Raw genomic sequence first — 450,475 nt, 5'->3', positions numbered from 1 at the left:
TGAATAGGAGGAACAGTGCTAAAGCAGTTATATATGTAAAACTGGGCAAAGGAAATAAAATTTCATGCTGCTTGTAAAGCATGATGATTGGAAAATGGAAGGCTATATGAGAGATTAGTTAAATTCCACATAATATCTTAATATAAGGGTACAGGTGACAAAATCACTAAGGTACCAAATAGTCTTAAAACTGATGCCAGTTGTCAAATAGAATGCTTATTGTCTCAGCACTGATATACAGGAGCAGATGCTGTTCTATTATTATTATTATTATTATTATTATTATTATTATTATTTCATGTAATTGATGTGCTACTATTTAATTCCCATTACCTGTCCAACAAATAGTATGGGAGCAAAATTACACTGTATGATTGCAGAATAAAAATAATAAAGTGACCACTTCCTCCAACAAAAATCCAAGAGATAGGGGAAAGATATATAATCAATAACACAAATAGTGCAAAAGCAGGAACCAACCAAAGGCTAAAAGCAAGTCATGAGGAACTTGTGTAAAAAGTGTACCAATCAGGTAAAGCATAATGACACACCATATGAGTTTAGTGATTCTGTTTGAACTAATAAATTGCCTGCTGGCTTCTGTCTCAGGTTCTTTGGGCATCATTTGTTTGATAAGTTTTCTGATCTTTCACCAGCATGAGTGGCTGCATTGTCAAAGATAACCCTCCATTGCTGGTGGTGGCCTGGAGTCAAGCTCATGACCTAAGATTATATTTACCTGGCATGCCAACATCCAAGGACTTTTCCATAGTCATCAGTGCAGAGGTTCTCCACTTGCTACCTGCACTGGTCACACTGTGCAGGGTGGGAATCAAGGATCCAGTCACCTTGAGTATTTCTTCTTTCTTGTTAAAGCTATTGTCACATTTGTGTATTTCTATAGCTTCCCTGAATAAGTGAGTGTAATAGCTCTTCTCTACAGCAAGAACTTCTGTGTTGGTGAATTTCACTATGTGGTCAGTCTCACACAGCATGTGCTCCACCATGGCTGATTTTTCTACCTGTCCAACCTGCAGTACTGCTTATGTTCAGTGATACTATTGTTGATTGATCACCTGGTCATACCAACATAGACTTTTTCTTAAGTGCATGTATACAGTGTATTCCTGACATAGCAAGTGAGACCCTTTTCTTCCTTGCCAATCTGACACACTCTTTGATCTTCTTTGCCAGTTTATAAGTCGTCTTTACGCCATGTTTGTACAATATACAACTGATTCTGTCCATAACTCTGGGCCATACATGACATTCCTTTTTCCGATATTGCACTTTGCTAAGTGTATGAGTCTGTGACACTTCTTATGTAACTGGTGGAGTACCCATTGCTGCTCAAAACATTTTCCAGGTTATGCAGTTCACATCTGAGGTGCTACAACTCATATATTCATCTTGCTTGTGTTAATGAGCATATTAATCATGCCTCTTGATATCCACTGAAACTGCTGTCCACTGTAATGAGCTACATACACGTCTTTATTTACATTGTCTCTTTGGAATATAGAGAAAACAGTATAACATTGTTCATACTTCTTGTTGTATCACAACTATTTTTTCAAATCAAACTCTTGACATAATTTGGAATAACTCTATCTCTTAAACATTACTTGTTAAACTAGTTGTTACTGGATACTTTTACCATATTTTTCTTTAAATTTAAAAATCTGTAAAACGTCCACTTAGCTGTGCTATGCAATCTTGAGCATGTTATTTTAAACTGTGGGCAACCAAGCACTTAAGCAGATGTACAGCTGCCCCCCCCCCCCCCCACACACACACACTTTCATACTTTCCTTAGCGACACATTTTCCACCTCTGCCGCCACCTGTTAACATCTTTCCCATGCGTAGCAGTCATCAGTATTGCTCCCCCCCCCCCCCCCCCCCCCGACTCACTCACTCACTCACTCACTCACACACACACACACACACACACACACACACACACACACAAATAGGCTTATCTTTTTCTGAAGAGGACACAATGGAATGCAGTGTCTGTGGAGTAACACTCCCAGTGCATCATGATTCAACATCTTTTGTGTGATATGCAGGGCCATATTTGGGCACTGCCCTACAGCAATTTTCGAATTAAAAAACCTTAATGCAGCTTTTGATGCTTATATTTTATAAGATCACACACTGGTCTTACAATGTCTCTGCATAGATGGCTTATCTTGAGCACTTTGGATGCAGTTCTAATGATGGACACCCAGCAGCTGAAGGTCTTTTTGCAGTTCCTCCCATTATTTCCATAGTATTACAAGTGAACAGGTATCATCACTTCTTCCCACAGTCACACCTTTTGCCTGGAAAGAGTGTGACCACCTAGCAATGTGCTCTGCCCGGTTTATTCTCCACAATTTCATTTTCTATGCCACCAGTAATTCTCTTCACAGCTTAGTCTAATGATCATTTTCATGATTTTATTTTCAAAGATCAATAAGTTCTTTTTATTTTTTTCAAGTTCTTAAGCTTCCTATCCCATATAACATCACTGGTACCAGGTTATAATTAAAGTACAGCTACTCAAGGAGGTACACTGTGGGCTGTAATTACCATAGCACAGCGAAAGTTCGTAGATACACTAAGGCATTAGACAGGATCAATTTATGCTGGAAACAAATTAGTTCCAATTTTGGACACCACATGCAAATCTGGCGCTGTACAGCATCTCGTCGAATTTTCTGGTGTTCATACTGAACAAACTGTGAAAGCAGTGGTTAATAATAATAATCACCACGTTTTCTGCACCCATCCCATTCCTAATCCATTACATATGGAAACATTTCTACAGGGTATACATAAAGTCCGGAAACATTTTCAATTATTTTTTGCACAAGGACTAAACATTGTACAGATGTCATACATATTGCGTTTTGAAGAGAAACTCTGAAAGTTTTTTTTTTTTTTATTTTTTTTACAAACGTTCGATATGCATTTGAGGCATTAGATATTGCTGCAACATGTCCAAGTAAGAATATCCAGTAACAGTGCTCTCGGCGAAGAAGAATGGCCTGTACACACACCCAGATTCAATGCATTTGTGTGGATGCTTTGTACCCCAGATCGACAATTATGCCTGTTCACTTTCCCATTAGTGTGAAAAGTGGCTTCGTTGATAAATATAAAGTGATAGACAATGCCATCCCCATCCTCGTTCAATTGTTGCAACTGCGAACAAAACTCAAAACACTTGTCTTTGTCATCGTCATTGAGCTTCTGCACTAGCTCCAATTTGAATGGTTTCATAGACAGCTTCTATCACAGGACTTTCCACACTCTCATTGGACCCATTTCAAGTTCACGGGATGCACAATGCACTGATTTCTTTGGACTCCTTATGAATGTCTCTCGTACATGCTCCACATACACTTCACTTACACTGGGACGTCCGCTTCTCTTTGCCGGGCACAAGCAAACCCTCGTAACGAATTTGTTGTGCCAGTGGTAAATGGTCTTCCTTGTTGGTGGCTTCTTACCATACTTGGTTCTAAACATCTGTTGAACAGCTGTAGCACACTTGGTTTCGTCGAACTCCGACACACAGAAAGCTCACTCCGCACCTGAACTTGCCATGTTTGCGACTAGCGCTGTACCAAACTACACTGTGGCGGTATGCATGAAAAAGAACTTTCAAGGTTTCTCTTCAAAATGACATATGTATGATATTTGTACAATGTTTGGTTCTTGTGCAGTAAATAATAGAAAGTGTTCCCGGACTTTATGTACACCTTATATATGTCTTTCTTACATTCACAATGTCAGATCTGCGCCTGGTAGCACAACTGGAACAATTTTTCTTTTCTTTTTTTTTTTTCAGTTCCACATTAATGCATTAGAATCTCCACCAAGTTTAGCTGCCATACAATAATCACAACCAACACTCGACAACTGTGAGTGACTGAACTTTAATTATAAGCACCCTGTGCTACCACTGTATTATAGTAGCTTAAGTTTAATTTGAAGTGTTACATTTTTTATGACATTACCTGCTTCAGAAATAAGTTTTTGACCCATTGACATTACATTGATTAATTTCTTGTGTAAAGTTATTATACCCTGGCTATGTTCCATATTCCTACTTGTAATGGGACATTATTAGGGGCTCTCTGGACATGTCGATTCATTTTAATCTTCTCCGCATTAATCCACAGTAGAACATTACTGGCAATCGTTGCTAAGTCACGTAAATCTCTGCTGCCTTTTCCACTACCTTTTCCTCTGAATGTGCGATCTGTGATCTGATCAACATGAATAGAACTGAAATTATTAAGATATACAACGCTATGCATCAACATCTTAAATCAGTATTTCAGAATTTAAAATTACAAATTGTCTATAAGCAAGCACGTTTGTTAGGTGAATTCAAGAGAAGAAGAGGAATGTAGCAACCAAACAAATTTTGCTCATATTTAAATAAAATATAATGGTTTCTCAACCAGCCATAAAACCAAACTTCTAAACAATCTTATTGCCTAAGTGTTTTGCAGATAGGCTTCATACTAACGAAGTTATTCTCCATAACTTAGTTGACTTAAAATAACACTTTGTATTCTGAGTGAAGCTGAAACGTTTAAGCCTATCTTCTAACGTGGAGATTTGATGGTTGTTTTTATCATCAGCTTAAGTTTTGAGAAGTCCTTTTTTTCTGCACTGCTGTTCATTACCATAAGTGACATCCTTATAACAACATCAATATTATGAAAACAATATATATATATATATATATATATATATATATATATATATATATATATATATATATATATAAAAGAGGAGTTTATACACCAATCTACCCTTCCCAACTAATAACTTTCTCATTTTTCTCATCATTTTGTAACTCATACTAAAATGCCTTGAACTGAATCATTTCATTCCCTAGTTGCTCGTCTAAGTCAGTTTCAGCTGTCTCAACAAAGTTTCGAGCTGCTGCAACTATTTCTTTACTGATAAGTGTATCCAACTTGTTGAGAAACCCAAATTGGGAATCAATTGCTTTGGTTGCCTTACGCTTCTGCATCATTGTAGATTTAAATTGTCCAATGACAGGAGGGAACGTCTTGGTTCGTAATTCATCTGAAAGAGTCACCTCGACTTTGGTGTTTCGAGACAGCCAAGATGTTATAAAATTACATTTACATTGCGCTTACAGTGTGTTTCAATTTCGTACTAAGTGCAATCATCTCGCCCAACAGTTGTCATCTTATAGTCTTCAAAGCTAAACTCATTAGTATGTCAGTGCTGGCACAAATATGTTCACGTCAAATGGGTTTCTCAGTTCAATACAATCTGCTCGGTTTACAAAGCCCGTGACCTTGAATAAAACACTCGAGCTTTCGATAGTTGTCTCCACCATCGCCATTAGGAGTGAAAATCAGTGACTTCCGGGGGTTGGCACAGTGTTCTGCTTATATCGACGCAATAGCAGCGTCTGGAAACTTCCAGAGATGGCCGAAGTGACGCAAGCGCGGAAGGCAAGTTGGGCAGCCAGGTGCAGCTCCGTCCTGCCGTGGCACAGGTGCCAGGGGCCGGCGCCAACCTACCAACTTTGCTTTGCATATGATGATATTTGAACAACAACTATCGCCGTTTCAGATTGTATTCCGATTGTATTTGATGACCATTTTCTGGGCAATGTTCAGCCACGGCCGACTTCTCAAGTTCCCCATGTTACTTGTAAGTCGTTCGTGAGTGCTCTGCACAAATCACAACGTTCCTGCGGTTTTTTTATGTAAAGTAATCAGTTAGAACTTCACACCAGTGAATTGAAGCTATACAAAAGACATAACACACTTCCAGAAAGTCATAGAAGTCTTACGACACTCAAACAGCACTCGGTTGCTGCCAGCACTACAAGACTGTGTGAATACTCAGTACAAGATATCGATACTGCTAAATTATTTTCATCCATTTTGAAGCTTGGAGCTCATAGTACTCTCTGCTCATTGGAAAAGCGTTATCAAACGACTGTCGATTGCAATTCTTAACATTGTTTCAAGACACATCTCCACACATTAAAAACGTTTGTGAGTCCAGTACTAGAATACGCCACAACAGCACTGAGCTGGATGACAAGCCTTGTCACTGAAGTACTCTGTGCTACAGAAAGACGAAAACTTCGCTTCGTCATGAGAGTACCCTAGGGCCTAGACAGTTCGGGGTTTCACTATTATGACGGATACAGTGGTCATGATGTTATAATAAATATGTTGACAAATTTTAGGAGTTGTTTCCAGTTGGTAGAATTATTGTTTCACTTTGTTTTATAAAAATACTTTCCTTTCTCGTTAAAAGCATTTCCCACTAAAACTCTAACGTTGGTTGCGTAACTCTGCTAAGACGTTGCACGTCAACAAGCTATTTTTCAGACGCTATCGATCTTAAGAAACCTTGTACGTTTACCGAATTATCTCGTCAACCGCTACCTCATTAACGAATGAAGTTATCTAAGAATGGATTACCCAAGCTTCAAGAGCTCATGAATTCACGTCTGAGAGCAGGAAAAAGTGAGTCCAGGTTGAACAGAATGAAGAATGGAAGACATCATCTACCCACGGAATAAAACTTGCTTCAAAATGAAAAAAAAATATGTTAACCATTCTTTTAAAAATCTTAGCTATTTTGCCGACTGAAGAGTCACGCGCTTGACTGGGCGCCTCTGAAAATTTGACACGAGGAATTGCGATGTTTTGAGAGGTGAATGCTGACTAATTCATGCCAGCTATCCACTGAAAAAAATCATCCGAAGAAGCTCATACAAAATAATTACGTGTACGTATTTTACGAATATAAGAGTATTGGTTGCATCATAGATAACCTGCACGTAATTCGGTCCTGTTTATACGCAGGCAAGAGGGAAGCCTTTGGTCTACCATAGAACATCTATTTTAGCTGATACTAAGACGAGAACAAATTTTTTATGGCACCAGAACTCTTCTCATGTTTGACTTGGGCGGCGATTTGAATGTATTTCAGGATGTTGTTGTTGTTGTTGTGGTCTTCAGTCCAGAGACTGGTTTGATGCAGCTCTCCATGCTACTTTATCCTGTGCAAGCTGCTTCATCTCCCAGTACGTACTGCAGCCTACATCCTTCTGAATCTGCTTAGTGTATTCATCTCTTGGTCTCCCTCTACGATTTTTACCCTCCACACTGCCGTCCAATACTAAATTGGTGGTCCCTTGATGCCTCAGAATATGCCCTACCAACCGATCCCTTCTTCTAGTCAAGTTGTGCCACAAACTCCTCTTCTCCCCAATTCTGTTCAATACCTCCTCATTAGTTATGTGATCTACCCATCTAATCTTCAGCATTCTTCTGTAGCACCACATTTCGAAAGCTTCTATTCTCTTCTTGTCTAAGCTATTTGCCGTCCATGTTTCACTTCCATACATGGCTACACTCCATACAAATACTTTCAGAAACGACTTCCTGACACTTAAATCTATACTCGATGTAAACAAATTTCTCTTGTTCAGAAACGCTTTCCTTGCCATTGCCAGTCTACATTTTATATCCTCTCTACTTCGACCATCATCAGTTATTTTGCTCCACAAATAGCAAAAATCATTTACTACTTAAGCCTCTCATTTCTTAATCTAATTCCCGGAGCATCACTCGATTTAATTCGACTACATTATTATCCTCGTTTTGCTTTTGTTGATGTTCATCTCATATCCTCCTTTCAAGACACTGTCCATTCCGTTCAGCTGCGCTGCTCTTCCAGGTCCTTTGCTGTCTCTGACAGAATTACAATGTCATCGGCGAACCTCGAAGTTTTTATTTCTTCTCCTTGGATTTTAATTCCAACTCAGAATTTTTCTTTTGTTTCCTTTACTGCTTGCTCAATATACAGATTGAATAACATCGGGGATAGGCTACAACCCTGACTCACTCCTTTCCCAACCACTGCTTCTCTTTCGTGCCCCTCAACTCTTATAACTGCCATCTGATTTCTGTACAAATAGCCTCTCGCCCCCTGTATTTTACCCCTGCTACCTTCAGGATGGCCGGTTCAAATATAGAATACAAGATTGCTGGCTGGGGGATACTGGACCAGCTTGCATCTCTGTCAGATTTCCCCAGCACTATGACGTCAGATTCCAAGATGGCTGACCAGGGGATACTAACCTAGCCTGCATGGTTGAAAGGTCAGCGATCAACCGGCCATGTTTATGACTGAACTGTTTAATCAGTATTTTAAATGTATGAAATGAGTACAATCAGAGACATTGGTGAATGTGCAGAGGTTGGTAAAAATATGAGAACACTGCGAGAAGTGCATGCTCGAACGTAAATGTAGATGCTAGTCAAGCCTTGCAGGTTTTGCTGTTGTATTTGGCCTCGAACGGCAGCTGTGCAATGTCCTCCATGCGTTGTAAGTGTCAGTCGTTGTCAGGACAGTGTTCTGCGTAGTTGTGAGTGCATTTTGTCGGAGATAAGTGAATTCGAACGTGGATAAACTGTTGATGCTTGTATGGTGGGTGCTTCTGTAACCAAGGGAGCCAGACTGTTCGTGTTTCAAGAGGCACCATATCGAAGACTTACACCGCATACAGGGAAAGTGGAAAAACATCATCCGCTACGTCACAACGGGGACGAAAGTACGCGTTGGGTGATCGTGACAGACGGCCGTTGAAGAGGATTGTGACGAAAAATAATAGGACGACAGGTGCAAAACTGAATGCCGCACTTGCAAACCCTGTCAGCTGCCAAAAAGACACGAAGGGAGCTCGATTAGCAGAGAATTCCAGGGCGAGCTGGAATTCCAAAACCACTCATCAGTGAAGCAAATGCCTGTGACAGGAAAATATGGTGCCAAAGCCATAAAACCTGGACTGTTGGGCAAGAAAAGAAAGTCATTTTGTCGGACGAGTCTTGTTGCACACTGTTTCCAACTTCTGGCCAAGTTTATATCCCTAGAGTGAAATACGGCGGGGTTCGGTGATGATTTGGCAGGCATATCGTGGTATTCCGCGAGCCCCACGATTACTCTGCAAGGTTTCCTCCCCAACGGTGATGCTTTGTTCCAAGACAACAGCCCCCCGTTCACACATCTCACATTAGCCAGGACTGGTTTTCTGAGCATGAGGATGAACTATCGTGTCTCCCCTGGGCACCTGTACCAGTATTACTGAACCTTTGTGGTTGGAGAGAAGGGTGCGTCTCCGCAATCCATCTTCATCATCGTTACCTCAACTTTCCACTATTTTGCAGGGAAAATGGTAGAAGCTTTACAAAATTGTTAAGGCTTTCGTGGTCACTTGTTGAAAAACTGCTGGCCGTGCGGTTCTAGGCGCTACAGTCTGGAACCAAGCGACCGCTACGGTCGCAGGTTCGAATCCTGCCTCGGGCATGGATGTGTGTGATGTCCTTAGGTTAGTTAGGTTTAAGTAGTTCTAAGTTCTAGGCGACCTGATGACCTCAGAATTTAAGTCGCATAGTGCTCAGAGCCATTTGAATCATTTTTTTGTTGTTGACAAACTACCTATTGGCTTCTGTCTCGGGTTCTTCGACCGACGTTCATCTAATGCTTTTACTGACGTTTCGACAGCACGAGTGGCTGACATTGTCAAAGGTTCACCCTCCATTGCCGGTGGTGAACTCAGGCCCGCACAACCGCACGAGTGGTCGACTGTGAAGAGCGGACAAATTGAATAGCCGGCCGGCGGCCATTAGAGTGGTAAACTGACGCGCGGATTTCGAATGTTTATACATCGCTTTTGATTACAAAATGCCTTCCCTAGAGTTAGGTCACAAACATAATGCCTTATTTAAATACGTTACTACAATATAGTTTTTAATTTATGAACAAACAGCAACTAGTCACTGTTTATGAATTTATGTTACGTAGAACATGGAATCTGCCGTAGCTAAAAGTTATGCACTGGACCCCTAGCATTTTTCGTAGTTCATTTACGATAGATGTACGCAAAATGCATCAAAATACTCGAAGATTTGCCCACTATGTTAATAGATATTTTCTGACTCTACCTCGCTTTAGATTTTATGACGAAAAGTGCGTTATGTATGGCGTAGTGCTTTGGCAACTCACGACCAAATTATCAAGTTTCAACCTAACCTAGACCATGAAAACACTACCGATCAGCCAGTTACAACAAAAAAGACTTCAGGCAGGCATCCAGTATCGCATTAGTCACAATATTTACTTTCGAAGATGTACACTTCAGTTTATAAGTGTGGTTTTTTCATATAATAAATAAAACTCAACAACTGTTCCATCGAGAGAAGTTGTGAAATCAGATTACAATTACACACATTCAGTTGCATTTTATAACGATAAAAAGCCGGCTAACTCAAATTTCGTGTTGCTTGCAACTCAACTTTTATAGTTAAAATAAAATGTGGTTCACAAAGAAAAATTTATCTTCTGCTGTATATGGTCTGGAAAACGAAAGATGGATGGAACAGTATCATCTTTCAGCTTTGTGCGATTTACGTAATTTTCAAGGAAACAACTTTCTTCAAAATGATCAGAACATATAAAATGGTATTCTGTCGGTCGGAAATCTTGCCTCCTGACAGCGTGTAACCATTTTTGTAACAGCTGTGGTTTTGAGAAAGGAAACCTGCAAATATATACACAGACATTATGCTAATACCGTGTTATAAAAACATTTACTAAGCAAGTGCACTGACGTACAAAACAACTTAAAATATCCACATACCTGTGAAATGTAATATTCGTTCCTTTCTCGAATTTATTTGTACAATTAATCGCTGCACAACTCTTCACCATTGTACTTCTTTTGATTGGAACATACAGACAGTAGAATTACGAGTAACAAATACTGTATGTACGCCCCAACAAATATACAACGTTGAATCAGGGTCTTCATAAACAACAGTACTACACAACACATCAGACTACAACCACTATAATGGCGTCCAGCCGAAGGTTCAAATTATCCCGCGACTGCAGCGCCATCAGTGAGTCTAGTTATTTTTTACAAGGTCTTTGGGTGAACTGGAGCCGAGCTCGCGGCCGCAGACTTTATGTACCTGGCGCGCCAACGTCCGAGGGCTTCTCCGCGGTCATTTCCGGTGCGGTTCTCCTCTTGCTACCTGCGACGGTCGTTCGCTGCCGTACGGGAAGCCAGGATCCGTTTACCTTAACGCTTTCCATTTTCTTGTTGAAAGTGTTCACATGTTTTTGTATTTCTACAGCTTCTCTGAACAAGCGCTTGTGATACTGCTTCTCTACAGCCAGAACTTCTGTGTTGGCGAATTTTATAAAATTTACCATGGAAGTAGAAAAGGAGAAAAAACTGCCATTTCTAGGTGTGCTGGTCACAAGGAATGGCGAAAACCTGAGACACAGCGTGTATCGAAAACCGACACACACGGACCGATACCTGCACAAACTATCAGACCACCATCCGAGCCAGAAAAGAGGCATGATTAATACGCTCGTAACGCGAACAGGACGAATATGTGAGCTGCAGCATCTCAGACGGGAAATGCAACACCTGGAAAGTGTTCTGAGGAGCAATGGGTACTCCACAAATTATATTAGAAGTGTAACAGAGCCAAACACTCGGGGAAGGAAGAAACCAGAAAAAGAAATGTCGTGTATGGTCTATCTCCCATACATTCCCAGAGTGACGGACAGAATCGGCCGTATATTGTATATTGCGCAGACATGGCGAAAAGACGATTTTCAAACCGACGAAGAAGATCAAAGAGTGTCTTAGATCGGCAAAGGAGAATACGGACCCACTTATAATGTCGGAAATATACCGTATACCATGCACATGTGGAAATGTTTATGTCGGAATGACTGGACAATCAATCAACATCAGGATCAAAGAACATAAGCAACATTGCAGGTTGGGGCAGGTGGAGAAATCGGCTGTGGCACGGCACGCACTGAGTGAGACCGACCACGGAATAAAATTCGCCGACACGGAAGTTCTGGCTGTAGAGAAGCACTATCACACGCGCTTGTTCAGAGAAGCTGTAGAAATACAAAAACAAGCGAACAGTTTCAACAATAAAGAGGAAAGCCTTAAGGTAAACGGATCCTGGCTTCCCGTACTGCAGAGAACGACCTTCTCAGGTAGCAAGACGAGAACGGCACCGGAAATGACCGCGGAGAGGCCCTCGGACGTTGGCGCGCCAGGTACATATAGTCTGCGGCCGCGAGCTCGGCTCCAGTTCAACACAGGCAATGGAGTGTGAACCTTTGACAATGCCAGCCACTCGTGTTGTCGAAACGTCAGTAAAATCATTAGATGAACGTCGGTCGAAGAACCCGAGACAGAAGGTATAAGCTTTCCTTGAAAATCATACTGGACGTATGTTTGTCCATTCCCAGACGAGAGGAAGCTGCTTTGAATGCTAACGGGTTTTCTACACAGTATTAGGCATGAGAAAGTGTTGCATTTTTGGTGTTTCCATGTTTTTGTGACCATCTGTACGCGCAACATTATAATGAATGAGGTTGTAGACATATACTTTTTCACAGTTTCAACAATTTAGCTACTCATACTATTATAGCGAGAAGTGCCGCTGGTGACCTGGCTGTTCGACGCCCAAAGTTAAACACATCCAACCACTAAGAGTTTTGGCATACAGTGCTGTTCTTCATAAACAGCACAGTTCCCCATTATGTTAAATTGGATTGTCTCTTTTTCACATCAGAAGCAGCTATACGTTCATGCAGGTGGCGAAATTCGACAATTGAAGTTTTGTTTCTAGCCAATTACTAATCGACGAATAACTCCTTTTACTCCATTCAGTGATCTACATCTGTAGTCTGCAAACCACTGTAAAGTGCATGGCAGAGGTTACGTCCTATCGTACCAGTTATTAGGGCTTCTTCTCGTTCCACTCACATGTGGAGCGCGGGAAGAATGAATAAATGCCTCCGTGCGCACTGTAATTAATCTGCTCTTTCCCTCGCCATCCCTATGTGAGTGATTACGTAGAGGACCGTTAACAGGGTGTCCCACCGAAACCTCCCTAATTTCAAAGACCCAGGAAAAAAATCACAGTAGATACAACAATGAAAAATGCACCACATTGTAGTGCATCTCAAAGAATTTATTTATTTACTATCAATACACCTCTACATGTGAACCATTTGTAGCATGATGAATATCGATTCTATATTCAATTTTTCGCCAAGTTCTTTGTAACATTTCCTCTGTTATTGTTGCAACCGCATTAGTGATATGATGTCGCAACGTAGGAAAATCGTCCATTTTGGTCGCATACACTCGGTCCTTCACTAATCCTCACATGAAGAAATCAAGTGGCGTAACGTCGGGTGAACGTGATGGCCAGGCAGTGGGTCCTATGCATCACTGTAGTACGTGGACTAAATCTCCCTCAGTTCAGGGCTTCCTCGACAGCGTTGTAATTTCCACTAAGAGTAATGTAAAGTTGTCAGCTGCCTTTTGGACAGAACAAATAGTACTCTGAGACTTTTATCTTACGATGTCGCTCTCTAAAACATCATCTCTACATAATACAGAGTGCCCTGTGAAATTATAATTGTCGCGATAAGCATTTATTATCTAGTTTAGGTAACTTTGGTGCATACTAAAGCTACAAAATTTTGACGACACGACGGGTAACTGGAGATCTATTTTTCTGCGCTGCGCTAGTAAGTGAGGAAGACACTGTTAGGGTCTATTGGTATTTAAATAGAAAGAGAAATAAAATTAAATATTGGACAGAGAAATGTTGTCGATGTGACATGCAATTCGGCGTTGTTTCTCGGTAACTGTCTTAACATGAAACTAAGTTTCGAGAGTTTACCGAATTAAGACAGAAAATTTTAGACTCCATTCCGAAACTCTGTGGCACTGGCACAGCAACCGTGATAACGCTATAGAGAGAATTTAGTCGTGGTTGCGACTGAGATCTTCATTTGCGATGTGTTTCGCCTGTATTGAAAGGCATTTTCAGACAATCTAGGAAAATTATAAAACCCAGTACAAAAATAACGGTCATGTATATGTTATACTTTGTCAGAATCGTGGAAGTATCTACGTTCATTTAGCGTATGAATATTACACCGTAGTTTTAATGGGGGCGACATATGCCGTAATATTAAAGAGAAACCGTGCTTTTTGTAGCTTTTTTCGGCGAGTGCCAACTTTAAGAACGCATAAATATCTGACCGTAACTAGAATAAAAATTCCTTTGCACAGTTTAAAGATACAACCTTGTTCTATTTACAGGTGAATTTTCGTTATTTTCTGATTGCTCGTTTCATCGCTATAACGTCAAACGCCAGACGCTGCGATTGACCTTACCGTTGTAGTTATTGCAACGGAGAAGGCACTGGTGTTAAGCATCAGCTTTAGTTGGTTACATCATATGTCTTTGCTAATGAATACTCCTCGTGTTTGTTAGTTAAGAGTTCGTAAAGCAATCATGTTAGTAGCTGCAATATATGCGTGGCTCTGGTGGAGCGTAGTTATCACACCACTGTTGTAATGGGCCATAAGCGCCTGTTAATCAGCGAAGAACGGTAACTTCGTGGTCACATTCCAGTACAGCATTACCGCGTTCAGTTTTTGTCGCGAGTAGAGGAAATTAATATGGCCAATTGCAAATAAATGCTCCATGTGCAAGCAGCTCACAATAAATAAACATTTGTATAGCACATTTCAGTAGTAAATGGGAAAGTCGATTAGCTCGAATAAATTTTGCGGTAAAGAATGATGACTGAAATAAAACCTGTCTTAATCTCTTTCGCTGCTGGCTGAGGTATCGCTGCTGCTATAACAATCGTCGACTTGGATCTGCAACGGTTCTACTGCTATGTCAATCTCTGTGCATAACATGGCTCCAAACACTTTGGGGAATACTTTCCACAGCGGAGCGATACAACCGTAAAGTATCATTTAGTTAAAAATTCTTGTTCACCTTTGGTACCTTGTTCTTGACATATTCCCAGGTAAGTTGAATGGGGTTCGATTTGTTGTGCGCTACAGGCAACCATGTTGTTGTAGTGGTCTTCATTCCTGAGACTGGTTTGGTGCAGCTCTCCATGATACTCTATACTGTGCAAGCGTCTTCATCTCCCAGTACCTACTGCAGCCTACATCCTTCTGAATCTGCTTAGTGTATTCATCTCTTGGTCTCCCTCTACGATTTTTACCCTCCAGTACTAAACTGAAGATACCTTGATGCCTCAGAACATGTCCTACCAACCGATCCCTTCATCTAGTCAAGTTGTGCCACAAACTCCTTTTCTCCCCAATTCTATTGAATACCTCCTCATTAGTTATGTGATCTACCCATCTAATCTTCAGCATTCTTCTGTAGCACCACATTTCGAAAGCTTCTATTCTCTTCTTGTCTAAACTATTTATCGTCCATGTTTCACTTCCATACATGGCTACACTCCATACAAATACTTTCAGAAACGACTTCCTGACACTTAAATCAATACTCGATGTTAACAAATTTCTCTTTTTCAGAAACGCTTTCCTTGCCATTGCCAGTCTACATTTTATATCCTCTCTACTTCGACCATCATCAGTTATTTTACTCCCCAAATAGCATAACTCATCTATAACTTTAAGTGTCTCATTTCCTAATCTAATTCCCTCAGCATCACTCGACTTAATTCGACTACATTCCATTATCTTCGTTTTGCTTTTGTTGATGTTCATCTCATACCCTCCTTTCAAGACACTTTCCATTCCGTTCAACTGCTCTTCCAAGTCCTTTGCTGTCTCTGAGAGAATTACAATATCATCGGCAAACCTCAAAGTTTTTATTTCTTTTCCATGGAATTTAATACCTACTCCGAATTTTTCTTTTCTTTCCTTTATTGCTTGCTCAGTATACAGATTGAATAGCATCGGGGAGAGGCTACAACCCTGCCTCACTCCCTTCCCAACCACTGCTTCCCTTTCATGTCCCTCGACTCTTATAACTGCCATCTGCTTTCTGTACAAATTGTAAATAGCCTTTCGCTCCCTGTACTTTACCCCTGCCACCTTCAGAATTTGAAAGAGTATTCCAGTCAACATTGTCAAAAGCTTTCTCTAAGTCTACAAATGCTAGAAACTTAGGTTTGCCTTTCCTTAATCTTTCTTCTAAGATAAGCAACCATAGAAGTTTAATCTCCGTGTATATGAATTGCAGTATGCTTTCCAAAAGGCATTACTGCGCCCTGAAGTGCGACGCGCGTGTGCCATTAGACTAGCTGTAGCAACTTCACCATATGATGTGGCATTAAATGGAAGTTCTACATTACTACTTTCCATCCATTCAATAATAGAGTCCTTTATCAATTTCGTAGATGGATTTCGTGATACTGGATTTACCATCTTGTGATATGGAGCCTAATCTCAAATAATCACAGATCTGTTTGGTAATTTTTCGAGCACGCTCCTAAATTCCTAGTGTCTGGCACTCATTTCAGAATGGTAATCTGCATCTCCTTTTTGCCCACTAAAACATAACCCAGCGTTTTGTACTAACCCATCTTCATTCCCAATGTGGCGCATTATAACTCTTTTCCAGAAGCGGACGGTGTTTGAATTCTAGCCATTCCACTCTTGAATACTTACTCTGTGATAATCGTATACATTTTCTGTTGTTAAGCCATTCTCTGTTCTTGGAAACCAACTTTCTGGAACGATTTGCACAACACCAACTCTCATCAGAGTAATAAATGCTCCATCCAGTATTGCGCAAGTGTCTTATTTCCCGCAAGATCTCGTCTCTCTTTCCTGTTACTTGGTTATTTTCCATCAGCACAGCTTTTTTGTTGAACTTTTTGCATCTGAAGTCCAATTTTCGAAAGGCACGCCAAAGGGTTGTTTCATTCGTATCAGGAAACCTTCCACTTCAGTTTTCAACTTTTCCAACACGGCTGCCACTCTTGGAAACTGCTTTTCCACATCGAAGTTGTGAATTTTTCTACTCATGACTCCCTGTGTAAACTCGTCCAATGTAAAAGTCTGTCTCCTGACAGACCCTTTTCTTTTCTTTTTTTTTTTTATACAACATTTGAAGTTTTTCTACGTTCTCTCGAAATTCGTTTAACTGTACCTCCATTAGTACCGAGACTTTCATAACTTCTCTTTACTGGCTGATACCTTTACTGGCTGATACAGAACTGCTCGCGCCCTGTTCTTTTTCGGCATCAAAGTAAGCATGCGCACTGATCAACCATATATTTTTCATAACTCGGTGAATTATGCATGGTTTCACACAACTCACAAGTACAAGGCAACTAATTATGTTACGAGCATCGTCTCACACGACTACACAACAATGAATGGGATCACGATTGTTTCCTTCCTGACCGGAAGCCTCGATGTAAACACTGCAACAAAGAAGTGGAAATACTGTTCAGAGGTCTGGCAACATAGCACATGCCAGCACGCGGCGCATAGAGAGGCAAAGGCAAATAAATTTCAGATGTGATGTAAGCGCTTTACGTAGATTTACGTGCATAAAGGCGTAACAGCTTGAAACGCAACAATAGAACTTGGATTTACATTATTCGTCTTGTTAGTTCAAAATGGTTCAAATGGCTCTGAGCACTATGGGACTCAACTGCTGTGGTCATAAGTCCCCTAGAACTTAGAACTACTTAAACCTAACTAACCTAAGGACAGCACACAACACCCAGCCATCACGAGGCAGAGAGAAAATCCCTGACCCCGCCGGGAATCGAACCCGGGAACCCGGGCGTGGGAAGCGAGAACGCTACCGCACGACCACGAGGTGCGGGCCGTCTTGTTAGTATGCATCACAATTATTAGGTGGATTGCAGCAAAAAAAGGCTTATTGGAAAGTAAACACAATTCGTCTGGAAGTTAACTGGTTGTATTTTTAAGCTGTGCACGGAAAATTTTTATTCTAATTACGGTCTGACTACTATAAGCATGCTTTCTCTTAAATATTATCGCGTATGCGGGCCCCTTTTCAACTAAAATTTAATATTTATACACCTTATAAAAGTAGACATTTCCATGATTCCGGCAAGGTATAACGCATCGATGTTCGTCACGCAATGTGACCAGAATATGAGCTTAAAGTCAAAGGTCAATCATTATGAAATGGATAATAAATTGCTTTTTTTTGGGGGGGGGGGGCGGAGTAGATAGACGGTAACTAAAGAGTGTACTAGCTCCCATAGTATGAAATATGTAATTTAACACTTACCAAACTACGGGCAAACAATCATTACATGAAATCGGGAGTCAACCTCGTAAAATCACACCCAGAAAAGAATGGTCCAAGTGCATGTATAACGCTAAAATACGGAACAACGTCGATGATCGCAATTTGTACCTAAAACAAGAACGACATTAGGTCATATACAGTATTATTAGCAAGTCTTAAAAAGAAGAGGCTGAAAGCCTGCCATGTGGAGGAAAACAGTAATGTGGTAACACTGCACAGGCCAGTAATGATAATAAAAGAGAACTCTTGATTTGGTACGATCAAATGTGACTTTTTAAAACTAAGGGTTCTGCCAACAGCATAAAAAGTCATCTGGAAAAGGAAATCAACAGTGTTAAAATATGTAAACCAGGACTTTATACAACAAAAGGAAGCAAACTTTATGGATGAAATTACAATGAAATCCAGACCTTTAGCTGCTTACAGGCGTTGATAAATATCACTGGGGACAGTCGAAAAAGTGTGCCCCGACCAGGACTCGAAGCAGGGATCTCCTGCTTACATGGCAGATGCTCTATCGGACTGAGCCACCGAGGATACAGAGGGCAGTGCACCTGCAGGGACCTATATCTGCTCGCCGTGAGACCCACACTCCCAACTTACTGTCCACACAATACTACATTTGTAGTGCCCCTGCCCATCATACTGTTTACTCGCGGCAGTCAATCTACCGATTCTCGTAAGAGTTCAGGCAATGTGTGTGCATCCGCACTGAAGAAGATCATTGGCCGGTAAGGCTTACCTATATGAAGATGGTACCATCTTCATATAAACTGTATGGGTGTCGAAAGAGCTGAGACACAGACAATATTTGACTTTCCATATGGATCGCAACCCCTTAAATACTAAATAGGGCCTGTTTACATCTGTTGTATATGCACAACCCTGCGTGCTAACACTGGCCCGACTAGACGAAAACTAAGGCCTACGATGTCGAAGTACTGCGAAGCTCGCCACGTGGCGAGGCTACAGTTTCTAACTAAGGAAGGCACTGTGGAACTAATCTGGAAGAAAGCCCAGTGTCTGAACTAATGAAAATTCATAGACTCATTTGAAGATGCGCATCATACCATCGAAAACCGCCTGATTTTTCGGCAGTAACTGTTCGTTTAAAAGCCTCAGAGATTTGAAGTATGCTTCGAAATCTCGAATTCTTCAAGCAAATTTAAATTTCGCCCTTCATTTTCTACGTGCAGGATTATAAGTTTTTCCAGAGTAGGGGATTGATGGCCTGAAGCTTTTAGATATTCATCAAACTTCAAAAATAAATTATTAGTGGGTTGCTCATTATGGGGGAGAACATGCAGAATCTAGCTACCCCAAGAAGAAACAAATTGGACATTCGTCTGCTTAAATAATTTTTCTAAATTATAAATTAGTTTTTCTTATAATTTAGTAAAGTAATTCAACCAGGCTAAAGTAAAAATTGTTTTTTCTCGAAATAGCTCGATTCAGTATGCTCTTTTATTGCTGTCATTGGCTTGTGGTGTGTTACCACATTACTGAATACTTCCACAAGGTAGACCTTTGCCCTCTTCTTTTTTATACACTCCTGGAAATTGAAATAAGAACACCGTGAATTCATTGTCCCAGGAAGGGGAAACTTTATTGACACATTCTTGGGGTCAGATACATCACATGATCACACTGACAGAACCACAGGCACATAGACACAGGCAACAGAGCATGCACAATGTCGGCACTAGTACAGTGTATATCCACCTTTCGCAGCAATGCAGGCTGCTATTCTCCCATGGAGACGATCGTAGAGATGCTGGATGTAGTCCTGTGGAACGGCTTGCCATGCCATTTCCACCTGGCGCCTCAGTTGGACCAGCGTTCGTGCTGGACGTGCAGACCGCGTGAGACGACGCTTCATCCAGTCCCAAACATGCTCAATGGGGGACAGATCCGGAGATCTTGCTGGCCAGGGTAGTTGACTTACACCTTCTAGAGCACGTTGGGTGGCACGGGATACATGCGGACGTGCATTGTCCTGTTGGAACAGCAAGTTCCCTTGCCGGTCTAGGAATGGTAGAACGATGGGTTCGATGACGGTTTGGATGTACCGTGCACTATTCAGTGTCCCCTCAACGATCACCAGTGGTGTACGGCCAGTGTAGGAGATCGCTCCCCACACCATGATGCCGGGTGTTGGCCCTGTGTGCCTCGGTCGTATGCAGTCCTGATTGTGGCGCTCACCTGCACGGCGCCAAACACGCATACGACCATCATTGGCACCAAGGCAGAAGCGACTCTCATCGCTGAAGACGACATGTCTCCATTCGTCCCTCCATTCACGCCTGTCGCGACACCACTGGAGGCGGGCTGCACGATGTTGGGGCGTGAGCGGAAGACGGCCTAACGGTGTGCGGGACCGTAGCCCAGCTTCACGGAGACGGTTGCGAATGGTCCTCGCCGATACCCCAGGAGCAACAGTGTCCCTAATTTGCTGGGAAGTGGCGGTGCGGTCCCCTACGGCACTGCGTAGGATCCTACGGTCTTGGCGTGCATCCGTGCGTCGCTGCGGTCCGGTCCCAGGTCGACGGGCACGTGCACCTTCCGCCGACCACTGGCGACAACATCGATGTACTGTGGAGACCTCACGCCCCACGTGTTGAACAATTCGGCGGTACGTCCACCCGGCCTCCCGCATGCCCACTATACGCCCTCGCTCAAAGTCCGTCAACTGCACATACGGTTCACGTCCACGCTGTCGCGGCATGCTACCAGTGTTAAAGACTGCGATGGTGCTCCGTATGCCACGGCAAACTGGCTGACACTGACGGCGGCGGTGCACAAATGCTGCGCAGCTAGCGCCATTCGACGGCCAACACCGCGGTTCCTGGTGTGTCCGCTGTGCCGTGCGTGTGATCATTGCTTGTACATCCCTCTCGCAGTGTCCGGAGCAAGTATGGTGGGTCTGACACACCGGTGTCAATGTGTTCTTTTTTCCATTTCCAGGAGTGTAGTTGTTGCTAGTAACCTTGAATACGACCTAATGTCGTTCTTGTTTTAGGTACAAATGGCGACCATCGGCATTGTTCAGTATTTTAGTGTTATACATGCGCTTGGCCTATTCTTTCCTGGCTGTGATTTTATGTGGTTGACTCTTTATTTCATGAGATGACAATTTACCCATGTATGTATGTATGTATCTATTAAACCGGAGACCTAGAAACGACGGAGGGGCTTCGTCCCGCCGTAGCCCTCTGTGGTTCACAAACCCACAACCGGCCACAGCAGTCCACCCACCACACCGATGCCCCACGTCGAACCCAGGGTTATTGTGGGATTCGGTCCCCACTAGGCCCCCCGGGAACGTCTCATACCAGACGAGTGTAACCCCAAATGTTTTCTTGGTAGAGTAATTATGGAGTACACATACGTGGAAATGATGTTTGCACAGCAATTGCCGACACAGTGTAACTGAGGTGGAATAATGGGTGTAAGCCTCCTACTTTCCTTTGTGATCATGACTTTAATAAAAATGGAAATGTAATGTTAATCAGAACACAGGGAGTAGTTGTGAACTAAAGAACAATAGATTTATTCATTCTTAACATCACAAGACAAAAAAATGGCTATAGGAACTTCACAAAAACATTTTTGTTTCACGAATGCTTTCACTAATTTGGGGTCTATGGTGGACAAAGTGATCAGCTGGGGATCGACTCACTACACTAACCAGAACACTAATCGCTTTATCAGACCTCATACACGTGAATCCGGGTTATAGCACAAAAACTACGCCACAATCAAGCATCTATACTCTACTATTCCAAAAAGAAAAATATCGTTCGAAAGAACAGGGTACTGAGAAACATATATTGGAGCCTTACGCTGTAGCAGCAAATACTTTACCCTTCTGCTGGTCAGGATGGCACACCACGATGCGTTCGGCGACTGAAGTCATGGACGGCAGCAATCTGTTATTAATTAACTGGCGCCCGAAACATGAAAGTACGCGGTCTTGCATTCGGGTAATTCAGAACGCAGGTACTTCCCTATGAGCCCCTGAAACCCCGGTGGATTCCAGTGTGCAGGTGGACCTGTTTGCTGGTCTGCCAAATCTAAACTCGCTAAAAGCCTCGTGCCTTCACAAATGTGTTTTGTAACAGAGTCTGGACGTCTGGGTGCCAGTGACCCATCCCATGGAAATCCGCAGAAAGCTCACGGTTGTCTCATCGACTTCCTGCCTAACAAGGCCCCATCTTCAGCTTTTTATTGCCAGTCTTCATTGCGCTGCAACGGCGAATTCTCGGCGCAAGTCAGACTACCTGGGTTCGGCCGCCGACCGACTGGCGCCATCCAACGTGTCTGCACAATGAGACCACAGGACTCGGCAGTCCGCAAATGTTTTCACCCAGTTTCCGCAGAAAAAACGCAGCCTTCAGCCACCGTACGCTTTTGTTGCAATCGTTTGAATTGGAACCCTATTCCTTTGAACGCAGGTAAAGCTTACTGCTATTCCTTCACTAGAGCACACAAGCAAGAGCATTAGCTACTGCCCACCATTTCATCATGATGTACGAACTCAGATCATAATAAAGATCATCTTCCCTAAGAACATTAAGTGGCATGACAGAGAGTCAGAAGTGAGAGTGCCCTACAGTCTCTCACAACCTCCTAGTTCCTCTCAAATTTATTTTTGAGGAGTGTCACATTTTAAAACGTTAGTGTGACATGGAACAGAATGTCATTATCAAAGAAATAAACATGACTCAAGTTTTGTTCACCATAAACCCCAGCACGATGTTATACCCTGTCTTTACCACATTCAACCAGGGGTCATCCATACACTCCCTGCTGCATGCCTACAAAATTAAAGTCAGAAATAAAAATGTGATGGGCATACCATCGGGTCATATTATTGAAGACCCAGACTTAACTGACAATTACTAAACGGTTACCAGGTCATGCAGACATTTATGTACTCATTCATCCTGGATGATGTCATGCGCTGTCCGCAGCTCGTGGTCGCGCGGTAGCGTTCTCGCTTCCCGCGCCCATGTTCCCGGGTTCGATTCCTGGCAGGGTCAGGGATTTTCTCTGCCTCGTGATGACTGGGTGTTGTGTGATGTCCTTAGGTTAGTTAGGTTTAAGTAGTTCTAAGTTCTAGGGGACTGATGACCATAGATGTTAAGTCCCATAGTGCTCAGAGCCATTTTTTTTATGTCATGCACTGTTGCCAATTCTACATGCCATCATCTTGGATGACGTCTTCACCGCCATCTTGGATACATCTGGCAACAATGCAGAGTGGCGTCGTACATACTTTGCCCCAATACTATTGACATCATCACAGAAGTGCCAAGGACCTAGATCCTGGCAGCGATTCTCCAATTGTAAGCTTCCTATTTTCTTTTGTAATCAGGACTTTAATAAAAATGGCAAACGTAATGCTAATCAGAACACAGAGAGGAGTTATGAACTAAATAACAATAGATTTATTGATTCTTAACTTCACAAGACAAAAAATGGCTAAAGAAATGTCACACAAACATTTTTTTGACAAACGCTTTCACTAATATGGGGTATTTGGTGGACAAAGCTATCAGCTGGGGATCGACATACGACACTAACCAGAACACTGATCACTTTACCTCACCTCATACACGTGAATCCGGGTTATTGCACAAAAACTACGCTACAATCAAGTATTTATACTCTACTATTCCAAAAAGAAAAATATGGTTTGAAAGAAAAGGTACTGAGAGACATATATTGGAGCCTTTACCCTTCTGCTGGTCAGGGCGGCACACCATGATGCATTCCGCAATTGAAGTCATGGACGGCAGCAATCCACTATTAATGGCGCACGCCCGAAAAATGCAAGTACGCGGTCTCTCGTTCGGCTAATTCGGAATGCAGGTACTTTCCTATGAGCCTCTGAAAACCCAGGGGATTCCAGTATGGAGGTGCACCCATTTGCTAGTCTTCCAAACCAATTTGACTTCGTCCCACGACCATGCGTGATGGAATATGTCAAATGTTTAGACGGCCAACTTAAGAAAAATAAGTACACCCATACATCACTCGTGTGCATGATGCTCGAAGCAGTACCTCTGATGGTTCAGGAGATGACTGGCACAGGCTCTAGGTGGCACACTAGCAAAGTACGCAAGTCTCACTGTTTAGGTAGAGACCTACAGTTCTTTACTAGCGAAGCACCAGTACAAGAGTGACCACTTCTCTTTTTCTCCGCTTTCCTTGCCAGCTCGGTAGCAAAGCACATTTACATCTTAGCCTATTCCCACTTTAGCAGAAGCCAATCATGAGCTGGAGCACCGCATTCGGGAGACTGCCCCTTGCTCTGCATACACAGATTTGACCAATGAGTTAAAGTTAGTTGGGAGGAAAGAAAAAAATTCAGCTTCACGACCTCTTTCCCACGCGTCTTTTCTTAACAACATGACCTGGATGGAGCTTCAGCCCTCCATAAAAAGATCGTTATCTCCACTGTTGTGTCCATTAAAACGGCCATAAACTCGCTAAAAGCCTCATGCCTTCACAAATATGTTTTGTAATGGAGACTGCCGGCCGGAGTGGCCGAGCGGTTCTAGGCGCTACAGTCTGGAACCGCGCGACCGCTACGGTCGCAGGTTCGAATCCTGTCTCGCGCATGGATGTGTGGTGGATGTGTGGATGTCCTTAGGTTAGTTAGGTTTAAGTAGTTCTAAGTTCTAGGGGACTGATGACCTCAGATGTTAAGTCCCATTGTGCTCAGAGCCATTTGAACCATTTTGTAATGGAGACTGGAAGTCTGGATGCCAGTGACCTGTCTCACAGAAATTTGCAGAATGCACACAGTCGTCTCTTCGGATTTCTGCCTAAACAAGGACCCATCCTCAGATTTTTATTGCCAGTCTTCATTGTGCTGCAGTGGCGACTTCTCGGTGCTAGTCAGACTAGCTCGACGCGGTCGCCGACTGACTGGCGCCATCCAACGTGTCTGCACAATGAGACTGCAGGACTCGGCAGTCTGCAAACGTTTTCACCCAGGTTCTGCATAAAAAACGCTCCCCTAGGTCCTCAGCCACCGTACGCTTTTCCTGCAGTCGTTTGAATCGGAACCCTATTCCTTTGAACGCAGGTAAAGCTTACTGCTATTCCTTCACTAGAGCACACAAGCAGGAGCATTAGCTACTGCCCACCATTTCATCATGATGTACGAAGTCAGTTCATAATAAAGATCATCTTCCCTAAGGACATTAAGCGGCATGATGCCGAGTCAGAAGTGAGAGTGCCCTGCAATCTCTCAGGGGAACCAGCCTGCATTCGCTGAGGTAGATGGAAAACCGCCTGAAAAACCATGCATAGCCTGGGCGGCACACCGGACCTCGACACTAATCCACCGGGCAGATTTGTGCTGGGGACTGGCATGTCTTTCCGCCTGGGAAGCAGCAGGTTAGACCACATGGCTATCTGGGCAGGCTTATTTACCCATAGTTTGGTAAGTATTAAATTTTGTATTTCGTGCAATGGGTGCTAGTGCACCCCCTTCCCCATAAACACAGTTTAGGACCTGTAACTTTTTTTGTAGGTTTAAAGAATTTTTATGTGGTTTTGTTGTTTTATAATTTTTGCATCTGGCCCTTATATGTGTTCCTGGACTGTTTGCGAAACGTATCAGAAATGAAAAACTAATAAATCGATCTTTATTCCAACCACTAGTGATTTCTCTCTTTGAAAATTTTGGAGTATTCGAAGCGGATTGTGACTTCGTCCCTTGAAAGTAAGAATGCAAACGTCAGGCTCTCTGTTTTTCCATCTGGAAAACAATTGATCACAATGGGGCAAGTCTAAGGAATCTTGATTCCACGGAATATTGTACAATCCTGATCGCCGAGAGACCAGCATACCGTGCCTCTTGATACCTGAAGCGAGACATGGGCGAGGCTGTCGCACCAGAGTGCTCCCGTTTTGTATATTCAGAAGATTTTAAATGCAGGCTAACAGTCTATGTCGTAGAAGATAATTACCAACATCGTTTTTATCTTAAGAGAATTGTCATATCGCCACAGTGTGCTGTCCGATTAAGTGTCGCTTAAGTGTTAGGCAATACAAAATGGCTGAGACATATGAATTTGTGACAACAGGTCGTATTAGAAGTGGAAAAATGAAATATATACTGCGTTTCTGAGTATACCGCCACTGTGTGTGTGTGTGTGTGTGTGTGTGTGTGTGTGTGTGAGAGAGAGAGAGAGAGAGTGAGAGAGAGGAGGGAGGAGGGGGCGGGAGGCAAGAGATCAGGAATTTTTCGATAACGGCATCAGAGATAAAATTCTGATCGATAAAATATCTACAGGCAAGGTTCTGAAGCGATATCAAGAAGAAGGAAAACTTGATACTAATGTCCAAGAATGGATAAGTCGTAATGACTCCGTCAGCACTCCTACGACTCCAGCAAAATGAGTACATGAGTACCTAAACCTTCTCACAAAGGAATCACTGCACAGTGGGCACTTTCTTTTCTGGATTTCAGTGAATCCGATCACGTCACTAATTTTAAAAGTAAGGTTGGTGTTTCAAAAAGCTTCGTCATTCACAAGATTATATCTTGTAGCTGAATGGAGATAAGAAACTTGGGGTCAATTCCAGTTTACGCATAGAAATAAAAATATTTTATTTTCAGAAGAACCATCCGATATTATAAGGGCACAGTTTCCACTTACCTTCCACAATGTCCAGCGTGCCTTCTGTCAGACACACGACATTCTTCTAGATTATGTTTTAACTCAATCTATAATGTATCCCATAAAATAAATAAATTGATAGAGCGAAATTTGGAGTGTTAATTGTCTAAGAGATGGAATACTCTGTTTTATAAATTTTATAAAGTAAGGTTTGTTTTATTTCCCTACTTCATAAACCACCATTACTGTGGATCCCGTGGGCAGTTAGAAAATGTAGTATAAGCCGAGATACAAAAAGTGGGCGTTAGGTTAAGAACGTTGACTACCCCTGAGTTAGACGGATTGTACAGTCTCCTCTTAGATTATGTAATATCTTTCAGTGGCACCAAAATTAGCGTTTCAGAGAACTGAAATTGATGGAAGCAAAGCAAAAGCCATCTGTTTTCAAGTGTACTTCAACAAAGGAAAATACAGGAAAACAACCCCCACTTAATTCTCGCTCCACGCCATCTGATAGGAAATTGCGTTTCCTTTATTCAGTTCATTGTGGCAGATGGTTGAGTGCCCGTCAGTTAGGGCTTGTTGCTGGATTCTGTCTGCGTGGAAATGGACGTAAAAACGGAGCGACGAGTTCGTGTGAATTTTTGTTTTAAAACCGGGAAATCAGCTTCTGAGACTTGAGAAACTATTAGAAACATCTTTTGAAGATAATTGTATGAGTCAGTCAAATGCTTTTGTCTGGTTCAACAGATTTAAAAATGGCCGCGAATCATTTGAAGATGAACCACGGTCTGGTCGTCCTTCGTCCTCAAATACGAATTAAAATGTTAAAGTTCGTGACTTAGTGCACTCTGATCGTAGACTTACAGTTAGGAAGATTGGTGATGAAATTAAGTTACTATGCAGTTCAGGCAATTTTAACTGAAGATCTGAACATGCGTCGAGTGTCCGCAAAATTCATTCCAAAAGTGTTGTCAAGTGACCAGAGACAATACCGACTTGAAGTGTGCCAAGAACTGATCAATCAGATTAAAAATGATCCATATTTGTTAAATAGGGTAATTACAGGTGACGAATCGTGGGTATATGGATATGACCCTGTAACCAAAGTTCACTCTTCGCAGTGGAAGACTCCAGTTTCACCACGACCGAAAAAAGCACGGGAAAGTCGGTCGAAGGTGAAGACAATGTTGATGATTTTTTTCGATTCTACCGGTATTTTGAATCATGAATTTAGACCTGGAGGACGGACAATTAACCAGGAATACTACAAATGTGTCCTTGAGCGTTAGCGCAAAAAGGTGCGGAAGAAAAGGCCTGTATTGTGCAAAAACAGGACAATGCTCTGGCTCATCGTGGATTCTCCATCGTTGAATTTTTGACCAAATTAAAAATTCCTGTGTTTCCACAACAGCCATATTCCCCTGATTTGGCCCCTGCAGGCTTCCACCTGTTTCCTAAACTGAAATCTTCACTGAAATGGAAGCGATTTGACTCAATTGAAGACATCAAGGCAAATACGGAGAGCGTCCTTCACACACTCCAGGAAAAAACAATTCCAGGAATGTTTCCAAAAGTGGAAACACCGTTGGAGTCGGTGTGTTCAGTCAGAAGTGGACTATTTTGAACGAGATGCATCATAGTAGCATGTAAGTACCACCATTGTACAATTACAAGCCCATTCTTAAAACAGTCCAATCACACCTCGTAGGTTTTGATTGGTGAGTTTGCGAGTATCAAAATATGTGACATAAATGGCCATATCGTTTGACTGCACTGACTTAGAAGCTAAAATTGTTTACTTTGTCAAGAGTCCATAGACCTTAGTATTTGATATAAAATTCAGCTTGATAACTGAGAAAAAATGGGTCTTCACAGAGGACAGAGAGACAGACGGATAAGAAAGTAATCCTACAAGGGTTCCATTTTTACCGACTGAGGGTGGTGCCCGAGCGGTTCTAGGCGCTACAGTTTGGAATCGCGCGACCGCTACGATCGCAGGCTCGAATCCTGCCTCGGGCATGGATGTATGTGATGTCCTTAGGTTAGTTAGGTTTAAGTAGTTCTAAGTTCTAGGGGGCTGATGACCTCAGATGTTAAGTCCCATAGTGCTCAGAGCCATTTGAACCATTTTTTTTACATGTGCAACTCTAATAGGTGCATAAATAGAACTGTTAACACACCTAGTTTACATTTTGTACTCAACAAATGTTCTATAAGTGTCCATCTGGTCACATGACGCACATCCAAGTGATAGTTAAGTTCATCCCATACCTTATATAGCAACATCGTATCTGCGGTGGTCATCACAGCAGTGTTCCTGAGTTGTCCCACTGATCTTGGCAGTGGAGGTATGTAAACATGTTCCTCAGTGTATCTCCAAAGGAAGAAAGGCACAAGGCATTAGGTGAGATGACAATGGGGCTGAGGGAACAGAGTTGCATCATCTTCACCACCATACCCAATTCAGTAATATGGAAGTTCATCATTTAGGAAGAAACAAACATTGACGCTCTGCTGAGGTGGTGCCCAGTCTTTTTTCTTTTTTTGTAATCCTTTCTGAATACATACTGCACTGTAGTAACAGATCAACATCTTGCATGTGTCAATACACAAAAACTATTTTCTTGCTTTGTTGTCAGTTGCCAAGATACTGCACTTACAATACCAACAGGTGGGCAAAATGCAAACTCATCAAAGTTACAGTTCTACTCATTCATCAATCAAATTTGTACATGTAATACTTTGGTTAATGTAGAAATCTGAAAATGAATGAATCATTTATAGTAGCCATGTATATGAAAAATTATCACAAAAGAAATCAAATGCATTTATATCAATGAGAATTGCAGCGAAATAATCCATGAAGAGAGAGACACATATCATCAACAATATTTTTTGTTAAGTTAAGTCCCATAGTGCTCAGAGCCATTTGAACCATTTTTGAACCGACTGAGGTACGGAACACTAAAAATGAACCAATTTCCAAAGCCCGATGGAATCGCAAACAGATTCTATACAGTATTTTCTGACTGAGTTAGTTCCATCCAAAACTAAACATAACGTGCGTACTTCCTTCGAACAAAATACTTTGTCTAGGGGATTGATGACCTCAGAAGTTAAGTCCCATAGTGCTCAGAGCCATTTGAACAAAATACTTTGACCAGCAGTTGCAAGAGAGCACAGGGCACACGCGTCCACGAGAAGGATATCGGAAGCGGTACACAAAACTACTGCCCAATATCTTCGAAGCGAGCTGTTGTAGAATGTTAGAATATATTATCAGCTCGAACTTACCGAGGTATTTCGAACAGAATGACCTCCTGCACGCCAACCAGCATGGATGAAAGAAACAAGGGTCATGCGAAACACAACTCGCAATTTTTTCGCATTTCATCCTGAAACGCATGGATGAAGCTAATCAGGTGGATGCAGTATTTATGGACTTCCTAAAAGCATTACTCTCAGCACCACACATGCTCTATTAACGAAAGTACGAGCGTACGGGATAGCTAACGATTTTTTTTTTTTTACAGAATTGGGGTTTTATTGGTAGGGGTGACACAACACGTTACGTTGGAGGGAATGTCATCGACGGATGTAGCAGTAACTTCAGACGAACTGAAACGGGTGTCTTGAGACGACCGCCACGAGCAGAGAGAACGGACGAAAACGAACATTATGAGACTAAAAAAAATGGTAGAGTACTTGCCCGCGAAAGGCAAAGGTCCCGAGTTCGAGGCTCGGTCCGGCACACAGTTTTAATCTGCCAGCAAGTTTCAAGGGCATTTTTTGTCTGTATTTTGACTGAATATCGTAGGACCATTTCCCGTCCTTTCTTAAATAAACATTATTTACCATAACTGTCTGTCGTCTACATCAATTTACAAACGTTGAATAGAACCCTTGTTATTAAATTATTCATTTAACTTTTATTTTGTCCGCCCCGGTAGCTGAATGGTCAGTGCGACGGATTGTCAATCCTCTGGGCCCGGGTTCGATTCCCGGCTGGGACAAGGAATTTTCTCCGCCCAAGGACAGGGTGTTGTGCTGTCCTCATCATCATCCTATCATCCTCATCCACTGCAGGTCGCCGAAGTGGCGTCACATTGAAAGACCGGCACCCGGCGAACGGCCTGCCCAAGGGGGGGCCCTAGCCATACGATTAAATAAAATAAACTTTTATTTTGTATACTTGTGTATTTCATTGATTCGCAATTCTAGCCAGTACATAGACTATTTAACTGCAGGATCACATGGTATATTTGCAGCGAATTAGCTGTGGGACACGAAAGGATTCGTGTGCGTCTCGACTGTATGACTGTATCGGGCTGTTCTTTTTAAACAGAGATGTGCATAGCCCAAGTACCTAAAGCACAAGTAAACACTGACGCAACTGATTTGCTCATATGGACAGCAGTTTAAAAGCGCAACTACTCAGCAATGACCATTAGGTACTGTCGCAAACAATTCGGTTGGGAGCAGTTTGATCACCGACCGTACACCCTAGATCTCTCACCTTCTGGCCACCACTTGTTCTTGAACTTGAAGCGCGATTTTTGAGGAACGCGCTTTGATAGCGATGACAAAGCAAATACAATATTCAGCAGTGGCAGTCTTCACTGGCGGCATCTTTATATGATGAGAACATAGAAAAGTTGGTTTCCCGTTATGACAAATATATGAACAATGGTGACAACTATTTAGAAAAATCGTTTAAGAAATGGTCTATCTTGTAAAAATAAATTTTGCTTTGAAAAATGTGTTTTTCTCGGTTTTTTTCCTAAAAACTTTCTTTCCGGAAAGTAGTTCAGAGATCGTCAAGTTGCTTTAAATGTTCAGATATGTAAAACTGAGCACTCCATAAAACACAAAACCACAGTATCCTGTGACTATAACCTCGATGATTCACAATCGTAATCAGTCATCTACTTGGTTGTGACAATGTTCACGATGTGGAATGGAATAGGCACACAAGCTCAATCGTAGTTACAGCAGTGGCAGACTTCGCTTCAATGGCAGGATATTTAGGAAGTGCAATAGGACTAAAAAGGAGAATTACTTATAAAACAACTGAGTGACCCATCGAAAAATGTTGCTCAACTGTGTGGAACTTATATCAGATACGATTAACAGTGGATGTTGAAATTATGCAACGAATGGCCAGACGAACAGTTAAGTTTGTTTGACCCGTAGGAGAGTGACACTGTGATGCCGAGAAAAGTGATCTGGCAGACGTTTGAAAGTATTCGCCAACTATCCCGCAAAATCCAACTTACAAAGTTTTAAGAACCAGTATTATATGAGGAATCTTGTGACGAAACTGCACTTACTGTTTCCAGTAGTGGATAAACGGTTCTGAAGCAAAGTATTACACATAAGTGTACATATGCACATAAACGTGTTTGCTCAAACTGTGCTTCAGAACCATCTTCCACTTCTGGAAACATTAAGTTCTCTTTCGATTTGTCTTAGTTTTCCAAACATACATTCACACAGTGCCACTTTTTAATATACCATTATGATCTTACCAGGTCCAGAATTAACCTAAATCTGAGAAAAGAAGAAAAAATGATGCAGAATGTTAAAGCACCTGAAGATGAACACTCAAGACTCGAAATACATCGAGCATTGATATAAAATCATGGCTGTGACTGAAGGCGATTGTTCTTTACCTTATGAAAGAAATATTTAATTGAGCAATTGGGTATTTCTTATCATATGTTATACTTTTTAAGTAAAGCTTTTCCTTACTTAAATTTATAAACCAAATATTATTTGTATGAAGGTTTCCCGAAAGCAAATTATTCACATAATAAATAAATGCGTTTTCAGAATAGAATTAAAAAACATGATCCTTTTCAAGGTCCTCTTTAACAAATCGGATCCCCCACCCCGCGTTTTGACGAAATTCTGGCAACGTGCTTGAGTGGGCCTAACTTCTGAAATACCCCAAGTGTTTTTCATAAAAGGATAGTTAAAGTTTCACAAAACTACAACTGTCAACAAAAGATTTAAAGTATTCAGCTTAAAGACCGTTTTTACTGATATCACGGTACCTACAGTTTTCTGCAAAAACCGTAATGATTTATAATAGTTACTGGCTAATAGACTGTGAAGGACCAGCATAAGGACGTAATGATTGTAATAGTTACTGGCTAATAGACTGTGAAGGACCAGCATAAGGATTAATTATTGTGAGCGTCTGGAAGTAACAGTGCTCATAATTTCATGTGTGTATAGTTAACATCGTTTCTCATATTGTGTTGTAACTAAAATATTCAGTCTTGATCTGAGTCTACAGACAGGTTAGTTTCTGGCTCCTGATGCTAACTGTCGAGCCAGATTTAAGTTTCATATTACAACTGCAGCGTTAGTGAAGTGCGCTCGCCAGCTCTCTAACATCTGTGTGCTACGATAAGCAACTGGCTGCAACTATTCAGATTATAGTATAAGAGACGTTCAAATGAAACCTGGTCACTAGTGTAAAGTAACGGTAATGATTTTATTGACTCAAAAGTGTAGTTATACACAGTAATCATACTCAAAAATAGTCTACATAACTGTTGCCACATTTATCTCATTGCGATATTAGCCGGTGGATTCCATCCTTGAAGAAGCTATTAGGCTGCTGTCGGATCCAGGCTTTCCGGCTCAAAATGGTGTCACCATGTTTCGTCACCTGTGACAATACATGGCAGAAAGTCGTACTCCTCCTCGTGATAACGTTGCAGATCACTCAAAGATAGCGCCATTTGAGTATTGCGCTGTTCGGCGGTCAGTTGGTTGGGAACTCACTGTGCACAGATTTTTCGATAGTTCAAGTGTTGACGCATTATGGTGTGGGCGGTGCCCAAGCTGATACCCAGTAACCGATGGATCTCGTCCACGGTGATTGTGCGGTTGCCCAAGACTAAAGCATTCACTTCCGCAACCATTTCCGGTGTGATGACACGATCAGCCTGTCCAGGACGAGCATCGTCTTCCAGTAACTCGCGCCCCTCAAGGAATCGTTTGCGCCATTCCACAACCCCTGAACGACTCAGGCTGTGCTCACCGCACATAGGCTTCATCCGTCGACACATTTTATGGCCTCCAACTCTCTCCGCCGCCAAAACTCGAATCGCTCCTCGTTGTTTCTGCTTACTCGCCTGCATGTTCAGTGTAACCTCTCAACAGAAAAACATGTATATCATTCACATTTAGTGTAACCCCCCAACAGATAAATTCAGTAACCTACCAATAATAAAAATGTGACTCACCTCTCAATAAAATTGTAGCTCACATGTTGTTGTGTATAACCTTTCAATAATTAACTGACTGAATTTAAACTGCTAAATTTGGACACCACCTGTGCTGCCTCATGGCCCTGAAAGATCATTCTGAATAAATTGAAAATTCTTACCTCAATGAAGTCGCCGGATAACGCGTATATATCTGCTCCTATAAGATTTTTTTTGCTAGGTACTACTTATTCCTACTGACACTGCTCTTACTGCAGCCAACACTGCTCTTTGGTCTGCGATTCTATTATAGCTTACATATCGCAGGCAACGCGTGAGCAATCCATCGAAATTACATCTGCTCGAGCGCGCTAGCAATAAATTCCTTATTCATGGACCTTTTACATCAGTAGTGGCCGATTACCTGTGTGGCCACCTTCCCTTCGGTGTGAAACTACACTGGCGCTATGCAACATCAAACGGTGCGCACAAATCAGTCTCTCTACCAATAGATGGCGTCACCTTACCAGCAGTTACGTAGTGCCACCTTAAGTGTAAGGCAAAGTTAGACCCACTGACCAGGTTTCATTTGAATGAACCTCATAGATCCAGATCTCACATGTTCCATTTGATCTAACTAGTATAAGGCGTGAGAGTGCAAACAATAACAGGAATAGAGAATGTAATAACCTGACAACCATTTCAAGGACAGAGTTTCCTATAATTAAGCTGATAAATTAACCTCTCGTCCAAGTTAATATTGCTCCACCATTAGTAATTAATTGCCTATAATAATCATTAGCTTTCTGTTTTAATACACATGTAGTAAGTGTTATTTAGCGCCATTTGTTGCAAAAACGGTTAACATTCTTTCTGCATTATCCATGCTAAACTTCTGTTACACTGGTTGATAAATTGCTCTACTGCTTGGTATTTTACGTGCAAAACATAATTTCAGCATCAAGTAAACTCAATCCCATCAGTCACCTTTCTTTATGAACCGTGCTAGTACTTGGTACAGTATAACTTTGTCTAGTGAAGCTGGCGACCATTCCCTTTTGCGTAATTACAGTTTACTTTACTACTGATAGAATCTTGGTTCTGCTACTGTTTCCCTTAAAAAAATCTTTAGAAAAACAAAAAAAGTCCGATATATTTCCATTAAGTACAGTCACGGTCAAATAAGTATCCTTTCACAGGAGTAACATTATCGGTGCATTAGTAGCAGCCAGTAGTGTTACAACTTGCAGTAACACTCAGCAGTGTGAATGACCATAAGTTGAAAAGTTTTACGGTTGTGTTGTATATTACCAAGCTATAGAATTGCCTGTTTGGATATAAGTGTGCAGAGTTCTCGAGTGTGGCAGGTCTTGCATAAATCACTGCTGAACTCCAGTCGACACGCAGCAATACGAACGAAAAACGGCAACATTTCGTACTAAAAGCCTTACGTTTGGTTGCCGTAGGGACTATGTGAAGACAAGACTAATTACAGCGTGAACTGCAGCATTATGAATACAATCATTCTGCCCGTGCTCCATTAGCTGTAATCCGCAAGAACGATGACTTCTCTCCAGAGATATCACTATCTTCTTTGGTTTTGGCTCTTGAGGAAGAATGGGCTACCACTTCCCCACAGACATTAAGAAACCTCATTGAAAGTGCCCCCAGCAGAGTTAAAGCGAAGGTGGAGACACCCCATATTAACGTCCACTAATAGCTGTCCAGATGCTTTTGATCAGATAGTATATGATGTGGTGGGGGGGGGGGGCATTATGGTTTTGTGACTTGATCGCACATTGGAAGTTGCCATGGACGTGAAGCAGGAGCTTCTGTCGACTTCCTCGGTGGCAAGGTGTTATCCTTTCTTTCACATCTTCATTGTGAGTGGACGCTCTCGTGTTCCAAGATCGCAGCCATGTTTTCAAGACTACACGCATACGTTCGTAGTCTGACAAACACTCAGGCATCCTATCACTCCTTGACTGCCCGCTAAATCACCAGATCTTAATCCCATAGACAATCCCTGAGACTGGAACAGCGACTAGCACACCATACCCGCAGTTGTCGCCTCGACGTTATAAAATGACTTTTTTTAATTTATATATGTGTTTGGAGAGAGAGAGAGAGAGAGAGAGAGAGAGAGAGAGAGAGAGAGAAAGAGAGATTGATTTTTGATTGAGATTTTTACTTTAAGTCGTAACTGGTACCTGAATTTTGGTTCCTGCCTCCTTTAATGATCAGCTTCTGCACCAGTTGGTGACGTATTACAATTTGGAGGAAGTTACTGTTCTTTAAGGTTTAAAATACGACTCTGTTAGTTACTTGGCCGTATTGCGGATAGCTTTGAGCCCAAGTTTTCGTAGCTTTTCATACCTAAGTGACCACTGTTGTAAGTAAATAAGATCAAGCAGCAATCTGCTTTTCGCGAGAAAAGGAGATTGCTTAGCACACAAACTTCCTTCAAACTACACGTCCTGCTACATCAAAATTGATCAGTGGAGTTCAGCACCATACTATTGTACAAGAACATAATCCAGTTACTGTAATTAAGAAAGTATGAGAGGTTGTTACTTATTGAATGAAAACTATAGAGAATGCATTTCTTTTCCTGCATTTAGTGAACTTTGTACAGTTACAATTCTGTCAATTGATAGACGGCGACGACAATGAAGTTCACCTCCTTTTCCAAAAACAAGATATTTCTATTCTTCACTTCCAGAAAGTGGTATACATAAATGTTTGGCAACTCTTACGCATACTTTGCTCGGTTTTATCACTAAATTATCAATTTTCATTAAATGTAACAATACGTTCTGAGCGACGGCCTAGCAACACGTCCTCTTTCCACAAGATACAGATTGTTCTCTTTTTTTTAAATAAATCGTCTTTCTTTTTTTTTAAGCCCATGCTCAAAGATTCACAACTACTATCGTTGCGGGGATTGCACGTTAAAGGGTTTGTTGCTGTCCAGCTGCGCTTCTCTTCACTTCAAGTACTGTTTGAATGAAATTTACATTTACGGTATTTACATACATTACTGAGCTGCTCAGAATAAAACCAGACACAAATTAGTTAAAAAAAAGGGGCAGTGAGGCTCACATAACATTACAACATGACAAATTGGTATGTGAGAGACGGTCAGCAGTTGGTAACGAGGGCGGTAGCTACAGCTACAGCAGCGCGCCGCGGTGCACCTCGCGAGCCGGCGCGGAGTGCGAATTGGCGCTCTTGTAGATAAGGGACACACGGGGACCCGGCGGCTCAGTCCGTTCGCCATGGGTGAGGAGAGGAGCTGCTTTCTGCTGCCGCTGGCACTGCTGCTGGCGCTGCTGGTGACCGTCGTGCCCGGAGCCCTCGCCTCAGGTAACTGGGCGCACCACCCGCCACTGCGACTTCTAACAACCCTACCACAACAAAGGTCAAAATTTAATAATGATTGTGGTGTTGCTCACGCTGCTAAATACTGCATTTTCGGGCAACAACAAAGTTATTATGTGGCAGGTGTCATTAGAGCACAATTAATAAAGTCATTTCATGTAATAAAGAATAAACTAGGCACTCATCTTTTCGCGTTTCCCACGCTGGTCTCGTTGTAAAATTATGGCTCAATCGTCGAAAATCTAGGTGGTGATGATTCCAAGCTCGGATACAAAGAGGCCTAGGTTTTATTCTGCGATATTCAAAAGTTTTGTAGATGCGCTTCACAAACCATTCTTCAAGATTACACTTTTGCAGGACAATGGTGATGTAAAAAAGTAATCAGCACTCCGAATCTAAGTTACACTTCTTTTTTATTACTTTTGTTGCAATATCACGTAACGCACAAAACATCACTTCACAATACAAAACATACTTGAAAACATCTTCCTCACTGTTAAATTTCACATTTTATAAGCTGACAACGTTATGCGTCTTTCCAACATGCCGTCCAAGACTTGACTTTCTCAAGGTCAGACTCTCTAACTAGCTAATAATCGCTTACGCGTCCAAAAATCTACAGTTACAACTACGTCAAAGATCATAGTGACAAAAGAAAGAATACACGTAAGAATAATATCATTGCAATACAAACATATTGATGTATCAAAGTACCTCTACATTAATGAAATCAAATCTAAATGTTGTCTCAGAAATATGTTAACTACTTTACAGAAACACAGCAGAATATTGCTGGTATCGAGAGGTTCAGGTGAGATGATGTAATGGTTACGTAATTCAAGTATCATTACAGACTGTACTCTGAAAACCACTGCCACGTGCATGTCAGGGAACGCTGTCCACTGTATCGCGTGTGTGCGGGAAAAGTGACTGCTTAAATGTCTCTACGCACACTGTCTTGTCTTCACAGTCCCACGGCAGCGAGGAGTAAGGTGGTGCACTATAACCTAGATTCCTCAATGTTTCCTGAAACTTTGAAAGTACGCATTCATTCGGTACTTGGCGTCTGCCAGTCCACTTTTTTCAACTTCAGTGATACTCTCTCATGGGTCAAACAAACATGAGACCATTCATTCTTCCCCAGTTTGCATTGTTCAATAACCCCTGTTATTCCTATTTGCTATGCTTTCCACATGCCCGAGTATTTTGGAGGTAATCTCATTTTTAAACTCACTGCATTTTTCGCACTATCCTACCGAAGTCTATCACATGCCTCCGTTTCCGTTTCACATCCCCAAAAGTTTTTAGTTAGAGGATACTATGTTTTGGAGTTTGGTGAAGTGCAAATTTTCACATTTCGGAATACCTAAAGCTATTGCCAATCTCTGCATAACTTTGAAACCGTATCAAGGTCATATTGAATATGTGTGCAGCTTTGCAGGCCAGAGTGGCCGAGCGGTTCTGTGCGCTACAGTCCGGAACCGCGCGACCGCTACGTTCGCAGGTTCGAATTCTGCCTCGGGCATGGATGTGTGTGAAGTCCTTCGGTTAGTTAGGTTTAAGTAGTTCTAAGTTCTAGGGGACTGATGACCACAGCAGTTAAGTCCCATAGTACTCAGAGCCATTTGATTTTGTGCAGCTTTTTTCAGACTATATCCTATTCCAGATAACTGTAAAACATCTGAGATTGCCAATAATAATGTCTGTCAGTTGATTTATATACAATAAAGAATGACAAGTGTCACACCACAGTTCCCAGGGCCACGCCAGAAATTACTTTCACATCTGTTCGTGACTCCCCACTCGAGAAACCATGTCGCGTCATCCGTACCAAAAAATCCTCATTCTAATTAAAAATTTCATTTGATACCCCATGTGAGCATGCTTTCCGTTGATAAGCGTTGGTCGAATAGAACTCTCACTTGGCTCCACAAGGTGCCAACCAGCAACTGCGTCTCGAAGTAGAACTCGTCCCTGCATTATGGGGGCAGCAAAAACGATAGTATGGAGAACATTACAAGTCAGTGGTCTCTATACCAAATGGTTCAAATGGCTCTGAGCACTATGGGACTTAACATCTGAGATCAACAATCCCCTAGACTTAGAACTACTTAAACCAAACTAACCTAAGGACATCACACACATCCATGCGCGAGGCAGGATTTGAACCTGGATCGAGAGCTACCATCTTGGAGCAAAGGACTAGCACATACCTGTTGTCTCCATCGTCCTCCAAGTTGTAGTTATCAAAAAGTTTCAATTAGTCTGTACGTGATTAATGATTATTATTCGAACTATGCCATGACTGTGAAAGTGCCTGAAGCAGGGAACTATGAGATCAGCACGAGACTACAGTACTTCATTAGGTGACACCAACGAAACAGAATAGTTCCTTCCTTCACAGAAGTTCGAATTTTATGACTTCTCTTGCGGTTTTCTTCCAACAAATGGTAACAAACAGTGCTTCAGAAATATTTCGTGTGTTTATACGAGGTGTGATAGGAAAGCTTTACGAATGGGCTTGTAATTGTACAATGGTGGTACTTACATGATACTGTGATGCATCTCCTTCAAAATAGTCCCCTTTTGACTGAACACACCAATTCCAAAAGTGTTTCCGCTTTTGGAAATATACCTGAAAATTTTTTGCTGAGGTGTGTTAAGAATGGTCTCCGTACTTGCCTTGACGTCTTCAATCGAGTTAAATCGCTTCGAAATGATAATTAAATGGACACCCTAGCTGCAAACAGGCGTTGATGTACTTCATTGGGGACATTTACGTGCCCTCTGTAATAAAAAAACTGAGTTAATCGATCATCAACGAACTTAAACGGATGTCTTACGACGTCCGCCCGGATCAGACCCAACGAACAAAAGCGAACAGAATGAGATTAAAAAAAAAAAAAAAAGATGGATAGAGCGTCTGCCATGTAAGCAGGAGATCCCGGGTTCGAGTCCCGGTCGGGGCACACATTTTCAACATGTCCCCAATGAAGTACATCAACGCCTGTTTGCAGCTAGGGTGTCCATTTAATTATCATTTCATTTCTAGCAAAGCTGCATGGTCATCCACGGTAACTGTTCTTCCGGGAACAGATACTACCGTCATGTATAGTTAAATCGCTTCCCTTTCAGTAAAAATTTTTGGAAACAGGTAGAAGTCTACAAGGGCCAAATCAGGGAAATATGGCAGTTGTGGAAGCACAGGAATTTTGAATTTGGTCAAAAATACAACGATGGAGAAGGCACAATAAGCCAGAGCATTGTCACAGTGTAGCACCCAACTCCTGTCTTTCCACAATGCAGGCCTTTTCTTCCGCATCTTTTGGTGCAAATGCTCAAAGACACATTTGTAATTCCTGGTTAATTGTCTGTCCTCCAGGGGTAAATTCATGATGCACAATACCAGTAGAATCGAAGAAAATCACCTTCGACTGACTTTGCCGTGCTTTTTTCGGTCTTGGTGAACCTGGAGTCTCCCACTGCGAAGAATGCACTTTGGTTTCAGGATCATATCCATATATCCACGATTCGTCACCTGTTATTACTTTATTTAACAAATCTGTGTCATTTTTAGTATGATTAATCAGTTTTTGGCACACTTCAAGTCGGTATTGTCTCTGGTGACTTGACAACACTTTTGGTATGAATTTTGCGGACACTGGACGCATCTTCATATCTTCAGTTAAAATTGCCTGAACTGAATAGAAACTTAAATTAAGTTTTTCACCCATCTCCCCAATTGTAAGTCTACGATCAGAGTGCACTATGTCACGAACTTTAGCAACGTTTTCATTCGTTTTTGAGGTCGAAGGACGACTAGACCGTGGTTCATCTTCAAATGATTCGCAGCCATTTTTAAATCTTTTGAATCAGACAAAAACATTTGACTGGCTCATACAATTATCTCCGAAAGCTGTTTTCAATAGTTCGTATTTTCCAGTTTTAAAACAAAAATTCACACGAACTCGTTGCTCCGTTTTTACGTCCATTTTCACGCAGACAGAATGCAGCAACAAGCCCTAAAAGACCCACACTCAACCACTTGCCACTATAAACTCCTGTCAGATGGCATTCACTGACAAGGCAATGACTCATTCCCCACCCTCCATGTACCTGCCCGCCGAACTAGTAAGCAGTAGCGGATCCATTCTTAAAATTTTCCAATCACACCTCGTATCTTTACTCCTTATGTCCTGCAGGTAACTGACAAGCATTTGCAGCACTGTTTCCGAAATCTATTAACTGTCACCTTGTGCACACGTTTGACATCCAAAGAGACCACATATGGTATGCAGAAGTGCATATTATTACCCTGAAAATTCTATATTCAGTATTTTGTTGAGATAAATATACTGTCAGATTTGCAGTACATATCACCATGACAGTGAGTGGAACATAAATGGTGCTAAGCATTGTTTCACTCCAGACAGCAATCACTTCAGATACCAGTCACTCCAGATACGAAGTGTGTAATAACGTGTTTCACTTTAGACTGATAAGCAGATGTCCTTATGCATGTCAATATAAGTTTCTGGTTATGAGTTATTACTCAGTTCACTTGAATTTTTTATTTTCAATAGCGGGAATGTTTAAGCAAATGATGTCGACTTTGCTGAAGAGGTGTCCGCATTGCTTACAGATTTCATTTTACGAATTACACACTCTTAAAGGTTTGACTAACACTGTACCTAATTCCTCTATTTCTGTCGGATCGCATGTTCTGCATGACACCGAAAATTTTGAGTACAGCGTAAGTGAAATAATGCAGAAGCAATTTTCTGATCATCATGACGATTTCCGGATCAAACTCGAGACTTCAAACCATAGAAAATAAATGTCTTGCATCAGTCTGGAAACAGTTCATTCTGTTGTTCTCCAGGAATCTGGAACATACAATATAATAGGTTCATGTGGGCCCAGACTCTGAAAATGTTTCACTTTTGCATTCTAGTGACTCTTTGTGGAAGCGTGTTGCGAAGTTCTTTGGCTATCACTCTCAGACAGCTGCAGTTCGACACTCAGGTGGTATATACTTGGAACAAAATAGCTTTGTGATTGACAGACTGGTTGTGGGGGTCCCTCTGGCCGGAGTGCAAACAACATGCGCCTACAAAACGGGCAACACTGCGAGCATGCGACGCTCGAAGGAGTACCATGATTGTCTGGTGGTCTGCCTCTACAACTCGAATCCTCCAAACGTGAATCACAAAGTCATTTTAGTCAAAGTATAGAGATCAGGATCACATGGGAGTGACCATACATCTTTGGCTCGATGAGTAAGTAATAGTAGCACAGTACTCCGAAACTAATGATACAGTTTCAGCTTATCATATAAGCAATTGAAATATTTTTTTTATTATTTGGTGGTGTACAGGCCGCAGTGTAAATCTGAGACAAGTTTATATTCCTGACGAATAGTCGAAGGTGTTTCTACGATGATGAAACTATTTAAAGAAAGGAAAGAGAAAACCGAAAAAAATCATGAACCTTAATCAAGATGGCTAGATGGGGATCTGAGCCGCCGTCTTCTCGAATAAGAATCCACCGTTTTACCACTGCACTACCTCGCTCACTGCAAACTCTCAGAGATGGTGAAGAATTGAAAATAATCAGTGTTAGATATTTAACCCTTGGGCGGAAATGACTGGGTTAAAGATTCCAGGGCCAAGAGTGTTGAGGGATAACACCGCCAGTGGAACAACGAGAACCAACGAGTCATTGTAATAAATTGATCTATTATATTCATAGTTGCTAACATCGTACACTATGCAAATCTGTCCACTACACAGGTAAGTCAGAACAACAGCTACAACCTTAACATTAATGGAAACATAAATTCTTGCTGACTTCAGACCTAATGTCACATTGTGCTAATGAGCACTGCAGTGCTGTTCACACGATTTTCATTGCCCCATTTATGACAATAAAAGTTTAAACAGAATAAAAAATGCTCCTATCGAAAGCAAGAAAAGGCGAATACATCTAGGGCAGAAAGAGGAACGTAATAGAAGGGAACCAGCTTTTCGACTTTGTAAGGTGGCAGAATAAATGAAGGTCAAATTTGCAACTTACGTGAGAACTTTATACATCGCAACGAGAAGGTGAATATGACACCTAACGTAATTCAGTGGTTATGAACAAATTTTCATATCAGTATGTAATGCAAACAGGATGACAGTCAGTCGACAGTAATTAACACACTGTTCCTATATAATGCATGTCTATGATGAGCGAAAGGTGAAGCAAGCAAGCGAGGGGCGTTTTTTAGTTTAAAAAATGGTTCAAATGGCTCTGAGCACTATGGGACTTAACAGCTGTGGTCATCAGTCCCCTAGAACTTAGAACTACTTAAACCTAACTAACCTAAGGACATCACACACACCCATGCCCGAGGCAGGATTCGAACCTGCGACCGTAGCAGTCGCACGGTTCCGGACTGCGCGGCTAGAACCGCGAGACCACCGCGGCCGGCTTAGTTTAAAAGCCAGAGGGGCAGAAGCGAAGGCGCGCCGCAGGAGGCACCACACAGACCACTTAAAGGGGTGGCACGCAGGAAGACAGCGAACCCGACCAGGTGGCTCAGGCGGGAGAAACGGCCCTGCTGCAGGACAGAGAAAAGAAGCTTTAGAGAACTGTGTTTCGGGATTCCAAAGGGATACGAACAAAACCAGTGACGCATTTCGATGACGTGTCCAGCAAGTGCGACACACTTGAAGGTCAATGTACGCATTTAGGCGTCTGCAACAGGCACAAAACGTCCGATTGACGGAAACGCGCTAGGAAAGAGAAACATACCGAAGTTTCGATGCACTTTAATAAAAGGGACATTTCGATTGGTAGAGAGAGTTTCCACAAAATAAGAGAAACGCTACTATTGGTCGAAAACGGCCATGATGTGAAAAACGAAAGAATCCATGTGAGGAGACAGTTTGGCCATGAGTAGGACAACAGAGAAAATTTTGGGGATTCTTCTCTGATTTGGCACCTAGTGCAGAACGGAGCGCTCAACGCTCTGTATGACGCAGAGAAGAAATTTGTGTGAACGCTGAGTTCACAGTGGCTGAAATGCAGCTAGAAATTAGCTGTAGCAACGTTTAGCTCCAACTGTGGAGAAACGAACCAGCCAATTAGTTAATTCTTCTTGCGAGAAGTGGGAGGGCATTATAATATGCACGCTGCTCCAAATATGCGCGTGTATATCGTCACATACTAAGGCTAGGGATGAGTACATGTTTTCTCTACCGGCCAGAGTGGCCGAGCGGTTCTAGGCGCTACAGTTTGGAACCGCGCGACCGCTACGGTCGCAGGTTTGAATCCTGCCTTGGGCATGGATGTATGTGATGTCCTTAGGTTAGTTAGGTTTAAGTAGTTCTAAGTTCTAGGGGACTGATGACCTCAGAAGTTAAGTCCCATAGTGCTCAGAGCCATTTGAACCATGTTTTTTCGCATAACGAGAAACGTAGGGAAAGTTTGTGCTGGAAAGTTCAGCAAAGGTTAAATTAGTTTTATAGGAATTTCAGCAGGCGAGAGCGGCCTAGCAGACGACAGCTCGATGCAGCTTAAGGTAAATACCACGTGCAGAGGCGTGAACTTGTTGGTTCACCAGCGTGAGTCCACTGTAAACTCGAGCGGCCTTGGGTACAGTAACGAACTTTGAACCGGAATAGGACGATTTTCGTAGTACTGACCAACATCATAGCGTACGTGTAGGAACAATGTTGCAAATAAACTTCTAATTAAATTTTAATATTGTTGTGTTTAGGATTAATGTTTTCTCTGAGAGTTAACATTTAATATTGTTGTGTTTAGCATTATTTCTCTTTTTGATGCTGACGAGATGCGTTATCGTGACAACTGCTTTTATGTTGTCACCTTGAAAACTGTGTAAAAGCGTGTATTTTGTGCTAATTTGCGACATTAAACTTGTCAATTCACTTACAAAATTTGTTCTCAATCCTAGAATAAGACAATCACCTTACAACTTCTCTGGCAGCTTCAAGTATGGGTATACCTTTACTGTTCATTTGGTTTATCTCTATCACTGTAATACGTCACCTAAATCTCATTCCGTTCAAGATTTCCTTAAGAGTGCAATTGTTTTCACTAAGAATGATGTAAAATTGTAAACCACCTTTCAGACAGAAAGGGACCCGCTCAAAGATGTAAGCAGTCATGCATGAGCAGCGCCTATTAGACGGAGGGGGTCCGACAGCCGATCAGTTCCAGTCATTCCACCAGGAAGGAGGTACACTACTCGTGTTCTCGTGTTGTCTGTAGTTCAACCATGCCTACACGGTCAATACCGCGGTTCGATCGCGTCCAGATTGTTGCTTTGTGCCAGGAAGGGCTCTCAACAAGGGAAGTGTCCAGGCGTCTCGGAGTGAACCAAAACGATGTTGTTCGGACATGGAGGAGAAACAGAAAGATAGGAACTGTCGATGACATGCCACGCTTAGGCCGCGCAAGGGTTACTACTCCAGCGGATGACCGCGACCTACGGAGTATGGCTCGGAGGAACCCTGACAGCAACGCCACCATGTTGATTAATGCTTTTCGTGCAGCCACAGTGCATAGTGTTACGACTCAAACTGTGCGCAATAGTCTACATGATGCGCAACTTCATTCCCGACGTCCATGGCGAGGTCCATCTTTGCGACCACGACACCATGCAGCACAGTACAAATGGGCCCAACAACATGCCGAATGGATCGCTCAGGACTCTTCACCAATGAGTGTCCCATGTGCCTTCAACCATACAGTCGTCGGAGGTGTGTTTGGAGGCAACCGGGTTAGGCTGAACACCTTAGACACACTGTCGAGCGAGTGCAGCAACTTGGAGGTTACCTGCTGTTTTGGGGTGGCATTATGTGTGGCCGACGTACGCCGCTGGTGGCCATGGAAGGCGCCGTAATGGCTGTACGATATGTGAATCCCATCCTCCAACCGATAGGGCAACCATATCTGCAGCATATTGGCGAGGCATTCGTCTTCATGAGGACAATTCCCGCCCCTATCGTATGATAATGATTTCACAGACAAACAGTACTCTCACTTGGCTTCACGAAATGCCACAGTGTTAGGTGGCGCAGTCGTTAGCACACTGGACTCATTTTCGAAAAAACGATGGTTCAAATCCGCATCCGGCCATCCTGATGTAGGTTTTCCGTGATTTCCTAAATCGTGCTAGGAAAATGCCGGGTTGGTTCCCTGTCCTTGAAACAACCCGAGCTTGTGCTCTGACTTTAATGACCTGGATGTCGACGGGACGTTAAATCCTAATCTTTCTTCCTTCCTTCCTTCCCTCCACATTGTGCCAGTCAGCAACTGCATCTCCTAGTAGAACACGATCCTACGCCATGACGACAAGAATAATGGTAGTATACGCATTGTTACCAGCCAGTAATCTCTTTACTATCTGAATGGTGAACTCTAACCTTGGAGCAAAGGACTTTCAGAATTCTGTTGTCTCCATCGTCCTCCATGTTGCAGTTATACAAAATGTTTCCATTAGTCGGTACATGATTGTTGTTGTTGTTGTGGTCTTCAGTCCAGAGACTGGTTTGATGCAGCTCTCCATGCTATCCTATCCTGTGCAAGCTTCTTCATCTCCCAGTACCTACTGAATCCTACATCCTTCTGAATCTGCTTAGTGTATTCATCTCTTGGTCTCCCCCTACGATTTTTACCCTCCACGCTGCCCTCCAATACTAAATTGGTGATCCCTTGATGCCTCAGAACATGTCCTACCAACCGATCCCTTCTTCTGGTCAAGTTGTGCCACAAACTTCTCTTCTCCCCAATCCTATTCAATACTTCCTCATTAGTTACGTGATCTACCCATCTAATCTTCAGCATTCTTCTGTAGCACCACATTTCGAAAGCTTATATTCTCTTCTTGTCCAAACTATTTATCGTCCATGTTTCGCTTCCATACATAGCTACACTCCATACAAATACTTTCAGAAATGACTTCCTGACACTTAAATCTATACTCGATGTTAACAAATTTCTCTTCTTCAGAAACGCTTTCCTTGCCATTGCCAGTCTACATTTTATATCCTCTCCACTTCGACCATCATCAGTTATTTTGCTCCCCAAATAGCAAAACTCATTTACTACTTTAAGTGTCTCATTTCCTAATCTAATACCCTCAACATCACCCGACTTAATTCGACTACATTCCATTATCCTCGTTTTGCTTTTGTTGATGTTCATCTTATATCCTCCTTTCAAGACACTGTCCATTCCGTTCAACTGCTCTTCCAAGTCCTTTGCTGTCTCTGACAGAATTACAATCTCATCGGCGAACCTCAAAATTTTTATTTCTTCTCCATGGATTTTAATACCTACTCCGAATTTTTCTTTTGTTTCCTTTACTGCTTGCTCAATATACAGATTGAATAACATCGGGGAGAGGCTACAACCCTGTCTTACTCCCTTCCCAACCACTGCTTCCCTTTCATGTCCCTCGACTATTATAACTGCCATCTGGTTTCTGTACAAATTGTAAATAGCCTTTCGCTCCCTGTATTTTACCCCTGCCACCTTTAGAATTTGAAAGAGAGTATTCCAGTCAACATTGTCAAAAGCTTTCTCTAAGTCTACAAATGCTAGAAACGTAGGTTTGCCTTTCCTTAATCTTTCTTCTAAGATAAGTCGTAAGGTCAGTATTGCCTCACGTGTTCCAGTATTTCTACGGAATCCAAACTGATCTTCCCCGATGTCGGCTTCTACTACTTTTTCCATTCGTCTGTAAAGAATTCGTGTTAGTATTTTGCAGCTGTGGCTTATTAAACTGATTGTTCGGTAATTTTCACATCTGTCAACACCGGCTTTCTTTGGGATTGGAATTATTATATTATTCTTGAAGTCTGGGGGTATTTCGCCTGTTTCATACATCTTGCTCACCAGATGATAGAGTTTTGTCAGGACTGGCTCTCCCAAGGCCGTCAGTAGTTCCAATGGAATGTTGTCTACTCCAGGGGCCTTGTTTCGACTCAGGTCTTTCAGTGCTCTGTCAAACTCTTCACGCAGTATCGTATCTCCCATTTCGTCTTCATCTACATCCTCTTCCATTTCCATAATATTGTCCTCAAGTACATCGCCCTTGTATAGACCCTCTATATACTCCTTCCACCTTTCTGCCTTCCCTTCTTTGCTTAGAACTGGGTTTCCATCTGAGCTCTTGATGTTCATACAAGTGGTTCTCTTATCTCCAAAGATCTCTTTAATTTTCCTGTAGGCAGTATCTATCTTACCCCTATTGAGATAAGCCTCTACATCCTTGCATTTGTCCTCTAGCCATCCCTGCTTAGCCATTTTGCACTTCCTGTCGATCTCATTTTTGAGACGTTTGTAATCCTTTTTGCCTGCTTCATTTACTGCATTTTTATATTTTCTCCTTTCATCAATTAAATTCAATATTTCTTCTGTTACCCAAGGATTTCTACTAGCGCTCGTCTTTTTACCTACTTGATCCTCTGCTGCCTTCACTACTTCATCCCTCAAAGCTACCCATTCTTCTTCTACTGTATTTCTTTCCCCCATTCCTGTCAATTGTTCCCTTATGCTCTTCCTGAAACTCTGTACAACCTCTGGTTCTTTCAGTTTATCCAGGTACCATATCCTTAAATTCCCACCTTTTTGCAGTTTCTTCAGTTTTAATCTACAGGTCATAACCAATAGATTGTGGTCAGAGTCCACATCTGCCCCTGGAAATGTCTTACAATTTAAAACCTGGTTCCTAAATCTCTGTCTTACCATTATATAATCTATCTGATACCTTTTAGTATCTCCAGGGTTCTTCCATGTATACAACCTTCTATCATGATTCTTAAACCAAGTGTTAGCTATGATTAAGTTGTGCTCTGTGCAGAATTCTACCAGGCGGCTTCCTCTTTCATTTCTTAGCCCCAATCCATATTCACCTACTGCGTTTCCTTCTCTCCCTTTTCCTACACTCGAATTCCAGTCACCCATGACTATTAAATTTTCGTGTCCCTTTACTATCTGAATAATTCCTTTTATTTCATCATACATTTCTTCAATTTCTTCGTCATCTGCAGAGCTAGTTGGCATATAAACTTGTACTACTGTAGTAGGTGTGGGCTGCGTATCTATCTTGGCCATAATAATGCGTTCACTATGCTGTTTGTAGTAGCTTACCCGCATTCCTATTTTCCTATTCATTATTAAACCTACTCCTGCATTACCCCTATTTGACTTTGTGTTTATAACCCTGTAGTCACCTGACCAGAAGTCTTGTTCCTCCTGCCACCGAACTTCACTAATTCCCACTATATCTAACTTTAACCTATCCATTTCCCTTTTTAAATTTTCTAACCTGATTGCCCGATTAAGTGTTCTGACATTCTACGCTCCGATCCGTAGAACGCCAGTTCTCTTTCTCCTGATAACGATAGCAAGTGATGATTAAGGATTAATATTCCAACTGATGAACCTTATGTCATTTGCTGTAGAAGTGTCTGTTCAACACAAGACTGCAATACTTCATTACAAGACACAAACGGAACAGAATAATTCTTCCCTCACAGGAGCTAAGAATTGAATGACTTCTCTTGTGGTTTTCTTTAGTCGAAAAGTAATAGCGTTCATGAAATATTTCGTGTGCTTTAACCTTGCTGTTACGTCCTACAGGTAGCCGACAAGCATTTGTAACACTTTTCTCGAAATCATTGTGTGTCCCTTTTGCACGACTTTCTGTCATCCAAATAGACCACATTTGGTCTCATAAATCCAGATAATCTTCCTTGAAATTCGATGTTTAATATATTTGACATATTGTTGACGTAAATACATTTCCATATTTGCAGCACGTGTCCCCATGACAGTGAGTGCAACATAAATGCTGATAGACAATGCATCACTCCAGACACCAATCACTGCAGATACCAATCACTCCAGATACCAAGCGTGTAATAACGTATTTCGCTTTAGACTGATAGATAGATCCACTGGCACATGTCAATATTAGTTTTTGCGTACGAGCTCTTGAAATTGTATCTCCAGTACTGGGCATGTTTAAGCAAGCTATGTACACTTTTTTTGGAGAGGTGTCTGCTTTGTTTACGGCACTTGCTATTACGAATTGCATGTCCTTAAAGCTTTGACTAATATAATACCTAATTCATCTACTTCTACCGAATCTCAAGATGTTATTTTACATGACAACGGAAATTTACAGAGAGGCGTAAGTAAAATAAAGCAGAATCAATTTTCTAATCGACGTGTCAAATTCCGGATCCAAATCGAGTTTTGAAACCATACAGCGTAACTGTCACCAATTCTTGCACAAGTTTTGAAACATTTTATTGTGTTGTTCTCCAGGAATCTGGAGCATGCGTTGCAATAGGTTCACGTGGGTGCAGACTCGCAAATTGTTTTCTTTTTTCAAGATAACAACAGTTATAAAGGGGACAGCACAGGAACTATTACGGAATACAATAATAGCAATATCAGGCGCAAATCATGGTTCAATGAAACGTGTACAAAAGCAGTTCGGATCAGGAAGACAGTCAGACAGGCAATGATGAACAATAACGAATATGAAAACCAAATAAAATATAGGACAGTCACGAGAGAAATGAAGAGAACAATCAGGCGAGAGAAAAGATCATTCATAAATAAACAGATACAGAAGGCAGAGCAGGACTGTAGCCAGAACAATAGCAAACAGTCTTACAGGACAATGAGAAGCTGTAGAAACGAGTACAGAGCTAAGCCCGTGATAATGAAGGATGAGAATGGAAAACTGGTCACTACAAATGAAGGGAATCTAGAGAACTGGTGGAGATACTTCAAAGAACTGCTGAACAACCCGGTAGGGCAGAAAACAACTAGAACGTACAACCATTAGTCGAAGAGCCAACTCTGATAGAGGTGAAGGAGGCAATAAAAAGACTGAAAAAATGGGAAGGCCCCAGGTATAGACATGAAACGATGGTCGTTCAATAAGTAATGACCCATATTTAAAAAAAAAACATTAATATACATATTCACATGTCCTTGTTGGTGCTTCGCATTTCATGTTTGTTCTGTGCGCTGGTGAAGTTTCGAACCGTTCTGGCAGATGTCAGAGCCGTAATACAGCGACAAAATAGCAACTACGTTATCACACCAACATCAAACAAATAGTGTGCTACGAAAGCGAGACAAGGATAATGGCAAAAGAGAGAGAGTGAGAGAGAAACTCAACTTTTGAAAATGAAGTGCTGAAAAAAGATATGGACCAGTGAAAGAAAATGATGAACAGTAGAATATCAGGAAAAATAGAGAACTTAGACATTATACGCACTACCTGACATCATAACGAGTGTGAAATCTGAAAGAGTCAGTTGACATGGACATGTGAGGAGGAGAATGGAGAACATGGCAATAAAGGTAGTGATGGATGAAGAGACCACTAGGACGACCGAGAAGAGATAGATGGCTATCATTGGAGACATGCAGATACTAGGGCTGGAAGAGGAAGATGCAGCTGACAGGAAGGTGTGGAAGGATGGAATGAGTGAAGCCAAGGACCGGTTGCGGTTAGTGTGGCCAGTATAGGTAAGTATTAGAGGGGCACTTTGTGGAAGCCGTGTTGTGTGTATGAATCGGGGAACGGAAGTCTTTGGCCAGCACTCTCAGACAACTGCAGTTCGACACCCAGGCGGTATATACATCGAATAAAATAACTTTGTGACTGACATACTGCAGTGGCAGACGCCTGTATCTCCCGCATGCAGCCAGCCATAGAAGGCGTTGCATGGACCTAAAAAACGGCAACACTGCGGGCATGTGACGCTCGAGGAAGAACCATGGTTGGTTGGTGGCTAGCACTTACCATTCGACTCGCCCAAACGTGAACTCAAAGTTATTTTACTTGAAGTATAGTGATCATAGTATAGGTATTAAAATCCATGGAGAAGAAATAAAAACGTTGAGGTTCGCCGATGACATTGTAATTCTGTCAGAGACAGCAAAGGACTTGGAAGAGCAGTTGAACGGAATGGATGGTGTCTTGAAGAGAGGATATAAGATAAACATCAACAAAAGCAAAACGAGGATAATGGAATGTAGTCGAATTAAGTCGGGTGATGTTGAGGGTGTTAGATTAGGAAATGAGACACTTAAAGTAGTAAAGGAGTTTTGCTATTTGGGGAGCAAAATAACTGATGATGGTCGAAGTAGAGAGGATATAAAATGTAGACTGGCAATGGCAAGGAAAGCGTTTCTGAAGAAGAGAAATTTGTTAACATCGAGTATAGATTTAAGTGTCAGGAAGTCATTTCTGAAAGTATTTGTATGGAGTGTAGCCATGTATGGAAGTGAAACATGGACGATAAATAGTTTGGACAAGAAGAGAATAGAAGCTTTCGAAATGTGGTGCTACAGAAGATAGCTGAAGATTAGATGGGTAGATCGCATAACTAATGAGGAGGTACTGAATAGGATTGGGGAGAAGAGGAGTTTGTGGCACAACTTGACCAGAAGAAGGGATCGTTTGGTAGGACATGTTCTGAGGCATCAAGGGATCACCAATTTAGTATAGGAGGGCAGCGTGGAGGGTAAAAATCGTAGAGGGAGACCAAGAGATGAATACACTAAGCAGATTCAGAAGGATGTAGGTTGCAGTAGGTACTGGGAGATGAAGAAGCTTGCACAGGATAGAGTAGCATGGAGAGCTGCATCAAACCAGTCTCAGGACTGAAGACCACAACAACAACAACAACATAGTGATCATTGTTATGAGGGGATGACTATACATCTTTAGCTCGACGAGTAGGAAATCATAACACCGTAGTCATGCGAAAGTAATGATCCAGTTTCTAGCTTAACATGTAAGCTATTGAAATATTTTTTTCAATTATATGGAGGTATAAAGGCCGCAATGTAAATATGTGACAATTTTATGTTCCACACGAATACCGGAGAGTGTTTCTGTGATGATGAGACTATTTTAAAAAATGAAAGAGAGGAAGACTGAGAAAAATCACAGTGAACCATAATTAAGATGGCTAGACGGGGGTTTGAACCCCCATCTTCTCGAATACGAGTCCAGCGTTTTATCATTGCACCACCTCACTCACTGTAAACTCTCAGTGGTGGATAATGGCAAATGTGTGGAGACGACTGAGTTAAAAGCTCCAAAGTTAAGCGTGTTGAGGGATAACACTGCCAGTGGAATATGACAACCAACGATTCGTTGTTGTATATTGATCTATTATGTTCATACTTGGTAACATTGTATGAGATGTAAATCTGTTAACTATGCAGGCACGTCAGAACAACACCTACACCCCTAACATTAACAGAAAGTGGAAGCATTAACTCCTGCTGACATGAGACCTCATGCTGTGTGGGCGATCATCACTTCTCCTGGGTATGTACTTTCTCTGGAAGAGACTTGTTCCTCCAGAGACAGAATGTGCAATACTCGCAACAGTTATGTGTGAGCCTTTGATCATTCCCACGCTACGTTTGCGAAGAGCCATCAACGCAGAGTCCCAGTGAAATTGTGCCCGAGCATAGATAGTGGCTGGTTGACAGACCCAAGTCTAGTGGCTCTGAGCACTATTGGACTTAACTTCTGAGGTCATCAGTCCCCTAGAACTTAGAACTACTTAAATCTAAATAACCTAAGGACATCACACACATCCACCCCCGAGGCTGGATTCGAACCTGCGACCGTAACGGTCGCGCAGTTCCAGACTGTAGCGCCTAGAACCGCTCGGCCACTCCGGCCGGCAAACCCAAGTCTGCTTCGTCTCAGCTTAACTGCATCAGCGTGCACTGTGTTCCTAGCAGACATACTCCCTACTTTCTTGTAAGATATCCCACTTGATCTCCCTTTATGTGTCCAAATCTGGCGTCACTTGATCTCTCTTTAAGCATGTTATTCTGGTGTGATGAAACCCCAGCTCACTTTCAACTTCTTTTCCTGAAAGGTGAATACGAAGAGAGGCTCCTGTGTTGTGGTTACCATGTTCACCTGATGTAACTCCACTCCAGCTGTTCTTGTGCGATAATGCGGAGAGACACCTTTCGAGACAGTTGAAGAGCTCCTGGTAAACGTCTCTCATCACGTGAAACTATTCCAGCAACATTATGGTTGTTCGAACAGACACAATAGTTTACCATTTAGTTGTGCAGATTTATAGAGTTGTTACAATAACGTGTTTACTTAATGAATGAATCTCTCATTCTGCATGGCAGTGTGAACTGTTTTTAAACTTCCTCTCACACTACAGTTATATACTGGAGCATGATTCGAACCTGGAACCTTGCCATTCGAGGGCAGTGCACCTGCCGACTGAGCTACCAAGGCGCAGCTTTGTTTCTGCCTGTTCCTCTCTCTGCTTTCCAACCTTCGCATAGTGAGGCTCTCCATATGAGACTCTCCCGCATACCCTGCGAACTGAGAACAAATTTCGTCCAGCCATTTAGTTAATAGTGTCGCACTTGTTTCCAGCTGTCCAGACGACACGTATGTTTATATTCTGTGAAGAATTCTTTGGCCGTGGGGGATGCGTCAGTTACAGGCTGCAATGGGACGACGTCCCGTCATCATTGGTCCTAGCAGCAAATGGCTCAAAGGGCTCTGAGCACTATGGGACTTAACTTCTGAGGCCATCAGTCCCCTAGAACTTAGAACTACTTAAACCTAACTAACCTAAGTACATCACACACACCCATGCCGGAGGCAGCATTCGAACCTGCTACCGTAGCAGTCACGCGGTTCCAGACTGTAGCGTCTAGAACCGCTCGGCTACTCCGACCGGCGTCCTAGCAGCGATAAATACTTTCGACATACAAGAACTTCTATCTTTCCTAGTGCGATCATTATTTCTACAGATGGATCCAAGGATGAGGCAGTGAATATTGGGACAATACAAGGCAACATGCCAGAAAATTTAAACTATCAAAGGACAACACAATCATGGCAGCAAAAGTAATAGCAGTTCTGGCAGCTCTTCCTTCTCTTCACAGAAAGCAATAGCATTATCTGTCACATTCCAAATCGGTAATTGCCTTGTCAAAGAACGATGATGCCGGCAAAAAGGAGACACCTGTAGTACATAGACTGCTAGATGTATTGAGTGAAATACAAAACCATATATGGCAAGTCAAAATGTATTGGTTCAAAGGCACTGTGGGATGAAAGGAAACTAAATTCAAGGTCGTCAGACCAAACAGGCAATATATGAAGGTGTAGGAAAACATCTTAAACTACCTGTAAACGACTTTCTACAAAAATATAGATGTCTAATATGTCATTCATGGAATAAAGGATGGGCATAATTCTCGAAATCAAGAGACCGATATTATACCATTTAATCACCGATTTTACCAAGCAATCGGTGATTCACGAAGAGCTGTTATGGTAGAATGTTCGTATGCACTTTAACACGACTGAGCTTCAATCACGCATGCTTCAGACGGGATCTATGTTGCATTCACGCTATTGAGCTGCCAGTTCGCGAATATGTCATTTTGATATATGCAATCTGATCAATCACTGTTAAATTGAGATAGAAGAAACATGTAAATCTGAATTCGCCTGTTAAATTACACATGTTACTACAGTTAACTATGATTGACTCATCTATGACCTACGCAGCCTGTAAATTGGCAGTGCTTCAATTAGTGATACCAGTCTATTAATTATCTAGTTATGTTGTATATATCCTACATTACGGTTTTAGCTCTCTGGATTTTACTCTCTAATTTTTTTAACTGACCTAATGTAATACCACTTGCTGTCTAGTAGTAGTAGCTAGTAGTAGCTTTATTCATCTGCAGATCCCTTTTTACAGGGATATATGACATGTCAAAGTATTTATAAGTTTAGGTCAATTTAAAATAAGCTAATTCGTAAACACATATATTTACAGACTTCTAGTTAGAGACAATCATTAGATTTACTCCAGGTATACAATACTTTTTTTACAAATAACTTATTAAATAATGTAATGCCACACTGTTCGCTCATTACTCACTATCAGTCACTGCACACACTATTCACACATTGTTTCCTAACACTTCACTCACTACACACACACACACACACACACATACACACACACACACACACACACACACACACACACACACACACACACACACTGGTGATCTCTGGGCCATTTTCTGTACCGCTTTTGGCTACAGTACGCTCGACCATTGGTAGTCAAAATTTATACTGCGAATTTCACATGTTTTGTAGTCAATCTTCAAGATTTCAACAGCAAAGACCAAATATTACGCTCTGTAGTGCGGTATTCTTGAACAGCCATTTGGCAGCCTTAGGAGCGCTCGATAGCCGTCAAGATCTACACAGCGTTTCAGGTTTTCACAAGTCTATGATCAAAATTTCTAGCCGGAAAACCAAACATTGCACCCTATCTTTATTCATCATGCTCGTGACTATATACATGGTCACCGATTTATACCCATAGATACAGATTGGGAAACTGCACAGCTCAGACTGGTTAACTGAACTGAATTGTGATCTGCGCAGACGTTAAAGGAAGAACGGCGTTGAAAGTCATCTCAGTTTTTTCGTCCCAACCCGTTTTAACCTGGGTGTAAAATTAAACACCTTTCAGTCGTTTAGTTCCCGACCTTATTTTATTTGGCGACCACTTTCAGAGTTTTACTATGCCATCTTCAGGCCCCTTACCGACGTGTAGGAAGAATCTACTTCGGTTGTGATCAAAACAGGGGCCGGCAACACTGGTCTCAGTAGATTTTTGCTATAGTGATCACCTGCCGACCTGAGTCGGCTAAGACTAGTATTGCCGGCCCCTGTTTTGATCACAGACGAAGTAGATTCTTCCTACACGTCGGTAAGAGGCCTGAAGATGGCGTATTAAAACGCTAAAACTGGTCGCCAAATAAAATTAGGTTGGAAACTAGACGAGTCCCGCAACCATCCCTAAAAAGATGGACATCCAGAGACGTTTTAACCTAGTTTGAAGAAGGTTTATGCAGACTTTCTACTCGGCTACATTGGTTTGGCGTAAACCAGGCTTTGCCCATCGCTACCTGCGACTCGACACGACGATTACCTACCACCTTGCCCGCGCTTTTCTCAATAACGCAACCTCTGGAAACCAGAGACTGTGTATCGCTCATGGGTCCAGCATTCAAAGGTATTTAAAGTGACAATATTCCGAATAAACAGATAATTTTCATTATACAGTATTTGCATTCTTAGATAGTGTGGTAATATACCAAACTGTGATTTCCATAGAGGTAAAAAGAAAGGTCATGCTCGTTTCACAACCATTTCTGCAATGGGACGTCATTTTGACGTCACGCGCAATATCGACGACCGCATGATCGGCTGTCGATTTTTGTTAGCATTCGATACTGGACCCTGACAAGGCATAATGCGCGCGTACCGGAGATTTACATAATAATTTATAGACGGTTAATGACTTCATATAAGAGTGTTCTCTCATGAGTGAGTTATTATCGTCAATAATTTACAAATTAAGCATGAAACGCTCTTGTTTTTTAGTCTGCACTGTGCCATTTCAAGGCAACAGAACATTGAAAATTTATCACAAACACGTCACCATTGTCATTAAATGTCACTCAATAACGCATCAACGATATAAGCCTTCAAGAGAGAATATGATACCGAAAATAGGAGGCAAACATCACATGATTAAGTGCTAGCGTAGGTTCGAATCCCACTGCATGCAAACATTCTTTATCCTGTTAGCGTTGTTAACCCATTCTGGGACTTTCTTATGTATGTAATGCAAGTATGTTCTGCAATATTCAATGTTATTTACATTCTATCTTTTTTTAGAACGAAGAATGAAGTAAATATTTAGCGATTTCCGAGTGTGTGGTTAGGTAGAAACCTAGGAGGGCAGCTTAAACTACTGTCACTGAAACAAGCAACAATAAAATTCATATTCTGCCTTTTCATAAATATTTGGCTCTTTATTTCCGAATATGTGGTGACTTCTGGGTGTGTGCGTAGCCAGGAAACCTAAGAGGGTGGCTTAAATTGCTGGGAGTGAATCGAAGAGCTATAATAGTTTCCTTGTCACAATGTCGATAGTGCGTGGCGTAAAAATGACGTCACGTTTGCGGAAATGGTTGTGAAACGAGGATGACCTATCTTTTTACCTCCATGGAAATCACAGTTTGGTATATTACCACACTATCTATGAATAACCGTAAAAAAAAGAAAGGAGTTTCCATTATGTCACAAATTTGAAGCCGACGATCGCGATATTACATAGCTCAAAACATTAGGTTCACCGATTTTATACCTTCATGGTTCACAGCGATCATGTTTCCCTGTGACGTCACTCTGGCGTGCCTGTACCCAGTTTCGTCCCTATGGGGGTTTTGGTTGTGTGTTTCATCAGGCAGATTCCAGATTTCTAGATTTCCGGAAACCATTTGACTGGTGTCCCATTGTGAGCTGTTAAAGAATGTACGAACATATGGAATAAGTACATAGATATGTGAGTGGCTCAAAGACTTACTAAATAATAGAACCCAGTATGTTGTCCTCGGCGTCAAATGTTCGGTTACAGTATTACTAGTGTCCTGCTTGACAAAGTCAAGTCTTTTAAATATCTGAGCGTAATAGTGCGTAAGGACTACAAAGATAATATTCGGGAAATTAGGGCTCAGATGGAGGCATAGAGATAGTCGTTTTTTACCTCGCTCTGCGAATGGAACAGGAAAGGAAATGACTACTAACGGCACTAGGTACCCTCCGCCAGGCACCGTACGGAGACTTGCGGAGTATATACGTAGATGTAGAGACAGCGCTCATGTGTGTGTGTGTGTGTGTGTGTGGTTGTGCTTTGCTTCCTTTATGAAGAATGCTCTGGCTGAAAACTTTACGTGAACAGCCTCCTGCTGCTAGGCGTGTGAGTAACAGTCTATCTGTTTGACGGTATAATTATTCCCTCATGAATTTTGTTGTAAATAATCCACCGCACTTCAACGGGAACAATGATGTACATAATTACAATACTAGAAGTGAAAAATGACTATCATTAATCAACATTAAGCTTGTCTGTAGCACGGTCAGGGGTTCACAGCGCTGCAACCAGAAGTTTTGATCACTTATCCATTGATATAAAATGTCTGACGGACAACAAAGTAAAATTTGAGACCAAATTGAGCACGTTTTTATTTGACAACTTCTCTCATTTTCCAAACGACGATGAGTTATTGTAATGTGTAAATGGTGGGTAGGCAATACTAATTAACATGTGTGTTTTTAATTAAAAAAACGAAGAAACTAAGAAATGATCATCATGGAGAAATGTTTACAAAAAAAACTGATTTTAATATAAAATGACTCGTCCCACATTACCATTTGTCGTGCAAATGATACTTGCGACGTGAAGCTGACTAACTATTGGTACATACTTTGAATACTTCAAATTGAATTTCAAAAGTAAAATCAAGCAAATGATCAAAGTAGATGTATATTCCAATTGTCCGCAGCTCGTGGTCTTGCGGTAGCGTTCTCGCTTCCCACACACATGGGGTCCCGGGTTCGATTCCCGACGGGGTGAGGGATTTTTTCCTGCCCCCTGATGACTGGGTGTTGTGTCATCATCATTCATCCCCATTACGGTCGGAGGAAGACAATGGCCAACCACATCCGCTAGGACCTTGCCTAGTACAGCGGTGCGGGTCTCCCGCATTGTCCCCTACGCTCCTCGGAGAATGAGACCTCATCATCATATTACAATTGTAATATGCTTGGTTATTCCTGAAAAACTGAGAGTTACTGGCGAGAAATATACCGGGAAAAGAAACAAATAGGTTACTGTTGGAAAGTTAGGCCTACATCTTACAATTGTAATATGCTTGGTTATTCCTGAAAAACTGAGAGTTACTGGCGAGAAATATACAGGGAAAAGAAACAAATAGGCTTCTGTTGGAAAGTTAGGCCTACATCGTACAATTGTAATATGCTTGGTTATTCCTGAAAAACTGAGAGTTACTGGCGAGAAATATATCGGGAAAAGAAACAAATAGGCTACTGTTGGAAAGGTAAGCCTACATCTTACACAGGTTTACTAAAATAACTTACTTACTAGTTAAAGGAAAATATCCATTTTCATTCACTTTGTTGATGTGCATAATATACGGCAGCATGCCTTGCTTCTCTCTTCGTCGCATAAATTGTAACGTACAAGAAGCAGGACCAATAACCAGACACCCTAAGCAAACAAGCATTGGTTTCCGAGTTCCTGATTCATTTGCTATCGAGACAAGTAGCTACAGTAAAAGTGGAATTAAATGTATTACGAAAGCACCCTTTTAGCATCACTTCCTTCTCTTCCTAGTTATTCGAAATATGTCAAAAAATAGTAAGTTTCATTGAATCCAAATGTTTCATATTATTAGAGCAAATACGCATCCAAGAATAGAAAAACTATCGATATTACCTTCCTTGCCCTGTGTTATTCATGTAAGTACTGTTATTTTTAGTATTAAAAACGCAGTTGCGTGCAAGGACAGAAATGACGAACAGGAAGGAATCGTGAACAGTAGCCCGCTAATGTTTTGGACTATTTAAGATGGCGGCAGGCCACACCCACTGTGGCTAGAAAACAACGTACAACGTAAGTCTATAGTGCCACCCGTTTTTTTAACCTCCTTAATGATTTCTACTATTTCTTTTAATGACTAAACCTTTCAGTAGTGAATCTTGGGATATAACTTGTTCTTATGTTCAGTTCATAGGTAATATTAATCCTGGAGCTGCTAGCCAACTTTAGTTAATTACAACTTTTACAGTCGCACATGGTTAATTTAATGTGGTCAGGTACAATATCCGACAGAAAACGTGTGAAGCTTACAATATCAGTACCCACAAAAACTAACATAACATGTTATTATTAGCTGCATTAAGCTCTTCTGGAAAACACGTAATCTAATCGCACTCTCAGTGCCTTGTCTTTGAATCATATGATACGTATTTAATCATTTCAGTTGGTCTCACGATAAATTCTCGCGCTAGATAGCGATTAAATCAAAATTTGCTCATATCTCTGGAAGTAATCGCACTGATGATAAATTAACATCTATCACTGCTTAGCCGGTTCACAGCACCCTCTAATGGATTACTGTGTTATCAGCCTTCTCTTTCCACAAAAAATGTAATACGAATTGCAGCAATGAGGTAAATTTTGTACTGTCAAATCGCTTCTAGTTAGTAGCTTGCTGAAAAAACATTCAAATGGGGGCCTCTAGCCAGACTTACGAGTCGCGGAAGAATATCTTGATAATAGACAGATAGATATCCAGCGATCACAGGCCCTGCAGACCAAGCGCAGCTTCCATAAATTGCCTACATTCCTTCCTGTTTTGTGCCCACTTCCTCCAGATGTCTCCAATCCCCAGGGCTGCTAGGTCCTTCGCCAGGTCGTCCATCCAGCGCTGCCTTGGTCGTCCAATGGGGCTTTTGGTGTTTGGTTTCCCATCTAGTGCCATCTTTGCATGTCTTCCATCTGGCATACCGGCAACATGGCCCACCCATTGTATTCTTTGTATTCTTTTGCTCTGTATCTTCTATAGGGTAGTTGGTTGTCTCATCAGAAGGTAGATTTGCTCGTTCTTCCTCCTCCTCCATCTTCATTACCTAAAACTGGTCCCCATATCTTCCTCATTACTCTTCTTTCAAATATTAATAGTTTTTCCTTTTCTCGCTTAGTCATGCTCCATGTTTCTGAACCGTACGTTACTGCTGGGCATATCACTGTGTTGTAGATTTTCATCTAGGTGTTCACTGAGATGGATTTAGAGCTGAGTGTCTCTCCAAGGGAATGCATGAATTTCATTCCCACTGCTATTCTTTCATTGATCTCCATTTTTATGTTGTTGTCCGTGGTAAAACCAAGATCCCAAGTATTTGAACTGGTGTACTCTCTTGAACCTCTTGCCATCTATCTCAAGAAATTCTTCCTGCTCTTGTCTTCTTCCTAATTGCCTGACTTTGAGCCCTACCTTCTGTGCATGTTGTTGTTGTTGTTGTTGTTGTTGTTGTTGTGGTCTTCAGTCCTGAGACTGGTTTGATGCAGCTCTCCATGCTACTCTATCCTGTGCAAGTTTCTTCATCTCCCAGTACTTACTGCAACCTACATCCTTCTGAATGTGCTTAGTGTATTCATCTCTTGGTCTCCCTCTACGATTTTTACCCTCCACGCTGCCCTCCAATACTAAATTGGTGATCCCTTGATGCCTCTGAACATGTCCTACCAACCGATCCCTTCTTCTGGTCAAGTTGTGCCACAAACGTCTCCTCTCCCCAATCCTATTCAATACTTCCTCATTAGTTATGTGATCTACCCATCTAATCTTCAGCATTTTTCTGTAGCACCACATTTCGAAAGCTTCTATTCTCTTCTTTGGTGGGTTGGTTGGTTTGGGGAAGGAGACCAGACAGCGTGGTCATCGGTCTCTATTCTCTTCTTGTCCAAACTATTTATCGTCCATGTTTCACTTCCAAACATGGCTACTCTCCATACAAATACTTTCAGAAATGACTTCCTGACACTTAAATCTATACTCGCTGTTAACAAATTTCGACTACATTCCATTATCCTCGTTTTGCTTTTGTTGATGTTAATCTTGTATCCTCCTTTCAAGACACTATCCATTCCATTCAACTGCTCTTCCAAGTCCTTCGCTGTCTCTGACGGAATTACGATGTCATCAGCGAACCTCAAAGTTTTTATTTCTTCTCCATGGATTTTAATACCTACTCCGAATTTTTCTTTTGTTTCCTTCACTGCTTGCTCAATATACATATTGAATAACATTGGGGAGAGACTACAACCCTGCCTCACTCCCCTCCCAACCACTGCTTCCCTTCCATGTCCCTCGACTCTTATAACTGCCATCTGGTTTCTGTACAAATTGTAAATAGCCTTTCGCTCCCTGTATTTTACCCCTGCCACCTTCAGAATTTGAAAGAGAGTATTCCAGTCAACATTGTCAAAAGCTTTCTCTAAGTCTACAAATGCTAGAAACGTAGGTTTGCCCTTCCTTAATGTAGCTTCCAAGATAAGTCCTAGGGTCAGTATTGCCTCACGTGTTCCAACATTTCTACGGAATCCAAACTGATCTACCCCGAGGTTGGCTTCTACCAGTTTTTCCATTCGTCTGTAAAGAATTCGCGTTAGTATTTTGCAGCTGTGACTTATTAAACTGATAGTTCGGTAATTTTCACATCTGTCAACACCTGCTTTATTTGGGATTGGAATTATTATATTCCTCTTGAAGTCTGAGGGTATTTCGCCTGTCTCATACATCTTGCTCACCAGATGGTAGAGTTTTGTCAGGGCCGGCTTTCCCAAGGCCTTCAGTAGTTCCAATGGAATGTTGTCTACTCCAGCGGCCTTGTTTCGACTCAGGTCTTTCAGTGCTCTGTCAAACTCTTCACGCAGTATCGTAACCCCCATTTCGTCTTCATCTACATCCTCTTCCATTTCCATAATATTGTCCTCAAGTACATCGCCCTTGTATAGACCCTCTATATACTCCTTCCACCTTTCTGATTTCCCTTCTTTGCTTAGAACTGGGTTTCCATCTGAGCTCTTGATGTTCATACAAGTGGTTTTCTTATCTCCAAAGGCCTCTTTAATTTTCCTGTAGGCAGTATCTATCTTACCCCTAATGAGATAAGCCTCTACATCCTTACATTTGTCCTCTAGCCATCCCTGCTTAGCCATTTTGTAATTCCTGTCGATCTCATTTTTGAGACGTTTGTTTTCATTTTTGCCTGCTTCATTTACTGCATTTTTATATTTTCTCCTTTCATCAATTAAATTCAATATTTCTTCTGTTACCCTGGGATTTCTACTAGCCCTCGTCTTTTTACCTACTTGATCCTCTGCTGCCTTCACTACTTCATCCCTCAAAGCTACCCATTCTTCTTCTACTGTATTTCTTTCCCCCATTCCTGTCAATTGTTCCCTTACGCTCTCCCTGAAACTCTGTACAACCTCTGGTTCTTTCAGTTTATCCAGGTCCCATCTCCTTAAATTCCTACCTTTTTGCAGTTTCTTCAGTTCTGTGCATAACTGTCCATTTTCTGGTACATTCCTTTCAACTCATGCTTTGATTCACTTAGTAGTACTATGTGATCTGCATATGCGAGACAATTGAAGTTACCATCCGTCTGTGCTCCAGCCCACTCCTGTTGCCTATACTCTTTTATCATTTTCTCTAAGATGACACTGAACGGAACACATGAGGGAGAATCCCCTGGTTGAGGCCTGTCACAATCTCGAATATTTCTGATGTGGTTCCTCGAGAACGTACTGCTGCCTTTGACCCTTCGCCAGTCGCCGTGACCGAGCGGTTCTAGGCCCTTCCGTCCGGAACCGCGCTGCTGCTATGGTCGCAGGTTCGAATCCTGCCTCGGGCATGGAAGTGTATGATGTCCTTAGGTTAGTTAGGTGTAAGTAGTGCTAAGTCTATGGGACTGATGACCTCACATGTTAAGTCCCATCGTGCTTAGAGCCATTTGAACCATTTGACCCTTCCATACAGGCTTGCACCATTCTCACTAGCTTCTCAGGGATTCTGAAGTCAAGCATTGCATTGTATAGACTATTCCTGTGGATGCTCTAATAAGCACGTTGAAAATCGGCGAACAGGCTGTAGACATCTTTATCATATTCCCAACAATTGTCTTAGTGTGAAAATGTGATCTATTGTCGATCGGTTTGGTCGAAAGCCAGCTTGGTACTCCTGTATGTTGTTCTCTATGAACGGTTGCAATTTTCTGAGGATAATGATGGACAGTACTTTATATGTTACATTCAACAAGCTGATTTTTCTGTAGTTGCCACATTCCATTTTGCTTCCTTTCTTGTATATTGGGCATACTATAGCCAATTTCCATCCTTCTGGTAGTGTCTCCTTCTCCTACATGAACTGGATCAGTTTATATATCTTCAAGTGTAAGCTCTCGCCTCCCTTCTTGATTAATTCTGAAGTTATTCTGTCGTCCCATGGGGCTTTGTTGCTCCTGAGTCCTTTGATGCAAACTTCACGCCTTCTTCACTAACTTCCCATTCTTCTTCATCTTTCCTTTCCTCCGTAGTGTGTGCAGGTGACATCTCATCTAGGTCTGAGCGATTCAAATTCTGAGAAGTATTTTTTCCATCTTTCTACCATTCTTTCCTTGTCATCTATCAAGTTGCCGTTCTTATCTCTAATGAAAAAAGTTGAGCTCTGAAATCCACTTTTCCGATTTTTTATGTATTGAAAGAATTGCCTTGATTTCTTGTTTTGACTCTCTGCCTCAACTTGCTCTAGCAAACTGGTTAGATATATTCTCTTCTCTGCTCTTAGGATTCGCTTTGTCTCCTTTGTGACGTTGATAAAATGTTCCCTTTTCTGCTCAATCTCCCTGTCACCTAACCACTTCTCCCTCATCTTCCTTCTCTTTTCTGCAGCCTTCTGGCATGTCTCGTTGAACCATTTCCTCTTCTTCATTATATCCTTTCTTCCCAATATATCCTCCGCTGCACTTAGTACCGTGGACTTTATTTCTTTCCACTTTTCCTCCATGTTATCTCTTGCTTCCAGGGTCTCTTGGACCTCAATATGGTTTTTGATTTATATAGCATATTGTTCTTTAATGGCACTTTCTCGTAGTTTCTCAACACTCAAAGCAGGTTCTAGTGTCCACTTGTTCTTATGCATGTAGGTGAACATGAGTTCACCACACACAGCGAGGAAGTGGTCTGATGCACTGTCGGCTCCTCTATACGACCTGACGTCCATGACTCTATGGCTATAGCGCTGGTACACCAAGATGTGATCCATCAAATTGGTGGTTCTTCTATCCGGTGAACTCCATGTTTTCTTATGTATTCTCTTGTGTTCGAAGTAAACTGGACTTACTCTCAGGTTCTTTGAAATAGCTAAGTTGATCATCCTCTGACCATTTTCATTGGTTTCATCATGCAAACTGTGCCTTCCTATAGTTGGTATGTAGAATTCTTCTTTTTCTGCATAAAATCTCCCAGCACTATCCTGATATTTCTAGTTGGTGTGCTCTCAATTGTTTGTTCTTGTTGGTCATAGAATTCTACCTCTTCCTCATCTGTTTTATCCTCAGTCGGGTCATGAACATTGATGAATGTGATGTCCAACACTTAGTTTCCAAGTACTGTGTAGGATATTCTCTTGCGAACAGCTTTTAATTTTTTAACCGAATTAGCTGCTTTGTTGTGTATTACAAAACCAGTGCGAAATCGTATTTATCTACACATCCGCCGTAGAATAGTGTGTATCCATCCTCTTTGTGAGTTCCCTTTCCTAGCCATTTTGTCTCTTGTACCGCCACCAGCTCCAGTTTATATTGGTTAATTTCTGAAAATATGGTCTGGATGGTTCCTGGTCTATACAGGCTCTGAACATTCCAAGACCCAAAATTAAAATTTCTAAATCGTGTAGCGTTATTCCTTTGTAGTTTTCGTATTCCACTGTATCCTTCCATGTACAAGACAAGTTTGTGATCGTAACAAGCGCAGAATTGGATTGTTAGCACACTGCCCAACCCTCCTCCTTTATCCGAGCTTTTGACAGGCAGTGGCTGTTGCAAGGCAACTGGCCCCAGGCGGAGTTATATCTTGATAATACGCAATACAATATCATGTAATGCTACCCCGGTTTAATTCTCGTACCATTGCAGAGATGAAAAAAGGCTGAAATCATTAAAATCCAAGCAAAGTTTTAAGAACAGACTGAACATCTGTCTTATTCTATACGGAATTTCCAAAACCACCAAACGCAAAAATGCAGTATCGTACTACTTCAGCATCAATCACATCTGCATTCAGTCAACTCACACAAAGACATAAGTGTAGCAGGCAGGGGAGAAACATGAGTCCATTGGTAGGATACTGGGAAATCAATCCGTCTACAAAGGAGGTTACTTTCAAAAGATTCGAGCGACACATCCAAAGATACTGCTCTAGTCTGCTCTAGTCTACACTAAATAGATACAACAGGGGATATGGAATGTATGCAGAGAAAGGTTGTGCCCAGGTAATGAGGAGATTGATGTTGAGGGTAGCAAATCAAACACAGGAAAATTGAATTCTGTTTTCAAATGTTCCTTTGCTAAGGAAGTTACAGATGTACTTTCCCAATTTACTCTTAGCACACTGAAAAGATGAATGATATTAGTGTTGGTGGCATCGAAAATAGCTAAAATTGCTAAATTTAAACAAGGGTCCAGGGTCTAAAAGGATCCCTATATAGAATTTGCAGCTAAGTTGACTTTCATGTTAATGGCAATAAACAGTAGATGCACTGAATTACGAATTGAGCCCAGTCATTGAAAAGAAAGCATTGGTCACACCTGTCAACAAGAACGGTAACACTATCTGAAGATGAACGGTAACACTATCTAAACTATCGTCCAGTATCATTGATGTTCATCCGTTGTGAAATCCTAGAACATATTTTGAGCTCAAACAAGGATGTATCTAGAACAGAATGACCTCCTCCATGTCAAACAACAGGGATTCCGAAAGCATCAATCATGCGAAACCCAACTTGAGATTTTCTCATATGACACCCTGAACGATATCGATCAAGAAAGTCAGGTAGATGCAGTGTTCCTTTACTTTCGAAAGACACTCGCCTCGGAACCACACCATCGTTTACTAACAAAAATACTATTAACTGAAGTATCAAACAAAATTTGCGGCTAGGTTGAGGATTTATTGCTAGGGAGGATGCAGCATCTTATTTTGGATGGAGAGTCATTGACAGATGTAGAACAAACTTCAGGCCAGCCACACTGTAGTGTATTGGAACCCTCGTTGTTCTATATATTAATCACGTGGCAGACTATATTAGTAGCCTCAGACTTTTCATTCAAGATGCAGTTATCTATAATGAAATAATGTCTGAAAAAAGCTGCAGAAATATTCGACCTGACATTCATGAACTTTCATAGTTGTGCAAAAACTGGCAACTTCCTTCTTGGCATTCCTTTACATGTACAGAAATGTGAAATGATACACTTCACAAAACGAAAAAAACCTAGTATTAGAATCAGTCAACTGATACAAACATATGACCAAAATTTGGATCACCCTTTTATTTTGAAATTCATACCACAGAAAACAAAAATAAGCCCTGAGGCATGCTTATATATTCATTTGCAATATGATCAGATAGCCGGATCAAAAGAACAGACATACATGTAACAACAAAATCGGTTGTTTCCTATGAGGGCTCTTTGCAGCACTTCCGAGAAACGTCAATACGTAATGGAGTGTCCCCTTGCTCGGATGAAAGCTTGAATCCTTCTCGGCACACCATCGATGACATAGTCAAATCCAAATTGGTCGAGATTATCCCACCCTTCAGTTGCGATTCTGCATAAGTCGCCCAGAGTAAGTGGTGCTTGTCGACGTCCAAAACAGCTCGTTTCAATGGAACCCACACATGTTAGACTGGGTTCATGTTCGAGAACAGGCAGATCACTCAATTCTGGTGATCCTAGCAAGCTGAAAACCACGATGAGCACGCTAGTTCTAATCCATCAATATGAAATTGTCACCAAAACGTTGGCAGTACAGCACCACTATTGCTTGCAGAATCACATTCCTGTACCGTAGCACAGTGAGACTGTCCTCAATAACCATGAGAGTTATACGGTTGTAATGCCATCCCAGAAAATAAATCCACCACCTTGTGGCACGCGTGGGGCACAGTGATGGCGTCATTCGATATTATATTGTCTCCAAATTATTTGTCTGCGATTATCAGGGCACAAACAGTTCTGAGGTTTGTCCATACACAGCACCTGACGCCAATCCTAGGGTGTCCATTCTGCATAATTTATACCCATCTGTAAAAGAGTCCGTGGTGTTGTGGTGTACGACTTGGTGCTCGCCATGGTCGTCGGGGACGCAGATTCGCATCATGCAGGCATTTCCTAACAGTTTGGTGCTATACATCGTATCCTGTGGACTCTTTACATCCCGAATTCAGTTATACTTCTGGAGCACTCAGTCATAGATATCGATCATCCTGTGCACCTATCCAACATGGATGGTCTTTGTGCTATAAGTCTTCACCACATGTCAATTTGAATCGACGTCACTTTCACTCTGGTAGACACACCTTCTGCGAGTAACTTGGTGATGCATATCCGATCATTAGTCAGGTATGCCCTTCGTAACACGATGGATGTTCACCCTACTCTTCAACTGATGTCTCTAATGTGTCTTCCTGGTGCATTACTTCCAATTGAAATGCTGTAGTCCATTCGAGTGCGACGTTCTACACATAGACAGCGCCTATGGTAGCTGAGTGTATGTTTACAAACAACGTCAGGGGCAACCTTCCGAGCGGTACGGGAACAATTACAATAGCAACATGATTTGCATGACATTAGAGGTGATACAAAACTTTTATCGTTGTGTGTACCTGGGTGTAACAGCTTGTAGGAATATGAAGTGGAATGACCACATAGACTCAGTCGCAGATGACATATGTGGCGATGTTCGCTTCATTGGCAGGCAACTGGGAAAGTACAGTCAATCTATGATGAACACTGCTTACAGATCAGTCTCGCGACTGTTCTTGAAATGTCTGTCGAGTGTGTGGGACGCATACCAGATTGGACTAACATGGAATATTGGAAATACCTGATGCGATCAAAAATAAACGAGAATTTTTTAAATTTCGTGGGCATTATACATCCAATTTTCAATTTTTTTATCTTGTTGATAGATATATTCCTGATGTATGTTTGCATTTTCGGCTGTTTTGAAAATTCCGTGTATTGTTGACAGTCAAAAAGGCTAGACATGTTTTCGAATGCTCTGAGAATATTTGCATTCGAAAAAGATTAATTAAAGATTTTGCATTAAATTTTGCTTCGAAAATGGAATAAAGTGTAGCACCGCATCCAAAATGTTGGTAGCGGCTTTTGGCGAATCTACTATGAGTAAGACAAGAGTTTACGAGTGTTATAAACGTTTCAAAGAGGGTCGAGAAGATGTTTTACGGCTACGTTCGTCCTGGACGCCCTAGCACATCGATTACTGACGAAAATGTGAAAGAGGAAATGAAAACGCCCAGAATGGTTGCTTATGAGGTCGGTATATCCTTTGGCTCACGCCAAGCAGTTTTTTTTGGACGATTTGGGCACGAAATGTGTACTAGCAAAATTTGTTGCGAAACGGTTAAATTTAGAGCAAAAATAACGTCGCTTATGTTTCTAAAGAAGGTTGTAACAAGTAACAAAACATAGGTATATAGGTATGACGTCAAAATAAAGGCCCAGTCATCCCAATGGAAACTGTCTGAAGAGCCAAGACCGAAAAAAATTCGACAAGTTCGATCACATGTTAAGTTTCTTCTCTCTGTTTTCTTCGATTAGAACAGGATAGTACATCATGAGTGCCTGCCTTATGGTCGTACGGTCAATAAGGAATACTACCTGGAAGTTATACACCGTTTGCATGAAGCAATACGAAGAAAACGACCAGAAATGTGGCAAAGCTACGTGTGAAAATTGCATCATAACGCTCCTGTTCACACCTCAATGACTGTTCGTGATTTTTCGGCCAAAAAAAAAAAAAAAAAAAAAAACTTTATGTTGCCTCAGCCACCGTATTCGCCAGATATGGCCCTCTGCGACTTCCCTTTTATTCCCGAGGGATGAAGAGAACCATGAAAGGAAGTCATTTTGTCACCATGGATGTGATAAAAATAGAATCGCTGAAGGAGTTGAACATCATAACGAGAAGTGAGTTTCAGAAGCGCTTGCAAGATTGGAAAAGGCGCTGGCATAAGTGTACTACATGTGACGGTGATAACTTTGAAAGGAATAAAGTTGATGTTGATGAATAAATAAAGATTCTTTAAAAAAACAAAAATTCCCGTTTATTTTTTTCCACACCTCATGTACAAAGATCAGCACACGCTGTCACAAGTCTCACTAGACTCGCCGACGGTTGGCACCCGCGTCTGGCCATTCAGCTTTGGGTTTTCCGTGATTTCGCTAAACCACTCCAGGCAAATGCCAAGATAGTTCCTTTGAAAGGGCACGGCCTATTTTCTTTTCCATCCTTGACACAACCCGAGCTTGTGCTTCGTCTCTAATGACCTCGATGTTGACGGGACGTTATACCCAATCTTCCTTCCCTTGTCACAAGCCTGACTCGCGGGAGAGTGCAGCAGAAATATTGAAAAACCTGGATTGGCAGGTTCTTGAAGATAGCTGCAAATCATTAACTGAAGAAAGTCATTAAGTGAGAAATCTTTTTCATCCCTCTACGTAACGCTCCTGTAGGGGCTATGAAGACAAAATTAGACAAATTACAGGGCACCCAGGAGCAATAAAGCAGTAATTCTTCCGTTCTCAATACGCAATTGGAACGGGAAGAAAACTTAGCATGTGATACCATGCTAAGTACCCTCTGTCGTGCACTTCATAGTGGTTTATCTTCTAGAACTATGTACGTAGATGTGGATGGGCAAGGAGAATGGTTGTAGATTTGTTTGAACCACGATAAAAATGCTGAAAAACCTGAACTTGCAGACACTTGAAGTTGCGAAATTTGTACACCTGGTCTATCATAATTAGTAGTGAAAACTGACACAAGTCAAACTATACAATAATAGAAGCAAAAACGTTCCATTACACTGGTCTGCAAACAATCCGTTGGTGAGATATCTATGAATGTGTGCTTACGAACCGTTACTGAATACAATATCAAATGCTGTCCATGCTAGAATAAATGTATCTGAAAAGTAAAACCTAAAACGATTAAGTCGCTTTCTTAGTGGACTCAAATTTCTATCTAATGCCTGTCTAGACAAGAAATACAATAATGCTTCAGCACGTTACACGTTACAGTTTGCTCTGCATTCGAACCTATTAACGTAGTTGTTCCACTTGTTCTCTTCGCATCTGGAGGTAGTATTGCTCTCGTATCGGCAGTAAATTCAAACAACCCCGCAGTATCTCGGAAACCTTCACATGACTGTACAATTCGCCGCTCCAGTTCTTCAACCGCATCATTAGCAGACCTGTGCAAGAAGAATTTTGAGATGGCCAACAAGAGAGAAATTCAGAGGGTTGAGGTCACGAGACCTCGGAGGTCGAGGTACGAGATGTGCTCAATATGTCTATGCAGCTTGGATCTTTCGTTAAATGTAGTTTTTTTTATTTTTGTTTTTAGTTATCTCTCCTCTCTGTGGTTTTATGCGGCGCGCCACGAATTTCTCTCCCGTACCAAACTCTCAACCTCAGACAGCACCTGTAACCTATGTCCCCAATTATTTGTTGTATATATTCCAAGCTCTGTCTTCCTCTACAGTTTTTACACTCTACAGCTCCCTCTAGTACCATGGAAGTTACTTCTTCGTGTCTTAAAACCGGCCCTATTCTCCCCCTTCTTCTAGTCAGTTTTCCATGCGTTTCTTTCTTCGCAAATTCTGAAGATAACCGCCTCAATCCTCACACTGCCTTTCAACACTCTTCTGTAGCACCACATTTCAAACGCTTTGATTCCTTCTGTTCCAGTTATCCTACACTCCATGTTTCACTACTATACAACGCTGTGTTTCACACGCATATAATCTGAAATTTCTTCCTCAAATTAAGGCTAGTAGACTTGCCCTCTTTACCTGTAGTTGTCTGCTTTTTTTGTCCTCCTTGCTCCGTCCGTCTTCGGCCGCTTCGCTTCCAAGGCAGCAAAATTCCGTAACCTCCTCCAGTTTCTGGTCACCATTTTTGACATTAATTTTCTCGCTATTCGCATTTTTGCTACTTCTTATTACTTTCGCCTTTCTTCAGTTTATTCTCAGTCCATATTCTATACCATGAGACTGTTCATTCCATTCAACAGGTCTTGTAATTCTTCTTCACCTTCACTAAAGGTAGGTATGTGATCAGTAAATCTTATCATTGTTCTCCTTTCACCTAGAATTTTTATCTAACTCTTGAACCTTTCTTTCATTTCTTTCATTGCTCCTTCGATGTACAGATTGAACAGTTGGGGTGAAAGACTGCACCCCGGCCTTACACACTTTCTAATCTGAACACTTCGTTCTTGGTCTTCCAATCCTATGTTCTCTATTCGTACTTGTTATATTTTATGTTATTCGTCTTTCCTTATAGCTGATTCCTATTTTTTTTTCAGATTTATGAACGCCTTGCATCATTATCATTTTACATTGTCTGGCGCTTTTTCCAGGTTGACAAATACTATAAAAGTTTCTTGCTTTTTCTTCGGTATCACTTCCATTATCAAGGGCAATGTCAGGACTGCCTCTCTGGAGGTCTTACCTTTCCTAAAGTCAGAGTGATCGTCATCTAATAATTCCTCAATTTTCTTTTCCATTTTCCAGTATAATATTCTTGTCAGCAACTTGGATTCATGAGCTGTTAAGCTGATTGTACAATAGTTCCCACACTTATCGGCTCTTGCTATCGTCACAATCAAATGGATAATATTTTTCTGAAAGTCTGATGGTATGACGCCAGTCTTAGATTCTACATACCAACTTGAATAGTCATAAGTTTGCCACTTCCCCTAATGATTTTAGAAATTCCAATCGAGTATTATCTATCAGTTCTGCCTTATTTAACTAAAAAATCTTCCAAAGTTCTTTTAGAGTTTGTTTCTAATACTGGATCCCCTATATCTTACATATTGACTCCAATTTCTTCTTCTATCACATCATGAGGCATTTTCTCTCCTTGCCTATCCGCTCTCTCCCATGTGTTTGACAGTGAAATTCCAGTTGTACCCTTAATGTTGCCGTCCTTGCTTTTTAATTGCACTGAAGTCTGTTTTGACTTTTCTATATACTGAATCAGTCCTTCTGAGGATTATTTGTCTTCGGTTTCCTCACTTTTTTCCCAGTCATTTTGACTTGGCTTTCCTGCACTTCCCATTTATTTCTTTACTGAGTGTTTCATATTGCTGTATACCTGTCTTTCCTGAAACATTTTTGTACTGCCTTCTTTCTTTGATCATTTGAAGTATTTCATCAGTTATCCAATGTTTCTTTGTAGCTACTTCTCTAGTACCTATACTTGTCTTTCCAACATCTGTAATTGCTCTCTTCAGAGATGTCTACTACTCTTCAACTGAACTGTCTACTGTGGTTTTCCTCATCACAGTACACACATTTTTAGCGAACTTCAAACATGTCTCATCATTCCTCAGCACTTCAGTATTTCACTCTCTTTCACATTAGTTTTTCTGGACAATTGTCTTAGACCTCAGCTTACTCCCCATCTTGTGATCTGAGTCTATATCTGCCTCTGGGTGACCCTTACAATCCAGTATCTAATTTCAGGGTCTTCGTCTAACAATGATGTAATTCAGCTGGGCTCTCCCAATGTCTCCAGGCCTTTTCCAAGTACACCTCTTCCTCTTGTGACTTTTAGCCACAGTGTAAATGAATTAAGTCCTGCGACTCTGCCATGCCTTTAGTAAAACAGCTACACTGCATGCCAAAAAGCCAACTACATGTGTTCACTATAGCCCCAGTGTAGCTGTTTTACTAGCGGCATGGCAGACTCGCAGGACCTAATTCACTTACACTGCTCCTAAAGACTCTTGAACTGGTAGTCACTATTACTAGCTGAAATTTATTCCAAAGCTGAAATAGTCTTTCTTCCTTCTCTTTCTTTCTCCCAAGCTTATATTCTCCCATAACTCTTTCCTCTACTCCATCCCCTACAACTGCATTCCAGTCCACATGGCTATTAGATTTTCATCTGCCTTACATACTGAAAATCATCATATACCTTCTCTACACTGACAAGCCAAAATATTATGGCTACTGCCCACGGTGATGTTGGACGTTGTGTGGTGACGTTACACGACCATGAGACGGTACCAGAAGTATGTAAGTGGAGCAGGCACGGACGAGGGATCACGCTAGCAAAGATAAGGGGTGCAAATGGGTAAATCCATTGAGGTAAGAGCCTTTGACAAAGGGCAGATTATTATTAAGCACAGCCTGTGAACGAGCATCTCGAAAACAGTGAAGCTGGTCGAATGTTCATGTGCTACTGCCGTGAGCATTTACAGAAAGAGGTAGAAGGACAGTGAAATTACCACTAGGTGCTAAATGGTTAGTTGTCCACGTTCTTCACAGAACGTAGAGTTCAGAGGCTTGTCTGCTCTGCAAATCAGGACAGATGGTGATCTGTGGCATCTCTGTCGAAATAGCACAATGCTGGTGGAGGCATGAGTGTTTCAGGGCATACCGTCCAACTTACATTGATGAACATGGAGCTCTGCAGCATACCACCCATACGTGATCACATGTTGACCCAACGATATCAATATCTTATGTAACTGTATAATTTTTCAAAGGTACTCTTTGGGAAAATTGAATATATGCCTTAGATACTTCATTGAATAAGTACATGTTTCTGTGTATGAAGACAGCGAACATTCTGTAGATGCTTTTAGAAGGAACACTGCCAACAGTACTGCAAGTATTCACATTTCTTTGTTATAATGTGGTGTGGCACAAAATTCTGTTTAGAATCAACAAAGTCAGCATGAAGAAAAGAGGCAATTTACCAATGAGCTTAATGATGAACCCTTTGATGAAGGTGAAGCAGAACATTCCTACAAGGCAAATTTTTTTCTACCTTTTCTCTCTTAAGTGAAGCAGACTGTAAGTATGTATGTATGTGTGGGATCTCTTGCCAAGCCCATGGATCGACTTCAATCAAATTGTTACACAAACTGCTAACTTAATGAGTATCAGCACTTTGGGGTTCATAACGTGGTTGTTCCAATACAAACAGAGATATGGTGTTAACATTTTTAGACCCTGTCTGAAAGGCTGTCATGCATGACAGGTGTGTTGTGTGGGAGTAACAGTGGTCTCCTTCATCGACCTGCATTTCGTGATAGGCTACACATCACAAACACGAGATGGTTTTCCAGGTCCTGGTACGTAGGCTGCCTACACGACCAGTGTGTAGTATTATAGTAGTATTGGCCTGCTTTGCATGGCAGCCTATACTTCAGGAACTGAAAACTGATTTCCAAGCCCCTCACATGTCGGTAGCCCTGCACAATAGACTTGTTGTGTTAGTAGTATCAGCTAACTTTATCAACCTATTTTACCTAGCTACACATATGGTTGGGCACTGCTGGGTGAAGGTTGCAATGAATGGAGGGGGGGGGGCTATGGTTTGGGAGAGAAGGGTGCAAGAGTGGACAGATGAGATGGGAAAAGAAGAGGGCAGTGTGGGTGGACAGAGAGAGGGTGGAAGGAGGGTTGGGGTAAAGACAGAGAGGAAGAGGGGAGATGGACACAAAGAGGGGGGGAGGAGGAGGTGATAATTGGGGAGAAGGAGAAGAGGAAGTGAGTAGAAGTGAGGTGGGGTGGAGGAGATTGATAATGAAAGGGCAAGAAGAAGATGGGTAGGGATAGGTGGCGAGACGGAGATGGATAACAATAGGGGCAGGAGGAGATAGATAGTGAAAGATGGGGAGAAGTAGGTTTACAGAGAGATCTGGGTAGAAGGAGATGGACAGAGGGAGAAGGGGAGGAGGATATGAATAAAGAGAAAGTGGGGAGGAGGAGCTAAAGTGAGAGAATGTGGAGGATGGTGAGATGGACATAGAGAAGGGAGCACAGGAGAGGGACCAAAAGTGGGCAGGAAGAGTTGAAGAAACAGAGAGAGTGGGGAGGAGAAGATGACAGATACAGGTTAGAGGATGCCATGGACACATAGACAGGGAGAGGAAGAGGTGGAAAAAGACAATGGGAGAAGAGATGTGCAATATATGTCAAAAACCAATAGAGGCAAAGCTGCAGGGAAAGGGTAGTTTTTACATAAAGCAGATTGTACATATGCATGTAAGTATGTTTGGTATCTCCCATCAAGCTCCAGGATTGTTTTGAACCAAATTTGGTACACAAACAGTAAATTTCATGACTATCAGCACTTACAACCTCCTAGCTCCTACAGGAGCAGAGATATACACTATGTGATCAAAAGTATCCAGACACCCCCAAAAACATACATTTTTCATATTAGGTGCATTGTACTGCCACCTACTGCCAGGTGCTCCATACCAGCAACATCAGTAGGCATTAGACATCGTGGGAGAGCAGAATGGGGTGCTCTGCGGAACTCACGGACTTCGAACATGGTCAGGTGATTGGGTGTCACTTGTGTCATATGTCTGTACACAAGATTTCCACACTCCTAAACATCTCTAGGTCCACTGTTTATGATGTGATATTGAAGTGGAAATGTGAAGGGACATGTACAGCTCAGAAGCATACAGGCTGATTTCGTCTGTTGACTGACAGAGACTGCCGACAGTAGAAGAGTGTCGTAATGTGTAATAGGCAGACATCTGTGCAGAACATCACACAGGAATTCCAAACTGCTTCAGGATCCACTGCAAGTACTATGACAGTTAGGTGTGAGGTAAGAAAACTTGGATTTCATGGTTGAGCGGCTGCTCATAATCCACACATCACACCGGTAAATGCCAAACAATGCCTCGCTTGGTGTAAGGAGCGTAAAAATTGGACGATTGAAAACTGGAAAAACGTTGTGTGGAGTGACAAATCACAGTACACAATGTGGCAATACGATGGCAGGATGTGGGTATTGCGAATGCCCAGTGAACATCGTCTGCCAGTGTGTATAGTGCCAACAGTAAAATTCAGAGGAAGTGGTGTCATGGTGCGGTTGTGTTTTTCATGGAGGGGGCTTGCACTCCTTGTTGTTTTGCATGGCACTATCACAGCATAGGTCTACATTGATGTTTTAAGCACCTTTTTGATTCCCACTGTTGAAGAGCAATTTGGGGATGGCAATTGCATCTTTCAACACGATTGAGCACCTGTTCATAATACACAGTCTGTGGCAGAGTTGTTACACAACAATAACATACCTGTAATGGACTGGCTTGCACAGAGCTCTGACCTCAATCCTAAAGAAAGCCTTTGGTATGTTTTGGAAGGCCGAGTTAGTGCCAGGCCTCACCAACCGACATCGATACCTCTCCTCCGTGCAGCACTCCATGAAGAATGGACTGCTATTCCCCAAGAAATCTTCCAGAACGTATGCCTGTGAGAGTGGAAGCTGTCATCAAGGCTAAGGGTGGGCCAACACCATACTGAATTCCAGTATTACCGATGGAGGGTGCCACGAAACTGTGTCATTTTCAGCCAGATGTCTGGATACTTTGATCACATAGTGTAGGTGAACACATGACATTTCCTTGTGGTTTTTCTGTCCTTGCCTGTAGGCTGCCCAGGATGACAGATATTCTTTGTAAGAAAGGTATCAGGTTGCCTTATTAACCTGTTTTGCAGGGTAGTCTGCACATCAGGGGCAAGAAACAGTTTTCAAGACTCTGCCAAGCAAGCTGCGCTGCATGACAGCCATGTTGTGTTGGAATAGTGTCAGCCTGCCTTATTGTCTTGCATTGCTGGGCAGCCTAAATGTCAGGGGAAAACAATCTGTTTTCCAGTCTCTGATGTGTAGGCTGCTCTGGGTGACAGAAGACGTGTTGCTTATGTTGCTTATGGACTTGTCTTGCTGGGCAGCCTACACATCACGAGCAAAAATGCATTCATGCCTATGATGTGCAGGCTGCTTACACAACAGGTGTCCTCTGGTAGTAGTACTGGCCTGCATCATTGACACATTGACATGCTGTGCAGGGATTACATGTGCAGATGGGCACAGCTGGGGGAAGGCTGAGATGCATAGAGGAGGGATGGACAGAGAGAGGAGACAGAATGAGATGGGTAGGTACAGGGGGCAGGAGGATCAACAAAGTGTGGGGGTGGAAGGGGATGGAAACAAGGGCAGCAGAGGTTGGACAGAAAGAGGCCAGAGGGGTACTGGTAGACAGGAGGAGGAGATAGACAGGGAGAGGGGGAGAGAGAGGGAGGGAGCATGAAACAGACAGGAAAGAGGGAGGAGGAGAGGGATAGAAACATGGGAGAAGGAGAAGATGGATAGGGTGAGGAGGAAAGGGGAGATTGTTATGGGAGAGTGATTAGGAGGAAATATACAAAGAGAGAGGAGTGAGGGGGAAGTGGACAGAGATAGGGAAAGTGTGATTTGGGCAAAGAGAGAAGGTGGATGAGGAGATGGATAGAGACAGTCTGGGGAAAAGGAGTAGATGAGAGAGAGGGGGGAAAGAGAAGTTGGAGAGAGAGGGAGAGGTGGGGAAGAGATGGACAGTGAGAGGTGGGGAAGAGATGGACAGTGAGAGGGGACAGAATATAATGAGATGAGACTATGAGAGGAGTAGATGGGCAGAGTGAGGGGGAGGAAGAGATGAGCAGAGAGATGGGAGAGGATATTGTCAGATAGTGGGGAAGAGAAGAAGCTGGATCAACAGAGGGGGTGGAGGAGGTGCATGCAATTTATGTGTCAAACACAGATGCAGGCAAATCTACAGGAAAAAGGCTAGTTACCAATGAAGCTATGGACAACCATAGCAAGAATGTGAGTTTTCTATGTGATATTGATGATCTGTTGACATGGCTCTTGAGATTGTCTTAAGTGATAGTAATGAATGTGGCATCAATGGTTAGGAACCAAACGATGTACTTCTGGCCTTAGCGCCCATTCTTCCTGTAGTTTTACATGAAGCTCATTATCTTATATCATAAAAAAGCAATATTTCTCTTTTTCATAAATGCTTTTGATGCTAATGCCAATCTGCATTCTTATATCATCTTTATTTCAAGTATTGTCAGTTACTTTGCTGCTGAAATAGAAAAAAATTCTACTCCTACTTTTAGTGTCTCATTTCCTAATCTAATTCTGTCAACATCACCTGATTTAATTTAACCACATCCCATTAACATTGTTTTACTTTCGCTGATGTTTGTATTATAACTCATTCTCAAAACACTACCCATTCTCTACAACTGCTCTTCCAAGAGATTTACACCTGTAACAGAAGGGGCATGTCATTAGCCAGATTAAAAGTTTTAAATGTTTGACTCCCTCTACAAATTTATCATTGGTTTCCTTCAAAACTTACTCAATCTACAGATTGCCCTATGTACTTATTTTAGAAGAAAAAAACAACCCCTTTTCCTAAATCACTAGATACAGATTTATTTTTAAAAGTCTTATCAAGAACTCAGGGCAGGGCAACTATTGTCTGTGGGAGGGGTACTAGTGCCAAGCTGCACTTACTCTTTATAAGGAGAAATGTTCTCAAACAGGTCCATCTCGTAAGACCTGTTTTGTTATTTGAAAAGTGTGAAAAACATACTAAACAATCTGCCTGGCATTCGAAGAAGTATATCTATGAAATATCTCATGAAAATCAATTTACAGAATTTCCAAAAGCTGATTTTGAGGGCAAAACGTAGGTACACTCCTCATATGAACTGTTGTATGTGATCACAGGCAAGTCCAAAACATTTTTCCTACACTCAGCAGAACCGCATGAGTTACACATCTGATTGTTGAATGGAATTGGTATATTTCTCTACATGAATTCCTATTTAAAATATTGTGTGCATGATCTCCTTTAGAAGTCCCAGAATGAGAAATTTTTAACTGTAATTTCCTATCACCCTCTTAAACAAGTTCTGTTTAAGTTATGCTCTGCTGCACTTTTTTACGAACTGTTGCCATGGTATTACTGACAGAAACTATTTACTTTACATTGTAAACAAAGGTCCTTAAAAACCATTTCTTGACACACCCTTGCACCCAATGATGTAGGCTGCACAGCGACACTGATGCACAACCAGAATAGAGTCTAACACTTAATTCAAGCAATAATCTATAATTTTTCTAGCCCACTTCATTCTGTTTTTATGGTCATGTGGGCAGAGTGTGCCTTTACTGTTCATATGCTATGTTTCTAGGCATTCCTGTAAAGTTTTCAAGTGTATCTTAACATTTAACCCATTCAGATATGCCATTGCTTTTATTCCCTCCTGCCCAAAATTGCTATGTTGTTCTCAGCTTCTACAACTACGCACAGCGTATGCAGTAGAATATGTTTTCATAACACGTGTGTCACTACATTTCACTATGTGACTTAGAACTGTAGTGTTTGTTGAAAAAGTGTGTTATATCTAAAGGTCTAAGCCTACTAGCTTTTAACTGTAGCTGCACTGGCATACCAGTAGTTTTGTTGTGATTAGTGATGGTAAGTAAATTAGTAATTTATAATTATGTGGGTATATAGTGGAATAGATATTTATGTGCATATGTATAAATGTATGTAGTGCCAGTATTTAGATACCATATATAATGAAAGTGTTTCTTTTATTTTGTGGTATGTCGAATCTTAGATAAAAATATTACAAACTACAAAAACTTTTCTTTCCTTTTATTATAGCATGATCTTAACACAGTTCTATAACAACGTTTTTCATCTTGCGTTCTTTAAAGCAAGGACATAAGGATTTTACGTGTTGGATACACGTGAGCACACACACACAGCTGTCCTTGAGAAAACACGGTTTTTCCTAAATGCACATCGGCAACTTGAACTTTAATTAGGGTGTGGGAATTGCAATCTTTTAAATTGAAAAGGCAAATTCATTGGTACCATTTGGGTTCATGGAACAAAAGTCTCCTTTAACAGTGCCAATAATTATTACAGCCAAGGCGTGTAATATGTAAGTGTGTACCATTACATAATCTTGTTGCATCAAGATTTAGTGTTAAGAGGACTGGAACACATGCCTTTAACCTCAGTTCATGAGAAGGCACTCTTGCTATTCCAAAGAGAGTGGTTGCCAAACTGCGATCCAGATCAAGTATTAGTATGGCCTGCAGTTCTCAGCCGTATTTTATAATAACATGCTTCTAGCAAATCACAACCAAATCCAAAAACTTCAACTGATGTTAAGAGCTTCTTAAGACAGTAGTTTTCCTACTCAGTAACAAACAAAAGTATTGGTACTAATACAGACAGTAATAGTGTAAGATGAGCCTAATTTTAATTGATATTTATGAATTTGCCACAAGTTAAGTGAAGTTGGCCACTTACATCAGGGGCAGAGGAGTAAATTGCATGGCCACTACAGGGTTAGAGATGTGGGATGGGAAATGCTTTAATGTTTGTCTTTCAGTACTGACAACTGAAGAGCATGTGCGACTTGTACTGAACTACTGCTATAAATTTTGACATGGATTTACAGTAACACAGATACATCAGTGTGTGTTATAGAGACAGAGATGTTCAAATGTAATACATATTTCTAGCAATGAATATGAAATTAAATTAAAGCTGCTGTAATACAACACAATGAGCAGAAGAAAATGATATTCAAAACACTTAGTACACATTTGTGATTGTGTCTCAAATTAAGTACTGTATTTAAATGTAAGTGGAGTTACTGTTGTTAATCAATTAATCATCCACTCACACTGACAACATAAAAACAACTTCATCAGGCAATTGCAATACTGTACTTATAGGCTGCTCAGAGCGTCAGGAATCTGAAACAGAGAACAATACACACAAAGTATTCTGAATGGTGCTGACTTAACAATCAGTACTTGGGGGTCAATGACCAACATATCATGTCCTTACTGTTGTTGGTTCATAACATATGCGTTTATGTAGGTTAACAATTAATAATAAGATCGGTGCATACACAGTGAGGTGACACCCCAAAATGTCTGTACTAGCTCTTGAACAAAACATGTTTGGTGACTGCTGCTCTATAGGGTATGAGGTGACTTGTTCAGTGAGCATAATATTATCAACAAACATTCTATATCTCTTGCTACTTGTGCCCAGTCCACATACTGTGCTGATTCTGTGTCGTTGTGATGTTGTACGCATATACTTGTTTTTAAACTAAATTTTTCAACACAGTGCCGTAAGGATGCTGCCAAAGAAGAATGTTGTTATGCCACCTTAGAGATAAAAACAGAATCATTAAAGGAGCTGAATAGCATAATGAAAAATGAGTTCCAGAAGTCCTTCAAGATGGGAAAAATCACTGGTACAAGTATATTATATCTGATGGGGATTACTTTGAAGGAGACATAGTTGATGTTGAGGAATAAATAAAGATTCATTAAGAAAACCAAAAATTCATGTTACTTTTTGATGCCACTTCTGACATTCATCTCAGACCAACAGCTCACATTTTAGCAAAATCCAACCACAATCACTATTTTTACTGAAGTTACCCAATAGCCGTCTCTTCATGAGAAAGGCCAATGGCAACTGAAGTACTCCATGTGCTCTTTGGTTGTGATCGAGTAGCTTATTAATGATAGCTTGTAAAAAAAAGTCAGTAAAATATACTCATAGTGAAAAGGATCATGAAAAAACACAATAAACTGCTAAACAACTGTTTTGTATTATAAAAAGAAAGTAAATGCAAAATGAAAGTTATAAAATATCTATGATATGCTACAAAGTGAATGTCTGTTTCGAGGAACCAAGTTGGGCCCTAAAATAAAATGTGGGCTTTTTCTAAAATAATGTTGAACTGATGAAGGAAGAAAACAAAAAATAATTTGTAGAATGGTGCAGCACAAATTTTATAACATTTACATGTCCAGTAATGTCAGCTGCTCTCATGTGTCTACCTATTTGGGTATGTGTAGCTTGATGGTATGACAAACATAGCATCACTGCCAAGCACGGTGTGTGCAGAGGGGCATAGGAAGGGGAGCACATGTATGCATCATGCTATATAAGTGCAGTAGAACTCCAATCATCCACATGAGTAGGGGCCAGACGTGATCTTGATAATCAGATATCTGGATAATTGAATAAATTATGAAAATAGGTAATTTCTCTTTAGGAAAAGCTAAATATGTGTATACATACTACTGTAATATTTATTTAATAACTGCAAAACAATATTGTTTAAATTGTGTACAGTATAGTGTCATTTCTTGAATATATTGGTAGGTGTCATTTGTTTCGCTGTCTTCATTCACTTTTGTGCAGCCAAATCTCACATCCACTAGACAGTGGTCACACTCAGGCTGCCACTTCACTCATGTTAGAACAGTGCCTAGACATGCAAACACCTCACCAGCTGGTGGTCCCACACCTGGTTCAGTGGCAATGTCATCCTCCTGGCCATCAGTTTCTTGAATAATTTCATTGATCTGAGAATTTAGAATACAGGCTCCAAAGAATAAACAAGCAAGCCACTTGCCTCTATTCTCAGCACTACAATCAGGATGTCCAGGAATTTTTGAAAGGATCTATCTTATGTCCTCAAGTGACATTTTGTCCTATGTTGCTTCTCTTTCTTCCTTTTCTTCTTTACATTTTTTCTTTCTGTACCTCACCTTTGGTTGAAATACCTTTCAGTTTATACCGAGCTCTTCTTAATGTGGCTGCTTTCACCAAATTGTCTTTCAATATTAATTTTTCGTGATGAGCCACAATGCCTTCTTTGTTTCCATCTTCTGCTAGAAACTTCATCAACAGTTGTCTACTGTAATGTCACTTTATAGTTTTGGTAACCAATTGGCCCATTGGCTGTAGCAGATTCATTACCTTTGGCAGCAAGAATGCTTTCTGTGGGGTGGGCAGATGCATTGCCCAGAATTAACATCACCTCAACTTTCCCAATGGCCTTTTATATTCTTTACTTCAGGTGTAGAAAGGCTTTTGATTGATTCTTGTAAAAGATTGGAAGTTTTTTAAATTTTTTGAAAGCCTGGTGGGTTTTTCATTTTCCTGTCAACAGAAGGGTATTTTGTTTGTGGTTTCCTGCAGAGTTAGCACAGTTCAGTACAGTAACACAGCCTTTACTAATCTTCTGGTCAGGAGCAGTAGTTTCCCTTTTAGAAGCTAAAGTTGTTTTGGGCTAATCCTTCCAATAACAACTGTCTCATTTGTTTTTTGTATGAAAATTCAGGATCATAAAATTCTGCTTCAATTTTGAATTTTTCAGTAGAATTTTCTGCTGATTTTTGGGGCTGCTGATAGGTTTTCACCATTTAAATCCAATTCATGAATACCATGTGTTGCCTTGAAATTCTGTAGCTAGCAACTGCTGACTTTAAATGAATACAAACTGTTGATTTTCTTGGCTAAAACTTTTACTTTTACACAAACAATTGGTCCTGAAAGATGGTTTCACAGTGCTTGTTACTTCAAAAACAATTTGAAAACGGCCTCTTCCAGCTCTTTGTTTACTACTGTTTTCATCGCTTTTCTCAATGAACTCCCATCCTCATTCTCAAGGATAGAAATGAAGTATAAACTGGTGACTTGGGTCTGTATGTCTGAAATTGCTTATGTTCCCACTCTAAACATCTCAGCTTACTGCTTACCACTCATGCATTTGTCTAATTGTTCAGCATTTCCTTTTAGGAGACAAATGTTGCACAGTAAATTAAAACACATTCACAAAACAAATCAAAAGGCACAGAAGACGGAACATATAGTGACAAATCAGTGTATACATTAAGGTCACAATACCAATGTAGGCCACACTGAATGACAGGTACTGCAAGCACGACAGCACACATATTGTGCCTACAACAGTATGCAAGTTCTAGAGATGTATCGCAAGGTCACTTCAGCAAAGCAGAAGAAGAAACCACTGTCAAAAAAGGAACAAGATGCAGTATGGAAGGCTCTTAAAGATAGAGATGCAATTTTGATGAGCTTGGACTCTCTGTAGAGATATAGGCTTAATTTGAGTTATAGAATGATGTTTTGAGTATATAAAAAAAAAAGTTACAGAAGTGCATACTGTATTCATAGTTCACTGGAATATTTTGTCTTTTAATATATTCACTGTGGATTGATGATAAGGTAATAAAGAAATGTACATTGTTCTACATACTGTAAAAACTATTGAACAAAACCAAAAATTTTAGTCATACAGTACAAATTCCTTTTCTCTCAAAGTGATCTAGATAGCTGGAGTTCTACTGTAGCTATATACATTATATAGTCTGTACAGTATACAACAAATTTAGTAACTTTTTAACATGGTCCACCTTCACTGATATAAAAACATTCTCTACTTCATCCTAGGGGCCTATTATTATTATTATTATTATTATTATTTCTAAAGTTGTCTACATCTTCCTCAGGTTTCAGGCTATCCCCATATCATATTTCATCAAAATTGTTGCAGTGGTTTGTCATTAAAACAAAGTAGACAGGGTTACTTTCACATTTACAATATTAATGTGGATAATATCATGCATTTACTCTTTAACATAAGGTACAATATTTTGTAATTGGTTTCAAGGCAGCATCTGCAACAGACGACAACTGCCAGCCCTGTTTGCTTGTAATTAGAGCAATTGTTAATATCTGGAACAGAGATTGCTTTACTCTTCTCACTAAGTGAAACCAAGCTTATGGGTACCTTAGCCACTTTGTCAGTTCCAATGTTATACGTGGTCTTAGCAGGTAGTAGACCAAAAATTTTATTTCAGTTTTATGATGGATACGAGTAGAATTTGGCAAAGTACTGAAAGACCTAAGTGAAAACATGGCCTCCTGCAGTGGACAACATTCACTCAGAATCATTGAGATCTTTGGAAATGTGATACTGCAGTGCCTGTGTTATTCTATATCATGACACAAAGCTCCTACTGACATGCATGTGTATCCAAAGGAACAGACACTGCATCAACTACAGCCATTAAGAAATATGTGAAATGTATTTACAGTTATATATATGGATTCCCATTAGCTATTTAATGGAATGACAACATTGAAAATTTGTGCTGGACTGGAACTCAAATCCAGATTTCCCATTTATCATGAGCAGTCGCCTTACCATCAGGCTATCCCAGCATGACTCACAGCCAGATCCAAACTTCCATTTGTCACCAACAATGTGTCTACAACCTATACTCGTACATCCGTTATGTATATTCCCATACAGTTGAGACAATTTACTTGAAAATCACTTGTCTGGTCTCAGAGGATAAATATGATATTTCCAGTGCCTGTGTTATTCTAAATTGCAATGCAACGTTCCTTCAGATTTGCATGCGTGTCCAAAGGACCAGGCACTGTGGCAACTACAACCATTAAGAAATATATGAAATGTATTCGCATTTGTGAGTATGAACTACCATCAGCTGTATAATGGAATGACAACACTGAAAATTAGTGCCAGACAGGGGCTTGAACACAGATTTCCTGCATATCACGAGCAGTAACAACATTTGGCTATCTGAGCATGGCTCACAGCCAGGCCCAAACTTTCATATTTCATCAAACACGCGTCTGCAACCTATACCCATACATGCATTATGTATATTTCCGTACAGTGGAGACATTTTGGAATAACACAGGCACTGAAATATCGTATTTATCCACCAGCACTGACCAGCAACTGTATGGGAATACACATAATGGATGCATGATTGCAGGTTGTAGGCATATGGTTGATGACGTTTGGGTCTGGCCATGATTCATGATCAGATAGCCAAATGGTAAGGCAACATCTCGCAATAATTGGTAAATTCAGGTTCGAGTCCCAGTGCGGCACAAATTTTCATTGTCATTATTCCATTATACAGCTGATGCTAGTCCACATTTGCAACTTCAAATACATTTCATGTATCTTTAGGAAAAACAGTTATGACAAAAATACTCCACCTTGTGTGGGACAGGTGAAGTGCCCTTGACTGCATGGAGAATATACTAATTCCAAACAAAGCAGGTGCTGACAGTTGTAAATATTACCTACCTACTACCAGTTTACTATAACATGTCTGCAAAATACTGGCAGGAGTTATTATGGAAGACTGTAAAATGCTATGAGCCAACCCTGGGGAAGATCAATTTGTGTGGTGCAACACAAGAGGCAATACTGACCCCATGACTTATCTTAGAAGAAAGGTTAAAGAAAAGCAAATCTTCAGTTATAGCTTTTGTAAATTTAGAGTAAACTTGTGACAATGTTGACTGGAATACACTCTTTGAAAGTATGAAGGTAGCAGGGTTAAAATACGAGAAGCGAAAGGTTATTTCCAACTTGTACAGAAAACAGAGTGTAGTTATATGAGATGAAAGACATGAAAGGGAAGTAATAACTGAAAAGATAGTGAGACAGTGTTCTAGCCTATCCCTAGTGTTATTCAATCTGTACACTGAGCAAGCAGGAAATGAAACAAAGGAGAATTTGGGAACAGGATTACAATTCAGGGAAAAGAAGAAAGAAATTTTGAGGTTTGCCGTCTACATTGTATTTCTGTCAGAGACAACAAAGTGCTTGGGAGAGCAGCTGAGTGGAATGCATGGTGTCAGGAAAAGGTGTTACAAGATGAGTATCAACAAAAGTAAAACAAGAGTAATGGAAATTAGTTGAATTAAATGAGGCTGTGCTGAGAGAATTAGATTATGAAATGAGAATCAACAGGAGATGGTCAATTTGTGTCTTGACTAATGATGATTATGGTTTTCAGACAATGTTTATAAAATTCAAGGTGTGTAGCATGTATTATCAGCTGAAATATTGAAATAATATTTTATTAGATATCACATTCACATAGTATGTGGAAGTAAAAATAATACGTTGAAAAGTGTACATATTGCTGTAAAGTGGTGCCGCACTTCACTAGCACTATAGGCCTCACGCAATGTTAAATATGTCATAGATAAAAGACAACATCACACCAGTAGAAAGACTGATACAATAAATAAATAAAAAAGGACTGCTGTGTAGCTCCTTCATCTTTCTAACGTCAGTAGTGGAATATTATGACAAAAGCTTGTTGATAAAATGAATGACTTAGTGATCACGGTGATCTGTCACTGCACTACTTTTGCCCATGACTCACTCAGACTGGCCAGAGCTGGAACTAAGATTTCCATGTCACAGTCAATGGCATTCAAGATACTCTCAGTACAGTTAAGGTCAAGTGTTCTGGGAGACTACAAAAGCACCGTCATGTCCATGTGATCTTCCTTAAACTATTCTGGCACAACCAAAAGTGATGGTGTGGTACATTGTCTTGATGAAGTTACAAATTACTGTTACATTGGTGCAGGCTAACAGACATGTGCACATAAATGTAGAGTTATTTTGTGCATTGTTTTTAGTGAAAGATGATATAGACATATCAGAGACACCATTTCCTCCAATGTAAATATTCCCCACCCAGGAATACCTGCACCAATTGGCTGAACAATGTCCTCTTAAAAAGTAGACAGCATTGACTATCACTGTATTTGACATAGCCATATGATGCCATTGGAATGTACTAATAGGTACATCAACTAACCACTCCTGTTGACTTTTTTCCTTCAAGGATGAAACTGCAGTGTTTCTGCTTCAGACTAATCTCTATAGCCTATAATGCCTAGTGAGCAGAGATGCATGTGCAGAATGGTGGCTTCTGTATAAAATTGTGAGTGGGTTGTTGTGGCTGGCATGGTCGCTCACTGGGTACTATTGAGCATTGAAATGGTGAGTTATTTGTTATAATATACTCTGTCAGAAATTGAATGTCCCATACATTGCAAACCCACAGCTGTGCTGCAGGCAGCTGCAGCATTACCTCATGTTTTGCTCATCTTGCATTCGTGGCCATGCCTACAGCTGATACAACTTCCACCCCAGTCATGTGACATGCCAAACTATGCTATCTGCATAGTTGGCTACAGTAGATACACACAGATCATAAAAATGATAACAGATGTGTTACCAGTTGTGTCCAGTTGTTTCTGTTTCTGTTTCTGTTAGAAAAAAAGACAGTGACTAACACAATCATTCTCAAACAGCCAAACAACCTCTGGTCTCCTGCAACTGGACATTAAATCATGATCATTTCTCATCAGTACAATTCAACTTGCTGTTTGTCAACCTAAAGAATATTTACATATTTATTTACATTTTCTTTGCATGGACTCAACATAGCAATGTCTTTTGCAATTGTCTGAAATAACAGCATGACACTTTCAAACTATGTTACTTACTACAGTTTTTTCGTACTACATCTGTCTCATACATTTTACTTTATGACTAATATGCTACTGGTTCATATCACAAGTTACATCTTAAGATTCATTGAATGAATATAAACATTTTTCTAAATTAAAAGGGTTTAATATTGAATTAAAATCAATCCAGTTACATATTCATAATTGGTTCTTGTTTGATAGTTTGCTAAGCCAAATCAAACCATAGGTGTATGGGGTTCAGTCTGTCATTTTTAATTTCATTCTTTTCTATAAGTAGCCATATTTTGTTTTGGTGTTGTGATCATGTACATCACTGCACTTGACAGCTTCAGTTGCTGAGTCACAAAGTATGTACAGTAACTAATTTAAATATGCATACAGAATGTTAAGTATTTTTGCTGAATGAAAACTTGACAAGATGATTCTCTGTGTCCTATCCCACATATATGTTGTAATCTACCCCTCCCTCACATGACTTGTTGATTGTCACTAACTTCAAAATAAATTCTTTTAATAAGTTTTGAGAGGAGTAAGACTAACAATAAACTTTTTTACTTATCTTCTTTTCTCACAGTTGCCTCCAGTTCTTCACGTCTAGGGGTTGATTCTTGAAGCTGAATTTTTTTGATATCATAAGTTCTCATGGTTCCAATTGATGAGATAACTACTGAAAAATTGCCTGTTTTTATGTTGATTTTTATTATTTAACATTTTTCTATATCACACTGTCTTTACAATGTCCACTTCAAGACCAAAAATTACGTTGTTATTGCCAAAAATGAAAAACATGTCCGATCACATCAGAGACATGGCCACTACTAACTCATTCTGCAGTAGTATCAATATTCCAAGAGTTTACAAACTTTCTAGACAAATGACTTTCTATTAATCTATTCTGTTATTTTATAAATGAATCCAGAAATAAATTTAATAAATTGCGTAATTAATGATATAAATTTTAAGTGTGCCAAATATTTCATAATATTCAAATATTTCTAAAAGAAAAGCAATTTTAACTGTACATCCAAAGCTAATCTAAGCAATATCCACACAAATGCAGACTGTCACAATTATAACACAAGGAACAAGAATGATCTATCTCCACATAGAACAAGTAAGAAGAAAATTAAGTAATTTCCTTTTTTGGAATATAGCCTGAAATATACCACATCGTGTACAAAATCATATGAATTTTTTTTAGAAAAACAGCTGAGATAATATTATCCTGTTTAAAAGATAGAAAGTATTTCTGGTATTGATAGCTTCTGTTGAGCCAAAGAAATGCTAGAGGAGGATGTCCCTTTAAATATCATATTGTTCTTTTCATTTTAAGTGGACATCAGCTGCACAGCCCCATAATTCATTCCATATTTAAGAAGGGAATAAATAACTCCATAGCATATTATTTTAAATTTACAAACTTGCAGTATGCATGTCTTACATGCTTCTGAGTTCGTGTTCTTCTTACTTGTTCTATGTGGAGATAGAGCAATCTTGTTCCTTGTGTTATAATTGTGACAGTCTATATTTGTGTGGATATTGCTTAGATTAGTTTTGGTTAAGAGTACACACTTAAGTATATAGTTGTTTTGACAGACTTTGTTGTCATCTTTCGTCTTCAGGAATTTTTGTTGTGAAACAGGCTCATTGTGAGTTGAAACCTCATGCTAAGTTTTCATATTAGTGGATAAACTGTAGCACATCATACAAAGCTTTGGCAGAAATAAAATATTTGCAATCAGAGAACACCTTGTGTACATGGCCATGTTCATATAGGTAGCACTCACAGATGACTGTTAAGTCTTAGAAATCATAATATACAGTAAAACATACATTAGATAATGTGGGAGTAGGGAAGATAGCCATAGTCCCCAACTGCAGAATTTGTGGGGAGAGTTCAGTTTGTAGTGAAGCAGCCATTTCACTGAAATTAACTATGCGAAGTTTATATTCAGTATGCCTACGTTCACAGGTGATCTAGTCTCTGACTGGCTAGCATGTATTGGTGTTAGGGCAGTTGGTTTCATGGTTGCATATGACTCATCTTAGACCCAAGTGTTTTTGCAACCATATGATCCATGTGAGTAGAGGTTCAGAGCATGAGTAGCATACACACAAACCCAACCATCCAAAATGCCTCATTGTCACTGGTTGCTGTGGTCCTGCTGAAAGAATTTCTGGCTGGCCTTATTCGTACCTTTGTTTACATGCTACCTACTTTCCTCTGTTGTCATATTTATATTTCAGAGAATAAGTTGTCTTCTCATATCAGATGACATTGACGTTGTGAGTTCTTCATCTCACTCAGAGGTCCCTTTCTCTTTTACCACAAACTGCCGCCCTCGTTCTTCTACCAACTGTTGATGGGTCTGAGACAACAGGGGTTGTTTGTGGTTCCTGAGTGAGGAGTCACTCTATTATGGACAATATAAAAGATACCTCTTGGACATGTCACATCTTCAGAATTTTCAGTTCCATGACCTACATATTTTTAAGAACTTTGCACTTTTGTTGCTCCTAGATGACACATTTCTGGTGATGACAAAGTGGTAACTTACTGATATAATAGAGGAACTTCAGTAACAACATCTGAATGTGTGTTTATTTGAGAACCTCTCAGACAGCAAATGGTCACAAAAGCCCATAATTCTCATCTGAATATACAACTGTTAAGGCTGGTATACACTTTAACTACCTTTCTCTCTCTTAAATCAAGTGCACACATTATGTGATAATGAAACTGCACTTTTGTTTCTTTTTGGAGAGAGGAAGAAGTACATACTTACAGAAAAAAGGTAACTTATATTTTAAAAAAAGCTTTTCTAGTGTCAATTAAGCATTCTGGTAGCTGAAATCAATAATGTTCTCTTGAGATCCTGGAACTTGTGTATTTATGGACAAATACAAATGTTCAGGATGTAATATGAATAATAATGCATATCTTCATTTTTTTTAATCCAGTTTTTTTCAGTGTTACAGACAAATATTCCAATTATAGACTTTGCATAAACTTCCTCAAAATAATTTACAACTATGTCAAGTATACAAAACCAAAACTAGCTAGACAACATTTTAAAGAGTCTGAATTTACTGAAGGTGCCTCATTGAAAGCTAAATGGAGACTTAATTACTGACTGAATTCTACCACAGATTTTTGGTTACTGCCTGTGGCACTGGACATAGCAACTATTCAAGGACTAGTTTATAGCTAGACAACATTTTAAAGAGTCTGAATTTACTGAAGGTGCCTCATTGAAAGCTAAATGGAGACTTAATTACTGACTGAATTCTACCACAGATTTTTGGTTACTGCCTGTGGCACTGGACACAGCAACTATTCAAGGACTAGTATAGGAAGGATTCTACAAAATATTAAAGTACAGAGCAGTTACATATTGAATAACAACGTATCGGACAGGTTAATAAATAATACTTATACATATCTACCAATGGAGTTCTTCTCATAATGATTAATTATACACACATCAAAAGAAAAATTATACATCCCCTTGGTTCCAAGAGATCCGGAACCTGTATAGAAAATTGGAATAGAGATCAACATAAACATCATTTCTGCCCTTTTTATTGCTCATGAAAATCACATATTGCATGTTGTACCACCATCCAGTGAGACCTTCAGAGGTGGTGATCCAGATTGCTGTACACACTGGTACCTCTAATACCCCATAGCATGTCCTCTTGCATTGATGCATGCCTGTATTCATAATAGCATACTATCCACAAGTTCATCAAAGTACTGTTGGTCCAGGTTGTCTCAGTCCTCAATGACGATTTGGCATAGACCCCTCAGTGTGGTTGGTGGATCACGTCATCCATAAACAGCTCTTTCAATCTATCCCAGGCATGTTTGATAGGGTTCATATCTGGAGAATGTGCTGGCCACTCTTGTTGAGTGACATCATTATCCTGAAGGAAGTCATTCACAAGGTGTGCACAATGGGGGTGCGAATTGTCAATGAAGACGAATTCTTCACTAATATTCTGCGGATATGGTTGCACTATCAGTCAGAGGATGGCATTCACATATCGTACAGCTGTTATGGAACCTTCCATGACCACCAGCGGTGTATGCCACCCCTATGTAATGCCACCCCAAAAAAAGCAGGGTACCTCCACCTTGCTGCACTTGCTGGAAAGTGTGTCTAAGGTGTTCAGCCTGACCGGGTTGCCTCCAAACACTTCTACAGTGATTGTCTGGTTGAAGGCATGTGCGACACTCATTGGTGAAGAGAACATGATGCCATTCCTGAGTGGTCCATTCAGCATGTTGTTGGACTCATCTGTACCGCGCTGCATGGTGTCATGGTTGCAAAGATGGACCTTGCCATGGACATCAGGGGTGAAGCTGTGCATCATGTAGCCTATTGTGCACAGTTCGAGTCATAACATGATGTCCTGTGGCTGCACGTAAAGCATTATTCAACATGGTGGCGTTGCTGTCACGGTTCCTCTGAGCCATAATCTGTAGGTAGAAGTCATCGACTGCAGTAGTAGCCCTTGGGCAACCTGAGGGAGGCATGTCATCTACAGTTCCTGTCTCTCTGTATCTCCTCGATGCCCGAACAACATCACTTTGGTTCACTCCGAGACGCCTGGACACGTCCCTTGTTGAGAGTCTTTCCTGGCACAAAGTAACAATGCAGATATGATCGAACCACGGTATTGGCCATCTAGGCATGGTTGAACTACAGATAACACAAGCCGTGTACCTCCTTCCTGGTGGAATGACTGCAACTGATCAGCTTTCGGACCCCCTCTGCCTAATAGGTGCTGCTCATGCTTGGTTTTTTAAATCTTTGGGCGGGTTTAGTGATATCTCTGAACAGTCAAAGGGACTGTGTCTGTGATGAAACATCCACAGTCAACATTTATCTTCAGGACTTCTGGGAACCAGGGTGATGCAAAACTTTTTTTGATGTGTGTACATTCTTATAAAGCCACTGCTAGATTTTTATGTGTGCACTTTTCTAGCCAAGTTCAACAAGGTTTCCCTAAAAGCCAAACCTTTGTATTAATGATATTTCCTTAACAACCTTATTTTTCTAGTAAAAATCTACATTTTGCAATATAAAATTGTTAGCACTGTGAGATAGAAACATTCTGTTCTAAAATTTGAATAATTATGTAACAACATTTTTTGGCAGTGGTATTTCCTGAATTTCAAAATTTAGAAAAAGTGCAGGACATTTTTTAAATAATAGAGAATCAGGGCTTTCAAATGTGATGTGTCAATCCGAAATAGTTATTTCCAAAGTCAATATTTCAAATGAGGGCTGTTTTTCTTAAACTTAAATTTTAATAATTCCATGAATGTAATGTTTTTGGACAAAATACTTATACATTCTCATCAGTTAAGTCACAGTTTCATCCTGAACAGTAACAGTTATAAAAATGAAGCTTATGGCAGTATTTGTTGGTATCACATACATGGTTGTACTTATCAAACACAAAAATATTTGCTTATTTCAGAACAAAAATGAAACACCGTAATTACAGTCCTATATTATACCTTGTATGCAAATTTATATATTGCTATTTGTAAATGTTTTGATAACATTATGGTATCATCAGAAAATATGATTTTATTGTGATCAACATAATCCAAATAATCACATAACAATGAGCATCAGTATTAGTGTGATACTTCACATAAAGAAATTTTTCATATTACAAGAACATCAATATCTGTCACTACATAAAAAAATACTCTATATAAATCCTCCCATTTTGCACTTTATTACCTTTTTAACACTGTCAAACTCTTTTTTGCAGAAGCATGGAAGCACAAGGCTTTAACAGAGATGTTTATGAGTGGACTGGAGACATTTCATTCATCAAGAGTGAAGACACCTCATTTTCAAGAGGCATTGCATCATCTCACCCTGACAAATCATATTGAGTCAGAATATCTTACAGATCTGAGCCCAAAGGTATGTCCTCAAAGGTATACATACAAAACATAAATTGTCTTTTAAATCATGTAGTATATGCAGTATTAATTTGGCTCACCTACATTTTCTGGACAAAAAGGTTTTCTGCAGCAAATACAACATTGTGTTTTTGATATCACCTATAACAAAAGAGACTAGGAATTTTTCTACAGGTAGTAATAATTCAGTGTGGGTGCAAAATTTTCTTTTTGTCTTCTGTTCTTTTATTTTAATGAGTCATCAGCAGTGATACCATTGGATACTGGGCATTTACTTCCTTGAACAATGACAAAAAAGGATTTTGCCCTCTTCATGTTTAAAGGGCCTATACTAAGACATACATGAAATGACTTAGGATCACCACATACATCATAATGTAATAAACATAGCCCTTCCTGGAACTGAGACAACTTCAACCAGTCAGCATTGCATGCAATTATATTTGGATTTTGACTGCCAGCTGGCAAATTACTGGTGTCAGTTAATTTAGAAATTCTACCTTAATATAGATTTAATATAAAACAGGTTTCATCAGGACATATTAACTACCATATTACATGTGACATAAGCCTAGAATGAAAGTCTGTGAATAAAATTTGATGATGATATTTCGCTTTTCTTATTAACAGACAACATTTATTTTGTGCGATGAAAAGGGAATTTCAGTGTTTCCATGGATATTTGCATCCCTACATTTGTGGTACTGCTTTGTCCCTCCAACAAATCCATTTCTCCCAATGGTACTTTCTCCATAGGATAACACTGAGTTGCAGTGTTCAAGGTAACAGAGGGAAGCATCAGTCACACTGAAAGTTTGAGTCACTACTGCAGGCATGTTCAGTTGGCCTAACTCATTAAGCTGACTGCTATCAATAAGGGGGAAACCTTGTTTTGAATCCTTGTCTGGCATCAATTTACATTCATCATCTTAGCTTTAAAATTACTATAGTCCCCAAAAGAAAAATTTGAGCCATTCAGTACTAAAGCTTGTATTGTAACTGATGTTATTTCAGTTTGAATCTCAGGTTAGCTACCCACAATGCTCCTAATTACTAAGCCACTATTTGATACTGTGCATGAAGTCTGACAAAATATGGCAGACTTTGGGTATAGTGGCATTTTATAATATGATTCCCTCAATAAATAAATACACTATAGACAAATCTCAACGTGACTAAAAGTTTGAAACCTTCATGGAGCTAACAAGACATAGGTTAGAAACAAGAACAGGATGCACATAGAGATACTCAAGAAAAGTTATTAATACAGCTTCAACACTGACTTACTTTACATGCCTTGTACATTGCCAAAGTATCTACAGCTTAAGGTAAAATGTACACAGAAATGGCAAGAGTAATGCAAAACTACTCTTTGGATGTGCTCTCAACATCACGCACTGCAAACGTGGAAAACATAAACTGAAACTTCATGACATATACATCCTGGAAATACACATAGTTTTGTCATTATATTACCTCTCAAATGTCATATAAATTAAATAATATGACCAGTGACAAAAATTATAGATTACTAGTTAGGTTTGAATGGGAGGCAGGCTGGTTGTAAGCCCTCAACTGGCCTCCTCCTAACTAACATATGGCTATCACTGGCACCAAGGCAGAAAACACAACACACTGCCAACCTGTCCTCCAACAAGCTCTTATTTGACACCACTGAAGTTACAAATGGCAGTGGTTTGGGGTCAGTGGGATGCATGCTACAGATTGTCTGGCTTGGAGCTGTCCTTTAAATAACCCATGTGTAACAGTTTGTTGTGTCACTGTGGCACCAATTGCTGCCCATATTGCTGCTGCAGATGCATTATGATGAGCCAGAGCCATATGCTGAACACAATGGCCTTCCCTCTTGATAGTGCCACGTGGCCATCTGGAGCCCTTTCTTCATTCTCATGACCACCACTGCCAGCAGTCATGTACATTGGCTAAATTCCTCCCACATCTTTCTGCAGTATTGCAGAAGGAACATCAAGCTTCTCTTAGGCATATTACATGACCTTGTTCAAACACAATGAGGTGCTGATAATGGTGTCTTTGTTACCTTGAAGGCATTCTTGACTCATATCACCTCACCATATCCAATCTCAAAGGTAACTGACACTCAAGACCATTACAGTGTGTATTTAAACCAAACCTGAACTACATCGTCATAGTGGCACTTCTAGTACCACTCTTATGAGACTGGTGTAAAATTTGAATAGATATCATATTCCAGATGCAGGAATGCATATACCAACTTATCTTTATGTCACACAACTCCTTCTCAGTTTTGTGGTCTTTTTTTCTGTCAGTGTATATTGTGTAGGTTAAGTGGGTGGCGGAATACCACTAGGCAGGGGTAGGATACTCCTCATCTCAGTGCACGAAGAGAGGTAGTCACAACACTGGTGGAGAATGTGAAACAGTTGTTCCAGTCCTGGGTGGGAGTGAGTCTTGAGAGGGATGCTCCCTTGTGGATGGACTGAAGGTATGTGGGATGTGGTAGGTTACTGGAGAGACAAGGCATGGGAGAACTGTTTTCAAACAAGACTGGGAGGATAATTTCAGTTTATGAAGGCCTCAGTCAGACCCTTAATATATTTGGAGAGGGACTGTTCATCTCTACAAGTGAGATGACCACAGTTCGCTAAGCTGTATAGAAGGGACTCAAGTGGGTGGAAGCTGTTGAAGTGGAGGTATAATTGGTGGTTGGTAGGTTTGAGGTGGATGGAGCTATGGAGGTATCCACCCTTGATGCGAGCTTCAAATGTGGCTTGTTGGGTTGAGGAGGACAAGTGAACGGAATGGGTGAGATGGTGTTGAGATTCTGGAGGAATGTGGTTAGGATGTCCTCACCCTTGGTCCAGATCACAATGACATCATCAAGCAATCTGAACCAGGTGAGGGGCTTTGGATTCTGGGTGATTAGGAAGGATTCCTCAAAATGGCTCAAAAATGAGTTGACGTATGTTCTTGCCATGTGGTGTCCATTGGTGTACCAAGGACTTGTTTCTAGGAGGAGTAATTTTGAATGAGGATATGACTGGCCATGGTGACCGGGAAGGATTTTGTAGATTTGGAATCAGTCAGTCATTGGGAAAGGTAGTGTTCAACAGCAGCAATCCATGGGTATTGTGGAGGTTGGTGCAGAGAAGGTGGCATCAATGGTGCTGAGCTCTTTGCTGGATGATAAAGGAAGAGGAACTGCAGTGTGTTGGTGCAAGAAACAGTTGGTGTCTTTTATATACATGGGTTAGTTACATGTAACACGCTGGAGGTGTAGGTTCAGAATATCAGAGATGGGAGCACAGTAACTGGCCACAATGGGTCATCCAGGGTGATTGGGTTTATGGACTTCAGGGAGCATGTACAAGGTAGAAGTAAGGGGAATGGTAGGGATTTGGAGAGAGATAGAACTCAAGGGCAAGGTTCTGGGATGGTCCTAAGAACTAAAGGAGACAGGAGATCCTGTTGTATTTCTGGAATGGAGTCAATGTTTCAAGATTTGTAGATGGATTAATCTGCCAGCTGGTGGAGTTCTTCCACCAGGCATTCTCTGTATTTCAAACTGCAGTGGTAGCTCTCTTGTCTGGAGAAGGGATTATAAGATCAGGATCAGTTTTTAAATAGTAGACTGCAGTTCGTTCTGTGGATGTAAGGTTGTTTCTATGTTGAGGGACTTGGAGAATGATTGTGAGACAAGGTTTCATATTAGTAAATTCTGGAAAATTAACACAGGATGATTTTGGAGCAGAAAGGCCAATCACAATTGGATAGAGGAGTGAACTGAGTCAGATACAGTTCAATGTTAGATTTGTGTTGAGTCTGATTCATAGGGTTGGTGGTGAAAAAATATTTCCACTGCAGAGACTGGGAGAAGGAGAAAGGTCATTAAAAAAAGTCCAGTATGGTTGAATTTGGGAGCAGGGCAGAAGATAAGGCCTTTGGATAGGACTGTATTTCTGTGGTACTGAGGCTTTTGGAGGGTAAGTTTATGACTGTGTTTCAAGCCTGTTTGGTTTCTGGATTCTGTATGGTGGAGGGAGGGAGTTTCTGAGGATGAGGTAAATGTAGTAGGTCTGCAAGACAGGGTTTGTAGGGTATGAGGGGATGCAAGAGGGGTTTGGAGGCTCTTGTAGAGTTGGTGTATAGGGATAGTCCGAGGCAGGAGTGGGAGGTGAACAGATTGGAGAGTTTTTTGAGCTGGCATTGTGCATGCAGCTATAGTTCCTGGAGGGAAAAATTTCAGCTTGGGAGTTGAATTGCAGCAGTTTGGGATGGCACAGCAGGGGAATTTTACAAATGGAGAGGAGGTATTTCAAGGAGGTTTGGGCCTGTTTTATATGGTTTTGCAGGGCTCTGGCCTGTCAGAATTTGAACAAATAAAGGTCATTGTAGCAGTAGAGGTTGCAGCTGGAGTTAAATAATTTGATAGTCAGCCTATTTGCGGGAGATACATGAGCTAGGCAGCAAGACAATGACAGTATGTGGGACTGGGTTCTGGGTAAGGATAGGGAAACCTTCCTTTATTGGCACAGATGAACAGAGCATGGATCAACAGTGAAGAATAAAAAATATGAAAAATGGGTGAGAAAAACCTCAAAAAGAATGGAACAGATTGAAGTATCAGGAAAAATGTGAAACTGAGGCAGTGGGATCAATTTCTTTATTCCAGCATCTGCATGCTGACCTCATGTAATCCATTTACATCTGTTACCCTTCTCTTCACACATATCTGCCCACCAATATGCATACCACTACTGCTGTCTTTTTATTTATTTTATTCCTTTGATGTCAGTGTGTTTCCACAACAATATCAGTTTGTTTTTGTCTTTCACTATTGGCCCTACTCTCTCAGGTTTCACCTTTTTTCCCCATACATCATCCATTACATTCTTTTTGTGTTCACCTGTTCACCTCCTACTCCCACTTTGGACTACCACTATCCACCATCTCTACAAGAGCCTCCACACCTCCCTCAGATCCTGTCATAGCCATCAAACCCTGTCTTGAAGACCTACTACATTTACCTCATCCGAAGAAACTTCTTTCCACCACCAACAGAATCCAGAGTGTACTCTATCCAGTATTCTCCTCACCCCTCCCACAGTGGTATTGTGCTACCCACTGAACCTATGCAATATACATATCAATCCCTACCCCACCTCTGCTCCCAACCCTTTGCCTCACGGCTCATTCCCTACAATATACCTAGATGCAAGGCATGTCCCATACATCCTCTTGGGACCAACTATACCATTCTTGTTACGAGCATCTCCTATCCCATCAGAGGGAAAACAGCCATGTGAGCTACAAACTAAGCTCCAACCACTGTGTTGCTTTCTACGTGGGTGATACAACTAACAAGCTGGCTGCCTGCATGAAAGGACACTGCCAAACTATTGCTAAGTGACTGGTGGACCACCAAGTTGCTGAACATTCTGCCCTACACAATGTGCTTCACTTCAGTGACTGCTTCACGGCCTGCATCCTTCCTAACAACACCAGCTTTGCTGAACTGCGCAAGTGGGACTCTCCTTACAACATATCCTTCCTTCCTATAATTCACCTGTTCTCAACCTTTGCTAGTCCCACTCCTCTACAACCAATCTATTCCCTACCCTGCTCCCGCTCCAGCACTATAAAAGCATCCTATTCTGCCAACACACCCACTAGTCCTCCGTCTTCTCTACTTCTCTCCTCTCACATCTTCCTTTTCTGTTCCTACCCCACCCAGCATGGTGTCACAACTCTGCAACTAGCACAACTAGCAGCCTGTGGTGGCTTGTGAATATACATTTTGGGTGTTCACAAATTTTTAGACTCAGATCAACCTGAATGTGTGAAATAGCATCTGTTGTATAACAGTCGTGATTATGAACAAATTTATGCAACTAGAGCCACTGTAAAGAATAGTAATAATAATAATAATAATATGCATAACTTGTCTGACAAAAGAAAGACTCGCTTTTGTGAAATGTTGTTTTGTAGATAATTAAGTAGGGGTTAGAGCAAGAACAAAATAATGGAAATAATGTATAAACTTTCACTACTCTCTGCCTTGTCAACCAAATATTAATATTTCTAAAGTTTTATCACTCATCAAGTCTCCATTTTTGAAGCAGGAGAACAGCATAATCTCTTCTTATGAAATACACTATCCTTCTGTATAGTCCACACAAAAGTTACTATTGATACACCATATGCTGCACTGTACCTACACATTAAATAGATAAAAATATACAGCAACATGACTGACATTCCTTACTTATAAAGAAAATTCATGCATCAGTTTTTCTATCATGCAAATGTCTTGATCACTCCATGATTGAAGTCTGTAGTATGATTCACAAACTTTTTCTCAATTGTGAGCATTGCCAATGCTGAAAACTTGTTCTCTGTTATTGCATTTCAAAGAAAGATTTTTATTCTTGTCAGATCGGAGAAACAAGGTTCAGGTTCAACTGTTGTAACAGCAGTTGTTATAATTATTTTCATTAGTTCACATAAGTGCAGAAATGTATCTAGATCCAAGTTGCAGCATTTCAGTGGCACCACCTGTGCATTGAAAGTCTTTTTTGCTGTAGAGTATTTCTAGATCTGTTCTCAGTTGTGCCTTCAATAACCATGTGTATGCTTCAGCAGTAATGTCAAGTTCTCTCTCAGGAAAATCTGTCAAAAATAGAGAAAATGAGCTCACACCCAACAATTTTGATGCCACTAGGTGATTCATAAATGAAGATCTTTCATTCACACAGATTATTATGGTGTCACAGACTTCTTTCCATCTGCTACTATATTTTCTAATTTTCTTTTCTTCTGAATTTGTTCTCCACAAGCTGAGCAAATTTCTTCAATGGCAGGATTTCTTATTCCTGTAATTACACCTTCAAACTCCAATAAAATATTGTTTAACAGTTATTGCTTCAAGATACCAATGTTGTAGCTTCCTGGAGAGTATGTCTGCATGTGGCATGATCCTATGACAAATTTTAGCCAAAATAAGAACTCAGGATCTTTCAAATTGGAGAGGAGGCCGTAACTTTCTCGTCTGGTTTTGTTACCTGCATGACCAGAGAGGGTAACTTCTTTTAAACACTCAATCAGGCTTTCCTTATTCTCTTTAACTGTGGATTTACTGTCCAAAAGTTAAACACCCAACTTGTAGCTGCTAACCATAGTAGTGTAGTCTGTACAACTGTGTCTAACACACCTGTTCTGTGTGACGACCAGGAGAAAAAAAGCTGGAAAGTCGGAGAGATTAGAAATAAAAATTCTAGCAAATTTTCTTATAGATGCAGCTTTTTGCAGGACCAGATTAAATTGGTGTGCATAGCAGTGAACATAATAAGCCCTAGCATATACATGCTTAATCCTTTCCTGAACACCATTATTTCCTCCACTCATAACAGCAGCACCATCATAGTATTGTGGGATCACTTTTTCCTTCTTTCTGTCTGCATGCATTTGCAATTCAGTATTTATCACTGTAAATAACATCTCAGCATTCTGTGTGTCAGGATTAATGAAGCCCCAAAATCTCTCCACAACAGAGTCATGAAGTTCATATACATACACAGTCACCAGTTATTGCATGGTGACACATCTGTTGTTTCATCTCCCATTATAGCCTAATAATACACACTTAAAATTTCTTGCATTATTATTTCTCTGCATACACTTGGCATACAATTCAGAAGTTAATTTTGAAGTGTTCTGGATGTACCACTAAACTCAGATGCAGTTTCTAAGTGTTGCTTCATTGAGCCATCAATAGCACTTACTTAATTTATAAGCCCACAAAACACTCCTGAGTTTTCTGATTCTTCCCATTCAGTATGACTACATAAAGCTAACTCTAACACCCCACAAAATTTTATGTAGTCTGTTAACTTGGAGAGGATATGTCTATTCCTATTCACTTGCTCGTTATGTTTCCTGACAGACTCTCTGTATATGCTGTCAAGCTGAGTGCTGATGTTCACTTTACCAAGCACTGAGAGTTCAATGTCTGCATTTTTGTGTAAGTATGTTTTTGTGCTTTTCTTATTTTTTCAGACAAATGTACAAGATCCCTACAACTGTATTAGTCCACAAATTAATTTCCGGACTGAAAATCAGACATGGGAAAAAATACAGTGCCTATCTTACATTGCACCCACAGGACCATTTATGCTTATTGCACACTTCTTTGTTAAATGTTCATTTGTAGCCACACTTTTTTATTTGGTGAGATATTCAATCAACAAATCTGGTCCATAGGTCCCTAGTTCCTTTGTGGCTAAGTCATACAGGTAATTTAGTTTTCTGTCAGCTCCTAAAATTGATTCGGCTGAGTTCATCTTGACATTGCACACGAAAGCTGATTCACTGTTTCCTGTCAGTGCTGTCATCCACACAGTACCCAACCAGTACCAACACAAACTGCCATTAATGGAAAGATTGAATTCAGATAGTAGTGCCTTAATGTCAGTATAACTATAATGTATTCTGACATCCAATTTTATTTTACTGTATGTTGAGTGAATTGGCATATCTGATGAGTGTGCTACCACCTAACGGGATTTACGCCAATTGCCAAGTGAATGGAGGGAGCTACCATCTAGTGGTAGTGGCATAGACTTGTAGTTGAGTGGAAATGACTAGCTGTGAATGCCACAACCCACGTACATTATTTATCTGCTCCACATGTATTTGACCCATAAGGCAATTACGTCATGCCAGTTGTGCACGTGCAGAAGCTCCTTAAAATGTGCACAACTGAGAGAGTTCTTGTACCCCTGATGAAAAGTTTCACTAAGTCTAGGAAGGTAGGAATGAGGAATAGCACAGTAAATTAAAGTGCCATATAATTCAGATTATTGCGTCTGTATTACATTTGACAGCATTCAAAGAAAAACAAGCAATAAATCCTCAAGGTGTCAAAAGTTTGGATGTTCATGTGTTCATGTGCACTTCCACAGCAGCTGCCACTGCTATTGGCACTATGCAGATCCCACTATGTCCCTGCATGCCCTCACAAGCAGCACACCACCTTCACCTACCCCTTCCCTCCTATCCTTTCCCACCTCCACCTCAGGCCTCTTCCTCAACCCCACCACCAATGTTAGATTGCTGCTCACATAAGACCCAGTTGCACCTTGCAGTCTTGTCACTGTGGCCAGAAAAAATGGCCATCTGTATGTGAGTTGTGCTTGTGTGAATGTGTGTGTGTGTGTGTGTGTGTGTGTGTGTGTGTGTGTGTGTGTTTGTGTGTGTGTGTGTGTGAGTGTATGTGTCTGCTATTTCTGAAAAAGGCCTTTTGGCCAAAAGCTTAAATGCTTTATTGTCTTTTGGATGTACCTGTCTTCAACTCAGAGTCTTCTCTATGTAGTGAGTAGCAAGATATCCTTTTATAATATTGCTGAAAGCACAAAACAGGTTTATCTGATAAAATTAATTCTTGTCTAAAACATTCTACTTCAACACCTATCTTAAATGACTTACCTAAAACATCAACTGGAATATTGTTGAAAATAAGAATATTTAGTGAGTGCCATAGCTATTCTGAAATGAAATGGGAGAGCATTTTAGGAAGTTTGTGGGAAGACATTCTTTAATAACTCTTGGGGGTAGCTGTTATAACTGTAATTAATTTTTTGTTTGATTTCCTATTATGGTACTGACACACTGAAGTCTTGAGAATGCTCAGTCACAAACTGGAATAACGTTGTGTAACATGTAAATACTTTGAATGATAACATGAACACACAACTTTGTATTGAGAGTTCATAAATGTTTTATGTTAACATAACAAATGCGTATTGCGCTAATTGTCATTCTCTCAAAACCTGCTACTGACTATTCTTCACTCATTTGTAAACACACCCCTGGAGAGTGATTTCATTACATTTGTGTAAAGGGTGAATGCCTCATCTGCCATGGAACAGAAAGAAACTTTACATGTACTGACACATTGAAGTCTTGAGAATGCTCAGTCACAAACCGGAATAACATTGTGTAACATGTAAATACCTTGAATGATAACATGAACACACAACTTTGTATTGACAGTTCATAAATGTTTTATACTAACATAACAAATGCACATTGCGCTGATTGTCATTCTCTCAAAACCTGCTACTGACCATTCTTCACTCATTTGTAAACACACCCCTGGAGAGTGATTTCATTACATTTGCTGATTGTCATTCTCTCAAAACCTGCTACTGACTATTCTTCACTCATTTGTAAACACACCTCCGGAGAGTGATTTCATTACATTTGCTGATTGTCATTCTCTCAAAACCTGCTACTGACTATTCTTCACTCATTTGTAAACACACCCCTGGAGAGTGATTTCATTACATTTGTGTAAAGGGTGAATGCCTCATCTGCCATGGAACAGAAAGAAACTTTACATGTACTGACACATTGAAGTCTTGAGAATGCTCAGTCACAAACCGGAATAACATTGTGTAACATGTAAATACCTTGAATGATAACATGAACACACAACTTTGTATTGACAGTTCATAAATGTTTTATACTAACATAACAAATGCACATTGCGCTGATTGTCATTCTCTCAAAACCTGCTACTGACCATTCTTCACTCATTTGTAAACACACCCCTGGAGAGTGATTTCATTACATTTGCTGATTGTCATTCTCTCAAAACCTGCTACTGACTATTCTTCACTCATTTGTAAACACACCTCTGGAGAGTGATTTCATTACATTTGCTGATTGTCATTCTCTCAAAACCTGCTACTGACTATTCTTCACTCATTTGTAAACACACCCCTGGAGAGTGATTTCATTACATTTGTGTAAAGGGTGAATGCCTCATCTGCCATGGAACAGAAAGAAACTTTACATGTACTGACACATTGAAGTCTTGAGAATGCTCAGTCACAAACCGGAATAACATTGTGTAACATGTAAATACCTTGAATGATAACATGAACACACAACTTTGTATTGACAGTTCATAAATGTTTTATACTAACATAACAAATGCACATTGCGCTGATTGTCATTCTCTCAAAACCTGCTACTGACCATTCTTCACTCATTTGTAAACACACCCCTGGAGAGTGATTTCATTACATTTGCTGATTGTCATTCTCTCAAAACCTGCTACTGACTATTCTTCACTCATTTGTAAACACACCTCTGGAGAGTGATTTCATTACATTTGCTGATTGTCATTCTCTCAAAACCTGCTACTGACTATTCTTCACTCATTTGTAAACACACCCCTGGAGAGTGATTTCATTACATTTGTGTAAAGCGTGAATACCTCATCTGTCATGGAACAGAAAGAAACCTTACATGTTACACATTGGAATGGAATTGATTATGGTAAAATAAAGGTGTTCTTGTTGCAAATCTGATCCAAAAGTAATGTCATGCAGTGGTCATCTATCGATGATGAGTCCACATTCACTCATCTCCACAATTACAAATACACTAACTTCATCTGCAAATGATAACAACACATCGCAAAACAATCAGATGAATTTCATGAAGACATTTTGAACATACAGGTGCTATTATTTTGTGTGTGTTTATCACACAACCTGCCAATACTGTTGGGTAATTTCCACAGTATATAAAAACAGTTAGATATTTTATCTTGTTGGACTGCATTGCATTTCTCTAAATGCTGTCCTTCAGTTTATCTAATACAATACATTGTGGAAATGGTGAGTTTACATATTTTCAACTATAATGGAAGCATCTAAAATCTTCTTTGCTGTTGAAAATCTATTGCTTGCAAAATACTGAGTCCATCGCTGTCGAAATCTACCACTATTCTATAGCATGTCTATCTTGTGCATATCTTTGCCACTCCAATGTGTGTCATCCGTGACAAGTGTGCATCATGTCTCCACTGTGCTCTTCCCAGAGATTTGCACCACACCATTTCAGTGCACACTGCACCTTTCATTTTTATGTGGTGTGGTGTGTGTGTGTGTGTGTGTGTGTGTGTGTGTGTGTGTGAGGGCAGAGGGGAAGCGGGGAGAGAGGGGGGGGGGGTGAATACCTCTATTCTATAGATTCTTCACTTTATATTGGTTTTTTAATTGTTGTAGGTAGGTTTTTGAGAGATAATTGGAGTCTGTCTTCAAGTATCTTTCGATTCAGGTTTTTCAACATTATGAGATGCTCTGCCCTGAGTCAAATAAGCCTGTGAACATTTGTGCTGCCATTATTTGCATACATTCAGTATCCCCAGCTGGTCCTATTTGATATGGGTCCCACACACTTGAGCAGTATCCTAAGATGGGACAACAAGGTATTTGTAAGCAGCTCCTATGTACACTGCATTTCCGTAGTATCCTTCTAAAGTCTGCCATAGCTACGACTGTACTCATGTGGTTATTCCACTTCATTTCCTATAAATCATTAAACCCAGGTTGTTTGTACAAATTTACTGATTCCAGTTTTAACTCACTGACGTTGCAGTCATAGGATAATTCATTGTATGTGCTGCATTTTGTGCAGTACATGTGCCCATGTTACCACTTCACTTTTGATTCTTAATTCTACAAAGCAGATTTTTCACTGTTGTCCCATAATTCAGGTAGAACATCCTTAATCTGAACAAAGAAATCAACTGGAAGCCATTTGGCAGAATGCCTGAATTTCCTAAAATTCCCAACGGTCAGGAATGCCTGACCATTTTGCATTCCTGGAACGTACCATCTGCTGTAGCTACGACTGTACATATATGATTATTCCACTTCATTTCCTATAAATCATTAAACCCAAGTTTAATGTTTTAGCTTCATTCTTTACCTGTTGGCTACTTCTACCCAGCTGACAAGTGATTGCATCTGATAGTATCTTTGCTTAGTTTGTTTATTTGATGTGTGGTAACCAAAATTGTATTAAGCATTTCTTTGACCTCATTTTCAATATTGCCAACTTTCATTTGTTATTCACTGACTTTTGTATCTAAATGTTCTACATAAATAGTATAAATGTCAATTTTGTTGATATGGTCCTCTTCTATGCCACAAATGTCAGTTTTGATCTCTTTACATTGTTGTATGCATCTTTCAATTTGCTCTCCTAGCTGGGCACTGATCACATACATTCTCTGTTTACATTCTTTGCCCATTTGTCAGCAAGTTGCAGCCATAAATTCTTTGTTTATGTCAAGTTTTGTGGTAAAGCTTTCTGTTATGTTTTCCTTTCACTGACTGCTGTTTTCAGCCGAGTTCTGGAGTAAGATCTTCATTTAAATGCTTCTTATTTTGCTCCAAGCACATCAGTCTCCCTTTCTTTGCTTGCTACTTTTCTCAAGTTTTACCAGAAGACCTTCCTTCAATTGCTTACCATTTTCCACCAACTGCATGAACAAGATAAACACATATTGGTTTGCCCAGCCTCTCTCTTACCTGGGTGTATCTAGTTTTTGTGGCAATTTTGTACTCAGACTTCTTACATTTAGCAATAGACTACAGTTCCCAATCCCAGAAACTGCTAACATTTCACCACTGACCTCCACCTCCGCCTTTACATCATCTACCTGTATCAACACTGAATCTATTTCATAATGTTTAATAGAAGGAAACATTCCATGAAGGAAAAATATACCTAAAAACAAAGATGATGTGACTTACCAAATGAAAGTGCTGGCAGGTCGACAGACACACAAACGAACACAAACATACACACAAAATTCAATCTTTCGCAACAAACTGTTGCCTCATCAGGAAAGAGGGAAGGAGAGGGAAAGACGAAAGGATGTGGGTTTTAAGGGAGAGGGTAAGGAGTCATTCCAGTCCCGGGAGCGGAAAGACTTACCTTATGGGGAAAAAAGGACGGGTATACACTCGCACACACACACATATCCATCCACACACATACAGACACAAGCAGACATATTTAAAGACCATGTCTGCTTGTGTCTGTATATGTGTGGATGGATATGTGTGTGTGTGCGAGTGTATACCCGTCCTTTTTTCCCCATAAGGTAAGTCTTTCCGCTCCCGGGACTGGAATGACTCCTTACCCTCTCCCTTAAAACCCACATCCTTTTGTCTTTCCCTCTCCTTCCCTCTTTCCTGATGAGGCAACAGTTTGTTGCGAAAGCTTGAATTTTGTGTGTATGTTTGTGTTAGTTTGTGTGTCTGTCGACCTGCCAGCACTTTCATTTGGTAAGTCACATCATCTTTTTTTCATAATGTTTAATGTTTGATTCCACCATATAAGTGTAAGAATCAGTCTTAGAAACACACCAAATGGATAGTCAAACAATAGAACATAAAAGATAGTTTGATTTTACATGTACAAACTTGTTCCATAACAGCAAAGATTTGCACAGCAATTTAAATTCAAAAATGGCACACCACCAAACAAAATTAAACAAAATTATTAAAAAAATGCAGTTAATCAAATTCTGTTTCTTATTACTATTCAAACTATCATTGATCAGAATTGTGTTATGTGAAGGAAAGTAGCTAATAACCACATAGCGGAGATGGTGAGTCGCAGATAGGCACAACAAAAAGATTTTCACACTTAAAGCTTTCAGCCAATGGCCTTTGTCAACAACAACACACACACACACACACACACACACACACACACACACACACACGCACGCACACGCAAACACAAATATCACACTCAACTGCGGTCTCACGCAACTGCGCGCAGCAGAACCGTTTCATGATGGGAGTGGTGACTGGTTGGGGGAAAGGAGACAGCTTGGGGTGGGGAGGGGGACAGATAATGTGGTGGGGATGGCGGGCAGTGAAGTGGAGTGCTGCAGGTTGGGCAGCAGGCAGTGGAGGGGGGGAGGGAGGGGGAGTAGCGGAAAAGGAGAAAAAGAAATAAATAAAAATATAATAAAATAGAAGAGACTGGGTGTGGTGGTGGAATGTCTGTGAAACCAGTCATTTGGTCTACAAGCTGAGCTGCAGCCACTGTGCTGCATTCTATGTAGTCATGACAACTAACAAGCTGTCTGTCCACATGAATGGCCACTGACAAACATTGGCCAGGAAGAAAGTGGATCAGCCTGTTGCAGAACACCCTGCCAAATGTGATACCCTTCATTTCAATGACTGCTTCACAGCCTGTGCCTTCCCACCAACACCAGCTTTTCTGAATTGTGCAGGTGGGAACTTTCCCTGCAATACATCCTACGTTCCTGTAACCCTCCTGGCCTCAACCTACGTTAGTCACTGTCCTTGTCCATCCAGCCCCATCCCTGCTCTCATTCCTGCACTGCACAGATGTCATTCCACCATCACACCCAGTCCCTTTTATTTGCTTTATTTTATTATATTTTTATTTATTTCTTTTCTCTCCTTTTCCGCCCCCCCCCTCCCCCTCTCCGCTACCTGCTGCCCAACCTGCAGCACTGCAGCACTTCACTATCCGCCATCCCCACCACACTATCTGTCTCCCTCCCAACCTTAAACCAACCTTAAGCCGCCTTCTTTCCCTTATCCAGTCACCACTCCCATTATGCACCGGTGGGTGCTGCTGCTCGCAGTGTGTGTGTCTGTGTGTGTGTGTGTGTGTGTGTGTGTGTGTGTGTGTGTGTGTGTGTGTGTGTGTGTGTAAAAGTGTCTGTTGTTGACAAAGGCCATTGGCCGAAAGCTTTAAGTATGAAAATCTTTTTGTTGTGCCTATCTGCAACTCGGCATTTCAGCTATATGGTGAGTAGCTAATTTCCTTCTCATAATATTGTTCCATTTCATCCTGGTTTTCCATTATTTGATTCATCAGAATTGCATTTACCAAATAGGCCTGTGAAATATTTGTTCATATCACCTGGGGTGCTGTTGTTTGGTTATGTAATTAAGCCACAATCACACACGCATGTAAGTTGACAACAGCTCATGGCATATCACAATGGCACTGTGAGTTACCATTCACACAGCATGCCACAAATACTAAATATTGGCACTGTTTTCAATATGGTGTCAGCTGAATCATATGGGTTGGGTGAGAGCACTTGCAGCATTATGAATTATCACAAAGCATAAATACAGTGGACATAATTTTACTCGATATAAAAAAATAAAAATAAATAAATAAATAAAAAAAACAGGAAAGTGTATTTACAGTATGAACAATCACATAATCTTGAAAATATTTGAGATGCAGAAGATGTCCAGTAATAAATTTCAAAAAATTAATGTGTGTTGTGATTTTCCACTGATAAAAGTGTAGTTGTAGAAGCAAACTTAATAATTGCTGCAATAAATAATGCACTGATGTTATTCTTTCTATACTCTGATTTATAGGACCAGTTGACCACTTGTGTCCTCTGCGATGTAATTGTGAATGCATTTATGGAGTATTACAAGAATGGGAAATCAAAAGATGAATTAGAAGCTTTAGTCGTGGATGCCTGTGTCACACTCAACATAGAGACTGAGGAAGTTTGCAGTGGTGTTATTGGGAGCAATGTTGTAAGTATACCCGCATTTTAGAAATATTGGAGATATGTACAGTGAGTACACTCTCACAATCTTATGACATACAAAGGCTTATCTACAAATTTGTCTGGGTAGTATTTTGGCTACACATCTTACTGTCCTTTTCTGAATTTTAAATATACTTTTAAAGTAACAATATTGTGCACTTGATCATATGTGAAATTATTAGGACAGATGTGGTAACTAAATCCATAGTACATTGTCCTGAGTACTTTATCATGCACAGTTTTTGCTCGTCTGTGCATGAGGAAAATCTGAGTCTTTATGTTTTATCACAGCATATCTATGTGCCCCTCCCCCTCCCCCCCCCCCCCCCCCCCAATGTCAGATGCTTATCTATTATAGTTCCCAAAAATTTTGTGCTACCTACTTTACTAACTGCCTCACTATTTAATTTAATATTTATATCATACATTTCACTTTGGTTTGGAGCACGAGATAAAGTGTTTTAGATTGATTTATAAAAAGGGTGCCCTGCACTAAGTATTTTGTAAGTTTATTTTTTGTGTATTCTGGGAAATCATCTACATGGAGAATAAACAGTACTGGCCCAAGCATACAGCCTTGTGGTACACCATGTCTGACAGTTTTTAATTCAGATCTGTAATTAGTTGTGTTTCCACACTAGTATGTCTGATTTCTGTGCACTGTTTCTGATTCATAATGTACAATTTCAGGACAATGGAAGAACTCTATCAGTGTGGAAATCCACTGACATGCTATGATAGTCAATATCATAGCATGTCAGTGGATTTCCACACTGATAGAGTTCTTCCATTGTCCTGAAATGATTTATCGTCACATGCTTCGGATAGGTCCTTGAAGATCCTGCAAGTCTTCTGTTGCCTATCAATTGATTTTACTTCTCTGAAACCATGTTGCAAGAAATTTACTATTTTAAATTTGCTTATAAACATACAATTCTATTCTGAACTATCATTTCAATAGATGCCTTAATCAGGCAGATAGGTTAGAAAATTTAAAAAGGGAAATGGATAGGTTAAAGTTAGATATAGTGGGAATTATTGAAGTTCAGTGACAGGAGGAACAAGACTTCTGGTCAGGTGAATACAGGGTTATAAATACAACATCAAATAGGGGTAACGCAGGAGTTGGTTTAATAATGAATAAAAAAAATAGGAATGCAAGTAAGCTACTACAAAAAGCATGGTGAATGCATTATTGTGGCCAAGATACATATGAAGCCCACACATACCATAGTAGTACAAGTTTATATGCCAACTAGCTCTGCTGACGACGAAGAGATTGATGAAATGTATGATGAGATAGAAATTATTCAAATAGTGAAGGGAGATGAAAATTTATTAGTCATGGGTGACTGGAATTCGACAGTAAGAAAAGGAAGAGAAGGAAACATAGTAGGTGAATATGGAATGGGGGTAAGGAATGAAAGAGGAAGCCACCTAGTAGAATTTTGCATAGATCATAACTTAGGGGGACTGATGACCTTCGCTGTTTCGTCCCCCTTAAACATCCCAACAACCACCACCACCACCACCATAACTTAATCATAGCTAACACTTGGTTCAAGAATCATAAAAGAAGGTTGTATACATGGAAGAAGCCTGGAGATATTGACAGGTTTCAGATAGATTATGTAATGGTAAGACAGTGATTTAGAACCCGGTTTTAAATTGTAAGTCATTTCCAGGGGCAGATGTGGACTCTGACCACAATCTATTGGTTATAAACTGTAGATTAAAACTAAAGAAACTGCAAAAAGTTGGGAATTTAAAGAGATGAGACCTGGATAAACTGACAGATCCAGGGTTGTAGAGAGTTTCAGGGAGAGCATTAGGGAATGACTGAAAAGAATGGGGGAAAGAAATACAGCAGAAGAAGAATGGGTAGCTTTGAGAGATGAAATAGTGAAGGCAGCAGAGGATCAAATAGGTAAAAAGGCAAGGGCTAATAGAAATCCTTGGGTAACAGAAGAGATACTGAATTTAATTGATGAAAGGAGAAAATACGAACGTGAAGTAAATGAAGCAAGCAAAAAGGAATACAAACATCTCAAAAATGAGATTGACAGGAAGTGCAAAATGGCTAAGCAGGGATGGCTAGAGGACAAATGTAAGGATGTAGAGGCTTCTCTCACTAGGGGTAAGATAGATACTGCCTACAGGAAAATTAAAGAGACCTTTGGAGAAAGGAGAACCACTTGCATGAATACCAAGAGCTCAGATGGAAACCCAGTTCTAAGCAAAGAAGGGAAAGCAGAGAGGTAGAAGGAGTATATAGAGGGTCTATACAAAGGCGATATTCTTGAGGACAATATTGTAGAAATGGAAGAGGAGGTAGATAAAGATGAAATGGGAGATATGGTACTGCATGAAGAGTTTGACACAGCACTGAAAGACCTAAGTCGAAACAAGGCCCCGGGAGGAGACAACATTCCATTAGAACTACTAATAGCCTTGGGAGAGCCAGCCCTCACAAAATTCTACCATCTGGTGAGCAAGATGTATGAGACATGTGAAATACCCTCAGACTTCAAGAAGAATATAATAATTCCAATCCCAAAGATAGCAGGGGTTGACAGATGTGAAAATTACTAAACTATCAGTTTAATAAGCAAAATACTAACACGAATTCTTTACAGACGAATGGAAAAACTGTTAGAAGCCAACCTCGGGGAAGATCAGTTTCGATTTCGTAGGAATGTTGGAACACGTGAGGCAATACTGACCCCACGACTTATCTTAGAAAATAGATTAATGAAAGGCAAACCTACGTTTCTAGCATTTGTAGACTTAGAGAAAGCTTTTGACAATATTGACTGGAATACTCTCTTTCAAATTCTTAAGATGGCAGGGGTAAAATACAGGGCGCAAAAGGCTATTTACAAATTTTACAGAAACCAGATGGCAGTTATAAGAGTCAAAGGGCATGAAAGGGAAGCAGGGGTTGGTAAGGGAGTGAGACAGGGTTGTAGCCTATCTGTGATATTATTCAATCTCTATATTGAGCAAACAGTAAAGGAAACAAAAGAAAAATTTGGAGTAGGAATTAAAATCCATGGAGAAGAAATTAAAACTTTGAAGTTTGCCAATGACATTGTAATTCTATCAGAGACAGTAAAGGACCTGTAAGAGCAGCTGAATGGAATGGACAGTGTCTTGAAAGGATATAAGATGAACATCAACAAAAGCAAAACGAGGATAACGGAATGTAGTCGAATTAAGTTGGGTGGTGCTGAGGGAATTAGGTAAGAAATGAGATGCTTAAAGTAGTAAAGGAGTTTTGCTATTTGGGGAGCAAAATAACTGATGATGGTCAAAGTAGAGAGGATATAAAATGTAGACTGGCAATGGCAAGGAAACCGTTTCTGAACAAGAGAAATTTGTTGACATTGAGTATCAATGTAAGTGTGAGGAAGTCCTTTCTGAAAGTATTTGTATGGAGTGTAGCCATGTATGGAAGTGAAATGTGGACAAAAAGAGAATAGAAGCTTTCGAAATGTGGTGCTACAGAAGAATGCTGAAGATTAGATGTGTAGATCACATAACTAATTAGGACATATTGAATAGAATTGGGGAGAAGAGAAATTTGTGGCATACCTTGACTAGAAGAAGGGATCAGTTGGTTGGACAATTCTGAGTCATCAAGGGATCACCAATTTAGTATTAGGAGCAGCATGGAGGGTAAAAATCATAGAGGGAGACCAAGAGATGAATACACTAAACAGATTCAGAAGGATGTAGGTTGCAACAGGTACTGGAAAATGAAGAAGCTTGCACAGGATAGAGTAGCATGGAGAGCTGCATCAAACCAGTCTCTGGACTGAAGACCACAACAGCAACATATTTTAGAAAAATTGAGATGAATGATATTGGCCTGTAGTTCTGTAATTCACCTCTGTTTCCTTTCTTAAATACTGGCTTTATTTTACTTGTTTTTAGTGAATCTGGAAATGTACCTTCCCCTATAGCAGCATTCAGCACATTTTAAGGGTTTCAGTAGACTTTTCCTGTAGTAATCAAGTAATACACAAAACTGATACAAGTAACACAAATATGGCGTTATTCATAAACCTCTGAACAATAACAGAAATAATCCTCTCATGATTCCACACATAACAAGACAAAAGAATCGTACAGAAGGTACAATGTAAGTGATACACAGAACAATTGATGTGAGCAGTACAAACTAAAAGAACATAGTGAGAGTGAGTCAGCAGTGCTCCATGTGTACATAGATGTGAGTTGCCAATAGAAATTGTGACCTCAACCAGTGTCAATGCACACTGTAGAACGTAAGGAAACCAGGAAAATGCATCCACAACCAAGAGCCAATAGGAATTCAAGAAATGAGCCACACAGTCCACATTAATGCATTCCCACAGTGGACCAGGGGGCCAGAGATGCTCTGGGAGCTGTCTGTTGTCAGGCACACTGCTCACAAACTCCAACAAAATGGATGATTTCACCATCAATCCCTGGCCAAAAGGCAAGTCTCCTAGCTATCAGTTTAGTGTGTGAAATTCTGCAATGGCTCTGGTGGAGAGGCTGCTCTGGGAGACAGGTCCTCCACAGACAATGGCAAAACACTGTCAAAAACGGAGAGGCAATACTGTAAGTAAAAATAATTGTGGTGATGGTCCAAAGCTTGATCTAAGGTTTATCTAACCAGCCTTGTTGAACAAACCGATCCACCTGGCGGAGAACCGCGTTGGCGGCAACGATAGCTGCTATGTGCAAGCTCACAAGTGGGAAACCCTTGACTGTGGCCTGCATTTCAGTATCTAGATGGAAGCAAAGCAATTGTTCATTATCAAAGTCAGGATCAGGACCCATGGGAAGGCGGGACAAGGTGCCCACATTGGCATGTTTAGATATACATCAAAAATAGATTTCATAATTGTAGCAAGACAAGAAAAGTGCCCAGCACTGGAGGTGGTATGCTCCCTTTTCAGGCAAGGAAGTGTGAGGGTTAAACAAGGAAACCAAGGGTTCCTGATCAGTAATAAAGTCAAACTTGGAGGCCCCCCCCCCCCCCCCAAAAAAAAAAAGAAGCGTGTAATTTCTGGAGAGTGTAGACCAACAGGTTGTTCAGAGCTTTGGCATATCAGTGCACAAGGACCACCCCAAGACCTTATTGTGTGGTGCCAGTCACCAAAACTACGTAGTTAAAAAAAGAGGGAAAGAGTAGTATGGATTTCAGCACTTGAAAAGCATATTCACAATCTGGGCTCCAGTGAAAAGGTACATTCTTGCATAACATGGCATACAACAGGTGGATCAATGTATCCACCCTCAGCAGGAATTTACAGTAGTAAGCTATCTTCCCTACGAAGACCTGAAGCCCCTTCATGGATGAGGGGAGATGTGGTCTGGTAGAGGCTGAATCCCATTCTGCAAGATTGCAAACTTCAAGTAAACAATAGAAGGTTGAAAAAACTTACATTTTGCAAGGTTACACTGTAAGACTGCAGACTGTAAGATAGAAAACAAAGCGCCCGAACTTGGTAAGCGACTGGCTGTGGAGGAGCCCATGACAACAATATTATCCAGATAATTAATGCAATCCAGGACAGGCATAGTAAGTTGCTCTAAAAATCTTTGGAAAATAGCAGGGGCACTAGCCACACCAAAAGGAAGGTGCAAATATTTTTAGAGACCAAAATGTGTATTCAAACCAGAACTTGCTGAGACTCTTCATCCACAGGAACCTGCAGATATGCTTCAGACATATCAGTTTTAGAGAAATACTGGCCACCTGATATTTCTGCCAACAGTTCCTCCAGGTGTGGGAGACAATACATATCCATGACTGACATTAGTACTGCAGTCACCATAGAGGCAAAGTTTCCCTGACAGCTTCTGAACTACAACTAGCGAAGATGACCATTTACTAGCCATAACAGGTTGCACCACCCCTAGAGATTAAAGTCTAATCAATTCAGTTTTCACTCAATCTATCAGGGTGACAAGAATAGGAAACACAAAACAAAAATAAGGCCATGCTTTGAATTTAAAGGAAATATGAGTATAAACCATAGAGGGAGACCAAGAGATGAATACACTATGCAGATTCAGAAGGATGTAGGTTGCAATAGTTACTTGGAGATGAAGAGGCTTGCACAGGATAGAGTAGCATGGAGAGCTGCATCAAACCATTCTATGGACTGAAGACCACAAAAACAACATGAGCAGAAAAATTCGTAGCACACCCTACAACATCCAAAAACAAGTCCAAAAACTCCTCACACAGTGTCTCCAGTTGAGAATATGGTACCTGAATGGGCATAAGGTGAACTGCATTGGTGACAGTAAATTCAAATGCCTGAAACACATCCATCCCAAGCAAGTTCTCAACATCGGCATCAACAACCATCAAATATGTAATGGATTGAACCACTGACTTGTAAGGAGCAGATGCTGTAAATTGTCCCAACAGTGCAATGTTCTATTTTTTAAACTGACCAACTTGCACATGACCTGTGTCAATGGTGGCAAGCGTAAAATGATGTAGGTTTGAGAATGAAATAATTTCACTGCAGCACCTGTAGCTGGAGCACTTGGTGAAAAACACTGAACTCAATAAAGAACTTGGGAGAAGTCACAATCATTGGAGTTGCACATTTTACATCTATGTCCTTCTGCAAACAATATGTGGATACAATATGGTCATTCTTCTGGCAAGCATTACAAGTAGCCCAGAACTTATGGCATGCTAAATGTTTATGCTGAACAAAACTGAAAGGACAAGATTGAAACAGAGAACACTGACACTGGTGCTGTGGCAATCGTGGTTGATTGGGTTGGTCTTAGTTGGCTCAGTGCTGGGCCCACATGTTTACCACCAACACTGCTGCTTCCTTGTGCAAGTTACCTGTCATCCTAATGGGCACATCTTGTGGTACTACTGCCACATTGCCCCACACTTCAGTCTGGTCATCCTCTGCATGAGAAATTTCAAAAGACTGTTCTATTTGCAAAACTCCTACCAATGGGGGGTTTTCACAGAGTAAAGCTTTCTGGTGCACTTCTTTGTCCAGAGCTAAACATATAATTGTGCTGCACACCATAGAATCTGCATAAGAATCATTATGGACATAAGCAATGAAATGACACTTACAGCAAAGGCCATAAAGTTCGGCTGCCCAGGTCTTGTATGACTGGTTTGGTTTCTTGTGGCATCAGTAGAATTCAACTCATGCTGCTATGACAGACATTCCTTTGTGATGGTAGTTGGACAATAAACTGCACACGCGACCAAAAGTAAGAACTGCTGGTTCTTGTAAAGGATCAAGGTGACACAATAATTGATACTCCTTGGGTGGAATCCATGAGAGGAATAAGGCTTTGCTCAAATACAAGTGTGTCACATTGAAAGCCAGAAAATGCAATCTGAGTCTTTTTTATAAGCTTCCCAATCCTCAGCTGAATCATCATATGGAGGAAAAGTGGGTGGATAGACAGTGGAAGCTGACAATGTGGTCACTGCTGAAGTAAGCTGTTCAGTAAGGGCAGGTAGCACAGCATCCAAAATGACTAAAACAGATGAAACTGCAATTAAAGACAGCACACAAGGAAGCCCTTCCAAACTAATTGCCAGTCATGTAGTAACCAACTAATAGGCCTACATAAAACTGATCCAACAAACACATATGGATTTATTCATAAGCCTCTGGACACTAAAGGAAATAAGCCTCTCATGACTCCACACATAACAAGACTAAAGAATCATATAGACATTGCAACATAAGCAACACACAGAACAACTGACGTGAGCAGTACAATCTAAAATAACATAGTGAGGGTGAGTCTGCCCTGCTCTGTGCTGGTGTGAGTTACCAGTAGATGGTGTGGCAGAGACCATGCATTGTGCAGACTTCCTACAGATGGCCTCTGGTGGCTGGCCTGTGCTGATACAGTTGACAGTTGATTTAAGTACACATGCATGGTGACACTACACTTGGTGTACTCACACTTACAGGTACTAGTAGCACGATATAGCTTCCCTGCATTCCTTTATGAGGTATCATGTAACACCATTTAAGCCAGATGACTTTCTGACTTTTAGTTTCTTTATTAGGTTTGAAATTTCTGTATCAATTGTTGGGATAGAATTGTATGGTTTATATGTGGTAATTTTGGCACTGTACTTTCTCTTTTCATTTTCAAACATAAACTAAGTATCTCAAGGTAGGTCACACTTCCACATACCAAAGCTACAGTGGAACAAAGCAAGTCCCTGAATAAAAAAATAAATAAATAAAAACATGAAAATCCTACCTCCAAATAAGTCATGAAATAAACCTGCAAAAGAAATTGATTAAATATTTCAGTTAGGCTGACGACTTACACAACCTCATCATGATTCTAACATGCAATCTCATGCTTAATTGATGAAGTTCATTCACCAAATCCCACCAGCAGAGTGCCCATACATGCTCACTGACCAACAAATCACCCAGATAAATAGAAGTGACTCAAGGTGTTCCTTCCACCACCAACCAAACAACAGTCAAATGAGTTATGCAGAGACAAAAAACCTCTTCGCCTTGGTGAGGCTACTCAATGTTGGTCATACTGTCACCCAGCAGACAAAACACAATACCTACTAACACCTGGGAAATACTGAGTAGACACACGCATTCACTCACGCTTTCATGCAAGAGAGGAGGGAAAGTATAGAATGCAGAAATGTAAGATAGAAGCAATATAAAACAGAGGTGTAGATTACATGGGAAACAGTGGATAATAGTTTTTTTTGGGTCATCAGTCTTCTTCCATGTGGTTTGATGTGGCCTGCCACAAATTCCTCTCCTGTGTCAGCCTCTTCATCTCAGAGTAGCACTTGTGATCTACATTCTCAGTTATTTGCTGGATGTATTCCAATCTCTGTCTTCCTCTACAATATTTACCCTCTACAGCTGCCTCTAGTACCATGGAAGTTATTCCATGATGTGTTAACAGGAGTCCTGCCATTCTGTCCCTTCTCATTGTTAGTCTTTTACATACATTCCTTTCCTCACTGAATCTGCAGAGAATATCCTCATTGCATACCTTATAATTCAACCTAATTTTCAACGTTCTTCTGTAGCACCACATCTCAAATGCTTCTATTCTCTTCTGTTCCAGTTTTGCCATAGTCCATACAATGCTGAGTTCCAAACGTACACTCTCAGAAATTTATTCCTCAAATTAAGGCCTATGTTTGATACTAGCAGACTTCTCTTGGCAAGGAATGCCCTTTTAGCCTGTGCTAGTCTGCTTTTTATGTCCTACTTGCTCCATCCATTGTGGGTTATTTTGCTGCCTAGGTAGTAGTATTCCTAAACTTCATCTACTAGGTAATCACCAATCCTGATGTTAAGTTTCTCACTGTTCTAATTTCTGCTACTTTTCATTAATTTCATCTGACTTGGATTTTCTCTCAATCTGTATTCTGTACACATTAGACTGTTCATTCCATTCAGCAGATCCCACGGTTGTTCTTCACTTAGACTGAGGGTATCAATGTCATCAGTGAATCTTATCATTTATATGCTTTCAACTTGAATTTTAATTTCACTCTTGAACCTTTGTTTTATTTCCATCAATGCTTCTTTGATATATAGACTAACAGCAGGGATGAAAGACTACATCCCTGGGATGTAAGCTTAAGTGCCACAGCAAAAGAGATTTATAAAATATAAGTATAATAAACCTTAAACCATAAGACAAAATACACAAGCACATTAATAACTAAGAATAAAGCACATTATTAAATGTGGGAAAAGAGAGAAAAAAGGAACCATAAATAAAGCAAATAAAAATTGGCCCCTAATCATGGAGTACAACATATGGCATCACTAAAACAAGAACACAGACAATGTTACAGAAATACCTACCAAAAGTTTGTCTTCAGAGCATTCCTTCTCACAAAAAATTTCTTTAATGAACATTCATAGCACAACTGTGCACAAATTTATAAATGAAGCACTATAACAACATGAATATCCTCTCTGTACTGACCCAAAGTTCAGAACATGAACAAAACGTTGATAGAAACATGATTCACTAAAAAAAACAATATTCAGGATGAACAGTAATAAAACTGACAAACTGCAGTGATAGATTCCTGACTGTAAATGGAGGAAAGGAGGTCCTGCAGGTATTAACATCCATGGAGAAGAAATAAAAACTTTGAGGTTCACCCATGATATTGTAATTCTGTCAGAGACAGCAAAGGACTTGGAAGAGCAGTTGAATGGAATGGACAGTGTCTTGAAAGGAGGGTATAAGATGAACATCAACAAAAGCAAAATGAGGACAACAGAATGTAGTCGAATTAAGTTGGGTGGTGCTGAGGCAATTAGATTAGGAAATGAGACACTTAAAATAGTAAATGAGTTTTGCTATTTGGGGAGCAAAATAACTGATGATGGTCAAAGTTGGAATTATTGAAGTTCAGTGACAGGAGGAACAAGACTTCTGGTCAGGTGAATACAGGGTTATAAATACAACATCAAATAGGGGTAATGCAGGTGTTGGTTTAATAATGAATAAAAAAAATAGGAATGCAAGTAAGCTACTACAAAAAGCATGGTGAATGCATTATTGTGGCCAAGATACATATGAAGCCCACACATACCATAGTAGTACAAGTTTATATGCCAACTAGCTCTGCTGACGACGAAGAGATTGATGAAATGTATGATGAGATAGAAATTATTCAAATAGTGAAGGGAGATGAAAATTTATTAGTCATGGGTGACTGGAATTCGACAGTAAGAAAAGGAAGAGAAGGAAACATAGTAGGTGAATATGGAATGGGGGTAAGGAATGAAAGAGGAAGCCACCTAGTAGAATTTTGCATAGATCTTAACTTAGGGGGACTGATGACCTTCGCTGTTTCGTCCCCCTTAAACATCCCAACAACCACCACCACCACCACCATAACTTAATCATAGCTAACACTTGGTTCAAGAATCATAAAAGAAGGTTGTATACATGGAAGAAGCCTGGAGATATTGACAGGTTTCAGATAGATTATGTAATGGTAAGACAGTGATTTAGAACCCGGTTTTAAATTGTAAGTCATTTCCAGGGGCAGATGTGGACTCTGACCACAATCTATTGGTTATAAACTGTAGATTAAAACTAAAGAAACTGCAAAAAGTTGGGAATTTAAAGAGATGAGACCTGGATAAACTGACAGATCCAGGGTTGTAGAGAGTTTCAGGGAGAGCATTAGGGAATGACTGAAAAGAATGGGGGAAAGAAATACAGCAGAAGAAGAATGGGTAGCTTTGAGAGATGAAATAGTGAAGGCAGCAGAGGATCAAATAGGTAAAAAGGCAAGGGCTAATAGAAATCCTTGGGTAACAGAAGAGATACTGAATTTAATTGATGAAAGGAGAAAATACGAACATGAAGTAAATGAAGCAAGCAAAAAGGAATACAAACATCTCAAAAATGAGATTGACAGGAAGTGCAAAATGGCTAAGCAGGGATGGCTAGAGGACAAATGTAAGGATGTAGAGGCTTCTCTCACTAGGGGTAAGATAGATACTGCCTACAGGAAAATTAAAGAGACCTTTGGAGAAAGGAGAACCACTTGCATGAATACCAAGAGCTCAGATGGAAACCCAGTTCTAAGCAAAGAAGGGAAAGCAGAGAGGTAGAAGGAGTATATAGAGGGTCTATACAAAGGCGATATTCTTGAGGACAATATTGTAGAAATGGAAGAGGAGGTAGATAAAGATGAAATGGGAGATATGGTACTGCATGAAGAGTTTGACACAGCACTGAAAGACCTAAGTCGAAACAAGGCCCCGGGAGGAGACAACATTCCATTAGAACTACTAATAGCCTTGGGAGAGCCAGCCCTCACAAAATTCTACCATCTGGTGAGCAAGATGTATGAGACATGTGAAATACCCTCAGACTTCAAGAAGAATATAATAATTCCAATCCCAAAGATAGCAGGGGTTGACAGATGTGAAAATTACTAAACTATCAGTTTAATAAGCAAAATACTAACACGAATTCTTTACAGACGAATGGAAAAACTGTTAGAAGCCAACCTCGGGGAAGATCAGTTTCGATTTCGTAGGAATGTTGGAACACGTGAGGCAATACTGACCCCACGACTTATCTTAGAAAATAGATTAATGAAAGGCAAACCTACGTTTCTAGCATTTGTAGACTTAGAGAAAGCTTTTGACAATATTGACTGGAATACTCTCTTTCAAATTCTTAAGATGGCAGGGGTAAAATACAGGGCGCAAAAGGCTATTTACAAATTTTACAGAAACCAGATGGCAGTTATAAGAGTCAAAGGGCATGAAAGGGAAGCAGGGGTTGGTAAGGGAGTGAGACAGGGTTGTAGCCTATCTGTGATATTATTCAATCTCTATATTGAGCAAACAGTAAAGGAAACAAAAGAAAAATTTGGAGTAGGAATTAAAATCCATGGAGAAGAAATTAAAACTTTGAAGTTTGCCAATGACATTGTAATTCTATCAGAGACAGTAAAGGACCTGTAAGAGCAGCTGAATGGAATGGACAGTGTCTTGAAAGGATATAAGATGAACATCAACAAAAGCAAAACGAGGATAACGGAATGTAGTCGAATTAAGTTGGGTGGTGCTGAGGGAATTAGGTAAGAAATGAGATGCTTAAAGTAGTAAAGGAGTTTTGCTATTTGGGGAGCAAAATAACTGATGATGGTCAAAGTAGAGAGGATATAAAATGTAGACTGGCAATGGCAAGGAAACCGTTTCTGAACAAGAGAAATTTGTTGACATTGAGTATCAATGTAAGTGTGAGGAAGTCCTTTCTGAAAGTATTTGTATGGAGTGTAGCCATGTATGGAAGTGAAATGTGGACAAAAAGAGAATAGAAGCTTTCGAAATGTGGTGCTACAGAAGAATGCTGAAGATTAGATGTGTAGATCACATAACTAATTAGGACATATTGAATAGAATTGGGGAGAAGAGAAATTTGTGGCATACCTTGACTAGAAGAAGGGATCAGTTGGTTGGACAATTCTGAGTCATCAAGGGATCACCAATTTAGTATTAGGAGCAGCATGGAGGGTAAAAATCATAGAGGGAGACCAAGAGATGAATACACTAAACAGATTCAGAAGGATGTAGGTTGCAACAGGTACTGGAAAATGAAGAAGCTTGCACAGGATAGAGTAGCATGGAGAGCTGCATCAAACCAGTCTCTGGACTGAAGACCACAACAGCAACATATTTTAGAAAAATTGAGATGAATGATATTGGCCTGTAGTTCTGTAATTCACCTCTGTTTCCTTTCTTAAATACTGGCTTTATTTTACTTGTTTTTAGTGAATCTGGAAATGTACCTTCCCCTATAGCAGCATTCAGCACATTTTAAGGGTTTCAGTAGACTTTTCCTGTAGTAATCAAGTAATACACAAAACTGATACAAGTAACACAAATATGGCGTTATTCATAAACCTCTGAACAATAACAGAAATAATCCTCTCATGATTCCACACATAACAAGACAAAAGAATCGTACAGAAGGTACAATGTAAGTGATACACAGAACAATTGATGTGAGCAGTACAAACTAAAAGAACATAGTGAGAGTGAGTCAGCAGTGCTCCATGTGTACATAGATGTGAGTTGCCAATAGAAATTGTGACCTCAACCAGTGTCAATGCACACTGTAGAACATAAGGAAACCAGGAAAATGCATCCACAACCAAGAGCCAATAGGAATTCAAGAAATGAGCCACACAGTCCACATTAATGCATTCCCACAGTGGACCAGGGGGCCAGAGATGCTCTGGGAGCTGTCTGTTGTCAGGCACACTGCTCACAAACTCCAACAAAATGGATGATTTCACCATCAATCCCTGGCCAAAAGGCAAGTCTCCTAGCTATCAGTTTAGTGTGTGAAATTCTGCAATGGCTCTGGTGGAGAGGCTGCTCTGGGAGACAGGTCCTCCACAGACAATGGCAAAACACTGTCAAAAACGGAGAGGCAATACTGTAAGTAAAAATAATTGTGGTGATGGTCCAAAGCTTGATCTAAGGTTTATCTAACCAGCCTTGTTGAACAAACCGATCCACCTGGCGGAGAACCGCGTTGGCGGCAACGATAGCTGCTATGTGCAAGCTCACAAGTGGGAAACCCTTGACTGTGGCCTGCATTTCAGTATCTAGATGGAAGCAAAGCAATTGTTCATTATCAAAGTCAGGATCAGGACCCATGGGAAGGCGGGACAAGGTGCCCACATTGGCATGTTTAGATATACATCAAAAATAGATTTCATAATTGTAGCAAGACAAGAAAAGTGCCCAGCACTGGAGGTGGTATGCTCCCTTTTCAGGCAAGGAAGTGTGAGGGTTAAACAAGGAAACCAAGGGTTCCTGATCAGTAATAAAGTCAAACTTGGAGGCCCCCCCCCCCCCCCCCAAAAAAAAAAAGAAGCGTGTAATTTCTGGAGAGTGTAGACCAACAGGTTGTTCAGAGCTTTGGCATATCAGTGCACAAGGACCACCCCAAGACCTTATTGTGTGGTGCCAGTCACCAAAACTACGTAGTTAAAAAAAGAGGGAAAGAGTAGTATGGATTTCAGCACTTGAAAAGCATATTCACAATCTGGGCTCCAGTGAAAAGGTACATTCTTGCATAACATGGCATACAACAGGTGGATCAATGTATCCACCCTCAGCAGGAATTTACAGTAGTAAGCTATCTTCCCTACGAAGACCTGAAGCCCCTTCATGGATGAGGGGAGATGTGGTCTGGTAGAGGCTGAATCCCATTCTGCAAGATTGCAAACTTCAAGTAAACAATAGAAGGTTGAAAAAACTTACATTTTGCAAGGTTACACTGTAAGACTGCAGACTGTAAGATAGAAAACAAAGCGCCCGAACTTGGTAAGCGACTGGCTGTGGAGGAGCCCATGACAACAATATTATCCAGATAATTAATGCAATCCAGGACAGGCATAGTAAGTTGCTCTAAAAATCTTTGGAAAATAGCAGGGGCACTAGCCACACCAAAAGGAAGGTGCAAATATTTTTAGAGACCAAAATGTGTATTCAAACCAGAACTTGCTGAGACTCTTCATCCACAGGAACCTGCAGATATGCTTCAGACATATCAGTTTTAGAGAAATACTGGCCACCTGATATTTCTGCCAACAGTTCCTCCAGGTGTGGGAGACAATACATATCCATGACTGACATTAGTACTGCAGTCACCATAGAGGCAAAGTTTCCCTGACAGCTTCTGAACTACAACTAGCGAAGATGACCATTTACTAGCCATAACAGGTTGCACCACCCCTAGAGATTAAAGTCTAATCAATTCAGTTTTCACTCAATCTATCAGGGTGACAAGAATAGGAAACACAAAACAAAAATAAGGCCATGCTTTGAATTTAAAGGAAATATGAGTATAAACCATAGAGGGAGACCAAGAGATGAATACACTGTGCAGATTCAGAAGGATGTAGGTTGCAATAGTTACTTGGAGATGAAGAGGCTTGCACAGGATAGAGTAGCATGGAGAGCTGCATCAAACCATTCTATGGACTGAAGACCACAAAAACAACATGAGCAGAAAAATTCGTAGCACACCCTACAACATCCAAAAACAAGTCCAAAAACTCCTCACACAGTGTCTCCAGTTGAGAATATGGTACCTGAATGGGCATAAGGTGAACTGCATTGGTGACAGTAAATTCAAATGCCTGAAACACATCCATCCCAAGCAAGTTCTCAACATCGGCATCAACAACCATCAAATATGTAATGGATTGAACCACTGACTTGTAAGGAGCAGATGCTGTAAATTGTCCCAACAGTGCAATGTTCTATTTTTTAAACTGACCAACTTGCACATGACCTGTGTCAATGGTGGCAAGCGTAAAATGATGTAGGTTTGAGAATGAAATAATTTCACTGCAGCACCTGTAGCTGGAGCACTTGGTGAAAAACACTGAACTCAATAAAGAACTTGGGAGAAGTCACAATCATTGGAGTTGCACATTTTACATCTATGTCCTTCTGCAAACAATATGTGGATACAATATGGTCATTCTTCTGGCAAGCATTACAAGTAGCCCAGAACTTATGGCATGCTAAATGTTTATGCTGAACAAAACTGAAAGGACAAGATTGAAACAGAGAACACTGACACTGGTGCTGTGGCAATCGTGGTTGATTGGGTTGGTCTTAGTTGGCTCAGTGCTGGGCCCACATGTTTACCACCAACACTGCTGCTTCCTTGTGCAAGTTACCTGTCATCCTAATGGGCACATCTTGTGGTACTACTGCCACATTGCCCCACACTTCAGTCTGGTCATCCTCTGCATGAGAAATTTCAAAAGACTGTTCTATTTGCAAAACTCCTACCAATGGGGGGTTTTCACAGAGTAAAGCTTTCTGGTGCACTTCTTTGTCCAGAGCTAAACATATAATTGTGCTGCACACCATAGAATCTGCATAAGAATCATTATGGACATAAGCAATGAAATGACACTTACAGCAAAGGCCATAAAGTTCGGCTGCCCAGGTCTTGTATGACTGGTTTGGTTTCTTGTGGCATCAGTAGAATTCAACTCATGCTGCTATGACAGACATTCCTTTGTGATGGTAGTTGGACAATAAACTGCACACGCGACCAAAAGTAAGAACTGCTGGTTCTTGTAAAGGATCAAGGTGACACAATAATTGATACTCCTTGGGTGGAATCCATGAGAGGAATAAGGCTTTGCTCAAATACAAGTGTGTCACATTGAAAGCCAGAAAATGCAATCTGAGTCTTTTTTATAAGCTTCCCAATCCTCAGCTGAATCATCATATGGAGGAAAAGTGGGTGGATAGACAGTGGAAGCTGACAATGTGGTCACTGCTGAAGTAAGCTGTTCAGTAAGGGCAGGTAGCACAGCATCCAAAATGACTAAAACAGATGAAACTGCAATTAAAGACAGCACACAAGGAAGCCCTTCCAAACTAATTGCCAGTCATGTAGTAACCAACTAATAGGCCTACATAAAACTGATCCAACAAACACATATGGATTTATTCATAAGCCTCTGGACACTAAAGGAAATAAGCCTCTCATGACTCCACACATAACAAGACTAAAGAATCATATAGACATTGCAACATAAGCAACACACAGAACAACTGACGTGAGCAGTACAATCTAAAATAACATAGTGAGGGTGAGTCTGCCCTGCTCTGTGCTGGTGTGAGTTACCAGTAGATGGTGTGGCAGAGACCATGCATTGTGCAGACTTCCTACAGATGGCCTCTGGTGGCTGGCCTGTGCTGATACAGTTGACAGTTGATTTAAGTACACATGCATGGTGACACTACACTTGGTGTACTCACACTTACAGGTACTAGTAGCACGATATAGCTTCCCTGCATTCCTTTATGAGGTATCATGTAACACCATTTAAGCCAGATGACTTTCTGACTTTTAGTTTCTTTATTAGGTTTGAAATTTCTGTATCAATTGTTGGGATAGAATTGTATGGTTTATATGTGGTAATTTTGGCACTGTACTTTCTCTTTTCATTTTCAAACATAAACTAAGTATCTCAAGGTAGGTCACACTTCCACATACCAAAGCTACAGTGGAACAAAGCAAGTCCCTGAATAAAAAAATAAAAAAATAAAAACATGAAAATCCTACCTCCAAATAAGTCATGAAATAAACCTGCAAAAGAAATTGATTAAATATTTCAGTTAGGCTGACGACTTACACAACCTCATCATGATTCTAACATGCAATCTCATGCTTAATTGATGAAGTTCATTCACCAAATCCCACCAGCAGAGTGCCCATACATGCTCACTGACCAACAAATCACCCAGATAAATAGAAGTGACTCAAGGTGTTCCTTCCACCACCAACCAAACAACAGTCAAATGAGTTATGCAGAGACAAAAAACCTCTTCGCCTTGGTGAGGCTACTCAATGTTGGTCATACTGTCACCCAGCAGACAAAACACAATACCTACTAACACCTGGGAAATACTGAGTAGACACACGCATTCACTCACGCTTTCATGCAAGAGAGGAGGGAAAGTATAGAATGCAGAAATGTAAGATAGAAGCAATATAAAACAGAGGTGTAGATTACATGGGAAACAGTGGATAATAGTTTTTTTTGGGTCATCAGTCTTCTTCCATGTGGTTTGATGTGGCCTGCCACAAATTCCTCTCCTGTGTCAGCCTCTTCATCTCAGAGTAGCACTTGTGATCTACATTCTCAGTTATTTGCTGGATGTATTCCAATCTCTGTCTTCCTCTACAATATTTACCCTCTACAGCTGCCTCTAGTACCATGGAAGTTATTCCATGATGTGTTAACAGGAGTCCTGCCATTCTGTCCCTTCTCATTGTTAGTCTTTTACATACATTCCTTTCCTCACTGAATCTGCAGAGAATATCCTCATTGCATACCTTATAATTCAACCTAATTTTCAACGTTCTTCTGTAGCACCACATCTCAAATGCTTCTATTCTCTTCTGTTCCAGTTTTGCCATAGTCCATACAATGCTGAGTTCCAAACGTACACTCTCAGAAATTTATTCCTCAAATTAAGGCCTATGTTTGATACTAGCAGACTTCTCTTGGCAAGGAATGCCCTTTTAGCCTGTGCTAGTCTGCTTTTTATGTCCTACTTGCTCCATCCATTGTGGGTTATTTTGCTGCCTAGGTAGTAGTATTCCTAAACTTCATCTACTAGGTAATCACCAATCCTGATGTTAAGTTTCTCACTGTTCTAATTTCTGCTACTTTTCATTAATTTCATCTGACTTGGATTTTCTCTCAATCTGTATTCTGTACACATTAGACTGTTCATTCCATTCAGCAGATCCCACGGTTGTTCTTCACTTAGACTGAGGGTATCAATGTCATCAGTGAATCTTATCATTTATATGCTTTCAACTTGAATTTTAATTTCACTCTTGAACCTTTGTTTTATTTCCATCAATGCTTCTTTGATATATAGACTAACAGCAGGGATGAAAGACTACATCCCTGGGATGTAAGCTTAAGTGCCACAGCAAAAGAGATTTATAAAATATAAGTATAATAAACCTTAAACCATAAGACAAAATACACAAGCACATTAATAACTAAGAATAAAGCACATTATTAAATGTGGGAAAAGAGAGAAAAAAGGAACCATAAATAAAGCAAATAAAAATTGGCCCCTAATCATGGAGTACAACATATGGCATCACTAAAACAAGAACACAGACAATGTTACAGAAATACCTACCAAAAGTTTGTCTTCAGAGCATTCCTTCTCACAAAAAATTTCTTTAATGAACATTCATAGCACAACTGTGCACAAATTTATAAATGAAGCACTATAACAACATGAATATCCTCTCTGTACTGACCCAAAGTTCAGAACATGAACAAAACGTTGATAGAAACATGATTCACTAAAAAAAACAATATTCAGGATGAACAGTAATAAAACTGACAAACTGCAGTGATAGATTCCTGACTGTAAATGGAGGAAAGGAGGTCCTGCAGGTATTAACATCCATGGAGAAGAAATAAAAACTTTGAGGTTCACCCATGATATTGTAATTCTGTCAGAGACAGCAAAGGACTTGGAAGAGCAGTTGAATGGAATGGACAGTGTCTTGAAAGGAGGGTATAAGATGAACATCAACAAAAGCAAAATGAGGACAACAGAATGTAGTCGAATTAAGTTGGGTGGTGCTGAGGCAATTAGATTAGGAAATGAGACACTTAAAATAGTAAATGAGTTTTGCTATTTGGGGAGCAAAATAACTGATGATGGTCAAAGTAGAGAGGATATAAAATGTAGACTGGCAATGGCAAAGAAAGCGTTTCTGAAGAAGAAAAATTTGTTAACATCAAGTATTGATTTAAATGTCAGGAAGTCGTTTCTGAAAGTATTTGTCTGGAGTGTAGCCATGTATGGAAGTGAAATGTGGGTGTTAAAAAGTTTAGACAAGAAGAGAATAGAAGCTTTTGAAATGTGGTGCTACAGAAGAATGCTGAAGATTATATGGGTGGATCACATAACTAACAAGGAGGTATTGAACAGAATTGGGGAGAAGAGGAGCTTCTGGCACAACTTGACTAGAAGAAGGGATCGGTTGGTAGAACATGTTCTGAGACATTGAGGGATCACCAATTTAGTATTGGAGGGCAGCATGGAGGGTAAAAATCATAGAGGGAGACCAAGAGATGAATACACTAAGCAGATTCAGAAGGATGTAGGCTGCAGTAGGTACTGGGAGATGAAAAAGCTTGCACAGGATAGAGTAGCATGGAGAGCTGCATCAAACCAGTCTCAGGACTGAAAACCACAACAACAACAACAACATGTAATATCTCTGTGGCTCTTGCTTACTCATTTGTCCCATCTGAAATTTCAACAGAGACCACACCTCTTTGATATCAATGACAGTGATTATTGTCATCTTGTCACTTCTTTCGGTGACAGGAAAGCTCCCTACTTTTTCTGCCAGCTCAATGACCTCATCCTTATGTTGCTGAGTCTCATCAAGACTAGTTAGCTTTATACGCTCAATCTCCTATTGAAGTATGTGATGCACCTGGATACTCTCTGCTACATGGCCCTTAATGGGCTTGGGACACTGTGCCCCAACTTTTTGACAATGAACAACTCGACTTGCTTGTGCTGGTACTGCTCTTCTAATGCATGGAAATTCCCAACAAGCCATGCCTCTCATATCTTAATCTCTTCACTAATGTGCATCTGCTCCACTTCTATGATGCAGAGGCTCTGCTCCACTAGCTCAAATTTACCCTCAAGTTCAGCTACAACCTTGGTTCATGTTTTCAGAGCAAGATCATATAGCTCTTCATTAATTTTTTTCCCCTAAATCTTGTGATATTTTTGTGTCCTTGTCTGAATCTTGCAATGTCTGCAGATAATATTTCATTGTATTCTTCATATTTCTTCATCAAAACTTGCATTAGCTCTGCCATAATTAATTAATTAGTGGCAACAAGACTAATTGCAGACTCAGCTGTGACTTCACCCCTACACTGGAATCCTGTCCTGCATTTTGATCCTCAGGCTTGGTGTGGAAAGCCAGTTGCACACTTTCCAAATTTAGAATTGTGGCAGCATTGCTAAAACCTGGCCTGGCAAAATTATCACTTTTTTATGTAACCTAGGACAAACTCAGGATCATGTTCTCTATTATCTTTAGCAGAGAAACTAAAACCCCTCTTTGTTTGATATTGCTTTCTAACTTGTTGCACCATGTGTTACTCATGGGATGGTTATGTGTATCCATATTCAATAAGCAAACCAGCAAAAAGTTACAAAAGGAACTCCCTGAACACACATACTTTTGCCCCCCCCCCCCCCCCCAAAATACAAATCAAATTAAGATGCAAAAGTCATAGGAAACCTAAGCTCAAAAATAGTCACCCACAATCTAATAATACAAGTTGTCTTTACATGCAAGTTATATCCCTGTACAATGTAATGAAATAAGATAATAAAAAGAACCACCAAAACAGAACTTACAGTGGAAAAAACGCCTTGAGCAGTATCACCATTATAATGTGCTACTGTACCACTGAAAGTATCACTGTGGTCCAGCTTTTGTGAACACACTTCAGCTTTATGACAGAGCCTGTGGCAAAAGAAGCATTGTGGGCTTCTTGGTATGGACTCCAACCATGAACTCCTGTGAACTCACTGTACTGACTGTGGGCTAAACATAGACTGACTGACCAAAGACCGACTGCGGAGGCCCAGTGGCACTGGTTATATTATCATGCAGATGAGTACACTCGATCTGGTTGATCAGCTGCCAGCGGCTGTGATGATTGCTTGCCCTTTGGCTCTCTGCATAACCTGATGTCATCCAACAGTGGATTTGTGTCCATGCAAGGTGAGTCAATGTAGTTCCATTGTTTACAGTGCCCTCTTGAGGCAGCAGTCCTATCAGCTTTGTCAAATGGCCCCACCTACTGATTATACAACTGGTGAAATCCCACCATACCAAGGGATGTCATCTGGCATCCACCAGAGGATGTAACAGATTGCAAGGCTTCCAAAGCTTTGTTGAACTCAGACTCTAATACTGGATCTTCCATATCAACTTCTTCAGTCATGCCATCAGACTATTCCTTCCCCTCATACAGACACCTTCCACATGTCTGTTCTCTCTTTTTTGTTTAACTGTGGAATTCCCATTCCTCTCCTGATGTTGACACCCTTACTTTTAATTTCACCAAAGGATGTTTTGACTTTTATGTAAGATGAATCAGGTCTTCCAATGACCATTCATTTTCCAGTGTCATCAAGTCTTTCCTGCAGCCATTTCACCTTGGATTTCCTGCACATCATATTTATTTCATTCCTAAGCAGCTTGTGCTATTGTGTTTCTTGTATTTCTGTCTTTCCCTAAACATTTTTGCACTTCCTTCTTTCATCTAGCAAGTTCAGTATTTCTCCTGTTACCTCAACTTTCCTTACACCTATGTTTATAGTAGGGTAGAGTAGAGTAGATAGATGCTGGTAAACCTTTCGGGATGTGGGGTGATGGTCCAAGAAACTTTTCCATTTCTGACATTTCATCCAGGACTGTGCTGGACATCTTTGGAGGTGCTCCTCTGCTGAGTTAGTCGACAAGACTCAGCAGAGGAGTGTCTCTGAAGATGTCCAGCCCAGTCCTGGACAGAACGTCAGGAACAGAAAAGCTTCTTAGACCACGACCTCACATCCTGAAAGGTTTAGCAGCAGCCATGTCATCTGGTCATGAAAGCCTTTATTCTATGATCAGAGTAGAGTAGAGTTTTTATTGGTCCTGGTAATCATATAGCACACAAATAGTACATTCTGATGTAAGACAAGTCAACATATAAAAAAATATAATATTAAATTTGCATTAATTTCGTTATTTCTACATTAAATGATCACTGAGTTGCAAATATTGTACAAAAATAAAGAGTAGATATTTTAAAGCAGAAAGAGCATGTACTGTACTGGCAGATTAATATTTGTATTACAGCAACATTTACATGGTAAATCATTAAAGTTCTAGTAACATTTATGTGATGCATCACTAAGGCAAATACACAAATCATTAGTGAACTTCCTGAAGGAACTTGTGGAGGCTATAGGAGCAGTGATGAGTTAAATACACCTTACCAGTTGACTTGAAATTTGCCAGGTCATTTATTGATTTAATTTGTGGGGAAAGTTTATCATAAATCACTTTCTCATAATGCAGGGTTCCTTTTTTATTCATGGTGGTGCTGGTGGGTTCTAAATGAAAGTTTCCTTTTTGCGTGGTGTTATAGTAGTGGATATTTTCATTTTTCTGGAAGAGATTCGGATTTTCCATTTGTATTTTTTCAAAAACACGGTTATCTCATACACTTATATACATGGAAGTGGGAGGATTTCTAGCTTTTTAAAGAGTCATCTACAGCTTTTGTTCCATTTTGCACCTTCCATTATTCTGATAATTATTTTTTTGTAGCCTAAGGAACTTTTGGCTAAGAGAAGAGTTACCCCAGAAAATAATTCCAATATTTCAGCTTTGAGTATGTGTAGGCATAATACACAGTTTTCAGAGAATCTTTGTTGCAACTTCCCTCTAATATTCTCATAAAGTAGTGTGTAGTGCTTAATTTCTTACAGACTTTTTCAATGTGCATGCCCCATTTAAGATTATCTTGGAGTCATACTCCCAAGAACTTAATATTGCCTACATTCTGAAGGTCTTTGTCAGATATCTGAATCTGAACAGTTTGCTTACCTTTTTTCTCATTATGGAAACTTAGTTCCACTTTCTTACTTGCATTTATTACCAATTTGTTGTGACTGAACAATTTTCAGTATTGTTCAACATCATTCAGTTGCCAGTCCAGTTTCTGTTATTGCCCTTTTCAGAGATGTCCATTCCCTTTCAACTGAACTATCTACTGTGTTATTCATTACTGCAGTATTTACAGCCTTTTAGAACTTCAAATATATCTCATAGTTCCTCAGTACTCCTGTATCCAACTTTTTCCACATTGGTTCTTCCAGGTGATTCTCTTAAACTTCAGTCCACTCTTTGTCTCTACTAAATTATGATTGGAGTGTATATCTGCTCATGGGTATGCCTTACAATACATTTGATTTTGGAATCTCTGTCTTAGCACAATAGTTATGTGTCATTTAACCCACTTCTAGCAGCATATGATGATAGCTTGCTAAAGGTGGCATTTTGCTGCAGCTTCCTGCCATAGCAGTGGAAGTGACCAACAGCTGTAAATGCCATCAGTTACTGTCTGCATATTTTGTCAAAACTGCTCACAACTGCTGCAACATAACTTTGTTTATTACTTGCCTTTTTATTAACTTTATTTAGAAGCCATTTTCTCACAGAATTTTGCACCTTTGCCTTGAACAGGAGGGTTCTCCATTACTGAAGTGTTTCAAGTACAAGATACATTTCATAAATATTTCTCTGAGCCTATAAACTAATGATTACAACTGAGAAAGGAACCTATACTCTATAACTTTTAAAATAGAGTGATCCTGAACTATTATTACTACTAAAACAGCTATTACTGTAGCCTGAATATTGTGAAACTACACACTACAAGACTAAGAATTGCGTCTTTGATCTTCTACCAACCATCCATTGCAAGCACATTCCTGAAATCCATATGTTTGTGATCATACATAACAGGATAATTGCCCACAAAAACAGTGCAAATTATTCAGCACTGTTAGCATCACAACCTTTTATCGCCATTATAAGATATTATGCTTACCACATTTACTGCAGCCAGCACCCAATGTGACCATCACTGCTACTTCAGGAGTCAAAGTTCAGCAGTTGCAAGAGTGAATTCCAGCAACAATTGGTCCCTTGCTTAGCATAGACAACAGTAGTCACCTGCAAGCCAGAACTGCAGCCACTACATCAGGCAGTTCCATTGAAATAGTAGCTGCAGAAGTCCAAACTGATAAATCATACCATTTAACAAATTGTTGACAGGATTTCTGTCTATTCCTTACCTTCAGGAGGTGAAACGTGTAGTACTACCAGTAGATACATAAAAGTAAGTATACACTTCTTAACTTTCAGAACTAATAGTTCATATCTTGAGGAGGAGAGATGGATATATTTGGAAAGGTTAAAAGGAAGGGCAGGTCTCTTGGATCCCAGGATAAGAGAGATCCACTTTCAGTCTGCACAATGGTACACAAAAATGAAGAAGGATGTAAGATTGGTCAACAATCACACATTGGTAAGCACTGTGCCAGCTGATGAGGACAGAGCGAGATCCAAAATTAGATTAATGGGCAAAGAAATGAATGTGTGACATCGCAAGTTATTTCAGGATAACATTTATTGCAGTAATATACCTAGACATGGAGCCCGGTGAATGTAAGGAGGCTGCAAACTTGTGTCTCAGCGATGACTCATAGCACGTCCGTTGCAACGAGCCAGTGTGAGAACGGGCTACCGTGTCACTTAGAACGACTGTATATTCATACCCCTTATGAATATAAATAAAACATATTAAATATTAACCAATTATTTTCAAACTTGGTATACCACTTTTTGTTATTCAGAAGAAGATTTCATCCAAATTTCAAAGCTGTATCTATTATAGTTTTGTAGATTCAGAAAATTATCTAAAACCCAAGAAACTGACACTCAGGGTGAAAAATTCAGTTAGGAATAATTACAGTTTGTCTTTTTTTATCATTTGAAACCATTAATGGAATTCTCAATATATCAAATCAATTAGTTTGGATTTTTATTTTCAAAACTTTAATTACTTTACATTTCATAATATGAAATTCAGGAAAAATTAATATATGTTTATTATGCTGTTGCGTGAATATATGGGAATGAGTGAGAGTGTGTATGTGGACATACATTAAAATTCAGTATTACTTTATGTAAAACAATATGCAATCAGATCACAATGAAAGGTGTACTGTATCCACATTTTTGATGACGTATGTCAAGGTGTAATTGCTTTTGTAAGAAGGCAGCCAGAATATTGGTTTGCAGGGTAATCAGTTTCTAAATTAATTTCAAGATTATTTTTCGCTTTGATCTTTTCTATTAAACATTATATTAATATTTTCATTTTGGAATGACATAAATGCTTTTCTGAGTAGTTTTGGCTTAGGTGGCTTTTGCCATAAGAATGATCTCGAGGGATCATTCTGATTGGTCTGTCAGACTGATCAGCCAATTAGGATAAAGTGGTTCCTGCACACTGAAACTTAGTTATGCAGAGTGTGGGGAGGCATTGGGATAGTTGCTCGCCAGCTATCAGACACAAGAGGTCATGCTAAATGTCTCAGTGCTCATTATGTGTAAGAATATGGAATATGGAATATTTGGCGAGCACTTCTGTTATAGAAGACCACTGAAAGAGACAAAATGTAGAACTCGCAATTAGTGGTGAATCAAAGACTGTGAGATCATAAACATGAACGGGTCAGACTTGTGTAGATTTCTGGCTGCTTTGCATGTGTAATTTGTTGTCCGACTGAGAACTTCGCGTGGCATAGTTGATTAATTCGCTAAACGTGGACTTGATAGATAGATCTATGCATGGCAAAAGCAATAAAAACATTGTCTTCAGAATTTAAGACATGAATTTCAATCAAAAAGCACCACATTATCACCCAAAATTATGTTAAATAATATTACAGGAACTGAATTGCTACTAGAGTTATGTGGACTTCGCAGGACAGATATTAGGTGAGGTTTTCTTCAACGCTGCTTTTTCACCATCTAGTAAGTATCTACGCTTGCAGAGGGAAGGGACATTGAGCAGAAGCCATACTGAGGTAGGTGGAGATTTAATTTGAACCGTACGATGATGAGAAATTATAATCCGCCCCACTGCAATTGGTGCATTAGCGTCTGGAAACAAATTTCGGGTGTGTAGGAACTTTAAAAAAGCTGGTATGTTTACTTGATAAGTGGAAGACACTCATGCAAAGAACTCGAGTGCAAAGTTGGTAGTGAGATGAAATTAAGCAAGAACAACTGATGGAACAAGGTAGCAGACGATGTTGGTGACAGCTGAATATCGAGAGGCAGCTTGCTACTGCAGCAGGCAGGCAGACTGGAGTGTGAACCCAGCAACTGGACCGACAAGGGCAGAGCCTGGTTTATGGACACGCTGTACTATCTCACCATGCTGAAAACACAAGAAAAAAGATAAGTAGTGTTCTACATCGTTGTTTGTGCATGTTCCAAGAAACTTTGTTTACATGGCAGAAAATAAAAATCAGGAGGGGAGTTAAGGAGAGATTGGGGGTAGAATTGGGGAATGTAAAAGATGAAAATGATACCATGATTGGTAACTTTAGTTTTGATATATCACAAGCTAATGATAGTGGTTTACCTGTGTCAGTGTCTTCTAATTATGGAATAGAAAATGAACAGAACATTGTGGAAGCTGATGCTAAATATATAGCTGTTACTGTTACTAAAATGAAACAGGAACCAGTGTCAGTGGCTTGTGAACCAAAAGATAGTGTTTTGGAAATTTTAGTGAATATTTTGAAAAAAAATGGATGGACTGGGTTCAAAATTAAAAATCATTAAGTTCTGATTATGACATTAAAATTAATAAAATGGGTACTGATATTGACAATAAAATGAGCAAAATGGGATATGATATAAAGAATTCTTTAAGTTCTGAAATAAGTGAATTGCATAATGAAGTTGATGGGTTGATATCTGAAGTTAATCAGGGGTTTACAAGCTTGTCAATAGAAATGGAAGCTAGGATGGAAAATAAAGTTTCAGAATTGAGGGATTCTTGAAAAAATGAATGACCTTGTTCAGTAACAATCTGAAATGAGAAATTAGTCAGATGAAACAAGAATGTAACCAGGCTGTTGTAACAGTAAAAGGTGAATTGACTGTTCGGTTTAAGCAAGTTGCTGGGGATAGCAAAAAGTTAGAAGAACTATTGAATTCACAATTGGATAAAATCCATGAACAGGTTAATAGTGTAGAAAAGCATTGTGAGGATAGTCATATTGTATTGGAAAGTCAAATTCAAGAATGAAAACATGTATGTGCATGGTTTTGCGTGCAAGTTCCAAATAAAATTACTAACATAGAAACTAACATTCAGCAATTCGGTACTAATGTAAATGATCAATTGTGTAAACATGAAGTCAGACTAACCAAAGTAGAGCAAGATGTTAACAACAGTAGTGGTTGTGCTGTAGCCAGTGCTGCAATAGAATCATCTGAAATTGCCTATGTAACTCACCGACAATGTTTGAGATTTGATCCTAGTAAAAATGTCCATCCTAAGGAGTTTTGGAGAGACTTTGAAGAGTTTTTGCTCAAATCCTGGAATGACAAGCAAAAGATAGGATTTATTACTTCTAATTTGATGGGAGAGGCAAGACTTTGGGGAAACTTGGCCTCAGATAAATATGACAGATAAGGGGAGTTGAAACAGGACTTTTTCAAACAATGTTGGGGGAAAAGGAAGCAAATGGTAAATTTGAATAAATTTTGGTCAGGGGAAAAGTACGATCCCAAGAAGGGAGTATGAAAAGATTTGTGCAGAAATGGGTGACAATGCCGTCATATTTAAATTCAAAGATAGAAACAGAGCAGATTATTATGGGAATGGTGAATTGCCCATATACTGAAGGAATAAGAGCATTTCAGCTCCTCAGGATGATATTGACAGGTTTATCCATTATCTTGAGAGGGTGGAAAATATTTTTAAAGAAGAAGAAAATACTAGAAGCGATTAAGGGCCTCCTATAAGACAGATGAACAACAATGCTGACGTCAGTGTAAAGAGAATAGGCGGACAGCGAACAAACAGTTACAGAGGCAGATACCAGGGAGAGGGGGTTCTGTTCGAAACAGGTTCAATGACCAAGATCAATACGTCAACTGCAGGCAATAGCAATCAGCTAACGTAACCGAGTGCCATATGTCGCCAGGCGAAAGGAATTTCAGGGGCAATGACCGTGCATAAGGAGAAGAGGAAAACTGAAGGCAGTCTGTAATGGTGCTAGCATTTACAGACTGAAACTGCGTAAGTTAAACCTGCTAGCGAAACCCTTTGTAAGAAAGGCACGAAATAAATTGCATGGGGGTAACGTTATAGTATACGAGAATACAGAGTTGAGTGAAACTGTAACAGAGTTTGTTTGTTCACGAAATAAAATAGCATTTTGTGAAAGAAAAAGTCAAAATAGAGATTATAGTAAGCATGTTAATAAGAAACAGATAAAAGAAAGTGAAGATTTAGATCAGGAGGTAGGGGTGAATAAGCACTGCGTAACAGAGGAGGAGCTTACCATAGATGGTGGAAGTAGCACAATAATAGGGGAAATAGTATTGGAAATGTGAAAGGAAGAGTATAATAGAGCATAGGAGGTTGTGAATAGACTGAATGAAGTAATTTCAGAAAGTGAGGAAGAGGGGTCAGAAAAGGAGGAAGAAGTAAATCATTTTGAAAATTCTGACAACACCTTGGAGAGGGTTGCAGAACTAGAGTTTATTATAGAGGGTGAGTAGTTAGAGAAGTATTTTAATTTATCCATAGTGGACAGGCTAGTTATGAAGTGAAAAAGGAACCAGTAAATGTGTGTGTAATTTCCACAGGAGGGGTAGGTTTCTACAGACGTGGTGTGGTGCAGGATTTATTAGAAAAGCCTGAGTCTGAATTTAAAGAAAGATATCCAGAACAACCCATAAGTGAAGGAACAGTGTTTAAGGAAAGGGTTCATTGTCTGGTAGATAGTGGTTTGGATGAGTGTGCAGTGTCTCAAAATTTTGTAAATGCTTTCCCTGAAAGTAAAGAAGTAGTTAGAATGTCAGTGAGTGGTTTAAATCTCACTGTGGCCAGTGGAAAAAGCAAAAAAGTAGTTAAACAAGAAATTATGTTACCAGTCACTATAAGTGAGGTGCAGATAGAAAAAAACCTCCTGATAATTAATGGTTTGAGTGTAGAGATGCGGGTGGGAGCTGATTTTCTACAAAATTACCAAGGAACGGAAGATTTTGGAAATAATGAAGCGGTTATAATAGTACAGGGAAGGACAAAATTGAAGGGTATAATGAATACAGAGAAAGTTGGGAAGTGGATCCTTCTGAGACAGAAAATGTCAGAATCAGGATCATTGAAAAATTAGAGGAACTAATAGATTTGACTGAAGTACAAAAGAATGATTTGAGACAAATTTTGAAACAGCATTGTGAAGTGGTTTTGGGACCAACCGGGAGTAGTTAGGACTTATGAATGTTATTTAACTGTGAAAGAGGATGAACATTTTTTCCAAAAGCCATTCACAGTTCCGGAAGTGCATAAGGAAGGTGTTCCAGATATGATTCAGAAAATGCTCAAATGGAGAACTATAGAGAGGTGAATTAGTGTATGTAATAATCCATTGCTTGTAGTACCTAAGAAGGGTGGTTCCATTAGGCTTGTTTTAGATGCCAGAGAGTGGAAGGCCAGAGAATATAGAAGAATTATTACAAAAATTTAAAGGTGCTAAATTTTTCATATCCATGGATGTAACATATGGTTATTGGAACTTACTGTTGGTAAAGTCCCTTGCCACTAACAATATGTACCAGGAATTTAATTTCTTTTTTCACACATTCTGTTTTTTTCCAATTTCAGTTTCATTCCCCCCTTCTTGATTGCATCTAATACTGTGTCTAACAACATACAGTGCTCTTCCCCTGTGGGAATTGAGATCAATACATCATCCAGATAAACTATAATTCTCCCAAGTGGCTAAATAGTTGGTCTCCTAGAACCTGGGACATAGAACCTGCCACATAGAATGACTGTATATTCATACCCCCTACGAATCAAAATAAAACATATTAAATATTAACCAATTATTTTCAAACTTGGTATATCATTTTTTGTTAACAGAAGATCCCATCCAAATTTCAAAGTTGTATCTATTATATTTTTGGAGATTCAGAAAAGTACCTAAAATCCACCAAACTGACACTCAGGGTGAAAAATTAAGTTAGGAACAATTATAGTTTGTCTTTTGTTATCATTTGAAATCATTAACATATTTCTCAGTATATCAAATCAATTAGTTTGGATTTTTATTTTCAAAACTTTAATTACTTTTCATTTTGTAGTATGAAATTCAGGAAAAATTAATATCTGTTTATTATGCTGTTGTGTGACTATATGGGAATGAGTGAGATTGTGTATGTGGGACATACGTTAAAATTCAATATTACTCTATGTAAAACATTACCCAATCAGATCACAATGAAAGCTGTACTGTACCCACATTTTTGATGGATGTCAAGGTGTGATTGCTTTTGTAAGAAGGCAGCCAGAATATCAGTTTGCAGGGTAATCAGTTTCTAAATTAATTTCAAGATTATTTTTCACTTCGATCTTTTCTATTAAACACTATATTAATATTTGCATTTTGGAATGATGCAAATGCTTTTCTGAGTAGTGATTGGCTTAGGTGAGTTTTGCCATAAAAATGAATTCAAAGGATCGTTCTGATTGATCTTTCAGACTGACCAGCCACAGGATTAAGCAGTGCCCGCGCACTGAAGCTTAGTTATGCAGAGTGTGGGGAGGCATTGGGATAGTCACTCGCCAGCTATTGGACACAAGAGGTCATGCTAAATGTCTCAGTTCTCATTATGTATAAGATGAAGAAATATTGAGTTCCACTCGTTTAAAACTAGTTGCAATGAAAGCCGTTGCAATTACAGTTTGTGAAAGTTTGGAGTTTTTGGATTCTTTTGTGGGAAAGTTACAAGTGTGTGAACTTTCGGCTGCAGTGGTAATTCTGTGTGGCATATTCTGTAATCATTTATGGAATATTTGGCGAGCACTTCTGATATAGAAGACCACCGAAAGAGACCAAATGTAGAACTCACAAATAGTGGTGAATCAGAGACTGTGAGATGGTAAATACGAACGGGTCAGACTTGTGTATTTATATTTTTTTTTTTTTTTTTTTTAATTGGTCCTGTTGTCTACATAGCAGCTTATGCATAAGACATCGGACAAGTCAAGTTATAAATATACAGGCTGAAAGTAATTTCAAGGCATACATATTTAAGCTTACAATAATACACTTTACACGTAAGTATTTATATAACACATTTCATAAATTTAAATATTCTTCAATGGAGTAAAAGCAGTGATGCTGTAAATATGACTTTAGAGATTTTCCAGATGTATTGACCTCAGTGATAGCTTTTATGTTTTCAGGAAGTTTGTTATAAAGCTTAACTCCCATGTGAAAAGTACCTTTTTGGCACAGTGCTGTGCTGATTTGAGTCATATGTAAGTTTCTGTTTTGTCTGGTAAAGTGCTCATGTATATCACAGTTTTTTTGTAGTCTCCGGTCCTTGCCTATTATATTTAATTTAAAGAACAAATGGATTTCCATAATGTATACACACGGTAATGGGGGAATACCAGATTTCTTAAACAGGGATTTACAAGAGTCTCTAGGCTTGCACCCAAACAAGATTCTAATGGCCCTTTTTTGTAGTTTAAAAGTGCTATTAGCTGTTTTAGAGTTTCCCCAGAAGGGGATCCCATATCTAAGACAAGAATGAAAGTACGCATGATATGTATTCAATTCTGTTTTCTCACTACTGGATGATTTTAATGAACAAAGAAGATAACATGTTTCGTTCAGTTCTGCATTGAGATATTCAATATGCTTATTCCATCTGTTACCAACTGGTTCATCATTGTTAGAGACTGATGGGATAAACATGTCCTTGTTAGGAACATTGTGGAATTTTAGAGCAATGGTTTTCTTACTGTTTATTACAAACTGATTACTCTGTGCCCAGCTGCTAAGTTGTTTCGTGACCGTGTTTACTGTCTGCTGTAATTGTTCATTGTCGTCTCCTTTTAGTAGAATCGTGGTGTCATCTACAAATATGATTGTTTTGTGTGCATCAATATTTAAGCTTAGATCATTTATGTACAGAAGAAACAGAAGGGGTCCCAATACGGATCCTTGGGGTACACCACATTTTATTTGTTTATAGTCAGATAAGTGATTAGATACTGTTTTTAGTTCAATATTTGTGTGCTTGACGCACACTGCCTGCATACGATTTGTCAGGAAGGAACTGATCCACTTGTTGGACAGACCTCGAATACCATATCTTTCTAGTTTTGATAGCAGAATTTTATGGTCCACCATGTCAAAAGCTTTTGACAAGTCAATAAAGACTCCTATTGTTTCCTGTTTTTTGTCCATCAGGTTTGGGATGGAATTGATGCACTCATAGACAGCGGTTGTCGTTGACCTCTTATTTCTGAATCCATGTTGTTCATTACATAGGACGCTGTTTTTATTTATAAATTTCATAAGTTTCTCATACATAACTTTTTCCAGTACTTTAGAGATGTAGGAGGAAATTGTGATGGGTCTGTAGTTATTTACTTTGTCTTTATCCCCTTTTTTATATACAGGAATAACTTTTGATGTTTTCAACACATCAGGGAAAGTGCCTGCCTGAAGTGAGCAGTCGCATAAATGTGTGAGTACTTCAATTAGGTTTGATGCGCTCTTCTTTAACATTGTTGCAGGTATACCATCAGTACCTGCACTTATTTTATATTCATTTGCCTGGGTGCTCTTAAAGTTTGATTGTAACATATTTTCAGCAACACATGTGAAAAAGTTGTTAAATGTGTTGGCTACTTCTAAGGGGTTTGTTACTTTTTTATTTTTATGTGATAGTGTTATATTTTTCCAAGGTTGTCTGTATTCTCCACATTCTTTTTTTTATAACACTCCACATAGCCTTTGATTTATTAGCTGAATTATAAATGATTTCATCATTATGCATTATTTTTGCTGCTTTAATTACTTTTCTTAATATTTTGGAGTATTTTTTATAGTATGCGCATACTACAGGTGAGGAATTTTTTGAGTTACATATTTCATGAAGTAGTCTTTTCTTCTGGCATGAAACCCTTATTCCCTTTGTGATCTAGCTGTTTGTTCTAGAGTTTCCCCGTATGGTTAATGTTTTCAGTGGGAATGCAAGTTCAAAGAAATGGGTTAATGTATCAATGAAAGTGTTGAATTTTTCATTTATATCGTTCATTTTGTACACTCCTAGCCATTTTTCTTTCTGTAATAAGTTGTTGAAGTAGTTCACATTATGCTGATTATAGCTTTGATATGCTGTTCTGAAAGACATATTGTTACTAATACTGCCTTTTACTCTCTGGCTGCTTTACATGTGTAATTTGTTGTCTGACTGAGAACTTTGTGTGACATTGAGTAATTTGCTAAATGTGGACTTGATAGATAGATCTATGCATGGCAAAAGCAATAAAAAACATTGTCTTCAGAATATAGGACACAAATTTCAATCAAAAAGCACCATATTGTCACCTGAAATTATGTTAAATAATATTACAGGAACTGAATTGCTACTAGAGGTAAGCAGACTTTGCAGGATAGATATTAGGCGACGTTTTCTTTGATGCTGCTTTTTCACCATCTAGTAAGTATCTACACTTGCACAGAGAAGGGATGTTGAGCAGAAGCCGTACTGAGGCAGGTGGAGATTTAATTTGAACAGTACGATGGTGAGAAATCATAACCCGCCCCGCCGCAAATGGTGCAATGAAGAATTATGAGAGAAAAAAAAAAGAATCATGTTATGAATTAAGGACAGGGGGGCATTGGGATACAAGGATGTGGTGGAGGGCAAGTTCTTATCACTGAAGTTCATTCTGGAAAACTAGAATCAGGTGGGAGTACTCAAATAGCTTGTGTGTTGAAGCAAGTACTCAGGTCCTTTGAATCACGCTGAGCAGCTGGGAGCTGAGTGTCCGCAAGGTAGACATTTGTGTGACCTGAGGTTAAAATGTATAATAATAGTTTTTAATTTATAGATGGAAACAGTGTTCCCCTAGACAGTGTGGCTAGAGTGTATAATATGTCAAGCACCTGAAGATGGGTCTTAAGGGTTCAAAATGCATTGTGCTTATTGTTACTACCTCTCAATTCATTGTTAATGACAATTTAGCTGTCATTATGGTGCAACAGCAATCTGAACATTGGCTTTACAACAAGGGCTAAGGTATAGAGGCAGCTATAAGCTAATAGGGTACAACACTGCTATATTTTTACCATGCAATATTTTGTTATGTAAAACATAATGTACAAATAGCTGTAAGTCTTCTGATGACAGTGACTGCATGTTAATGCTGAAAAATGGATAAAATTAAATAAATAAATAAAAGACAGATTGCCTCACTATTGGATTGCCATTGATCAAGTGAAACATGCCAGGACCGAGATTAGTAACACAAGTAATCATAGAACATCTTTTCCAGTGAAGAAAATCATTTCAGTGTTTGAGATGGTGATAAAGTGGCATATTCTGATAGTAGTGGTTCCCATATGAGGACACACAGACAAAAGCTTACTCTTTAAGCCAACACAATATGTTACAAGAGGAACAGTGCTCTACAGTACTTCCTACACTTAGTACATTTCTTGAATGGGAAGGAGCTCTAACAACTGGTACAGTGGAAAGTACCCTTTGCCATACTCTTCATAATGGTTTGAAAAATATAAATTTAGATTGTATGTAATGTGTAGGGTTAAGCATCACCATGAAGGAGGTAAATAAGAAACACAGAAGAGGATTGGATCAGTTCCGTCTGAGAAAATATATTAAGATAATATGAGTGCAAGCGGGAAAACAGCCATTACTGTATCATATATTGAGGATGCTCCAGGAAACTCAATCTTAATGACACATAAAATTAATAACAGTCAGCAATAATGCATACAGACACAATTGTACTGACCACACCAGCTCAGTTGTGGGATAGCAACTGTCACTGAATCTAGGAACATCTGCACCCACCATCATTATGGGAACCAGGAAGGCAGAAAGAGGACCATCAACACTAAGTTCATTAAAAATATCAGGGGGCCTGAAAGGTAGCCAGATGAAAGTTGCAACTGAAAAGGTTAATTTAATTCTGTACAGGGTAAAGACATATGTGTTGATCATTTTGTCCCATGACTTTGGACAGGGTGCGAACAGCATTTATACAACTATCATCTCTCTCCACTATGCACTCTAGAGTGCATTTGAAAATAGGTACAGTTGCAGGAATGAACTGAATTTTTCTCATAATTTGTGGATTTTGTGCTTGTTGCTGATTACAAAAGTTTATATTTTAGAGATCACTGTGGACAACAAAAACCAGTAATTGTATAGAAGGCTGTTTATTAGTAGGTAAACAGCATTCTAGTCTTAAATGTTTTTCTTTCAATTATTACTACAGTGATCTGTTTTTATTACTAGTATTGTGATCTACAATGACATGCTGAGAAGTAATGCCTCTGAACTTTTTGTGTCACAAATCTTAAGCTTCTTAAATCAGATAAGCATTATTACCATTCTACATTTTATTCTTCATGACCTCACACTTCCAGCCATCTGCCACTAGAGGTCTCTGAATTGTAGTGTGTAACATATTGGTTTGTAATGTAACTGTGTCGGCATGTGAGAAACCTTCTGCTGCAATAGTGTTTTGAATTTGAAGAGTTTGAAGAGGAAGTTCAGGCCAGTTTCACCTACCAACACTCCCATTTTACAGTAGTTCATTTATTCACCTTTTTACACAAGCAAGGCTTACACAGAACTGAATGGCGGAACTGCACAAAGATAATGTTTAGCTTAGTTCAAAGATGGTACTTAGATCAATACTGGTGTCGACCTCATCGGCGTCACAAGTTCATCCACACATGGAGCACCCTCTCCTTCAGCGTGACAATGCCAGACCATACACAAGTGCTGCAACATCTGCAGCAATCCGGCACTTAGTCCCAACTTGGCCTCATTCAATTTTCATCTGTTTTCAAAATTTAAAGAACACCTTTGAGGACTTCACATTGATAGTGATGAAGTGATGTAAGCAGAGGTGAGGTTTTGTCTCCATCAACATCAACAAAGTAAACCATTCTTGCCAACAAACTGATCTATCCTTGGGAGAAATGTGTTTGCAACCAGAGTGACTATCTTGACAAATAAGTATGTAGACATGAAGAATAGAGATGCAGAACGTTAATAATATTTTCTTTATTTAAAAATTTTGAAGAGATTTCACATAAAGAAGTTGGAGGCACTGCTTTCAGCATGGCTTGTACACTGATAAACGATCTTCTATAATGTGGCACAACAGCTTATAATATTTACTTTATTTTACAGGATACAGTGGTGTACATAGTTGATAACAAACCAACTCTGACAGCAAAGCAGATATGTAGTGTTCTTCTGCAGGACTTAGACTGTGCAGAGACTGACCCTTCATATGAATGGACAGTTGATATTGATCTGGGTGAGAAACCACAGTATGTCCCACCGTCAGATCCAGTGGTATGTTTCAGTATTCTGTACTGCATTATAAGATATACTATTCTTAACAGATCATTGGGAGAGAATGTATAACGAATATTCCAAAAAGTTACAATCACGTATAGTCATTCATTTCAGTTTTGAGGAATCCCAATTTTGTTCTGAGGTCCTTTATCATGATATAGTACTGTGAACAAAAGTAGCCCACTTATTGAAATCAATGCTCAGATCTTGACTTTTTGATACACTACGTATCTCATAAGAAGCATGATGGTATGGACAGCCTACAAAACATATAACTGATTCTTGGCTTTGATCTTCCATTTCCCCAGCTTTGGGAGGCCATGGTAGTTTTGAAAAGATTTTGTAGCTTTCTTCCTTCAAAAGCATATGCCAGATAACAGACTTCTTGATTAAAGTCAAGCTTATTAATACAGGAAATAGATTCAGATTCAGATTCTTATCTGCCGTTGACCACATGCAGTGAAATAGGCATTACAATTACGTCAAGATACATAAGAAGTTACTACATTCATGAGTGTATACATTACAAGTACAAATTATTTATGTTACATTAATCAATTGTACAGTATTGGAATCATAAACTTAAAACTTAATTTCTATGTTACAAGTATCCAAGAATTCTGTAAGACTGTAGTACGGATTGTCCTTTAACCATTTGTCCAGTTTACTTTTAAAATTATTGAAAGATGTATTGAGTGCAGTATGTGGTAATTTGTTAAATAATTTCAAACAATTCACTTTGTGAGAGTTGCCTGTTTTTGTCAGCCTATGATTAGGATGTCAATATTCTCTTTGTTTCTGATGTCATGTAAGTGTATGTTCTCTCTGGTGTTAAATTTTGTTCTGTTCTCTTTAGTATATACCAGTGAAGCATAAATATAAAGATTTATTACTGTCATTATTTCCACTTTGATGAATAAGGGGCGGCAGCGTTCCCTTGGACCAACCTTGCACATTATTTGTAGCATCTTTTTCTGCATCAGTAGTACATCACTGGAATGACATAAGTGGCCCCATAGTAACTGCCCACAAGATATCTGAAACTGAAAAAGTCCAAAGTTAGCTGTTCTGAGATATTTGTTACTCACTAGATCAGACAGTTTCCAGATGAGATAGGACACCCTTGATAACTTTTTGCAGACCTGGTTGAAATGGGGTTGCCAATTAACTTTGGAATCAATGAGTATTCCAAACAGTTTTACAGATTTTAGTTCTACCTCATTAGCCAGTCCCAACTGCAGATGCTGTGTTTTCTCTGGATTACATAGAATTTTGTTAGCTGAGAACCAGTTTAGGTTAAGGTGAGAGAGTCCTATGATTTCTGGGGTAGCTTTGATAATCTCGATCTGTCACACAGGATTGGTCAATGGTCCCCACCAAAAGTGAAAGTGCGGAACACAGATCCTAGCCTATAAAACGCCATGTTTTTTAGAATGAAGGTGCTCTTGGTGATAGTCACATGGATGCTGAAGTTGTGATGGTCAAAAACTGGTGAAAGATTTTGCATTTTTTGTCTCTTGCCTCTTTGCAATTAGCACTGGTAGCAACTCTACCTATCATAGGACTTGCACCTTTTGTGTGGCTCCTATGTGTTCCATGTATAGTTATTGAAGGATAGGAAATATATACCCATTAAACTTCAGTGAGGTTCCTCCAGCTTTCCTTTCCCTGAAATCCAAGTCCAGTACAGGTGTCCCTACCACAAGACACTTAGCCACATCAATTCTTAGCAGTAACCTTACAGGAGGTAGGTGTGGACCACTTGCAATGCCTACTGGTGATGCATAGTTCCCCCCCAGTCACAAGACCACAGCCAAGTAGCTTTGACTTGGCACATGGATAGCAGTACCCAGTATTCCACACTGTAAGTGGGAGTGGAGTAAAGTGAAGTAAGAGTTAAGTAATAAGTAGTTCTTCACTTTGCTTCTTAATTTATATATAAAAAGGTAGAACAACAAGTCTGCTGCACATATAATTAATTTACCTTTGTGGCTGAAATATTTAGGTGTGTGTATGCATGTGTGTGTATGTGGGGGGGGGGGGGGGGGGGGTTGCTCTACACTGTCTGTAACTCCAAAGTTCTAAACTCATGGTATTGTGTTTATTATTTTGTGGTATTTGTGATACATTAAACTCTTCAAAGACAGTGAAGGGACTTTCGCCACCACAAAAATATCACGCACCACATGTTCAGCATAAGCTACATGTAATTCTAAACATGAACAGCCATCTGATGGTGGTGTACCTGTTGGTTTGAAATCAGTAATGGGATATTTATTTTTAACAAGTAGCATTATCAACACTGGGTGATATTATGGGGACAATATAACATGGCAGTCACCTGCGACTGTAAACAAACAAGAACTTGAACTGTCCGAGGGGAGAGGAGCAGTGTGGGGGAATAAGCTCCACCTCCCTCTCGAATGGCTGCCGCCCTATGTCCACATTCTGTGCTCCCTAGAAAGCAGAACTGACATAACAATCATAGGGATCACTGATTCCTTTTGTCATGGTGAGAGTGTCATTTCAATTCCTTTATGCACCAGGATTAGTGTCTTCACTCACTTAAAAAAAAAAAAAAAAAAAAAAAAAAAGCAATTCACATTGCAAAGCAAATTGTAGTACACAAAGCATTTGGTAGTGACTACAGTGCAATTGCTGGCTGCAGGTGGCAGTCATAGTTCAGGCCACACACCTACCAGTATCCTATCCAACCGTAATTCAAAACACTCCCCAACCAAAGTTGTCATGATACAGTGTCTGTATAATAACTGTTTTTAGTTTATGCAGAATTAACCTCATATCTTTACATAGAGATTATCTCACAATGTCAGTTTTTGACAAAATAGAATACGATATGTACAGTTAAAAAAACATTGCAGTCCTTTAATGAAAGATTCATAAAAAAAAAAAACAGAGTAATCAATCAGATTAGAGTACAGTATTTACATGAGGACATAGCACTACATACAAAATATACAAGGGTCTTAATAGCAGACAAGTCCAGAGAACATTGGTTGTCTTTCAGAGTCCTTTGTTGGGGCCAACAAACACACATTTTGTGTGCTATTCTCTGTCTCTAACTATCTATCTGTTTCTCTGTCTATCCACCTACACTTTGTGTGTGTGTGTGTGTGTGTGTGTGTGTGTAAGATGAAGGCTTTTATTGAAAAGCTATATAATTTTTCATCTTTTTTGTGTGCCCATTCTATGCACATTGTTCCCCAGTTGGTGAGTGGTGATTTATTCTCATACAGATATTTTTTTATGACCTAGATTTAGAGTAGTGTTTTACCTTTAAATGTGCATATTTGTCATTTGCATTCATCTTAATTTCTTAAAATCAAGACATAATGTTTTAAATTTACAAACATTGCTTAATATACTGTGGTGCAACTTTTCAGTCCTATCCAAACAATATGCATTTTGCAGGAGGGTGAAGTCTTCACAGTGCTCCATATATCAGATACTCATCATGATCCAATGTACTTACCTGGTGGCACGGCAGTATGTGATGAGCCAGTATGTTGCCGTAGTGATCAGGGTCAGGCAACAGATGCAGCATCTATTGCTGGTTACTGGGGTGACTACAGGGGCTGTGATATTCCCTGGCACAGCCTGGTGTCTGCACTTAAAAATGCTGTCACACAGAATCCTGTGAGTATATTTTGTCTTTTTTTCATAATTTGAGAATGAAAATGTGAAGGGATAGAAACAAAATTCCCTTACACTGAATAAAAACAGACAACACCAAGCAATAGGTAACATAAATATTAATAACAACAATGGAAATCTTCAGCAGAATAATACATAAAATAAAGGAAATGTCACCATTCGCCTATAGCTTACTGATGTGTGGCACACAGAAACACACAATAAAACAGGATTCACACTATCTTTTGAGCTCTTGCTCTTCCTCTAGTGAAAGTGCACACATTCACACATACAGTCATACAGACACCCAAATGCACACACCTATGGCAGTCCTGCTGTGGCCATGGGTGCGCACGTTTGAGTTTCTCTCTCTCTCTCTCTCTCTCTCTCTCTCTCTCTCTCTCGCGTGCGCACGTGTGTGTAATTTTGCTAGAGAAAGAACAAGAAAAAGAAGATCTTAAAAGCTAGTGTCAATACTGTTTTATGTTGCATATTTCTGTTCACTACACATCACCCTTATTTTACCTATAAAAGTTAATGATTATTAAGTTAACTAAGTATCAAAACACCAGTACTTCACTGAGGTGTATACGTAAGTAGAAAAGGAAACAAACTCTACTGTAGCGTTTTCTATTCAGTAGTTAATGAAAGCCTTCATTATTGGTATATTTTATGTTAGACACATGTTTCTTTTTCTACAGATTATTTGTTCCTGGTTTCTGAATCCACCTGCAATGTATGTGATGTTTCCTGTTAAGTTATGATTACCCATTACAATATAAATCAAAAGAAGTGATAGATACAAGATATTTGAAATGTGACCAGCTATAAGATCACCTCGTGTATTAAGTCCATAGTGATTACAATTGCAAATGAGGTTGAATCAAACTAGGCAGTTTATTCTATTTCATATTGTTGCTATCATGAGATCTCTCACATCAGCCCAGAAATACGTAAGTTCTCAGACAAATTTACATTCCTTTTGAAATGAACACAGACATGCTTCCAATGTTTTATTTGTACAGGAAATGGTGTGAGGATAATATTGCTTACAATGACATTCATATGCCATTGTGAAAGGCAACAAACGAGCTCTAATAAAATTAAAGAATACTGATTGGCTTACAAATTTCAATAATGTACTGTGCAGCTTTTACCATTTATGAATTACCAGAGTGAACAACCACCAGCAAACTACATAAATAATACTCCTAAATACCATGTGGCAGCAGACGTCAATAAGCTTTTGGAACCAGAAATCAATTAAGTCAACTAAATGGAGGTTCCCATTGTAACAAGAAGCTCAGGAATTATATTGGAATGTTAGGTAGGGCATGAAGTGAGGCAAATCTTAAAGAGATTTTATGAGAGTAGAAGCCTCAATGAAATGACAACAAATGACTTCCAAGAACACTAGTCAACATGCTGTTATACCTCTGTTCAGATTGTTTACGTTCGGTAACTCAGTCACAGTAAAGTCCAAGAACACTAATAAAATATATGAAGCAAATTTAAACAATTGAAACCCCAGGTTGTTAAGAAACAAAGTGGTCTACCAGAACAAAAATTAGGCGACTGGGACAGAATCAAGAACAATGAGAAATATAATGGTCAATCAATATTAATACTTTGGAACTAGTGGCTCCATTATGAGGATCTAATATTACAAGATAGAGTGTATGCAGCTAGTTCTTGTGTAAATCTCATTTCACTTTCTTCCACTCCTGTTACACTACGGCATACTGCTGTTGGAAAATTCCTAGAGATCTATGTTTATTTTCAGATGGCAGAAGGCAGCTAGATATATATTAGAATTAGCACCCAGAAATTCATGCAGAAATCAGTTTTAATTTCATAACATAATGACAGCACCTAGTAAAAAACCTCTTTGTAATTTTATGGGAGCAATTTATTTTCAGTGTCATCAGTGGATATTTTTATTAGATAAGTTGTATAGAAAATCCAGAAAGGTCAATTAATGTTTGGTTTCTAATTCACAAGAGCATGATGCAGCAGTTTATCTGTTAATGCCAGAGTGAGGGATTATGTTGTCATCCTTCTCTGAATTCATCCTGCAGTTGACGTAATATTTAAATGCCAGTTTTTCTCCCTTTGTTAAACAGTAAAATTCACTCTTCTATCAAAATAACAAACAGTGACAAAGAATACATACTACAATGGTAAGTTGTTAAAAACTACATGTGCTGATAAAACCGACCACTGTCCCACTGCCTTGAAAATAAAAGAACCCTATGTGATAGTAACAACAAGATATCTCATGAAATTAATTTATATATGACAGTTTTTACAGTGCAAGTTCTAACGGTCTTTATTCCACAGGACATCAATTATGTTTACTTTACTGGTGATGTCATTGACCATGGAGTGTGGCAGACAAGCATAGAAAGGAATAATGAGTCATTCCAGCTTTTTTTCCCAACACTAAAACAGGCATTTGGTGATGCCCCTGTTTTCTCAGCGTTGGGCAACCATGAACCACATCCTGTCAACCAGTAAGTCCACTTTCCACAATATCAGACAGATTGCTAAATTTAGCTTTGTAAAGATATTTTCAAAAGTATAGCCACTTTCTCTAATCCACTGAGGCAAGAAAAAAACTTCCATTGGAACTAAATTTTATAGTATATTCAATAGAAACATAAAAGCTATATTATTCTAAATTAAAAAAAAAATTTCGAGGCAGATTAATACCCTATGAGAGCACTCTGAATGTTTGGGAGACAACATATTCATATTTGTCATTTTATCAGCAGTGAGCACATCACTTATAACAATTAAGTTTATTGCTGTCAAATGCTCTTGTTAATTCTTTAATGGCTGAGGTGGTTTCAACTGATAAGTCATTTTCAGTAGCTTGTAGATACCTCTTGGCTGATGGCAGTGTCAGAACATATGAGCTTCCTGCTTGGAGCTTGCTTCTAATCCCTTGAACAGGTATTTACCACATTGACAGAGAGCAGCAACATGCACATTACCTTTAACAATAAGATTTCAACTACAAGTCTTACAAAAGTGATGACTCCTCTCATGTTTTGATGCAGCCACCAACCAAAATATATCTATGAGCTAATGAAAGTAACTTATCGTGCAAACCCAGTTTATCCATTATATATTTTACATGAGCATTGAACTGCAATAAACTTTATTGCTAACGTGGGGATGTAGTACTATGTGATACATTATCACAGAATGACCATACTGCAGATATTGTATTGCAATGTATATGCATACATTTTACACCTCTTGCAAGCTGACAACACCCTCTCCTGCAAGTTAAGTTACTTTATGTGTATCCTGTGTTCCGAATTCCTATTACCCAAGTGGCTGTTCCCATATTTTTCCATTTCTACAGGTTTGATACTATATATGAACGTCTAACAGTGATTATGTAAACAACAGTCAAAGTGCTATGTTGTTAGCGCTTCTGGTCAATAGCCCATCATCAGCCACTATTTAAAGCAGCAGCAACCAAATAGTATCAGTCACAAACTGAGCAGAGGTGTAACATTTGGTATTACCTTGAAGCATCTGTTGCTGTCACCTTAAATCTGTCTGACAATTGTCTGCCAACCAAAAGTGCTAATACCATTAATGTTATATTTCTTGAGGCTTTTGTGACAGGCTAGTTGTACAAATGGTTCTCAGGCAAGACAGCAGATGTCATTGTAAAATCCTCACAATATTTCATCAGCACAACTGACAGACATCTTCAGGTTTGTGACACCTGAACATGTTGGTCAATTCTGCCAGAGGAGTATTGTGAGTATTTCACAGCAAAATCCAACATTTCAGCTGAGAATGTTTCTACAACATGAACATTAAATAAATGTGATCAAGACTGTCTTTCTTACAATCAAGAAATTGTGTTATGTCTGAACAGACATTATGTCTGAATTATTGATTAATAATGAGTAAATTCCTATACCTGATTATATGTAATTTGCACATATTCTTTTTGTCCATATTCTTTAAAACAGATATGCACCTGATGATGTAACAGACGATACCGTATCCTCCAAATGGCTTTATGAAACAATGGCAAATCTGTGGCAGACATGGCTACCAGCTGATATAGTACCAACTGTTATGAAGGGAGGATATTATACAACCCTTCTGAGACCAGGTCTTCGGATCATATCTCTCAACAACAATGTGTGCTTTAAGTACAACTGGTGAGCCAATTTAATTTTACATTATTACTGTCAACATATTTTTTCTTCAGTAAAACTCCTCATATGGTCCTGGTGCCTACCCATTATCAACTGTACCATGGAAAGTCATGATGGAATGTAACAATATTATGAAAATGATAGCTGCTACTCACCATGTAGCAGAGATGCTGAGTCACAGATAGGCCCAACAGAAATACTATCACAAAATGAGCTTTTGGTCAACAAGGCCTTCATCAGAGTAGAACATACACAGCCACACACTCACGCAGATACAACTCTCACAAACACGACCACAGCCTCTGGCTGCTGAGACCACACTGCAAGCAGCTTTGCATGATAGGAGACACAACTGGGTGGTGGGGGTAAGGAGGAGACTTGGGCAGGGAGGGGGAGAGATGGCAGGGTAGAAGTGGGGGATGGTAAAGTGCTGCTTGTGGGAGCATACAGGGACACAGTGGAGAGAGGGTAGGGCTGCTAGGTGCAGTTGGGTGGCTAGACAGAGGCAGGGGGGGGGGGGGGGGGGTTAGTGGGAAAGGAGAGTGGTAAAAAGATTGTGGGTGCATTGGTGGAATAGAGGGCTGTGTAGTGCTGGAATGGGAACAGGGAAGGGGCTAGAGGGTAAGGACAAAGACTAACAAAGGTTGAGGCCAGGAGGGTTATGGAAACAGGATATATTGCAGGGAGAGTTCCCATGTGCGCAATTCAGAAAAGGTGGTGTTGGTGTGAATTCTGAACTGAGTAGGTGGAAACTCTCCCTGCAATATATCCTACATTCTCTTAATCCTCCTGGCCTCAAATTTCATTGGGCTTTGTCCTTACCCTCTATCCCCTTCCCTGTTCCCATTCAAGTACTACACAGTCCTCTATTCCAACAACACAGCCACACTCTTTTATCTCTCTCCTTTTCCACTGACCCCCCTCCACCTTGACCCCTGTCTAAACTCCCAACTGCACCTAGCTGCCCTACCTCCTCTTCACCTTTTCCTATATGCTCCCTCAATCAGCACTTTACCATCTCCCACCCCATCCTACTATCCCTTGCCCGCTTTGCCCCAGCCTCCACCTTACCCCCACCACCCAGCTGCATCTCCCATCATGTGCAGCTGCTTGCAATACGGCCTCAGAAACTAGAGACTGCAGTCACGTGTGTGTGAATTGCATTTGCACAAGTTTATGTTTGTGTGTGTGTGTGTGTGTGTGTGTGTGTGTGTGTGTGTGTGTGTGTGTGTGTGTGTGTTTGTGTACATTCTACCTATGATGAAGACCTTGTTGGCTTAAAGTTTGTGTTCTGACATTCTTTTTGTTGTGCCCATCTGCTACTCAGCATCTCCAGTATACGGTGAGCAGCAACTAACCTTTTGATAAACTGTTACAATATCAATTGTTTTAATTTGTGAGAAATTGCTTAAGTGAAGGTTAGTAATCTGTTGTAGTTACCTATTACTTTAGAAAATGCCCAACTATTAAATCATCATTTTAGCTTAGCTGTTTAGAAATCTGCTGAGAAAAATTACCAGTAATACAAAAATAAAATACACACGAATATAAAATTGATGTAAAATTTTAAAAGTAAATTAACTTTAAACACACACTGTTAAAAGTTTCGATTTCACAGTTCATTATAACTGCTTCAGTTTTACACATATCTCCACCAAACAGCAACTCTTTCTTATCTGAGTCAATGTTACAGTTCATGACTGTTTCTTTCTTGTAATGAATCAATATGGAAACATCCTTCATATAATATTCTGTCTGTTGATAAATTGGCAAGGATAAATTGTGCTTTCACCACAAGCACTGCCAAAATCATTAGCATCATTTGTACAATTTTAGTTACTTTAGAGGAGTCTACTCTTTTAGAAGCCAAGACAAAAGATGAAGAAAATGCAGGTATAAATGCAAGATCCAATTTTCACTGTGTTACCTTCTGGGTTTGTTAAAATTGCACATTATCTTCAATGCAGAACACTAAAATATTCTTTATGGAGGTGATTCATATAGGTCAATGGGTCAGGCATGCTGTGTGGTGTGTACACAAGGAGACACATAAGTATAAGTGTAAGGTCCAAAAGAGTGCCACCCCTCCCCCCCCCCCCTCCCCCTCCAGGTGAGAGTATTAAATACTAGTAGCAGTGAAGCTCATATAATACAAGGTACAGAAAGTTTGTTGAAACCTGAAACTGAAAGCAGTAGGACTTTTGGGGAAAATTTTAAGCATTTATCGAAAGGATAGCTAATGGGTAATGGAGGTGGTGTATTTGTTGCAGTGGACAAGAAACTCAAATCCATCAAAATAGAAATTGAAGCTTCATATGAGATTGTTGGGGCAAGACTCAGTATTGGGGGTGGTAATAAAATGTTAATTGATCCTTCTATCCCCCATACAACTCACCTTCTGATATAACCAAAAACTTTAGGAAAATCTCAGTTTACTTATATATAAGTTCTCCAACCACACTGTAATCATTTGTGGAGACTTAATTCATCTAACAATCAACTGGGAAAATCACAGTTTTCTTAGTGGTGGGCATGACAAGACATCCTATGTAACACTACTAATTGTCTTCTCTGAAAACTACCTAGAACAGATGGCTTAAGTCGCAACTCATGATGGAAATATATTAGATATAATGGCAACAAACAGACCTGATTTATTTAGGATGTCCACATAGTGACAATAAGGTGGTTGTGGCAACAATGATTATCAAAGCACACAGGACAACTAAAAGAAGAAGAATGATATATATCTTCAGTGAACTAGATAAAAATGCAGTAATGTCATATCTCAATGAGGAACTTGAAATATTTTGCACAGAACAGGACCATGTAGAGAAACTGAGGCTCAAGTTCAAAGAATAGTTGACCATGCAATGGATAAATATGTACCCAGTAGAACTATTCATAATGGGAGGAACCCTCCATGATGTACAGTCACTGTAAAGAAACTTCTAAGGAAACAGAGGCTACAGCATAATAGGTGTAAAACCAAGTATAGGGCTAGACATGGAGAGATTTTGAATGAAATGTGTTTAGCTGTCAAGAGAGCAACACATGATGCCTTCAGTGACTACCATAGCAGAATATTGTCAAATGATCTTCCACAAAACCCAAAGAAATTCTGGTTTTATCTAAAGGCAGATAGTGGTACTGAAGTTAGTGTCCAGTTAGTCGCAAATGAGACATGAACTGAAACTGAGAGTGGCAAAGCAAAAGCTGAAATGCTGCCTTTTTTAACTTTTCCTTTACAAATGAAAACCCAGGAGAACAGTCCCAATTTAATCCTTGTACCACCGGAGACATGAGTGAAATAAGTGTTAGCATCAATGGGGTTGAGAATCAGCTGAAAACCTTAAAACTGAAGAATGCTCCAGGGCCCGAAGGAATCCCTATCAGATTCGATACTGACTTGTGGTTGAGTCAGGCCCTTTTCTAAATATGATCTATTACAGATCCTTTGAGCTGAAAACTGTATGCAGTAGTCGGATGAAAGCACAGGTCACACTCATTTACAAGAAGGCTAGTAAAAGCAATACATAAAGTTGCCATCTAACATCTTTGACATCAAATTAGTGTGGGATCTTAGAACATATTCTAAGCTCCAGCAATGAGGTATCTCAAACAGAATGATCTCCTCCATGCCAACCAGTTTGGATTCCAAAAACATCTACAATGTGAAACCCAACTCATTCTTTTCTCGCAACATACTGAAAGCTTTGGATCAAGGTAGTCAGGTGGATGTAGTATTTCTTGATTTCCAAAAAGCATTTGACTCAATACCACATCTATCCTTACTGTCAAAAGTACAGTCACATGGGACATCACCTGAAATGTGCAACTGGATTGAGGATTTTTTGATAGGAAGAATGCAGCATTATCTTGGATGAAGAGTCGTCATCAGATGTAGAAGTAACTTCAGGTGTTCCCCAGGGAAGTGTGTTTAGACACTTGCTATTCGTGTTGTACAAAGGGTATTCAAGAAGTTTTGCACAGTCATCTCTATTTTTTTTTTTTTTTTTTTTTTTGAGGAGAGTAAAATCTTTTGTGAACATACTTGGAGCTTACTCAATGTAGCCTCCATCAGCTGTGATGCATCTGGCCCAATGTTATTTCCATGATCTAAAAGCACTTTGGTAAAATTCTGGTGATTGATTTTTACACCATCAATTGACACAGGAAATACAGTCTTTCTCATTATCAAATGTTTTACCACACAGGTGGACCTTCAGACGGCCAAAAAGGTAAAAATCAGATGGAGCCAAGTCAGGACTGTAGAGAGGATAAGCAACAATCTTCCAACCCATTTTCCTGATTTTCTCTATGTCATAAGGGCTGTATGGGATTTCGCGTTGTCATGGTACAGTCAGGGGTGATTCTAGAAGTTGGTCAAGGTAATGTGGTGGGCTAATGGTGGGGGAGGGGGGGGGTTGAGGGAATGAAATATTGCTTAACAAAAGGAGAGTTGGGGTCCTCTACCAACAAATTGGTAAAATTTGGTGTTGCGTAAAGTAGTTTTTGGCAATTGTTTTGGAGTTCAGGGTAAAAACGTGTCTACAGAATGTGTGTGCCAGGGAAAATAATATGATTTGACCCAGATGTCCGGTGATTTCAAAGTTTTTGTCTTGCCTCAGCAATTTAAGTGTTGGTAGGCATACCCAGCATATTTAGCTTTCTTGATTATTGTAAGTGTTATAAGTACATTAATATACATCCAGTGTATACTAATAAATAATAAGACACCCATTTTACTTTAAATGATATTTATTGGTTTAGATACTATGCAATTTGCTGCTCTTATTCTTTTGTTAAAATGTGTTTGACATACATTGCAACCTATATTGTTACATAATTATAAAAAAGTGACTGAATCTGTTGAAGTAATATATTCACTGATTTCTGAAGTCATTTTATCCAGTGTAATATGATACTCTATTGGGGGGGGGGGGGGGGTTTATAGCCCCCATAGCCCCCCCCCCCCACCTAATTTTGATCAAGTGTTTCAGACCCATACTAAATAAGACTAACAGAAATATTGATTGGATACGAAGAATGTCAACACAAATGACAACAGGTTTATTTGACAACTCAACAGTAAATCCCAAGCTTTCTGAGAGTCACAGTTCATGATGTCAGGCTGCTAAATACCTAATGCTGCCAGTAGATGTCACTCTCAGTGAGTCATTCTCAGAGAGCCTATATACACTGAAAGAGTGGTCAACACCACTATAACAGCCATGTTTCTGCAAAACTATAGATACAAATGGGACTGTAGCCAAGTGCAGGATTTCATTGTTATACCTTTGGCACTGAGGCAAAAAAATAAGATAAAATTGTGTAAACAAATTTTGAAGTATTGTATTGCAATGATCTTTTTGAATGTTACTACTTAACTTGCATTGGCCTGTGGTTCATCGATGTTGTGGATGCTACAAATAATGAGAACATAACGAAAGTTTCGAGCTTCACAAATTATTTATTGACATCAGTTGATTGACAGAACTGACAACTGAACTGCACTATCTCCTGAAGTAAACAAAACACTGACTGACTGACTGGCTCCCATGCAGCCTCCCTGTGTCACTTTAAATACAATTTTTAACAATCATTAACATTGTTAATGTATTGCAAAATGTAACTTACAATTAAAAATAGATTCATCTAAACTAACTGCTGTTGATTTGTACAGGTTTTAACATATAATGTAAAATAACATATTATTTTTATGATCATCTTTGGTTTTATGTGTGAAAATTAATTCAAAATCTGATTTCCACAATTATTTTGATTTTACTTTAATTTTGTAATAAGTGACTGTATGGATTTTATTGCTAACATTTTTTTTAAGTATACACATCATGCCAGATTTAATAAATTAAATAAACACTTGTTCTCTCAGATACTGGAAATTTTGTAAATTTGGGTGGTGTAACTAACAAGAGGAAAATATCTGCATGATTTACAAGCATCATTAATTACAATGAATTTCATAAAAGTGAATAACAAATGAAATTACATCACTAGATAATGAATGTTATTTTCATTTGAATTGTAATGAGGTTTTTGTGTTAGCAAAGTTACAAATTGCAATTATGGTAATTAGAGGCATTAGTTATTTATGTTAGCATTTCAACAGCCTCTTAATATTTGTTGCTAAACATTTATTATTTCAATTTCACAATCTGACATTTAATTTGGCATATGTACATATTTTTGTTAATGGAAACACTCTATTAACAATCGCAAGTATGTACATCATTCCAGAATATTCTATATGTATTTGTGAAGAATAATATGTTTTTGGGGAAACTGAACTGAATGATACCTATGAAAATACTCATAAAAGGCCCTAGGAAGCACTGAATCGTATGATAAATATATGGATACACATAAAAAAAATGTGGTATCAGACAGTTCATAATGATCTTGGGGGAGGCTGTTGCATTATAGTATGTTTACTGGACCAATACAGCTCTTTAGTTATGTTCACAGTAACAGTATATGGAGTTCAATAAAGTGAATGTAAATGCTATTTATACAGCTTCATATTTCTGCTTTGAAGCCTTGAAAGACCTTAATGGTACTGACCAACCGCCTTGTCATCCTCAGCCTTTACGCATCACTGGATGTGGATGTGGAGGGGCGTGTGGTCAACACACTGCTCTCCCTGCCATTGTCAGTTTTCGTGACTGGAGCTCCTACTTCTCAATCAAGTAGCTCCTCAGTTTGCCTCACAAGGGCTGAATGCACCCCACTTTCCAGCATTACTTGGCACAGTGGACGGTCTCTCATCCAAGTGCTAGCCAAGCCTGACAGTGCTTAACTGCGGTGATCTGACGGGAACTGGTGTTACCACTGTGGTGAGGCCATTGGCAAAATAACATGAACCTACCACAAATTTAGGTGTCAAGTTAGGTGCAATAAGTTAAACATGAAACACGCACTACACTAGATAAGACAAAACTCCACAATAAATATTGATGCCTTAATTTAGACAGTAAATCTGTATATGTGGTGTGTCATGAGCCTACAAATTCTATAGTCTAATGTATTGTCAAGGCAATTTTTTCAGTGACTTATCTTCAATTGGACACTTATTTACAGTAAACAGTGCTACCGGTACTAACTGCAAATAATAATAATTATTATTATAATTATAATAATAAACCGGGAAAAGAATAGGCCTTCGGTGTGTTCTGCCAGTCATAAAAGGCGAGCCGGCTGCGGTGGTCTAGCGGTTCTGGCGCTGCAGTCTGTAACCGCGGGACTGCTACGGTCGCAGGTTCGAATCCTGCCTCGGGCATGGGTGTGTGTGATGTCCTTAGGTTAGTTAGGTTTAAGTAGTTCTAAGTTCTAGGGGACTTATGACCTAAGATGTTGAGTCCCATAGTGCTCAGAGCCATTTGAACCATAAAAGGCGACGAAAAGAACAAACTACTAATAGGGCTAACCTCCCTTTTAGTGTGATTAGTTGGTTCAGGACAGAACTAATGAAGCCTTGGACAAGCGCTGTCATGGTCGGGGACGACGCTTGAACCCTATGCCCATCCACAATGGTAATGACATTGCTAGCCACACGGAAAATGATTTAAATCCAAATAGAGGTGTTTTGAAGGATATGCTTCCTGCAACCACACTAGAAGGAAAACAAAGACAGAGGATGAGATGGTCAGATGAAGTTAACCGACAACTCATGTTCTGTTATTACCAAGCAGCAAACTTAGGAACCAACACAACTGGATACAGATCACAAGTATACACAAAATTTATTACCAGATACCCAGAATTAAAATTTTTAACAGAACAACGACTAGCTGATCACATTCGTGTAATAATCAAAAATAACAGGAGACCCCTGTCAGAATTAGACAAACATCAAACAACAAGTACAACAAATACTGGAACAAAATAATGTGCAATCAGAAGAAGAAGAAGAAAGTACAGTATTGGACTCAAACATCCCAGAGCAAACAAACAAAGAACAACATGCATCAATTAAACAATCAGAGGAACACGAAATCTTAAGACAGCACAAATAGAACATGAAGTGACACACGTGTTAGATATAGAAGAAAAATTTCAGCTGACATATATAGAATACAAAGACACAAATACAGACATTAGACCATTCTTGTATAGACCACCAAATAACCCACAAGTCAAAACAACAATAACAACTATCAACACAATCATACACAACAAAATAAATGAAAATACAACTATGGAAGAGTTACAACTACTGGTTTATATAGGAGCACTCACTACACTAAATATACACACTAGGCAGAGATCAGAAGAAACCAACACACAGAAGAAACCCACAAAACCAGCATGGCAACACAGGCTACAGATCAGAATAGAAAAACTGAGAAAAGGCATCGGACAGCTAACACAATTTATAAGAAATGAAATATCAGACAAAAAACGAAAAAGGTTAGGTAAAATCCCACAACAAGAAGCAATAGAGCAATTAGATGAAAAGAAACAGAAATTACAAGCATTGGCCAAACAACTTAGAAGATACAAAAGAAGTGAAAATATAAGGAAACAAAACCAAACATTCAACACAAACCAAAATAAATTTTATCAGACAATAGATAACACACACATTAAAATAGACAACCCACCAAACATAACAGACATGGAACACTTCTGGAGCAACATATGGTCAAACCCGGTACAACATAACAGGCATGCACGGTGGATACAAGCGGAAACAGACACACACAAGATGATACCACAAATGCCCGAAGTGATAATTTTGCAACATGAAGTCACCCGAGCAATTAATTCTATGCACAATTGGAAAGCCCCTGGAAAAGATAAAATAGCAAATTTCTGGCTAAAGAAGTTCACCTCAACACATTCACATATAACTAAATTATTTAACAGCTACATTGCAGACCCATACACATTCCCTGATACACTTACACATGGAATAACTTATCTGAAACCTAAAGATCAAGCAGACACAGCAAACCCAGCAAAATATCGCCCCATAACATGCCTACCAACAATATACAAAATATTAACTTTACACAGAAATTAATGACACATACAACACAGAACAAAATTATAAATGAAGAACAAAAAGGCTGTTGCAAAGGAGCACGAGGATGTAAAGAGCAACTGATAATAGATGCAGAGGTGACATATCAAGTTAAAACTAAACAAAGGTCGCTACACTATGCATATATTGATTACCGAAAAGATTTTGATAGTGTATCCCACTTATGGTTACTACAAATATTGTAAATATACAAATTAGATCCTAAATTGATACAATTCCTAAACATAGTAATGAAAAATTGGAAAACCACGCTTAATATCCAAACAAATTCAAATAATATCACATCACAACCAATACAGATTAAGAGTGGAATATACCAAGGAGACTCATTAAGTCCTTTCTAGTTCTGCCTTGCTCTGAACCCACTATCCAACATGCTAAATAATACAAATTATGGATACAATATTACTGGAACATACCAACACAAAATCACACATCTGCTATACATGGATGATCTAAAACTACTGGCAGCAACAAATCAGCAACTCAACCAATTACTAAAGATAACAGAAATATTCAGCAATGATATAAATATGGCTTTTCGGAACAGACAAATGTAAGAAAAATAGCATAGTCAAGGGAAAACACACCAAACAAGAAGATTACATATTGGATAACCACAGCGACTGCATAGAAGCGATGGAGAAAACAGATGCCTATAAATATCTAGGATACAGACAAAACATAGGATTAGATAATACAAATATTAAAGAAGAACTAAAAGAAACATACAGACAAAGACTAACAAAAATACTGAAAACAGAATTGACAGCAAGAAACAAGACAAAAGCTATAAATACCTATGCTATACCAATATTGACCTACTCATTTGGAGTAGTGAAATGGAGTAACACAGACCTAGAAGCTCTCAATACACTTACACGATCACAATGCCACAAATATAGAATACATCACATACATTCAGCAATGGAAAGATTCACCTTAAGCAGAAAGGAAGGAGGAAAGGGATTTATCGACATAAAAAACCTACATTATGGACAGGTAGACAATTTAAGAAAATTCTTTATAGAACGAGCAGAAACTAGCAAAATACACAAAGCAATCACTCATATAAATACATCGGCTACACCATTGCAATTTCATAACCACTTCTACAACCCTTTAGATCACATAACATCAACAGATACAAAGAAAGTAAATTGGAAAAAGAAAACACTACATGGCAAGCACCTGTATCATCTAACACAGCCACACATCGATCAAGACACATCCAACACATGGCTAAGAAAAGGCAGTATATACAGTGAGACAGAAGGATTCATGATTGCAATACAGGATCAAACAATAAACACCAGATATTATAGCAAGCATATTATTAAAGATCCCAATACCACAACAGATAAATGCAGACTTTGAAAACAACAAATAGAAACAGTAGATCACATCACAAGCGGATGTACAATACTAGCAAATACAGAATACCCCAGAAGACATGACAATGTTGCAAAAATAATACATCAACAACTTTCCATACAACATAAAATAATAAAACAACACGTTCCCACATAAAAGTATGCACCACAAAATGTACTGGAGAATGATGAATACAAATGATACTGGAACAGAACCATTATAACAGATAAAACAACACCTCATAACAAACCTGTCATCATACTCACCAATAAAAAGAAGAAATAAACACAACTAATCGAAATATCCATACCCAATACAACAAATATACAGAAGAAAACAGGAGAAAAAATTGAAAAATACATCCAACTGGCTGAGGAAGTCAAAGACATGTGGCATCAGGATAAAGTTGACATCATACCAATTATACTATCAACTACAGGAGTCATACCACACAATATCCACCAGTACATCAACGCAATGCAGCTACATCCAAACGTATATATACAACTACAGAAATCTGTAATTATTGATACATGTTCAATTACCCAAAAGTTCCTAAATGCAGTGTAACATATACTGTACAGTTAAAAGGAAGTCACGCTTGATCAAGGTCTGCGTCGCTTTCCATTTTTAACCAGACATAACGTCTGAGACAGGAAAGAGAAAAATAATAATAATAATAATAAATAAATAAAAAATATAAATATAAATTATGTACTCACAATTTATCAGTACCAACAGCCAGCAATAATATAGAAATGATCCTGGTGTTCTGGATCATGATAAAAATGTGATTGACTCTTTACATTACCTGCAAATCGGAGATAAAGCCATTATAAATTCTGGAGGTTGTATGCACAAAACTTTAAAGAAATATAGTCCATCAGAAAATTAGTACTTTTCAATACTTGGTGGAACAAATGATGTTTATGGAAACAAAGAAATATATTCATGTAAAACTTTGAGAATCTTAGTGAGTAAAGTGAAAAAGCAAACAAATATAATGACGGGCATCCCTCACAGCAGTCATGTAGAAAGTTCTAGTATCTAAAAATTCAAAAGGCTGGACAGTATCTACAGAAAGATCTACTTGTGAACTGAAAATGCACTGTTCTGAGTATTTTGTATCTCCTCTGTTTACTGCTAAAGCCCACTAATTTCCTCTTTCTTCAATCGACAGCAAAACGAGCATACAAAATGCACCAGTATTACTGATGAAGCTTCCTGGTAGACTAATCTGGTTTTAATCTGCAAGGACATTTTCATTTCAGCACATACTCCACTGCAGAGTGTACATTTTTTTTCTGGAGTACTATTGATGAGTATAAGTTATTTCACTTGTCTGTATCAAATTTTAATTTGTTTCTCATGACTCATTACTGAGAATAAAATGATGTTGGTTTCATTAGAAAATTATGATTCGCTATTTGAGTATTATAATTTCAACTGGACAAAAAAAAATGTACAATTTAAATAAAAGTAAGAAAATTACAATAAAGCAGACACAGACAGCAGATTCTCCTGTTACCAGACTTCAATGTTATGCATTCACCGACTAGCACCTATGTAACACGCACCAAGTGTTTTGCAATGAACAGTGCCCAGAAATAATTTTTAGTGGGAAGATTTTCAATTTTTTCTTTCCTAAAATTGTGTCACACTGTTTTAAGGAATTGATGTTTGGCCATAGACTTCCAAATCCTAAAAATGTAAAGAAAATTGAATGGGGCTGCTCCATGAGGTTCTGTTGTTAGAGGAAACCTCATATTTACACTCTCAGTCATAAAATCTATACAACCTACAGTCTGATCAGAGTGAAAACACTTATAGAAAGCATAACAAATCTGAAACTAACTCAAATTCACTAGTCATTTTCGCAAGTCTTGAAGAAAATGACACTCTGAATGTGACATCTGCTGGTAGCATTAGGTACTAACTAGCATGACATCACAAGCTGTGACCCCCAGAAAGCTCAGGTTTAATGTCTGGTGTCTGATTCACAGAACAGTGTTACAGAAGAGCTAAAAAACATGAGGGGGAAGAGTCTTGAAAATGGATGTCAACGATCCCCTGGAGCTCTACTTACAATGTTTCACGAATGTGTATTATGTCAGGAATCTAGTAATGTGCTAGAGTCCTCTACATATCACTCCAGTAGCGACTTTGAAAAAAAATATTATACTAATTACAGTGCACACAGAGGTAGTTAAACTGTTGTTCTTCCCATGCTCAGTATACAAATAGAACAAGAAGAAACTCTAACATGTAGTACAGTGCCTGCCACAAACTTCACAGTGATTTGCAGAATAGACATAGGTGTAAAGATGCTGTAACTTACCAAACGAAAGCATTGGTATGTTGATAGAGACAATAAAAAACACACAAACACTCATACAAAATTCAAGCTTTCGCAACCCAAGGTTGCTTCATCAGGAAAGAGGGAAGGAGAGGGAAAGACGAAAGGATGTGGGTCTTAAGGGAGAGGGTAAGGAGTCAATCCAATCCCAGGAGTGGAAAGACTTTCCATAGGGGGAAAAAGGAACAGGTGTACACTCGCACACACACACACATATCCATCCGTACATATACATATACAGACACAGGTCTGCCTGTTTTATATATATATATATATATATATATATATATATATATATATATATATATATATATATATATATATATATATATAATAGAAGGAAACATTCCACGAAGGAAAAATATACCTAAAAACAAAGACGATGTGACTTACCAAATGAAAGTGCTGGCAGGTCGACAGACACACAAACGAACACAAACATACACACAAAATTCAAGCTTTCGCAACAAACTGTTGCCTCATCAGGAAAGAGGGAAGGAGAGGGAAAGACGAAAGGATGTGGGTTTTGGGGAGAGGGTAAGGAGTCATTCCAGTCCCGGGAGCGGAAAGACTTACCTTAAGGGGAAAAAAGGACGGGTATACACTCGCACACACACACATATCCATCCACACATATACAGACACAAGCAGACATATTTAAAGACAAAGAGTTTGGGCAGAGATGTCAGTCGAGGCAGAAGTGCAGAGGCAAAGATGTTGATGAATGACAGGTGAGGTATGAGTGGAGGAAATTTGAAATTAGCGGAGATTGAGGCCTGGTGGATAACGGGAAGAGAGGATATATTGAAGAGCAAGTTCCCATCTCCGGAGTTCGGATAGGTTGGTGTTAGTAGGAAGTATCCAGATAACCCGGACGGTGTAACACTGCGCCAAGATGTGCTGGTCGTGCACCAAGGCATGTTTAGCCACAGGGTGATCCTCATTACCAACAAACACTGTCTGCCTGTGTCCATTCATGCGAATGGACAGTTTGTTGCTGGTCATTCCCACATAGAATGCATCACAGTGTAGGCAGGTCAGTTGGTAGATCATGTGGGTGCTTTCACACGTGGCTCTGCCTTTGATTGTGTACACCTTCCGGGTTACAGGACTGGAGTAGGTGGTGGTGGGAGGGTGCATGGGACAGGTTTTACACCGGGGGCGGTTACAAGGGTAGGAGCCAGAGGGTAGGGAAGGTGGTTTGGGGATTTCATAGGGATGAACTAAGAGGTTACGAAGGTTAGGTGGACGGCGGAAAGACACTCTTGGTGGAGTGGGGAGGATTTCATGAAGGATGGATCTCATTTCAGGGCAGGATTTGAGGAAGTCGTATCCCTGCTGGAGAGCCACATTCAGGATCTGATCCAGTCCCGGAAAGTATCCTGTCACAAGTGGGGCACTTTTGTGGTTCTTCTGTGAGAGGTTCTGGGTTTGAGAGGATGAGGAAGTGGCTCTGGTTATTTGCTTCTGTACCAGGTCGGGAGGGTAGTTGCGGGATGCGAAAGCTGTTGTCAGGTTGTTGGTGTAATGCTGCAGGGATTCCGGACTGGAGCAGATTCGTTTGCCACGAAGACCTAGGCTGTAGGGAAGGGACCGTTTGATGTGGAATGGGTGGCAGCTGTCGTAATGGAGGTACTGTTGCTTGTTGGTGGGTTTGATGTGGACGGACGTGTGAAGCTGGCCATTGGACAGGTGAAGGTCAACATCAAGGAAAGTGGCATGGGATTTGGAGTAGGACCAGGTGAATCTGATGGAACCAAAGGAGTTGAGGTTGGAGAGGAAATTCTGGAGTTCTTCTTCACTGTGAGTCCAGATCATGAAGATGTCATCAATAAATCTGTACCAAACTTTGGGTTGGCAGGCCTGGGTAACCAAGAAGGCTTCCTCTAAGCGACCCATGAATAGGTTGGCGTACGAGGGGGCCATCCTGGTACCCATGGCTGTTCCCTTTAATTGTTGGTATGTCTGGTTTTCAAAAGTGAAGAAGTTGTGGGTCAGGATGAAGCTGGCTAAGGTAATGAGGAAAGATGTTTTAGGTAGGGTGGCAGGTGATCGGCGTGAAAGGAAGTGCTCCATCGCAGCGAGGCCCTGGACGTGCGGGATATTTGTGTATAAGGAAGTGGCATCAATGGTTACAAGGATGGTTTCTGGGGGTAACGGATTGGGTAAGGATTCCAGGCGTTCGAGAAAGTGGTTGGTGTCTTTGATGAAGGATGGGAGACTGCATGTAATGGGTTGAAGGTGTTGATCTACGTAGGCAGAGATACGTTCTGTGGGGGCTTGGTAACCAGCTACAATGGGGCGGCCGGGATGATTGGGTTTGTGAATTTTAGGAAGAAGGTAGAAGGTAGGGGTGCGGGGTGTCGGTGGGGTCAGGAGGTTGATGGAGTCAGGTGAAAGGTTTTGTAGGGGGCCTAAGGTTCTGAGGATTCTTTGAAGCTCTGCCTGGACATCAGGAATGGGATTACCTTGGCAAACTTTGTATGTGGTGTTGTCTGAAAGCTGACGCAGTCCCTCAGCCACATACTCCCGACGATCAAGTACCACGGTCGTGGAACCCTTGTCCGCCGGAAGAATGACGATGGACCGGTCAGCCTTCAGATCACGGATAGCCTGGGCTTCAGCAGTGGTGATGTTGGGAGTAGGATTAAGGTTTTTTAAGAAGGATTGAGAGGCAAGGCTGGAAGTCAGAAATTCCTGGAAGGTTTGGAGAGGGTGATTTTGAGGAAGAGGAGGTGGGTCCCGCTGTGACGGAGGATGGAACTGTTCCAGGCAGGGTTCAATTTGGATAGTGTCTTGGGGAGTTGGATCATTAGGGGTAGGATTAGGATCATTTTTCTTCGTGGCAAAGTGATACTTCCAGCAGAGAGTACGAGTGTAGGACAGTAAATCTTTGACGAGGGCTGTTTGGTTGAATCTGGGAGTGGGGCTGAAGGTGAGGCCTTTGGATAGGACAGAGGTTTCGGATTGGGAGAGAGGTTTGGAGGAAAGGTTAACTACTGAATTAGGGTGTTGTGGTGCCAGATTGTGTTGATCGGAATTTTGAGGTTTTGGAGGGAGTGGAGCTGGAAGTGGGAGATTGAGTAGATGGGAGAGACTGGGTTTGTGTGCAATGAGAGGTGGTTGAGGTTTGCTGGAAAGGTTGTGAAGGGTGAGTGAGTTGCCTTTCCGGAGGTGGGAAACCAGGAGATTGGATAGTTTTTTGAGGTGAAGGGTGGCATGCTGTTCTAATTGGCGGTTGGCCTGTAGGAGGATGCTCTGAATAGCCGGTGTGGATGTGGGAGAGGAAAGATTGAGGACTTTTATTAGGATAGGAGTTGACGGGTGTGTTCATTGGCTGAGTTGATGTGTAGGTGAAGTATTAGGTGGGTGAGGGCAATGGATTGTTCAGTTTGGAACTGGTATAGGGACTGATGGAAAGAAGGGTTGCAGCCAGAGATGGGAACTTTAAGTGTGAGGCCTTTGGGGGTTATGTCAAATTTCAGACAAGCCTGAGGAAATAAAATATGTGAGCGTAATCTGAGTATGTGGCTGAGGGACTGCGTCAGCTTTCAGACAACACCACATACAAAGTCCTCAATCTTTCCTCTCCCACATCCACACCGGCTATTCAGAGCATCCTCCTACAGGCCAACCGCCAATTAGAACAGCATGCCACCCTTCACCTCAAAAAACTATCCAATCTCCTGGTTTCCCACCTCCGGAAAGGCAACTCACTCACCCTTCACAACCTTTCCAGCAAACCTCAACCACCCCTCATTGCACACAAACCCAGTCTCTCCCATCTACTCAATCTCCCACTTCCAGCTCCACTCCCTCCAAAACCTCAAAATTCCGATCAACACAATCTGGCACCACAACACCCTAATTCAGTAGTTAACCTTTCCTCCAAACCTCTCTCCCAATCCGAAACCTCTGTCCTATCCAAAGGCCTCACCTTCAGCCCCACTCCCAGATTCAACCAAACAGCCCTCGTCAAAGATTTACTGTCCTACACTCGTACTCTCTGCTGGAAGTATCACTTTGCCACGAAGAAAAATGATCCTAATCCTACCCCTAATGATCCAACTCCCCAAGACACTATCCAAATTGAACCCTGCCTGGAACAGTTCCGTCCTCCGTCACAGCGGGACCCACCTCCTCTTCCTCAAAATCACCCTCTCCAAACCTTCCAGGAATTTCTGACTTCCAGCCTTGCCTCTCAATCCTTCTTAAAAAACCTTAATCCTACTCCCAACATCACCACTGCTGAAGCCCAGGCTATCCGTGATCTGAAGGCTGACCGGTCCATCGTCATTCTTCCGGCGGACAAGGGTTCCACGACCGTGGTACTTGATCGTCGGGAGTATGTGGCTGAGGGACTGCGTCAGCTTTCAGACAACACCACATACAAAGTTTGCCAAGGTAATCCCATTCCTGATGTCCAGGCAGAGCTTCAAAGAATCCTCAGAACCTTAGGCCCCCTACAAAACCTTTCACCTGACTCCATCAACCTCCTGACCCCACCGACACCCCGCACCCCTACCTTCTACCTTCTTCCTAAAATTCACAAACCCAATCATCCCGGCCGCCCCATTGTAGCTGGTTACCAAGCCCCCACAGAACGTATCTCTGCCGACGTAGATCAACACCTTCAACCCATTACATGCAGTCTCCCATCCTTCATCAAAGACACCAACCACTTTCTCGAACGCCTGGAATCCTTACCCAATCCGTTACCCCCAGAAACCATCCTTGTAACCATTGATGCCACTTCCTTATACACAAATATCCCGCACGTCCAGGGCCTCGCTGCGATGGAGCACTTCCTTTCACGCCGATCACCTGCCACCCTACCTAAAACATCTTTCCTCATTACCTTAGCCAGCTTCATCCTGACCCACAACTTCTTCACTTTTGAAAACCAGACATACCAACAATTAAAGGGAACAGCCATGGGTACCAGGATGGCCCCCTCGTACGCCAACCTATTCATGGGTCGCTTAGAGGAAGCCTTCTTGGTTACCCAGGCCTGCCAACCCAAAGTTTGGTACAGATTTATTGATGACATCTTCATGATCTGGACTCACAGTGAAGAAGAACTCCAGAATTTCCTCTCCAACCTCAACTCCTTTGGTTCCATCAGATTCACCTGGTCCTACTCCAAATCCCATGCCACTTTCCTTGATGTTGACCTTCACCTGTCCAATGGCCAGCTTCACACGTCCGTCCACATCAAACCCACCAACAAGCAACAGTACCTCCATTACGACAGCTGCCACCCATTCCACATCAAACGGTCCCTTCCCTACAGCCTAGGTCTTCGTGGCAAACGAATCTGCTCCAGTCCGGAATCCCTGCAGCATTACACCAACAACCTGACAACAGCTTTCGCATCCCGCAACTACCCTCCCGACCTGGTACAGAAGCAAATAACCAGAGCCACTTCCTCATCCTCTCAAACCCAGAACCTCTCACAGAAGAACCACAAAAGTGCCCCACTTGTGACAGGATACTTTCCGGGACTGGATCAGATCCTGAATGTGGCTCTCCAGCAGGGATACGACTTCCTCAAATCCTGCCCTGAAATGAGATCCATCCTTCATGAAATCCTCCCCACTCCACCAAGAGTGTCTTTCCGCCGTCCACCTAACCTTCGTAACCTCTTAGTTCATCCCTATGAAATCCCCAAACCACCTTCCCTACCCTCTGGCTCCTACCCTTGTAACCGCCCCCGGTGTAAAACCTGTCCCATGCACCCTCCCACCACCACCTACTCCAGTCCTGTAACCCGGAAGGTGTACACAATCAAAGGCAGAGCCACGTGTGAAAGCACCCACGTGATCTACCAACTGACCTGCCTACACTGTGATGCATTCTATGTGGGAATGACCAGCAACAAACTGTCCATTCGCATGAATGGACACAGGCAGACAGTGTTTGTTGGTAATGAGGATCACCCTGTGGCTAAACATGCCTTGGTGCACGACCAGCACATCTTGGCGCAGTGTTACACCGTCCGGGTTATCTGGATACTTCCTACTAACACCAACCTATCCGAACTCCGGAGATGGGAACATGCTCTTCAATATATCCTCTCTTCCCGTTATCCACCAGGCATCAATCTCCGCTAATTTCAAATTTCCTCCACTCATACCTCACCTGTCATTCATCAACATCTTTGCCTCTGCACTTCTGCCTCGACTGACATCTCTGCCCAAACTCTTTGTCTTTAAATATGTCTGCTTGTGTCTGTATATGTGTGGATGGATATGTGTGTGTGTGCGAGTGTATACCCGTCCTTTTTTCCCCTTAAGGTAAGTCTTTCCGCTCCCGGGACTGGAATGACTCCTTACCCTCTCCCCAAAACCCACATCCTTTCGTCTTTCCCTCTCCTTCCCTCTTTCCTGATGAGGCAACAGTTTGTTGCGAAAGCTTGAATTTTGTGTGTATGTTTGTGTTCGTTTGTGTGTCTGTCGACCTGCCAGCACTTTCATTTGGTAAGTCACATCGTCTTTGTTTTTAGGTATATATATATATATATATATATATATATATATATATATATATATATATATATATATATATATATAGTTATAATAGAAGGAAACATTCCACGAAGGAATAATATATTTAAAAACAAAGATGATGTGACTTACCAAATGAAAGTGCTGGCAGGTCGACAGACACACAAACAAACACAAACATACACACAAAATTCAAGCTTTCGCAACCAACGGTTGCCTCGTCAGGAAAGAGGGAAGGAGAAGGAAAGACAAAAGGATATGGGTTTTAAAGGAGAGGGTAAGGAGTCATTCCAATCCCGGGAGCGGAAAGACTTACCTTAGGGGGAAAAAAGGACAGGTATACACTCGCACACACACACATATCCATCCACACATACACAGACACAAGGAGACTTGCTTGTGTCTGTGTATGTGTGGATGGATATGTGTGTGTGTGCGAGTGTATACCTGTCCTTTTTTCCCCCTAAGGTAAGTCTTTCCGCTCCCGGGATTGGAATGACTCCTTACCCTCTCCTTTAAAACCCATATCCTTTTGTCTTTCCTTCTCCTTCCCTCTTTCCTGACGAGGCAACCGTTGGTTGCGAAAGCTTGAATTTTGTGTGTATGTTTGTGTTTGTTTGTGTGTCTGTCGACCTGCCAGCACTTTCATTTGGTAAGTCACATCATCTTTGTTTTTAAATATATATATATATATATAGAGAGAGAGAGAGAGAGAGAGAGAGAGAGGGAGGGAGGGAAACATTCCACTTGGAAAAAATATATCTAAAAAGAAAGATGATGAGACTTACCAAACAAAAGCGCTGGCACGTCAATAGACAGACAAACAAACACAAACATACACACAAAATTCTAGCTTTCGCAACCAATGGTTGCCTCATCACGAAAGAGGGAAGGAGAGGGAAAGACGAAAGGATCTGGGTTTTAACGGAGAGGGTAAGGAGTCATTCCAATCCCGGGAACGGAAAGACTTACCTTAGGGGGAAAAAGGACAGGTATACACTCGCACACACACACATATCCATCCACACATATACAGGCACAAGCAGACATTTGTAAAGGCCAACAGAAGGAGGAAATAATACAACAGAAAAGACTTCGAAATGTGACAGTGACAATAACAAACGTAATTGTTGGGTTCAAATTAATGATATGAATATAATAGAGGGAAACGTTCCACGTGGGAAAAATATATCTAAAAAGAAAGATGATGAGACTTACCAAACAAAAGTGCTGGCAGGTCGATAGACACACAAACAAACACAAACATACACACAAAATTCTAGCTTTCGCAACCAATGGTTGCCTCATCAGGAAAGAGGGAAGGAGAGGGAAAGACGAATGGATGTGGGTTTTAAGGGAGAGGGTAAGGAGTCATTCCAGTCCTGGGAGCGGAAAGACTTACCTTAGGTGGAAATATGTCTGCTTGTGTCTGTATATGTGTGGATGGATATGTGTGTGTGTGCGAGTGTATACCTGTCCCTTTTTCCCCCTAAGGTAAGTCTTTACGCTCCCGGGACTGGAATGACTCCTTACCCTCTCCCTTAAAACCCACATCCTTTCGTCTTTCCCTCTCCTTCCCTCTTTCCTGATGAGGCAACAGTTTGTTGTGAAAGCTTGAATTTTGTGTGTATGTTTGTGCTCGTTTGTGTGTCTGTCGACCTGCCAGCACTTTCATTTGGTAAGTCACATCAACTTTGTTTTTAGGTATATTTTTCCCTCGTGGAATGTTTCCTTCTATTATAACTATAACTATATATATATATATATATATGTGTGTGTGTGTGTGTTGTTGTGGTCTTCAGTCCTGAGACTGGTTTGATGCAGCTCTCCATGCTACTCTATCCTGTGCAAGCTTCTTCATCTCCCAGTATCTACTGCAACCTACGTCCTTCTGAATCTGCTTAGTGTATTCATCTCTTGGTCTCCCTCTACGATTTTTACCCTCCACACTGCCCTCCAATGCTAAATTTGTGATCCCTTGATGCCTCAAAACATGTCCTACCAACCGATCCCTTCTTCTAGTCAAGTTGTGCCACAAATTTCTCTTCTCCCCAATCCTATTCAAAACCTCCTCATTAGTTACGTGATCTACCCACCTTATCTTCAGCATTCTTCTGTAGCACCACATTTCGAAAGCTTCTATTCTCTTCTTGTCCAAACTAGTTATCGTCCATGTTTCACTTCCATACATGGCTACACTCCATACAAATACTTTCAGAAACGACTTCCTGACACTTAAATCTATACTCGATGTTAACAAATTCCTCTTCTTGAGAAACGCTTTCCTTGCCATTGCCAGTCTACATTTTATATCCTCTCTACATCGACCATCATCGGTTATTTTACTCCCTAAATAGCAAAACTCATTTACTACTTTAAGTGTCTCATTTCCTAATCTAATTCCCTCAGCATCACCCGACTTAATTTGACTACATTCCATTACCCTCGTTTTGCTTTCGTTGATGTTCATCTTATATCCTCCTTTCAAGACACTGTCCATTCCGTTCAACTGCTCTTCCAAGTCCTTTGCTGTCTCTGACAGAATTACAATGTCATCGGCGAACCTCAAAGTTTTTACTTCTTCTCCATGAACTTTAATACCTACTCCGAATTTTTCTTTTGTTTCCTTTACTGCTTGCTCAATATACAGATTGAATAACATCGGGGAGAGGCTACAACCCTGTCTTACTCCTTTCCCAACCACTGCTTCCCTTTCATGCCCCTCGACTCTTATAACTGCCATCTGGTTTCTGTACAAACTGTAAATAGCCTTTCGCTCCCTGTATTTTACCCCTGCCATCTTCAGAATTTGAAAGAGAGTATTCCAGTTAACATTGTCAAAAGCTTTCTCTAAGTCTACAAATGCTAGAAATGTAGGTTTGCCTTTTCTTAATCTTTCTTCTAAGATAAGTCGTAAGGTCAGTATTGCCTCACGTGTTCCAACATTTCTACGGAATCCAAACTGATCTTCCCCGAGGTCGGCTTCTACTAGTTTTTCCATTCGTCTGTAAAGAATTCGCGTTAGTATTTTGCAGCTGTGACTTATTAAACTGATAGTTCGGTAATTTTCACATCTGTCAACACCTGCTTTCTTTGGGATTGGAATTATTATATTCTTCTTGAAGTCTGAGGGTATTTCGCCTGTCTCATACATCGTGCTCACCAGATGGTAGAGTTTTTTCATGACTGGCTCTCCTGAGGCCATCAGTAGTTCAAATGGAATGTTGTCTACTCCCGGGGCCTTGTTTCGACTCAGGTCTTTCAGTGCTCTGTCAAACTCTTCACGCAGTATCTTATCTCCCATTTCGTCTTCATCTACATCCTCTTCCATTTCCATAATATTGTCCTCAAGTACATCGCCCTTGTATAAACCCTCTATATACTCCTTCCACCTTTCTGCCTTCCCTTCTTTGCTTAGAACTGGGTTGCCATCTGAGCTCTTGATATTCATACAAGTGGTTCTCTTCTCTCCAAAGGTCTCTTTAATTTTCCTGTAGGCAGTATCTATCTTACCCCTAGTGAGACAAGCCTCTACATCCTTACATTTGTCCTCTAGCCATCCCTGCTTAGCCATTTTGCACTTCTTGTCGATATCATTTTTGAGACGTTTGTATTCCTTTTTGCCTGCTTCATTTACTGCATTTTTATATTTTCTCCTTTCATCAATTAAATTCAATATTTCTTCTGTTACCCAAGGATTTCTACTAGCCCTCGTCTTTTTACCTACTTGATCCTCTGCTGCCTTCACTACTTCATCCCTCAGAGCTACCCATTCTTCTTCTACTGTATTTCTTTCCCCCATTCCTGTCAATTGTTCCCTTATGCTCTCCCTGAAACTCTCTACAACCTCTGGTTCTTTCAGTTTATCCAGGTCCCATCTCCTTAAATTCCCACCTTTTTGCAGTTTCTTCAGTTTCAATCTGCAGTTCATTACCAATAGATTGTGGTCAGAATCCACATCTGCCCCAGGAAATGTCTTACAATTTAAAACCTGGTTCCTAAATCTCTGTCTTACCATTATATAATCTATCTGATACCTTTTAGAATCTCCAGGATTCTTCCAGGTATACAACCTTCTTTTATGATTCTTGAACCAAGTGTTGGCTATGATTAAGTTATGCTCTGTGCAAAATTCTACAAGGCGGCTTCCTCTTTCATTCCTTCCCCCCAATCCATATTCCCCTACTATGTTTCCTTCTCTCCCTTTTCCTACTGACGAATTCCAGTCACCCATGACTATTAAATTTTCATCTCCCTTCACTACCTGAATAATTTCTTTTATCTCGTCATACATTTCATCTATTTCTTCATCATCTGCAGAGGTAGTTGGCATATAAACTTGTACTACTGTAGTAGGCATGGGCTTTGTGTCTATCTTGGCCACAATAATGCGTTCACTATGCTGTTTGTAGTAGCTAACCCGCACTCCTATTTTTTTATTCATTATTAAACCTACTCCTGCATTACCCCTATTTGATTTTGTATTTATAACCCTGTAATCACCTGACCAAAAGTCTTGTTCCTCCTGCCACCGAACTTCACTAATTCCCACTATATCTAACTTTAACCTATCCATTTCCCTTTTTAAATTTTCTAACCTACCTGCCCGATTAAGGGATCTGACATTCCACGCTCCGATCCGTAGAACGCCAGTTTTCTTTCTCCTGGTAACGACGTCCTCCTGAGTAGTCCCCGCCCGGAGATCCGAATGGGGGACTATTTTACCTCCGGAATATTTTACCCAAGAGGACGCCATCATCATTTAATCATACAGTAGAGCTGCATGTCCTCGGGAAAAATTACGGCCGTAGTTTCCCCTTGCTTTCAGCCGTTCGCAGTACCAGCACAGCAAGGCCGTTTTGGTTAATGTTACAAGGCCAGATCAGTCAATCATCCAGACTGTTGCCCCTGCAACTACTGAAAAGGCTGCTGCCCCTCTTCAGGAACCACATGTTTGTCTGGCCTCTCAACAGATACCCCTCCGTTGTGGTTGCACCTACGGTACGTCCATCTGTATCGCTGAGGCACGCAAGCCTCCCCACCAATGGCCAGGTCCATGGTTCATGGGGGGGCAATCAATTTATGTGAGGTAAAACTACGCATTTGATTCAGCTATTGATACAAACTTACCTCTTTACCCTTCGTCTCTCCTCTCTCTATCCATTCTACCGTCACACTACGAGTTTGGAGATTTACCCCGGAAACTACAGCGGCGTGTACACGCCCATCAGTTCGCTGAATGTCAACAGCAGTGCCAGCACTAATTCCATATAGTTCGTCTTCCATTTTCACAGAGTATATGCCACTACGCTTATTTTAAAACTACATTCACATCACCACTTCACCGGTTTCAATGTGCCTCAGCAACTATGAACTGCTGCAGATAAAAATATATATATATATATATATATATATATATATATATATATATATATATATATATATATATATATATATAGACTTACCAAACAAAAGCGCTGGCAGGTCGATAGACACACAAACAAACACAAACATACACACAAAATTCTAGCTTTCGCAACCAATGGTTGCCTCGTCAGGAAAGAAGGAAGGAGAGGGAAAGACAAAAGGATTTGGGTTTTAAGGGAGAGGGTAAGGAGTCATTCCAATCCCGGGAGCGGAAAGACTTACCTTAGGGGGAAAAAAGGACAGGTATACACTCGCACACACACACATATCCATCCGCATATACACATACACAGACACAAGCAGACTTACTGCTTGTGTCTGTGTATATGCGGATGGATATGTGTGTGTGTGCGAGTGTATACCTGTCCTTTTTTCCCCCTAAGGTAAGTCTTTCCGCTCCCGGGATTGGAATGACTCCTTACCCTCTCCCTTAAAACCCAAATCCTTTTGTCTTTCCCTCTCCTTCCTTCTTTCCTGACGAGGCAACCATTGGTTGCGAAAGCTAGAATTTTGTGTGTATGTTTGTGTTTGTTTGTGTGTCTATCGACCTGCCAGCGCTTTTGTTTGGTAAGTCTCATCATCTTTCTTTTTAGATATATTTTTCCCACGTGGATAGTTTCCCTCTATTATATATATATATATATATATATATATATATATATATATATATATATATATATATATATATATATATATATATATATATATAAAAGTGCTGGCAGGTCGACAGACACACAAACGAACACAAACATACACACAAAATTCAAGCTTTCGCAACCAACGGTTGCCTCATCTGGAAAGAGGGAAGGAGAGGGAAAGACGAAAGGATGTGGGTTTTAAGGGAGAGGGTAAGGAGTCATTCCAGTCCCGGGAGCGGAAAGACTTACCTTAGGGGGAAAAAAGGACGGGTATACACTCGCACACACACACATATCCATCCACACATATACAGACACAAGCAGGCACAAGCAGACATGCTTGTGTCTGTATATGTGTGGATGGATATGTGTGTGTGTGTGCGAGTGTATACCAGTACTTTTTTCCCCCTAAGGTAAGTCTTTCCGCTCCCGGGACTGGAATGACTCCTTATCCTCTCCCTTAAAACCCACATCCTTTCGTCTTTCCCTCTCCTTCCCTCTTTCCTGATGAGGCAACAGTTTGTTGCGAAAGCTTGAATTTTGTGTGTATGTTTGTGTTCGTTTGTGTGTCTGTCGACCTGCCAGCACTTTCATTTGGTAAGTCACATCATCTTTGTTTTCAGTTATATTTTTCCTTCGTGGAATGTTTCCTTCTATTATAACTATATATATATATATATATATATATATATATATATATATATATATATATATATATATATATATATGTGTGTGTGTGTGTGTGTGTGTGTGTGTGTGTGTGTGTGTGTGTGAAAAGGAATGAAATAAAAACAGATTTATTTTCATGGTTCTGAAATTCAGTACGTCAATAACTGTTTCATAGGTGGATTCACTACAAGCCTGCAGACCCAAGTGAACAGCTCAAGTGGTTAGCAGAAACATTACTTGCAGCTGAAGCAGCAGGAGAAAAAGTACACATTCTTAGCCATATGCCATCTGGATCTAGTGCCTGCTATTCAACATGGTCAAGAGAATACAACAAAATAGTTGATCGGTATGTCATTGTAAAAACATTACAAAATATGTAACAGATTATTGTTCACATTGGTCTGCAATATAATCTTCTCATCTTATATGGTCATGACAAATAATGACAGAACTAGATCATTTTCACAGCTTGGTCATTAGGCCACGTATGTGGTGACTTGCGGTAGACTGTATTGTTTGGTCTAGTTTATCAGTAGATAAAGAGCATTTCTGAATGAGAGGAAATGAAAGGACTTGAAGATTTTTCATTGCAATTTGACTATACTTGCAGGGCTGACCCTTCAATTTTCCCAAATGGTAGCACTTGAGTAATTTTAAAATTAAATTGTATTGAAGTTGATGTTAATTTGGAAATATGATGATCTGTTAGATAAGGAAAAATGGGGAGTGACATTTTTGGAAACTAGTCCATGAGGATATGTGCAAAAAACAACAAAGGTGATAACCATTCATTATATTTTGTCATCTCAACAGTGAGTATGTTCCACAGATTTGAAGGTATTGGTTCCTCAAATAGAAACCTAGTTTGTTAATATGATGGTATCACATGTTGTTCATTATCATAGAGGCAAGGGAAATGGTAAGAGGGAAGTATATTGTGTGCATGCAGAACACAAACAGCAAAGTCCTAGTGGCAAGCATCAGCCATTCAGCCATCTCATTGTGAGTGTGGTAAGTGTGTAGGTTAGGCTGTAGCATCGACCTCAGCTGACATGGCCACAAGATGTTGTGACTTGTCCTGTTGCCCATATACAAGGGTTGCCATTTAAGTTTTGCAAATCACTGGCGCTATTGGGATGTGTTTTAAAATTTGCCATCTGTGATGGAAATGTTGAAAATCTTGGAAAACCTGTTAAAGATAGAGACAAATTATACTGCAAAAGCCTACTTAAAACCTTTCAAGATCCAGTGCTAGGTGAGGGATCTGGAGATATACTTCAGCCTCCTATGTAATGCTCCTGTAGGGACAATGAAACCAAAACTATGCTAATTGCAGCATACGCAGAGGCAATGAAGCCGTCATTCTTCCCATGATTCATGCACGATTGGAATAGAAAAAAATCCATAACATCTCGCACAAAGTCATCCAAGGATTAGATTCACTCCATAGACAGAGGAAGTGTTTCTTGAAACAGTTCAGCAATCACCTCAGAGGAGTACCCATGATAGTGCAAGGCAGTTCCAGATATTTCAGGGACTGGTTGTTGAAGTGTTGCATGATGAAGAACTGCAACCATATCATTACACATTAACTCAACACCAGCAGCCAGAAGACTGCATTTGATGAGTTAAGTTTCATGAATGGCTTTTGCACCAAGTGGAAATAACCAACATTTTATAAATAACATGATATGGACTGATGAATCTATCTTCACTCAAGAAGGTATTTTGGACCTCCACAATAGCCACTATTAGTTGGAACACAGTCCACATGTCACCTTTGAATGTGTCTTTCATGCACACTTTGGCATAAACCTGCAGGCTGGAATAATGGGAAGATTGCTTTTGGGTCCCTTACCTATTGCTGGATAAGTTGAATGCAACCCTGTATCGTATGTTTCTTTCCAATACTTTGCTTGACAAATTAGAAAACATTTTATTTGGTGTTCAGCAACAGCTTTGATTTCAGCCTGATGGTGTACCACCATGCTTTGAAATGCACATGCTTAACTATTAAAATGAAGTATTTCCATGAAATGGAAATGGAGACCTAATGTCCTGGCCTCCACGTTCCCCAGACCTTAAATCACTAGATTTTTATTTGTGTGGACACATAAAGGAGCAAATTTATAGTACTCCAGCCATTGATGTACTTGACCTAACAGCTTGCATGCATGGTGCTTTGACAGTGATGGATGCAGATGTGTTGCATAGGGTCCAGCAAAGTATGATCCAGTTAGTGGAGAAGTGTTTGCAAATGTAAGTGGTCATTTCAAAGATCTACTCTAAAATGAATCTTGCTTGTACATGTACATACCAGCTCTGTGAAAATATGCCTGGATGCCAAATGCACAGAATGGAATTCTTGTGCGTAGCATACCATGTGATCTAGTGAAGACTACCTATTGTGTTTTTTCTGCATCATTGTATAGATGGGTACTGTATCCACTATTATTTTCTATTCACTTCACTTGCATTATGGAGGAAACAAAGTGGTCATTTACATCTATAAGAAGTTCATGTTATGTCTTAATGTTTAGACGAAGGCAACAGTAACAGAAAGATATACACAAGATTCTGTGTTGTGGAGGTGTAAACTGGATACAATTTGATGCTTTAACTGGCGGAAAGAAATAAAAATAAAATAAATAAATAAAAATAAAATGTTTGGCATGAACATAACTTGAACAATGGCAAGTCTGTATATCCATTCCCCATGGCATTTCCTTGTTTCACTGAGTTAATGGGACAGCTCCAATGCAATGCAGAGTTCATGCTACCTGTTCAAGGCCACACTGCATACAGTAATAGTATTGCTAAAACCTCATTTTTTAAAATTGCATTTCCATGAAATCTATTGGTGGGACTGGATTTTGCTAGATACCATTTCATCTTCAACTGAGATGAGGAACTGGATGCTGACCACCAAGAGTGGCATTTTTTCTTCATCAAATTTACTTATCAGATACTTTTCATATTTCTTATACAGTGTGACTCCAACTATTTTCTGTAATTTTACAGTCAACAGTATTCAAGTCCTTAAATAGTCTTCTGCTAGGTGCTCTGTTATGGTAGATCTCCTACTTCTGTCTTCTAAAACTAAATTATGCTGTACTAAAAAATATGAAATTTATTTAGATGTATTCATTAATCTGCCTCTTCAATGTTCGTAATATTTTTTTGAATGGTCATAGCGAAGAATCATAACCACAATTTAATTTACCTTTAGCATTACATTTCTTAAGTGAGAAATATAAGGCTTGCCTCTTGAAAATTAACTTTTATGGCGTCATTATACTTCTTCAGTACACATATTGGGTATTTCAGAGAGAATAGATGAGCCAAACTTTTTTTAGCAAAAAAGAGGGGTTTGTGTTCTCCATTGTGGTCCACTTTATTTATTCTTTGCTGTGGATATTTTATACCCATTTAGACTCCTCATATTTCCAGAAAATTATGTTCTTTTGTAATAAATTTTCATTATCTTTATATCTTTGTATTGAAAACAAGGAACAAATACGATTATTTGTGTGTTTCCTTGTTAATTAATATTTTCCACTTCTCCTTCACCCTGTATTCATATTACTTGTATTTTAATACATTAGAAGCTTAGTTTTGTGCTTTAGTTTCCTCTGAGATCAGTATTTCACCAACAGAAAAATACTACTATTGGTGCACAAAAAAGGTGAATATGTTCCTGTTTATTTAAAAGACTGTGACTGAAAAGTAGGATACAAGCTGTCTAATTCTCCCTTCCCAGCACCTTTAAAGTTTTTTCCAAAAACTTTGGATGCAAACATTTTTTTTTATTTATTTTAAACACACAACTCACCTCAAACTTCCACAAGCTCCCTTTACTGTAACCCACTCATATCCACTAGTCCACTGTTGTAAGTTGGTCATACCCACCAACTCCCAGTTGCCCTTTCTCAATCACTCATTGTCATTATCTCTCTGTATCTATATGTCATTTTGTCCTTTTCAGCCCCCTTTGTTGTGACCTACTACTACAATCTCCATTCACTGTCACTGTTTCTTTGCTATCTCTTATTGCTAATATCTCAATCCTTCCTTCCTACTGCTGCAGTCTCTTCTCGCTATCACTATCTGTCTCTCTTTCTTGTTGTCATTGTCATACACTCTGTCTCTCATTATCACTGGCTCTCCCCCACTTCTCACTTTCTCTTTATTCATCCCCCCCCCCCCCCCCACACACACACCCAACCCAGCACTGTCTCCTTCATTCTTTTCCTAGTGCTGTTCTGTCACTGTCATCATGTTTCACTGCCACTGTGTCCTGCTCTTCCTCTCACACTGCCAATGTCTCCTTTGCTCGTTCTGTAACACAACCACTGTCTGCTATCTTCCTGTCTCAGCATAAAATAGTGCACATATGTTTGCAAGCCAAACTTTTTGGGAAAATTTTTAAAGGTGCTGAAGAAGGTAGTACCCCACTCTTCAGTCAGAAGCTTTAAAAAAAAATGGAAACATATTCACATTTTTTGTGCTCTGAAAGGAGACTTTTTCCATGGGTTCCCTTTTATTCCCTGTTGCAGCTGGGCATGTAACTTATACGAAAAGAAATGTATTGGTCAGTAAAATTTAGGCAGATTTTTATGTGAAATTGAAATAATGCAAAAGTAATTTTACAGCTCAAACCAGAGCTTATGAACAAAAAAAAAATTTGTGTGTGCTTCAGTACTACAATGTGAGATTCCCTGAAGATAACAAAGGCACTTTACATCATAGTTCTCCATGCTAAGTTATTTTATAAACTTTGTTTTTGTCTCACATTGGATTTTATACATGTATTTTATGTGTACAAGTAGGGTAACTCTGAATCTCTGTATCTTGGAAACAGTTAAAGACATCAAGAAAATTTTCAAGGTTATCCAAAATCAGGATCTTGGGAATTTCAACCATTTGCTTTACTTAGCCGTCTTGGTTCAATGGTGATGGCCAAAGTATAGTAAAAAAATACTTTTTGTGGGAACTGCCCATGAATTAATAGTGCCTCTGTAAGTCCCATCAAACCCACCATAGACCACATGAAACACAAAAAGGACCAACCAATTTGCTCCATTTTCCTAAGCAGAAGGAAGTGTAATATTAATATTTCATCCCTATGCGTAGGATAGTGACACTAAGACAATCCTTCTGTTGGGTGTACAAATGGTCCCTAACACAAGAGCTATCCAAAACACTTCACCTAACTTTTTATCACCATCAGAACCAGAGGTGTGAGCACTGGAAAACACCGTATTTGTGCATGGCATTTTGGAACGTATTATGTATACATGCTGCCACATGTTTACCGATTTTGTGAAAATTTCCTTTTTGATTTTTCTTGTTGTTCAGTATTGATTTATTCTGTTACCATTTGCACTCTTTTAAACTTTTGCTGTGTTATTATTGCTAATCTTTATTATTAATTTTTATTGTTCATCTTTATATTCATTTTCAGATTTGAGTATACCATAGCAGCTGTATTCAATGGACACTCACACAAAGACATTTTTCAGCTGCACTATGCTTCTGATGATAGATCTAGGGCTAGCATTGTTGGTTACAATGGAGGAAGTGTTGTGACAGCAAGTAATGTAAATCCAAATTACAAAGTGTACAAAGTGGATGGAAATACAGGAGTGAGTAATTTACCTTCATTACAATAACCTGCTGTTACTAAGGACTTATTAGGAGGATTGGATAATAAGCTACTCAGAAAATAACTGTTCCAACAAACATTGGTACGAAAATTTGATCACCATCACCCAAAATAGTGTTCTGTCACCCACCCAACCCACACAATATCCAAATTCATCCCTATGCCATCTATACTCCCAAACTTACATCACAAATATCTTTGCCATCTGGATAATCTGTAACACTTCTGCTCAGTTGTGTGATTGTCATCATTCTATTGATCAAAGTTCTAATCAAATTAGTCATTCTTTGATATTTCTGCTTTTACCAAGTGGTAAAATGTTGCATGACTGCCTTCTCATTACTGTCAGAACAACAGTTCAGCAACCACAATTCATTGTCATGTGCATCTTCACTTATAATCAAATAGTGCTTTTGTGTTCCAGCTCTGCTAGCATTTATAAAGCTGTAGCTTAGATTAAATTCTCTGTGGCTGGTGGCAGACAGGCCATAGCCAAACCTTGCTTTCACTTTCTGCGTGAGTCACAATTATCCCAGCCCTCATATTGGGCTCTAACAGTAACTCATTGAAAAGTAAAAGGGCTATGTTTATCCCCTTACTCCATATTAACTTCAGCTCTGATCATGTCACTTTTGACAACACTGTTGAAAGCTGCTTGACAACTTCTTGGAAGAAAATATGCTGAATTGACATCAGAGGCATGAGACAGTGAATATTTGTTACTTAAATTATTAACTAGTATACTTCAAAAAGGTTGCAAATAAATATTTTTTGCTCATCACAATTCAATAAAGTTTTCTTGTTCACCAAATTTTTTATGTATGTTGACAAGTTGACTTTTAACAGACTCCCAACTGCTTGGTAATTGCTCCCTTCTAAGATTTTAGAAAGGAAGTTCATAAATGAAGAATCTATTATCTTAGCAGTGGCACTGAGAAAAAACTCCTTAAATTAAAGATCAATGCATTTTGTAAACAGTTAGTTATAGTCTGCAAACAACATAAATAGTGAACTTGAACTATGAACAATCACTACTAAACTGTGAGCAGTTACAGACCATGAGCAGTTACAGTTACACACAATGCTGGTGAGTTGATATCTGCAACTGTTGTGTGGAAACCCCATCAGCTGTAGCAGTATGGTTGGCACTCACTGGCCTCTGTTTAGTGTATCGTTCATGGCAGCCTTCTGTCTTCTGACACAGACAATTTGTGCAGTGTCAGTTCCAGTATCCTGCCTCACTGAGACTGGTCACTTTCCACACTGTTATTTCCCTTGGTTCAGGTTCTTTTGAACATTTGGCATGTTACTTCTTCACATAGACACACAGCCCGACATAAAAGTGAAGCACCCAGAAGATATGGTCAGACATTACTGTAACTACATCAAATACCCATAGCTGATGTATACATAAACGATCTGTGACAGGTAGAATGGGTACCAGAGTGCATTTGTGTTGTTCATGTCTTGTGTTGTTAGCAGGCCTTGAGGGTATATAAAGGGTGTGGGCAGCATTCAGATGTAGAGTGATCACTGTGAAGGACACGTAGATGCCACTTCCTTGTGTGGGACAGCATTAGCAGCACCTGACTTAATTTGAAAGAGGCTTCATTGTAGGATCTCCATTTGGCCATCTGGTTGAATCATGCAATATTATGCAGTTTTGTGGGGCTTTCAGATGTGACAGTGGCCTGATGATGGACTGCATGAGAATCTGAGGATAGGCTTACTCATCGTCAATGTTCAGTCAACCACATCTGACCACCACAAGGAAGGATCTCCGTAATGTTCACCAAGCATATCACATCCCCTTAAAAGTTGTGCCAGCATAAGAGAACAAGTGCGGTCTCCCAGCAACACAGTGCGTCATTGCACACTGTTGGTCAGAGACTAGCAGAAACTGGACTAGAGCCTTAGCATGCCATGCTGCATCCTGGCTGTGTTTGGAGTTTTGCTGTTACTGGGAAGCAGAGACTGCTGTTGAATGTCATCGCATTGTGTTCATTGGTGAAATGCAGTTCTGCACTACCATTGATGATTATGTTTGGCGATTATGGTAGCAATATGGGAAGAGGTCCCATTCTTCCAGTGTTTTGGAGGGACACTGTGGTGTTACTCCTGGTGTTGTGGTGTGGGGAGCCATGGGGTATGACTTCAGGTCATGGGTAGTGGTGAACAAGGGGGCTCTGAGGGCACAATGGTATGTGAAGGACAACCTGCACCCCCATATGTTACCTCTCATGTGGTGTTGTTATGGTAACATTTTCACCAGGATAATGGTTGACAACACATAGTACATTTCTTTATGAACTGTCTGCGTGATGTTGAGATAGTTTCGTAGCTGGCAAGATCCCCAAATCCACCCCTGGAGAAACTTGCGAGACCAGCTCAGACTTACGACACTCTTCCCAACTGACTCTGTGCATGTATCAAGGCTCTATGGCAGAAATCAGTTACCATAATGACATTGTCTTGGTAAATTGGTAATTGCTGAAATATCATGACACAGTCACTCAACTCGTGAAGCTCCTTTTCATTTTCTCCTCCCCTCAAGGTGCTTCATTCTTTTTGTCAGGCATTGTTGATTATTATAGTCTTGTTGTTGATGTTATGGTCTTCAGTCCAGAGACTGGTTTGATGCAGCTCTCCATGCACCCCTATCCTGTGCAAAATTCTTCATCTCTGAGTAACTACTGCAACCTACATCCTTCTGAATTTGCTGAGTGTATTCATTCCTTGTCTCCCTCTGTGATTTTTTCCCTCCAAACTTACCTCCAATACTAAATTGGTGATCCCTTGACGCTTCAGAATTTGTCCTATCAACTGATCCCTTCTTCTATTCAATTTGTGCCATAAATTCCTCTTCTCCCCAATTCTATTCAGTACCTCCTCATTAGTTACGTGATCTACTCATCTAATCTTCAGCATTCTTCTGTAGCAGCACATTTTGAAAGTTGCTAGTATCTTCTTGTCTAAACTATTTACCATTCATGTTTCACTTCCATACAAATACTTCCAGAAAGGACTTCCTGACACTTAAATCTATACTCGATGTTAACAAATTTCTCATCTTCAGAAGCGCTTTCCTTGCCATTGCCAGTCTACATTTTATATCCTCTCTACTTCAACCATCATCAGTTATTTTGCTCCCTAACTAGCAAAACTCATCTACTACTTTAAGTGTCTCATTTCCTAATCTTATTCTCTCAGGAGCAACTGATTTAATGCGACTACATTCCATTATCCTCATTTTGTTTTTGTTGATGTTCACCTTATATCCTCCTTTCAAGACAATGTCCATTCCATTCAACTGCTCTTCCAGCTCCTTTGCTGTCTGTGACAGAATCACAATGTCATCAGCAAACCTCAAAGTTTTTATTTCTTCTCCATGGATTTTAAATCCTACTACAAATTTTTCTTTTGTTTCCTTCACTGCTTCCTCAATAGACAGATTGAATAACATCAGGGATAGCTTACAACCCTGTCTCACTCCCTTCCCAACCTCTGTTTCCCTTTCATGTCCCTCGACTGTTATAACTGCCATCTGGTTTCTGCACAAATTGTAAATAGCCTTTCACTCCCTGTATGTTACCCCTGCCACCTTCAAAATTTGAAAGAGAGTATTCCAGACAACATTGTCAAAAGCTTTCTCTAAGTCTACAAATGCTAGAAACATAGGTTTGCCTTGCCTTAATCTATCTTCTAAGATAAGTCATAGGGTCAGTAGTGCCTCACGTGTTCCAACATTTCAACAGAATCCAACCTGATCTTTCCTGAGGTCGGTTTCTAACACTTCTTCCATTTGTCTGTACAGAATATGTGTCAGTATTTTGCAGCCATAACTTATTAAACTGAGAGTTCAGTAATTTTCACACCTGTCAACACCTGCTTTCCTTGGGATTGGAATAATTATATTCTTCCTGAAGTCTGAGGTTATTTTGCCTGTCCCTTACAGCTTGCTTACCTGATGGCAGAGTTTTGTTGTGGTTGACTCTCCCAAGGCTATCAGTAGTTCAAATGTAATGTTGTCTACTCCCGGGCCCTTGTTTCGACTTAGTCTTTCAGTGCCCTGTCAAATTCTTCTCACAGTATCATTACATCACCCTTGTATCGACGCTCTATATACTCCCTCCACTTTCCCACCTGCCCTTCCCAGCCCAGAACTGGCCTTCCATCTGAGCTCTTGATATTCATACAGGTAGTTCTCTTTTCTACAAAGGTCTCTTTAATTTTCCTGTAGGCTGTATCTATCTTACTCCCAGAGATATATTCCTCTACATCCTTACATTTGTCCTCTAGCCATCCCTGCTTAGCAAATTTGGCATTTCCTGTCGATCTCATTTTTGAGACATTTGTATTCCTTTGTGTCTGCTTTATTTGCTGCATTTTTATATTTTCTCCTTTCATCAATTAAATTCAATATCTCCTCCATTACCGAAGGATTGATAATAGCCCTTATCTTTTTACCTACTTCATCCTCTGCTGCCTTCACTGTTTCATCACTCAAAGCTACCCATTCTTCTTCTACTGTATTTCTTTCCTCCATTCTTGTCAGTCGTTCCCTAATGATCTCTCAGAAATTCTCTTCAATGTCTGGTTCCTTTAGTTTATCCACATCCCATCTCCTTAAAATGCCATCTTTTTGCACTTTCTTTAGTTTTAATCTACAGTTCATAACCAATAAATTGTGATCAGAATCCACATCTGCCCCTGGATATGCCTCACAATTTAAAACCTGGTTCCTAAATCTCTGTCTTACCATTATATAATCTATCTGAAATGTTCCAGTGTCTCCAGGCCTCTTCCACATATACAACCTTCTGTCATGATTCTGAAACCAAGTGTTAGCTATAATTAAGTTATGATCTATGCAAAATTCTACCAGGTGGCTTCCTCCTTCATTTCTTACCCCCATTCCATATTCACCTACTGCTTTTTCTTCTCCTCCTTTTCCTACTGTCAAATTCCAGTCCCTCATGACTATTAAATTTTCATCTCCCTTAATTATCTGAATAAATTCTTTTATCACATCATACATTTCTTCAATCTCTTCATCATCTGTGGAGCTAGTTGGCATATAAACTTGTACTACTGTGGTAGATGTGGGCTTTGTAGCTATCTTGGCTACAATAAGGCATTCACTATGCTGCTCATAGTAGCTTACCCACACTCCTATTTTTTTATTCATTATTAAACCTACTCCTGCATTATCCCTACTCGATTTTGTATTTATAACCCTATATTCACGTGACCATAAGTATTGTGCCACTGAACTTCACTACTTCCCACTATATCTAACTTTAACAGATCCATTTCCCTTTTTAAAGTTTCTAACCTACCTGACCAATTAAGGGATCTGACATCCCACAGTCCGTTCTGTAGAATGCCAGTTTTCTTTCTCCTGATAACTATGTCCTCCTGAGTAGTCCCTGCCCGGAGTTCCAAATGGGGGACTATTTTACCTCCAGAATATTTTACCCAAGAGGACGCCATCATCATTTAACCATACAGTAAAGCTGCATGCCCTTGGGAAAAATTACGAGTGTAGTTTCTCCTTGCTTTCAGCCATTCGCAGTACCAGCACAGCAAGGCCGTTTTGGTTAATGTTACAAGGCCACATCAGTCAGTCATCCAGACTGTTGCCCCTGCAACTACTGAAAAGGCTGCTGGCCCTCTTCAGGAACCACACGTTTGTCTGGCCTCTCAGCAGATACCCCTCCATTGTGGTTGCACCTATAGTACAGCTATCTGTATCGCTGAGGCACGCAAGCCTCCCCGCCAATGGCAAGATCCATGTTTCATGGGGGGTTAGTCTTATATGTTTATTGTAGTTTATATGTTTATGATTACCAATAGTGTAAATGTTTAATATTATAAAGAAAGTATTTATTTATTTAATCGTAAGGCTAGGGCCTCCCACTGGGCAGACCGTTCGCCAGATGCCGGTCTTTCAATTTGATGTCACTTCAGCGACCTGCAGTTGATGAGGATGATAGGATGATGATGAGGACAGAACAACACCCAGTCCATGGGCAGAGAAAATTCCCTGACCCAGCTGGGAATCAAACCCAGGCCCAGAAGATTGACAATCCGTCACGTTGACCATTCATCTACCGGGGGCAGACATAAAGAAAGTATTTTAGTTTGAAATTGCCCCCTTAAGCTTTGCTTTGAGTGCAATATGCCTCACTACTTCTGCATGTGTTGCACAAAAGACTCAAACACACCCATTCTTGTTTTGCAACTTTAACTTGTAAGTAAGAAAAACATTTGAAAAATCTTAAAGCTTCGCTACCCAAAGCTCATTGTTTCCTCTCCCACACAGTACAAATTCCCCTGAACAATGTAGGAGGGAATGGTACCACCAGCTTAGCTTCCATTCTCACAATACCTGAGGCCTAAAGCTGCCTATATATCTGCCACACCTGACATCATTTTCCAAAATTTTCGAGAAGGTGATATATTCTACAATAGTATCTCACCTGAGCAACAATATTATGATAAGCAAATTACAGTTAGAATAGTTGTTCTACTGAGAATGTCATTTATACATTCACTCACCAAATTTTACAAGCATTAAATAATAAAATATTGCAAATTGGTATTTTCTGTAAACTAATTAAGGCATGTGACTGTGTGAATCACAGTATTTTGCGAATAATTAAGTTTTTGTTTCTACCATATAAAGGATAGTGTCATTTGCCACAAATTTATGCTCTGACTAGTTGGTAATCTTATGACTCTTCTGGTGATGCACCAGTGATGACTATGTTATTCTCGAAAACTAAATCTGCAACAAATTATGGATTTTGTAACTGTGACTGACTGGTGTCCTTTAGATTTGAGTGTTCAATGGTCACTGTGCATACTAGCCTCCAAAGAATTAAAAATTAATAATCTTGTAAATAGTTAACAAACATTGTACACAGGACTTAAATGAAAATTTGTAACAGCTGAACAAATGATAAATTGTTCAACATGAATGGAGTTCAGTAACTAATAGAACACATTTTTTCTTAACTACTTTCAGTTGAAAAAATGCAGAATTTGTTCTGGGTCATCATGGAATATTTCCGCTTCAGCCTGTATAGTTTCATGAAGTACTGATAGGTCCAGCACTATACATAGCCTTCAAAATGGTGCCTGTAACAGAGGTGCATTCCAAGCAGAGAGCTGCCATTGAGCTTCTTTTAGTAGAAAACCAGAGCACCACAGATATTCATAGACACTTGCAGAATTTCTACAGGGGCCTGGCAGCGAAGAAATTGGGCGGGCAACTGTCATCATCCAAACAAGGTCATGCAAACCTGTCTGATCTCTTGCATGCCAGCCGGCTACACATTGCTGTGACTCCTGCAATGTTGGAATGTGTGGACACTCTCGTTTGAAGTGATTCATGGATCACAATCAAAGAACTCACTACTCAATTGGACTTCTCTGTTGGTTGGGCTGACACACTCATTCAGAGAGTTTGTATACTCAAAGATGCGTGCCCATTGGGATCCTTGCCACCTAACAAAAGATATAACAAGCAATGAAGAATCACTATGCAGAACTGCTTGCATGTTAGGAGGCTGATTGTGGCAATTTTTTGTCAATCATTGTCACAGGCAATGAAACATAGTTCATCACTTTGAACCAGAAACAAAATAGTAATCCATGGAATGGTGCCACATTACCTCTCCTCCAAATGAAAAGTTCAAAGCCACACCCTCTACCAGTAAAGTCATGACAACAGTCTTCTCCTTGATTTCTTCCCTCATGGTGCAACCATTGACTCTAAAGTGTATTGTGTTAATGTCAGAAAATTGAGGAAATGACTTTGATGCATTCATTGCCACAAAAGTGCAAATGGACTTCTCCTTGTCTATGGCGATGCAAGGCTTCACAGCAAGTCTGTGCACCCAAATGGAGCTCACAAAACGTCATTGGATTGTTCTTCTTCATCTACCCTACAGACCGGATCTCACATCTTAGTACTGTGAATATGATTTATGATCCATACAAAACTAACTAAATTAAGGTGTTTGCACACAGATGATTAAGTTCATAAAAAGTATTAGGTTTTGCTATATAGAAAATAAAATAGTGTGTAATGCTAATGGACAAATCATCAACATTTGTCTCTCATTCCTCACTAACTCAGTTGATTCATTCTCCCATACTATGCACATAAAAACTGCAGTAAGGATATAACAATAAGGATTCAACTCACTTTTCCAAAATTTGTTGTTTTGCTGAGCAGTTCTAACAGTTGTTATTGTTACTTTGAGTTTCAGTAAACTACTTATCTGCTATTTTTTCATCCATGTTATCTGCTTAGCTATTAAAAATGTCTGAAGCTTTTCCCCATTTTTAAACAGTAACAAGAAAAACCTATTATTTTTGCAGTCTGTAATTTTTGTATTACCTTTACTTGTTTGTATTTTGCTCTAATTAATTAAAAAGGAACAGATTCAATCTCAAAAGCATTAAGATATTAAAAAAAACTAAAGAATTGTAAGTATGCAGACTGTAGTAAAATTTTTCATCTCAAATATAGGCTGTTGTGGATTACACTTCTTGGATGTTCAATCTCACTGAAGCAAACCTTGAACCAAATACTGAACCTAACTGGTACAAACTTTACTCTTTCCGAGAAGCTTATGGTGTGGATTCTATGAATTTGACTGAATTAGACAAATTAGTCCATCGAATGGCTGAGACTCCTGAGATCATACAACAATACTATAGGTAAGTTCAATATGCCATTTCCTAGATTAGTGACAGGAAATAACACAGTGAGCCAAAATCTGATTTATTCAAAATACATATGTCTTCTGTTGGCCAAATATGTGGAGATAATTGACAGTCTGAAAGAAATTAGATGTGTAACTATAGTATACATTGTTATAAATGCATCTAATGAGGCACATTTTTCACATCTTTTAATTTTATTTAATTTTCTTACTTTTGTTTCCTTTTTATTATGGCTTACTTAGCATAAACTGTTGTTGTTGGTGTGGGTTTCTCTCTTCTAGGATTTTCTCACTACATTTCTCATTAATAGAAATGCATTGATTTCTTTTATGATTTGTTTTCATATACTGGACTACTATAAATGAGTCATTCATTTTCAAAGTTTTTCTTTCTTTGAAGTATTAAATGTATAAATATGCTAGGTGCATGAGTAGAACTGTGGTCTCACCCAGTTGCATTGTGACCATCTGCTGACATTGCAAGTGCAGTGTCTGGATAAAATTGCAAGTAAGAAAAGAGTTTTTGTGTGTTGGAAATGTGAGATGTTTATCTGTTACAATGGTACAGAGTACATTCGGGAGGAATTATGGAAAAGAACGGGATCCGATACCCCCTCATTGGAGCATCAATGTTCATCACTACCTAAATGACAAACTTCCACATTGTTCATTCCCTTGGCCTCATAGGTCACCTTACCTAACACCCTGTGGCTTTTTTCCTTTAAGAGTATATTAAGGATTCCCCATTCGCCATGAACACTGGAACAACTCAGAGAATGCATCAATGCTGTGGTGATGACCATTGACAGGACATGGATGAACTTGACTACCACTTGGGCTTGTGTTGTGTGGGCAGAGGGGCACTTGTAGGACATTCGTCAAGTGCAAAATGCAAAGTTGATTAGTTTACAGTTCTAGTAATGCATCAATCATATTTGTACATGTAATACTTTGGAAAATATAGATCTTGGAAAATGAATTTCAACCATTATGAAGGTACGCATACAATATCGAAACTTCATCTTTCTAACGAAATGCTTATCAATATTGAATCACCTAACATGTTAAGTGTGTGTCTTGGACTTAGAGTCATTCAAGATTTGTTTACCTTTTATTGGCGATTTTCTTACCAGGTAAGATAAACTTGACCCACCAGCAGTCTTCCAGCTACAGTCTGATGGTTCTTTTCTCTCACTAATTCTCAAATATTTGTAACTCTAATTAGCATGCAATTTCAGCTACTAGGTAGGCCAACATTAGCACAGCTTTGCTAACTTGAAATAAGTCAGTTATCAGTCAAACCCTTCTCCCAGAGGTGCTACTATACAGAATTGTTGGATAACATACTGAGTTGGGAACTGCAGGAGAAAAGCTTTAAGAGACTGAAGCTCCAGTTTTGCAGTGTAGTCTGCTCACATTATTCATGAATAGAGTGCTACTTGAAAAAGACAAAGAGAATGATATGAGTCCTGCAGTATGGACAGTAATGCCCCTGTTATAGGCATCAATCAGTTCCACAATTGATGCATATTCTTTACCTACATATAGTTCTGATCTGGCTGTGGCTGCAGTCTTTCAGTCTTCATCCTTCATGAACTATTTGAGGACTTGTAAAGAGCTACTCTAATTTTTAATAGTGAAAGCATTGTGGGTCATATAGATGGTAGATGAAGGTAAAATCATGGAAGGTACAATACATGTATTCAGTAAAAGAAACAGCTTTGCTCTCAGGTCTCACTGTAATTGCTGCTTCAGAAACCATGACATATTCAGAGGGAACAGGCAAATATTTGTGACAACAATGATATAAATATCACTGTGTGATTAGGAGGACAGTGATGCTTAAGAATAGTGATACACCAGGTGACAGACTTAGTAAGCAAAACAGGTAGTGAAGACAAAAATTAATGTAAACAGTTTCTCTTTATTTATTTTATTATTCCTAGCATTATCAAATTGTAGGCAATCAGTGACTAGTCTAAGTTTAGAATGGATATAATGCTAATGTTTTAGGCAGATACTTTATTTCAGAAAAACAGTTTGTAATTTTCATCAGTCAGAATTTGTTAAAAATAATTTTTTCTCAAGGACCCTCTTTTTTCTTTTTATAAAAACAAGAAAAAGAAAAGAAGAAAGAGCCTCTTACACCCAGGTAAATGTGGTACAAATTCAGATAATTTGTAGTAAAGTAGGCCACTTTGGATTTAATCAGTGTCTTCTTTAATCCATCACAGTGCTTTTCAACCTCAACCACAAACCTTTTATTGCATGAACAATGATTATAACAAGAAATTATTGGTTTACTGCTGTTGAGATGATGAGACTGTGAGGGCCCAGGTCTTTACATTAACTTTTTATTTTCTCCTTCAGTAAGTTGTAAGACTGTCACACAGTGTTGTAAACCAATCATCTTTTATCTTTCTAAGTATCATTTTATGAGTGGCTTGTAGTTATAGTCTCTGAGATGAAGCAGTACAAATTTCAAATATTTCCCACACGAATTTACATAATGACAGTCAGTGTTAAGGAACTGATGATACTGACTGATGGTTTTTTAATAGGCAGTAGTTAAGCTGCACATTCAGTGCTGGTTAAGCTCAGTGTAGCAGAGGATTGGGGGCATGGATTCCACAGAGTGCAGCTCTTATTGGTCTCCCTGTAGGCAGGTCTCTTCAGTCTAGCCATTCTACATCACATGCAAAACTTAGAACATGCCATACTGGATTTTGGACTCACAAGTTGAAGCCCATGTATTGTGAGTTATTTTTTATAACTTACATACTATGAGATCATGCTTTTTCAATACATTAGCACATTGAAAATGTGTCAATACTGGTACAATTTATTGAAGGAAATGAAGAGAACTATCATACTGCTGAGTAAAGCATCTTTGTATTTTATTGTATTCATATTATATCTTGTGTGTTATGAAAGTATGCCATTTTAAGACAGTGGTGTATTGAAGCTGCATCAGACACGCATCATTCTTGACATGTCAGCAATTAGAGAATCATATAAGACACACAGACACAGAAGTTTAAGGCAGTGTAATACAGAGTGTTCCATTTACCTGATGACTGTTTGCCTGGGGTAATGCACACCAGCCATGGAAACTGCATTTGCTGGTCGAATGGGTCCTGCGGGACCACACTATGCCCCCCCCCCCCCTTACCACCAACATTTTTTGTGGGTTATAGCCTGAAGGTCATACAGACAAAAGCACCTTGTTGGCCAGCATTATTCGAGTAGTGAAACAGGCATCAAGAGTGTAACAGTGAAGTTTGCAAACGCAAAAATGGCAAGAGCAAATTATTCAGTTATACAATACATGTTTATATACGATTTGTATGTGCATGCAGAGTCCACTCATATTATTCAGACATTGTTTGAACAGAAGTTTCCTGGTGTTCAAGTTCCAAGTCATGATGCAGTTCACAAATTAGTGAATAAATTTCATGAAACAGGAAGTGTTCAACACAAGAAGTGTAAACGACAACATACAGTGCTCCCAGAAGCTCATCTTGATGACATTGCTTACTGCCTGGAAAATTCCCCTAAAAGTCTCTTAGGGATCTCTGACAGCATACACAAATATTGTGCACCTCTATACAAAGAGGTGCTAAGCTGCTTGGGCTAAGGCCCTATAAGGTATCAGTAGTTCAAGACTTGATGATCTTGTGCAGAAGGTTAAGTTTTGTGAATGAGTTTTAAAACAAGTGCATGATGCTGAAATGGATCCTTACCTAATTCTGTTATCAGACAAGGCTTGGTTCCATTTATACAGGTATGTTAATTCCCAAAACTGTCAGTACAGGAGCGCATGTAGATCTGTTGTGCTTCACGAGAAAAGCCCTTCATGATCAGAAAATAGGGGTGTGGTGCACAGTTAGTGGTGACAAAATAATAGGCACATTTTTTTTTAATGACACAGTTACAAGTGAAAGACAGGTGCACAACATTTTGTGACCATTTCTTAATGAACTGGGTGAAAGAGAATGAAGCTTTGCACTTTTCAACAGGATTCGGCAAGGGCTCATAAGGCCAATGTTTGTTAGCATGCAATTCATGATGTCTTCAATGAAAGAGTGATTAGTAACAATAGGTGGCCCACTAAAGTCCTGATTTAACTACGTGCAATTTTTATTTATGGGGTGCACTGAAGGACAAAGTGTACACAACAAATCCTCACATAATAGAGGAACTGAAGGATAATATCTGTGAATTAATTAATTCAATATCTCAGTGAGAATTACATCATGTGATTAATAATGTCTTGAGTAGATGTTAGAAATGCATGGAAAATAATGGTAGGCAGTTCCAGCATCTCCTTGCATGACATGGCTGAGTACAAAATTTATTTGCTTGTATTTTAAATGTAGTCATGTACTGCAGCAGTAGATGGGCAACACGGTATCTAATCACTGGGCAATGGAGCACTCACTACCCGGCATCTATTCCACGGCACAGGTGGTCATCAGATAAATGGGATACCCCATACATAGTGGTGTGAACTTATGGTATCAAAATTTATAAGTTTGCGTTCTTCTTTCTACAACTTCCCCCCCCCCCCACCCCCCCGTACCCCTACCCACCCTCCCCCCCACCACCCCCACCACCACATTGCATTTTCTAAATTATTCTGGGACTATTTTATTAATTTAAGAGAAGTATGTTCTGTAATATTAGATGTTATGCACATACAGCCCCCAAGAGCTCTCTCTCAGGAATGTCTTTGTTTTATTGTGTGAACATGGTAGTGAACCAGTGAATTAAGATTGTTTTCTGTGTCAGGGCCTTATCTGACCACAATTCAATATTTATTTATTCATCCAAAAATCACAATCATAGCACGAGACCTATGACATCATAGAAACATCACTGTTTCCTTGTGTGAATTCATAAATCCTGCAATCTGGTCTCACACAAAGCATTAAACATCTCAAGTTTAGAATTGAAAACACAAAACATGTGAGCATGCAGCACAGCTAACATGTGCAGCATTAAGGATTTCTCCAAATTACATATTTCAGTACAATTTGCTGTCATAAAGTGTCAGAAAATGTGACTTTGGTAAATAAATATACTACCCATAAATCTTATCTTGGACTTACGATTTAGTGATATTTAATAGCTGAATATGAAACAGAAAAAAATTAATATGTAAACCTTGAGCTAGATTGTGATATTTCCCCTTCCCCCCTCCTGAAATCATGGTTGCAATAACAGACTGATATATAGAGTAACCCAGGTCTAGGGTAGATGAGAGTGATAAAATTCATACCCTTCCCTAGCATGGAAACAAGATGCACTTAGGTAATTCCCAAATGAACATCATCTTTAGCAGGCAAGGTCAGATATTTTTGGAGTGCAAAGTTAATATTCCTAAGCACTTATTTAATTCACAGTAATTTATTCAAGACATTGAACATAATAATATTACAAGAGCGTAAGTGGCGTTCTTTGGTTTGTAATTTAGGAACCTTCTTGGATTCTTACAAAGCTATCTTCTAAGAGATGGGTCACATTATGCATTCAGTGTTTGCTACCTGACAAGACTACAGTGCCAAGCTACCAGCAAAAGCTGCAAAGCGCCACCTGTACTTGGAAGAAGCTCAAAGGAAACAATGAAAATACATGTATTAGCAATTAACCCCTTAACATACAACCCTGAGTGCTCTCATTTTTATCATTTTGAGTGGAACTTAAAATCCAAAGCATACTCGGGCAACTTAAAGAAGAAACCTTCAAAAAAGTAAAACCCCACTTATATCCATCTCAGCACTGATAGTTATATTTGGCCACTAAAGAACATCTAGTACTACATTTATAGCCTGGCTGTTGTGTTTTGCTTGTCAATAGATATCTTCACTGTGTGCAGCTTTGGATACTCGACAACAAAATACATGCTTTCAGACTCTCTCTTATATTGTTGTGTAGACAGTGCTTTCAAAAAAGTGTTACTATAGTATCCTTAGTTTGACACTGAATTTAGCAGCTCAGAAAGTGAAGAAGAATGTGATGTTACTTCATTAGAGACTGAAACTGACAATAGTTCGTCAGCTGAGTGACAGGTGCTCATCAGTGCTACAAGATAAACACATTCACTGTGCTCCAGCCAGCTCCTCCAAGATTTATGTTCACAGGAAACCAATGTGAAATACATGGTTAGGCTCCATAGCTACACACAAACTAAAAAATGACTTCAAGCTTCAGGTTATTTTAGTCTAAGTCCAGTGCATGAGTATAAACATGATTTTATTATTGGTGATCTTCAAAAATTTTTAATGCATTAAAAACTGTCTTTATATGTCTATGTGTAATTTTATTCATTACAGAATGTTTTTAAAAAATATTATGTTTTGGGACATAATTTGAAAAAAATCATTAAGGGGTTAATATATACGAGGGATATTTGGAGAGTCTGTGCAAAAATAAAAACTACTTACATTTTTTGGGTTAACCTTTTTTATTTTTTGACATAGTCTCATTTTAGACTTATACACTTCATCCAACACTGTTCTAATTTGTTGATCCCTACCAAATAGTACGAATTGTCTAAGTCTGCAAAATAGCTATTAGTTGCTGCAATCACCTCCTTGTTTGAATAAAACTTTTGTCCCACCAGCCATTTCTTCAAATTGGGGAACAAATAGTAGTCTGAGGGAGCCAAGTCTGGAAAATAGGGGAGATGTGAAATGAGTTGGAATCCTATTTCCATTAATTCTGTGACCACAACAGCTGTGGTGTGTGCTGGTGCATTGCCGTGATGGAAAAGGCCTTTTTTGTGCTCCAATCGCGGCGTTTTTCTTGCAGCTTGGTTTTCAAACGGTCCAGTAATGATGAATAATATGCACCTGTAATAGTTTTACCCTTTTCCAGATAGTCAATGAGGATTATCCCTTGCAAATCCGAAAAGACATTCGCCATAACCTTTCCGGGCGAAGGAACGGTCTTCGTCTTTTTTGTTGCAGCTTCTACCTCGGTAACCCATTGTTTAGATTTTTGTTTGGTCTCAGGAGTATAGTAATATATCCATGTTTCATCCACAGTGACGAAACGAAGCTTAAAGTCCTGCAGATTCTTCCTGAACAGCTGCAAACCATCCTTGCAACACTTCACATGATTCCGTTTTTGGTCAAGCATGAGCAATCACGGAACCCATCTTGCAGATAGCTTTCTCATGTCCAAATGTTTAATATTGTGTACCCATTCATTCAAGATACCCACAGCACTAGCAATCTCATGCACCTTAACTCTTCTGTCATCCATCACCATATCATGGATTTTATCTATGATTTATTGAGCCATAACCTCCACAGGGCATCCAGAGCATTCAGCATCACTTGTCCCCATATGACCACTGCAAAAATTTTGAAACCACTTATAAACTGTTCTAATCGAAGGTGCTGAGTCACTGTAATGTTTATCAATCTCCTCTTTAGTCTCCTGAGGCGTTTTGCCTTTCATAAAGTAATGTTTAATCACCACACGAAATTCTTTTTTTGTCCATTTTTTGACAATCACTCGACTTCCTTGATTCACACAAATGCCAAACACAAAGAAATAGACCAATATGGCTGAAACATGGTGTGTGTTGTTTCCAAAGATGCTACTAACTAAACTTGACCTCAATATGTGCTGGTGGTGCCATCTCTCAGACTTTTCAAACGCCCCTCCTATAAAACTTTTGATTCCTCACATGAAGAAGGCTTGCTCATTTGTGAGATACTGCAAACATAATTTAGATGCAGTTTTCAAAATCACTATGAACTTACCTCAGTTACTGAATACAGAGATTTTGTCCTCCCTAATCCTTCAAGAAAGTCTTCTCTGGATTCATGACTCATGCTTGGAATAGAGACCCATGCACCAAATGCTGTTAGCAGATTAGGATACACTGATCTTCATCATACTCAGAGTTAAACCACTCCCAACTCCAGGTCTAATTTTATTACCTCATTGAGATAATGGTTTTACCATGGCTGTTGGTCAGCAAAGCTTCTAGAAACTGATCCAGTTTGTTACAATTATGGAGAGGTATTTCTCGCAACACACAGAAAGTGTTCTCTGTAGTAGGCAAGATTCTTATGTTTATTGCACTGCTACTTTATTCTGCCATCCGTAAGTCATCTTAAAGTAAACCTTGTCATATCAAAGTAGCAAAAACACACTTTCCTCTTCTTGTAATTTTATTATTGATGTATAGATAACGTGTTATACACACATTTTTTTGCAATTAGGAAAAGAAATGTAGAAGCGTGAAAAAAGATGGTACCGTAACTCAAAATGTTTTATCTGAGGTACTGGCAGTCAAAATGCTAAATGTCCATATGCTTCCTATGAATTGTCTCAATCATTGTAATCTTTAACATAACAGCCCAAAAGCTCATTGTCCCATCATTTGCATAAAGGCACTGGTTACCATTTTAGTTTTTACCCTCTGAGAATTATTACTTGTTTCTGAGAGAAAAAGGTAATATTTTTAATGAAGTTACTAGTTCAGTTCAATAACAAGCATATTAAAAAAAAAGTATTGTAAATGTGTTGTCTTTGTCACTTCAAAGTTTTCTTTGAAACAGAAGATAACCTAGATATTCTTTAAGTAGGCATAATTGTATTTCACTGTACATGTTATTGATCCATAATCATCTTTACTTTGGTTTTAAAGTCATCAACAACAATACTGTTATCATGCTGAAAAAATAGATGGAAATTGGTATTTAAAGTAAATTTTTGTCATTTGGTATGCTGTTTATCCAATGAATTTTGATGTTGCCTTCATACCTTGTATCTAAATTACATGTTTTTAAAAATAATACTGCATTAATCAAATTTGTTTCAGATACTCTGTGAAAGAGGGAGATCCAAGTTTGGCATCAGGCTGTGATGCAAATTGCCAGAAAAGTCAACTGTGTAGTATTGTTACAACCTATTTCAGAGACACTACTAAATGTGAGGAACTAACAGCCAGTATGCCTGGAAGGGCAAAAATACTGAATATGTAATTTAAAAGAAAGCCTCAAAGATGAAACTACCTTCTAACCAACACATTACAGCATGAAACTAGTGAAGCAGTAATGTAAAGAGTGAAAAATCACTAGGCTTTTGATGTCTCTGCAGAGTATTCATTTAGTTTAATGTGCTATAACTTTTATGGTCATTCAATTCTAGGAAGCAAAGCTTTTGATGTCTCTGCAGAGTATTCATTTAGTTTAATGTGCTATAATTTTTGTGGTCATTCAATTCTAGGAAGCAATGAGTGAGTCACTCCAAAACTGTGAATAAAACATAGTTTTTATTTGAGAAATGTGTTCCTTTAAACCAAAGAAATCATTTGGAATTTTTATTCTCCAAGAAAAATCATTGATGTTGAAAAGGGCCCTATCTCACAAAGAAGACTGTTGTGTTTGCTCAACTTCAACCAAAAATAATAACACGTGTGTCAGTGTTCTGCTACATAAATTGTGTAAAAATGTGTATTTTTCTGAAGCACTTTGAAGTTTCTTAGAGGCATCTGCAGAATTGAAGTCTCATAGCCAGAAGTTGTTTCTTCTTGGTAGTCACATAGTTTAATGACACACACAACGTGCTTGGGTTAAACACAATGTGCTTGGGTTAAACACAATGTGCTTGGGTTAAATTTTTCACAATTTCACATGTTCTTATGGAGTGCTGGGCAGTCTCTATCAATTAAAAACTCTTCAAGTGTTATTCTGCTGTTTAATTTAGCAGAAACTGTCCTAATTTTCTTCCAAATAATGTCATTAAACAAGTAACTAAAGCGAGCTTACCTTTCTATGCTATAAGCAGCATTCAGCAGTAGCAAGTCTACACAGTCCATTCATGTCATTATTATACAGTTCCCTTGTACCTAACACTAATTTACTGTCCACTTAACTCATTCCCAGTACAGTAACTGCAACAGTTGATTAACAGAAGTTCAATACTTAGTGGTAGTGGGCTTAATTGTCTTTCAAGTCACAGTCCATCAAAATAACATAACACATCATTACCACCTGTCCTGTTATTCACAATATAAAAGTTAACAAAACAATATCCATAAGCAGTCAGAAATAAACATTAATTTATGCAGTGAGCCACAGATTTTCATTAATGCCAACACCATGAACCTGTTCTCGTGATTATAATTGTGAGCATACTTCCATTGGAACATTAGCTAAATGATAATGGTACACAGATTTTTAATGTATGTTAACAGATTGTGAGAGAAGCATGCACACATTGATCTTATCGTGTTGAATGTTAGTCACAGACTTTTTTATCACTCAAACTTTTCTGGAGATGTTGCTAATGTTCTCCCAGGGCATGGACTTTTATATACTTGTGGTGGTTTTCTTATATTCTTCTGGCACTTACTATGCTTGGGGTGATCTGTTTTTTCAATCAGTTGGCCAGTAGCAACCTGGGTACACTGAGTATGAGTTATCGGCCTAGGGTGACAGCCCAAATATTTTACTATCCCATGATAGTAGTCCAGCCCTGAATTAATAATTTCTCTGACTACTCAGCAAATTGCTGGGGGCAAACTTGAAATACAACATTTTATAACAACCCAAACTGTCTGACTGAGCAAGCAACAGGCAGCAGCCATAGATGATATCCAGATATGTCAGGAGGTGGTATAAAATGTTGATCATCACAACAGTTTTATTCCCACCAGTCAATTTCAAATGATTACAGTCAACCTTTGAAATAAAGCCTATCATAGTACCCTAGACAAGGTCACTTTCCAACGGGCCATAGTTATTCCTTGTCATTGTTCAGAAGTACCAGCCACTCGCCTAGCTGCCAGCCTCAGGAAAATTAAGTGAGGCAATCACCCACGGATGTGAAGCCACCACAAAGATGTAAATCTACCAAGATGGCAGGGAATCTCACTGACATCATCACAACAGCCAAACTGTCTGGGTGATAGTTGTCTCAAGCATTTCCTTCTCTATAATGTCAGATGCTTATCATTGTCATCTAAAGAAGAAAATACATCCAGCTGACAGGAAAACATATTGCAAGAATAACTATCAATGACAGAAAATGGCACTTTGTTGTTTTGTCATCACGTACGCATAATGTTATTTTCAGATGTTCCTCCTTGCAGGCATTACAAGTGGCCATTGACTGTGGAAGTTCAGAGTTCCATACTGACAAAACTATTCCAACAAGCACACGCACCAAAGATTGCTCAGGACAGTTATTTATCATTGTCCTGAAGTCATCGATACTGCAGTGGCATGACCTCCTTTTATGTGGACAAAGAAGTGTTATTGATACATATTATGTATGTATCTTTTATGTACAGCTGCATCTCAACAGGACTCTCTTATGCACCAAAGATCATACGCACCTGTCATACAAAGCAATAAAAAGTTATTTAAACAGATACGTGCTGCTCAGGCAACCTGACTCTGGGCACCAAATAATTTCTTTTCATATTGCAGAAGTGCATCAATTCAAATTGTTTGGTATAGCACTGTTGATTCTGTTTGCAATAATTACCAAAGTTAAGAAATACTACTGCTTCAGTGAGTGCAACAATCTCTCACCAATTAATTATTTTTAGTTAAATGCTATTATTTTCCAGTTTGGTATCACTCTAATCACTCTCTCAATGATAAATTTAATCACATTTCAAGGAAGTCATTACCTTGCTGGTATCATTTCAGTATATACCAATTTTCACACTTAAAACTGACAACTCTCATATTTCGAAAACCAAAGATAAACAGACTCCTTCTTTTTCATATTTTGATAAAAAAGTATTTCCAAGTATTTTCAATTAAGTATTGGTAAGTATTTGGTAAATAAATCATCACACAAACACATTTATATTCTCTTCAATATTTCAAAAAATTTTATTGTCGCCATTTTCAACCAAGCAGTGTGCATGCATCACCAACCACGGCTAATTCAGAACTGATGCAAAGCTTTATAACATATTACATATTCTTTATTTTTCTTGTGACAATAATGATTTTCAGAGGAATCTTTACTGGGTTGAAGAAATCATCTTGTGTAGTCTGGCAGTCAATGTGGCTGCAAACTTGTCTGTCATACACACTCTACCTCTGTCAAGTCACTGTGTAGACCATGAAATGAAGAAAACAATCACACAGTTTGTAGCATGTCTACAATACATTACACATATTAATACTGGTAATTATTTATTACCAAAGAGAAAAATAGTAAGGCACTGAACCATGTGTGGTGGAGTGCAAAGACTCTTAGTGAGTCAGCTTCCCAGCTAAAACACCTAATGACATGTTCCAGTCACTGACTGAGATGCTCAGTTAAACAGTAAATCTTTTGTCAGTTGAAAAATATACCCAGTCTCACGAAAAAAATCTACATGCCAGTGACAATAATAAGCACTGTAGCTGGTAAAGACAAACTTTGGATCACTGACATGAGCAGCCACAACTCACACCTAAATGTTTCTGTATACAGGCAGCTAAATCATCCCTCGAAGGGCAGGTTACTGTCATCGACAAAAAATGATACTCCAAAAGAACAATATTGGGGAGGAAGCTGCTGTTGAATGGTCCATAATATGTGGCCTGACTGAGGACTAGTACCAGTGAGTGATAGCTTTTATGCATCAATTTTCAAATGCTTTCAGATCCAGAGTGGAGAAAAGACAGACCAAACGGCTCATGATGAAACACCATATGAACACTGGGGTCATCCACCAATAAACTAGCACTCATCTAGAGTGTCACCAGCTGCAAAATGACATCATTGAACCTCCAGAGGGTCCTTGATCCTCACCTGTGTCCTTATGAAGAGAAAGGATGGCATGTGGAACATCTACGTCAACTATCAATGATTGAACAAAATCACAAAGAAAGATGTCTGCCTGCAGCCACGCATTAATGACACCCTAGACTGTTTGAAAGAATAAAAATTATTTCTGAATTACAAACTTCCAGCAGGCTACTGGAGAATTGAGGTTGACTGGGAAAGTCTTGATGGCCTCTATGAAATTTGTATTATTTGGACTGTATAATGCTCCAGCCGCCTTCGAACATATGACGAATGACCTGCTTCATTGCTTTAAATGGTTGGATAGCTTATGCTTCCAGAGTACTGTCTAGGTCTGAAATGAATTACTCTACAACCAAGAAAGAATGCTTTGCAGTTGTCTGGGCCACCAACAAGTTTTGACCATATTCATTCGACAAACCATTCACCATTGTGATGCACAACCGTTCTCTATGCTGGTTGACTAGGCTGAAAGACCCACTGCATCAACTGGCGAGAAAGAACTGAGGCTTCAGGTGTAGGGTGTTGTGGTGGTACATGGTAGCAGATGCATATATCAGGATGCCAAGTGCATTTCAAGGAATCTTTCATGGAACACAGCACCATGGATTAAATGTTGGTCATCACTACATTAAATTATGCTGCTGCTTTACAGAGGAAAGATACAGCACAGCTGAAAACCATAATATCATTGGAGGAGAAAGAACTGATCAAAGGAGAATTTCATTTAATGAATAGAGCATTGCATAAGGGGAACTAAGATCCAATGGAGTGGAAATGATTGCCCTTCATCCCAGTTCATCTACATCCAACTTGCATGAAGTATTTCCGTGACACTCCAACATCTGGTCTTGCGGGATTCATGAAAATGCTAGACAGAAACAGATGCAGATCTCTACTGATCCATTAGACATTATGTGGGAGTGGGAAACTGTAACGAATGTTAACTGTGGTACCAAATCCATCATCAGAGCACAATTCCACAATATAGAAATCTACCTCATGGGGAGGTTCCCAAATTCACAAGTAGGAGCTGATGGATAATATAATAGTACACACTGACTATTTCACTTGTTATGCTATCACCAAAGCTGTGCCAAGTGCTGAAGATCCAGAAATTTCCAAGTTCCTTATAGAAGATATTGTGAAACATGGAGCACTGCTTGAGATTATCCCTGATTGTAAAAAAGTTCTCAGTTTGACTAGTGTCAGAGATAATTGAGACATTGGAATACAATACTGCCTGCCATGACATTTACAAACAACCCAGTGATTCAAGATGCTACAGGCATCACACTCTTCTTGCTGCTCCGTGGTCACAAATCCAAAACAGAAATAGATGTACTGTGCCCACTTCAACCAGCAGGATGATGTTGTGAAACACCTCATCACCTGGACACTAGGAGCAAGACAAGTGGCTCACATGCACACCCAGGAGAAAGACAAAGCATTATAATGCCAAGCACTGTATAGCAAGATAGAGCCCGGGAGACTTGGTGTGGACTTTGGTAGCTCTGCCTTAATTGGGACTATCAGAAAAAATTTTAGTACAAATAATACCACACACTGTCCAGGAGTTCACCTTAGTTCAGTTCTAGCTGTACATTGGTGTTCTTGATAATGTGCTTTCAGTGCTGTGTGTTATACATCGCTGACTGCCCTGCCTGCTTTCAGATTTGGACTTGGTTCTGGTTATGATAAGACAATATCATAGGTGGCATCTGGAAGTCTTGACATGCAAGATGGCATTGTTGACACTAAATGATATTTCTCTGCTTCAGGAAAAAAGCTGACAAAGGCACACTCAAAGTCATCATTATTTCCAATTTACTTATTCAAATTTTTACTTGCATTTCCACGTACATAAGTAATATGTAGGACAAGATGAAATATCTTTTGAACAGTAATGCAATAATGAGATGTAGGTATTTCATGGCACATTATTCTAAATTAGTACAGTAGGCTTAAGTTTCTTAAGTTTTCTGTACATCTAGCATGTACTACTTGTGCAGAAACCACAATGCTATCGATTGCTGTGTGCATCAGACTCAAGACATATGAAATTTTAAACAAACTGTGTTCCTAAGCAAGGTAAAGTTTTACCTGTGCTCATATTACCTCAGTGGGATTGAAATGGCAGTCTTAAGGTCTTCTGCTGTTTTCCATTCTCATCTGTTTCATAAGTGCAGTGTGCAGGGTTGTGGTCAATGACAAGTAGCAGTGGTTCCACGTGGGTTTGTAATGAGTTGAAAGGGATTCCACCATTAAGTGCCGTGTTTTACAGACTATAAACTGCTACAGACATTAAGATGCAACTTAATTTTTAAGTATTTGTTTTAAGTAACATTTTTACCATTTATATATTATATTGCAAAGCCAGACTAAAAAAGCATTCTTAATTTATGAAATCAAACAGATCTTTAAAAATTCCAGGAAATCTCCATCTGAACTTTCTTCTTGTTCCTCTTTGTCATCATTGTTGTCCTCTTTGCATACAAAATGGTTTTCACTGCTATCGAGAGCATTATTTATGCTGCACTTCTTGAAGGATTTAACAATAATGTCTTCTCTCACCCTGGACCATGACTGTTCTATCCACTGACATGTTTGATTGTAGGTAATTTCAGAGCTCCCTTTGACTTGAATTCATGTTGGATTTCATCCATCATCCACTTGCTCCATTCTTCTCTCATATACATTTTATATGGTTTATTTACCAGACATGAAGAGGTTGCAACCATGAAGTAAGTCCTTCCGGATTAACAGCGAGCTTTGCATTCCCCTGTCTCAGTTTCTCTTTCACAGAATTTTTCAAGTGACTATTAAACTCATCTAGCACAAATAAGAACCCTCCTTCAATAAAGCACATTTCCTTCTTTCACAGACTCTGTTAATCCATAATTTCATACCAACCTCTTCCATCCAACCCTTGTCACGTACATCAACAACAACACCTGACAGTATTGCAGCCAGTTTTGGTATTGCTTTCCACTTGAAAATGATCACTGGATTAAGTTTAGTACTATCACCACGACATGAAAGGACAAAAGTGTAGTGTATTTTTTTCATGTCCACTTGTTTTAATAGTTGGAGTTTTAGCATGTTTCATGGCAACAGTTTTGTAACTCGGCACATCAAATGTCAAAGGAGTTTCTTCCATATTCGCTACTTGGTGTAGTTCCACACTGGTTTTCTTTCAGTGTTGAATAATAAAGTGATGGAAAGATAATACAGTGGAACTCAATTTTACATTCTCCAATTTTACGTTTTTCATGATCCTGTACCATAAATTCATAGCCCCTGTGAAAAGCCCATAAGATCAATGCTAAAAATTCCCTTATTTTACATTTCTTCCTTGCAAGGTATACCTCATTTCTAAGCTTTTACTCGATGTTGCACTTGATTTTGTCCTATTTTCTTCCTATTGACATTTGATGTGACTGAATGAGTTATAGGTGCCACAAAAGACAAATGGTTCACACAACAGATAATGGTGGAGTTAGGGAATATTTTAGCCCATTGTGGAGAGGGGAGACATGAGAGAGGAAATGTTGATGCATATACAATCAATGTTGCCAACACAATTTGCAACATATAGCTTCACCATGCAATTATGACACAACTACTGCTAGGCTGCAGCGGTAATGGAAGAACAAGACAGTCGACGTGAAGTGCACCGGACTGAGCCAATACGTGACAAATGGGCCCAGCCAGCACCTTTTCTTGTGCCACTTATAACTCAGTCTCATCTTTTTGCATGCATTTCTGATGTACTATATTCAGCAACAATATCAATCATCAAATTTTTGAAATCAAACTCCGAGTCTCGAAGTCAATACCTTCGATGCGGAGTGCCGATGGTACTGTTACCGACGACTGTGCCGCTAAAGCGGAGTTATTGAATGCAGTTTTCTAAAATTCCTTCACCACGGAAGATGAATGGAATATTTCAGAATTTGAAGCACAAACAGCTGCTAGCATGAGTTTCTTAGAAGTAGATACCTTAGGGGTTGCGAAGCAACTCAAATCGCTTGATACGGGCAAGTCTTCAGGTCCAGATTGTATACCGATTAGGTTCCTTTCAGATTACGCTGATACAATAGCTCCCTACTTAGCACTCATATATAACCGCTCGCTCACCAATAGATCTCTACCTACAGATTGGAAAATTGCGCAGGTCGCACCAGTGTTTAAGAAGGGTAGTAGGAGTAATCCATCTAACTACAGACCTATATCATTGACGTCGGTTTGCAGTAGGGTTTTGGAGCATATACTGTATTCAAACATTATGAATCACCTCGAAGGGAACAATCTATTGATACGTAATCAGCATGGTTTCAGACAATATCGTTCTTGTGCAACGCAGCTAGCTCTTTATTCGCACGAAGTAATGGCCGCTATTGACAGGGGATCTCAAGTTGATGCCGTATTTCTAGATTTCCGGAAAGCTTTTGACACCATTCCTCACAAGCGACTTCTAATCAAGCTGCGGGCCTACGGGGTATCGTCTCAGTTGTGCGACTGGATTCGTGATTTCCTGTCAGGAAGGTTGTAGTTCGTAGTAATAGACGGCAAATCATCGAGTAAAACTGAAGTGATATCAGGTGTTCCCCAGGGAAGCGTCCTGGGACCTCTGCTGTTCCTGATCTATATAAACTGACCTGGGTGACAATCTGAGCAATTCTCTTAGTTTGTTCGCAGATGATGCTGTAATTTACCGTCTAGTAAGGTCATCCGAAGACCAGTATCAGTTGCAAAGAGATTTAGAGAAGATTGTTGTATGGTGTGGCAGGTGGCAGTTGAGGCTAAATAACGAAAAGTGTGAGGTGATCCACATGAGTTCCAAAATAAATCCGTTGGAATTCGATTACTCGATAAATAGTACAATTCTCAAGGCTGTCAATTCAACTAAGTACCTGGGTATTAAAATTACGAACAATTTCAGCTGGAAAGACCACATAGATAATATTGTGGGGAATGCGAGCCAAAGGTTGCGTTTCATTGGCAGGACACTTAGAAGATGCAACAAGTCCACTAAAGAGACAGCTTACACTACACTCGTTCGTCCTCTGTTAGAATATTGCTGCGCAGTGTGGGATCCTTACCAGGTGGGATTGACGGAGGACATCGAAAGGGTGCAAGAAAGGGCAGCTCGTTTTGTATTACCACGTAGTAGGTGAGAGAGTGTGGCAGATATGATACGTGAATTGGGATGGAAGTCGTTACAGCAAAGACGTTTTTCGTCGAGGCGAGATCTATTTACGAAATTTCAGTCACCAACTTTCTCTTCCGAATGCGAAAATATTTTGTTGAGCCCCACCTACATAGGTAGGAATGATCATCAAAATAAAATAAGAGAAATCAGAGCTCGAACAGAAAGGTTTAGGTGTTCGTTTTTCCCGCGCGCTGTTCGGGAGTGGAATGGTAGAGAGATAGTATGATTGTGGTTCGACGAACCCTCTGCCAAGCACTTAATGTGAATTGCAGAGTAGTCATGTAGATGTAGATGTAGATGTAGAATATGCTCTATCATAATGGAGGAACCGTTGCCCAATTCTGGCTAGTGAACTCTTATGGCGACTTGTTAAGTCAACCAATAGCAAGCACAGCCACCAGACCACACTAACACATGTAAAAAGAGTCCACCTACTGGAAAGGGGGAGTGGCTCTTCAATTATGGTAGTGCAGGTAGATGTGAAAGTATTTTGTGAAGTGTTGAAAATATACTTTTCATGAAGGTGACGAGCTATGACAGAGATATTACATGTAAATGAACAAGAGTTTTGTGATAGCACATTTTAAAGACTTTCGTGTTCAAATCTGACACGATAGAGTTGCAACTACATACATAACTCATGTATATACTTTTCACCACACACTGTAGATCGTAAAGATTGGTACCAGTGATGGAGTCCTCAGCTCGTGGTCGTGCGGTAGCGTTCTCGCTTCCCGCGCCCGGGTTCCCGGGTTCGATTCCCGGCGGGGTCAGGGATTTTCTCTGCCTCGTGATGACTGGGTGTTGTGTGATGTCTTTAGGTTAGTTAGGTTTAAGTAGTTCTAAGTTCTAGGGGACTGATGACCATAGATGTTAAGTCCCATAGTGCTCAGAGTCATTTGAACCAGTGATAGAGGGCATGAAGCAAAACTGTAGCAGCTGAGCTTTCTTTCAAATTTACATTTTACACAGTGTACAGAAATTCACTGAGCTGACTTTTAATAAGCTTGTAACATTAAATGGGTAAGTAATACTCATTTTTTCACATCTCTGTTTCTCTAAACAAGCCTGAAATAACACTTTAATGATGGTGAGCATATGAAGTGCAGCTCATAAGCAAAACATTAAAAAATAAAACAATGGTGACAAAGTTTGTCATTAAGCAGCAGTCTGCATTTACACTTATGGTTTAACCACTTCTTATTTAATTCAACAAGTTCATCAATATTTTGCTTTTTTCTGGGTGGGCACAAGGAATGAGCTTTCAAAAATGTGGGTTTTGAATGTATATTTGTAGTCATAGCATGTTGGAAAATAGCTAGATTACCTTGTACCCAGATACCAATTTCAACTTTTTGATACGTTTTTACTGGTTGTTACCAATCTCTGATTTTTTTACAAACTGATGAAATCTGTTACCACAAATCATTGTATAAACATTGTACTGTACATTTAATTTCCTTCACTTGGACATGTTTTAGACGAAGTGTTGGAGAGGGTTACGATTTTTAATCATATACGCCAATTACATGTGTTTTTTATCACATTTTGGGGGTTTTAACATTTTCCTCAATTCTGCATTTTCGTCAGTTTTGGGTTTTTTAAAGTCTGGATCACATGAAAATGTAAAACAGAGGTTTCGCTATGTTTTCTCTTCATACTTTTGTGGCAGTTTCTGAGATATTATGGTTCTGGTTCGGGTGCTAAATCCATGATCCTTCATAAGCCTGTAGCTGCAACTACCTTCACCGTTAAAGTCTTTTAAGTTCCACTGTAATACGAGCTTATGAACATATACTATATGAATCATTTCTATATTAATTCTTACGCCATTTTGACAGTGTCCTTGTATCCATTTCAACACGTCATCTTCTAGTTTCGGCCATTTTGCATTCAATCCTCTAATTGCATATTAAGTCTTGCTCAATTTTTTTTTCAGCTCTAGCCCACTAGCCCGCCAATCAAAAATTATTTATATTTTTTTTTTCTGTTGGTGGATAGCCAAAATGCTGCTCAGCTGCTCTGTTTCCATGTTCATCTGCATATTTGATTACTTTCAATTTATTGTCCACATCATATGAATACCTTTCATTTTTTTTTCATTACAAAACTACTAACAAAATTAGTGTACTGCTACCAATAACAGAAATCATTTTTCAATTTACGTTCACTGGCACAGTAGACTGAAATGATGCATCATAGGCTAGACAGCATTCTGCGTTTGTGATGGTGGGGCAGGAGGGAGACAGTGTTAGCAATCTTGTGAATCCCCACAACTCATGTTCGTCACATTGGTGCATGGCTGCTACCATTCCGCAGCATCATATTTACGGCCATTTTTAAGACTGGTGGGAATTTTAAATCAAACAACGGACATTTTCATATTAATTTGGAGTATAAGACACATCTTAATTTTGGAAGCAATTTTTCAACATAAAAAGTGTGTCTCATACTCCATAAAAGATGATAACCAAGTGGTAATATCAAATTTTCTTGTAAGCGTAGTAGGAGCTTTGATGGTTGCCACAGTGTTGTCCATCACAATAACAAAGATTGGGGATGAGTTGTTGGGGGTTGGGGACGGGGGCATGCAAGTGAGCGCAGGGTGTATGACAATAACTGGTTTCAAAACCATAATTTAAAAAAAATCGAATACATAATATTGTAATGGGAATCCTCATAACTTAGACATTAATGCCTTAAATCTAAGCTTACTCTGAGCAAACTGCCTGAGTTAGCTAATCATGTGTGAATCACAATAGCACAGCCACCTCTACCCACCAAAACTTGAATACCACCAAATTCACCACTCATTTTCCATCACATTGACCTTGCGTGGTTGTGATATACATACATTTCATTAATGTAATAAATGCCAGATGTTCTACCACCTTTGATCTCTTACATTATTCCTTGCACCCATAATGCCATTCCTCTCTGTAAATTATGTCCTCTCACCAGTCATTCCAATACACCTGGAAACCATGTTCTTTAATATTCTTAACATTGTTCACTGACTGCTGGATAGCTTTTCGTTCAAATGACAAAATATGTTGTCTGCACTCACATACTGTATTCATCTGTAGAATACATACAGTAGAACCCCTCTAATCTGTCACCTTCAGGACTGGGACCATGGTCGGAACGAAAAAAAGGTCGGATTATCCGAAAAATCTCATATTTATTGCAAGACATATAGTACAAAAAATTAAACGATTTAAGAACTAAAAGACATCTATAGTAATATAAAAGGATGTTTCTTACACAGTGTTAAACAATATATTAACTAAAAAAGTCTACACACTATAATATGTATTGGTTTTAAAAGTAAAAACAACAAACATATTACAGTACTGTACTGTACTTAATAACGTATAAATGATATATACTGTAAACTAAAAAATGTTTATAGCAGTGTATATAAAAAAGAACTTTTTACAAAGAAATAAACTACTGTATGTATAAACTAAGAAATAATTCTACTGTATGCATTGTTTTTACAGTAAAAACGAAAACAAATTACTTGGGAAAAAGATCAGTGATACATTTTTGTTTAGCAGATGTTATTCTAGATTTAGCTGCAGTGTCCTTCAATTTTTTTTATCCACATAACGTCCATTGGAGTTGAAGCTGGATTCTGCTTGATGTATTGAAGGACGATGTGAAAAGCGTTTTTTGCATCGTTGTGTGAAATCCGGGTGGGGATTTCGTCTTCGCCGTCCGAGTCCTCATTTACAGTTTCCTGGCTAACAGCGGCACCAATCTGGTCGTCATTGAGCTCTTCAAAAGTGTCACAATCTTTGTCACTTTTGTTGATCCACTCTTCAACTTCATTGGCAGGGACGTTCGGCTCCAGAGTTTGTAGATCTTTAACGATATCCAGTGCGTCGTTGTTTTGCTCATCTTTGGTATGCTCATTTTCAGTCATAACTTGTGGCCAAGGGTTACACCACGATTTCCGCAGTGTGTCAGGTTTCAGTTCATCCCATGCTGCAGCGATTGTGTAAATAGCATCTTTGATGCTCAGGGATTTCATTGCCTCAAATAAGTTATGACCTCCTTCAGATTTTTCCAAGATTGAGCTGATATACTTTCTGCGATATCGCCTTTTCAACCATTCAATAACGCTCTGATCCATTGGTTGGATGAGTGAGGTCACATTAGGAGGCAGAAAGAGAGCATTTATGTCCCCTTTCACCAAATCTTCCTGAGATGGATGTGATGCCGCGTTACCCAACAGCAGTAGAGCACGAACCGGCAGGTTTTTATGTTTCAAGTCTTTTTCCACTGATGGCACAAACTCGTCGAAAAACCAGGATTTAAAAAGGTTGCAGTCCATCCAAGCAGATTTTTGATTGCGGTAATAAACCGGCAAGGAAGATAAGTTTATATTTTTGAATGCCCTTGGCTTCTTAGATTTGCCAATGACGAACAAGGGGAGATTGTGGGTACCATCTGTGTTGCTGCAAGGAATAACTGTTATTCTATCTTTCATAAGTAACGTTCCTACCACGGATTCATTTGTAGCTGCGAGCGTTTTTGTTGGCAACATTTTAAAGTTCAGCCCTGTCTCGTTGATGTTATGCACTTGGTAGGGTGACAGTTCATTTTCTTCTACAATTTCTTGAAACTCAACAGAAAACTCCTTAGCAACTGCGGCATCGGCAGATAGTTTTTCATGAGAAATAGACGCCATGATGAGTTTTCCAACGATCAGTCCAGCCTTCACTGGCAGCAAATTTATTTCGGCTTCCAGTTTTTTGTGCAAAACTATCGCTTTTTCTTTGAGAATTGGCCCAGATATTGGAGTTTCTTGACAAAACAACATCCAGAATGCCTTATCAAGCAGTTCAAGTTTAGGCTTTTTTAATGTTTTGCGATTCTTCAGTGTGTTTTCACCATCAATCGTAACTTTATAGGATTCAATGTCTTTCCGATTCTTCCTCCAATCCTTAATTGTCGTAACACACACATTCAGTTCCTTTGCAATTTTTTGGAGCGATTATCATTCGTCCAGTCTTTATAGCACTGCTAATTTTTCATTTAGTGAAAGAGTTACGTTTGAATCCAGACATGCTGAAAAACAGACAACTGTACACACAATGAATCTACAGTAATAAGTACTGTAGAGAACACAGAATAAAGCAAACAACGACGTTTTTTAATCCCAACAAACGATAAAACTGCACAATAACGTACAGTATAACAAATGCACAGCAATAGACATTGCAACAAAGGCCTGACAGGCGTCCGCTCAGTAACAAGTCGGCACAGGCTCGCAAGCCTGAAGCATGGTTGAACTAACCGGAGTGACGGACCATCCAAGGTCGGATTAGAGGGGTTCTACTGTACTGCGTTCATCTGTAGATTACGTGTTAAGTGTGGAGTACTGCAGAACAGTGTCAATGAAGTCATCATGATCACTTACTTCTTTCTTACAATTTCTTTACTTCCTCAGCATTACAAGCCATTAGTCTTTTATTGCTAAATCTTATAAGCATTTTCCCAACCAACAAGTCACTGTGACAATCGCTTGCAAGTGTGCATATCCACAGGTGTATTACTCAGTCTAGCTGTGAACAAACGTTTGATGTGTCCAGGAACAGTTTTGTATCCCTACAGTTTTATTTTCTTGTTCTCAGTTGATCCACAGTTCAAAACAATAGTTAGTCAGCTGGCATCCAGTATCTTGTAATGTTAAAAGGAATATGAAGAACAAGAGATTCACTACCGATCAGTTATCGAACATATCAGAAGATAGTGAGTTTGAGTTTGTAAAGAACAATTATAGAGGAGGACAACTGGACTTTCAAGAATACTGAAACTTGCCAGTGATGACAATGTGGAAGCAGAGCTTTCAAATAGTTTCATAACAGTGCAGAACTGGGAGATATGGATCATGGAGTTGAAATCATTAACATTCCACACTGCAAGAAGTTAATAACTCGGGTGAGATTTGGCATGATGAACCACAAGACATAAAATACTTTCCGTTTAAAAAACAATAAAGTTTACTTGTTTAACATTTTAGCAATACACCAACATATTTCTTTAGGTCGTCACTTACAGATGACATACTGAAGTGTCTAGCTGCTGAAATGGATGACAATGCTGTGAATATATTTCTGAGCAATAATAAGAAAAATGGGTTTAGTATTTGTAGCTAGAAACCAGTAAGTATAGACAAAATACTCATCATCTTGGGTATTTCATCTGTATGGATAATGTGAAAGACTACTGGAAGAAAGATCCTCTGTTTCAAAATAGAGGAATAGTGATGAGCATGAGCAGAACAGATATATGACCACCTAATGCTAATTACATTTTGCTAAAAGCCCACTGCTAGGGCACACAAAACATGATGATTAATTACATACAGTATGAAACAATGATAAATCCAGGATAGAATGTAACAGTAGTATGAAAAGGACAGCTGCTAGTCACCATATAGCAGGAATGCAGATTTGCAGATATGACAAAATCAAGTGATAGAGGACTTAGGAACTTTATGTAATTTTTTTTAGACTATATAGAGATAGTGAGTGGAGAGGGAAACCGTCTGAACAGGGATGGGGCATATGACTTCAAAATATCAGCCATCGAATTAACAGAATTTATATCACCAAGTAACTAGTCATTTTCTCAAGTTCAAAAATCAACATAATTTTGTGAGGAGACATAAACAAACACAAGTACCACAGATGAAACTAGCAACCCCATGAATATCCTTCAGAGTTTTGGCATGTCCCTGTTGGTCAATTGTGCAACAAAGGTTACCACAATGACTGCATCAGTAACTGACCATGTAGATACAAATATGGTCAGAGAGTGTGAGGTAGCTGTATAAGATCTTAGACTGTCAGACAATTTCTACCAAATAACAACAGTAAAAAGATGCGTGGAAAAATTCCCTAAATGCAAGATAACAAAAGACAATTATCAGAAACAAAAATACAAGAGTTATCAAAAGAACTAGCAAACCACAGCTGGGATGAAGTGTATACAGAAACCATTGTAAATGTGAAACTCTCTAAATTTTCAATGTTATTTAAATTGAAAAAAAAGTTTCCCAAAAATATTCACATCACTATCAATGTCTCACAACAAACAGTGAATAACAGCAGGTATTAAGTCCTTCCAAACCCTAAGTACTCCAGGTCCATATAACAGGGTCATAATGAGCCAGAGTTCTTAAAATTCTATTTTTTACAAAACGGCTTATAGGAAGGTGCTGATTGCTGTAAAAACGTCCTTTAATGAGAAAATAATAAACTAGGTGGTTACAATTAAAATGCAGCTACTCGTGTACGTCCAGGGGTCTAGTGAAGCAGGGGATACAACCTGTCGGCTTTGAACAATGACGTCATCCATTGCTCATAGATAGTAATGTCTTCACTTTGAGCTATAGATAATAAAACAGTTCTGTGTCCGGATATGTGCTATCGTTGTACATTAAAGTAATTGAATGTGACTTTAAAAGAGATTGCTACATAATGCTGAAAATATTCTTCGTGAGCATTTATTAAATTAGTTGATTGTTTCTAATTCATTCGGTACGTAATTTCATTCTTAGTGATATTGAGGTAATTTGGACTATTAGTTTCTTATTTTAGAACAATTTTTAGGATCTTATTTCCATTTGTAGGTATGGATTTAACTGATGATTTATGAGAGGGTATGGGCGAAGACGTGATGGCCACGATTTGTTTTTTGCAAATGTGTGATCTCATTGCTGAGTATGTTCGAGTCATGAGTGTGGCGGTCATATGCACCTCACAAGTGTATCTCGTCCCCATACTCACAACTTATTCATATGGCGCTGCAGCAGAGATAGGTTGTGGCGTTCCATTAGAAGAGGGACGTGGTTCAAAAAATCTAAGCTCGCCTTGAGAGACATTATGAAAATCAGTTACTGTTAGTGTCTGAGATATTCTGTGTGCCCATGAATGTCGTGTGAGTAAGCATACAGTTGTGGTTTTGTACTGTTTTTGTAGGGAAATTTGTGAGGAATACATTAAATATGGGGGGGGGGGGGGGGGTGTTATGGTCGAAATTGACAAATCACATTTTTGCAAAAGGTAGTACAACACAGCTAAAATTTGTATCCCGTCCTTCAGTTGACCTTTACACTGACACTATGTATTTGAAAAGAACGACATTTGTAACATTGATGAGATTTACCAATATATGTCAACTGGAAAGCAGGATTCAAATGTTGTGTGTAGCTATATAGTTCAAGTAAAGAATGGGATACTATTAACATCGAAGGTGAAAAAAAAACTGTACCCCATAGTGAAGTATGGGATACAAATTGTATGTGTCGTCTTGTTGCCTCTTCACGTAGTTCAACTGAGGTACGGGATGCAAATGTAACGTACGTCCATTTTCACATTTTCGTTAGCAGTGTACATACATAGAGGTCAATGGAAGTATAGGATACAAATATTATGTATGTAGCTCATTCACCCATCGGTAGTACTAATATCTACCTAAAACAGACTGTTAATGATAGTGGAGGCGAAATATACAACACATGTAAAATTTGTATCCCGTGCTTCATTTAGGGTTTAGCGAAGCAGGGGATACATAGTTCAACTGAACAACAGGATACTAATGCTAGTGGAAAGGAAGAAATCGACGTATGTCAAACTTGCATCCCGTTCTGCACTTAAGCAATACAGTTCGAATGAGGTTCGAGGTACAACTCATATATATGGGATGTGATGTATTCTATGCTACGAATATTTTCTATCCATTTTTCCCTTTCATTTTCCAGAGAAATAATACAATACAAACACGTGACACCCTTAACGTGAAAATACTGCTGGCCTTTATATATGTCAACTATATTTTTTGTCTCTTGTATGCCTATTCCTTTGTTTCTGAACATTCTTGTCAGCTCTTTCATCTGTGTGATAAATGCTCTCTGAAGTCATTGGTCAAAACTGACGGGTTGTATCCCCTGCTTCACTAGACCCAGGTCCAGTGTGGGCTGTGATTATTGTGTGGCAGCGAAACATTGTATATGAGCTGATGCGTTATTGCAGAACCGATTTACACTGGAAAAACATTAGTTCCAAATGTGGCCACCAGGTGCAAATCTGGTGCTCTACAGTTGGCACAACGTTACGACACCCACACTGTCATTTGACAAGCTATAATATGAGTGAACAGTATCTATCAAGAAGAGAGAGAGTGTGCTGTTAGTGAACCTCTATCTGAACAACAGCAGTTACAATGCTGCTTTGAGAAAGTACACTAACTGAAAGGTCTGAAGAGAGGCCCAATCTCACTAAATGGTTTAACAAAGATGATAATGAAATTTCAAAACGTGGGTGACCTTGGTGTGGCACAAGGAAGAGGAATGTGTCCTGTCCCACTGGCAGTCATTGACAATGTTGCTGTTGCTGCAACTGACCATGCAGCACACGCACCAGGTAGTGCCAGTGCTCATGCAGTGTCACAAGAATTGTCCATCCCATGGTCAACAGTATGGAAAATTTTGCGGTCCAGACATCAGACATCAACCTAAGTGTTTCACTAGACACTTTCCTACAAGAGATGGTGCGACCATCTTTGGTCTAATGTGTGACATAGTTTCACTTTGTTACAGCACAACCTAATGTGTAACATGGATCCTAAATCACAGTAAAATCATTTTTCAAATACAGAATTTCTAGTCACAGGTAAGTGTCACAGTGAAGTAACATAAAAACCCAATTAGTTACCGAAGATGAAATACTAAGTGACAGCCTTTGTGGTACAAGCGTGGATCACAGAAATTATGTAAGCAACTTACTTTCAATATGAAATTCAGATAAAATTTTGAGATTTAACAGTTACCTGTATTACCATCACCATGAAAAGCCACCAAATAACAAGAACAGAAAGAAATGTGAGACCCTCTTTAAGGGATGTACAAAGAATTTTATTAAACACGATAAAGTATTGCAAACAACCTTGTAGGCAGGGCAACCACAGCTATGAGTAGTCACCTTGGGTATCAATAAACCACTTCAGCTGTATTTAGTCCTTTACTACTGAATCACTACTGGTTTTGTGGCACTAAAAGCCACATTTTCAGTTGAACATCTGTATAACAATAAATCCAGAAGGAGTAACAACTATGAGATATACACTGGTGTGGTAAATTATTTTAAGGTTTTAACAATATTTTTAAAAACTGTAAGAAACTTTTACAGCCGAATATTAAAATGTTAATACTCATACAATTAAAACATCAGAGCTGAAAAGCTCAGAACTTTCGTACCCAACATTCGTTGTCTGTTACAACAAAACACTGCTAAAAGGCGGTATGTCATAGAATAAAACAGCCGAATTCTGATACAGTGGATGGGTCCTATGCAAATCATACCACAGTGATACACTGGTACAGTGAAAATAAATGAAAAACTATTAAAACCTAATTTTGGGCCAGAAAGAAAACACAAGAAGCGCTTGCCTCAAAATGGAGGGATATTCTACCTGGACCAAACCCGTCAAGTAAACAGCTATTGACTGAAAAGCAGAAGCTGAAAACCACACTCACTGCTGCTCCAGTCTATACGCAGTCACGAACAGTTGAAGCAGCCATGTGCTTTGTCATACTGATGGCAGGAAAGTAAACAGCTTGCCTGAGATGGTTTGCGTATGCGCTGGGGATGCACGGGTTCATCGAATGATGGATAGTCTTTTGGGGGATACACAAATGGTGAATGAGAACAAGAAATACTGGGTTAAAAAGTACAAAAACTTTTTTTGCCAATAATCTGTATAATATCACTCTGTAGAATATGGTGGTGGCAGTTGACATATTTTTTTCGTTAATAACATCCGTTACTATATGCGAACTACAAGACGTGTTTTTTAAGTAAGAACCATTTTGAAATTAAAAAAAGACGTGCTAATATATCTCAATAATTTTATTTTTACATGAAAGCCTGTACCTTAATCTGCTTTTCTACATAATTTCCATTAATATTGAGGCACTTATCATAACGTTGTACCAGTTTTTGAATTCTCTCCTAATAGAAGTCTGCCGCCTGACTTGTTAACCACTGCATCGCCACTGTTTTGACTTCATCACCTTGAAGACGCTGACCGCCCAGGTGTTTCTTCAAGTGCAGGAACAGATGGTAGTCACTGGGTGCAAGATCAGGACTGTACGGAGGATGAACTAGAGTTTCCCATCCAAAAGATGTGATGAGATGTTTGGTCTGATTCGCCACATGCGGACGGGCATAGTCTTGTAGCTAAACGATGCCATTGCTGAACTTCCATGGACTGTTGCTTTGATTCTGGTGTGACGTAGGCCACCCATGTTTCATCACCCGTAACAATTTGGCTTGAGAAATCATCATCGTCATTGTGGTACCGCTCAAGGAAAGTCAATGCACTGTCTAAACATTTGGTTTTGTGCACATACGTCAACATTTTCGGTACCCAACGTGCGCACAATTTTCGGTAATTCAAGTGCTCGGTCACAATGCCATACAAACCACTATGAGAAACATTACGAAAGTCATCTCGCAAGGAGGAAATCGTAAAGCGTCTGTTTTCTCTCGCCTTATTGTCCACTTCCTGCACCAAACTTTCATTAACGACCGAAGGACGCCCATTCCGTTGTTCATCATGCACATTTGTGCGACCATCTTTAAATGCTCTCACCCCATTTCTTACCATTCCATCACTCATTATGTTTTCTCCGTAAACTGCACAGACCTCACGATGAATATCGATCGCTTTTTCAGGCCTTTAGCACTACAAAATCTCATAACAGCCCGTACTTCACAGTCGGCGGGAGTGACAATTATCGGAGGCATCTTAAACACTCAGCACACAATGTAAACAAGGAAGAATCAGACTGTAATGGCGTCAGTGCGTAGATTAAGGTACAGGCTTTCATGTAAAAATAAAATTATTGAGATATCTTAGCACGTCTTTTTTAAATTTCAAAACGGTACTTACTTAAAAAAAACACGCCTCGTACTCCACTTGGCAACTCCCAGCGGGGAGCGAGCACTACAGCCGCTGATAGGAGACGCAGGGTGAGGAGGGGAACAAGCTCTGCCTGCATGTAGGCCACTGCAAGCGCGCAGAGCAAGCAGTACAAGCGTGTTTCTTAAACGTCCACAAAAGGATAGCCACAATCATCAGTTAAATACTTTGTGCTATCGAAATTGAGATCACTGTTTGTACTGACATATTAACTAAAGACATTAATGTTCTACACCATCAGTTACCGTATAAAAATGAAAGCGGGATTAGAAGTAGGTAAAAGAACAATTTATGACACTAGGAATGGATGATAATTTACTGGAAGCCACACATTTCAGCAAAGCTATAATAACATTCAACACAAATGGTTAATAAAACAAGAATGAAACAGGCCAATTTTGCTGAAGCTTCTGATAATTCCGATGCACAAAAAGTTTCACTTTCGCATGTAATCGTTTTCTCTAACTCCTCACCGGTATCTAAAGTGCCGACGTTGACAGTGAGGTTGTCAAAGGCTATTTCCATCACGTCGTCATGCCTCCAGTACTCCTGCTCAAGCTTGTGACGAAGCAAGCTGGGATATTTTTACTTCCCCTCTTGTTTTGCCATCTGCCTCCTTAAAATTCATTTTTTCATGTCTGACTAATTACGGTACCATTAACATATGTGAGTATAATCTGCATTTCCATAACAGAGAAAGGTTGGCCCTCAGTCATAAAGAATATAGCACCGGCTCTAATTTTGTGGTTAGTTTTATGTATGTAATTGATTTTACTAATTTATTTCGATTATTCCCAGTTAATACTATTGATATAGGGTGAAATCAGTAATTGTTTCGTAACTTAAAGAATATTGTTGACTTATAAACAAATATAAATTCTGTACTAATTATAATCATTTGGAGCAACAACTAATAGCATTCTTTAAGTATTTATTTGCCTCTATTCGTAAACATGTTAGCAAAGCCAGCCCTTAATTAATTCCAAAGTAATTACCAGCTTTGTCAAAAGTATTGTTTGTATAACTATATATGTTAATTTCATGATTTAAACAAATAATACGGCTTAACCATTGTAGTAGAAGAAACTGTTAAAAAGACGGAATTTTTCTATATTTTCAGTTAATTGAATGACTTAGGTTTTAAGTGTAATTTCTGTAAATTAAACATCGAACAATGTGTAGTTTCAGTGCCTAATATTGTAATGATATATAAGGGCCCGATTTTTGGTCCACGACCAAGTTTCAGACAAGAAACCAGTGTTGGTTAGAACATCAACAATGCATCAGTTTAACCAATAAATAAATGTTACACCAATAGGCCGTGTGTTAAAGCAATGACAGTGGCTGTTCAATTTATTTGAAAGACTGTGAAATGTGTGGTTAGGTTTTTACTGCTCGTAGATGTTCAACAGTAAACTATTGTAGCAGTATGCTGATGTTTGCCTGCAAACTATTAATGAGGCCTATCAAAGTTAAAGTAAATAGTGCACTGGCAATATAACTGTGTATTATTGGGAGGTTGTGAACAATGAAAGTAAAGAACTGTGAAACGCGAAAGTGCGCGTGTCGCCTACATTATTTAAAGCAGTCACTGTTGAACTTCCACCCCCATTTTTTAGCCAGTATAGCAAAGCGGTACATCAACACCAAGGACTAGCAATGAAGAAATAAAGCAGGCAATTGTCACAAGCTGTTGTACCTTTTTGCAGTAACCTTTCCAGCCTTCCATAGTAACAGCTTGATAACAATCGTTTGCAAGAATCAACAGATTTTCATATGACATGTCACCTCTAATGTTGCACTCCCGACAGGGTATTTTTATTATTGCCCACAATAGCTCAATGGAATTCAAGTTACAATTGTATGGCGGCAAGCGAATAGATTTGTGCCCCTTTCTTGTTGCTGGTATGTCAACTCCAGACGACTTCTCTGCCGCCCTATTCTCCTGAATCCGGGAGTACAGAGCCCCGTTTGTCATACACTCATCATATTGGATTTTTCTATTCTGCAGCCACTGTATCACAGATACTTTATTATCGTATTTGGTGGGTGGTTTGTTGAGTTGTCAACTGTGATAAGGTGCATTGTCCATGATTGTTACGAAGTGTGGAGGAAGATTTGGGAGTACAAGTCCTATTTGGTATCCTTTCCACCCACTTGAGCGATATTCTATGATAGATTGCACGTGTGTTTTATAAGTAATCTATTTTGTAGACTCCAAGCCATTTCCCAATTAAGCAAATTCAACCACCTGCCTAACCTACGATTGCGCCTGTCTGCATATGAAAACACACTCCACAAACCACAGCCAGGTGCATGGAAGAGAATACTTCCCACTGTAGAAAGTACTTGCTAAGAATTCTCCCTATTCCATTTATGTATGGGACACGTGAATAATGATTGCTAAAATGGATTAGTGCAAGCTGTAACTAGTCTAATCCTTTCCTTACTGTCCGTAGGCGGGCGATAAGAAAGGGGCTGTACGATATCCCTAGATCCCCCACTCAATACTAGTCCTTCGAACATAGTAAGTAGGTTTCCGTAAGAAACTTTCCGTCTCTCTGCAAGCGCCTACCGTTTGACAGTTTTCATCCTATCTCTTGTGGCTGCAATAAACCCGTGACCATTCGTTTTACCTTTCTTTATTAACGTTTAATATCTCCTCTTCGCCCTATTTTATACAGCTCCCACTAACTTGAGTAATATTCCAGGATGAGTCAAACGTGTCTTTCGTAAGCATTCTCCTATTTAGACACATTGCATGTTTGCCGTATCCCCGGCAAAACCTGCCTTAACACAATACTGAGCCTATGTGATCATTCCACTCCATGCCTTCACAAACTGACCAATTCCGATTGCTGATACTGTCTTGGAGGAAACCTCATTTTTAGGTTTTATACACTGCAAATTTTTACATTTCTGAACAATTAAAGCAAAATTTTTTCAGACAATTCTTTGTTATAGTTAACTGTATGACATGTAGAACGCTTGAGAGAACTAGCAAGTGTCCCAACATACTTACTTCGGGCACACCTGAAATTACTTCTACATGTACACAAAAGTTTATTTAATGAACATTAACAGCTAAAAAAACTTCATGTTGAGTAAAAACACCATTGCGTCTGTATGGTTACCTTATTATTTTAAAAACCACGACAGGATTCGTAACATCATCAGCTGACGCTATGATTAGAAACTGACCGTAAAATAATACCAGGAAGTGACAAGAACGTCAGATCTCCGCCAAAAGTGGCTCAATGCAAGTGCTATAAAATGTGGCAATGACCAATACTTACAATTACAGCATGATGCTGAAGTACATTTGATATTCTTAGCAACAATGGGGTAAAGTTCAGACATACGGAAAAAATGGAGGAGATTCCTTTCAAGTCTGTGGGTGTTTGCAGAATTACGTTTAATGACTGCCTGTACAAATGTATCGGCCAGATGGATAGAACATTTGCGGTCAGATTTTGGGAACATTTATCTGGCTCGGGTTCTAAATTAGCTTTGGATACCCATTTTTCTGAGACCGTCGCTCTGGTATCAGTATTTCGTCTAACCCTTTAGTGTTCCATATGAAATGTAAAGGCAGCGTTCTTAATGTTCTACAAGAACTAGAGATTTACCGTGCCTTAAAGCAATCTGCTGTCCATATTGCCAACACCCAAGTTGAATTGGAACATAACACGATTTTAGCTAATTTTCATTATCTCAATGGGTAACCCACTCGTTTATCAGTTTGTGCATTGCCACCTTTTCCTTCTCCTCCCCCCCACCCCAACCTCACCCCATCTTTGGGTCTTTTTAAAGTCTGATTTCTTATAGATCACTATCTTTTCAGTTTTTAGAGTGTTAACATATTAAATAGTTTCCCACAGTACGCCATCTAGTCCCTCCAACAATATCCAATTACTAGTTCTACTATACTATCTGACACTGTAATACATTGTACACCAACTTCACTTCTGGCAATTTTCTTGCACACGAGAGTCCGCCTAAGGCTTCTGTGCATGGGTTACCTACCTAGTGGCCCATCATTATCCTGTCGCCCGTTCGGTTGTGGTCAATCGTGGTGTTGTCCTGTATCCTTTACATCTTATCCACTATAACATCGTGTGGTTTTCTCCGATTTCTTTCTTTTACCTGTTTCCTTCGTTCCCCCTACTGCACCGTAATTGAATGACTTATTCCCACTCCTTCTTTAGCTTCTGCCTATTGGCCCTCCCTTTCTACATTTGTTTATCGCGGGATTCTACTTGATCTTTAGAACGGAGTAAAATTCTAGGAGTCGGGGGAAAAGTTTAATATCAAATGTATTCCAGTATCACAAGTAACTACAGGGTGTTAGAAAAAGGTACGGCCAAACTTTCAGGAAACATTCCTCACACACAAATAAAGAAAAGATGTTATGTGGACATGTGTCCGGAAACGCTTAATTTCCATGTTAGAGCCCATTTTAGTTTCGTCAGTATGTACTGTACTTGCTCGATTCACCGCCAGTTGGCCGAATTGAAGGAAGGTAATGTTGACTTCGGTGCTTGTGTTGACATGCGACTCATTGCTCTACAGTACTAGCATCAAGCACATCACTACGTAGCATCAACAGGTTAGTGTTCATCACGAACGTGGTTTTGCAGTCAGTGCAATTTTTACAAATGCGGAGTTGGCAGATGCCCATTTGATGTATGGATTAGCACGGGGCAATAGCCGTGGCGCGGTACGTTTGTATCGAGACAGATTTCCAGAACGAAGGTGTCCCGACAGGAAAACGTTCGAAGCAATTGATCGGCGTCTTAGGGAGCACGGAACATTCCAGCCTATGACTCGCGACTGGGGAAGACCTAGAACGACGAGGACACCTGCAATGGACAAAGCAATTCTTCGTGCAGTTGACGATAACCCTAATGTCAGCGTCAGACAAGTTGCTGCTGTACAAGGTAACGTTGACCACGTCACTGTATGGAGAGTGCTACGGGAGAACCAGTTGTTTCCGTACCATGTACAGCGTGTGCAGGCACTATCAGCAGCTGATTGGCCTCCACGGGTACACTTCTGCGAATGGTTCATCCAACAATGTGTCAATCCTCATTTCAGTGCAAATGTTCTCTTTACGGATGAGGCTTCATTCCAACGTGATCAAATTGTAAATTTTACACAATCAACATGTGTGGGCTGACGAGAATCCGCATGCAATTGTGCAATCACGTCATCAACACAGATTTTCTGTGAACGTTTGGGCAGGCATTGTTGATGTCGTGAATGGGCCCCATGTTCTTCCACCTCCGCTCAATGGAGCACGTTATCAGGATTTCATACGGGATACTCTACCTGTGCTGCTAGAACATGTGCCTTTACAAGTACTACACAACATGTGGTTCATGCACGATGGAGCTCCTGCACATTTCAGTCGAAGTGTTCGTACGCTTCTCAACAACAGATTCGGTGACCGATTGATTGGTAGAGGCGGACCAATTCCATGGCCTCCACGCTCTCCTGGCCTCAACCCTCTTGACTTTCATTTATGGGGGCATTTGGAAGCTCTTGTCTACGCAATCCCGGTACCAAATGTAGAGACTCTTCGTGCTCGTATTGTGGACGGCTGTGATACAATACTCCATTCTCCAGGGCTGCATCAGCGCATCAGGGATTCCATGCGACGAGGGTGGATGCATGTATCCTCGCTAACGGAGGATATTTTGAACATTTCCTGTAACAAAGTGTTTGAAGTCACGCTGGTACGTTCTGTTGCTGTGTGTTTCCATTCCATGATTAATGTGATTTGAAGAAAAGTAATAAAATGAGCTCCAATATGGAAAGTTAGCGTTTCAGGACACATGTCCACATAACATATTTTCTTTCTTTGTGTGTGAGGAATGTTTCCTGAAAGTTTGGCCGTACCTTTTTGTAATACCCTGTATAAGGATAGGTCACTGGTATATTTTATACTACTGGAATTCAGTCACTTATGCTAAAGGTCTGACATTATTTTTATCCAAGATTGTCACTTCCTGTTATTATTTCACGGTCTCTTGCTATTCAGGACTTCACTTGATAACGCAACTAGCATTACAAAACCGGTCGTACTTTTTAAATGAAGTAAGCACACAACAGCAGAGCTGTTTTACCTCAACATGCTTCTACATGTATCTGTGGCTGTCCATTCAAGATAAAATACCGTGTTCTGTCTACCAAGAAATCTTCATTCTAGTCACAAATTTCATTTGATACCTTATATGATCATGCGCTCACTGACGATCAAAATTCTCACCTGGCCTCACAAAGTGCCACCGAGTTAGGTGGTGCAGTCGTTAGCACACTGGGCTCGCTTTCGGAAGGACGACAGTTCAAATCCTCGTCCAGCTACTCTGATTTATGTTTCCTGTGATTTCCCTAAATCGTTCTAGGCAAATGTCGGTATGGTTCCTTTGAAAGGGCACGGACGGTTTCTTTCCTGGCCCTTGAAACGACTAGGCCTTGTGCTCTGTCTGTAATGACCTCTATGTCGACCTCACGTTAAACCCTAATCTTCCTTGCACAAAGTACTAGTCAGCAACTCCATTCAGAATCAGAACGCGACCCTACATTAAGAGGGTAAGAAGAACGGTAGTATGTGGAGTGTTACAACTCAGTTATCCCTATACCACCCGAATGCAGAACCCTGGCCTTGGAGCAGAAGACTGAGAGAATTCTGTTGTCTTCATCGTTTTCCATGTTGCAATTGTACAAAAACGTTCCATTAGTTTGTACGTGATTAAACATCATAATTCCAGGTGATGAACCTTACGTCATTGGCTATAAAATAGACCAAAGCTCGGAACTATCAGGTCATCACAAGACTGCAACACTTCATTACAAGACACCAACGAAACAGAAAAGTTCTTTCCTTTATGTAAGCTGCGGGGTTTTAGGTCTTTTGTTGTAGTTTTCTTTTAGCGAATAGTAACAGTGTTCTCGAAATATTTTGTGTGCTTAAAGTTTACTGTAGTGTCCTGCATGTAACCGAAATGTATCTGTAACACTTTTCCAAAGCCATTGTGTGTCCCTTTTGCACGTGTTTCTGTCATCCGAATAGACCACTTTTGGTCCCAGAATTCCAGATTGTCTTTGTTAAAATTCGAGACTTATTACTTCGTTGCGATAAGTACACTGTCACATTTGCTGTAGATGTACCCGAGACAGTGAGTGGAACATAAATGCTGATAGGCAATGCATCACTCCAGACAGCAATCACTTCAGATACCGGTCTCTTCAGACATCAAGTGAGTAATAATGTGTTTTTCTTTGCATTGATATGTAGGTGCCCTTGCACGTGTAAAAACAAGTTTCTGCTTACGGGTTCTTGAAATTTTTCTCTTCAACAGTGGATGACTTTGTTGTCTGGATTGTTTACCGCATTTTATCTTACGAATTACGCACACTTGAAGACTTGACTATCATAGTACGTAATTCATTTACTTCTACCGAGTCTCAAGGTGTTGTTTTGCATGATAGTGGAAACTTGCAGTAAGGTGTACCCGTGAAATATACCAGAATCAGTTTTCTGATCAGTGGTTCAAATTACGGTTCTAAACCGATATTTTAAGCCATGCAGAGTAACTGTTGCTAATTTTCGCACCAGTTTCGTAACAATTCATTCTGTTGTTCTCCAGGAACCTGAAACATACGACTTAATAGATTCATGTGGGTGCAGACCCGGAAAATGTTTTCTTTTTCCATTCTAGTGACTCTTCGTAGAAAACGTGTTGTGTGCATGAAACGTAGAACAAAGGTCTTCTCGTCTGGCACTCCCAAACGTTTGCAGTTCGACACCCAGGTAGTATATACTTCGAATAAGATTACTTTGTGACTGACAGACTGCAATGGCGGGGACCTGTGTTAACCTGTGTTAGCGGCGTGTAGCCAGCCACGCTTGAGAAGGCCCTGCCTGAACCTAAAAATGGGCAACGCTGCGACCACATGATGTCCGAGGAAGAACTACAATTGGTTGGTGGCTAGCCCTTACCATACGACTTGCACAAACGTTAATCACGAAGTTATTTTAGTTGCAGTATAGAGATCATTGTTATGAGAGAATGATTAACACTAGTCATCCAAATGTAATGATTCACTTCCTAGATTAACATGTGAGTTATTGAAATATTTTGTCCATTATTTGGCGGTGAATAGGCCATAAGGTAAATCTGTAATAAGTTTTATGCCAGACGAATAGTAGAGAGTGTTTCTGTGCTGATAAAGACTATTGAAAAAGTAAGGAGAGAGACTGAGAAAAATCACAGTGAACCTTAATCAACAAGACTATGTGAGGATCTGAACCGCCATCTTCTCGAATACTAATCCACTGGTTTACCACAGCAACACCTCATTCACTGTAAACTCTCGGAGGTGGTGGAGAATGGCAAACGCATCATTATGAGATACTTAACCCTTGTGTGGAAACAACTGAGTTAAAGGAACCAAACCTAAGCCTGATGGCGGCTAACACTGCCAATGGAATACGAGAACGAATGAGTCACTGTAATAAATTGATCTATCATGTGCGTAGTTGCTAACATTGTGTGCAAATTTGTCAACTTTGCACACATGTCAGATCAACAGCTACACCCATGACATTAATAGAAAGTGGAAGCATTAACTCCTGATGACTTAAGACCTCGCGTCACGTTGTGCTACTGAGCGCTGCAGTGCTATTCGCGTGATCCTCACTTCCCCGCTTCTGACGTTAAAAGTACAACCAGAATGAAAAATGCTCCTATCATAGCACAAAAAGAGGCAAATACACTCCTGGAAATTGAAATAAGAACACCGTGAATTCATTGTCCCAGGAAGGGGAAACTTTATTGACACATTCCTGGGGTCAGATACATCACATGATCACACTGACAGAACCACAGGCACATAGACACAGGCAACAGAGCATGCACAATGTCGGCACTAGTACAGTGTATATCCACCTTTCGCAGCAATGCAGGCTGCTATTCTCCCATGGAGACGATCGTAGAGATGCTGGATGTAGTCCTGTGGAACGGCTTGCCATGCCATTTCCACCTGGCGCCTCAGTTGGACCAGCGTTCGTGCTGGACGTGCAGACCGCGTGAGACGACGCTTCATCCAGTCCCAAACATGCTCAATGGGGGACAGATCCGGAGATCTTGCTGGCCAGGGTAGTTGACTTAAACCTTCTAGAGCACGTTGGGTGGCACGGGATACATGCGGACGTGCATTGTCCTGTTGGAACAGCAAGTTCCCTTGCCGGTCTAGGAATGGTAGAACGATGGGTTCGATGACGGTTTGGATGTACCGTGCACTATTCAGTGTCCCCTCGACGATCACCAGTGGTGTACGGCCAGTGTAGGAGATCGCTCCCCACACCATGATGCCGGGTGTTGGCCCTGTGTGCCTCGGTCGTATGCAGTCCTGATTGTGGCGCTCACCTGCACGGCGCCAAACACGCATACGACCATCATTGGCACCAAGGCAGAAGCGACTCTCATCGCTGAAGACGACACGTCTCCATTCGTCCCTCCATTCACGCCTGTCGCGACACCACTGGAGGCGGGCTCCACGGTGTTGGGGCGTGAGCGGAAGACGACCTAACGGTGTGCGGGACCGTAGCCCAGCTTCATGGAGACGGTTGCGAATGGTCCTCGCCGATACCCCAGGAGCAACAGTGTCCCTAATTTGCTGGGAAGTGGCGGTGCGGTCCCCTACGGCACTGCGTAGGATCCTACGGTCTTGGCGTGGATCCGTGCGTCGCTGCGGTCCGGTCCCAGGTCGACGGGCACGTGCACCTTCCGCCGACCACTGGCGACAACATCGATGTACTGTGGAGACCTCACGCCCCACGTGTTGAGCAATTCGGCGGTACGTCCACCCGGCCTCCCGCATGCCCACTATACGCCCTCGCTCAAAGTCCGTCAACTGCACATACGGTTCACGTCCACGCTGTCGCGGCATGCTACCAGTGTTAAAGACTGCGATGGAGCTCCGTATGCCACGGCAAACTGGCTGACACTGACGGCGGCGGTGCACAAATGCTGCGCAGCTAGCGCCATTCGACGGCCAACACCGCGGTTCCTGGTGTGTCCGCTGTGCCGTGCGTGTGATCATTGCTTGTAGAGCCCTCTCGCAGTGCCCGGAGCAAGTATGGTGGGTCTGACACACCGGTGTCAATGTGTTCTTTTTTCCATTTCCAGGAGTGTATGTCCTAGGTGGAGTTAGGGATGTAAAAGAAGGGAACTAGCGTTTCGACTTACCTGACAGCTTCAAAGACATTTAAAACAAAACACCTTGACGTATTTGCAATTTATTACGAGTTAACCCAACTTCCCCAGTGTATGAGTTAACCGTACTTCCCCAGTGCAGTCAGCTCTCTTAGCTGCAAGATTCTGGCACACCTGCATCTTGCAATTTATAGGCGGAAGTCCCTGGTCCAGTGCCTAAAATCCAGACCATTCCCCAGTCATAGTAAATAATATATAATAATATCATATGGTTGGAAGAGCATATATGCAATAGTTAAAAAAGTTTTTGTGGGAGAGGGGGATAAAATCTCTGGAAGGGTATTTAGCCCCAGAGAGAATCTATATAAATTTCTTTTTATTTTTGGGTGGAGGCCAGGGGCTGATTTTTTCCCCTGAGAACCATTTCACCTCCAAACCCACCGCCTGTTGTGTGTGTGGTGTGGTGACGAATGCCATGGTGGATGGCATGACGGCATGTGGTATGTTATATGAATAACGTCATGTTACTTTACTCGACACAATGCGTTATATTAAATTCCACTGATACTAATACTAACAAGTAACAAAGCACGAATAGGTCAAGATGTTTTGTTTCAAATGTCTTTGAAGTTCCCAGATAAGTCGAAAACGTAGTTTCCTTCTTCTGCGTCCCTAACTCTGCCCAGGACATATTCGCCTTTTTGTGCTATGATACGAGCATTTTCCATTCTGGCTTTATTTTTATTGTTATAAGCATTTAATGGTTTATTTGTACCAATGTAATACGTCAACTACATCTCACTCTGTCCACTACTTCATTAAGAGTGCTGCATTTTTCACTAAGATCGATGTGAAGTTATCATCGACCCTTCGAACATAACAGGTAAGCACTCTCAGACATGTAGCTTATGAAGTCTTTCTCCAAATGAGAATATCAAGTCTATATAATGCACAGCACATACTGAAGCTATACTAGTAGCAATATGCGGTTGCCATCATACGTGCGATAACTTTGGTGCATATTATAGCTATACAATTTGGACGATGCGACGGATTGTGGGAGATTTTTCTGCGTCATTTGTAATAATGCGCTTGTGGGCGAGGAAAACACTGTTGTGGTCTATTCGAATTTAAGCAAAAAGAGAAATAAAATGAACAATGTGTAGAGCCGTATAATTTGCTCAATGTGAATTGCAATTCGGCAGTTGTTTTACGAGAAGTGTCTCAATATGAAGCTAAGTTTTGAGCCTTTACCGAAGGAACCCAGAAAGTTTAGAAGCAAATTGTGACTTCTTCCATTGCAAGTAAGAACACGAACTTCAGGCGGTCTCTTTTTCTGTCTGAAAAACTATTGATTGCACAGAATCATTAAAGAAATCTCGATGCCACGGAACATAGTACAGTACTGATCGTTGAGAGATCAGAATGCTGTGTCTCCCGACACATGTATTGAAAGACACATGTCGCTGTGTTACCAGAGTGCTCCTGTTTATCTTCAGAAGATTTTTAATGCACACAAGGTGTGTGAATCGTCACGGATAGTGATCATTATCGTTTTTATCTCAAGAGATTTATCGTGTCGCCACAGTGTGCACTCCGCTTAAGTGTTAAGCAATACATAATGGCTGAGACAAATCGAATTTGTGACAACAGGCAGTCTTAGAAGTAGATAAATGCGAGATAGATGTTCCTGACATAGTCTGGGGACGATTTGCAGTGAACAGCAATTGAAGAAAACTTCACAAGCCAAGATCGCTAGCGACCGTAAATACGTGATATGCTGCGTCTCTGCGTAAAACGTCAAAGAGGAGGTGAATCTGTGTGCGTGTGTGTGTGTGTGTGTGTGTGTGTGTGTGTGAGGGAGAAGGGGGTTCAAAGAGATCAACAGATAAAATGAAATTTTGGATTCTGTCTGATCGATAAAGTATTTAGAGGCAAGGTTGTGAAGCGATATCAAACGCATGAAAAGTAGAAACTAATGCCCAATGAAGATGCAGGGCGATTTTTACCAGTGGGGACAAACTGCAGGAGTGGAAAAGAAACGAGATGTTGATCAAATTTAACTTGCCCACCATACTAAACACTCCAACAAAATGAATACTCGAACTTGTCACAAAGGAAGCAATGCCATTCGAGCACTTGCTAGCCCGGATTTCAGTGCATTCGACCACATCACATCACTAATTTTAAAAACGGTGGTATATATGGTGTGTCAAAAAGCTTCATCCGATTTCACAAGACTCTACGAGAATGAGGATAGAAACTTCATGTCAATTTGAACTTAGGCACAGAAATTACATTAAAAAAAAGAGCCACATGATGTTATAATGGTATATAAGTAGTAGGGAAGGGGGGGGAGGAGGGTATTCTCAGTGCAGAGTGCATTGTTGCCATATGTATCCAAGATGACAGCAATGATGTAATCCAAGATAGAGGCCTGTAAACTTGGCAACAGCGCATGACGTCATCCAAGATAGCGACCAGAACATCAGCTGATGGCGCGAATTCCATTATGCAAGATGGCGGCTTTTGGAGGGAAAGTGCCATGCCCCACTGGTGGGAAGTTTGAATTTTGGTGGGAAATTGAGTTATGTGCATCTAGGGTTACATGGCAGATCCCCACCCCGCTTTCCGACTTTTTGCATCATGGCATGTTATCCTTTTGGAAAATGGGCGGCAATTGGTGAGAATTTTGCTCTAAGAGCTTACTCCTGCCACTCAGGTGAGTTGGTATGGCGTTGCCCCACTAAAAAATTGATCATGATGTCATTCAATTCGAATATAATTTGTTTAAATTTGTCTAAATTTGTTTAGATTTGTTGAAATTTGTTTGAATTTATTATCTACCTACGGCAGCAGCGGCTTAGAGTGGTGTTACCACTACAAGAACCTGACATATCAGTGCTTGTTGAGTTGTCGGTGTGGAAGGAGTATGTGTTAAATTAGAGAGATGTTGGTGCCAGACAGGGGGAGTTTTAATAGCTGTATTACATGCACTAATTCAGCCAAAGAGTGCATCCACAGCTCACTGCATGAAGAATGGAAGCCAACATTAATGCTTGAACATCTGAAGAGGAAGAATACGGTCCTGCGAATAAATGCTTTGCATCGAGATGTATTTAAGATGCATTACACGATTCATGGAAACATCTGTCTCCACTGGAACTGTCTGTCATTTCTAAAACCTACGTATAAGCTCCCACTCCACAAGAGACAACTGCCTCTGATCCAGCAGACCAAAGAACTGAGCTAGTTCGTGAGTTCACTGCTAGAGTGTACCACGATAGGTCACATTATTGTGCGGTTCGGCCAATAGGAGCACACCATCATGTTGATATCACGTGTTTTTCTCAGCTGCACGTGTACGCCAGTCTCCTCATCTCCCCTGGCGGTCTGGAGGAGAAAATGGTGGGAAAAGTACTGAGTTTGTTCTGTGCTGCTGGAGAGAGGAAGGAGTGTTATTTATTCGTTTTTCGAACAATTTGTTTAGGGACAGATTTCACGTAGTTTATTTATTACGCTGATACAAAACACTCACCCTGAAGTGCTTTACGCCACAGCAAATACTCTGCAGACCTGCAAACTACTCGTAGACCACCGAAAAAATGCATGTGTAACACTATGCAAACACGCTCACAATGCTCAAACACCAGAAAATAATGCAGTGTACAAACACTCAGTGCACGTAAATAATGCAACGTATCATCAACTCGATCCCTGGTCCTCCTGGATGGAAAGCCCAGGTGTACCCCCCTAGCACAATTAAACCACCAGAAGTACTTGGAATTGACTGGAAAATAAAAATGGCTGTGCCCTTTCCGGGATCGAAAGCCCAAGTGCACTCCTTAACACATGAAAACTGTCCAGATGCGGGAGAAGGAGGTCATCTTAGTGTACTTCATTTATTTTGGTTAGGAAACTGACGCAAAGATTGATCCTAATTACATAATTAATCACAAAGTTCGGTCCTAATTACACAACTATATGCATAGCACTACACAAGGACGGCATAATATCGCAATACAGCGCAAAAACTGACAACTCCATACAACTAGTGTTATCCTGCTGGACAAAAATTACGCAATACCACTCCAAAGCAGTGACAGAAGCACTCAGATTCTACCCCACACCTACAAACTGGCGGGAAAAAGGCTCCCTCGGTCCATCCACACTGCAGGTGGAGAGAGGGCCTCGATTTTCGACAGTTTGTGACTATACATCCAGGAGAACGTCCGTTCAACTACCGTCTCCTCTGCAGTCTTTTAGGACGACGATTTTCCCCTGTACATGTGCTGCATTATGACCCATTCATTACAAGTGCTGGTTTTTTCATGACAATTTCGATGTGTAATTAGAATTGTGACGCATTTTTTCCATTAGCTGTGATAGCATGTATTGCCTTCGATTACCTGGGCCGTAGAGTTACTTTTAATAGGAGTCTGTAGCGAACTCTGACGTCAAACAGTGATAGATGCTGTATGCTTATAGGTAATATACATTTCAAACTCTTCTCTGTTCAACACCAGCATCTCGTCAGTTGAAGATATTTCTCGCCAAAAAGAATAGAGTTAGTACCTTACACCGCAACCTTTTTCGCGCCAGCTTGTAGGCTTAGGATAGAGTTTGAGTGTTTCTGTCGCTGCTTTTGAGTGGTATTGCGATTTTTTTCCCTGCAGGATAACAACAGTTGTATGGTATCATCAGTTTTTGCAGTGTATTGCGCTTTTTTGCCATCCTTGTGTAGTGCTAAGCATATAGTTGTGTAATTATGCCCGACCTTTGTGATTAATTACTTAATTAGGATCGATATTTGCGTCAGTTTCGAGTGGTATTGCGAATTGTTTTCATGAGGATAATACCAGTTGTATGGTATTGCTAGTTTTTGAGCTGTATTGCGATTTTAAGCCACCCTTGTGCAGCGCTATGCATATAGTTGTGTAATTATTACCATTCTTTGTGATTAGTTACGTAATTAGGATCGATCTTTGAGTCAGTTTCCCGACCAAAATAAATGAAGTACACTAAGATAACCGTCCTCTCCTGTATCTGGGCAGTTTCCATGTGTTAGGGGGTGCACTTTGGCTTCCGATCCAGGAGCAGCAGGATTCGAATCACGAAAAGGGCACAGGCATTTTTAATTTTCCAATTACAACCGCTTTTGGTGGTTTAATTGTGTTAGGAGGGTGCATTTGGGCTTTCAGCCCTGGAAGACGAGGGTTCGAGTTGCTGATATGTTGCGTTTTTTACGAGTACTGAGTGTTTATGTACTGCATTATTTTCTGCCATTTAAGCTTTGTGAGCATGATTGCATAGCACTACACATGCATTTTTTCGGTGATCTATGAGTAGTTTGCATGTATGTATACTGTGTAATGCATTATTTCGGTAATTTACTAGTTGTTTGAGTCTCTGCACATCAGTGTACTGCAATATTTACGAGTAGTTTGCAGGTGAGTTCTTTGTATCAGTGTAATAAATAAACTACGTGAAATCTGTCCCTAAATAAATTGTTCGAAGTAAAGAACACTCCTTCCTCTCTCCAATAGCACAGAACAGGCTGAGTACTTTGCCCACCATTTTCCCCCTCCAGACCGCCAGGGGGGATGAGGAGGCTGGGGCACACGTGCAGCTGAGAAAAACACATGACGTCATGTTGATGGTGTGCCCCTATTGGCTGAACTGCACGATCACATGACGTTTCATGACGCCCTCTAGCGGTGAACTCGCGAACTAGCTCAGCTTTTTGGTCTGCTGGATTGAAGGCAGTTGTGTCTTGTGGGGTGGAAGCCTATAAAAAGTTTTAGAAATGCCAGGAAGTTCCATGAGAGTCTGACTTTTCCATGACTTGTGTAATGCATCTTTAATGCATCTCAACGCAAAGCATTTATTTTCAGGACCTTATTCTTTCTCTTCATATGCTCAAGCATTAATGCTCGCTTCCATTCTGCATGCAGTGAGCTGTGGATGCAATCCTCAGCTGAATGAGTGCATGTAATACAGCTATTAAAACTCCCCCTGTCTGGCACCAACATCTCGCTAATTGAACACATTCTCCTTCCACATCGACAGCTCATCAAGCACGGATATCTCAGCCTCTTGTAGTGGTAACACCACTCTAAGCCGCTAATACTGTAGGTACATAATAAATTCAAACAAATTTCAACAAATTTATACAAATTACAAGGTCTACAACTTTGCTTCCGCCGTTTATTCTCGAAGTTCGTGACTTTATTGTGAGAAACTCCCAAAAAATTTACGATGCAAATATTGGCCATCGTTGGCCACTGCTTTCTCCTAGCTTTAGGGCAGCATATGAATTCCACAGTGTATAAACCGGGCATCGATCCAATTTTGCACTTGTTCATATGACCGCAAGTGCTAGGCAAGCTAGGTCATGTGTCATAAATCGAGAGTGGTGGCAGTCAGAGGGAGGAATATCTGTAGAATACAGTGGGTGGGGTAGAACTTCCCATTTCGACGTTTCCAAGTACGTTTTGATGGTATTTTCGACATGGGGTCGTGCACTGTCATGCTTCAAAATCATTTTTCATGTCTATCGCTGTGGCCGTTTGTCTTTCAGTGCTCGGTTCAAACACATCAATTGCTTTCGATAACAATCTCCTGTGATTGTTCGCGTTGGCTGCAGTAGCATTGAAAGCTTTCTCTCTTTCACAACCATGCCAGTCTTCAACGTCAAAATCACCATTCTTGAAGTATGGAAACCATTTTCTGCGAAGTTCTGTCACTAACAGGCGTCTCATTATAGGTCTTACCCACCTTTTTATGAGCCTCAGCCACAGATTTCTTCATATCAAAGCAGAAAATTAAAACCTCCCACAGATGACGAGAATTGGACTCATAAGTTGACATATTCGGTCCAGAATAACTTAACGATGCAATCAAAAATCGATTGATATTTTGATGGTGTTATCTTCAAATGCCTAAGCTTACTGTATGACACTTACGAGAATGACTTGAACCACTACTTCTGTCTATTGCAAAACGGCAGAAGCAAAGTTATAGACCTCATATACACTCCTGGAAATTGAAATAAGAACACCGTGAATTCATTGTACCAGGAAGGGGAAACTTTATTGACACATTCCTGGGGTCAGATACATCACATGATCACACTGACAGAACCACAGGCACATAGACACAGGCAACAGAGCATGCACAATGTCGGCACTAGTACAGTGTATGTCCACCTTTCGCAGCAATGCAGGCTGCTATTCTCCCATGGAGACGATCGTAGAGATGCTGGATGTAGTCCTGTGGAACGGCTTGCCATGCCATTTCCACCTGGCGCCTCAGTTGGACCAGCGTTCGTGCTGGACGTGCAGACCGCGTGAGACGACGCTTCATCCAGTCCCAAACATGCTCAATGGGGGACAGATCCGGAGATCTCGCTGGCCAGGGTAGTTGACTTACACCTTCTAGAGCACGTTGGGTGGTACGGGATACATGCGGACGTGCATTGTCCTGTTGGAATAGCAAGTTCCCTTGCCGGTCTAGGAATGGTAGAACGATGGGTTCGATGACGGTTTGGATGTACCGTGCACTATTCAGTATCCCCTCGACGATCACCAGTGGTGTACGGCCAGTGTAGGAGATCGCTCCCCACACCATGATGCCGGGTGTTGGCCCTGTGTGCCTCGGTCGTATGCAGTCCTGATTGTGGCGCTCACCTGTACGGCGCCAAACACGCATACGACCATCACTGGCACCAAGGCAGAAGCGACTCTCATCGCTGAAGACGACACGTCTCCATTCGTCCCTCCATTCACGCCTGTCGCGACACCACTGGAGGCGGGCTGCACGATGTTGGGGCGTGAGCGGAAGACGGCCTAACGGTGTGCGGGACCATAGCCCAGCTTCATGGAGACGGTTGCGAATGGTCCTCGCCGATACCCCAGGAGCAACAGTGTCCCTAATTTGCTGGGAAGTGGCGGTGCGGTCCCCTACGGCACTGCGTAGGATCCTACGGTCTTGGCGTGCATCCGTGCGTCGCTGCGGTCCAGTCCCAGGTCGACGGGCATGTGCACCTTCCGCCGACCACTGGCGACAACATCGATGTACTGTGGAGACCTCACGCCCCACGTGTTGAGCAATTCGGCGGTACGTCCACCCGGCCTCCCGCACGCCCACTATACGCCCTCGCTCAAAGTCCGTCAACTGCACATACGGTTCACGTCCACGCTGTCGCGGCATGCTACCAGTGTTAAAAACTGCGATGGAGCTCCGTATGCCACGGCAAACTGGCTGACACTGACGGCGGCGGTGCACAAATGCTGCGCAGCTAGCGCCATTCGACGGCCAACACCGCGGTTCCTGGTGTGTCCGCTGTGCCGTGCGTGTGATCATTGCTTGTACAGCCCTCTCGCAGTGTCCGGAGCAAGTGTGGTGGGTCTGACACACCGGTGTCAATGTGTTCTTTTTTCCATTTCCAGGAGTGTATTTGAATTGAATGACATCATGAGCAGTATCTAGTGGGGGCAACACCATACTAACTCCCCTCAGCGGCAAGAGTACGCTCTTTGACCAAAATACCCGCCAAAATTCGAAATTCCCGCCCATTTCCAAGAGAATAACGTACCATCATACAAAAAGTCGGGGGGGGTGGGGTGGGGGGGGTGACTGCCAGGTGAGGTGACCCGCAGAAAGCCAGCCGGTGTGGCCGAGCGGTTCTAGGTGCTTCAGTCTGGAACCACACGACCGTTATGGTTGCAGGTTCGAATCCTGCCTCGGGTATGGTTGTGTGATGTCCTTAGGTTAGTTAGGTTAAAGCAGTTCTAAGTTCTAGGAGAATGATGACCTCAGATGTTAAGTCCCTTAGTGCTCAGTGCCATTTGAACCATTTTGAACCTGTAAAATCACATAATTCAATTTACCGCCTAAATTCAAACTTCCCACCAGAGGGGCGTGGCAGGGGGCGTGGCACATTCCCGCCAAAATCCGTCTTCTTGGATAACGGTACTCGCGTCATCAGCTATCGTCATGCCCGCCATCTTGGATCACGTTATGTGCTGTTGCCTAGTCTACAGGCCGCCATCTTGGATGACGTCACCGCCGCCATCTTGGATACATCTGACAACAATGCACTCTGCACTGAGCATCCCCCTACCCTACTTCTTACATACAGTATTTTACATGCATGCTCATACAGGCTTAGGGTACATTTTACAGTCAAATTTAAGATCAGATTTTCAATTTACTTAGCATAAATTTACAGTGTGCCCTCCACCAGACACAAGACTACTGAGCGGTTGACAGTCAAACTCATCCACACTTTCGCCTGGATATTTTGAGTTATGTCATTCACTGTTGTCGTTTTACGAGGTGTCACTGCCAACCAACCCGCAATACACAGAGTCTTTGTGAATCCACCTCACAAAATCACAAACAGTGAGATTAGGCGACGCTGGGGGCCAATGTTGGCATGCGGGATCTGTATGGCACGTCCCTTACCAGAAGATCCAGTGACGTAGTGTAGACAAAAATGATGCCACACGTTTGTAACTGAACTGTTCTGTTGAAACATGGAATGAAAACCCCATTTGCTGTTTTTTTTAGTTTTTATTTATTTATTTTTATCGCTATCTGGATTTTACACACGTTGGGTAATGAAGGAGCGAGTGAGCTTGCTACATCAGGAAGACACCTACTGGTAACCACGTCAACCACCAAGTTACAACTAGCATCCCTAGTCCGGATGCTTGTGGTCTCTGACCAACAATTGAGGACATCACATAATGTAGTAACGAGTACATTCCTTGTTCTCGGGCAGTGAGAGCAGATGTGAAGACGTTGTGATGCACTTACTACACAATATAAGCTATCCTCCCTTGTGGTGATCACACGTGATCGACGGGAAACTTGACAACAAGTATGCCTCGCCTCACTTTCCTATGTGAGCTATTGTCACATCCGAATGCCCCCACAAATCTGCACGATTCGACCAGCCAGCCAAATCGAGACTCATAATGCAGCCCTTTTCAGCCTCTATCTCGTGCTGATAATGCTGTCTCGCAGGAGCACACAGCATCTCCATGTCCTGCACAGTGATAACTACCAAAATGTCCCTTATTTTCCCTACCAGTCCTGCTAACACTAAACATGTAGAACAGTAATGCACTCTGGTGGCCATTCCATTTTTCAGAGAGAGTTGCAACTCTGATTATTAACATACCTGCCAATGGTTTATACACGTATGAAGTTACATTCGCATCCGGTCATATCTTCTGCATGCTTCACTTTTTTGTCAGTCAATGCATATTCATTCATGTAGATGATACATGATAGTCCCGAAGGATCAAACTCCTAATTTCAGCTCCTGCCACGCATTGAACACGATCTGCCGGGACATGGCCCTTATGGACACGTGGGAAAAGATCCATGGGCAGCGAGAGGGCTACACGTATTTTACTAGCCACTCGGCGAGCAGGCTGGATCGGATTTATGTTTCTGACGGATTAAGAGATCACGTGTTGGCTGCTGAACGTTGGCCCACAGCTTTTACGGATCACCTTGCATATTTATGCACGTTAACCCTCCCACGGCAGAGGGTCTGGCGGAGTCGTAGTTCCTGGAAACTCAATTCATCCTTATTGGTGGATCTCGAATGTCGCCAGCGGATCGAAGAAACATGGCAGACTTGCACTCGCCGTCTGCCGCTGCACCGTACGGTTCTTTCGTGGTGGCTGCAGTGTGCAAAACCGGCGATACGAAGAGCTCTCATCACGTATGGCAAGAAAAAAGCTAAATGGCTCCGAGATACACTTGATTATTACTACATGGTGCTCCGCGACCTGTCCCCCATGGCCCCATCGCTCGAGCGTCTAGCGGAAGTCCATCGCATTCAGGCCTGCATTTTATCGATCACGAAACGTCGACTGGAGGGACTTTCGATCCGTGCTCGGTGCTTGGACAACGTCGATGGAGAACGTATTGGCATGCCTCATGTGTCCAAGGGACATGCGCGTAATCGCCGATCCCTAATCACAGTCCTCCATGATGGCGATGGTCGGCCCTTGACGTCACAACAGGACATTGCTGCTGAGTTTCTGGAGCATTACCGCCTCCTTTTCACTGGGACGCCGACGGACAATCGGACAGGAGAAGAAATTTTGCGACAGATGCAAACGGAGGTGGATGGTCCGGATGCAGAGGCGCTATTGGAACCCCTAACGGAAGATGACATCCGGGGCGCACTCACGAAGGGTGCGGTGCATAAATCCCCTGGGCCAGATGGGTTGACACTCGAATTTTACCGCGAATTTGCGGATTTAATGATGTCCCAGTTGGTATTGATGTATAATGAGTTATTGAGCCCTGACACGGACGTTCCGTCGCAGTTCATGGCGGGACTGCTTATACCAATACCGAAATCGACAGCGAGTGTCAGCGCCCATCAATTTAGACCGCTCACGATGCTCAATACTGATTATAAGATCTTTGCGCGAATGTTGGCGGCAAGGCTCAAGACTGTAATATACAAGACAATACCACCAGACCAGGCTTGTCTAGGGGTTCGGAGCAACATACATTCTATCCTCGGCGAATACCGTGACGTAATTTCCCTGACGGAAGCTTGTCGCATGCGAGCGGCGTTCGTATCGGTGGACTCTGATCGTGCCTTTGAGAGGATCAACCATGATTTCCTTGACTCGACCATGCGACGCATGGCGATACCACAGGATTTTATTACCGTCCTCATGCGCCTCCTTCGCGGCGCTTCTTCGACGGTGAGAGTCAATGGCAGGGAGGTAGGAACGATTCCTGTTTGCAGCTCAGTTAGGCAAGGATGTCCCTTGTCGATGATACTGTTTACAATAGCGCTCGAACTATTGATGCAGACTCTTAGACGGACTCTAACAGGCGTCCGACTCCGTGCGAGCTCCTTCACGTGTCGTGCATATGCCGACGACTTGATGATACTCGTCCGGTCGGAGAACGAAGTAAGTCAGGTGGTTACCCTTCTTACTACGTACGGAGAAGCTGCGGGAAGCAGGGTCAACATGAATAAAACCAAGATCATGCACATCGGTCGAGGGCTGGACGCTCTGCACAGTCCGTTTACGACGGTGGACATCTTGCGAAGCTTAGGTGTATTGTTCACCCGATCGCTACGGCAATCAGCGGCGGCGAGCTATCGACGTCTCCTCCAGAACGTCCGACTGCACATACGCAACAATTCACTCCGAACGCACGACCTGCTCCAAAGGGTGGACTAACTAATGTTCACCTGGCCTCGCGACTGCCGCACCTGGCACAGGTACTGCCAATGCCACATGGTATTGCTGACAGATTAATGGCGGCCTTTGGATACTATGTCAGCCAAGGAATGTTGTTTAAGGTCAAATACAAGACTTTAACTCTCCCACACCATGCTGGAGGACTTAACCTCACGGATGTGCGGAACAAGACTCTAGCTCTATACCTACGAGCGACGCTACGCACTTGGTACCAACGGCAACACGCCATCACGTCGGCCATCCTGGATATGCTTATTCCCACGTCCTTTGAACCACCGGTGGCGGTAGGCACAATCTCGCCCTCTTTTTCTCACGTCGCGCGATTTTTTGTTGATTTTAGTTATGTTCAGTTAAAGATACCTTCTACAAGAATCCCCACTCACTACCCGTGAGATATATCGATACTTGCAGCGTCATCATGGCAGCAATGTTGTCGAACTTAAATACCCAACACGAAACTGGCGACAGATTTGGCGAGCTGTCCATACACCTCTCCTCACCACAGCAGCGCGAACGTCATGGTATACACTAATCAACCGCAAGACAGTCAACCGCCAACGATTGTACGACATTCGCATGGTAGATTCCCCGCTCTGCCTTATATGTGGCATGCAGGACACCGACGAACATTCTCTGCAGTGCGGTTGTAAGTAGGCTGTTTAGATTTTTATATTGGCAACGTTTGCATTGTTGTCTGCCATTGTAGTGTTGGGCAGCTGCAGCTGGATGTGAACAGCGCGTAGCGTTGCGCAGTTGGAGGTGAGCCGCCAGCAGTGGTGGATGTGGGGAGAGAGATGGCGGAGTTTTGTAATTTGTCATGAACTGCTACATATATTATGACTATTAAGGTAAATACATTGTTTGTTCTCTATTAATATCTTTCATTTGATAACTATCCCTATCAGTAGTTAGTGCCTTCCGTAGTTTGAATCTTTTATTTAGCTGGCAGTAGTGGCGCTCGCTGTATTGCAGTAGTTCGAGTAATGAAGATTTTTGTGAGGTAAGTGATTTCTGAAAGGTATAGTTTAATGTTACTCAGGGCCATTCTTTTGCAGGGATCTTTGATAGTCAGATTGCGTTGCGCTAAAAATATTGTGTGTCACTTTAGTGAATGTTTGAGTACGTTCAGTTTTGCTCAGCTGTTTGAAAAGCAAATAGTGTAAGATGTTTATCAGCACAGTCGTGTATAATTGTTCTAAGGGGACGTTTCACGGTGAGGCAAAGGATGTTTGGCGGCTGACGCAACGCATCATGGCCCTCCTCAGACGCACCGACGAATCAACGAACACGACGGACGCTTTATTTTTCCCTGACGCTGTATTTTTCCCCTCACAAAAAACATCGGCAATCCGATGGATTGGAGGACACGCATCGCACTACGTGCTCTCGCGGACATTGATATCGGGCATGGACTATTGGCATTATCTACTAGAACAACACGAAATCATCCGACGCCACTCTAAATATAAAACGAATTTTGCGAACTTTCTAGGCAGCATGTTTCATAACCCCCCGAAGCGGTGGGGAGTCCCAGGTTTACGCTATTTCGAGGGATAGGATGTACTCCCAGTGAAGTGACGAGGATGTCACTTCAGTCCTATATTTCTTTTCCTTCTTTTTTATATATGATTTTTCTTTTGGGACATTAAAACTAAATGAAAAAAAAGAAAAACAAAAAACAAAAAAAATTAATTAAAAAAGTGGTTTAAAAAGTGGGAAAAAAAAGATAGTTGGGTGGTCAGCGAGACAGATTGCCGTCCTACGGGTCCGGGTTCGATTCCCGGATGGGTCGGGGATTTTCTCCGCTGAGGGACTGGGTGTTGTGCTGTCTTCATCCTCATTTCATCCCCATATGGCGCGCAGGTCGCCCAATGTGGCGTCGAATGTAATAAGACCTGCACCAAGGCGCCTGGTCCTGCCCTGCAAGGGGCCTCCCGGCCAATGACGCCAAACGCTCATTTCCATTTTTTTCCATACAGTCATCTGAAATAGGATGAATCCTTTCGAAAAACCTGTATAAAACGTGGCAAAAGAGTGGGACGAAAGATGTCGGCAGACACCACTGGTGCTAGTATCCACAAGCCCCTCCCCCACTTTTCCTATAAAACCGTGGCATGAGGATGTACTTCCATAATGCAATCTTCTGCAGTATCCTCCACAGGCCGGTTGTCAGACATTAACTACTTGTTTGTGTGACTCAACGTAAGGAGGTGATTTAAGTTGTTCCATTTCATCCTTTGAACGGCATGGCGACCAGCAAGCGACTAAGCAATTTGAAATGCTAACCCCTCTTTAGTCTCACGATTATCCTCAGAAAAGAAAACACAACTCACATAATCATCAAGAATTTTTTTGGGAGATTATAAGCTATATATGTAAATCAGAGAGCTTCTGTATGATCACAGGGACTGACAGGCAGTACTGTTGTATCTGTTGTTGCTGGTATCGTCTTCATCCCGAGGAATGGTATGATGCAGCTTTTGTGCATTACCTTCTCTGGTTTTGCCTCTTGAGGAAGAGTGGGCTGCTATTTCCCCAAAACATTCAACCGTCACATTGAAGGTGTTCCCAGCGGAGTTAAAGCTGTCATAAATTTGAAACGTGAACACACTGCATATTAAACTTCCTGGCAGATTAAAACTGTGTGCCGGACCGAGACTCGAACTCGGGACCTTTGCCATTCGCGGGCAAGTGCTCTACCAGCTGAGCTACCCAAGCACGACTCACGCCCCGTCCTCACAGCTTTACTTCTGCCAGTACCTCGTCTCCTACCTTCCAAACTCTACAGAAGCTCTCCTGCGAACTTTGCAGAAGTAGCACTCCTGAAAGAAAGAATTTTGAGGAGACATGGCTTAGCCACAGCCTGGGGGATGTTTCTAGAATGCGGAGACATGGCTTAGCCACAGCCTGGGGGATGTTTCTAGAATGAGATTTTCACTCTGCAGTGGAGTGTGCGCTGATATGAAACTTCCTGGCAGATTAATACTGTGTGCCGGACCGAGACTCGAACTCTGGACCTTTGCCTTTCGTGGGCAACAATATCCTTTCATTCAGGAGTGCTGGTCTAGCGGTTCTGGCGCTGCAGTCCGGAACCGCGGGACCGCTGCGGTCGCAGGTTCGAATCCTGCCTCGGGCATGGGTGTGTGTGATGTCCTTAGGTTAGTTAGGTTTAAGTAGTTCTAAGTTCTAGGGGACTTATGACCTAAGATGTTGAGTCCCATAGTGCCCATAGCCATTTGAGCCATTCAGGAGTGCTAGTTCTGCAAGGTTCGCAGGATATCTTCTGTAAAGTTTGGAAGGTAGGAGACGAGGTACTGGCAGAAGCAAAGCTGTGAGGACGGGGCGTGAGTCGTGCTTAGGTAGCTCAGCTGGTAGAGCACTTGCCCGCGAAAGGCAAAGGTCCCGAGTTCGAGTCTCGGTCCGGCACACAGTTTTAATCTGCCAGGAAATTTCATATCAGTGCACACTCCGCTGCAGAGTGAAAATCTCATTCTGAGAACACTGCATATTAATGCCCACTAATAGGCGCCCAGATACTTTTGATCAGTTATTGTATGAAAACATACTCTGGTATACGGTACATTCCTGCTAGCAAGTCTTGCCCTCTCTTCTACATCTTCATGACAAGTGGACGCTCTTGTCTTCCAAGAAGGCAGTTCTGTTGACAAGGCTGCACGCATAGGTTGCTAGTCTGACAAACGCTCAGGCATCCTATTGCCCCTCGACTGCACCGCTAAACCATCAAATCTTCATCCTACAGAAAATCTAAGACTGTCGGGAACAGCAATTGAAACTTAGCAGTCATCATCATCCCATGTCACCTGGCGATGGCTAATTTTTGGTCCACCGTGTTTACACGGTATGTACGAGGCTGGCCGCAGTTGGCAACAAGAGCGGTGGGTACAACTACAGCAGCGCGCTAAACTCTTCCTTGCGGAGTCGCGCTTTCGCAGATAAGGGAGCGCAGAGTCCGGCGCGATTCAGTCTGCTCGCCATGGCTGCGGTGAGGAGCTGCCTTCTGCCGCTGCTGGCGCTGCTATTAGCCGCTCTGACCGGGGTCCTCGCCTCAGGTAACTAACTGGCCGCACCATCTGCTACAGTGCCCGCTTTGTCTCAAAACACAATGTTTCATGCAGATGAAGCAAAGGTACATCCGTCTGTGCAGTTAGTTTCCCAGTAAAACTTTTACTTTTCGCGTAAAAAAAATAAAAACCACTGTTTTCGAATTCGCGCGTGTTCTCCGCTATGCGTTGTTTCTCATTTGAGTCTGAGGAAACTATTCGGTAAACAAGAACTACTTTTCCGAACCTTATAGCCACACATCACAGCTTGATAATGAACTTGTTTTCTTTTCGTTATTGCCCATACTCATTTTAATACTTCAAAGTAAAGTTTAACAACCCGTATATTTTGAAAAGTTTGCAGTGAAAAATGTAGTCACCGGCCGACTTACGTTTAGTGCGTTTTATGCCATACATTACTGCATACGTAGTACAGCTAGTATATTGAAATTGTTTTTAGCGGCGGAAGGAGAGTCATACCCCTTTCTATTCTCGAGAAAATCTTGAGATTGTCCGCGACGTGGCTGACACCTATGCGCTGCACGCTCGGCTATTGCCATCCGTTGTGCAGAGTGCCTTTTTCATTTTCTGCCGATACAAACAGAAGCTGTAAATGAAAGGAAACCTTAATTTGAAGAGAAGACATGGAGAGTCATCTGCTTATGACGCTGACTGTATGTAAAAATGGAATTTTTGTAGGATCATTTTATTTTCCGTGTCTCTGCCATTCTGTCTGCCTGCATGTCCGTTTGTCAGACTGTTAAGAACCCTTTTTCGCAGGAAGATGCAGACGTATCAAATTGAACTTTATGTCGCATACTAAGATCTATGGCCCCTCGGCGATGTAAAAAAATTGAAGCTTCCAAAAGTGTTAATTTGTAATTCTACCATACGAAAAAGAAAATTGTCATGTTATTCGAATGTCTATCTGTGTATCTGTCAAGACCCCTTTTTCTCAAGATCGGGGGAAGGATCAAGTTGAAATATATGTCACATATTAAAGGATACAGTCCTGTAGTGGTATAAAAAAAATTCTCGTATGGCTGCAAAAAACCCATGACTGTTTGTTTTACCTTCCTTTATATACGTTTAACATCCACTCTTAGTCCTATTTGATGTAGCTCCCACTAACTCGAATAATATTCTACAATGGGTCACACGAATCTTTCGTAAGCATTCTCCTGTTTACATACACTGCATGCTTGCAGTATCCTACCAATGAACCGAAGTCTAAAACCTGTCTTACACAAGACTGAGCCTATGTGGTCATTCCATTTCATACCCTCACAAGCTGACGAGCTCCAATTGTTGATATTGTATTGGGAATGTACTGCGTTTTTTACGTTTTACGAAATGCAAATTTCTACATTTCTGATCAATTAAGGCAAAAGCTTTTAGACAATTCTTTCTTATAGATAATGGTGTGATATGCACCTTAGAGTACTACAAGTGTCCCAACACACTTCCCTGGGGCACACATGAAATTACTGTTACATGTATATAAAAATTTATTAAACGAACCTCAGCAGCTAAAAAAACTTCATTTTGAGTAAAGACACTGGTGCAGCTATATGGTTACTTTATTTAAAAAGCATGACTGGTTTCGTAGCGCTTCACGTGATGAGACTGTAAAATAATACCAGGAATTGACAACTTTAGATAAAAAGAACGTCGGCTATTTGCCAAAAGTGGCTGAACGGAAGTACTATAAAACGTGGCAATGACCAAAACTTACAATTACAGCGTGATGCTACAGTATATTTGATATTCTCTGGAATAACAGGGTGAAGTGCGGACATAGGCAAAAAATGAAGAGGTTCCCCTAAAGTCTCCGTGTGTTTGCAGAATTATGCTGCATGTACAAATATATCGACCAGACAGCTAGAACATTTGAGATCAGATTTAGGAAACAGTCATCTGGCTCAGGTTCTAACTCAGCTCTGGATACCCATTTTTCTAAGACGGGTCGCTCTGGTACCAGGGAATGTAAAGGCAATGTTCTTAACGTTCTACAAGAACTATAGATTTACCGTGTCTTAAAGTAATCTCCTAGTCATACTCTCAACACCGAAGTTGAATTGAAACATAAACCGAATTTAGATTCTTTCAGTGGGTAACCCGGCCCGTTTACCTGTTTGTACATTTCCTCTTTCTCACTCCCCCCCCCCTCCCCCTCCACCACACACACATATCTCTGGACCTTTATAAAGTATGTTATGTCTCCCACTACTTTTAGTTTTCAAATAGTTTCCCATAGTACACCATTAACCCACTCCTATAGTATCAATTATATTTTCTGTTGTAGAATTTGACATTGTACTCTAGTGTGCACACGATTTCTAGTAATTTTCTCACTCTCAGAGTCAGCCTAGCGCTTCCGTGCTTGCGCCACCTATCTAGTGGCCCTTCATTTATTTCTGCGTTAGGGTACCGTCAGTTGCGACGCTGCCCTTACTCTGAGCGTCGGATCCACTATAAGGTGAAATCTTCTCCGGTTTGATCTTTTGTCTGTTTCCTTCCGTTCCACCCACTGCACCGTAATTTAGCGGTGTATTTACATTCCTTTTTGGGTTCCAGCTATTAACCCCCCCCCCCCCCTTCTACATCATTTTATTGTAGGGTGACACATAATTTTATAGAAGGGAGTACACTTCTAGGAATCGGGGGAAAGTATAATATCAAATGCACTCCAGCATCAAGATGTAATTGTAAGTATTGGTCATTACAAAATTTTATATTACTGGAATTCAGCCACTTTTGGCAAAGATCCGACGTCCTTTTGATCTAAAGTACTCGCCTCCTGGTGTTTCACGGTCCCTTTGTATTCACGGCTTCACCTGATCGTGTAACTAACGGTACGAAACCAGTCGTGCTTTTTAAATAAAGTGACCATACAGCTGCAGCGGTGTTTACTTCTATATGTGTCTGTGGCTTTCTCCATTCACGATATCATGTTCTGCCTACCAAGAATCTTCATTCTAGTTATAAATTCACATACTTCTACATGTGTCTGTGGCTTTCTCCATTCACGATATCATGTTCTGTCTACCAATAATCTTCATTCTAGTTATAAATTACATTTGATACACTATATTATCATGAATTCATGAATGAACAAAACTCCCACTTTCCTCCACAAAGTGCCACCGAGTTAGAACTCGCTTTCGGAGGGACAACAGTTCAACTTCGCGTCTGGCCATCCTGGTTTGGGTTTTTATTGATATCCCTAAATCGCTCTAGACGAATGCCGGGACGGCTCCTTTGAAAGGGCACGACCGATTTCCTTCCCTGTCATTGAAACAACTCGAGTTTGTGGTCTGACTCTAATGACCCCGATGTCGACCAGACGTTAACCCCTAATCTTCCTTCCACAAAGTGCCAGTCAGCAACTATATCTCGAAGCAGAACACGAACCTACGTTAAGAGAGTAAGAAGAACGATAGTATGTGGAGTGCTACAACTCAGTTATCTCTATACTACTTGAATCGAGAACTCTGGCCTTGGAGCGGAAGACTTGCAGAATTCTCTTGTCTCCAACGTCTTCCACGTTGCAATTGTACAAAAAGTTTCCATTGGTCTGTACGTGATTAAAGATTATTATTCCATGAGATGAAACATAAAAGTGACTGAAGCAGAGAACTATCAGTTCAGCGCAAGACTGCAATACTTCATTACAAGATAACAGTGAAACAGAATAATTCTTTCCTTCACATAAGCTACGAATTTTACGCCCTCTCTTGAGGATTTCTTTCAGAAGATTGTAACTGTGTAAATATTTCGTGTGCTTCAGCTTTACAGTGCATATCCTGCAGGTAACTGATAAGCATCTGTAAAACTCTTCCAGAAATCGATTATCTCTCATCTTGTGCACATATTTCTGTCGTCCAAATAGATCACATTTGGTCCCAGAAGTGTAGGTTATCTTCCTTAAAAATCGAGACTTAATATTTAGTTGCGATAAATACATTTATCACACTTGTAGCACGTGTCACCATGACAGTGAATGGAACATAAATGCTGATAGGCAATGCATCACTCCAGACACCAATCACTTCAGATACCAGACACTCGCCGGCCGGAGTGGCCGAGCGGTTAAAGGCGCTACAGTCTGGAACCGCACGACCGCTACGGTCGCAGGTTCGAATCCTGCCTCGGGCATGGATGTGTGTGATGTCCTTAGGTTAGTTAGTTCTAAGTTCTAGGGGACTTATGACCACAGCAGTTGAGTCCCATAGTGCTCAGAGCCATTTGAACCAGACACTCCAGATACCAGGAGAGTAATAATGTGTTTTTGCTTTAACCTGACAAATAGATATCCTTGCACATGTCAATATAAGTTTTGGCTTATGAGTTTTTAAAATTTTTATCTTCAGCAGTGGACATGTTTAACCAAACGACGCCGATTTCGTTGGTGAGGTGTCTGCTTTGTTTACGGCATTTGGTTTTACGAATTACGTGTACTTAAAGGTCTGACTAATATAGTACCGAATTCATTTATTTCTACGGAATCTAAAGGTATTGTTTTGCATGACAGTGGAAACTTTTAGTAAAGTGTACCCGTGAAATATAGAAGAATCAGTCTGCTGATGAGCCTTTCAAATTTCGTATATAACTCGAGATTTTAAGTCGTGCAGCATAACTGTTACCAATTTTCACACCAGTTTTGGATCAATCCATTCTGCTGTTCTCCGGGAAACTGAAACAAACGACCTAATAGATTCATGTGGGTGCAGAATCGGAAAATGCTTTCTTTTTGATTTCTAGTTACTCTTTGTAGAAAACGTGTTGTGTGATTGAAACGAAGAACGAAGACCTTTGTCTGGCCCTCCCAGACGGTTGTATTACGACACCCAGGTATCATATACTTCGAATAAGATAACTTTGCGATTGACAGACTGCAGTGGCGGGGACCTGTACTGCCTGCGTGCAGCAAGTTACGGTTGAGAAGGCGCTGCCTGAACCTGAAAATGGACAACACTCGGACCATACGACGTTGGAATAAGAAATACGAATGGTTGGTGGCTAGCCCTTACCATTCGACTCGCATAAACGTCAGTCACGAATTTTTTAAATTGAACTGTAGAGATCAGTGGTATGAGGGAATTATTGTGTATCTATGGCTCAACATTAGGAAATCGTAACACACTACTCATCCTAAAATAATGCTTCAGTTTCTAGCTAATCAGGGAAAGTCTTTTCGGACACCCTGTATATATACTAAAATTTTGAATACACAGTCACAGAGGGAAACAATGACAAAGCGGTAACTTTACACTATTCATGCTTAAGCCGTGGAATTTGGCTACCTTAAGATCGTCCGATCGTCCTCAAAATCCTTACAACAATTCCAGATGTGTTATGAGTGTTCGAATTGCGGCCTAAAGCACGGCTACCATTCATGAACACGACGACGCATTTGGCTAACTTAAGACCGTCCGATCAGCGTCCAGCGTTACATCAAATTCAAAGTATCTCATGAGTGTATTTTCAAATTCAGCTTCAATGCAGCATCCATTAACGCTCGTGGCGAGACGTTTGGCTACCTTAAGATCGTCAGATCGCCGACAAACCATTACAGCACATCCTGGATGTATCTTGATATTCAAAATTTCAAGACTCGAACTTGCGCTCTGCAGCCCTGTGTGCACTCATGCCTGTGAACAGGCTTTTGCCTATCTTATAATCGACCAATAGCTGTCAAAATTTATACTGCGAATTTCAGATGTTTCGTAGTCTATCTTCAAGGTTTCAAACGCAAAGCGCAAATATTGCCCTCTGTAGTGCAGTATTCACGAACAGCATTTGGCAATCTTACGAGTGCCCAATATTCATCAAGAACTATACAGCGTTTCAGGTTTATCACAAGTCTATCATTAAAATTTCAAGCTTCACATCTCAGGCCGGTTAACTGAACTGAATTGTAATCTGCGCAGACGCGAAAGAAGGAACGACCTTGAAAGTCATCACAGTTTTTTTCGTTCCAACTCGGTCTAACAACGTTTATACAAACTTTCAACTCGATTAACTCGGTTTGGCGTAAATCCGAGTTGGCCCATCGCTAGCTACGACTCGACTCGACTGTTACCTACCACCTTGCCCGCGATTTCCTCAATAACGCGACATGGAAACCAGAGGTTGTGTATCGCTCAGATGTCCAGCATGCAAAGATACGTAACGTGGCAATATTCCGAATAAACAAATAATTTCCATTGCAGTCGTATTCACACGCCGTGTGGTATAATACAACCTGGATGTAAAAGTCTGATCTCTGAGTGTAGAACTGCAGGGTGTCTTCAGATTCATGTATTTTCCATCGTCCACCATGTTGTGGTTGGGCAAACAAATTTCAATTGGTCTGTATGAGACAAAGAACTGCAGACAGATTTCTTGTTTTGAAATTTTTGTCAACATGTGATGTAATAGGCTGGTATGGGAGCGGAATCTAAAAGCATTTTCTTTTAATCTTCTATTGACGTTTCCTAGCAGCCATGTTGTAATTTGGTAAGAAACGAAATATGGACGTCTATGGCTGGCATGATCAGACAGATGAAGTTCAACATCCACGTAGTATAGAGATCAGTGCAATATACCAAACTAACTGTGATTTCCAGAGGTAGAAAAGGGTTACGCCCATTTCACAACAACTCCCGCAAATGGGACGTCATTTTGACGTCACGCGCATTATCGACAATCACATGATCGGCTATCGATTTTGCTAGCGTTCAATACAGGATTCTCACAAGGCTTAATGCGCGAACCATAGACTTACAAAAACACGTTATTCTTGGAATGATTTGTCATAATTATTGTTATAATAAAATATTACACAATGATTTATCGACTGTTAACGACTTCATATAAGAATGCCCTGTAGTGAATGAGTTATTATCGTCAATAATTTACAAATTAGGCATGAAACGCACTTATTTTACAGTTGGCAGTACACCATTTCAAGGTAATGGAGCTTTGAAAATCTGTCACAAACACTTCACCATTATCATTAAATGTCACTTAATAATGCATCAACGATATAAATCTTCAGGATAGAATATGATAACGAAGACAGGAGACAAACATCACGTGATCAAGTGCCAGTGTAGGTTCGCATCCCACTACATGCAAATATTCTCTTTCGTGTTATCGTTGCCAACACATTCTGAGGCTTTCTTATGAATGTAATATACGTGTGTTCTGCAATATTCGATGTCATTTACATTCCATCTGGTTGGAGAACGAAGGATAAAATAAATATTTGGCTACTTCTGAGTGTGTGGTTAGGCAGGAACCTAAGAGGAAAGCTCAAACTACTACGACTGAAACAAGCAACAATAAGATTCATATTCTTCCTTGTCACAAATATTTCGCTGCTTATTTACGAATACGTGACGGTTTCCGAGTGTGTGGTTCAAAAAAATGGCTCTGAGCACTATGGGACTTAACTGACATAGAAGCAATTCAGAGGCAGGTTGCTAGATTTCTTATCGAGCAGGTTCGAACAACACGTAAGTGTTACGAAGATTCTTCGGGAACTCAAATGGGAATCCCTGGAGGGAAGGCAACGTTCTATTCGAGAAACGCTGTTGAGAAATTTTAGAGAACTAGCATTTGAAGCTGACTGCCGAACGATTGTACTGCTGCCAACATACATAGCTCGTAAGGACCACACCTTATGATTCGGGAAATTAGGTCTCAGACGGAGGCATATAGATAGTCGTTTTTCTCTCGCTCTGCGAGTGGAACAGGAAATGAAAAGACTAGTAGTGGTACCAGGCGCCCTCCGCCACGCACCGTACGGTATCTACGTATGTAGATGCAAATGTAGATGTAGAGACAGCGTTAATGTGTGTGAGTTTTGTGTGTATGAATGTGTGTGTGTGTATGCTTTGCTTCCTTTCTGAAGAATGATCTGGCTGAAAATTTTATGTGAACACTCTTTTCGTCGTTCCAGCGTGCTGCTCGGCGTGTGATTAGCAATATATCTGCTTGACGGTATAATTATTCCTTCATGAATTTTGTTGTAAATAATCCACTGCACTTCAAGAGGAACAATGATGTACATAATTACAATACTGGAAGTGGAAAAATGACTATCATTAAGCAACATTAAGGTTGTCTGTAGCACAGACAAGGGGTTCACAGTACTGCCACCAAAATTTTTGATCACTTATCCATTGATATAAAATGTCTGACAGGCAGCAAAGTAAAATTTGAGACAAAATTGAGCTCGTTTTTATTTGACAATTTCTCTTATTCTCCAAAAGACGATCAATTATTGTAATGCGTAAATGGTGATGGGTAGGCAATACTAACTAACATGCCTGTCATTAATTAAAAAACGGAAAAACCAAGAATCACGGAGAAATATTTACAAAAAAATGATATTAATATAAAATGACTCATCCCTCATTATGATATGTAGTGCAAATGATACTTGGGACATGAAACGAACTAACAAACTAACTATTGGTATATACTTTGAAAACTTCAGACTGAAATTCAAAAGTAAAATCAAGCAGATGATCAAAGTAGACGTATATTCCAGTTGTGATGTGCTTGGTTATTCCTGAAAAAACTGAGTTGTGGAGAGAAATATACCGGGAAAAAAGCAAATAGGCTGCATTTGGAACGGTAGGCCTACATTTTACACAGTTTTACTAAAATAACTAAGAAGTGATTTACGTACTAGTTAAAGCAAAATATCCGTTTTACGGGGCCTTTAGTGTTAGAGACCATTACCTTAATCATATATATAGCATTGCACAATGCTGGAACATTTTTTAAAAACATATTGTTTTTTATCCTGTAAATTTCTATTGTTGGCGACTCACTGAACGACGCAACATAGGTAAGATTTCAAAGTGAGAACATGCGAAAAGTACAGTGAGCCCAATGGACTGACAATCTAATAAAACAAGGACGCTATTCTGCAAGGAGGTACATCTCTGTGCCGTTCTGTTTCTTTGACTTTTGAATTATCATTCACTTTCTTGATATGCACAAGATACGACAGCATGCCTTGCTTCTTTTCTCATTGCATAAATTGTAACGAACAAGAAGCAGTACCAATAAGCAAACAAGCATTGGTTTCTCAGTTCCAGCTTTATTTACTATCGATAAGAGTACAGTAAGAGTGGAATTATATGTTTCATATTATTAGAGCAAATACGCATTCAATAACAGAAAAGCGTTCGATATTGCTTTCCTTGCCCTATGTTATTCATGTAAGTACAGTAATTTTTAGTATTTAAAACAGATGTTGCGCGCAGAGAACAGAAATGACGAACAAGAAGGAATCGTAAACAGTAGTCTGCTAATGTTTTGGGCTATTTAAGATGACGGCAGGCCCCCGCCCACTCTGTCTTCAAAACAACGTAAGTCTATGGCGCCATCTCCTTTCTTTTTTGTTACCTCCTTCGTGACTTACTACTATCTCTTTTAATGATTAAACCTTTCAATAGTAAATCTTGGGATTACGTGTTCTTATGTTCAGTTCATAGGTAATAAATATATTGAATTCAGAGTATAATGCTCCCGTTTTAAATACCTGAAAATGTCCTAAGGCCACATCGCACATCCAATAAAGGAATGTCAGCAGAAGGCATCACAAAATCGTTTTAAAAATTCATTGTAGCTGCGGACCCTGTTGCAACGAAGATTGTACCACATACTACAGTAAATTAAAAACTCGATGGTGGAAATTTTGTTGTATCAGTTTACAAGCCTGGAGCTGCTAGCCATCTATAGTTAATTACAACTTTTAGAGACGCACATGGTTAATTTAATGTGCCCAAGTACAATATCTGACGTAAACATGCGCAGCTTACCATATCAGTACCCACAAAAACTAACATCACGTGTCATAATTAACTGCTCTGCAGGAAAACACGTAATCTAATCGCACTCTCAATGCCGTATCTTTGAATTATGTGATATGTATTTAATCATTTTAATTGTTCTCACGTTAAATTCTCGCGCTAGATAGCGCTTAAATCAAGATTTGCTCTTATCTGTGGAAGTAATCGCACTGACGATAAATTAATACCGATTACTGATTAGGCGGTTCACAGCACCCACTAATGGATCACTATGTTATCAGTCTTCTCTTTCCGCAAAAAATGTAATACGAATTGCAGCAATCGGGTAAATTTTGTGTTTCTTGCCTTCTAGTCAGTAGTCTGTCGAAAATACTCGTACATGCAAATGGGGCCTCTAGCCAGACTTACGAGTCGCGCAATAATATCTTGATAATACGCAATACAATATCCTGTAGTGCTACCCCGGTTTAATTCTCGTACCACTGCAGAAATGAGAAAAGGCTCAAATCGTTATAATTGAAGTAAAGTTTTAAGACCAGACTGAACACCTGTCTTATTCTATACCGAATTTGAAAAGAGTTAGCTCTCATTTTAACCACGAAACGCAAAAACGTGGTATCGCACTACTTCATTATCAATCAAGCACATTTGCAGTCAGTCAACTTACATAAAAACATAAGTGTAACAGGCAGGGTGGAAACATGAGTCCGATGGTAGAGGACTGGGAAACCAGACTGTCTACAAAGGAGGTTACTCACAAAAGAATCGTGCCACACATCCTAAAATACTGCTCTAGTCTGTGGGACTAAATAGGTACAACAGGGGATATGGAATGTGTGCAGAGAAAGTTGTGCCCAGATAAGGGGACTGATATTGAGGGTATCAAAGCAAACGCAGAAAATATGAATTCTATCTTCAAATGTTCCTTTATTGAGGGAGCTACAGATGTACTTTCCCAATTTACTCTCCGCACACTAAAAAGATGAGTGATGTTAGTGCTGGTGGCATTGAAAATAGCTAAAATTGCTAAATTTAAACAAGGTCCAGGTCCAAAAGGATCCCTATACAGAATTTGGAGCTGAGTTGACTCTCATGTTAATGGCAATAAACAGTAGATGCACTGAATTAAAAACTGAGCCCAGTCATTGCAAAGAAAGCATTGGTCACACCTGACAAGGACGGCAACAGAAGTGATCGACAAAACTATCGTCCAATCTCATTGATGTTCATCCGTTGTGAAATCCTAGAACATATTTTGAGCTCAAACAATGATGTATCTAGAACAGAATGTCCTCCTCCATGTCAAACTACATGGATTCCTAAAACATCGATCATGCGAAACCCAACTTGAGATTTTCTCATATGATAGCCTGAACAATATGGATCAAGGAAATCAGGTAGATGCAGTGTTCCTTGACTTTCAAAAAACGGAAGTGATATCTGGCGTTCCGCAAGGTAGTGTCATAGGCCCTCTGCTATTCCTGATTTACATAAATGATCTAGGAGATAATCTGAGCGGCCCCCTTAGATTGTTTGCAGATGACGCTGTAATTTACCGTCTAGTAAATTTATCAAACGATCAATTCCAATTACAAAATGATCTACAGAGAATTTCTGTATGTTGCGAAAAGTGGCAATTGGCACTAAACAAAGAAAAGTGTGAGGTCTTCCACATTGTACTAAAAGAAATCGGATAAACTTTGGGTATACGATAAATCGCACAAATCTAAGGACTTTCAATTCGACTAAATACCTAGGAATTACAATTATGAGCAACTTAATTTGGAAAGACCACATAGATAATATTGTGGGAAAGATGAAACAAAGACTGCGCTTTGTTGACAGAACACTTACAAGATGTGACAAACCCACTAAAGAGAGAACCTACATTACACTTGTCCGTCCTCTGCTGGAATACTGCTGCGCGGTATGGGATCCTTACCAGGTAGGATTGACGGAGGACATCGAAAAAGTGCAAAGAAGGGCAGCTCGTTTCGTGTTATCGCGCAAGAGGGCTGAGAGTGTCACTGATATGATACGCGAGTTGAGGTGGCAGTCAATGAAACAAAGGCGGTTTTCTTTGCGGCGAGATCTATTTACGAAATTTCAATCACCAACTTTCTCTTCCGAATGCGAAAATATTTTGTTGACACCTACCTACGTAGGGAGAAATGATCATCATAATAAAATAAGAGAAATCAGAGCCCGAACTGAAAGATTTAGGTGTTCCTTTTTCTCATGTGCCATTCTAGAGTGGAATGGTAGAGAAGTAGTATGAAAATGGTTCGATGAACCCCCTGCCAGGCACTTAAGTGTGAATTGCAGAGTAACCATGTAGATGTAGATTCGCCTTGGAACCACACCATCGTTTATTAACAAAAGTACTATTATCTGCAGTATCAAACAAAATTTGTGCCTAGGTTGAGGATTTCTTGCTAGGGAGGATGCAGCATCTTATTTTGGATGGAGAGTTATTGGCAGATGTAGAAGAAACTTCAGGCCAGCCACACTGTAGTGTACTGGAACCCTCGTTGTTATATGTATTAATCACATGGCAGACTATATTAGTAGCCTCAGACTTTTCACACAAGATGCAGTTATCTATAATGAAATAATGTCTGACAAATGCAGCAGAAATATTCGACCTGGCCTTCAAGAACTTTCATAATTGCGCAAAGATTGACAACTTTCTCCCTGGCATCCCTTTACATGTACAGAAATGTGAAATGATGCACTTCACAAAACGAAAAAAAGTAAGTTTTAGAATCAGTCAACTGATACAAACATATCACCAAAATTAGGATCACCCCTTTATTTTGAAATTCATACCACAGAAAACAAAAATAAGCTCTGAGGCATGCCTATATATTCATTCGCAATATGATCAAATAGCTGGATCAAAAGAACAAAATCGGCTGTTTCCTATGGGGGACTCTTCACAGCACTTCCGAGAAACATCGTGGTGGAACGTCCCCTTGTTCGGATGCACGCTTGAATCGTTCTCGGCACACTATCGATGACATAGTCAAATCCAAATTGGTCCAAATTATCCCACCCTTCAGTGGTGATTCGGCATAAGTCGCCCAGAGTACGTGGTCCTTGTCGACGTCCCAAAACAGCTCGTTTTAGTGGAACCCACACATGTTCGACTGGGTTCATGTTCGACGAACAGGCAGGTCACTCCATTCTGGTGATCCTAGCGTACTGAACAGCATGATGAGCATGCTAGTTCTCATCCATTCAGATGAATTTGTCACCAAAAGGTTGGCGGTACAGCCCCACTATTGCTTGCAGCATCACATTCCTGTACCGTAGAACAGTGAGATTGCCCTCAACAACCATGACAGGTGTACGGTTGTAATGCCGTCCCAGAAAATAAATCCACCACCTCGTGGCACGCGTGGGGCACAGTGTTGGCGTCGTTCGATATTATAGTGTTGTCTTCAAACACATTGTCTGCGATTATCAGGGCACAAACAGACCCGAGGGTTTGTCCACACACAGCACCTGACGCCAATCCTGGGCGTCCATTCTGCATAATTTATGCCCATCTGTAAAAGAGTCCATGGTGTTGTGGTGTACGACTTGGTGCTCGCTATGGTCGTCGGGGAAGCAGATTCGCATCATGCAGTCATCTTCTAACAGTTTGATGCTATACATGTTATCCTGTGGACTCTTCAAATCCCGAATTCGGTTATATTTCTGGAGCACTCAGCCCACGATTCCTTTGATTCTAAAGTCACAGATATCGATCATCCTGTGCACCTGTCCAGCATGGACGGATTTGTGGTATAAGCCCTCAACACATGTCAATTGCAATCGATGTCACTTTGACTCTGGTGCACATGTCGAGCAACTTCCCTGGTAGATAAACCTTCTGCGAGTAACTTGGTAAAGCATACCCGATCATTAGTCAGGATTGTCCTTCGTGGCATGGTGGATGTTCACCCTACTCTTCAACTGACGTCTCTAATGTGTCTAAGTGGTGCTTTACTTCCAATTGAAATGCTCAGTCCATTCGAGCGCGGCGTGCTACACATAGGTAGCGCCCATGGTAACTGTGTGTATGTTTACAAACAACGTCAGAGGCGACCTTCCAATCGGTACAGGAACAATTACAGTGGCAACAGATCTGCACGACATTGGAGGTGATGCAAAACTTTTGTCGATGGGTGTACATGGGTGTAACAGCTTGTAGGGATATGAAATGGGAATGACCACATAGGCTCAGTGGCAGATGACATAGGTGCCAGGCTTCGCTTCAATAGCAGGCAACTGGATAGGTACAGTCACTCTATGATGAACACTGCTTACAAATCACTCTCGCGACCGTTCTTGAAATATCTGTCGAGTGTGTGGGACCCATACAAGATTGGACTAAAATGGAATATTGGACATATGAGATGCGATCAAAAATTAACGGGAATTTTTTAATTTCGCAGGCCTTATACATCCAATTTTCAATTTTTTTATCTTGTTGATACACGAGTTCCTGAAGTATGTTTGCATTTTCAGATGTTTTGAATATTCCGTTTATTGTTGACAGTCGAAAACGCTATATGTGTTTTCGAGTGCTCTGCGAATTTTTGCTTTCGAAAAAGATAGCTCAAAGATTTTGCATTAAAGTTTGCTTGAAAAGTGGAATACAATTTAGCGCCGTATTCTAAACGTTGGCAATGGCCTTTGGCGAATCTACTATGAGTAAGACAAGGGTTTATGAGTGTTATAGGCGTTTCAAAGAGGGTCGAGAAGTTTAAGACTACAATTGTCCTGGACGCCCTAGCACGTCGATTACTGGCGGCAATGTGGGAGAACTAAAGAAAATGGTCAGAGAGGTTGCTGATAATGTCTGTGTATCCTTTGGCTCACGCCAAGCAATTTTTTCGACGTTTCTGGCACGAAACGTGTACCAACAAAATCTGTTGCGAAATTGTTGAATTTAGAGCAAAAACGACGTCGCTTAGATAACGTCTAAAAAACAGGTGACAAAACATAGGTATACTATCAAGAGCCAATCGTCCCTATGGAAACTGCCCGAAGAAACCGAAAAAAATTCGACAAGTTCGATCACAAGTGAAGTTTCTTCTCTCTGTTTTCTTCGATTAGAATAGGATGGTACATCATGAGTTCCTGCCTTATGGTTGTACGGTCAATAAGGAATACTACCTGCAAGTAATACGCCGTTTGCGTGAAGCAATACGAAGAAAAGTACTAGAAATGTGGCAAAGCCACGTGTGGAAATTGCATCACGATGGCGCTCCCCTTCACACCTCAATGCTTGTTCGTGATTTTTCGGCAAAAAAATCTTTATGTTGCCTCACCAACTGTATTCGCCGGCAATGGCCTTCTGCGACTTCTTTTTACTCCCGAGGATGAAGATAACCATGAAAGGAAGTCATTTTGTCACCATTGATGTGATAAAAACAGTATCGCTTAAGGAACTGAACACAATAACGTGTTCCAGAACTGCTTGCAAGATTGGAAAAGGCACTGGCACAAATGTGCTATGTCTAGGGGGATAACTTTGAAGGGAACATAGTTGATGTTGATGAATAAATACGAAAATATAAGAAAAACAAAAATTCCCCTTTATTTTTTAACACACCTCATATACAAAGATCGGCACAAGTCGTCACAAGTCCTACTGGATTCGCATTCGGGACGCCGACGGTTGGAACCCGCGTGCGGTCATTCAGATTTGGGTTTTCCGTGCTTTCCCTAAACCACCCCAAGCAAATGCCGGGGTAGTTCCTTTGAAGGGCAGGGCCGATTTCCTTTTCCATCCTTGACACAACCCGAGCCTGTGCTCCGTCCCTAATGACCACGATGTCGACGGGACATTAAATCCTATCTTCCTTCCTTCGTCACAAGCCTGACTCGCGGGATTTGATTCTCTTCTGTTCCAGTTATGCTACACTCCATGTTTGACCATTATATAACGCTGTGCTCCATAATCATATTATCTGAAATTCCTTCCTCAAATCAAGGCTAGTAGACTTGCCCTCTTTGCCTGTAATTGTCTGCTTTTTATGTTCTCCTTGCTCCGTCCGTCGTGGGTCGTTTCGCTTCCAAGGCACCAGAATTCTGTAATTTCCTCCAGTTTTTGGTCACCATTTTTGACGTTAAGTTTCTCGCTATTCTCATTTTTGCTACTTCTGATTACTTTTGTCTTTCTTCAGTTTATTCTCGATTCATATTCTATACCCACGAGACTGTCCATTCCATTCAACACGTCTTGTAATTCTCTTCACCTTCACTGGAGGTAGGAATGTGATCAGTAAATATTATTATTGCTATCCTTTCAACCAGAATTTTTATCTCACTCTCGAACCTTTCTTTCATTTCCCTCATTGCTCCTTCGATGTGCAGATTGAACAGTAGGGGCGAAATACTGCATCCCGCCTTACACACTTTCTAATCTGAACACTTTGTTCTTGGTCTTGCAATCGTATGTTCCCTATTCGTACGTGTACATATTTTATATTACTCATCTTTCCGTATAGTTGACTCTACTTTTCTCAGATTTCCAAACATCTTGCATCATTTTTCACTGTTGAGAGCTTTTTCCAAAATACTATAAACGTTTCTTGCTTTTTCTTCAGTATTACCTCCATTATCAAGGTCAATGTCAGGACTGCCTCTCTGGAGGTCTTACCTTTCCTAAAGTCAGAGTGATCGTCATCTAATAATGCCTCAAATTTCTTATCCATTTTCCAGTATAATATTCTTGTCAGCAACTTGGACGCATGAGCTATTAAGATGACTGTACAATAGTTCCCGTACTTAACTGCTCTTGCTATCTTCACAATCGAATGGATAACATTTTTCCGAAAGTCTGATAGTATGTCGCCAGTCTTAGATTCTACACACCAACTTGAATACTCATAGGTTCGCCACTTCTTCCAATGATTTTAGAAATTCCAAACGAATATTATCTATCAGTTCTGCTTATTTAATTTCAAGTCTTCCAAAGTACATTTAGAGTCTAATACTGGATCCCCTATATCTTACATATCAACTCCAATATCTTCTTCTATGACATCATGAGACATTTTCTATCCTCACGTAGGCCTACCACCTATCCGCGTTCTCCTATGTGTTTAACATTGGAATTCCAGTTGCACCCTTAATGTTGCCGTCCTTGATTTTTAGTTGCACTGAAGTCCGTTTTCACTTTTCTATATGCTCAATCAGACCTTCCAAAGGTTATTTGTTTTCGGTTTTCTCACTTTTTTCCTGGTCATTTCGCCTTGGCTTTCCTGCACTTCTCATTTATTTCTTCACTGAGTGTTTCATATTGCTGTATTCTTGTCTTTCCCGAAACGTTTTTGTACTTCCTTCTTTCTTCGATCATTTGAAGTATTTTATCGGTTATCCAAGGTTTCTTCGCAGCTAAATGTCTAGTACCTACGCTTGTCTTTCCAACATCTTTCATTGCTCTTTTCAGTGATGTCTGCTACTCTTCAACTGAACTGTCTACTGTGGTTTTCCTCATCGTAGTACACACATTTTTAGTGGACTTCAAACATGCCTCATCATTACTCAGCACTTCAGTATTCCATTTCCTTTCACACTAGTTTTTCTGGACAATTGTCTTAGACTTCAACTTACTCTCCGTCTTGTGATCTGAGTCTATATCTGCCCCTGGGTGATCCAATATCTGATTTCAGGATCTTTGTCTAACAGTGATGTGATTCAGCTGGGATCTCCCGATGTCTCCAGGCCTTTTCCAAGTACACCTCTTCCTCTTGTGACTTTTAGCCGTGGTGTAAATGAATTAGGTCCTGCGACTCTGCCATGCTGTTAGTGAAACAGCTACACTGCACACCAAAATGCCCGCTAGATGTGCTCACTTTATACCTGGGGTAGCTGTTTTACTAACAGCATGGCAGACTGGCAGGGCCTAACTCATTTACACTGCAGCTAAAGATTCTTGAACTGGTAGTCACTATTACTAGCTGAAATTTATTCCAAAACTCAAATAGTCTTTCTCCCTTCTCTTCCTTTCTCCCAAGCTTATATTCTCCCAAACTCTTTCTTGTACTCCATCCCCTACAACTGCATTCCAATCCATATGAATATTAGATTTTCATCTGCCTTACATACTGAATATCATGTATATCTTTTCTACACTGACAAGCCAAAAGATCATGGGCACAGTCCATGGCAATGTTGGACATCGCCTGGTGGCGTTATGCACACATGACGTGGTAACAGAAGTATGTAAGGGGAGCAGACACGGACGAGGGATCACACTAGCGAAGTTGGGGAAATCCATTGAGATAAGTGACTTTGACAAAGGGCAGATTATTATTACGCAGAGCCTGTGAACGATCATCTCGAAAACAGCGAAGCTGGTCGAATGTTCACGTGCTACTGTCGTGAGCATCTATAGGAAGAGGTAGAAGGACTGTGAAATTACCACTAGGTACTAAATAGTTTGTTGTCCAAGATTCTTCGCAGAACGTAAGAGTTCAGAAGCTTGTCTGCTCTGTAAATCAGGATAGATGGTGATCTGTGGCATCTCTGTCGAAAGATCACAATGCTGGTGGATGCACGAGTGTTTCAGGGGATACCATTCATCGTACATTGTTGAACACGGAGCTCTGCAGCAGACCACCCATACATGTTCAGATGTTAACCCAACGATGTCAATCTCAACTGCAATTGGCATGGAACCATAGTGATCCGACCGTCGATTAACGCAAACGTGTCGGCTCTTCGAGTGAATCACATATTTGTTACACGAGGTCGATAGTCGTCTCCACAAACGCTAACATCGAGGTGAACGGCGGCTCGAAATGTGCAGGGCGCGGTGAGGGCAGTATTATGCTATGGGAGTCATCCTCATCAGAGACACCCTGACAGCTGCGAACCACCTGCATCCCTTCATGCTGGGTGTCTTCCCCAAAGGTGATGTCATCTTTGAGCAGTATAATTGTCTGTGTCTCGGAGCCAGAACCATGCTACAGTGGTTTGAGGAGCATTATAATAAACTCATGCTGATGTCTCGGAGACCAAATTTGCCTGCTGTAAATCCTATGGAACCCAACTGAGTAGCTATTGGACGCCAACACCGCGAATGCAAATCAGCAGCCCGTTACTGACGCTAATTACACGACCTGTGTGTAGACATCTAATGCCACGTGCCTCCACAAGCCTACCAACAATCTGTCGGATTCCTGATACACAGAAGCAATGATATATTTCGTTACACAGATGGACAAATAAGCTATTAAGCAGATGGTCACGCTGCTTTGGCTCATCAGTGCTCATAGCGCTGTAGCCCCGTAAAAGTTCTGGACAATCAAGGTTATAAAAAAAGGCACTGGTCCAATGTCTGCTAAGTGTCTGGAGAAAAAGATTAGAAAATTCGAAAAGACAGGTTCTTTCGAAGTGCAGTGTGGCAGAGGGAGGAAAGCAATTGGCCTGACCGACATTTGTCAAAGATGTGGCACAGCATTGCAGGAGGGGTCGAGCAGTGGAAAGATGCAGCACACGGGGAATTGCCTGAACGTTGAACATATGTATGAGCACAGTGAATAAAATCCCACAAAACATCTTGCACTACTATCCACACAAAATCATTCTAGTACAGGAGTTGCTTCCTGCTGATGCACCACAAAGACAAACGTTTGCTCTGGAATTACTTGCTCTCAGAGGAGTGAGCATGGCTGTGGGTCATTCTGTGGACAGACACATCCCATTTCCATCTCCAAGGATGTGCCAATGTGTAGAATATGGGCAACAGAAAATCCGCATGCACATCAACCGGCACCACTTCATTCTGCAGAAATGACTGGGCGGTGCGGGTTGATGGTATCATAATTTTTCGAGGAGATGAGACCTGCCGGTGCTGTTACCCATGCCATCATTGGTAAATGCTATGAGAGTCTTTTGCGCACCAACGTCATTCCAGTCCTTCAACAGCGTGGATATGTGGGTAGGACCATTCTTATGCAAGATGGCGCTTCTGTGCACACCACACAGCCAGTGAAGCGGTTACTGCAGAGACATTTCGGAACTGTTAGAATTATCAGCCGTCATTTTCCCACCGTCTGGCCGTCTGGATCACTGATCTTAGTACATGTGACTTCTCGCTGGGTGGTTATCTGAAAGATGTTGCATTCAGTACTCGAGTTACGAACATAGCAGAAGTGAAGGCATGCACCGGCATACCAGTAGTTTAGTCGTGATGAGTGTTCGTAAGTAAATTGGTAATTTATAAATATGGGGGTACCACATATAGTGCAGTGGATATTTATGTGCATATGTTTAAATGTATTAGTGCCGGTATATAGATACAGTATATAATGAACATGGGTTTTTTTTATTTTTATTTTTTTTATTTCGCAGTATGTCGAATCAGATACAAATACTACAAGCTACAAAAATGTTTCTTTCTTATTATTACTGCATGATCTTAACACAGTTCTATAAAAATGTTTTTCATCTTGCCTTCTTTAAAGCAAAAACTTAAAGATTTTGTGGGCTGGATACATGTGAGCACACGCGCCTTGAGAAAACACAGTTTTTTCTAAATACACAACGGCAACTTTTGAGTGCTTGCCTTTGAACTTCATTTATGGTTATTCCAAATGAAATTTTTAGTAGGAATTGCAATCTTTTCAATTGAAAAGGCAATTTCATCGGTATCATTTGGATTCATGGGATCAAAACAGTCTCCTTTAACTGTGCCAATAATTATAATAGCCCTAGCAATATTTCGGCCCAGATGTGTAAATTATAAGCATGTACCATTACACAATCTTGTTGCATCAAGATTTCACATTAAGATGACTGGAACATGTAGGCTATGGTACCTTTACCATCCGTTCATGAGAAGGCGCGCCTGACTATTCCAAAGAGTTAGCAAGTCTACACCAGTGGTCATCAAACTGCAGTCCAGATCAAGCATTAGTGTGGCCTGCCATTCTCAGCTGTGTTTTCTGATAACATGCTTCTAGCAAATCACAGCCAAATCCAAAAACTTCAACTGATGTTATGAGCTTCTGAAGACAGCAGTATTCCTACTCAGTAACAAACAAAAGTACCGGCGCTAACACATACAGTAATAGTGTAAGACGAGCCTAATTTTAATTGACATTTATGAATTTGCCCTGAGTTTAGAGAAGTTGGCCGCTTACCTCAGGGGCAGAGTGGTAAATTGCATGGCCACTGTAGGGTTTGTTTGTCTTCCAGTACTGACAACTAAAGAGATGCGTGACTTGTATTGATCCAAAGCTATAAATTTTGACACAGAATTGCAGTAACATGGATTCGTCAGTGCATGTTATAGAGACGGTCATGTTCAAATGTGATACATATTTCTAGCAATGAATATGAAATTAATGAAAGGTGCTGTGATACAAAACAATGAGTAAAAAAACACACTTAGTACATATTTGTGATTGTGTCTCATATTAAGTAGGGTATTTAAATATAAGTGAAGTTACCGGTAATGTTATTAATCAGTAACTTCACTTATATTTAAATACCCTACTTAATATGAGACACTTCACACTGACAACATAAAAAAACATCATCAGGGAATACCATACTGCACTTACAGAGAACAGCAGACATGAAGTGTTTTGTATAGTGCCGACTTTTAACGATCAGTGCTTGGGGGTTGGTGACGAACATACCATGGCTCATAATATATAAATTTATGTAGGTTAACAATTAATAATAAGATCGGTACATACGCGGTCTGAGGTGACTCCCCAAAATGTCTGTACTAGCTCTTGAACAAAACATGTTTGATGACCACTGCTCTATAGTGTATGACTTGTTGAGCGTGCATAATATTATCAAAAAACATTCTACAATATCTCTTACTACTTGTAACCAATCAACATATTGTGCTGATTATGTGTCATTGTGAAGTTGTATGCACATACTTGTTTTTAAACTAAATATTTCAACACAGTGCCATAAGGATACTGCCATGGAAGGATTTTGTTATGCCACCATTGATGAAATAAAAACGTAATCACTAACAGAGCTGAACATCATAATGAAAAATGAGTTCCAGAAGCGTTTCCAAGATGGTAAAAATCGCTGGTACAATTGTATTATATCTGAGGGGGATTACTTTGAAGCAACTTCTGACTTGACCCAGGGTGTAGGCATACCCCCTCCATTCCATCTGAGCTCCAAGCAAATAAAGGTTCTTCAAGAAAACCAAAATTCGTGTTACTCTTTGATCACACCTCGTATGTTCATCTCAGACCAACAGCTTTCATTTCAGCAAAATCCGACCACATTCACTATTTTTACTGATGTTACCAGTAGGTGTCTCTTCATGAGGAAGGTCAATGGCAGCTGAAGTACTCAATGTGCCATTTGATCACTATCGAGTAGCTTATTAACGATAGCTTATAAAAAAAATCAGTGAAATATATTCATAGTGAAAATTATCATGAAAAAACACAATAAATTGCTAAACAGCTGCTTTGTATTATAGAAAAGAAAATAAATACAAAATATCTATTATCTACTATGAAATGGATGTGTGTTTTATGGGATCAAGTTGGGCACTAAAATAAAATGTGAGCTCTTCTTTAAATAGTGTTAAACTGATGAAGGAAGAAAATAAGTAAATTGTAGTATGGTGCAGTGCAAATTTTATAATATATACATGTCCAATAATGTCAGCTGGTCTCATGTGTCTACCTTTTTTTGTAAGTGTAGCTCATGATGTGCTACCCCCCCCCTCCCCCCCCCCCCCAATTGCCCCACACTGCTTGATGGATGAGAAGGGATGCACATCTATGCATCATGCTATTGAAGTGCAGTAGAACTTAAATTATCCACATGAGTAGGGATCCAATTCATGAATACCATGCCTTGCCTTGAAATTCTGCAGCTAGCAATTGCTCACTTTAAAACAAACTGTTGATTTTCTTGGCTAAAAGTTTTGCTTTTTCAGAAACAATTGGCCCTGAAAGATGGTTTCCCAGTGCTTGTTGCTTCAACCACTTGAAAACAGCCTCTTCCAGCTCTTTGTTTACTACTTTTTCATTGCTTTTCTTGATGAATTCTCATCTTCATTATCACGGATAGAAACAAATTTAAAATGGTGACTTGTGTTTGTATGTCTGAAATTGCTGATGTTCCCACTCTAAACTTCTCAGCTAACTGCTTACCACTCATGCATTTGCCAAATTGTTCAGCATTTCCTTTTAGAAGACAAATGCCACACAGTAAATTAAAACACATGTACAAAACAAATCAAAAGACAAATCAGTGTATACATTAAGGCTGCAACACCAACATAGGCCGCATTAAATGACAGGGACCTCAAGCACAACAGTGTACTATTCATTGTTCACTTGAATATTTTGTCTTTTAATATATTCACTGTGGATTGATGATAAAGTGATAAAGAAACATACAGTGTCCTGCGTATTGTAATAAATATTGAACAAAACCAAACTTTTTAGTCATACAGTACAAATTCCTTTTTTTCTCAAAGTGATCTGGATGGTTGGAGTTCTAGTGTAGCTATATACATTATACAGCGCATTCATTATACAACAAATTTAATAACTTTTTAACATAGTTTACGCTCACTGATATTAAAACATTCTCTGCTTCATCCTAGGAGCCTATTATTCTTATTATCCTTTTCGCAGACGTTATTTCAGGTTAAAAATGGAAAGTGATGTGGACCTTGATCAAGCGTGACTTCCTTTTAACTGTATGGTATATGTTATATTGCATTTAGGAACTTTCAGGTAATTGAACATGTATCAATAATTACAGATTTCTTTAGTTGTATATATAAGTTTGGACGTAGCTGTATTGCGTTGATGTACTGGTGGATATTGTATGGTATGACTTCTGTAGTTGATAGTATAATTGGTATAATGTCAACTTTATCCTAATGCCACATGTCCTTGACTTCCTCAGCCAGTTGGATGTATTTTTCAATTTTTTCTCCTGTTTTCTTTTGTATATTTGTTGTATTGGGTATGAATATTTCTAGTAGTTGTGTCAATTTCTTCTTTTTATTGATGAATATGATGTCAGGTTTGTTATGTGGTGTTGTTTTATCTGTTATAATGGTTCTCTTCCAGTATAATTTGTATTCATCATTCTCCAGTACATTTTGTGGTGCATACTTGTAGGTGGGAACGTGTTGTTTTATAAGTTTATGTTGTAAGGCAAGCTGCTGATGTATTATTTTTGCTAATATGCTTGCTGTAATTTCTGGTGTTTATTGTTTGATCCTGTATTGCAATCATGAATCCTTCCATCTCACTGTATATATTGCCTTTTCTTAGCCATGTGATGGATGCGTCTTGATCAATGTGTGGTTGTGTTAGATGATACGGGTGCTTGCCATGTAGTGTTTTCATTTTCCAATTTACTTTCTTCGTATCTGTTGATGTTATGTGCTCTAAAGGGTTGTAGAAGTGGTTATGAAATTGCAGTGGTGTAGCCGATGTATTTATATGAGTGATTGCTTTGTGTATTTTGCTAGTTTCTGCTCATTCTAGAAAAAATTTTCTTAAATTGTCTACCTGTCCATAATGTACGTTTTTTTATGTCAATAAATCCCCTTCCTCCTTCCTTCCTGCTTAATGTGAATCTTACTGTTGCTGAATGTATGTCATGTATTCTATATTTGTGGCATTGTGATCGTGTAAGTGTATTGAGTGCTTCTAGGTCTGTGTTGCTCCATTTCACTACTCCAAATGAGTAGGTCAATATTGGTATAGCATAAGTATTTATAGCTTTTGTCTTGTTTCTTGCTGTCAATTCTGTTTTCAGTATTTTTGTTAGTCTTTGTCTGTATTTTTCTTTTAGTTCTTCTTTAATATTTGTATTATCTATTCCTATTTTTTGTCTGTATCCTAGATATTTATAGGCATCTGTTTTTTCCATCACTTCTATGCAGTCGCTGTGGTTGTCCAATATGTAATCTTCTTGTTTAATGTGTTTTCCCTTTTATGCTATTTTTCTTACATTTGTCTGTTCCAAAAGCCATATTTATATCATTGCCGAATACTTCTGTTATCTTTAGTAATTGATTGACTTGTTGATTTGTTGCTGCCAGTAGTTTTAGATCATCCATGTATAGCAAATATGTGATTTTGTGTGGGTATGTTCCAATAATATTGTATCCATAATTTGTATTATTTAGCCTGTTGGATAGTGGGTTCAGAGCAAGGCAGAACCAGAAAGGACTTAATGAGTCTCCTTGGTGTATTCCACGCTTAATCTGTATTGGCTGTGCTGTGATATTATTTGAATTTGTTTGGATATTAAGTGTGGTTTTCCAATTTTTCATTACTATGTTTAGGAACTGTATCAATTTAGGATCTACTTTGTATATTTCTAATATTTGTAGTAACCTTGAGTGGGGTACACTATCAAAAGCTTTTTGGTAATCAATGTATACGTAGCGTAGTGACCTTTGTTTAGTTTTAGCTTGATGTCACCTCAGCATCTATTATCAGTTGCTCTTTACATCCTCGTGCTCCTTTGCAACAGCCTTTTTGTCCTTCATTTATAATTTTGTTCTGTGTTGTGTGTGTAGTTAATTTCTGTGTAATGACTGAAGTTAATATTTTGTATATTGTTGGTAGGCATGTTATGGGGCAATATTTTGCTGGGTTTGCTGTGTCTGCTTGATCTTTAGGTTTCAGATAAGTTATTCCATGTGTAAGTGTATCAGGGAATGTGTATGGGTCTGCAATGTTACTGTTAAATAATTTAGTTATATGTGAATGTGTTGAGGTGAACTTCTTTAGCCAGAAATTTGGTATTTTATCTTTTCCAGGGGCTTTCCAATTGTGAGTAGAATTAATTGCTTGGGTGACTTCATGTTGCAAAATTTTCACTTCAGGCATTTGTGGTATCATCTTGTATGTGTCTGTTTCTGCTTGTATCCACTGTGCATGCCTGTTATGTTGTACCGGGTTTGACCATATGTTGCTCCAGAAGTGTTCCATGTCTGTTATGTTTGGTGGATTGTCTATTTTAATGTGTGTGTTATCTATTGTCTGGTAAAATTTCTTTTGGTTTGTGTTGAATGTTTGGTTTTGTTTCCTTCTATTTTCACTTTTTTTGCATCTTCTAAGTCATTTGGCCAATGCTTGTAATTTCTGCTTCTTTTCATCTAATTGCTCTATCGCTTCTCGTTGTGAGATTTTACCTAACCTTTTTCGTTTTTTTTCTGACATTTCATTTCTTATAAATTGTGTTAGCTGTCCGATGTCTTTTCTCAGTTTTTCTATTCTGATCTGTAGCCTGTATTGCCATGCTGGTTTTGTGGGTTTCTTCTGTGTGTTGGTTGGTTCTGATCTCTGCCTAGTGTGTATATTTAGTGTAGTGAGTGCTCCTATATAAACCAGTAGTTGTAACTCTTCCATAGTTGTGTTTTCATTTATTTTGTTGTGCATGATTGTGTTGATAGTTTTTATTGTTGTTTCAACTTGTGGGTTATTTGACGGTCTATGCAAGAATGGTCTAATGTCTGTATTTGTGTCTTTGTATTCTATATATGTTAGCTGAAATTTTTCTTCTATATCTAACATGTGTGTCACTTCATGTTCTATTTGTGCTTGTTCTGGTGGCTGTCTTAAGATTTCGTTTTCCTCTGATTGTTTAATTGATGCATGTTGTTCTTTGTTTGTTTGCTCTGGGATGTTTGAGTCCATTACTGTATTTTCTTCTTCTTCTGATTGCACATTATTTTGTTCCAGTATTTGTTGTACTTGTTGTTTGATATTTTGTAATTCTGACTGGTGTATCCTGTTATTTTTGATTATTACATGGATCTGATCAGCTAGTCGTTCTGTTAAAAATTTTAATTCTGGGTATCTGGTAATAAATGTTGTGTATACTTGTGATCTGTATCCAGTTGTGTTGGTTCCTAGGTTTGTTGCTTGGTAATAACAGAACATGAGGTGTCGATTAACTTCATCTGACCATCTCATGCTCTGTCTTTGTTTTCCTTCTAGTGTGGTTGCAGGAAGCATATCCTGCAGAACACCTCTATTTGGATTTAAATCATTTTCCAGTTGGCTAGCAGTGTCGTTACCATTGTGGAAGGGCATAGGGTTCAAGCGTCGTCCCCGACCATGACGGCGGTTGTCCGAGGCTTCTTTAGTTCTGTCCTGAACCAACTAATCACACTAAAAGGGGGGTTAGCCCTATTAGTGGTTTGTTCTTTTTGTCGCCTTTTACGACTGGCAGAACATACCGGACGCCTATTCTTTTCCTGGGCCTTCACGAGGTTTATTATTATTATTATTACTATTATTATTATTTCTAAAGTTGTCTATGTCTTCCTAAGGGTTCAGGCTATCCCCATACCATATTTCATCAAAATGTTGCAGTGGTTTCTCATTAAAACAAAGCAGACAGGATTACTTTTGCATTTACAATACTAATGTGGATAATATCGTGCATTTTCTCTTTAACATAAGGTATAATATTTTGAAATTGGTTTCAAGACAGCATCAGCAACAGACAACAACTGCCAGCCCTGTTCACTTGTAATTAGAGCAATTGTAAATATCTGGAACAGAGGTTGCTTTACTCATCTGACTCAGTGAAACCAATCTTAAATGTACCCTAGTCACTTTGTCAGTTCCAGTGTTATACATGGTCTTAGGAGGTAGTGGACCAAAACTTTTATTTCAGTTTTGTGATGGATACGAGTAGAATTTGACAAAGTACTGAAAGATCTAAGTTAAAATGTGGTCTCCTGCAGTGGACAACATTCACTCAGAATCATTGAGATCTTCAGGAAATGTGATACTGCAATGCCTGTGATATTCTATATCATGATAGAAAACTCCTACTGACATGCATGCATGTTGTTGTTGTGGTCTTCAGTCCTGAGACTGGTTTGATGCAGCTCTCCATGCTATTCTATCCTGTGCAAGATTCTTCATCTCCCAGTACCTACTGCAACCTACATCCTTCTGAATCTGCTTAGTGTATTCATCTCTTGGTCTCCCCCTACGATTTTTACCCTCCACGCTGCCCTCTAATACTAAATTGGTGATCCCTTGATGCCTTAGAACATGTCCTACCAACCGATCCCTTCTTCTGGTCAAGTTGTGCCCTTCTCCCCAATCCTATTCAGTACTTCCTCATTAGTTATGTGGTCTACCCATCTAATCTTCAGCATTCTTCTGTAGAACCACATTTCGAAAGCTTCTATTCTCTTCTTGTCCAAACTATTTACCGTCCATGTTTCACTTCCATATATGGCTACACTCCATACAAATACTTTCCCAAAGCAATACACTCTGCATCGACTACAGCCATTAAGAAATATGTGAAATGTATTTACAATTGCAAATATGGACTACTATCAGCTGTATAATGGAATGATGACAATGAAAATTTGTGCTGAAATGGGACTCAAACCCAGATTTCCCATTTATCATGAGCAGTCGCCTTACCATCAGGCTATGCGAGCATGACTCACAGCCAGACCCAAACTTCCAAATGTCACCAAAAATGACTCTACAACCAGTATTTGTACACCCATTATGTATATTCCCGCACAGGCGAGACAATTTACATGAAAGTCCCTTGCCCGGCCTCAGACGATAAATATGAAGTTGCAGCACCGGAATTACAATGCAACATTCCTTCAGACATGCATGCATGTCCGAAGGACCAGGCACTGCGGGAACTCCAGCTGATAAGAAATACGTGAAATGTATTTGCAGTTGTCAGTATGAACTACCATCACCTGTATAATGGAATGACAACAATGAAAATTTGAGCCAGACAGGGGCTTGAGCTCGGATTTCCCATTTATCATGAGCGCTCACACCATTTGGCTATGCGAGCATGGCTCATGGCCAGATGCAAACTTCCATATTTCGTCAACCATGTGTCTACAGCACTGCAGTATTGTATTTATACATCAACACTAGGCAAGCAACTTTCAAGCAAAATGTCTTCCCTGTATAGGAATACACACAATGGATGCACAAGTACAGGTTGTAGAAACATGTTTGGTGAAGTTTGGGTCTGGCCATGATTCATGATCAGATAGCCATGTGGTAAGGCAACTGCTCATGGAAGCAGGAAATCCGGGTTTGAGTCCCAGTGCGCACAAATTTTCATTGTCATTATTCCATTATACAGCTGATTTTAGACCATATTTGTGACTGTGAATACATTTCATGTATCTTTGGGAAAAACAATTATGACAAAAATATTCCACCTTGTGTGCAAAATATTAGGGACAGGCAAAGTTCCTTTGACTTCATGAACAATGTACTAATTCCAAACAAGGCAGGTGCTGACAGGTGTAAATATTACCTACCTACCAGTTTTAAAAGCCATGGCTGCAAAATACTGACAGGAGTTATTATGGAAGACTGGAAAAACTGCTATAAGCCAACCCTGGGGAAGATCAGATTGCGAGGAGTAACACAAGAGCAATATTGACCCTATGACTTATGTTAGGATAAAGGTTAAAGAAAGGCAAATCTTTAGTTATAGCTTTTGTAAATTTAGAGAAAACTTTTGACATTGTTGACTGGAATACATTCTTTGAAATTATGAAGGTAGCAGGGTTAAAATACAGGGAGCGAAGGGTTATTTACAACTTGTAAAGAAAACAGAGTTTAGTTATATCAGATGAAAGACATGAAAGGGAAGTAATAATTGAGAAGACAGTGAGACAGTGTTCTAGCCTATCCCTAGTGTTATTCAGTCTGTACATTGATCAAGCAGTAAAGGAAACAAAGGAGAAATTTGGGAAGAGGATTACACTTCAGGGAGAAGGAGAAAGGAACTTTGAGGTTTGCCGTCTACATTATATTTGTGTCAGAGACAACAAAGGACTTCAAAGAGTGGCTGAATGGAATGGATGGTGACATGAAAAGATGTTACGAGATGAATATCAACTAAAGTAAATCAAGGGTAATGGAAATTAGTCAAATTAAATCAGACTGTGTGGAGAGAATTAGACTGTGAAATGAGAATCAATGGGGGATGGATCAATTTGTGTCTTGCCTAATGATGATTATGGTATTCAGACAATGCTTCTAAAATTCAAGATGCATAGCATATGTTAGCGGTTGAAATATTGAAATCATATTTTATTAGACATCACATTCACATAGTATATGGAAGTAAAAATAATACGTTGAAAAGGTGTACATATTATGGAAAAGTGGTGCTGCGCTTCACCAGCACTGTGGACCGCACACGATGTTAAATATTTCATGGATAGAAGACAACATCATACCAGTGGAAAGGCTGATACAATAAATAAATAAAAGAGATACTTAGTAGGACTGCTGTGTAGCTGCTACATCTTTCTAACATCAGTAGTGAAACATTATGACAAAAGCTTGTTGATAAAATGAATGACTTGGCGGTCATGGTGATCAGTCACTGCACTACTGAGACTGGCCAGAGCTGTAACTAAGATTTCCATATCTCATTCAGTGTCATTCAAGATACTTTCGGTAGGGTTAGGGTCAAATGTTCTGGAGACTAAAAAGCACCTTCATGTCCTTATGGTCTTCCTCAGACAATTCTGGCACAATCAGAAGTGAGGGGTTGTGCATTGTCATGCTGAAGATACAAATCACTGTTACATTGCTGCAGGCTAACAGACATGTGCATGTAAAAGTACAGTTATTTTGTGCATTATTTTTTAGTGAAAGATGATGATAGACATATCAGAGACACCATTTCATCCAGTGTAAATATTTCCCACCCAGGAAAACCTGCACCAATTGGCTGAATGATGTCCTGTTAACAAGTACACAGCATTGACTATCATTGTATATGACACAGTCATATGATACCATTGGAATGTACCAATAGGAGTATCAACTAACCAGTCCTGATTATGTTTTCCCTTCAAGGATGAACCAGCAGTGTTCCTGCCCCAGACTAATCTCTATAGCCTATAACGTCTAGTGAGCAGAGATGCTTGTGTAGAACGGTGGCTTCTGTATGAAATTGTGAGCGAGTTGTTGTGGATCTGCTCACAGGGTATTGTTGAGCACTGAAATGTTATCCATTATTTGTTATAACGTGCTCTGTCAGAAATGGAGTGTCCCATACTTCACAAACCCACAGCTGTGCTGCAGGCAGCTGCATCGATACAGCATTTTTTGCTCATCTTGCATTCGCGGCCATGTCTATGGCTGATAAAACATGCACCCCAGTCATGTGACATGCCAAACTATGCTATCTGCATAGGTGACTAAAGTAGATACACACAGATCATAAAAATGATGTATAACAGATGTGTTACCAATTGTGTCCAGATGTAGTAGTTACATTCATTCACAAAGATGTTGGTTTCTGTTATAAAAAAATACCCTGACTAACACAATCATTCATAAACAACCAAACGACCTCCTGTCTCCCACAACTGGACATTAAATCATGATCATTTCTCATCAGTACAATTCATCTTGCTGTTTACAGGATGTATACACCCCAGGACAACCGGGAGATCTGGGAAAAACCCAGGAATTTTTTCATCCGGGAAAAACCCGGGAATTTTTTGGAACTTCGGGAATTTTTCATTGTTTTAGTTTTCAGTTAAATTTTTGTAATTTTGACTGGTAAGAACCGATACTCTAACAAAGGATATTACTGTATCCCACTATTGCAGAATAATACTTCAACAATAAAACATAAACGAGAGAAAAAAATGAAAATAACTTAAATTGCAAAGGAAATGCGGCATATACAACAGTGACACACAGTGGTCATGCAAGCATCTGCCTACATCAAAATGTGTCAAAGGCATTAGGAAGACTATGCAATGCTTCATAACAACAAACTACCTCTGATGAGCGTGAAGTCACAACTGTTTACATTAAATTCATTTTAGATTTACGATCAGGCTCGTGCACATGCGCAGTTGAGTCATGTTTGAGTTGTAGGTTCTCCTGCTTCTGGCTACAGGAATGTGGCTGTTGGCTGTGCAAGCAGTCGCAGCGAGCAGCTAGATGCTACCAGGAAAATGGGGCGCCAAATTCATATTCTTGAGGAAAAGAACTTGTTTCACAAAGTGCCTAGCATCCAGCGCACATTTGTCTATCGATTATTCATATGGTTTTGAAATGCTTCCCTGTTGGTTTTTGAACATTTTTGAACACATTTTAAGTTGGTTTCTGAATGAATCATAAGTTGATTTTTGAATGCATGATGTCTCTGTCAGGAGAATCCTTGTCACATCTAGAAATAAACTTTACGAGCTGAGTGGAGTAAAGCCGAACGGATGAATGCCAGTTGCTGTCTGATTATGTGGTTGATTGGGTTTGCGAATGATCAGCATTGTTATAATTACTAGCGAAATCCATAGATTCAGACTACCAGAATGGAAATAAACAACTGACAGAATAACAGGTGAGAAAGATTACGTATTATCTTCTCGGTGTATCCAAGAAAATGAAATTGACAGAAAGTTTTTGGCCAGATCGCTATACTAGTAAGGACCAGTTATACAGTCCCCAGCTAGCAGCTGAAGTTCTATTTTGGATGTAACGTGGAAAACATGTTGTACAAACACTTAATAGTGCCTAACCAGAAAATAATTGCGGGATAACTAAACCTGTGATTCTGGCGGGGTTAGTGAAGTTAATCAGCGAACAAATTTTGACAATGGCACAAATAGCTACAGAATTGGTGATGAAAAAATTGTTTGTTAGAATGAGGAAGGAGAAGAAACGGGAACATCACACAAATTATGGAAGAATAAGACGATTCCAAATTTATATAAAAATTTCGTAATACTACTTTTCGATCTCATGCTTGAGAAACTGATGCATATGAATGAAATGTGAAACTATTTTCTAGCATAAAGCTTTTTGCTTGTAGTAGGTCTAATGGGCATTTGATATTGGTACTTTGTGAATTATATTCTGTCTCGTTATAAAAATGACCATTTGTGCCAAAACAGTTTTGTTTATTTGGTGTGTGTTACAAAATTGCTGCTATATTAGAAAGGCCTATTTTGTTTTATCTAGCAGACAGTGACAAAATAGATGTAATTAGATCGAGAAACAACACCAGTCTTGGGTATTGTTTGTGTTAACAGCTTTTTTGGTATTAGATAATGACATTTCGATTTTTCATGTAGCAAAACGACTGATGAACTTTGATGAGGTAATAGATTCTTTCGCAAAAAGGAAAGCACGCCATGTAAAGCTGTAGCAAGATTAGAGAGAAAAAGAATGCTAGGAGCTAAGGATTGAAGAAATGTGTAATTTCTTGCTTATCTCTTGTCTTTATTGGTTTTATGTAGGCTATATTTAATTTTATATCACACAAAACAGCAAGTTATTAGCTAATAGGCAATAAAGAGTGCAAATTTTCTGAAGAGTCTTGTTCTCCTGATTACAAATAATCTGATCCGCTATTAATTGTGAGATTTTTTTTTTAATAGAGGCAGGCTGTCAAACAACCCGACTGGGAGCAGGAGAGGCACCACGGGGCATTTCAATTTCCACTGTCCTGAATATAGTTTGATGGCACATTACAAAATATACATGTTTCAATTCCAAAGAGCGAAATACAGTGACTTGCGGTAGAAGAATGCTTTATGAAGAGGCGTGGCACTGCACTTTGGCACACTTAAGTCCAAATAATATGTCTTAACATTTGCTCGAACACATGTGTTTTATGTTTCAGACTTTTCAGAAAGACGTGCTACAAGAACATATTTTTGAAAATTCAATTTTTTTATTATTGACCCGGTTTGCAAATATCGTAGATCTGGGGCTGATGCGCAGAGCAGTCTGAGTTATAGTGGGTAGTCTCCACGTGACCCATGTTTACATTTAGTGGTTTTGCTGTTTCCCCCTCGTTTACTCTCACATCTAATAAAAACAAAACAGATATCTGTGGCCGGGAGCTATCAAGTGAATTAAAACACATTCACATAATTACGGAAGGCTAAAATATGTCATTAGTTTCAAATTTTATTTTATTTCCACTTTTCTGACAGTCAAGCATTAATCACCTTGTGGAACAATGAAGTTATTTTTGTCTGTTTGCTAAAGAAATTTGACTTTTATAAACTTTTTCCGCAGAGGCAGTCAATGTATTTGAAACAAAGTGTTTAATTCCGTAGTACTGGCTAGTTTCAACTGTTTGCTGCATTTCAAGTGCACGTTTTCATCTTCTAGCACATATGAAATTTTGCCATAATACAGAACCAAACATGATATAATACAGTACTGGTGCTCCAAGAAACCTTACATCCCGAAAACCACACTGAAAAGCTTAATATCAGGTCAAGGTCTACTTCATTGGGAATCTGGACATACAAATGTGCACTTAAGTACGCACTTTAAATGTGCACATTTTAGCATGGTTCATGAAATTCCGATGCTCTTGGAGTATCCTCTGATGTCTTGTTTCTTTTATGACATAATGTATGATCTTTTAATATTTTACATGTACGTACATACAGGATTCTTACATCATGATAGCTGCGCAAGCGCTGTGTTGCCTGTTATCTGTGCTCTCTGGCAACTGCTGAAACAAACCTATTTCTAACAGGTCGCGGGAAAATATTGCGAATGGTGGTTTGAAAAGCATTACTTTCAAAGTAAACATCCTTTTACATAAGTTGAACTATGTGCGAGAATCTACCATGAATTTATTAAATCACAGGGCGTTTGACTCTCATTTGAAAATCAACTCTTTGATGACAAGCCATTTAGAAGAATTTCAAACCCTGAAGACCAGATATTTATGTCATTTTTAAAAATATTACTGGCACATTTGTGTGATATATCTTAAGATCAACATTATATGCAAAAGCTTAGCTTCTCTTGCAGCTTATTAACCTTAGAGACCAATATTATATGTGAAAGTTTTGCTTTTATTGCAGCAACGCTATGCATATTAATTTAAACTATTAACTTTCCCTGTTTGTGTGTTCATGCTACTTAACAGTGACATTGCTGTTGGCGTACATCACGTGTCCTATGCTCTGAATATCCATTGCCATCGACTGGCAACATCACATGAAATGAGCTATGAATGGCTTATAAACACACATTGCTATCTTGATTTCAATCATTCAGAAAGTAACATGCAGTGTAATATGAAAATACGCAGTGTACATGTTGCGGCACATCAAAGGTATTTCCCAAACATGTCTTTTTCCCTGAGTTTCCTTTTCTAAAGTGCCAGGAAATTCTGCTCCCATGTATAAAACCATAACCATTCAGAAGATTGATAAGGGAAAATATACTGTCACTTAACATGGAAAACGTGTGTTTTCACCTGGGAGAAAGAGTATTTTTAACCAGGAAATCCAGGAAAAATCCGGGAATGTTTTTTCCTTGTCCACGTATACACCCTGTGTTTATTAACCTTAAGATTGTTTATATATTTACTTGCATTTTCTTTGCATGGACTCAACACAACAATGTCTTTTGCAAATGTCAGAAAAATAGCATGACACTTTCAAACTATGTTACTTACTACAGTTATTGCATCCTACATCTACCTCATACATTTATTACTTTATGACTAATATTCTACTGGTTCGTATCACAAGCTACATTTGAAAATTCCCTGAATGACTATAAATATTTTTCTATAAGAAAAGACTTCAATTTTGAATTAAAATCAGTCCAGTTACATATTCATAATTGGTTCTTGTTCTATAGTTTGCTAAGCCAAACGAAACCATTGGTGTATGGGCTTCTGACTGTCATTTTTAATTTCATTCTTTTCTGTAAGTAGACATGCTTTGTTCTGATATTGTGATTGTGTACCAGCACTGCACTTGGTAGCTTCAGTTGCTGACTCATAAAGTATGTACAGGAACTAATTTAAATATGTATTCAGAATATAGCATTAAGTATTTTGCTGTACAATGATTCTCTGTGTCCTATCCCACATATATGTTGTAATCTACCCCTCCCTCATATCACTTGGTGATTGTCACTGACTTCAAAATAAACTCTGTTAATGAACTTTGAGAGGAGTAAGATTTACAAAAAACTTTTTTACTTATCTTCTTTTTTCATTGTTGGCTCCAGTTCTTCATGTCTAGAGGTTGAATTTGAACCTGAAATTTTTGATATCATAGGTTATCATGATCCCAATCGATGAGATAACTACCGAAAAATTGCCTGTTTTCATGTTGATTTTTATTCTTTCACATTTTTCTATATCATGCTGTCTTAACAATTTCTACTGTAAAACCAAACATTACATTGTTATTGCCAAAAATGAAAAACACATCTGATCACATGAGAGGGATGCCCACCACTAACTCATTTTGCAGTACTACCAATATTCCAAAGAGTTAACAAACTTTATAGACAAATGACTTTCTATTAACCTATACCATTATTTTATAAATGAACCCAGAAAAAAATTTAATAAATTGCACTAAATTGTGTAATTAATAATAGAAATTTTAAGTGTGCCAAATATTTCATGATTTTCAAATGTTTCTAAAAGAAAAGTAATTTTAACTGCACATCCAAAGCAACAATGAAACTAACATTTTTTGTAATGGATTATGGCCTGAAATACATAACATCATATACAAATTCATATGAAATTCTTTTAGAAAAACAGCTGAGGTAATATGATCGTGTTTAAAAGATAGAAAGTATTTTTGGTTTTGATAACTTCTGTTTAGGAAACGTAATGCTAGAGGAAGGTGTCCCTTTACAGCATAATATTGTTCTTTTCTTTTTCAAGTGGACATCAGCTGCACAGCTCCATAATTCATCCCATAGTTAAGAAAGGAATAAATCATTCCATAGCATATTGATTTAAATTTACGAACTTGCAGCATACTGCAGCTGAAACATAGCTCCAAAACTTTTTTGTAATTGAAATAAATGGTTGTAGTTCCATCATAAGTTGCATTAGGAAGTATCTTGTTTATTTATTGATGGTGACTAGCTTTGGAGACCTATGTCCATTTTCAAACTATCTTTATTGTTAGTGTGAAAATACAGCAGTCAAAAGCCTGTAAACAAAAACTGCAGTGATGATCAAAGCGGCACTATGGCTGACTCAGCAACTGTAGATAGACCACATAGTCTCCAGTGGCCATGATTATTTGAAGCAAAAAAGTCTAATCAAATTCTTTCATGTTGAGAAATGAGAAGGAGTGATTCTATAGCCAACATCGCAAAAATACTTCTTTATTTTAGACAAGCAGTTTTGACAGACTTTGCTGTCACCTTTTGTCTTCCGGAATTTTTGTTGTGAAACAGGCTCATTGTGAGTTGAAACCTCATGCCAAGTTGTCATATTAGTGGATAAAATGTAGCACATCATACAAAGGTTTGGCAGAAATAAAATATTTAAAATCAGAGAGCACCTTGTGTACATGGTCCTGTTCACATAGGTGGCACTCACAAATGACTGTTAAGTCTTAAAAATCATAATATACAGTAAAACACGTGTTAGCTAATGTGAGAGTAGGGAAGATAGCCATAGTCCTCAACTGCAGAATGTTGGGGGGGGGGAGTCCAGTTTGTAGCAAAGCAGCCATTCCACTGAAGTTAACTATGTGAAGTTTACATGCAGTATGCCTACTTTCACAGGTGATCGAGTCTCTGACTGGATAGCATGTATTGGTGTTAGGACAGAAGCAGGGTTTGTTTCATGGTTGCATATGACTCATCTTACACCTGAGTCTTTTACACCCATATGATCCATGCAGGTAGTGATTGGGAACATGAGCAGCATACAAACAAACCCAACAATCCCAAATGCCTCATTGTGACTAGTTGCTGTGGCCCTGCTAAAAAATTTCTGGTTTCCTTACTCATATCTGTGTTTACGTACTACCTACCATTCTCTGTTGTCATATTTATATTTCAGACAATAAGTGGCATTCTCATATCAAATGACAGTGACGCTGTTAATTCTGCCTCTCACTGGGGGCTCCCTTTCTACTTTGCCATTAACTGCCTCCCTGGTCCTTCTACTAACTGTTGATGGGTCTGAGACAACAGGGGTTGTTTCCTGGTTTCTAAGTGAAGAGTTACTATATTATGGAAAATATAAAAGATACCTCTTGGACGTGCCCCATCTTCAGAATTTTCAGTTCCATGACCTATACATTTTTAAGGACTTTGCACTTTTATTGCTCCTAGATGACACATTTCTGGTGATGGCACAGTGGTAACTTACTGATATAACAGAGAAAATTCAGTAACAATATCTGATTGGGTGTTTATTTGAGAATCTCTCAGATAGCAAAGGTCAAGAAAAGACTTAATTCACATATGAATGTACAACTGTTAAGGCTGGAGTATGATTTAACTGCCTTGCTCTCTCTTACATCAATTGCACAGTTTAAGTGATAATGAAATTGCACTTTTTGTTTCTTTTTGGAGAGAGTAAGAATTACATACTTATAGAAGAAAGGTAACTTATGTTAAAAAAAAAGCTTTTGTTAGTGTCAATTAAGCATTCTGGTGGTTGACATCAATAATGTTCTCTTGAGACCCTGGACCTTGTATATTTATGAACAAATACAGATGTTCAGAATGTAATATGAACAATAAGTATATCTTCGTATTTTTTGTTTAATCCAGTTTTTTTCAGTCTTACATACAAATATTACAATTAAAAACTTTGCATAAACTTCCTCAAAATAATTCACATCTATGTCAAGTATACCAAACCAAAACTAGCTAGACAACATTTTAGAAGAGTCTGAATTTACTGAAGGTGCCTCATTGAAAGCTAAATGGTGACTGAATTACTGACTGAATTCTACCACAGATTGTTGGTCACTGGCTGTGATACAGGACACAGCAACTACTCAAGGACTAGTGTAGGAAGTATTCTACAAAATATCAAAATACAGAGCAGTTATATATTCAATAACAACTTATCAGGCAGGTTAATAGATAATACTTATACATATCTGCCAATGCAGTTCTTCACATAATGATTAATTGTACTTTCTTGTAACGCCTCTACTTGATTTTTAAGTGTGCGCTTTTCTAGCCAAGTTCAACAATGTTTCCCTAAAAGCCAAACCTTTGTATTAATGATATTTCATTATCTGCCATATTTTTCTAGTAAAAATCTACATTTTTGAATTTAAAATTGTTAGGGCTGTAAGATAGCAAAACTGTGTTCTAAAATTTGAATAATCACATATCAACATTTTGCAGCAGTGATAGTTCCTAAATTTCAAAATTTAGAAAAAAATGCAGGATATTCTTTAAATAGTAGAGAGTCAGGGCTTTCAAATGAGGTGTGTCAATCCTAAACACTTATTTCCAAAGTCAATATTTCAAATTCCAGTAGTTTTTCTTAAACGTAACTTGTGAATAATTCCTGAAATGTAATGTTTTTGGACAAAATACTTATACAATCTCATCAGTTAAGTCACAGTTTCATCCTGAACAGTAACAATTATAAAAATGAAGCTTATAACACTATTTGTTGGTAACACATACATGCTTGTACCTATCAAACACAAAATATTTGCTTATTTCAAAACTAAAATGAAATACCGTAATTACAGCCCTATGTAATACCATGTATGCAGATTTATTTATTAGTATTTGTAAATGTTTTGATAACATTATGGTACTATCAGAAAATTTGATTTCATATGTGATCAGCATAATCTAAATAATCACATCAAAATGAGCATCAGTATGAGAATGATACTTCACATAAAGTAATTTTTCATAGTACATACCATGTATGCAGATTTATTTATTGGTACTTGTAAATGTTTTGACAGCATTATGGTACTATCAGAAAATTTGATTTTATTGTGATCAGCATAGTCCAAATAATCACATCAAAATGAGCTTCAGTATGAGAGTGATACTTCACATAAAGTAATTTTTCATACTACAAGGACATCAATATCTGTTGCTACATCAAAAAAATACTCTATACAAACCCTCCCATTTTGCTCTTGATTACATTTTTAACACTGTCAAACTCTTTTTTGCAGAAGCATGGAAGCATAAGGCTTTAACAGAGATGTTTATGAATGGACTGGAGACATTTCATTCAACAAGAGTGAAGCCACCTCATTTTCAAGAGGCATTGCATCATCTTACCCTGACAAATAAGATTGAGTCAGAATATCTCACAGATCTGAGCCCAAAGGTATGTCCTCAGAAGTATATATACAAAACATAAATTGTCTTTCAGATCATGTGATATATGCAGTATTAATTTGGCTCACCTGCATTTTCTGGACAAAAAAGTTTTCTGCAGCAAGTATCACATTATATTTTTAATATCACTGTAACAAAAGAGACTAGGAATTTTTATATAGTTAGTAATAATTCAGTGTTGATGCAAAATTTTCTTTTATGTCTTTTGTTCTTTTATTTTAATGACACATCAACAGTGATATAATTGGAGACAGTGTTGACTTCATTGAAAAATGACAAGAAAGTGTTTTGCCCTGCTCATGTTTAAGGGTCTATACAAAGATTTACATGAAATGACTTAGTATCAACACATACATCATAATGTAATTAACATAGCTCTTCCTGGAATTAAGACTTTTATTCCCAAATATGACTGAAGCACTTATGCAGTGCAAAAATCTAAACCAGTCGTCACTGTGTGCACAATTATATTTGCATTTTGACTGCCAGTTGGTAAATGTACTGGTGCCAGTTAATTTAGAAATTCTAGCTTAACATAGATTTGATATAAAGCAGGTTACATAAGGACATATTAACTATTAAGTGTGACACAAGTATAGAAAGGAAGTTTATGAATAAAATTTGATCATGATATTTCACTTTTCTTATTAACAGACAACATTTACTTTGTCTGATGAAAAGACTGAGTCTTTGATTTCAGTGTTTCCATGGATATATGCATCCCTGCATTAGTGGTACTGCTTTGTCCCTCCAACAAATCCAATCCTCCCAAAGGTGCTTACTCCATGAGATAACAAATAGCTACAGTGTTAAAGGAAGCAGCAGTGACACTGAAAGTTTGAGTCACGACTGGAGGTGCGTTCAGTTGTCCTAATTGATTAAGCTGACTGCTAGCAATAAGGAGTAAATCTTATTTTGAATCCTTATCTGGCACCAATTTGCATTTCTCATCTTAGGTGTAAAATTACTTTAGTCACCAAAAGAAAGATTTGAGCCACTGAGCACTAAAATTTGCATTGTAACTGATGTTATTTCAGTTTGAACCTGATTGTTAAGCCACTATTTGATACTGTGCATAAATTCTGACAAAAACTGGTGAATTTGGGTATAGTGGCATTTTATAATATGTTTCTCTTGATAAACAAATACACTGTAGACAAATATCAAACAATGGAAAATCCAGGATGGAATGTAACAATACCAGAAAAGGAAAGTTGCTACTCACCATATAGCAGAGCTTTCGGCCATTAAGGCCTTTGTCAGCAGTAGACACACACACACACACACACACACACACACACTCATGTAAACGCAACTTGCACACACATCTGCAGTCTCAGAGAGCTGAAACCACACTGTGAACAGCAGCACCAGTGCATGATGGGAATAGCGACTGGGTGGGGGTAATGAGGAGGTTGTCATGGGGAGGGAGAGAGAGGGATAGTATGGTGGAAGTGGCGGACAGTGAAGTGTTGCAGTTTAGACGGAGGGCAGCAGCGAGGGTGCGGAGGGGGGAGGGGGTAAGTAGCGGAAAGGAGAAAAATAAAAGAAATAAAAATAAATTAAAAAATACGGGGTGTGGAGGTGAAATGGTGGCTGTGTAGTGCTGGAATGGGAACATAGGGAGGCTGGATGGGTGAGGATAGTGACTAATGAAGGTTGAGGCCAGGAGGGTTACAGGAACGTAGGATGTATTGCAGGGAAAGTTCCCACCTGCGCAATTCAGAAAAGCTGGTGTTGGTCAGAAGGATCCATATGGCACAGACTGTGAAGAAGTCATTGAGATGAGGGATATCATGTTTGGCAGCGTGTTCAGCAACAGTGTGGTCCACTAGTTTTTTGGCCACAGTCTGTCGGTGGCCGTTCATGCGGACATACAGCTTGTTGGTTGTCATGCCTACATAGAATACAGCACAGAGGTTGCAGCTTAGTTTGTAAATCACATGACTGGTTTCACAGGTAGCCCTTCCTTTGATGGGATACATGATGTTAGTGACCGGACTGGAGTAGGTGTTGGTAAGAGGATGTATGGGGCAGGTTTTGCACCTAGGTCTATTACAGGGGTATGAGCCATTAGGTAAGGGATTGGGAGCAGGGGTTGTGTAAGGATGGACGAGTATATTGTGTAGGTTCAGTAGACGGCAGAATACCATGGTAGGAGGGTTGGGAAGAATAGTGGGCAGGACATTTCTCATTTCGGGGCACGACAAGAGGTAATCGAAACCCTGGTGGAGAATGTAATTCATTTGCTCCAGTCCCAGGTGGCTAGGCTGTATGGAAGGGACTTCTTGGTATGGAATGGGTGGCAGCTGTTGAAGTGGAGGTATTGCTGGTGGTTAGTAGGTGTGATATGGATGGAGGTACTGATGTAACCATATCTGAAATGAAGGTCAACATCTAGGAAGGTGGCTTGTTGGGTTGAGTAGGACCAGGCTTTAGCAAATGGGTGAGAAGTTGTTGAGGTTCTGGAGGAATGTGAATAAGGTGTCCTTGCCTTCAATCCAAGAAGCAAAGATGTCATCAATGAATCTGAACCAGGTAAGGGGTTTAGGATTCTGGGTTTTTAAGAAGGATTCCTCTAGATGGTCCATGAATAGGTTAGCATAGGATGGTGCCATGCTGATGCCCATAGCCACACTTGCCTCGGAGTACCACTAGCCACCACTTCTGCAACAACCTCCAAACCTACCCCATGCCCCCTCATAGCTGACAAACCCTGTCTCGCCAACCTACTACACTTACCCCACTCTCCAAAACTGCCTCCCACCATCACACAGAACCCAGAACATAAACAGACCTACAACACAGTTATGAACCTTTCCTCCAGAAGCCTTAGTCCCACAGAAAAATCAGTCCTTTCCAAAGGCCTCACCTTTTGTCCCACTCCCAAATTCAACCATGCAGGACTAATTAAAGACCTTCTCTCCTTCTCCCAGTCCTTACAGTGGAAACACTTTTTTGCCACTAACCCGACCAATCAGACTCAACCAACAACCAATATTGAACCTTGCCTAACTCAGTTCACTCCTCTATCCAACCATGATCCATCCCCACTGCCTCCAAATCACCCCCTGTTAACTTTCCAGAATTTCTTAACCTCGAACCTTGCCTTGACATCATTCCCCAATTCCCTCAACATGCAAACTAACCTTACATCCACAGAAAGAACCGCAGTCCACCATCTAAAAGCAGATCCTGACGTTATAATCCTATCTGCTGACAAAGGCTCCAGCACCGTTGTTTTGAACTGCAAGGATATAAACCATGACACAGTGATCCCATTCCAGTAATCCAGCAGGATCTCCAGTTACTACTCAAATCCTTATGCCCATCCCAGAACCTCTCCCCAGAGTCCAACTCTCTATTTACTCCTACCACTCCCTGCACTCCCACATTCTACATGCTTCCTAAAGTCCATAAACCCAACCACCCAGGATGCCCCATTATGGCTGGTTACTGTGCCCCCACTGAGAGAATCTCTGCTCTCATAGACCAACACCTTCAAAATATTACCCGGAACCTATCATTCTATATAAAAGATACCAACTATTTCCTCAACCGACTCTCCACAGTTCCTGTCCCTTTACTACACGGAGCCCTGCTCATCACTATTGATGCCACCTCCCTATACACTAACATTCCTAATGCCTATGGCCTTACTGCTATCGAACACTACCTTTCCAGACGCCCTATGGATTCCAAACCAACAACCTCCTTCGTAGTCTCCATGATCAACTATATCCTCAACCACAATTACTTCTCCTTTGAAGGCATTATCTACAAACAAATCCACGATATGGCTATGGGCACCTGCATGGCACCATCCTATGCTAACCTATTCATGGGCCACCTAGAGGAATCATTCCTAAAAACCCAGAATCCTAAACCCCTCACCTGGTTCAGATTCATTGATGACATCTTTGCTATTTGGATTGAAGGCCCTTATTCACATTCCCCAGAACCTCAACAACTTCTCCCCCATTTGCTAAAACCTGGTCCTACTCAACCCAACAAGCCTCCTTGCTAGATGTTGACCTTCACCCCAGATATGGCTACATCAGTACCTCCATCCATATCAAACCTACTAACCACCAGCAATACCTCCACTTCGACAGCTGCCACCCATTCCATACCAAGAAGTCCATTCTGTACAGCTGGCCGGAGTGGCCGTGCGGTTCTAGGCGCTACAGTCTGGAGCCGAGCGACCGCTACGGTCGCAGGTTCGAATCCTGCCGCGGGCATGGATGTGTGTGATGTCCTTAGGTTAGTTAGGTTTAACTAGTTCTAAGTTTTAGGCGACTGATGACCTCAGAAGTTAAGTTGCATAGTGCTCAGAGCCATTTGAACCATTTGAACCCTTCTGTACAGCCGAACCACCTGAGGTTGTCGCATCTACAGTGATGAGCAGTCCCTCTCAAAATACACTGGGGGGTCATTGAAGCCTTCACTGACCATAATTATCCTCCCATCCTTGTAGAAAAACAAATCTCCCATGCCTTATCTTCCCAGTCTCCCACTGCCTCCCATAATCCCACAGTCCGGCCACAAAGGAGCATTCCCCTCGCAACTCAGTACCATTTGGGACTGGAGCAACTGAATTACATTCTCCGCCAGGGTTTTGATTACCTCTTGTCGTGCCCCGAAATGAGAAATGTCCTGCCCACTATCCTTCCCACCCCTCCTATGTGGTATTCCGCTGTCCACCGAACCTACACAATATACTCATCCATCCTTACACAACCCCTGCTCCCAATCCCTTACCTAATGGCTCATACCCCTGTAATAGACCTAGGTGCAAAACCTGCCCCATACATCCTCTTACCAACACCTACTCCAGTCCGGTCACTAACATCATGTATCCCATCAAAGGCAGGGCTACCTGTGAAACCAGTCATGTGATTTACAAACTAAGCTGCAACCTCTGTGCTGCATTCTATGTAGGCATGACAACCAACAAGCTGTCTGTCTGCATGAACGGCCACCGACAAACTGTGGCCAAAAAACAAGTGGACCACTCTGTTGCTGATCACACTGCCAAACATGATATCCCTCATCTCAATGACTTCTTCACAGTCTGTGCCATATGGATCCTTCCCACCAACACTGATTATTGATACAGCATCAATACTGACACACTTTACATGCCTTGTAAATTGCCAAAGTATCTACAGCTTAAGGTCAAGTGCACACAGAAGTGGTGAGGCACAGATATGTGGCATGGATGTGTCACTGTTTCAAGTCACACCAATGTTAACATATGAAACAACTGATACAGAGGTGACACAAAACTTGCACCAGTGCTACATCCATTTGCAGCCATACACTGAAGTAACACATGGATTGACAAATAATGAGATTGAACTTAATGATAACTAGCAGTTGTGAGTTTCATATCTAGAAGAAAACAAACAATGGAATGTCCAGAATGGAATAAAAACAATATTACAAAAAGGATAGAATGCTGCTCACCACAAAGAGAAGGCATTGACTTGCAGATAGGCACAATCCAAAGACTACTTAACATCTAAGCTTTTGGCCAAAAGGCCTTCTTCAGAAATAGAAAAGTCATACACATTACCACAGGCACAGTTCATACATGCACGGCCTTCCTCTGACCATTGTGGACAGAATTCGGGCTGCAACTGGGCCTGATGTGAGCAGCAATCCTAGATCTGAGATGAGTGGTGAGGGGTAAGGAGGAAGCATGGCAGATGGAGGGGGAACGGGGGGGAGAGGGGGATAGCAGGGTAAGGGCAGCTGTAAGTGTTGCGCTGCCTTTGAGACCATGCAGGGTCATGGTCACTGGAACTAGCAAAGGTTGAGACCAGAAGGGTCATGGAAGGGAAGCTATGTTATAGGGAGACTTCCCATCTGCACATTTCATGTTAGCTGTTGTTAGTAGGGAGGGTGCTTGTGGTGCAGGCAGTGAATCAGTCATTGAAGTCAAGCACATTGTGTTCAGCAGCATGTTCAGTAGTTCATCAGTCTCTTACCACAGCTTGGGAGTGGTCATTTATGAGGACAGACAGCTTTTTAGTTGATGTGCAGATGTAGAAAGCAGCACAGTGGTTCCAGCTTTGTTTGTAGCTTACATTACTGCTTTTAAAGCTAGCCCTCTCTAGATGGGGGAGGAGATACCTCTGAAAGGACAGCAGTAGTTGATGGTAGGAATATGTGTGGAACAGGTTTTGCATCTAACAAGGGTAGGCCACAACATTGGGATTTGGGATCAGGGATTTACTTTGAATTTTGTAAATCTTTAGTAAGCCATTAAAACAACATAATCTGCAGGTAGTAAGGTGCACTATTCTGGCAGTTCAGAGAAAATTGCAAGAGTAGTTTTACATGTCTGTTATGTAACTGATGTATCTGTACAAACATGCCAGTGATAAGAAGTCACTGTCGTCAAGCAATTAGTGCACACACAGTGGAAGAAGGTTGTGGATGAGGTGAGGATTTGAATTCCACAAACACTTATTTTTTAATCTATATTTTTTCCTTAATGGTCACATTATTTAATTTATATGACATTCAAGGGGTAATATAATGAAAAAAAACCATCTTCATTTTCATGAAGTTGTGGTGGATTTCATATATTATTTGACTATTTACCGTTTGCAATTAAATTTTCAAGGATGAGGGTCAGGCTTGGGAAGCCCAAGTCAAACCTCAATAAACAATGAAGTGAATGACATTATTCACAATCAGTAATACAGTAAGTCTTGATGAACCAGACCACAAGAGTAATGCACAATTACTTATTGGATGTGCTCCCAACATCACATGCTGCAGACATGGAAAACATAAATTGAAACTTTGTGCAAATACTTCCTGGAAATACATGTGTTTTTTTCATTTTATTACCTCTCAAATGTCATGTAAATTAAATAATATGACCAGTGATGAAAATTATAGATTACATGTTAAGTTTGAATGAGAGTCAAACCATCACTTCATACACATTTGTCTTACAAAGCTCGAACGCTAACCACTTGACTACCATGAACTGTAGCTCTCAGAATCTATGCCCTGATAATCAGTTACACAATAGGCCCATAAAACTTCTCTTGTGATTTTCTCGGAATTGCCAGAGTAATACACCTTACTATTTACATTTTATGTTGTTTTAATGGTCTACTAAAGGGTGCAAATATTGAAGTAAATCTGTGATCCCAATGCCGTGGCCTCCCCTTGTAAGTATATTGCAGGGACATGAGCCACGAGGCAAAGGGTTGGGAGCAAAGGTGGACTAAGGATGGACATTCACACTGACGGAAAACAAATGTGACACCAAAAAATAATTTAATGTAGAGTAATGAAATTTTGGGACTACATTTGTTTATGTAACATATTTAAATGATTAACATTGCAAGGTTACAGGTTATCCAAGCACAAGATAAAACACTGCAGTTGTGAAATGCTAGTACACTAGTGATCAGAGTAGCCACCAGAAAGTTGAATGCAAGCATGCAGACATGCATACATTGTGTTGTAAAGGTGCCAGATGACAGTTTGTGGGAAGGAGTTCCAAGGAAGTTCTGGAGGAATGTGGTTAGTATGTCCTCACCCTTGGTCCAGATCACGGAATCTGTACCAGGTGAGGGGAAAAAATTGGAAATTTGTGTTATGATCCTATGGGACCAAACTGCTGAAGTCATCAGTCCCTAGGCTTAGACACTACTTAATTTAACTTAAACTAACTTACATTAAAGGCAACACACACACCCATGCCTGAGGGAGGACTCGAACCTCTGACAGGGGGAACCACATGAACCATGGCAAGGTGCCTTAGACCGTGCAGCTACCCTGTGCAGCACAGGTGAGGGGCTTGGAATTCTGGGTGATTAGGAAGGATTCCTCAAGATGGCTCAAAAATGGATTGGTGTATGTTAATGCCATGTGGTGTCCATTGTTGTACCATGGACTTGTTTCTAGGAGAAATAATTCTGGGTGCAGATACAGCTGACCGTGGTGACCCTGAAGGATTTTGTAGATTTGGAATCATTCGGGCATTGGCAAAGGTAGTGTTCAACAGTAGCAAGGTATGGGTATTGAGGGATGTGGCATCGACAATGCTGAGCTGGCTGCCGGATGATAAAGGAACAGGAACTGCAGAGTGTCAGTGTAGGAAATGGTTGGTGTCTGTTATAGATGATGGTTGGTTATGTGTAACAGGCTGAAGGTGTAGATCTTCAAAAGCAGAGATTCTCTCAGCGGGCATACAGTAACTGCCCACAATGGGGCATCCTCGGTGGTTGGGTTTATGGACTTCAGGAAGCATCTACAAGGTAGAGGTATGGGGAATGGTAGGGATCAGGAGAGAGATAGATTCAGGGGCGAGGTTCTTGAAAGGGCCTAAGAACCTGTTGTATTTCTGGGATGAGATCAATGTTTCAGGATTTGTAGGTGGATGAATCTTCCAGCTGGTGGAGTTCTTCCACCAGGCATTCCCTGCATTTCAAAACTGCAGCGGCAGAGCTCTTGTATGGAAATGGGATTATAAGGTCAGGATTAGTTTTTAGATGGTAGACTCCAGTTCGTTCTGTGAATGTAAGGTTGTTTCTATGTTGAGTGATTTGGAGAATGATGGTGAGGCAAGGTCTGATGTTAGGAAATCCTGGAAAATTAATAGGGGATGATTTGGGAGCAGTGAGGATCAATCACAGTTGGATGTAGGAGCAAACTGAGTCACACACTGTTTAATATTAGATTTGGGTTGAGTCTGATTGGTAGGGTTGGAGGTGAAAAAGTATTTCCACTCCAAGGACTGAGTCATCGACAAGTCCAGGGTGATTGAATTTGGGAGCAGGGCAGAAGATAAGGCCTTTGGAAAGGGCTGTATTTCTGTGGTACTGAGGCTTTTGGAGGAAAGGTTCATGACTATGTTTCAGTCTGTTTAGGTTCTGGATATTTTTCCAATTGCAAGCATTGCTGATGCCGAAAATCTGTTCTCTGTCATTATGTTTTGAACAAAGGTTTTTATCCTTTCATTGTTGAGAAATAATGCTCAGGTTCAACTATTGTAAGAGTACTTCTTGTAATTAACCTCATTAGTTCACATAACTGTGGAAATGTGTCTAGATCCAAGTTGACTTGTTGTCTAGTAGAAGCTGCAGCATTGCAACGGAAACACTTGCACATTGAAAGTCTTTTCTGCTGTAGAGTTCCTGTATCTCTGTTCTCAGTTGCAACTTCAATAACCATTGGTACTTTTCAACAGTAATGCCAAGTTCTCTCTCAGGAAAACCTGTTGAAAGTAGAGAAAATGAACTCACATCTAACAATTTTGATGCCACAAGGTGATTCGTGAATGAAAATCTTTCATTCATATGGCTTATTATGGCATCACAAACTTTCTTTGCACCTGCTACTTTATTGTCTTATTTTCTTTTCTTTTGAATTTGCTCTTCACGAGACAATGAAATGGCAGTATTTCTTATTTCTGTAACTGTATCTTCAAACACCAATAAATATTGTCTAACGATTTTTGCTTCAAGATGCCAATGTTGTAGCGTCTGGATAGTAAGTCTGCATTTGGCATGATCCTATGGAAAATTTCTAGCCAAAATAAGAACTCAAGGTCATTCATACTGGAGAGGAGACCATAAATTTCTCATCTGTTTTTTTCATCTGCATGATCAGTGAGGATCATTTCTTTTAAACACTTCATGAGACTTTCCTTGTCCTCTTTATCTGCGGGTTGATTGTATGACAGTTAAACACCTATCTTATAGCTGCTAACCATGGTAGTCTAGTCTGCATAACTCTGTCTAGCACACTTGTTCTGTGTGATGACCAGAAGAAAAAAACTGGAAAGCTGGAGAAATTAGAGAAAATATTCTAACAGATTTGTTTATAGATTGTTTATAGAATTGATGAGCATAGCAGTGGACATAATAAGCCCTATGATACATGTGCTTAATCCTTGCCTGAACACTGTTAATGCCTCCACTCATAACAGTAAGGCCATCATAGTATTGTGTGATCACTTTTTCCTTCTTTCCTTTTGCATGTTTTTGGGATTGAGAATTAAGTGCCTTAAATAACGTCCCAGAATCCTGTGTATAAGGGCTAATGAAGCCCCATAATCTCTCCACAACAGAGCCATGAAGTTCATTTCTATACACAGTCATCAATTATTGCATGGTAAAGAGCATACAATCGAGAAGTTCATTTTGAATAGTTTTAGATGTACCTTTAAACACAGTTGCAATTTCTAAGTGTTCCTCCACTGAGCTGTCAATAGCACTTAGTAAATTTACAAGCCCATGAAATACTCCTGGGTTTTCTGAATCTTCCCACTCATTGTGACCAGGTAAAGCTAACTCAAACAACCCACAAAATTTTATGCAGTCTATTAAAGTGGAGAGGATTTGTCTATTCCTGTCCACTTGCTTGTTATGTTTGCTGACTTGTTCTCTGTATACACTGTCAAGCTGAGTACTGATGTTCACTTTACCAAGCACTGAGAGTCCCGTGTTTGCATTTTTGTGTAAGTGGGAGTTTTTGTGTTTTTTTTATTTGTTTGGACAAATGTACAAGATCCCTATGACTGTATTAGTCCATGAATCAATTTCCAGACTGAAAATTGATATGGGAAACAATACAGCGCCTGTCTTATGTTGCACCCACAGGACCACTTATGCTTATTGTACACTTCTTTTTTGAATATTCACTTGTAGTCACACTTATTTGATTCGGTAACATTCTCAATCAACATATCTTGTCGGAGGGCTCCCTAGTTAGTTTGAAGCTAAGTTTTCCTGGTAATTTAGTTTTCTGTTATCTCCTAAAACCGATTCAGCAGAGCTCATCTTGAAACTACACACGAAAGCCGATTCACTGTTTTCTGTCCATACTGTAGACCACACAGTACCTGGTCAACTACAACACAAACTGTTGTTTATGGAAATGATTAAACTCAGATGGTAATACCTTAACGCCTACCAACACAGTCACCTGACTACAGGTAAATGAAAACAACTATACTGGTGCACTCTCCTGTTAGGAATAAAAAAGGATTACTGTCTGATAAAATCCCAAACTTAATATACTATAACTCATTCAGAAGCCCACAAAATAGATTTTTCTGTCAGTATAACTATAACATATTTTGACGTCCAATTTAATTTTACTATATGTCAAGTGAATTGGCATATCTGATGAGTGTGCTACCATCTAACGGGATTTACCCCAGCTGCCAAATGAACGGAGTGTGCTACGATGTAGCGGCACTGTGTAGACTTGTAGTTGAGTGGTAACACCTAGCTGTGCACGCCACAACTCATGCACATTGCTTATCTGATCTGCATGTATTTGACCCATAAGGCAATTACATCATGCCAGTCATGCATGAGCAGAAGCTCCTTAAAAAGTGCACAACTGACAGTGTGTTCGGGCCCATGATGCCCTGTTTCATGGAGTCTAGAGGGGTAGCAATGTGGAACAGCACAGTAAATTTAAGTGCAGTGTATTTCAGATTACTGCATCTATATTACATTTAACATCATTCACAGAAAAATAACCAGTAAATCCACAAGGTGTCAAAATTATGGGTGTTCACTTATTCATGTGCTCTTACACAGCAGCCACAGCTGCTAGCAGCACTATCCAGTCCCCACCACGTCCCTGCATGCTCTCACAGGCAGCACATCACCTTCCCCCATCCCTTCCCTGCAATCCCTTCCCATCTCCACCCCAGGCCGCCACCTCAACCCCACCACCAACCTCAGACTGCTGCTCACGTCAGACCAAGTTGCACCCTGCAGCCTCTTCACAGGCCAGAGAAAATGGCCATGAACACATGAGTTGTGCTTGTCTGGATGTGAAAAAGGCCTTTTGGCCAAAAGCTTTTGGTTGTAGCTGTCTGCAACACAGAGCCTCCTCTATGTGGTGAGTAGCAGGCTATCCTTTTATAATATTGTTGAAAGCATAAAACAGGTTTATCTGATAAAATCAGTTCTTATTTGAAACAGAAGAGAACCACTTGTATGAATATCAAGAGCTCAGATGGAAACCCAGTTCTAAGCAAAGAAGGGAAAGCAGAAAGGTAGAAGGGGTATATAGAGGGTCTATACAAGGAGGATGTACTTGAGGACAATATTATGGAAATGGAAGAGGATGTAGATGAAGATGAAAGGGGAGATACGATACTGCGTGAAGAGTTTGACAGAGCACTGAAAGGCCTGAGTCGAAACAAGGCTGCCAGGAGTAGACAACATTACATTAGAACTACTGATGGCCTTGGGAGAGCCAGTCCTGGCAAAACTCTACCATATGGTGAGCAAGATGTATGAGACAGGCGAAATACCCTCAGACTTCAAGAAGAATATAATAATTCCAATCCCAAAGAAAGGAGGTGTTGACAGATGTGAAAATTACCAAACTATCAGTTTAATAAGTCACAGCTGCAAAATACTAGCACGACTTCTTTACAGATGAATGGAAAAACTGGTAGAAGCCAACCTCGGAGAAGATCAGTTTGGATTCCATAGAAATATTGGAACACGTGAAGCAATACCAACCTTACGACTTATCTTAGAAGAAAGATTAAGGAAAGGCAAACCTACATTTCTAGCATTTGTAGACATAGAGAAAGCTTTTGACGATGTTGACTGGAATACTCTCTTTCAAATTCTAAAGGTGACAAGGATAAAATACAGGGAGCGAAAGGCTATTTACAATTTGTACAGAAACCAGATGGCAGTTATAAGAGTTGAGGGGTATGAAAGGGAAGCTGTGGTTGGGAAGGGAGTGAGACAGGGTTGTAGACTCTCCCCAATGTTACTCAATCTGTATATTCAGCAAGCAGTAAAGGAAACTAAAGGAAAATTCGGAGTAGGTATTAAAACCCATGGAGAAGAAATAAAAACTTTGAGATTCACCGATGATATTGTAATTCTGTCAGAGACAGCAAAGGACTTGGAAGAGCAGTTGAACGGAATGGAGAGTGTCTTGAAAGGAGGATATAAGATGAACATCAACAAAAGCAAATTGAGGATAATGGAATGTAGTCGAATTAAATTGGGTGATGCTGATGGAATTAGATTAGGAAATGAGACACTTAAAATAATAAATGAGTTTTGCTATTTGGGGAGCAAAATAACTGATGATGGTTGAAGTAGAGAAGATATAAAATGTAGACTGGCAATGGCAAGGAAAGTGTTTCTGAAGAAGAGAAGTTTGTTAACATCGAGTATAGATTTGAGTGTTAGGAAGTCATTTCTGAAAGTATTTGTATGGAGTGTAGCCATGTATGGAAGTGAAACATGGACGATAAATAGTTTGGACAAGAAGAGAATAGAAGCTTTCAAAATGTGGTGCTACAGAAGAATACTGAAGATTAGATGGGTAGATCACATAACTAATGAGGAGGTATTGAACAGAACAGGGGAGAAGAGGAGTTACTGGCACAACTTGACTAGAAGAAGGGACTGGTTGGTAGGACATGTTCTGAGGCATCAAGGGATCACAAATTTAGCGTTGGAGGGCAGTGTGGAGGGTAAAAATCATAGAGGGAGACCAAGAGATGAATACACTAAGCAGATTCAGAAGGATGCAAGTTGCAGTAAGTACTGGGAGATGAAGAAGCTTGCACAGGATAGGGTAGCATGTAGAGCTGCATCAAACCAGTCTCAGGCCTGAAGACCACAACAACAACACTTCTTCTATGTCACTAATGTCAGATTTTATCTCTTTACATTGTTGTGTCCACCTTTCAATTTGCTCCCCTAGCTGGGCACTGATCACATCTGTTCTTTGTTTACATTCTCTGCTCAGATGCTAGTCAGTTGCTGCCACCAACTCATTGTTTTGGTCAGGTTTTGCGGTAAAGCTTTCTGTTATGTTTTCCTTCTGTTTTCACCGTGTTCTGGAGTAAGATCTTCACTTACTTGCTTATTATTTTCCTCTAAGCAACTACAGTCTCCCTTTCTTTGCTTGTTACTTTTCTCAAATTTTGCCGGAAGATCTACCTTCAGTTGCTTACCATTTTCCATCAACTGCATGACCATGGAAAATGAGTATGGGTTTGGCCAACCTCTCTCTTGCCTGGGCATATCTAGTTTTGGTGGCAATTCTGTACTCATAATTCTTACTTTCACTAACAGACTAAATTCCCAATCCTAGAAACTGCTAACATTTTACCACTGATGTCTACCTTAACATCATCCGTCTGCATCAACACTGAATCTATATCATGATTAATGCTCCATTATATCCTACAAGTGCAATATTCAGTGTTTAGAAGCACAGCAAGTAGAGAGTCAAGCAATAGAATATAAAAGATAGTTTGCTTTTACATATACAAACTTGTGCCATAACAGTAGAGATTTACATAGCAATTTAAATTAAAAAATAGCACACCGCCAAACAAAATTACGTAAAATTATAAAAAAAAGTGCAGTTAATTAAATTCTGTTTCTTGTTACTATTCAAACTATTATTAATCAGAATTGCATTTATTAAATAGGCCTGTGAAATATTTGTTCATTTCATTTGGGGTGCTGTTGTTTTGTTATGCAGTTAAGCCACAATCACACATGCATCTAAGGTGACATACCATAATGGCACTGTGAGTTACCATTCACCCAGGATGCCACAAATACTAAATAGTGGCACAGTTTTCAATATGGTGTGAGCTGAAATCATATGGCTTGGCTGAGAGCACTTGCAACATTATGAATTACCACAAAACATAAATACAGTGGACATAATTTTACTCAATATAAAAAAACAGAAAAGTGCATTTACAGTATGAGCTCTCACATACACTTGAAAATATTCGAGTTGCAGAAGATACCCAGTAATAAATTTCAAAAAATTAATGTATGTTGTTGTTTTCCACAGATAGAAGTGTAATAGTAGAGGCAAGCTCAGTAATTGCTGTAGTAAATAAAACACTGCTTGTTATTCTTGCTATTCTCTGATTTACAGGACCAGTTGACCACTTGTGTCCTCTGTGATGTAGTTTTGAATGCAGTACTGGCGTATTACAAGAATGGGAAATCTAAAGATGAATTACAAGCTTTAGTCCTGGATGCTTGCGTCACACTCAACATACAGACTGAGGAGGTCTGCAGTGGCCTCATTGAGGGCAATATTGTAAGTATACACACATTTTAGAAATATTGCAGATATATTATCTCTTGTGAAAATCACACATCCACAGACAAACCATCAAAAACATATACAGTTTATCCTACAAATTATTGTTAGTAAGTTTGTGGCAAACAGAATGACATTAATTGCAAATTAGTATTTCATGAAACTGTCCTAACAAACAAGGCAAAGAAGGAATTGGCAAGGAAGGAAATAATGTTGAAGTAGTGCAGGATATAGTGGTAGAGTATATACAAGCAGTGCTAAGTGGCATATATTTACTGTAAATGTCAAAATGTAGTTTCATTGTAAACAGATGAGTTAGCCGAATCTCAGCAATTGCAGTTGTTAGCATCATCAAGAGAATCAGTTTACCATAGATATACATACCTACAGGGTAATAAATATTTTGAGTCATTTCATTTCACTAAGGATCCACTATTTTGATGAAATTTATGGACTTTAATGCCATAAAATATTACACTAACAGTGTTAAAGCTTTGTTCACATATCAGATGAAAGATCTAGGTGCTCTAAAATAGAGAAAGGAATTCAACAAGGAAGTGTCTTGTCATCACTAGTATTTATTATAGTTATGGACCAAATATTTGAATCCATTAAGAAAAGCTTTAGAAATAAAATTAATGAGAACCATAAATCAGAAGATTGAGAAAGACATGATCAAAAACAAAATACAGAGGTCAACTGTTATAAAACAAGTCACTACTCAGTCTAACAGTCACTCACACACTGTGCTCCATAGATCACATCATGAATGGGAATCTTTAGGGATGTGGGACAAGTCAAGTTACACATTAACAGTCAGAAGCAGCCCCTGTTGCTTCTGTAAAGTATACTAACCACACATTATGGCTTGTGATAATCTATCAACATGGATAATTATAAAAATTATATCTAATTTACTTTACATGTGTTTATGTATATTTGAGGCAAACATGTGTTTAGATCTAATTCTTTGAAAAAAACATTTGTGTAACTTTACATGTCAACTATTAAAAGTGGTTAGTTTATAGTTGGTGTGTGGAGGAGTGTGATGTCTGTGGCTTGCTGTGACAAAAACTAAATGAAATATTACTATCTGCAGAATGGTGAAGCCAATTTACAGCAGACTATGTTATATGAATTTAGTATCAGCTGGCATAAATTAAATAACTGAAAGAAATTATCAGTGCAGCGACCCAACTATCTCATTGAAAAGTAAATAAGAAGCTAGGCCTCATTATAACAATGCACATCTGACAGCATATTACTACTTCTTTTGGGGGAAGTATAGTCTTAGTTTACTTATGTCTTTAAGATGTTCATTATTGTCAGTGAAACTATTGCTTCCTTCAGCAACACTTAAAATAGATCACTTAAATCTTCAGCAAAAAACATAAGACATTTGCTGAATCATGACTTACACTTTAGTAGTGCCTGGGATGGCAGGCGAGAAAACTTGTAAAACTACATGGTGAGACAAGATGTAAAATTTTAGATTGAAACATATGTTTCAATGAAAACTGGCATCAAAATACAGAAATAACATCCTAACATTAACATTTGCTAGTGCCTGATTTACTCATAAAATAACATTTAATTGAAACCTGATAGATGGCAAAAAGGCTTCTATTGGTCGAATCACACATGAAATTCAAGGAAGGGAAATGATGGGTTAGCACACTTACAAATGGATTCACATAGAAAAAATTTAAGATACACATACAGTTATAGCAAAGAAATCTGTATCGACTAACATGATGTTGACAATAAATAAAGCCAGTGGTAATATTGGATGTACTAAATGATCCAAAAATATTCAAATGTAAAAACAAAAGACAAAGTCCATGTGGTTCAGTAATTTATCAAAGGTAGCAAGCATGCTACTTATCATAAAGAGTTGAAAATTGACTAAATAACCAACATATGTTCAAAAAAGATTGAGAGAAATTCAGTGGTGTAGGTGAAGTAATAAACAGGAAAAGCTGAGCACTCAACTTGTTCACAGTGACACGTGGTTCACCTCTGAACAAAGCAAGTTTCAGAAACACGGAAAATTCAAGATTAATTTCACTCAGACAAGCAGTTTAAGCACAGACTATTCATTGCTATGAAAGATTATGAATGGAAACCAGGAAAGATGGAGCTGGAGGCTCAATGAACGAATTACAAACACATGAGACCAATAGGATAAAGCACACAGATAAAGTATATAGGAAAAACTTGAATAAATATTGAGCTATTGCAAGAAAAATAATACATGCATGCAAGGACACAGTTACATACAAATTCATGCTAAAGAAAGAAACATTTATTTTTTTTTTTTTTTTCTTTGCCTGTTGACTCTAGTTGGTGATTTTCAGCTGAGAGTATTGGGTGCATTATACAATTTTATACATGCATAAAATGTAGGGAAAAACAAGATTACATTTTATAGGCATATATGATATTATTGCATATCTTCTGTTACAATATAACAGCTATTATTCAATTTGATATTTAATATTCACTCATACTGTATATACATATCTCTGAAGACTCACTTTTAAACAATTTTTAAATAAATTTAATTCCTTTACTTCCTCAATTGCTTTCGTAACTTGTTAAAAAATCTCATTGTCAGTTTTGGATTTTGCTGTCTTGTGTAATTATTTTCCTTTCCTTGTATCAAATGGTCATGTACATCTTTATTTAGGAGGTGTTTGTCTTATTCTCACTGCCATTATATTCTGATATACGTACAGTGAATACACTGCCATAATTATATGGAGTGCAAAAGCTTATCTACAAATTTGTCTGGGTGGTATTATGGCTATAAATCTTACTGCTCTTTTCTGAATTTTAAATATTCTTTTTAAGTAACAATATTGTGCACTTCACCATATGCGAAATAATTAGGACAGATGTGGTAACCAGATCCATAGTATATTGTCCTGAGTACTTTATCATGCACAGTTTTTGCTCTTTTGTGCATGAGGAAAATCTGAGTCTTTATGTTTTATCACAGCATATCTATATGCTCCTCCTCCCCCCCCCCCCCACCTCATGTCAGATGCTTATCTATTATAGTTCCCAAAAATTTTGTGCTACCTACTTTTCTAACTGCCTCACTATTTTATTTAATATTTATATTATACATTTCACTTTGATTTGGAGCATGAGATAAAGTGTTTTAGATTGATTTATAAAAAGGGTGCCTTGTACTAAGTAAGTTTCTTTTTTATGTATTCTGGGAAATCACCTACACGGAGAATAAAGAGTACTGGCCCAAGCATACTGCCTTGTGGTAGACCATTTCTGACAGTTTTTAATTAAGGTCTGTGATTAATTGTGTTTCCCCCACTAGTATGTCTGATTTCTGTGCACTGTTTCCAATTCATAATGTACAATTTGACTATGTCATAGCATGTCCTTGAAATTCCACATTGATAGAGTTCTTCCATTATCCTGGAATGATTTATGTAGTCAAATACTTTGGATGGGTCCTTGAAGATCCTGCAAGAGTTCTGTTGCCTGTCAAGTGATTTTCCTTCTCTGAAACCATGTTGCAATAAATTTATTATTTTAAATTTTTTAATAAACTTACAGTTCTATTCTGTATTATCATTTCACATATTTTAGCAAAATTGAGATGAATGATATTGGCCTATAGTTCTGTAATTCACCTCTGTTTCCTTTTTTAAATACTGGCTTTACTTTACTTGCAGCATTCAGCATGTGTTAATGGTTTCAGTATACTTTCCCTGCAGTGACCAAGTAATACATAAAACCGAAACAAATAACACAAATGTGGCTTTATTCATAAACCTCTGAACAATAAGGAAATAAGCCTCTCAGGACTCCAGGCATAACAAGATGAAAGAATCATACAGCAGGTGCAACATAAGTGATACACAGAACAACTGATGTGAGCAGTACAAACTAAAAGAACATAGTGAGAGGGAGTCAGCAGTGCTCCGTGTGTACATGGATGCGAGTCACCAGTAGAAACTGCGAGCTCAACCAGTGTAAATGCACACTTTAGAATGTGAGGAAACCAGGAAAATGAATCCGCAACCAAGAAATGGCTGGCATGGAGTGGACCAGGGGGCCAGAAGTGTTCTGGGAGCTGCCTGTCGTCAGACACACTGCTCACAAACTGCAACAAAATGGACTATTTCATCATCAATCTCTGGCCAAAAAACAAGTCTCCCAGGTAACAGTTTAGTGTGTGAAATTCTGAAATGGCCCTGGTGGAGAGGCTGCTCTGGGAGACAGGTCTTCTGAAGACAACAGAGAAACACTGTCGGAAACAGAGAGGTGATACCATAAGGAAAAATAATTGTGCACGGAGTCCAAAGCCTGATCTGGGGTTTATCTGACCAGCCTTGTTGAACAAACCGATACACCTGGTAGAGAACAAGGTTGGTGGCAATGACAGCTACTATGTGCAAGATCGCAAATGGGAAACTCTTCACCGTGGCCTGCATTTCAGTACCTTGATGGAAGCAAAGCAATTCTTCATGAACAAAGTCAAGATCAGGACCCACATGAAGGCGGGACAAGGTCCCACATTGGCATGTTTAGATGTATATCAAAAATGGATTTCATACTTGTAGCAAGACAAGAACAGTGCCCAGCACTGGAGGCGGTGTGCTGCCTGGTAAGAGCCTCTTTTTCCACCTGAGAGTAACACCACTGGGCTGGAGTGAGAGATTTAAAGTGAAAACAACAGATTGTTCAGAGCCTTTGGCACATCAGTGCACAAGGACCACCCCAAGACCTTATTGTGTGGTGCCAGTCATCAAAACTACTTAGCTAAAAAAGGGAGCAAGAGTAGTATGGATTTTAGCACTTGAAAAGCATGTTCACAATCTGGGCTCCACCAAAACGGTACATTCTTGCACAATATGGCAAGTAACAGGTGGACCAATGTGGCCACCCTCAGTAGGAATTTACAGTAGTAAGCTATCTTCCTTATGGAGGCCTGAAGCCCCTTCATGGGCAAGGGGCAAGGCAGAGATGTAATGGCAGAGATGTGGTCTGGTAGAGGCTGAACCCCATTCTGCAAGACCTCAAACTCCAAGTAAACCATAGTAGGTTAAAAAAACTGAGGTTTTGCGAAGTTAAACTGTAAGCCTGCAGACTGTAAGACAGAAAACAAAGTAGAATGAAATTTTCACTCTACAGCAGAGTGTGTGCTGATATGAAACTTCCTGGCAGATTAAAACTGTGTGCTGGACCGAGACTTGAACTCAGGACCTTTGCCTTTCATGGGCAAGCGCTCTACCAAGGTAGGAGATGAGGTACTGGTGGAATTAAAGCTGTGAGGATGGGGCATGAGTCGTGCATGGGTAGCTCAGTCGGTAGAGCGCTTGCCCGCGAAAGGCAAAGGTCCTGAGTTCGAGTCTCGGTCTGGCACGCAGTTTTAATCTGCCAGGAAGTTTCAGAAAACAAAGTGCCCAAAGTTTTCAAGTGATTGGCTGTAGAGGAGCCCATGCCAAAAATATTATCCAGATAATTAATGCAACCCAGGACAGGCATAGTCAGTTGCTCTAAAAATCTTTGGAAAATAGCAGGGGCTTTAGCCACACCAAAAGGAAGGTGCAAGTATTGTTAGAGACCAAAATGAGTATTCAACCAGAACTTGCTAAAGACTCAGGAGAGGATACATATCCATGATTGACAGTAATACTGAAGTCGCCACAGAGGCAACGTTTCCCTGATGGCCTCCAAACTACAACCAGTGGAGATGACCATTCACTAGTCATAACAGGTTGCACCACCCCTGCAGATTAAATTCTGTCCAATTAAGTTTTCACTTGATCTAGCAAGGTGACAAGAGTAGGACATACACAACAAAAATGAAGCCATGCTGTGCATTTCAAGGAAATATGAGCAGAAAAATTCCTAGCATGCCCTATACCATCCAAAAAAACAAGTCCAAAAACTCCTCACACAGTGTTTCCAATTGAGAATATGGTACCTGAATGGGCACAAGGCGAACTGCATTGGTGACAGAAAATCCAAATGCTTGAAATATGTGCTGCACAAAACTGGAAGGACAAGGTGGAAACAGAGAACACTGACACTGGTGCTGTGGCAGTCACAGCTGCTTGGGCCGGCCTTGGTCAGCTCAGTGCTGGGCGCACATGTTTACCGCCACTACTGCTACTTCCCTGTGCAAGCTATCTGTCATCCTAGTGGGCGCATCTTGTGACACTACTGCCACATTGCCCCACACTCCAATCTGGCCACTCGCTGCTTGAGAAATTTCAAAAGATTATGCTATTTGCAAACTTCTACCAATGGGGGTTTTTCACAGAGTAAAGCCTTCTGGTGCACTTCTTTGTCTAGAGCTAAACAGATAATTGTGCTGCACACCATAAAATCTGCATAAGAGTCATTAAGGATGTAAGTAATGAATTGACACTTACAGCTAAGCCCGTGAAGTTCAGCTGCTCAGGTCCTGTATGACTGGTTTGGTTTCTTGTGGCATCAGTAGAATTCAATTCATGCTGCTATGACAGGCATTCATTTGTTATGGTACTTTGACAATAAATTGCACATGTGACCAAAAGTAAAAATTGTCATTTCTTGTAAAGTATCAAGTTGACACAATAATTGATACACCTGGGGTGGAATCCATGAGAGGAATAAGGCTTTGCATCAAATTCAAGTCTGTCATGCTGAAAGCCAAAAAATTGCTATCAGAGTCTTTTTCATAAGCTTCCCAATTCTCAGTTGAATCATCATATTGAGGAAAAGAGGGTGGATAGATCGGTGGAATGGTACCCTGTCTATTGATGGAAGCTGACAAAGTATATGCCTTTATTGATAAACTTCTGAACACTAACAGAAATAAGCTTCTCATGACTTCACACATAAAAAGACAAAATAATCATATAGATGGTGCAACATAAGCAATTCAGAGTAAAACTAACATTAGTGGTACTAGCTAAAATAACATAGTGAGAGTGAGTTGGCCCTGCTCTGTGTGTGTATAGGTGTGAGCCACCATAGACTGTATGGCAGAGACCATGCCATGTGCACATTTCCTACAGGTGGCCTCTAGTGGCAGGCCTGTGCTGATACAGTTGGCAGTTGATTTAAGTACATGGTGACACTACATTTGGTGCACTCACACTTTCATGTGCTAGTAGCAGGATATGGCATTCCCTACATTCCTTTATGAGATGTGATGTAACACCACTTAAGACAGATGACTATTTGACTTTTAGTTTCTTTATTAGGTTTGAAATGTATGTATTGGTTGTTCAGATGAATCCAGTTGTGTGGTTTATATGTGGGAATTTTGGCATTTTACTTTCTTCATTCGTTTTCAAACATAAACGAAGCATCTCAAGATAGGTCACACTTCCACATATCGAAGTTACAGTGGAACAAAGCAATTCCCTCAAAAAATCATGAAAATCCTACCATTCCTACTGTAAATAAATCATGAAACATGATTCTGAAAATAAAACTGCAAAAGAAAATGATTAAATACTTCAGTTAGGCTGAAGACTTATACATCTCATTATGATTCTAAGTTCCTATCTCAAGCTTAACTGATGAAGTTCACTCACCAAATCCCAGCAGCAGAGTGCCCACGCATGCTTACTGACCAACAAATCAACCAGCTAAACAGAAGTGATCCAAAGTGGCCCTTCCACCACCAACCAAACAACAGTCACATCAGTTATGCAGAGAGGACAAACCTCTTTGCCTCAATGTTGGTCATACTGTCACCTTGTAGACAGAAAACAATACCAAACACCTGGGAAATTCCAAGAAGACAAGGCATTCACTCACTCTTCCATGTGAGAGAGGAGGGGAAGGACAGAATGCAGGAATGTAAGACACAAGCAATATAAAACAGAGGTGTAGATTACATGGGGAACAGTGGATAATAATTTTTTGGATCATTGGACTTCTGACTGGTTTGATGCAGCCTGCCACAAATTCCTCTCTTGTGTCAACCTCTTCATCTTAGAGTAATACTTGCTATCTACATCCTCAGTTATTTGCTAGATGTATTCCAATCTGTCTTCCTCTGCAATATTTACTCTCTACGGCTCCCTCTAGTACCACAAAGTTATTCCATGATGTGTTAACATATGTCCTATCATTCTGTCACTTCTTCTTGTCAGTGTTTTCCATATATTTCTTTCCCTGCTGACTCTGCAGACAATATCCTCATTGCATACCTTATAAGTCCACCTAATTTTCAACATTCTTCTGTAGCATCATATCTCAAATGCTTCAATTCTCCTATATTCTAGTTTTCCCACAGTACATACAATGCTGAGTTCCAAATGTACATTGCCAGAAATTTATTCCTCAAATTAAGGCCTATGTTTGATACTAGTAGACTGCTCTTGGCAAGGAAGGCCCTTTTAGCTAGCGCTAGTCTGCTTTTTATGTCGCCCTTGTCCATGTGTCATGGGTTATTTTGGTACATAGGTAGCAGAATTCGTTAAAACTTCATCTACTTTGTGATCATCAATCCTGATGTTAAGTTTCTCATTGTTCTCTTTTCTGCTCCTTCTCATTACTTTTGTCTTTTTTTGATTTATGCTCAGTCCATATTCCATACTGTCACAAATAATAGCTTTTTGCCAGTAGGGCCTGCATCAGAATTAGATCTCAAACACACACATACACACTCATGCAAATGCAACTCACACACATGACTGCAGTCTCAGGCAACTGAGGCCACACTGCAAGCAACAGTACCGGTGCATGACGGGAGTGGTGACTGTATGGGGATAAGGAGGGGGCTGGGGTGAGGAGAGGGAGGGATAGTAGGCTAGGCATGGCGGACAGTGACATGCTGTTAGGGAGTGCAGAGGGATGAGGTGGAAAGAGGGTAGGGCATCTATGTGCAGTCGGGAGGTTAGACACAGGAAGCAGTGAGGTGGGTGGGGGGATAGCAGAAAAGAAGAGACATAAAAAGACTGGGTGCAATGGAGTATTGAGGACTGTGTAGTGCTGGAATGGGAACAGAGAAGGGGCTGGATGGGAGAGGACAATGACTAACGGAGATTGAGGACAGGAGGGTTACGAGAACATAGGATATATTGCAGAGAAGGTTCCCACCTGTGCAATTCAGAAAAGCCGGTGTTGGTAGGAAGGAGCCATATGGCACATGCTGTGAAGCATCACTAAAATGAAGGATGTCATGTTTGGAAGCATGCTCAGCAACAGGGTGTCCACTTGTTTCTTGGCCACAGTTTGTCGGTGGCCATTCATGCGGACTGAGAGCTTGATTGTTGTCATGCCGACATATAATGCAGCACAATGGTTGCAGCTTTGCTTGTAGATCACATGACTGGTTTCACAGGTAGCGCTGCCTTTGATGGGACAGCTGATGTTTGTGACCAGACTGGAGTAGGTGGTGGTGGTAGGATGTATAGGACAGGTCTTGCATCTAGGGGTATGAGCCTTGAGGTAAATGGTTGGGAGCAGGCACTGTGTAGTGATGGACAGGTATATTGTGTAGGTTTGGTGGATGGTGGAACACCACTGTGGAAGGGTGGGAAGGATAGTGGACAGGACATTTCTCATTTCAGGGCATGACCAGAAGTAGCTGAAAACCTGGCAGAGAATGTAATTCAGTTGCTCCAGTCCTGGGTGGTACTGAGTTACAAGGGGAATGCTCCTCTGTGGCCAGATGATATGACTTTGTGAAGTAGTGGGAGACTGGAAAGATAAGGCATGGGAGATTTGTTTTTGTACAAGGTTGGGAGGATAATTACAGTTTGTAAAGGCTTCAGTGAGACCCTCAGTACATTTCGAGAGGGATCACTTGTCACTGCAGATGTGGTGACCATGGGTGGCTAGACTAGTCTGTTATGGAAGGGACTTCTTGGTATGGAATAGGTGGCAGCTGTCAAAGTGGAGTTATTGTTGGTGGTTAGTAGATTTTATATGGGTGGAGGTACTGATTTAGCCATCTTTGAGGTGGAGGTCAACATCTAGGAAGGCGGCTTGTTGGCTTGAGTAGGACCAAGTGAAGCAAATGGAGGAGAAGTTGTGGTACAGGAGGAATGTGGATAGGGTGTCTTCACCCTCAATCCAAATCACAAAGATGTCATCAATGAATCTGAACCAGGTGAGGGGTTTAGGATTCTGGGTGTTTAGAAAGCATTCCTCTTAATGGCCCCTGAATAGGTTGGCGTAGAATGGTGCCATGCGGGTGCCCATAGCCATACTGTGTTCACGCACAACAGACGGCTGCGAGGCCACATCGATTGTTGGTGCAGCATCTTATGTCCCACATCAGTCCTGCTGATATCATTTATCCATGCTGTCTAATGTATCACTCTCCCTGCATCACCATCCCATATTTTTACATGTTATTTGCCGCACCTTTCCAGAGACACACAATCTTTATCTCATCTTACAAACCCCTCCCCACCCCCTCTCTCTTTCTCCATTCTATTCTAGTTCGCACCCCCTAATTTCACCTCATCGAGTCACATCTACCATCCCTCTTCTTCATACTTATTCATTCTGCTGCCCACATAATATACATTTGTATATTATTTATATCTTTTCTTTGATCTCATTGTGACTTCTCACCAATTTTACTGAGTTTTCACCTTTCGCCATCATCGACTCCCACAGATTTAATCTTGTTTCCTCCTTTTGCCTCCGTTTCATCCTTCTCATGATTTTTCACACGTAATTGGGTGTTTTTTGCAAATTTTTTCGGATGTAATTCTATGCTGTTGATGTAATTTTTCGCATTTTTTCCACCATCGTGGATCCCTGCTCCTTCCATCTGTGTCAATACAGAAAAGTTTCCTTATCCCTCACCAGAACCCAGTTACACATACTGTACCTGCGTTGTTGCTTGGGTCATGGAATTCCCCCAAATGGCCTTACCATCAAATTACCCATCTCCGGCTGCCATCCCTCCTTCTACAATGACCTCCAACTGTTCAGGTTCTGCCAATCCTTAGTCCTCACCAACACAGTCCTGCAAAACCATATCAACAAGTCCCAAACCTCCTTACAGTACCTTCTCTCCAACTGGAAAGTTCTCCTGCTATGTAATCCCAAATTCCTCGAACCCATAACACACATCGAAACTATTGTCCTCCAGGAACTAGAGCAACATGACAGCACCACCTCAAATAGCTCTCCACCTTGCTCACTATCTTCACTCACCTTGGAGTACCAATGGCCACCCTCTCTACAGCAACCTCCAAAGCTCCCCCATATCCCTTCATAGCTGACAAATCCTGTCTCGCAGAGTTACTACATTTACCCTATGCTCCGAAACTTCCTCCCATCACCACACAGAATCCAGAACCTAAACAGACCCAAAACACAATCATAAGCCTTTCTTCCAGAATCCTTAGCCCCACAGAAATGTCAGTTCTTTCCAAAGGCCTCACTTTCTGACCCACTCCCAAATTCAGTCATGTGGGACTTGTTAAAAACCTTCCCTCCTTCTCCCAGTCCCTACAGTGGAAATACTTTTTCGCCACCACCCCAACCAATCAGACTCAACCAAATACCAATGTTGAACCCTGCCTAACTCAGTTCACTCCTCCATCCAACTGTGAGCCACCCCCACTGCCCCAAATCACCCCCTGTTAACTTTCCAGAATTTCTTAACCTTGAACCTTGCCTCACCATCATTCCCCAAATCCCTCGACATGCAAACTAACCTCACATTTGCAGAAAGAACTGCAGTATACCATCTTAAAACTGATCCTGGTTTTATAATCCTAACATGGATAAAGACTCCACAACTGTTGTTTTAAACCGCAAGGATTATCTGGCAGAAGGCTCCATCAGCTGTCAGATAAATCCACCTACAACCTTGCCACAGTGACCCCATTCCAGAAATCCAATAGGATCTCCAGTCACTCCTCTAATCCTTAGGCCCTTCCCACAATCTCTCCCTGGAGTCCATCTCTCTACTCACCCCTACCACTCCCTGCACTCCCACTTTCTACATGCTTCCTAAAATCCATAAATCTAATCACCCAGGACACCCCATTGTGGCTGGTTACTGTGGCCCCAGTGAGAGAATCTCTATTACCTGGGACCTACCCTCCTATATAAAAGATACCAACCATTTCCTCCACCAACTCTCCACAGTGCCTTTACCACATGGTGCCCTTCTCATCACTATTGATGTCATCTCCCTTTACACTAACATCCCGAATGCCCATGGCCTTACTGCTTTTGAACACTACCTTTCCCAACACCCGACACATTCCGTACTAACTACCTCCTTCCTAGTCACCATGACCAACTGTATCCTTACCCAAAAATACTTCGCCTTTGGCTACCTCCTTCCTAGTCACCATGACCAACTATAGCCTCACCCAAAAATACTTCTCCTTTGAAGGCATTACCTACAAACGAGTCCATGGTATGGCTATGGGCACCCACATGGCACCATCCTATGCCAACCTATTCATGGGCCATCTAGAGTAATCCTTCCTAAACACACAGAATCCTAAATCCCTCACCTGGTTCAGATTCATTGATGACATCTTTGTGATTTGGATCAAGAATGAGGATGCCCTACTCACATTCCTCCAGAACCTCTACTTCTCCTTCATTTGCTTCTCTTGGTCCTACTCAACCCAAAAAGCCACCTTCCTAGGTGTTGACCTCCACCTCAAAGATGGCTAAATGAGTACCTCTGTCCATATCAAACCTACTAACCACAAATAATATTTCCACTTTGACAGCAGCCACCCTTCCATACCAAGAAGTCCCTTCAATTCCAAGAAGTCCCTTCCATACAGCCTAGCCACCCATGGGCACCATGTCTGCAGTGACGAGCGGTCCATCTCAAAATATACTGAGGGTCTCACTGAAGCCTTCACAAACTGTAATTAACCTCCCAACCTTGTACAAAAACAAATCTCCCATGCCTTATCTTCCAGTCTCCACCACCTCAAAAAGTCCCATCATCTGGCCACAGAGGAGCGTTGTAACTCAGTACCACCCAGGGCTGAGCAACTGAATTACATTTTCCACCAGGGTTTCAACTATCTCTCATCATGCCCTGAAATGAGAAATGTCCTGCCCACAATCCTTCCCACCCCTCCCACGGTAGTATTCCACCATCCACCAAACCTACACAATACACTTGTACATCCTTACACAACCCCTGCTCCCAACCCCTTACCCCATGGCTCATACCCCTAGATGCAAGACCTGTTCTCCACATCCTATCACCACCTACTCCAGTCTGGTCACAAGCATCACCTATCCCATCAAAGGCAGGGCTACCTGTGAAACCAGTCATGTGATCTACAAGCTAAGCTGCAACAAGTGTGCTGCATTCTATGTAGGCATGACAACCAACAAGCTGTCTGTCCACGTTAATAGCCACTGACAAACTGTGGCCAAGAAGCAAGTGGACACCCTGTTGCTGAGCACGCTTCCAAATAAGACATCCATCACTTTAATGATGCTTCACAGCTTGTGCCATATGAGTCCTTCCCAACAACACCAGGTTTTCTGAACTGTGCAGGTGGGAACTTTCCCTGCAATATATCCTATGTTCCCGTAACCCTTCTGTCCTCTCCCATTCAGCCCCTTCTCTGTTCCCATTCCAGCACTACACAGCCCTCACTCTTCCATTGCACCCAGTCTTTTTACTTCTCTTCTTTTCTACCCCCCCCCCCCCTCCCCCCTCCCCATCTCACGGCTTCCTCTGTCTAACCTGCCAACTGCATATAGCTGCCCTACCCTCTTTCCACTTCTTCCCTCTGCACTCCCCAACAGCTTGTCACTGTCTGCAATGCCTACCATACTATACCTCCACCTCCCCACCCCAGCCTCCTCCTTACCACCACTTAGTCACCACTCCCATCATGCACTGGTGCTGTTGATCGCAGTGTGGCCTCAGTTGCCTGAGACTGCAGTCATGTGTGTGTAAGTTGCATTTGAGTGAGTGTGTATGTGTATGTTTTCCATCTAATTGTGACAGTCTTTTTGTTGTGTCTATTTGTAACTCAACATCTCCATTATTTGGTGAGTGGCAAATTTCCGTTTCACAATATTAATAAACAAGTACATTAATAAATAAGAGTAATGCACATCATCAAAAATAAAAAAAGAATGAAGAAAGAGAAAAACAAATAAAACTAAAAAAATTGGTCCCTAATCATAGAGTACAACTTAAGGCATCAATAAAACAAGAACGGAGACAATGTTACAGAAATACATACCAGAAGTTTGTTTTAAGAGTACTACTTCTCACAAAGAATCTCTTTAACTAATGTTCATAGCACAAATGTGCACAAATCAGTGAATGAAACACTATAACAACATGAATATCCTCTCTGGACTGACCCAAAAGTTCAGAACATGATCAAAATGTTGATAGAAATGTGATTCATTAAAAGAAACAATATACAGGTTGAACATTAATAAAACTGGCAAACTGCAGGGATAGATTCCTGTCTGTAATTGGCAGGAAAAAGGTCCAAACATGTGTCAGAAATGGATGGTGTGCATGCAATAACAACAAATTGTCCCAGAACACGGTACAGAGCTGCATCGCATCCACATCACAACAGATGTTCAAAGTGGCCTCCATAGGATTTCAGGCGAAGATAGTATGGGTTGTCATGCAGGATACACATAATTGTACTTTGGCTTACACCATGTCAGTAGGCCTCTTCCCTGGAGTGTGTACTAGAGTACGTCTCAATATCCTGTAGAACTCAGTCATCCAAATCTGGCATCAGATTAGATTAGATTAGTTTTTTGTTCCATAGATCCTTGCTGAGGAAATCCTCGTGGATGTGGAACATGTCTTTTAAAGAAGCTAAAATAGCAATACTAATAGTATGAACATATACAATACATCATTTGTTTCTATTAAAAAATTCGTCAATGGAGTAGAAGGAGTTGGCCACTAGTAAGTCTTTCAGGCTCCTTTTAAACTGATCTTTATTTGTAACTAAATTTTTTATGTTTGCTGGCAAATTATTGAAGATGAGTGTTCCTGAGTAGTGGACCCCTTTTTGAACTAAAGTAAGTGCTTTTAAGTCCTTGTGCAGATCATTTTTATTCCTGGTATTGTATGTATGAACTGAGCTGTTTGTTGGAGAAAGAGATATATTATTCAGGACAAATTTCATTAAGGAGTAAATATACTGAGAGGCAGTAGTTAGTATACCCAGTTCTTTGAAGAGGTTTCTACAGGATGTCCGTGAATTTACTCCACAAATAATATGTATTACATGCTTTTGGACTCTGAAAACTTTTGTTTGACTTGAAGAGTTACCCCAAAATATTGTACCATATGACATTATGGAATGAAAGTAGGCAAAGTATACAAGCTTTTTCATTTTTATGTCGCCTGTGTCTGCTAACACTTGAATTACAAATACAGATTTGTTAAGGCGTTTCTGCAGTTCTGTGGTGTGCTCCTCCCAACTGAATTTATTATCAAGCTGTAATCCCAAGAATTTAAGACTGTCAACCTCTTCTATCTGCTCTTCTTCGTACTTCATGCATATGCTGGATGGAAACCTCTTACAGGTTCTGAATTGCATATAGTGAGTCTTTTCGAAGTTTAATGTCAGTGAGTTGGCTTTAAACCATTTATTAATATCCATGAAAATATCATTAGCAGATCTTTCTAGAACTACACTCGACATACTATTTATTGCAATACTTGTGTCATCTGCAAACAAAACTAACCCTGCTTCTGGCAGCATAACTGATGAGAGATCATTAATGTACAAATTAAAAAGCAATTGCCCTAAGATGGATGCTTGTGGGGCACCACATGTAATTTCTTCCCATTCTGATGATGACTGATGACTTAATTCACTAGTCCCTTGCACTGACGTGCTTTGTTTCCTGTTAGCAAGGTATGACTTAAACCATTTTGCAGCACTGCCTGTAACACCATAGAATTCTAATTTATTTAAAAGGATGTTGTGGTTCACACAATCAAATGCCTTTGACAAATCACTGGTTCACACAATCAAATGCCTTTGACAAATCACAGAAAATACCTGCTGCTTGTAATTTGTTATTTAATGAATTAAGTACATTTTCACTGTAGGTGTAAACAGCCTTCTCGATATCAGAACCCTTCAGAAATCCAAACTGTGTTCTTGATAATATGTTATTTGTGGTCAGATGGTTGAGCAGCTGCCTGTACATTATTTTTTCTAAAATTTTTGAGAATGCTGGCAAAAGTGAAATTGGTCTGTAGTTTGATGGTATCTCTTCATCCCCTTTTTTCAATAGAGGCTTAACATCTGCATATTTTAGCCAGTCAGGCATATGTACAGTCTGATAGCTCTCTTCATGTTCGTCTATCTGAAAGGGCCCACGATCACACAAATGTCCAAAAAGGGCTTGAAATGTTGTTTGATGTGTTTGGTGTTTGTGAGGGTACTTGTTTCAGTATATCCATGTTGCCTCTCAACCATTTCCATCTTCTTCCCAAAATGAATGTCAGGCCATTCTGGTGCTTACAATATGCTGCATCAATCACACACCCTACAACATATAAGGAACACACGGGACATAGTCAGGAGGACTGCCATTTGTCAGCGCCATCTTCTGTGGCAACAATGCATTTCCAGACACTGGTACACAGGACCTTTCTCCCTCCATTTCCACTCAAGAATCCGAACCTGCAGTGTCACACTCTAAATGAATGCTCAAACACTGTATTTTGACATGCGCAGCAGTTCCAGCATAATATGGCATGAAAGCAGGAAACAGAGGTGGGGCCTCATTCTCACAGGTATCAGTGGGGTCATACTGTCCATCTGTGATGCATAAACTCACTGCCTCTGTCCCAGGAAACCCTCTTAAATTGGCCTGTATTATCCCATGAACCTCACTGACGTGGTGGTAGTCACGACTGAGTGTCTCCATGCGTTGTCAGCATCCCACTGTGGAGTGCTGATGTTCATTTTGTTATTCCTGTGCAAGGATGGCTTGTCTCTTCTGTATGTCCCTGAAGCAAGAGACAACACTGACCATGGTGCGCTATCACATGACAGCAGTCAGCTGGCCAAGTGTGATGACACATCCTGCTTATCTCTCACAGAATTGGTGCATGAGATTACATGTCCTGTAATGGTATACCCCCTTGGAGCATCAGTCATATTGGATGTCACTACCAATTTGGATTGATTTCACACAGATCAAGTGATAGTGAGTCTTGCATCTTTGTCTTGCTGAAAGCACAAGTGACCACTCCATGCTCCTACACTACCTGGAATACTTGACAGTTGTGCCAGTGACCTGTCACAACCACTTACATGCACACCCCAGCTCTCACAAAAACTCAGTTTCGTCAACCCTAGTGCACCAAAAGATGGTGGCTCTCCACTCAAGGTCGTCGCCACGGCAAGGAGCCTTGTCCAGCTGAACCAATGGACTGTCCATCAGCAAAGGGGTGAGGGGGGGGGGAGGAGGGGGGAACTTGTAGCAACCCTCTGTATTTTCTGGCCCAATTGAGGCTGTGGCCTGTAACAGCCTTGTGCACTGTTTGGCGCACACTCACTTGTGTCATATCCAAGTTCTAGCAACAACACCTTAAATGTTTCCACATCATCCTTGCATATCTCTGTGAGGATGATGTGGCACAAATGAATAGGCAGCTGTGTAGTACAGAGGTGGATCAATTCCACTGGCCTGTATGCTTTATACGGGAACTGGTTGCAATAAAACATGTGTTTGAATAATCACGTGAGACATGAGAAGCTGGACTGATTCAAGTTTGGCAACAGGATAGTGCTGTGCTTCACATGATCCTGTGACACCTTGAACTGATAGACTGATAGACAAGCTTGTTGAAAATCTCTTACTTAATTACAGTATTGCACTGCTGACTTCATTTGTACGGTGGGTTCACTTTCAAGATAACTGCTCAAGTATTCAATTTTGTGTGCCTCGGCCAGGCAGCTGGGAGAGAGAACTGAAACTGTTCCAGCTAGGCCCTGGGCTAGATCATGCTGCAAGAGTTTCTGAATACTTCAAACTTCCTCACAAAGAGGAAGTGCTTGAACCTGAATCCTTGCATTTCCTCCCCATGAGACTGTTTGCAAAGATTCCTGTTTTTCTCTCACCTGCCCCCAATGACACTTTCTTCTTTGTTATCACATTCCTCATCATGGCCAGACTCTAGGTCCTGCCTATTTTTTCTGGCGCTTGCACTTCAGTGTCACACCTGAGGGGTTCCTCCATGTGAGCCACACATTTTTGCAGTATGTACACAAGATCTCAGTGTCTCAGATTTATCTCCTATGTCCCTGCTGAAATTTCAACAGAGAGCGCACCTCTTTGGTATCACTGACAGTGACCAGTGTTGTCTTCTCACTGCTTTCGCTCACAGAAAGGCTCCCTACTTTTTCTGCTAGCTTAGCAACCTCATCCTTCTGTTGCTGAGTCTCATCAGCACTAGTGAGCTTTATACTCTCAACCTCCTATTCAAGTATGTGAATCACCTGGATACTGTCTGCTACATGGCCCTTAATGGACTCAGGACACTGCGCCCCAGCTTCTTGACAGTGAATAACTCACTTGCTTGCACTGGTACTGCTCTTCTAATGCATGGAAATCCCCAACAAGCCATGCCTCTCATGTCTTAATCTCTTCACTAATGTGCAGCTGCTCCACTTCTAGGATGCCGGGGTGCTGCTCCACTAGCTCAAATTTACCCTCAAGTTCAGTTACAACACTGGTTCACAATTTCAGAGCAAGATCATTTAGCTTTTCATTAATCTTGTCCCCTAAATTTTGTGATATTTTTGCATTATTGTCTGTATTTTACAATGTCTGGAGATTTCATTGTATTCTTCATATTCTTTCATCAAAACTTGCATTAGCTCTGCCATACTTAACTAATTACTGGCAACAAGACTAATTGCAGGCTCAACAGTGTCCTCACTCTTACACTGGGAATTCTGTCCTACATTTTGATCCTCAGGCTTGGTCGGGAAAGCCAGTTGTGCACTTTCCAAATTTAGAATTTTGGCATCATTGCTAAAATCTGGTTTGGCACAATGCTCACTTTCTTATGTGACCCAGGATGAACTCAGTTTCATGTTCTCTACAGTCTTCAGCTGATTGACCTCAGAAACTAGGACCTTTCCTTGTTTGATGTTGCTTTCCCAGATAGCACAGTAAGCCAGTTTCAAACTAGTTTCCAGATGTAAAGTTCAATTATATAAGCTTGATCAAAGCTGGAATATTCAGGCCTGTTAGTTGGATTCGAGCTTGAAACAAACATCAAAGTTGGCAGAGTTCAAGCTATATTTCAAGCTTGACTTATCAAGTTTGGCTCCAGCTGTATCTACACACGTGGAATACAGCCTGGTATTTACAGCTTGTTTTAAGCTACAAAATTATTAATCTGAATTTATTGAACCTAATTAATTAAATAAATATCAGAATGGAAATGGTGTGAAAAAAATTATCAAGACATGTATGTTTAAAAATTTTTAATTTTCAAAATGTTTAAAATTGTTTTATTTTACAATTTAATTATTCTGAAGCCCCTCTGGCCCCAGCACACAGACCAGAGCAGGATCAAATATCGCTGACTTCTGCTGGTATAATGATCCTGTAACAGGTAAAAGAAAATGTTAGCCATACCTAAACATAAAAAACGTAAAAAGTTGAAACCGATCAACCTAAATATAATTTATGCCCCAGATTAGCAAAATACCTTCAAACTCACTGATGTAGTAAAAATCATTAACTAGTATAAACATCACTGAGTAAGCAGCTGCTTCTGGTGACTTCATTCCAAAGAGTTTTTAAAGTAATTTGAAATAACTTTTTGTTTGAAATGTTTAAAGTAAAGACGACATTTGGGTAATTTTGCGATGACTTCATGAAGAAGCCACACATCACTATTTCTAACAGTTTCAGGGCCATTTAATCTGAATTATAAAGAAACAATTACTTGAAATCATATACACCTCATACTGTAAGCTTATGAGGAAACTACCGTTTAGAAAAATGTAGACGTTTTATTCTATCCACAATTATATTTTGGTGAGTAAAACTGAATCAAAATGAAATAAAAGATGAAATCGAAATAAATTTAAGAAATTACCAGTTCAGTGGAACTGAAATGTAAAAGAACAAAAAATGTTCTCCTTGTCATATTTTAATATTGCCTTTTATTAGATTTCAGCCACATTACAAATAACAATAAAAGTAAGAAATACCAGTAAGCCTTGCAGTATTATTTCACCTAGGGAACAACAAAATTAAGAGCAATTGAAGGCCAGTCAAAGCTACGTAAATAAAAAAGACTGACACATATGTAGTGACTGATTCTTGATGCACTTTTTCCCGTTCACCATGTCATTACTATTTGTATTCGCAAAGAAACTTTTCACACTTCACGATTATTCATTCATGGTGTGACACACGTGAGTATTTACAAGTAAACAAATGTAATAGGACAATAAATATAAAAAGGCGAGATTTTAAAAAGGTAAAATAACATTAAGTTTTAATTTATTGGTCCCACGTACTAGAGAGCTAGTTTAAAATGACCTCTTTTTGCTGAACAACTTGTAATATGTTTTCTTAGCTGGTAATCCATTTCACTTTCATCCAGGTTCAATTTTTCTACGTAAAAGAATATGATATTTCTTTACGTTACGTAATAATATTTAACATTTGTAATATTAACGTACCACTAGAGAAAAATGCACCAGCGTACCTGTAATACTGCTATACCGGGTCTGAAGAAGATATATAGTTTAAGGCAGGGGACGCCATGCACTTTCCGAACTATTTTCCAGTATAAAACAAACTTTGCAACAGTCAACAATCATTAACGCACGTCACAAACATAAGATGGCCGTAAACCTAGCAGAGTCAGTGCAAGGCTTATAAACACTTGTGGCGCTTGCCGTGGACATCTATGGAAGCTATGCTGTGCGCGCATCTGCTGTACAGCTTCCAGGGAAATTACAGTTTATTTCAAGCTTGGGAAAATTATTTTAATTCAAGCTAAATTTTTACAGCTTGATGTAAACTGTGTAACAGGTTGATTTTTCAATCTTGAATTTTCAACTGAACCTAAACTCAATATCCACCTTGAAATAAGCCGTGTAACAGGTTGATTTTTCAATCTTGAATTTTCAACTGAACCTAAACTCAATATCCACCTTGAAATAAGCTTGAGTGCTAGCTGGGTTCTAACTTGTTGCATCAAGTGCTACTCTTGGAATGGTTATGTGTATCCATATTCGATAACCAAACCAGCAAAAAGTTACAAAAGGAAATCCCTGAACACAAATACTTTTACACCCAAAAATACAAATCAAATTAACATGCAAAAGTTACAGGAAACCTAAGCTAAAAAGTAGTTACTCAAAATCTAATAATAGAAGTTGTCCTCACATGCAAGTTACGTCCCTATACAATGTTATTAAATAAGATAAGAAAAAGAACAATCAAAACAGAATTTACAGTGGAACAAACATCTTGAGCAGTATCACCATTATAATGTCATACTGAGTAGGATACGTCTTATTTTCAAAATCCGCAGTATAATAATCAGTTTCCTAAACCTGAGGAGGAAAATCACTCAAAAACACTGGATCATCTGTACCACTGAAAGTATTTGTGTGGCACAGCTTTTGTAAACACAGCTCAGCTTTATGACCATGCCTGTGGCAAAAGAGGCATTGTGGACTTCTTGGTGTAGACTGCAACCATAAACTCTCATGGACTCACTGTGAGCTGAGCATAGACTGACTGAGCGCAGATTGACAGCAGAGGCCCAGTGGCACTGGTTATATTATCATGCTGATGAGAACACCCCATCTGGTTGATTGGCTGCCAGAAGCTGTGATGATTGTATGCTCTTTGGCTCTCTGCACAACCTGATGTCATCAGGCAGTTGATTGGTGCCTATGCAAGGTGTGGCAATGTAGTTCCATTGGCTGCAGTGCCCTGTTGAGGCACCAGTCACTGTCAGCCTCATCAAATGTCCTGTCCTACTGATTATACAACTGGAGAAATCCTACCATACCAAGGGATGTCATCTGGCAGCCACCAGAGGATGTAACAGATTTCAAGTCTTCCGAATCTCTGTTGAAATCTGACTCTAATACTGGATCTTCCATATCAACTTCCAGTCCTTCTTCAATTATGTCATCAGACCATTCCTTCCCCTCATACAGACTCCTTCCACATGTCTGCTCTCTGCTCTTTGTTTAACTGTGGAATTCCCATTACATTCTGAATGTTAACAACCTTACTTTTAATTTAACCAAATGACATTTTGACTTTATGTAAGATGAATCAGCTCTTACAATGACCATTCCTTTTCCAGTGTCATCAAGTTTTTCCTGTAACCATTTCACCTTGGATTTCCTGCCCATCATATTTATTTCATTCCTAAGCAGCTTGTATTACTTTATTTCTGTCTTTCCCTAAACATTTTTGTACTTCCTTCTTTCATCTATGAAGTTCACTATTTCTTCTGTTACCCCAGGTTTTTTCACAGTTACCTTCCTAACAGCTATGTTTGCCTGTCCAATTTCTGTGACTGCACTTTTCAAAGATGTTTGTTCCCTTCAGCTGAACTTTCTACTGTGTTATTCATTACTGCACTATTTACAGCCTTTTAGAACTCCAAATTCATCTCACTGTTACTCAGTACTGCTGTATCCAACTTCTTTCCAAATTGATTATTTCATGTGATTCTCTTAAACTTCAGTCTATGCTTCATCACTACTAAATTACGATCTGAGTGTATATCTGCTCATGGGTACACTGTAAATACATTTGATTTTGGAATCTCTGTCTTAGCACAATAGTTATGTGTCATTCAACCCACACCATCTGATGAGAGCTTGCTAAAGGTAGTATTTTGCTGCAGCTTCCTGCCACGGAAGCTGGAAGTGACCACCAGCTGTTAATGCCATCAGTTACTGTCTGTATATGTTTTCAAAACTGCTCACAACTGCAGCAACATAACTTTGTTTATTACTTGCCTTTTTATTAACTTTATTCAGAACTCATTTTATCCCAGAACATTGCCCTATGCCTTAAACAGGAGGGTTCTCCAGTACTGAAGGGTTTCAAGTAAAAGATACATTTCAGAAATATTTTTGTGAGCCTACAAACTAATGATTACAACTGAGAAAGGAACATATGCTCTAACTTTGAAAATAGAGTGATCCTGAACTATTATTACTACTAAAAGCAGCTATTGTTGTAGCCTGAATATTGTAAAACTACATGCTGCAATAGTAAGAATAAGGTGTAAGGGTACCTAAACAATGTTTTTTCATTCCGTCTTTGATCTTCTATCACACATCCATTGAAAGCACATTCCTGAATCCATATGTTTGCAATCATACAGAACAAGATAATTACCCACAAAAACTTTACAAGTTGTTCACCACTGTTAGCATCACAATCTTTTATTGCCATTACAAGATATGATGCTTACCGCATTTGCTGCAGCCAGGAGCTGATGTGGCTATCACTGCTATTTCAGGAGTCAAAGCTCAGCAGTTGCAAGAGACAATTGATGATATCAAGATAGTTGGCTGCCAAGCAGTTCCAGCAACAATTGATCCCTTGCTTAGCTTAGACAACAGTAGCACCTACCAGCCATGACTGCAGCCACCACAGTGGGCAGTTCAATCGAAATAGTATCTGCAGAAGTCAAAACTGATAAATCATACCATTTAATAAATTGTACACAGGGTTCCTGGCCCATCCTTACCTTCAGGAGGTGAAATGTGTAGTACTCATACTTCCAGCAGATATATAAAAGTAAGTATACACTTCTTAACTTTCAGAACTAACAGTTTCTTTCTTGAGGAGGAGAGATGGATATATTTGGAAAGGTTAAAAGGAAGGGCTGATCTCTTGGATCCTAGAATGAGAGAGACCCAGTTTAGTATGTACAATGGTACACAAAAATGAAGAAGGATGTCAGAGAGGTCAACATCACAGATTGGTAAGCACTGTGCCAGCTTCAGTACATAAATGATGAGGACAGAGTGAGATGCAAAGATAGATTAGTGGGAACAGAAATGAATGGTGCAATGAAGAATTATGAGAGAGAAAAAACAGAAACATTTTATGAGATTAAGGACATGGGTCATTGGGATACAATGATGTGTTGGAGGGCGAGTTCCCATCTCTGAAGTTCATTGCAGAAAACTAGTATCAGATGGGAGTACTCAAATAGCTTGTGTGGTGAAGCAAGTACTCTGGTCCTTTGAATCATGCTGTAGAGCATGCTTAAGCTGAGTTTCTGCAAGGTAGACATTTGTGTGAGCTGAGGTTAAAATGTGTAATAAAAGTTTTTAGTTTCTAGATGGACACAGTGTTCCCATAGACAGTGTGGCTAGAGGGTATACTATGTCAAGCACCTGAAGATGGGTCCTCAAGGTTCAAAATGCATTGTGCTTATTGTTACTACTTCTCAATTCATTGTTAATGACAATTTAGCTGTCATTACATTGCAACAGAAATCTGAACATTTGCTGTACATCAAGTGCTAAGTAAGACAGGTTGCCTCAATGTTGGATTGCCATTGATCAAGTGAAACTTACCAGGACCAAAATTAGTGACACAAGTAGTCATAGAACATCTTTTACAGTGAAGAATATGTCAAAAAATTGAGATGATGATGACATTACACATTCTAGGTGCTTTGAGGATAGTAGTGGTTCCTATTTCAGGACACATAGACAAAAGCTTACTCTTTAAGCCAACAATAATATGTCACAAGAGGAACAGTACTCTACTGTACTTCCTACACTTTGTACGTTTCTAGAATGGAAAGGAGCTCTAACAACTGGTACAATGGAAAGTACCTTTGCCATACTCTTCACAGTGGTTTGCAAAATATAAATTTAGATTGTATGTAGCGTCACCGTGGTGGAGGTAAATAAGAAACATTATATGCAACACAAAAGAGGGTTGGATCAGTTCTTTCTGAGAAAATATATTAAGAAAATATGAGTGCAAGTGGGAAAACAGCCATTACTGTATCATAAATTGAGGATGTCCCAGGAAAGGCAATCTTAGTGACACATAAAATTAATAACAGTCAGCAATAATGCATACAGACACAACTTTAATAAAGACCACACCAGCTCAGTTGTTGGATAACAATTGTCACTGTCTAGGAGCATCTGCACCCACCATCATTATGGGAACCAGGAAGGTAGAAATAGGAACATCAACACCAAGTTCATTAAAAATATCAGGGGGTGTGAAAGGTAGCCAGATGAAAGATGCAACTGAAAAGATTAATTTCATTCTGTACAGGGTAAAGACATATGTGTTGATCATTTTGTGTCCCACAACTATGGACAGGGTGTGAACAGCATTTAATAGCATTTATACAACTATCATCCCTCTCCACTATGCACTCTAGAGTGCATTACAAGGTAGATACAGGTACAGGAATGAACTGATTTTTTCTAATAATTTGTGGATTTTGTGCTTGTGGCTCATTAAAAAACTTTATAATTTAGAGATCACTGTGGGCAACAAAAACCAGTAATTCTATAGAAGGCTGTTTATTAATAGGTAAACAGCATTCTACTTTTAAATGTGTTTCTTTCCATTATTACTAAAATGATCTGTTTTTGTTGCTGGTATTATTATCTACAAGGGCATGCTGAGAAGTAATACCTCTGAACTTTTTATACCACAAATCTTAAGCTTCTTATATCAGACAAACATTATTACCATTCTACATTTTATTCTTCATGTGCTAGCATTTGCAGCCATCTGCCACTAGAGGTCTCTGAATTGTTGTGTATAACATGGTGGTGTGTAAAGTAACTGGGTCAGCATGTGAGGAACATTGTGCTGTAATAGAATTTCGAATTTTAAGAGTTTATGCATGCATGGAGCACCCCCTCCTTCAGCATGACAATGCTAGACCACACACGAGTGCTGTAACATCTGCAACAATCTGGCACTTAGTGTTCACTGGCATCAATCATTCTACATACAGTCCCATCTTGGCCTCATTCTATTTTCATCTGTTATCAAAGCTTAAAGAACACATTTGAAGACTTCACATTGATAACGATGTTATGCACACAGAGGTGAGGTTGTGGCTCCATCAACAAAGTGAAACATTCTACTATGCCATTGCCAACAAACTATTCTATTCTTGGGAAAAAATGTGTTTGTTGCCAGAGTGACTATCTTGTGAAATAAATATGTAGACGTGAAGAACAGAGATGTTGAATGTTAATAATATTTGTTTTATTTAAAAAGCTTTAAGAGATTTCACATTAAAAAATTTGGAGGCATTGCTTTCAGCATGGCTTGTATAGTGATAAACCGTCTTCTATGATGTGGCAAGACAGCTTACAATATTTATTTTATTTTACAGGATACAGTGGTGTACATAATTGATAACACCCCAACTCTGACAGGACATCAGATATGTAGTGTTCTTCTGCAGGACTTAGACTGTGCAGAGACTGAGCCTCCATATGAATGGACAGTTGATATTGATCTGGGTGAGAAACCACAGTATGTTCCACCATCAGATCCAGCGGTATGTTTCAGTACTCTTTACTGCATTATAATATATACTATTCTTAATAGGTCATTGGGAGAGAAATATACAACAAATATTCCAAAAAGTTACAATCACATATATTTATTCACTTCAGTTTTTAAGGAATCACAATTATGTTCTGAGGTCCTTTATCATGATATAATACTGTCAACAAAAGTAATCCACTTACTGAAATCATTGTTCATATCTTGAATTTTGGTACACAACATATCTCATAAGAAACATGATGGTATGGACAGCCTACAAAACAGATAACTGATTCTTGGCTTTGGTTTTTCATTTTCCTAGCTCCAGAACCCCATGGTAGTTTTGAAAAGATTTTGTGACTTTTTGCTTCAAAAAGCATATGACAAATAACAGATGTCTTGATTAAGGTCAAGCTTATTAATACAGGAAATAGATTTACATTAGACCCTACCTGCAGAAGTAGGTAACAGAATTAAGAAACACAGCAGGTGTAATAACATTGCTTGTTGCTTCACAGCTTTGCACACATTTACCATAAAAGCATACCAACAAACAAACTAAATAGTATTATATTTAGCAACATGGTTGGCAAATGTAAGAGAAATGTAGAAATTAAGTTATTATGAATATGTTGATTTTTTCTGTGAAGCAATAGTAGGAGAAAGTATGCCAGAACTGGGTAATAAATATCAGTAAAGCAGTTAATTGCAGGACGTACTGTTGTCATTCATGATATAAAGTAGCTGAAAAAGAATCATAATGAAGATGACTGTGTTATAATCATTACATATGTACACAATAATATTTGTAATCATTTATTTTATTTTATTTATATTCGTATTCCTTAGATCCTTTAATGCCTGTGAGATGCTAGGATGTGGAACGAAAATAGCTCAGTTATTGAAATCATTGCTCATACCTTGACTTTTTGATGTACAATTTATCTTATAAGAAACATGATGGTGTGGACAGCCTACAAAACAATTGGAAATCAGATCATGGTTTTGTAGCTGCATGGTATGTTCTACTACTTATGTGGCTTATCTGTTACTCAGCACCTCCTATTTACAGAAATGATTAGATTTACTCACTCAGAAGTTTGTTGTGTATTGCTTAATTAAATGGAATGACCTTAGTGAAAAATAAATACTGAAATGGGTAAGGTAACCACTCAGCATATAAATGAGACACTGAATGGCTAGCAGACACATAAACAAGACAGAAACTGTTTCAAAGCTTTCAGACAATGTCATTCCTTGCAGCTTTTCTTAAGTTAGATCAAGTTTAGCTAAAGTTTTAGTCTTGTTTATGTGCCTGTTGAGAGTTAAAACACTTCACACAAGTCCAAAATGTTGGTAGAAGTTTTACACGTAGATTAAATCTTACAAAAGGTAAAAGCAGCAAGCAGTCACTGTTAATAGTGTTACTTATTAGGAATAAATTGCACTATTATTTGTTTGAAACTGATATTCATTGTCTGATGGCTGTTCGTGTTTATAATTCCATTTAACTGATATGTTAAACATGAAACATGTTCTCTTCAAGACTGGGCTGAAAGTCTTGGTTTGGTGGTGTCATCAAAAATGGAAATGTTGACTGCTTTTGAAGAGTTCATATTTTGCAGAGTAATAAACAAGATTCAGTACAATTACGAAGTTTGGGAATACAGGTATATACATCGAATTCACGAAAACTGGTGTTCTTAGACAGCTACATCACATGAAGCTACAGGAAACAAGCAAATACAAAACTGAGTCAGTTATTACATCAATAAACACTAAAGACTCCCATGGTTATGATGAAATTTCAAATAGAAATATCAGAAATTACGAAAACGATAGATTGCTATTCACAATACAGATGACACATTGAGTTGCAGGCAGGAACAATGAAAAGAATGTTACGCTCTCAGCTTTTATCCAAAGTTTTCTTCAGACAAGAAAGGAAAACACATTCACATTCACACAGCTTTTTTTTCTAAAAAAAAGTTTGAGGGTACTCCGGCATTGGATAAAACGCAGCAAAAATTACTTATAACTGAAGCATGGGATACCACCCATCTGCTTTTAGCCATGACGTCATCAACATGTCTAACTAAAAAAAAAAAAAGGACTCTTCAGTTGACTTTACTACAGCTCAAATGAAGGTTTACAGTCTTACTTTTGTCATCCACTGATGCTGAACTTCCTGGCTTTTCACTCACACATGAATTATTGACAGTTTTTGGTTTTTTAGATACAGGAGAGCAAGTAAAATAGTTTTCTGCTCATCTCTCACCTCCAACTTAACTTACAAGTTGCAATGAAAGACAGGACACAATGTAAAACTTTGCACAACTGACAAGAATGGAACAGCAAACACAAAAGAATAAAGAAAAGCAAAACAAAGATGGCAATGAATCGCAAAGGATAGTGGTAGCAGGACCATAGAGACATCTATCAGTAGCTCGGCATTTGAGCGTACGCATATCCGTTTAGCACTACCATCGCCCACTATTAGCAGGCGAGGGCATTACATGCTTGTCAAACTGGCTGCCAGCAATTCAGTTGTCGAGAATGATTGCCGCAGCTTCAAAATGCTTGAAACAGTCAATGACACCACTTTTCCCACCAAAAACTGCACAGGTATCATTCGTATTGCAATTACCAACATGAAAAATCAAATAAAAAATTTACGTCCGTGAAATAAATCTTTGGCACTCTTCCAAGTTCTCAACATCATAAAAAAATTACTTTGTTGGAGAAAAAGTTTAGGGATACGCATCCCCCAGCGTCCCCCAGAAAAACAGCACTGCACATTCACACAAGCAGCCACACCTCATGCATGCATGACTGTTACCTTTGGCCACTCTGACCACACTGTACTGTTGTGTTGAATGAAAGCATCAATCTGAAGAGGGGCAGGGAAAGGGGAAGGATAGCAGGGTATGGGTGAGGGGAAAGAAGGGGACTGTCTGAAAAGCATGCAGGACTAGAAGGTGGCAGAAAAAGGCTGCCGTGTGCAGTGTCGGAAGGCTGTGGGGTGGAGGGGGCAGTTAAAAGGAGAGGAGCAGAAAGGGGAAAAGACTGGTGGGTGCATTGGCAGAGAGCAACACATGATGAGGATGAGGGGCTGTGAATTGGGAGGAGGTGACGGGACAGAGGGGGTGGAAACTGTTTCTGTCCCCTTTTTGTTGTTGACAATATTGATTCATTCGATATAAATTGCAACATTGATTCAGTGAGCACTAAACAGAAAAATGATATGCACGTGGATAAAACTTTGTCAAGCATAGAAAGATGCACACTATTCAGCAAGTTTAATTTTCAATAGACATCTAGCAGAACTTAAAAAAATGGCAATAAATCCAAAATATTCATTTTCAGATTAAAAGATTCTTTTGTGACACTCTTTCTATTCTTTACAAGAGTTCCTCACAACAACTGAGAAATTTTCCCTGTAATGTGTTACTTATTCATACATTCTCTGTCTCTCTCATTTTTTTTTTACTTTTCTTATTTTATTAATTCTTTGTTTATAAATTTTATAGTTAGTAATCTGTAAACTGTGTACAGACTAATTCCATTGTCACGATCTGTGACGACAGCTACCAATGTAAATGTAGGAGAATCCAAGAGACAAAATCAGAGGTACTATCTGATGCAGTGTGCATAGTCTAATCACAGATGTAACTCCTCTGGGTACCACCAGGTACAATTTCCACTTTAGAATCGACTGTGTTAGTTTTCCAGTCTAGTCCCACTGAAGACAGTGGTTATTCTACCTGAGGAACCTCTAGTGGTCACACTGAGGTGTAAGTTAACACATTTGTATCAGGCCTGCTGTAAGCACATGGTTGTTAACTTGTCCTCATGCAAATTCATAATTCAGCATGTATACTATGCATGAGAACACTGAAGGAAGGGCTTTGGGCAGAAGGGGTCCCCATTCAAGCAATGTAAAGCAGCAATGCTCAGCCCTGCCCCACCAAATGCTGTACAAGCAACAGTTATCATTATTTTTTATACCAAACAAGGCAAGGAACACCAACTTGCAGCCACAAACAAAGAGACAGGAGCACACTTAGTCTAGTTCTGCAATACTTTGGGAACTCTGTCACACAGGATTGGCCAATAGTCCCCACCAGAACAGAAGGTGCAGAACACAGTTTCTAGCCCATAACCCCATTGGTTTTTTTTTTTTTTTTTTTAATTAGAATGAAGGGGCTCCTAGTGTTAGTCATGTGGATGCTGAAGTTGTGATGATCGAAAACTAATGAAGGAGTTTACATTTTTTGTCTCTTGCCTCTTTGCAATTAGCACTGATAGTAGCTCTATCTATCACAGGACCTGCATCTTTTGTGTGGTTCCACTGCATGTCGTACATGTTCCATGTCTAGTTGCTGAAGGACAGAAAATACATATCCATTAAACTTTAGTGAGGTTCCTTCAGCTTCTTTTCTCTGAAGTTTTCTTTTGTAGCCAAGTCCAGTACAGGTGTCCCTACCACAGGACACTTAGCCACACCAGTTCTTAGCAATAACCTTACAGGAGATAGGTGTTGACAACTTGTGATACCTATTGGTGATATACAAATGCCCCACCCACAAGACCACAACCAAGTAGCTTTGACTTGTTGCAGGGATAGCAGTACCCAGTATCCCACACTGTAAGTGGGACTGGAAGAAAGTGAATTAAGGGTCATGTAATAAGTAGTTCTTCACATCACTTCTTAACTTATATATAAAAAGGCTGAAATACTTAGGTGTTTGTATGCGTGTGTGTGTTTGTGTGTACAGGGTTGGGGGGGGAGGGGCCAGTGGGGGGAGGAGGGGAGTTTCTCTAGACTGTCTGTAACTCCAAAGTTCAAACATATGGAATCTTGTTTATTATTTTGTGAGACATGAACCTCTTCAAAGGCAATGAAGGAACTTTTGCCACCACAAAAATATCACACAACACATGTTCAGCATAAGCTACATGTAATTCTAAACATGAACAGCCATCAGTGGTGGTTTAGCTGTTGGTTTGAAACCAGTAATGGGATATTTATTTTTGACATGTAGCATTATAAATACTGGCTTGTATTATGGGGACAGTATAACATGGCAGTCAGCCACAACTGTAAACAAACAAGAACTTGCACTGTCCAAGGGGAGAAGAGTGGTGTGGAGGAATAAGATCCACCTCCCTCTCGAAGGGCTGCCACCCTATGTCCATGTTCTGTGCTCCCATGATAGCAGAACTGAAATAACGATCATAGGGATCACTGATTCCTTTTCTTATGGTGAGAGTCTCATTTGAACCCCATTATGCATCAGTATGATTCTCTTCACTCACTTCAAAAAGGAAAATATGAGCAATCCACAATGCAAAGCAAATTGGACTACACAAAGCATTTTGTAGTGGCTACAGCAGTACAAAACACTCCCCAACCAAAGCTGCCCTGATTCAATGTCTGTATAATAGCTGTTTTTAGTTTTTGAAGAATTAACCTTGTATCTTTACAAAGAGATGATCTCACAAAGCCCATTCTTAACAAAATAGAATAAGATTTATGTACTTAAAAAATATCACAATCCTTTAATGAAAGACTCATAAAAACTGAGTAATCAGTCCGATTAGAATACAGTATTTACATGAGGACGTATCTTTTCATACCAAATATAGAAAGGGCTTAATAGCAAACAAGCCCAGAGAACATTGTTTATCTTTCAAAGCCCTTTGTTGGGGCCAACAAACACACATCTCTTGTGCTCTTCTTTCTCTCTATCTCTCTCTATCTCCCTCTCTCTCTATCTATCTATTTATCTATCTATCTATCTATCTATCTATCTATCTATCTGTCTGTCTGTTTCTCTATCTATCCATCTATCTATTTCCCTTGTGTGTGTGTGTGTGTGTGTGTGTGTGTGTGTGTGTGTGTGTGTGTGTGTAAGATAAAGGATTTTATTGAAAAGCTATGTAATTTTTCATCTTTTTTAAGTGCCTATCCTATGCACATTGTCTCCCAGTTGGTGAGTGGTGATTTATTCTCAAACATGTATTTTATTCTGTCCTAGACTTAGAATAGTGTTTTACCTTTAAATGCGCATGTTTGTCATTTGCATTCATCATAATTTCTTAAAATGATGATATAATATTTTAAATTTACAAACATCGCCTAATTTACTGTGGTGCACCTTCTCAGTCATATCCAGACAATATGCATTTTGCAGGAGGGTGAGGTGCTCACAGTGCTCCATATAACAGATGCTCACTATGATCCAATGTACTCACCGGGTGGCATGGCAGCATGTGACGAGCCGACATGTTGCCGCAGTGATCAGGGTCAGCCACCAGATGCAGCATCTGCTGCTGGTTACTGGGGTGACTACAGGGACTGTGATATGCCCTGGCACAGTGTGGTGTCTATGCTTACAAATGCTGTCACACAGAATCCTGTAAGTACATGTTCCCTTTTTTTCATAATTTGAGAATAAAAATTTGCAGGGATAGAAACAAAATTTCCACATACTGAATAGAAACAGACCACACCAAGCAATAGGTAAATAAATATTAATGACAAGAATGGAAATATTGAGCAGAATAATATCTAAAATAAAGGAAATTTAACCATTCACCTATAGCTGACTGACGTGTGGTACATAAAAACATGCAACAGGAAACAGGATTCACATTATCTTTCGAGCTCTTGCTCTTCCTCTAGCAAAAGTGCTCACATTCTTACACACAATCACACAGACACCCAAACGCACACATGCACATCAATCAGCCATATGTGAGTGGTTGTCTTTCCCTTCTTTTACTTATAAATGTTAATAATTATTAAGTTAAATAAGTATCAAAACACCAATATTTCACTGAGGTGTATACACAAGTAGAAAAGGAAATGAACTCTACTGTAGCATTTTCTATTCAGTCGTAAATGAAAGCCTTCATTATTGGTATATTTTCTGTTACACACATGTTTATTTTCCTACAGATTATTTGTTGCTGGTTTCTGATTCCACTTACAATATGTGTGATGTTTCCTGTTAAGTTATGATTACACATTGCAATATAAATCAAAAGAAGTGACAGATAAAAGATATTCAAAGTGTACCCAGCTGTAAGCTCACTTCATGTATTAAGTCCATAGTGATAGCCATTGTAGATGAGGTTGAATCAAACTAGGCAATTCATTCTGTTTCATATTGTTGTTATCATGAGATCCCTCAAATCACCCCAGACATATTTAAATTCTCAGACAGATGTACATGACTTCTCAATCATCAATGACCACATCAGAAAAAAAACTGACAACATTAATGAAGGAACTGGAATTTTATTCTCTGCTCTCAGACATTCCTTTAGAAATGAACAGTGAGACATGCGTCCAATGTTTGATTTGTACAGGAAAGGGTGTGAGGATAACATTGCTTCCACTGATGTTCATAGGCCATTGCCAAAAGACAACAAATGAGCTCTAAGAAAATGAAAGAATTCTAATTGGCTTACATATTGCTATATTGCATCTGTAACTGTGCATCTTTACTATTTATGAATTACAAGAGAGAACAACCACCAGCAAACTAACATAAATAATATTTCTAAATATCAGGTAGCAGCATACACCAATAAGCTTTTGGAACCAGAAATCAATTTAGTCAATTAAATGGAGGTTGCCATTGTAACAAGAAGTATTATTCAGGAATTAAATTGAAATATTAGGCAGGGTATGAAGTGAAGCAAAGCTTAATGACACTGTATGAGAGTAGAAGCCTCAATGAAGTATTGACAACGAATTACTTCCAAGAACACTAGTCAACATGCTTCTGTACCCCAGTTCAGATTGTATACATTCTATAGCTCAGTCACAGTAAAGTCTAGTAACACTAATAAAATACGTGTAGCAAATTTAAACAATTGAAACTCCAGGTTTTACGGAAACAAATTTGTCTACTAGAACAAAAATTAAGTGATTGGGAGAGAATCAAGAACAATGAGAAATATAAAGGCCAATCAATATCAATACTTTGGAACTAGTGGCTCCTTTGTGGGGACTTAATAGAAAGATAAGAGGGGAAAAAAGGTGTTTGGGAAAAGGTAATTCAACCAGTATCAGAATAAAGATGATGTCCATTAAATTATGAAGAATTTTGGTGTCATTAACCCATAGATCCATGTCTAACATGTGTGTGTGTGTGTGTGTGTGTGTGTGTGTGTGTGTGTGTGTGTGCGCACACGCGCGTGCTTGAGTGCCTGCATGCTCATGTGTGTGCATGATAGAGAGTGAGAGAGAGAGAGAGAGAGAGAGAGAGAGAGAAATCTTATAATAGGCTTCTCTGTTTGGACAGAGATCTGTTGGCAGAATTTAGAAAATCAAGTTCGCTCAAAATCAATACTAGACATTGTAAATGTAGATGGTGAAGTGTCCTGTCTGTTATTTTTATTACTGTCCCTCACATAATGAACAGCAAATGACTTGGCAAGCATAAAATCACACATCATAGCATGTAAAAGATAGAAGAACCTGAAGCTCTTAATTTCAATATTAATGAGTCACATTTCTTTGTTTTGTGTACCAGTATTAAAGCAATCTCCAGTTCTGAACACTAGCAGTTATATAACTTCATTATGAAAGCGAGAATTTGTTATGGAATACAAGCAATGGTGTAGTCATAATGCACTTTCACAAATTAATTATTTGTGCAGCAGACTTGTCCATCTATTTTTGTATATATAATAGAGGGAAACATTCCACGTGGGAAAAATATATCTAAAAACAAAAATGATGAGACTTACCAAACAAAAGTGCTGGCAGGTCAATAGACACACAAACAAACACAAACATACACACAAAATTCAAGCTTTCGCAACAAACGGTTGCTTCGTCAGGAAAGAGGGAAGGAGAGAGAAAGACGAAAGGATGTGGGTTTTAAGGGAGAGGATAAGGAGTCATTCCAATCCCGGGAGTGGAAAGACTTACCTTAGGGGGAAAACAGGACAGGTATACACTCGCGCACACACACACATATCCATCCGCACATACACAGACACAAGCAGACATTTGTAAAGGCAAAGAGTTTGGGCAGAGATGTCAGTCGAGGTGGAAGTACAGAGGCAAAGATGTTGTTGAAAGACAGGTGAGGTATGAGCGGCAGCAAATTGAAATTAGAAATTAGCGGAGATTGAGGCCTGGCGGATAGCGAGAAGAGAGGATATGCTGAAGGGCAAGTTCCCATCTCCGGAGTTCTGACAGGTTGGTGTTAGTGGGAAGTATCCAGATAACCCGGATGGTGTAACACTGTGCCAAGATGTACTGGCCATGCACCAAGGCATGTTTAGCCACGTGTGAAAGCACCCACGTGATTTACCAACTGACCTGCCTACACTGTGAAGCCTTCTATGTGGTAATGACCAGCAACAAACTGTCCATTCGCATGAATGGACACAGGCAGACAGTGTTTGTTGGTAATGAGGATCACCCTGTGGCTAAATATGCCTTAGTGCATGGCTAGCACATCTTGGCACAGTGTTACACCGTCCGGGTTATCTGGATACTTCCCACTAACACCAACCTGTCAGAACTCCGGAGATGGGAACTTGGCCTTCAGTATATCCTCTCTTCTCGCTATCCGCCAGGCCTCAATCTCCACTAATTTCTAATTTCAATTTGCTGCCGCTCATACCTCACCTGTCTTTCAACAACATCTTTGCCTCTGTACTTCCACCTCGACTGACATCTCTGCCCAAACTCTTTGCCTTTACAAATGTCTGCTTGTGTCTGTGTATGTGTGGATGGATATGTGTGTGTGTGCGCGAGTGTATACCTGTCCTTTTTTCCCCCTAAGGTAAGTCTTTCCGCTCCTGGGATTGGAATGACTCCTTACCCTCTCCCTTAAAACCCACATCCTTTCGTCTTTCCCTCTCCTTCCCTCTTTCCTGACGAAGCAACTGTTTGTTGCGAAAGCTTGAATTTTGTGTGTATGTTTGTGTTTGTTTGTGTGTCTATCGACCTGCCAGTGCTTTTGTTTGGTAAGTCTCATCATTTTTGTTTTTAGATATATTTTTGTATATAAATTAAGACAGAGGGTGTAGAGCTAGTTATTGTGTAAATGTTATTTCACTTTCTTCCACTCCTGTCTACAGTATGGCATACTGCTGTGGGAAAATTCCTAAAGAGCTATGTTTATTTTCAGATGGCAGAAGTCACCTAGATATATAGGATCACCATCCAGAAAATCGTGCAGAAATCACTTTAAATTTCCTAGAGTAATGAGAGGACGTAGTAAAAAATCTCTTTGTAATTTTATGGAAGCAAATTATTTTCAGTGCCATTAGTGGAGATTTTGATTAGTTCAGTTGTATAGAAAATCCAGAAAGGTCAATCAATGTTTGGTTTCTAATTCACAAGAATGTGACTCAGCAGTTTCTGCTAATGCCACAGTGAGGGACTACGTTGTTATCCTTCTCTGAATTCATCTTGCAGTTGCTGTAATATTTTAATGCCAGTTTTTCTCCCTTTGTTAAACAGTAAAATTTATTCTGGTATCAAAATGGCAAACAGTGACAAAGAATAAACTCTATGATGGTAAGTTTTTAAAAACTACATGTACTGATAAAACCTACCATTGTCCCACTGCTGTAAAAATAAAAGAATCTTATGTGATAATAAACAACAGGATATCTTGTGAAATTAATTTACATATGACAGTTTTTGCAGTGCAAGTTCTGACATTCTTTGTTCCACAGGACATCAATTATGTTTACTTTACTGGTGACATCATTGACCATGGAGTGTGGCAGACAAGCATACAAAGGAATAACGAGTCATTCCAGCTTTTTTATCCAACACTGAAGCAGGCATTTGGTGAAGCCACTGTTTTCCCAGCATTTGGCAACCATGAAGCACATCCTTTCAACCAGTAAGTCTGCTTTCCAGTGTATTAAAAGGATCGCTAAATTTAGCTGTTGTAAAGATGTTTTCTAAAGTATAACCACTTTCTCTAATCCACTGAGGCAAGAAAAAAATGTTCATTTGAACTAAATTTATAATATATTCAATAGAAACTTAAAAGCTATATCATTCTAAATAAAAATAAATAAATTTTTGGAAGCACATTAATACCCTCTGAGAGCACTCTGAATGTTTGAGAGACAACATAAGGATATTCATATTTGTCATTTTATCAGCAGAGAGCAGCAGTGAGCACATCACTTATAACAATTAAGTTTATTTCAGTCAAATGTTCTCATTAATTCTTTAATGGCTGAGGTGGTTTCAACTGATAAGTTATTTTCAGTCGCTTATAGATACCTCTTGGCTGATGGTAGTGTCAGAACATGTGAGCTTCCTGCTAGAAGACTTCTTCTAATTCCTTGACTAGGTATTTACCACATTATTGACAGGGAGCAGCAACATGCACGTTACCTTTAACAATAAGATTTAAACTATAAGCCTTACAGAAATGTTGACTCCTCTCATCTTGTGATGCATCCACCAACCAAACGACAGGGTAATTATAATTAAAGTTAAACCTTCAAACTGCTGTAGAAATAACACCACTGGTCAGAATGACATCAAATTGCAACAGAATATTATCGGAGAAGGGGGAAAATGAATGGCAGAAGAAAAATAAATAGTTACAAAATGTCGCAATAGATGGCGCTGTAAGCATCATAATTTAGTAGTGGTTGACTAAAAATGACAAATGAATCATACAAAAATGCCTAAGGTGTACTTTTGACGTTAGACAAACTGTATTACTCAGTATGTATTGGTGTACAGGTGTGATACTGTTAGTTACATAATCCCATTCACCACAGCAAGGTCATAACACATCAGACAAGAAAAATCAGTTTTTAATTGTCCTGAGGCCAAAAACTGCACAAAAAGCATCAATCAAAATCAGATAAGATTATTAATTTCCATGTGACTGCAAAAAATATTCAATATGTTGTTCACCGTTTTCTGCAACAAGTTGAAATCGAGAAACAGCATGTTCAACAACTGACTGAAGTGTTTCCAGCATCATGTTCAGAATGTGTTGTGCAATGCTTGCCTTCAATGCAGAAAAGTTTGCAATGGGAACACTGAACACACCATCTTTCAGATAGCCCCACAACCAGAAGTCACGCAGATTAAGATCAGGTGATAGGGGTCGCCAGGCTGTAGGGAAATGGCGGCTGATGATTCTAGCATTTCTGAAATGGCGCTTCAGCAGCTGCTTAACTGGATTTTCAGTGTGCAGAGGTGCGCCATCTTGCATAAAAATGATCCCATCCACACTGTTGGAGAGCTGGAATGATGTGGTTGCACAAAAGACACTCATAGCACTTACTAGTGACGGTACAGGTAACAGGACTGGAAGTTCCCTTCTCTTCAAAACCCACACCAAAAGAACTCGTCTTTTCGAATTTCTGAATCATTTTCTCCAGACCCACACCAGTCATTGGACCTATGCCTTTTTTTTAACCCTTCAGTTTCTGGAACTTCTGCAGAGTGATGTGTGTACAGTCATCATTCTTGCAATACAGCTTTACAAGCAGAGTACGATCCTGCATTTAGACAGTCATGGCGAATGTTGCAGATGAAAAAGGAGGAAAAGCCGTGTCCTGGTGTGTTTATACCAACTTCAAAGGATCATACACATAACAGGTGTTTTCATTTACATATTCTGACGCATACACCGCCATCTATTGGTCAGTTTTCACACTATTTTTTTTTCTTCTGCCATACGTTTCCTCCCCTTCTCCGATAATATTCCATAACAATTTGATGCCATTCTGACCAGTGGTGTTATTTCTACAGCATTTTGAAAGTTTAACTTTGATTATAATCACCCTGTATATTTATGAGCTACAGAAAGTGACTTATCATGCAAACCCAGTTTTACTTCTTAAGTAATAGATCCCAGTACGTTGTCCTCGATGGTGAGTGTTCATCAGAGGTGAGGGTATCATCTGGAGTGCCCCAGGGAAGTGTAGTAGGTACAATTTTGTTTTCTATCTGCATAACTGATCTTTTGGATAGGGTGGATAGCAATGTGTGGCTGTTTGCTGATGATGCTGTGGTGTACGGGAAGGTGTCATCGTTGAGTGACTGTAGGAGGATACAAGATGACTTGGACAGGATTTGTGATTGGTGTAAAGAATGGCAGCTAACTCTAAATATAGATAAATGTAAATTAATGCAGATGAATAGGAAAAAGAATCCCGTAATGTTTGAATACTCCATTAGTAGTGAAACACTTGACACAATCACATCGATTAAATATTTGGGCGTAACATTGCAGAGCGATATGAAGTGGGACAAGCATGTAATGGCAGTTGTGGGGAAGGTGGATAGTCATCTTTGGTTCATTGGTAGAATTTTGGGGAGATGTGGTTCATCTGTAAAGGAGACCACTTATTAAACACTAATACGACCTTTTCTTGAGTACTGCTCGAGTGTTTGGGATCCCTATCAGATCGGATTGAGGGAGGACATAGAAGCAATTCAGAGGCAGGCTCCTAGATTTGTTACTGATAGGTTTGATCATCATGTGAGTGTTACAGAAATGCTTCAGGAACTTGGGTGGGAGTCTCTGGAGGAAAGAAGCCATTCTTTTTGTGAATCGCTACTGAGGAAATTTAGAGAACCAGCATTTGAGGCTGACTGCAGTACAATTTTACCTCCGCCAACTTATATTTCATGGAAAGACCACAAAGATAAGATGAGAGATATTAGGGCTTGTACAGAGGCACACAGGCAGTCATTTTTCCCTCGTTGATTTAGAGTGGAATAGGGAGAGAAGATGCTAGTTGTGGTACGAGGTACCCTCCACCACGCACCATATGGTGGATTGCGGAGCATGTATGTAGATGTAGATGTAGATGTATTTTACATGAGCACTGAGCTGCAATAAGCTTTATTACTAACATGGGGATGTAGTACTGGATGATAGATTTTCACTCAATGACTATACTGCAGATATTATATTGCAGTTTATATGCATACATCTTACTCCTCTTGCAAGGTGTCAATGCCTTCTCCTGCAAGTTAAGTTACCTTATGCGTATCCTGTGTTCCAAACTCCTATTAACCAAATGGCTGTTCCAATATTTTTTCATTTCTCGAGGTGTAATACTATATACAGGGTGTCTCACCTAACTATGCTACCTCAGATATCTCTGGAACAACAACAGATATTCAAAAATGGTTTTCACCACTGTGAATGTACGGCAGGGGCTTAGGAAACTAAATACTATGCAAAATTTTAAAATATAAATAAATGCTATTTTCAACACAAACTTGTGTATTTTTAAATGAACACCCACTATTATTTTATATTTATTCAATAGCATGAAAAATCACAAAAATAATGGTGTTGGTTGCATCACAATATGTCAATTACGTACATCCCAAGAAATTGTGAAGCAAAGTTGATGCTTGAAATAAATGAAGCGCATAGCTAGCGCACATCCTGAGACTCAAGCGTGCACCTCATACTGCCTGTGTCAGGGGCTCGCACAATGGGAAGGTATGCACAATCCACAAAAATAAACAAGTAACACATCCAATGCAAATTTAGGTTTTTGAAATTGTAAATGTATGTTTATTCTAGCAAAATGACAACAACTAGAGCTACCATTAGAGATAACACACTTGAATTCACTTTGCTAAACACATTTACTAGTGTCCTGTCACCCACAGAAACTGTATTGTTGTGCATTACATCCAGCATAGAAAATACACCCACATCCTAACCAATGAAACTGTGTCACATCAACATATGTTCGAAGAGCCCTCCATTTGCATCAATACATGTTTGCAGATGGGTAACGAGAGAGTGTTGCAAAGATTGTAGAGTTTCTACAGATATTGCCACACACACTGCAGTAATACAATGTTGCATATAATCTACTGTTATTGGGGGTTCTTGATACACTCTGTCTCTCACTGCACCCCAGAGAAAGAAGTCTGATGGCTTAAAGTCAGGGAACCATGCTGGCCATCGTACAGTACCTCCCCACCCCATCCACCTATTTGGAAATGTCACATGTAAAATGTCTCTGGCAACTTTTGCAATGTGTGCAGGACACCCATCATGTTGGAACCACATTGGTAGACGTGTTTCCAATCCTAGATCCTTCACAAGGAGTGCTAGAATGTGTTGAAGAAATGATGCATATCACTGTCCATTCAATGTTCCACAGTAAAAATAGGGACCTACAATACAGTTAGCAATTATACTGCACCAAACATTGACACTCCACTGTCATTGATGAGCAACTTGGCAAATCCAGTGGGTATTTTGCACAGAACAGTAGTGTGTGTTCTGCAGATTCACATTACCGTGATTTGTAAATGAACAACATATTGCTTAGGAATACTGGATTACCTTGCAACTGCTGAAGTGCAAAATGACATAATGCAATGCGGGATTCAAAGTCATTCCTGTACAGCTCTTGGTGCAGTGAGATACGGAACAGATGAAACCGATGCTGTTGCAAGATTCTGCACACACTACTGTGGCTTATTCCTACACCTCATGCAATTTCTCATACACCCACCTGAGGATTGTGCACTACAGCAGCCAGAACAGCAATATCATTTCCATTGGCAGTCACTTGCATTATACATCAAAGTTTTGTGGGTGCCCAGCTTCCTGTTTCCGTGAGTATCTTGCAGATGTTGCCAATGATTCAACATAACAGACACCGCCAAACTGGGTAGCCTTCAGCATACAGTGTCACAGCTGCAGTTGCATTTCTGGGACATTCACCATAAATTAAAATAATATCTAGTTTTTCTTCATTACTGAAGGCCAGCATATCGACTAGATGATGGCAAATGTAACAAGCCACAAGAACAAGTTTTATATGGCAACGTATGTGAATTACATTACAGTATGAGAGCACTTCAGCAGACCAGATTAGGAGACGCTTGTACACTGAAGGTAGAATGTGCCATGTTGATATTGGTATGTTCACGGCAGGATACAGGCACCAGTGCAGGCAACCCCTGCTCTGAGCACAGTACTACATGCGATGCATTAGGTTGGAAACTGTGACACCATTGCTATTCTTTACAAGCCACATATTTCAGAACTTATGACGTTTAGAAACGTGAAACCAAGTGTGTTACCAGTGGTTGTACATCTGGTTGTCATTTCACAACAATAAACATTATGTGCAGGACATCCATCATTCTGATACAGCATTATTTGACACATTATAAGAGGTGGATCAGTTCAAGAAAGGTACAGCTCAAGAAGGGGCTAACTATTCCCCTTCGGAAGTGCCATTAATGAAATATGGGCCATTGATGTGTTGTCATACAATATCACACCATACATTAACACTCCACTGACATAGTACGTCAACCACATCATGATTACTGGTGGTGTGAGGTGCACGCTTGAGTCTCAGGACGTGTGCTAGCTGTGCGTTTCATTTATTTCAAGCATCAACTTCGCTTTGCAATTTCTCGGTATGTAATTGACGTATTGTGATGCAAGCAACACCATTATTTTTGTTATTTTTCATGTTACTGATTGCATACAAAATAATAGGCGGTGTCAACTTAAAAATACACAAGTTTGTATTGAAAATATTATTTGTTCACGTTTTAAAATTTTGCATAGTATTGGGTTTCCTAAGCCCCTGCGGTACGTTCATGGTGGTGAAAACCATTTTTCAATATCTGTTGTTGTTCCAGAGATATTTGAGGTCGCAGAATAAGGTGAGACACCATGTATATGAATGTCTAACAGTGATTATATAAAAAACAGTCAAAGTGCTATATTGTTAGTGCTTTTGGTCAATAGCCCATCATCGGACACTATTTGAAGCAGCAGCACCCGAATGGTATCAGTCACAAGCTGAGGAGAGGTGTATCATTTGGTTTTACCTTGAAGCATATGTTGCTGTCACCTTAAATCTGTCTGACAATGGTCTACCAACCAAAAGTGCTAATACCATTAACATTATATTTTTTGAGGCTTTTGTGACAGACTAGTTGTAGAAATGGTTCTCAGGTGAGACAGCAGATGTCATCATAAAATCCTCACAATATTTCATCAGTGCAACTGAATGACATCTTCAGGTTTGTGACACCTGAAGTTGTTGGTCACTATGACTGTTCTTTATATAATCGCTGTTAGACATTTATATATGTAGTATTACAACTGGAGAAATGAAAAAAATATGGGAACAGCTACTTGGGTAATAAGAATTTGGAAGATGGGATACACATAAGGTAACTTAACTTGCAGGAGAGGGCATTGTCTCCTTGCAAGAGGAGTAAAATTTATGCATATAAATTGCAGGTTTGTGACACCTCAAGATATTGGTCAATTGTGACAATGGAGTATTGTGAGTATTTCATAGCAACATCCGACATTTCAGCTGAGAACTGTTTCTACAACATTAAAGTTAAATAAATGTGATCAAAACTGTTTTTTAGACTCAAGAAATTGTGTTTGTCTGAACAGTCTAAATTATTGATAAATAATGAGTAAATTCCTAAAACCGATTATTTGTAATTTGCAGATATTCTTTTTGTCTGTAATTCTTAAAACAGGTACGCACCTGATGATGTAACAGATGATACTGTATCCTCCAAATGGCTTTACGAAACAATGGCAAATCTGTGGCAGACATGGCTACCAGCTGATATAGTACCAACTGTTATGAAGGGGGGATATTATACAACCCTTGTGAGACCAGGACTTCGGATCATATCTCTCAACAACAATGTGTGCTATAAGTATAACTGGTGAGCCAATTTGATTTTACATTATTATTGTCAATACTTTTTTTTCAGTAAAATTCCTCATATGGCACTGGTGCGTACTCAATATCAACTGTACTGTGGAAACTCCATGATGGAATGCAGCAATATTATGAAAAGGATAACTGTCATTCATCATATAGCAGAGATGCTGACTGTCAGAAAATGAGCTTTTGGGTAACAAGGTCTTCGTCAGAATAGAAAACGCACACATAGCTGAAACTCACACACACATGACCACAGCCTCTAGCTGCTGAGGCCACACTGTGAGCATCTGTGCATGATGGGAGACACAACCGGGTGGAGGGGGTAAGGAGGAGACCTGGGTAGGGAGGTGGAGGGATAGTAGGGTAGGAGTGGGGGATAGTAAAGTGCTGCTTGTGGTAGCATACATGGTCACAGTGGAGAGAGGGTATGGCAGCTAGGTGCAGTCGGGAGGCTAGACAGAGGGGGGAATGTTAGAGGAAAAGTAGAGTGGAAAAAGACTGTTGGTCCATGGTGGAGTAGAGGACTATGTAGTGCTGGAATGGGAGCAGGGAAGAGACTAGAGGATGATGACTGACAAAGGTTAAGGCCAGGAGGGTTACGGGAACGGGATATATTGCAGAGAGAGTTCCCACCTGCACAATTCAGAAAAGGTGGTGTTGGTGCAAATTCTGAATTGCATAGATGGGAACTGCAGTATATCCTATGTCCCCATAATCCTCCTGGCCTCAACCTTCATTGGTCTTTGTCCTTACCCTCTATCCCCTTCCATGTTCCAATTCTAGTGCTACACAGTCCTCTATTCCAGCAACACAGCCACTCAGTCTTTTTATCTCTTTTCTTTTCCACTGACCCCCCCTCCGCCTTGACCCCTGTCTAACCGCCTGACTGGACCTAGCTTCCCTATGCTCTCTTCACCTTCTTCTATATGCTCCCGCAATGTGGCCTCAGCAACCAGAGACCACAGTTTTGTGTGTGTGTGTGTGTGTGTGTGTGTGTGTGTGTGTGTGTGTGTGTGTTCCATCTCCGACAAAGGCCTTGTTGGCTGAAAGTTAATTTTCTGACAGTCTTTTTGTTGTGCCTATCTGCTACTCAGTATCTCCACTATATGGTGAGTAGCAACTATCATTTTCATAAACTGTCACCATATCAATTGTTTTAGTTTGTGAGAAATTGCTTAAGTGAAGTTTAATATACTGCTGTGGTTACTGTTACATTAGAAAACACCTAACTATTAAATCATCATTTTCAGTTGATTACCAGTAATACAAAAATGAAATACACATGAATATAAAACTGATGCAAAATACTAATGATGAATTAACTTGAAACATTTACCACAGTAACAAAAACACACTGTTAATAGTTTTGATTTCACAGTTCATTATAATTGCCTCAGTTTTCCCCAGTTCTCCACCAAGTGGCAACTGTTTTTTGTCTGAGTTAATATTACAGTTCATGACTGTTTCTTTCTTGTAATGAATCAATATGGAAACACCTTTCATATAATATTCAGTCTGTTGATAGATTGGCAAAGAATAAATTATGCTTTCCACCACAAACACTGCTGAAATTAGCACCATTTGTACAATTTTCATTATATTGGAGGAGTCTATTCTTTTAGATACCAAGACGAAAAATGAAGGAAATGCAGGTATAAATGCCAGATCCAATTTTCACTGCATTATCTTCTGAATTCGTTAAAATTAAACACATTACCTTCAATACAGAACACAAAAATATTCTTTATAGAGGTGATTCATATAAATAAATATGTCAGTTGTGCACTACCCAGGCAGCTGACTCTCTGTGGGATGCACACAAGGAGACCCAGAAGTGTAAGTGTAAGGTCCAAAAGAATGTCCCCCCCCCCCCCCCCCTCTTCCCCACCACCACAGCACAGGTGAGAGTTTTAAAATACTAGGAGCAGTGAAGCTCATACAATACAAGGTACAGAAAGGTTGTTGAAACCTGAAATTGATAGCAGTGGGATTTTTGGGGGATATTTTAAGCATTTATCAAAAGGATAGCTAATGGGTAATGGAGGTGGTGTATTTGTTGAAGCAGACAAGAACCTCAAATCCATTGAAATAGAAATTGAAACTGCATACGATATTGTTGGGGCAAGACTCAGTATTGGAGGTAGGCATAAAATGGTAATTGGATCTTTCTATCCCCCACCCAACTCACCTCCTGATATAACCAAAAACTTTAGGGAAAACCTCAGTTTGCTTGTATGTAAGTTTCCCAACTGCACTGTAATCATTTGTGGAGACTTTAATCATCCAACAATCAACTGAGAAAACCACAGTATTGTTAGTGTTGGTCATGGCAAGACATCCTATGAGACACTACTAATTGTCTTCTCTGAATACTACCTAGAACAGATGGTTTGATACGCTACTCATGATGGAAATATATTAGATATAATTGCAACAAATAGACCTGACCTATTTAGGATGTCCACATAATAATGTGGTTGTGGCAACGATGATTATCAAAGCACAAAGGACACCTAAAAGAAGAAGAATGATATATATGTTCAGCAAACGAGATAAAAAAAGCAGTAATGTCATATCTTAATGAGGAACTTGAAATATTTAGCACAGAACAGGAGCATGTAGAGGAACTCTGGCTCAAGTTTAAAAGAATGTAATGGATAGATATGTACCAAGTAGAACTATTCACAATGGGAGGGACCCTCCATGGTATACAGTCACTGTAAAGAAACTTCTAAGAAAAGAGAGACTACTGTACAATAGATATAAAACGAAGTATAGGGTAGAGATAGAGAGATTATGAGTGAAAGATGTTTAGCTGTCTAGAGAGCAATGCATGATGTCTTCAGTGACTACCATGGCAGAATATTGTTAAATGATCTTTCACAAAACCGTAAGAAATTCTGGTTGTATGTATAGGCTGTTAGTGACACCCAAGTTAGTGTCCAGTCAGTTGCAAATGAGACATGAACTGAAATTAAGGGTGGAAATGCAAAATCTGCAATGCTGCCATTTTTAACTTTACATTTACAAATAAAAACTCAGGAGAACAGTCCCAATTTAATCCTTGCACTACTGAAGAAATGAGTGAAACAAGTGTTAGTATCAGTGGTGTTGAGAATCAGCTGAAAGACTTAAAACTGAACAATGCTACAGGGTAAAAGGAATCCCTATCAGATTCTATGCTGAATTTGTGGCTGAGTTCGGCCCTCTTCTAAATATAATCAGGTACAGATCCTTTGAGCTAAAAACTGTACCCAGTAGTTGGAAGAAAGCACAGGTCACACCCATTTACAAGAAGGGAAGTAGAAGTGATCCATAAAAATGCCATCTAACATCTTTGACATCAATTTTGTGTGGAATCTTAGAACATATTCTGAGCTCCAGCATAATGAGGTATCTCAAACAGAATGATCTCCTCCATGCTGGATTCCGAAAACATCAACCATGTGAAAGCCAACTCACTCTTTTCTCACAGCATACTGAAAGCTTTGGATAAAAGTAGTCAGGATGTAGTATTTCTTGATTTCCAAAAAGTGTTTGACTCAATACAACATCTATGTGTATCGTCAAAAGTACATTGACATGGGTCATCATGTGAATTTTGTAAATGGACTAAGGATTTTTTGGTAGGGAGAAGGCAGCATTATCTTGGATGAAGAGTCATTATCAGATATAGGAGTAACTTCAGGTGTGCCCCAGGGAAATGTATCTAGACACTTGATGTTCATGTATATTACTGACCGTGTTGATAAAACTGCTAGTAATCTCAGTCTTTTTGCAGATGATGCAGTTATCTATAGGGAAATACTGTCTGTAAGAAACTGTAATAAGCTGCATATATATATATTTAGTTTGATCTTGATAAGATTTTAAATTTGTGAAAAGGTTGGCCACTTGCTTGAAATGAAAATGTAAAATAGTGCCCTTCACAAAATGAAAATATGTAGTGTCCTATGACTATAATATCAATGAATCACAGTCAGAATTACTCAATTCCTACAAACACATGGGCATAACACTTTGTAGGGATATGAAATGAAATGTTCACACAAGCTCAGTCATTGGTAAGGCAAGTATCAGACTTCAGTTTATTGGCAAAGTACCTGGGAAATGCAATCAGACTACAAAGGAGGTTGTTTACAAATGATTTGTGTGGTCCATTCTGGAATACTGCTCAAGTGTATGGCACCCATACCAAATAGGACTACAGTGGAATTGAACATATACAGAGAGCAGTATAAATGGTCACAGATTTGTTTGATCCATGGGAGAGTGTCACAGAGAAGCTGAAGAAACTGTACTGGCACACATTAAAAGATAGAGGTGAACTATCCTGTGAAGGACTACTTACAAAATTTCTAGAAGAGGCTTTAAATCATGATTCTAGGGACACACTATAACCACATGCTTATTGCTCACACAGAGCTCTTGATGACTAGTTTAGATTAACTGTGGTGCACACAAAACCTGGTAAAATGGAACATAACCTGTGCATTGCATTTCACAGTATATGTAAATGGGAAAGCGCTGGTAGATAGACACAATAAAAAAAACACACAAACACACACGCAAAATTTCAAGCTTTCGCAACCAACGGTTGCTTCATCAGGAAAGAGGGAAGGAGAGGGAAAGACGAAAGGATGGGTTTTAAGGGAGAGGGTAAGGAGTCATTCCAATCCCAGGAGCGGAAAGACTTACCTTTGGGGGGAAAAAGGACAGGTATACACTCACACACACACACACATATTCATCCACACATATACAGACACAAGCAGACATATATATGGAAGGGTGGCCAACTAGATACATCTTTTATCATTCCCAAACAAATATTTTTATTTAATAACAATTATATCACAAGCCAACAAACAGTTACTTAGATTCTTGCCAAATTCATACAAATAGTTAAGGTTTTTAAATTAATATCATAATGCATAAGGGCATTTACATTATACATAAAATTATAAATGGTACTTGAAGAACATGTCAGGTGTACAATACAATGGTGGTCTGATTACAAACAGCTAATTGACTAAATAAACTTGTGGTGGCATGCTGTCTACATGACTAGCATTACAACTGTGGGCTAATTCCACAACAGGACTTGAATAAAAGTTGAACAAACATTAAATGAAAAACATGAAAATACATGCATCTCCACTGCAACAGTAAGCTCCAGGTCTACTCCAAGATGAGAAATTAGTTACAAGTACACATAATGTTGGTATCCAAAGTCTATTAGCTGCCTCGTCATTAGGAGGTACACAGTCACATTAAATTTTCCTTTTGCTAAGGCAGCATAAGGCAAATGATGACACTTTGGCTTTATAAGACAATGTTATTCTGCTCCCATATAGACAAGATATGGCCAAGCTGGTCAAATGCTATCCAAACGTAAAAACCAAAGCAAACAGTAATACTTCACTGATGGCCAAAAGGCTTTTAAAATCAAGTTAACTATTTAAATAAATTACTGGGCCCTTAAAACACTATTAAAATGGTAATGACAAATAAACCATTATTTTTTTAAAGAAATCAAGAAATTCAGTGTTCAGTTTCCCCAAAGGGTTTCATCACAGGCCCACAAGGACCTTACAACAATCAAAACACTGAGTAAACTGCTTCCCCAAAATCACTAAAGCCAAGTCCTAATCCAGTGACACCCCCACTGCAGCATGATACCAAAAGAATTTACTCAACTTGAGGGTGAAATGGGAGATCTGCAGAAGCATGCATGACCTGCCAACATCTAGGCATATTGCAATGATGGGAAAGCCCCCGAAATAGAAGGAAAATGTGTCCCTGCACCAGACCAACAGAACAGCGATGCATCAACCACTGCTGATACAAGGCTGTCAACATATACCAAACAACAAACAGCAAATGAGTTCAATAGAAATTTACTTACACAGCAATACTTAAATGGGCAATTAAAAATTATTTTCAAGGAAACCAACTATTAAAACTTCAGTACAGGAGCGATCCACTCATAAAAGTTGCAGTTCAACCTTCCTAGCAATAACAAGAAACAATGCACAAAGTCATTTAAAAGAATAAGTACATAATCATTCAAGTAAGCTTAAATAAGTCAACGTACATCTTTACTGGGGCCTCTTAGGGACTAATAGAGACTGTAATTTGGATACACACCAAATGGCAGATAGCTGGTTAAAATGTACACCTATAACCCGAATGGGTCCTCAACATCGAGTAAGAGTGTGTTATAATTTACCCCTCCATCACATCATTTGTTGATTGTCACTGACTTCAAAATAAACTCTTTGAGAGGCATTAGATATACAATAAACTTTTTTACTTATCTTCTCTTCTCATAGGTGGCTCCAGTTCTTCATGTCTAGATACTGAATTTGAAGCTGAAATTTTTTGATATTATAGGTTCTCACAGTTCCAGTCGACACAAATAATGTTGAAATATTGCCTGAGCAGAAATTTCTGTTTCTGTAATTTTTACTCTTTCACATTTTTCTATGTCAAACTCTCAAACTCTCTTTACAATTTCCACTTCAAAATCGAAAATTACATTGTTATTCCCAAACATAAAAACACGTCCGATCACATCTGAGGCATGTCCACTGCTATTCCATTCTGCAGTACTAACAATATTCCAAAGAGTTTACAAACTTCCTTGACAAATGACTTTCTGTTAATATGTACCATTATTTTATTAATGAATTCAGAATAAACATAATAAATATCATCTGACTGCACAATTAATAACAGAAATTTTAAGTGTGCCAGATATTTCATAATGTTTCCAGAAGAAGAGTAATTTTAACTGTACATACAGAGTTAGTACATACTGATTGTAACAACGAAAATAAAGTAATGTCTTTTTATGGATTATAGTCTAAAATATACCACATCATGTACAAAACCATATGAAATTCCTTTAGTTAAACACCTGAGATAATATTAACCTGATTAAAAGGAGAAAGTATTTTTGGTATCGATAACTTCTATTGAAGAAAAGTAATGCTAGAGGAGGGTGTCCCTTTACAGTGTGCAAATATGAGCTTACACACACACTTGACCTACATGTGTGTACCTCTAGGTGTAGTGCACAAAATTTCAGTTACAGGCCAAAACCAATAACTTGCGCCAGGAAGGGCCATAAGGTCTTCACCAAACAGAAATCACAATCAGTAGTATCCAACACTCAAGCATAACAAAAAATGATTTTAAGTGTCAGATTAACAATGCATAACACTATCTTGGCGCTTACAGAAACCTCCAGATTGACACACACAGCCCCAAATGGGGTCACTGAAAGGCATAAGGAATTGGATTAATGCCAAGTTCAAACTGGGGCAGAATTGGCAATCTGTTGGTACAGTACTTACTGAACAGTCTTCACACATAATTTCAAATAAGTGCCAAGGAGGCTTAAGGGCTCCAGGTAGACACCAGATAGTACTGCCCTCTGCTCGTAGCTGCTAACAAGTTGTTCAATACATCTCAACATGTTTACAACACCACAATTGACTGATGAACTTCATAACTAAGTTGCATGTGATGAGAGCTGCTACTTGCCCACTAAACTTGCCACTAGCAATGGTCAATGCTGCAGGAAAACAAGGTCCCTCATAGGCCAACAATGAATGGTCTCAACGCACTGCAATCACCAGAATGCTGAGTACTCAGGCACACCCATTCAGCTTCATGTCCCACACACCACTCACTACCACACAGTACCAGAGGGAACACACAACCAAGCCAAGATTATATGACAAGAGCCAGAATCAATGGAACATGCACACAAGTGGCACCATTAGGATCGCGTGTGCACCCTCACAGAAACCGCCATGACTCATAGTTAACAAATTATCATGATTGCTAATTTATTTCCAATCATCCACTGTCTGACATCTTGACTGTTCACATTACCTCAAGCATCACTTACCATCGACTATAGAAATGTGTCATTTATGGGAGCCGGTCAACAATGGTATCCCATTCTTTTTAACTCCATACACACAGTCATTGTGCTAGCTGGACTGATGGTAGCACTTTGTAACTCATACATTATCCCTTCACTGATTTCATGTAATGTTTAACACTACATTCCACAATGCCCAGTGTTCAGTGTCGGTCAATATATGGAGTCTGCCTGGTCTTGGCTTACCTGCAGTTGTTCCTTCACATTTCCACTTTGCAATCACGTCACCAACAGTTGACTGGGACAGCTTTATAAAAGTTGAAATGTCCCTAATAAATTTATCTTCAGATGACACCCAGTGACTAGTCACATTCAAAGTCACTGAGCTCTCCTGATCGACCCAACCTATTGTAACTGTGTTTATACTGACAACACAATACTTTTATGCTAGTGGATACACCTCTTGTGACATCTAGTAGTCAATTATACATTACATAGGAGTGTCCTGATGCTTCTGATCAGATAGTGTTATGTGTCACATCATTTATTTAATATACTTAGCTAGTGTAGTGGCTCAAAACAGTAATTCAAAAAATAATGTCATTCTCAAGTCATTAATGGAAATGTTAAATGACAGATGATAGTGCTACTGAGGCAAGCAATGTATTATCTTTATGCTACACTCTAAGGAAAGTGAAGCTAACTTCTAGGCAGCTCAGCATTTAAATATATGCAAGAACAGCACAATAATGTCCATATGAAATATAACCCAATATCAGATCTACAAAATATTTATATCAGTCAATATTTCTCGTATATATTTGCTATTCTGGTATAAAAAAAATACCAAAATCACATTTTAAAGTTCTAATGACCACTGTGTTCTTTTAGAATGCAATTCAATTGATTTTCAGTAGCCTAAGCAGATCCAATATTTGGAACCAAAAAACCTTTATTATGAACAGTTTTCTTATCCCATCACTATCAATATTGTTTTTGTGGATTGCAAAATAAAACTCTACAAATTATGTTTAACACAAATTCACTCTAAACTATACAATTATGCACAATTTCTTGGTAGGGAGGACACAGCTTTTTATTTTGATGGAGAGCCATTAATTGATGTAGAAGTAACTTCAGGCATGCCACAGTGTATCTTGTTGGCACCCTTACAGCTCATGTTATATAGTAATAATTTGACAGAAAATATTAATAGTAACCTCAGATTTTTCACAGATAGTGAGGCACTATCTGAAAAAAGATGCACAAATATTCAGTTGGATATTAATAAGATTTCCAGGTGGTGCAAACACTGGCAACTTGCTTTAAATGTTCACATGTCACAAAGTGCAAAAACCTAGTAGCTTATGAGTCACAATTGGAATCAGTCAACTCATACAAATACACTCCTGGAAATGGAAAAAAGAACACATTGACACCGGTGTGTCACACCCACCATACTTGCTCCGGGCACTGCGAGAGGGCTGTACAAGCAATGATCACACGCACAGCACAGCGGACACACCAGGAACCGCGGTGTTGGCCGTCGAATGGCGCTAGCTGCGCAGCATTTGTGCACCGCCGCCGTCAGTGTCAGCCAGTTTGCCGTGGCATACAGAGCTCCATCGCAGTCTTTAACACTGGTAGCATGCCGCGACAGCATGGACGTGAACCGTATGTGCAGTTGACGGACTTTGAGCGAGGGCGTATAGTGGGCATGCGGGAGGCCGGGTGGACGTACCGCCGAATTGCTCAACACGTGGGGCGTGAGGTCTCCACAGTACATCGATGTTGTCGCCAGTGGTCGGCGGAAGGTGCACGTGCCCGTCGACCTGGGACCGGACCGCAGCGACGCACGGATGCACGCCAAGACCGTAGGATCCTACGCAGTGCCGTAGGGGACCGCACCGCCACTTCCCAGCAAATTAGGGACACTGTTGCTCCTGGGGTATCGGCGAGGACCATTCGCAACCATCTCCATGAAGCTGGGCTGTGGTCCCGCACACCGTTAGGCCGTCTTCCGCTCACGCCCCAACATCGTGCAGCCCGCCTCCAGTGGTGTCGCGACAGGCGTGAATGGAGGGACGAATGGAGGCGTGTCGTCTTCAGCGATGAGAATCGCTTCTGCCTTGGTGCCAATGATGGTCGTATGCGTGTTTGGCGCCGTGCAGGTGAGCGCCACAATCAGGACTGCATACGACCGAGGCACACAGGGCCAACACCCGGCATCATGGTGTGGGGAGCGATCTCCTACACTGGCCGTACACCACTGGTGATCGTCGAGGGGACACTGAATAGTGCACGGTACATCCAAACTGTCATCGAACCCATCGTTCTACCATTCCTAGACCGGCAAGGGAACTTGCTGTTCCAACAGGACAATGCACGTCCGCATGTATCCCGTGCCACCCAACGTGCTCTAGAAGGTGTAAGTCAACTACCCTGGCCAGCAAGATCTCCGGATCTGTCCCCCATTGAGCATGTTTGGGACTGGATGAAGCGTCGTCTCACGCGGTCTGCACGTCCAGCACGAACGCTGGTCCAACTGAGGCGCCAGGTGGAAATGGCATGGCAAGCCGTTCCACAGGACTATATCCAGCATCTCTACGATCATCTCCATGGGAGAATAGCAGCCTGCATTGCTACGAAAGGTGGATATACACTGTACTAGTGCTGACATTGTGCATGCTCTGTTGCCTGTGTCTATGTGCCTGTGGTTCTGTCAGTGTGATCATGTGATGTATCTGACCCCAGGAATGTGTCAATAAAGTTTCCCCTTCCTGGGACAATGAATTCACGGTGTTCTTATTTCAATTTCCAGGAGTGTAGTTGGCTGTAGCAGTTTGTGGAGATATGAAATGGAATGATCACATACACTTAATCAGAGGCAAAGCAAGTGACAGACTTTGAATATTGGGAAAATGTAGTCAGAGTACAAAGGAGATTCTTTACAAAACACTTGTACACTGAAGAGCCAAAGAAAGTGGTACACCTGCCTTATATCGTGTAGGAGCCGCAAGAGCATGCAGAAGTGACACAACATGACATGGCATGGACTCGACTAATGCCTGAAGTAGTGCTGGAGGGAAGTGACACCATGAACCTGTAAGAGTACAAGGGCGAGGAGATCTCTTCCGAGCAACAAGTTGCAAAGCATCCCAGATATGCTCAATAATGTCCAAGCTAGGGAGTTTGGTGGGCAGTGGAAGTGTTCAAACTCAGAAAACTGTTGCTAGAGCCCTCTGTAGCAATTCTGGATGTGTGAAATACTGCATTGTCCTGCTGGAATTGCCGAAGTCCGTAAGAAAACACAATGGACATGAATGGATGCAGGTGAGCAGATAGGATGCTTATGAGCACATCATCTGTCCGAGTCATATCCAGATGTATCAGGGGTTCCATATCACTCCTACTGAACACACCCCACACCATTACAGAGCCTCCACCAGGTTGAGCAGTCCCCTGCTGATATGCAGAGTCCATGGATTCATGAGGTTGTCCCCATACCCATACGCATCCATTCATTTGATACAATTTGAAATGAGACTCGTCCGACCAGGCAACATGTTTCCAGTCATAAACAGTCCAATGTCAGTGTTGATTGACCCAGGTGATGGGTAAAACTTTGTTTTATGCAGTCACTAAGGATACACAAGTAGGCCTTTGGCTCCAAAAGCCTATATTGATGATGTCTTGTAGAATGGTTCGCACGCTGACACTTGTTGATGGCCCACCATTGAAATCTGCAGCAATTTTGTGGAAGGGTTGGACTTCTGTCATATAGAATGATTCTCTTCAGGTGTCATTGTCCCATTCTTACAGGATCTTTTTCCGGCCTTAGTGATACCAGAGACTTGATGTATTATCGAATTTCTGATATTCACAGTATACTCATGAAATAGTCATATGGGAAAAATCCCCTACGTTATCACTACCTTGAAGGTGCTGTGTCCCATCACTCATGAACCGACTATAACACCTCATTCAACTCATTTAAATCTTGATGACCTGTAATTGTACGAGGTGTGTTTTTCAAGTAATGTCCATTTGAACATAAGCACACAATGAAAGGTTATTTCAAAAAAGTAAATTTATTTTCAAGGAAGTACATGCTTCACTCTATTTTTGACATAGTTGCCAAGTTTGTTGAAACACCTATCACACCTCTCAACCAATTTTAAAATACCCTCCTCATAAAAACTTGCCACCTGCTCCAATAACCAAGAGTTCACTGCCATTTTCAGGTCGTCGTCATCATTGTAATGGTTGCCACTGAGGGGTTGTTTGAGGTGGAGTACCAGATGGTAATTGCTCGGCACAAGATCAGGACTGTAGGGTGGCTGGTCTAAAACTTCAAAACCAAAACTGTCCAATAAATTGAGGGTCTGACCTGCAGTGTGAGGTGTTGCATTGTCATGGAGAAGGACAATTCCCTTTGTCAGCATGCTGCGTCTTTTGTTTTGAATTGCTCTGCATGCTCTGCTCTCAGGGTTTGGCAGTATGCTTTTGCATTGATAGTGGTTCTTCATTGCATGAAGTCGACCAGCAAAACACCATGCCTATCCCAAAACACCAATACCATGATTTTGCACTGGACAATGTCTGTGTGACCTTCACCTGTACAGGCGAGTGTGTGTGTCTCCATTCCATGCTCTGTTGCTTCGATTTGGGCATGATACGCGAAACCCATGTTTTGTCTCCAGTTACAATCTGACTCAAGAAGCCATCACCTTCTTCATGATAATGAGTCAAGAACTTCATCACACACTCAAATCTTTGGTTTTTGTGGTCCACTGTTAGGACTTTGGAACCAAATGGGTGCACAGTTTCCTAAAATTTAGGTGTTCAGAAGCAATGTTGTAAAGCACTGATCTCAACACATCAGGAAATTCATTTGAGAGACCTGTTTTTGTGAAGCACCTGTTCTCATGAATCCTCACTTCAACTGAAGCCAATAAATCATCTGTATTCAAAGAAGGGCGACGGGAGCAGTCCTCATCATGGACGTTGTCATGACTATCTTTGAATTCTCGTACCCACTTAAACACTATGCTTTCACTCATAACAGTATCACCGTACACTTTGCAAATCTATCGATGAATTTCTGCAACAGACATGTTCCTTGCTTAATAACTGTATCACTGAGCGAACCTCACATGCAGCAGGCGAGTTGATGGTCTTAAATATTTTGAAAGCACAGAACAGAACCACACAGGTTAGCTACAGAGCTGAAACTGAGCATAATTGTTCCCAAGGCATGCTGGTACATGACTAAATGGATCTTACTTAAAAAAACAAAAACATGGCTTGTAGCAGAAGTAACCTAACAACTGTGCCAGACACTTATTGTCTTTTATAGGCACTGATGACCACAGCACCATATTCTGCCTGTTCACATATCTCTGTATTTGAATAAGCATGCCTATACCAGTTTCTTTGGCACTTCAGTGTATAACTCATTCTAGATTATTGATCAAGTGTGTCAGGCCCATGCTAAATAAGACTAACAGAAATACTGACTGGATACAAAGAATAACAACACAAATGATAACAGGTTTGTTTGACTACTCGACAGAAAATCCCAAGCTTTCTGGGGGTACAGCTCATGATGTCAGGCTGCCAAATACCTAGTGCTGCCAGTAGATGTCACTCTTAGAGAGTCATTCTCAGAGAATCTGAAGTGGAGACGTGTGGTATCACTGCTTACAGTCATTAACGTGCAGCGAACCAGCTTTATTGCCATGCCCTCGCACTATGTTCAAGGGGGAGGCTTAGCGATGGAATCAACTAAAGCAGTTTTGGTCATGACACAGTTATTCTTCACAAGTCTTACAGTAAGATACAAATGCAGTTCATCACTAATTCCCATCCATACAGGCACATTGCACTGGCGGTATGGCTTGATCACTGACCCCAGAGCATATACACTCCAGTGATGATCCGTGGCACAACCAGAGGTGCTATGATGACCGCGAAAGGGAGAAAGTCACTGCCAAATGGAAGGGTGGACACTGCACAACAAGCAACTGCATTTAAGACTGTGTGTACACATTTGCGGGGAAGTAATGTTAACTCAACACATGTGGTCAGCAGCAGGAGAAGCTGGAGACATGCTGACCAGCTCGCACTGTCCACCTGCTTTGTCCCGTGCGGTCCTGTGCACGAAGCACCATTGCCAAAATTCAGCGTAATGGTGTAGCTGCACTCATGAATGCCAGGCATCACTTACTTGTGTCAGCTGTGCTGTAGTTCAGCACTTTGCATGTTTGAATGGTGTGGCTGCCACACAGATCCCCCCTTCGAGAGCAAAGCTCTGTAGCTGCGAAAATGCGGTGATCGTCCTGTGGCACACGTGTGTTTAAAGTTTGCATGCTGCATAATGACAGTGCGGCAGCATTGGCAGGGGTCGGTCAGTGTTGGAAGGGCGGTAGCCCATGACTTCAGCACGCTGGACCGGCGAGTGTGGAGTGGGCATGTCCTCGCACGGTCGGTTAGCGAGAATGGCAGCAGGCACTGGCTACAACTGTCCGTACCAATGCACAGTGAAGGCATGCACTGGAGGTCATTTGGTATGACGTCTCAAAGGCACTGACATCTTAATAACAACTCCAAGTATTCACAAGAGCTACAGAAAAAGTTCACTATTTACATTGTTCAGAATGGTGTCGAGAGTGGCAAGTCCATGTGTTCATATGTTGCACAGTTCCACAAGTTTTCCGAGTGACTCAGTCACAGGAACACATCACAGCACTTGAACCGATCTCTACGCTCAAGTCAACAGAGGTCCGGAGAATATACACGAGTGTGGTACTGTGGTGACTCAAACGTGAGTCCAGGAGCTGCTATGGACAAGCCGGGAAGTGTGGAGCACGATGTCCGGAGCTCAACGGCAATGCAAATAAGGTAAACTGGCACGGATGCTGGTCCAGCCTCAACGCCCTATGCGGCAGAGAGACAGGGACACAAACGCGGGTTCAAGAGCTGTGGCGGACATGGGAGGAGTTGTCCGGGACTCGACTGGAGTTACCGGCAGAAGGCATGGGCAGCTGAAGGGTGGGTGTCTGCAGCAGACAGCAGCTCCTGGATACTGGATTCTGACAGCATTCAGCAGCTCAGGTGCATGTTTGCTGTTTTGGGTGGCGTGGCGCATTGGCGACGCAGCATTGCCATTTGCATTGGATGCGGTGGCTGGCGCGTGTGATGTAGTCTGCTTGCGGCTGTAGTGGGGGCGACGGGTGCGCCTGTGGTGGGCGCAGTCCGGGTGGCCATGCCAGCTGCCTGGGCAGGGTGGTGGAAGGCGCACATGCCAGTGCAATGACAGCAGGCTAAGCAGCTGCGCATCACCAGTGGCTACGGGTGTGGGCTCCATCCAACCGCTGCCAGAGGGAGTGTCATCTGTAATCAGATCTACTGCCGGGTCAAAGAACTGCATGGCTGCTGGAGCGTGCAAGACATATGCTGGCTTGACACAGTTGATTGACACTGTAGACGGCTTCCTGTTGCATTTGATGGCCAGTGTTTTGTCTCTTCGGGTGATCATGCGGTGCGGTCCGTAGTAGGGTGGCTGGAGAGGTGGCTGTACTGCGTCGGTATGCAACATGATGTGCATGCAGCACTGCAGGTCGGTGTGCACAAATACCTTCCCAGTGCCACACCACATCAGTGCGTGCGCTTGGAGGCTGGCCATGTGAGTGAGCAGATGTTCTGCCAGAGTGGGTGCCGCAGCGTAGTGTGGGAGTAATACTTCTTCGACAAAATCGCCCGGGATTGTCGGACGTGGTGGGAGGTCGGCAGGTGATGCAATGATGTCTTCCTTCAGCATTACCCACAGGCCGAGCAGCACTAGTAGGAGTGCTTCTGGCCATGAAGTGTCATGGCAAGTTAGGGTGGCTTTCAGAGTCCTGTGGAGCCGTTTGACCGTGCTATTCGATGCCAGCTGGTAGCTTGTTGTCCTGTGTAACTAGATGCAACACAGTCTGGTGATGTGTGTGAACAATGCACAGTCAAACTGGTGGCTGCAATCAGTTGTCACATGACTGGGACATCTGAAGCGCGCCACCCAGGTGTCGACGAATGCGGTGGCAACAGTCTTGGTGGTGAGTTCCACGACGGGTGTTGCTTCCTGCCAATAAGTGAAGCAGTCCACCATAGTTAAGAGATACCGCTTGCCTTGAGAGAGAGGAAGTGGGCTGACAAGGTCCATGTGAACATGCGCCGATCAGCGTGTCATGTCATGGAAGGTGCCCACGGGTCCGTGGGTGTGCCTCCTGACTTTGGTGCGCTGACATGCTGTGCAAGTGCGCACCCATTCACGGCAGCCCTTCCAAAGCCCAGGCCAGACGAAACGCGCAGCCAGGAACATCGCAGTGGTGTTGGTGCCAGAGTGTGACAGTCCGTGGGCACTGTTGAAGGCACTGTGCCAGAATTTCTCCAGAAGGTATGGTCAGTGTGTGCCGGTTGAGATGTCATACCAAATGTTCCGGGCAGAGCTGGAGACAGGCACCAGCTCCAGTTGCAGGCCACTGGAAGTGTCGTGATGGAAGTGGTGCAGTTCTTCATCACTCTCCTGTCCTCAAAGTTCACAGGGGGTGAGATAACAGCACACACTTGGGACAAACAATCAGGGATAATATTGTCTATCCCCAAAATGAGTCAGATGTCTGTCGTGAATTGCGACACATACTCTAATTCCTGGAGTTGGTGTGGTGAAAAATTATTGTGATTATTCTGGAACGTGTGAGTAATCGGTTTGTGGTCAGTGAAAATGACGAATTGTTGGGCTTCTACAGATGGTCGGAAGTATTTCACTGCCACATAAACGACAAGCCACTCTCGGTCATAAGCGCTCCAAGTACGTTGTGGTTCAGATACTTTCTTAGACAAAAAACCGAGAGGCTGCCAGCTCCTGCCAATGTGCTGTTGTAACATCGCACTGATGGTGGCCTGGCTGGTGTCCATGGCTACAGCTAAGTCTGCGTCATGTACTGGGTGTGCGAGCAGCATCGTTTCTGCGAGATTCCATTTTGAGTCTGTGATGCTCTGCTCCATTGCGTCCATCCAATTCACGAGGGTTTTTCTCTATGAAGTAGGACTGTGTAAAGCCTTATTTAATGGCTCTTGCGCAGCGGCAATGTTGGGCAGGTGTTGGCAATAAAAGTTCTACATGCCAAAGACGGTTGTCAGGTGGCGGCAGTGGAGCTTGGGTGATTTGGAATACACCAGGACGTCATTGAGGTACACGAAACAAAATGGCAAGCCTCGCAAGAGGCCACCTAGGAACCGCTGCCAAGTCACAAACAGGCGTTTGAAAAGCCCAAAGGGCATTACGATAGGTGTTTTTTAAATGTCTTCTGGCGCCATTGGAATTTGGGTGTACACCATTGCGCAATCTATCTTGCTGAACACCGTGCAGCCTGCCAAAGCATAACTGAAGTCTTGAAGGTGTGGAACTGGGTAACAGTCTGACACTGTTCACGAATTAAGGGCACAATAGTCCCCACACAGGAACCACGAATTGTCTTTTTTTGGTACTAAATGTAACCCAATGGCCACGGGCTGCTCGATGGTCAAACGATGCCTTGCCACAACATGGCCTTGAACTCTGCCTTGCTGCTGCATGTCTTTCAGGTGTAAGTCAACGTGGGTGACATGTCCGGGTGTGGTTATTATATGGTGCACCGTCGAATGTTTAATGTCTCATGGTGCGCCGGCTGGATGGGTGAGGTCGGGGAATTTTCCAAGGATGTCAGCGTAAGGTCCGAGGCACTTCACAGGTTTAACACTATAGAATGTGGCCTGCTGGTGCTGACCCACTGTCTTTAAATTTGTTTTCGCGTTGCTGAGCCGGCTGTTTGCGATGTCGGCTAGCAGCCGGTAGTGGCCGAAAATGTCTGCGCCCAGGATCAGCTCATTGACGTTGGCCACAGTAAAAGTCCACAAGAATCTGCAGCGTAGAGCTAGAACTAAATTGTGGCTGTGTGTGCCATACGTTTTAATGGCTGAATTGTTTGCCGCTGCGAGGGAGAGTGCCTCAACCCACCTGCGGTCTGGTAACATAGAACAGGGGAATATCGAAAGGTCCGAACCCGTGTCGACGAGGTACCTCATGCCCACAACCCATTCCATGACAAACAGATGCTTTCATATTGTACTGCAGCCAGGTATGCCTAGGTCGAGTAACAGCTGGAGTTTGGGTGGGAGCAAGGAGTGCTGCACCTGGTTGCTTCGTTGCCAAAACAGGCGTTGTACCAACAGTAGCCACTTTGTGCATGCTCTGACGTCAGTGGCATACTGATGGAGCGGCTGTTGCTGTGTTGCTGGCTGCGTGAGCCATGCTGCCTGTAGCCTGGTCTGCTGCCACTGCACTGTGTGCTGCCCTCTTGCTGTGAGTGGGAGGATGGTGTCGTAAGCTGCCATGGCCACGGTGCTAGGTGCCGATGTCAGCGCATTGTGCACCCTGTCGGCCAAGTTAGCGATAGCATCCAGCTGCATCTCTGTCTGTGCTGCTATCACTGCCTGAACCTGAGCTGAGAAGCTACGCATCCAGATAGTGTGTAACAGCGAATCTGGCACCATGGCAAACTGTGTGAGGCTCTGCAACTGTCGCAGGAACTGTGAATGCCTCTGGTTATCGCATTCCTCTTGCCGCAGCAGTTGTTGCACTCGTTGTTCTTCAGACGACAAGATCAGTTCTTCCTTGAACTGTTTGTAGGACAACTGCGTCAGTGGGACGGTGATTATATCCTGCACTTTGGCTCCATAGTTCTGGTCGAGCTGGCTCACTACGTGTCCAAATTTTGCCAGGTCGTAGGTTACATGGTTGCTCATAAAGACCACTTCTACTTGGCTGAACCACATTAGAGGGTCATGGAGCCAAAAGGGAGGCAGCCTGATCAACACCCGTCCAGTGCTTGTGGGCGCTCTGGTGATTGTAGTAAGCGTCAGTGTGGTGGGGATTTGCGTGCCGAAATTGTCCTGGGCTGTCCATGGCTGCACGGCATTCGCACGTGTAGTCCGTGCCTGTAGCTCACTCTCCAGCCCCTTGTTGCATGGGAGCAGGTCTTCAACAGTCTTTTGCAACACTTCTAAAGTTGCCATCTTAGCTTATAGTCGAGTTCTTGCACAAGGGGAAAGGACACAATGAAAATAACACAACAAAGGAAAACACACAAAAAAGAATAACACTAGTCAGTTCACAAACAAAACATACACACAAAAAAGCAATACAAAAAAGGAGTTCGTTCAAAAAAAAAAATTGCTTATCACTACAGAGCACTGTTCAGGTGTGTGCATGTAAGTGCCAGACTACTCCTGGTTCCACGTCACTCGTACCAACGAACATTCATCACCAAATGTTGTTACCCTCAGATCACGTTGGAGTCAACAGTGAAGCAGAGATGTGTGGTATCACTGCTTACAGTCATTAATGTGCAGCAGACCAGCTTTATTGCTTTGCCCATGCACTATGTTCAAGGAAGAGGCTTGGTGACAGAAACAACTAGAGCAGTTGTGGTCATGACACATTTATACTTCACAAGTCTTACATAAGTTACAAATATGATTCATCACTAATGCCTGTCGGTACAGGCGCGTAACGCTGGCAGTACGGTTTGGTCACTGATCCCACAGGGTATACACTCCAGTGATGAGCCACGGCATGACCAGAGGCGCCATGATATCCGCGAAAGGGAGAAAGGCACTGCCAAATGGAAGGGTGGACACCACACAATGGGCAACTGCGTTTAAGACTGAATATGCATTTACGGAGGAGTCGCATTAACTTAACGCGTGTGGTCAGTGGTGGGAGAAGTCGGAGATGTGTGTCACGTCACGTTGACCAGCTCGCCCTGTCTGCCTGCTTTGTCCCGTGCGGTCCAGTGCACAACGCGCCATTGCCAAAATTCGGCGTAATGGTATAGCTGCATTCGTGAATGCCGGGCGTCACTTACTTGTGTTGGCTGTGCTGTAGTTCAGCCCTTCGCGTGTTTGACTGGTGTGGCCGCCACAAATCTATGTACAGTTAAAGAGTGGCCAACACCACTAAAGCAGCCATGGTTCTTCCAAACTATAGCAGCAGATACAAACAGGACTGTAACAAGTAGAGATTTTGTTGTTACACCTCTCATACTGAGGCAAAAAAAGAGATAAAATTGCATAAACAAATTTTGAACTATTGTCTGTTTACTGGACCAATACAGCTCTTTAGTTATGTTCACACTAACAGTATATGGAGTTCAGTACAGTGAATGTAAAAGCTATTTATACAACTTCATATTTCTGCTTTGAAGCTTGTTCAGGAGCCAAATCACTAAAATAACAAGAAACTACCACAAATTTAGGTGTTGAGTCAAGTGCAAGAAGTTAAACACGAAACTTGCACCTCACTAGATAAGACAAAACTCAACAACAAATATAAATGCCTTAATTTAGACAATCTGCATAGGTGCTATGTCATGAGACTACAAACTCTGTAGTCTAAAGTATTGTCAACGCGATTTTTTCAGTGCACTATCTTCAATTGGACACTTATTTACAGTAAACAGTTCTACTGGGACTAACTGCAAGGAATTTTTCATTTCAGCACATATTCACTGCAGATAGTACATTTTTTCTGGGGTACTATTGATGTGTATAAGTTATTTCACATGTCTGTATCAGATTTAAATTTGTTTCATATGACCCATAACTGAGAACAAAATATGTTGGTTTCACTAGAAAATTATGATTCCAATTTGATTATTATAATTTCAACTGGACAAAAAATGTACAATTTAAATAAAAGTAAAAAAAATTGCAATAAAGGAGACACAGATGAGAGATTTTCCTGTTACCAGACTTCAATGCTATACATTCACCAGCAAGCACCTATGTAACACACACCAAGTGTTCTGCACTTAACAGTGCTCAGAAATGATTTTTAGAGGCAACTTTTTCAAGCTTTTCTTTTCTAAAATTGTGTTTTAAAAAATTCATGTTTGGCCATAGACTTCCAAATACTAAAAATGTAAAGAAAATTGAATGCAGCTGTTCCATAAGGTCCGCTTGTTGGAGAAAACCTCATATTTACACTCTTTGTCATAAAGTCTATACAACCTGCAGTCTGACCAGAGTGTAAACACTTATAGAGTGCATACAAAATCTGACACTAACTCAAATTCATTGCAGTCATTTCTGCAAGTCTTGAAGAGAACGACTCTCTGAGTGTGACATCTACATACATACATACATACATACATACATACATTTAGCTACTGGTAGCTTTAGGTACTAGCTAGCCCTTCATCACAAGCTGTGACCTCAGAAAGCTGAGGTTTAATGTCTAGTGTCCGATTCACAGAACAGTGTTACAGAAGTGCTGAAAAACCTGAATGGGAAGATTCTTGAAAATGGGTGCCAACTACCCCCTGGAACTCTACTTACAATGTTTCATGAATGTGTGTTAAGTGAGGAATCTAGTAATGTGCCAGATTCCTCTACATGTCACACCAGTAGTGACTGTGGAAAAATATTAGACTAATTACAGTGCACACAAGTGTGTGTGTGTGTGTGTGTGTGTGTGTGTGTGTGTGTGTGTGTGTGTGTGTGTTTGTGAAAAAGGAATGACATAAAAACAGATTTATGCTCATGGTTCTGAAATTCAGTACAATAACTTACTGTTTCATAGGTGGATTCATTACAAGCCTGCAGATCCAAGTGAACAGCTCAAGTGGTTAGCAGAAACATTACTTGCAGCTGAAGCAGCAGGAGAAAAAGTACACATTCTTGGCCATGTCCCATCAGGATCTAGTGACTGCTATTCAACATGGTCGAGAGAATACAACAAAATAGTTGATCGGTATGTAATTGTAGAAGATTACAAAATATATAACAGATTATTGTTCACATTGGTCTGCAATATAATCTTCTCATCTTATATGGACATGACAGATAATGACAGAATTATGTCATTTTGATAACTTTGTCATTAGGACACATGTGTTGTAACTCACTGTAGACTGTATTCGTTGATCTAGTTGATCACTGGATAAAGAACATTTCTGCATGAGAGAAATGAAAAGCCTTGATTTTTCATTGCAATTTGACTGTAGGTACCTGAAGGGCTGATCCTTCAGTTTTCCCAAATGGTGGCAACTGAGTAATTTTGAAGTTAAATTGTGTTGAAATTGATGTCAAGTTGGAGATATGATGAACTGTTAGATGAGGGAAAAGGGGGAAGAGACATTTCTGGGAACTAGTCTATGAAGATATGTGCAGAAAACAGGAAAGGAGATAACTATGCAATACAGTTTGTCATCTCAACAGTGAATATCTTCCACAGATTTACAGGTATTGTTTCCTCCAATAGAAAGCTCATTTGTTAATATGATCGTATCACATGTTGTCCATTACCATAGAGGCAAGGAAACTGGTAGGAGGAAAGTGTATTCTGTACATGTGAAACACAAACAGAAAAGTCCTAGTGGCAAACATCAGCTCTCTCATTGTGACTATGGTAAGTGAGCTAATGTGTGTAGTTTAGGCTGCAACGTTGACCTCAGCTGACATGGGCACAAGATGTTGTGACTTGTCCTGTTGCACATATACAAGGGTTGACATTTAAGTTTTACAAATCACTAGCTGGCACTATCAGGATGTGTTTCAAAATTTGCCATCTGTCATGGAAATGTTAAAAATGTTGGAAAGCCTGCTAAAGATAGACACAAATTATCCTGAAAAAGCCTACTTACAAACTTTCAAGAACCAGTACTAGGTGAAGAATCTGGAGATATACTTCAGCCTCCTACATAATGCTCCTGTAGGGGCAATGAAAACAAAATTATGCTAATTACAGCATGTGCAGAGGCAGGGAAGCAGTCATTCTTCCCATGCTTCATGCGTGACTGGAATGGAAAAAATCCATTAAATTTCGCACAATGCTAAGTACCTTTGCTATACGCTTCACACTGGTTTGCAGGCTATGAATGCAGATGAAACTGTTGTATTGGCTCATAAGTAAACATCATTAAAGTATACAGGTTGAAGAATAAATTGTACATTTAGAATCAACATGCAATTCCTCTTCCAGGTTCAAGACGAAAGTTTATCTAGCAGAATCAGTTTGGATCCATTTTGAAAACACATGTATGAAAATGAGGAGCTGACAACACTGTCACATATTGCTGCACATTAGAATATACAGGGAAATGTGTATCACCCCACACTATTGTACTAGCTGCAGTAGCTCATTGAGTAGACTGCTGGTTCATCAAACCCACATCCACCATGGAATCATGGTCCAAAACCTCATAAGGTATTTTTTTTTTATTTTTTAGACATTTGTTCCCCAGTTCTCATCATTTATAAGCTGGACATCATTTTGTCACATGACAATAGCCTATTACATGACAGTGAGATCCATTAATGTTGCATGCTTGTGTCTACTAACCATACTGGTCTTGTCAAGTTTGTGTAGGGCAGCTTCCCAATGGAATACATAAATGATGAATATGTCAATATGCCTTTGGTGCTGCTGCTCCATCCCCAATAAGAATGTTTTTAATCACCTGGAGTAATGCCTTCATGAATCCAGTAATTTTCATCCACAAATAATGGGCAGAGATCATTCAAGGAGTAGTGCACTCTATAGACAGAGGAAGTGTTTCTTGAAACTGTTCATCAGTCACCTCAATTAAGCACCCATGATAGTGCAAGGCAGTTCCAGATATTTCAGAGACTGGTTATTGAAGTGTTTCATGAACTGCAACCATATTGTTACATATTAACTCAACACGAGCAACCAGAAGACTGCATTTGATGAGATAAGTTTCATGAATGGCTTTTGTGCCAAGTGGAAGATAACCAACATTTTATAAATAATGTGATATGGACTGATGAATCTAGCTTCACTTATGAAGGTATTTTCAACCTCCACAATAGCTGCTATTGGTTGGAACACAGTCCACATGTCACCTGTGAATGTGGCTTTCAGGCATACTTTAGCAGAAACCTGCGGGCTGGAATAAGGTGAGGACTGCTTTTGAGCCCCTTACCTATTGCTGAACAAGTTGAATGCACCCCTGTATCACATGTTTTTTGCAATACTTTGCTTGACAAATTAGAAAACATTCCATTTGGTGTTCAGCAACAGCTGTGGTTCCAGCGTGATTGTGCACCACCACACTTTGGAATGAATGTGCTTAACTATTTTTATTTGTGGGGATACATAAAGGAACAAATTTATAACACTCCACCCTTGAATATACATGACCTAATAGTTTGTATGCATGGCGCTTTGGCAGTGGTGGATGCAGATGTGTTGTGTAGGATCCAGCAAAGTATGATCCAATTAGTGGCAAAGTGTTTGCAAATGCAAGGAGGTCACTTTCAACATCTACTCTAAAATGAATGTTCCTTGTACATGTATATACCAGCTCTGTGAAAATGTGCCTGGATGTCAAATGCACAGAATGGAATTCTTGTGTGTAGCAGAACTTGCAATTTACTGTATCCCACATATTGTGTTTTTTGCGCATCATTATATACAGATGGGTACTGTATCCACTATTATTTTCTATTCGCTTTACTTGCATCATGGAAGAAACAAAGTGGTCATTTACATTTATAAGAAGTTCATGTTATGTCTTAATGGTTAGATGAAGGTAACAGAAACAGAAAGAAATACACAAGATACTGCATTGTGGAGGTGTAAACTGGATACAGTTTGATGCTTTAACTGGGGGGAAAAAATAAAAATAAATAAATGAAAATAACAAGTTTGGCGTGAACATTACTTGGACACGATACACTTTTGTCTTGAACTGAGATGAGGAATTGCATGCTGACCACCAAGTGCGGCAGTTTTTCTTCATAGAACATACTTATCTGATAATTTTATTATTTTTTATACAGTGTGACTCCATCTATTTTCTGTAACTTTGTAGTCAACAGTATCCAAGACCTTAAATGGTCTTCTGTTAGGTGCTCTGTTATGGCAGATCTCATACTTCCGTCTTCTGAAACTAAACTATGCTGTGCTGAAAAGATTAAATTTATTTAGATGTATTCATTAATCTGCCTCTTCACTGTTCGTAATATTTTTGAGAATGGTTATAGCAAAGAGTCATGTTGTTGTTGTTGTGGTCTTCAGGCCTGAGACTGGTTTGATGCAGCTCTCCACGCTACTCTATCCTATGCAAGCTTCTTCATCTCCCAGTACCTACTGCAACCTACATCCTTCTGAATCTGCTTAGTGTATTCATCTCTTGGTCTCCCTCTACGATTTTTACCCTCCACGCTGCCCTCCAATACTAAATTTGTGATCCCTTGATGCCTCAGAACATGTCCTACCAACCGGTCCCTTCTTCTTGTCAAGTTGTGCCACAAACTCCTCTTCTCCCCAATCCTATTCAGTACCTCCTCATTCGTTATGTGATATACCCATCTAATCTTCAGCATTCTTCTGTAGCACCACATTTTGAAAGCTTCTATTCTCTTCTTGTCCAAACTATTTACTGTCCATGTTTCACTTCCATACATGGCTACAATCCATACATATACTTTCAGAAACTACTTCCTGACACTTAAATCTATACTCGATGTTAACAAATTTCTCTTCTTCAGAAACTCTTTCCTTGCCATTGCCAGTCTACATTTTATATCCTCTCTACTTTGACCATCATCAGTTATTTTGCTCCCCAAATAGCAGAACTCCTTTACTGCTTTAAATGTCTCATTTCCTAATCCAATTCAATCAGCATCACACAACTTAATTCGACTACAATCCATTACTCTCATTTTGCTTTTGTTGATGTTCATCTTATATCCTCCTTTCAAGACAATTTCCATTCCATTCAACTACTCTTCCAAGTCCTTTGCTGTCTCTGACAGAATTACAATATCATCGGTGAACCTCAAAGTTTTTATTTCTTCTCCATGGATTTTAATACCTACTCTGAATTTTTCTTTTGTTTCCTTTACTGCTTGCTCAATATACAGATTGAATAGCATCGGGGATAGGCTACAACACTGTCTCACTCCCTTCCCAACCACTGCTTCCCTTTCATGTCCCTCATCTCTTATAACAGCCATCTGGTTTCTGTACAAATTGTAAATAGCCTTTCGCTCCCTGTATTTTACCCCTGCCACCTTCAGAATTTGAAAGAGAGTATTTCAGTCAACTTTGTCAAAAGCTTTCTCTAAGTCTACAAATGCTAGAAACGTAGGTTTGCCTTTTCTTAATCTAGCTTCTAAAATAAGTCGTAGGGTCAGTATTGCCTCACGTGTCCCCATATTTCTACGGAATCCAAACTGATCTTCCATAAGGTCAGCTTCTACCAGTTTTTCCATTCGTCTGTAAAGAATTCGTGTTAGTATTTTGCAACCGTGACTTATTAAAGTGATAGTTCAGTAATTTTCACATCTGTCAACGCCTGCTTTCTTTGGGATTGGAATTATTATATTCTTCTTGAAGTCTGAGGGTATTTGGCCTGTCTCATACATTTTGCTCACCAGATGGTAGAGTTTTGTCAGGACTGGCTCTCCCAAGGATGTCAGTAGTTCTAATGGAATGTTGTCTACTTTCGGGACCTTGTTTTGACTCAGGTCTTTCAGTGCTCTGTCAAATTCTTCACGCAGTATCATATCTCCCATTTCATCTTCATCTACATCCTCTTCCATTTCCATAATATTGTCCTCAAGTACATCGCCCTTGTATAGACCCTCTATATACTCCTTCCACCTTTCTGCTTTCCCATCTTTGCTTAGAACTGGGTTTCCATCTGAGCTCTTGATATACCATAACCACAATTTAATTTACCTTTAGCATTACATTTCTTGAGTGAGAAATATAAGGCTTGCCTCTTGAAAGTTAACTTTTATGGCATCAGTATACTTCTTCAGTACACAGATTGGTTATTTTTACAAAAAAGAGGGGTGTGTGTTTTTAATTGTTGTTTATTTTATTTATTCTTTGCTGTATATTTTATACCCATTTAGACTTTTCATATTTCCAGTAAATGATTTTCTTTGTAATAAATTTTCATTCTATTTATATCTCAGAATTGAAAACAAGGATCCAATACAATTAATTGTGTTAATTTATATTTTCCAATGCTCCTTCATCTTATATTCATATTATTTGTATTTTAATACATTAGAAGCTGTTGATTACTTAGTTTTGTGCCTTAGTACCCTCTAAGGTCAGTATTTCACCAGTGGAAAAATGCTACTATCTAAGCACAAAAAATGTGAATATGTTCCTGGTTGTTTAAAAGACTCTGACTATAAAGTAGGATACAAGCTGCCTAATTCTCCCTTCCTCAGCACTTTAAAATTTTTGCCAAAATCTTTGGCATGCAAACATATTCATGCTTTTTTCAAACATACAACTCACCTCAGACTCCCTTTACTGTTACTCACTCATATCCACTAGTCCACTGTTGTAAGTTGGTCATACCCATCAACTCCCAGTTGCCTTTTCTCATTCACTCATTGTCATTATCTCTCTGTACCTGTCTGTCATTTTGTCCTTTCCAAAGCCACAGTCTGCTTTTCTCTGTCCTATTACTACAGTCTCCTCTCACTGCCACTGTTTCCTTGCTATCTCTTATTACTAATATCTCATTCCTTTCTTCCTACTGCTGCTGTCTTGTCTCACTGTCACAATCTCTCTCTCTTTCTTATTGTCATTGTCATATACTCTGTCTCTCATTATCACTGACTCTCTGCCACTTCCACTTTCTCTTTATTCCTCCTCCTCTTCCGCCTCCCTCCCCCCACCCCCCTCCAGCACAATCTTCATTCTTTTACTAGTGCTGTTCTGTCACTGTCATCTATGTTTCACTGCCACTGTGTCCTTCTCTTCCTCTCACAATACCAGTGTGTCCTTTGCTCTTCCTGTTACACAACCAGTGTCTGCTATCTTCCAGTCTTGTCTCACGGTCACAATCTCTCTCTCTTTCTTATTGTCATTGTCATATACTCTGTCTCTCATTATCACTGACTCTCTGCCACTTCCACTTTCTCTTTATTCCTCCTCCTCTTCCGCCTCCCTCACCCCACCCCCCTCCAGCACAATCTTCATTCTTTTACTAGTGCTGTTCTGTCACTGTCATCTATGTTTCACTGCCACTGTGTCCTTCTCTTCCTCTCACAATACCAGTGTCCTTTGCTCTTCCTGTTACACAACCAGTGTCTGCTATCTTCCAGTATTTATTACTTTTCTCTTTTTTTGCCACTGCCACTGTCTTCTTCTGTCTCAGCATAAAATAGCGCACATAAGTCTTCATTTGGGAAAATTTTTAAAGGTGCCGAGGAATGTAGACTGAGACAGCTAGTACCCCACTCTTCAGTCAGAGGCCTTTAAAAAAATAGGAACATATTCTTTTTTTGTGCTCTGATAGGATACTTTTCCTACTGGTTCCCTTCTATCCCCTGTTGCAGCAAGGCATATAAGTTAAATGAAAAAAATGTATTGGTCAGTAAAATTTAGGCAGATTTTTTTATGTTAAATTGAAATAATGCAAAAGTAATTTTACCAGATTTTATGTATAAAAAAATTTTGTATGTTCTACACTACCACAATGCAGGGTTCCCTGGTGATAACAGACACTTTACAGCATACTTCTCCATGCTAACTAACTTTATAAACTATGTTTTTGTCACACATTGGATTTTATATGTGTATTTTATGTGTACAAGTAGGATAACTTTGAACCTCTGTGTCCTAGAAACAGTTGAAGACATCAAGGAAATTTTCACGCTTATTTTAAATCGGGATCTTAGGAATACATCATAAATATTTCAGTCATTTTCTTTGCCTAGCCATGTTGGTATCCTTGGCTGGGTTTTGGTCCAATTGTGATGGCCAAAGTATAGTAAAAAAAGTCCTTTTTGTGGAAATTGCCCATGAACTAATAGTGCCCACCAAACCCACCACAGACCACATGAGAAGCAAAAAGAACCAACCCATTTGCTTACGCAGAAGGAAGTGTAATATTCATATTTTGTCCCTATGCTGTAGGACAGTGACACAAAGACAACCCTTCTGTTGGGTATACAAATGGTGCCTTGCACAAAAGCTATCCAAAACACTCCAACTAACTTTTTATCATTAATAGAACCCGAGGGGTGAGCACTGGAAAACCCCATATTTATACATGGCATTTTAGAATGTATTATGCATGCGTGCTGTCACGTGTTTACTGATTTTGTGACGATTTCCTTTTTGCTTTATCTTGTTGTTCAGTGTTGATTTATTCTGTTGCCAATTTGCACTATTTTAAACTTTTGCTGTGTTATATTGTTAATCTTTATTATTAATTTTTATTATTCATCTTTATATTCATTTTTAGATTTGAGTACACCATAGCAGCCGTATTCAATGGACACACACACAAAGACAGGTTTCAGCTGCACTATGCTTCTGATGATATATCTAGGGCCAGCATTGTTGCTTACAATGGAGGAAGTCTTGTGACATACAGTGATGTAAATCCAAATTACAAAGTATACAAAGTGGATGGAAATACAGGAGTGAGTAATCTGCTTTCATTACAATAACCTGCTGGTACTATGAACTTTTTAGGAGGATTAGATGATAAGCTACTCAAAAAACAACTGTTTTGACATATATTGGTACAAAAATTTGAACACCATCACTCATAATAGTGTTCTGTCACCTGCCCAACCCCCACAATATCCAAATTCATCCCTTTGCCACCTATACTCCCAATATTACATCACAAACATGGTTTCCCTCTGGACAATCTGTAACACTTCTGCTCAGTTGTGTGATTGTGATCATTCTGTTGATCAAATGGGTTCTGATCAAATTAGTCCTGCTTTGATATTTCTGCCTTTACCAAGTGGTAAAATGTTGCATGACTGCCTTCTTGTTACTGCCAGAAAAATCGTTCAGCAACCAGACTTCATTTTTGTGTGCCTCTTCACTTATAATCACCTAGTATTTTTGTCTTCCATCTCTGGTAGCTCAGATTATACTCTCTGTGGCTAGTGGTAGACAGACCACAGCCAAACCTTGCTTTCACTTTCGATGTGACGCACGATTATCCCAGCACTCATATCTGGCTCTAGCATATAACAGCAACTCATTGAAAAGTAAAAGTGGCTACATGTACCTTTTACTCTATATTAAAGTCAGCTCTGGTCAGATCACTTTTGACAGCACTGTTGACAGCTGCTTCACAACTTCTTGGAAGAAGATGTACTGAATTAATATCAGAAACATGAGACAGAGAATATTAACTACTTAAATTATTAACTAGTATACTTCAAAAAAGGTTGCAAATAAATATGTTCTGCTCATCACAGTTCAGTAAAGTTTTATTGTTCACCAAATTTTTTATGTATGTTTAGTGTTTTGTTTGACAAGTTGACTATTAACAGACTCCCAACCTACTTGGTAATTGCTCCCTTCTAAGGTTTTCGAAAGAAAGTTCATAAATGAAGAATCTATGATGTTAGCAATGACACTGAGAAAAAACTCCTTAAATTAAAGATCAATGCATTCTGTACACAGTCAGTTATAGTCTGCAAACAACATAAAACAGTGAACTGGAAATATGAGCAATCACTACAAAACTATGAGCAGTTACAGACCATGAGCAGTTACAGTTATGTACAATGCTGGTGAGTTGATATCTGCAACTGTTGTGTGGAACCCCCAGCAGATGTAGCAGTGTGGGTGGCACTCACTGGCTGCCCCATCTGTTTAGTGCATTGTTCATGGCAGTCTTCCATCTTCTGACATAGACAATTTCTGCAGTATCAGTTCCAGTACCCTGCCTCACTGAGAGTGGTCATTTTCTACACTGCTCTTTCCTTTAATTACATTAATCACTTGTTTGGTTTACTTTCTTTTGTAAACACTGTAAGTACATCAAATACACACAATTGATTCATACATAAATGGTTAATTCCCTGTGATGCGTAAAATGGGCACCAGAGAGCATTTGTGTTGTTCATGTTTAGTGTTGTTAGCAGAACTTGAGGGTATATAAAGGGTGTTGACAGCATCAGATGTAGAGTGATCACTGTGAAGGACATGCAGATGCCACTTCCTTGTGTGGGACAGCATTAGCAGCACCTAACATAAGTTGAAAGAGTCTTCATTGTGGGATCTCCATTTAGCCATCTGGTTGAGTCATGCGATATCCAGATTTATGGGTCTTTCAGAAGTGACAGTGGCCTGATGTTGGATTGCATGAGAATCTGAGGGTCAGCTTACTCATTGTCAATGTTCAGTCAACCATGTCAGACCACCACAAGTAAAGATCTCCGTAATGTTCACCAAGCACATCACATCCCCTTAAAACTTGTGCCAGCATATGAGAACAAGTATGGTCTCCCAACAACATTCTGTGTCATTGCATACCATTGGTCAGAGACTAGCAGAAGGTGGACTAGAGCCTTACGATACCATGCTGCATCCTGTGTTTGGGGTTCTGCTGCTACTGGAAAGCAGAGACTGCTGATGAATGTCATCACATTGTGTTCAGTGGTGAAATGCAGTTCTTCACTACCATTGATGACTATCTATGGTGATTATGGTAGCAACATGGGAAGAGGTCCCATTCTTCCAATGTTTTGGAGGGACACAGTGGTGTTACTCCTGGTGTTGTGGTGTGGGGACCATTGGGTGTGACTTCAGGTCATGTGTAGTAGTGAATGAGGGGGCTCTGAGGGCACAAGGGTATGTCATAGACATAGTGACATTTTACACCAGGACAATGGTCGACAACACATGGTACATTTCTTTATGAAATGTCTGCATGATGTTGAGACACTTATGTAGCTGGCAAGATCCTCAAATCTGCCCCTGGCAAAACTTGTGGGATCAGCTCAGACTTACGACACTCTTCCCAACTGAATCAGTGCTTGCACCGAGGGTCTATAGTGTACAACAACATAGTGGAAATCACTTATCATACTGACAATGTCTTGGTAAATTTGTCTCAGTTTTGTAATTGCTGAAATAACATGACACACCCTTTCAACTCATGAAGTTTCTTTTCATTTCCTCCTTCCTTCTAGGGGCTTCACTCTTTTTGTAAAGCAGTGTTGATCATTACAGTCTTATATGTTTATAATTACCAATAGTGTAAGTGTAAAATATTATAAAGAAAGTATTGTAGTTTGAAACTGCCCCATTAAGCTTCCACTAATGGCATGTATCCTGTTGGATTGAGTGCAATATGCCTCACTATTTCCACATGTGTTGCACAAAAGACTCAGTCACATTCATTCTTGTTTTGCAACACTAAGTAAGCAAAGCAATTGAAAAATCTTAAAGCTTCACTACCAAAAGTTTATTGTTTCCTCTCCCACACAGCACAGATTCCCTTGAACTATGTAGGAGGGAATGGTACCACCAGCTTAGCTTCCACTCTCACAATCCCCGAGGCCTAAAGCTGCCTACATATCTGTCACACCTGACACCATTTTCGAAAATTTTTGGGAAGGTGACATATTCTACAATAGTATCTGAGCTGATCAACTATAATATCATCTGCAAATTACAGTTAGAAGAGTTGTTCTACTGAGAATGCCATTTATATGTTCACTCACCAAATTCTACAACCATTAAATAATAAAACAGTGCAAATTGGCATTTTCTGCAACCTATCTAAGGCATTTGACTGTGTGAATCATGATATTCTCCGAATAATAAAGTTTTTTGTTTCTGCCATATAAAACGTAGTGTCATTTGTCACAAATTTATGTTCTGACTAGTTGGTACTCGTATGACTCTTCTGGTAATGCACCAGTGATGACTATGTTATTCTCGAAATCTAAATCTGCAACAGATTATGGATTTTTGTAACTGCAACTGACTGGTGTCCTTTAGATTTAAGTATTCAATGGTCACTGTGCACACAAGCACCCAATGGATTAAAATTTAGTAATCTTTTAAATGGCTACAAAAATTGAACACAGGGCTCACAATGAAAATTTGTAACAGTTGAATAAATGATAAATTGTTCAACATGAGGGACATTCAGTAACTAATAGAACACATTTTTTCTTAACTAGTTTCAGTTGAAAAAATGCAGAATTTGTTCTGGGACATCATGGAATATTTCCGCTCCAGCCTGTATAGTTTCATGAAGTACTGATAGGTCACAGCACTATACATAGCCTTCAAAATGGTGCCTGTAACAGAGGTGCATTCCATGCTGAGAGCTGCCATTGAGCTTCAATTAGTAAAAAACCAGAGCACCACAGATATTCATAGGCACTTGCAGAATTTCTACGGGGGCCTGACAGTGAAGAAAAGCATAGTGAGTCATTGGGCGGGCATCTGTCATCATCGAAACAAGGTCATGAAAACCTGTCTGATCTCCTGCGTGCCAGCCGGCTACACATTGCTGTGACTCCTGCAATGTTGGAATGTGCAGACACTCTCATTTGAAGTGATTCATGGATCACAATCAAACAACTCACTAATCAATTGGACTTCTCTGCCAGTTGAGCTGGCTGACACACTCATTCAATGAGTTTGTGTACTCAAAGATGTGTGCCCACTTGGTTCCTTGCCACCTAACAAAAGACATAAAGGGCAATGAAGGTCACATTGCAGAATTGCTTGCATGTTAGGAGGCTGATTGTGGCAATTTTTTGTTAACCATTATCACAGGCAATGAAACATAGGTCATCACTTCGAACCAGAAACAAAATAGCAATCCATGGAATGGTGCCACATCACCTCTCCTCCAAAGGAAAAGTTCAAAGCCACACCCTCAGCCAGTAAGGTCATGGAAAAAGTCTTCTGGGGCTTCAAAGGGGTTATTCTGCTTGATTTCTTCCCTCATGGTGCAACCATTGACTCTGAAGTGTATTGTCTTAATGTCGGAAAATTGAAGAAATGACTTCGATGCATTCATCGCCACAAAAGTGCAAATGGACTTCTCCTTGTCCGTAATGATGCAAGGCATCACAGCAAATCTGTGCACCAAATGGAGCTCATAAACTTCATTGGAATGTCCTTCCTCATCTACCCTACAGACCAGATCTCACATCTTCCAACATCCATCTGTTTGGTCCAATAAAGGATGCATTCCACAGGAAGCGGTACATGGATGATGGAGAGGTTATTGATGCAGCAGGATGTTGGCTCCAGCATCGATCAGTAGAGTGGTACCATGCAAGCATACAGGTCCTCCCAGTAAGGTGGAATTAGACCAGCACATTGAATGGAGATAATGTTGAAAAATAGAATTTTGTAGCCAACAGATTTGGGAATCCCATGGTGATTGGAATCCTGAATAAAACCTATCTGCCTTAAGAAAAAAAGTCTGTTGCATTACATATTGAAAACCCCTTGTAATTAGTACTGTGAATAATATGATTTATGATCCATACAAAGCTAACTAAATTAAGGTATTTTCACACATGATGATGAAGTCCATAAAAGTATTAGCTTTTGCTATATAGAAAATAAAATAGTGTGTAATGAAACAGGATAATGACAATCTTCCCTAACTTTCACTTTCTATTTTCCATAATGTGGCTGATCTTGATCGTCATGAAAAACTCATAGCTGCACATCTAAACTTTTCAAGGGTTTATATAGACCAAAAATTGGTGACACTCTGTTGCCTTCTGACAATAATTCCATTGCAGAAAATGTTGGCACACATTTTTAATTATTTTACATGTCTTTATCTTTTCTGACACATTCATACTCAATTCAGACTGATAGCTTGCTTCCTTGTCAGCAATAAAGTATTCTTCCCTACAATAGCCTGATTCAAATAATTGAAAGGCTCCTTTTGGTAAAAAAAAATCTTCATGCATTCTCTCAATTATTTTTGCACTGATAACTTGAAGAAACAATGACAACTAGTGACACAATTTACATGCTTGGCCTGTTAATAACTGTTAACAATGAGGAAGAGATCCTCTTATTGCATGCCTTGATTGACTGCTGCAGGCTAATGGACATATCATCAACATTTGCTTCACGTTCCTCACTAACTCAGCTGATTCATTCTCCCAAACTATGCACATAAAAACTACAGTAAAGATATAACAATAAGCATTTAACATGCTTTTCCAAAATTTATTGTTTTGCTGAGCAATTCAAACAGTTGTTACTGTTACTTTGAGTTTCAGTAAACTGCTTATCTGCTATTTTTTCATCCATGTTACCTGCTTAGCTATTAAAAATGTCTGAGGCTTTTTCCCATTATAAAGAGTAACAAGAAAAACCTATTATTTTTGTAGTCTGTAATTTTTGTATTACCTTTACATGTTTGTATTTTGCTCTAATTAATTAAAAAGGGACATAGTCAATCTCAAAAGCATTAAGATATTTAAGAAAAAACTAAAAATTTTAAGAGCCAGATTGTAGTACAATGTTTCATCTCAAATACAGGCTGTTGTGGATTACACTTCTTGGATGTTTAATCTTACTGAAGCCAACCTTGACCCAAATACTGAGCCTAACTGGTACAAACTTTACTCTTTCCGAGAAGCTTATGGTGTGGAGTCTATGAATTTGACTGAATTGGACAAATTAGTCCATCGAATGGCTGAGACTCCCGAGATCATACAGCAATACTATGGGTAAGCTGAATATGCCATTTTCTAGATTAGTGATAGAGAACATAACACAGTGAGCCAAAATCTGATGTATTTGAAAAATACATGTCTCCTGTTGGCCAAGTATGTGGAGATAATTGACAATCTAAAAGAAATTAGATGTGTAACTACAGTATGCAATGTTATAAATGCACGTAATGAGGCACATTTTTAGTTTTATTAAATTTTGTTACTTTTGTTTCCTTTTTACCATATCTTTCTTAGCCTAAACTGTTGATGTTGATGTGTGTGTCTCATTTCTATGATTTCCTCACTATATTTCCTATTAATAGAAATGCATTCATTTTTTTATACCTTTTCATATACTGTACTACTACAAATGAGTCTTTCATTTTCAAAGTTATACATTTTCTGAAGTATTAAATGTATAAATATGATAGGTGCATGAGTAGAACTGTGAACTCGCCCAGTTGCATTGTGACCATCTGTTGGCGTTGCAAGTGCAGTGCCTGGACAAAATGGCAACAAAGTAAGAAAGGAATTTTTGTGTGTTGGAAATGTAAGATGTTTATCTGTTACAATGGCACGAAGTACATTCTGAAGGAATTATGGAAAAGAACAAGATGGGATAGCCCCTCATTGGAGCAACAGTGTTAATCGCTACCTAAATGACAAACTTCCACGTTGTTTGTTCCCTTGGCCTTGTAGGTCACCTTACCTAATGCCTTGTCGCTTTTTCCTTTGAGAGTATATTAAGGATTGTGTTTATGCACGCCTTGGTTACAAGGATGGTTTCCGGGGGTAACAGACTGGGTAAGAATTCCAGGTGTTCGAGAAAGTGGTTGGTGTCTTTGATGATGGATGGGAGACTGCATGTAATGGGTTGAAGGTGTTGATCTACGTAGGCAGAGATACGTTCTGTGGGGGCTTGGTAACCAGCTACAATGGGGCGGCCGGGATGATTGGGTTTGTGAATTTTAGGAAGGAGGTAAAAGGTAGGGGTGCGGGGTGTCGGTGGGGTCAGGAGGTTGATGGAGTCAGGTGAAAGGTTTTGTAGGGGGCCTAAGGTTCTGAGGATTCCTTGAAGCTCCGCCTGGACATCAGGAATGGGATTACCTTGGCAAACTTTGTATGTTGTGTTGTCTGAAAGCTGACGCAGTCCCTCAGCCACATATTCCCAACGATCAAGTACCACGGTCGTGGAACCCTTGTCCGCCGGAAGAATGACGATGGATCGGTCAGCCTTTAGATCACGGATAGCCTGGGCTTCAGCAGTGGTGATGTTGGGATTAGGATTAAAGTTTTTTAAGAAGGATTGAGAGGCAAGGCTGGAAGTCAGAAATTCCTGGAAGGTTTGGAGAGGGTGATTTTGAGGAAGAGGAGGTGGGTCCCGCTGTGATGGAGGACGGAACTGTTTCAGGCAAGGTTCAATTTGGATAGTGCCTTGGGAAGCTGGATCATTAGGAGTAGGATTAGGATCATTTTTCTTCATGGCAAAGTGATATTTCCAGCAGAGAGTACGAGTGTAGGACAGTAAATCTTTGACGAGGGCTGTTTGGTTGATGTGGGAGTGGGGCTGAAGGAGAGGCCTTTGGATAGGACTGAGGTTTCGGATTGGGAGAGAGGTTTGGAGGAAAGGTTAACTACTGAATTAGGGTGTTGTGGTTCCAGAATGTGTTGATTGGAATTTTAAGGTTTTGGAGGGAGTGCAGCTGGAAGTGGGAGATTGAGTAGATGGGAGAGACTGGGTTTGTGTGCAATGAGAGGAGGTTGAGGTTTGCTGGAAAGGTTGTGAAGGGTGAGTGAGTTGCCTTTCCGGAGGTGGGAAACCAGGAGATTGGATAGTTTTTTGAGGTGGAGGGTGGCATGCTGTTCTAATTTGTGGTTGTCCTGTAGGAGGATGCTCTGAACAGCCGGTGTGGATGTGGGAGAGGAAAGATTGAGGACTTTTATTAAGGATAGGAGTTGACGGGTGTGTTCATTGGCTACGTGGGAATGTTTCCCTCTATTATATACACACTGTAATTAGGATGACAGAGGTGCTTAAGAATAGTGATACCCCAGGCATAAGGTTTAGTAGGCAAAGAAACTAGTGAAGATAAAAATTAGTGTAAACAGCTTCTCTTTATTTATTTTATTACTCCTTGCATTATCAAAATGTAGGAAATCAGTGAATAGTCTAAGTTTAAAATTGATTTAATGCTAATGTTTTAGGCAGATGCTTTATGTTAGAAAAACAGTTTGTAATTTTCATCAATCAGAATTCGTTAAAAATAAATTTTTCTCAAGGACCCTCTTTTTCTTTTTTTTTATAAAAAAGAAAGAAAAGAGGAAAAGCCTCTTATACTCAGGTAAATATGGTACAAATTCAAATAATTTATAGTAAAGTAGGCCACTTTGGATTTAATCAGCCACAAACCTTTGATTTAGATGTTGCATGAATAACTATGATAACAAGAAATTATTGGTTTCCTGCTGTTGAGATGATGAGACTGTGAGGGCCCAAGTATTCACATTAACTTTTTATTTTCTCCTTCAGTATGTTGTAAGACTGTTATACAGGGTTGTAAACCAATCAGTTTTTATCTTTCTAAGCATCATTTTAGGGGTCAAATCAGATGTGGCTTGTAGTTGTAGTCTCTGAGATGGAGCAGGACATATTTCAAATATTTCCCAACACTAATTTACATAATGACAGACAATGTTTTGGAACTGATGATACTGACTGATGGTTTTTTAATAGGTAGTTGGTTGGTTAGTTTGGGGTGTAAAGGGACCAAACTACAGGGTCATCAGTTCATTTCTCCGCAAGCAAACAAGTGTCAAGGTAAAACAATTAAAAACAAAGGAGTTGGGGCAAGTAAAAGGAAGTAAAAGTAAGGGGGAACCACACTGAAATAGAAAACGAAAGAAGCGAACCGAAGGGGGAGACGTACACTAAAAGGAAAGGTAGGAAAGGCAGTAAAATCACATAGCAGATGGCTTGGGCTGACTGATCACCAGGACAAAAAAGGATGATCCAGCCACTCCACAACATACTAAAATCACCAGCCTAAAAGACACGGTGAGAAGAACACACATAGGGAAAAGACAAACAACAAGACAAACAAAATGCAAAGTAAGAGTGGAGGCCTGGAAGAGAAAGCCAGGTGCCCAATCTTAGATGGTACAATAATAAAAAAAAAGAACCCTCACAAATAAAACGTAAAACTAAATTGGCCGTTGAGGCAATGTCGCCAAACACCATAGGTAGACTGCTGGGTAGGTCAAAAGTCCCCTGCAGAGTGGCTAAAACTGGGCAATCTAACAAGGGGTGGATGACAGTTATACAGGAGCCACAGTGACACTGAGGTGGGTCCTCGCATTGCAGGAGGTGACCATGTTTTAGTGAAGTATGGCCAATGCAGAGCTGGCAAAGGACAACAGAGTCCCTGCAAGTGGCTTGCAGGGATGACCGCCACACATTCATTGTCTCCTTTATAACATGGAGTTTGTTTGGGGTACTGAGGCTGCACCATTCAATATCCCAAATCACAAAAACTTTGTAGTAGAAGACCAATCAGAGATCAGTCCCCCGCAGGCTGATCTCTAGAGTTGGTTTATCAGTAGCCTGTTTGGCCAGTCTGTCAGCAAGTTCATTGCCCGGTATCCTGACATGTCCTGGGGTCCAATTGAAGATCACTAAATGTCCACTGTTCCCGAGGGCATAAAGAGCTCCTGGACAGTTATTACCAAAGGATATCAAGGGAAGCACTTGTTCAGAGCTTGTAGGCTGCTTAAGGAGTCACTACAGATGACAAAGGACTCACCGGCACAGGAGTGGATGCGCTCAGGAGCACAATAGATGTCTACCAACTCTGCAGTGAAAACACTGCAGCCAGCCAGTAAAGAGCGCTGTTCAGTACATCCAACATGAACATAAGTGAAGCCAGCAGGACTGGAGCCACAATGGAGGAATGCCAGCGTCCACATAGAGGCTGTTCACGGGGCTAGTTCAGAAGGCTCCTGTCGCGAACCGAATTCCACAGTGGTGAATAGGGTCCAGCGGATGCAGTGCGGAGGGCAATACTGAACCATACATCAGGCTCCCATACTCAATACGGGATTGTATGAGAGCTTTGTACAGCTGCAGCAGTGTGGCTCAGGCATCAAATAATATTAAGGTGCTGCCAGCACTTACCCGTAATCTGACGGAGATGGGGAAACCAAGTTAAGCAGGCATCAAATACCAGTCTCAAAAAGCAGTAAGTCTCCACTACATCTAGTAGTTGCTCATTGAGGTAAAGCTCTGGATGGGGATGGGCATTATGACAATGACAGAAGTGCTTGACGCAAGTCTTGGCAGTCGAAAACTGAAAGCTGTGAGTGAGGGCACCTTCCGTGTAGCTCCCTGCAGCCAGCATTCAGCCACAACAATAGGAGAGGAGCAGAAGGAAATACAAAAACCATCATCATATGGGGGGGGGGGGGGGGGAGATACTGATGATCCTACTGCTAATGCAAGACCATTGACCACACCTAAAAAAGAGAGGAACACTCAGGACTGAACATTGTGGGATCCCATTCTCTTGTACATGGGATGTAATCTCAGTGGTGGTTAAGCTCAGTGTAGCAGACGGTTGGGGGCATGGCTTCCACAGACTGCAGCTCTTATGGGTCTCCCTGTAGACTGGTCTCTTCAGTCTAGCTATCCTACATCACATCTACATCACATGCAGAACTTTGAACATGACATATTGGATTTTGGCCTCATCAGTTGAAGCCCATGTTTTGTGGGTTATATTTTATAGCTTACATAGTATGAATTCATGCTGTTTCAAAACACTAGCACATTCAAAATGTGACATTACTGGTACAATTTGTCATAAGAAAATGAAGAGAACCATTGTATTGCTGCTTAAAGAATTTTTGTATTTTGTCGTATTCATATTATAGCTTGTGTGTTATGAAAGTATGCCATTTTAAGGTAATGGTGCATTGAAACTGTATCAGACATGCATCATTCTTGCTACAATTTGTTATAATTATGTGTCGGTTATGACATGTCAGCAATTAGAGAATCATATACGAAACATAAGTGCAGGAGTTAAGGCAGTGTAATACAGGGTGCTCCATTTATATGATGACCGGCTACCCAGGGTGTTGCAGGCTGGCCAAGGAAGCTGCACCTGCCAATCGAATGAGTCCCGTGGGACTACACTATGCTGTCCCCCCCCCCCCCCCCTTTTTTGTGAGTTTTAGCCTGAAGGCCATACAGACATACACGCCTTGTCAGCCAGTGTCATTTGAGTAGTGAACAGGCATCACAAATGTAACAGTGAAGTTTGCAAATACAACAATAGCAAGAGCAAATTATTCAGTATTTACAACTTGTATGTGCATACAGACATTTTTTAAACAGAAGTTCCCACTCGTGATGCAGTTTGCAAATTAGTGAATAAATTTCATGAAACAGGAAGCGCTCGAGACAAGAAGTGTAAACGACGACACACAGTGTTCACAGAAGCTAATCTTGATTACATTGCATACCGCCTGGAAAATTCCCCTAAAAAGTCTCTTAGATGTCTTTCACAGCACATTTAAATATTGTGTACTAAGAGGTGCTAAGCTGCTATAAAATATAAGTAGTACAGGAACTTCAACCTGTTGATCTTGAGCACAGGGTTAAGTTTTGCGAATGGGTTTTAAAACAAGTGCATGGTGGTGAAATCAATCCTTACCTCCTTCTGTTTAGAGATGAGGCTTGGTTCCATTTGTAAGGGTATGTTAATTCCCAAAACTGTCGACATTAGAGTGCATATAGGCCTGTTGTGCTTCACGAGGAAAGCCCTTCATGATCAGATAACTGGGTGTGGTGTGCAGTTAGTGGTGACAGAATAACAGGCCCAACTTTTTTTTTTTAATGACACAGTTACAAGTGAAATATATGTGCAAAACATTTTGTGAGCGTTTCTTAATGAACTGAGTAAAAGAGAATGAAGCTTCACACTTTTCAACAGGATTCGGCAAGAGCTCATACAGCAAATGTTTGTTTGCATGCAATTCATGATGTGTTCAATGAAAGAGTGTTTAGTAACAATATGTGGCCCACTAGAAGTCCTGAACTCTGTGCGATTTTTATTAATGGGGTGCACTGAAGGACAAAGTGTACACAACAAATCCTCACACAATAGAGGAACTAAAGGATAATACCCATGAACCAATTAATTCAATATCTCAGAGAGAATTACACCATGTGATTAATAATTTCTTGAGTAGATGTTAGAAATGCATGGAAAATAATGGCAGGCAGTTCCAGTACCTCCTTGCATGATATGGCTGAGTACAAAATTTATTTGCTTATGTTTTAAATGTAGTCATGTTGTAATGCAGCAGTAGATGGGCAACACGGCATCTGATCGCTGGGCAATGGACTGTTCACTGCTCAGCATCTACTGCACCACACAGGCGGTCATCAGATAAATGGGACATCCAGTACATAGAGGTGTAACAAAGATCATGAGTTTGTGTTCTTCTTTCTACAATTTTCTCCCCACCATTGCATTTTCTAAAATATTTTGGGACTATTTTATTAATTTAAGAGAAGTATGTTCTGTAATATTAGATGTTATGCACATACAGCCACCAAGAGCTCTCTCTCAGGAATGTGTTTGTTATATTGTGTGAACATGGTAGAGAATCAATTAATTAAGATTGTTTTTTTTTGTCAGTGCCTTATCTGATCACAATCCAATATTTATTTATTCATCCAAAAATCACAATCACAGCACAAGATCTGTGACATCATAGAAAAATCACTGTTTCCTCCTGCTCGCAGGAGAGCTTCTGTAAAGTTTGGAAGGTAGGAGACGAGATACTGGCAGAAGTAAAAGCTGTGAGTACTGGACGTGAGTCGTGCTTTGGTAGCTCAGATGGTAGAGCACTTGCCCGCGAAAGGCAAAGGTCTCAAGTTCAAGTCTCGGTCAGGCACACAGTTTTAATCTGCCAGGAAGTTTCTTATCAGCGCACACTCCACTGCAGAGTGAAATTCTCATTCTGGAAACATCCCCCAGGCTGTGGCTAAGCCATGTCTCCGCAGTATCCTTTCTTTCAGGAGTGCTAGTTCTGCAGGTTCGCAGGAGAGCTTCTGTAAAGTTTGGAAGGTAGGAGACGAGATACTGGCAGAAGTAAAAGCTGTGAGTACCGGGCGTGAGTCATGCTTTGGTAGCTCAGATGGTAGAGCACATGCCTGCGAAAGGCAAACGTCCTGAGTTCGAGTCTCGGTCGGGCACACAGTTTTAATCTGCCAGGAAGTTTCATATCAGCGCACACTCCACTGCAGAGTGGAAATTTCAAATCCTGTTATTCTGGCTGTACAAGTTTGGTTTTCTTTTAGACAGTGCTCACTTATACATAAAACTGAAATATCCTTTAATTGATCAGCCGGCCGCTGGTGGCCGAGTGGTTCTAGGTGCCTCAGTCTGGAACCGCATGACCGCTATGGTCGCAGGTTCGAATCCTGCCTCGGGCATGGATGTGTGTGATGTCCTTAGGTTAGTTAGGTTTAAGTAGATCTAAGTTCTAGGGGACTGCTGACCTGAGATGTTAAGTCCCATAGTGCTCAGAGCCATTTGAACCTTTAATTGATCCATCAAAAGCACATCTAGTTCAGAAATGATATTAATTAGACCCTAGATATTTTGATATAATATAGCTAATGATATGCTGTCTTTCGAATCCCTCATACTGCTCACTTCGTTGTTTGGTTGCTGCCTGTCTTGAATCAGTGTTGTACCACTCCCAACTCGAGGCCTAATTTTATTAACTCATTGAGACAAACAGTTTTTGGTTGTTGGCCAGCATAAGCTTCTAGAAACTCACCTAGTTTGCGACAATTATGGAGAGGTATTTCCCGCAACACATAGAAAATGTTCTCTGTAATAAGCATGATTCTTATGTTTATAGCACTGCTATTTTATTCTGCCATCCATAAGTCATCTTAAAGTAAACCTTGTCATATCAAAGTAGCATTAGACTGTACTCACTCCTTCTCAGGTGCTAACCTTTTAATGTTTTGTTTTTCTTACATCTGTATGGACCTCATACAAATTTAATAGCAGCTGGTTACTTACTATAAAACACACTTTCCTCTTCTTGTAATTTTATTATTGATGTACAGCTAATGTGTTAAACACATATTTTTACAATTAGGAAAAGAAATGTGGAAGTGTGAAAAAAGATGATAACTGAAAATGTTTGATCTGAGATCAAGCAATCAAAATGCTAATTTGACTTCCAATGAATTGTCTCAATAATTGTAATCTTTAACATAACAGCCCAGAAGCTCATCATCCCATCATTTGATTAAAGGTACTGGTTACCATTTTGGTTTTTTCCCTCTGAGAAATATTACTTGTTTCTGAGAGAAAAAGGTTATATTTTTAATGATATTACTAGTTCAGTTCAACAACAAGCATATTAAAGAAAAGTATTGTAAATGTATTGTCTTTGTCCCTCTAAGTTTTCTTTGAAACAGAAGGTAACCTAGTTATTGTTCAAGTAGGATCAGTGTATTTCACTGTATAAGTTATTGATCCATAATCACCTTTACTTTGGTTTTAAAGTTGTCAACAACAATACTGTTATCATGTTGCAAAAACCATGTTCCTAAATTGGTATATAAAGTACATTTTCATCAGTTAGTATGCTATTTAACCAATGAATTCTGATGTTACCTTCATACCTTGTCCCTAAATTACATGTTTTTAAAAATAATTCTGCATTAATCAAATTTGTTTCAGATACTCTGTGAAAGAGGGAGATCCAAGTTTGGCATCAGGCTGTGATGCAAATTGCCAGAGAAGTCAACTGTGCACTATTGTTACATCCTATTTCAGAGACACTACTAAATGTGACGAAATAACAGCCAGTATGCCTGGAAGAGCAAAAATTCTGAATAAGTAATTTAAAAGAAAGCCACAAAGATGAAACTACCTTCTAACCAACACATTACAACATGAAACTAGTGAAGCAGTAACGTAAAGAGTGAAAAATCACTAAGCTTTTGATGCCTCTGCAGAGTATTCATTTAGTTTAATGTGCTATAATTTTTGTGGTCATTCAATTCTAGGAAGCAATGAGTCAGTCACTCTAAAACTGTGAATAAAACATAATTTTTTTTTTCAAAAATGTGTTCCTGTAAACCAAATAAATCATTTGGAATTTTTATTCTCCAAGGAAAATCAATGATTTTGAAAAGAGCCCTATCTCACAAAGAAGACTGTTGTGTTTGCTCAACTTCAACCAAGAATAATTACAAGTGTGTCAGTGTTCAGTTACATAAATTGCATAATAATGTGTATTTTTCTTAAGCAGTTTGAAGTTTCTTAGAGGCATCTGCAGAACTGAAGTCTCATAATCAGAAATTGCTTTTTGTTCATAGTCATACAGTTTAATGACAAACACAAAATGCTTGGGTTAAATTCTTTACAATTCCACATAGTCTTATGAAGTGATGACCAGTCTCTGCCAATTAAAAACTCTTTTAGTGTTATTCCACTGGTTAATTTAGCAGAAACTGTCCTAATTTTCTTCAAAATAATGTCATTAAACAACCAAGTAAAGTGACCTTACCTTTCTGTGCTATAAGCAGCATTCATCGGTAGCAAGTCGACACAGTTCATTCATGTCATTATTACACAGTTCCCTTGTACCTAACACTAGTTTACTGTCCACTTAATGCACTCCCAGCACAGTAATCACAACAGTTGATTAACAGAAGTTCAATACTTAGTGGTAGTGGGCTTAATTGTCTTTCAAGTCACAGTCCATCAAAATAACATATCATTACCACCTGTCCTGTTATTCACAATATAAAAGTTAACAAAACAATATTCATAAGCAGTCTGAAATAAACATTTATGTATGCAGTGAGCCACAGATTTTCTTTAATGCCAACACCATGAACCTGTTCTTGTGATTATAATTGAGAGTGCACTTTCATTGGAACATTAGGTAGATGATAATAGTACACAGATTTTTAATGTATGTTAATAAATTGTGAGAGTGTATGAACACATTGATCTTATCATGTTGAATGTTAGCCATGGACTTTACCACTCAAACTTTTCTGGAGATGTTGCTAATGTGCTCCCAGGACATGGACTTTTATATACTTGTAGTGGTTTTTTATATTCTTCTGGCACTTACTATGCTTGGTGTGATCTATTTTGTCAACCAGTTGGCCAGTCTAGGCACACTGAGTATCAGTTATCGGCCTAGGGTGACAGCACATAAATATGGGGTCCAAATACACTCCTGGAAATGGAAAAAAGAACACATTGACACCGGTGTGTCAGACCCACCATACTTGCTAAGGACACTGCGAGAGGGCTGTGTCACACGCACGACACAGCGGACACACCAGGAACCGCGGTGTTGGCTGTCGAATGGCGCTAGCTGCGCAGCATTTGTGCACCGCCGCCGTCAGTGTCAGCCAGTTTGCCGTGGCATACGGAGCTCCATCGCAGTCTTTAACACTGGTAACATGCCGCGACAGTGTGGACGTGAACCGTATGTGCAGTTGACGGACTTTGAGCGAGGGCGTATAGTGGGCATGCGGGAGGCCGGGTGGACGTACCGCCGAATTGCTCAACACGTGGGGCGTGAGGTCTCCACAGTACATCGATGTTGTCGCCAGTGGTCGGCGGAAGGTGCACGTGCCCGTCGACCTGGGACCGGACCGCAGCAACGCACGGATGCACGCCAAGACCGTAGGATCCTACGCAGTGCCGTAGGGGACCGCACCGCCACTTCCCAGCAAATTAGGGAGACTGTTGCTCCTGGGGTATCGGCGAGGACCATTCGCAACCGTCTCCATGAAGCTGGGCTACGGTCCCGCACACCGTTAGGCCGTCTTCCGCTCACGCCCCAACATCGTGCAGCCCGCCTCCAGTGGTGTCGTGACAGGTGTGAATGGAGGGACGAATGGAGATGTGTCATCTTCAGCGATGAGAGTCGCTTCTGCCTTGGTGCCAATGATGGTCGTATGCGTGTTTGGCGCCGTGCAGCTGAGCGCCACAATCAGGACTGCATATGACCGAGGCACACAGGGCCAACACCCGGCATCATGGTGTGGGGAGCGATCTCCTACACTGGCCGTACACCACTGGTGATCGTCGAGGGGACACTGAATAGTGCACGGTACATCCAAACCGTCATCGAACCCATCGTTCTACCATTCCTAGACCGGCAAGGGAACTTGCTGTTCCAACAGGACAATGCACGTCCGCATGTATCCCGTGCCACCCAACGTGCTCTAGAAGGTGTAAGTCAACTACCCTGGCCAGCAAGATCTCCGGATCTGTCCCCCATTGAGCATGTTTGGGACTGGATGAAGCGTCATCTCACGCGGTCTGCACGTCCAGCACGAACGCTGGTCCAACTGAGGCGCCAGGTGGAAATGGCATGGCAAGCCGTTCCACAGGACTACATCCAGCATCTCTACGATCGTCTCCATGGGAGAATAGCAGCCTGCATTGCTGCGAAAGGTGGATATACACTGTACTAGTGCCGACATTGTGCATGCTCTGTTGCCTGTGTCTATGTGCCTGTGGTTCTGTCAGTGTGATCATGTGATGTATCTGACCCCAGGAATGTGTCAATAAAGTTTCCCCTTCCTGGGACAATGAATTCACGGTGTTCTTATTTCAATTTCCAGGAGTGTATTTTACTATCCCATGATAGTAGTCCAGCCTTGAATTAATAACTTCTCTGACTACTCAGAAAATTGCTGAAGGCAAACTTGAAAATACAACATTTTATAAAAGCCTGAACTGTCTGACTGAGCAAGCAAGAGGCAGCAGCCATAGATGATATCCAGATATGTCAGGAGGTGATATAAAATGTTGATCATCACAACAGTTTTATTCCCACCCGTCAATTTCAAATTATTACAGTCAACTGTGGGATAAATCCTATCACCTTACCCTGGACAAGGTCACTTCCCAACAGGCCATAGTTATTCCTTGTCATCATTCAGAGGTACCAGCCACTCACCTAGCTGCTGGCCTCAGGAAAACTAAGTGAGGCAATCACCCACGGAAGTGAGGCCACCACAAATATGTACATCTACCAAGATGTCGGGAAACCTCATCGACATCATCACAAAAGCCAAACTGTCTGGGTGTTAGTTGACTCAAGAGTCTCCTTTTCTATAATGTCATATGCTTATCATTGTCATCTAAAAAAGACTATATACTGTGATGGGAGGCATTTTGCTCTTCTGCAAGAAGGAAGTCAGTACCAAGATTAAGTTATCTGTGCACCGTTCAATCTTTCGACCAACTTTGTTGTATGGGAGCGAAAGCTGGGTGGATTCAGGTTACCTTATCAACAAGGTTGAGGTTACGGATATGAAAGTAGCTAGGATGATTGCAGGTACTAGTAGATGGGAACAATGGCAGGAGGGTGTCCACAATGAGGAAATCAAAGATAAACTGGGAATGAACTCTATTGATGTAGCAGTCAGGGCGAACAGGCTTAGATGGTGGGGTCATGTTACACGCATGGGAGAAGCAAGGTTACCCAAGAGACTGATGGATTCAGCAGTAGAGGGTAGGAGGAGTCAGGGCAGACCGAGGAGAAGGTACCTGGATTCGGTTAAGAATGATTTTGAAGTAATAGGTTTAACATCAGAAGAGGCACCAATGTTAGCACTGCATAGGGGATCATGGAGGAACTGTATAAGGGGGGCTATGCTCCAGACTGAACACTGAAAGGCATAATCAGTCTTAAATGATGATGATGATGATGATGATGATGATGATGATGATGATGATGATGATGATGACTGTGATGTGAATCTGACAGTTCAGAAGGTTGCAAATGGGAGATACACCCAGCTGACAGGAAAACATATTGCAAGAATAACTATCAATGACAGAAAACAGCGCTTTGAATTTGTTGTTTTATAATCATGTAGCCTTAATGTTATTTTCAGATGTTCCTCCTTGCAGGCATCACAAGTGGCCATTGACTGTTGAAGATCAGAGTTCCATATTGACAAAACTATTCCAACAAGCACACGCAGCAAAGATTGCTCAGGGCAGTCATTTGCCATTGTCCTGCCATTATCGATACTGCAGTGCCATGACCTCCTTTTATGTGGACAAAGTAGTGTTACTGATACATATTATGTATGTACCTTTTATGTACAGTGGCATCTCAACGTGACTCACTAATCCACTGAAGATCATACGCACCTGTCATCCAAAGCAATTAAAAATTATTTAAACAGATTTGTGCCACTCATGCAGCCTGACACTGGGCATCAAATAATTTAATTTCATATTGCAGAAGTGCATCAATTCAGATTGTTGTTTGGTATAGAACTGATGATTCTGGTTGCTGTAATTAACAAAGATAAGAAATAACTACTGCTTCAGTGACTTACTAACTAGTTATTTTCAGTTGAATGCTATTATTTTCAAATTTGGTATCACTCTAATCACTCTCACAAAAAGAAATTTAATCATTTTTCAAGGAAGTCACTATCTTGTTGCTATCATTTCAGTATATACAAGTTTTTACAGTTAAAACTGACAAGTTTCATATTTCTAAATAATTAATGGAAAATTAGTAGTATAAGTTTCATATTTCCAACACCAAAGAAAAACAAACTCCTTCTTTTTAGTGTTGTGATAAAACAGTATTTCCAAGTATTTTCAATCAAGCATTTGGCAAATAATTCATCACACAAACACTTTATATTCTCCTCAATATTTCAAAAATTTTTATTGTATAACACAACATACATTTTCAACAAAGCAATGTACATGCATAAGCAACCATGGCTAATTCAGAACTGATGCAGAGCTTTATAACATATTCTTCATTTTTCTTGTGACAATAATGATTTTCAATGGAATCCTGACTGGGTCGAAGAAATCATTTTGTGTAGTCTGGCTGTCAACATGGCTGCAAACTTGTTTGTCATATCTCTCTTTGGCAAAACTACACCAGAAGATCTCTCCACATCTGTCAAGTCACTGTGTAGACCATGAAATGAAGAAAACAATCACACAGTTTGTAGTATATCTACAATACATTACACATATTAATACTGGTAATTATTTATTACGAAAGGGAAAAATAGTAAGGCATTGAACCGTGCTGTGCTGGAGTGGGAAGACTCTTAGTGAGTCAGCTTCCCAGCTAAAACACCTCACGACATGTTCCAGTCACTGATTGAGATGCAGCAGTTCCATGTGGGTTTGTAATGAGTTGAAAGAGATTGCACTGTTAAGTGCCATATTTTATGGACTATAAAATACTATGGACTTTAAGACGCGTCTTAATTTTTAAGTAATTTTTTTTTAATAACATTTTAGCATTTATATTATTAGACTGCAATGCCAGATTAAATAAGAATTCTTAGTTTATAAAATCAAACCGATCTTTAAAATTCCAGAAAATCACCATCTGAACTAACTTCTTCTTCCTCTTCATCGTCATTGTTGTCCTCTTCATATACAAAACAGTTTTCACTGCCATCGGGAGCATTACTTATTAATTATGCTGCACTTCTTGAAGGATTTAACAATAATATCTTCTCCCATCCTAGACCATGACTGTTTTATCTACTGACATGTTTGATTGTAGGTCATTTCAAAGCTCCCTTCGACTTGAATTCATGTTGGGTTTCATCAATCATCCACTTGTTCCATTCTTATCTCATATACATTTTTTATCATTCATTAACTGAGACATGAAGAAGTTGCAATCACGAAGTAAGTGCCCCTGGAATAACAGCAAGCTCTGCATTCCCCTGTCTCAGCTTCTCTTTCACAGAATTTTTCACATGACTACTAAACTGATCTAGCACAAGAAGAGAACTCTTGAAACTTCCTGGCAGATTAAAACTGTTTGCCCGACCGAGACTCGAACTTGGGACCGTTGCCTTTCCCAGGCAAGTGCACTACCATTTGAGCTACCCAAGCATGACTCACAACCCATCTTCACAGCTTCATTTCTGCCAGTACCTCGTCTCCTACCTTCCAAACTTCACAGAAGCTCTTCTGCATACCTTGCAGAACTAGCACTCCTGGAAGAAAGGATATTGCTGGGACATGACCTAACCATAGCCTGGGGGATGTTTCCAGAATGAGATTTTCACTCTGCAGTACAGTGCGCACTTATATGAAACTTCCTGGCAGATTAAAACTGTGTGCCAGACTGAGACTCAAACTCGAGACCTTGGACATTTCATGAAGGTGATGAGCTATGACAGAGATATCACAGGGAAATAGAACAAGAGTTTTGCACTAGCATGTTTTAAAAACTTTTGTGTTCAAATCTGACACAATACAGTTGCAACAACTACTAACACTACTCATGTATATACTTTGCACCACACACTGTAGATAGTAAAGATTGGCACCCGTGATAGAGGGCATGAAGCGAAACTGTAGCAGCTGAGCTTTCTTTCAAATTTACATTTTACACAGTGTACAGAAATTCACTGAGCTGACTTTTAATAAGCTTGTAACATCAACTGGGGAAGTAATACTCATTTTTTCACATCTCTGTTTCTCTAAACAAGCACGAAACAACACTTTAATGATGGTGAGCACATGAAGTGCAGCTCATAAGCAAAACATTAAACAATAAAGCAATGGTGACAAAGATTGTATTAAGCAGCTGTCCGAATGTACACTTATGGTTTAACCACTTGGCTGCTGTTATGTTTCTGGTTTAATTCAATATGTTCATCAATTTTTGCTTTTCTTTCATTTAGACAGATTTCAGACAAAGTAATGGAGACGATTACGATTTTTAATTATGTATGCCAATTACATGTGTTTTTGATCATATTTTGTGGGGTTTTAACATTTCCCTCGATTCTGCATTTTCATCAATTTTGGTTTTTTTTTTAAGTCTGGCTTGCACTAAAATGTAAAATAGGGGTTTCACTATATTTTCTCTTCATACTCTTGTGGCATTTTCTGAGATATTATGGATTTGGTTCACATGCTAAATCCATGATCCTTCATAAGCCTGTAGCAGCAAGCACCTCCACCCTTAAAGTTTGTTAAGTTCCACTGTAACAATAGCTTATGAACATATACTATATTAATCATTTTTGTATTAATTCCAGTGCCATTTTGACAGTGTCCTTGAATCCATTTCAATATGTTATCATCTAGTTTTGGCCATTTTGCATTCCGTCCTCTCTTTGCACATTTAGTCTTGCTCAATTTTTTTAGCTCTGCTCTACTAGCTCGTCAATCACAAATTTGTTGAAGTCATCAACAACTACTTCAACTGCCCTGCATTTTCTCCTAAGTTGAAGAGACTAAAACGCTTTTTTCACGAACTGAAATTGCATTTGAATATTTTCAGAAATGGGCTAAAGTGTACAATTAGTCAATACTATAAGTACATCTTTCTACTGGCTATCAGTAAGAGAGAACACATTTTAAATTAATTACAACCAAATCTGGAGCTATTTATAAATATTCTCTAATAGGATTATAATTGAAACTAACCTCTTTTTTCCAAGAGTTCCTGGGGATACGGCCTGGTGATTCCTGGCTAATTCTCTAACTCTTGCAATACTACGCAGGCTCTTCCCAGTGCACACCACAGCTCTGAGGGAAGACTGTCAAATCAGGTGTAAAGCCCATATTACACAGTACGCCTAAACCATAGACCTGTGCACCAGTGCCCCAAGCATGCATATCTGTAACAACAGGCTGGTTCACATAGACCTATTACACCATCCACACGGGATATGCCTGGCGCACATGCGCAGTAGACAGTGACAATGCACAAAACACAAACAGATCTGTCTGATCTCTTGTAAAGTCATTCGTTCTACAGCGCAAAACACAAGGGGGACCGTGTGACATATTGGAATGTCATCCGTTCGAATTATTTATGTGACTCAAGGTTCCTATTTCATAAGAAATTGTATTATTTCATTGTTTATTAAGTAATTGTTATTCTCTTATGTAGATTACTACTGTTCTGAATTACAGACTGAACAGTTGGTTTTATATTACGACACTTTATTACACAGGTATATGTATTTATACAGCATTTTGCACACGGAGGACTACTTGTTTTTGGAGCTATGGCCCTGGTAGTGACAGTAAATCTTCAGATTAGGGCATAACGATGACAAAAACAAAAAGCCAGGTGTTGTAGAGTTTGATCCTGGCTGAAAAGAAGGGACTAAAGTAGGAGATTATATTTACTGCTTATGAAGGAACAGGGGCTTGAAGATCCGCATGAATTTTGGAGCTTCATGAGGATGGACATGGCCTGTTTCGAGAAACTGCTGTCTATGACAGAAGATTGAATTAGCAAGTGAGACACAGTCATGAGGGAGGCCGTTTACCATTCTCGAAAGTAAGAATTAAATCATGTGTTAATACGTTTTGTGATTATACCAGCCTAGACCATGAATAAAACACTGGTAAACACCCTATTACGTTGCAGGCTAGATGTAACATTACATTTCCTGGTGACTGGGGAATCTTTTAAGAGTCTGGCTTTTGGCCACAGAATAGCACAGTCCACCATTTCAAAAGTTGTTGTGGATATATGCACTGCAATTTGCAACACTTTAAAGGACCAATACTTAAAGGTGTACTTGTGTTATTTTTCCAAGTTTGGACTATATACCGGGTGAGTCACCTAACATTAACATTGGGAACAACTCCTAAACCACAACAAAAACTGAGTAACCAATTCTGCAGACCAAAAGTGAGGAGAGGGGCTGGTGGAACTGGTTAATACAAACCATTGAGAAATGCACAGAAGTATGAGTTTCAACACATACTTATGGTTTTTTTTTTTAAATGGAAACCTGTTATTATTTTTAGCACAACGGAAAATACAAACAAATACTTAATCAGTGCCATTTCTTACATTGTAAAATGTTAAGTACATCTGGAGTAATTTGTAATGCAAAGTTGATGCTTGAAAGCTCAGATGTTCAGTCTTGTGCTGTAACAAGCAAGATCTGTAAGGGTATGTTTACAAAGACTATGATGTTTATGAGTTTGGTAGTATCTGTGTCTGCGTGTAGCACTTCCTGAATTAGTCCTTGTACTCAAAATAACTGTAGTACACTGTGTTACCAGACATCTGTGGTAGTGTACTGTACACAAGTAAAAACAAAAGTACACACAGTAGGAACGTGAGCTACATTAATTTAAGTATTAACTGTATTTTCCTTACTTGTCACTTCTTCTACCGTGTGTTTTTGCTTTAGGAGGCTTTAATTTTCGAGTACTAGTAATAGTGTTTCATAGATTTCGTGTTTGTTTTGAATACAGTCAGAGAGAGTCCCTTTAGTCAGCTGTAGTACCAGTAGTGCTAGTGTTTGTTTTCAATACAGTCCAGAGACAGGTAGTGCTTATTTTCATTGTTTTCAACAAGAAGTGTCTAGTAACCCTCAGTTTAGTCAGCTATCAGCTGCCTTTAGTGAATTAGCAGTCTAGTTAAAAGTTGATTAACTCTCTACAGTAAATTGATTTCTTAGGATGGATAGGATGTGTGACTGCTGTGTATGGATGCAGGAGGAGCTGGCCACTGTTTGCGAACAGCTGAACATGTTGATGGTCATGGTCAGCCATCTTCAGGCTGCTGCCTCGGAATGTAGCAGCAGTGGGGAGTCTGGTGCGTGGCATGGTACACCACAAGTGTTACATGCTTCACCCACGGTCCCTGCAGTCGAGACATCTTCGTGGGTACCGGGCACGGTTGGGCCACCCTCTCCCCAAGGGGAGTGGTGGGTTCAGCGGCGATCACGATGCATGAGGTGGAGGGTCAATGTGGAGACTGGTCATGTGGCATCACCCGCTCTGCCTGTGAGTGGACATGTGGCCGCTCCTTCAGCAAGGTCTGAGCAGGCACACGGGGGGAGGGGTTTATTAGTGATTGGGAGCTCCAACATTAGGCAGGTGATGGAGCCCCTTAGGGAAATAGTGGAAAGGTCGGGGAAGAAGGCCAGTGTTCACTCTGTCTGCTTGCCGGGGGGTCTCATCCGAGATGTGGAGGAGGCCCTGCTGGTGGCGATAGAGAGCACTGGGTGCACCCGACTCCAAATTGTTGCTCTTGTTGGCACCAATGACTTCTACTGCCTGGGTTCAGAGGTCATCCTCAGTTCATACAGATGGTTGGCGGAGTTGGTGAAGGCGGAAAGCCTCGCTCGCGGGGTGGAATCTGAGCTAACTATTTGTAGCATCCTCTGGTTTTGAGCCAAGTGGAAAGCTTAAACCAGAGGCTTAGATGATTCTGAGGAGATATGAGGTGCAAATTTCTCGACCTCCACTATCGGGTGGAGAAATATAGGGTCCTGCTGAATAGTTCAGGCGTCCACTACACGCAGGAAGTGGCTACAAGGGTAGCGGAGAATGTGTGGAGTGCACAAGTGGGTTTTTTAGGTTAGAGAATCCCCTCCCTAGGCCCGACAAGATGCCCTCTGAGACATGACAAGGTAGTAGTAGGCAAAATGCAACAGGGAATAACAATATCAAGTGTGTGTGTGTGTGTGTGTGTGTGTGTGTGTGTGTGTGTGTGTGTTCAGTGCCCTGACACCATGAAAAGGAACAAATGTGGACAGACCTAATAAAACTTGAAGCACACACGCAAAGAAGGCAGGAAAAGAAGGAAAATGCTACATAAGAAAGTAAAACATAAGGAAAGGGAAAACGTAGCAACAAGAATGCCACAGGAAATTATCATTGGCTGGCCACTTACATAAAATATGGGCGAGCTCATCACACAGTGAGCAAATTAAGATCCTCTCCCTAAAATCTTTGTAAAAACATTTGACATGGCACAGAACTTTAAAACTTTTAACCGCATTTGTCCAAGTGTTGCCTAAAAGAGATGGCAGGTCTGCTGGTAAGTCAGCCGTGGCCCGCTGGTCAGAAAATAAAACGCAACCCAATAAAACGTGGCACACAGTGACCTGGATGCCACAAGCACAACACATTGGAGGGTCCTCTCGCCGGAGCAGGAAGCCATGTGTCATAGGGCTGTGGCCTATCCGAAGCCGAGTAAGGAGAACCTCGTCCCATCAATGGGGCTGAAAGGAAGTGCACCACACACGGGTTGTGGGCTTGACTATGGAGCTTATTGTCAGTCACTTCCAGCCACTCATCCTCCCACCGACGCATGACTCATGAGCTCAACAGTGAGATGAGTGCGTGCAGGGGGATAGCACACTGAGATACTTGTGGATCGAGACACACCTCCTTGGCTGCGAGATCTGCCCTTTCATTCCCAGCAATGCCGACATGCCCCGGAACCCAGCAGAAAGCCACAACCTTCCCCAGTCGCTGTAGTTGGAGGAGGGCATCATGGATGGTCTGGACTATTTTATCTGCTGGATACAAACATTGCAATGAGTGAAGGGCACTGAGTGAATTGGAACAGACAAGAAATTTAGGACAGGAAGAATGTCTCATCTGCTCCAGTGCCCGCAAGATCGCAGACAATTATGCATCAAAGACAATAAAAGGCTGAGGCATGATCCGGAAAAACAATAGAACAACCAATGGAATCCCCCTGTTTTGACCCATCCATAAAAACAGCTACATAGCCGTGGTGCTCAGATAAAATGGCAGAAAATGCTGCATTAAAAATGGTGGCAGGGGTGCAATCTCTCTTGTACTGCAATAAATCTAAAATCACTCCAGGCCACTTCAGTAACCAGGGTGGCAGGTGGTTAAAACCCAGGATTTGGTGTTGTACAGACTCCACACCGAGGGACTCTAGCACACGTTGCACACGGATCCCAAATGGCGACGGTGGGAAAAAAGGCGGTCCAGAGGTGGATGAGCAACAATATGGTGAGCAGGCGAGGTCACAGCTGCAAGAAACTTACAAGCCTGGCACACCAGCAGGAGCTGCCTCTGGATGGTAAGTGGCAGTTCCCCAGCCTCAGCACAGAGGCTGGGTATGAGACTGGTCCGATAAGCATTCATGGCCAGTTGAATCCCTGCATGGTGGACAGCGTCAAGGATCTGCAAATAAGACGGCCTCGCTGACCCATACACTGTGCACCTGTAGTCCAGCCGTGAACACACAAAAGCTCGATAAAACTGAAGGAGACACACCCTGTCTGCTCCCCAAGACCTGTGGCTGAGGCACTTGAGGATGTTCAGTGCCTTCAGGGTTCTGGCTTTCAAGTCTCGTAGGTGTGGCAGCCATGACAACCTGGAGTCAAAAATTAGGCCCAGAAAGCACGCTGTGTCTTGAAAAAGGACAGTATCCCCCATATGCAAGGCAGGCAAAGTAAAAAGACGACGAGAACGATTAAAATGAACACAAACACACTTATCGGCAGAAAACCGGAAACCCGTCTTTGCAGCCCACTCCTCTAACTGCCACACTGTTAGCTGCAACTGACGGCTCACGGTTGCAACACTGGAGGAGGAACAGAAAACAGCAAAGTCGTCCACAAATAAAGTGCACTGTACTGGACTCCTCACTGTAGATGTTATACTGTCTGCTGATGTTGATGTCGTTCTCTCTGACGTCTCTCTCGACTCCTCTTCAGAGGTGATGGAGGTTGATGTCAGACTGGGGCAATCATCTCGCCCCAAAACTGAGCCACCATCTGCTGAGGGCTCTCCTCCCCGACAGAAAGTGAGGATGAAGGTACTGCCACCCTCATAGATGGCTTCCATTATACAGTGGAACATGAATGGATTCCGGGCACATGTGGAGGAACTGAACCTCCTAGTACAGCAACGTCCCCTGTGCTTGTTTTTACAGGAAACGCATTTCAAACCATCTGATGCTCCTGTACTAGGGGGCTATACATTATATCGTAAGGATGACCTGACTGGGGAAAGGGCCAAAGGCGGAGTCACTGTATTTGTCAATAATGACCACCACTCCTCTGCTCTCCCCCTGGATACTGACCTGCAAGCAGTTGCACTTGAAATTCATTCATGTCGGAGGCTTACTGTTCGCTCCCTTTATCTACCTCCTCTGGATGCAGTGAACTTAGAGGCTCTCAGAGATCTTATCACACAACTCCCCTGCCCATTTCTCCCCCTTGGCGACTTCAATGCCCATCATGTCCTGTGGGGCTCCACTTCTCTTTGCGCTCGGGGTCGAGTTTTGGAGAGCTTCCTGACATCTCAAGTGTTGTGCATCCTCAACATTGGTACTCCAACTCATTTCTCTGCTGCTTCTGGATCATTCTCAGCCATTGACCTATCTTTCTGCTCTCCAACCCTCACCGACTATGTTCACTGGGAGGTCATTGACGACCTTCATTCCAGTGATCACTTCCCCATCCGCATTCATCTCCTGGATGGCGTATTGCTGGAGCAGAGGCCGCCATCATGGATGATTGGCAGGGCTAACTGGCCACTGTTCAGTCGGTTGGCTATCTCATATGGCAGACAGGAGTGTTCCCCACCTCATGGAGGGAGGCAGTCCTCATTCCTCTCCTCAAACCAGGAAAGGACCGCACGTCCCAGTAGTTATCGTAGTATTGCCTTGACAAGTTGTGTCGGAAAGACCGTGGAACAGATGGTTAACCGTCGTCTGGCCTGGCTGTTAGAGACCAGACAGCTCCTTAGCCGCTCTCAGTGTGGATTCCGAAAATTTCGGTCCACAGTCGACAACTTGACCCTCCTAGAGGCAGGCTATTCAGCAGGCTTTCCTCCATCAGCATCACTGTATCGTTATCTTCTCTGATATCAGTAAGGCATATGATACTACTTGGAGACACTGTATTCTTGCGCAACTGCATCAATGGGGCTTTCGTGGCCACCTCCCCATTTTCATTCGGTCTTTCCTTTCTCAGCGCTTTTTTCGGACCCGCGTTGGTAGCACATTGTCTGATCGCTTTGAGCAAGAGAACGGTGTCCCCCAGGGCAGTGTTTTTAAGTGTTACCCTCTTTGTCATAGCCATCAACAATATTAATGTGGTAATAGTAAACTGCAGGAGTGTCTATAGAAAGGTCCCAAAACTGCTCTCATTAATAAACGGTCACAATACCCACATAGTATTAGGGGCAGAAAGTTGGCTGTAACCTGATGTAAACCGTAATGAAATTTTAAACTCAGATTGGAATGTATACTGCAGAGACAGGCTGGAGAGTGAAGGGGGAGGCGTGTTTATAGTGTTAAAAGTGCAATAGTATCGAAGGAAATTGACAGTGATCCGAAATGTGAAATGATTTGTGTGAAGGTCACGATTAAAGCAGGCTCAAACATGGTAATTGGATGTCTCTATAGGCCCCCTGGCTCAGCAGCTGTTGTGGCAGAGCACCTGAAGGAAAATTTGGAAAATATTTTTAGTAGATTTCTCGACCATGTTATAGTTCTGGGTGGAGATTTTAATTTACCAGATACAGACCGGGAGACTCAAACGTTTATAACGGGTGGCAGGGAGAAAGAATCCAGTGAAATTTTTTTAAGAGTATTATCTTAAAACTACCTTGAGCATTTAAACAGAGAACCGACTCGTACCAATAACATATTAGACTTTCTGGTGACAAACAGACCCGAACTATTTGAAACAGTTAATGCAGAACAGGGAATCAGCGATCATAAAGCGGTTACTGCATCGATGATTTCAGCCATAAATAGAAATATTAAAAAAAGGTAGGAAGATTTTTCTGTTTAGCAAAAGTGACAAAAAGCAGTTTTCAGAGTACTTGATGGCTCAACACAAAATTTTTGTCTCAAGTACAGACAGTGTAGAGGATCAGTGGACAAAGTTCAAAACCATCGTACAATATGCATTGCGTGAGGATGTGCCAAGCAGGATTGTAAGAGATGGAAAAGAGCCACCATGGTACAACAACCGAGTTAGAAAACTGTTGCGGAGGCAAAGGGAACTACACAGCGAACATAAACACAGCCAAAGCATTGCACACAAACAAAAATTACGCGAAGCAAAATGTAGTGTGAGGAGGGCTATGCGAGAGGCGTTCAATGAATTCGAAAGTAAAGTTCTATGTACTGACTTGGCAGAAAATCCTAAGAAATTTTGGTATTATGTCAAAGCAGTAGGTGGATCAAAACAAAATGGTACTGAAACAGAGGATGACAGACTAAAGACCAAAATACTAAATGTCTTTTTCCAAAGCTGTTTCACAGAGAAAGACTGCACTGTAGTTCTTTCTCTAGGTTGTCGTACAAATGACAAAATGGTAGATATTGAAATAGATGACAGAGGGATAGAGAAAAAATTAAAATCGCTCATAAGAGGAAAGACCGTTGGACCTGATGGGATACCAGTTCAATTTTACACAGAGTACACAAAGGAACTTGCCCCCCCCCCCCCCCCCTTCTTGCAGCAGTGTACCATAGGTCTCTAGAAGAGCATAGCATTCCAAAGGATTGGAAAAAGGCACAGGTCATCCCCGTTTTCGAACAGATGCGTAGAACTATAGACCTATATCTCTAACGTCGATCAGTTGTAGAATTTTGGAACACATATTATGTTAGAGTATAATGACTTCTCTGGAGACTAGAAATCTACTCTGTAGGAATCAGCATGGGTTTAGAAAAAGACGATTGTGTGAAACTCAGCTCGCGCTATTCGTCCACGAGACTCAGAGAGCCATAGACACGGGTTCCCAGGTAGATGCTGTGATTCTTGACTTCTGCAAGGCATTTGATACAGTTCCCCACAGTTGTTTAATGAACAAAGTAAGAGCATATGGACTATCAGACCAATTGTGTGATTGGATTGAAGAGTTCCTAGATAACAGAATGCAGCATGTTATTCTCAATGGAGAGAAGACTTCTGAAGTAAGAGTGATTTCAGGTGTGTTGCAGGGGACTGTCGTAGGACCGTTGCTATTCACAATATACATAAATGACCTTGTGGATAACATCGGAAGTTCACTGAGGCTTTTTGCAGATGATGCTGTGGTGTATCATGAGGTTGTAACAATGGAAAATTGTACTGAAATGCAGGAGGATCTGCAATGAATTGACGCATGGTGCAGGGAATGGCAATTGAATCTCATTGTAGACAAGTGTAATGTGCTGTAAATACATAGAAAGAAAGATCCTTTATCATTTAGCTACAATATAGCAGGTCAGCAACTGGAAGCAGTTAATTCCATAAATTATCTGGGAGTAGGCATTAGGAGTGATTTAAAATGGAATGATCATATAAAGTTACCAGACTGAGATTAATTGGAAGAATCCTAAGGAAATGCAATCCGAAAACAAAGGAAGTAGGTTACAGTACACTTGTTCGCCCACTGCTTGAATATTGCTCTCCAGTGTGGGATCCGTACCAGGTAGGGTTGATAAAAGAGAGAGAGAAGATCCAATGGAGAGCAGTGCGCTTCATTACAGGATCGTTTAGTAATCGCGAAAGCGTTACGGAGATGATAGATAAACTCCAATGGAAGACTCTGCAGCAGAGATGCTCAGTAGCTCAGTACCGAGGAGTCAAGCAGTATATTGCTCCCTCCTACGTATATGTTGCGAAGAGACCATGAGAATAAAATCATAGAGATTAGAGCCCACACAGAGGCACACCGACAATCTTTCTTTCCACGAACAATATGAGACTGTAATAGAAGGGAGAACTGATAGAGGTACTCAAAGTACCCTCCATCACACACTGTCAGGTGGCTTGCGGAGTATGGACTTAGAAGTAGAATAGTGTGTACAGTGTTGTAAGAACTGTGAAAATGGTTTATTCTAACTCTGTAATGGCAGAGATGATATTCATCTAAGGCAAGTGTAGACAAAATGCAGCTGCAGCCTGAAGATTGCATGCAGAAAGGTGCCCAGACAGACATCATCCACCACACTGCACATTTGAAAACATCTACAAACAGTTGTATGTAGCAGGTATGGTCGTAACACACAAACGGGCCAGTAACAAACCCTTAACAGGAGAAGCAGGTGCAGTAGTTGTGTTAGCTGTTGTTGCTGTGAACCTACACGAGTTCATGTGACATCATTAGAGGCAGCGCAATAAGTCAAAGTAATGTAATGTGCATACTTCATAGTCACAAATTTCACCCGTATCATGTGTCGTTGCATCGGCAATTACATGGAAATCACTTCAATAATCAAGTGAATTTCTGTCAATGGGCATTAACAGGGAATGTGTTGCAGTTCTACCTGGTTACCGATGAAGTAGGTTTCACAAACCATGGTGCAGTGAATTTACAAAACATGCATCACTGGTCCATAGACAATCCTCGCTGGCTCTGACAGGTTGAGCGACAGTGACTGTGGAATGTAAATGTACGGTGCGGAGTAATTGGCGACCCACTTCATTAGAGGCACCAAAACAGCTGCAAAATACATCTAGTTTCTACAAAATGATCTGCTACCACTGCTAGAAAATGTCCCGTTGGAAACACATAAACATATGTGGTATCAATATGATGGTGCTCCTGCACATTCTGCAATGAACATTGAGCTGACCGTTGACAGAATGTTCAACAGGTGTTTCATAGGATGTGGCCAGTCCTTTCTTCTGATCTTAAACATTTACACTTCTTTCTGTGGAGTACGTTAAAGGAGAATGTGTACCGCGATGTGCCTGCAACGCCAAAGGACATGAAACACCGTATTGAGGTAGCCTGTGGCAACATTATGCCAGATGTACTGTGCCGTGTAAGACATTCATTATGCAATAGTTTGCAAACGTGTGAAGCAAATGATGGGCACCACTTTGAACATTTATTGGCACGAAATGTCAGGACACACTCTTTTACATTCTGTAATTGAAAACAAAAACAAATTTGTAAGTTTAACTACATTCTCATGTTAATGTACATTTTCTTCCAACAAATCAGTGCTGCACAGTATTCTTCACAGAAAAGGACTATTAAAAATGTTAGCATGTGGACGTAATGTGCTGTTCATGTCTCTTCTGCACCTACGTTACAACACTGTGCTTTCTGTATCCCTAATTAATTCGGTTCTCTCCGATACACATGACTGAACTGCTGAGGAGTTACTCAAGCGTCAACTTTACGTTACAAATTACTCTGGATGTAATTAACATTTTACAATGTAATAAACAACAATGATTAAGTTTTTATTCTATTTTCAGGTGAGCTAAAAATAATAACTGGTTTCTATTTAAAAAAACATACTTCCACGCATTTCTCGATGATTTGTATTAACCAATTACACCAGCCCCTCTCCTCACTTTCGGTGTGCGGAATTGGTTACTCTGTGTTTGTTGTGGTTTGGGAGTTGTTTCCAGTGGTACTGTTAGGTGATTCACCCTGTATATGTGCTACTCAGAGTTTTGCAGTCCTCATCTGTCACACTGGGCCAAACTGGAAGGACTTTCTCCCTTTCACCGCTAGTTTCTCTCTTCTGGCATGCCGAAATCAAACAAGAGTTGTAATCTAATCAAACATGAACTTTCGTAAATTAAGACATTACGATACAAATCGAAAATCACGGTATAATGTTATATGCATATTACTCTGAAAGAAACAATTTCCAACTACCTTATTATGATACAGTGGGTCATACATACACCTTTCCCTGCTGTATGCCTGATTTAAGATGCTTAATGCCTCTTTGCTCCATTTCATTTCTAGAATATGAAGCTACCAACAGCAAAAAATCCATTCACAAACAGCTAGTATGAAAAAAAAGGTCTCTTTTCTTCATTTATGAAACCTGTTTACTGAAAAAAATGCAGAAGATTCCCAACACAAAAATCTGAAATTAGCCACTAGCCACCTAACAATAACCAAACAAGCAGAAAGCACTGTGGTACACAGTTCTGCACATGCATGAGTTATCGCTGCCTACTGCGCATGCGCGGATTGACAGCAGTTCAGAACTGCTCTCCATTCTGGTGTGTGGATAATATGTCTGCTAATTTTCCTAGTTGGCTGTCACGCTAGACCAGTACCGTTCGCAGCGGATTGTCATGTAATACCCACTTAAGGATACAGGGTACTTATAAATACTGGAAAAATTGAAAATTTTGTATTACTTTATTAAATTCTGTTATCTTTCCTGATTACAATGACATATACATTTAGGGGTTCAAATGAAAAATGACCTATATATGCCAAGTTTTAAAGTTACAGTCATATGATGCCACACCCTCTTTTTCCGTTATAGAAACTAGTATTATTTCGAAAAGAACTGTGAACATCCCGTTTCCAGCGATTATATGTATGATATATTGTATATGTTGGTAACAGTGCAGGTTTCTAGTATCTGTAAATGATTATCTTTGCTATTATTTACTTTTGTTTTGCTGAAGCAGTTTGTTCATGTGTTATTGAATGTTTGTTGCCCAGGTGCTCCATATATTTGGGTGCAATAAATATGAACTATGCCACGCATCAATAAATTCAATAAAGGGAAATTCTGTGGTAACCAGTTCACAAACAAAGCAAGCCACACTGTTGAAAGTAACTTATATATCAGTTCTTCAGGAAAGAGATTCCCACATGGCATGCCTCCAGGTGGAAACTACCTACAAATTTAACACCAGCTGGCTTGTATGTGTTCTGACTAGTAAGCATTGTACGAACGTGACATATCTTCCTTGTTTTCATACAGTAACACATTTGGTCAACCTAGCAAACACTACACACCTTACACTCCAAGGGCTAAAAGGATTGCTTCATATTGATAAGCAGCTTTGAATGTGTACATGTTTCCCTGTACATTTGCCCAACATACACTCTTTTTGTAATATTATCTTAGTGGAATGAGAGAAGTTCCATCACATTTGGCTAATTTTTGTCTAAGAAGACCACTTCAAATCTACATCAAGTTAGGTTAAGTATTGATCTGTGGTTATTCCACATAGGATACGTGATCAAATCATTAAGAGAATTTTTGTTTTCTTACACAATCTTTATCTAGTTATAAACATCAACTTTGTCCCCTTCAACGTAATCCCCCACAGATATAATACATTTGTGCCAGTGCTTTTTCCAGTCTTTGAAGCACTTCTGGAACTCGCTTTTCATTTCGGTGTTTAGCTCCTTCAGCAACTGTGTGTTTATCTCGTCAATGGTGGCAAAACTACATCCTTCCATGGTTCTCTTCAGCCTCGAGAATAGAATGAAGTTGCATGGGACCATGTCCAGTGAATACGGTGGGTGAGGCAACATAACACTTTTTTGTATAATAAATAATGAACAACCATTGAGGCGTGAGGGGAAACATTATTATGATGGAATTTCCATGAGTGATTTTGCCACAATTATGGTTGTTTTCTTCGCATTGCATCAAGCAAACAGTACATAACTCCCAAGCAGTATTCCTTTTTGATGGTGCAAATGTAAAACAAGAACTCATGATGCACTACCCCAGTGTGATCAAAGAAATCAACGAGAAGAACCTTCACAGGTGATCGAACTCATCGAATTTTTTCCCTTCTTGGTTCTTCAGGTAGTTTCGATTGAGACACTTGCGTCTTGGTCTTGACGCGATACTACTAAACTCACGTTGTCTTCTGTTCTGGATCATTGTCAACTTCATTCAGCAATTCCTGAGCAATATTCACGCAACATCATTTTTTGTCGAAATTCAACAAATTCTAAACAAACTTTTCATGCCCAAAACATCTGAAAATGGCTGGCATGAGGCAAAGAATATTCCAGCATTATCAGCGACCCCTCTGATGATTCTGCGACTTTGAAGAACCATTTTCATTACTTCTGCCTCATTGTAGACAGTAATTGTCCTAGGGTTCCAGAACAGTCGTCGTCTTCAATGTATTTTCGAACCCCTTCGAAACATATCACTCAAACTCTTGTCTGGGTTTACACTAGCAAGTCGCTTGCAGAAGTTACTGCTAGCTGCTTGCAGCTGTGTTTACACAGCAGCGCAAGAATTAAGCAAGATTCTTCCGCAAGTTCTTCGGCAAAAAACTTGCATCAACAAATTGCTGATACTGTTTACATATGCTTTCAGTACCACTACGAGTGTCAGCCGAAGTGTAAAATGACAAGTAGGTGGGTGAGATATGCTACAACTCTTGTAATTGGAATGCAAAACTTGAAAAAGAAAAAAAGAGAAGTATTTGCGTTACAGAGTAGATAATGAGAAGGTCGCAAAATGGTACCTGTAATAACCTTTTGCAAGAACTTAGTATCGAGAGCATGGATACTTTTGCATACCTTTGCAGAATGTCCTCAAATGATTCTGAGTATTTGTTGATGTTAATAGCGCCCATCATATCAAAACAAGACACAAACCTCGATACTGCTATTTAAGCAAAGGAACGTTTGCTAGTCACTCTATGATTTATAGCTACCGTGAGCTACGAATAAAATAGGCATTTCATTTATTTATGTGAAACATACAACCAAAAAGTTTGAATTTTGAAATCTTTTCTTTGTAGGAGACTCGTACAAGTCCCTAATTTAGTTGTTTCATATTCCCGTCAGTACGATTTCTCTGATCGTAACCGATGTATGTAGAGCCTTTTTTTAACGTCTTGAAAAGGGAAAATTATTTGAAGGTATGTGAAAACACAAAAATGAAATTAAATTTTTATTGAAATAAATTGCATTTTACAGAATGATATGCTTGTAAAAATGTTTTTTTTCTAATGCTCATAAAATGAAAAGTGACAAACTAAGTAAATAGAACATGTAATAATTACACATCATCTTTTTCTAGACTCCTAAAACAACAAGCGAGTGGATGCAGGTGGCAAAGGGGTTGTGTCTTCAAGTTATGCTACTTTCTATGTACTTCTTTTATAGATGAGTCGAATATCGATGAGATTTCATTTAATGCGCTCATCTTCTTCACTCTGTCCTTAAAGTCTCGGTTATGCATGTTCCGTATTTCGGGGTAGCTCTCCACGGCTTGAATGAAATATTCTGTATCCCGCTTCATCCATTCCCGTTTCTCCTCCATTTCTGAAATTTGTTTGCATATAATACGTAAGATGGTTGCATAAAATTAAGTCACCACATTAAGTAAAATGTTAAATATCAGTGTTATGCACACAACATACTTACTACAACTTGCGCTTCCTACTTGCAGGAAATAGAAATAAATCCTAAAAGCTGCAAGTTACTTGTAGATACTTCTTGCGTGGTGCTCACACTGGAAGCGGAAAACGTGCAGCAAGTCACTTCCGCAATAAATTGCTACAGTCGCAAGTCGACATGGCGATATGTTTACACTCGCAAATCGCACGGCAAGTTCCTCCGCGCAAGTAAATTGCTGCAATAACTTGCTAGTGTAAACCGAGCATTATCATAAACTACAGTCAATACTTCGGATGCATTGGTGCACTTTATTCCATGTTTCCATCAAAATTAATGCTAATTCTTTGATCGATTTTTTATGTAAAAATTCACTGTGCACTCGGAAACACACAAACCTTTTTCGCTGTCAACTATAAACTAAACATTCAAAACAGATGAAAGTGGAAACATACATCAGGAACAAGTGTCCAACAATTTAAAAAAAAGTCATTGAAAATCTGATGTTATAAAGCCTGCAAAATTAAAAAATTCCTGTCACCTTCTGATCGTACCTCGTAAAATGTGATATGGTCACAGCCCATTTCCTTTGTCTATTCTACATATACATCTACTAGAGAGGGGTCGAACTCATACATTCCCGTGAACTACTTCACTCATTTCACTCTTTGCCGTGAAGCGTTCAAATGCAGTAGTTCATTCATGAAGTATGGAAGCCTGGCGAAGTTGCCCAGTTCGCCGCTCAGCCTCGGCTACGCTCGCTTCACCCCGCTCGTACAATAAAGCTTCGTAATACTTCATAATCTTACCAACAGGCGGCCGAACTATGCAGTAACATGCACGCAACGTTTTACGCTCTTACAGCGTCTGAGTTAAATAGAATATGGTTGAAGGGGACAAAGAAAAGATAAACAGAGAAGCCTGTCACATATAAAGAAGGTATTACATTCAATCTTGCTCGACATTTTCTCATGAAGCGCCCAAAAAAGTCTTTATCTGCCAAATGAAACATTATTTGTTGTATTCATGGATTGAAAACTAGGGCTACCAACAAAATGCAGTCCAATTTTACGCTCCTTTTAAAATTTAATGCAAAATAGAATGAGTATGTTTACCACTGTTACGAAGTCTATATACCTACGTTAAGTAATTATTCAGGAAGTTTTCCTGTAGATTTTATTTTTGTTGAGAATAATAACCCTCCAGATTCAAAACGTAAACTGTCACCTGTAGTCATTGGTAAGATTTCGAGTAAAATCCCTCTTTCAGTGTCATTAACAAACCTTTTATTTTCATGCTGGCTGTGCGTGCTCACACAGCCAGCTTCTTCGTTTGTATCTTTAATATTCATTTGTCTGCAAGCGCTGCCAATGGTAGGCTATCCGTAGACGTGAAGTTTAATTGCACCAATAGTCACGGGTAATGATATCAGCACTGCAGGAAGCAACTGACGCTGCTTTCCCCTCGGCCCTCACCTCTGCAACCCCTCGTAAACCTATCGTTCCCCACAAACACCGCATGATTCATCGACAGGCAGTAGAGGGAGGACTGAAGCGAAGGGAGAATGAGTGACGTAGTGCCGATGTAGCGGGAGAGGGAGAGGGGAAGAGAGTGAGTGAACGAACTAGAAAAAAGTTTGGAGTTTGCTATCTGTGAAGAGTTTGAAGTACCAGTTCACTGAAATTGAGTGGTTAGTTCACACTTCACTAGAGTGAAGCGTTCACTTGAACGACTCATTCACGAGCTCCCCATCACTAACATCTACACTCCGCAAACCGTTGTGAAGTGCTTGGCAGACAGTACCACGTTTCAATGCTTTATCGTATTCCATTCATGAATGGGGCTTAAAAACCTTTGTGTGCAATGCAATTATATTTGCAGATAACACAACTGTGCTCTCAAAGGGGCAACACATGTGTAGAACAGAAAGCTGTAAACTGTGTTAGTGAACAAGTTAGCATCTGGAGTATAAAGAACAAACTATCCATCAACACTAACAAGACTGCTTCCATGAACTTCCACGTGACATAAAAACAAACTCCTTTCATCTACCTGGAACAGAAACTAACACAGAATTCAAATTTCTGGGTCTGTGGTTACAAGATAATCTAAAGTGAGACAGACATATTGATGCCTTGTATTTGCTACAAGCCTGTACTGGACAGAAAACAGTACAAACAGGTGTATATGTGGACAAGAAAACAAAATTCCCGAATTTCCAAGTTAAAAATACACTCTTCCCTGGGTGAAAATAAACTTTTTCCAATTTAAGTGGCAGTATATTTTCCCTCAGAACCGTAAAACTTAACAATCCTTTGAATTGTAAAGGTTTAATAAGCCGGCATAGAACTTCCCGGTAAAAAAAGCAGCGTGTTTTGGAAAGATCTTTGATGCGCAGCAACATATACGCTGCATTTTTTCGTATTACGTTAAGCTGCACATTTTAATACACTCCTGGAAATTGAAATAAGAACACCGTGAATTCATTGTCCCAGGAAGGGGAAACTTTATTGACACATTCCTGGGGTCAGATACATCACATGATCACACTGACAGAACCACAGGCACATAGACACAGGCAACAGAGCATGCACAATGTCGGCACTAGTACAGTGTATATCCACCTTTCGCAGCAATGCAGGCTGCTATTCTCCCATGGAGACGATCGTAGAGATGCTGGATGTAGTCCTGTGGAACGGCTTGCCATGCCATTTCCACCTGGCGCCTCAGTTGGACCAGCGTTCGTGCTGGACGTGCAGACCGCGTGAGACGACGCTTCATCCAGTCCCAAACATGCTCAACGGGGGACAGATCCGGAGATCTTGCTGGCCAGGGCAGTTGACTTACACCTTCTAGAGCACATTGGGTGGCACGGGATACATGCGGACGTGCATTGTCCTGTTGGAACAGCAAGTTCCCTTGCCGGTTTAGGAATGGTAGAACGATGGGTTCGATGACGGTTTGGATGTACCGTGCACTATTCAGTGTCCCCTCGACGATCACCAGTGGTGTACGGCCAGTGTAGGAGATCGCTCCCCACACCATGATGCCGGGTGTTGGCCCTGTGTGCCTCGGTCGTATGCAGTCCTGATTGTGGCGCTCACCTGCACGGCGCCAAACACGCATACGACCATCATTGGCACCAAGGCAGAAGCGACTCTCATCGCTGAAGACGACACGTCTCCATTCGTCCCTCCATTCATGCCTGTCGCGACACCACTGGAGGCGGGCTGCACGATGTTGGGGCGTGAGCGGAAGACGGCCTAACGGTGTGCGGGACCGTAGCCCAGCTTCATGGAGACGGTTGCGAATGGTCCTCGCCGATACCCCGGGGGCAACAGTGTCCCTAATTTGCTGGGAAGTGGCGGTGCGGTCCCCTACGGCACTGCGTAGGATCCTACGGTCTTGGCGTGCATCCGTGCGTCGCTGCGGTCCGGTCCCAGGTCGACGGGCACGTGCACCTTCCGCCGACCACTGGCGACAACATCGATGTACTGTGGAGACCTCACGCCCCACGTGTTGAGCAATTCGGCGGTACGTCCACCCGGCCTCCCGCATGCCCACTATACGCCCTCGCTCAAAGTCCATCAACTGCACATACGGTTCACATCAACGCTGTCGCGGCATGCTACCAGTGTTAAAGACTGCGATGGAGCTCCGTATGCCACGGCAAACTGGCTGACACTGACAGCGGCGGTGCACAAATGCTGCGCAGCTAGCGCCATTCGACGGCCAACACCGCGGTTCCTGGTGTGTCCGCTGTGCCGTGGGTGTGATCATTGCTTGTACAGCCCTCTCGCAGTGTCCGGAGCAAGTATGGTGGGTCTGACACACCGGTGTCAATGTGTTCTTTTTTCCATTTCCAGGAGTGTATTATGAAAGTATAAATTCGAATTACACCAAACACAGCACATTAATTTCCGAAGCACTGAAACTGAGATTGCGATGTGCTTTTGTAAGCCAATCATAGTTCATGTCACATGATCTAGCTAGCCAATGAGAGCAGATATTCGGAGCATAGAACACGTGATGTAGTCAGCCGATAGAAACATCAGTTAAAGTAGTGCGAACATTAGTAAAAGTAAAGCTAAGTGTTCACATTTAATAATGGTATTTTTCTGCATGTGTTATGCTTTTAAGGACATCACACAAATTTACCAATAACATTTTACATAATGACATAAATGTCTGGTCTTCTGGGTTCGAAATTCTTCTAAGTGGCTGGTCCTCAAAAGTACTACTATTTATTCACAACCGATACAAAAGAGTTACATATTTGCATCTTTTACTGTCCTTCAAAGTAGTCACCAGTGTTGTATAGAACTCGTTGCCAGATATGTGGAAGGCGTAGTATACCGTAGCAGAGTCTGTTCTGTTGATGGTGCGAATGGAGCGGTCTGCTGCCTGTCGAATCTCTGGAACAGTTTTGAAGCGAATGCCACGAAGTGGTTCTTTCAACTTTGGAATCAAATCAAAGTCACAAGGACCAAGTCCGGGGAGTATGGTGGAAGGTACAGTACTTCCCAGTCCCAGCGACCGAACAGAGCTGCCACAGCGGGCACTGTATGTATCCGGGTGGGTTGCGCAGAAAGTCTCGCCGCTTCTTTCGCAAAACTGGTCGGAGGTGATGTTCCAAAAATGAACAGTAAAACTGCGCATTTGGTTTCGAAGATGAAGGAACCAGTTCATTAAGGAATTAGTAGCTGCCCAGCATTATGAGAGTCTGGAAGAGGTAAGACGTTAATGTTGTAAATGTGTGTCAAATTCATGTTCCTTTCCTATTACAACTGATTGGGATTGCCAATTTTTATCATTTGGTCATAGTTCCTCAGCCTATTTCTAAGTTGGATGATGCAGAACACATTTCCAATCATTTGTGATCACAAAGATGATAGTAGTAAAGCGTTTTCTGGCTCTTCAGGGGTCTAAACTGTCAGACTGTGTACAAACCTATAATATACAACGCCTCTGCCCAGACTTACCTCAGCTCGACTGTGTCCTGGCACACAGAAAGGAGAGAGGGAGGGAGGGAGGGAGGGAGGGAGAGAGAGAGAGTGTTCCCTAGGTACAAAAATTGAAATTCATTTTCATTACACACATATCAGTTAACTCTATGGAATAATGTCCAGCAGGACACTTGTAACAACCTTTCCTCATTTTCATAAGGTGAGGCAGTTCAGCATCATTTACCACTGGTTGTTTTATTTTATTCATATAATGGAATCTCATATGGCAGGCAAAAGAAAACATTGCCTCCACCCACCTTAAGGAACTTTTTAGTTAAAGGCAGAAAGAAGAGGAAGTGTACAACATGATGAGATATGAATGTATAAATGTGGAAGTACATCACATTCTTCAAACAATTATTTGATAATGCATTTGCTAAAATATTTAATTGGATTGACCAGGAGTAGGGTGACTATTGGCAACAGGAAATCCTCTGGAAATTCCAAGTATCTTCAGGCCTATTAAGAACATGCAGAATGATCCAAACCTGCTACTTTACTTTCAGCACAACAAACAGATATACAACAAAGTTTACATCAGTGATAATGTAGGCAATTAAATCTAGTAGGTAAAGTAGAATGCAATATTCCTGTTTGTCAGTAATTAACAACAGACATCATGGCCCTCATTAAGGCTCAAAGTAAACATCAGAAACAAAATCAAACAGGTCATCATATACTGCATAAGCAATAAACATATACAGATTTGTTGGGGTACAATAACTGAAACTCATTTTTATTATACACACGTCATTTAACACTATGGAACAATGTCCAGCAGGACACTCATAACAAGAAACTAAAAAGTAGCTAAAAAAGTTTAATGTATTACATAACCCCAAGAACTTTGTATATTTTACAAACAAATGTTTTAGCAGTGGTGAAGCTCACCGACAAGAGAATTTATTAACACAAGTCAATGTACATCATATAACTCTACGCTACCACTAGTGATTGTGCCATTGCCTAGGAGCAGACAGCCAGTAATACAGTGTTCAGTATTCAAAAAAAATCTTCTAGAGCTTTAAACAACAGTGTACTTGCCAAGAGAATGCATTAACAGGATGGAAGGGCTTTATTTGACAATATTAATATATGACTGATACCCAGTTACAAACCCACTATACAGGGTGAGTCACCTAACATTACCGCTGGATATATTTCGTAAACCACATCAAATACTGACGAACCGATTCCACAGACCGAACGTGAGGAGAGGAGCTAGTGTAATTGGTTAATACAAACCATACAAAAATGCACGGAAGTATGTTTTTAAACACAAACCTACGTTTTTTTTTAAATGGAACCACGTTAGTTTTGTTAGCACATCTGAACATATAAACAAATACGTAATCAGTGCCATTTGTTGCATTGTAAAATGTTAATTACATCCGAAGATATTGTAACCTAAAGTTGACGCTTGAAACCTCCGACATTCAGTTGCGTGTTGTAACAAACATGGGCCATGGTAGGCAAGCAGCATCTGCAGGGACATGTTTACGATGACCACCGAGTTTACGAGTGTGGCTGTAGTGCACTGTTGTGGTTTGGTCTAGCTGTCGCAGGGTCCGCATTTAGCGCTTGCTGCTATTGTTATTCTGCATTCGTCTCCGCACGCAGACCAACTGTAGTACACCGTGTTACCAGACGTCTGTGATAGTGTAGTGTTGTAGAAACTGTGACCATGGTGTATTCGAACTCTGAAAAGGCAGAGATGATACTCATCTATGGCGAATGTCGATGAAATGCAGCTGAAGTCGGCAGGGTGTATGCAGAGTGGTACCCGGACAGAGAGCATCCAACTGCAACTGAACTAGGGCTCGTTTACTACCTATTTTTTTTATGTGGCTCATCTGTAAAGGGGGTTGGTAGTAAACGGTTGCATCTGTGCCCCTATTATTGAGTCAGATATTGGCTGGCTTTTGAAGAGCAGTGAATTGAACTATACACGTTCAGATTGAAACTTATTTATTCAAAAGAAACACTTTAATGTTGTGGCCATGAATTTTTAACTTCACAAATAATAATCGGTGCAATTCATACACTGTTTGTCTCACACCCACACACTTTCACTTTGTTCCTTCGCGTACCCTGGCGTCCATGCTTGCACTCACGGCACTTTGCCGCTCCCAACTCACCACCACAACGGCCAACGACAAAAGACCCCGATTTTCCCACTCATATCCACAGTCCTGAGTCGGGTCACATGACACTACAGTAGTCAAAATAATCGCTAAACATGGCCACAATTCGTTTACAATATTTTATAATATATAAATACTTAAATCTAAATACATTATATAATTTTACAAATTATCACCACACTTATATAATTCATTGCAATTAAAATAAAACCAACACACTATGCAACGGAACTACAACGCCCATCAAAACATAAAACAAGTATTTTCCGGTAGGCCTGGCATATTATCTCTGCTGCTGTGCTTTAAATTTTAAATTACTTGAAAGAGTTCCATATTATCCCCTGTTACCTTACATACCCCCACTTATAGAGACATTACCTTAGTAATGGCAACATGAAGTAGCACCAAATGGGGTGAACCCATATTACTTTATATATTAAACATTTTAATTAGAACTATAATGGCACCAAAACATGTAGAACAGTGTTATAGTGGTGAGTTAATCAGTGTAAGTACTGTCATTAGAAAACATACATACATAATCCAACAATGTATCCAACTCAAATATACAATTAGATAGTCTCCTATTGAGTCTGATTGGGCAGGCATAATAAATGCCCATGTTAGTCTATATGTAGGTTGCACACTCACTGCACAACACTTCCACTTTTTATACAGTTGTTTCTGTAAGTTGCACGAAGTTGTTGTAACCAGATCCTTGTGTTCACAGGTTTATGCTTTGGAATACAGTCTTTCCAAACTTGTCAGCCAGCAGCACTGTGCTTCCTCTCGTTAGCCAAGCCATCCTATCAAAATTTAATCAAATCTTCATGAATCTTGCCTAGACATGCAGACCCACATTTCCCAGGAATCAGGCTATCCAAATCCTCCTGGAACATCCTGTTTTCACTGATCAGTTCTTATTGAGGTTTGTACAAATGACGAACATGCCCACAAATCAAACACAAACATCGCATAGTTAAATATATTCTATTTCACCTATCAAATGTTCCCGGATCAGGAGCTCCGACACTTCTACCCCCCGCACCAAGAGAATTTATTCCCAGATGCAGATTCTTATACATTTTTTTAAGCATCCATTTAGCTATATGACTGTACATAAATACACTCAATTTTTTTTTTATGAATTCCTATATAAATTTTCACATAATATTTGGCAATATCTTGAAAACCATTCTTTTATGACATTTCCATGGCTACCTAGATTAAATCATAAATGGCAAACAAACTCACCAAGGTCATAAACTTTTACAAGCGTCCACTTAGCCATTAGTGTTCTTTCCCTCACTTTCCTCATGAACATCTTATAATAAGCAAGTTAATTATTTCCCATATGCCTCTACAATTTGCATATTTAGTGATTGCCCTACATGACTGTCCCAGCAACAATCCTACCCCCACACACCAGTATCAACTATAAAGAAGTTTGTTGACTACCAACAATGGCATCGCAACATACACAGTAACACAAATAATACTCCAATTATAAATACACGTATACATAGCCCCCAATAATTTTTTTTTTAACTCGACAATAGTGTACACGGGAATCTCACTTCCTTAACCTTTATTCTTTTACCACATATTTTTTCAACTCCATTACATTTCTCAGTCCAAATGGCTTTTTGGACACTGGATATACCAACCTATATGCATTAGGGTGTGGACAACCCGTTATCTCAAAGGGTCCATGGTATAATTCAAATAACTTTTTGATTTCCCCATCAATGTCACTGGATTTTTTCTTGTTCCTCACCAGCACCTTATCTCCCTCCTTGAATTTTGTTGTCTTATACCTTTCTTCATGCCTCCTCTGTCTCTCATGTCCTTTCTTTAACATTTGCTGTCTGGCCATCTGCATCTTCTCTTGACTTGTCAAGTCCTGAGATGGAGGAAAATCTATGTGTTCTGCTATTAGATTGTCTGGCTTGATATCTTTCATGAGCTCATAGGGTGAGAATCCTGTCGCACAAGTCTTCACTGTGTTCATAAGATCCTCAAACACAGTTATATATTCTGCCCAAGTACTATGCTTTTTACTGCTCCCTCATATACCTCTCAGCCGGGTTTCCCGCAGGGTGATACACTGAAATCCTTATATGCTTTATCCCAGATCTTTGCATAAACTTCCCCCACACACTAGATACAAATTGTGCTCCATTATCAGACAGAACACTCTCTGGTTTTATAACAGTCACAAAGTAATCTTTCTCTAGCTTATTATTATATTCTGGCTAGTGGCCTTTTTCAGTGGATACAGCCTTACAAACTTTGAGAATACATCAACAGCTAAAAGAACATACTTTACACCCCCTCTACCTGTTGGCAGCCTCCCAAATAAATCAATAGTCAGCAGTTCACCATTTCTTTTAGGAACAATATTCTGCATCTCTCCTTTGTACTGCAATAGTATTATACTTCACTTTTTGGCATTTGTCACAAGAAGCCAACTGTCTCTTTACTCTCCTGGACATGCTGTTAAAATTAACATAGTCCTGCAGTACTTCCAAACATTTCTGAGCCCCATAATGCCCATGGCTAAGGTGGATATAATTGATTAATTTTTCCACATGCTCATCTGGAAAACATACCTCCCACTCCTCTTTGTTCTAATTTCTTCGTCTATTTTTTCATGTTCTTTACTTCCAAAGTTTGTTTTGATAAACTTCCAGGTTTGGTCCCCATTCTGAAGTCTCCTCATGTCCTTACAGATGGATCTGATTTCCTTCTCTCCACCCACTCCTTTCATATACAATATCTGTAGTTCTTTCTCGTGTCCATTCGCTTCATGTTCTTCTCCAATGAAAGGTAATCTTGATAAGGCATCAGCCACATTGTTGTCTGTGCCCTTAATATATCTTATCTCACAGTTAAACTGCTGCAGAAACATGATCCATCTCATGAGTCTATTATTTAACAGCTTACATTCTTGCAAATAGCTCAGAGCCTTATGGTCTGTGTAAACAATCACTTTCCTACCTTCCACATATATCCTGAACTTCTGAAATCCAAAAACTATGGCTAAAAGTCCCTTCTCTGAGATACCATACATTAATTCATGTTTGGACAGCATTCTGCTTGCAAAAGCGATTGCCCTGTGCTCAGTCTTCCCATCTACTACCCTCCCCTGAAATAGCACTGCCCCTATCCCATAATCTGAGCTGTCTGCCCCAATACAGAAAGGCAAAGACAAATCTGGATAGAACAAAATTTTGCTGTTTTTTAAGCTATTCTTGATGGCTTTAAATTCCCTGTCACACTCAGATGTCCAGCACCAGGTTACACTTTTCTTTAATAGTCTACATAAGTTAGGTGAATTCAGGCTATAATCACTTATGTACTTCCTACAGAATGAACATAGTCCTATAAATGATTTCAATTGTTTCCTGTTCATTGGCACCTTGCAGTCAACAATAGCCTTGATTTTCTCTTTATTGGGCAGAATGCCATCAGGAGTTAACTGATGACTGAGAAATAGTAATGTTGCTTGAAAAAATTCACACTTACTTAACTTAAGGGTCATCCCCCCTTTAGATATAGCCTTGAATACATCCTCCAACAGCTGACAGTGCTCTTGACAATTGCTACTCGTAATCAAAATGTCATCTACATACACTGTCAATTTTCTCATTAGTTCATCACCCAACAATAAATTTCCATTCCCTGCTGCCACAGTATTAACTGTTTCCCTCAAGACATTTATTTCCCCTTCTAATTCCTTCTTATTGTCAGTAATTCCCTTGTGGCAATCCAGCACTCCTATCTTAATGGATTCAATGTCTGCCTCTGATTGTCTTTGAAATAATGTGCATTTCTGTTCCTGTACCTGAATCTGCCCCACAAGATTACTTTGCAGTGTCCACCTTGGCTACTAGGCCTCTTTCAACCTCATCAACTCTCTCAATAATTCCCTCAACAATTTTAACTGTGTTTTCGAATTTTATCTGTAATTTGAGTGAATTTGAGATCTATCTGATCAAATTTTTCACTCACTGTCTTTATTTTATCACTAAGCCTTAATTCCACATCCCCTATTTTCGAATCCATTTCTCCAACTATTGCAGTTTTTATATTCCCTATTTTCGAGTCTATTTCTTCTAATTTACTAGTAAGTTTTACAAAAAATGTACTCAGGTCACTTCCTGGTATCCAGCCTATTTGTTTTGGCATACTAGGGCAACTACAGTTACTCCTAACATCCATTGATTCACCTTCACTTTGAGATTCACGCGTCTCATCGGCCATGGCTAATGAATGGGCACAATTTTGTAATGTAACTGCTGGCTGTACTTATCTTTTAGATCCTCGTGTGACGCGATGTCTGCAGTGAGCTCCGCAGCACAGCTATGCAATGAATCGTAATCGGTGGCGTGGACACGCAGCAAACTCGATCAGGAGCGAGAACATGTTGCGTAGGCCCCTGGCCGCATGTAGTCATGTTGGTCGGTGGCACGGACGACAGCGTTTATCGTCGACAGCACGTGGATACAGCTTCGACTGCTTTACCTGTAGCAACACATGGACGTGGCACGGACGACGGTTTTTTCTCGCGGCAACACGTGGTCATGGCACGGACGACTGTTTTACCCGCGGCCACACGTGGACGCGGAACGCACGGCGGTTTTACCCGCGGCAACACGTGGTCGACTGATCAGACTGTGTAAATGACTGCCTCACAATCATGGTGACCTTTTATCGGCGTAACCACCGGGCAGCGCATATCTTGTCAAGCACAAACACTCCGGTACTGCTAATGCACCGATTTAGCTCAGAGCCCCCACATTGTTCAAAAGCCAAACATCAGACGGATATCCGATTCCGAAATACTATGGAATATGGAAGAAAGTCCTATCCCGGATGAGACCCCAATTGCAATGAACTCGGGCTCGTTTACTACCTATTTTTTTTTTTTACGTGGCTCATCTGCAAAGGGGGTTGGTAGTAAACGGTTGCATTTGCGCCCCTATTATTGAGTCAGATATTGGCTGGCTTTTGAAGAGCAGTGAATTGAACTATACACGTTCAGATTGAAACTTATTTATTCAAAAGAAACACTTTAATGTTGTGGCCATGCATTTTTAACTTCACAAATAATAATCGGTGCAATTCATACACTGTCTCACACCCACACACTTTCACTTTGTTCCTTTGCGTACCCTGGCGTCCATGCTTGCACTCACGGTACTTTGCCGCTCCCAACTCGCCACCACAACGGCCAACGACAAAAAGACCCCGATTTTCCCGCTCATATCCACAGTCCTGAGTCGGGTCACATGATACCACAGTAGTCAAAATAATCGCTAAACATGGCCACAATTCGTTTACAATATTTTATAATATATAAATACTTAAATCTAAATACATTATATAATTTTACAAATTATCACCACACTTATATAATTCGTTGCAATTAAAATAAAACCAAAACACTATGCAACGGAACTACAACACCCATCAAAACACAAAACAAGTATTTTCCAGTCTATTTTGCCTAGCATACTATCTCTGCTGCTGCGCTTTAAATTTTAAATTACCTGAAAGAGTTCCATATTATCCCGTTACCTTACACAACATGCTGCTCATTGCAAAACATCTACCGCCAACTGTATGCAACAGGTATGGTCATAGCACGCAAACGGGTCCGTAACAGGCCCGTCACAGGAGAAGCGGGTGCAGTTGGTGTGTTAGCTGCTGTTGCCATGAACCCACACATGAGTTCACGGGACATTGCGAGAGCCGGGAGACTGAGTCAAAGTAGTGTCATGCGCAGACTACATCGTCACCGCTTTCACCTGTTTCATGTGTCGCTACATCAGCAATTACACGGTGATGAATTTAATCATCGAGTGCAATTCTGTCAATGGGCATTAACAGAGAATGCGTTGCAGTTCTACCTGTTTACCAATGAAGCGGGTTTCACAAACCACGGGGCAGTGAATCTACGGAACATGCATTACCGGTCCGTGGATAATTCCCGCTGGCTCAGACAGGTAGAGCGACAGCAACTGTAAATGTATGGTGTGGAACCATTGGCGACCACCTCATTGGTCCTCACTTCATAGCAGGGGCCCAAACAGCTGCAACATACATCGCGTTTCTACAGAATGATCTGCCAACGTTGCTCGAAAATGTCCCACAGGAAACGCGTCGACGTATGTGGTATCAGCATGATGGTGCACCTGCACATTCCGCAATTAACACTAGGCTGACCCTTGACAGGATGTTCGACGGGCGTTTCATAGGACGTGGAGGATGCATAAATTGGCCAGCCCGTTCTCCTGATCTTACACCTCTGGACTTCTTTCTGTGGGGTACGTTAAAGGAGAATGTGTACCGTGATGTGCCTACAATTCCAGAGGATATGAAACAACGTATTGTGGCAGCCTGCGGTGACATTACACCAGATGTACTGCGGCGTGTACGACATTCATTACGCCAGAGATTGCAATTGTGTGCAGCAAATGATGGCCACCACATTGAACACCTATTGGCCTGACATGTCGGGACACACTCTATTCCACTCCGTAATTGAAAACGGAAATCACGTGTGTACGTGTACCTCACCCCTCATGGTAATGTACATGTGCGTCAGTGAAAAAGAGCAATAAAAAGGTGTTAGCATGTGGATGTAATGTGCTGTTCCAGTCTCTTCTGTACCTAAGGTCCATCACCGTTCCCTTTGGATCCCTAAGTAATTCGGTGCTCTCCGATACACACGATCGAACAGTGGAGGACTGGTACTCAAGCGTCAACTTTAGGCTACAATATCTCCGGATGTAATTAACATTTTACAATGCAACAAACGGCACTGATTACGTATTTGTTTATATGTTCAGATGTGCTAACAAAACTAACGTGGTTCCATTTAAAAAAAACGTAGGTTTGTGTTAAAAAACATACTTCCGTGCATTTTTTTATGGGTTGTATTAACCAATTACACTAGCCCCTCTCCTCACGTTCGGTCTGTGGAATCGGTTCGTCAGTATTTGATGTGGTTTACGAAATATATCCAGCGGTAAAGTTAGGTGACTCACCCTGTATTTCAAACACACTTAAGTTTCTTCCTCTGCACACAGATTTGGTGGCAGTGACAATGTAGGAAATTATAATAATTCCCAGCACTGTCATCTTCCATAAAGAAAATAAAAACTACTGAAAAAACATGCTTATGAACTGCCTAAGGCAGACATATCAGTAAAGAACTATTTGATTTCAGAGTTAGAAAACTGACAACATATGTGGTGGCACCATTCACAGTAGTAGTACTGTAAAATGTTAGATGAAGAAGACACGTAACAGGTATCTTTCTAGACACAACAAAAATCTTTGACCCTTAGACCAAGGAATTTTGTTAAAGAAACTTGACATGTTGAAAATATTGGGGATAGTGAGGAAATTGTTTCTACCCTACCTGGAAAACAATGGAATGGATTACTGAAACGCTTCACTGGATTGGTAAATATCTCTCAGATCAATAGTATGTAAATACAGAGGTTCCAAGTTTACATTAACGATTATATGTAATGTACCACACTGGCAGAAACAATACTGTTCACAGATGATAGCAACTTTTTAATTACAGGTGAGTCACCAGAAATACTAAAGTAATAATTGTACTTAAGGTAGTTCAAACATAGCAATACATAACAGAGCTACACAGATAAACTGAAAACAATGAATTTCAGCATAACAAAGAAATATGAACTTGTAAATCTCAACATAAATTATTTAAACGAATTGACCAACTAAGGGCCACGTTACAAATTCCATTTCACGTTCACTTTTCTATTTCTCTTCTCTCAGGCTGCTCTTCTGCCCCCTGCCTTTTTTGCCAGATGTTCAGCTGTTAGCTTCCTGTTGGTCTTTGGTTTTGGAGCCTCCTGAAAAACCTTGAATTCAGTTATTGCCTTTCTGTACTTGCCCTATTCATTGCAGACATTTCTGTAAGTCCAAGTTCACCGAGGTCTTTCTTTATTCCTTGCAACCAAGACATGTGTGTTTTCCTGTGTTGAATTATATTGAAGATTTTCTTTGTTAATATGCCATCATCCATTCTCATCAGATGACCGAAGAACATTAGGCTTCTCTTTCTCATTTCTGTTGTGATTGGTTTAATAAATTGGTAGATCTTATCACTGCTCATCTTTACCCATTTTTCACCAATTTTTTATGTCCACCAAGAATCTTACACAGAATTACTCTTTCCTTCTTCTCGAGCTAATCTATTAGTCCTTTGTTCTTGAGGGAGTGTGTTTCTGCTGCATATTGAACTTCTGTTCTCGTCACTGTGTTATAACTTTGCATTTCAAGATAGGTATTTTTGTTGTACAGCTTCTGCGTTAAAATATGTGCCCTCCTAAGTTTATCTATTCGAAGTTTGACAGATTCTTTCCCTATGCCAATATCCGTTATTGTTTCTCCCAAATATTTAAGGTGTTTGACCCTTTCCATATATCCAATAATTGTGTGCAATTCTTTGATTTCCTTATATTTGTTAGACATGAATTTAGTTTTTTTCTTGTGGTATCTGTAAACCAAATTCAGCTGCATGCTTTGCTGAGATTTCTATTTGTTTAATTGCATCTGCTATATTTGTGGATAGGAGAGTAAGATCGTCTGCAAAAGCTAGTGCATGAATCTTAAGGCCTTTAACTGATTCTCCCAAATAAATTCCCTTTACTTTTTGTTGTGTGTATTCCTCCAGTGTCTCCCTGATTATCTTTTCGAAAGTGATGTTGAATAGAATTGGGGAGAGTCCATCCCCTTGTCTCAAATATGTTTGTATTTTTAAAAGGTTCAGAAATTTTGCCTCTAAATTTGACTTTGTACTTGGTATCTGTCAGTGTTTGCTTTACTATCTCTCTAGTTTTTCTGTCAATTCCAAATTCCTCCAGAGTACTAATGAGGCTTTCTTTGTCTATGGAGTCTCACACTTCTAAAATCAATAAACATCGTAACATGTGGTTGACCACCACGTGTACTAATTATGTTTTTAAGGTTAATAATTTGCTCCAAACAGCTCTTCCCTTTTCTAAATTCATCTTGGTATTCTCCTATCTGTGCGTCGAGAACTGGTTCAGTCCTATTTAGTAATATGTCGGAAAGGACCTTGTCTGGAACAGGCAGAAGGGAAATCCTCCTGTAATTGTTCACATCTGATATGTCACCCTTTTTGTGAAGTGGATGTATAAGTGCCATCCACCAATCTTCTCTGTTCTCCAAATTTCTTTAGTAATTGTACTGAGGTGTAGTGCTACTTTTTCCTCATCTAGTTTCAAAAGTTCAGCTATGATTCCATCTTCACCAGAAGATTTGTCATTCTTGAGAGATTTTATAGCTTGCCGGACTTCAAGTAGAGCTGGTGGATGTGATTCTGCAGTGATTTCTTCTGGAGTATAGAATTCTGTTTCTCTGGAGGCACTTTAAAGTTCAGAAGGTCTTTGAAATAGTTTGCTAAAATGTAGTTTTCTTGGTCATTTGTGCTTAATTTCCGTGATTTGTCACAAAGATTTAAACTGAATGGTTTGTAACCTTTCAGGTGTCTTTTGAAAGATTGGTAATAGTCTGTGGATTTGTTTTGAGTGAAGGACACCTGTATTTGTTGAAGGGATAGTCTTTCACACAGTCTCTCTTCGTTTCCGATTGTGTAGGAAGCTATTTTTCTACCTTCTCTGAACCTTTCCACGTTATTTTGTCGGATTCAATTTAAATTTTTGCCAAAGCTTTTGTCTGTTTTCCAAAGCTTTATTGCACTTTTCATTCCACCAGATATTCTTCTGTTTAGTTTTGGCTGGAATAGATTTTCTGCAGCTTTCATTATTTGAGACTTCATTTCATCCCATGTCTCACCTTGCAATTTTGATTTGAAATAATTTTGAGTATCTGCCTCAATATTCATGGTTTCAAAATGCTTTCTCATTGGTTTGTTATTATTTCTTCCTGAATTTGGGATGAATTTAATTTTAGACTTAACAAGCCAGTGATCCGTATATATTTTGGCTCGTTTCTGTTCCTTAATATTTTGAATTGTCTTAAATTCTCTTCTAGAAAGGGCTATGTGGTCAATCTGGAACTCTCCAAGGAGTTGATTTGGTACTTTCCTAGTCTTCAACTTCTTGGGACGTTTCTTGAAGTGTGTAGTCACAATTTTTAGGTTGAAGATTTGACAGAGTGCCACAAGTCTTATTCCATTGTTGTTAGTCCTCTTATGTGCTGGGTATTCTCCAATGATGTTTTTGTATTTCTTCTCCTTGCTGAGCTGTGCATTAAAAATCACCGAGCAGAATGATGACATTTTCCTTTGGAATCTTCTGAATCGTGTCTTCTAGTTCTTCCCAGAAAGACAGTACTTTGTTTGCATTTTTTTTATTGTCAATATTTCTTGGAGCATGAGCATTCACTAGCAACGGCCTTGCTGCAGTGGATACAACAGTTCCTGTGAGATCCCCGAAGTTAAGCGCTGTTGGGCGTGGCCAACACTTGGATGGGTGACCATCCAGCTGCCATGCGCTTTTGTCATTTTTCGGGGTGCACTCAGCCTCGTGATGCCAATTGAGGAGCTACTTGATCAAACAGTAGCAGCTTCAGTCAAGAATACCATCATATCGCATAGGCGAGCGGTGTGCTGACCCCATGCCCCTCCTATCCGCATCCTCCTCTGAGGATGACACGGCGGTCGGATGGTCCTGGTAGGCCACTCGTGGCCTGAAGACTGAGTGCTTTATGAGCATTCACAAACGTATACATTTTGTTTTAACATTTGATCGTCAATGTTGAGAGCCTGTTGGACATAGAGTTAAAGTTTGTTACGGAGTCTGTTATATTTTTTCTAGCAATAAAGGCTGTACCTAATACAGGGCATTTTCCAAAGATATACTCTGCTGGTTTTCCTTTATAAATTCTGTAACTGCCTGTTTCAAAAGAATTTTCATCAGTATGGTGAGTTTCTTTAAGTGCCAGAATTAGGATATTATGGTGTTCAAGTGCTTGTGTCAGTTCTTGATGTTTTCCTGTTTTTGATCCGTGAGCTAATGTTTAGTATTCCTATATTGTATTTCTTCTTGAATTTGAGTTTTTCAGGTTCTTTCGATAAAACGAGCAGGAAGTGCAGCCTCCCCAGAATCCGAAATGCCTGCTTGTTATCTGAATCGAGATATTTTACTCCCTGGGGTACTTTGTTTCCTTTTCCACTCATAATCCATAAAATTTGTAAGGTTGGCATGGTGGAGCTTTCCGAAGATTGCTCAAGATACAACTGGAGTGTTAATAAATAAATTATTTTAGTCCCGAACATTAAATTCTTTGCAGTGTATGTTGATGAGCAACAGATACAGGACAAGCACATCAAATGCCTTCAAAATATAATGTATACACTACAAACAATGGACCATCTATGTAACTGCTCATGGTTAAACACATTTTACTTGTTTGGTGGAGATGGTGTTGTCATTCTGAGATCTGATGGGGCATGAAACTGCACTAGTGTTTAGATACAACTGAAACAGTCCTTCATTCCAGAAAAATTTCAGAGCTGAAGCACAAGAAGTAATTTGTTATAACTGTCACATAATGCATATCAGATTCACTACAACTACCTAACATTTTGAGCCACTGCATGCATAGCAGAGGTTTTGCTGACCATAACATTTCCAAATTTCAAGCACATATTATGCTTCATTTTCATACAGAACATCTTCAGGCAAAATCTGTCATTGTTTCACCAGTTTCAACTTAATTTTGTGGTAATCAGGAAACTGAACTCCTTGGGTCTGATCATCACTACAAAATTTATCAATGAAAAACTGGAAACAGTTCAAATTCTGTGTGTTTTCAAGTTTAGGAGCAATATTTCTAAAAATTACTTCCATTAAAAAAAAAATTCCTCTGAGCCATAGGGCATAGAGGAGGCTGTCTTTTTGAACTGTTTCAAATTCACAGATGTACAACAATCTTTGGTTGTCCGGCATATATAACATACACGGTAAGTGATATAATGAATTTCTTTCAGTGTTACTTAATTCATTCTCACAACTGACTTCATGATCTTTCCACCTTTTGGAAGCTTAAATACAGGCTAAGCTACAGATGATGTGGGGTGTGTAACGGAATGTTGGTCAAGGAAACTTGAAAGGTCGACAAAATCACTCTTGTTGTAGGATCCTTTTCCCACAGACATGAAATACTGAGCAACACAAACATTTTTCAAATTGTTTTTGAACTGCAGTGCTGTAGGAACATTCTGAATACTACTAACACAGGAGAACAAATTTTCTAGGCAGTCTTCTGTTGATCTACCTGTCAGCAAAAAGACTTCCTGAAGATCAAGTACACTTTGTATGTACAGTCTCGCACTACTTTGAACTGGTTTCCAATGACCAAATTTTCCAATTTCAATGTGCTCAAATATCATCATAACTCCATTCAGCAATGTGATAGCTTCTTTGTACCTTTCCTCATTGAAGGTGCTGAGGACAGTAATTGAATGTCTAGAAGTCATTGTTGAAAATCACTTGTCAACTATCTCAACAAAACATGCTGTTCTATACTCAGCAGTTTATACTTGTCCCTTATCCTATCAGGAATGTTTATAACAGTGTTGGACTGTAAACATTAGACAATATTTTTTAAAAGCTGAGGCACATCTGCAATGAAGTATATTTAAGTTGCTGCAAGAAAAGTCATTTTTATTTTATAAACAAGTATATTTTTCTAGCTGGGTCTTCAGGATTTAAAATGTAATTCTAAATGACCGAAACAATTCCAAAATGTCCCCATATACTTTTAATTTGCAGCACACTTGTCTGTTGTCACACACTGCACACAGTCCTATATGTTCACTGCATTTGTTCATAAACTAACGTCACACAAAACTTTACCACTTACACTGTTTCCAGTAAAATGATATGCCACTACTTGTTTCCATCTGGAAGAGATACCACGCAAGAGGAAAACACAAGCATGTGTGGCAAAACCTGCATGGCTTGGAAGCAAAACATGGCCAGTAAACTCACCTATTCCCACATCAATTTCCCTGTTTGGAGTAATTGACATTTTATCAAGTAGTAGACCAGTCACGTTCTTTTTGCTCATACACTCAACTTTTTCTCTGAGAAGCATGATGCCTTGGTCTAGAATACCAGAACTGAAGTTTAAATCTTGAAGTCTCATCCTTTGTGTTTGTTGACATGTCAATGGAAATCTGAACTAATTAAAAAATCAAATTGTTTGCTATCACATACAAATTTCAACTGAAGAGCTTTTGTCACACTACTCACTGTCCATTTCACTCTCTTCTTATTTAAACTCTCCAGCTGATTGTCACTGAACAATGTTTTTAGTTTATGTGGAACTGAGTAACACATACTGTGGAGTTTCTTTTTTAGTTGTGTATTCTTCAATGTAAGACAATTGACCTCCTCCTTGAGAGCTGAAATCTGTCTGTTGAACATGAATGTAATCAGAGTTCGCATTCTACTGGTTTACTTAAATCACTTCTTGCACAGTACACATTCTTTTAACCTTTCATAGTATGTGAGAAAAAAACTGTTGGTATGGCGTTGGACTTTAGCTTCCTCTTGGCGTCGACCCGCACTTTCTCCCACTGGTCATCAGTGAAATGCGTCCATAATAAAGAAGAAAAAGAAAGGAACTGTGGTAAATTGATATCTGAACATGTTTACACAAATGTACTAGAGAGAAAAAGGAGATACATACTCTGAATAAGCCTATGAAGCTTCCTGCCCAAACAGAAGTTTCTTTCCTCATTCTGCAGAGATACTAGCATACGAAATCCACCTTCGCCTCTGTTGGTACACCTGAAAGCCGTACAACCTGGCATCTTTTCTGAATGTCTGCAGAATGAGTTAAAGATACATACATATGGTACCGCTGCTATCGTGCATACTTCAAAACAGTGCTGATTTCATAACAAAAATACTTTCTTATTTGAGCTCTTATTTAAGTTCACTCGTGTAAATTTTGTGCAAAATGCTGCCAAGTAAAGTGAAACACATACAGAATGCACAATGAATCTGTAAATAACTCAAATTACCTTGTAATTGTTTCCAAAGGTCTTCAAAACAGTAATGTAACTCCAAAAAATGCTGTGAGCATAGTAATTGAGAGAGACCTGTGGCATAAACATGGTATCACAGCAGCTCAACCAACCACATGCAGTTTCACCTATGGGCTCTCTCCCCCTGTGTATAGAATCTAGCAGGCAACTGCTCGAACGGACCTCATGTAAACAGTTGTGACATCACACTCATCCAAAGCAGTTTTGTTGCTAAGAAGTATTGCACGTCTTCATTCTAAAGCCTTTGACATATTTTCACTGTTGGCAGCTGCTTGTTGTAAATGGCACATTTCCTTTGCAACTTAAGTTTTACTTTTTATTTTTTCCTCTCATTTACGTTTTATTGCTGTAGTGGAATACAGTAAAATTCTTTATTAGAGTAACAGTTCTTACCAGTCAAAGTTACAAAAACTGAAAACTAAAACAATGAAAAATTCCCTGAATTCTAAAAAGTTCACAGGTTTTTCCCCAGTTTTCTCGAGGATGAAAGAAATCCGGGGTTTTTCCCAGGAATGAGCATTTTTCAAGTATTGCAGAGAAGTTACACCAAAAACTCCCGAAACCAACACCTGTAAATACCTATGCATTAAGTACAATGATGTTGCCACCAACCACAGGGCAAAAGATCAGTAGAACTGTACAAAAACTAAAAAATAAGAAGTCAGTAGGACTAAGTGAAGTACCAATGTGTGCACTGTGGTGTAAAAAAGGAAAAATGTTTTAAACGTTTAATGTAGTATTCCTTGGTATTTTCATTTTTCATGTTTTGTGTATATAGGGTCTCCTTGAAGTTCATTTTTTTTCCAGTTAAGTGCCAAATCTGTATCCTAAAGAAATATACTGTTTTAAATGAAACTTTTGTTCAGACTTAATAATTTGCAAACTGAACAAAATACAGTTTTTTTAAGTTTGATTCAATTCAGTGTGTGCTGGTAGAAGCTATCTGTTGTTGAATCAAGCTGTACGGTAAGAATATGGCTACAAACTGAGACTATAAATTGATTATCGATAAACTCTGAAGGGCCTGAAGATTGAGCAAAATGGAAATGGCGTATCTCTACGGAATTCCAATTCATATGAACTGGAAGACGTTATCAGTACGCGTGAACCCGCGGTGCTGCCTCGGGAACCAACAAGTGAACAGAAGGCAGCGTATGCAGAATGGCAAAAGAATGACGCGAAAGCGGCAAGCTTGATAGCAAGTGCACTAAGCAAACCAGTAGCTGAACTTGTATTGAAATGCTAAAGAAATATGGGACGAACTACATGCGAGGTTTGAACATAGTAGCACACAATGCTTGAACATGTTAATTGAAACATTCTTCCATGTCAAACATGATGAAGCAGAAGATATTAGCTCACATGTTGCTAAGCTACAAAAGTTATTTGTAGATTTAAATGATGAATTAACGAAACATGAAGAGAATACGTTGTCTGAAAGAATATTAAATGGTCGAATTTTATCTATGCTGAGAAAGGAATATGATAATTTTAAAGATCTCTAGAACACAATACCAGAATTTGAACTTACTTATTGAAAAACTTTGTGCTATTGAACTGCATGAACAAAGTACAACAGATGTAACTGCATTGGTTCCATATAACACATGAAAAAAGATTATGTCAAAAGAGCGAGCAAAACAAAAATGTCCATGTAACAAATGCAAACAACTAGGACACTGGATAGCGGAGTGGCCACCGAAACCTCTTGACTGCAATAACGAGCGGTCAAAAGAGAAGGTGAGTGAAAATGCTGTGTTTACTTCATGACATGGGTGCTTCTACTGTAAATTATATTGACGTAAATAAATGCTATTGTGATAGTGGTGCTACGAAGCATATCACCCCGAATAAACAATACTTCGTCTTGTACAGCGAATTAGATGTTCCTGAAGTGGTTTCATTAGGAAGAGAAGGTACTAACATGCATGCAATTGGTAAAGGCACAGTTTACATCGAAATAAGACGAAACAATGAATGTTATAGGGCCAGGTTGGAAATTGTTTTGTATGTGCCCCTGCACCTGCAGGTATAAAAGTGTTATGATTAAAATCAGTGGCGACATCGTCATGACATGCTATGTGGAAAATGGCCTGTATGTGTTGAATATGCGTGTTGTCAAACCAGAAAACAGTGATCAAGTAAATATAGCGACATCTGAAACACTGCAAATGTACCATGAAAGATTTGGTCATCAAAATAAGCAACACATCAAGAACATTTAGAAGAAACTTAACATCAGTGTATTAGGAAAGATGCACAGAGTACCATTCAAACAACAAACAAACTGCTCCACAATTACTGGTGAATTAATTCCTGCAGATGTCAATGGACCAATGAGTACAGAGTTGTTTGGAGTTGCTCAATATTATGTGTTTTAAAGAAGATTTCAGTAAATTTCGTCGAATGTTCTTTCTGAAGCACAAACATGAAGAGTACGATATGCTTAAACAGTTTTTAAATGAAGCAGAAACCAGAGGACATGTTGTTAAACAATTTTGATATGATGGAGGCAAGGAATTTAACAACATGATTAAGAAATTACTCATGGATAAAGGAATAGAATTACTGATTTCTCCACCGTATACTCCTGAACAAAATGGTGTGGCCGAACGTGAAAACAGAACAATTGTTGAAGCCGCACGTTCGATGCTAAACACAAGTAAGCTACCAAGAGGACTGTGGGCAGAAGTGTGCAGTACAGCAGCCTATATTTTAAATTGTACTGGAAGGTCTTCGGTCCCAGACAAATTTCATATGAGGTGGAGTACAATCGATCAGAGGGAAAACTTGATCACCTCAGAATTTTTGGCACAGGTTGCTATGTTCATATAAGCAAACAATTCTGTTCAAAATTTGATGACAAGGCTGTTTCTGGACAACTCGTTGGGTAAGTCAATGACAAAGATGGATTAGGGTCTGGGTTCCATCCAAAAGGACAGTTGTCTTGAGTCATGATATAAAATTTAAACCAGAGATAGTGTGTAGCTCCCACAGTGATCACATTACCTTGCACATTGCTCGGCAGTCTGCTTCTGGAGGAAGTCAAATTGAAGAAAACTTAAACGGACTTGAATCTGGAGGAAGTGAGGAATCAGATTTTAAAAAAAATCAGCAGAATTCCTGAAAGCCAAATCATCAGAATCTTCTAACGTAGATGAACTGGAGAACAGAAGACTACGAAGAAAACAGCCTGGATAGAAAGTGGTGAGTTCTTGACGTTTTAAAAACTTACTGCAGGTGAACAAAAAGACCCAAACTGTTTTTCTGATGTACTACAGTCGAATGGGAGAGAAAATTGGATGCAAGCTATCAATGAAGAACTAGAAAAAGAGAAACAATACTTGGGTGTTAATTGAACATCCTACGAATGCCAAAGTATTACAGAATTGTTGGTTTCTACGTCAAAAAGTTTCAGCTGATGGAAACACTCACTTCAAAGCCTGATTAGTTGCTAAAGGATATATTCAGCAAGCAGGAATAGATTATGAAGATACATTTAGTCCTGTTGCATGTTATGACACCATCAGAGTTTTGCTAGCGGTAGCTGCTTCAAAAAAACTGGCGTTGAAACAATTTGATGTGAAGACAGCATTTTTGAATGGAATACTTCAAGATGAAGTATACATGGAACAACCAGAAGGCTTTGAAGATAGTACGCACCAAGAGTGTCTCCTGAAACGGAGTCGCTATGGACTACAACAAGCACCAAGCTGCTGGAACAAACTGTTTATGGAAGTTATGGAGAAAGCAGGTTTTCAGAACAGTGCTGCAGATCTTTGTTTGTTTTATCGCAAATGCAATGAAAAAAGACTTTATGTAGCTATTTGCGTTGATGACGGCCTAATTGTTGGCGGTAACAAAGAAGAAATAATAGCATTTCTGAACACTTTACAATGTGAATTTGATATAACATTGGGGACTCTTAACAGTTTTCTTGGCATAAAAATAAAACAAAATGAAAATGGAGCAATTATGATAAGTCAAGTAAAGTACATAAAAGAAATATTGGAAGGATTTCTAATGGCAAAATCTAAAATGAACTCAACTCCCATTGGATATGAAGAAAATGATCAGAATGAAACAGAAGCAATTTCGTCCTCCGTTCCCTATAGCGAGGCAATTGGATGATTTATGTATCTCTCAATAGCAACTCACCCAGACATAAGTTTTGCAGTCAATAGAGCTGCTCGAGCTATGAAAAAACCAACTGCTTCAGACTGGAACCGAGTTAAACGCATATTTCGGTATCTGAAAGGTACATTAAATGATTGCATTATCTATGATGGTGAAGAAAATCTGAGAATTTACAGTGGTGCTGATTTTGCTGGAGACAGACAGACAAGACGTTCAACAACTGGTATTGTGGCAAAGTACCATGGACAAGTCAGTTGCAGAAGGTAGTGGCTACATCTACAACTGAAGCAGAAATCATTTCAGCAAGTGAAGGAGCCAAAGAATTAATTTGGTTACATCGTTTACTAAGTGACTTGGTTGAAATGCCGGAACAACCTCCACCACTTTATATTGACAATGCCAGTACATTAAAATTGGCAAAAAACCCTGAATATCATTGTCTGTCAAAACACATAGTGGTCTGACACTTCTATGTTCGTGAAAGATTTCTGAATGGTGAAATTTTGGTAGAACATATAGACGGAAAAAACCAGTTAGCTGATCTGTTGACAAAGCCACTTGAGTGAGTTCGATTTAATTTGCTGGGTGCAGAGATGGGTGTGAAGGAAGTCAAAACAGTAACTATTTGTTTTCATATGACCGTTTTATTTATTCTCTTGGAGGAAGTGTTGTAAAAAAGGAAAAATGTCTTTAACATTCAATGTAGTATTCCTTGGTATTTTCATGAAGTATGTTTTGTGTATATAGGATCTACTCGAAGTTCGTTTTTTTCAGTTAAGTGCCAAATCTGTATCCTAAAAAAATATACCGTTTTAAATGAAACTGTTTTGTTCAGACTTAATAATTTGCAACGCACTGAAACAGTTCAAAATAGTATATAAGCTCCCTTAACAAACATACGCAATGAATCCTTCACACCAGGGAAATTTCCAGAGCATTTAAAACAGGCAAGAGTAGTATATGCTAAAAATTTAACGCAGAAAACAGAAAATCGCTGTGCCACTTACCCGTTGTCACCATTCTCAAAAATAATAGAATCAAATTAAAGGACAGACTAATGAGTCACTCTAATACATACAACCTTTTCAATGAGTTATTTGAATATATACAATCTTTTAAGTGAATTGGTTTACAATGTGGTAGAAGTACAGAATCAGCCACAATGGAATTCACAAAAGTTGTATTTGATGTTCTTGACAAAGGTGAGTGTCTCACAGGCATATTTTTACATCTTTCAAAAACTTTTGATACTGGTAACCAAATGATTTTGCTAAAAAAGCTAGAAACATTAGGAATAAGAGGGGTAGCTAATGACCGGTTCTGACCATACGTAGCACAGATAGTACGGAGACTAAAGGTAGTCTAAAAGTTTCACTGAAACACATCATGGAGAAAAAAATTTATTTGCTGATGATAATATTATAGTCACTGAGAAACCAACAGAACTCCTTCAAGAGAAAGCAAATAAAATCCTCAATGAAATTTAAAAATGGTAAAAAAAGTCATAAGAATAACAACCAAAAACAGTAGTCCAGCTCATTGTAAATTTAAGTTCAAAATACTGGGAATTTTAACTGCACCATTTGAATAATTTACCAATCACTTGTGCACATGAAAAATAATATTTGTAATTACTGCACAAACAGCTCCATCTAGAACGGAACAAGATCTTGACTGAACTTACATTCACCAAACAAATTAACATAAACCTCAGAACAGCATTTTCTACCAAGGAATAAAACTTCACAATAAATTGCCAAAGGAAATTAAAGAAATTGCTAAAACAAACTTATTTAAAAAGGCAGTTAAAAATCACTTGTTAAACCAAACATTCTATATATTGAAGGATTACTTAAAAACCACAGAGCAGAGGAAGTTGTAATGATGTGTGGTGCCGTACTATCAGTACTAGAAAACAATCAAAATAAAATGAGAGGTGTCATTATCATTGGTGGGCAAAACCATAGAATATACGAACTGGTAGGTACAACTTGCTACTGGAGCTGAATCTAAGAGAGCTCTGGTTTCCGTCACTTCAATCAGATGTCATCTACTGATTTGGAATTTCTGGCAAATATGATGGCACTGATTGTTTCAATAAAAGACACACATTACAGCAGAGCAATTACAACCAATCAAAGACTCAGTGTTACTCTTTGATTTTTGGCAACGGAGGATTCATTTTAGAGCCTTGCATATTTATTTCACATTTCGAAGCCAACTATATCCCGAATATTACCTGAAATGTGTAGAGCAATGGTGAAAGTATTGAAAGATTATGTAAAGGTAAGTAAATGAAAAACATTGTTAAATATGTATATTACCAATTTTTATTTGTTATCCATGATATTACAGAAGTCACAAAAAAATTTTCTACAGTGTCAAGTGTCAATAAGTAATGTGACATGGGAATCAAAATTACTGCTTGATGCCCCGGACACATCCACGCCAACTGATGACTTCAGACTTTCAAAATAGTCTATTTGTTCTTTCATTAGAACATCACTGAAACTTTGATATAATTTTAGTTCTATGCACCTGTGGCAATTTTCACAGGTTAGATGCCACATACTAGCTGTAGGTGCTGCATTCAACAGTAAACTGCTCTTCCTGTCTTTTCTGAAGTTTATTCAATAATGCTGAAGCAACATTTTATAGCTCACCACCTTGCTTCCTATTCACTTGTATTACTAATTTACTCAGTGGAGGACGTTGCTGGTCCTTCTACGTCAACTATGTAGAAGGACCAGCAACATTCTCTTTCTTATCATTCCCTCCATTTGTCAAATTTTACACAACCTAAAATCAAATTTATTTCTTTCAGAAGCCTGTGACTGACAATGACCAGCCTGAAATAGCACGTGTGTTCTCACAAATACTTCACTTATCCTATTGTGTGGGAGCAGCTGATGGGAACTATATAGTCATTCACTGTCCCGCGTTGCTATTGGCATAAAATTTTGTAATTACAAAGGGTCATTAAGCATTGTGCCACTTACTATCATTTATGCCAGCTACAACTTTTTGTATGCAGATATTGGCTGCCAAGGAAGAATTTCAGATGGCAGTGTATTCAAGAAAGTGACCATAAGTGAACTAATTCATCAAAATAAAATGAACTTGCCACAAGCTTAATCTCTACCTGGAGGGACAAATTCATGGCAGATGACTTACAGGAACACATAATGAAAGTATGTGGAAGGACATTCATGGTTGAAATGGCTCTGAGTACTATGGGACTTAATATCTGAGGCCATCAGTCCCCTAGAACTCAGAACTACTTACACCTAACTAACCTAAGTAAATCACACACATCCATGCCCGAGGCATGATTCAAACCTGCGATTGTAGTGGTCGCATGGTTCCAGACTGAAGCACCTAGAACCACTCTGCCATACCAGCCGGCCGTTCATGGTTCTAAAACCTTTCTTTTTAAATTGCTGACTGCCTCAGGTTATAATGGTTGTGGAGAACAAATTCAGCATTATGGCTTTGGTTTTTTTCTCTCTTCCAAAAACGAATGTTGCTGCAACCAGGGAAGACGCAAGCTGTCACCCTTACAGCTGTGTACCTCCACAACTTTTTACTGAAATGCTGAAGCAAGGAAGCAATATATTCCATAAGGAAGCCTGAATTACTATGATATACAGACAGGTGAAATGATTCCAGACAAATGGAGATGATACATCACTGCATCAATTTTTACTGCACCCTAGAATATACAATAGAACCTTTGAACACAAACTAACAAATTTCAGATGAATTTGCAAATTAGTTTTAAATTTCACAATGTTTTGTACTATGGCAAAACAACTATGTATGAATGTTACTGTACAGTATAAAATATAAATACAGGCACGGAATGATAATTTTCGTACCTCTTTGTCCATAGTGTGTGCAGTTTTTTGTGGCTTATGGACATCATTGAGAAACTTCAAGAGATGGTTTATATAAAGCATCTGCATCAATGTCTGATGATTTGCTTGACACTATCTTCCTCTTTTCATGTTGATACGCGACAAAAAGGGACCAAATTTTTTTCTCAATGCTTTGTCTCAGGCAAATGAATCAGCAATTTGCTGCAGAGCATCAGGTTTCTTGTTAATGTTCTTATACTGCTTTTTAAAATTTTTTATTTATTTATTTTGTTCTATAAGCAGTACTTGGTCAGGTAGAGCACTAGCAGTTCGAAAGACTGTCGTCTCATCCATTTTTTCCCCAGAAAGTACAGAACATGACACTATACAACTCTAAACAATTGATGCACACAATGCAACATATAAACAAACGTTAGTGCCATGCAGTGGTGACATGTGGTAGCTGCCTGAAACATTGCTCCGATTTGTGCAGACACTGCTATGGATACATGTTGCCATGTTTATGTTTCCAAATGGTGACTACAGCAAGTAGTCAGAATCATGATTTGAAAGTATGTTTAAAACTCAGTGTGTATGTGGCCTTTTCCTCTTTCTGCACTCAATAT

At 40.1% G+C, this 450,475-nt stretch overlaps 1 protein-coding gene and 1 non-coding gene across 6 annotated transcripts; both read left to right on the top strand.

The window, feature by feature from the left end:
* The first annotated feature begins 30,787 nt into the window (after nucleotides 1-30,787).
* Trnad-guc (transfer RNA aspartic acid (anticodon GUC)) lies at nucleotides 30,788-30,860 on the top strand. Its single transcript has one exon. It is a non-coding gene; the product is annotated as a tRNA-Asp (tRNA).
* Nucleotides 30,861-37,322: 6,462 nt separating this feature from the next.
* On the top strand, nucleotides 37,323-399,182 carry LOC126161620 (sphingomyelin phosphodiesterase-like). 5 transcript variants are annotated; one of them, XM_049917579.1, is made up of 11 exons: nucleotides 37,323-37,433; nucleotides 96,158-96,315; nucleotides 112,568-112,735; nucleotides 149,998-150,165; nucleotides 153,601-153,825; nucleotides 156,163-156,335; nucleotides 157,821-158,015; nucleotides 184,225-184,395; nucleotides 189,514-189,694; nucleotides 198,257-198,447; nucleotides 398,456-399,182. In XM_049917579.1, the coding sequence occupies exons 1-11, from the start codon at nucleotides 37,346-37,348 to the stop codon at nucleotides 398,616-398,618; spliced, it is 1,881 nt and encodes a 626-aa protein (XP_049773536.1). In that variant the 5' UTR covers nucleotides 37,323-37,345; the 3' UTR covers nucleotides 398,619-399,182. The 5 variants fall into 5 exon arrangements, with proteins under 5 accessions (XP_049773536.1, XP_049773535.1, XP_049773534.1 ...); XM_049917578.1 differs by lacking the exons at nucleotides 149,998-150,165; nucleotides 153,601-153,825; nucleotides 156,163-156,335; ... (2 more) ...; nucleotides 189,514-189,694; nucleotides 198,257-198,447 and adding exons at nucleotides 336,354-336,521; nucleotides 342,709-342,933; nucleotides 347,228-347,400; ... (2 more) ...; nucleotides 383,465-383,645; nucleotides 389,509-389,699 and having other exon boundaries at nucleotides 398,456-399,179; XM_049917577.1 differs by lacking the exon at nucleotides 398,456-399,182 and adding an exon at nucleotides 207,295-207,942.
* The last annotated feature ends 51,293 nt before the right edge of the window (nucleotides 399,183-450,475 follow it).

Source organism: Schistocerca cancellata, chromosome 2, assembly GCF_023864275.1.
Source record: "Schistocerca cancellata isolate TAMUIC-IGC-003103 chromosome 2, iqSchCanc2.1, whole genome shotgun sequence".
In the NCBI taxonomy this organism is placed as follows: domain Eukaryota; kingdom Metazoa; phylum Arthropoda; class Insecta; order Orthoptera; family Acrididae; genus Schistocerca; species Schistocerca cancellata.
Note: the sequence above shows the minus strand (reverse complement) of the source record. Positions and strands in the feature narration are given on the sequence as shown.

What these genes read in the sequence shown, in the direction of transcription:
- LOC126161620 (XM_049917579.1), top strand. Translation starts at nt 37,346, where the DNA reads ATGGGTGAGGAGAGGAGCTGCTTTCTGCTGCCGCTGGCACTGCTGCTG. An exon ending in GTGTTATTGGGAGCAATGTT is followed by an intron (nt 112,736 to 149,997) that starts GTAAGTATACCC and finishes TTTATTTTACAG; the next exon opens with GATACAGTGGTGTACATAGT. An exon ending in TCCCACCGTCAGATCCAGTG is followed by an intron (nt 150,166 to 153,600) that starts GTATGTTTCAGT and finishes TGCATTTTGCAG; the next exon opens with GAGGGTGAAGTCTTCACAGT.